The 562,200-nt window shown below is 41.4% G+C and overlaps 4 protein-coding genes, 3 non-coding genes and 2 pseudogenes across 22 annotated transcripts; 4 read left to right on the forward strand and 5 right to left on the reverse strand.

The window, feature by feature from the left end:
* Window positions 1-16,001: 16,001 nt before the first annotated feature.
* On the reverse strand, window positions 16,002-24,918 carry LOC109274972 (farnesyl pyrophosphate synthase-like; annotated as a pseudogene).
* A 4,538-nt stretch (window positions 24,919-29,456) lies between these two features.
* On the reverse strand, window positions 29,457-349,800 carry SHROOM3 (shroom family member 3). Its single transcript, XM_019466895.2, is given in 13 exon segments — window positions 29,457-30,452; window positions 35,687-35,959; window positions 46,599-46,749; window positions 50,078-50,566; window positions 51,716-52,612; window positions 58,264-58,337; window positions 65,347-65,745; window positions 65,747-68,068; window positions 68,070-68,553; window positions 75,356-75,487; window positions 93,195-93,326; window positions 238,167-238,321; window positions 349,166-349,800. Coding segments are annotated over 13 exon segments (6,045 nt in total). The 5' UTR covers window positions 349,334-349,800; the 3' UTR covers window positions 29,457-30,083.
* Window positions 161,787-161,859, reverse strand: TRNAK-CUU (transfer RNA lysine (anticodon CUU)). Its single transcript has one exon. It is a non-coding gene; the product is annotated as a tRNA-Lys (tRNA).
* Window positions 264,705-264,837, forward strand: LOC128776827 (small nucleolar RNA SNORA3/SNORA45 family). The gene has a single exon (XR_008421987.1). It is a non-coding gene; the product is annotated as a small nucleolar RNA SNORA3/SNORA45 family (small nucleolar RNA).
* Window positions 349,801-368,870: 19,070 nt separating the features above from the next.
* CCDC158 (coiled-coil domain containing 158) lies at window positions 368,871-470,826 on the forward strand. 15 transcript variants are annotated; one of them, XM_019466983.2, is made up of 26 exons: window positions 369,491-369,699; window positions 374,820-374,862; window positions 379,248-379,382; window positions 381,675-381,817; window positions 388,119-388,336; window positions 392,371-392,480; window positions 392,593-392,920; window positions 393,276-393,352; window positions 394,227-394,337; window positions 395,651-395,765; window positions 402,394-402,513; window positions 404,499-404,696; window positions 406,069-406,551; window positions 414,045-414,234; window positions 416,236-416,388; window positions 418,880-418,992; window positions 420,806-420,964; window positions 422,104-422,196; window positions 422,985-423,110; window positions 457,450-457,610; window positions 458,947-459,006; window positions 459,888-459,947; window positions 463,458-463,525; window positions 466,396-466,554; window positions 468,352-468,451; window positions 470,617-470,826. In XM_019466983.2, exons 4-26 carry the CDS (start codon window positions 381,748-381,750, stop codon window positions 470,735-470,737), a joined length of 3,393 nt encoding a protein of 1,130 aa, XP_019322528.2. In that variant the 5' UTR covers window positions 369,491-369,699; window positions 374,820-374,862; window positions 379,248-379,382; window positions 381,675-381,747; the 3' UTR covers window positions 470,738-470,826. The 15 variants fall into 15 exon arrangements, with proteins under 15 accessions (XP_019322546.2, XP_019322606.2, XP_019322610.2 ...); XM_019467046.2 differs by lacking the exon at window positions 369,491-369,699 and adding an exon at window positions 373,935-374,092; XM_019467001.2 differs by lacking the exons at window positions 369,491-369,699; window positions 379,248-379,382 and adding an exon at window positions 368,871-369,022.
* On the forward strand, window positions 417,022-417,128 carry LOC128776812 (U6 spliceosomal RNA). Its single transcript, XR_008421973.1, has one exon. It is a non-coding gene; the product is annotated as a U6 spliceosomal RNA (small nuclear RNA).
* Window positions 470,827-473,156: 2,330 nt separating the features above from the next.
* On the reverse strand, window positions 473,157-477,469 carry STBD1 (starch binding domain 1). Its single transcript, XM_019467082.2, is given in 3 exon segments — window positions 473,157-474,529; window positions 474,531-475,063; window positions 477,146-477,469. Coding segments are annotated over 3 exon segments (1,062 nt in total). The 5' UTR covers window positions 477,348-477,469; the 3' UTR covers window positions 473,157-474,202.
* Window positions 477,470-493,051: 15,582 nt separating this feature from the next.
* On the reverse strand, window positions 493,052-529,736 carry FAM47E (family with sequence similarity 47 member E). 2 transcript variants are annotated; one of them, XM_019467094.2, is made up of 8 exons: window positions 529,526-529,736; window positions 524,606-524,975; window positions 522,284-522,423; window positions 516,567-516,717; window positions 513,402-513,584; window positions 507,408-507,563; window positions 496,317-496,394; window positions 493,052-493,459 (listed from the first exon to the last, which is right to left on the reverse strand). In XM_019467094.2, exons 1-8 carry the CDS (start codon window positions 529,597-529,599, stop codon window positions 493,424-493,426), a joined length of 1,188 nt encoding a protein of 395 aa, XP_019322639.2. In that variant the 5' UTR covers window positions 529,600-529,736; the 3' UTR covers window positions 493,052-493,423. The 2 variants fall into 2 exon arrangements, with proteins under 2 accessions (XP_019322639.2, XP_053757448.1); XM_053901473.1 differs by lacking the exon at window positions 493,052-493,459 and having other exon boundaries at window positions 496,179-496,394.
* An 8,564-nt stretch (window positions 529,737-538,300) lies between these two features.
* Window positions 538,301-549,196, forward strand: LOC109274980 (uncharacterized protein C3orf14-like; annotated as a pseudogene).
* Window positions 549,197-562,200: the final 13,004 nt, after the last annotated feature.

The following is a 562,200-nucleotide window of genomic DNA, read 5'->3' on the forward strand; positions in this document are numbered from 1 at the left end:
CCTACCCTGCAAGATAGGTAGGTGAATAGAATAGATAGATTAGGGGGCACCTGGGTGACTCAGTGGGTTAAGTGTCCAACTTCAGCTCTGGTCATGATCTCGGGATTCCCGAGTTCAAGCCCCATGTCAGGTTCTGTGCTAACAGCTCAGAGCCCGGAGCCTGCTTTGGATTCTTTGTCTCCCTCTCTTTCTACCCCTCCCCCACTTGCACTCCATCTCTGTCTCAAAAATAAACATTAAAAAAAATTTTTTTAAATAGATTAAGACAGGAAAAGGAAAATGTTGGTAGAATCTAGGTAGTGAGTATATGTGTTTTTACGATAAAATTCTTTTATTTTTGTTGCATGTTTGTAAATTTTCAAGGCCTTATTTCCTATGTGGGAAAGGGGAGGAATGAGTATGAGTTTAGGGGAAAAAAAGACAAATCTTTGTTCTTAAAGAGCTTTTAGTCAGGAGAGGAGATAAAGCACATACACAAATAATTGGGTTCTAAATCTGGGGTAAGATTTTTAGATAAGTCAGGTCTTTTTCCTCTCTGTGTTCTTTTCTTCCTCCTGACCTAGGGCAAGGGTTATGGCTGACTTTTATATCTAAAAGTCCAAACTCTTAAGAAAAGGAAATGCCCTAGGACAAACAATCCCTCTTAGAATAGAGGAGTGGTGCTGATTCTTAACCCCTAGATGAGAAAGAGATTCTGGAAATGGGGCCCTTCTGCCAGCTTATGTTAGGAAGTAGTAAGTACTCAGATTAGAAATGGCTGTGTGTGGTTTAGGAGAAGATAGCCACCCTCTCCTAATTTATTGACCGAACGAGGACCATTACACTGGGGCACTAAGCATAAAGCAGGACTGTCCCAGGTAAACTGGGAACACAGGCTGCCTCAGAAAAGACTTGAATGCCCTAAGCAGAGCACAGAAGGATGGAGCCCCTGGGTCCAAAGGGGCCTGTAAATAAGAGAAATCGGTGGATGTCCCAGTGATAACCTGGGTGATAATTGGTGGTGCACTTCCCCAACCCCAAGTCTCAGCACTGCCTAAGCCCTGGGGGGCCTTGGCACATCTCTGGGTGATGCTGGGAGTGGGGAGTGGTCCTACATGCCATCAAGGTAAAATGAATATCATTAAACCTGGAAAGGGAAAAAGGGAGAAGGAACAACTAGATGGTAATATGCTATGCACCTCTCAAGAACAGGGATCGTGAGGCACCTGGGTGGCCCAGTAGGCTAAGCAGCTGACTTGATTTTGGCTCAGGTCATGACCTCATGTTTGGTGAGCTTGAGCCCCCTGTCTGGCTCCTCGCTGACAGTGTGGAGCCTGCTTGGGACTTTGCCCCTCTCTCTCTGCCCCTCTTTTGCTCTCACTCTCTCTCAAAGTAAATAAATAAACTTAAAAATAGGGATCATGTCTTTTTTGCTCAATAGCAGAAGCATTTCAAAGTAAAACTTCAAAACTGTTTGTTGAATAAATGAATGAATAAGGTACATGTATGCCCTGGGAAGGATGGTAATGCTGATAACTGAAATAGAGACAGGAAGTAAAAAGGGTTTAGGAGGGAAGATAGTTTTGGTTTTGAAAATACTGGCTTTGAGGTAACAGGGGTATAGTTCCCAGGACCTGAGTGCAAATCAGCTGGATGCTTGGGAGTGGAACTTCAAGACAGGAGGTCAGTGCTGGGTTTAGGAGCCAGATGCATGCTGGTAGTGAATGTTATGGAATGACTATATCAGTTAGGGATAGGGGGCTGGGGCATACAGGAAACAAGGCCAAAGGAGACAATAAGAAACAATCAGGCATTTGAATTTCAACAAGGCTTAATTTTAGTTAAAGGCATGCCTCTCTAAGGACGCAATTTAACTCAGTGGGAAGGTGGGATGGAAGAGAATGGGCCACCTCAGACAGCTGGTAAACATTATCAACAGAGGCGTGCTGTCGTTTCCAATATCTATTTTTTTTTTAAATTTTTTTATTATTATTTTTTTAATATATGACATTTATTGTCAAATTGGTTTCCATACAACACCCAGTGCTCATCCCAAAAGGTACCCTCCTCAATACCTGTCACCCACCCTCCCCTCCCTCCCACCCCCCATCAACCCTCAGTTCTCAGTTTTTAACAGTCTCTTATGCTTTGGCTCTCTCCCACTCTAACCTCTTTTTTTTTTTTTTTCCTTCCCCTCCCCCATGGGTTTCTGTTAAGTTTCTCAGGATCCACATAAGAGTGAAACCATATGGTATCTGTCTTTCTCTGTATGGCTTATTTCACTTAGCATCACACTCTCCAGATCCATCCACGTTGCTACAAAAGGCCATATTTCATTTTTTCTCATTGCCACGTAGTATTCCATTGTGTATATAAACCACAATTTCTTTATCCATTCATCAGTTGATAGACATTTAGGCTCTTTCCATAATTTGGCTTCCAATATCTATTTTAAATTGCTTCATTTAGTAATAAACTTTTCCCTCACTGAGTTTTTACCCTCAACAATTCACTTTGCAAAATTTCAAACATACAACAAAAATAAAAGAATTTTGCACCATGAACATATTGACCCACTACCTAGATTCTACTGATATTTTACTCTTCTTTTTGATAATTTTTATCAATCCATTCTATCCCTCTACTCACCCTTCAATCCATTTAAATTTTTGACCCATTTCAAAGATAATTGCAGAAACTCCTAAATTCTTTAGCATGCTTGTTTTAGTACCAGAATTTAGTAATTTTTTAAAAAATATTTATTTATTTTGAGAGCGAGAGACTGACAGAGAGAGTGGGTTTTTGCAAGGGAGAGTGGGGCAGAGACAGCACCACAAACCATGAGATCATGACCTGAGCTGAAATTAAGAATCAAACACTTAACTGACTGAGCCACCCAGGCGCCCCTATTTTTTCTTTTGATGTAAAATTTAAATACAGTAAAATGCACCCATCTTCATAGTATAAGCCCTGAGTTTGTCCCCAAACATTTTGTTATAAAAGTTTTCCAAATATACAAAAAAGTTGAAAGAATTTTATAGTGATCCCTTGTATACTCACCACCTAGTTTCATGATTAGCATTTTCTTTGATTTGTTTTAGCATAGTCTATTCAGTCATGTGTTTCTCTATCCATTAATCCACCTAATTTATGAGGCATTGCAGAAACTTTCCTTCTCCCCAATACTTCAGCATGCATACCATAAATCAGAGCTAAACCTGTGTTCAGTTTTCTTTCTTTTGATGTAAAATTTACATTTAGTAAAATGCACAAATCTTAAGGGTACCTTTGCTGACCCTCAACAAATGCACATACCTGTATATCTCAAAACCCTTTTAAGACATGGAACATTACTGTCACCTCAGAAAGTTCCCTCATGCTCTTTCCCACTCAATCTCTGTCCTCTCTTTCCCCAAAGACTATCACATTTTAAATTTTTTCCACCATAGGTTCAATTTGCAAATAGAACCATAAAGCATGTACTTTTTTTGTGAAAGGCTTCTGTCCCACAGCATAATATTTTTTGAGATCCATTCATGTTATTGCTTATGTCAGTAGTTCATGTCTTTTTATTACCGAGTAGTAAGCCATTATATGAAATACCAAATGGTTATTCTATTGGTGGATACCTGGGCTATTTACAGTTTGGGAGTATAATGAGTAAAACTGCTATAAACATTCTCATATTCTTTTTTGTGGACATATTGGAATTGCTGGGTGTTAAGGGTAGTCTGTGTGTAGTTTTCTAAAAAAATTGTCTGATGATTTCCCTAATGTTGTACTATTTCACACTCATGTGGATGGTGTCTTAAAGTTCTGGTTGCTCCACATACTTACCAACATTTGGAATTGTCCGTCTTTGTAATTTTAGCCATTTTTGTGGGTGTGTAGTGGTAACTCATGGTGTTTTAAATTTGGATTTCCCTGATGATTAAGGATAGTGAGCACTTTTTTATTTGGTGATTGGCCATTTGTCTATCTTATGTGAAGTATTTGCTCAGCTCTTTTGCCCATTTTAAAAATTGCTTGATTGTCTTTTTCTTCTGATTATTAATTTTAAGGATTTTAAGTAATCTTTATACTCAACATGGGGCTCGAACTCACAATCCCGAGATTGAGTTGAATGGCTCTTAGGAGAACCAGCCAAGTATCCCTCTCTTTTTCTTATTATATTGTAGTTTTTTGTATGTTCTCGGTACCAGTTCTTTGTCGGATATATGATTTGTGAATATTTTCTCCCAATCAGTGGCTTATGAATTTGTTAGCTTAATGATAGCTTGTGATGAGCAGCTTTTAATTTTGATGAAGTTAAATTTTTTGTGAGCAGTTTGCCAAAACTTTGCCTACTCCCAAGTCAAAGATATTCTCTCGTTTTCCTCTAAAAACTTTATGATTTTAGCTTTTACTTTAGGTCTATAACTCATTTAATATTAACTTTTTTTTTTGTATAGTGAAGAAGAAGGGGCCAGATTCATATTTTCTCATATGAACATCTAGTTATTACAGCTTAATTTGTTGAAAGAACTTTTTCCCCTATTTAACTGCTTTGGTGACTTTTTTTTTTTTTTTTTTTTCAAATGACCATATAAGTGCCAGCCTATTTCTGGGCTCTATTCTGTTCTGCAGATCTATTATTGATCCTTAAGCCAGAACCTCATTTTTTTGATGAATTTAGTTTTATAGTAAATCTTGAAGTCTGTAAATGATGTAAGTATTCTAAATTTGTTGTTATTTTCCAAAGTACTTCAGGTATCCTGCCTAGATTCTTTGAATTTTTGTACTAATTTTTGAATGTTTGTCAGTGAAAAAAGTCTCCTTAGACTATGATTAGAGTACAAGGAATCTATGATCCATTTGGGGGAAACTGTTATCTTTCCACTTATTTAAACTTACTGAATTTCCTTCAACAATGTTTTTAATTGTAAGTATAGAGTTCTTGCATGTCTTTGGCTAAATGTATTCCTAAATGTTTTATGTTTTTTTATATAATTATAAGTTAAGTTTCTAGTTCAATTTTCTTTTTAAAATTGAGTTAAAATTGACATGTGACATGTTAAGTTTATGGTGTATAATGTGTTGATTTGATATATTTATAGAATGCAATATGATTGCCATTGTAGCCTTAGCTAACACTTCCATCACATTACATAATTATCATTTATTACTTTGTGGTGGGAATAATTAAGATCTAGTTTCTTAGCAAGCGCATTTATAACACTATTATTGTCTGTAATTACTATATTGTGCATTAGATCTTCAGGACTTATCTACTGGTTCTAGGTCAATTTTCAATTTTTTGCTGCTAGTATATAAGAACCTAATTATTTTTGTCTATTACCATGTATCCTGAATCCCTGTTAATTTCACTTATTATTTTAACAGTTGTTTGTAGGTTACTTAGGAATTTTTTTGGTAAACAATTTTGCCATATGCAAATAGAGATAGTTTTACTTCTTCCTTTGCAAACTTTTGCCTCTTATCTTTTCTTTCTGCCTTATGGCAAAGGCTAGGACCTCCAGTAGAATCTGAAATAGAAGTCGTTACATTGGATATCCTTGCCTCGATCCTAGTTTTAGGAGGGAACATTCAATATTTCATCATTAAGTATGATGCTAATTATTAGTGTTTGGGTTAGTTGTATTTTTCTAGGAAGTGTTGATTTCATTTATATTGTTTAATTTTTTGGCATAAAGTTGTTTATAATATTCTCTTATTACCCTTTTAAAACATTTTATTTTTTTAAATTTACATCCAAATTAGTTAGCATATAGTGCAACAATGATTTCAGGAGTAGATTCCTTAGTGCCCCTTACCCATTTAGCCCACCTCTCGCCCCACAATCCCTCCAGTAACCCTCTGTTTGTTCTCCATATGTAAGAATCTCTTATGTTTTGTCCCCTTCCATGTTTTTATATTATTTTTGTTTCCCTTCTCTTATGTTCATCTGTTTTGTCTCTTAAAGTCCTCATATGAGTGAAGTTATATGCTATTTGTCTTTCTCTGACTAATTTTGCTTAGCATAATACCCTCCAGTTCCATCCACATAGATGCAAATGACAAGATTTCATTCTTTTTGATTGCCGAGTAATACTCCATTGTATTTATATTTCCAACATCTTCTTTATCCATTCATCCATTGGTGGAGATTTGGGCTCTTTCCATACTTTGGATTGTTGATAGTGCTGCTAAAAACATTGGGGTTACATATGTCCCTTCGAAACAACACACCTGTATCCCTTGGATAAATACCTAGTAGTGCAATTTCTGGGTCACAGAGTAGTTCTATTTTTAGTTTTTTGAGGAACCTCCATACTGTTTTCCAGAGTGGCTGCACCAGCTTGCGTGCCCACCAACAATGCAAAAGAGATCCTCTTTCTCTGCATTCTTGCCAACATCTGTTGTTGACTAAGTTGTTAATGTTAGCCATTCTGACCGGTGTAAGGTGATATCTCATTGTGGTTTTGATTTGTATTTCCCTGATGTTGACTGATGTTGAGCATTTTTTCATGTGTCGGTTGGCCATCTGGATGTCTTCTTTGGAGAAGTGTCTATTCATGTCTTTTGCCCATTTCTTCACTGGATTATTTGTGTTTTGGGTATTGAGGTTGATAAGTTCTCTATAGATTTTGGATACTAATCCTTTATCTGCTATGTCGTTTGCAAATATCTTCTCCCATTCTGTCGGTTGCCTTTTAGTTTTGCTGATTGTTTCCTTTGCTGTGCAGAAGCTTTTTATCTTGATGAGGTCCCAGTAGTTCACTTTTGCTTTTGTTTCCCTTGCCTCTGAAGACTTTTGAGTAAGTTGCTGCAGCCAAGATCAAAGAGGTTTTGCCTGCTTTTCCTCGAGGATTTTGATGGCTTCCTGTCTTACATTGAGGTCTTTCATCCATTTTGAGTTTATTTTTGTGTATGGTGTAAGAAAGTGGTCCAGGCTCATTTTTCTGCACGTCACTGTCCAGTTTCCCCAGCACCACTTGCCAGAGAGACTTTCTTTATTCCATTGGATATTCTTTCCTGCTTTGTCAAAGATTAGCTGGCCATATGTTTGTGGGTCCATTTCTGGGTTCTGTATTCTGTTCCATTGATTTGAGTGTCTGTTTTTGTGCCAGTACCATACTATCTTGATGATTACAACTTTGTAGTATAGCTTGAAGTCTGGGATTGTGATGCCTCCTGCTTTGGTTTTCTTTTTCAAGATCACTTTGGCTATTTGGGCTCTTTACTGGTTCCATACAAATTTTAGGATTATTTGTTCTAGCTCTGTGAAGAATGCTGGTGTTATTTTGATAGGGATTGAATTGAATATATAGACTGCTTTGGGTAGTATCTACATTTTAACAATATTTGTTCTTCCTATCCAGGAGCATGGAATATTTTTCCATTTTTTTGTGTCTTCTTCAGTTTCTTTCATAAGGTTTCTATAGTTCTCAGTGTATAGATTTTTCACCTCTTTGGTTAGATTTATTCCTAGGTATCTTATGGTTTTTGGTGCAATTATAAATGGGATCGATTCCTTGATTTCTCTTTCTATAGCTTCATTGTTGGTGAATAGGAATGCAACCAATTTCTGTACATTGATTTCATATCCTGCAACTTTGCTGAATTCATGAATCAGTTCTAGCAGTGTTTTGGTGGAATCTTTTGGGTTTTACATATAGAGTATCATGTCATCTGCAAAGAGTGAAAGTTTGACCTCCTCCTGGCCAGTTTGGATGCCTTTTATTTCTTTATGTTGTCTGATTGCAGAGGCTAAGACTTCCAATACTATGTTGAATAACAGTAGCAAGAGTGGACATCCCTATCTTGTTCCTGACCTTAGGGGGAAAGCTCTCAGTTTTTCCCCATTGAGGATGATATTAGTGTTGGGTCATTCATATATGGTTTTTATGATCTCGAGGTATGATCCTTCTATCCCCACTTTCTTGAGAGTTTTTATCAAGAAAGGATGCTGTATTTTGTCAAATGCTTTCTCTGCATCTATTGAGAGGATCATATGGTTCTTGTCCTTTCTTTTATTGATGTGATGAATCACATTAATTGTTTTGCAGATATTGAACCAGCCCTGCATCCCAGGTATAAATCCCACTTGGTTGTGGTGAATAATTTTTTTAATGTATTGTTGGATCCGGCTGGCTAATATCTTGTTGAGGATTTTTGCATCCATGTTCATCAGGGAAATTGGTCTATAGTTCTCCTTTTTAGTGGGGTCTTTGTCTGGTTTTGGAATCAAGATAATGCTGGCCTCATAGAAAGAGTTTGGGAGTTTTCCTTCCATTTCTATTTTTTTGGAACAGCTTCAAGAGAATAGGTGTTAACTCTTCCTTAAATGTTTGGTAGAATTCCCCTGGAAAGCCCTCTGGCCCTGGACTCCTATTTTTTTGGGAGATTTTTGATTACTAATTCAATTTCTTTACTGGTTATGGGTCTGTTCGAATTTTCTATTTCTTCCTGTTTCAGTTTTGGTAGTATATATGTTTCTAGGAATTTGTCCATTTCTTCCAGATTGCCCATTTTATTGGCATATAATTGGTCATAATATTCTCTTATTATTGTTTTTATTTCTGCTGTGTTGGTTGTGATCTCTCTTTCATTCTTGATTGTATTTATTTGGGTCTTTTCCTTTTTCTTTCTGATCAAACTGGGTAGTGGTTTATCAATTTTGTTAATTCCTTCAAAGAACAAGCTTCTGGTTTCATTGATCTGTTTGTTCTACTGTTTTTTTTTTTTTTTTTTTTTTTTTTTTTGGTTTTGATAGCATTAATTTCTGCTCTAATCTTTATTATTTGCAATCTTCTGCTGGTTTTGGGTTTTATTTGCTGGTCTTTTTCCAGCTCTTTAAGGCATAAGTTTAGGCTGTGTATCTGAGATCTTTCTTCCTTCTTTAAGAAGGCCTGGATTGCTATATACTTTCCTCTTAATGACCACCTTTGCTGCATCCCAGAGGTTTTGGGTTGTGGTGTTATCATTTTCATTGGCTTCTGTATACTTTTTAATTTCCTCTTTAACTTCTTGGTTAGCCCTTTCATTCTTTAGTAGTATGTTCTTTAGTCTCCAAGTATTTGTTACCTTTCCAAATTTTTTCTTGTGGTTGATGTCGAGTTTCAGTGTTGTGGTCTGAAAATATGCACGGTATGATCTCGATCTTTTTGTACTTGCTCAGGGCTGATTTGTGTCCCAGTATGTGGTCTATTCTGGAGAACGTTCTATGTACACTGGAGAAGAATGTATATTCTGCTGCTTTAGGATGAAATGTTCTGGATATATCTGTTAAGTCCATCTGGTCCAGTGTGTCATTCAAAGCCATTGTTTCCTTGTTGACTTTTTGATTAGATGATCTGTCCATTGCTGTGAGTGGGGTGTTGAAGTCTCCTACTCTTAGGGTATTACTATTGATGAGTTTCTTTATGTTTGTGATTAATTGATATATATATATTTGGGTGCATCCACATTTGGCGCATAAATGTTTACAATTGTTAGGTCTTCTTGGTGGATAGACCCCTTAATTATGATATAATGCCCTTCTGCATCTCTTGATACAGTCTTTATTTTAAAGTCTAGATTGTCTGATATAAGTATGGCTACTCCGGCTTTCTTTTGCTGACAATTAGCACAATAGATGGTTCTCCATCCCCTTATTTTCAATCTGAACATGTCTTTAGGTCTAAAGTGGGTCTCTTATAAACAGCATATAGATGGATTTTGTTTTCTTACCCATTCTGTTACCCTATGTCTTTTGATTGGAGCATTTAGTCCATTGACATTTAGAGTGAGTACTGAAAGATATGAATTTATTGCCATTAAGTTGCTTGTAGAGTTGGAGTTTCTGGTGGTGGTCTCTGGTCCTTTCTAATCTTTGTTGCTTTTGGTATGTATGTATGTATGTATGTATGTATGTATGTATCTATCTATCTATCTATCTATCTATCTATCTATCTATCTTTTGTCCCCTCAGAGAGTCCCCCTTAAAGTTTCTTGCAGGGCTGGTTTAGTGGTCACAAACTCCTTTAATTTTTGCTTGTCTGGGAAACTTTTTCTCTCTCCTTCTATTTTGAATGACACTCTTGCTGGATAAAGAATTCTTGGCTGCATATTTTTCTGATTCAGCATATTGAATATATCCTGCCACTCTTTCTGGCCTGCCAAGTTTCTGTGGATAGGTCTGCTGCAAACCTGATCTGTCTTCCCTTGTAGGTTAAGGACTTCTTTCCCTTGCTGCTTTCATGATTCTCTCCTTGCCTGAGTATTTTGTGAATTTGACTATGACATGCCTTGTTTGTGGTCAGTTTTTGTTGAATCTAATGGGAGTCCTCTGCTTCCTGGATTTTGATGTCTGTGTCTTTCCCCAGGTTAGGAAAGTTTTCCGCTATGATTTGCTCACATAACCCTTCTACCCCTATTTCTCTCTCTTCCTCTTCTGGGACCCCTATGATTCTGATGTTGTACCTTTTTAATGAGTCACTGATTTCTCTAATTCTTAAATTGTGCTCTTTTGCCTTAATCTCCCTCTTTTTTTCTGCTTCATTATTCTCCATAAATTTGTCCTCTCTATCGCTGATTGTCTGTTCTGCCTCATCCATCCTTGCTGCTGCGGCAGCCATTCGAGATTGCAGCTCAGTTATAGAATTTTTTATTTCATCCTGATTAGCTTTTACTTCTTTTATATCCCGAAAAGGGATTCTAATCTATTTTGGACTCCAGCTAGTATTCTTATTATCGTGATTCTAATTCTGGTTTAGACATCTTGCTTGTGTCTGTGTTGGTTAAGTCCCTGGCTGTCGTTTCTTCCTGCTCTTTCTTTTGGGGTGAATTCCTGCTGAATTCTGTGGTTCAGCTTGTGCAGATTGTTGTGTTAATCCTCAGATCAGTTTTCTAGGTGTGTAGGATGGTTTAGTGTTGGTCTGGCTGTATTTCATGGAGACTCTTATTACCCTTTTAATATTGATACAATTTGTAGATCCTTCCTGATATAGGATATTTGTGTTCTTGCTTTTCTTTCTGGATTAGATACCTTAGGGATTTATCAATTTTGTTGCCTTTTGCCTTTGTTAATTTCTTATCTTTTTTATTTTGTTAATTTCCACTTTTGCCCTTATTATTTCCTTATTTCTCCTTACTTTTGGCATACGTTGCTCTTTCTTTAGCTTTTTGAAGTTGAAACTTAAGTATTGATTTTAGAGTGTTCTTTCCTAATATAAGTGTCTAAAGCTATCAATTTCCTTCTATTCATTTTTGTAAGTATATCACACAATTGTTGGTATGTTTCATATCAGTTTAAAATATTTTCTGATTTTATTTATGATTTGTATGTTGATCCAGGTATGTTATAGAATAGTGGTTTAATTTCCAAATATTTGGGGTTTTTCTAAGTTTCTTGCTGGTATTTCTAATTTAATTCCACAAAGAACATAATCTGTATGTTCAATCAGTATGCTTATAATCAATATGCTTCAATCCTTTTTATTGAGACTTATTTTATGGCCATGCATATAGCCTATCTTGGTACATATTATATGTAATGACAATGATTGTATTCTTCTATTGTTGGCTGTAATGTTCTATAAATATCATTTAGGTCAAGGTGGTTTGGGATAGTGGTCAAATTATTTGTGTTCTTACTGAGATTTTTTTTTTGTCTGGTTTTTCTGTCAGATGATGAGGGAGAGATGTTACAAATCATGGATTTGTGTTCTGTCCTCAGTTTTGTCCATTTTTGCTTTGTTAATTTTTAAGTTCTTTTAATAAGTACATAGATATTTATGACTGCTATATCTTTCTGAAGAATTGACACTTCTGTCATTATTAAACGTCCCTCTTTATCTGTGGTAATACTTTTCATCTTGAAGTCTATTTAATCTGATATTAATTTAACCACTTCAGTTTTATGACTAGTGTTCGCTTCGTTTATCTTTTCTCATCTATTTACTTTCAATCTATCGGTTTCTTTATATATATAAATGTGTCTTGTAGAAAATATACACTTGGATCTTGATTTTTATAATTTAGACAGTTTCCACTTTTAAATTGGAGTGTTTAGGCCATTAAAATATAATGTAATTATTCATAAGGTTTAGTTATAGGGCGACAACACTGTTTTCTCTTTGTTTCTGTTTTCTGTTTCTCTATTCTTCCTTTCCTGCCTTATTTTGGATTTAGCATTTTTTAAAATTCCATTTTAATTTACAAATTGGCTATGTTAGAGTTTTTTGCATTTTTTAAATTTTTTATTTTTTAATTTTTTTAAAGTTTATTTATTTATTTTGATAGAGTGAGCGAGAGTGTAAGCATGAGTCGGGGAAGGGCACAGAGGGAGAATTCCAAGCAGGCTCAGTGCTGCCAGCCCAGAGCCAGATGTGAGGCTTGATCCTACCAACCATAAGATCATGACCTGCCCCCATGAACCTGTGAGATCATGACCTGAGCTGAAACCAAGAGTCAGGTGTTTAACCGACTGAGCCACCAGGTGCCCCAAGTTTTTGCATTTTTAACTTGATAGCTTAGGGATTACGATTACAGGTCTTGATTCTTTGTAGTTTTTTAAAATCCTTATTTTTTTCTGTTCTTCAAATTGGATAATGCCTATTGATCTATTCTGAAGTTCACTGATGCTTTCCTTTATCACTTCTGTTTTGCTTTTAAATCCATCCAGTGTATTTTTCATCTCAGGTATTATATGTTTACCTGATAATTTTACTTGGTTTCCTTTGTATAGTTTTTATTTATCTTGAGATTTCCTATCTCTTTGATTCACTATGCACCTTCATTAACAAACATTTTCCTTTGTCTCACTGAGCATATTTATAGTAGTTTAAAATGGTTTAAAATCTTTTGTGGTTTAAAATCTTTTTGTGCTAATTCTAGCCTGTGGGTCATCTCAGGGTTGCTCTTTGCTGATTGTCTTTTCTCTTGAGATTGGGTCACAAATTGCTTCTTTTTCCTATGTCAAGTAATTTTGGATTCTAACCTGGATGATGTGAATAGTATATCCTGGAAACTCTGTATTCCGTTATATATTTCTCCAAAGAGTTTTGATATTTTTGTTTTGATAGACCATGAAGTTGGAATTAAATCTCAAGCTCTATCTTTGGGAAAACTCAAATTTCAGTTCAATTATTATATCTTTATTTATTTATTTTTTAAATGTATTAACCTTTAAAATTTATATCCGAGTTAGCATATAGTGCAATAATGATTTCAGGAGCAGAATCCTGTGATTCATCCCCTACATATAACACCCAGTGCTCATCCCAACAAGTGTCTTCCTTAATGCCCCTTGCCCATTTAGCCCTTCCCCCCACCCACACCCCCTCCAGCAACCCTCAGCTTATTTTCTGTATTTAAGTCTCTTATGTTTTGTCCCCCTCCCTGTTTTTATATTATTTTTGCCTCCCTTCCCCTATGTTCATCTGTTTTGTATTTTAAATTACACATATGAGTGAAGTCATATGATATGTCATTCTCTGACTAATTTGACTTTGCATAATACAATCTAGTTCTATCTACATTGTTGCAAATGGCAAGATTTCATTCTTTTTGATTGCCGAGTAATACTCCATTGTATTTATATATATGACATCTTCTTCATCCATTCATCCATCGGTGGAGATTTGGGCTCTTTCCATACTTTGGCTATTGTTGATAGTGCTGCTATAAACATTGGGGTACATATGTCCCTTCGAAACTGCACACCTGTATCCCTTGGATAAATACCTAGTAGTGCAATTGCTGGGTCATAGAATAGTTCTATTTTTAGTTTTTTGAGGAATCTCCATACTGTTTTCCAGAGTGGCTGCACCAGCTTGCATTCCCACTGGCAGTGCAAAAGGGTTCCTCTTTCTCCACAACCTTGCCAACATATGTCATTGCCTGAGTTGTTAATTTTAGCCAGTCTGACTAGTGTGAAGTGGTATCTCATTGTAGTTTTAATTTGTATTTCCCTGATGATGAGTGATGTTGAGCATTTTTTCATGTGTCTGTTAGCAATCTGGATGTCTTCTTTAGAAAAGTGTCTATTCATGTCTTTTGCCCATTTCTTCACTGGATTATTTGTTTTTTGAGTGTTGAGTTTGATAAGTTCTCTATAGATTTTGGATACTAACCCTTTATCTGATATATCATTTGCAAATATCTTCTATTCCATCGGTTGCCTTTTAGTTTTGCTAATTGTTTCCTTTGCTTTCAGAAGCTTTTTATCTTGATGAGGTCCCAATAGTTCCTTTTTGCTTTTGTTTCCCTGGCCTCTGGAGACATGTTGAGTAAGAAGTTGCTGCAGCCAAGGTCAAAGAGGTTTTTGCTGGCTTTTTCCTCGAGGATTTTGATGGCTTCCTATCTTACATTGAGGTCTTTCATCCATTTTGAGTTTATTTTTGTGTATGGTGTAAGAAAGTGGTCCAGGTTCATTCTTCTGCACGTCTGCACTGCACTGCACTTCTGCACATCTGGACTGCACTGCCCAGTTTTCCCAGCACCACTTGCTGAAGAGATTGTCTTTATTCCATTGGATATTCTTTCCTGCTTTGTCAAAGATTGGTTGTCCATATGTTTGTGGGTCCATTTCTGGGTTCTCTATTCTGTTCCATTGATCTATGTGTCTGTTTTTGTGCCAGTACCATACTGTCTTGATGTTTACAGCGTTGTAATACATCTTGAAATTTGGAATTGTGATGCCTTCAGCTTTGGTTTTCTTTTTCAAGGTTGCTTTGGCTATTTTGGGGTCTTTTCTGGTTCCGTTCTAATTTTAAGATTAGTTAAAAGATTAACTAAGATTTAAGGTTTAAGATTAGTTTAAGATTAGTTAAGATTGTTCTAGCTTTGTGAAGAATGCTGGTGTCATTTTGATAGAGATTGCATTGAATATGTAGATTGCTTTGGGTAGTATCAACATTTTAACAACATTATTCCATTCCATGAGCATGGAATATTTTTCCATTTTTGTGTGTGTGTGTCTTCTTCAATTTCTTTTATAAGGTTTCTATAGTTTTCAGTGTATAGATTTTTCACCTCTTTGGTTAGGTTTATTCCAAGGTATTTATGGTTATTATATCTTCATTTTTGTTCATTTATTTTTAACGGGAGCCATGGGTGTTTTTTTTTTGTTTTTTGTTTTTTGTTTTTTGTTTTAAGGTTTATTTATTTTTGAGACAGAAAGAGACAGAGCATGAGCAGGGGAGGGTCAGAGAGAGAGGGAGACACAGAATCTGAAACAGGCTCCGGGCTCTGAGCTGTCAGCACAGAGCCCGATGCGGGGCTCGAACTCACCGACCGTGAGATCATGACCTGAGCCGAAGTCGGACGCTCAACCGACTGAGCCACCCAGGCGCCCCTGGGTGTTTTTAATACATGAAAAAAATTGACATTTCAGCTCAGTAGAAAGGGGGAAAATTATGCAATAATAGAGCCTACCAGACAATCATTTGAATGCAAATAAAAGTATACCCTTACGTCATACCAAATATTGTCAACTAGCATTGTAGCAATGATTCATGAATAATAATGTAAATTAAATTAACTCAACAGAATTTATGTTAAGCATTATAAAAAGGGAGGTATGCTGCCATTATATCAGGTTCAAAAGTTAATTTCTGAAGTCAGTGATACAGCAATTTAAGAAAGTGTACCCATATGTTTCTTGCTGATTTATAATGTTCAAACTATGTATGTCAAAATGTACAGAAAACAGATCTCTATATCAATACATCAAAATAAATGATCTACTTAAAGTCTACACCTGAATTATATAACTCCTACAAAAATTGAAATTTGTACCTTCCATTATTACTAACAGAGCACCCTAAATCAACTGTCTTAAAGATAAATTTAGTCCTTCACAAAAGAAATAGTCCAGAGGTGTCCTTTACAAAAAAAAACACAATAGTCCAGAGGCAGAATGGCTACAAGACTGGTTGGTTCAGTGGCTCAGTAACAACATTCAGGTACCAGGTTTTTTTTTGTTTTGTTTTGTTTTGTTTTTTTAAGTTTAGATAGTTTACTGAGAGCCTCCCTCTCCCACCCTCACAATCTCTAGGTCACTTTTTCCTCTTATAGATCTTGTGTGTTAGCCCCAGGAAGATGGCTAGAGGTGGAGGCATGGCCTACTGCTTGATGAGGCTCATAGGGTGGCTTTAGCTGTCTTCACACTGTGTGAACACAACTGGCAGGTTCAGCTCCTCATATAGTGCCTTCACCCGGGGTACATCCTCGGCCATAATTCTCCTGAAGGACCCGGTGCTGTTCTGGAGAGGCCCGCTGCGGACACTGAACTATCAGCCAGCTGCATTTGTTGTCCTGGATGTCAGTGCCAATCTTGCCTGTCACATTGGGTCCCCAAAGAGATCAAGATAATCATCCTGAATCTGAAAGAACTCCCCCATCTCAGGATCTTATTGGCATTGGCATGTTCTTTCTCTTCGTCCGTGCACGCCACATACATGGCAGCAGTACAGGAAGATAGAGGGAGTAGAAAGCTGTCTTGTGCTTGACAATAGATTTGTACCTCTTTGCAGTGAATCTGCCAAGATCCCCATTGCCCTGGGGGGCTGTGATGAGGTCAGGGTCTGGCTGATCTCAGTCTGATAGGAACTCTGTAGGAAAAGCTAAAGGATAGCAGAATTTCATCTAGCACTTCTGCCAGATTGTCACGGTGCTGAGGATGGAATGGACCATCCAGAGACAGGAGAGGCAATTTCCTGGCTCAAGGAGGTCTTGGAGTACGGTGCGAATGAGACCAGTGTCAGCAGAGTTTGACAGCACTGAGAACATTTCAGGAGCTGGTGGAGCCAAGGAAGCAGGATGCTGATAGTCTCTGGTGGGCTGGTGTGTGGAACTGCTCTAAGCTTTCTTCCTGGTGTCATGATGGTTATCAGAAGCCAGGCATAGGTTTGGATGCCATCAATGACGCTTTGCTTCTGGAAGTATGTATCTACCACCTGCTGAAGCCCTAGTGGCAGGAGTAGCCTTCTTACCTGAACTTAAGTTGTAATTCATTTTTGAAAGACATAACGAGACATTACATCCAGACAAGGAGGTATCCAAAAAAAGATTAAGATTCCATTTCACCCTGCATGGTTTCTTAAATCTTTGAGGAAATCTTTTCCAGAAATAATTTGTCAGATACATCTTTTGTTTATCTGTCTAGAATTGGATCCTATGATTAGTCTAAACCAATTGCTAGCAATGAGAAAAGGATTATCATTAATGACAGAAACTGATCTGTGTTTATTCCCTGTCCTGTGATGGGAAATTGACACTCAAACTGGCAGCAAACTGTAAGGAGGCAGTGACTAAGATAGTCCCTGAATGTCTGCCACAAGCACATACTGTGTTCTTAATTCATTCAGTAATAAGAAGGGGTAGAACCTAATGTTTGAAAATGCTATTATATCACATAAAAATACAGATAATTCTTAAGTTACATGGTATTTGTGCTCTACACACTTTCCCTATGTAGGCATCCAAATAGAATAATAGATGAAAAAATTAAAAGTGGGAATATTTTAAAAAACATTTTATTTATTTTTGAGATAGAGACAGAGTACGAGTCGGGGAGGGGCAGAGAGAGAGGGAGACACAGAATCTGAAGCAGGCTCCAGGCTCTGAGCTGTCAGCACAGAGCCCAACACAGGGCTCAAACTCACGAACCACGAGATCATGACCTGAGCCGAAGTAGGACACTTAACCGACTGAGCCACCCAGACACCCCTAAAAGTGGGAATATTTTGAGTACATTTTAAAGCTGTATAGACCACAGTAAGTATTACAGTTCTTTCTCTCTACTGGAGACTTCTGGCATTAACAATTTAGAATTATGCAGAGTTTTCTATCTCTTTTATATATAGATTTCTAATTATTTTGCTGACTCAAATACAGTTGAAAATATTATTTTAAAAACACTGTTTTTTCTTTTAATTTTTCTTTTCTTTTTCTTTTCTTTTTTTTTTTTTTTTTGAGTTTATTTGAGAGAGAATAGGGGAAGGGCAGAGAGAGAGGGAGAGAGAGAATCCCAAGCAGGCTCCCCACTGTCAGCAAGGACCCCAACGTGGAGCTTGAACCCACGAAACATGAGATCATGACCTGAACTGAAATCAAGAGTGAGACACCTGACAGACTGTGCCACCCAGGTGTCCCTAATTTTTATTTTATTTTAATTCCAGTGTAGTTAACATACAGTGTGATATTCATTTTGGGTGTACAATGTAGTGATTCACCAATTCCATACATTAGTAGTGTTCATGATAAGTGTGCTCTTAATCCCCTTCACCTATTTCACCCATCCCCCTTCCCACCTCTGGTAGCCATCTGTTTGTTCTCTAGAGTTAAGAGTCTTTTTTTGGTTTCTCTCTTTTTTTTACCCTTTGTTCATTTGCTTTTTAAATTTCACATATGACTGAAATCATATGGTATTTGTCTTTCTCTGTCTTGTTTCATTTAGCATTATACTGTCTAGATCCATCCATATTGTTGCAAATGACAAGATTTCATTCTTTTTACGGCCAAATAATATTCCATTGTATATACACACTACATATTTTTTATCTATACATCTATTGATGGACACCTGGGCTGCTTCCATAATTTGGCTCTTGTAAATAACGCTGCAATAAACATAGTGCTATATATATATCCTTTTGAATTAGTGTTATTGTATTCTTTGGGTAAATACCCAGTAGTGCAGTTACTGGATTGCAGGGTGGTTCTGTTTTTAATTTTTTGAGGAACCTCCATACTATCTTCCACAGTGGCTGCAGCAGTTTGCATTCCCACCAACAGTGCAGGAGTGTTTCTTTTTCTCCAAATCCTTACCAACATTTGTTGTTTCTTGAGCTTTTGATTTTAGCCATTCTGACAGGTGTGAGGTGATATCTCATTGTGATTTTGATTTGCATTTCCCTGATAATGAGTGATGTTTAGCGTCTATTCATGTGTCTGTTGGCCATCTGTATGTCTTCTTTGGAAAAATGTCTATTCATGTTTTCTGCCCTCTTTTAACTGGATTGTGTGTGTGTGTGTGTGTGTGTGTGTGTGCTTTTTTTTTCTTTTCATGTTGAGTTGTAATTTTTTGTCTCGTGATGAGGACTCTTAAGATCTATTTTCCTAGCAACTTTGGAATACATAATGCAATCTAGTCATAATGTTGCCCTGTTAACTATAGTCAACCATTTGCATTGTATCCCTAGGACCTATTTATCTTATAACTGAAAGTCTGTATTTTCTGGAAACGTTCACCCATTTCACCCACCTCATTCACCCACTCATCTATTGATGGACACTTGGGTGGTTTCCATCTCTTGGCTATTGTAAGTAATGTTGCATGAACATGGGAATGCTGATATCTTTTTGAGATAGTGATTTTGTTTACTTCACATAAATACCCAGAAGTAGAATTGCTGAATCATGTGGTAGTTCTATTTTTAACTTTTTGAGAAACCTCCATATTATTTTCCATAGTGATTGTACTAATTTACATTCCCACCAACAATGCACAAGGGTTCTCTTTCTTCCACATCCTCACCAACACTTGTTATTTTCTTGTCTTTTTGATAAATAGACATTCTAACAGGTGTGAGGTAGTACTTTATTGTCATTTTGATTTGGGTTTCCCTGATGATTCGTGATGTTGAGCACCTTTTCATGTATCTGTTGACTTTTTTTTTTAAAGATTTTATTTTTAAGTAATTTCTGCACCCAATATGGGGCTCGAACCTACAACCTGGACTTCAGGCCACAGCTTTTAAGATGTGCAAATAGGCCTCTTTCACAGAAAGACCTGTTTTTCGGTCTGCTGCCCCTGCACTGGGTCCTGGGGAAATAGGTGCAGTGAGTCTGTGTGAATCCATTAAGAACAGTTTCTTAGTTTGCTATACCCTTGTGGGGCTTGTGTATGAAAGCCCCATTGTCTTTCAGAGCTGGATGTTTTGGGGGCTCTCAGTTGGAAATCTTAAAAGTTGGGGTGACAGATATGTGTTCAAATCTTTTCACTCCTCAGGGAGAAGCTGGGAGTTGTGGGTTCCCTCCTGCTTGTGTGTTGTTATGCCTGGGGTGGAGTTTTGTGAGATTGTGTCTTATCCTCTCCTACCTGTTCTGATATGGGTCCCCCACCCCCGCCATTTCTCATTTACCTGATGTATAGGAGTAGTTCAGCTAGTTTCTGGATTTCTGCACCCCCACCCCCCAGGGAATTGTTCCATATGTAGGTATGGTTCAGTGTGTCCATGGGAGGAAGTGAGCCTGAAGCCTCTATGTCATCATCTTGAACCACACTCTGTATTTCTTTTTAAAAATCTCTTTGTTACAGCAGCTTAAACTACACCTAGCTATGATAAAAATACCTGGGAGTGTCTGTCTTCAGGATCTCTAATAACTGCATGAAGGATAAAACCCAGTTACCCATTTAGTCAATAACAGATAACTAATTTGCCTTAGTTTCTCACTTTTTTCTCCACTGTTTTTTAAAGTTGAGGTATAACCCACAGTCAATATAATACATAGGTCTTAAATGTTCATTTTGATGAATTTTGACAATTTTTATATACTCATGTAACTACCACTGAAAGGAAGCTACAACAGATTATTTCCATCATTCTAGAAGGTTCTCTTGCATTCCATTTCAATTAGCTTCCCCCCATTCCCAGGCAACCACTTTCTCATTTCTATCATTATAGATTAGTTTTGCCAGTTCTAGAAATTGATATGTGGAATCATACGGTACGAACTTTTTGTAACTTCTTTTGATTAATTAACGTAATGATTTTCATTGACGTTGTTACATGTATATCAATAGTTGTTTTTTACTTTGTATTTATTTATTTATTTATTTATTTATTTTTATTAAAACAAATTTTTTTAATATTTATTTTTGAGAGACAGAGAAACAGACGGGGCACGAGTGGGGAAGGGGCAGAGAGAGAGAGGGAGACAGAATCTGAAGCAGGCTCTAGGCTCTGAGCTGTCAGCACAGAGACTGATGAGGGGCCCAAACCCACAAACCATGAGATCATGACCTGAGCTGAAGTCAGATGCTGAACCTACTGAGCCACCCAGACGCCCCTACTTTCTATTTTTTTAAGTTTATTTATTTAAAAAATTTTTTTAAATGTTTATTTATTTTTGAGAGACAGAGACAGAACGCGAGTGGGGGAGGGGCAGAGAGTGAGGGAGACAGAATCTGAAGCAGGCTCCAGGCTCTGAGCTGTCAGCACAGAGCCTGACGCAGGGCTTGAACCCACGAACTGCGAGATCATGACCTGAGCCGAAGTCAGATGCTTAACCAACTGAGCCACCCAGGTGCCCCTTAAGTTTATTTATTTTGAAAGATAGGGAGAGGGAGAGAGAATGCATGCACATTCAAGCATGGGAGGGGCAGAGAGAGAGAGAAGACAGAGAATCCCAAGCGGGCTCCACACTGTCAGCGCAGAACCCAATGCAGGGCTCAATCCCATAAACGGTGATATCATGGCCTCAGCAGAAATCAAGTGTTAGATGCTCAGCTGACTGAGCTGCCCAGACGTCCCAATAGTTGTTTTTTACTGATGAATACTATTTCACTGTATTAATGTACTGCTAATGGTAATTTGTTAACCTGTTGATGGAGATTTGAGCTGTTTTGAGTTTTTTGACTATTGTGATTCAAGCTTCTATTAACATTCTTCTACAAATCTTTTTATGGAGATATATTCATTTCTCCAGAGTTATTATCTAAAAGTGGAATTGCTGGGGCTCCTGGGTGGCTCAGTCATTAAACATCTGACTTCAGCTCAGGTCATGATCTCATGATTAGTGAGTTCTGGTCCCACATCCAGTGAGCTGGAGCCCTGCTTCGTGTGAGCGCTGCTTCTCCCTCTCCTCCTCTTCCTCCCTCCCTCTCCTCCTCTTCCTCCCTCCCTCTCCTCCTCTTCCTCCCTCCCTCTCCTCCTCTTCCTCCCTCCCTCTCCTCCTCTTCCTCCCTCCCTCTCTCTCCTCCTCTTCCTCCCTCCCTCTCTCTCCTCCTCTTCCTCCCTCCCTCTCTCTCCTCCTCTTCCTCCCTCCCTCTCTCTCCTCCTCTTCCTCCCTCCCTCTCTCTCCTCCTCTTCCTCCCTCCCTCTCTCTCCTCCTCTTCCTCCCTCCCTCTCCTCCTTTTCCTCCCTCCCTCTCCTCCTCTTCCTCCCTCCCTCTCCTCCTCTTCCTCCCTCCCTCTCCTCCTCTTCCTCCCTCCCTCTCCTCCTCTTCCTCCCTCCCTCTCCTCCTCTTCCTCCCTCCCTCTCCTCCTCTTCCTCCCTCCCTCTCCTCCTCTTCCCCTCTCCCTCTCCTCCTCTTCCTCTCCCTCTCCTCCTCTTCCTCTCCCCCTCTCCCAGGATTCTCTCTCTCTCTGTCCCTCACTCACTTGTACCCTTTCTCTCAAAAAGAAAAAAAGGGGAGTTGCTACACTGTAGAGTAAATATATGTATAATTTTGTAAAAACCTACCAGTTTTCTAGTGTGTTACACACTCACCGGCAAAGCATAAGAACCTCCTTTGCTCCACGGACCCACCAACACTTGATTTTAGTCACCCTAGCAAGTGGGTAATGGAATCTTTTGTGGTTTGAATTTATATTTCTCTGATGATTTAAATATGTTCCTCACCTTTTCATGTGCTTCTTGACCAACAATATATCTTCCTTTGTGAAATGTCTACTTCTTTTGCCAAGCTTTAAAAACTTGGATTGTTTTTATTGCTGATTTGTATTCATGTGTCATGCATATTTGCATTTATGCATTATGGACAGAAGACTTTTTGTAAGCTACCTCCCACTGACTTCTGATCAATTTGACCTGAAGAGCTGTGGTTCTACTTTTCTTAGCAGGCAACTCCTATACCTTCAAAATTAGCTGGGCCAGTGTGCAAACTTAAGTATCCAGAGTGATGATGAGCATGCACGTTTCCCACTGTGCCCTTCAAAGATGCTACTCTCTTATCTACCTGTGGAGGCACATTTTTATTTTTTTATTTTATTTTATTATTTTATCTACCTGTGGAGGCACATTTTTATTTTTTATTTTATTATTTTATTTTATTTACTTTTTTTTTTTTTTTTTTTTTTTGAGAGAGAAAGAGCACACGAGCAGGGGAGAGGGCCAGAGGGAAAGTGAGAGAATCCCAAGCAGGCTCCACGCTCAGCACAGAGCCCAACGTGGGGCTTGATTCCGGCACCCTGGGATCATGGCCTGAGCTGAAATCAAGAGCCAGACATTCAACCGACTGAGTCACCCAGGCACCCTACAATTTGTTCTTAAACCCTGTTATATCATTTTCAAAATGTATTCAAAAACAAGTCTTCAGTAAGATTTGTAGAAAAGGTCAAGGAATCCATTTTTTTTTTTTAATTTTTTTTTTCAACGTTTTTTAATTTATTTTTGGGACAGAGAGAGACAGAGCATGAACGGGGGAGGAGCAGAGAGAGAGGGAGACACAGAATCGGAAACAGGCTCCAGGCTCCGAGCCATCAGCCCAGAGCCTGACGCGGGGCTCGAACTCACGGACCGCGAGATCGTGACCTGGCTGAAGTCGGACGCTTAACCGACTGCGCCACCCAGGCACCCCATCAAGGAATCCATTTTTAAAAGAAGGAAAAATGGAGGAATAAGAGGAGTTGCATTCTCAACGCGACAATATATGACTGCTCAGGGTTTTAAACTCAGATTAAAATGATTATCCTTGGGGGCACCTGGGTGGCTCAGTCAGTAGAGCATCTGACTCTTGGTTTCGGCTCAGGTCATGATCTCACGATTTCATGGGTTCAAGCCCTATGTTGGGCTCTGTGTTGGCAGTGCAGAGCCTGCTTGGGATTCCCTGTCTCCTCTCTCTCACCCTCCCACACTCACACTGTCCATGTCTCTCTCAAAATAAATAAACTTAAAAAAAATTATTCCTTGATTAGGGTGAAGTTTCTTTGGACTTTTACATAGTAACATCAAAACACGTTCAGTGATACATTATTAAACTGAGTTTATTATTAACTTCATTATGAAACTTCTGGAGTAAACTTTGAAAATGTGTTTCTATCCTAAGCTGAAGTTCCTTTTCTACCTGTCTGTTGGCACAGAATCCTAGTCCTGGATGGACATCAGACTGTCTTCTTGCCCTTTAATAAATCCATGTGATACCACATGGATCTGTGTTCTTTTTTTTTTTTTTTTCTTTTAAGTGTCAGAAAGGAAGATTGGTATTTTAAATTCTCATTCTAGTGCTCTGAACCCTCTTTGCTGGCTTGTTCCTTCTTACCAACTCAGCTCCTGTTATCACATAATATAGTCAAATCCTGTATTCTGTTCTAATTAGAGAAGGGACATTACTCTCTTTCATTCTTATACACATTTAGACATATTGCAAAATATTCCTTTAGGGATCTGTTTTTTAGCTTGGATTTTTTTTTTTTCTTGAAAATGAAAAAAATGCATGTTTTTAACTTTACTCACAGGTCTTTGCTTTAGTTCTTTACTCATTCCCACTTGATCCTTTGTAAGTCACCAGAAAGAAAAAGAAAGAAAGGATATAATTGGACTCCCTTTGGGAGTGGACGGGCAGGACGAGGACACGTGTAGAGGGTGAGGTGGAGCAAAGCACACCCAGAGACAGAGGCTTACCCCCCTGGACACACCAGGAGACGTAGAGGGACATGGAAGCAGAGCAAGGCAGAGATGAACAGATACAGAAGTTATGTATGTTCCTAAATAGGCCTAAGTCTAAATCTGTTGCTTTAGGCACTTTGAGGAATATGGGCGTAGGAATCTCGTTTGAGAACTTGCTTTCCTTCTGATACCTTCTCCTTCAAGAGGTCTGAAGTCACTAGTTTTTCTTTGTTGTCATGGAAGTAGTTCTTAAAGAATTAACAACTACAGAATTCTTTATGGTGCCAGAAGATGACGCTAGGGTGATAATCCAGAGGGAGAAATCTGTGTCAGTTATCACCTTACTGCGTCTTCGCTCCATGTCTACTCTTGAATGTATGTTCTGCAGTAGTGGACAGATCGCTTCCATCTCCGTTACGGTGACTGTGATGTTAGGCTTTCTCAGCCGAGGGCACTGGAGGAGCAGGAGGGAAGAAAAGGACTGTCCTGCTGATTTGGCTGGTGAATGAGTAGTGTGTGTATGGGACATCTGATGGAGTTCTGCCCCAACCATGGATTGTCTTGATGACCTTGCAGCCTTAACAGGCGATAGCCATCTCCCGGCCCTGTGGACGAGAAGCCTGTTCCCTGAAGGATTCATGCTTTGCTTCGGTGATTCTGCCAACACCTGCTCCACCATGCAGATCACCTGCGACTCAGATGGTTTCCACTGAGAGGCTGCCTCCCCCCACCCCACGCAGGTCCCCACTGCTTGTGAACATCCTTGCCATTGGCTGCTGACAGACTGTACCCAGCTTGTGCTCTGGAGGGTTGTTTCCTGCTTGCCCAGGGATTGCAGACCAGCTCTGGCCTGGGTAAACCAACACATTCTTCTGCTGAGAGTGCACTAAGTTCTCCAGTGAGGTCTGAACCCAAGCCTTGGGGAAGGGGACCCTTTCCCAGATTGTCTTTCCTTAGGTACTCTCCCTTAGCTCAGGGTATCAAATTTCCTTATATCCTATAGGCACTCATCAGAATTAAGTAATTCTTTATATTAAACTTACCCTGTTCAACCCGCTGTGTCAAGGGGTGGCAATACTGATGTTTTAGCAGGAAACAGAGTTGTTTTTCCACTGATAGAATATTAGAGAGGAATTTATAGAATGAAGGTAGGAATAAATGAGCCGGTTTCTTCATTTGGAGCTTTTTTCTTACCTAATTCTGATTTTAGGGTTTGGAAATTTGACATTTTTGTGTCATAAGCTAGACTGTCCAATCCATGCTGAGAGAAATTCTAACTCCTGTGTACCTGAGACTTGGGATGGGGCAACAGAAATCTAAGTAAGGTCCCCGCTGAAAAGGTCAGTCATGATTTCAGGTTAGTGCAGATCTCAAGGCAGAACTTCAGATTACTGACATTGTGTGACAGGTTGATTCCTTTTGAGGAAAAATAGTGCAGTTGAGCCTCAAGATGTGCTTAGCTTGTTCAAATTTAAAGCAGATCTGGGAGAAAGTGAGCAGGGAAAAACACCCATATCATAACCTGGGGATTGCACAAAAATGGGACAATATTAACTCATAATGAGTTGTTATTACATAAATTCATGTTAGTCTTTCTGTGATATTAATAAAGACTGTACAATGATTGGTATCAGTGGCCCTCAAACAGTGAAGTATATCAGGATAACCCAGGGAACTTAGAGATGCAGACTCCTAGCCCCCTTGGTGGTGTCTCAACAATGGGCATTTTTTTTTTAAGTTTATGTATTTATTTTTGAGAGAGAAAGCACAAGTAGGGGAGGGACAGAGACAGAAGGAAAGAGAATCCCAAGCAGGCTCCACACTGTCAGCCCGGAGCCTGATTTGGGGCTCAAACCCACAAACTGTGAGATCGTGAACAGAGCCAAAGCTGGATGCTTAACCAGCTGAGCCACCCAGGCACCCCAACGATGGGCATTTTTAACAAGCACTCCCTTGATTCTCATGCATGGTATTTTTGAGAAACCATGCATTAGCTGGTGTCTGACTGAGCTTCCAGAAGAAAGGTGAGGTTATTATTTAGAAATAAGAATTAAAAAAAAAATCCAAACCGTTCATGTGTTCCTTTCTGATTTTAAAACGGTCTTTATCATTTTATCCCATTCTTCATCCCAGAGTTAAGGCAACAATGAATATCTTGTCCCCAGTATACTATTTCTGTGTAGAACAGCACCTTCACATTTGTCTGATCATTTTATACTTTGCCAGAGATGGAGAAGTTACTTAAGGCTGAAAGTTCTCCCTTTTTCTTGCCAGTAATAAGGTGCATAAGACTTGTGCTCTTCTAGAGAAACAAAAAATAATTTCAACCCAACAGAATAAAGCCAGTAACATGGAAAATTAAAGGTATCTGGAACAATAAAAGAATAAAAAGCCAATGTTTTCCCAGTATCCAGAAAAAAACCCAAAACACCCAATATCTTGGTAAAAGATGCTTGAATAAAATATAAACTTAAGGTAGTGCTCGTATTAGGAACAACTGTGATCTTTTACACTCAGAAGTGATTTTAGATCAGATATTAACAGTGGAATAATAGGAAAACTGGGATGTCGCAGGCTGGGTTCTCTCTTGTATGCCTCAAAGGCCCTCACTTCAACAGATAGCTTCTGTAGGGGTTGACCCATGCTTGCTAATCTTCAAGTTTGGAAATCAGTTGTGCAAAACAGAACCTAAAATGTTCTCCTGGAGAGGAGGAAAAAGTTTTGGTTTTACAGTGTCTCTTGGAAAAACTCAGACACTTTCACTATGGAACCTCCCTGCATTCTTTGGGGTTAAGCAGCCACCACAAGAAACAAAACAGCAGGAGAAAGCCCTGAGTCAACCAGCATGTAGCAACATGCTCAGAACTTCTCAAGTGGCCCAGGAAGTTGGGAGACCTCCCAGTTGTCACAAGACCTCGTCCTTTCTTAGAACTTCACAGGTTTCTCGAGTATCAGCATTTGGATTATTGTGAGGCCACCTCACATCCACCACTTCTGACGGGACATGGCATTTCAGAAATGACCACGTCCACAGTACCGACTGAACAAACATCCTTAAGTCTTGACCAACAACATGCTTATAACTGATTTGCTCATGATCTTGGCTGAGGATATTGCTGGGAGGAAAAAGGATGGCCTCCACTGTAGAGGATTGTTTTTAATAGTGGAAGAGAATGGAAAATAGGAAAGGGATAGAGAACAGGCTTACTGTTGGGCCTAAAGGTATTTGAAAGTTAATAATGGTGAAGTTAGCGGTCTCTTCTCACCAAGCAAGGGTCAAGTTTTGCTACAGTAGGGATCACACCCACCTGAGAATTCATTTTCAGAGTTGCATGTAAAACCTCCCTCATTTCATGTAACAACAGACAGCAGTTCAGTGTAGCAGAGGAGGGAGTGATATCCTGGCAGGTCCTATGCTTTCAGGTGTTTATGTCATGACAAGCATCTGTTACTCTGAAGGCCACTTATTTTGACATGTATAGATCAGAAAAGTGACTGAAAAAAGACTGAGTGTGCAAAGTGTATCCAGTCAAATCCTTCAGAGGAATAATTTTGGAGAGTGTTAGGAACTGGGAGCCCCTAGAATCCCCTTGAGGAATTTGACTAAGAGCAGCTGAAGACATTTACTGGCTGGCTTCCACCTGGTCTAATACAGGGAGCCACTCAGTATCAGCAAGACACAGCTAATTGCCAACGAGTTGATTTGGGGCTCCTGTGTTGGCCTAACTCTGAGGAAATGTCAGACGCACTCTATTTCTCTACCTCAAAAGAACCAGGAGGTGTGGCTGCTGAACACTGTCACAGGTTCCACGGAGTCCCTGGGAAATGGGAACTCTGGATGTAAGAGAGAAGCTTTGACGACATTCCTGGGAAACAGAGGTGCTCTCTTACTGTACTGATGGAGTCAGCGTATAGCCTCCAAAAAAGGAAAGCTTTGGCTTTGGTGTTGATGGCTCACAAGAAACTTCTGGGTGGCCTGTTCGTCCAAGCTCTTCAAAAGACATCTATATTGGGGACCAAAACCATAGTTTTGAAGTTCTTAAAACCAGGAGATACATTTCATTAAGTAATTAAAATGTCTAGGATGGAAGAGGGCATTTGGTCTCTTGAACAAATTTTATTCTCCCAATTCTCTCTAGTACTTGAAGCTCAAATGAGCAGAACTGGCCACCAGCCACGGGTCAAGCACATGTGAAAACAACAAAAAAAAACTAAATCAAAGCCTAGGTTGCACCACCTGCTCAACGTACTAGGCCATCTCCGGCAGCCATTAGCACAGCCTGGCCGCTGGTCCTCGCCTCCTGCCACCTCCCGGTCTATTTGAATAGACTTATAACTTGGGCTCTAGAGTACCCTCCAAAAAGTCATAATTTTGAAGCAAAATCACAGTCTTCAGATGCCCCGTCCAAATTCCAAATGGATAGTGCAAAATCACTCTTTGGATATTAAGGAGGCAGTTTTTGATGGTGGTTGATAGGCTTAAGAATTTAGGAAAACTTTTTCAAAAGCATCATTAAAACAGCCTAAGAATAGAGCTCTTAATGTAGGCTACATTTAGCCCAAATCCCCTGCAGAAGCACTGCATGACTTCAGTGGAATTGATTTGGTTGCTGACTTTCCTCTTACACAGATTAGCTGTCGTCCTTGTTGGTAAAATTTAGCTCTGTCTCCCCGCCCCAGCAATCATGCCGTGAAGCACTAAGAAATGATGTGACAGCCATGTGGCACAAAACCTCCTTCCCGGGGAAGGTGGTGTTCCTGTTGGTTGTGGAAGTAAAGCAGCGATGACTGTCAGCAGAAACTGGGATTCCCCCGTACCCATTCTCACACAAACGAAAAAGGTACAAATCAGGCAGACAAGCCAAGGGCTTAAGAAAAAAGTCTCCATGCTCAATGTGATTATCTTTGGAATTCTTCATTTCATTAAGGTTTTCACAAAGTACAAAGCTCAAACATAACTGCCTATGTCCACCACAAAACAGAATCAAATAAGTGGTTAGCACACAAACATAATGATCTTTCTCATTTTAAAAAATATAAATAACGACAATGTTCAAGGTTTTACAGTTTTCTTCTGTGGGTGTTTCTCTTTAAGGCTTTATGTTGCAGACCCTTCATTAATGAGTTCTTATACCTGTTGTCAAGATATACCACCCACAAGCAAGGAAGGCCACTGTGAATACATTCCTGAGGGTGACACTCATCTAAGTTGCCTCAGCCTGTTAAAAACTAAATTGAACGCCCTCCCATCAGTTCTCACAGTTTCATTAATTTTCCTTCTACTAGAAAGTGATCATAGAAAGGAGTAAGTTCCCAGCAGCATTCAAGCTCTCAGATCAATCATGTAGAGTGAGAAGGAAGAAACAGGCTTTTTCCTGGATAGTTTGTTTGTTTGTTTGTTTTCCTTTCATCCAGAAAAACCCCAGTAACCCATAGAGTTTAAATGGTGGTTTGTACTGAAACATTTTTCAGATTAAATAGTGTTGAGAGAAAGGGTGATCTTTTGGTTGGGTGTTTTAGAAGAGGTTAAAGTGGGGAGGTTAATGTTGGAAAAATACCACTTAAAGTACACCCCCCAACAGGAGCCGTTTCACTCTCAAGGTTTGGGGGCAGAACCAAGGCCCCTGCCTTGGGAATGAAATCAGACGGGAGGCTCTCCAGCAGACACTTGACTTGTTCCTGGCCTAGCTTGATCTTGTCGTCCAGCTTTCGCTGCTCAATGAGGAGTGTTGACTTCATTTTCACGAAATGCTGGTAATCCTGGAGCTGCTCCTCTGACAGGTAGTTGGCCAGGATGTCCAACACTACACGCTCCCTCCGATCCAGGTTCTCCTTGAGCTCCCGGGCATCCTCGTGCTGCCCAGCCAGGACCTTCCTCTTCTCGTTGAGGGAGCTCTGCCAGGGCAAAACCAAGAGATCAGCAGAGGGCAAGGGCAAGGAAGGAAACTGCAAAAACACCTTTTACAGGACTGTGAAATCTCCAAGAGTGTATTTCAACTGTTGCTCTAGAGTAAGGAGGCTTACTTTTTGGAAAATCAGTTTATTACCCTCTGTTGCATGTATATACTTCTCTAACTTGTCAAAGTATGTGGCAGCTTTAAGAGAGATTACATTAAACTGGGGTAAAAGCTCAGCTCTAGGCTTCTAGATTTAAAACGACAATCAGTGATTCCACTCACATGAAGTATTTAGAGGTTGCATATATCTATAGGAGTAATCAAAAACATAGAGATACAAAGTAGAATGGTGGTTGCCAGGAGCTGGGGTGAAGGGGTGTATGGAGTCGTTTAATGGATATGAAGTTTCAATTTTACAAGAAGAAAAAGTTCTAGAGATCTGTTGCACAACAATGTGAACATACTCATCACTACTGAATAAAATGGTTGAGGCGGCAAGTTTTAGGTTATATGTAGTTTATCATGATAAAAAAGTAAAGGGGGCATGGTGTACCTGGGTGGCTCAGTCAGTTAAGCATCCAACTTTGGCTCAGGTCATGATCTCACGGTTTGTGGGTTCAAGCCCCACATCTGGCTCTGTGCTGACAGCTCAGAGCCTGGAGCCTGCTTCCGATTCTGTGTCTCCCTGTCTGCCCCTTCCCCCCACCTTGTTCTCTCTCTCAAAAATAAACATTAAAAAAAAATTAACTGAAAGGGGGGAAAGAAAGGCCAGTCTTCACAGTACAAGTATTTACATTGATAGCGGTTCTCAAAGTGTGGACCAGCAGTGGCACATCTCCTGGGAACTTGTTAGAAATGCCAATTTTCAGGGGCTGTTTGATCTACTGAATCCACAGCTTGGGAGCTGGGGCCCAGAAATCTGTGGTTTAATAAGCATTCCAGGCGATTGTTCCACAGCTGAAGTTTGAGAACCTCTGCTCTGATCCACAAACCATGGGAACATCAGATTTTCCATATCGAAAGAAATCTGTTACCAATTTTTACGCCTTTGAATCTACTATGAGAGAAGTTCTGTTTAACGATGATGGTAGTTTCATATTCTGAGCGTTTCTTACACAAACCCAATGGTAAGATAGCATGTGTAGGCTAATTTTCTTTATAGAAATCTTTAACATGGCTTTTTACTCATCATGTTGACATATAATGAATCTTTTTATGTTTAATCATTTAAATTTTTCAGGCCAAAGTCATTGAGAAATATTAAAATGAAAATCTAATTACAAGGTAGATCTGTAATTTTATTTCAATATAAATTGGCTATGTAGGCTTATGAAAGGCTCACAGGCCATGTGCCTTATTTTCCCTTGAACTAGCATGTCAGATCTTACAAAATAATGCCCAGGGGGGAAAGTACAAAGTTTTAGGTTTATCTTACAGATATCTCCATTTTCATGGCTTCCTTCCCCTAATAAGAAAAACACATCTAAAACAACAACAACAACAACAACAACAACAACAACAACAACAACAAAAAACCCTTAGGTAAGGGGCCTGGCTGGCTCACTCAGTGGAGTATGTAACTCTTGATCTCGGGGTTACGAGTTAGAGCTCCACATTGGGTGTAGAGATTGCTTAAAAAATCTTTAATGAAATCTTGCCATTTGCAACGACATGGATGCAGCTAGAGTGTATGATGCTAAGCGAATAGGTCAATCAGAGAAAGACACATACCATATGCTTTCACTCATGTGGAGTTTTAGGAGACAATACAGATGAACATATGGGAAGGGGGGAAAACAGAGGGAAACAAACCATAAGAGATTCTTAATGATAGAGAACAAACTGAGGGTTGATGGAGAGAGGTGGGTGGGGGATGGGCTAGATGGGTGATGATGGGCATTAAGGAGGGAACTTGTGAGGAGCACTGGGTGTTGTATGTAAGTGATGAATCACTAAATTCTTCTCCTGAAACCAATATTATACTGCATGTTAACTAACTAGAATTTAAATAAAAATTTGGAAAAAAAAAAAAAAAGCCCTTAGGGACACATGCACCCCAATGTTTATAGCAGCGTTATCTATGATAGCGAAATTATGGAAGCAGCACAAGTGTCCATCAATAGACGAATGGATAAGGAAGATGTGCTATATATACTATGGAGTATTAGCCATCAAAAGGACTGAAATCTTGCCATTTGCATTGACATGGACAAAGCTAGAGAGTATGATGCTAAGTGAAATATGTCAGAGAAAGACAAATACCATATGATTTTGTTCGTATGTGGAATTTAAGAAACAAAGCAAACGAGCACAGGGAAAAAAGAGAAAGAGGCAAACCAAAAAAGAGACTCTTAAATATAGAGAGCAAACTGGGGAGGTGGGTAGAGGGGTGGGTGGATGGGGATACAGGAGTGCACTTCCTGTGACGAGCACAGGATGACGTTTGGAGGTGTTAAATCACTATATTGTACACCTGGAACTAACATTAAACTGCATGTTAACTGGAATTTAAAAAAAAAAACAAAACACCTTAAATACCTTTAGGGACTGAATTTGAATGAAGACACCTTTCAAAATGCTGTAAAGAAAAAGTGAAAACCTCTTTCTCACCTTTAAAAAATTAGCAAGTATTTTAAACATGAGAAATAGAGAATAATACCTGTGTGCCCATCATTAGCCATGCCAATTCTTAACAGGGGCATTTATCATATTTGCTTCAGATTAAAAGCAAAAACTAGAGAATTCAGTTGAAGCCTTACATATATTCCCCTTCGCCCCACTGGTGACCATTCTACATTTTGCATTTGTTGAACCATTTCTTCTTCCTTCAAATTTCTATTATACTGGGTTTCTTAATGAAGACTGATCGTGATAAAAACGAGTATGGATGTATTATGCATGTGAGCAGGCACACATCTGTATTCGAGGGTGTGTACATTTAAACGTTGAGTGGAGTTCCATTCTGGAACAACTCCTCTTCCCCTAACGAAAACTGCTTCACTGTTTCTTCTCTCACAGACCTGTGGCATCCATCCCAGCAACCAAACAGGAAACTTAAAGTTAGCTTCCGCTCTGCCCTACCTCTCATCCAGCTTGCCTTACTATTTCAAACTCATTCTCTCACTCCCTAGTCTGTACCCCTGTGGTAGTTGCCTAAGTGAATGGCCTAACTCCTTCTTGGTAGACTCTTAGCCTAAGCCCCACCACTCTTCAGGCTAATTAGGTGATGAAATTAGTTTATGGCTCTTCCTGGCCTCCAGGCTAAAGTCCTAAGTCTGTCAAGTGTGACCCACAAGGTCTCTGTGACTATTTTCTGTGCTGGATACTGCTTGTGCCTCTAGATCCACTTTTCTCAGCCATGCCCTGGGCCTAAGGAAGCTGAATGGTGAAGGCTGCATCAACTGGTGTCCTCTCCCTCTGGGCTTGATCCATGGGTGTCATGGGCAGGAGACTGGAGGGAGGGAGCAGGAGGAAGAGCCTGGGGCATCTATCCCTGGCTCCTTCCTTGCCAGGTAGTGGGGACTACATTTGCTCACCATGGCCTCAGGGCTGTAGGACAGACACAGTTAGAATTCTGATAAGGGCTCTCTTCCTCCTCCAAGTGATGCTAACCTTGGGGGGACAGGGAAGCTTCATTATCCCTTCTTCCTCACCCCTTCCCACACCTTCACTGAACATTGTTTATCCCTTTTGAATGAGCCCTCTATTTCCTGTCAATTTCCTGACTGTACACTTTTTTAAATATTTCCTGCAATTCACGATTTTTAAAAACCAAGCAACCATGTATGGTTCTTGAATATGCCATGGTCGTTCTTGACTTTGTCCATGACATTGCTTCTAAACGGTGAAGCCCTCCACGTAGAATTAAGAAATTCTTCTATACCCTGGTCAAGTGTCACCTGTGCCAAGTCTTTCCTGGCCTCCCCCCACCACCTGAGAAGCGTTTCGTAGCTGCGTCCGTTGCTGTGCTGCAGCATTGTGGATGCACTTGCTGCTTCCATACTGGTTTTCCTCACTACACGGTGAGTTCCTTGAGGGCGGGGCCTGTGTTTTGGCTGGTGTTCATCCCCAGAATGCGCAGCACCAGACATTTGGTAGGTGCTTGTTTGCTGAGCGGAGGGAAGTAGGAAAGGATGGTACTTTTGAGGCAGGCACTTCTAGACGATTTCTAGATGCGGAAGCAAAGACTCAGCACATTTGCATGAGGAGGGGACTCACCAGAAGGAGAAAGGAGATGCAGAAAGTTTTTCGATGCCCAAGCACATTCAGAATACCAACTAGACTTTTTCTATTTCAAAAAATGACATCTTCCCTTTTAAGTTAATACATTAGGAGAAATAACTGGGAAATCCCTGATAGCCCCGAAAGAAAGAGCTATAGATAGGAGGAGCCAGAAAGCAAAGGAGTCTCTTAGTGGCTAGGGTGCTCACCACCTTCTAGCATAAATTATCTATGTACAATAGTTACAGGTATGTTTATTGTCTGATTTGTCTTGATAGGGTCCCTGAAGACAGGGATCTGTCTGTTTATTCATGAGCCTCGTGCATCCCAGCAAATAGTTGCTGTACCGATGAGTAGGTGAAGAGTCCTATGCAGCTCTGGAATTATGTTCATCATAGAGAATAAAACTTGGGGTCTGCAGCAGGACCCCTCATATCCTGGTTCCATCACTTGCTGGCTTGTTGTGAGGTTCCAGTGAGCCCAGTGCTGGGCAAAGAGGAAAGGACTTGAATGTTACCCAGTGTTGCTACCGCTGTTACTACCTGTCCTCTTTCTTCCAGTAGAGGGCGCAGTGGAGACACCTGGGTACATCGTCCCCAAGTGCCTGCAGACCCTCGCTCACAGATTCCCTGGAGCTTGAGTCCACATTCCCACGTGGGAACTCTCCTCAGCCCCAGCAGTTTTTTTTTTTCTTTTTGTCCCTCTCTCCCTTTCTAATGTCACCCTCCCACCATGCTTCTGTCTCTTCCTTTTCCTGGGAAAGAAGGTTAGGAAAGAAAACTCTGGTACCTGTGTTTTTACTTTCCTAAGTATTCCCTGAGCCTGAAGTGCCAGCATTACCTCTTGGCATGCAAAATGACTTCTTTGGTGTTTCCCGGTAATCTATACATTGGACCGCCCTCCCTGCCCCAGAGATCATAATCTTCTCCAGAGAAGGGGTCATGTTCAATTGCACCTATGTGCGTGGGTTCAGAGGGAAAAGCCGCTGAACTAAATCGCTAGTCCACCTACCCTTTCTTCATTACTGGCATCTTCACCGAGGCCGCTAAGGACGTTTTCCACACGGGCCAGGCGCCCTGAGAGGGAGAGCAGCAGGTTTACCACCTTGTCCAAGTCCCCGATGAACATCTTGTACTTGTCAAACTCATTCGGCTTGCAGAGCTCACTGATCAAAGCCTCCACCTCTTCCCCCAAGGCATTATTGAGCTTGATGTCCATCAGCAGACTCCCTTTCGCTTCCTGCAGGGTCTCAAGCTTGTGGGTGAGGCTTCCAATGAGCTCGGCCTGTAACCCCAGAGGAGACACACAGCAAACATTAGCCAGTGGAATTGTCAATGGAAAGAGGATTCATTTCTCCCAGGCACATCCTGTCTTTTCAAGGCTAAGCTGAAGGTCCCCTACTCTGTCTGGACTGCCTCTCAACATGATGCCACAATATTCTTTCCTTTCCCTGAATGTCTACAACTGCCTTTCTCTGAGCCTATTCAGTCTTCACAGGCCAACACTTGACTACACATCATCGCCTTGTAATGTTTCCCAATTGAGTCATGCTCTGTACAGCTCAGTTTTCCCAACTGGCTTGTCAACTCACTTTTATATTACTATTTTTTTTTTTTTAAGTTCAATTTTTTGAGAGAGAGAGAGTGCACATGAGCAGGTGAGGGGCAGCGAGAGAGGGAGACAGACTCCAAAGCAGGATCTCCGCTGTCAGCTCAAAGTGCGATGCGAGGCTCAAATCCACAAACTGTGAGATCATGACCTGAGCCCAAGTCGGACCTCAACTGACTGAGCCACCCAGATGCCCCATTTACTCACTTTTATAAGGCTTTTCAAGACATGCTCTCTTTTGGTCCTCATAACGATACCACATGCAGGTAGGGTATAGATTTCTTGTTTTACAAATAGAGAAGCCAAGAGTTAAAGGAACGAAGGGACTTACCCAAGGTCAGAGAGCTGAGTGGACTATTGAAGATAGTTACCATTCAACAGAGCAGTTACTATGTGCCAGACACCGTGCAATAAACTCTACATGGATTATCTCATTTAGTCTTCCCAACAATCATACATATACAGCAGGTGAAGAAACAGACTCCGGTGAGGTGATGGCCCAAGACACACATACCATTAAGCGGGGCTGCCTTGAACTCAAGTCGGCTTGATTCAGGAACTAGCCTTGTACAGTCATCATAAATATTCACCGAGACCTTTATCAGAAGTCAGCCGTGTGATCTTTCCATCGTGCTCCACTATCTCCACTTGCCTGAGTTATATAATTTGCCATTTTTATTGCAAATGTCTATGCATATGAAACAGTTACACAAGTATCCAATATATTTAACTGAAGGAATGAAGTAAAGGTCTTAGTGGTTTCCAGTTTGATTACACTTATGCTAAATGTCTACTAGTTTGCTACAAGAGAAATTAAACTTCATGATTTTTAAATTAGTCTTTTGTTTTTCTCTTAGCCTAAGGTAGCCAGATGGAAAAAGGACATAATCTTTTTTTGGTTAAAACCTATTTCTTTACCACTAAAACAGTTCCAGCTCAAAAAAAAATTTTTTTTTATGCATATATATAAAATCAAGCCATGTAGCTTCAATTGGAAACTTGGTAAGAAAGGATCACAATTTTGATGTTAGAGTAAAATCTTCATTTTTAAAGGAAGGAAAAGGGGAAAAATAGAAATAATTTTGACTAACAGAACTGAAGGGTCCTGAGGATTTTTGGTACTATTTCTTCATCACCAGAAAATACAACAATTACAATGATATGGGGAAATATTTCTCCATGTTGTGCTCATCTTGGAGCTGGACCATCAGAGGTACTCTGTCTTCCAATCTAAGGTTCAGAGCGTCCTTGAAATGTCTACGTTTTGGCCTTCACGGTGACAACTTGTCTTCTCGACTCGCCTAAGCCCAAAGGCTAAACAGTGACTAACACAATTCTCATCTGCTGCACTACCTCGTCATAGGTTATAATCTTTGGCTTTCCTCAAGCTGTGTAGTTAAGACAAAGTCAATGCAAGGATACTTTCAGTAGAGGAAAAACCCGTACAGTCTATATCACTCCCCAACTGAGGAGTCTAAACCCAGAAAAAATGCAGGTGGCAGAGAATATTGTTTAATATTCCTTATGTTCTCCTGGAAAATAGATTTTCCAGAAAACCCCCACCAATTGTGGCTGGCATTTCTGGTATTTGCCTGCTACCCAGCCTGCTAGGCAGCTCCAGAAACACGCCCAGCAGGGTGTGACGATCCTGCGTGGTGTTATCCGTTCTTACGAAGAGAACAGCAAGGAGACGGATGGAAAGCAGTAGGAAAAATAAACCCTGCCTGCTGTTACAGCTTCCAGCATTCCCACCAGACAAGGTTCAGAGAAGTCAAATGTCATTACAGCTGCTTTTCAGGTAGACAGTGAGAGACTCTGACATCTCCATGAAGTCAGGCCAGGAGGTTTTCATCTTGCTGCCTGCATTCCCTAGGCTCACCGCTCCGTCACCGGACGATACCTTCTCACAGTTACACCAAATCCAAAGGGGCAGATGACTACGCAGCATTTCTATACTCCAGCCTCAGGGAAAGGTCTCTGATTATTCAAATGTAGGATCCATTTCAGCCTCTTGTCTTGAGAAGTATAGTTTCTAGAAAAGTCTTGAAACAGAACTAGGAGATGGAAAAGAAGGTAACGGCCTTGCGTTTTTCATTCCTCTCACTAGGACTTCTTTTGAAACTAATATTGTGTCATCACTTCTGGAACTCAAAGCACTTTTGCTGACAGTTTATTTGATATCATTAAAAAACAAACCCTCATCATGGCCTCAGAAGCTGGTATTTGAAGGGACAGGAGATTCTGAATGTATGAATGAGCAGAGACCAGGAAGGATATGTCCGTCCTCACATGTTGGGCGGAGTTTCTTCTGGACTCAGCTCGGGGCTCCTACGTGGGTCAATAGTGCCGAAAGGGCAGCCCTCAGGCAGGGCAGTGGGCGGGCAGCAGGCAAAGAAGTGACACAGCGGAACAGCAATGGGAGATCAGGCTCGGCAGCCTAATTCTCTCAGTCTGTCCTCTGCACAGCTTGTTTGGGTTTTCAAAGACCCAGATGCCGGGCAGAACCACAGCCTCTCTGTGCAGGAACTGATGTGTACTGTGGGCTTCAGGGTAGAAGGAAGACTAGAAGGAGACGGAAATGTCCGGGAGTGATGCAGGGAGGATTCGGTGGGAAGAACCAGGGCACATCTCGTGGCACTCTGGTTTCTGAAAGCTATTTGCCAGGCCATAAGGTGATGTGTTAGCACGTATGGCCATGCTGTGATATAGAAGTTACTGAGCAGTCTCATCCGTCACTCCTGGCCCAAATGGTACATATTTGGATGGTATTTGGTTTTTTAAAATGCTTCTACGTTTAAGTGATGGAAATTTGGATTTAAAACTGCAGTTAAAAGGGATGTGAGTAACTGAAGGCAACAAGGGAAAGTTGGCTATACCAAACAACCATTTCTCTGCCAGGCAGACCTCTTCAAAAAAAACCAAAAAACCAAAACAAAAAACCAAACCCTACCAACTTCTAGCTGCAGAATTCACTGTGGGAGGGACAACAGGTCTTTTGAGGGGTTTTGTTTCAATAACATTCTAGTCTCTCAGGAGCTACTTAATTTGCAAAGTCATTCACATTTTTTCACTTCTCATCTGGTGCGAACTGTTACGTCACCCTGTGCGCGATGCAATTTATAGGGTTTTTTCCCTCTAAATATAGTTTAACAGACCCTCCCCCTCCCACCTCACCATTTGCTTGCAGCAACCCTGCTGGGCCCCTTCTGGCCTCCTCACTGCCTCCAGGAGTCAGGAACCTAGGCTCTGACAGAAAACTCACCCCCCATCAAACCACTTGACCTTTGGTGCCTCCATTTTCTCACTTATAGCCAGGGGATAATAATATCTGCCTAAAACTAATAATGTTTGAATATTAAGCTCTTTCTCTGTGCCGGGAACCACTTAAATATTTTACTATTCAATTACTACTCCCAATAACCTGATGAGACAGGTAGTATATTATTATCCCGGTTTTACTGCTGCACAAAGTGAGGTGGCTAGAAGTTATTTAACTTGCGAGATTCAGGTCGTCTGGCTTCAGGGATCAGGGTTTTAGTCACTACGTTAAAATAGCTCATTGGAATGTTCTGAGGCTCAACCATAATAAAGCTTGTGCGAGCATTCTGGGAAATATAAAAGTATTATACACATTCAAGTTATTGCTACTTGTGCTATCATTAAGATTCAGCAGTAGTCTGGGGAACACTCATTTTAGGGTGCACCTCTAGAGGAATACTCAACGTCTCCCCCACGTGACCATGGCACTTTGCCTTCTGCTCAGGGATCTGTGCTGACCATGTTTCCAATCACGTTGCTAATGACACGGCTGGCCTGTGCTGACGGAGGACCATCTTCATCTCAAAGAAGGGTAATTCAGGACTCCTAGCTGCATGGCTGGAATTTAGGGGCAGAGTGGAGTTCAGGCTCCTGCTAGTAAAAATGATGAAGATAAAGACACTTCAACCACAGGCTTTGTTGTTTCTTTCTTTGGTTTTAAATGGGAGGATCTAGGCAGTAGTACATGGTTATTTTCACAGCTGAACTTCATCCAGGAGAAAAGTCAGGGGTGATTTTTGTCCCAGTGACAAAAATGGGATCAAACCTCCATCCCATGTTGTGGGACCTCAACGAAAACAGGTCTTGGGGACTCAACTACCATTTCAAATATTCTCTGGCACATTCTCTGGCAAGAGTGGCTCTTTACCATTCACTTCCTCTCAGGAAGGCTTGTGATCATAACGCTGTCCTATTTACTCAGTACGGTCTCTTGGTTCTGGGTATCAGGACTCTCTGACAAGAAACAGTATTAAATTTCTTTAAATTCAGCTAAGCCCAGGGGCGCCTGGGTGGCTCAGTCAGTTAAGTGTCGAATTTGGCCCAGGTCGTGATCTCATGGCTTTTGAGCTTGAGCCCCGCATTGGGCTCTGTGCTGACAGCTTAGAGCCTGGAGCCTGCTTCAGATTCTGTGTCTCCCTCTTGCTCTGCCCTTCCCCCGCTCATGCTCTCTCTTTCCTTCAAAAATAAATAAAACATTAAAAAAAAATTTTTTTTAATTCAACTAAGCCCATCATCCTCCCTCCTAAATGACCTCTGTTTCCCTATTTCAGTTAGGACAGCCATGTAAGGCCAGAAGCTCGAGAGTCATCCTTGACCCTTTCCTCTCTACCATGCTCCACATCTAATCTGTCCCCATGTTCTGTCCACTCTGCTTCCCGCCCCCCTTTTTTTAAATTCACCTGTTTCTCACAGCCCCTCCCGTACTGCCTTTACACAGGTACCGTCACTTTCCCCGTAACACCCTCCCAACTACCGCCTCTGCCTCCACAGCTGCCAGAGAGACTTTTCTAAAATGCCTGTCAGCTCTCTCCCTGCTGGTAAACCCCAGGGTGGAGGAAGGATGAGGGAGTCCTGGCGTTAGCCAACATGGCATACACCCCCTACCGCCTCCAGCCCCACTTACCACAACTAACATCCCTGGACTCTGAAGGGGACTCTGTAAAGTGAAGTATGGCAGCGTGTCAGGACAGGGAGCCAAATCTGAAGTATGACCCGGAATGGGGGTTAGTTGCCTGCCTCCCCCTTCTATGTTCTAGCTCTGAAGTGCACGCAGAGAGTGGCAGCAAAACTCTGAGAAAAGTCCTGCCTTTCAAACAAAGGACCAAAAAAAGGGGCCTCCGCGAGCTAAAACGTGTGGGGAAAATCCTGTTTTTAACCCTCCTTGTTTTCTTCCCCTAGCCCTGGCTCCCAAGAGTAGCTCTACTCCCTGAGCTGCACTCACAGTGGGGGCACAGGCACTGAAAACCCCGAGAGAGAGAAGCGAAAACAAAAACAAAAACAACAAGTCTTCTTTATGGTCAGAGGAAGTGGTCCAAACGGTGTGAGGGGAATTCCCACTCTTGTTTCTTTCTCTTTTATTGAGGGAGGTCCCAGCCATGCAGAACAGCATAGCAGCCCAGGCTGCTATAGTCATGAGAACTGGTCTTTCTAGCCAGAGGCCCAGGAAGAGGGGTGGCTGGGAGCCAGACAGTGTTGGGGTCGGGGGGAGGGGGGATACTGCACGGAACAGCCAGAAAGAAGATCCCCTAATTCTGTGTATGAACTGACAGAAGTCCTAGGCTCACGCTCAAGTAGACCCAAAGCAACACAACAAAGACTCTGAGAACTGAACTATGATAGAAGCACTAACCAAGTCCCAGACTAACCTCCAAATGGTGCATGTTTGGGAAGGATCTGTGCAACACAGCAAAGGTTGTGAAAACCGAAATCATGTTGGAATTGGCACCTGAAGGTGGGACAGAACTTATAGTCAAGGGGCACCTGGGTGGCTCAGTCAGTTAAGCGTCTGACTCTTAATTTCGGCTCAGGTTGTGATCTCACAGTGTGTCATATCAAGTTCTGCATCTGGCTCAGTGCTGACAGTACAGAGCCTGCTTGGGATTCTCTCTCTCCCTCTCTCTCTGGCCCTCCCCTGCTCTCTTTCTTCCTCAAAATAAATAAACTTTAAACACAAAAAAACTTGTAGTCAAGCTGAATAGATTACTTGCTAAAATGAAAACAAAAAAGTCAACATTCTGTAGAAGATTTTAACAGAACCCAGAGGCTCAAAATGTAATACTCAAAATGTTCAGAATACAACACAAAATTACCCGATATTAAAAAAAACAAAAAAACAGTAAAACATGAGCAATTCCCAGGGGAAGACAATCCTGAGGAAACCCCAGTGCTGGGATTTCCAAAGCCTTTAAAATAACTTTTATAACCTTCCTCCATGGTAAAAGTAAACACTCTTGAACACAGAAGTCTTTGGCAAAGAGACACTACAAAAAGCTGAGTCAATGGAAATTTTGGAACTCAAAACTATATTTGAAATTAAGAGAATTACTGGTGGAATGAAGACAGTCCTACAGAAATTATCCAATCTGAAGAACTGACAGAAAACAGATTCTTAAAAATGAACTTCAGGGACTTGTGAGGCCAACATCAAAAGGTCTAATATTTGTGGTACTCGAGTCTCAAAAGCAGAAGAAAGATTAGTGCATAAAAAATATTTGAAGACATTATGGCTGAGAACTTCCCTGAATTTGGTGAAAGACCTAAATTTACAGAATCAAGAAGTCAGTAAATGCCAAATAGGAATCACCAAAGAAAATTAGGCTCACGCACATCATAATCAAGCTGGTGAAAATTGAAGACCAAGAAAAAAAAATTGAAAGCAGCCAGAGAAAAACAACACATTGCATACAGGAGAATCAATATTTAAATGACTGTGCAGTTTTTGTCAGAAACCATGGGAGCAAGAAGGCGGAATGACAACTTTAAAGTGCTAAAAGAAAAAGAACAGTCAACCCCCAATTCCATATCCAGTGAGAATATCCTTCAGGCACGACAGCAAAATAATGACATTCTTAGATGAAGGAAAACTAAGAGAAACCGTCACCAGTAGACCTATTTTAAAAGAAATGGAAGGAAGGAAGGAAGACTGAGGTTTTTCAGGCTGAAAGGAAGAAAGACCACAGAGAAATCTGGAACTTGAGGAATGAAGGAAGAGCAACACAAATGGGCAGCTGAGAACCATCTGGGTCGCTAATGATCTCCTGGGGAAAGCCAATTCTGCAGAACAACAGATTCTTTTTGCCTTCTGAAATATTCCACTAAGTCTCTAAGCCAAAGCCCTTTGGCCTTCAGAATAAAGAGTCATGGGACCTGTTGAAGCAGATTTTTGCCTAATAGACATAGCTGGGTTAGGCAAAGAACTTAAAGCTCTAATTATTAGACTGTCTTTAGATTTTTTGTTCAGATAGTTCAGACAATGAAAGTGTTTCAAACTTCTATTTACTTGGAACATTATAATTCATCATCTATGATGTATACATAGAAAATATATTAAAGCAGAATTGGTTTAAAAGGCTAATTTCAATTTTTAAAAATATTTATTAATTGGGACTCTGGTTTCCATTGAGTCTTAGTGAATTTCATGACTAGCGATGTATCTTAGGTTACTAGTAACTTTAAATATCAGGTAATAAGTTATTTCTTTGGGAAGGTTGGTGGGAGGCTAGTCTCTGCCTTGGAACAATCTTGATGAAGCATCATTTTTTAAAATCACCCTTAGAAAAGCTTGCTGTATATTAGGAAGGGAACTGCATTTTCAACTCTATGCTGCAAATATTAATAGATGCCTTCTACATCATTTAAAACTCACATATTTTGGGGGTACCTGGATGGCTCACTCAGTTAAACGTCCAACTCCTGATTTCAGCTCAGGTCGTGATCTCACGGTTCATGAGTTCGAGCCCCAAGTTAGGCAGTGTGCTGACGGCACAGAGTCTGCTTGAGAGTCTCTCCCTCCTCTGCCCCTCTCCATATTTTCTGTTTCTTAAAAAAAATTTTTTAAGTTTATTTATTTTGAGAGAGAGCACACAAGCTGGGGAGGGGCAAAAGAGAAGGAGAGACAGAATCTCAAGAAGGCTGCACACCATCAGCAGAGAGCCGGATGTGGGGCTCAAACTCACAAACCACGAGATCATGACCAGAGCCAAGATCAAGAGTCGGACGCTTAACTGACTGCACCACCCAGGCGCCCCTTTATATTTTCTGTTTTTAAATTGTTTTAATGTTTACTTTTGAGAGAGAGAGAGCGAGCACATGAGTGGGGAGGGCAAGAGACAGAGGGAGACACAGAATCTGAAGCAGGCTCCAGGCTCTGGGCTGTCAGCACAGAGCCTGACACAGGGCTCGAACTCACGGACCGCGAGACCATGACCTGAGCCAAAGTTGGATGAGTAACTGACTGAGCTACCCAGGCGCTCCATATTTTCTGTTTTTAAGTCAGGAATATAAACACAAATGATGCTAATGAAAATTCTATTATGCACGAATAAGCTTGCAGTTCATTAAAAACATCTCATAGGATTCTCTAGTGCCGTGCAGTAAGATCTGAACTCTTCAGCATTTCAAACAAAGCCCTATGTGACCTCCATGACCTTCTGGCCCCTGTGGAGCCTCCCAGCCTTATCTTCTGGGATCCATTGCCTTCCTGTGTGATCCTCTAAATTTGGTCATTTCTAACTGAGGCATGAGCCTTTTTGTTTGGCATTCCAAAGTATCAAACTGCTGGCGATACCTTTCTTCAGTACAGACACTCCCTGTGTTTTTCCACATCTCTGGGTCTTTACCCAGGCCAGTCCCTTTGTCTTGGATGCCTGATGTTCTTCTCTTGCCCTGACTCCTTCTGACTCATTCTGATTACTTCGGTGTAAAATGTGGCAGTATAGGTATCAGAGCAGTTTTGTGGAAATAAAGAGAATATAGCACTATGAAAAACACAGCCCACACTTAACAAGGTAAGAAGTGCTCAGCACACTGTACCTAATGTTATTTCCTGTGAGGATTAATCCTCTGTGCCTTTATCTCAATCTAAAAATACTTTTGCCATATAATCATCAGAGTGAGAGGCTGATAATAAACTGATGGGAAAGCATTTTTTTTTTTAAAAAAGCAATGAGTAATTTGTCACACTGCTACTATAGAATAGGGTATCTCTACATGCAAAAAAATGAAACAAAAAAGTGTAAAATATTCAGTGAAAGGCGCCATGGCAACTTGGTACCTGTAATGGTGTTTATACAGCTCCCTCTTTGCGATAAGTAGAGAGAGACTAGAGCAGGTAGTTTTTTTCCCTCATCGGAGGACCCATTAAATGGGGGCATTCGGGGGCATTTGAAGTAGGGATATGCCGGAAGTAGGGGAGCCATGAAGCAGGTGTTTAAATGGGAAAACCTCGGGCTGGGAGAGCTCAGTACGACAGTGCCAGCCGTGCACTTGTGCGTCCACGGAGCCAGGAGCAGTGGGAGGGAGAAGAACACCCCTGACAGAGGTGCTTCTAAAATCCCCAAATCCTCCTGCCCCCTTACTCCCTGCTCGAGGGTCTGTGTCCTGTGGTCTCGTTCCACACACAAACAAGAGAGCCTACGACACATGGAGTAAATGAAATAGAATCACCTAAGAAGGCTTCTCCTGGGATTGGTACCACTGAGAACCACTTACATTCCAGGCTCAGCAAGAGACAAGCGTTTGAACAGAGAGTCCTTTTTCAGTGTACGGGCCTGGCTTGTATGAAGAGCTGAAAACTCAGTGGCAGGTGGCCCTTCCGGGGCTGTAGGGAAGGCGGAATGGCAAGAACTTTCTCCCCGGCAGGCACAGCTGGGCTTAGATCTTCAGGGTATGTGGGAAGACAGCAGCGGCATCATGGTGTCATTTTTAAAATGTCTTACATGTAAAATTTCTGTAGGAGTATCAAATGCTAACTAAATTTCAGTGCTGTGCTTCCAAGCTATTCACTGGGGTGCTGCAGACAGAGTTGGGGGAACGTAAAGATTAACATTACCACCTCTCAGAAGTGTCTTTTGACAATCGGTCTTTTTCCTTAAAGTTTCTATATTGTCTGGTTTCCCTTTTGGACATGAAACATGAAAGGAAAATTACAGACTGCGGGCATTGGCTGGTCAGCTCGGAGAAGAGAGCTGGGGTCTCTGTGTTGGACTAAGTGAAGGTAGGGCACCTGGGTTTCAGTCTCAGCTATGAGACTTTTAGGAAGTAACTTATTCCCTGTAATGACTTTCACTTTTGTCATCTGTAAAGATGAAAATGACAGGAAAGCTATGAGGAAGTCACTCAAAGTGCCATGTGAGTCAGGAGTCCAAGGACCGTATGGGCAAGGTTGGTGATGTGACAGACCTTTCTTCCTCTCCTGCCCTAAGGAGCCAGTATCCTTGCTCGGACCTTGACTCTCTTTTTGGAGAGAGCAGAACACAGGCCTCAATTCTTCTTTTACCTTCTTTTCATTGACATCCACCTGCTCCTCTTCCTCATTCACCTCCTCTGGCATATCCTTGATCTTGTTCAGAAGCTCAGCCTTGGGAGCAGACACACTGTAGTAGGCAGGACAGTTGACCAGCATGCCCACTGCCTCCTTGTCTTCACTCCTGAGGCATAAAGAACAAAAAAGTACACAGCACATTCCAGAAGCTTCATTTTACCACATGTCTGTGCATTCAGAAAGGTGTAAAAAATGCTATTCATTCCCTTCCCAGAAATTAGGATGAACAAATACTTACCAAAGAGTGATTACTATGTATAGGGCTCTTGGAAGCCAGGCAGACCTGGGCTGGAAAACACCAAAGGGAGTGCTGGGAAGGAGACTGGACATCAGGCCTGTGGATTTGCTAGATGACTCTGGATTAAGTCATTTGACCTCCCTACGTGTTTCTCCTTTTGTGATAAATATGAGTTCCTGAGATACAGGAGTGCTGATGCATGGGGGCACTTGTACCCCAATGTTTATAGCAGCACTTTCAACAATAGCCAAATTATGGAAAGAGCCTAAATGTCTATCAGCTGATGAATGGATAAAGAAGATGTGGTTTATATATACAATGGAATACTACTTGGCAATGAGAAAGAATGAAATCTGGCCATTTGTGACAACATGGATGGAACTGGAGAGTGTTATGCTAAGTGAAATAAGTCAGTCAGAGAAAGACAGATACCGTATGTTTTCACTCATATGTGGATCCTGAGAAACTCAACAGAAGACCAGGGGGGAGGGGAAGGGGGAAAAAAGTTACAGAGAGGGAGGGAGCCAAACCATAAGAGACTCTTAAATACTGAGAACAAACTGAGGGTTGATGGGGGGTGGGGGAGGGGAAATGGGTGATAGGCATTGAGGAGGAGGGCACCTGCTGGGATGAGCACTGGGTGTTGTATGGAAGCCAATTTGACAATAAATTATATATAAAAAGTATGAGTCCCTGAGTGTGAGGGTATTTTGAAGGTGCTGCACCATCTCCAGTTGTGGGTTATTTCCTACTCTTCCACGGTTACCCGTCATCTTTCTGATGCCTACTATGATTGTTGCATGGACACTTGGCCATGTTTCCTTCTCATATAAGCATGACAGCCCAGATAAGCCTAAGAAATCTACAGCTTGCTGGTCAATGGCCACGAGATGTGAAGTCTACTCCCTAGGTACACAGCAGGGGTTTCGAGGCCGGGGAACAAACTAGGAATTGAGAAACCTGATGTCTAGTGTTCTCTGCTTGACTATCACCAAGCTGTCTTTCGAGTAGAGGTCAGAGCCTACTAACTGAATAAATGACTCTATGGAAGTAGGTGAGGTTCTCTTGGAGAGGTATTTCAATTTTGTGACTTTATTTTTAACATCTAGGCCATCATTTTACTATGGAATAAAGAGCCACAGAAGAAGTCATTTTTACTCATTTCCTGTTTGATAGGACTATTCTTCTAAGCAATATAGTTACATTTAATTCAGTTAATTGAAAAAATAGGAAAAAAGTCTTCTGATATGCCCCCCCCCCCCCCATATAGTCATAGCATTACAAATGCTTCTCAGGCTTTTGACTGACTAAACCTCACAATGGCTAGTCTCATGCACAATAGGACATTGCTTGTTTTCACCAGAAGATGGCGCATGCCAGCCTTTTGAAATTCCTCCAGGTCTCCGTGCTGCAAAAGCTACATGACTATTTCATTTCTAAATTGAGAGAACGAATGTTCTCAGTGATAATGCTAGGAAATACTTTGCTAAGGATGTATTTGTAAGTTGCCTTGGCCTTTTTACAGCAAGTGGTCAGAGAATGGAATGAATGGAAGCCCCTAACTCTGATCTATGACACCTACCCATGCGGAACTGACACACCCAGAGAAACCCATCTTTGGGTCCTTCGTGGAACCCAGTGGATTGATTGTCTTGCGCATTGTGGGTACTCAGTAAATGTGTGCTAACCATCGGACCCTGGATAAGTCACTTCACCTCAGTAAGTCTCTGTCTGCCAAATCTGAAGAAGGGGACGGACAAGGTGACAGTTCAGGCCTTGTATTAGGAGAGTCTCCAACAACCTATCAGAGCTTGTAAGGACTCCATCGCTCCTTCCTCTCTCCCCCTCCCCCAAATCAAAACATAGTATTCCTGTTGGTAATTTAGTTAGGATCAGTTGGAAATTTCTAAAGGCAAGCCCAAATTTAGACAAAAAGCTCTGTTTTTATTTAGTCTAGAAGCCACTAACTGTGGAGTACCAATCCATCAATCCACATAGTTTTCAATGAAAATTAAAAAGAAAACAAAAACCACTCTAAACCTTTCCCATAGTAGTCCTTTAAGGAAATCAAACATACAAGAAAATATGCGATCACCCGGGAGAAATCAAAAGAATGAAAAATACAGATTGCTCAGGGTCCTTTCACCCCTGTGGCTGGGGGCTGGGACACACTGCATGACTGTAAACACGTGCCATCAGGGAGCTTCAGGAGCAGAGACTCGCTGGCTGAACAACACTGTGAGACTGCATCCACGTTCAGATCTCTCTTGATTTTTAGGGTTACACAACATCCACCTAACTCTTGAAAAGGGCGAATGTCAGTGTAGTAAATCCATTTGTCTGGGCTTGCTTTTTTTTTTTTTTTCTGAGAGAGATAGGGTGCAAGTGAGCAAGGGGTAGAGAGGGGGAGGTGGGGAGACAAAGGGGTAGAGAGGGGAGGTGGGGAGAGAAAGAAGCGGGGCTCACCCAAAATGGGGCTTGAGCTCACCTAATAGGGGGCTCAAACTCACAAACCGTGAGATCACAGCCTGAGCCAAAGTCAGATGCTTAACCAACTGAACCACCCAGGCGCCCTGGGCTCTCTTCCTTCTTAGAAATCTGTGCTCACCTCCGCCTCTGCTCTGCTCACCACTTCTCCCTGCCACTCAGCACTGACCCCTGTGGTGCTGTCTGCAAAGGTGACTCTGTTGCTTATTGAGTTAGGGGCACTGTGAAGTCATTATGAGAGCAGGCACAGTCACTGGGCCAAGTTCAAATCCAGATGCCATCACTCACATGTTCTAGGGCTTTGGTTGGGCAGTCTTAATTTCTCTGCGTTTCAGTGACCTCACTTGTAAAAGGGAGGTAAGATTGGTTGCAACTTCAGGAGGTTCTTGTGAAGATTCAGTGAGATAATGTTTATATAAAAAATTACTACAAGGGCTAACACAAAGACATCAACAATATTAATGGTTTTAATGGCAATTGTCACCACTATTACTATTTTTGCTGTTGGGCAAGTGCCTAGTAACTCAAGGTCAGTCTGCCCCACTTTCTACTCCTCAGAGCCATTCTGCTAAGGCTGAGATGGCGTGCCATTCTTGGGTCAGAATCTTTGGAAGCAGGAAAATGTCACACAAGTTGTCCTAGACCTATTACCACCCCCATGGAAGGAGGTTAAATATAAGTCTTTTTGAGGGCATTAACAGGGACTTACCTCTTGCTTTCATATCCTGCACAGTTGACAGTTCTTTGCATGGCCTTTCTCTTTATGCTGTTCTCCTTCAACAAGTTTACATCTCGGGGAAACAAACCTTCCATCAGGTCCATAGTTGTCTTCATTCTGGAGTCTGGATCCAAAATGTCTGCCAGAGATTTGTCTTGGTGGACAATTTCCTTTGCCAGAGCCTCTGTTCTGATGTCTTCTGAGGTCTTCTGAGGACCAGAACTAACATTCTTTTCTAAACTCTGAGTCCCACTGACTGGGTTGTGGATGGGAGATGGCTGCCCGGGGCCTGGCTGCTTGCCAAGAGCCCCAGCAAGTTGGGGCAGAGCGCCCATGGTGGAGGTTGGGTTGGTCTCGTTGGCTTCTGAACCCTTGATAGAAGTTTGCGATCTGGAAGCTGGTATCTGACTGCCAACCAAATGGACTGTACCAGGCATGGGCCTTTCCTTGGCAACCGTCACCTTGGCAAATTTGCTGGAGCTGCTAGGGATATTAAAAAAGAGAGGGTAAGAGAGGAGTCAACAGAAGGGTAGGAAGACTGAAGGAGAAGTTTTCCACATCAGGGCTGTGGCTTCCCACATGAGGAATGGTGGGGTGGGGGCAAGGTAGTCATGCCCTGAGGTTATCATTCCCCACAAATTGCAAGGTCCTGAGGGCTTTCTCCTCACCCCAGCAGTTGGTCACATGGGAGTGTGTAACTTTTTAAGGGATCTAGTAGGAATTCAGTTTTGGTGAATGTTGCTGTGAGATTCTAGAGCTTTCTGAAAGGTCCAGGTGAACAGAAGGAGTTAATCGCAAAGGCAACGTGTTCTCTTGGTGTTTAGAGACTGCTTGTCCTGGGAAGTATTTGTTGGGAAATGCTTCTTCTCTATTCTTCTGGCTTCCAAGAGGTTTTCCCTCAACATTACTGACCTTTAGCTCTGTTCTTTATCCTCTCCAATGGACATGGAGTGACTGTGGAAAGAAAGCTGACCATATCCTGTCCATAATCCAGCTTCTTCTCTTTCTTTTGAGAGTGAGGCTACCTCTAGGCTAATCTACACCTCTCTCTCTCTCCCTCCATACACACACACACACACACACACACACACACACACCCCAGTGTGTATCTAGCATGGCCTGAGACTAGGCAGGTAAACCTGTTTGGGGTTCACCATCAGGAGGCTCACTTACACTCAAGAGAGGAGCCATATTTTCCAGTATCAGCTGTATCAGTAACAAGAGCGATACTTTGGTCTTCTATATGTCTTCCTCCTTTGTCTTATTTCTTAATTGATTCAGAACTCAAGCAGGAATGAGGGATGCTATTTATTTAAGACCCTTTGAACTTATCGTGTCCACAGAAGTGAACTATGCCTTTTGGGCTTTGGTGTCCATTTTCACTACTCTTGTCCCTCTGTTCCCGATGCTAGTATTGGGTACTAGGGTCACAACCTGCCAAGGTAAACAAATGAAACCATTCTGCCAGTCGTGTGACTTAAGCTTCTGTAGAAAATCTCCACAACAGGGCTCTCCTGTGGCCAATGAAAGGAGGATCCGGGGAGCCTGCAGGGTAAAACTCTTACTGGAGAGGGGCACCCTTTTGTTCCTCAGCTGGGGGCTTGCCCTATCCAGAGTCTGCCCACTTACCTGGTACAGGGCTCCTTGTGATCCTCACTGTCCAGTTCTGCCTCATACAGAGCGTGGGGAGGAGGTGGAGGAAAGTCATCCAAGCTATTCACTGGGGTGTCCTGGCTCAGCGGAGGCGGTGGGGGTGGGGGAAGTTCAAATGCGGGGCTGGAAGCGGCGTTGGGGTACAAGTCCTTCACAAACACCTCATCATCATCATCTTCCCGAGGTGGTGGGGAGGCCAGCAGGACCGACTCAGATATTCGGAGGGAGATCCTCCCTGGAGTGCTTGGGGCCCCAAGAGGCGAGTCTAGAGTGCTGCCTGAGCTTGGAGGAGTCTGCTGTGTTTTGTAGTGCTTCAGGTCTCCAAAATCAGGTGACGAGGATTCTTCAGGGAGGCTGTCCTCTCTGACCGTGTGGGCCCACTTCACCCGAGGTGGGGCAGGCCGCTGAGGCAACGAGACCCGCTTCCTTGTTGCCTCTTCTAGCCCATGCTCCGGGCTGTCGGGCTCGTGGCCTCTTGGACTGGCAGGCTGGACCAGGCTGTGACCATTGCTTCTGTGGGTCACTGCTGGGGTGTATGGAGGAAGAGGCTGTTGCCCTGTCTGACAGTCCCTTCCAGTCAGCTGATCGGTCGCAGCCTGGGAGCTGGAGGGAACAGGGGAAGGCAGAGCTGAGCTGAGCGGGGTCAGGGATGCAGCCCTAGTGTCTGTGAGATGCCCTTGCATTCCTGTGGGCAACAGCCTGGGGCAAGGCGTTGTTCTGCTGGCCTGCCTCTGATGGTCCAGGGGTCCAGGACATTCGCTGGGTACAGAGGAACCACCAACTGCTTTGCAGCCTGAACCACCCCAACGAAGGCTAGGATGGTGTTTGAGCAACAGCATGTCTTCGTGGCCTCTTTCTGAACAACTGACGGACCTGGAGCAGGATATACAAACATAAGGGTTACAGCTCAAAAGAAAGGGGCAAACTCTGAACCCCAACTTCATTACACAGACGGGAAAAGCATTTAGGAAGCAGGGCCTCAGAGGAGCCACACACTGTCCCTCAGGCTGCTCACACAAAGAAGCAAGTTTAAAAAGGACGCCTGGTGCACAGTTGGTTAGGTGTCCAACTTCTGCTCAGGTCATGATCTTGCGGCTCATGGGTTCGAGCCCCGCATGAGGGTCTGTGCTGACAGCTCAGAGCCTGGAGCCTGCAGTGTGCCTCAGATTCTGTGTCTCCCTCCCTTTTTCCCTCTTAGAAATAATAATAAGCATTAAAAAAAAAAAAAGAAAAGATTCCAGGGGCTCCTGGGTGGCTCAGTTGGTTAGGTGGTGGACTTCAGCTCAGGTCATGATCTCACAGTTCGTGGGTTCATGTCCTGCATCGGGCTCTGTGCTGACAGCTCAGAGCCTGGAGCCTGCTTCAGATTCTGTGTCTCCCCCTCTCTCTACCCCTCCCCTGCTCACGCTCTGTGTCTCTCTCTCAATAATAAATAAACGTTAAAAAAAAATTAAAAAAGAAAAGATTCCAGGCATACAGTCCTACAGGAAATGTCAGATGGTAGACATGGGGGTCACAAGGCATTTCCTTTTATTAGCTCTCTCTCCCTGACCTCCCCACCCCCTCTACACATCCCACATAAGGCAGCTCTTCGGGGCAGGCTTTGGGGTATAAAAGGAAACAGGTACATTTCTTCTGCCCCTTTCAGGACTACTTTGGGAAAGCAGTCCCAGTGTGATCCCCATGGGAGAGGTCTGTTTGGAAAGCACCTGTGTGGGCTGTGAACTTGACGGTTTTATTTACAGTTTTCCCTCAGTTTCCTCCTGTTTTCACTTTTTACAATGGAAGGTAAGGAGGGGGAGGGGAGTCTCCCCAAGGAGCTAATAAGCAATCATCTCTGGAGAAAGAGAGCAATAGCAATGGGCAAATGGGGTACGTGGTGAGTTCAACACCTGTCCTCTATCTAGGCTCTGAGGAAAAACCCAACAACTTCCAATACTTTTGTCATTATGCTCTAAAGGAAGAAAGGAAAACAAAACAGAAATCTGTAGCACTGCCTGCTGCCACCCAAGAGTTAATGTGGGGATAAAACAAAGCGCCGGCAAACCACCCTAATTTGAAAATTCCACATTTGGCGCTCCTTGACTCATATGCAAGTGAATCTGGAGAGCAGATGGAACTTCTCATTTTGCAGATCTGAGTCCCGAGGGAAGCTGTGGCTCAGTCCCCAGGAGAACCCCAGCCCAGGCCTGCCACAAAACCATCCAAGTGCCAGGCAAGGATAATGCAGCATATGGAAGGAGAAGACTGCAAAGAACCAAATTAGCTCTTCTCGGGATGTTATTTTTTCTGTATTATAAATGCAGATGGCTAAGGGGCCCATCTCTCTCTCAGATGCAGCCCCTCCCTTCCCCTCAGATATCCTTTTCATTCAGAGGCAGTATCTTTACCAGGAAAGTCTCAATATCTAAGATTGGCTACTTTGTACTTCTTGGTGGGTTCCCAAATGGGGGTACTGAAAACCCAGAGGCAGGAAATTCGGTGGGGTGGGGGGGGGGCTTTTCTCTCATGTCTTACTCATGTTGGTATCCTCAGTACCTGGTACAAAGTCCTGTCTTGGGGGCGCCTGGGTGGCTCAGTCACAAGCTTCTGACTCTTCAGCTCAGGTCATGATCTCGCAGTTCGTGAGTTCAAGCCTTGCATTGGGCTCTGTGCTGACATTGTGGAACCTGCTTCAGATTCTCTGTCTCCCCTCTCTCTGCTTCCCCTACTCATGCTCACGTGCTCTCTCTCTCTCAAAATAAATAAATGAACTTAAGAAAAAAAGGACTCTCTCAGTAAATGTCTGTTGAACAACTCTGCCCAACTGCAGTTTAGACTGTAGGATATAAACTCTTTTCAAACTCCATACCCTCTAATAGGACACAGAATAACTGGAATCAGTTTTAATGACTAACCTGGGTACCTTCATTTTATTATATTTGTATCTTGAGACTTTTTTAAAAGGGGAAGCATCACTAAAAAAAACCCACGAAATATAATATTTATCCTTTATTTAAAGCCCAAATAAACTTTGAGAGATATATATATATATATATTTTAATGTTTATTTATTTTTGAGAGAGCGGGGGAGGGGCAGAGAAAGATGGAGACAGAAGATATGCACTGACAGTGCAGAGCCTGATGTGGGGCTTGAACTCACAAACCGAGAGATCACAACCTGAGCAGAAGCTGGACACCTAACCGACTGAGACACCCAGGCACCTCTAATCTTTCATATATTTTTAGTTTATGTTGAATCTTCTTAGTTTATAGGAGCCATACTTCAATTGTATATTTTTGAAGGTAATGTTGGAGTTAAATGCTTAGTCTAGTTGAGAATGCTTCTCCTAGGGGATTGTTTTGTATGTTTTCAAGAACAAAAGATAGGGTGAAAGAGATGTTTGAGTCTCTTTTATACTAGAGTGTGAGAGGCAAACATCTGTTCACAGGTATCCAGGAATCCTAACATTCAAGAATGGAGTTTGAAAGCAATTAGTCTTCTTTTTTTCCTTCATAGCTTTTTTTAAAATGTGATAAACACAGAAAATTTACTATTCTATTTTTTTTAAGTTTATTTATTTTGAGAGAGCACACACGTGCGAGAGAGCCAACAAGGAAGGGACAGAGGGAGAGGGAGAGAGAGAGGATCCCAAGCAGGTTCCACACTGTCAGCACAGAGCCCGATGAGAGAGCTTGAACTCATGAACCGTGAGATCATGACCTGAGCTGAGATCAAGAGTAGACCACTAATTAACCTACTGAGCCACCGAGGTACCCCTATGACTCTATTTTTAAATGTTCAGTCTGGTAGTGTTAAGTATATCCATATTGCTGTGCAACAGATTTCCAGAACTTTCTCTTCCTGTAAATCCGAAACTCGATACCTAAGCAACAACTCTTCTCCCTTCCCCCAGCCCTGAAACCTCTACTTTGTGTTTCTATGCATTTCACTAGTTTATAGATGCCTTATGTAAATGGAATCAGAGTATTTGTCTTTTTGTGTCCAGCCTGTTTCACTTAGCATAATGTCCTCAAGATTCATCCATGTTGTAGCATGTGTCAGACTCCCTTTTTAAGACTAAATAATATCCCAGTATATGTATATACCACATTTGTATCTATTGATGGGCATTTGGGCTGCTTCACTTCTTTGCTATTGTGAATAGTGATGCTATGAACACGGGTATGAAAATATCTCTTTGAGATACTGCTTTCAACTCTTAAGGATGTATGCTCAGATATGGCAGATTTTTAATTTTTTTGAGGAACTGACATGCTGTTTCCCAAAGCAATGGAGACTATTTTGCAATCTCACCAACAATTATTTTTGGTGGAGGGAAAGACATTTATTACTGAGCTATAAATTAGAGGTGGCAGGGCCCTAGTAGTCATGTTTGCACAAGGGGACCAACGTCTCCACATCGCTTTCGATATATCTGATAGTAGGCCACCCAAATGGGTATGAGGTGGTATCTTATTATGGTTTTGATTTGTGTTTCTCTCATCATTAGTGATGTGAAGCACCTTTTCATCTGCTTGTTGGGCATTTTTTATCATCTTTGGAGAAATGTCTCGTCAAGTTCTGTTTTAAAAAATTTTTTTTAGTGTTTGTTTATTTTTGAGAGACAGAGCATGAGCAGAGGAGGAGCAGAGAGGGAGACACAGAATCCAAAGCAGACTCCAGGCTCTGAGCTGTCAGCACAGAACCCAACACGGGGCTCAAACTCATGAACTGTGGGATCATGACTTGAGCTGAAGTGGGACACTTAACCAACTGAGCCACCCAGGCACACGTGTTTTTTAAGTAGGCTTGGGGTACCTGGGTGGCTCAGTTAGCTAAGCGTCTGACTCTTTGTTTTGGCTCAAATCATGATCTTATGGTTTGTGGGATCGAGCCCCGCCTCCGGCTTGGGATTCTCTCTCCCTCTCTCTGCCCCTCCCCTGCTCGGTCTCTCTCTCTCTCTCTCTCTCTCAAAATAAATAAATAAACTTAAAAAAAAAAAAGGAGGCTTTACGCTCAGTGTAGAGCCCACCTTGGGGCTTGAACTCACGACCCTGAGATCAAGACCTCAGCTGAGATCAACAGTCAGATGCTTAACCAACTGAGCCACCCAGGCGCCCCTCAAATTTTTTTTGTAACTGAGGTATTTTTTTTTTTTTTTTTTTTGGTTGAGTTACTTTCGCCTTTGACTTCAGACAGTTCTCTTTTGGCAGTACGTTAGGTCACTTACTTTTCCCTTGTTTCTAGCTTGTAAGCAATGCACCCAAACTAACCAAAGTTCTCAGCCTCACCTTGAATATTTTCTTCACTTTAGGCACAGCTATGGGAGCAAGAGCACATAACCGTGGACGTCTGCTCTTGGCCATAAAGAAGGTAACTTAATACCCACCTCCTGATACCACATAGGCTGCTTTTAGGTGGCAGTATTAGGCTGAGCTACTGAGAAGGTGAATACAGTATAGAAAAAAGGAGAAACAAGGATTGAATTAAATGTAAGAAAAAGAGGGGCGCCTGGGTGGTGCAGTCGGTTAAGCGTCCGACTTCAGCCAGGTCACGATCTCGCGGTCCGTGAGTTCGAGCCCCGCGTCAGGCTCTGGGCTGATGGCTCGGAGCCTGGAGCCTGTTTCCGATTCTGTGTCTCCCTCTCTCTCTGCCCCTCCCCCGTTCATGCTCTGTCTCTCTCTGTCCCAAAAATAAATATAAATTTATTTATATTTGAAAAAATGAAAAAAAAATGTAAGAAAAAGAAACTGGCTTCAAAAAACATGGAAGGTAGGAGGGAAGATGTAAATGCATACTACAAATTATAGTAGATAGCCCTATGATGTTGCCTTAAAACCACACACAGGCACGTGCGTCAGGAGAAATTCCTTGGAAATTTCTACTTAAGCTCCATGTGAATAGCTCAAAAATTCAAAGTCTAAAAAAGTATCCATTATATGTTTCTACTTAGGAGAAATGATTTTGATGACAATTTTTAACTTTCCTGCTATTTTTTTTTTATCCCTAAATGCCTAAAAATTATTTGGGAGCTTTACTTTTTATTTTGTGTGCTTCCTGTAAGTTTGTCTTGCTCTGTGAAGCTGTTCATGAAATGGTCACTCCTCCTCTAGTGTTCTAGTCACCAGACCTGACCCTTTGTGCACAAGACTGGAAGACAGCCACACAAAGAGGCCCCATGTGTGACAGCCAGATATGCATGGAGCATCTCCATGAACTATTCTGAGGCTACTCTTACTTGAAGTCAACCACTGCTTCAACAGTACACATTCTAAATCTATTTTGAAGAAGTCTCATCCTTAAAGAAAGTCATCTGTAAATAAAAAACGTAGAAGGTCCCTATGGTACAGACAAATGGCAGAGGCAGCACACAGTCCTATGAAACATCTTAATGTCACGTTTCCCTTCCTTGGAGAGAAGAATAGAAACATTTTTTTAAACTTTTAAGTTTATTCATTTCTGAGAGAGAGAGAGGGAGACACAGAATCTGAACTCCGGCGGCATTCCTAAGGCAGAGGGCATCATAAATACACGTACATACCTGGACCCAGGGCCAGCCAAATAATACGGATCCTTCACAGGGCCAAAGCTGTTGTTTTCCCCCAAAACCACATCCTTGAAACACAAGAAAGGCACAGCGTTATTCCCAAAAAAACAGGCACTGAAATTTACCAAGAAGGTGGAGGTAGAAAGGAGAAGGAACCTTTACTGGATGCCTACTCCTTACGGTCAGGCACCAATGCAGGACTGTTACATACTACCCCTCCTCATGCTCAATGCCCCAGGAAGTGCTGGGAACCCTGGTGCATTGAGGAAGACACAGATCCAAAGCACTTAACTGTCCCAAGGTCACAAGTGGCAGAGCCAGGATTTGCACCTCAGTCTGTCTCGCCAGGTGCCTCTCCTAACAAGGACATTTTCTAAGCAGAAGTCTGATAGCACTTATCTCCAGGGTTCAAAATAACCGCTGGACTTGAAACAGAATGATGAAAATCAATTCAAAGGGCCAAACTTTTGAACCAGCAATAGGGAAATATGGGAGATGGCAAGAAAAGGATAGTTTATTGAATTTAGCAAAAATCTCAAATGTTCTGATGTATAATTAGAAAAATGGTAAGTATCTGGCTTGTAATCAGCTTGAAGTATATTCTCTCCAGGAAAAACATCTCACCCACCTGTACTATCAGTAACTCTGGTAACTTTTCAGGGATTTTCTTTTGGTTCTATCTATCTATCTATCTACCTACCTACCTACCTACCTACCTACCTTAGAGGGTGCGAGAGGCAGAGAGAGAAAGAATCCCAGGAGGGGAAGAGGGAGAGAAGTGGGGGGTGGAGAGAAGTGGGGCTCAAGCTCACGAACCGTTAAGATCGTGACCTCTGCCAAAGTCAGATGCTTCATTCCTGAGCCACCCAGGCACCTGTGCCTGAGCCACCCAGGCACCTGTAAGGGTATATATTGGTTTCCCAAAAGGGTGGTAGGTGAGATTTGTTTGGTTTGTGTGAGTTTTCAGTAGTATAAAATTTGGCCCATGTGACCAGGTCCCTGATGAAGACAATGATATTGCTATTGATAATACATTTAATTTTCAATTATAAATTGAAAATTTATTGAATATAATTATTTCAATTATTTATAACAGGCGACAGGCAGAAAACAGAGACATTAAATCCATATATGATCTTCCACTTAGTTTTAGCAACTCATTTCACCATTTACTCTCTCCAATGGGCTAACTGCTTTCCAATCTTTTTTTTGGCCCAGTCAGTGGTAGAGGTACTCAAAGGCAACAGGAAGGAGCCAAAGGCAGTAGTAGGTCTGAAGGGAAAACAAACACCTGAATATTAATAGCAGTGATCCCTTATTGCATTTACTGAGTGCCACTCTGCTAACTACCTTACAATCCTCAAATTGTGTGTCTGGAATTTTATCAGGCCCCTGACGGTCCTTCTGTAAGTTAACCTATAATAAGAGGGAGCAGGGAGGTAACTGCAGCTCAGAAAGGTTAAGTATTTTGCCCACAGTTAAAGTGGAGGAGGGAGGATTCAAACCATCATCTCTTCAAAGCTCCAGATTTTTCCTTGGAATCTTCCAGGTGAGTAGAGGCTGTGCTGGATGCAATGAGATTTCAATGCTTTGAGAGAAAGGAGTTCCATGTGTCTCTTATTTGCTCAAATATTGATAGAGGGAATGGGAATTCCTGCTCTCCACAAAACCTTCTGGTCCTTCTGAGGTCTTTCCCTGTTCCACCCCCTCTTGACAAGAATGTACAGCTTTGCCAATAATTAAGTGGGAACGCTTCTACCTCCCCTTTAAGCTCCTTCCCCACTAACAGTTAGGTATATTTTTCCATTTTTCTTATTTCCTTTGAATTTCAGTATGAGTTTAACTTCTGTAGTCACATGAGTTGGCCCTCAGAATGAGGCGCTTAAGTTGATATTTATGTGGGTGTGCATAAGATAAAGGAAGAAAAAAAAAGACTTCATAGGATAGCAACACCAAAATAAATAAATAAATAAATAAATAGATAGATAGATAAATAAATAAATAAATAAATAAATAAATAATAAAGGAAGTGAGACCCACTCACAGGCCATTGAGAGAACTCTCTAAACTTCCTGTTGCTGACAATACCATTTGGACAGAAGTCCAGCCTAGTACAAGCCCGAGGAGGCTCAATTTCTGTTGCATTTACTTGCTGTGATTTGGACATACATTCACTGCCAAAGAAGACTTTATTTTCTATAACCTGTTAAGAAGTATAAAGTACTTATGGCAATTTAGGAAAAAGCAATGGCTCTGGGAGAAATACAAGGTATTGAGTTATTCTAGTAGACACTTGGACAAGTGTCTATTTGTGTCTATTAGTTATCTGATTTTTGATGACGGACTTCAAAATACCCCAGTTCTTATTCTTCATTAGGAATAGCAAACTTAAAATTGCAAACCTAAAGTCTATGGAGTCCCGATCCTCACTCTTGCTTTGGGTTTTGAGTTACTTAGTATCTTCATAGCCAATAAAATATGAAGACAATAGTATTCATCTACTTTGGAATACCAGTTTCAAGTATCTGCTAAGATGAATCAAATCCACTTGAGAAATCTTAAAATTTTTTTTAAATGTAAATAACAGTAATCAGTAGATGTTAAAATGAAATAAATTCATTGACTGAAGTTTTCAGATAGATATTTAATGCTAGCCTCCTCCTTTTCCCAAACTTTTTTATTCAGGGAGGGAGCAGAATCTGGTGTCCAGCAACATGGGGTCAAAACCTTGCTCCCACCACCTGGGACAAATTTCCCATCCTTTCTGTGCTCATATCCCCCTTCTGTAATACAGAGATAACAACAGTATCTACTTTGCACAGATGTAAGGATTATTTTTATGCTTATAAAACATGTAGTACGACAACTGGTACATACATAGCAAACATTTATTATTAGCTATTTGCAACTTTCCCTTTGGTGGAAAGGTGATTCTGTTTATGCACAAGCTTTAATGGGTGCTTACTGAAGGGGTGCTAAAATGAGTTACAAGCTGCATTCTACAGAATCAAGCCTACATCCAACATGGTAGGATGCACTAAGCAGTTTTCTCAGTAGTTAAATGATGTTTGTCATACCATCACATGCTGAGCATCTTATATATCAGGAACCAGGGTCTTTGAGAAAACAGGCAGAAAGAGAGAAGCCTCTAACTCAGCATCTGGAAAAACAACTCCCAGCCAGGAATCTTATTTCTCCAAAGGCTTCTTTTTATAGCCTTTGCTGTATTTTAAATCTATGCGATGAATAGGTGTAAATTTCCATCTCCCAAGCAGAATTACTTGGATGTTCTCTGGCAGCTTTGCAGGGCACATCCACTTTAAAAAGGTTAAATTTTCTAAAGCTTCATAGAAAGCAGGAAATAGGTAAGAATTTGGTGTTCCCTTCAGCTCCATCACTAATATCCACTGTTCTGTAATAACTACTTCTGTAGTTGTTTAGGCCCAAGAGTGATCAATTTTTATTAACAGAAGAATTGATTTTTTAAGATACTTTAATTTTTTTTAATGTTTATTTTAGAGAGAGATTGAGAGACAGAGTACAAGTGGGGGAGGGGCAGAGAGAGAGAGAAGGTGACAGAATCCAAAGCAGGCTCCAGGCTCTGAGCTGTCAGCACAGAGCCCGACGCAGGGCTCGAACTCACGAATTGTGAGATCATGACCTGAGCCGAAGTCAGATGCTTAACCAACTGAGCCACCCAGGCGCCCCTTGGAAGAGTTGATGTCTATGCTGACCTTGTTTTAGAGGCAGAAACTATCCTCGATAATGGATTTTTGAAAAGGAATGGAATCCTTGTCAAAAGCTTGTAAATCCTGCTCTAGCATCTGGCTGGCGGGAACAAGCAGCATGTGTTCAGGACCATAAATAGACTCCATATTTTGGGTTTAACTGAGGCAGACAGTTTCCACAGGGTTCCTTAATTTCTCAGAGTTCTCTAAAGCTCGGATTGAGACAAATTCCTACTGAATACCTTCATTAAAGCTTAATAATAATGGTAAAGTTTCTCGAATTTATGCAAATAAAAAACCAATATAATATCCTAAAATAATAACCACAATAATTGTGTGGAGCCTAGTTTTTTTGTTTTTTTTTTTAACTAGTTCTACAAATAGGGTAGATGATGGCTGTATGAAGAAGAATCAAGGAGCAGACCTTGCCATGGACCTGGTCTCCAGGCAGGCAAGGTCTGGTGCTGGGTGGGAGAACGGGAGAAGGAAGGTCAGGAGCACAGTCCTGGCTGTTACAATCTGAGGGATGATATTCTATTTTCAGAATTTATAGGAGCAAGGCAGCACAGATAAACTCTTTGATTTTGAAATGTTTCCCCCCTCTGGCATCACAGTCACCAAATTAAATAATATCTAAATATGGTACTCTATTGCAGAGGATGTAAATAATGTTCTGTATTTGTCTTTTGAAAAAGTGTTTCAAATAATATATTTAGCTGGGATTTAGAAGAATTTCATCACTTCTCTATACCACCTATGTTTTAGCTTTATTTCCCAGTTTACCAGGCTTGAGACGTATTTGGGGAGAAAGCAAAGGAACATTCATAGCCATCCAATCAATTCCCCAAGGGAGAAGGAGGACATCTCATAAGAAATAAATAGCAGAAGATGATTTAGTTTTCACCTAAACATTTCTGTTTTCTGTAGAACATGGGAAGAAAAATTAAGATGTTTGGATTACTATGCTCCTGAAGCCCATCAAACTCGCTGAAATTTCATGTTACATACATGGGTTTTAAGTGTTTTAGTTGTAGGATAAGGAGTAGAAATTAGCTCTGTTTTTCCTTCTGAGGGGAGGAAAATGGTTAGGGAATGCTTATGGAGGATTGCCTCTATACAATTTTCTTGTGGGTTTATACTGGGGAGAAAAATGTTTCTGGATATTTTGAAACAGAAAATATCTCGATGGGTACAGAATTTTGTTTCAGAAATGGTGCAGCAAAGTACTTCTCAGGCAGTAATGTCTGAATCTTTCTTTTTTTGAGGCTGTTTCTACCAACTAATGCCTCCCCCCACACAACCCCCAATCTTTTATAAATCTCCTGCCCCATCCTTCACAGCCTGGTTCAAAGACCATCTCCTTCACCACACTGAGATATCACCTCACACCAGTCAGAATGGCTATAATGAACAAATCAGGAGACTGTAGGTGCTGGAGAGGATGTGGAGAAACGGCAACCCTCTTGCACTGTTGGTGGGAATGCAAACTGGTGCAGCCACTTTGGAAAACAGTGTGGAGGTTCCTCAAAAGATTAAAAATAGATCTACCTTATGACCCAGCAATAGCACTGCTAGGAATTTACCCAAGGGATACAGGAGTGCTGATGCATAGGGGCACTTGTACCCCAATGTTTACAGAAGCACTTTCAACAATAGTCAAATCATGGAAAGAGCCTAAATGTCCATCAACTGATGAATGGATAAAGAAATTGTGATTTATATACACAATGGAATACTACGTGGCAATGAGAAAGAATGAAATATGGCCTTTTGTAGCAACGTGGATGGAACTGGAGAGTGTTATGCTAGTGAAATAAGTCAGTCAGAGAAAGACAGATTCCATGTTTTCACTCTTATGTGGATCCTGAGAAACTTAACAGAAGACCATGGGGGAGGGGAAGGAAAAAAAAAGTTAGAGAGGGAGGGAGGCAAATCATAAGAGACTCTTAAAAACTGAGAATAAACTGAGGGCTGATGGGAGGTGGGAGGGACGGGAGGGTGGGTGATGGGCACTGAGGAGGGCACCTGTTGGGGTGAGCACTGGGTGTTGCATGGAAACCAATTTGACAATAAATTTCATATTAAAAAGATAAATAAAAAATTTTAGAAATGATCAAAAAACCCCATCTTCTTCAAGAGAAGCCCTGAGATCCCCTCAGTTAGAATTAATAACTCTCCCCTCTATAGCATATTATTTATCACTGCTCCCAAAGCATTCACTAGTCATGTTAGTTACTTATAGTTAAGTTCAAGTCCTTGTTCAGTTGTGAATCCCAGAAAGGCATGAACCTTATTTTGTTTTGTGTTTCTTTCAACCTTCTAATACAGTGCTTTTCATACAACACGTGTTCTACAGATGCTTGCTAAATGGTGGACTTCTCTGTTGGGGAAAACAGAATTTGAGAAGGGACAATGGAGGCGTTTTCCCCTGAGCTAACATAAATATGAATGCCTAATATATATATTAGTTCCTGATATCATCTTTGGTGGGAAGGGAACTATGAGGTGAGCCTTTGATCTGCAGGGCATGCACAGCGAGGAGCCACTGAGAATTAGGGAAATTAATACACTCCTGGGACTTAGTGCTCAGGTTCTATTGCGAACTGTGCTGAAATTTCCAGTGGAAAGCACTTGATAAACTTTGAGTAGTTTGAAACCTTTATGAGAACATTCTTTTATGAGAGAATTTGAAAGCGTATGATTCTCCTATCTCCCCAAGACAGTGCACAGAAAGGATCCAGATGGGAGCAGGGAGACATAGGTTTGGTGTGGGTAATATAACTACACAGGATGATTGTGAGAATCAATGAGATAAAAAATGTAAAGCATACTTAGCTGAGGGCCAGGACTTCAATAACTGTAACTATTAAAGTCAGTAATTCTACATGTTTTATAAATGCATAAGTCTAATAGAGGATGCAAAGCTAAAATCTTTAAAATTCCAAGACACAGTTTGTACTGCACAGTGGGGGGGGGGGGGGGGGGGGGGGCGGGGGCACCGTAAAAAAAAAAAATCACTAACTTTTCCTAACCATGCATCCTTGCACTGAGAGATGGTGACTTCCTAAAATGAAGTGTGTACGTGTACACACACACACACACACACACACACACTATATGTATGCATACCTCTATATAAGATGTATGGGTCTATATAAGATACCTATACAACTCTATATATCTACATATCAATCTCTAGATCTCTGTAAGGGTACCGGGCACCCAGAAAGAAATCACCCCATGAAAACAAATGCTACCCTTTTGCATGTCAAAGGAAAATTAAAGGGGAGCCTCACTAAAGCTCCAGGGCCAGAAGGGCCCCATCCTAGGACCCTCTGGTTGCACTTACCTGACGCTTGTCTGCAGTGGGAGAGGACCGTGATCTCACATGGACAGGAACCGCCAGGACGTCTGAGCGCTCCAGCAGGTCTTCAGCAGACATGGACTTCCCAGCCCTCCTGGCTGCGGCCCCCCACGAGGAGGGCTCCCCAGGGGTCCTGTCCACCCTCTGGGTGCCCTTCGGCCCATAGTTAGCTCCAGTGAGCAGCTCCCTCGGGGCTTGGTCCCCACGTCGCAGTTCCCCAAAGACATGACCACCAGCGAAGGAGCTGCTGCGATCTCTGGGGGTCCGTGGGGACTCCCCCACGTCCCCCGCCGCTGCTGCGGCAGGCAGGAGGGCGGCCTCCCTGCGGAGCTGCAGGCTCGGTTCCCGAAGCGAGCAGAGGCTGGAGGCCGAGGTGAGGCCGGGGGCCCTCGGACGCCGCGGGGCCGGGCTGCAGGTAGGTGCTCTGGGCGCGCTCCCGCGGTGGCCCGGGCTCCTGGAGGCTGCAGGCGGCGGAGGAGGGCCGCTTGCCGGTCTTGCGCTGGATGTAGTCGGCCAGGGCGCTCTGCTGGAACTGCTTCAGCTCGGGGCCCGACAGGCTGAGCGTCGAGCAGGCCTTGCCGTCGCGCTCGAAGATGCGGCGCCGGTCCGCCACCGTGCTCTCGGCGAAACGCAGCCCCTTCTTCTGCGCGCTCGAGGGCGCCGGCTCGGCCTCCTCCGAGATCCCCACCTCGTTCATCTTCTCGGGCTCCGAATAGGAGCGCTTCTTCTGTTCGGGGGTCAGGCGACGGCGCGGCCCCCTTCGGGTGGCAGGGAGCGCGGGTCGGGCAGGGTCGCCCTCGGCCGGGGTCACGCTGTGCCGCTCACGAGGCGTGTGCGGGGAGGCGGAAGCCGCCGCCTCCGGGCTCCGCAGCCCCACGTGGGCCGAGGCGGGCCTTGGACGCCAGGCTCTCGAAGCCGCGGGTGTCCCCGGCTCGAGGTCCCGGCGTCGAAAGGAGGTGGCCCCCAGGACGCGGGACTGCGCGTCCTTGATGCTGTTCCGGTAGGCACGGCTGAAAGGGGCGTCCAGCACCGGCGACTCGGGCGTGCTGGGCCTGTCATCCAGCCACACGGGCTCCTGCTCCGTCTCGCCGAAGAGCTGAAAGGTGCTCTGGCTGCGGAGCAGGTGCGTGTCCCGCCTCGGGGGCTCGCTGCCTTGGAGCTGGGGGCCACAGCCGCCATCCGCACCCCTCCTCAACTGCTGACTGTGTGGCTGCCGGGTAACCTCTTCCAGTTTTGGCTCCTCCTTTTTGAAGTGCTGCTGCTCCCCATTGCCTATGGGTTCAGTGGAGTCGGAAAAACGGATATTGCCTTTTGTCTCCTCAAAGTCCTTCCCAAAAGGATGAGAATTTGGAACGGTCCTGTTGGGCCTGTAGTTATGGCCATAATGAGAGCTGCCCACACTTAGGGGTCTCTGGCTCCCTTGTTCTCGCTGCTCTATCTTGGAAACCTTCTCCAGCACGGAGCAGTGAGGCTTCCCATACTGAAAGCCCTGCAGAGCCGAGGCGCTGCTGGAGCTGAGCCGCCTCCGGCCCAGACTGGATGTCTGCTGGTGGGGTGGAGAGGGAGGGTCCTCGTGCCTTGGGTCTGAACTTGGGAAAGAGGCCAAGGCACTGGTTCTCGCCTCGGGCCTTGGATAGGAAACTGGCCTGTCCAGGTGGCTCCTGTGATCGGGAACAGCTTTCCTGCCAGAGTCCTCCCCCTTGCTGTTGACTACACAGGTGGACCTGCCATCCTGGTAGCCCTCCTGGGCTCCTCTTCCTGGCTCCACGCCGCTCTGCCTTCTTAGATTCTCAGGAATGTTCTGGAGAGAGGAGAAGGCTGACTTGGTCCTGCCAAAGTTGTTCGGCGGGCTCTGGCCTAGGCTCTCCCTCTCCAGCCTGTGCTGCAGGTTGGCATTGTGGTCTGCGTGTAAATCACCCTCCCAGGGCTCTGAGGGCCTGGAAGATCTCTTGTCTTCACCCACTTTGAGGCTGTGGTGATTAGAATATGGTTTGTTGCTGTGGGTGCTCTTTCTCTCGTTGGGATGTGGGCTGCTGCCGTGGAGAGGGGCGAGCTGTCTCTCCAGTGAGGTATCCTCCTCATTTTCAGGTACTGAAGGGAAATGGACTCTGTAGGGGACACATTTGGCTGAAGTTTCAGGTTTCCTCTCTACCAGGGACATTGAATCAGGTTCTAGAGGCTGGTAGAAGGCGAACCCAGACCTGCTAGATCCATTTTGGTTCCCATTCTCGTCAAAGGTAGCCATTTTGTCACAAGCTCCGTGGGGAGCTGTATACCCACTCTCCTTGGCCAGTGCTGGGTAGAGCGTGCCGTTACCACTCACAGAAGGCTGGGGCACCTGGGCAAAGTGTGGCTCCAGAGAAGGTACCGGGTAGATGCCAGTTGGCAGTAGAGGTTGGCCAGGTTGGGCCTTCTGGGGGTAATTATGCTTGGGCTTCGCCGGGGGGCTGTTCTCTGGACTCTTCTCTAGCACAGTATGCAGCTGTTCCTCTATGAAGGGAGATTTCAGGGAGGCTGCGACGTTTGCCTGAGGCCGACAGAACCGCTTCTGATCAAGGCTAGACCAAGAGCTGGGCCGTTCTCGCTGCCGAAAGGCTGCATAACTGTCGCTCCGAGCTGGGGGCAGCGGTGCAGCCGCTTTAGGAGCCAGGCTGGAAGTGGCCATCTCCAAGGAACCGGGGCATTGCTGGCTCCAGGATGGGGGGGGGCGCCCCCTTGCCCCGAGGAACACTGTGCCATTTATCATAGCCCTGACCATCTGCTGATGCTCGGGCCTCCCTCCCTTGGAGAAGCAGGGCTGAAGAGTTCACCTCATACTCTGCTGAGACTCCCCTCCGGGGATCATAGACTGTCTTGACATAGCGAATGTCTGCCTGCCTCATCCCTTCTAGGAGGCCGCCCCGGGCAGAAGTGGTGTCCACGGAGCCTGAACGCTCCCGGCTAGAGATGCTGGGGGGCGGATACTCTAGGATGCTAGAGCTGGTGGAGAAGGAGCTGTACGCCGAGTCTCTCTTGTTGTGGAGGTGGCTGAGCTGGTCAATGCTGCTGGTGGACTTGGCAGGGGAGAGAAGATGGCAGGGTGGGTATCCCCCACTGGGCTCCAGGCTCTCCATGCTCCCCTGGGAGCTGCAGTGGTCAGGGCTTCGCCTCAGGTACGCGTGGTCATAGTTGGAGAGGTCACTGGTAGAGGAGCTGGAAGAAAGGGAGACACAGCAGTCAGCACCATGAGCCGCTACCATTTGGTAGGCTTACAGGCACAGGACCCAGCTTATAAATGTACTCTTGTGCAAGATGTTTCGTTTTTGGAAGGGTGGGTGAAAAGGGCCATATTTGGGCCTTGCTCGGCCTCCTTGTATGTTGTTACTAGGAGTAATTGCCCGACAGTGTAACCTATGTGGCTCTAATTAATCACCCAGGCTTGCAAGGGGAGGAACAGGGAGCAGAGAGGAAGCCATGTGACCAAATCACATTGATGTGATTTGCTCCGTGCTACAAATGACATTCTACATGTGCCAAGAAAGGATAGAGGAAGAGGAGGAGGGGTGAGAGACACTGCAATTTTGTGTCCCTTGGGGCTGTTTGTGGGAAGAGGAGGAAGAGCTCACTAAGAGACCAGGCACGTGAAACGGGTGAGGGAGACTCAGTGTGCACGTGTGTATGTTTTTAGTTAATATCTTTCCTTTTTATGGAATTGAAGGGCTACACCTTGGCAATGTTCCTGGAATCTCGACTGTACTAGAGACAATTTGTTTGTAGTGAGAAAGCTAAACACAAAGCTGAATGAGAGAAATACAGAGAAATGGGAGTCAGAGAAGGCTAACAGGAGAGGGAAGCTTACTAAGAAGCCTTAATCACGGGAGCCCATCCCTATGAATGACTTCCCAAAGCCTGAGCAAAGCCTCCTTCATACACTCAGAAAGGTAAGCCTTTCTCCTTTACAAAATCCTCTGCCAGCAAGAGGGGGAATGACTTTCAATCCTGGCATGGCATACCCCAAAAAGTTGCCTCAAAACAAACTTACTTATAATTAGCTTTAATTATAAACTCAAGATACACTTCACCCAGAATGTTGGGGGAGTGAGGGCATACAGGAAGAAGTAAGTGGGGGCACCTGGGTGGCTCAGTCACTTGGGCATCTGACTCTTGATTTCAGCTCAGGTCATGATCTTGCAGTTCGTGAGTTCAAGCCTTGTGTTGGGCTCTAGCTATCAATGTGGGATTCTCTCCCTCCCTCTCTCTCTCTGCCCTTTCCCGGCTCTTGCTCTGTCTCTCTCTCAAAATAAATAAATAAACATGAAACATAAAATAAAATAAAAATAAATAAGGAAGGAATATAGGGTCCAGAAGTCAAACAATAATCTCAAAACTGTTCAAATGTTTGTGACTTACTGCTCTCTACTGAAGGATAAATCACTCAAAGTTTTTGCTAAGCTTTTCTATTTTCTTAAAAAATTTTTTTTTTATATTTTTATTTATTTTTGAGAGAGAGAAAGACACAGAGTGCAAACTGGGGAGGAGCAGAGAGAGAGAGGGAGGCGCAGAATCCGAAGCAGGCTCCAGGCTCTCAGCTGTCAGCACAGAGCCCAACACGGGGCTCGAACCCATGAACCATGAGATCATGACCTGAGCCAAAGTTGGACGCTTAACCAACTGAGCCACCCAGGTGCCCCTAAGCTTTCCTACTTTTAAATGAGTTGCCATTTAAGTACTGTTACAATTCATGGTGTTATTACTATATTTCTAGATCTCATGTAAGTAAATACAGTGTTTTATTGGCTAAGGAAGTGCCTTATTGGCTTTGTGGCTGGCCTAAATCCAGGGTCTATGGCAAGAGACTAAAAAGGCCATATTCTGACTCAAAACTGGCACCGGAATTCAAGGAAGAGTACATTTTCAGCAACTCACTTCAAGAATGTAACTCTTCTTTTTTAGAGAAAGTCAGTTTACTGAATGGAGCATCCTACTTTAGGAGGAACAGGTAGAGATTCAAGGGAGACAGGAAGGAACAGCTCACGAGCCAGCCAGATTACAGATATCAGTCCTGGCACTCAATGGCATGGCATATGTCACTGCCAGATTTTACCCCTCCACCCTCCCTTCCCAGCTCTTTGAAATGAAGAGATTGTGTTAAAAATGTACATGACAGCTCAGCTGGGGATAATCCCACATGACCCACTTATGCTTCCCTTTATCTCCTCTAAGATAGATTCAGAGCTAACACTTCTAATGGAAATGGAAGCCGTATATCCATAATGGCTGTTTTGCTCACCAGTTCCATGCAGGTGGTAGGCACTACTCAATCCCCCTCCAAACTGCTGAGAGTTTTAGCAGTCTTTCACTGAAAGGATAATTCACATCTACTTGGGAACACACAAAAAGTCAAAGAGAATAAACTGAATAACTGAAACTCTCATTACTGAGCGGAAACAAGGGTCATCACTAACCTATCTCAAACTGTAGATGATGTCTAGAAATACAAAATCACTGGTAGAACTATCTCTAGGCAGAGCAAGGGCAGAATGGGTTACAGAGCTCAAGGAAACTTAAGCCACCACACCTCAGGTGGAATGCACCATGTGAGGACTGCAACATGCTCTTTGCTACTCGGGGAGAGCTCCACCCCTTTGGAATCCCCCTTCCCAAGCTTCGTGGGGAGTATGACCAATCGGTATGCTATGCCACGAGTGTGCTGACATCACCCTCTGCAAAGTTCTTCTGCCACTTTCTGGAAGTAGTCATTTTGATTATCTTTGCCATTCCTGCTTCCAAGATGGCACTTTAAAAAAATTTTTTTTTAATGTTTATTTTTGAGAGAGACAGAGAGATAGAATGCAAGTGGGGAAGGGACACACACACACACACACACAGAATCTGAAGCTCAGGTTCTGAGCTGTCAGCACAGAGCCTCGTGTGGGGCTGGAATCCATGAACTGTGAGATCATGACCTGAGCCAAAGTCGGATGCTAACCAACTGAGCCACCCAGGCACCCCCCAAGATGGTACTTTTAATAGTGGGGAAGAACAACTTGGAATGAGGTCTTCATTCCCTGCAATGGTTCCAGCCCACAGAGACAGCCTTACTGTCAAGATAAGTATGTCAAGCTTCTTACTGTGGTCTGGCTAGCTCTCAACCTCATTTTCTATTAGACTCCTCTCGATCACTGCGTTCCAGTGCAATGGCCTCTTTACTGTAACTCAGACCCATGAAAGGCATCCCCATGTCTCAGGGCCTTTGTACCCACTGCTCCCGCCACACACTATGCTCTTCTCCTGGCTCACTTCTTCCCTTTACTCAAGTCTCTACTTGAGGGAAGATTTCCTGGAACTATCTAAAGAGCATCTCCTCCATTCTTCCCCATTAGTCTGCTTACTTCCTTCACAGCACTTACCACTACTCAAGGTTACCTTTTATTCCTTTCATTGTATGAAAGAGACTTCAGTTGTGTCTGTAATGCTTAAGATCTGAAGCAAATATGACAAGATGTTAATTCTGTGGTAGATCCATGTGTTCTTGTAATATTACTCTTTATTGTGGGTGTTTGAAAGTATTTTCTAGGGACGCCGGGGTGGCTCAGTTGGTTAAGCATCCATCTCTTGATTTCGGCTCAGGTCATGATCTTACAGTCTCTGTTGGTCCTAGAAACTTTTTTCCAAAAAGCATCTAAATGGATTATCATTCCATGGAACAGACCTTGGTACACAAATATTACAGGGTGGGGGCTTTTTATGTCTCATTCAGCATTATACCCTCAATAACTAGAAACCATCTGAGACACAGTACTGGTTCTTTAGCATTTTGACACTGTTACTTCAGCCTCCTGTGAGGGGGCTGGATTACCTGACTTTTCAAGATCTCTTCTGAAGTACTTTAACTACTTAGGACCATCGTGTGGTTTCTGTAGAACAGCAAAAAGACAGTGACTTGGGTCTGACAGGAAGCAGCTGCAATACAGTTTCAGTGAAATTCAGATCTAAACCAGCTCGCAGGCAGTTAAAATTACTTGTCCTGTGCTTCCCTCTGCCCCAAGCTCCCTGATTCTCCCGCTTCTTAATGACAAACGGATCCATAAACTTAGGACTGAGATTGGGTTTCTAGAACTAAAGGAGGGCTACCAGAGGGATGCCACCCAACTGGTTCGGCACACCAGACCACTGTGCTCCTTGGAAACGCGCCGGAAGCACTTCTCCATCGACAGCCACCAACCTCAGGCCCTCTGAGGGGAACAGAGTTGGGGTGAAGCCCTCGGCGAAGCTGCAAGCCTGAGGTGTGGACCAGAGACACCAGACCACAGGGTGACCCGTGCCGGGGAAGAAGAGCATACCCAGGTCTGTAGCGCTGTGGGTAATGCGAGCTTGCCTTTCTTCCTTTGTAGCCCACACAGTGCTTTGTGCAGACGGTCGGGGGGATCTGTCCTGAAGTTTGTGTTAGAGGGGCACGGCGATAGATCGACCTACTGAAGCCCCTCTGGAGGTTGGACAGGAAGGAGGAAGCAGGACATGCAGAAATGCATTCTTCGGAGCTACTGCCCTTCTGAAGCCCGCTCTGCCATTCTCTGGCGGCCTCCTGGAGCTCACCACAGTTCCTGCACGCAGCTCTTCTGAGCGCTGGCTACAGTAGTCTTAACTTCGGCCCATATTTTTCAGGTCACAGTATGACCAGATTTAGGGGCTCTGGTGCAGCGTAGGCGTGAGGAGGCCCCACAGGGCTCCACTCTTTAGGAACACTCTGGTAATGCACAGTTGCATTTTATGCGCATGCTGGTTTATGCCATTAACCTTAACATTTATTATCAGGTTTCACTGTGCCTCTGGTAAGTCTTCAGCCTAATTATTATCATTGTCAAAATTACTGAATGCTTATTATGTTGCAGGAACTGCACTAAATGTTTTACATGTTCTGTTTAATCCTCACTGTGATCAAATGGGATACGTATTATTAATTTCATCTTATAGACAAGAAAAACAAGATCAAAGAGGTTAAATGATTTGCTCAAGCTCATCCAGTAGGTGGTGAAGTTGGGATTTGAACCTAGGTTTGACTTAAAAGCCCAAGTACCGTATCACCGTGCCTTCTTTCCTTCACACTGCAAGGCCCTCCACATCTAACCTTCTAATTTTTTTTAATATTTATTCATTTTTCAGAGAGAGAGAGAGAGAGAGAGAGAGAGAGAGAGAGAGAGAGACAGACAGAGCACAAGCGGGGGAGGGGCAGAGAGAGACGGAGACACAGAATCTGAAGCAGGCTCCAGGCTCTGAGCTGTCAGCGCAGAGCTGGATACAGGGCTCGAACTCACGAACCACGAGATCATAACCTGTGCTGAAGTTGGACACTTAACCGGCTGAGCCACGCAGGCGCCCCTATTCTTCTAAAGGCCCAGAGAGTGAAAACGCTGTGCCTGGGTACCAACAGCACCCTGCTGGTGGGCCCTGTTCTCTGAGCTTAGATGGCAAGAATAAATTTTTTCAAGGTTATTGGGAGGGACATGGACAAGGGAGAGGAGTGTCTGTAACAAGGAGGGTCACCAGGAAATTCTTTTCTATGACCTGAAACCTACCCAGATGTGCTAGGAGCCATGTCTGTCCATGAGAAGTCTAGGAATTGGCTCTTGATTTGACCAGACCTGAGTGTTAACGGCTCTGAGTCCTGTCCTTGCTAAATGCAGAGCCACCATCTGTCAGTTAAGTAATCCTTCTAGAAGTCACCCCCTCCTCCACCTGACTCATCAGCACTTGTATCTCATTTGTATGTAGGACCCATATTCTCTTGACCGTCCCACCTCTCTGCCGTTACCCTTATCCAAGCACTTTCAAAAAGTCCTAAGTGAGAGTCTAACTCCCTGGCATCAGAAAATGGATTCTAATTTGCATGGATTCTGAGTTTGTCATAAATGTAGGGGAGTCCTGACTGAGTACTTTAATATGTCTGGATGGTCAAGTTTGGCTTCCTTCTCCCCAGTCCCTCTCAGTTGTGTAAGATCTGATTACCACAATAAATCCCTTCTCCCGTGACACTGGTGGTGGCCTTGCCTTTTTCTGACTGAACCTTGACTGACACAATGACTAGAAAAGCAGAGAAAGTATAACTCGGTTATGCACAAGGGCTCTGACACCTGGCTTGGACTTGAGTCTGGACTCAGGTCCTGATCAATTGTTTGACTTTCGACAAATTTGTCTCTCGAAGCTTCAATTTCAGGTTCTGTAAAATGGGGTTAAGAATAACGTATCTGTTTTAGGGGCACCTGGGTGGCTCAGTCGGTTAAACGTCCGACTTCGGCTCAGGTCATGACCTCACGGCTCCTGGGTTCGAGCCCCGCATCGGGTTCTGTGCTGCCACCTCGGAGCCTGGAACCTGCTTCAGATTCTGTGTCTCCCTCTCTCTCCGCCCCTCCCCCGCTAATGCGCACGCTCGCTCGCTCTCTCGCTCGCTCTCCTTCAAAAATAAGTAAACATTAAAAAAAATAAAAGAATACTGTATGTTTTAAAGGTGGAGATGAAGGTGTGTATCACAGGAGATAATCACAGGAGTGCACACTGAGTAGCCCTTAAGTGTGTTCGTTTTTTTGGTTGGAGCTAAGTTGGATAACTAGCCTTAACACAAGGATATAAAGCAAGTAAGGAGTTCAAATACATGAATAAAATCACTCCATAAAAAGCAGACACATACTGGGTTGAGAAGGACATTAAGCACTGAGGAAAGAAGTTTGTCAGTTTTTCTAGTGAAGTGCTACAATGTGCAATTGAGAAAGGTCTGACTGAGAATGAGCAGACCCTGCAATGATCTCACATGGCCTCCCTTCCTGCCAGTCTAGCCCAGGGTATGAAGGTGACATATACATTAAGAGTTTGAAGAGGAAGAGGAAGAGGAAGGTGGTGGATAGAGAGGTTTGATCCTCAGGTTGAGTGTAAAGAAATGTTCTCAAAACAGAAGAACACCTTTTCTGGGAACAAGAGCTCTGAAAGAAGCAAAGCCCTGCATCTAGGCTGGGTCACTTACCTGGAATGGTACCTTTGGGGCCAAGGACTGCCGATCGTGCCCGGAGTGATTTGCATCATGCTGCCCTCTGGTTGGTTCTCTCCCAATTTGGTTAAATGCCAAGAGTGAGGGCGGCCTGCAGGGTCGCTGCGCCTGAGGAGACATGGGAGAGAGACCTCTCAACATCAGGAGCATTCTCAGCGGAGTCTCGTCACCGATGTGATTTACTGATTGAAAAGCAGAGACTGCTGTAGCCTTAGAGATCAAAAATAATTAAGTAAATATTGGAAAGTATAACTTACTGCTTATTTCTCTTACTAACCATTGCTCCTCTCTGCTTTATAATATTTTTACTTTCATTTTGACATGATTTCAGACTTACCTAAAAATGTTGTAACTTAGTATAAAGAATTCCCACACAAACCCTAGTGCACTATGTGAATGCAAATTGGTACTCACTATGAAAAACAGTATGGAGATTCCTTTAAAAAATTAAATAGAACTACCATATGATCCAGCAACCCCACTTCTGGGTGTATATCCAAAGAAACTGAAATCAGGATCTTACAGAGATATCTACTCTCCCAGGTTCACTGCAGCATTACTCACAAGAGCCAATATATGGAAACAATCCAAGCGTCTATCACCTGATGAATGGAGAAGATGTGATACACACACACACACACACACACACACACACACACACACACACACACACGCACGGTGGATTACTCAGCCATGAGTAGCAGATCCTGCCATTTGCAACAACTTGGATGGACCTTGAGGGCATAATGCTAAGTGAAATAAGGCAGACAAAGATAAATACCGTACAATCTTACTTCTATGTGGAATCTTTTTAAAAAAGACAAACTCAGGGGCACCTGGGTGGTTCAGTCAGATGAGCGTCCAATTTCGGCTCAGATCATGATCTCGTGGTTCGTGAGTTCGAGCCCCACATTGGGCTCTGTGCTGACAGCTGGGAGCCTGGAGCCTGCTTCTGATTCTGTGTGTCTCTCTCTGTCCCTCCCCTGCTTGCACTCTGTCTCTGTCTCTCTCTCTAAAAAATGAGTCAACATTTAAAAAATATTTAAAAAATAAAAAAATTAAAAAGACAATTCAGAATAACAGTATTGGTAGCTAGAGGCTGGGGAGATGGGAGAAAGGGGAAGATTTGGTTAAAGAGCACAAACTTTATAAGATTTACAGGTTTGGGGATCTAATGTACAGCATGGTGATTATAACTAATAATACTGTATCATACACTTGCGTGTTGGTAAGAGATTAGATCTTAAATGTTCTCAGACAAAAAAGAAATTGTAACTATGTGACAGGATGGAGGAGTGGCTAATACTATGGAGGGAATCATTCTGCAATTTATAAATGTATCAAACCAGTATATTGTACACCTTAAACTTATACAATGTTACACAATAATTATATCCCAATAAAAACTGGAAAAAAAAAAAGAATGAATTTCACCTTCACCTAGATTCCTTGTATGTTAACATTTTATGCTTTATTAATTTAAAGCACACAGAGTTGCCTTGCTGTTTGTTGGTCTCTGCTTATCCATATATGAAAATGGGAGCAGTAATTCCTTGCCACCTCCCAAAGGACTTTGTGTGGCTGTATGGTAAAAAGCTTTCTGGTGATTTTGAAGTCCTCTGTCCTATCCTGATGCTGGATAAATTACATTATTTTAATTTCTTGGTAAGAACTACATAAAAATTAGCAGCTACCTCAGGGTTAACACTGCTCTAAGCTACATGGTCTAAACGGCAAGATGTTCTCGAAAATAGTTTTTCATTTTGCAAGTCAAGGACTTCAACTTTTAAATATCCTGCCTTTATAACACAAAGAGCTGACAAAGCCAAACGGAAAAAAATGGGTGTCCTTTAGCTACGATACTGAAGAATAAATTTGGTAAGGATTACACTGCTATAGAAGGTCAGAGTCAGGAGAGAGGGCCTGTGCCGTACTTTTGGCAAAAAAAGTGAGGTGTGCTAGGGTATCTCATGCTGAAAACGTTTGAACTGTAGGAACGCAGGGGCATTTTTCTGCAGTTTAGAAACACGTGTATGAGATCCAGGAGTGCATTTTGATACACTGAAAATAAAGCTGAAAGTACACACACCTGTTTCTTTTCTATGAAACGATAGATTGGCATTTGCTAAATTAAATGAAAAAACCGTTCCCCCAATATGAGTCAAATTTCAAAAGTGTTAAGTATATCAGAATAATATTAGGCCAGGTGTCAAGACATGGGTTCTTACCCTGACTTTATTAACTTGCTGTATGACTCTGTATAAATTACTTTCCCTCTCTGAGCCTTTGTTCATGTAAAAAAATGAAGACATTAATCAAAGAGGCTGTATTAGCCTCATTTTAATCTGAAATAACTTTTAAAATCTGTAAGAGTGTAGGGAGGACTGCAAGAGAGATAATGATTTCCCAAAAGTGCACATATTTTCTTCTGAAGAAAAATAGGAAAGGATAGGGAAATGGTCTTCTGTGAAGCAAGAGATACAGACACACAAGATTTTTAGCTGTCAGTCAGTAAATGCTGATTGAACTGAGGAACATATAGTCATATGCTAACATCTGTGTTGCCACATGGGCCAAGGAAAGTGAGAAAAATGGAAATCTCTCTTGATAAAACACTGGGGATAGACAGAAGGTGGAATGTAGCAAAAGGTTATCAGCTCTGGGATCAGACAGACCTGGATTCTAATGCTGATACCTCAAATCCAAAAGCTAAAAACTGGTGGTAAATTTCTTAACCATCCTGAGCTACCTCATCTGTAAAAGGCAGATTATAACAGAACCTATTCATAGGGTTTTGTAAGATTAAAAATGAGGTCATGTACCGGCACATAGTAGAGCTCAACGAATGTTCAGTATGATTATCTTCCAGCATTCATTATTAAAGAACTGGTAAAGACTAGAGGGTAGGGAGACAACCCCATCAGGGAGATCTACAATGCAGGACAGGAAAGGGGTGAGAGAAGCCTGGAGTGAACGGTGGAGGCAAGGGGAATGGGCAGGAACTGTCGATGGCACAGAGTCACCCACATCTGAGCTCCCCAGGAAGGTAGATCTAGAAGGTAGATCTAAGAGTAGATCATTACAGCAGAGAGTTATGGTGCTCACAGCCTGGAAGACCCTGGCCACAGTGGTGAAGCAGGGAGCTGCCAGGGCAGTGGTCATGACCTCTGGTCAGGGAAGTAAACACGGGCCAACAGGGAACAGACCTTGCCCACCTGGAAGCTAGGAAAGAATAAAAGCAAGTAATAGCACAGTCTTGGGGCAAAAGAGAGAAAGTAGGGTGCAAAGTCAGGAGATCAACAGCGGAAGGCAAAATATTACAACTGTCTGGCTCTTTGCCCCCATACCTCTCTAATCCCCCTAACAGGTCCCAGGCAACCCATACCCTCTGCCCCAAAGTTGAACCTGCCCTCTTCTCAGAGGGGCCATCTGGGAGCCCCAGGTTAATGGCTCAGTGTCTCCACAGTTTGCCATTCTTGCTGCTAGCTTCCCTCTGACCTTGGACACACAGCCTCCCAGAAACTGGCTCCTCACCTAGCTCCTCAAAGCCAGGCTACCTCCCTGGAACCTCAATTCCTCAGTGACTTAGATTTCCTGCTTTGTCTTCCAGTTCCATCCAGGGATTAGAAATCCTTTCTGGTGCCCCAAGCCCCTCAGTGGCTGGCTCAAATCACACAGCCCTAAGTCCCACAGTCAGGATTGAAACCCAGTTGCCTATGACTTCAAACATTCAAGAGATGTTACTGAATAACCATAAAGGAAAAGCCAAGAACTTGCTGAAAAAATATAAAGCCTTTTTTTTGCATGAGGCACCTGGAGACATTTCATATGGGTTCAAATGATCCAAATGGGTCCAAAATACATACGGAGAAAGAATAAAGTGTCATCTTCCCACCTCATGTCTGGTTACCTAGGGAGAGGAGTTGGCAGGACCTGTGACTAGGGACTTTGAGAAGCCAATGGATATAGCTGCAGAGTGAGGTTGGCCCGGCACCTGAGGGTGGTAATCCTAGGGATGACCCTTCAGCAGCTTCATCCACCAGCGGTATCTGACCACACCTACCTAAAAACACTGGTGCCAAGAAGCCTTCCCTGCCCAAGAGAAATGGACAGGCCCTGATAAACTCAAAAGGCTCTACAGAAACATCTCGCTTCTAGTCAAGGAGATGAGGTGTGAGCTACTGTTTTCCAATAATTTCAGGAGTTCTGGAGAAGCCCTCTAGTCTGAAATCTCAAAGGAAAAAAGAGAGGAGGTGCCCTGAAGTGCAATCTACTCACCCAGACTTCGTATATCAGTTAGTACAGCACCTTCATGAAGGGTCAGACATCCCACTGAAAGTTCTGAATCAGACTGAGGTGTAGAAGGAGGCTGTGCACAGAACAGTGAAGACAAGTGGAGCTGTTTCACCTACATTAAGGGAAGAAAATTTCTCCTTGTGCTTTGGAGGCAAGAGCGAGGCTTTTCAAAAAAATGTAACCCATGAAACCTTTCTTTGGTTTCTTTCCCATTCATTCAGGAGACATCCAGGGAGACTTTCTATATCCTAGTCACTATGCTGGCAGTGGGGATACAAAGAACAACAAAGAATCAGTAGACCCACATAATTCACAGTATAGAGGAGGATGGCCAAGTAACCTGGGATGCGATGGGCTCCACGATTGAGACCCATACAAGATACTTGGTAAACACAGGGGAGGGACTCACTAACACTGTGAGAAAGCTTCACTTTAACCTAGATCATGAAAGGTCTTCCAGATGGAAGAGGGTGGGGAAAGGAAGGTTTTCCAGATGGAAGAGGGTAGGGAAAGGAAGGCCATCTAGCTAGAATAGCATGGCTAATGCATGGAGATGTACAAGAATATGGTAAGACAACAAAAAGAAGCTGGAGAGGAGACGATGAGTAAAGGGAAGAACAGTAGATAAAGGTGATGAGGTAGGAGGGGCCACATCTTAACAGGCTTCACTAGACAGTCTGGACAGTGTCCTGTGGATTTGGAAGCCACCAAAGAACCTTAGCCAGGGAGGAGCATGTTCAAATATGGGTTTCGGTAAGATCCTGACAATGACAAGGAGAATACATTTGAGAGAGACAAGACTGGAGGCTTTTCTCTTGGCCAGGGTAAAAGATAATGAGGGTCTAGCACTTAACGCAGTGGCAGTGAACTTAAAGAGATAACCGATCATGGGGCACCTGGGTGGCTCAGTTGCTTGTGCATGGAGCCCAATGGCGGGGCTTGAACTCATGAACCATGAGATCATGACCAGAGCCAAAGTCAGATGCTTAACCAACTGAGCCTCCCGGGGACCCCTATTTTAAACAAAGAGAAGTATAAGCAAGTTTATGTGAGACAGGGAGCTAAGGATACAGGACAAAGAGGACACTCCTCAAGACTCATGAGAAAGTAGGAAGGGATGGCATTCTACAGTACATGTGGGCAGTATACCTCATTTATGTATGCATAAAGGCAGTTCCACTGAAATAAGAAAGTAGGAGGTAAGATGTTGATGCTCCTAAGTATGAAAGAGGGCAGATGGGAGGCGAGTCAGAGAGATTTCACACCCAATGTCCTCTGTTTTCATTATGATGATGCCAGAAGAGGGAAACATGAGGGGGTTGATGTGGCAGGTCGGGGCTCAAGGCACATAACAGTGAGACCAGAAGAGCTAAAATTTGATGAGCATTTATAACTAAGAGTTAATAACTAAGAATTAATACTAAGATATGCCCTTAAGGAGCTTACATCCTGGTAGGGAGACCAAAAGAAGGAATTCCTACAGTAAATAATACATCACAAAGAAATAATTCCTACAGTAAAGATAAAATAAATGTCCAAGACTTGTAATGCCAAGGCAGGAAACCCAACTTGGAGAGATTTTTCTCTCTGGAGCTTGGACAGGTAACTATTGGCCCTTGGGTGGGGTGTCAGGTCTCACCACAGGTCTAAGACATTAAGAACAGAGTGATCTTGAAACAAACAAACAAAAGGTCTTAAAAAACAAAAATGCATCTGTTGGGAGAAGGCTTCAGAGAGAAGTTCTTTTTTTATAAGATTCTTCCACGTGGGCAGTGAAGTGATGAAATGAGGGAAAAGAACAATAAAAACGAGGACCAGAATGGAGCCCAGTGACTCTTACGCCTTGCTAGGGGAAGTATACATCAGCACAACCTGAAGAAAGAGCAGTCTAGCAACATCTAGAAAAAAAATTTTTTTTAATTTTTAAAAAATGTTTATTTTTGAAAGAGAGAGAGCGAGCATGAACAGGGGAGGGGCAGAGAGAGAGAGGGAGACACAGAATCTGAAGCAGGCTCCAGGTTGTCAGCACAGAGCCGGACGCGAGGCTCAAACCCACAAATCGCGAGATCATGACCTGAGCTGAAGTCGGATGCTTAACCGACTGAGCCACCCACGCACCCCTAGAAAAAAAAATTTTTTTATGTTTCTTCATTTTTGAAACACAGAGAACACAAGAGGGGTGGCGCGTAGAGAGAGGGGGGCACAGAATCTGAAGCAGGCTTCAAGCTCTGAGCTATCAGCACAGAGCCCGACGCAGGGCTCGAACTCACGAACCGCAAGATCATGACCTGAGCCGAAGTCGGAAGCTCAACCGACTGAGCCACCCAGGCACCCCAAAAAAATTTTTTTAAATAACACATCTATCAAAAGATTGAAAAACAAGCTAAATGCTCATCAGTAGCAGACCAGTTAAATCTTTGCAGTACATCCATAAAACAGAATACTTTTGTGGCCATTAAAAGAATGGAGTAGCTCTATACATAATTGATATGTAAAGATCTCCAAAATCTATGACAACTATAAGGTTGTGAGTACAGTATGATGCAGTATGCAAGAGAAAATATACGTAACCCCTAACAGGTCTTAGTGGAAAGAATATTTCTGGAGTGATGCTTGTGAAACTAGGAAAATGAGTGCCTCTGGGCAGGAAAACTTACTTTTTTCACTGTTATTTCCTTTTGTAACCTTTGAATTGTGTATCATGCACTTGTATTACCTATTTAAAAGCAGAGCATTTTAAAAATAGCTGGAGATAACAAAAAAAAAAAGTCAAACAGCTGTTTACTGACTTTTTCAATGATGCAAATAATTTAATAAACATTCCTAAAGAGCACAGCATGCTTTCATATTTTGGGATCACTTTGATCTTTAAGAAGATAAGGAAATACTTTCCTAAAGGGCATTACATCATGAGCATATCAATAAGGGTCAGAAGACAATTTAATTTTAAATTTTGAGCAGACTGAGTTTTGTGTGTGGGTGTAATTCAAACAAAGCCCTTTTGTTGCATTCCTAACCACAAACAAGGAAGCTTAACTGTGTGGGATGGGTAGGCTGATGAAACTGGAACTAGCAAGTGACATGGTGTCCTTCTTAGATGATTTTGTCCTAACACAGAGTCAGGAATGCAGAGCATATTTCTGAGAAATCTATAATAAAGAAGTTCAGGTATTTCAAGCAGTTTTCGTTGATCACCTACTGTGTGCCTTCTACTCCGATGAATTCTAGTTGGGAGTTCTGAGATGGCCACAAGGAGCTTACAATCTTGCTGGGGAGTCTTAGATGCAAGAAAAAGTGTTAAACAGAATCAGACTTAATCATTCATTCAAAAAATATCTGAGTGCCTGCTGAGTGCCAAGCACCATTCTAGACACTTGATGCCTATTTTCTCACTTACTCTTTGTCCTATCTTTACGTGCAGGGCTATTAATTAGGAAATGAGGTAAATAAGAAAAATTAAGCAACTTGTCCACAGTCACAAGGGTGGTAAGCAGAGTTGATATTTATTTAAAAAAATTTTTTTTTTAAATGTCTATTTATTTTTGAAAGAGAGAGAGAGACAGAGTACGAGCAGGGGAGGAGCAGAGAGAAGGAGACAGAATCCGAAGCAGGCTCCAGGCTCTGAGCTGTCAGCACAGAGCTCGATGAGGGGCTCGAACCCACAGACCGTGAGATCATGACCTGAGCCGAAGTCGGACGCTTAACAGACTGAGCCACCCAGGCACTCCCCGAAGAGCTGATATTTAAACTCACACATCTGGCCCCAGAGCTTGTGCTCTTACCATCTAAGCAACGAGCAGTGTAAATGAGGTGGGGTGGGCAGAGTAGGGAGACAGACAGTAAGCAGATAAACAGGATATTTTCACACAGTTCTAAGGGTTCTGAAGGAAATAAAACTCGGTAATGTGAGAGTGAGATGAGGGTCCTGCTTGTGGACAGCCTCTTTGAGAGGGGCATTTGAACAGAGACCTAAATGATGATGATAAACCATGCAAAGAGTTGGGGGGAGAGTATTTAGGATAGAAGGAACAATGAAATGCAAAGGCCTTGATGTGGGAATAAATCTGGGGTTTTCAAGAAGCACAACAGTGTGACTGAAGCCTTAGGAGCAAAAAGCAGATGGTAGGAGAAGTCATCAAATGGTACTGGGCCATGTAAGCTCTAGAGGGACTTTGGATGTAAGCATCAAACATCTCACATGCTGCCCATGATCAGGAATAGGGTCTGAAGCTGGCCAAAAGGTCTAGAAATAGAGCGGGACTTCAGATGACCTTGAAGGATCCGTATGCTTTGCATAAATCAAGAAGGTAACAACCACAACTTGGAACATAAAAAATTCCAAGAGCTAGAGTTCAGTTTTGTGTTGATGCTGTGCTTCAATGAGCTATTATGACTGACACTTTGAGTTTACTCTTCTGGGTGCGCGAACATTATAAAACCATGCCAGTTATCAACCAGACATGAGCTGAATATGTAAGAATACAAGATAGACTACCAGCACTACCAAATAAAACATCCTGTTTTCTAATCCACTTACTAACCCACCTACCTGCCCATCCATCATCTGTTTAGTACACAATATGCTTTAATAGATGACCAAGTCCAGGCAAACCATAAAAGACTCTTAAATACAGAGAACAAACTGAGGGTTGCTGGAGGGGAGGTGGGGGGGAGTGGTTGGGCTAAATGGGTGATGGGCATTAAGGAGGGAACTTGTGTTGAGCACTGGGTGTTATATGTAAGTGATGAATCACTAAATTCTACTCCTGAAACTAATACTACACTGTACGTTAACGAACTTGAATAAAACAAAACAAAAAAACAATAGATGACCAAGTCCAACTTAACAAGATTCCAGTCTTAACCCCCCACTTTTGACCCCCCAAAACAATATATTAATATATTCTGTAAATCAGGTCTGAGTTAACGTGTCATGGATGTGGGTTGAGGGTCTTCCTGATAGACTTACTGAACACCATATGCTTGGCCCAGGATAAAATATGTTTCCTAAGGTTCCTTTTGTGTGTCACTGCTATTTTCCCCTTTTTCTCCTAATCTATTTTTAAAATTATAAAGTCCTTCAAACATATATAAATGTATTCAAATTAATATAAAGATCACCCACATACTCATCACCAAGATTAATCAAATCTTCATATTTTCCCCGGTTTAGTTGAGGTACTCTTTTGAATAAGTATAGGTACTCTTTTGAATTCATATAGTTTTTTTCTTAAAAAAAGATCAAAGCCATTGAGAAGTCTTACTCTCCACATTTCCTAGCCCACTCACCCCATTTCTCTTCAGTATTTAGAAAGCCTCTTCATACCATTTTTTTCCTTTTAGCTGCCTGGTATTCCCTTGAATGCATACATCATATTTACCCACCAGACCCTTTCTGTAGATACTTTTTGATTTCTAGTCTCTTGCTATTACAAATAATGCTTCAGTGAATAACCATGCCCATACACTGATTTCTATCTATGCAGACTTATTGCAGCAAAAATTCCCAGAAGTAGAATTGTTGGCTCAAAATAGGCACTTGTGATTTTGATAGTTAAAGCTAAATTGCCCCTTTCACCTTTTAAAGAGGAAACAAATTCAATATGAACAATTAAGCGTCACTGTACAAGTAATTGGGGGGGGGGGGGAAGGATATTATATCTTTAGTATAGTGGAACAGATGATCTGTATTTGAACAACAATGCCTTTTTTAGGCATTTCCTGTTTACAGGAAAATGATAGGCCCCAAATACTGATGACAAAAATATACAGCAAGTGAAAACCATGACTGAGTCAAGCTACACTGAGCTGTACTCATAACACTGTTTTATTCCATAGATCCCCATGGAACTCTCTCTGGAATAAAAATTACCCCACATTGAGATAGGTTTTCTACATGTTCACAGGAGGCAGAAAAGCTCCTAAAATTTTTAAAGGGTTGAAAAAGCCCATTATCTTCCAAGATACAAAAGAAAAGACAAGAAAAGAGAAAAGAAAAGGAAAGAAAAAAGGTGGCAATTGTCCCGTAACACTATTGGCAAAGACATTGTTCTTGAGAAATCCTTTACCCCCCCTTTACAGCATCGCTAACCTCTAGTTTCTAGGACTACAGGACTCTTCAAGACTGTATTTCAGACTTTTGAGATTCACAGAAAAATCCAAGCAAAGTTTTCTAAGGCTTTTATAATTGCCTCACCAACATCTGTGTCTTAAACAAGTGGTTCGGTGGGTAGAAAGGTATGCATTAGGTAATATAACCCCATAGCAACACACAGTCCTTTCTGGAAAGAGAAGTTCTTTTTAAATGTCACATCCTGATAATACGCCCTGGGGACGTTTGGCTTTGAGGAGTGAATCATAAGTAAGAGTGAAGTGTGCTAACAGATAGACATAAGACTCTAACACCTAAAATTTGCATAAAAGATGAAAAACCTTTTCAAGTAAGATGCTTTACCCCACTTCTCACACCTGTCCCAATGTCCTTTCACTAGTGGTTTATCTCCTCCCCACTCTCTATTCTGACATATTTTTTTTTAAGATTTAAATTTTATTAATGTCCAAACAAAGCTATTATCCTACAGGAGAGGGACCACCAATGGGGTGGGCGTCTTTCACTTAGTCACCAACGGATGATGGCGTTGCAATGTCTTTTTCTCAATATCCCTCTCTTTCTATCCTCCTCCTCTCAACTCTGAGGAAGCAGAAAAGTCAACTCTCCTTCCCACACTTCAACATTTGCATCCAAGCCATGGCAGAAGTTGACACAGACATTCTAACATCTCTGATCTCTAACAGCATTCATCTTGTCTTTCATGGACTTTCAAAATCCAATTACAATAAATAGCACAGCATAAATAGAGAAGCATAAGTTCTAATTATTGATAATTTCTTCTTCTGAAATCTCAATTTGCAATCGGATATTTTATTTGTTGGAGGAAGAAGGAGAGATTGGCTTTTACCAATTTCTTTAGATATCAGATATTATGATTTTAGGATTTTCTTCTCTACTTCCGTGTGCCATAGAATGTGTTGCTAGAGCTCATGTAGGAGAAATCACTTCTGTGCTGGTTTGTTTTTATCTTCCACACACAGATGGAATAAACGTACCCTCATGGATCTCAGGGTAAGATAGTTGCAGAGAACTGGAAATCAAATCGTTGTGTGTCCCTGAATTACTGCTCCCCTTGACAGAGAAGTTGCTTAGAGGTCTACCATAGGACTCCCATTGGATAAGTTAGAAGCAGTTCAGCAGGGCACAGTAAAGGTGTGGCTCTTCCCCTCCACCCAGTGGTCTTTGGGGCGGGAGGGGAAAGGGTATCTACCACAGCAGCTGGAAACACGCCTCCTTAATATATAAATCCACACAAGACTGTCCTTGGAGAGTTTAAAGGAGGCCAAATACCAACCAAGATATTTCAAAATTAAGCTAATTAATTTTCATACAATCCCAAAGTATACATTGCTTTTCATTTACCAAAACAGGCGGAGGAAGGGTTTTTGTGTGTGTGAGGCAAAAGCCTTACCTTTCAGAAGGGACTTTTTTCCAAACACCACTCCATTAAACAAAAACAAATAGATGGCCCCCAAACCTCCAACACTAAAGACACTGGCTCTTTTGGGATAAGTCTGATGCATCCCATTGTTTTTCTCTTCTTTATTTCACCTGCTTGTCATTTAGAGAAAGAGGCCACAAATAAGCAATTAAAGGCAACAAGAAAACAAAGGAAAGGACAGAAAGCATTCATTTTTAGAGAAAAACCTCCAACAGTGGTCAAAAGAATCTACATTTAAAAATCATACCAGAAAGGGATCGCTCACTAAAAGAAAACTTTTAAAGATCATTGATTGAAACCTGATTGAAAAGATGACAGAGAAGCTAAAAACTTTAAGAATACTTGCTCCAGCCCCTCCATTCCTACCTACCTGCATCTTCATAATAAATTTTACACCAGGTGTTTAACCACCACCAGCCACCCCTACCACCACTCACACATAACCTGACACCGGTGGGGGAGAAAATAATACAGCTCAGAAGAATGCTTCCCTCTTACTCACTTTCAAATGAAAGAATGCCAAATAAAACTTGAAAAACCAGCCCTGTGATCCTTCTCTGTGTTGGATAAAATAAGCAGTTCATATTTTCAGTTTTACCTTTTACACGGTCTGATGATCAGAGGAATCTCCATAGTAATCAATACTCCAATCACCTTGAGATCTAGAACATGACCATGACTGCTGCACCCACCTGTTCTTTCCCATGCCATATGTTCTCTTAAGTGACAGTATTCCCTAGAAGCAAGCACTCGCATTAAGCGGACCTCTGAGCAAAAACTTTGAATCAAGATTATATAAGAAGAAAAGCGGATTCAAATGAGTGGGAATGGGGAAAAGATAATCAAGCATTTATACCTTCAGCTGTGATGGGGTTACATAATGTACAGCCGGCAATCTCAGTAACCACTTCTTTTCATGTAACTTTAAAGTTGAATGAGAAGACCCACCTTTCCTCTAACACTGAGAACACAGTCACAGGTTCCTTCTCTTCCAACAAATGTTGGCAATGAGAACAGAGAAGAACTTGGCTGCTAGGACACAGACAGCCATTCCTTGTGAGAAATGGAAACAGTCATCTAGGAATTCCCCAGGGAAATGGGGAAGCAAAGCCATGAAGTACACAACACAAAGCAATTGCTAATTTGAAGGAGATGAAAAGCCACTCCAAATACGCACGTGCATCCTAAGACATGGTGACTGTGGGGCGCCTGGGGGGCTCAGTCAGTTAAGCGTCCGACTCTAGGTTTGGGCTCAGGTCGTGATCTCACGGTTCCTGAGTTTGAGCCCCGCATCAGGCTCTCTGATGTCAGTGCAGAGCCTGCTTCGGATCCTCTGTCTCCCTCTCTCTCGGCCCCTCCCTTGTTCGCTCTCTCTCTCTCTCTCTCTCTCTCTCTCAAAAATAAGTAACATTAAAAAAAAAGAAACTTAAAAAAAGGAAATATGATGACTGCATACACAGGAGAGAATAATTAAACATTCCTATGCAGAAATACTAATAGTACTGAATTACATGAATGCGCATATAATGAGAAACTTAAGCATGCGGTTGCTTTTTTTTTTTTAATAAACAGGTATAACACAACATCAAAAAGACACCTGTGAAAGGCTTGTCAGTTGCGAACCCTGCAATGAAAGTGTGAACTCTCACTCTCACATAGTAGTGGACTTACCTTGTGGCAAACAGAAGCATCCTAGATAACAGCCCTCTGGCCAACTGCATGTCATATTCAGGGCTGGGATAAAAAGCCATCTCTCCCAACTACTGCCCTCTCTGCTCCTGTCGGGGTTGCAAAGGCTTCCCAACAGTCCACTGCACCTCCCGTCACACCGCCCGAACCACCCGGAACTCGCTAAGCGTGCAACTAGCTGGGTGGGACTCACATTCCCAGTCACCTCTGCAAAACGGCCAATTAAAATTCAATTCCTGCCAAATAAGAGGGAAGAAGAGAAGGTGACCCTTGGTAACTTTTCCTGCAAGAGCCAGCATCTTAGACAATAGCGTGCAGCTTAGAAATGCTAGAATTCCATTTTGTGGGCAGGAGGAGGAGGGAAGCAAGGAAAACCATCTGCTGATAAAATGCATCAAACTGGAATCAGGAAGTTCCCTTGAATGATCTCTGCCAAACCCTCAGCCTCCTCCACATGCAAAAATGCCACTGTCTGCAAAAGTGTGTGTTAATTGCTTTAAGCTTCCCAGTTTGGGAGGCTACTGAGGCAGGGGTCCAAATCAACATCCCCTGAGACCTGCTAGGCACAACTGTCCGGAGAACACGAAGTCAGCAGCCCCGGGACAAAACTCACTGCCAAGGGACGTACAAAGTCCCAGCTGAACTAACCGTGTTGCTCCGCTGAGAATTAGGAGTGAAACCCTGAGCTTGTGTTATCTATTTGTCTTGATTTATTTTACAGAGCACAGACCACCATGTGGTAAATGCTTAGTAAGTAAATGAGGCAGTTATTATAATGATGGTACGACTGGTGGGGGCGGGGGGAGAGGTTTGTGGAGGAAAGCACTGGCTCAGGAAATACTGAATTTCAAGCTAGAACATTTTGTCTCCTTTACCAACTCACTGAACTAGCCTGGCCGAAGGCTTGACAGGTTTTATGGAGATGTTTCTGTTAAGATAAATGAGATCACAGGATTCCTACTGACAGAGTTAGATAAGAGAGCATTCAGGGGTCTCACGGAAGGGAAGGATGGGATTGGATCTGTGAGAATATTAAGCCCTGGACCAGAAAGAGTTTCTCTCTCTAAATCTCGTTGCTTGGCTGGTCGCTGTCTACATCTGGGGGAGGATGGAGTTTCCTGCTCTTACTCTTTTGTTTTTCTTATGCGTAAATGAGAAAATCCTTCCTGGCTATTTGCTCCATGAAAAAGGAACTATCTATAACTCTGACCCAGTGCACTTGGAATTGGCTCATGAAGTAGCCCCAGCACTTTCCAATTCCAAGAGTTGCGACTTATCACAAAGTAGACTTGCTCAATGGCCACTACTAACCTACCAACTCGACACTTGGAAGACTCCTAAGAAGCTGATAAGCACATCGTTTCTGCCCTAAGTGGAAGACCAGGACATCAGCACCTCACCCCTTTCCATATTTCAAGACAGGATTTAGACCAGAGCCAGCCTGAAAGAGAAACAATGACCAAAGCTGGAATAATGTAAGCAATGAAAATAATGTAAGAGCAAAAGTGCATTGGATTACAACACAGAGAAGAAAATAAACATGAAGGAGTCCTTACTGATACAGTTAAAATAAGTAGGGAAAGAGACAGCTCTTCCTTACAGAAGAATTCCAACTAATAAGTACAGAAGGAATGAAGAAAATATGGAATCAGCTTAGAACATTATAGTAATAACTGTTGCAAGGACTATATCCACTAATGGAGAAAGTCTGAGGACAAATAGGGATATTCACATAGTCTCAAAGTTATCTCTTCCAAGATATTACAAAGAGATGAATAGCTGTACGGCAGAGAAACCTGGCAGACTTTACCTCAACCCAGTCATCAAGGTTGACATCACCAGGAGTAAAACATATGGACATAACGTAATCCCTGATAGGACATGCAACCAGGATGCATCACTTCTGTGGTATTCTTGCCAAAAATGTATAGCTTCAATCTAATCATGAGACAATATCAAACAAACCCAAAAAGAAGGCATTCTACAAAATAACTGGCCCATACTCTTTCAGTGTGTCAAGGTTGGAAAAGACAAGGAAAAACTAAGGAAATATCAGATTAGAGGAAACTAAGGAAACATGCCAAATACAATACAGAATCCTAGAACAAAAAAGGGATGTTCATAGGGGAAAAAATGATTAAAACTGAATAAAGTCTTCTGTATATAGCCTGTAGTTAACAGCATTTTATCAATAGCAATTTCTTAGTTTTGATATTTGGATTATGATGATAAAAGATGTAAACATTAGGGAGAGCTAGGTGATGGGTGTACTGAAAATCTCTGTACTATTTTTGCAACTTTTTTATGACTCTAAAATTATTTTGAAATAAAAAGTAAAACCCAAAATGGGCAGGATTTAGGATCGGAGTATAATTGGATAAGAACCACTCCCATTTCCAAGTTCAGTCCTACATCAGTAACACTTGGGATACAGAGATCTCTTCCTCTAGGAAAGAGGAAGCCAGCTATTGCAGGGGCTTACAATAAATATAGTTGTGGAGTCAAGATACACATGTGAAATTCCTAGAGTATACGGAGTTAAAGGGATATGCGTGGGAGCAACGTATCCTTTTTAAAAAGGAAGTTGCTTGCCCATCCACTCCCTTCCTGTCCCCCTTCAGACAGACAGACCACTGATGGCCAGCTTTGACCATGCTGATGAAGGCAACCCCCAAAATTTTTTTAATGTTTATTTATTATTGAGACAGAGAGACACAGAGCATGAGCAGGGAAGAGGTAGAGAGAGGGGAGACACAGAATCTGAAGTAGGCTCCAGGCTCTGAGCTGTCAGCACAGAGCCCAATGGGGCTTGAACCCACAGACCGTGAGATCATGACCTGAGCCGAAGTCGGTCACCTAACCAACTGAGCCACCCAGGTGCCCCAACCCCGGCTCATTTTAAAGACTGTCTCTTCATGGATAGGACACCATCCAGGTATACAATTAGGTTCATTTGTTTCATCCAACTGTTAAAGATTGATTTATAAAATCTTTTCATTGTTTCAAGCTCAAACTCAGGTCTGTGTGATTCCAGTGCTCAAGTACGGCTTCAGTCAATCTATGCTCTTCCTGCCTTCATCAGCCTAATGGTCCCACGCTTATTCCCAAGGGCCCCACTGGCAGCAGCATGGAAGTCACACTCTTTAATCTGTCTTCTCCCTTCTCCCATCCTCATCTGCTATCGATCTGCTTCCTAAATTCATCTCGAATCATGTCTCCTCTCTTGTCCCATCACCGCTTGTGTGGTTCAATCCTGATCATTTTCTTCCCAGACTATCGCAGTAACTTCTTAACTACAACCTCTGGCCTTGAGCACACTGGTGCTGATGCCACACCAACCTACACAGCCCAGTGGAGTCTTCCCAAGTAGAGGCTCTGGTTCTCTACATTGACAATCCAAGGAGGCTAAAGGACATAGTTCTCAGGGCTCTGCCTCTTCCGGCTGGCCCCAGAACAGCCTTTGCCAGCTGGCTCCCTTGTAGCCAGCACCTTCTGCAAATCTGACCTGTCCTCTACCACTAACCGAATTCCCACAGCTGTGGGAGCACACAGGAGCACAGAGGATGCACAGGTGAGTAGCTGCAAATGTTTTTTAGGCTAACTTTACAATCTCAGGACACTCCTCAGTTAACAGAGGACAAGAGTTTTATATGATCATCAGTTCAAAGATGAATTAATCTTGCTGTACAATTTAACACATTTGTCATTTCCAAAGTGTAAGACCTTGGTTGGTATATTGCTGTGAGTGTTTTTCATTGTAGTTTCAAAAACAGTTACGGATGTGTTTTTTAAAAAGATATCTGAATCAGGGGTGCCTGGGTGGCTTAGCTGGTAAAGCTTCTGACTTCAGCTCAGGTCATGATCTTGTGGTTCATGAGTTCGAGCCTCGCGTCGGGCTCTGTGCTGACAGCTGGGAGACTGGAGCCTGCTTCACATTCTGTGTCTCCCTCTCTCTCTGCCCCTCCCCTGCTCACACTCTCAGTCTCTCTCTCTCTCAAAAATAAACAAACATACAAAAAAAAAAAAAAAAAGAGAGAGAGAGAGATCTGACTCAAATGATTTGAGGGAGCCCCAGACTACCTCCCGGGAACTTTAGGGTTCTTCAGAACCTATTTTGAAAACCATCATTATTGTACTCTGAGCTGCTATCAGACCTCCTTGTTCAGCCCCTCCTACCTACCTACCAAGTATCTTGACCAGCCTTGCCCCCAGTCCCTTTTCTTCCAGCAGCCGAGTTCCTTTTCTGAACTGCTCCGCACAGACTCTGTGTCTCTTACCTGTGCTTCGGCCGAAGCTTAACTCCTCCTGACCATGCTGCTTTCCTGTGCTGGGGGTCCAAGGTGAGGGGCTCTGGGCTGAGGGAGTCAGAGGTACTGGTACCTGCAGGGCCTGGGTCTGCACACGCATCTCTGGCAAAACAAAAGAATGGGAAAACGGGAAAATATGATGGTGTTCATGGGAAGGGCGCACTAATGAATCAACAAGAAAAATGCATGAAAATTAACTGAGCGGTTAAAGCAGAACTGCAAACTGAGTGCAGAGTTCTCAGCCTGCACCCACTGAAGTGCTCTGCTCCAAAGAAGGCAGGCCCATGCCTGAGGGGCTTCATCCTTTCCCATCTATGTTTCTGTGCAGCACTAAAGTATACTTCCCAGTTTAAAATACCAGGTTTTCCAACCAAGGGGGAAGAGACACTACAATGAAGGTGAACTCCCCCTATAATTCAGCCTCCATCAGTAAATAAGTGAGAAACTGGACTCACTAAAGCAAATGGCCAGGCAATGTCCCTGAAACCCAGTACCCACTGCCTCCCTTCTTTTTTTTAATGTTTATTTTGAGAGAGAGTGCATTCATGCGAACAGGAGGAAGAGGAAGAGGAAGAGGAAGAGGAAGAGGAGGAAGAGGAAGAGGAAGAGGAGGAAGAGGAAGAGGAGGAAGAGGAAGAGGAAGAGGAAGAGGAAGAGGAAGAGGAAGAGGAGGAAGAGGAAGAGGAGGAAGAGGAAGAGGAGGAAGAGGAAGAGGAAGAGGAAGAGGAAGAGGAAGAGGAAGAGGAGGAGGAGGAGGAGGAGGAGGAGGGGAGAGAGAGAGAGAGAGAGAGAGAGAGAGAGACAGAGAGAGAGAGAGACACAGAGAGAGTCCCAAGCAGGCTCTGTGCCATCAGAGCAGAGCCCAAAATGGGGCTTGATCTCACAAACTGTGACCAGAGCGGAAATCAAGAGTCGGACGTTTACCCGACTGAGCCACCCAGGCACCCCAGACCACTGCCTCCCTTCTCAATTCATTATAAGGAGAGTGACCCCCAAGGGGAGCAGGCCTCCTCTGTTCAGTGAGTGGCAGCTCAGAAGAGCATGCCAACTCTTAAGCCTTAGCTGTTTCAGATTGTCTAGATTCCACCGTGCTGGAGGCAAGCCTTTTATGTGTCCATTTAAGTCCACCCTCACACCCCCCAGGTCCCTAACACCATTCTCTTTTCCTCCCCAGTCCCAGGCAGAGAAAATTTTAAGCCCTGCGTGACCAATATGTGGCACACATTCTGCCACAAGAACAGGTGTATTTCTTCCCCATAGGAGACTCTCAGCTTCTGAATTTCCAAATGCCTGACTCGAAGGCATCCTCTTGATCAGACAGTCGCCTGCCTCAGGCTCTGAAGCAGTTTTGTCATTATTCTGCTCTGCTGGGTACCAGTGATGTGTTTTCAGTGTGGGTCTTTAAGGATCATTCTGAGACTAGGAGAGCCTACCGGTGGCCCCCACACACGTCCTGTGAGCAGGAATCGGAGAAGAGGCAAATGCATGCAGCCTCTCCTCTGTGTGAGCCTTGGCTGAGAAGAGGCGGGATTATCAAACGGCTGTCAATTTCTTTTATTTCAGGACACAGAGGGAGATGACCAAGGAGTTTCCATTTCTAAGATATGCTTCCTTAGCTAAGTACCCTTACCCCTTTCTGTACATTACTTTTCTCATCAAATTTAGGATTCCTGGAGTTGAATATGGTCAATATAAGTCTAGGCTTGAAGTCTGAAGGCTCAGTTGAGGTTCTGTCACTTATGAATTGAAAGACATTGGGCAAATGCCCTCTGAACCTAGGCCCCACATCTGTAATATAAATATAAGAGGCAGGGCACAGCATGACTAGGGGGCTGGTTCCGTAGGCAGCCTCTCTGATTTGGAGTCCTGACTCTTCCTACTGACTAGCTCTGTGACTCTGACCCCTCTGTGTCCCGGCTGTCTCATCTCTGAAAGGGGCGTAAAAGAACACCGTTTTTCATAGAGCTGTTGAGAAGCTGAAGCTAATTCAGATGAAGCACTTAGGATAGAGCCTGGCACATGCTCAGTACTCAGAAAATTAGCCAATATTATCATGCCCATCTTGCAAAATTGCTGCTAAGTCTTCTAGATGATGTCTGTTACCTGTCTAGCACACTGCCTACAGGTGGTATTTGCCTAATTATTTTCACAATCATTTTACTGCAGTACCTCCATGTTAGAGCTCCTTTCAGCCAACATGTTCTACGAAACAGACACCACTAAAAAGACCGAATCTATGCTGGGAATAACCACAGAAAGAGCTTTGGCCAGAGAGTTAATATGTCAAGGCCTTTTGCAGAATTCATCCTGTGGTCCCCAATTAGAATTACTCCTACAACCCTCAGAGGCACCAACACCACCTGGCTTAAACTGGGGGCAGAAAACAGACTCAAGGGTATCTCACCATCAGATGTGTGAATGTAAAGATTACATGTATGTCACGAGCACACCCAGGACCACTCACCGGTATAATCCATTCTGACAGCAAGCTTTCCTTTCTAGTCTCCTCTAGATGCCCATGTGTCTGCTAGTGGAGAGCAAAGGCCAAGCCTGAGCTTTCATAAAACCTCTGTGGCGTTTAATACCTTCCTCATTTGGGGCTTGAACCATAATTGCTGGCTCTGTACCACAGCGAAGCCCCTTTCTCTTTCCTCGCCCACTCCCCCTTCCTGGGAGGTGCCAGGTGATGGAAGGTCCAGGAGGGCACTGTCACAGGGAAGGGATGGCAGGAAGGGCAGGCAAATGAAAAAGAGATGAAAGCACAAGGAACAGGAGATGATCTCATCCTTTCAAGGACTTTCGATACAGGATTCCTCACAACCCTAGGAAAGCAGAGACCGGCACCCCAGCATTGCTCTCCAGGCCACTGGCTGTCTGGTCACCTGCCACCTCCAGGAGACCGACTGAGGTTAGCTACTGGGTGTGAGGGTTCATGGAACTCATGTAGCTTGTTGCTGACTGCAGTCCCCCCACTCCCCCCCTTGCTAAACCACAGCACGGCCTCCCTGCTAATCTACGCCTCCCCCCACCCTGGATGGGCTGGCTCCAGAGGCCAGATGGAGGTCCTGGCAATGAGTGGGCTTTCTGGATGTATCATACAAACTAGAAAAGAGGCTAGAGAGAGTGCAGGAAGAATCGCCAGCACTTAGAACACAGCTTTTCTGCCTTAAACTCTTTCTAGAATCATCTGGATGACAAACATTTAAAACATTTATATGTTCTAATGAAAAAAAAAATCCATGATGAATCTAGACCTAAATTAGTCCTGGAATGAGTGTTGGGAAGCCTATTACTCCAAAGACCTCCCCGTTGGACTCCTCACTTCGCCTTTTAATCCCCTCGCCAGTTATCTTATCTGCACCTTGAACTTGGCCTGTCTCTGCAATGCACATTTTCCCATCCGCTTCCGGCCTCTCAGCAGAGTGGAACTGGCAAAGCCTACAATGTGCTCTGATCACGTGCCCCACTGGTGCTACTGTGATTCCACACACCTGGGACAGATTATTCCAAGTCTTTCCTATAGGAGATGTGTGCTTTCCCATATATCAGGAGTCATTCTCACAACTTCTCTATAAAGGCAAAACCTAATTGTTTGAGCCCCATCTTCCAGATGAATACGCCGAGACAGACAGGTTGTATATCTTGGCTCAAACCATACATGGAATCACACTCACGCGAGATAAAAATCACCATCAGTTACTCTTCTTCCTTTCAGTGTAAAAGCTTCAAACTTGTTTAGTTTATATCACAAATTCTGTAGGCCTTGGAAGTACACCCAGATTTGGTCAGAATGGGTGGAGATGGTGATGGTGGGGACTTTAATTAAACATGTTGCCAAATGAGCTTATTTTTTAGTTAAAAGATACTCAAAGGTAGACACCCACAGATATCCTGCAGAAGCCTTAGACTCAATGAAACAAGTTCAAGTGAAAAAATACAGAGGTAAACCATATGCCTCTCCAGCCTTAGGGAGCTACTTCCAGATCCCAAAAGGCACCACATTCTCCTGGTTTATCCATACTTGCCCTTCAGGTTTCAGTTTGGACATCATCTCCTCCGAGTGCAAGTTGGCATGAGGTGCTGCGCCCTGTGCTAGCTATAGGTGTGCATTTCAAAGTGCAATGCACACTGTCTTCTGACCACCTGTTTGCTGGTCTGTCTTCCTCCACATGCTTAGAAAGGCAAGCAGACCAGCTTGCTGCCTGGCACACTGAGTCGCTTGATAATCATTTGTTAAATGAACGAAATATTGCCAAATGTTCAACAGATCTGTAACGTGTCTTCCTTCCCATCTCCTTTTTGTTCACTTAACTGGCTGGCAAAGCTAATGAGGGTTGCGGGGGCGGGGGGAACTGTTTGTATATTGTTTCTTGCTCTTCCCCAGTCTCGAGATCAAGGTTTAGGAGGAGCTAAAAACAAAATTGTGAACCACAATCCTCCTGTCATCTTTCTTCCCCAGACAGTTAAGAAACAAGAAATCCAGGCCAACTGCCTCCATTTCTACTCCCTGTGATGATTACACTCATATTTTGTCCACCCTCTCCCCCACCACCCTCAATATTCCTAACTCATGAATATACACTGGCTACTTTACTATTTGATATTTTAGTAGAGCCATTCACTGCTTTCTGAACTGAGTGTCAGCCAACATCAGAAGTTCCAGATCATTCTGTTCCCTGTGGCTCTCCCGAACAGCATGAAAATTGGGGGGAGGCCTGGAGAAGCTGGAGTAAGAGCTGTGAGGAACTGAGCCAGACATTTTTTTTTTTTTTAATTTTTTTTTTCAACGTTTTTTATTTATTTTTGGGACAGAGAGAGACAGAGCATGAACGGGGGAGGGGCAGAGAGAGAGAGGGAGACACAGAATCGGAAACAGGCTCCAGGCTCCGAGCTGTCAGCCCAGAGCCTGACGCGGGGCTCGAACTCACGGACTGTGAGATCGTGACCTGGCTGAAGTCGGACGCTTAACCGACTGCGCCACCCAGGCGCCCCGAGCCAGACATTTTAAATGGTCTTTCCAGATCCCTTTAGATTCCTGCTTTCTACTGAGTTTAAATACTTTTATTTTGTCTTGGGGCAGAGTGGCAAAGAATCATCTCTCCTTGGCAGGGACTGTTACAACATTAGAGAAATGCAGCAGTTCCTCCCTTTTTGTGGGGTTTCATCCAACAGGAAAGAGCTTCCTCACTGGCTGCTTCCACTCCTGTCCCCCTTCAATCCAGCGTCTACCAGCAGCCAGTGACACTTTTAAAAAATGTACATGACTCAGGGCACCTGGGTGGCTTGGTCAGTTGAGCATCCGTCTCTTGATTTTAGCTCAGGTCATGGGATCGAGCTCCTCGTTGAGCTCTTTGAGGAGCCTGGGGACTGCTTGAGATCCTCTCCCTCTCTCTCTCTCCCCCCTGTTCACACTCTAAAATTTCTTTTTATGCTTCCGATTCTGTGTCTCCCTCTCTCTCTGCCCCTCCCCCGTTCATGCTCTGTCTCTCTCGGTCTCAAAAATAAACGTTAAAAAAAAAAAATTAAAAAAAAAAAAAAAAAGGGCACCTGGGTGGCTCAGTCGGTTAAGCATCCGACTTCAGCTCAGGTCACGATCTCGCGGTCCGTGAGTTTGAGCCCCGCATCGGGCTCTGGGCTGATGGCTCACAGCCTGGAGCCTGCTTCCGATTCTGTGTCTCCCTCTCTCTCTGCCCCTCCCCCGTTCATGCTCTGTCTCTCTCTGTCTCAAAAATAAATAAACGTTAAAAAAAAATTAAAAAAATAAAATTTCTTTTTAAAAATTTAAAAATAAAAAATAAATTAAAAAAATGCAAATGGCTCATGTCACTTTCTAATAAAACCCTGTGTATCTACCCCCTGCACTTCAGAGAGAATTCAAGTTCCTTAAGTTGGCTGTTGAGGCCCAAGTGACCTGGCTTCCAGTCCTCCCTTACACATCACCCTCCTACTTCGCCCTGACCTCACAGGCCAGCCTTAAGCTCCCATCCCACCAACCTCTTCACCTTCACACATGCTGTTCCCACTGCCCGGAACAGTCTTCGTCCCAATTTCTTCACTTGGCTGGCTCCTCCTTAGCCTTCTGGTCCCGGGTCGAACATCACCCCATCTACTGCCAAAGTCTCTTTCCTGGCACCTGGTCTTTTCTTTCACGGCACTACTGGCCGCATGTGATTATTCACTGGCACATGGTCTATTTCCTCTACTAAATGGCAAGCTCAGTGAGGTCTGGGCCCCTGGCCGGTCTGTCTCCAATTTTGTTTTTTTAAACCACTACACACCTAGGGCCTAGCACATTGAGTGGTTCACAGTAGGCACATAATACAGATTTGTTGAATGGATCACAGGAGACTGTAAAAGGACTAGTTGGGATGCATCCAGAATGGAGCTCTCTGCCTGTCAACTCTTAAAGGTATTAAGTTCTTTACTGCACATGTTTTGGGGAAGGTGGTTCTCTCTTCTTTCAGTTGCTTTCTCTACAAGACTGTCAGCCAATTTCTTTGAGAAAGCATAGTTTGGCCCTATTGGTCCATCTCATTAGCAGCAGGGTTTGTGGGGTGGGGAGGACCGGTGTTGAGGGACCTTGGCCGAGCCTTCCAAACAAACAGTTGGCACGGCCTGGTGCAGTTTCGCTGCCTGATGTTTTGAAGCAGCCAGAATGCTTTCTCAGATTAAGCAGACAGAAGTGCATTTATATAGGCCTGAGCCTGTCCTCAGAGCCCACTGGAGAAATTCCTGTGGATTTATGCTGGATGCCACTGTGTGCTCATTTTCACAATTTGCCTTATTAAAAGTCGTGTTCTTGGTTTCCTGTGTGTTCGTTTGCTTTGTTTTGTCCTGTTCCATGTCCATCATGCGTGAAGCTGGCCTAATTATCAGGTCTCTCTCGGTAGCAGGTTTGAGGGTCATTACTAAAGGCTTCCCACACATTTCTCCTCCATCTCCTGGAGGGGGTAAAAAGCCTGGACTCTTGGTTTCTCCAGTGTCTGGAAGAAGAGTGGAAAAATTGATGCCATTGGGAACAGATTTCTATTCTTAGCCTAATATAGCTGTTCTCCATTCTTGGATGATTGAGCCATTTATCAAAGTTTTCAGACATCCTCAGTGAACTGTCCTTTCTTTAAAAGCCCCCTGTTCCTTTTGGTTCCTATGTATTTAGACTTAGCCTTCTGGGTCAGGGTCCCTCCATTACTCTCTTTTTTAAATTTTATTTTTTGCTTTTAAAATCACTATTTACCCACCTAGGAAGCTCACTCTGTATTCTCTCAGGCCTAAACCCTATCTGGTGCTCTCCATCATAGCGATGTCACTGATTTGTACTTAAAAACCTCTTCTTTCTGGGGCACCTGCTGTGGCTCAGTTGGTTAAGTGCCTGACTTTGGCTCAGGTCATGATCTCACAGTTTGTGAGTTCGAGACCGCATCGGGCTCTCTGTCACCACAAGCCTGCTTCAGATCCTCTGTCCCCCCCTCTCTCTCTGCCCCTCCCCTGCTCGTTCTCTACCTCTCTCTCAAAATAAATAAATAAACTTGAAAAAAAAAAAGCTTAAAAAAAAACAAAAAACCTCTTCTTTCTGCTCATGCACCCTCATTTGGCAGCTTGCTCACTCCACGAAGGCCACGCATAACCCTTCAGTCAGGCGTTGTCGTGATCGGTAGGCCTCAGACCTGTGTCCGTCTGTACCTCCTGCTCTTGCTGCTGCTTTTTCTCACTTCATATCCCTTGAAACCTCCCAATGGATCCACGTGTACAATTTGTACCACCGGCATTCAACGTATTTCTGATGATGTTTGAAACCATAGTAAGCTTAACCATATCTAGATCTTAGGTAATGACTTCTATGTTGACCTTGCACAAGGACTAGAAAAGGGTGGGTAGGGGAAAAAGCCAGATGACTGGCCAGATCTTTTCACCTACCTAATAAATATTTAATCACTTCAGATTTACCTTTGACTGTAATCCCTCCACCCACTGAAGCCTATGCACAGGCAGCCCAGAGCAAGTGCGTAAGAAAACCAAGGGCACTCATGCAAGGCCCTATAGTTAAATTGATGATATCTTTACCACTGGAGGAGTACAGTCCTCCCCTCAAATACTCAGAGCCTGACCTTAAATCAACTTTGATAAGTGGCAGGCTGTGTAATATGGATTAATGTGGATTCTGGAGCCAGCTGTTCACATTATTATTTGGGCTCTATTACCTAATAGGTGTTCGACCTTTGGCAGATCACTTATAACCTCTTATGCCTCAATTTCCTCCGCTACGAAATAGGATAATAATACCACCTACACCAAAGGGTAGTTGTGAGGCTTAAACAAGTTGATATGCCTAAAGCACTTAGAACAGAGCCTGGCAATAAATGTTAACTTAGAATAGAAACTTACATTTATTGGGCACATGGTATGTATCTGATACTGGACTTTAAAAACAGCTATTCAGTGAATTTTCTTATCATGTGAAACAGTGATGATCCTCATTACAGATAAAGAAAGCAAAATGAAATAAAACAAGTAGAAACGGGAATGGCTGAAGGCCACACCCTTTCCTCCATGTCACCCCTCGTTAAATGCCCCTGAGATCACTGGCTTTGAAAACTGTTTTCCTTTTTTTTTTTGTAATTTTTTTTTTTTTTTAAATATTTACTTTTGACAGGGAGAGAGAGACACACACACACAACGAGAACAGGGGAGGGGCAGAGAGAGAGAGATAGAGAGAGAGAGAGAGAGAGAAACACAGAATCAGAAGCAGGCTCCAGGCTCTGAGCTGTCAGCACAGAGCCCGAAGCGGGGCTCAAACCCACAAACCATGAGATCATGACCTGAGCCGAAGTCGGACACTCAACCGACTGAGCCACCCAGGCGCCCCTGAATACTCTTTTCTTAAGCATTGCCACATGTTAAGCCATGCATGCCTGGCATTTCTTCCACATCACCCTTTTGCTACTTATAGGAGACAAAAAGATATGCATGAAAACAAAAGACTAGCAAATATGCCAGAATGTTACTACTGGGTGATTATAGATGATATTTTTCTTTTTCTGTATCTTGCAAATTGTTTACGGTTAACAGTATAATTACCAGAAAAAGTAAATTAGCCTTATTTTTTTCCTAACTAAAATGAGTCTAAGAGTCTGGTTTCTTCATATTTTTAAAGGGAAATCTTTGTCAGGGAATGAAAGTGGATAGATCTCTCCTGGGAGGAAATCTGGGCAGTGGAAAGACTACACTGGTGGCAGGTTTACTCTGGGAGCTCTAGCAACCACTGAAAATCCTTGTTGGAGTAGGAAGCAGAATTTCTGGGAAGCCAGTATCAGTAGAGAAATGAACGCTTCCTGAGAAAATTCAGCCTCCATCTTTCTTTCCCAACACCCCCCTCTCATGCATTCCCAAAGAACCATGCAAATCTCTACACTGAACTGTAATAATTCCTTACTTTATTCTCACCCATTATAGCTTAAAAGTACCTTCCATACATTATTCCTTTTGGCCTTCATAATAATCCTACATAATAGAATGGGTACTATTTAGCCCCACTGAACAGATCTACATTCACAGCCTCACAGAGAGACACTAACTTGCCCTAGTGCAGGACTTGTAAGATACACAACTGGCATATGAAGCCAGGGCCCCTAACTCCAACTCTCACCCTCTCTCATTTCATATTACTTTTGGATCCTACAGTCCTAAAAGTCCATTGATACAGGTGACAAACATTTAATACCAAGACTTCTTCAAAGGGAAAGCTTCTTTGGAAGAAAATAGAAATCCAAACGGGACCCTCTCCAGCCCTAGCTTAAATGTCCCTAGATCTAGAGAGATGATGAGGTCAGATTTTGAAAGACTCCTAATCCTTACCTCTGCCGCCAAAACTGCATTCCTGTTTTTACTCAGAACTTCCTAACACTGGTCACGCTGCTGAAAACATACGGCACATGTTTCATGCCAAGACTCAGAGGCCACTTCTATACCCTGCCCAATCATCCAACCCCTCCATCAACAATCACTAAGGTCCACAATGGACCACACAATGGATTAGGCCCTGGCTTGCAATGGCAGTTGAGTGGACCCCTCCTGTGAAATTATAAACTAATGGGAAGACAGGCAAGACAACTGTACAAATATACAATGACAAACCATGGTAAGTGCTAGAGAGAGAGTACATGAGACCACAAGAGTAGTCCACACTCAGCACACCTTCCTCTCCTTTCCATTCCCTCTCTTTCATTGTCTATATATATGCTTGTTTCCCCTGGTCATATGCTTCAAGGAGGGCAGGTTATCAAAGCACAGTCCCAGATGCTGTAATTACCCTATGGAGTGCTCCGAGCCAGGCCATAATCATTACCTGCACAGCCTAATGTAATCCTCACAACCAGTCTCTAAGGCAGGTACTTTTATGCTGTTACATCTCCACTTTCCAGATGAGGAAAAGGAAGCTCAGAGAAGCAGAGAAAATTGAACACGCTCTACTGGAACAAAAATTAAATCCAGATCTGGCTGATGACAAAGCCTATGCTCCTCACCCCCATGCAATAGTCTTAGTTTCTCTTTTCTTCCTTGGCCAGGTAAGGTGCTCTTCTAAGAGATGATGCCCAATGAATATTTAGTAAAACTATGCTCCGAGTGGACATTTGGCCAGCTTCCTGGTGGGCTCCCTGCAGTTGCCCACTCTGTCTCCTGTGGATGGGCACTGCTCTCTTCCCAGAGGGAAGTTTTGTTGCTGATGCCCTACTTGGACCAGACAGGTATGTTTTTGGTCTCATGAGGCAGGTGGGGAGGGATGCACAGAATATAATGCAATCAGCCCCCAGACCCTCAGCTGACACAGCAAAGAACACAGGAAACAATCTTGACATCCTACGTCATGGGAGGGTAAGGTTGGAGCCAAATACAAAATGTCCCAGTCCAAATTCCTATGGCTTCCCTCTCCCAGACCACAGTGCATGGCATAGTCCCAGCGATGACCACTAGGACAGTGTGTTAGAAAGGATCTACTTGAGGGGCACCTGGGTGGCTCAGTCGGTTAAGCGTCCAACTTCGGCTCAGGTCACAATCTCACAGTTTGTGGGTTCGAGCCCCACATTGAGCTCTGTGCTGACAGCTCGGAGACTGGAGCCTGCTTCAGATTCTGTGTCTCCCTTTCTCTCTCTGCCCCTCCCCTGCTCACACTCTGTCTCTGTTTCTCAAAAATAAATAAATGTAAAAAAAAAAAAATTAAGAAAGGATCCACTTGAGGTGAGAGGAGCAAGAGAGAGAGAATAAGCAGCAATGTGGTAGAAGTAACATAGGAAAACATTTGGTAACACTTCCTCCCTTCTTTCCACACATTAGGAAAAAGCAGTTGGGATGATTAAGCGGAACACCCAAAATGGCCATATGCGCACACACTAACATAGAGGGAGATAATACTGGACCGGCAGCCGGGAGACCTGCACTGGGTTAGGACAGGTGAGCTATAGGGTTTCTTCTACCTTTAATGGTCTATGAACCGAGGTGAGAAAAAAAAGGGCATAAGTAACAATCCTGAGTGAGAAAACACAATTTCTGAGTACCTTCATCCATTAAGTGATGAGTGCTTTCTACATGCAGGTTCCAAATTAGAATCTGTGTGGAATAAAAGACAATTTCTAATCTGATCCACGATTTGGATCAGATTGACCTGGGTTGCATCTGAGCTCGGCCAGTCCCTGGCCATGATTCTGACCCTCAGGACCTCATGTATAAAAAAGGGGACAGAGTATTATCTACCTCGTGGCAAGGCTGTGGGATCCAGGGAGACTGGCTCGTGGGAACCACTACCAGACACAGCCATGATCACGTGATCACAGTGGTCTACATGAGAGAGACGAACAGGATAAGTCATCAAGGGGTGTGACCGCATGGTTGGTATAATGACAGGCTCTTTAATTCCTCAAAACAGGAAAACTGCAAATGTCCAAAGCATTTAGGGAGGGATATAAATATTTAACTCCAGGGCGGAGGATTTTTTGCACATAATTAACAAGAAATATGGAGCATGAGGAAGGCCCCTTGGGAAGGCACAAGCACAGAGGACCTAGCAGCTGGTATGAAAGAAATAGTTCCTCAAGCACAAGGATGACAGAATTAGCCTAAGGAGCTCTTCCAGGGGCCTCCTCTCATCAGAGGAGCCCCAGGCACCGGACAGAAATGGCACTTCAGGGAATGTATGTGCATGGATATGTTAAAAACATGACTTTGGGCCCAGGGTGGTTGGTTTTTTTTTTTTTTTTTTTTTGAGTCCCTGGAGTCCTCCCACATCAGGCTCAGAGTGAGACATCCCTCCCCTCCTCCTGGCTCTGGAAGGTTCCTGGGGTTGCAACGTAGTCAGTGGCAGCCAGGGTTTCACTCTCCATCTACATGCAAACTAAGTCACTCCTGTCCTAAACCTGCCTAGAGAAGAGGGGTGGACCTTAAAACTGGAAATGGAGACCGTCATTCATTGAGAGAAAATAGGTCCCTTGCTAAATTTGGCATCAGCTGAGGAATCTTAGAAAAAATGAACTCACCCCCTTGTTTGTGAGGAAGGCCTAATCCTCACTTTGCCCAAGAGGATTATTGGGTGTTAGAAGGAAGCTTGCATGCACTTTTTTTAAGCTTGTGCCAACTGCATTTGTGTCCACAGTATCCAAGATTCATTCTGCTGTTTAGGGGAGATAATAGACATTCCAGGCTATTTTAATGCCACTGAATCACAAACCTGAATGTTTCCAACCTTTGCTATCACCCAATGCAGGACCCTGTCTCCCAAGCTTTCCCACAGCTGTTGCTTTATATTCTTGGGAAGCAAGTCTGAATGGAAGCCAAGGCACCAAGGTATAGACAATTTGTGGAAAAGTAATGGTTTGCCATTTACAATATACCTTTCCAAGGTGTTTGTCACTATGGTCCACAGGCTGAGTTTCAACTTAGCCCCATCATTTTTCCTTTCCTTTGGTTACTATGGGATTAATGTAATACAGTCTAGAAATTTTATTTCTTTTAAATCCTGTATGTCCCTACTCACTCCAACACTGTCCTATCCTCCTCAGGGGAATTCTGGACCCACGAACATGTCACACAAGAGTGGGACTGACCTGACAAAATCTGTCTTGAGTTTAGCATAGCATTCTCAAAACATCATTTAAAAATATTACAAATTGGCACCTGTGTTAGGCTTTATAATTTAGAAAGTATTTTTACATGACAAATTTAATTCTTATAACAACCCCATGAGACATGGCCCCCTTTCACAGAAGTGAAAACTGAGACACAGGTAATTTTTTTTAAATGTTTATTTATCTTGAGAGAAAGAGAGAGAGCACACACATGCACATGAGCAGGGGGAGGGGCAGAGTGAGAGGGAGACATAGAATCCCAAGCAGGTTCTGTGCTGTTGGCCACAGAGCCAGACATGAGGCTCATTCCTACAAACCATGGTATCATGACCTGAGCTGAGATCATGAGTCAGATGCTTAACTGACTGAGCCACCCAGGCACCCTGAGGCACAGGTAATTTAAATAAGGCACACCTCATTTTATTGTGCTTCACAGACATTGTGTTTTTTACAAAACGAAGGTTTGTGGCAACCCTGCATTGAGCAAGCCTATTAGCAGCACTTTTCCAACAGCATTTGCTCACTTCCTGTCTCTGTGGCACATTTTGGTAATTCTTGCCAACATTTCAAACTTTTTCAGTATTATGACATTTGTTACGGTAATCTGTGATCAGTGATTACAACTTGCTGAAAGGTCAGATGATGGTTAGGATTTTGGGCAATTTTTTTTTTAAGTAAAGGATATATACTGGTTTTTTTTAGACATGATGCTATTGCCCATTTAAAAGACTACAGCGTAGGATAAACCTAAGTTTATATGCATTGGGAAACCAAAAAGGTCATCTGACTCACTTTCTGGCAGTGGTCTGGAGCTGAACCTGCAGTATCTCTGAGGTATGCTTTTAAGTTGCTTGAGATCACAAAGAAAGTGGTAAAGCCAGGACCCAACAGATTATAAGGCTCCAACGGGTGGCCTTAACCACCTTTTATAACAGTCATGTCGCCTACAGCTCAGTTAGATTATCTGCAGGCTGATGGGTCTCTAGAAAACAGGGTAGCTTTGCCCTAGGAAGAGCATAACAATTCATCCAGTATGGTCTTCCTCGGAAGTGACGATTTCTGGTGGTTTCTAATTGGTAACTACCTTTCCTTCCCTTCACTATTAAGGCTGTTTAATTTCCACCTGTAGTTACAAGTTCTATCTTGACTCTGAGGCCAGCTGGACTCCAAAGGAGAATCTCAGGAGAGAGCTTCAAGACAAATTCTTAGCTAGTACATTCTCATCTTGAGCCTCAAGTCCCTGGGCTACACCCCAGTTTCCAGTGCCTGCCTGATCTTCCAAGCTGGATGGAAACTTGTTTTTTAAAAAAAAAAATTTTTTATTTTGAGAGAGAGTGAGCACGCAAGCAGGGGAGGGGCAGAGGTTCACAGCAGGGCTGTGAAGCGTGATGTGAGGTTCGATCCCATGACCCTGGGATCATGACCTGAGCTGAAATCAAGAGCCAGATGTTCAACTGACTGAGCCACCCAGGTGCCCTAGAAATTTGCTTTTGACACCAATTCCTTCAAGAACACAGTCTGGACTTACTATTGTTGACTAAGCCATAAACAGATGGTATTGGGAACAAAAGCCAAAGGGAGACAGGGAAGTGAGGGGTTGTTTTTATCTGACTGGGCAGAGCAGGTCCTTCCCCTCTCCACCTGGCACTAACACACAGAAGGAGATGGCATCAGGCTGGAGTTTGGCAGGTCATGGATGGGGCAGCCAGGCCAGCCCAGGGCAAGAAACACCCTGTATATCACCCCTCATCTCCCCTCCCACTGCAACCCCAACTTGCCAAGCCTGGAAAAGGTACAGCACCCATGACAAAGAGAAGGTACTGGACTGTGACCCCACGTCACGAACCCACGGATAGAAGGGTGGCCTCCGCCCAGCCAGACCTGGCTCAGTAGGGGAGGCGGCCTTTTCTCACTAGCATTCCAGCTGCTAGCGGTGAAGAGGTAACCATGGGAACCGACACAAAGGGCTTAAAGTTGAGGGGCAGAGGCTGGAAGCAATGGTGAAGAAGCAAAGAGGGACTTCAAGAGACAGCCCTGCAACTCTCCTCACGTTAGCCATGCACATCTATTGTGAGTCACACTCAAAGACAAGTGGAACTTGCACACGGCACAGCAGGCTTGATGGGTCAGGGACAGCCAGAGAGCAAAGATCCTTGCAGGTTCTTCCTCCAGATTGCTTGCTTCTCTCACCTTCAGAGAGCAGCAACCTCAGGGTTTCATCTGCCAGGAGTGTTGCAGATGGGTGGGTGGACACAACTGGTACACAACAGCCTTTAAATACAAGGCTGCAAGCAACACTTCCCAATGGGAGTCCTCCACACCCCCAGCTTCAGCCCACTGCTTCCAGGGGGACTTCCAGCATGTGCCGGGGAACCTCTCTGGAGGGTCCGTAAGTAGACCTGGCACCATTTGGGTAGTTGAGGAAAAAGTCCTGAGATTCTGGCTGTTTAGCTGCACTGCAAAGGAGAGGCTTGGATGTTGAGAACACTAACACAGAGCACCTTGTACAACAACGGGGACTTGCAGAAGCAGGAGGCTGCTCCAGTGCAAAGGCTCTTATCTACACAGGAAATCAGATCTATAATTTCTATAACTACATTTCTCCCCTAGACCTCCACACATTAAAAAAATTAAAAAAATAATAAAATAATGTTTATTTTTGAGAGAGACAGAGTGTGAGCAGGGAAGGGGCAGAGAGAGAAGGAGACACAGAATCTGAAGCAGGCTCCAGGCTCCGAGCTGTCAGCACAGAGCCCGACGTGAGGCTCGAACTCACGAACTGTGAGATCATGACCTGAGCCAAAGTTGGAAGCTTCACCGACTGAGCCACCCAGGCGCTCCACCACACATTATTTTAATTGGCCAATGTAACTCTTAAGTCTTCATTAAATCAGTAGGGTTCTCAACCTGCACTTGGCTTTCATTTTTTTAAAGTTCTAGCTCAGGTTCTTCTGCATCTATTGAGGAAATGCCAATGGAAATAGGGAATAGCAACATCCCAGGTCAGTTTACTTTTCCTCTTACTATGACAGGGCTCTGGAGACCATCTTTCACCTGGCCTTCCCTCTTGGACCAAGGTAATCTATGTCAATCCTTACAAGGGCTTCACACAGCCTAGACCAAATCCTAACAGGTGGCCTAGTTCTCCGCATGTCTTTATTCCCAAATTGATTTTTTTTAAAGCTTAGTGCATGAGCACAAGCAGGGGAGGGGCAGAGAGAGGGAGAGAGAAAGAATTCCAAGCAGGCTCCACACTGTCAGTGCAGAGCCTGATGCGGGGCTCAAACTCAAGAACAGTGAGATCATGACCTGAACCAAAATCAAGAGTCAGACTCTTAACTGAGCGACCCTGGTGCCTCTCCCAATTAGTCGGAATCATTGGGGTGGTAGGAGGGTGAAGGACAGGGTCAGAGAGTGTCACTGACACGCAGAGTTTTGAGAGTCTGGGGAAAGAATCTGAAGTGTTCATTAGCACCCCCCTGCCCCCCATCCCTTGGTCAACTAATTCCTCATCACCCGTGTTCACTTGTGTGCCATCCATAATGGTGGCACCAGTGCCACTTATTGGTGTTACTTTCTCCCTGTAGTAATTAAATCTTAAAAATAATTTTACCTAAAAGGGAAAAGCGACTGACCTCCATTACGAGACTCCTCAGTTGAGGAGCAGGATCCTGTGGAGCTTCAACCCTGGCACCATCATGCCCTCAGTAAGCTATTTAATCTCTTTGTGTTTGGGTTTCCTCACCTCTAAAGGGGGAGAACAATGCCTACCTCACAGGAGTGTGAAGAAGATAGAAGACTTTCAGGTAGTGCTCCACTCTTAGCAAGTAGTCAATCAACTTCAGAAATTAACACCCACCAAGGTGCCAGGCTATTTACTTTTACATGTACTTTGTCACTGAATTGTTAGAATTGCCTGAATCTGATACTACTGACACCTCTTTCAAGGTATTATTATCACAGTTCTGCAGATGAGGAAACTAAGGCTTAAACAATTAGGAACTTGCCCTAAACCACTAGCAGATAGCAGAGCTCAGATTCAGACGTCAGGTGCTCTGTCTCCACAGTCTTAGGACCTTTTCACTACTGCCTTTTTACACAAGAATATCTTGTTATTCTTATTTTTAGGAAGATAAAAAGAGAAAACCTTAGGAAGAAACTCTGGTGTTTAATGGGGGTGGGAATGGGGAGGGGACAGGATTTAAACTTCCTCAAGCAGGAGGCTTTATAAAACAAACAAACAAAAAACAAGGCTAGCCTAAGACGGAGCCCTTTGCTCTGAAAAAAATTCCCAGAAAAATGGATACATATTCACACTTAAGAGTCGGGGCATCTATGAACCCTTGAGTGTGAAATGTCTTATCACTCACAATTGAATTCCCAGGGCTAATATGTTCTCAGTAAATGTGTGATAAATGTTTACTGAATGAATACCAACCCAACAAAATGCCTCTGCTGGAGTTGGCAAAGCACAGAACATCTTTCCCAAACACTTTGTGGAACTGAAATAATTAAAGCTTAATAGATTAAATAAACTATTATCATATTGACCACTCCATCCAAGGTATTTTACTGAAAATTGAAGTTATATAGTCTGTCTCTTTAAAAAGAAGCACAGGGATGCCTGGGTGGCTCAGTTGGTTAAGCGTCCAACTTGGGCTCAGGTCATCGTGAGTTCGAGCCTCACGTTGGGCTCTGTGCTGACAGCTCAGAGCTTGGAGCCTGCTTCAGATTCTGTATCTCCTTCTCTCTCTGCCCCTTCCCTGCTCACACTCTGTCTCTCTCAAAAATAAACATTAGAGTAACATTTTAAAATAAAATAAAAAGCAGCACAGTATCAGTTTGATACAGAGTTCAAGCCTTTCGTTGCTCCCTCCCCCATCTTTAGAAAGAGGATGTAAAATGTAACCTTTTCACCTGGATTCCCAGAGGAAGCTATGGACCTAGTCTGGGAGTTCAGCTTCAACAAATTTCATAAAATCAGTCCTTTAACACAGAGGGGTTTGCCTAGTGGGTATTTCCTCTCCAGGGTTCACCTCTGGTGGCAAAGAAAAGCCACACTGGTACTCTGAACAAGTGAGGCCGTAGGCAAGAACTTTAAATTCCCCATAACCTCAAAAACAGAACTCATTAAAAAAAAAAAAAAAAAAAAAAAAAAAAGATACATAGAATGCTAAGTATATCAGTTAATAGGTTACAGGATCCTTGATAATCTTAAATGAGATGGCTTTTACAAAAAGTACAAATAATTTTATATACACCAATACCACATTTATATTTATCACAGCGCATGGCATTATTAGCTGACATTTACTCAGCCCTCGCTAAGCTAAATACTTTCATTATCTACCTCAATCCACACAACAACTCTATGAAGAAGCTTCATTATTGTCCAAAGCTTTCAGATTCAGAGGCATTTAATAATTTGCTCAAGGCAATATATACCTAGAGGCAGAGATGGGATATGTACTCTGGTCTATCTCTGGAATCTAGGTTTTTCTTCTCCTGTTTGAACTAATGTTTTGCATACAGTAAAATGCGTAAGTCCTTAAGTGTTCAATTTGATGGAGCTTGAAAATTGTGTAAATCTATGCAACCATCTCTCAAAACAAGACCTAGAACCTTTCCATTGCTCCAGAGAGCTTCTTCTTACCTCTTTCCAGTCACTCTCTCCACCCCTCAAGAGGCAGCCACTAACACCTGCCACCATAGATTAGTTTTGCCTGTTCTCGTTCTTCATAAATAGAATTGCTTTTGTATTCTCTTGTCTGTTGTTTTTTTTTTTAGGTTTATTCATTTTTGAGAGTACGAGGAAGAAGGGGCACAGAGAGAGGAGGGCAGAGGCTCTGAAGCAGGCTCTGCACTGACAGCAGTGGGCCCTACGCAGGGCTCAAACCCACGAACCGTGAAATCATGACCTGAGCCAAGGTCAGATGCTCAATCGACTGAGCCACCCAGATGCCCAACCTGTGACTGGCTTCTTTAACATAATGGTTCTGAGATTCATCCAGCTGGTTGTATGTATCAGGAGTTCATTCTTTTTGATTGCTGAGAAGTAGGTCATTGTATGGATGTACCACAGTGTATCCATTCTCTTGGTGGACACAGGGTTGTCTCCAGCTGTTGGCAATTATTAATAAAGTTGCTATGAACATTCTGTACGAGACTTTTGTGGACATTTGTTTTCATCTATCTTGGGTAAATAGCTAGGCATGGAAATGTTGGGTCATAGGGTTGGGATATGTTTAACTTACAATAAACCTAAGTTCTTAACCCCTATCCTCCCTCACAATGGCATTAGCTTATTAACATCTGATTTCTCCTCTTACAGGACGAGAACCCAGAGGGCAAAGAACCCATCTCCATTTCCAGGGCTGCCTCCCACATAGTAAATGTTTGCTGAACAAATGAAAGACCATTGTTACACTCCTGTTCCTTCTTTGGGCGTTACTATAGCATAAGAAAACATGCTTGGCATGCATGGAGAAATATGACAAGCTGGCGGGTGTGGAGGGGAGGCACTGCTCATTCAAGCAAAGTGAAAAAACGCCCAGCCAGGAGACTCTTGACTTCCCCATTTTCCTCCTGAGGTGACCTTTCCTAGAAAGTGAACCCCTCCCAGTGATCCTGGGGGGAGAAGCGTGGTGGCTGCTCCTGATCCAGTGACGTGACAGAAAGGGAGGAAGGTGTCACTGCAATTGAGGTCACACAGTGGTTAGAATTACAGGATACTTCTGTCAAACGGGAGAGGAGAGGAAGCAGCAACCCATGAAATCCTGACCTTCTGAAAGAAACCACAAACCAGCAGCACTGCTGGCCCAGGGGAACAGCCTCCAACAGAAGTTACAGGAATACGTTGGTCTGGACAAAAGAGCTACACAAGAACACATTTTGAGGAATAAAGTAAAACGTAATGTTGACGTAAAGATGTCATCAGATTTAACATACAAAATGGGAATCCTGAAGAGAAAGTTGGATCCAGGGTGAAGAGAGCTCCCAAGGACACCATCTTTAGTTGAGAGTTTTAGGACACATGGACCCCTCCCCCACCTTTCAGGCAGAACTTTTAATTCCTGTGAATCAACCCATTCATTTACTTCAAACCACACAACTTATGCTGTATTCAACTTCTGTAACTTCCTAGACAGCAATTAAATCATTGTTGATTTTTCTATCCATAAATAGAAAAGAATTGGCAAGTCCTAGGAGTAATTATAAATCTTCCTTATCAAAGGAGGATTTTCATTTTATGTAAATCCAAACAGGGCTTCACCTCTTACTGGACTCAGGTGCTTTGGGGGTGGGGGATCTTTATACTCTTTGGTCCCAGGTTATTGAAGGCTGAAATATAATTAGAATGCCTCGATTTGGGGTTTGGAGATGTGACCCAGTCTTCCTTTATCCAGACAGTACTGCACTGAAGGCAGATGGATGTTTATCCTATTCTTAAAACCGCCAGGGAATTAAATTCTCTACAACATCCCTTGGTAACCTTCTCCAGGGTTTTATCAAGCATACAGTGAAGAAGTTCTGATGTAGAAACCAATAAAAATATTAACTCTACCAGCCTAGCTGCAAGCACTGGTAAGGGATATGTGTTTGGGCACTTTGCCTTAATGGTAGAGATGTATTTACAAAACAGGCTATACAAACAGAAACCATTTGTCAGGAGCAGATGTGGGAAGCTGATTCAAGAGAAATTGCCACAATAAATTCTGCTCCATGAACTCTGTGAAGAAGTTATTGTTGGTTACAACCTTTTTTAAAGTACAAGGTTATTCCCTGGTCATTTCCTAGTTTTAGTTCCTAAACCAGATTTGTGAGCAATTAAAAAAATGTCTGCAAAGTTTTCAAATGACTAAGCTTTTATGAAACACAAGCCTTAACCTACAATATAAACATTGTTGTGAATAACCGTTTACTTCTTTTTCAGTTCTGTATGATCCACCTTTTCTGCAATGACCATGTAATACTTTCACAATCAGGAAAAAAAAAAAGATTTTAAAAGACAAAAATAACCATCAAAATTAGTTAAAATGGAAACCAACTTCTGGTGAAATCATTTGGGGGTGGGATTTAGCTATACGTCTAACACGCCTTTGATAACTAGTCCTTAAATATTAAATAACTAGAAACAGAAAACGCACAGAACAATCTTTAGAAGCCTCTGTGCTAATCTCTCCATGGAGATTATACGCATGTGGGTGCTCGTTCACTCCCAGCCCAAAAGCCTCCCAGCACAGAAGTTCACTACACCACTATGATTAAAAAAAAAAAAAAAAAAAAAAAAAAAAGTAATACATCGCAGAGAAAGAGACAAACATACTTCCCCCCCCCCCCCCCCATGCTCCCAGTATTGAAATTTTTTAAGCCCTCCCACACCCTTCGGCAAAGCACTTTTATCCCTCTGGCAATTCAGAGTAGAGCGTGTGTCAGGTATAATTTAATTCCTTGATTTAATTTCTGCTACAGACCGGAGAACACACCTTTTTAAAAACTGCCTTAAGATCTGGAACAAGTAGGGGGCGGGGGGTGCGCCTCAAAGCACATTTGAGACCTTTCCTACAGAAACCAATCCAGTAAAATTACGAAAGAGAAGTCTTTCTAAACCCAGTAGGGGCCCTTGTGCGGAGCGATTTATCAAAATTAAAATATTTCACAGATCATTTCTTCTGAAAAGTTTTCACGCTGTCAATAATCTGCAATTATTTTCCTCTTGGAGTGGCAGTTCCTGCCTCCATAAAAAAAAAAAAAAAAAAAAAAAGCCAAGGCCCAGGAGTGTCAGGAGACCTTTGGAGAGCGCCGCCCCCCTCCCCCCACCTGGCCAGCCCCGGGACCCATCCCCACAGAAAGGGTTTTTCCACAGTCGCCGAAGGGACTGAAATAGACACCCTTTAGAAAGCAGACGGCGGGGCACGCCCGCCCCCCTCCTTCAAAGGCAGCAGTGCGCCCCGGCCGCACCCACCGCCGGCCAGGGGGAGCGGACCCGAGCCCAGCACTCACCATCGCCGCTCGCGGGGCCGCCGCCGCCTCCCGGGCGGCGCAGGACTCCAGGCCGACGCCAAGTTCAAACCTCGCCGCCGCTCCAAGGAGGCGGCGCAGGGCATCGCCGGGGGTTTCGGCCGCGCTCAACAATGGGCGGCTCGGCCGCGCCCTGCGCCGCCGCGCCCCGGCTACTGCAGCTGCGGCGCGGCGAGCCCGGGGCGCTCGGCTCCAGGGGCCGAATCTCGGCGCGGGGGACCCGGGGGCGGGGGGTGCGGGGGCGCCCGACGACCACGCCTCCGGGCCTCTGGGGCCGCGCCGGAGGGGCCGCGCTCGCTCCGCGCTCGCCACCAGGTAATCCCACAGGAAGCCTCGCGGATTGGCCCGGGCGCTCAAGACAGGATTTGCATTTCAATGGCAGAAAAGGCTCCCCAAGGTTTGAAAACGGATTCCGGGATGGAAGAGTCAGGCTGCCCTCGCCCCTCCGCGGGCTACGTCCTCTGGTCCTCGTGGTATTAAGGGGACCGACACACATGCTCCCCGTCTCTCCTTTCTCAGCTCACCCTCAGAAAGGTGGTTTACCTCCCCCCACCCGCCCCATTTTGAAATGAAAAGGAATCCGAGAGCAAAATACCAACTTTAAGAAGCCCGCGCTCGCTTTTCAGGGGCCATACAGTTAGTAATTGATCAAATGAAGCATGAATGAAGCAAGGTAAAAAGTTCACAGCTTGGAAGGAAAAAAAAAAAAAAAGCTCACATTACAAGGAAAATAACCATCCTTTTTCTTCGTATGTCCTCTTCAGTAGAAGTCAACCGGAGAGATCCAGGTTGTTGCCGACCGGCTAATGCTGTTGAAACCTCCCTTCCCAGTCAGTCCCTTTTTGTTTCCATGAGCATCACCTCTACATGAGACACAGGTGATTATTCCAGTAGTTATGGCTGTTATCTCTCGGGACCTTGGATTCAGCTTTGCAAACTCTTGGGTTTTAGACAATATACACATTTGCATTTGTTTTGCTTTTATGATACAAGTGCCCAGTTGATAGTCTTAAGGAAGGTAGGGTGTTATGTTTAGTTTCATCTTTCTTCAAAGGCTCTTCCAGCCTCTTTCAATGGGGGTAAGAGTTTTTTCTTAGAGCACCTTTCTTAATTGCTTTCACATGTTGTCGCCAGAGATTAAGAAAACAGGTCTGAAATTGGTTTTATTTCTTCTCACTCAAGCAGAATCCCTGTTGTTAAAATTTCAGGTTCTATATTTAAGGCAGTAAATATATATATACAGACACAGAGAAGAGAATGCCTAATTAAGTAGGAACTAGAAGCCTCGGTTCCAGGAGGGTTGATACCATTTGTCTTTACTTGGCTGTATTCTTTGTTATTAGAAGCATTAGCTACCACAGCAACCACTGAATAAACCTCTTTACTGAAATCTTTATGGACAGGCTTCCTTCCCACTTCCAAAAAGGTATTATCCCCCTTAAAACTGTATTTTGTCTTCAAAATGATATTACAAACATGCACAAACACATCCACACCTATCATGCAGTCAACAGGGTACGCATATACACTGTTGCTAAGTGTTGGAAGCAGGAAGGCTAATGTGTGCCTGCCCTGTGTGTAATGTCCTGTGGAAATCTAGTTTTGGGTGAAGGTGATGTTCACAGCTTAAGCTTTAAATAAGTGATCAGCCCTTCAGTATAGACAGCACATTGCGTCTGCCACCATGTTGAGGAAATAGCAAGCATTAGCTAGAAGACTCAGCCAGGAGCTCTGCGGGAAGAACAGATAAGACCTGTGGCTTCTTTATCTTGTTTTCTCAGTGCTCAGGGTCAGGTGAAATCTCATGAGGGTGGAACAGATCCCTCTATTCTTATATGAAATATCACTTTAAATTGGTGATTAAAGCCATACTTTGGGTCCAAATCTTACCTCCCATGCAGCCTGTATTATACCAGTGAAATCCATCACTATGGTGAGAGACCCTGGGCTTCCATTGTACAGTTGTATCTGTAACTTAGAGGCATTGTCAGATATTTGTAGATGAAAGGAAAACAACCTATCTCATGGGATCAAAGCTGAGCCTGGAAATGAAGAAATCTCTGCAGCAATACAAAATTATGCTAACGTCTCTCTGCACAAGCTAGAGGTAAGTTCCCTCACCTGGCGCCTCACCTGGAGTTCCCTCTCAGTGCTCCTGCAGAATGATCCATCCCTTCCTTCACAAAGCATAACTGGTAAATGACCATGAAACAGTTACACATGTCAAGTATATGTATGGGTAAACTCTAAGACAACTATTAAAGATGGCCTCTGTAAAGTCATGCTGTCTTTTAGTTCCTATTAAGACTGTAATCAGGAATGGTACTTTCACACTAGAATCCAAAGCATTTTTTGTAACCCTAGGATTAGGGTCTCAAGTAAAGGCCTTTATGAAACCTGGCTGTCACCTGCAAAGCTACTTAGAATCTTACAGAGGTCAGAACCCAAGGAAAAGATAGGGTAGTCCTAGGTAGGTGAAAGTTCACTCATTATGTGTGCCACTACAATTTTTGTTAGTATAGCACCCATCTGCCATCTGCATAGCTTAGGGGGTCAGATCTGGGATCCTGCATCAAACCTGCATAGGTCTAAATGGAAGCCAAAAGGAAGAACAGAATAAAATTAGCAGATGAGACTGGAAGGGATTGCTTCATGCATGTAAGAGACAAAGGACATTTTCATTGTTATGGGGGGGTCACTGGTTAAGTAACAGTCACTCATGTCAGCAGCCTCAGGTCACTAAGGAGACAAGGATGGACAGCATTCTCCTGGGAAAGTCTTGATTGAAAGATTAGAATTGCCTCCTGGAAATTGGAAGCAACATAAGTGTTCATACCGAAAATGGTTAATTCTGAAGCATATAATGCAGCATTTACAAGAGGTAGACCTATATGTAGTATCCAGAGATTTCCATGTAGTTAAATGACAAAGCTATATACACAGTATATACAACATTTATCATGCTTTACAAAAGTCTAGAAAAACATATGAAAGCGAATACTAAACTATTTCTAGAGTGGGGGCGGGGTGTAAATATAAATGTACCTTTAAAAATTTTTATTTATTTATGTAAAGGTTTTTTTTTAATTTTATTTTTGAGAGAGAGAGAGAGAGTCAGAGCATGAGCGGGGGAGGGGAAGAGAGAGAAGCAGGCTCTAGGCTCTGAGCTATCAGCACATAGCCCAATGTGGGGCTCGAACTCACAAACTTCAAGTCATGACCTGAGCTGAAGTCAGATGCTTAATTGACAAGCCACCCAGTTGCCCCTAAAGCTTACTTATTTATTGTGTGAGAGAGAGGGGGGTGTTGGGGAGGAGAGGAGGAGGGGCAGAGAGAGAGGGAGAGAGAAAGAATCCTGAGCAGGTTTTCCCTGTCACCACACAGCCCCACACAGGGCTCAATCCCACGGACTGTGAGATCAAGAGTTTGATGCTTAACTGACTGAGGCACTCCTTATTTGTTTATTTTTAAGTAATCTCTACACCCATTATGGGACTTGAACTCATGACCCCGAGACCAAGAATCACATGCTCTTCTGACTGAGCCAGCCAGACACCCCTAAATTTACCTTTTGCTTTTAACATTTCTAGAGAATTGGGGCATTTTTAAAACAATAAGTATAATTTTAAAACAGTAAGTATAATTTACTCTTTGAATTGAATCTTTACAATATTGTAATAATTATGTGTTCTGAAATATTTCAGCCAAATAAGCTAATTTTGATAAACTGAATATTTTATTTCTTCCCACACGTGCTCCCCACTTTCTCAGGCTGAGGCTTTGCAAGACAGCAGGCAACCCAAGGAATAAAGTCCATCCCCCAAGCTCAGACGGAGCTGCCACATCTTGAGGGTGAAAACTCAATTTCCTAGAGCCTGGGTACTGCAAGGCTAAGAGGGAATAAGAGAGGAAAACATGGATGATGAAAAATAGAGAGGAGGGAAGATAGAGGAAGAGAAGGGATGGAGAAAGGAAGAGGGGAGGAATGAGAGATGGTAGCTGGAGGATAAAAGACAAGGGGGGAGCGCAGGAGGGAGGATAGGAAAAGGAACATCTAGCTCCTAGAAACATGAAGATGTGCTGGAACACATATGTTAAACACACAGGGAAGAACATACACCAGCCTTTGATGGAAGTTACCAGAAAGAGGTAGCATGGGAGAATGTTAACTTTATTGTTTTACTTTTATTGTGTCATAGTATTTGCCATAACATCAAATAATAACATTTTTAAAAAGTAAACTCTGCCCCCAGCGTGGGTCTCAAACTCACGACCCCAAGATCAAGAGTCATGTGTTCCACTGACTGAGCCAGCCAGATGCCCCAATAACATCAAATAAGAAAACATTTAAAAATAAGTCACATCGTAAATAAGCAATTATGAAGAAGGAGGAAAATCATCCACCAAACCTGCCTTTGATTGTAACTTGGGCATGTCACAGCCTGAAGCTTTAACCCTTCACCTAGATGCATAGTCTAATAAATAGGATATTTGTTATCGGAGGGATTTATGTAATGCGGGGTAACGAGTTTTCAGACAAAAATTTAATAGAAAGTTGTGAAATTCAAGAAGTTATCAGATTTATACACCACCAGCGTCTTGGATGACAATGTCTAGAAAGTCAATAAATGTCAACTAGGACTGCATTGACTGATAACAACTTTCACTAGTTCTGGTCGTACTGCTCATATATGCATATGATCATCATTTGTTATCGCTGTGTCACCAACGACATTACACCCTTTTCTGGACATAAGGAAATAATTTCTACGCCTTGAATAATCTGAGAGTACAATGTACAGAGAGTCCTCTTCTGGACATGATTTAGATGATACCAGCAAATTCCACTTATATTTTGACTGACAGAATATCATTCCGGAAGTTTCGGGACAGCCTAAGATAAGATTTTCCCATTGACTTCCCCCCCCCCCCCCCGCCTCTCTTTCTTTCTCTCTCTTTGACCCATTTCATTTCCGATACCACCGGCTGAGTGCCTGCAGAGTGCCAGACTTTGAGGATATCAAGTTGGATGAGGTCCTAGCCTTGACTTCAAGGTGCTCATCAGAAACTCAGACATCTAAAGAAATTATTTCAGTACCACAAGATAAGAAGAGAGTGTGGTTATCAAAAGTATGGGCTGGATTAAAGAGCTTGCTAGCTGTGTGGAAGGTTAATTGATCTTACTAAGCCTTAGTTTTTTCCTCTAAGTAAGAATAATTATACCTCCCATAGGTTTTTGTGAAGATAACATGAGATAGTTATTGAGTGTGTGTCTGGGGGGTGGGAATAACTGTTCGTTATAGTCCTGTCTTTCCTCCCAGCCAGTGCCATCCATTGACCAAAGAAAGGGTGACTGAGCAGAACTCATAGAACAAAGGCAACCAGGCACAAGTCTTAAGATTTTTGAGAACACTCAATTAGAGCCAGTTTTCCCTCCACCACAGACATTACAGCTTTCTAGGACTAACAAAGAAGGGCAAGGTGAGTTGGAGAGAAGTGAAGGGGAATTAGAAGCTAGAGCAACTCTGGGTCCTATGTGGGGCAAGATGGTATCTCCAGAAAGGCTTAGAGATTTGAGAGCAGAAAGTATGTGGGCCCTGACCCCAAGCAAGAGTCTGGAGATCTGGCTTAGTCCCAGAGTCGTTGGAAACTCGGTCAGGAGTAGGAGTCACAAAGAAATGTCTGTGGGGTGTGCTTAGGCAGGAGAGAGCTTCATGCTTCCCACCAATCCTCCCAATCAAGAGTGGTCCAAGAGAGGCAGAATGTTTCTGGTAAGGCCAAGACAGCATAGATGCTGGATGGATCTGAGGAAGCTGTAGATACCACTGTCCCAGCTTGGATGGTCAGCAGACACATCAGACACCAGCATAGGGAGATGGTGACATGGAGGCCAAAGGTGCAATTTCACTTAGCCTCCCTATGACACACACACGTACCTGCCTAAGGCCCTGACAACTCTCCAGCAGCCCCAGAAACGGGAGGAGACTCGGAATTAGCTGATACTAAGTTTTTCTCTGACGAATGAGGTCTCAAAAGAGAAATTACAGTCAGTTTCTAAAAAAGAAACGGTTACCTTCTTCCATAACTGTGTTTGTGGCTCAGGATTTGTACCCACCAGGGGTGCCTGAGGGCTCAGTCAGTTAGGCGTCTGACTCTTGATTGCGGCTCAGGTCATGATCTCATGGTTCGTAGGATCAAGCCCCACCCTGGGCTCCGTGCTGACTGAGCAGAGCCTGCTTGGGATTCTCTCTCTCCCTCTCTCTCTGCCCCCCCCCCCCACTTGTTCTCTCACTCCCTCTCTCAAAAATAAATAAACACTAAAAAAAATGTAAAAAAAAACCCAAAAACATTTGCCTGGGTGGCTCAGTCGGTTAAGTGTCCAATTTAGGCTTGTTATGATCTCACAGCTTGTGAGTTCGAGCCCCACATCAGGCTCTGTGCTGACAGCTCAGAGCCTGGAGTCTGCTTTAGATTCTCTGTCTCCCTCTGTCTCTGCCCCTTCCCTGCTTGCTGACTCTCTCTCTGTCTCAAAAATAAATAAACATTAAAAAATTTTCAAAAAAAAATTTCTACCCACCAAACATATAAAATAAGCAGCACTGTGTGGTTAATATGTGAGAGCTAAAAAAAAAAATGATAACTGTTTTTTATTTTGATTAATCTATGTACTGGCAGCAGAGGAGAGGCTATGTACAGCAGGGAAGGATACAGAGATGTTTGAGAGAGGTCCTGAAGCACGTGCATGGGCTGACTGGCATAACAGGAGGGGAGAAAAAGGTCAGGTCAGAAAGTTTGAAGGTCCCGAAGCCAACTGGGGGTCAGCAAGTAACACGGCGAGACAGGGGGCAGGTGATAAACAGTGTAGATGGAGAGGCGGATGATGGGAGTGAAGCCTTCTGGGCTATCTTCAGGACTTACACTTTATCTCGTAGGCCATGAGAAATCACTAAAAGTTTTACACCAGTGTCATGACCAGATCGGCACCTTCAAGAAGTCACACTGATGGTGAATGGAGTCACAGTGATGGAGGAAGGCTGAATGGGAGGTGCAGGCCTCACAGATTTTGACCATAAGGCCTAAGGGAGAATCCCAGTCCTGTGAGGCCAGCATTGCATCATGGTTCAGAGTACAGTCTCTGGAAGCAGAATACTTGAACTGGAATTCTGGCCTCAGGCTCTACTATGTGACCTTGGGCTGGTCATTACCTGCCCCATGAGGCAAATTCCTCATCTATAAAATGAGAGCTTAAAAACTGAACCTGATTCACAGGATTGCTGGAGGTTTCGCTGTAATAACTCCCCATGAAGCACGTAGAATGGAGCCTGACATAAAGTAAATGCTTATTGCATTTTAGCTCTTATTAATTAAGCTGCACATAAAATCATGATTAGCTTTATATGGGCAAATGATGATTATGGTGGATAATTATGGTAAAATCTTTAACTCCTGGTATTCATTTAAATGTTGGTCACCAAGCAAAACTTCAGGAAGAACATCTTCCTTGTAAATTTACTTATAAAAGGCACAGGTCAGGCTGCAATTCAGACTAGCCCGCACTAGTGATCACAGTTGTTTGTGCTGGCGTAGGTGTTTATCCTTTTCAGCTCCGAAGCTCTAACAGGGTTGATGTGAACTGCTAACAGCTGCTACCTCCTGTTGGCGGAAGCAACCTCCTAGAGCAAGGTGAAGTGCGCTTGGTATGTGAAGGGCATTTGACTCTTAGGAAAAGGCATGTGATAGAGGTGACACTGAGTACTGACGGCCCAGAATCCTGAAAGGTAAAACTCCACAAGTGACAGGTCGTTAACAGCCCGGGTTCATCGGGAGTGCAAACACTGGCATGCCCTTGTCACTGGGGAGAATGTACACGGGGAAAGGGGGGAGGCGGTGCGGGCAAGGGCAGACAAGGCTGAGCCAGTCAGCATTCTCAACCTAACCAGTGCCTGAGCAGAAGCACCAACATGATCTTCTGTCAAGGAAAGCAAGTATTTCAGTTGATGTCCAAGAAGCGTCAGAACTGAGGATTAAAATCTTTTCTGGGACATGATCCGAAATGTTCTGATGGAAGCTTTAAATATTTTCTCTTTCCAGGGGCACCTGGGTGGCTCAGTCGGTCGAGGGTGCGACTTCGGCTCAGGTCATGATCTCATGGTCCGTGAGTTCAAGCCCTGCATCGGGCTCTGTGCTGACAGCTCAGAGCCTGGAGCCCGTTTTGGATTCTGTGTCTCCCTCTCTCTGCCCCTTCCCTGCTCACAGCCTCTCTCTCTCAAAAAATGAATAAACATTTAAAAAAAAAAATTTTTTTTTAAACACAAAACTTTTCTTTCCAGAAAAATGTTCATATGTTTCTGAAGATATAGATAAAGATAAATAAGGATTTGGGGGGAAATCTGAGGAGGAAGAAGCATAACCCATTTAGAGATGGAGTTCAGTGCAATTCCTGTCATGGTTTGCACTTTGTATTTGGGCAGAAACTGCTTCTCTGAGAACCCACATGATGATTGGTGGGGAGTGAGTGCCACTGAGACTGTGCAGGAGCTAAGAAAGACTGAGCGAAGGGCAGACCTGGGGTGGAAAACACCTGCATGCCCGGAGGGCGGTAGGTGGAGAGCTTTAAAGCAAGTACCTGAATCTGATCACGGGTGATACCTAAGGAGAGAGTAGGTGTGGAAATGGAGACTGGTGTGATGTTTTAAGTTGGCATACAAACTGAACAGCTGATTTATAGAAATCTGTTTTAATGACTAAAAGTATGTTATTCCACTACGTGCTAACCTCTGATTTATTTTTGGTTAAAGAGCTGCTTCCCTGACCAAGAGAATTCATCAGCATCACCAACAATGGTTTCTTTATAACAATGGAAATCATCTACAAACTTTTTTTTATTTTTTTTAACGTTTATTTATTTTTGAGACAGAGAGACAAAGCATGAATGGGGGAGGGTCAGAGAGAGGGAGACACAGAATCTGAAACAGGCTCCAGGCTCTGAGCTGTCAGCACAGAGCCCGACGTGGGACTCGAACTCACGGACCGCGAGATCATGACCTGAGCCAAAGTCGGCCGCTTAACGGACTGAGCCACCGAGGCGCCCCTACAAACTTTTTTTAAAGCTTATTTATTCATTTTTTGAGAGAGAGAGGGGGAGAGACAGAGGATCCCAAGCAGGCTCCACACTGCCAGTGCAGAGCCTGATGTGAGTCTTGAACCCGTGAACCATGAGATCATGACCTGAGCCGAAGAGTCGGACACTTAACCGACTGAGTCATTACCCACCCCCACCCTCACCACAAATCACTTTTTAAAAGAATTGTTCAATGATTTGGCACTTTTTGTCTTTGCCTTGTATCAGAATCTTAGCCTTTCAAAAAGGATGTCTTAATTTTATTCAAAGCATCAAGACACCTGTTCCACTGGCCAGTCTTTCTTCCTAAGACTGTTATATGAAATCTTGACCACATATAAATATTTTAAACACTTAAATTTCATCAACATTGCCATATACTGCTTTAAGAACAACCCAAGGTGCTATAGAAGTGTGACTTCAAGAGACAAAAACAAGTTGCTGGGGTAAGTTGCTAGGGAAAACCAATTGGAATTTTTGAAATGTAGATGACTCACTTTGATGATTTACTGCTACTAAGGTTTAGACAATATGGTATTTGATGTCTACATGTTTTTCAAAAGGGCTTAAATCCTCTTTGGTGCTTTAGGTTTAAAAAAAAGTCACCTTATCTTCATTTGTAAGCTTATTTTTGAAAATAAAATTTTCCACTAGCTAGTTGGCAGCTTCACTGGTCTTGAAGTATTAACTTCTCTGGCTCCCAAAAGAAAAACAGAGAAATTAAATGTAGCTCCTGTTTACTTTTTTGGCAGTCTCACTTTATTGACTTAAAGAAGCCAATTCATCTCCCCTTATTCTTTAAAAACCCACAAGCAATGTGCTTTTAAAAAGGATTCTAGCCACTGAGCATCGCGCTAATAGTTCATTTTCTAAGATCTCTTTCATTCCCCTCAAGTCCCACAGTTTTATGTTGTACTTTCACATGTAGATTCAGGCGATGAAAAAAATTTTTCTTTACTCTCCAGCTGATTTGTTTTTAAGCCCAACTTTCTCCCAGTAGGTGTTCAGGAAACTGTTCTACTCCAAGCCGGATGTCAGTGTTATTTCACATACTTTAGTGCTCTTGCCTAGGAAACAGAAAATAAGATGGGAGAGAAAACTTACGTTTAAAGTTCTTGTAATCAGCACCTTTGGGAGGTGTCTGGAGTGTGCTTATACTGACCAAAGGCGAGAAGGTAACAGCGTCTTGGGCAGATCTCGGTAGACTGTTGGCTGCCATTTTTTGCTGATAGACCAGAAAGAGCTGAGCCACAGCCTATCAGTTATAGTAAGAGCACCCTTCATTTTGTGCCTAGTACTAGTCCCGCACCATGCCTCAGGCTTTATATACCTTAGTTCTAACTTTTACAATAATACCTCGAGGTTATCACCAGTCCCATTTTAAAGACTAGAAATGAAGCTCAGATTTTAAGTAACTTGCCAAAGTGCAACAGCATCTCGGGGACAGAATGAAGAATCTGACTCTAAAGCCCATGCCTTGTCCTTATAACCATCCTGGATGACCAAGATAACACTGCAGGTTAAACTGCTTTAATAATAGGACAGGTTTTGTTTTCTCCTAGGGGGTGAAGGAAAGTGAACATATCCATTCTCTACAGGCAAAGTTTTTATTGGCATTCAGAGCACCAAGAAAAAGAAAACTACTTAGAAAAAAACCCATTTGCCTTACGAGTCTAATGGAGGATAAACAAAGGGCCATTTCTCTCTAGAACGATCTTTTTTTCCCCTCGGTAAATGGAAAGTTACTTTTTTTTTTCCTTTAAAAATGGTGCCTTTTCCCAAATGAAGGTCACTTAACTTTGCCTGATTCCATCCTTATTAACTCAGCTATAAGGGAGAGTTTTGCTAACTACCTTTAATGAATCCAGTAATTACCATTTTTGCAAGCATGCTTTGGTTTCCCTCTCTGGAATTTTATTTACCTACCCCCCCACCGCCCGCCCCCTCTCTGGGTTGGGGTGAGATTCCTTCCTCAACTCCAATTTCTCTTCTAAGGAATTCTAGCCAACCTGCCAGAACCAGAAATATGTTTCTTTCACAATGAAACTTCTCTGATCCTTAACCAACAGCAATTTCTCTCTCCTCTGAATGTTCAAAAATATATAATTTAATCATCAACTATTGCCTTTATCACATTTTACCTTGAATACAGCTATTGGTGCCATTAAAACAGAAATCTCCCCTCCTAGACTAATAGTGTTTCGGGAGCATGGATTGTCTGATGCCCATGGTGTGCAGCATGTGTCGGTATTGGGTAAATTAATGTTCCTAGACCATTATACACACGGCCATCATCTCCTTTTTGAGACCAGGTTTTTCTTGTCCCCCTTTGTTTATAAGTCATATTCTTTCAAGATCTTTCCCCAACTGCTTTAACCATTTCCCACCCCAAATTTATGAACTAAATTTTTGGTGATTATATACTGCTTTGAAGCATTGTTTGTTTTATTATGTGTATGCCCTGTATTCCCAATTAGAGCTGGGGACCAATGTCTATCTGGTCTATCTGTCTATATGGATGATGGGATTATCACTGTTGTTATTAATGACTTTGATTTATTGAATGCTATCCTCACGCACTCTGCTGAGGGCTTCATTTATCTTATCATATCCCCGATAGAACACTGGGGTCCCCTGGCTTTGTTCCTCAGCTTGCATCAGCCCTCAGCTTTCTTTACTGTAATACAGTCCAGGGGGTTGATGACTGGATGGTGAGATTCTGGAGAGCAGGGACCACATCTTTTCTACTCATCTGGGAACTTACAGTGTCTAGTGCCATGCATGATAGAGAATAGATCCCCAAAAAATATTCCATTGCAGTTTTTTTTTTTCCATTTCCTTTGTCTTGGATTAGGAGTTGTTTGTTTTTTTAAAGTTTATTTATTTATTTTTAAGTAATCTCTACACCCAATGTGGGGCTTGAACTCATAACTCTGAGGTCAGGAGTCACCTGCTCTTCTTTTTTTGTTTAATTTTTTTTTAATGTTAATTTATTTTTGAGAGACAGAGAGAGAGAGTGTGAGCAGGGGAGGGACAGAGAGAGAGGGAGACACAGAATCCGAAGCAGGCTCCAGGCTCTGAGCTGTCAGCACAGAGCCCGATGCGGGGCTCCAACTCACAAACTGTGAGAATCATAACCTGAGCCGAAGTCGGACGCTTAACTGACTGAGCCACCCAGGTGCTCGAGTGACCCGCTCTTCTGACGGAGCCAGCCGGGCACCCCTCCATCAGAGTTTTGGAGCTACATAGCTCACAAAACAAACAGTGGTTTAAAACCTAGTTTTAGAAATACCAGTGTTTAATTCCATATTCCTATCAAGTGAGAACTCTTCCTCTGTCTGTACTGGAACTGCCAGATTAAGAATTTGGCTATTTTTCCTTAAATCCAGCATGAGATCCCCACTCTTCAGTAAATGAATGTGCTTTAGGCAAAAGAATGAAAACCTGTGTGCCCTGACTCTGAGCTTCCCAACATGCTCCCCTTCTGCGTCCCACCTTGCTCATCTCTGGTCTACATTTGTATTCGTCTCTGAAGGGAGCAATGGTCTCCTCTCCATGTGCTGGAATGAAAAGATCTGATCAGAACCTAAAAGCTCCCCCACAGGAAACTGTCTGAGCCTGTGATTTACATCCCTGGTTTTCTTATTAACTAACTGCCAGCCTTCAGAAAACTGGAGCCAACCCAAGTGGGGACCCTGGCAGCTGGTGTGAAATGTGACACCAGAGACCAGCAAGTCATGGCTGCTGGAGAGTGGGGGGAAATCCGGAGGTTTGCGCGGGAGGGAGAAAACGTCTTCTGGAAGTTTGATGTGTGCTCCTGGGAAGGAGTATAATTCTGTCTGATTAGAAGACAACTCACCCTTGATCACTCTGTTAGACAGACAGCCAGAGACCAGTCTGCTAAAGGTTCAAGGATAGGATTCGTTTCCTCCTTCGCCTATCTCAGAATGTGTAGGAGAAGGGAAAAGATAAGTTACCTAGAGAAATGTGGAGAAGTGATCACAGTTCATGGAAAACAGTTATCTTTTATTTTTCATAAACAATTTTTTTACTTCCTGAGATGTGAGGTCATGAGAACATTATACAGAATCAGAAGAATCCATCTTTTTAGTTCTAATTTAAAAACAACAGTGGGGGTGCCTGGGTGGCTCAGTCAGTTAAGTGTCTGACTCTTGATTTCGGCTCAGGTTATGATCCCAGGTGGGATCCAGCCCCGCATCACGCTCTGCGCTGAGCATGGAACCTGCTTAAGATTTTCTTTTTCTCTTCTTCTCCCCCTCTCACACACACTCTCTCTTTCTCTCTAAAATAAAACATAAAAAATAAATAAAAGCAACAGTAAAGGGGGAAATGAGATACTGTTCAACAAGCATCACAGTTTCAATTTAAGGAGATGGAAAGTTCTGGAGATCTGCTGCATAACAATGTGAGTGTACTTAACATTGCTGAGTGGCACACTTTAAAATGGGAAAGATGGTGGGGCACCTGGTGGCTCAGTCGGTTGAGAGCCCGACTTCAGCTCAGGTCACGATCTCAAGGTTTGTGGGTTCGAGCCCTGCATCGGGCTCTGTGCTGACAGCTTGGAGCCTGGAGCCTGCTTCCGATTCTGTGTCTCCCTCTCTCTCTGCCCCTCCCCTGCTCGTGCTCTGTCTCTCTTTCTCTCTCTCTCTCAAAAATAAACATTAAAAAAATTTTTTTTAATGGGAAAGATGGTGAATGTCATGTGTTTTTACCACGACTAGAAATTTTTATAAACTTAAAAAAAAATTAAAGGATAAATAAGAAAAAGAAGAAAGTAGCCAAATACATTCTGAAGAGGAAAATACATTACTACTCCTTTGGCTGCTATTTCTTCCCCATCCCTGCCCTTTTCTTTCTCTTACCAAGCTGCCTCACAGTTACACATCAATATTCTTTGTCTTTATGTGGACAAAGAGGAAAAAAAAGAGAAAGATGTAAGAGTTTGCAGACACAGAGAGGAAGGCTGTGGAGAAATGTCTCTTTCTGAACCACCAGCCAATTGGATGTTTTAAAAATTACGTATGTATAATGGGTTATGGCAGAAGACATGTTTTTTTAAATTTTAGATAAACTTTTTTTTCACAAGTGTTTTTTTTTAATATCAAATTTATTGTCAAATTGGTTTCCATACAACACCCAGTGTTCATGCCAACAGGTGCCCTCTTCAATGCCCATCACCCACCCTCCCCGCCCTCCCAGCCCCCATCAACCCTCAGTTTATTCTCAGTTTTTTAAGAGTCTCTTATGTTTTGGCTCCCTCCCTCTCTAACCTCTTTTGGCCGAAGACATTTTTGAAGTCTACACAACAGACTAATTGGGTTCTTGCTACTGGATTCCAGATCACAAGTCTGAGAGAGATCCCGGGGGCTAACAGGACAGTCATGCCAACAGGCAAAATAAAGAACATAAGAATCCCAACCCAATTTCCTTTCAAATTCTCTTCCTATCCCCACCCCATCCCATTTTTACTTTCTTATCCAGTTGGGACACTAGTTTATATTGACTGATTTATTTTAGGGAAGGAACTGTTTTTAAAATCTATCCTAGTTTAGAGTTTTTTCTTTTGGAGATAAGTGTTGATCAAAGCAACAAGCAACAACTGTTGTTTTAATTTATGTTTCCTTTAGTTTTGCAAATTTGGGAAGGAGGAGGGCTTTTTTTATAAGAGGTAATGAGGCAGAATCCTCTTAATGGCGAGGATATTTTCTCACCAGATTAAAACCCATGTATGCTAAAAAAAAATAATGAAATAAAAGTAGCTTTTCTTAAGGGAGTAAATAAATTTTAAAGCAAGAAACATCCCACACAGTTTGAGCTTACTGTTCCTATCAATACAAGCTGGGAAGGGAGGTAAACAGGGTATTTTCTCTCTCTCTCTCTTTCTTTTTTTTTAAGTCCCTGACTTGAAGTAACAGAATTAATTTACAGTAAGAAGAATCTGATCAAAATATTTAGGACAAATGACTGCTAACACGATCACCTTAAATGCCAACAGTAGGGACAGATTTTTTTTCTGTTTTATTTCTCTCTGAAAATATATTACCTTAGTTTACTTTAGGCAAATGAACTCCGAGCTTTGTATGAACATCACTTCATTAATATTTGTCCCATGCATGCAGTTAGAACAGAGAGTCTTGTTAATGCTTCATTTTTTTTCAAAGAGGGATAAATAATCTTGACTTTCTCAATGTATCCTTACTACATCGAGCTCCCATTTCCTATATCAGAACTCTGAGAAATACTCTTTCCCTTAAGCGTGGAGGCATAGAATCACATAAATAACAAAGTCAATACCAGTTAAACCTGTCTCTTTACAGATTTTTCTTTCTGGATGTTTATCCATCTAGCACACATGTTTTATTGAGCAGCTACTAGGCTGTGGGTGCTGTGTGATGGAATCTGTCTGGCAGGCTGGAGGACTGTAGGAAGGCATCCTAAACCAGAACTGATGAAATGGGAAAGGACTCTCAGCTGAGGTCGAGAGAGTGAATGGGAGTTAGCTGGGCAAAGAGAATGGAGGGAGGAGAGCTCAGGAAGACCCAGGAATGGGACGAAATCAGTGCGGCTGGAGAGGAGCCCAAAGGAGGAAGTGGCTAAGGGGGTGGACAGAGACCGAGGCTTGAGCCAGCCCTGGACGTGTAGCTCAGGTCCCGGTTAGGAGTTTGAAGCTTAACCAAAATGCAATGGGAAAGCATTGGAACACTTGAAGCAGAGGGACGGGGTCACATCTGTGTTTTAAAAGGATCACCTTGCCTGCAGTGCCACTGGTGGGAAAGGGACAAGGCCAGAGCCCAGTCAGGACATAGCTGCGGGAGTACTGCCTGGAGGCGATGTATTCTCTCCACCCTAGAATGTAAGCTCCAGGAGGGCAGGGCTTTTTGCTTGGTTTACTTCACTCTAACTCAGGCACCTGGTGTGTGGCACATAGTAGGTGCTCAAAGATTTGTTGAACAATTAAATGGCTGGCATAGGGTAATGTTGGAGAAGAGTAAAGGGAGGGGCACATGGAGAGAAAAATGATAAATCTACGATTCAATAGCTATGTGTGTTTCCCAAATAAAATGCTAACTTTAATAAAAGTGTACAAATCAGTGATGTTTAATAAATGCATACAGTTGTGCAGCCATCACCATAATCCAGTTTTAGGACATTTCTATACCTCAGGAAGTTCGCTTGTGCCTAACCCCTGCACCCACTCCCAACCTCTAGCAACTATTGATCTGTTTGTTTTATAGATTTGCCTTTCCTAACGATTTCAAATAAGTGCAAACATAAACTATGTTATCTTCTGTGTCTGGCTTCTTTCACTTGGCATGTTTTTGAGGCTCATGCATGTCATGGCTTGTTTCAATAGTTCATTCCTTTTTACTGTTAAATAGTTTTCAATTATAAATATGCCATATTTTGCTGACCCATTTCCCAGGTGACAGATGTTTGGACTGTCTGCACATTTTCTCTATTAGGAATAGCGCTGCTGTGAATATTTGTGCACAAGTCTTTGAGCGGACAGGGGCCTTGTTCGTTTGGATTAGATGCAGAGTTGCTGAGAAAAATGGAGGGGTCGAGGAAGACACCCAGATTTCAGGCTGGGGCAACTGCATGGGTGACACTGCAACACACTGAAACGGGGGGGAGCAGACGTGGAGCAGCTGTGATGGGAAAGTGGCCTCGGTTTGGGGCAATGGCCTCTGAGACAGGAGTGGATATCCCCCGCAGGCAGGTGGGCACATAGATTTGGAAGGTGAGTTTGCTCAAACTAATGTCTAACAAGAGACCATTTTTTGAACGGCTTGTTGCACATTTCAGATTTATTTCTCTGGCACGGGCACCAGGGTGGCTCAGTCGGTAAGCATTTGACTCTTGGTTTCAGCTCGGGTCATGCTCTCACAGTTCCTGAATTCAAGCCCCACATCGGGCTCTGCAGTGACAGTGTGGAGCCTGCTTGGGATTCTCTCTCTCTCTCTCTCTCTCTCTCTGCCCTTCCCCTGCTCTCTCTGTCTCTCTCAAAACAAATAAGTAAATAAACTTAAAATAAAATGTAAAAAGATTTATTTCTCGGTCATCATAAAAGCACTTCTCTGGAACTTAGGCTCTTCTATATATCAACCTGACCAAAGAAGAAATTCGTAAAGACACCTCGCATGCTCACTTTGGTTTGCATAATAATTATAATAACATCTACGTGCTCGGCATTTCCTTTTTGAAAGTTGTGGTAAAATGCACAGTATACAGCTTGCCACCTTAACCATGTTTACGTGAGCCGTTTAGGGGCCCGAGGTACATTCGTGCTGTTGTGCCTCCATCCCACCATCCTTCTCCAGAAGGCTCTCATCTTCCCAAGAGTCGGTTACGCGTCCGACTCCTGGTTTGAGCTCAGGTCATGATCTCACTAGCCCCGCATGCATTGGGCTCCTTGATGACAGTGGGGAGCCTGCTTGGAAACTGCACTGATTAAACACCAACCCCCATTTCCCCGTCCCCCGCATCCCCTAGCAAGCACCATTGCACTTTCTGTGTCTATGAATTTAGCCACTCTAGGTACATTGTATAAATGGAAGCATACAATATCTGTTCTTGTGACTGGCTTGCTTCACTTACATGTCCAGGCTCATCCCTGTTGTAGCATGTGGGAGATTTCCTTCCTTTTTGAGGCTGAACAATATTCTGTTACATGTATGTAACACGTTTTGCTTATCCATTCATCTGTCACTGGACACTTACATGGGTCGCTTCTATCGTTTTTTTTTTTCCTTCAAATGTTTATTCCTTTTTGAGAGAGAGAGTGAGAGACAGAGAGAATGTGTGGGGAAGGGGTAGAGAGAGAGGGAGACACAGAATCTGAAACAGGCTCCAGGCTCCGAGCGGTCAGCACAGAGCCCGACGCGGGGCTCAAACTCACAAACTGCAAGATCATGACCTGAATCGAGGTCAGATGCTTAACCAACTGAGCCACCCAGGTGCCCCTATCTTTTGAGTCATGTAAATAATATTGCTACAAAGATATCTCTTTGGGTCCCTGCTTCCTTAGTATGTCCATTCAAGGAATTAAAAGATATGAGAGTTGAAAGATCATCATACTTTAACTCAGGCAAGCTGTAATACACCATCACTTGAAATAATAGGTGATCGCATGACCAGTTCAAAATTATAATTACAAATATCCATCTGTACTGAGTGAGGCCAGAACCTTCTCCAGCTTTTTTTTTTTTCTAATTTTTTTTTAATGTTTATTTTTGAGACAGAGAGAGACAGAGCATGAACGGGGGAGGGTCAGAGAGAGAGGGAGTCACAGAATCCGAAGCAGGCTCCAGGCTCCGAGCTGTCAGCACAGAGCCTGACGCGGGCCCGAACTCATGGACCGTGAGATCATGACCTGAGCCGAAGTCAGACGTTTAACCGACTGAGCCACCCAGGCGCCCCACCTTTTCCAGCTTTAAGAGACACTGGGAATTACCGGACTTTTCCTAACCTCCAGACCCACAATGCAGCAATCTGCTCTCTTTTTTTTTTTTTTTTCTTTTTAGGATTTTGGCGATACTATTTTAGCCCAAAAGGAAATCCCTTATAAAATTCTTGCTTTTACCCATAATCCTTAGGGTCCTGAAAATGACCCACTTCTGTTTGGTTGTGTGATAAAGCGTTCGGTGGGAATTTCCGAATGCACTTAAAGTTTTCTGTGGTATGTCAGGTCAGGCAGGTCTGAGCTGATACAGTCGAATTTACCAGGACAGCACTTAACAGGGAATGAAGTTATGACATGGGATCAGGATGTCATGCCAGATGTCAGAGAGAAAGATTAGACATAGCAAACACCAGGGAGAGGTTCTGAAGGAAGGGGCAAGCACTGTCCCGGCTCAGTTAACTTGTATCTGTCTCTCAAAAACGCTACACTCTCCATACATGAATAGGGCAGGCAGTTCGTGGAAAATACTAGAACGGGGCAGTGTTTTCATTCCACCAGGCTCATGGGAGACTAATGAAAATTGCCAGGAATTAAGCTAATAAAGTCAGCAAGCTTAAATAGCCATCAACATCAGAAAACACCATTTTAGGGGTGTCTGGGTAGCTCAGTCCATTAAGCGTCCGACTCTTGGTGTCAGTTCAGGTCATGATCTCACAGATGGTGAGTTCGAGCCCCTCATTGGGCTCCTTGATGACGATGCAGAGTCTTCTTGGGATTCTCTCTCTCTCTCTCTCTCTCTCTCTGTCCCTCCCCCACTTGCTTTGTCTTTCTCGAGATAAATAAACTTTAAATTAAAAAAAAAAAAGAAAGAAAATGCCATTTTAATTGTAAGAGAAGTGGCAGAAAGCAGCCCAGTCCACAGGAGAGTCCAACACTCCAGCAAGGCCCTGGCTCTCTCGGCTGCTAGGGAAGGTAAACTGTATGGATGTAGGCCTTAATAGTACTCTCCTCCCAATGGCTCTTTCTTCTGTCAGTCTCTAAGCTCTAGGCCCAGGGTACTGAGGGAAGGCCAAAACCCTCCTAGTGCCCCACCCTCAACGGGTATGGAGGGTGGGACAAGAAATTAAACACAAGCTATCAGGGGCAGGGACACAGGAGATTTAAAAACAAAACAAAACAACAACAACAAAAAAAACACCCAGGATCCCAGCCAGGTCACCACACTGCATGAGTAAGTGCCTCATAGGCAGAGCTGTGGCTTTTCTGCAGACCCGAAGTGGTTCATTTTTACTCAAGGCCTTCAGAAGTCCTGTTACACAGGCAACAAACCTATCCCATCAATTTCTGGATATCATTGTCAGCTGAGGAAAACCCAGGTGACAAATGTAGAAGCCTTAGTCCCTTTTAGGGAGGGACACCCTTCTCTCTACATCAATGGTTCTTACTTCAGGCTGCACCTCTGAACCACCTTGGATGCCTTTATTATTTATTATTATTATTATTTTTTAATGTTTATTCATTTTTAAGAGAGACAGAGCATGAGCAGGGGAGAGGCAGAGAGAGAGAGAGGGAGACACAGAATCTGAAGCAGGCTCCAGGCTCTGAGCTGTCAGCACAGAGCCCGACGCGGGGCTCAAACTCACAAACCACAAGATCATGACCTGAAGTCAGAAGTTCAACCGCCTGAGCCACCCAGGCGTCCCTAGGATGCCTTTAAAACCAGAAGCCCAAGACCAACCCCAACCAAAGGAGTCAGAATTTTAGGCAATGATCCCAGGCACTGTTATTTTTAAAAACTCTCCAAATGATGCTCATGGGCAATCGAAATCCATAATCACAGCTGTCAGTCAGCTAGGGATTCTAGCTGCAGAAACTGAAGAATTATCCATTAACAACTGCACATATTTCATAAGGCGATACAGAGTTTCTTCCAAAGAAACACAACTTAGGAAGCTGGATAAGTTAGCTAGGGCCGCCATAACAAAATACCAAAAATGAGGTGGCTGAAACAACAGAAATTAGTCTTCTCCAAGTTCTGGAGGCTGAGTGTTCAAGATCAAGATGGCAACAAGTTTGGTCTCTCCTGAGGCCTCTCTCCTTGGCAGGCAGGTGGCTGCCTTTTCACTGTGTCCTCGTACAGTCTTTCCTCTGTGTGCACCTCTAGCGTCTCTTTGTGTGTTCAAATTTCTTCCTTTTATAAAGACATGAGTCAGACTGGATTAGGGCCCACCCTAAGGGCCTCATTTCCACTTAATCACCTCTTAAAGGACTCTGTCTCTAAATGGGGTCACATTTTGAGCTGCTGGAGTTTGGGACTCTAACAATATGAATGTGGGAGGGTACAAAATGCAGCCCATAAGAGAAGTTCTTTATTTTTATTTTTTTTAATTTTTTAAAAATGTTTTTATTTATTTTTGAGACAGAGAGACAGAGCACGAGCAGGGGAGGGGCAGAGAAAGAGGGAGACACAGAATCTGAAGCAGGCTCCAGGCTCTGAGCTGTCAGCACAGAGCCTGATGTGGGGCTTGAACTCACGGACCATGAGATCATGATCTGAGCTGAAGTCGGACGCTTAACCGACTGAGCCACCCAGGTGCCCCAACAGAAGTTCTTTAGATGAGAAGGTGCTTTTCCTAAATAAACCCTTTGGCTTCACAAGTACCAAACGTTTTATTTACTTAAACTCAATTTTCAGAATATCCCATTAAAAAAGGTATTTTTTGAAATTATACGAATGCTGAACACTCCAGATAGTAACTATGGGCCTACAGAGAAAATGCTGTTTTATGTATGTATGTATGTATGTATGTATGTATGTATGTATGTATGTATTTATGGAAGAGAGCGTGAACAGGGGAGAGGGGCAGAGAGGAGAGAGAGATTCTCAAGCAGGCTCCATACCCCACACAGAGCCTGACACAGGGCTCCATCCCATGACCCATAGATCATGACCTGAGCCAAAACCAAGAGTCAGAAGCTCAGTGACTAAGCCCCAAGAAAATGCTCTTTTAAGTGGCCAGAATTAATGTCAGGGAGTAGCTCACCTGTTTTAAATATCTGGCTCATTCTCTTCAACTGCTAGGAAATAAGAGCCCAACATAGTTGGTATGTATAACCCAGATAAGAAATTGTTTGAACAGTTAGACAAGGTGTCTCAAAACTAGCTTAGAGTGAAGTCGGTGTTATGACTCAGATTTCTGTAGAAACCAAGAAGGAAAATGGATGAAGTGAACCAGGGAAATGGGGGCACATGCAGCACCCATGCCCTGTCTACTTGCAGAAAGTGGGTGCACTATTCTCAGGAAAAGAAAAGTGGATATCCGGGCTTGTATGTGCAATTTTTTGGCTTTTATATGTTGGCAATTAATTCAAATAAGCAACACTACCATTCTGCGGGCCAAATAAAACACAACTTCAGGAGAGATTGGGCTGGTTTGCTGCTAGTGATTACCTCTGGTATAAAGCTAATCTTAACTTGCCAAGTCTTGTGACATTGCAACCACCTTCTTTAGAATCCATCTTCAAAACCAGGGGGCTGTCTAAGAGTTTCTTGAAAAGTCGGGCATACAATTCCTTTATTCCCTGTTGGAGGAAATGCAAAGTGCCCACGTCCGGTGAGATTTCAAGCACAGAATTAAGGACTCCAAAGACCATAGCATCTAAACAGGAGAAGGTCAACTCCACTGGCTCATTTCCTCCCTTAGCTAGTTTCAAGCTGACAAAAGATAACTTTTCTTGGAATGGATTTAGCAAGTTTAAAATTCGTGGTTTGGAACTAAGGAAAACACTATAATCTATGCATAATTTTCAATGTTTTCTAGGTTGCCAGAGATTTATATGGTGACCTAAATCAACAAATCTCAAAGTTCCTTTGCAGGATCAGACACCTCTCTAGAAACAAGGAGGCATTCAAGTGTGGTGGATAATTCAAGTGTATTCTAGCCCGGGGAATATAGAGCCATGGCTCTGGGCTCATCTCTAAGTAACCAACTGTACGAATCAATTTCTCTGATCTTTAGCTAGACTGTAAAGATCTTGGGACTTTTCATCCTTAGATCCTATTATTCTAGTTACCAAATTAAAATATTAGTTTTCAATTCTGTAAACACCAAGACATGACACAAATCACTTGGTTAAAGCACTTTAACCTGTGTCTCGATTGTCTAGCATTAATATTGCTAGTTACTTAACTTGATCATTTTGAATGGGGCTGTCAAACTCAACATTGGAGAAGCACTTAGATGCTTTCAAATGTAGTAAGTTTTATAAATGCACAGAATACAAATGATAAGGGATAATTATTAAAACCACAGTAGGTATGATTCTTTAGGAGAAAAATATATTTGAAATCTCTAGCTTTAAAAGCAGCTGAATAATGGAAAATGATGTTTGTTTTAAGGCTTCACCATGGCATGCTGTGGTAGGCAGAATTCTAAAGATGGCCCCAAGATTTCTGTCCCCTGGTTATTCAATCAAACATTAATTTGGGTACTGCTGTGAAGGGAGTTTGCAGATGCAACTTAAGTCCCAAGTCAACTGCCCTTAAGATACAGAGATTATTTACTAAGTCTGACCCAAACAGGTGAGCCTTTTTTTTTTAATGTTTATTTATTTTTGAGAGAGAGCGAGAGAGCGAGCGAGAGAGCTCATGCAAGTCGGGGAGGGCCAGAGAGAAGGGGATAGAGCACCTGAAGTGAGCTCTGCACTGACAGCGGCGAACTGGATGTGGGGCTCCAACTCACAAACTGTGAGGCCATGACCTGAGCCAAAGGCAGATGCTCAACCAACTGAGTCACCCAGGCGCCCCCAGGTGAGCCTTTTAAAAGTAGAGTTTTCCCCGGACAATAGCAGAATAAGAAGTCAGACACATTCAAAGCATGAAGGGGATTCAACAGGTCTTACAGTCTTGAAGATGGAGGGGGCCGCATGAAAAGAAACGCAGCCAGTCTCTATAAGCAGAGAGCTGCCCAGAGTGAGAAGTGAATTCAACCAACAATCCGAATGAGCTTGGACATGGATTCTCCCAAGAGAATCCAGATAAGAGCCCCACCCAGGTGGCATCTTCATTTCAGCCTTGTGACCAGAAGCAGGAGAGTCCACAGAGTCATATGGGATTTCTGATCTAGAGAACTGTGAGCGAATGCTGCTTTAAGATGCTATGTTTTGTGGTGATTTGTTACTATGCATTAGAAAAGGAACACAACTGCTACAACCAAATGTTGAGAAGGTTCTGGAGCAACTGTTACTGGGTTGTAAAGCAATAGAACCACTTTGGAAAATGGTATGAAAGTTTCTTATAAAGTCAAAAATACATCCACTGTATGATCCAGAGTTTCACTCCTAGGTATTTACCCAACAGAAGTGAAAACATATGTCTACAAAAAGACTTGTATGCATAGTGGCACCTGGGTGGCTCAGTTGGTTAAGTGTCCAACTCTTGATTTTGGCTCGGGTCATGAGCTCACAGTTCATGAGTTTGAGCCCCGAATCAGGCTCCACGCTGACAGTTCAGAGTCTGCTTGGAATTCTCTCTCTCTCTCTTCCCCTCCCCTGCTTTCTCTCTCTCTATATATAAATAAACTTAAAAAAAAAAAAAAAGACTTATACACTAATATCCACAGCAGCTTTATTTGTACTAGCCCCAAACTGAGCATAGCACAAATGTCCATCAACAGGAGATTGGATAAAAAATGAGCTACTAATAAAAGCAACAACATGAATGAAGTTCAAAAACATTATGTTGAGTAACAAATACCAACACAGTAGAGTACATACTGTGTTATTTCATTTATAAGAAGTTATAGAATAGGCAAAACTAATCTATGCTGAAATAAATCAGAACAGTGGATGCTTAGATGTAGGGGATGGACCCGAAGAGGCACAAGGAAACTTTTCGAGGTGGTGAAAATAGTCTATATCTTGATAGAGGAATGGATTACACCAGTGTGATACATCTGCCAAGATTCTTGGAAACATAACACTTAGGATTTATATATTTCAGTTTGTAACTTATCTCTTAATAAAAATATATTTTAAACCAAATTAAAAAATAATTTAAGCCTATATGTGACAAACTGGTTATCATTAGTGTTAATGACTCTCTCCTGGGGGTATACATTTATAAGCAGACAGAGTAAGAGTGAAACCAAAAAGACTAGTCCCCACTAGAGGCATATGGGGCCCTAAGCAGCTGGGTGAAAGATGTGGGGACAGTGAGACCTATCTAGAGGACGCAGACCTCTCCACAAATTTAACTGAATAGTCCTACAAAGGACTAGTATGGGTTTCTTTTATGCCCAATTCCAAAATGCTGAAGGCTGAATGTGAAGATGCCATGGTGTTGAAGCTACCCAAAGCAGGAAGGCTCTGGAAGGGAGTGGGGTGCACAGAGATAAGTGACAGTTCTCTGAGCCCCACCTCCCCCCCCCCCCCACCCGCTGTGTGAGGGAGATGGCTGAGGGACAGCAACTGAGGGACAACAACACTTAGCATACTGAGCACTGAAGGGCTCTGGGGACATTATCAAGCAGCTTCATTCTTGGTTTCTTTAGTATTAACATATTGGGGAATATATGTATTTTGGATGGGTTCCCTTGGTTAAAATGAACTCATCTTTTCTTATTTTGTGAAAGAGGCTTCTCAAAGCCCATAGAAATTTCACGGAGATTCCTCAGACTTATACTTTGGTTCATGTGAAAGGTTTCTTCTTCTTCTTTTTTAATGTTTATTTATTTCTGAGAGAGAGACAGAGCAAGAGTCGGGGAGGGGCAGAGAGAGAGGGAGACACAGAATCAGAAGCAGGCTCCAGACTCTGAGCTGTCAGCACAGAGCTGGACATGGGGCTCAAACCCACAAACCGTGAGATCATGACCTGAGCTGAAGTTGTATGCTTAACGGACTGAGCCACCCAGGTGCCCCAGTAAAACCTGTTTAAAAAAAACTTTTTTTAAATGTTTATTTTTGAGAGAGAGAGAGAGACAGAGCATGAGTGGGGGAAGGGCAGAGAGAGAGAGGGAGACACAGAATCCGAAGCAGGCTCTAGGCTTTGAGCTGTCAGCACAGAGCCCGACATGGGGCTCGAACTCAGGAACCCTGAGATCATGACCTGAGCTAAAGTTGGAGGCTCAACCAACTGAGCCACCGAGGCACCGCCATGTGGAAAGGTTTCTAAACACAGCCAACAACTGTCGGCTAAAATGTTCTCAGTGACACAAACACACACACGTGGTTCTAAATGAAAACGACCAATATGAGAAGTGATGTTTTACAGTGTGGGCTCTGATTTTTCCAAGAAGTCCTAATGGTTGGAGAGTGTGGAGGGAAGAATTAAAAGAACTCATAGTCATGGGGCCAACCCATTTGGCAGGTGTCTTGGCCTCTGTCTGCAGAAAGCCCCACCTGTAAATGCGAAGTAGTAGGTTCACGTGGGGCAGCTGTTGCTAGGGAGCTGAGAGGTGGCCTCAAGGATATTGAGTATTTACAATGAGAGTTAGCGTAAGACAATCTAACTAGAGGGGACATTGGAACCAAGCTTTCCTGGCCAACCAGGGAGGGAAGAATGGAATCTGAATGAGATTTTTAGATGAGTCTTTGGTGTTTTTTTTGGTTTGTTTAACCATAACAACGATTTGAAGAAACTGTACCAGTGAGTCAGTAATGGATCTGGCTACACACACCACGATTTAGTTACAAATTCCCTAATTATTTCCCCAAAAAAGAGAAAGGCTTCACTAGGAAATGATACAGAGTGTAATTGAATCCGCTGGGTTTTTGTTTTTTAATGTTTTACTTATTTTTGAGAGAGTGTGAGCAGGGGAGAGGCAGAGAGAGGGGGACAGAGGATCTGAAGCAGGCTCCAGGTTCTGTGCTGACAGCAGCGAGCCTGATGTGGGGCTTGAACTCACGAACCGTGAGATCATGACCTGAGCTGAAGTCAGATGCTTAACTGAGTGAGCCGCCCAGGTGCCCCCGTGGGTCTTGTTTCTTATGGAAGTGTTAGGTATTTGACTGTCAGTTTGCAGTCTGCTCGATTTTGATACTGAGAAGTGTTTGATATTTTGGCTTCAAGTGGAACTGAGACTATCCGCTGTTTTTCCATCCAAAGGTGCCTTCATTAGCCACTACTTGGGTCCTGTCAATCACACACACACACACACACACACACACACACACACACACGCACACGCACACAGCATGCTGCAGGACATAATACTTACCACATTATTATAATTCACTGTTCCTGGTTTGTATCCTTCACTTGAAAAATGAGGTACTTGAGGGTATGCAATGGTCTGTCTTATTTATCTTTCATGCTTAATGTTTAACAGAGTATCACATAGTAGGTGGAAATATTTTTGGTCTTGCTATTTCCTGTTAGTTCTCCATGGAGATGAAAACCAGCACTGTATATCTTTTTCTACATGCAGACACTCACTCATTGCTCAATCTCATATCTAGCCACATAAACTTTCCTTTGATTTCCTATCTTTAGGAACTTTCCCCATTCCTCCAGAAATGAAGGAGTTTCTGAGTGACCTGGTTAATTCCAACTAGGGCAGTGAACATAAGTCACTAAGGCTTATGGTTTGGAAACCTGTGATTTCGTGCTCAGCTTCCCATCCTTACAATCTGGTGGATGGTAAAAGGATGTGATTTGTGCTTTCTTAATTTCCACAGCAATAGCCATGGGGTTGTGGGAACTTATTATAAAATATACAGAAAAGCCCTTGGTAAATGCAAGACAGGTACTGTTATCAGTTTCGTGTTACTAGTGTAGAAAAGGCTCAGAGGTGGAAGTGATTTGCCCTGGCCTATGCATTCAAGAGCATATCTGAACCCCAAACCAGTATTTTCCCCATAGTCCTATGAATTTACTGAACTCCACAAAGAGAGGACCAATTCCAGGACTGCCCCACATGACCACAAGGGAATACCTGGTGGCACTGATCTGAGAACACGTGTCCTGGGGAAGGTCCTGAAACCAGCCCACTTTGCAGGGGACCAGGTGCTGACCTATCTTAACTTGCTGGCCCCAGAGAATTTGCTCTCTTTTTCTTTATCAGGAAACCCAATAGTCACAGAGCCGAGAAGCAGGTTTGCTCCATAATTGGCACAACAGGCCAATGGATGTCACTGTTGCACCACAGAAAAAGAATCCCAGTCCCAAGGGGACCTTGAATGGCAGTACATTTTCTATTTGGTACAGAGCAGAGCACACCTTGCACCATAGGAAAACTATTTGTAAGTGGGATGGTAATTAATATTTCACTGCTAATTTTGGAGCTAGTAAGGAGAAGGCACATTTGGGTTAAGGCACATCGTTCAAGTTAAGGCAAACAGCTTTGAGCAGAGTGAGTAGGTACATATGAATGTGTATGTCACTTATCAGGGGAAAAGATAACAAAATGAATCCAACTAAGCCCTCTGACTTCAGATATTATGTTTCTTCCACTTTACATGACTGTTTTCACAATTAGATCATGAGCAAAATTATTTAAAAATACATATGCTGATACTTAGAGTGAGATCTCTCACCATATCGATGGCCCAGCACAAACATTTGGAAGGACTTTCTAATCCTCAACTTAGTGCAAAAACCAAAGGAATAAATATATTTATTAGGCACGAGCTATATGTCAGGCATACTGTGATAGACTTTATACAACTCTTTCAGGTAAGTATTATTATTTCCATTTTTTCATATGGGGAAATTGGGGTTCAGTAGGAGTAAGCTGCATTTCCAGTTATACAGCTGGTAAGTGACAGCATGGCTGTGAGCCCACATCTGCCAGCCACAAAGCTTCTGCACATCCCCACGTGCTCCAGTTCAGTCCAAACCTTGTCTAATAGCCCACTGTGTCTTCATTATTGGAGATACCACAATGAGTATGGTACCATCTCTGCCCCAAAGAAACTCTTAGACAATTGTTGACAATTGTATTACAACACAGAGTGAGAAGGGCTCTTGGCAGGTGCTATTGAATCGAGAGAGTAGAGAAAGCCTGGAGGAAATCACATCTAAGTTGAGATATGAAGCATGAGTCAAGTATGGTGGGGCCAAGGGGAATATAGATCAAGGGTGTTTTACCTGGAGGGATATCCAGTGCCTCAGCACATAGTGGAGGAACATTACTGTTACCTACAATTTAAATCCAACCAAGATTTTTTTTTTTTTTAACTTGGACTGAGTGTGAGCTCTAAATAAGAAGTTATTGCCTAGCAATAGTTTCTAAAGAGAACCACAGTATAAGGCCGTGCTTGGGGTGGAATGTCAAGCCCTGCCTTGGGACTCTGGTACCACAAATGCATAAGGAATATCTCCCTGGGTTGTCTTGTCGTTGGAACCCAAGCAGGAGCAGTAGGAATAAAGAATGAGGAATGTGCTCTCCTGAGGCCCTGACCCCAGGACCAGAGAATCCCTGATTCTGCAGGGTTAAGAACAAGCCACTGCAGAGGGCCCTGGCCTGAATCTCTATATTATAATTTCTAGAAGTACAAAATCATGAATGTGTCTCCATATTCAGCTCTGGTCCCAATCCTCACGTGCACAGCTAGCAAATGTAAGCAGCGATAGGTAATCTTCTTCTATCCCAGTTCAGAAATTTCTTTCTCTGGCAGTGAAGGAAGATGATCCCTAGAGACAAATACCAGTGACATTTCCTAGCAATTCTTAACAGGCGTTACAGATGTCACAGGTCACAGGCTATAATCAGTCTTAAATTTTCTGATGATGAGAACTGTCACTGCTGTCAGACAGGCTTAACTGGCCTTTTTGGACACTTGCTTAACATATAAGTAAATTAGGCAACTAATCCTACACTTTTGTGTCTTGTTTCTCCTAGGAGCTTTGAAGACTAGATTTGAAGAAGGAAAGATGAAGGGAGAAATCCTAGAGAGAAGTAGCACTGAAATTTCTTTGTGTTTATTTTAACCACATCCATAAAATTCAACTCGTAGCCCAGTGGCCATCTTCCCCTTTTTCCCACCCAACAGCCATTCTCGGTCACATTTAATATTTGCAGATAGAAATGACAAGGGGAGTGGAGGTCCTCTTGCTGGACCTCTAGAACTTAATGGTAATGCTAAAAAAATAATGCAAATTATCAAATCATAGAACAAGTACTTGTTATACCTATGTCCCTGGCTCTGTGTCAGTGAGCATTTAAACAAATGGGCGGAACAATGGACTATGGGGTCTCATGACTTCACTGGTAGGTGCCAGGAACCTGAGAAGAAACTAAAGCTGCCACTCAGGTGGGTGATATTTGCATGTGATACTTGGCAAGATACTTCTTTATCCCCTCAACAATTTGGAATGCATGAAAATTATAAGTAAATATATTGGTATCATTTCCATGAAAATCAATCATTCCTCCATTCAGTAAATACTGAGCACCTGCCAAACATAAAAGCCACTAGTGACCAAGTCCATTTCTTTCTGAGTAAATTCATATTCATCAGTTTCATCCACGCTTGGTCAAAGCCATGTAGTAGGATAGGATAGGGTGGAAGTCAGACACTCAAATAGAGTTCGAATCATGGCTCCTCTGTTCACTAGCTGTGTGAATTTGAGCTTTCCTGGAAGCTTCAATTTTCTCATTTGCAAAACAGGGACAAGAAAAAGTTGGTATGATAACATAATGCAATGGCTACCTCACCGAGTATTTCTTATATGCTAGATACCAAGAGTGGTACCTGACAACAAGTGTGACAGGCAGCCACCCTCTATTGTTCCCTCTTTCTCATCTCGCATCCTCAAAGAGTCACCAAGTCATGCCATTTTATCTCTGAACTATTTCTCGAGTCTCTCTTCTACTTCCACTGCCTTAGTTTGGGCCTCATTATCTCTTGGCCTCCTAAGTTGTTCCCCCTGATTTCTGTGCCCCTTAAATCATTCTCTACATACTGACCAAAGCAATTGGTTTAAACAAAAACATGTCACTTAAAACCTCTCTGTGGCTCCGCAACTCCTGCAATAAAGCACAAGCTCTTAGAATGGTCAACAGGTCATCCTGTCTACCCCTCAGACTTTTAGCATTCCCTGCCCAACATGCAACACACACTAGGCTTGTTTTCCTCCCTGGGTCTTGTTTTATGTTTCATTATTGCCTTTGTGTGCCTCTGTTCACTGTTCTCACTTCATCCATTTACTTATTTTTTTAGACTCAGCTCAGACCAGGCAGCTCAGGACAGCCTTTTTTGATGCCCCGGCTCCAACTCCCAAACTAAGTGAGGTGCTTTCTACCCCCACCTCCTGTGCATGTCTAGCTCACTGCATTTAATACACTGATTGGTAATTTAATTATATATGAGTTTTTCTCTCTTATGAGACTCTTTTCTCTAAGACAAAATGTCTTATTCATCCTTGTATCCCCATTACCTGGTACAGTTCCTGGCACACAGCAAAGGCCAGTAAAAAAAGTAAATGAAGGACTTAAGCCAGCAACGTGACTCCCAGCTCATGCTCTTTGTATACACCTCATATCTCCAACATATCATGTATCTAGAACAGTCGTTCACAACCAGAGGCAATTTTGCTCCCAGAGGACATTTCACAATGTCTAGAGACATTTGAGTTGTCACAACTGGGGGTGGAGGGCGTGTGCTTCTAGCATCTAGTGGGTAGAGGTCAGGGTTGCAGCCAAGCATCCCACAGTGACCAGGACGGCCCCACCCCACCCCCCACAACAAAGGATTATTCAGGCCAAAATGTTAGTAAGAGCCAAGATTGAAAAATACTGGCCTAGGACAGGGTCTGGCCCATGGAAGACCTCAATATAGGATTCCTAACCTTGGCAGCTAGTGGCAGAAATGATAATCATGCTTGATGTAAATCATATAATTATATGGTATACTGTTTTAAGTTTATTGAGCAGTCCTTCATGATATTAGCTCATTTCACAGCATTAGACCTAAGGGAGTTCCGTTCTACTTTTATAATTATTCTTTAAATAAAGAAAGCAAAGTTAGGTCCTACTCAGAGAGATCGATGGAGTATGATACATGAGTCTCTCTCCTACTTCTCTCCCAGCACACACACACACCATGTATCTGTTCCAGGCCCACATCCCCAAACAACCAGCTTGAATACCTGGACCATAGGGATAAACCTGTATTAGCTCATCAGCTATGATGTTGTTCAAATGTGTGTGTGTGTGTGTGTGTGTGTGTGTGCGTGCACGCACGCGTATTCAAGTGCATTTCATACCCTGTGTGAACTCATAATCTGGAATGCCCTCTCCAGGAAGGCCTGGCTTCCCTGGGATCTTAAGGAAATGAAAGATTAAACAATTTTAAGTTGTCAGGTGAGTTTTTTTTTTATTTTTTTTATTAGCTGTTTGACATGGCACAGCTGAGTCAGTAGCCTGTGACACGGGACACAGGCTGACCTACTTTTCCGGGACTTTGTAGTCCCATCAATGATGCATAACCTCTAACACATGTTCATACTGGGCAATTCTTTTCATCTATGCATATCCCACCACCTAATGTTTGGAGATGAGGCCCACGGTGAAGAGGCTGCCTGAAGGTATCAAAGCTAGGACACAGGTTCTAAATTCACCACAGTAACCCCTGCCTATAATTCAGCTGCGTGACCCTCTGTCTGAACCGTGAGGCAAATTTATGATCAGTTTCTCCTGGTTATCTTTAGCTCCCCTTTCAGTTGCCCTTTTATCAGCCCAGATGTCTTCTGCTTTTGAGAAAAGCCATATTTCTTGTCTCAACAACTCCCTTTTCTCTTTATCTAGCTCAAATTATTAAACCACCAAAACTGACTGCCAACACTGAAAATGTTTGCCTCTGCTTAATACACACTGGCACAGAAGTGGCTGTGCATTTCTTTGTCGTAATTGAATGTAACACAATTCATCCTAGAATTTCCAAGCCAAGATGAGGCATCCTGGGCCCTTTAAGGTAGCTTTGAGTCCCAGTATAAGTAGGAGTGACCTGCTTTATTCTAGAAAACCTTTTTAGGGGCACCTAGGTGGCTCAGTAGGCTAAGCGTCTGACTTGGGCTCAGGTCATGATCTCACTGTCCGTGGGTTTGAGCCCCGCATCAAGCTCTGTGCTGACAGCTCGGATCCTGGAGCCTGCTTCAGATTCTGCGTCTCCCCCATCTCTGCCCCTCCCATGCTCATGCTGTGTCTCTGTCTCTCAACAATAAATAAAGAAATTTAGAAATTAAAGAAATTAAGAAAAAATTAAGAAAAAAATTTAGAAAACCTTTTTAATTCTAAAATAATGGTTTATCCACTATTAAAACCATAGCCAGGTCAAAATTCAGCAGTAGTAAGTTGGATTCTGTGAGGCTTTCTTTGCTAATGACCTGATTTGCTGGATAGATAACCAATGTCCAAAAGTGATAACTTATGATAGAGAGTTTCCCATGGACTATCGTGCCATTAAACAAATCTCAAGGAAGTTAAAGCAAATTTGTAATGAAGAGACTTCTGCTGGTTATGTCAAGGATGTGGTACCCCTTGGCTTGAGCAATTTAGTTCATTTATTATTTAAACACAAAATGAAGCACTAGCTTGCTCGTAGGTTTCTTGATGGCTTGTTAGACACTCCTTTAACTACCGTGTAAGTGGCAAAGGCATTATTCATTGGTGTGCAAGTGTGGTAGGAAGCACAATCCCAGAAAGTCCCTGACTTCTTCATTACTATTGTATGTGTTATAGACTGAATGTTTGTGTCCCTCTCTACAAAATTTATATGTTGAAGGCCTAACCTATGCCCCATCCCCACCCCCACCCCCAAGTGTGGGCTATATTCAGTAATGAGAGCCTCTAAGAAGTAATTAAGGATAAATGAGGTCATAAGGGTGGGGCCCTGAACTAAGAAAATTAGTGTCCTCATAAGAAACACCAGACAGCTCACTTCCCACCCTCTTTCTGTATGCACACTGTTGTATGTACCGGGGAAAAGCCACATGAGGACATAGAGAGAAGGTGGCCATCTGCAAACCAGGAAGAAAGCTCTCACCAGAAACCAAATCATGCTAGAACCTTGACCTTGGAATTTCCAGCCTCCAGAACTGTGAGAAAATAAATTGCTGTTTAACCCATGCAATCTGTGGTATTCTATTATGGCAGACTGAACAGACTAGCATAGATAGTTACTATCAACTGTATTCAGGAGTGAGCCTCATACCAAGGTTATAATAATTACCATCACAGCAATCATCTAACAGTTGTCACTGTGTGCATCACAGGTCATCAAAATGCTAGGTTTTGGAAATTAAGAAAACAATCCCACTTGCAATTGCATCAAAAAATAAAATACCCAGGAATGAATTTAGCCAAGGAGGGGAAAGAGCTGTGCACTGAAAACTATAAGACATTGGTGAAAGAAGTTGAAGAAGACATAAATAAATGGTAAGATATCCCATGCTCATGAATGGGAAAAATATTGTTCAAATGTCCATACTACCCAAAGCAACCTACAGATTCAGTGTAATCCCTATCAAAATTCCAGTGGCATTTTTTTCATGGAAATAGAGCGAACAATACTAAGACTTGTATGGAACCACAAAAGGCCACAAAAAGCCAAAGCAGTCTTGAGAAGAAGAACACAGCCAGAACTATCACACTTCCTGATTTCAAACTATACTTCAAAGCTGTAGTAAACAGAACAGGGTGGTGCTGACATAAAAACAGACCCACAGATCAATGCAACACAATAGAGAGCCCAGAAATAAACCCACGCATATATGGTCAATTCATTTATGAGAAAAGACCCATGAATATACAACGGAGAAAGGAGAGCCTCTTCAGCAGATGGCATTGGGAGAGCTACAGAGCTGTACACAAAACAAGGAAACTGTGCCGGCATCTTACACCATATGCAAAAATTAACTCAAAATGGATTAAAGACTGGAACATAAGACCTGAAACCATAAAGCTCCTAGAATAAAACATAGGAAGTAAGCTCTTTGATATTGGTCTTGGCGACGATTTTTTGGATTTTTATACCAAAAGCAACATAAGCAAAAATAAACAAATGGGACTGCATCAAACTAAAGTCTTCTGCACGCAAAGGAAACCATCAACAAAATAAAAAGATGGCCTATAGAAGGGGAGAAAACATTTGCAAATCATATTTCTAATAAGTGGTTAATATCTAAAATATGTAAGGCACTCATACAGTTGAAGAACAAAGATAATTTTTAAGAATTCAAGTTAAAAATGGGTAAAGGGAATGAATAGATATTTTTTTCAAAGAAGACATAACAAGGGCTAACAGGTACATGACAATGTGCTCAACATCACACATCATCAGGCAACTGCAACCCAGAACTGCAATGAGGCTTCAGTTCATGAGCGTTAGAATGATTATCAAAAAGATAAGAAATAACAAGTATTGGTGAGGATGTGGAGAAAAGGGAACCCTTGTGCACTGTTGGTAGGAATGTAAATTGGTACAGCCACTGTAGAAGACCCTATGGGGATTCCTCAAAAAGTTAAAACTACAATTACCATATGATCCAGTAATTCCACTTGTGGGTATTTATCTGAGGAAAACAAAGATACTCACTTGCTCTTCCATGTTCATTGTAGCATTATTTCCAATAGAAAGACATGGAAACAACCCAAGTGTCTATCGATAAATAAATGGATAAAGAAGTTGTGGTATATATATACAATGGAATATTATTTGGCCATGTAAAGAAAGAAATGCGGCCATTTACAATAAGATGAATGGACCTTGAGGGCATTATGTGAGGTGAAATATGTAAGACAGAGAAAAACAAATACTAAATGATCTCATTTATATGTGGAATCTAAAACGACAACAACAATAAAAAAAACCTCACAGATACAGAGAACAGATTGGTGTTTGCCAGAGGCAGGGGGTGGGGGGTGGGCACAATGGGTGACGGGTAGTCAAATGGTACAAACTTCCAGACATAAAATAAGTAAGTGCTGGGGATGAAATGTGTAATATGGTAACCAGAGTTAACAATACTGTATTGTATATTTGGAAGTTGCTAAGAGAGTAAATCTTAACAGTCTTCTATCACAGATAAGAAGGATGTATCTTCTTATCACAAGGAAAAAAATCATAACTAGGGGTGGTGCTGGATGTTAACTAAACTTACCGTGGTAATCATTTTGCAGTGCATAGACATATCAAATCATTATTTCGTACACCTAAAACTGGTATAATGTTATATACATAAACTATATTTCTATGTTTTAAAATGCTAGCTTTTTAACTCTGGAATTATTTTGTCAGATGGGGAATCAATTATAAATCAATCTTATACACACTATATTTTATTGTTATCCTTTCAATATGTACCTAATTTGAGAGACAAGCTAGTTTATCTTTCATGACATTATCTTAAATACATGTAGCACATTCCTCCCAAAAAGTTCAAAGGATTTTGCTCAAAACTTCTTACCATTTTTGACTGAAGCCCCAGGATGTAGGTGAAAGGCTGATTCCATTGCCCCATTTTTCATCAAAAATCATTTTGCTTTCTCTTGGTATTTGATGAGAAAAGCTGCTCTTTGATTTGGAGATCTTTTTTAAAATTGACTTTGTTCTTTTTTAATCCCAACTGCTCTAGGCATCATTAGCTCCTTTTAATAGAAGTTTCAATTTCCTTTTATCCCTTTGAGCATGGGTTCCAATATCCTCAAAGCAGCACCTTTTAATTGCCCTGGAAAAGGTCACCCTTTTCAGAGTGGAAACCATATCACACATTTTACAAAGTCAATGTAGGTCTTTGAGATCAGAAGGGGATGGTTGCAGGGGGTGGATTTATTCCCCAGCAAATGTTTAGGTGGCATGTGATTACATTTTCAATATAATTACTATATAATTACATATAACCACTCTTTCCAACACATTCCCTGCTATAATTAGTTGTTGTTTATTTAAAATTCATTTGTCTTTAAGATTTTGCCCTTCCTTTCCACATTGGACAGTGCTCTTTGTTTAGAGAGATATTAAAGATACTATAGTAAGCAGGAAAAAAAAGAAAGATTTTGCCCTTCTTTTCTTATTTAGCAAATGGCTGAAGAACAGTGTTAATTTTGACAATGGTTTCCTTATATGTACCGACTTTTGATGACATTTTTCTGTACAGACCCCCCAATCATACACTTTTTAGAAAATGGTACAAGAGCGTCTAATGTACTCCCACCTTCATATACCCTCACCACACATTTTCTTGTATATCCCAACACTAATTTTTCCAGAGAAGTCTAAGGTGTAATCAAATCTTACATGTACATGGACACAGTTTATAATCAAAGAAAGCTTTTTGAGGGAAACCTACTCTATTATTTTACTTTCTTCTAGTGTTACAAAAACTAATCTGGATCTGGAGTGGGGACCTAAATCCTGTGGTAGAGGAGGGAAGCAGTAAACCTTTCAAGGCAATCTGAAAGAGTTCACAGAAACTTGATTCCATCAAGGCAGCAGCAGTAAGGTGGTGGTGGGGGGCGGGGAGGGGAGCTGCTAACAAAATATCCTGGTCTTTAAGAGGCTAGCTCTCCACTTCAAAGAATCACTGGCATCCAGAAATACTCTACAATATTTTATCTCTTCAATTTTTAAGACACTTTTAAGAAGCCCCAGGAGTCATGACTTAACACTAATGAAAAGTTAAGCACCGTTTTCCCACACAATTCCTAGCGTATAGATGGACCACGGAGGAATATTATGACAAAAAGTGGCATATCAGAAAGATGCTACAATACACCAAATGAAAAATCTAGGTCCATAGGTTTCTTTTCCCTATATTATTGCTTGAAGAAGAATAAATTGGTGAATTGATTTATTTGCAAACTTTCCAGAATAAAGTTCCTTGGTTTCCCCTTGTTTTGAAGAATTGGGCAAAGTCCTATGTTTAATGCACCTGATCGAAGTAGACCATCAAGAACAAGGTAAGCAATTTGCCTCATCCGGTCCTCCCTGAAGCACTGTGTTCTGTGTTACATGTCACCCATCTGAAAGGGTCATGGACAATCTGGAGCACAATCAAGGAAGAAAAACCTTAGCACCCAGGACTCTAGATCATGACACAGGAATGATGGGTGAAGGAATTCAAGACTAACCTAAAAAGACAAGATTTGTCAGGGAAATGGTAACTGTGCTCAAAAGGTTGCAAGGTGGTGAAGTGGAAAAACCATTCAATGGCTTCTGTTTGGTCCCAGAAGGATGAAAGGACTGAAGGTAGGAGACAGCTCAAGCAGGGGAGGGGCAGAGAGAGCCGGAAAGAGAGAATCCCAAGCAGGCCCCCCAATGCACACTAAGGAGCCCGATGTGGGGCTCAAACCCAAGAACATGAGATCACGACCTGAGCCAAAACCAAGAGTCAGACGCTTAACCAATTGAGCCACCCAGGTGCCCTGAGACAGTCTGCTTCTGTACTTAGTGAGTTCACTTTCCCTGACAGTATTCAAATGGAAGCTCCTTGCCTACTTCAGGGGGCTGTTGTAAAACATATGAGACAAGAATCTGAACTGCTTAATTTTCAGTTCCCTTCTGATGCTGAAGCGCTGTGAAAATGCCTACCTTGGGAAGAAATAATTTGATCATTTTATATGTCCTAGCTAGGCTCTCCTAGCACAAAGCAAGGAGTTACTTTATTCCATTAAAGGGGGCTGTTTGTTAAACCAGTCTAGTTCACTTAGACAAAAACAAAACAAAACAAAACAAAACAAAACAAAACAAAACAAAACAAAAACAAAAGAACAAAGTCCTTGTAAGGACGCTCCACCAAGATTGTTTATCTACGCTTATCCACTTAAATTGTCTCTTTTGAAATTTGTGTGTGGGTTGTACTGGGTGGATAGATAGAGCCTTGCTGCTGCTGTCATGTCACTCGATTGGAAAGTGGGGAACTCCGCTTCACCCAAGGAACCTTTGAGACTCCCCTTCCCTGGCCTCCACCAGCAGGAGAGACACTGAACGAGGTTCGAGTCCTAGGAAGTGTCCCCTGGGACTGCTGGGAGATAGTGGGTCACATTCCACACTAACTAGTGACCCACAGGGAGGGGATGTGCTTCTTTAGACAACACCCCCTTTCCGTGCAGGTATTTGTGAAGTGTGCCTTAATGAGAAATAGCAGAGCTCACCTTTATTGACTAACTTTTCCTCTGCAGCTGACTGCAATATGATGCTATGGAACCCCCTTCCTATTACTCAGGTAAAAGACTTGTAAAAAGAGATAAAGGGAAAGGGTGGTGCTAAATAAACAGGCTTTGCAGGCACAAGAGCCTGGGTTCAGGTTCTGACTCTCTAATGTCTAACTGTGTGACCTTGCACAAGTATAAGTTACTTAATCTCTCTAGTTTCCCCATCTATAAAGTGGGGCTAGAAATAGTTGCTGGATCATAGGGATACTAGAGAAATGCCAGCTTCTGTTATTTTCCCAGAAACAGAAAACTGAGGCCCACTCGAGCTTGCTTCTCCTTGAGCCCTGTATCCCAGACACAGAAGGAACAAAGTGGCATTGAGGTAAGAATCTAGGTCATGTCAGACATATTGCTCTGTTGATTGGAAAAGAACATGAATCCAGACTGGAGGTCATGTTGAAAGTGACTGTGAATCCCTGTGTAACTTTGAAAGGCAAGAAAACTGTGTGTCCTCACATGGAAAGATGTACAAAATATATTAAATAAAAAAGCATATTACAAAACAGAGTGATTACCTCTGAGCAAAAGGATTATTATTAACATAAATGATGAGAATGAGGATAATATGATGACATTATATAAGCATATATAAAAGAAAAAGGCTGGAGGAATTTTCACACAACAATGGAGAATGATTTAAGGAGCAATTAGGATTGCTCAGGATATTCACTTTATATCTGCTATTTCTGGAATATTTTGATGTTTATTGTGAATATTATTTTTTTAATGCTTATTTATTTTTGAGAGAGAGAGGGGCAGGGCATGAGCGGGGGAGGGGCAGAGAGAGAGAGGGAGACACAGAATCCGAAGCAGGTTCCAGGCTCTGAGCTGTCAGCACAGAGCCCTACGTGGGTCTCGAACTCACATACCGTGAGATCATGACCTGAGCTGAAGTCAGATGCTTAACCAACTGAGACACCCAGATGCCCCTATTGTGAATATTATTAATTTTTAAATTAGGAAAATCTATGTTTAAAAAGAAGCATATTATCCTGTTACAGATTCTAAATTTTAATGAATACTGATCAGTATAAACCGGAGTAGGCAACTAATAATGATGATAGATAAGCTAATGTAAGAAATGCTTCTCTATTCTCCTTTCGAAATGGTGATAACACACATCACATTTTAGAACCTCCTCCATCATACATAAACCCTCCCATGAACTTGTTTAAGTATTTGTGGTGAACACTTTGAGGTATGCAGTCTTACAACCTGTTTTGAATCCTGGCTCTATGTCTCACTCACTGTATGATCTTGGGCACGTTTCTTAATCTCCATGCCTCAGTTAATTTATCTGTCAAATAGGGCTAATAATAATAATACCTCAAAGAGGTGTTGTGAGGGTGTATTGAGATACTATGTAAAAATGCTAATAGTGACTGGCATAGATTAAGCACTAAGAGTTCAGCCATCATTATTTGAATCCTTATTTACAGAAAATTGTGAATACAAATGATACACTTGTCTCAAAACAGTCTCCCCACCAAATCTGGAAAATCATTCCCACTGTCACCTTTCTAAGATCAGACTTTGATCACTTAACTCATAGATTGCTGCTGTCCCTTCTGACGTAGGCTCCTTGCCTCTAGCACCTAATGCTCCAAGCTGTCTGCCTGGCATGGCTGGGGCATTGCTGGGTTCAGCTCTTCTGAGCTCTCCTTTTATCTTTTAAAGCCTAGCTCAAATGACTTCTGTGATTCCCACTGTTGAAAATTTCAATTGCAAACAATTTCATTTGTCCCTTCACACACTGGCCTCACCCTGCCTTTTTTGTATATGACACCAACATTTCAAACAGGAACCCTCTGCTTCAGCCACACTGGCTCATTCATCGTTCCCTGGGAACCACAAGAGTACCCCCAATTCTGAGCCTTTGCCTCAGGCAATTGCCCACCTCCCACTCTCAATCCCATCATCTCAGATCCCAGAGAATAATACTATATTCAAGAAAGCTGTCAGACCCCTCCAATCCATAGTTACCTCTGTTTTGAATTCCTAGAGCATCTAACATCCTGGCCCAAGTTCTCATTGGAAATTCAGCTATAGTCACTGAGGTGGGTATCATATGTAAATTCAGGAAGCATTTATTGATCAGGCTTTGGGAAGTCAGAGGTGAAAAGACAAAGTCCCTGCCCTCATTGAGTTCATGTTCCATTGGAGGAGATGGAAAGTAAACAAATAATTGCTTGGTAATGGCTGGCCACGTGCTTTGTCAGAGGCACATACAAGGCACAGGGGTAGCCCAAAGACAGAAACAACCACAAAGGAATGAATTAACATTAAATGCACGAAGTGTGTGACTCATTTTTCCCTCTCCCACCCAAGTTTGCCTGTTCTCTGGCTGATTAAAAACATGGAGCTGGGTCTGAAATATTTTAAGATCCGTCCTACTTAAGCTCTCAAAATGACAGGCTCTGACCGGTTTTCCCTCTCTGGCACCAGCCTCTCCCTGGAGTATATTTCCACCTTCCCTTCTACTTAGTTCACCTCTATCTGCCTATTTATTTGTTTAAAATGTGAACCAACTGGTCAGGTATAGTAATCTAATTCTGCATCTGGTTTGAGGCCAATGCATTGAGGGCATTCAATAAATAATGGTGCCTGGTGTGCCTTTCCTAGATCCTGGCTGCATATGTCTGAGATGAAGCTGGGATCCAGGAGGCAAGCTCAAGAGATAGTGGATGAAGGGTGGTCGACCTCTGGAGACCTGGGGGCAAATTCGCTCTGATTGCCTCACCCAGAGAGTATACACCTGTGTTGGGTTTGCTGCAGTGAAGGCTATAACATGCAAATGCTACTCCCCTGAGTTGGCTAGGGTGTGGCCTTCCTCCTGACATGGTTTTCCCAGATTCCATCTGGGTAAAAGTATATAAAGCCTTCCTCCCTGTGGGCACACAGCCCATGTTCACTGGCCTTCATTAAGGAAATTCTCCTTCCTGCGAGTGGGTGGTTCTGGGAGGGGTGAGGCAGGAGTCTCTGTTGAACTGCATGGGCCCTCCCAAGGGAGGAAGAGCAGGGAGAAGACAGGAAGTCCTTAAAAGAAAATTTCAGGGGCACCTGGGTGGCTCAGTCGGTTAAGCGTCCGACTTCAGCTCAGGTCACGATCTCGCCGTCCGTGAGTTCGAGCCCCGCGTCGGGCTCTGGGCTGATTGCTCAGAGCCTGGAGCCTGCTTCTTCTGATTCTGTGTCTCCCTCTGTCTCTGCCCCTCCCCCATTCATGCTCTGTCTCTCTCTGTCTCAAAAAGAAATAAAACGTTAAAAGAAAATTAAAAAAAAAAATTTCATGGACAACATGTGTCCACCTATCCATCAATCCATCCATTCATCTAATCTATCTACCATGTGACAGGCAGTGAGCTTATAAAGATGAATTTCATAGGATTCAGCTCATGGGAGACACTCAATACATAAATATTTACTAAATTAATGATTTAAGTTTATGCATTAGCTTTCCTTTGACTACCATTTCCTACTGGAGGATATTCTGTATTTGCTGTATGACATATATTATCTAGCATATTTCAGCCCACAGTTAAGAGAGGCAACGTGGCCTGCATAAAAAGGATATTCCCTACATTCTTGGACTTACATCCCAGATTCCCTCATTTTTAGCCTCATTCCCTGCTGCCTTCTCCCAATCTCCATTTGTGCATCCACTGTTTGATCCAGTTTCTCCTGGCTTCTGACTGATAATTCACATACAGATCACTTTCAGGCAACACTGCAGTTTCAACTGAGCCTCCGGGTCTCTCCGCTAAGCCGCCGTCGTCTGAGACAGCAAGGGGCTGGAGAGAAGTCAAGGGAGTTGGCTCCCCGTTCTAGCTAGATCACCTGGCTTTGGGGCAATTTGGCTTGCCCAGCTGCATCTCCCATTCTGTGTCTGTAGAATGGCAGTGATGCCAACTGGCCCAGAGATAGAGCGAGGGTTGGTGAGCTCATAGCTGGAAAGGGTGATGTATCTGAGAACAAAGCAATCTTAGGAGATGAAATTCTGATTTTATGGTCCATCAATACCAAGGCTCATACTGTTTCTGGCTTTTCTGCTCTGTGATTTTGGCACATTACCTCCAAGGAAGGGGTCTGAGTAATTAGCATGACTCATCTTCTCAAGCACAGACCACCATGTATAGAATGGACTTGGCACAAATACGAACACCCGGTTGTAGCTGGCTGCTAATCAAACACTGCCAGCAGGTGAGCATGAAGAGCACCTGGCTTGGAGAAATGCTTCTGATGCGGGAGAGCATTTTTTAAAGTGTCACTCAAAGCTAGATTCAATTAAACTACAAGTTTGGAAAGAAATCATGTTACAAAATGAGAAACTGATATTTATGCTAAAAGATGCAGAAACTGCGGATTACAGCTACCAAAAAAAAAAAAAGAAAAGAAAAAAAGAAAAAAGAAAAAGAAGAAGAAAAGTAAAGAAAAAAGAAAGAAAGAAACCATAGACACACACACAAAGATACTAATAAATTACTTTCTTCCTCTGTAGGGTATACAAACATATCCTTTGAGCATGAACTGTGGAGGTTTCTCCAGAAGAAAACTCCCCTTTATAACTGCTTGTAATAATCTGGCAGCCGGCAAACAAGTTAGTGAGGCACACAAAAGAGCAACTAAAATCCAAAACAAACATTATTCTCAAAACCAGAATGGAAAATGGCAAATTAATGTATGGAGTATAAAGTATGGATAACCATAATTGCTCTTATATTGTAATGTTCAAACATAAGGATGAACAAACAGATGTTATTTCTGTTAAAAAAAAAAAAAAAAGAAAGAGAAAGGAAGAAAGGAAGGAAGAAAAAAGAAAGAAAGAAGAAAAGAAAGAAAGAAACTTGCCAGCATTAAGATTCTTTTGCAGAAAAGGCCATCTAACCTAAAATCAGCCCAAAAGTCACTGGAAGGTGCATTCACCATCCATTTTGCTCTTGTGAGCACTTTCAATTTACCTAATGGAGGAAGTAGGAGTAACAAAAGCTCTTTGACTGCCTTCGCATTTGCCACTTCTCCCCAGAAGCCCTCATGCAGGAATACTGGCTAACAGGAAACACAGGCCAATGCAGCCCTCACTTACGGATTTTGCTGCCTTCTCGAGTTTTGAGTCCTGAGCCTGGGAAGCATCAGAGCCAGGCAGCCGCCCTTGCTTAGCACCATATCCGAAACAGGCCAGCAACAAGATTGGCATGGGAGACGAGGGCAGCCCAGAGGGAAGAGGAAGAGGCTCTTACTCACCATCTACTCAGAGCTGGCACCGGTTATAAAAACAACAGAACTCCCCCATGCGGGAGCACCTCCCAGCCACCTTGCCTCATCACCAATTTGCAGTAATAGGCTCTGCTGTGCCCATGAAAAGGAAGAGAGCTGGACATGGTGGAAAGGGCCAACAGGCAGAAAACAAACAAGAGAACCCAAACACTCCTCAGAGAAAACACTCATTTCAGGGGGGGCCTTGTGATACCAGGGGCGCTTCAACGAAATGCACATCCCTCAATAGCAGGGATTTTGGAGTTCCATTTGGATTTATTAGGGGCTCGGTAAGTAGCTACTTTCTGGGGTTGTTTAGAAGGTCTCTCTGTAACCAGAACCAAGCCTGCTTAGGGTTGCCAGCCAAAGATGTTAGCAGTTCTTTGAAACCCAAGTTAAGGTAGGTTCTGAGACCTCTCAAAGATCTGGCTTCTGGCTGCTTCCAGGGGACTGCCTTACAAATGTGTGTGCGGGATGATGACTCCTCCCTCCCCAAAGCCCACTCTGGTTTCTACAGAGGCAAGAGCTTATAGATCCATGAGAGTTCTGGGTTTGTCTGTGTTATTCATGACCTAAAATGTCCCTCCCTCCTGAAGAGCTTAGGTCACTTTGAGGTTTGACAAAAGCTTTAGAGTCTTCAGAGGTGGTGAACACACCATCTCTCTGGATATGATCCCCGGAGGACTCATTCTCTAAGACCATACTGCAGGGGAAACAGACATGAAAGATTTCTGTCTTTTAAATTTGCTTTAAAAAAAGTCAGCTATATTGCCTTATTCCTGAAGGTAATTTTAAAGCTGTGCAGATGATGACTCAAAAGAAAATGAGAAGGGATGATCTTCATGGATGACTCATGCTCTTTAAGGTGTTGAACCCACTTGGCCGGGTCCCACTGCATCCTAGACAAATTTGACTAAAAATATTTTTTGACTAAAAATATTTTTGATTTGTTTAATACTAATACCTGGAGTTTAAAGGCAGTCCATGCATTGACAATAACTAACAACCTATCAACCAACCATCTAACTTTCTCTTTTTAGGGGTAAATAGAAGTATACAGTATCAGACAATTCATTTCAGAAGTTTCTATACATTCAGTGCTATTTTTGAAAAAAATTTAGAATGGACAACAGTTGAGATTCAGTTCTCCTGGTGACTCACCTAACAGGCTTGGCAAAAGATTTTTTTGACCTCCCCCAAAAGACCACCTTTTAGGCATCCAGTTTTCTATCCCTCCACCTGCTCTCCAACCCCTGTGCCAATTTTGTGCTGTTGCCAGTCCCCCTGGGCTATCCAGATGCCACTCATTGCAGACATTCAGAGTCATTAAATCCTGCCAGTCCTGACCTGGAGGCCTGGGAGGGGAAAAGCATTACAGAAGAGGCGCCAATCCCAGAACCTAGCACACTCCCTTTCAAGGCCCAACACACACAGACTTAGCGAGGTTCCAGTCCTTGGCTTTGACTCATGATCCCCAAACCTAGAGACAAGGGTGTTTCCCCAATGCAAGCAATTGAAAGAGTTTCACTTCTGACTGAGGACAGTCCCACAGCTTCCGAAGTTTGGATTCATCCTTAGAACATATAGATTTGTCATTCAGGGTAGAATTTTCTACTTTCATATTTTGTTCCTCCTGTGGCGAGATTCCCATTGCCCAGAGAAGCCAGTGACTCTGAGGTTGTCTTTGGCTTCTAAAGCCCCTACAGGTGATACAGGTGATATCACCACCTGTAAAGGCTAAACAGAGAATGGAAACATTCGATTTCACACAAGAAAAAGAGAAAAGGAGCCTGAATTATTTGGAGTAGTCTCTCTCTCTCTCTCTCTCTTTTTTTTGAGACCTTTCCTTCTCTAAACATAATGGTTCTTCTGTTGTCCTCATTATTTGCTACCAAGCTTCCATTCCTGATTATATCACCAGGGTGAGGCCCAGCCTTCAATCCTTATGTTTTCACTAGACCTAGAAAAACAATGTGAAATAGAGAGCCCCTCCCTATGGCATCCACAGTGTTTTGGTTCACCCCTCCAGGCCCATCTTTCCATGACAGAGTATGCCCATTCAGAAAAGCACTGTAAAATTTTCTTTCTTGTGAAAACTTCTAATTACTTAAATAAATGTGTATGTTGCATAGAACTATCTCTCCTTCCATCCAGGACTGAATTCAAAGACTGTAACTCTTCAGAAATTATAGGCAAATGGGATTGCCAGGCACATTAGGAAAAGTGACTTTAAATCAGGAGTAATTTCGGGGATGAAGTGAAAGCCTGCTTCTGAGTCCCTATACTTTATGTGAGAATAGTCACATAGCATGTCCATTAATTACCAACTTGTTTCCCCTTGGGTTCCTAATGATTGGAGTATCTGTCGAATGAGTAGAGATGTGTGTTTGTTTCTGCACCGTTAAGTCTGCCGAATGATTTAAAATAGCTGGATGTTCCTTCAAAAAAATTTTTTAAGATTTTATTATTAAGTAATTTCTACACCCAACATGGGGCTTGAACTCATAACCCTGAGATCAAGAATCTCATGCTCTACCAACTAAGCTAGCCAGGCACCCCATTCCTTCAAATATTTATCCCATGGCACTTAAAGTAATGAAGAACATGTTCAAATTTCTGAATTTCTATGGAAATTCAGAAAAAACAAACTTCAAATAAAATAAAGGGGGCATCAACCACTCATTCTGCCTGTTTATTAAATATACTCAGGCCAAGAAGAGTTCCCAGGAACACATATTGAAGAATTGGATTTAGCAACATAAGAACTGGGTAGTCCCAACTCTTAGTTTCAGATAGTCTAGAACCAAGAGAAGCAGTTGGAACACCAGAAGGATAATTTTCATGTAAGGTGCCAGGGCCAATGTCCACATATTCTATGCAGGACAATGATGGACATCTCTGATGCTGAAATCCAGGACTGGTGTGTTAACACTAACCAAATGCCAGAAGCCTTCCTGGGGTTCTGCTTTGCATTTTGGCCAACGCTGAAGATCCCAGAAGATCTCATGTCTTGAGTTGCTCCTATGGCAGAAGATATAATGGAGTTTCTTTGAGCACCTAGGGTTACTGTGCCCCAAGGATGCATTAGAATATGGAAGGGAAAGATATTTGAGGGATTCCCAACAGGAACTCTGATGGAAGTCTCAGAGTAAGTACCATTAGAAAGATACTGTTCCATTTCTCTAGAGGTCTTTTCAATGTGGTCTGGGCAGGATGGAAGTCACTTAGAAGAATCGTGGTAACTTGAGCTCCATATTTCTAGAATTCCAGAGCCTAAATTATAGGTCTGACTGTCCCCACATCAAACTGTAGAAATGAATGTTTTCATCAAGGGATTAGAAGTCATTTTGTGACCAGCTCATGTCAGGTTCCAAAATGAAGAGGAAAGCACTAGGTCCCGTAAGAGAAAAGATTGTACTTTTTCCCACTAGCAGGAAGATTATGATCTCAAGAGTATGGTTGATCAGGGAGTGATTCTTGAACCAGAAAAACCTGAGGCCACTATGCAATGGCCATATTGATGAGAAGACAGTCAGAGGTATGGTGGCCAAGATGATCCAGCAAGGACCCTTTCCTACCTTTAGCTGGACCGCTTTGAAGACATTTAATGTGTGGTCTTCCAGGCCTACATAATCTTCTGGGTAATCTTGAAGACAGAAATTATTAAGATTGGGTTCCAAGCCCAGTAAGGACAGGAGTTTTTGTCTCCTTGCTGTATCCTCAACATTTAGAATAGTGCCTAGCACAAACTGGGTGCTCAATCAATATTTGTGGAGTACATGTAACGATGCTATTTCTGGAATTAATGGATAGTCAAGCATGCTCTCAGGAAAGCATGTGGAATTGTCACAAAAAGAGCCTTAAAGGATACATGGCCTATTGATTTTACTTTTGTTTTAGCAGGCACACGTGTGTGTGTGTGTGTGTACACAGTTCAATACATCTCTATTAAAGCCACATAAACATTTTTTCCTGCTTAAGTAATAATTGTTATTTCAAAAAAACTTGGAAAATAACAAAGTCAGCCTTTGATGAGCAAATTAACACTCACATATGAAATATGCTTGGAGAGATTGTCTTTAATCAGTTTGGAATTGGAGGATGCTTTCTCTTTTTGCAACACTGCAAATGAAGAGCTTAGAATTTGATAAATTATAAACCTAATGAGGCTTCTAACTCCTTTAGCTAGTTATTAGCTGTCAGGAAATGATCGTTGTTACTTAATTATAAGACGAAACTAAACACTGGGAAATGTTGAAAGTGATCTGGTTGGCCAGTATTCTGAGGACTAATTCCACAAGCATGCCTTCCACATACCAATTAAAGCTGCATCACCTATGATAAAATGCTTCATGCCTTCGGCTGTGTTCTATGCTGTCATTTTCAGATTAGAACAACAAGACAATGCCAGTCTAGGGCACTTCCTGGGCACCAATGAGTGCTAGGCTTTTCTAATTTAGAGGATAAAGACTCCTCCTATGGGCTTGTTACTCCTCAGGGAATGCCCTTATTTTCATTATAACCCCACCCAAAATAAGAATCAGCCTTAGAGATAGTAAAAGTATCCAATCAATCATCTGTTTTACTAGCTGTCAGGTAGGAAAATGCCAAAACACTTTCAAAAGAAAATGTATATGCATGACAGTCTATCTCGATTTTCAGGGGCAATTCATTATCAAGGTGAAAATGAGTTTTGGAGGGAGAATGTTGAGTAATGTTACAGGACTAGCATTCTGTAAATGCAGTCTCTATTGGTATGCAGATTTTTTTTCTTTTTTAAACACCACTAAGAGGTTTCCAGAATAAAATTTTCATTTCTAGCTCAATTCATTATTACTGGTATGCAATTTTGTAGCAACACTGATTTTATCAAATGCTGTCTGCTTTTCCTTTATGGAGTCTCCTTTCCATGTGCCTTGAGATAAAGGATGTTCATTAAGCAGCAGGGGGCTGGAGCTCCCAGATTGCCTGGGTTCCAATCCCACACTGCTGTATAAGCATGGTTAGGGGTATTTGGGTGAGAGGAAAAGGAAAAAGATAAAATAAATAATTTTGTCGAAATACAAGCATTTCCCAAGTTAAGTTCAAGCTGTGTTGCAAGATTTCAATTATAAATTAACTACCTGGATTTTAGAGGAGGCCATGTGATCTTATCAGAAAGGGATTAAATAGCCCCTACCATTTGAAGTAAGTATTAAATGAACTAATCACCACTAAACAGCACACTAAGTGCTCCATAAATGCTGGCTTTTATTATTTTTGCCTTTTGTTCTATTTGGGTATTGCTGCAGAAAACAGCCCCAAGAAACTAGTGTCAAAGAATGATTAGAACTGCATGTATAAACATCAAGGGGACTCCATGAAAGCTTAATCCGCCCAACTACACACAGGAGATCAAATGTCCTATGAATGTATACTAGTTTTTTGTTGTTTTTTTTAAACTGAGTTGAATCCTCAGCAGCTTTTTTTTTTTTAAGTTTATTTATTTTTGAGACAGAGAGAGACAGAGCATGAATGGGGGAGGGGCAGAGAGAGAGGGATACACAGAATCGGAAGCAGGCTCCAGGCTCTCAGCCATCAGCCCAGAGCCCGATGCGGGCTCATAGACCTGAGCTGAAGTCGGACGCTTAACCGACCGAGCCACCCAGGCGCCCCATATTAGTTTTAATTCACCAAACACCTAAGATTAGGGACACCTGGTGACTCAGTTGGTTAAGCGTCCAACTTCAGCTCAGATCATGATCTCACGATTTGGGAGTTCGAGCCCCGCGTCGGGCTCTGTGCTGACAGCTCAGAGCATGAAGCCTGCTTCAGATTCTGTCTCCCTTTCTCTCTGCCCTCCCCCGTTCCCCCCCCACCCGCTTTGAAAAAGGAATAAACATTAAAAAAATTTTTTTAAACCCCTAATATTAGCACCTAACAATACTGGTTACAGTCCTACCTCATCACTGCATCCCTATCTGAAATGGTGAAAGAAACCACAGATATAAATAAATTGTCTGCACTTGTCTCCATGCCATCATCACCTGTTCTCTTCAACCCCTACAGTCCAACTTTCACCACGTCATTCCTTTGCACTTGCTCTTGTCAAGGTCACCACACTCTGTTTGCCAAGGTCAGTGGTTTGGGATCATCTCCTGGGATCCCTTGCAGCAGTTTTCATCACAGATGACTATTCCCTCCTAAGAAATCTTTTCCTTTCTGGAGTTGCACAACACTAAGCCCTCCCCCAACTCACCGAAGTTGCTTCTCAGTTAGTTTCCTTTGCTGGGTCAGCCTGCTCTCAAGGTTGATATGCCCAGGCTTTGGTCTTCACAGCTTTTCTCTCCTCTCTGGAAATTCTTGCAGGTGAGTGAATCAGGTCCTGTGACCTTAAATACTATTTATATGTTGATGACTCTCAACTTTCTCTGTCTAGCTCTGATCACCCCCTTGGATTCCAAACTCTCTTGTACAGCTACCTCTCCAGATAGCTGATTGGTATATTAGACATAATATGTTTGAAAGGAACTCTCACTTCTGCTATTCATGAGCACCTTCCACCCCAACCGCTGCCCTCCAGAGTCATGGCTCTCTGGTTTTCCCCATCTTACCCAATAGCTCCATCATCATCCTAACTGTATAGCCCCAAACCCACGGTCACCTTCGTTATTCTTTCCCTTATGTTTTATTCAGTCATCAGCCAGTTGACACTATCTCAGAAATCTGTCTCAAATCCTATCACATTAGCCATCTCCACTGCTACCATCCCAGAGTGACCTACTATTAACTCCTTAGATCAGTATATTAGCTTCCTAATGGGTCTCCTTGCTCCTACTCTTGCTCTCCTATACCCTATTCTTCAAAAAGGAATCTCAGTGTTATTGCAAATAAATAAATTGATAATATTGTTCCTTTGCTTAAGATCCTCTAGTGGCCTCCTGCTACACTTAGGCTACAATTTGGTTCCTCCCTATGGTCTACGAGGTCCTACCCGATGTGAGCCCAGCCTACTCTGTTCACTATGCTTCAACCATACTGACTTGCTTTCATTACCTCCAACATCCCAGGACTGTTCTCACCTCAAGGCCCTTGCTCTTAAACTTTCCCTTTGCCTGGAATGCCTCACACTTCCATGCAGCAGGTTCCTTCTTATTATTTAGATTTTTAGTCCAAAAGTCACCTGACCCACCTACTTAAGGTAGCTCACCTAAGCTCTCTCCATCTCTTGACAGTGTTGTTTCCTTCATAGCACTTATGACTATCTGGATTTATCTTGTTCACTTATTTAGTTTCTTGTTTATTGTCTATGTAACCCCGTGACAATGTAAGTTCTGTGAAAACATATACCTTACCTGTCTTGACCACTGCATTTCTCATGCCTGCCATATAGTAGTGGATACTCCATAAACATCTGTTGAATGAAAGAACTGTCTCCAAATATAATATCGGTTTGCAAACTATATATAATAACCCATTGGAACTCATTAGCTAATCCAAATAACTCACCAATAGCTAAGAAAGGACTAGAACCAGGGACAAATTGAAGTGGAGCATATGTCTGATTGCAATCTATAGTCAAATAAAAATGATGTTCAATTGTATGCCGATTTAGCTCTTTCCAGCCTTCTCCAAATCATCATCAAGAATCATCAAGGGGTGCCTGGGTGGCTCAGTCGGTTGAGCGTCTGACTTTGGCTCAGGTCATAATCTCATGGTTCGTGGGTTCGTGTCCTGCGTCGGGCTTTGAGCTGACAGCTCAGAGCCTGGAGCCTGTCTTGGATTCTGTGTCTCCCTCTCTCTCTGTCCCTCCCCCACTCACACTCTGTCTCTCTCTACCTCTCAAAAGTAAATAAATGTAAAAAAAAAAAGAATCATCAAAAGCTGATGGCAGAGTTACCCACATTCTCTTTCTTCTCTTGCCTTCTCTAGCTTCCAAGTCAAAGAGGAAAAGAATAATTTATTGTTACTGATTAGATAAAAGATATTATTCCTTATTCACCCACCTTTCTAGAATTCAAAAATCATTCCCCAGTTTATTCAAAACCTGGCCTGAACAACTCTGAAGGTGCCTTCCAGCTCTCCCTTTGAGAGTGGGTCAGCTGAAGTTCACTCTGTGGCTTTTTACACTACGGGATGCAAGTGCAGCCAAAATTACTGCATTAAGAGAGCTCTCCTGTGTAGACTTTTTTTCTGAAGGAAACAGTTGGTGGCAGAAATGATCTTTGACTTTACCTCTCTGTTATCACCTTTCTTGTTCCATTTAATAAAATTGTAAGTGCTCCAGAAGGCATAAAGAACGGTACTGAGCTAGAAGGCCATTTTACTCCCAGGTCCACCGTTACCCTCACTACAATTTTGGTGAAATCATTTAACCTCTCTGAGCCTCTCTTTTTATCTGTAAGATGAGAAACGTTTAGTACATGACCTCTAGCTCTAACTGTGCATGGTGTGGAAATATTTGTGTCCAGGAAACACCGAATGATTAAACTAATTGGTGTAGCGGGTTATGACTGATGCTATCCTGCTATCCTCAAAAAACAATAGAAGGTGGGGTCAACTTGGCCCGAGGATTGGAACACATCCTATGCCATGGGCTGCAGCTTCTAGAAATGGAGCTCCCAGGAATCAGTGACTTCCCATGGGATATTTCATGGTCTTAGGTACCGTAGAGGTGCCAAATACTCCAAATGTACATCTCCAGACCCATCTTCAATTTTGAATACCAGATGTCTCACTGGAATTCCTTTTGCCCTTGCCTGCCTGCTTCAGCCTTTCACAGCCAAAACAATTCTTTTATTTATTTTTATTTATTTTTTAATTTAAATCCAAGGTAGTTAACATATAATGCAATATTGGTTTCAGGAGTAGAATTGAGTGATTCATCACTTACATATGACACCCAGTGCTCATCCCAACAAGTGCCCTCCTTAATGCCCCTCACTCATTTAGCCTATCCCCCCACCAAAACAATTCTTTTAGAACACTAGTCAGCCATGTCTGCTCAAAACTCTGCAATGTATCCTTATTTCACTCAGAATGAAGGCTAACTAGAGTCCTTACGATGATCTGCATGTCCACAAGTGGTCTACCTTTCCCCACTCACCGGTGACTTCTTTGTCGTGATCTGCTACTGCTCTCCCCCTCTCACTCTACTCCAGCCACGGTGACCTCCTTGCTATTCTCAAACACACCTGCTATTCTCAAACACAACAGGCCTTAGGGCCTTTGCACAGAAAATTTCCTTATTTCAGTGTACCCATGGCTACCTCTTTTGCCTCCTTCAAATATCACTTTTGCATTGTGGCCTACCCTGATCAGCCTGTTTAAAATGACAACCTGTCCCCCTTGTAGAATTCCTGACCCCCATCCCATTTTTTTCCATGCGCTAATCTAATATTCATTATAATGCAGTTATGTATTATGTTGAATTTTCATGGCCTATACCCCTGCTCTGAATATAATCTCAATAAAAGCATGGATTTGGGTATATTTTGTGTCTAGTACAAATAGCCATTCCATAAGTATTTGCTGAGTTATGTGAAGAATGAGTATCACCATTAGTGAGGAGTATCCCAACATCTGTGCCCCCCCACCTGATCACCGCCAGTGCACGCAGTTCCTAGAAAAGCTTGTGCAAGGTTCACAGAGTATTGTCCAAATTCCCTCTTGATTGCTCCCATCCTATCAAGAATCTCTCATGAGATAAAACGTGCTAACTGAACCATAATGGCACATAAAGACGATTCTTGCTTTCTTTGATTTTATTTTTTAAGCTTATTTATTTATTTTGAGAGAGAGAGAGAGAGAGAGAGAGAGAGAGAGAGACCATGCACATGAGTGGGGCCAACGTGGAGGCTTGCCTGGGGGCTAGATCTCACAACCACTGTGAGATCATGAACTGAGCCAAAATCAAGAGTCTGCTGCTTAACCAACTGAGCCACCCGGACGCCCCTGCTTTCTTTGATTTTAAGACTATTTTTTCCATTGAACTGTGGATTTTAGAAATAGAGAAAAACCCAGTGATCCACAATCAACTAATATGCTGATAGTGAAAGGAATACCCAAATATCCTTCTAATATAAGATTTAGTTTCCCTTTCTCGACTACTTTCCTAACATCAACTTGAACTATATAATTTTTTTAAAATCTCACCTTCTATAATTTTTAAGGTCATTTCTACATTCTTTGGGGAAATTATACCTGTGTTTTCAATACCCTTGCATACAGACTTGATAGTCTGCTCAAATATCATTAAGCAGGATTTCTAATTCCAATAGCCCCATTTGGTAATCCAACATAGAGAAGGAGAGTGGAATCATCTAAAAGGAAATTTCCATCAAAGGGGAGGGTGTTAGTGTCAAATTATAGTAATTCACTTGGTTCTAATAGTCACCAATCTATAAGTTGGAGTCAATACCCCAACTTCTGAATCACCTTTGTCATTGAAAAGCAACAGTAAGACTTCTGCAAAGCAGAGTAATGTGTATGTGCTTAAACCCATGATAATCACAGACTTTGTGGATAATCTTAGGAAGATTGCTGGTTTTATTGGTAGTTGACTTTCAGCCAGCTTAAAACAGGCAATCTCCCCAAATCCTTGTCACCTCCATCATCATATACAGAATACAAATAATAGAGAACACTACACTGGATAGAATCCACTATCAAGTGGACATTTCACTGGAATAATTGTAAAAGACTTGAAAACTTAGGTTTCTTAAAACATTAGGACTAATTCAGCCACAAGTCCCTAAAGAAATGGCTGTTGGGTTATATCTCATTCTGAGAAATAAAACTGCAGGTCTAGAGAATCTGACTCGGTCCCCAGGTTTGAGACTGTTTCTTAAGCTTTACGTGGACCCTAGGATCTTACCCCTGCAGGCTACATTCCAGAAGCTCCTGGATTCACCTCCTCGGACTAGTCAGGAAGTTGGGAGAAAGTCCGATAAAAGTGTTAGAGAAAACACCTGTATTAGTGTCCCCAAAAGTGGTGTGATCCTAATAAATAATATAGCATGGGCGAACATAGCCTATGTATCTTGACATGTCTATAGAATTCTGGGAAACAGTCAAAGACTCATCAGCCTGGCGACTGCTAATCACTTGAGCTTTTGTGGCAGACTCCCAACAGTTTGAATTAAAATCCCAAAGTTCTCCAAACACTGTCTGTGGTCACAAATTCAAGGATAATGAGAGAATGCTCCTGCTGGTGACCCATCAGCCACTGTGTCATCATTGTGCATTCAACAATAGTATTCAACAATGATATGCACCAACATCCAATGCCTAAGAAAACAATAGTGCTTTCATCATGAAGAAAAATATACAGTAAAGAACAGGGGCTGTGGGGCACACCAACCAAATTTCAAACCCCAAATCTGCCACATACATACTAAGTGATCATGTCAAGGCATTTCACCTCTGAGCCTCAATTCTTTCATCCGTAAAGAGGAATGATAGCACCCACTTATCACGGTTGCTGGGATGATCAAAGATGATGTAGATAAAATGCCCGGCATTGACTCTGCACAGTGGTAGTTACTTTATGTAATTCTACCCACACTAACCTAAGATTATATTTCTTAATCCCACCAATTTCTTTTTTTTTTTAATGTTTATTTATTTTTGAGACAGAGCATGAATGGGGGAGGGTCAGAGAGAGAGGGAGACACACAATCGGAAGCAGGCTCCAGGCTCCGAGCTGTCAGCACAGAGCCTAATGCGGGGCTCGAACCCACGAACCTCGAGATCATGACCTGAGCCGAAGTCGGACGCCCAACCGACTGAGCCACCCAGGCGCCCCATTAATCCCAGCAATTTCTTAAGTACAAACATCATTATCAGACATTTTTATTATTCACGCAACATGGAGATGGTAAGCAATATTTGAGATAGACAGTGGGTATGTACACTTAACAATGAATAGTTTAAGGAAGAAAAATTTTAAGTCACCTTTATAGTAGAAACGCAATAGTAAGGAGCATTGGTTAGGCTCAACCTATTTTATTTAAATACCAACAGTTCATGTTCTGGCAGATAGGTTACTTCTAACGTAGCAGGCAATCCTCTCGTAATTCACTAAAGATAAAGGGCAAATTTAAAATAATCTTGATATTAAGATAATAATTACGTGATTTAGGGCAAGCCCGATGTAGTGCCCCTACATGCTTCCTCATCACAGCCCTATTGTGCTTCAGCTTGAAATCTGTATAATGCCATTCCTAGCCTGCAACCAGAAAAGAGCTGACTCCTGCAGACTTATGAAGCACTCCAGGTACATTCTGCCCCTCTGCTCCTCTCTCCAGGAGTAAGCTGAAAGGTCAAGTTACTTCTCTGCATGTAAAGCAAGCTGAGTGACATCCAGACTCAGTTGAGCCTTTGACAAAAATTCACCGAACGCCTACTATATACCAGGCACCGTGAGGAACTCTAGGGGTGCAATGGTGAACAAAATAAACACAGTCTTGCTTACAAGTCACTTAGAGTCTAAAAGGGAAGACAAATAGTTTACCATACGATGTAGTTGGTTACACGGGTAAACGAAGACAGGATATTATGAGAATACTCACCGGCTTTAGGGAGGGGAGGGTGAATATTCTAGAGAAGTAACGCATGCCAGGGCAAGGGAGAGAATAAGCATGGTACGCTCAGGCACTGGGAGTGGTTCAGTGATTGGAGTGTGAAGCAGGGAGGGAAGCAAGTCTTCCCTGGTCAGCTATGAGGCTGGAGAGAAAAGCCTTGCATACAGTGTATAATTCCTGACCTTATCATGAAGACAGTGCTGAGCAATTAGAGCCTTCAGTAATTCAAGAGAGAAGAGATAGAGGGAGGAAGGAAGGGAGAGAAAGAGAAAGGGAGAAGGGAGGAGGAGAGAGAGAAAGAGGGAATCATTGTTGAAAATGGACACATTTGTCTTACAAAAGAAGAATTCTCCTGTGTTTCATTTTGGCATAGTTGCATAACCAAGTAGCTGCTTCTTGGGGTTAGGTAAAAAAATTAAAAACAAAAAGTTGAAGGCTCCCAGCTTTTCATTGGGAAAAATAAAAACGTTTTCTAATGTTTATTTATTTTTGAGAGAGAGAGAGAGGGAGAGAGAATGTCAAGCAGGCGGGGGGGGGGGGGGGGGGGGGGAGGCGGTGGGCTGTCAGCCCAGAACCTGTCGCAGGACTTGATCTCACAAACTGTGAGATCACGACCTGAACTGAAATCAAGAGTTGGACACTTAACCGACTGAGCCACCTAGGCACCCCCATTAGAAAAATTTAAACTATATATTTCATAGTACCTACTAGAATTAATGGGGGTATGATGAAGCTGAACCTGTAACCCCAATGCCACTGTAGCCTGGAAATTATTCTGGCTTCCAGGAGAAGCAAAGATTTGGCCAATCATCTCCAGGCTAACCCAGGAACTGTACCCTAAAAGCTGTGAATAAACGAGGAGTTGGACATTAAAATATTTCTGCTCTTTTTATACAATTCAAGGGTACCTGAATTACCGAGAAAGGTTTACATATTAGCTCTGCACATAAGGACCTTTTCACTTCCAATAATAACATAGTATGTGATATCATGGCAGTGGGGTTAATAAGGGAACAATAGCTCATAAAGGTAAAAATTATAAATCATATGCTACGGTTCCTTCTAACTCAGAAAAGTATTAAAATCTGTTACAGACTGCCTCAAAAATGTTTGCAAATATGGCAAGTCTCATCCGGCTTTAATTCAGTCTTTCCAGTGCTCAAGATTATTATTAAATCTAAAAAGGATTTGAGGCTGTTCTGGAATATGCAACACACACGCTTACCCCCTAGTAGTTCAGGGGTGCTTTTAACACACGGACTCACTTCAAACATTTCAGTCTAATTTCTGTCCGGCTTCTTCAAGCCCGGCCTAACTTTTAAAACACCACAATAACCACTCAGCAGAAAACTGTGACAGAGGAGGAATGCACGGCCCCAATTTTTAACAAGAAGTGGTAATGGCCCTTGCTGGGAATTCTCATGCCCCACACCCACTCTTGGAAACCTGCAGAACAAAACAGGACTCCAGGCCTTCTGAAATTACTCAGGCTGGAGCAAATGCTGCTCATGCTCCATCTCCTGGGAAACTCAGAAACTTCCCAAGAATGAAGTTCCAGCGGCAAAGCAGGCAGCTGAGTGAACCCTGGAGCTGTAATATACTGTCTTTTGCAGACAACAGCGCTTCAGTGTCAAAGCCACAAGACCAAGAGCAGGCACAAAACCTCTATCAGCAAGCACAAAACAGTGATCACAGATAGGTGGCCCGGGACGAGAGGAGGACAGAAGGGCGACACGCCGAAATGTCTGAAAGCAGGGCATGCCCGCCGTCGTTTGTCACTCTGGCATTTTAATGAGAAATAAAGGGGAAATGTGAAGGTTTTATGATAATTTTATTGATGTACTAGAAATAGCTCTTTTAGAATGTCTATTTCACTCCGACAGAAATGAATATTCTCTAAAAATATTTGATTAGAAAAATTGAAATAATCTGAATTTAAAATGCATGCACATAAATTACAAATACTATCATGCTGGGGATTATAAACCAAACAGAGCTAAATACAAGTTTCAGACTGGAGCTTATACTCTCTCCACTAGATGCTTTAGAAAGGAAATGCAGAATCCTCAGTTATGGTCCATCTGAGAGCACAGGGAATTTATTTACTCCTCCCCGCTCCCCCGCCCCCCCCCCCCCCCCACCCCCCCCCCCCACCATGGTCTCTTATTTCAAATTCCAAGAGTGTTCTTTTTCTTTTAGTCCCACACTCAGCTCACAAACCCTTTGGTGTTTTACGCAAATATGGAACTGAAACAGGAAAGGGGCAGAAAAAGATATTGATGCATAATAATCTTCAAAGAAATAGTTTTGTTAGTTACAGGGGGAAAAAGGACTTTAAGAAATACTGAATTGACTAATAATTTTTAAAATTCTTATTACTGTTGTCACCTTTCTTAAAAGAAATATTTATGTCAATTAGATGAGGAAAATAGAAAATGTTCTTACTAACTCCTTGAAAAGTCCAGACCATCATTTGGACCAATGAAGAGTTCTGAGTGAGAGCCCAGTGCTTTCCTTGAGCCCTCTGGCAATTAGCTTTCTAGCCAGGAGTCAAGTTTTATAAACTGCTAAGTGACCAGACAGACAGACTGTCTCTGCAAGGTAATGTTTTCAATTTGACTCTTGCTTATGATAGGTCTTTGACCTTAACAGTCATTTGCGGTCCAAGTGCCACTCGAAGTTCTGAAAGGTGGGATGCTGAGTGATAAGCTTGGAACTTCAGACTTAAGGTGACTTCTTGCCTTGCTCTCTACAGTATTGGGACAGCAGGAGATGCATGTTGTAGGGATGAAGGAGGGAAGGAAGGAAAGAAGGGAGGCAGAAAGAAAGGAAGAAAGGGAGGAAGAGAGAAAGGGAAGAAGGAAAGAAGGGAGGGAGGGAGAGAGGGAGGAAGGAAGGAAGGAAGGAAAGAAGGAAGGAAGGGGGAGAGGGAGGAAGGAAGGAAGGAAGGAAGGAAGGAAGGAAGGAAGGAAGGAAGGAAGGAGCAAGAAAAAAATCAAAATACATTTCCTGAAGACAAAATATCTCAAATTTAAGAGTCATAAAAGAAGTCAAAAGCATAAAATACGTCTTTTAAGGAGCTCCTTTTCCTAAAATAAACAAATATATCACTAAAAGAGTATACAGAGGTGAGTTGTAAATCAAAATCTTCTACCTAATGCATTCCTAGAGTTTCTTCTTGAGAGCAAATGCCAGGCAGAAATGGATGTTCAGGAGCCCAGACAACTCAGAGGTCAAAAGAAAGCTGACTCAAGTCATTTTCATTAGAGAGATAAGATCACCTGGCCCTCTTCAGTAGCTTTAATAGCTAATGTCCCTCCATCTAATTCTCAAAACTATAAACTGAGAAAAAAAAAAAAACCTTTGCTTTTAGCCATCACCGCCCACAATTTAAGCAAAGACAGCCTAGGGAACAATAAAAATATTCATGGCCTTCAATAAGATTTACCATTGCATTCATTATTCTTTGCTGGCAGACTTAGTTCCCCATGGCCTCCTTGCCTCAACCAAGGGAAAAATATGCCTTTCAGATCCTACTTTTTGTTCCTTCTCAAACCAAACTCCATGGAATATAATCTCTCTTTGCTTAAAGAGGGTTCTGGAAAGCAAAAGAAGCTTTATCTGCCTGTGGGAAATAGAATTAGTTGGAATCCTAATGGAAACTTCGGGAGGAATACTATGGTGAATAGTTAAATATTTACAACATAAGAACCAGTTCATTTGAAAACAAATGTAACAAGTGCCTGGCTTCGTTCCCTGCCTCAGGAATCAAGAATGTTCCCTTGCTGAGAGCTACCATTTTATTGACATTCAACTAAGAACTGAGTCCAGGAAAAGAGGACAGGAGTGAGTTTAGAAACTACATTGTAGTAGATGAGTTCATCCCCTGTGGCTATCCACTAAGTGACAAACTCACAAAGAAGAAATCGCTGGGGGGTGGGGGGAAGCACAATTTTAATATCAAATACAGGAGTGTTCCTATGAAAACTCATCAGTCTACTCATCCAATTGCCCAAACTAAATAAGTTATAAAGAATAGAAGAAAATCCAAATTACATGAGAATTGGAAAAACAGAAAACCAAACAAGTGGAACTACATATCTATATTTTTAAAGTTTATTTATTTTGAGACACACACATACACACACACACACACACACACACACACACACACACACACACACACGCAGAGAGAGAGACTCCCAAGTAGGCTCCACGCTGTCGGTGCAGAGCCCAATGTGGGGCTTGAACTCACAAACCATGAGATCATGACCTGAGCCGAAAACAAGTCAGCCACTTCACTGACTGAGCCACACAGCTGCCCCAAGAACTGTACTTTTTATGCAACTGGGACCTGCATCTCATCTAAGGGAAAAGAAAGAATGGGGAAGAGAAAATAAAGCTTTGCCCAAACCACTGTATAAATAAATAACCTCCAAGGGTCAATGTCCCAAGTTTGCTTTGGTACACATGTGGTGGTTTGGGGATTAGGAAAGCATATAAAGTCATTCTTATTAGAAATCCTTCTTTGTGCTCTTTGTGCTTTGCCTTCATCAGTGAAAGTCAGCTCAGCTTCTCTGCAGTGATCCTTCTGGAGCATCAGTGACGTTCTCAGACAACCTGTAACCGGCAGATCACCTGAGCCTGCACTGGTGGGTGTAACTTCCTGGTGACTGTGTTGGCCAAGTGGGAGGCTCCCAGCAGTGCTAAGACTCTGCCCTTGATTGATAGAGACTTTTTTTTTTAATCTGGCAATAAGAGGCTCTTGGAGATGGAAGCAGAAAAACGAAGGAGAAAACCACAAAAATCCATCGAAGTCAGCCTCACTTTTCCAAACTTTTTCAATCACAGGGGGCTGCTTTTGTGTTTTTGCATTCCCTCGAGAGGGCTGAGGATTTTAATTTGGGTGATCCAGGACCATCCATATCACCTAACGTGCACATAAAGTGCTGCTCTCTGGCAGAACCTGAGCTCTGAGGCCAGAGGGCTAGCCCAGGGCAAACACCCCTTCATTCATTCATCTGCTTCTGGGATAGGAGTGACTGTTGAATTATTTTAAAGATGCATTAAAGAGTGGAGAATGCCTCTAGGCTACAGTGAAAGACAAGAGTCACAAAGGAAGATAGTTGTGGGGTCCCCTAACCTGGAGACCCGCACCCCCTTCCTCTCACTGGTCCTACAGTTGGACATCTCCAAAGCATCCCTGTCCTTTCAGCGCCTGCCTTCTACTCCACTGACATTTATTAAGCCTCCACAGTTAGGCTTTGGAGCTCATGGTTGTCCAAGCTTCACCTCTCGATTGTCAAATCTGGCTGGCCCTTCTCAGGGTCCACCCCTCCCCTCTTTGATGTTGGCATTGTTAACCCCCTCCCTCCCCTTAAAACTCTTCCCCTTAGTTTCCAGAACAGCGTGTTCTTATTCCTCCTTATGTCCCTTTTGCTCTACTTTTTCTTCCTGTAAGTACCAATGTACAAGGCTCTTCTCTCTTTGCTGCTTCTGCTCTCTTCCTCAGGGATCTCATTTTTTTTTTAAATGTTTTATTTTTTGAGAGAGAGAGAGAGAGAGAAAGAGAGAGAGAGCATGCTTGGGCAATGGCGGGGCAGAGAGAGAGGGAGACACAGAATCTGAAACAGGCTCCAGGCTCTGAGTTGTCAGCACAGAGCCAGATGCAGGGCTCTAACCCACAAACTGGGAGATCAGGACCTGAGCCAAAGTTAGATGCTTAACCAACTGAGCCACCCAGCACCTCAGGGGATCTCATCTTTAATGGTCACCTCTATGGAGATAATTCCCAAATCTATACCACTGTTTCAGGTGCTTTCTCCAGCTTTGTTCTTCATTTCCAACTGCCTGTTGGGCACCTTCATGAACAAAGCCAAAGACCAGTCCAAGATCAAAAGCATCATTTTTTTTCCCATCAAGAGAGACCCAGATTCACCATCCTGAATGGCCTGTTTCTATGAATACACAATCCCACAAGTCAATGGGTTTTAAACATCCTTCCCTAACAATTAGTGGTCAAACCCTATTGCTTCTTTGAGCCCGCTGATCACCGTGGCCCCTCATTTCGATATCACTGCCCTAATTCAGGTCTTCATTACCTTCTCCCTGAACTGTTCCATGTGTTTCTCTTACAGCAAAAACACCAGCTCGCCCTCTCACTGCTTTTCTGGAAGAATAGGAATCCCCCAGTCTCCACTGAGCTTCTTTCTACTTACTTCAGGGAAGTCACCACTTGCTCTCACACGCCTATGAAAATAAATGAACAAGAGATCATGGAATTATTTATTTGGTGTTTTGGAAATTCTAAAAATAAGCAAATACTGGTATGTTCACAAATTTCACGAAGATGTGAGGACAGGTGGTCAATGGTTTCATTAAACCTCCTCGAGGGCAGGCTGCTCTCTCATGAAGGGATTGGTGCATATAGCAAACTCATATCAGGTCTAAGCACCATGACACAGGGAGTCACCGAGTGATCACAGGGCTCAGCCTGAGAACTCATCAGAATATATCATCCTTCTTTCAAACACATTGTAAGTCAGAAGGTCAAATGAAGTGTCCTCAGCATTCTATTGAAAAAAAAAAAAAAAGGTAGATTGTGTTCTTCAAAAATGACCAATCTTGTTAAAGACAAAGAAAGGCTGTGCACATGTTCCAGACTAAAAGAGGCTAAAAAAGACATGATAACTACCTACAATACCTGGCTCAGGGCTGGATCCTGTACTGGGAGGGAAAAAAAAAGGCTATAAAGGACATTGTTGTGTCAGTGGATAAAACTAAAGTTTAACATGTTGCATCCATGTTCAAACCACCAGAGTTGGGAACTGAATATCCCTATTCTTAGGAAACACATGTGGAAGTATTTAGAAGAAAGAGTCACGCTATAACTTGCCTACAAGTGGTTCAAAAAGTATCATAGAGAGAAAGCACTTATGATAAAGAAAATAAGGTAAAGGGTAGGTAATACGTGAATCCAGGTAAAGGATATGGGGGTGTCCTATGTGCTGTTCCTATTCTTGCAACTTTTCTTTAATTTTTAAATTATTTTCAAATAAAAAGTTAAAAGACTGAAGCAAAAGTAAGTCCTTGTATCTGTACTAATGATGCAGGGAGGCCCTGCATATTGCAGAAAATCAAACAGTATCGGAGGAATGAATGTCCGCTCTTTAGTTTAATACCTGCTTATGTAACATTTGTGTTCATGACATTCAACTTTCCATGCTTTCTGACATCTTGTTCCTAAACTCAGCTTGGATTAGAGTAATATGAGGATAAATATGAGAGTAATATGAGTAATATGAGGATAAATTCCATACTACAAAAAATACGTGTACAAATACGTGTAGTATATGCAAAATACAATATATGTATTCAAACACGATTGTGTTTGTTAGTTTCAAATTGTCATTCCAACAGTTCATATTTTAATGCTAAAGAATTAGCTTTCTATAGGACTACGCAGACATCTTAAGTTTGGCTTTCATACACACACACACACACACACACACACACACACACATATATATATACACATATATATGTATATATATTAATGTATATATATATTAATGTTTATTTATTTTTGAGACAGAGAGAGACAGAGCATGAGTAGAGGAGGGGTAGAGAGAGAGAGAGGGAGACCCAGAATTCGAAGCAGGCTCCAGGCTCTGAGCTGTTGGCACAGAGCCCGACGTGGGGCTCGAACTCATGAGCTGTGAGACCATGACCTGAGCCAAAGCCGGACGCTTAATCGACTGAGCCACCCAGGCACCCCGGCTTTTACATTTTAATTAAGATACTCTGTGTTAATTCTTGGTCAAATAAAATAAGAGTGGCCAATTTCTAGAACTCAGAATATATCATCAGGCTGAAACTACATCTTAGAAAATTAAATTCTTCGATGATTAATAAGCAAAATACCCTTAAATGATTAAGTTACATTTCTGTAATGCAATGAAGTAATCACACATATTAGTGTAGGTCTGTAAGGCTAAAGGTCTCTAAGTCTGAAAAATACCCAGCTGCAATCAAAGGTAAATTTCCTCAGTTACCAAAAACTTCCTTCAAATCTTTTCATCAAATGTATCATCATTCCGACAAAGAGTCTTTGTAACGTTGGATAGGAAAACATTCAGTTAAAGCATATACCATTCAAACCCCAACATGGGCTGTTATTTGAAGGAAATAAATTGTTTAGGGAAGAAAAGTAGAATTTAGTCCAAACACAGCCTATCATTCTGCATAACAATACCTATCAATCTCCTACTGTGTGCAATGCTCAGTTCCAAATATTTTATTTGCCCTCAATCTTCTTACTCTTCCCACCAATGCTATGAGGCAGGGATTATCATTAACTCCATTTCACAGATGACAAAACTGAGGCACTGAAAAGCCGAGTGATTTGCTCAAGGTCTAGTCTGAGACAGAACTAGGACCTGAACACAGGCAGTCTGGCTCTGGGGTCTAGGCTCTTCATCGCCAGTTGTATTTATTTGGATAAAATGCAAACCACTCTGACTCAGCTTTCATGTGTGAAGTAAGTTGATTTTTAAACACACATTTGCTTACCTTTGACTTCCGAGCCTTCCTCCCATTTCATATTGCCTATATAACCTGCTTAACTTCACTATCAGGTGCATGTTAATTTCTGCATTAGGGAAACCCATATGGTAGACAAAGAAGCTGGATTATTGTTTTTAAAACATGACTTACGACCCAGGAAGCAGGAAGCGCAGGAGGGTTGATCCTTTCAGAATTCCAAGCCAGATTATTAGAATCATAGTATGTCTAGGGCTACTTAAGAACGGGGACTCCATCTTACCTAGGCCCCGTTGGACACCTGAATGTCTTTTAGAATACCCAACACCAGGCCACTGTTCAACCCTGACCCAAGGCCTCTTCTATTTTCAAACAGCTCTAATTCCTAGAAAATTCTTCCTAAAGTCAAATCTGACTCCTACTTCCCTTTAACTTCAGGCCATTGGTCCTAATTCTGCCATCTGAAGCCTAGTCTTGCTTTCACATTTTTGACATATTGAAGGGAAGACACAAGCCAGCTGCGTCTTCTCATATGCCCGGATCTGATGACCATGAAGCTTGAGATTTAGATCAGCCTGAGAGTCCACGAAGCGAAGGCTTTCTCTCCCTGCCTTGATGTACTGCTCACATTGTATATACGTGTTTGAAACTGAGGGACTGGATGGACTGTCCCTTGATCCTTAAACCCAATCAAAACTCCAGATGCCACCCAATTCTGAACCACCTCCGCATTCAACAGGGACAAGAATTACAGGTAGAAGCAGCACTTTCGGCACCTTTCTAGGCTAAATGTCATCCAGGCCACAGACCCCTTTTGCTTCACTCCCTCACATGACTCCATCGGTGAGTTCACTCTCGGTCCCCTCTAAAATTCTTAGCTGTAAAACAGCCGCGAAGCAGCAGGATGATGATTTACTTTCAACTTCAGCCAGGATTTGTAAACACCGTGATAAATGAGGAGAGGCACTGGAGCTGCATTCCTCCAGCAGGTCCTCTTAAATGAAAACATTCTGCATTTTAGCATCCGTTGGCATAAATCATTTGTTTCCAATCAGGGCGGAATTTCCCCAGCATTCCTGCCAGGCACCTTATCTGTCTGATCCCCCAAAGAGCACACGTTGGTAGAAATTATAGGTAACTAGTCCATCACCGTATCCCGCAAGACTAAAGAGCACTGATTTCAAATCGATTAACTGTCCTTTGGGCTGAAGGTGGTACTTGGACTGTGGACTAAGTAACGGGACTTTTTCAGGAAAGAGAAACAAAATTTTGAGTTTTTAACACCACAAGTTTAGACATGTTTTCAGATGGGCTTGACCTTTCTGTGGCTCTGTGTTCCTGCTCTTTTCTTGCCTATTTTGTGTATTCATTCCCCACGCTCACATTCTCAACTAGCTTCCTCCTTTGCACCCTGATAAGGTCAAGTGATCTCAGAGGGCAACCAGGCATTTCTCTGCGGGTGATGCAGAGCTTAACTCCATCTTTGCTGAAGAAGGGGGAGGGGGTGGCAAAGGCCAACTGCAGAAAACCATCTGGATCCACTCACAGTCCCACTCTGTAATGCCCTTCCTCAGGACACAACCCACCCATGAGCTTCCCGAATGCTGGAACAGCATCTGCAAACAGAATTTGGCTCACAGGCTTGATTGGGTTGGCCTGCACTGTGTTGGTCCACACAGTGCTTTCAGCTTGAACATTTAATCATTTGGGATCATTCACACAAAAATCCAGACTTCTGGCAACACTGGGAGTCTATGCCTTCATAATAATAATCTATTGGCGCTGAGAGTCCCCTGCCTTCTTGAGAGGGGGCGTTAGCCTTCCAGTTTGCTTCAGTCCTCACCACTCCCCATCGTGTTCTTGGATAAAGGGCAGTTTACATTTTGTACCTTGCCCATTTCATTGATTTGTGTTTCTTCCTTGGTCTTATAGCCATCTAAGTTTGCAAGCCTGGAAGATGTTCTATGAAAGACTATTAAATCAATTTTCCTATCTGTAAAATGCTGGCCTTCTAGCTCCATGATTATATATATGATTTAGTGGCTTACCGAGCAAAAGTGATACCGTGCTGTTTTGTTCCGTGTTGTGTACCGTGCTGTTCCATTTCCTCAGGAGTGAAAAAGAGGAAACAGCACAGCGAATGACAGCCATGACTGAGTGACTTCCTACTCCTCTAGCCCTCCTCTCAACTACACTTAAAAAAAAACCCTTTTTTTAATGTTTATTCATTTTTGAGAGACAGAGCATGAGCAGGGAAGGGACAGAGAGAGGGAGACACAGAATCTGAAGCGGGCTCCAGGCTCCGAGCTGTCAGCACAGAGCCCAACGTGGGGCTCAAACTCATGAGCTGCAAGATCATGACCTGAACTGAAGTCGGACACTCCACCGACTGAGCCACCCAGGCGCCCCTCAACTATACTTTTACTTGAACCTAGGTAGGACCCTCTCTTCCTTGGCAACAACAAGAGAAGCCAAACGGAAGTTGAAAATGAAGTTCAGGTTTGAAGGTTTTTCAACTCCTACACTAATCTGCCCATCTGTAGCATGTTCCCAGGACTACCTGGGAGCTTTTCATCAAAGCAAAGGAAGGAGATGTTGAAGAAAAAGATTAAGACCTTTCCCATGTAACATTGCTACCTAACTCCTTGCAGAATAACAACTCTGCTAAAATACTAACAAGTCTATGGAAAATACTTTGTGTGAGCTATGCACATACGTTCATAAAATTTGACAGCATAAAATAACACTTTGCCTTGGCAAAAAGTATGGTCAGTGGTTACTTAAAGGAGTTCAGGACTCTTGGATTCAACCTTCTTACAATTGGAGGCACACAAATAAGGAATGAGCTGACCTGTCAGGTACAGAGCTCCCTGACCCTGAAACTGTGCCAAGAGAAACTGGTGAGCCTCTGTACTACGTATCATACAGGAACTTCCTGCATTGGACACAGCGGTGGGGTGAGGGCTAGGGAAGTATGGAAGTAACAGAGGACCATCCTATAACACCCCCTCCAGCTTCACATTCTGGGAATTCTCCCTTCTCCTTGTTTTTTGTTTTTTCTGTAACTTAGAAGTCCAGTAACTTCATGTGTACCCCCCACGCAAGAAGGTAGGATGATGGATATTATATGGCTTTGGCTCTATCTTGGTTATTCAATAATGTTTAAGAAGAACCTAAATTCATAACTTTGTACTTTTCAGAGTATTTGTGACATGTGACTAAATCTTGCCTGAAATAAATGTCATTATGAAACTAAATTATTTTTCAGTATAGAAAATTTAATAATAATAGCAACTAGTACAAAATATGAGGACCACTAAAGTTCTGGCTAAAAGGAAACAAATTTAACCCTGACGAAAACCTCTTTTGAGGCTACTTAGTATCTCACAAGTAGTGCCCTGGGATTTATTAGCAATTATAGAGGAAATTACAATCTACTGGCTAATACACCATTAGGTTTTCAGTTTGTCTCCACAAAGTTTTAAGTATTCCTATATTATGAGGACCACTTCCACTCCTATTTATCTTGTTTGGCTAAATAAACTAGTTCTACACCCCAATATTATTGTCAATTAGCCAGAGCTTTAACTAGAAAATCCTTCCTTAGGTGACACAAGATATGCAAGAGATGCCCATAGACTAAAATTTTGCTACTTGTGTTTGATAAAATATTCCTGGACATTGCCATATCTGGAAGAAAAGAATACCTCCAAAACAAAATGCAAGATTTTCCCCGGGGTGCCTGGGTGGCTCACTTGGTCTAGTGTCTGACTCTTGATCTCAGCTCAGGTCATGATTTTATGGTTTGTGAGTTCGAGCCCTGCATTGGGCTCCGTACCGACAGCACTGAGCCTGCTTGGGATTCTCTGTCTTCCTCTCTCTCTGCCCCTCCCCCACCATCTCCCTCAAAAATAAGTAAATAAACATTTTTTTTAAATGCAGAATTTTCCCAGAGAGAGTTTAGAGCACAGGAATAGAAACACGTGGGGTTTACAACAATGGGGGTTGGTGGAGGAGGGCAAGGTGCGGATCAAAAAGAAACGCGTCTGAGTAAGTTTCTCTTTGGGCAAAATGCAATTAAGTTGTTCCAGTAATAGTCCAAGAAGTAACGTGTATCTTTTTCAACATGTGACTGATTCAGTCAGTATTGTACAAACACACTTGCCTGGCAGGTGATCTAGACACCGGGTGAAGATGGCTATAATCCCTTGGGCTATCCCCCAGAAACCCAGGAACCAGCAGAGGGTACGCCTCCAGGGACGTCTTCCCTCATCAGGCTGAGCTAGAGGCTGGGCAGTTCCATGTGGCTGTGGTAGAGTTCCTGGTATGCTGTGCACATTAAGTAAATATTAAAGAACTTCCTCTATCCAGCTTAATGGGAACCCAAGGGCACCATGACCTTAAGAAGCTCTTATCAATGGACAGCAAATATAAAAACAGTAAGGAGCTTGCCCTAAGGTACAGCCAGAAGGTTTCCCAGGTAAAAACTGGGAGTCTTTGTTCGTTGAGAGTGCCAAAATGCCCCTTTAGCACCCCCAACATATTTCCAGGAATAATTTAATATCATCTCATATCATTTCCTTTTTTTGCTAAAGTGACTCACAAGAGATGCTTCCCCTTCTCCCCTTCACCTCTGCCATCTCTCTTAGGAAAAAATTCAGCATTCCTGATAAGAAATAACCAAAACAAGATCGTTTGAATTCCACTGAAACCAATTCATCATGCAGTGTTGAAAGAAAGAAAGAAAGAAAGAAAGAAAGAAAGAAAGAAAGAAAGAAAGAAAGAAAGAAAGAAAAAGCCTTCCACTCTCCAAGTTAAATAATCAGGAGAGGAACAGACTTTGAGAGACAGAGAGAGGGCACGGAGTCAACTAGAATCTGATAACTGAGGCCAGAAATGAATAAAAAATCACCTTGAAATTCTGGAGATGGGCGGTGGTGGTGGTTGCACAACAACGAGAATGTACTTAATGCCACTGAATGATACACTTAAAAGCGGTTAAAACGGTCGATTTTACGTTGCATATATGTCTTAGTCTGTTTGCACTGCCATTATAAAATACCATAGACTGAGTGGCTTATAAACAAGAGAAAATTATTTTTCATAGATCTGGAGCCTGGAAGTCCAAGATCAAGGCACCAGCAGATTGTGTCTGGTGAGAGCCCCCTTCCTGGTTCATAGATTAACTGTCTGTTGGCTTCTGCCTCACACGGCAGAAGGTGTGAGAGAACTCTCTGGGGTCTCTCTTGTAAGAACACTAATCCCATTATGAGGGCTCCACCCATATGACTAATCACCCCCTAAAGACACCCATCAACACACTGGGGATTAGATTTCAACATACAAATTTGGGGTAGAGGGACACATATGACATCTATGTCAGCATACTTTACCACAATTTTTTTTAATGAGGGAAAATCACCTTATAACCAATGCTTCAAGCAGGTCCTCCCATCCCCACCCACAGTGGAAGACAAATAGATTGAGATGGTTAAACCTCTGAACGGTTTCCGTTTCTCATTTGAAAAAGGACTACTGCACTCAAGTAAAATCAACACCTCTCATCACCAATCCCCAGAATCCTAACCCCACCTTAGTTGGGTCTGCAGTGAGCTTGTCCATTAGTGAGAAGTTGCATGTGGGGAGAGGGAGAGAATCAAGATTTGGCTTGCAGGGAGATCTGGCTGCGGATCATTCCACAGAGAGGCCTGTAGCATTTTATAATGAAACCCCAGATTACAGAGGAAAACATGGACAAGTTAGGGATGGGTTCCCAGGGGGCATCTCACTGGAAGAAATACACATACAAACCAAACAAGAATCACTACAAGAGTGTATCAAGATATGTGGGACGCCTAGGTGGCTCCGTCCGTTAAACGACCGACGGTTGATTTCGTCTCAGGTCATGATTTCACAGTTTGTGAGCCCGAGGCTTGGGATTCTCTCTCTCCCTCTCTCTCTGCCCCTCCCCTGCTCTCACACACGCTCTGTCAAAATAAATAAACTTCAAAAAAAAAAGATACGTGGCTGTTTGAAAAATATATAAAAGTGAATGGTATAAAACAAAGGGGTATAGTTATTTCTGCAAAAGAGGAGGTGTAACCTCCAAATTTCACATTAATACATATAATGCTAACCACTTGGCTTTTGTGCATGTGTGTGTGTGTGTGTGTGTGTGTGTGTGTGTGTGTGTGTGTGTGTATTTTCTCATTTTCAAAGCAGAAAACTCCCCCGAACCCATTCTCTTCTTTCCAGAAAGTCAAAATTACCAAAAATTAACAGCCGTGGTCTAGCTAAACAAATAGAACCTTTCCACAAACGCAGTAACTTAATTCATACCTTGATGGCACATCACTCACTGAGAGCAGGAAAGTAAACATTCTCTGAAATGAGGGTGGTTTTCTTTGGCTAGACACACCACATGGTGGTTACTCTCTGTCCTGATTTTACAATAAAGAAAGACTGGCACTGGCTTATTTGCTTTGGTTTGACAGATGATGGTCAAGTGCAGCACTGAGATTATATCCGCATTGCCCTTTGTAAAGGAAAATAACATACCATCAGTTTTCCTTGCAGAAATGCTTCTCTTTGCTTGTCTAGGGGATTCTTCAAAGCCCTTCGCCCTTTGCCCTCCAAAAGATAAATAAAAACAAAGCAAAATGTGTACCAGGTGGCGAGAACCACCTGAAACAAGTTTGATAATCTAAACTGAAGGCTAATAAGATGTTTAAAATTCAGGAGTATCTACTGAAAAAGTAAATTAATGCTGCCTCTGCTGTTAACTTCAGTCAGAATCTCAAATGGTGTGGGTATATGATAACACTACACTGTCCGTTTAGTTGAGTGTTGGAAAGTTGTAGATGGACACAAAGCTATATTCTAACACTGTTCTTGACATCTGTTCTGATTCTAATGGGGCCATTTGAAAGGAAAAGTTTGCTACATTATTTGGCTTTTCATATATTAAACAAAAATGTAGGACTGTGTTCCTGAAGGCAATATTGGTCAGAAACAGATTCTAGAAATGTTCTGTATAGACTATGAGGTCCTGAGATGATTACTTGGCTTTACAAGGCTGAAATGTACACTCTAGAAATTAAATAGCTGTTTTTCTCCATTCAGCTATCAGGAAATTAGAAACATATACAAGCTTTCCAAAATATAAAATTGTTAGGAAGAAGAAGGTTCCTGATAATTGTATATACCAAATTCACTTAGCAGGATTTTCCAACTACAACTCACTAATTTTTAAAAATTAGAAAATCAAGTACATTTTATGTTTTTAAATGTTTATTTTGAGAGAGTACATGCATGAGTGGGAGAGGGGCAGAAAGAGAGGGAGGGAGGGAGGGAGGGAGAGAGAGAGAGAGAATTCCAAGCAGGCTCTGTGCTGATAGCATGGCTGATAGCATGGCCCCGGCATGGGGCTCGAACTCACGAAACATGACATCATGACCTAAGCCAAAATCAAGAGTCAGGTGCTCTGTTGGGATGAGCACTGGGTATGGAAACCAATTTGACAATAAATTTCATTAAAAAAAAAAAAAAGAGTCAGGTGCTTAACCAACTGAGCCACCTATGTGCCCCTCAAGTACACTTTAAACTATACTGAACATCATTTATAACTTACTGATAAATGTATAATAATATTATTATTAAAGCAGCCACCATTCATTAAATGCTTGCTCTATATTGGAGTTTTTCAATCTTGAACAAGCATCAGAACTACTCAGAGTGCTTACTGAAACTCCTACTACCAAGTTCCACCCTTGAATTTTTAAAAAATTATGGTAAAATACATGTAAGATTTTTTACCTTTAACCATTTTTAACTCTACAGTTCAGTAATGTCAGTGCATTTATACTGTTGTGCAACTACTATTCTTCCCTGTGCTGTACTTTTTATCTCACACCTATCTGCTTTCTGTCTCTATAAATTACACTGCTCTAGGTACATCATGTAAGTAGAAGCACAGAATTTATCTTTTTGTGACTAGCTTATTTCATGTAGAATAATGTCCTCCAGGTTCATCCACATTGTAACATGTGTCAGAAATTCCTCCCTTTTTAAGACTGAATAATATTCCCCTGTTTGGCTAGACCACATTTTGTTTATGCATTTATTATGGATGGATACTTAAGTTGCTTTTGACTTAAGCAATAGTCTTTTGAATATGATGAATAATACTGCTATGAACCTGGGTGTACAAATACCTCTTAGAGACCCTGTTTTAAATTATTTGGAGTCTATACCCAGAAGTGAAATTGGTAATCTTATGTTTCGTTTTTTAAAATGTTTATTTCTTTATTTTGAGGCGGTGGGGGGGGAGAAAGAATCCCAAGCAGGCTCTGCACTGCCAGCACAGAGCCCAATGCAGGGCTTGATCCCATGAACCGTAAGACCACGACACCATGACCCAAGCCAAAACTGAGTTGGATGCTCAACTGACTGAGCCACCCAGGCACCCCAATCCTATATTTAATTTTTTGAGGAACCACCACATTGTTTTCCATAGTACTTCCACCAACGATGCACCAGGGTTCCAATTTCTCCACATCCTCTCCAAGTCTATTTTTTTTAATGTTTTTATTTTATTTTGGAGAGGGAGAGAGAAACAGTATGAGTGGGGGAGGAGGAGAGAAAGAGGGAGGCATAGAATCCGAAGCAGGCTCCAGGCTCCGAACTGTCAGCACAGAGCCCGATGCGGGGCTTGAACTCCTGAACCATGAGATCATAACCTTAGCCGAAGTCAGACATTTAACCAACTGAGCCACCCAGGTGCCCGTGTTTTTGTTTGTTTGTTTGTTTGTTTGTTTGTTTGTGATAGTAACCATCTAGTGATGGGTATGAGGCAGTATCTTATTGTGGTTTTGATTTGCATTTCCCTAATTACTAGTGATGTTGAGCATCTTCTCATATACTTATTGGACATCTGTATATCATCTTAGGAGAAATGTCTATTCAAGTTCTTGCCCTTTTTTATAATCAGGTTGTTTGTTTTGCTGTTGAGTTTCATATATTCCAGATATTAACCCCTTATCAGATATATAATTTGCAAGTACTTTCTCCCATCCCTGAGTTTTTTATCTGGAGCCTGAGATTTTGCATTTCTAACAAGTTCCTAACTTACACTGATGGCCCAGAGGCCCACTTTGAGAAACTGCTCTCCGCAGCAGTATTGTGAAGCGTGTTACATATATTATCTCAGCCAAGCCTCACATTATCATTTCTGTTTTACAGAAGTGGAAACGAATGCTCAAAGAGGTAAAGCTTGCTCCAGGTTTTCCACTAAGAAGTAGTAAAGCTGGGACTTTCACCTAGTGCTGAGCTGGCCCCACACTACACCATCTTTGCCACAATTAGTCAAAAAAGGTCCACAGAGAATATGGTCTAATGACCAAGTCAATGGACTTGAGAGAACAGTTGATGCTTTGCAAGTTCTGTCTCTCTTCCTTTAAATCAGGCCTAAAGTTTCTGGACTCCTTTCATTGGATGCTCTGTTCTGGCTTCGTTAATGTGAATTGAGAAAGCAAAGGGATCTGCTTTAAGTCAATGCGGAAAATGATGGTGGTGGGAGGTGTGGATGGGACATGCTGCCTAAGAACCATAGACCAGACTGACCTGATGAATGAACTCGCTCAAGGGCTAAATGTTTAGCTTTGGTCGACTAGGCAAATCTTGTGCTTCCCCCCAAAGCTGTCTGTGTTTAGACATTTCTCTGATAGCAGTAACCAGTCAGGACCGGAGCTAGTCTATAAGGGCCTTTCTTTGCATCATGGTGAAAAGTGTCACGGGCACTTCTCAGGACCTATGCAGCCAGGCCCGCCGTGCTTGGCCAGGTCAGCGAGGGTGGGTGGATTTTGGCACCTGTGCGCTCTTTAACTGGGCACGATCCAGTGAGCAGCTAGAGGAAGGTGTGATAAGGTGGAGAGTCAGTGCCACTGTTGCTATTCTTTAACAACCCTGATAAAAATTAGTGTAACTACTGGTTAAAGGGTATATATGGCCATAAACATACATATACATATACACATACGTATCTGTATTATATAGAGATATATATGGCCTCCTGATTAGTCATTTCCATGGATAGCCAAAAGCTGGTGTTCACTTAATATCCATGATGGTTTTATGTACTGGGAGTAAACACAATTCATAGTTTAGTGAATTCATCAATTTCGGTGCGTACCAGCACATCAAATTAGTGACCTATTCTGATGTAAAGCTGGCCCTTTAAGGCCCGCCTATTCCTTAACAGGCATGAGATAAAAATCCATAGAAATCAAGCCCAAACAGTATTCTTGCAGAACCTGGTTCTTTGTGTTGGATTCCACAGCTGCAAGCCAAAGTGTGGTGGTTCACGGCACTTATACATAGAAAATGTGGAGGTCTCTGGATGAAGACATGGGCTTTATTCGTCTTCAGATGTTGACATTCCCCAGAGCCACCACAACAAAAACAGAATTAAGACGTAAAAGGAATTCAGAACCTTCCTTTGCTATCCCAAGCCTGGGAATCTTTTCAAATTTAAATGAATATCTGTCAAACTAATTAAGAGAAGATGCAACGCTCTCCTTCTGTGCTCATTAGAGAACTTTACTGGTCATAAATTCCTCAGAGAGTGGGAGTGAATAGATCTCTACACTCTTGCTTAAGATTCCTGGCTTTGTTTATTTCCAGTTTGGCCTGTTCATCTTCTAGATCCAGAAAGACCACAAAACATGGCTTGGATCACATTTTAATTTTATAAAACAGAAAAATCAGAAATGATGAGACCCAAAAACTATGATGAGATGTTGCAATGGATTTTTTTTGTCAACAAAACTGGGGGAAATGACAAGTAATTATTTATAACGGAGTGGCATCATTTTCCCCTAAGATGTTTTATTAGTAGACTGCAAATCTCAAATGTTTTACAGACACACAGACACACACACACACACACACACACACACACACACACACACACACTTGAGTTTTCCCATTATTTTTGCATATTTTGAAATTAATGTTTAGTAAACTGATTGGGTAGAACATATGCAAATTGTGTCCATCTGGGTACAATGTGACATACCAAGACCACTACCCATATGCCCCTATAGCATTTATTGGACTCCTGCCAGCTACCCAGTACAATACTTTGTATGTAATTTAATGCATATGTATGAAATTAGTAACCGGGTAACTCTGTAGGTAGAGCTTTTTCCCCCCATTTTCCTGGTAAACAGATTCAGAGTGATTACCTTGCATTATGTGAGTATGCAGCAAAGTCAGGAGCAAGCAGGGTATTTCAAAATACTTGTTTGTTTAAAACATAGTGCATTGTGCCTTTAACAAATTTTTAGAAATTTGAAATGATAAAGAATACTTCTGCACCTAAAATTGCATTATTAGAAAGAAATTTAACTATAGCTATTAGAATTGCTACCAATGTCTTTAAAGATACATCCAGAAAACAAGGATTTTTCCATCTGTTTAAAGCCTACATCTTTTCCTTGTTTTTTTTTTTTTTTTCTTTGCCCTGGGATTTATGCCACTGAAAATACATTTTTCCCTTTTTCATCAATTCCACTAGATTTTCCCTATAGGTGTCACTTAGCTGAAGTGCACAGTGATCTCAACCACTTGGGCAGTTCCTTTTGACCATTTCTTTATTACTTCTTCCTTTTGCTATTTATATCTTAAATAGGATAATTATAATTTTTTTTTACCCATGTTAGAGGGACGGGTCACACTTACTTGCTCTCTGACAGCATATTAGTAGTTTAAAGGGATATGGAATAGCTAAAGGGATACAGAATATGGGGCTACAGTGCCAGTCAAATTCAAATCTAATTTATTTTTTCCAACTTTCCTTAGGATCTCTGTAATAGGAATTATTCTCTCCCACTGATGTGTAATAAAATGGTTCTTCAAAATCTCTCTTCTGGGCTGACGATCACTGACACACTGTTGTTCTCTGGGTAAATTTCCACTCTTGTTTTTCAGTAAAGTTGCCATCAAAGCCATCATTTCCCCTGCTGTGTCCACATTGTTAAAGTCAGGGTGAAATAGAACCAGTCTATCTTCCTCTAGCAAGTTCTTCACATGTACCCCCATACTGAAACTCATCAACATAGGGCTTTTACAGCCAACGTTGTAAACGAGGATATTTAAATCTTCTACAATGTTGTAGAAGAGGGTATTTAAATCAAAACCAGTTTAATGTTTACTATTAAGGCTTCGTTCAGCACTGAATTAAATGTGCACCTATTTGCCCCTTGAGGAATTCAGTCCAAAAGTCACATTAGATTGATTTTCACATGTTAGAGATGAAATTACCTTAGACATCAACTAGTTCACATTTTTGGTTTTGTAGACGAGTAAATCCCTAACTTTATGGACACAAATAATTAGTCATTTATTCAAACTTCTATCTAGAATGAATAGAATATAATTCCCAGATCTCTTTCTCTGAGTACAATATCACTTTTGTCTCACAAAACTTACAACTGCAGTGTTTCTGCACCTCCTTCTTCTCCCCTGTCCATACTGCTTTAGGTGGCTATGATTTCAAAAGTTACTGACACTAACCTCGATCTTTGAAAAACAGTGATTTCTAAAATTTCCAAGGCATTCCTCACACGGATGATTCTCACTTTAACATTTTAACAAGAAAATTCAGACTCTGAAGAGATCATTCTGATCAACCGCTTTGTTTACTGAAATAACACACAGTCAGTTTAGGTGCTGACAAGATGGTAAGTAGGAGGCATATACTTAAATGATAAAGCTCAAAAGCAATCATGTGTCTTCACTTAGGAAATAAAATTGAAAAACCAAAGCTGTAAAATCATCTCCACCTATTTGTGCTCAGCATTTTAATTCTATCCTGCTTTAGGGACAATAAAAATATGTCAGCAATTTGACACTTATGTCAAATTTGATATAGTATATATTTGATATCCATATCCCTTAGAGCAGTTATCCACACTCCCTAGTACTACACAGGCGAGAAGGGTTGAAAGCATCCTCTTCTAAGGCAATCAGAAGCTCAAATTCTAATATATGGCCCCTGTTGCCTGAAGACTGGAATGTATTTGAGCCTTAGGATTTTATTCCAGTATTTCATATGGTGTTACTGTACAGAAAGTCACAGGATTCAGTTATAAATTAATACATCACAGTCCTTTAAAGATTTCAAAGTATGCATTTTTCAAAGATAACTGTCTCAAGGAACTCAAGATGATCAACGTCAGGTGCACATACACCATGTTGGATTTGGGCAAGCTGCAGTGGGCTCATCTATAGTCTCCTGCTTAGTACAAACACAGAATAATAAAATATGATGCGATGTGATAATGATGACAGCAAAAATAACACAGATTGAGCACTTTGTGTTAGTTACTTGCATTAGCTCATTTAATCCTTATAATCATCCTCTGAAGAAAATACTATTATCCTTATTTTGAAGATGAAAAAAAAAAAAAAAGACTTCAAAGTTCAGTGGTCTCAGAGAGTCAGTGCCAGAGCCAGGATCTGAATGCAAGCCATCCGGCTTCAGACTCTCCCCTTTCACTCTTACATCATGTTTGTGCAGTGAGTTTTATTTATTTATTTATTTATTCATTCATTCATTCATTCATTCAATTATATCAATTTATTTTTGAGAGAGAGAGTGCCATCGGGGAAGGGGCAGAGAGAGAGAGAGAGAGAGAGAGAGTGAGGGAATCCCAAGCAGGGTCAGCACAGAGCCCAACCCTTTGCAGGGCTCCATCTCACGAGCTGTGAGCTCATGACCCGAGTGAGAGTCAGACACTTACATGACTCAGCCACCCAGGCGTCTCTGTGCAGTGAGTTCTACTGAAGTATCTGAAGATGTACTAACATTCATCATAATGAAAAGTAATTTGATTTCCTACAGACTAAGAGAGATTTGACTTTAAAACTATTTCCTATAAATAAATTTATGTATTGTAGTCAGTTTTACTCTTGCCTCCTATTTCCCAATACACGTCCATTAGTAAGCCCCAGACCTGGGTAATCTTTCAGAGATAAAGCAAAAGCTTTCCACAGAGAGTAAATCAAAAAACTGACATGGCTATCGCAGTCACTTGTCATGAATTTATATATTTTTAAAGTGTTCAATAAGGCACAATAAGGCATACCAAAATGTGGGTTAATCTTACAATTAAACTTGTAAGATATAAATACATAATACCTGGGAGAGAAGTCCTTTGTCCAACTTTTCCCTTTTGAGATAACATGGTTATCTGTAGGGCTTTGTAATTTTCTTTTAGTTGTTATTAGAACCGTATGAGTTTTTTGCATCATGAGCAGTACTTACAACAGGAATTGGGTTGGAAAGTACTCAATAAATAGTTTGTGAAAGAACAACAATCAAAGAGGACAGAGAAGAAAAAACAAAAGGAAGTTTCTGTGCCCACCCCTGGATGGCTTCACACATGGCAAGCATTTGAAAAGCCACCTTTCCTTTCCTTAAAGGAGAGCACTGAAATGTGAAGGCATTTCCTCACCTCTCTCCTCTACTCCACCCTTTATGACCACAAAACAGCTGTGTGTCCACAGAGTGATAAACCAACCAGTTTGAAAAGTGAATGTTTTAGTCAGCCCGGTTGTTGTTTTCTCCCACCCACAATCGCCCCTGCCACTGGCCCGATGGCTTGGGGACTGAATTGCCTGACGATGTGAGAGTTATGTACAAAGAGGACAGCCCAGTCTGAGCCTAAAAGAAGGTATAGCAGTTTTTTCCCCTATATGAACTGAGGAAAATAATTTAAATTCTCAGAAAGCAATGAGAAGGCTTATCTCTTGCTGAAAGAGACAGTCCAAACAGCCATCAGTTAACTCAGGGTTTCTCAGCCAGTTGGTCCAGACAAGCCTTCGTTATGTGGACCATCCTGTGCAGTGTGAGCTGTTCAGTAGCATCCCTGACCACTGTCCGCTGGAGGCCGGTAGCACCGGCTGTGGCGACCAAAAGTGTCTTCAGATTTTGTTAAATGTCCCCTGGGGGATAAGATCACCTCAGTTGAGGACTACTGGTTTAAATTTTTAACTGTCACTGAATTTTCTTCTTTCTCTTTTATAGCAAACAATTATGGATGGCTAATTTTTTAAAGAAATGTTCATTTGTTTACTTTAAGAGAGACAAGAAGAGAGAGAGAGAGAGAGAGAGAGAGAGAGAGAGAGAAGAGCAGGGGAGGGGCAGAGAGAGAAGGAGGGTGAGAATCTCAAGGGGGCTTTGTGCTGTCAGCACTAAGACCGACACAGGGCTCGATCTAACCAACCGTGAGATCATGACCCGAACCGAAATCAAGAGTTGGACATACAACCGGCTGAGCCACCCAGGTGCCCTGGATGGCTAATTTGAAACATTTTGAAATCTTTTTCATTTCTTACTCAAAGGCATAACAGATTTCAGAGTAGTATGGAAAACAGACTTTCCACTTTTCTCTGTTTGATTTTCAGACTCAGTTTGATCCTCGTGTTGCTTCACAAGGATTCGGGGGCAACCAAGAACAATAATACTTCATGCTTAAACACGGAGTTCTTATCCTAGGCCCTTTAACAATATTAACTCCTGAATTCTCATTATTTCTCTTTTTGCAGGAGAGATAGAAGGACACTAGTTGTTTGTTTTCAATTCCAGAGCGGCATAAAAACATTTTCAATCTGTAAAAGCATAAATGAAGGCACTTACGAAAACATCACACCTGTGGGCAATGAAAACTGGTGGTACCAACGGGGACATTCCAGAGCAATGACCAAAGTTACAGTCGCCAATGTCTTATCGAGACTATTTCTTGATAAGAAAGTTAAGCACATTTTCCTTGGGTGCAACCGGCCGCTGAAGCCTCATGCTGGGAGTTAACGATAAATATTCTTTGTTGAATTATTAAATGTAATACCAAGTGTAGCTTCAGTAGCCTGAAGCTGGTCATGTGAAAGCCAAAAGTACCAGAGTTCTCTGCATTCTTTCTAGTGGTTTCTATAGTATAATGGTGTGCTCCTTTAGCTTGAATATAATTAGCCCGATATCCCAAGGCACGTCGGGAAGGAGCAATCAGTGTATGTCACCTGCCCTCTGACTCACATGGCATCATGGCACCTCTTGCTCCTGGGGCCAATTCATGAAGAAGGCAACATGGCGTGTAGTCTCTACCTAACAGATGCAGGCCCAAGAACTAATTAAAGTCTGCAAAATCAAATTGTATCTTTTCTTAATGTATGAAATCGGCATTAAAAAAAGAAAAACAGCAGGGCACCTGGGTGGCTCAGTCGGTTAAGTGTCTGACTACAGCTCAGGTCACAATCTCGTGTGGTCCGTGAGTTCAAGCCCCACGTCAGGTTCTTTGCCGACAGCTCAGAGCCTGGAGCCTGCTTCAGATTCTGTGTCTCCCTCTCTCTGCCCCTCTGCCACTCACACTCTGTCTCCCTCTGTCTCTCAAAAATGAATAAATATTTTAAAAAAATAAACAAAACAAGAACAACAGCAACAACGGCCACCTCTACCACCACCACATAGCCAGACCCTATGCCAAGCCCTCCACTTTCATTGTCCCTTAACCTTCATAACAGCACTGTGAGGTAGGTCATATTCCCTCCCCCCCCCCCCATGCTGTAGATGAGGTTCACAGAGATGTGTCCTGCCCCAATCAATAGAAGGTGATGAACTTGGAATTCAAACCCAGAAACCATTCATCTCCAAAGCCTGAGGTACTCTACCATCATGGGAAGCACGGGGGGACAGAAAGAATGCCGCTGGAATGTCTGCCATCAGAAACAAAAGAAACAAAACCCTGCTTTCTCCAGAAGAATGGGAAAAGGTTTGGGGCTCTCTAGGCTTCTATCATTTTACTCTTGAAAGCAAGAATAAGGGTGACGAACTAGCTATCTACAGCTGGGCATTACTCTGTGTCTGTCTTGAAAGGACTGATGGTCTACGGCAGGAGGTTTTGTTGTACTTGGACGGGGTAGTGACAATTTCTTTTAATATCAATTGCTCATTCTCTGAAGGGGCACAGCTCAAGATCAGGGTGTTTTTCCTCTGTCTCAACTACTCAAGCTACTATTGAAGCCTTCCTTTTAATCTTTAACCACAATGCTTATATAAGGAACTTTTTATTGTTATTCAATCGGTAACACCTTACCAAACTCTATGTCAAAGTTCTTGGGTTTATCAGTCTTTGCGGGGAAGCTATAACCTCCCATTGAGGTGCTGAAGCTAAAAACCAGGGAATCATCCTAACCGCCTCTCTCTCCCTCACCCAAAGAGCCAACCTGTCATCAAGTCTTCCTGTTCTACCTTCTGGATATCGAATCCACCCACTCTTCTTGCCCCACCATAGCCTACGTGAATGCTCACCTGGACCAGTCCTCTCTCACTAGTTTTTTTTTTTTTTTTTCCCTCCAGAATTGCCATCTTCCAAAATGCAGCCAGAATGGTCTTTCTCAAACACAGATCTGATTTTTGTCGCTGGTCTGCCTTTTAAATCCTTCATTAGCTCCCCATTACCTTCAGGATCCTGTTCAAACTCAAGGGCATCCTCACATATGCTCCCCAAAGAATACCAAATACATTCAGACAGGGCTACCCCCAGCCCACGTGGCACCTTGCGCAAATCAGACAAAACAACTTCTTTTCCAGGTGGTTGCCGCTGCTCCAGGGGGCAGGGCCTGGGCTGGATTACAGCCCTGCTCCCACCCCATCTCTGCCTCTCTTTCAGTAGGTCACAAGCAGACAGTCGGACCCACAGCCCTGCCTTGAGGATCTGCTCAAGTACCTCTTTGTTTACTTTGTCTAGAAGCCTTTCCTTACCCACTAAATCCATCTACCTAACTCCTATTCTCCCCTCTGGAAAACAAGACCCTCATCTTCCTACAAGAAGCTTTCACCTATTCTACACCACCAGAAAAATTCTAGGCTACCATGGCATGCCTGTTATGGATTTTCTTGTCTATTCCTCCCCACCCCGAGATGCTGCATTCTGTGAAAGCGAGGACGCTGTCTTTCAGACCTGCATGCCTGTAAAGCCTAGCACAGTGCCTAGGTTGGTGCAGACCAACGGTTCTGAATGTCAAATGTGCAGACCAGCGGTTCTGAACATCAAATGAACGATGCCTCCTCCTCCCAGCTACTTAGTCTTGTCACCGTGTAAGACCCCCAGCCACTTGAAGATTAGGCCATGATGTCTGCTTCCTCAAATTACATAATCCCTACTCAAAGAACAAGACGGCAGATCTCATTTAGTAATTATTTCATTAGCCTATGATTAAGAAGAACAAACATCTTGAATTTCAACTTTTTGTCCACTTCTGACAGTTCGCTAATACACCTGTCATTGACTATTTAGTCCTTCACTGGATCCTGCTTCTTTCTTTAGTTTTCCCTTCCCTCTCCCAGACTTGTTCTACTTAACATCCAGCCAGATAGGGGGGGTGCATGGGAATCTGTGGTACTCTCTACTTTCACAAATGTTTGGACATTTTCGTAATAAAAAAATAAATATTAAAAAATAAAGAGTTAGGGCAGCTGGGTGGCTCAGTCGGTTAAGTGTCCGACTTCGGCTCAGGTAGTGATCTCACAGCTCTTGAGTTTGAGCCCTGCATCGGGCTCTGTGCTGACAGCTCAGATCCTGGAGCCTGCTTCGGATTCTGTGTCTCCCTCTCTCTCTGCCCCTCCCCCACTCATTCTCTCCCTCTCTCTTTCTCTCTCTCAAAAATAAACATTAAAAAAAAAGAAAAACTACTTACCCATACTCATTGAACCACAGGCTTAACTCTTACATTTCTGCCTTTCTTGGGATTTTCCTTATCAGTCCTCCTTGGTTCTCCCAATTGCCATCAGGGGCAGGTCACACTGATTTCATTTATGACTTCACTCAGCAACCCTAGTCTCCTCCCCCTCAAATCTCTTACTATTTCGCTCCTGATTCGAACCCAGAATTCTCTCTCTTCTCCTATTTAAATTAGGCCAAAGGGAGTGGAGCCACCAGACTTTAACTCCCTGTCAAAGGCACTTATATATCTGAAATCTAACCATTTTGCTTATGAAAAATATACTTTTCAATTGGATACAGAGCCATTTTAGGAAGGACCGGGCAGGGCTATCATGTGTTTTTGCCTGAGACAAATGATATTGTCTCCTTGCTCGCAACTATTCTAGGAGAACATGGCCCTGCCCAAGCCTTCACTGAAAGGATGAGGCTGGACCAGCTCGCCCCTGGCTACCAGTTTGTTGCCCATGGTGCTTGGAACTGGAGCCCAGAGGCTGAGTTAACCAGGTGAAGAAAGCTCAAGATCTGTGAGGGAATCTGGAGTAGAATCCAGCGACAGCTCTGTGGTGAGCCAGGGCCACACATAAGCCCATATGAAGAACAGAAACCCACAAGTCTGAGAACATGCATCAGACAGCATTTTGTTGCTATTATTGAAAGTGATACAAGTGACATTGGACCCACAAAGAAATTGAAGCACAAATGGGAACTTCTTGGGAAGGGCAAGAATGGAGGTGGCCTCAGGGATTAAAAACTATTGTCAGCTTTTCCCTTCCCCTATCAGGTACCACCGCTGTGTGTGTGTGTGTGTGTGTGTCCCCATCATATATATATATATATATATATATATATATATATATATATATATAACTTTTTCTATAGAAATAGGATTCTTAAGTGTGTGTGTATGTGTGTGTGTGCGTGCGCGCGCACGCCCTTCTTCCTCACAGACATAATTCTGTTTCAAATGCAATATCAGATGACCATGTATTCAGGAAGGTGGATCCTTCCATAGCCCCAAGAGATAAATCATTCTTGATCTACACCAATCATGGCATTCTGACTTCATTGCCAGTTATTAGTCTATTCATGGGCATAGGACACAACCCTAGCTAATGAGATCTGACTCAAAGAAAAGTTTGCAGGAGGGATTTTGGAAAAGCATTCTTCATTCTTGATAAAATAACACAAAACTGAGACTCCTTCCTGCCCTTGGACAAAATTGTGAGTATATGATGCCTGGAGCTGCAGCAGCCATCTTGTAATCATGAGGGGGCAAATCTGGGGATGAAAATCATCATGCTAAAGATGGTAGAATGTAAAGAGATGAGCCTGGAGCCTTGACGACATCACTATGCCATTCGATTAACTGTGGAACCACGTTTTCCAGGAAGCTAGTCTGCAAGAAGAATAATGGAACTGATGTTTAAAGTCAACTAAAATGAGGGACTATGCAATCCAGTGAGAAAGTGAATAGCTGCCTACTTGCTAAATCATAACAAACGCTAATGGTTAGTGTTCTCTTACCACGTGTCAGGCAGTGTTCCAAGTGCCTTAGACATATGGTCTCATTTAATCTATACAACAATGCAACAAATAGATACTTTCATTATTTCCTACTTTTCAGGTGACTTGATAAGGTCCAGAAATATCCAAGGTCCAGACTTATCCAAGGTCACAAACTCAGCAATGCCAAGGTGGGAACTCACACTAGGCTTCTGACTCCTTCTGACTGAATCATTTGGTTAAACCTGAAGAGTTCCTGGCTTCCTACAATTGGATTTCCATAAGCTTCTTTCATATCTGTGCAAAGAACCCCTTTTTTAAAAAAATTTTTTAATGTTTTATTCTTGAGAGAGAGAGACAGAGCAAAAGCAGGGGAGGGGCAGAGAGAGAGGGAGACAGAATCCAAAGCAGGCTCCAGGCTCTGAGCTGTCAGCACAGAGCCCAACGCAGGGCTCAGACTCACTGCAAGGTCATGACCTGAGATGAGTTGGACGCCCAACCGACTGAGCCACCCAGGCACCCCCAAAGAATCTTTTTTTAATCCGAGCTGGTATGAGTGGGTTTATGTTCACTATACCCAAATATTCCCTGGCATTGGCACTGGCACTGGCATTGGCCAGACTCAGGCTTTCTTTCTCCACCCCATAATAAGTCTGTGAGTCTCAATATCCATATGTTAGATGCACTGAGTCCAAATCCCGTATTAAAACTCTGAGTCAGGGGAATTCGTGGTTCCCTGGTTTGTTCCCTCCCCAATTCTCACGTGGCAGGTGTGTCTGAGGGCACAACTTTTTGGGGGAGCGCACTTTTATGGGCACTATTTCCAGTGGGATGTGACTACTAAAATGTCAATGGACACCTGACAAGGGATGCAACTGTTGATGCTGGTTCAAATAACTGCCCTATTAAACCCTCACGTCTAATTGTATCTGTTTTGTAACCTCAAAATTTTTGTGTTAAGTGACAGCCCACAATCACATATGTCTCTGTAGCTCCGTGTGATCAGGAAGGCATTTCTATGGCCTTCCTACTGTTTATTCATGTCACACCCTCACTCCCTCACTCATTCAACAAATATTTGAGTATCTGCCATGCCCCAGGTACTATGCTAGGCACTGGGTATCAACAGGTTACATTCTCTGCCCTCACAGAGGGCAATAAAGTGTAATGATATGCCAGATCACTTGTTTCTCTAATCCACAGGACAGCCACGACAAATGAAAAAGGCACACAGGACCAGACAGAACATTTTGTGGGCATATCCAATGTAGGAGTTAAGAGTGCAGACCCTGCCGGCAGACTGCCTGGGTTCAATCACAGCTCTGTCACTGCGTGACCTTGGATAGATTAGTTACTGAACTGGTTATATCAATTATATAACGGTTAAATGGGGATTAAAAGTGTAGCTTTGTTCATAGGGTAGTTATGACAGCATTTTAATAAATCATGTAGAACAGAACAAGTATAATACAAGTGTCCGTTCAATAGAAAAAATGAGCTGTAGCCTGTCCCACCCACTGATCATAACTTAGCAACTTTGCAGCAAGTAGTAGTGCTATGACAATATGCTAACCTCAGAATCTGCAAATGGAACATAGCATGGTCAGCCCCGGGGAGGACCGGGACTCCAGACGCCAGGACCAGGGCACCGCTGCAGGAGTCTGACTAGCCTGGCCACCCTTACCAAAGTAAAATAGAGCTTCTACAACCAGTTGTTTCTTGCTCTCAGAATCCCCACACTAAGATGTTGGTGAAAGAGAATTTGGGGTGCCTGGGTGCTCAGTCAGTTAAGCATCCAACTCGATTTTGGCTCAGGTCATAATCTCATGGTTGGTGGGATCAAGCCCCACAGCAGGCTCTGTGTTGACAGCACAGAGCCTGCTTGGGATTCTCTCTCTCCCTCTCTCTCTGCCCCTCCCCCACTCATGCTCTGTCCCTCTCTCTCTCTGTCCCTCAAAAATGAATGTTAAAAAAAATTTTTTTAAAGAGAGAATGTAAGGTGACTTTCCTGCAGAGTTCAGTTTTCAATAAGCAGATCTTAGAAGAAAGGAGAACCACAAATTTGGAAGAAATTTTTGAAGTCAAGCTGGAGTCCAAATGTTGGACAACCCCTCTGACCGTTGGTTACCCATCCTCTCCTGGAACATTTCCATTGATGAGAATGTACATTTTTAGAGAGCCTTTCTCTTTATTTCTCATCAAGTTGCCATCAAGTTTTTTCTTTAATTGTTTCCAAACCATTTATTTTGGTTTTGGAGCAAGGATAACCCCAATTCTAAATGGTGGTCTTCAAATGCCTGGAGAAAAGGTTTCCCTCTTTTCTAATTTCTGAGCTAGTCATCACTTGACGTGAGTTATGACCCATATCCTTCAAGTTCAAAGGAGGAAACCAATAGAATCTAGACACTCAAAGGTGTGTCCGGGAAGGTTATTTTGAGAGAGGGTTCTTGAACTGCCTTTGAAATCCAATCTTGCTTCTGGGCTCTGGAGAGAAGGAAAAGACCCTGATTCCTCATTTTTATTATATCTGCAATACATTACTTCTCTCCTCAAATCCTGTGGCCTAGAGAAGGGTATTGACATCAAAACTCAAACATGAGTACAATAGCATATGAATTCAGTGGAATTCAATAGGATTTTGTAGCTGAAACTTAAGCCAAATGTCTCAAAATACACCTGTCCTTGGAGAGTATGGACTTTGTACTTTCATAATAGAAACAATGGTTTGGCTGAAACAAGGCCAAGTTTTATTTTTTATTTATTTATTTTTTTAAGGCCAATTTTTAAAAAGTACACTTTTCCCTCTATATGTGTGAAGATATAGAATTGGGACCTTTTTAGGTGATAGAATTGAATACTTAGGGAGCCAAGCTTGAGAGTTTAATTCTCTTAAGAACAATCGGTTTTGATCTGAACAAAGCTGTCTTCTGTGTGCTCACATCATCCTGTATTTAAATCCCAGGTAGCAGTAATAATAAACAAATGGACAATTGCTAACCATTATGGAAAATTTTCTATGTCATTGGCACTGTGCTAAAGGCTTTACACAAATGATTTCATTGAAACCTGTCAACAGAACAGCTCAGTGAAGTAAGTCATAGGGTTCATTCAGAGGAAAAGCCAAATGCCTTCTGGTGGCCCAGAAGGCCTTGACCTCTGTCCCTCCTTACACTGGCTTCTCCTCTTCCTCACAGAAGTCCTTTATACTTTTCTCCCAGGGCCTTTGCACCTGCTGTTCTCTCTGTTTCCAGTGCTCTTCCCCAGCTCACCATAAGCCTCGTTCTCTCCCCTCCTTCAAGCCTTCTTTCAAATGTCACCTTGGTGGGGTCTTCTCCAACATCCCTCTAAGAAACGGCAATATCCCTCTCTGCCATGATATGCCTATCATATATCACACTTCCCTGCTTTATGTGTTTCCATGAAAGTTATCATTTTATAATCTCCAACACGAGTCACATATTTGGGGTTTGTTACCTGTCTCCCTTGACCAGAACGTGTGCAAAAATTTTTGTCTACATTTGTTCATGACCCTAAACCCAGCATCTAGAAGTAAAGCTGGCACATGGTAGGTACTCCATAAATATTTACTGGTTAAATTTTTTACATGGGGCAATAGGCACAGAGAGGGTAAGTGGTCCGGCTTCTTATAGAAAGAAAGACTTCTTAGGAACCCACAGTCCAGATGTCCATATCCATTTCCTTTGACCATCAGGGGCAGTACATCAGATCTGAATAATCCTTCATGAGTCGAAACACACACCATCAGTCAAGAATATAAAGAAGTGTTTTACGTATGTTCTATATTCAAGAATGGCGTATATGTACGCCTGTTGGAATATCTTGCGACTCCCCTGGGACATTTTACTTGGTAAGACTGGAAGGAAATTTTAAAACGTCAAACTGAAAATGGAAGAGGATATAAAGTTCTCATGAAAATATTTTCACAGGGTTGTACAACGGCAAGAGTGACGGCCTGTAATACTCCTTCATAAATGCCATTCACATTCAAGGATTGTTTCCCCGAGTGCCTTTTATGTGATTACATTTAACCTTCCACACAATGCAGAAATCCAATTGGCAGATGAGGAACATGCTCTAAGAGGTTGCTTACCTTCCTAACATAGCCCCATAAGTGCCAGAACTTGGGATAGAATTCTCTTGTCTCTATCTGGTGTACCTGCCCCTGTATAAACAGCTGCTGGTTAGGCTTCAGGTGTTCATCATTTTCCAGACTCTCCTATCCGGAGGAACAAACTTGGTTTTTGTAGATGGCTAATTTAATGCCTCATCAATTGAAAAATAACAAACGACAGACACTACTTCCCCTCTGTCTTTTTTAAAGGGCTACTGTTAACACAGATTCAAGAGACTCATATTGGAACACACATATGGTCACAGGAAAACTAGCACCTTTGTCTGAAGTTCATTTCACTAACTAAACAGCCAGGCTTATAAAGCTCACGTTATTACAGAGGGAAAAATGCAGCTGCCGACAGGGTCATTAAATGCAACAAACACCAGGAAAATCTCAAAACACCGACCACTTTTTTCTGAACCATATTTTTGCCAATTTTTTCTCCACGGCTTTGGAAACTTGTTTCCATCTCTACCCTTTTTCCAAAAAGAATTCTACCGTAGGCAAAAAATAAAAAAAAATAAAAAATTAAGACCTCAAAACCAAGTACAAATTGCTCATTTAAAGAGCAGGAATTAAGGACGTGGGGGCTTTTCTTCCTTAAAAGCTCATCATCCTGTAGAAAGAATCCGAATCCTGTCCTGATTCTTCGTGAGCAATGGAGCAGTTTTGGGTTTTGTGTTAGTTAATTTTAATTAAAAAAAAGGGGGGGCACCATTCTTGAGAAGCTGTTGCTACGAGACTTCCTGAGCCTCAACAGATGGCCACAGAGCGGTTCTCAGCCCTGAGCTCTGGGCTGTGAAGCCCTTCACTCAGGCATACCATTAACATTCCTGAAATACCTTTGGAGGCGATGCGGGCCAGCGCCCTCAGACTGGCTCACCCGCAGCTCCTGGGCTGGCCTCCCTTGTCAAGGGGCCCAGGCTGAAATCTGTTGTAAACGAATGATCAGGCCTCTCTAGGAAAAGGCCAGAGCAGAGAGGTTGCTGTCCTTCTCTGTTAAGCTTTGGACAAACATTAACAACAAATCCCTGGGGTCGTGAGTTGTTTGGGTGAGCACGTGGGCACACATACATGTGCACTAATACATGTACACATGTGTGCACATGCACATGCACGCACACTACCCCCCATGTCCCATTCACTTCCTTGTTTGTAAGCCCCTGACCCCCTCTCCCAGCCACAGAGTGATCCAGTTAAGACAGCAGCATAGTTTTGGACTGAAGCATTTTTAGTGCCCAGACAGAACTGCCGAGAGGTTTAGGGCTTTCTGATTTCTCTTTTGACAGAAAGACAGAAAAGGAAGGTGCAGCGCATAGGATTTGAGTTTCTACATCCTCGCTAGTTTCTTGGTGTTATTGGACAAGTCATTCCCTTTCATCACCTTTCTCTCTCTTCCCAACTGCCATGATGATACTGACCTACATGCATCAGATGGAGGGATTAATGAGGCGTGTTTAATAAACAACCTAGAAACCACTGCATAAATATCAGGTCAGTAAGACCAGCCTCCACTGCTGCCAGGGAAAAGATAAGGCAGGGACTTGGGAGACCGGACCTCGGGGTCCGAGTGCCAAGACCACCCCCCTGAAGGGGCTGGTCTGGAATGCTGACCACAGTTATTGGAGGAAAAGGTCTCCTGGTAGCTTTATTGGTCACTGAGGAGCTTTGGTACTTGGAAAAAAACAAGGATTCTAAACAGCCATAGCTTTTCAGGGTGGGGCTCATTTAAATTCTATCCCCAGAGCTGTCGCTTTAAAACCGGGTCTGGACTGTACAAGAAAAGTCCTACTTAAAGTATCTGACGCCAGTGCTCACTGGATCACTTGACAGAACATCAGAGCAGTCCCGAGTTTCAGTTCACAGAAGTTTTTTAAAAGCTTTTTGCCCAATGATATCAGATGATAAGCTACAAATACCACACGGTCTCCATCATTTGACATTTATTTTTTAGTCCTGTCTGCCCAACTAAGAGGCCTGACACTGCTTAAGCTCCTGCCTTCCAAAACCATCCATTTGTCCTGAGGAATGGTCTCCCCTTTGTCTCCCAAATGTGAACATTAGGATTGCTGGAAAGGTGTTTTTTGTTTTTTGGGGTTTTTTTAATGTGCCTTTTAGAGGTTTGGCCTAACAAGGAAGGCCATTTTTTTTCCTATTAACCAGCTACCTATAGAGGAGTAGACATGAAAGGCTGCTTCTTTTTCCATGTGTCTGGAGCTAAGGACCCAGCTTGTTTGTCTGTCGCTGTGGCCACAGCACATTGAGCAAAGGGAACTTTCACCCAGCTGTTCTGGCTTCTGAGCTCACAGGCCTGCCCAGCTTAGCAAAGTCAGGGGCAAAAGGCTGAGATCAGGGCCATTCAGAGGGAGGGAGGGAGGGAGAGAACAAGAGGGGGAGGGAGAGAGGTGGCTGACGTAGGAAGCTTTCATTTGCATAACTGAATGTTTCAAGCAGAGCCAATGGGACACACAATGTGTGTCTGGGAGGGGGAGGCTGAGTGTGCTCTATTATGTCCCATTGTGTGTTGTCCACAACACCAGAAGGGACCTTCACCATGCTGCACTGGAGGGAGTCAGGCAGGCATTCCACAGTTGTAGAAGGGATACTTTTAAAAATTGTCACCGGAGAAAAAATGAATTTAAGGTATTAATTCCCTGTCCCAATCTAACTCTCTAACGCTATTGTTCTTGGGATGAAATGTGTGCGTGTGTGTCTTAACAACTATGTTAAATTACATTTTTGGGGGTCCCCGAATACTGTGCAGATATGTACAATGGCTTTCTATGTGAATGTGAAATGTGGGGTTTCCATGACTTCATTTTTAACCAGAAATAAAGAAGTTTTTCGACTAACTCTGTCTGCCTGTCTGTACCTTTTTAAATCACTGGGGTTTTTATGAATAGTGTTTTGTGGGGATTTTTTTAAAGATCATGATTAGAGCTAAGATAATATTTGTCCTCCTCCATACAAAAATGACTTGTCCTTGCCCCAGGAAATCATCTTTGGTTTATACACACTCTAGGTTATAATTCCTAAGGGAAGGTAGATTTTTGAAATTTAAATCGATGCTGAATACACAATATTTATTTAGCTTTCCAACATCCATTTCTCCTTTAACTCCCTCGACATTTATAAATTTACTTGGCATCTACCTCTACCTACCAACCAATCTAATTTTTCAATTATCATCAATCACCTGTGCTATTTGCACACACATAATATTTAAAATGGGGTGACCACACCCCACCCCATGGGTAATGTTATTCTTGATGCTTTCATTCACCAAAGCAGTCATTTTTAGTACTTATATTCAGTATTACTACTGTGCTGAATGTATTAGAGGAAAGTGTTTTTAGAAAAACAAGGTAGCTAACAGATGAGAAAGATGGAAATTTCCAACTGGCTACAAACATGGTAAGAAAAAGACATATTTCAGGATAATTGACATAGCTTGCGAGGGAATGGTTTCTGAATGCTTGTCTGCTTTTCCACCACCTCTATCTGTACTCTCCATTATTGTTTACTACTTGAACAAATCATTCTGAGTTGGTGAATTAAGAAAGCTTTGTTTCATGGACGGTGTTTATATCTTTGGAGTTAATACAGTGGGAAAAGTAGTCTCAGAACCTCTTTGGATTTATAAATGGACCTTCACCCACTTGTAGAAATTTCTTATTAAAAATATCAAAATCAAAGGGAAAATCACTTCCTCCCTATCACAACAAAACAGGCCAGGGGGTAAACACTAGTCCCAAGCCACTAGTCTTTTTGCCAACCTTGAATTAGTAAACCCGAGCATTATTACATGTATGCTGATAGCTGCCCAAGAGGGGAGACAGGATGGTCCCTGAAGTATCTGTCAATCAACTTACAAGGCAAATGAAATCAGAACAGACCTTAATATACGTAAGCATGTCACTGTTGCTCGAATTTAGGTGCTTGAATTTAGAAACTGCCTTTTTCTCAAACATCAGGATGGGCGAAGAGAGCCAAGCAATACAATCAAACCCCTCACGGAAGTGAAATTCACTAATTCTACCTTGTTGAACAAACCTTAGAAAGAAAAACTGCTTTTGTTATCGCAAAAGGAAAAGTTAAAGACAGGCTTAAAAATAAGTGGTAATTAGAATCAGATTATAAATTCTGGGGTTGCATAATTGAAAGGAGCCAAGATACTCAAACTGACTTTATCTTATTGTATGAGCTGGCATGTGTATTTGCTGGCCTTAATTAAAAGTTACTTTATTCTATCATCACTTGGGCTTCTCATCAAATAGGAAGGAGTGCACAGTGAGATGTCAACTGCCTGCAAGGGTCACAACAACTTGTCGAGTACCCCCTCTCCCCATTTAGATCTTTATTTATGCCTTCGGATCACTTTGCCAACGCATCTGACAGCCGAATAACATAGTGATTTCACCATAGAGGTCTAAACTAAACAATGACCCTGTCTCTTTCATTTATCTTCCCAATACTGGCATTTCTGTCAAGATCAATGTAGAAATAATGTCGAGAAATATCTGGTTTAAAATGGACTTACCTTAAGGACGTCTAGGCCGGCAGGTCCGTTGTCCTCAGTTATCTGTTGAACACCTCTGTCCAGCATGACACTGGGCCATGCTGGCCTGCCAAGGGGGCTCAGTGGCTTGGGGGAAGGTGACCTAGAGGCACGATTCTGGCACGGAAAGAAGCCACGGGCACCAGCCCCAGGAAGGCCAGAGCTAAGACACAGGTGTTTGACACCGCCGAGGCACCTCTGCTCAGAACCTGCAATCAAACGGCTGCCCTGATTAGGCAAGTACAAAAGGCAGTTCAGATTACTACCCTCCTCCCAACCAATCGCCAGCCAGCCTGCCTGACAGCAGCAGGCCCCCTGTCGTAAGGGGAAGTACACGCGGCCAGAACCTGAGAACCGGTTTCTACCGCGGCGGCCAGGTCCCGCGTGCACTCCTGCCCTGCCCTGCACGCTGGAGAAGCTGTTTGTCAGACTGTTGTAAGGAGAGCTTATGGTAACTGGCAAGCCATCTCCTGCCCTTCCCCAAAGAGTGTCTCTCCAGGTCCTTTGACCCATAAACACCACGCACCCTGAGTACAAAGTGAAGGTAAGGAAGAATGAATGGCTTTGGTAGCTTTAACCACTGAGTGCCCCTGTCTGCTCCCTCCCTCCCCTTGCGATTCTCCACTAGGGTTTCTCTGCAGCTGCATAAGTTCAATTTTTAATTAGTTATGCTTTGTGCAAGCAACAGTTTCTCATAGAAACTAGGAGAAGGCAAGGGAGAATCAAATAAGAAGAAAAATCTTTCCACAGCTCTTGTGTCCAGCAATAAAATTCAATATTGTAAAAATCACCTCCGACAGAAAAATGTACAAACACAGTGCTTATAAAGCAAAACAATGACATTACAGCACTGCGTTTTAAAATTCAGCACAAGTGAAGTGCCGTGGAGTTCACCTTTGTGGATGGAGTCCTAACAGGTTTCCTAAACTACAACCAGCTAAAGGAATTTTGCTTAAATCTATCATCTGAGCCTCTGAGGTCACAATCCTTTGCAGCTGTATGGAGAAGTAGTGCTTGATTCAAGTTTTGGTATTTGCCCCAGACTGTACGGGTCAGCTTAACAGTAACCATAGACACAAAGAGACAGAAAAGGAATAGCGCACACAGAAAAAGCCAGTCTTCAAGTGTGTCTGAGTGCGCGGGTATGTAAATGCATTTTCATCAGTTTACAGCTGCTGTGGTGGGAAAAAACAAATTATAGGATCCACAGCTAATCTGTGAACCTTGCTAAAAACTTGTAAGAAGACTTTTAATTTTTTAGGTGTGGAAAAAAAGAAGAGGGAAAGGGAGCATGCCCCCAGAGATCTGCTCGCGCGTGCACATGCGCGTGCACACACACACACACATTCAAACAACAGAAGTCTGAAATCACAGAAAGCATTACAGTCTAAATACAGTAGTAATCTCCATTCTGGACACCAAGAAAGTCTAAAGAATCCCTGAAGGTGTTGCTACATTTCAAAGGTGAGACTAATTTTATTTAAAGACAGTTCCTGTATTAACAAGAAGGGCTGTCTCTCCAGACTGTTCCACTTGAATTCCAGAGCTATTTATGTATCTATACTGTGAATTCTAAGGAAATAGGATCGAGGCAAGTGCAAGATGGGAACAGTGGTCAGGATGGGGCAGAAAATCATCTTGCAGAAGACAGACATCCCACTGGATCACGTACCACATGCGTTCTTCCCAAAGTCGCCAGCTATCCTTTTAAGAAGACAAAATCCTTACCCCGGTTTTGTTTTCCTCCCCTACTCTATAACCTCCCCAAACACCACAACTGAATTGCACCTCCTTCCGTCCTAGGCTACCCCCACCAAGCCAGAGGTCAAGAGCAGCCGGGCCACAAAATTCATTTTGAATGTGTCAAATTTAATGACCTCCTGCCGCTGACCAGGAGCTTGCCTCCACAGCACAGAATGACAACTGGCTACTCTTGACATCTGTCTATCACAATCACCCATCTAATATGGGAATGCCCTTCCCTCAAATGGCAGAACACTCAACAATGGTTTAAATGAGCCAGATGTCTCCTCCCTCTTCATTTCACCAGGGTTTTCCTTCTAATCCTGCTCTGCCCAACCCCAGCTCACTTCAAACCCACTCTCCTCTAACTTCGCTGTGGCAACATCCTCAACAGATTAGTGGCTCCGGGGAACTGTGGACATTGTGCAAGGTCTTCATGGCTGCTTTGTTACATTAGAAGAGAAGATTTCTCCATGTGGTTCTTTACAGAAGCTAAAACAAGCAGGCAAGTAAAAGAAACAATTATTACTGAAGCACTGAATCACCTGCCTTTTCACAAATTATGAGATGAATAAGGGAATTGCTGTTCTATTTACAAAGAATGGAAACCTATGTAGTACTAGACTGAACCACGTTAAACTGTTGATATTTGACCACTTTTGGTCTACTGCAATAGCAATTTCATGTGAGCCAACCTGTAGTTGAACTACAGCTAAGTACTACACAACTAGTCGATAGTTACTATGTTGCATTCTCTAATCATCACCACAATTCCATAAATACTATAATTATTGTTACAGCTTCACAGATGAAGAAACGGGGGGCTTGGGGAGGTTGAGGAATATGTTGAAAATGCCCAGCTCGCAAGCAGCCGAGCTGGGATTCACACTGTGGCAATGTGACTTTTCAGAGCCCATGCTCTGAACCACCAACCTCCGCAAAGGAGAATCTGAATTCTGATTTTGGTATTCACTTAGCTTCGTGACCCTGGACCAGTTACTAAACTTCTCCAAGCCTCCGTGTCCTCTCCTTGGAAATAGGACTGATAATAGAATCCATCTGATGTGAGGACCAAACACAATAATTAATGTAAGTGAAGCACTTAGCACTGTGTCTGGCCCTCGGGAAGAGCTCAAATGTTACCTAATAGCAGTGGTATGGGCGGGATGATCACTCTCCCACCTGCCCCAGGACCAGAAGGGAGACAGCACACGGTGTGTCCCCATTACCCTTTGCCATGGTCCGGTGGCCACTCATGGGCAGAAAGACAGTGGAGTCTGGGGTCCTCCGGTCTGGAAGTGACACCCGCCATAGTCAGCACACATTACTTCGGCGTGTAGGAAGTTCTTCACACAAAAGCGTATACCAGCTCCCCCTCATTTAGAAGAGAGAGCACCCACGCCAGGCCGTCCCCTCACAGACGCCCCTGGTAAAGTCTGCTCTCAGCCCCGTCTTCTATTTCCTGCTTACTCTACTTCAGATTTCTGTTGAGAATCTGAAACCCTTTCACAAACACCTTAGACTTCTCATTCATTTCCTACCTCGCTTCTTTGGCAATCAGCGGTACAGGGTTATGCAATCCGTGTTTGAAGACACATTGATGGTCTAATCTAGAAGCAGTGCTATGGAACCCAGAAGCGGAGGCTGGGCTCTCCCTTCTGGTTCTGCCACTGACCTGCTAAGTGACCTTGAACAAGCCACTTATCGTCTCTGGGCTCTAGTCCTCACTCTAATCCTAAGGACATCACTAAGTGTCCTTCCAGTACTAATGTCTGCGGTAAAGAGAGAATAAAAGAGTACTAGATGAGATTTTAAAGGAATATGGGATTTTTATTTTTCCTTTTCTCTAAAAGCTAGTATATCTACTCAGGGACATCCTATTTTCTTCTGTTTACCTTTTTAAAAACAAGCCCACAGGCAGGAGAGTTTTATGTTACTCTTGATAACTCAAGATAGAGCCTTGATCTTAGAATGCCAGATTTCCACTGGTATTTTTCCTTAATGATTTGCACATGTCCCTGTGGGGTGCTATTTGCGGTTAGAAATGGGGATCTGTGGAGAAAAAGCCTCACAACATAAAGTAGAAAATGTGGTTTCCTTACTTATTTTCAATTTCTTTTTGGCTATGAATCATAGTTACACTGTTCTCCAGAAGTGTAAGTTAGACTCATCCATGTGTAAGGTATTTGATTGCCTGGCACTTAGCTGCCAGGCCTTATATTTTTATGATATGCTCCAGAGCTCAAAGTACTTTTTACAGAGTATGCTTTCATTTCTATATTATTTTATTTTTAATCTTTTAATTTGAGCACAGCTGACACACAATGTTACCTTAGTTTCAGGTGTACAACCTAGTGATTCAACTTCTCTCTATGTTGTGCTACACAGAGTATGTTTTTAAAAATTAAAAGCTTGTCCTCAATACTCCCGGGAGGAATTGAAAGAATTTTATGAATGGAGGTGATAGAAACAATCTCTTGGCCTCTGGCCCGCTTTCTTTTCACAGAGCACTCACCACCTTCTAACATACTGTATAACTTATATACATATCGTATGTATTGTTCATTTCCTCTGCTCACAAGAATGTCAGCTTTGCAAGGGGAGAGACATTTGCTTTAATTGTGGCTGACTCCCAAGCATCTAGAGCAATGACTGACATATAGTGTATATTCAATAAATAAATTAAACTTTATAAAGTCACATAAATAATTCAAGTAGAACCCTGCACATCTCACTTTTAGAAGTCACACTCTTTCAGGGTGCCTGGATGGCTCAGTTGGTTAAGCGTCCGACTTTGGCTCAGGTCACGATCTCACAGGTTGTGGGTTTGAGCCCCACAGTGGGCTCTGTGTGACAGCTCAGAACCTGGAGCCTGCTTCAGATTCTGTTTCTCCCTCTCTCACTGCCCCTCCCCTGCTCGTGCTCTGTCTCTCTCTCTCTCTCTCTCAAAAATAAATAAACATTGAAAAACACTTCTTAAAAAAAAAAGGAACTCACACTGTTTCATTAGAAGGAAGAGTAGGTCACACTGGCAAGGATAATTATGATGACCAAGGTGATGATGATGCATGAGGCGAAAAAAGTAAACTTTTGTGGAGTTCAGAATTAGTTAAGCTCAACTCTGCAAGTTCCCACATAGAAGTTGCAGGCTAAAAGAAAACTGGGCAGGGAGCCTAAAAAGAAACTTAATAAGCTCAGTTTCTCTTTTCTAGCCCATTTTTGTTTAATTTCATGGGAAATTATCTTTGCTGGAGAACTCCATGTGTGTCTAAAGGCGTCAGCTCCTTGAGGACACTTTAAGGAAAGCGGACACGCCCCCAGCTGAGCCACGCTCACTTTGTACTTAAACATTTTTTATCCCAGTCTGACCGCACACCAACATCAAGGTTGATGAGATCATGCCTGTAGGCCTCTGAGAGTCATAAAAGATGTCAGTTAAGTCCAAAGTATTAATACACAATATCTTCCCGGTATAGTAATTGTAGGACAGACATAAACCAGAAATCAGAAGGCATGACATTTTTTCACTGCTGGTCTTAATCATGTGAGTCACACTTTTCAATTTAAATTCTGAATCTCTTGTGCTCCCTTTGACCTTAGGGTCTCACACGCCACAGGAACATATCAGTCCTGTTCATTTTTCTCTCTTCCCATTCTCTGGTTCTTTGGGGAAACCTAGGTATTTACTCACAAGAATGTTAGTGGCCAGAAGGTAGCAAGGCACGGCCTTAAGCTCAGTCACACCTTCAAAGTCCCAACACCCCAGATAGGGAACCCCAAGTGAACATTTAGTGCTAAGAATAACAGGTAGAGGAATTACATTTGGGTTCACATTTTACCGTAGGGATGAAAAGAATTCAGAAGAAACAGCATTGTAGAACACAAATGACAGCATTATTGATGAGTCGTTTCAAGTTCTAGGAAAATTACACAGCTAACGTAAAAAATGAATGAGGTGTAAAGGTAACAGCAAATATCAGTTACATTTACATACTTACATATGTACTTAGTTTATCAGCAGGGTGCTTACTATGTATCAGGAAGGATACTAAGTACTTTACATATTTTGTTTTAACTTCCAACAACCCTACTTGGAAAGTACTATTATTATAATACCTACATTAGAGCTAAAGCGTCTCAGGCACAGAGAGTAAAAATTTGCTCAAGGCGGGGCACCTGGGTGGCTCAGCTGGTTGAGCCTCTGACCTCCGCTCAGATCATGATCTCCGGGTTTGTGAGCTTGAGCCCCGCATCGGGCTCTGTGCTGACAGCTCAGAGCCTGGGGCCTGCTTCGGATTCTGTGCCTCCCTCTCTTTCTGCCCCTCCCCTGCTTATGCTCTGTCGCTCTCTGTCTCAAAAATAAATTAAAATTAAAAAAAAAAATTTTTTTTTACTTGTCCAAGATCACAGAAGTAGCAAGTGGTGGTAACAGGATTTGAACCCAGGCAACCTGACTTGAGAATATATGCACTTACACACTACTGTATATGTTAGACTCGTTATGACTTAGAAACGCGATGTGTACAATGTTTAGGAATTTGGGACGTTTTTCCAGCCAGCAGATTTCTCCTTAGGGAGAATATGCCATACCACCCCCAGCCAGATATCAGCAGAGAAGATCAGTTCAATGGCGCCAGCCAGCAGTAACGAGAGAGGCTGTCAAGCAATTAGCCTGACGATAATTTGGTATAATAAAACCGGCTTCAAATCATAATTTAAACAGACAGTGTGGAGAACATTTTCCCTTTCTCTTTCCCTATCCTCCATCTTGTGCCATAGTACAAAGAGGCAGTTTGGATCACAGTGAGGCTAGTGAACCCACATGCCTTGAAACGAAATGTGACAGGAGACACACAGGAGCAGGCAGTCAGCACCTTATGTAGGGGTTTTCACTCACTTGGCAAACATTTCATGAGGGCTCACCAGAGTGGGCACTGGAGAGGTCAGAAAGAGCAAGACGCCATAATTCCCTGCCTTGGTTTAGTATTAGAAAGTGTCAACCATCCCTCTCCTGGAAAAGACTCAGTCTGGACAAGGGGCTGGAGATGGAAAAAGATAGCTAGCCAACCTGGGTTTGGGTACCAGGCTGGCAAACTCAAATGCCTACTGGGCCAGGCAGAGTAAATGGGCAAAATGGCGGGTGTAAGATCATAGGAAGCTGTGGGGCCCCACCTCACCCGAAATGGGTACACAGAGTTCCAAGCCACTACTTCCAGATCAGATGTTTTGCCAGAAGACAGAAAGCCAGATTCTTACGTAAAACATTCAGATTTTGAACACAGATGAAACAAATGTTTGCAGGCCAAATATTTCCACAACATGTAGTTTTCAAATTCTGCCAAAGAACTTAATTAAATTCACTGAGTAGCATTTTTAAAATAAATTTGCTTTCATAGTAGATTTGGAATATGTAGACCTTCTGACCCTTATGGACCCCTCATTCAAATCATTTTTAAAATTTGTATTAAGATGTGTAGCATAGACATAGCATAGGTTGTGTAACATGCACTAATCTTATGTAAATGGTAAAAATGATAGTGAATATTTCCAGCTTCTGCATAAGGTTCCTTCTAGAATTTTCCAGCCCTCCACTTTTGACTTCCATCATTAATTTGTTTTGCCTGTTATTGCCTTGTTCAAATCTTAATCACAAGAAATTGATAACAGATTTAGTTGCTTCAGGTCTGAACAAAATAAAATTGGATTTAAACAAATGAAGGTACAACCAAAAAGAATCATGGTAAACCCAAATCAAGGAGTCCACTAACTTAGCCAAGGGCTTCTTAAAGTTCCACACATCTAGGGGCGCCTGGATGGCTCAGTCAGCTAAGCATCCGACTTCGGCTCAGGTCATGATCTCACGGTCTGTGAGTTCGAGCCCTGCATCAGGCTCTGTGCTGACAGCTCGGAGCCTGGATCCTGCTTCAGATTCTGTGTCTCCCTCTCTCTCTGCCCCTCCCCTGTTCATGCTGTCTCTCTCTGTCTCAAAAATAAATAAACATTAAAAAAAATTAGAAAAAAAATTTAGAAAAAAAAAAAGTTTCACACATCTATTCTTTCCAATACCTAGCATTTTCTATGTGAATACCATATGCCAAGTATGTACTTGTCACTCTGTACAGAGTATCTCATTTAAGAATTACAAAAATCCTCTGAGATACAATTGAGAAAAAATCTATACCTACTGTACAGCTAAAGAAAACCAGACTTGCAGTAGGTTCTGAGCTAGATCCATGGCCAGTACAAAGGCAGGGCTGTTACAAAGCCCAGGTATTTATCCACCGGACTACACAGCCTCCCTTAAAATTAGTAAATGGTGTGTTTTCTTAACTCTTCCCTGAGAGTGTGATACACTCCAATTCTTAACCAGGAGCATAATGAACCTTATTCAGTTTCGAATCTGACTAGGAATTCATGCTTCACATTATAAAGATTGGTAATGGTTGTAGAGGTATTGAAAGCCAATGTTTATCATGTAGGTCCCACATGCTTTACTGACCGAGTGAGCCAGGAACCCCACAGATACTTTTATTTTTAAAACAACTGAATGAACACAGTAAGTAAATATGTATGTGTATATATAATGTGTGTGTATTACACATTGTGTGTGTGTGTGTGTGTGAGCTACGTTTTATTAGCATATGTCCTACCTAGCTTTATTTACCTAATTTCCTGGGACTCATGAGAACAGTGTCTTGTACAAATGTAGTCCTGAGACAGGAGGCAGATTTGGATGTTTAAAGATTTTTCTCTTGGGAAATTTGTGCAGCATGGAAATGGGATTAGAACTTCCTATAAGAGGGGCTTCCTGGTGATGACTGGACTGCAAAGGAATTGCAGAGAACTTGTTTTGAAGCTGTGTTCTGCGTAGCAGACTCATTGTTTTCACTTAGGAGCGGTTCTCATTAGTTTTTTAACAATATTGAGAAAACGTGAACTGTTTATAGCAAAGAATATTATTTTACTGGGTGTGCAACTCACGTATATATTTTTGGGAGGTGGGCGGGCATCGAAAGCCCCGTCATCTGCCAATACCAACTGTTCATGGCTGCCTGTAGAGAAGGCAGGCTTATTCACCTGAAACCAAGTGATTGGAAGAGTAGAACAGTAAGAGGACTTACGAGGCCTTCTATTCAAACCAGTGGACAGAGCTACCAGGCCCTTCCCAGTGGCTCATCCTTTCGGCAAATGGGAAGAAGTTGAAGGCTTGCCAATACTTTTTAGCTACACGGATATAGGCCACTAGGGATTCATTTACGCCCAACGCATTTTAGCCTCAGATATGCAAAAATTTCAAGTATATGTTACTTTTTATCTCAATAGCCACACTGAGAGCAACAATCCTGTTTGACTCGCTTCTTCCTACATTTTAGGTAGCTCAGAAACTCAAGTAAGATCTGGTAAAACACCCAGATTTCCCCAGAGTATCTGTTCCAAAATTTACATCTGAACTCTCAGATCCAGGATTATGTTCCATGGGCAACCTGCTGAGTTAGCCTCGCGACCTTTCCTCAAATCAATACCTGTTAAGCCATTTTTAACCCACGACTTTAATTTTTGCTTTAGTCATGGTATTATTTTTTTTAATTTTATTTTTAAGTAAAATATTTTAATTGTGGTGAAATTCACATAACATAAAATTTACCATCTTAACTGTCTTTAAGGGTGCGGTTCAGTGGTACAAAGCACAGCCCACCATCCTGTTGAGGATTCCTTTCATCTTATAGAACTGAAGCTCTGTAACCATAAAACAATAACTCCCCAGGCCCCTCTCCCCCACCCTCCAGGCCCTGGCAACCAGCATTCTACTTTCCATATCTATGAATGTGGACTACTGTTCCCGTAAGTGGAGCAGACAGTATTTGTCTTTTTGTGCCTGCTCGTTTCATTTAGCAATAATGTCCTCAAGGGTCGTCCACGCTGCAGCATGGAATTTCATCGTCTTTAAGACTGCAAACTCCTTGTTTTTAACTGTAAAATGTTTCCAGTTTCTCTAGCAAGTTAATAAATCAACTAGATGGAGGAGGAGTACTTGTGTGTTTAATAAGACTTTAGGCTTGGATACCAGAAACGAAGGGGGTGATCAAATTTGTTGAAATGCTGAAAGCTGTGGTTCTTCACGGTGCATCAGAATCACCTGGGAAGCTTGGTAAACCACTGGCTTCTAAGCCCAAACCCTAGAATATCGGGTATAGTATAGTAGTATCTAGAGTGGGGCCAAAGACCTCGAATTTCACAAGAGTTCCTGGTCAGTGAACCATGCTTTTGAGAACTGCTGTAACCTATTGGGGGGCGGGGGGGAGATAAACCTGAAGGATTCCAACACCAAATATTTGCCACAGTGCAAGAAGGCTACGCCTCCCACCTAAGATAGGAGGCACAGAGCAGAGTAAGAATAGTGAGAAAGTCCAGTCCTTGCAATCCCAGGGTATTGTGGGAATGAAGGGTAGAACGTGGCAAGTCAGAACAAAGCTGTGGGGACCACATCTGCTTTCGCCTCTCTGGCCTCAGGGAGAAGATGGCAAGCACAGGAGGTGAGTGAGGGGGATATTTAGGAAGCTGGGGACTCTTGGCTCCATCACTCCCTTTGAGGCTCTAGGGAAAGGTCACCGTGAGGAGTGCCTGGCCCACCTCAATCTAGGCAGACGTGAGATGCCAGCCAGTAGACTTGGAATGAGCGGCTATGAAGGTGTGAGATGATCCTGGCGCAGACCCCTGGGCTGGGCGTTGCTGAGATGGGGGAACTTGGCAGACGCTGTGCCTGAAGCGAATGAGAACACAGCAGACTGAGTCTGCCAGTGGGAGTTGCTAGCAATCCCCAGGGGCAGGGCTCACGCCAGCTCTGAACACAGTGACCGGGAAGACCATGGACACAGCCAAGACACCAGGGGACAGCGTGCTCAAAGACCTGCACTCGTTACTGCCCCAAGCCCTCAGACACCATTTTGGCAAAGCAGCCAGGCAGTTGAAACAAAAGATGACATCTGAGAAAGAGGGCAATGTATGTTAAGAGACTGAGCATTACCTCAAGGGACTATTCCAGCCATTAGACCAGCCTAGCTTCTAATTTGGCTGTGATGAAACTTTATATTGTTTTGTTTCCTTGCTAACCAGCAGGTATGAGTTTGTGAGGAAGACCAGATTAAGTTCTGACAGAGTAAAGAATCACACTTTTAAAAAAATTTTTTAAATATTTATTCACTTTTGAGAGAGAGAGAGAGAGAATCAGCAGGGAAGGGGCAGAGAGAGAGGGGGAGACACAGAATCTGAAAGCAGGCTCCGGGCTCTGAGCTGTCAGCACAGAGCCTGAGGCGGGGCTTGAACCCACCAGCCGTAAGATCATGACCTGAGCTGAAGTAGGAGACTTAACCAACTGAGCCACCCAGGTGCCCCAAGAACCGTGTTTGTGTTTTTTTTTTTTATTCCTGTATGTCTAAGTTATCATTTGACTAGGGTTGTTAGGTAAAATCAGGGACATACTTTTACTAAAAAATTGTTATCTGAAATTCAAATATAACTGGGCATCCTGCATTTTGATTCGCTAAGTGTGTCAGCCCTGCATGTGACCTACTACGATGTGCATGCATGTGGTTTTGAGAACATCTCCTTCCCCCACTGCTTACTTCAGTCCACAAATCTCAATCGTTACACGGTCTCATTATTGCACCACTTGAGGGCAACTGCCAAAGAGTTAAATCCCAATTTGTGAATCCTGGGTTTCAAGCTTGTGTTATTATTTCAGAAACAGTGGAGTAGCAGAGAACTAGCTGAGCATAAAACTCCCCCTGTAGACAATCTACAAAGGGGCAAATTCAACCTGAGACATACCAATGGCTTTCTTTTCACTGTGAAAAGAAACATTCATTTAGATGAATGTCCATCCAAACACGGACATTCACATTTGAATTGTTATAATACACCTGTAAATGATTTCCAAAATTGTGAAATGAGCAAGCATTTCAGCTATTCCGTGAGGATATATGATGTATCCTCTAACCCTCAGCTCCAGGGCACAGTTTCTGGCCACTCCTCAGAGCTGTGTCAGCCACACAGGCTGACATGGCCAAGGTCAGCCTTTTGAGGTTGAGGTCACCTTGGGCCCATGACTTGAAGGCTTCTAATGAGAAGACCCACCTATCTATCCATGGCTCCAGCCAATGTGTCACGGAGATAACATCATATTGATTACCTGCAAAATCACTTTTAAAAATATGAATAATAGTTTTATTACTGCTATTTGGTATTAGGGTAAGATTATATTGTTCTCAAAAGACTTCAGCTGTTCTTAGCCATGTATTTAGGGCTTGGCTCACCTCCAGGAAGGTTCTGAGAAAGGGAGAAAGGGAAAGGTAAGTTCGAATGAGGAACCAGGAAAGAGGTGTGGAGGAACGATTCCTAGGTGAGGAAAAATTTGAGCCAGACGGGGTGGACGTGCAGAGAGCAGTGGGTCCTGAAACAAGGAGATTCATTAGGGTGCTGGCAAGAACAGGGCATAAAGACAGATTTCATCTTCTCTAGAAGCTGGATCAGACCTCAGTTGAGTCACTCTGCAATGGATGGAGTTTGCTAGGGCTACGTGTCAGTACTCATAAAGCTAGCACTTAAACCCAGCATTATTTTTCCACCATCTACTATGTGGGAAAGAAGTGATACATGCTCCATGCTCTCTTACAAAATGATGAATGTGCCAACATTTCCATATTAAACAAGTGTCATAACCATTTAAAAATTACAGAACAAGTTGTGATTGGAATCAAGCGGTGGGGTGTGTTGTTTTGGGGGAAAATTAAAATGTTGGGCTGTACTGATTTTTTTTTTTAGTTTATTTATTTAGTTTGCGAGAGAGAGAGAGGCAGAGAGAGAGGGAGAGAGAATCCCAAGCGGGCTCCACACTGTCAGCACAGACTCCAACACAGGGCTCCATCTCATGAACCGTGAGATCATGACCTGAGCCTAATGAAATCAAGTGTCAGACATTTAAGCAACTGAGCCACCCAGACGCCCCTGTATTGATTTCTTAATAACCATAAACCACCCCCCATCACTTCTCCCTTCTTGCTGTGCTGTTTCTCCCATTTCCGTCTTGCCTGGCATGTGAACTTGATCCCATCAAATGAGTTAGACAAGATGGGAAGGTTAATTTATTTAAGGGAATGCGAATCAACACTGCAGGGCAAACAAAAGGCACCAGTGTGCAACTGTCCTTAAAGCAAAACAAATAAAAGCACCAGCAGAATCAAACTGTGGTCACCCAGAGGCCAAAGAATCCACGTTGTTTCAGGGGTTTGAGCAATTACCGAAAACCAGCTCCTCTGAACACCTACTGGCTTAAACGCTGGGGCTCTTGTGTCAGATGGACTGGAGTTCAAATCTACACTTAACCGATGTGCCCCCTTGGCCAGGCTGCACGATGGAAAGTCTGGTTCCTGGCCTATTAAAGTAGCGTAATAATAACACCCATTTCATGGGTTGTTGTAAGAATTAAATGGGAGGATGAAATGCTTGGAACAGTCAGAGCCAACAAGTGAGAGCTTTCTAGAATTTTTTATCTAAAGGCAGCAGGCAAACTCGTAAAGCAGAATTGATTCCTATATCTGATCTGAATTAATCCACATCTTCAGAACCTACTATGAATCTTACAAATGTGACTGCCCAGTTGGTCCAGTTCAACCACCTCATGTAAATTCAGCGTCAAGTGCCCCCACTCTTTTATCCTCTTTCCTGAATTTTGGGATGTTAATCCCAAGAAAATTTAATTCTAATACCACCCACGTCGTCTGCATTTAGGGAACAAGACAGGGGTGTCCATGAATTATTACACAAAAAGAAAAGACCTCTCACTATTGGAGGGCTGTTCCAAAAGGGTTAAGGGTAAGTCAGCCTTTTCAGAACATTTTACAGAAAGGTCTCAAACTTAAATTTGCAACAATATGATGCCTTGTAAACTGACATGTTTGTAAAGAGGAAAAAGGCAAGACAGATTAAATAAAACAAAACAAAATACTGTGGGTCTTAAATTCCTGAACATGAGTTTATTTTTCTGTTCATTAGTATCTCGTAAAATGACCTGGAGTTTTTGACCTCTGCCCCTGACTTTGAGACAGTGATGGAAAGGGGATGACGAATCAAGAAGCAAAGGTTGAAAGGGCCCTTAATCCAAACACTGCTGGTCTCAGTAGGGATGCTGTTCAATGTTCGTGGGGCTGCAGCCCTGGGACGCACTTACCATGAATTCCCACAGACGAATGTCGGTCCTCACGCCTCACTAAGTCAGTACTGTTTTTATGAAGGTGTCAGATGTGAAACTATGTAAACAGAGTGACACGGAGGCCATTCCTGCCTAGTGACCTGTACCAGAAAGGTCTATTTTTAGAAACTGCCGCAAGCTGCTCTGCCCTTGGAAAGAAGGCAAGCCCCACATTCTTGCTATTTTGGAACATTTCTGTGCATTTGGGTTGTGTTCTGAAATGTTTGTCAAAGAGTAAAGAGAAGAACCATCCTCGATCTCTCAAGCTGAAAATCTGAATTTTGGATTTTACTTATATATCATGGCCAAGAAGGGGCATGAAGCTAGTCTTTTATTCCAAGGAATAACCAGGGGATCCCATCCTTTTGGGTCTTCTGTGGGCTAAAGGGACAAGGGAAGATCATAGGAATGGCCGGCGCAGCAGAGGAAAGCTACCGGCAAAGTTACTTGCAAGTTTGTTAAAAAGCAGGCCTCCCCCGAACCCCTAATCCTGAGAGTCTGATTTAAGGAAGAGTATAGACATTTGCATGTTAAACAGGCAAACAGGTGATTTTGAGGCCCTTAAAGTTCACACTTTGAGGGGTGCCTGGGTAGCTCCATCGGTTAGGCATCCAACTTCAGCTCAGATCACGATCTCGGGGTTTGTGAGTTGGAGGCCCACATCGGGCTCTCTGCTTTCAGCCCAGGGCCAGCTTCGGATGCTCTAGCCCCGGCTCTCTCTGCCCCTCCCCCACTCATGCTGTCTCCCCAAAACAAATAAACATTAAAGTTCACACATTGAGGAAAACCTGCTACAGGAAGAAGATAGGAAAGCATGAAAGATGCTGAAGAGTGAGAAGCGAAAATCATCGAATAAAACATGAACACACCAAGCGATCAGTTCTTTTCTATCAGAAAGGAAAAGCCATACAACTGAGGCAGAGCAGAGCCCTGGCATCGGAGTCATTACGGATGTATGCCCTGACATAGCTGACTTGGTGGTAGAAAACTTGGCTTCTCCTCCTCGGCCTGTGTTTCTAGCCTGGTGACCTAAGGCTGAGTCCTTCCATTTCTGGGGCCGTCAACTTACAGAAAGTAGGCAGTAGTTTCTCCAGAATGATTCTTCTTGGGGGTCAGAAGAGGGCCTCTGCTCGTCCACTCCTATACCAAAGTTCTTCTACGTCTACAGTCACAAGCAGGTCACCTCTTCCCCTTGATTTATTTTCCTGACACATTGATTTCTGTCCAGTTTTGTTTGACTTTCACTGGCAGGAAACACAAGCCCCCATCCATCCTGTGTCCTGCTCTCTCACCTACATCTTCTGGACTCTGGGGCAGAAAAATTGGGCTAAAAGCAGGGAGGAAATCACTTCTCTTTGAAAAAGATGGGGGGGAGGGTGCCTGGGCGGTTCAGTCGGTTAAGCATCCAACTCTTGGTCTCAACTCAGGTCATGATCTCATGGTTTGTGAGATCGAACCCTGAATCAGACTGTGCTGACAGTGTGGAGCCTCCTTGGAGTTCTCTCTCTTCCTCTCTCTCTCTCTCTCTCCCTCTCTCTCTCCCCCTCTCTCAGAATAAATAAACTTTTTTAAAAAAGAAAGAAAAGGATGGGAATGCCTCCCTCTAACATGTAGTAAGTAAGCAGCAGGTGCAGCATCTATTGGGTGACTATTCAGTGATTGGATAGGATTGCACCAAACCCAGGGCCACCTACTGTTTTCCTTGGCATATGCTGTCTTTATTATTATAGCCTTAATACAAAGTAGGGACAATTGTCTTCACTTCCCAGAGGAAAAACAAGGGAAGTAAGAGGGGAAAGTCAGTTGGCCCAGAACACAGAGTTAGGAGTGGGTTGCACACCGAGGTCGGTCAGATTCAAAGCCAGAACTCTAACCACTGCACAGCACTGCCGCTGGAGTAGGGGGCTTGGGGAAGGAATCTAAATCTCCACGTGACAAGGTGGCTGCAAGGCCCGCATTCCAGTGAGGCCGGCAGAGCTGGGGGACAGAGAAAAGCCACCAGAAGCATTCTGAAAGCTGAGTTCCCGGGACCTAACTCACAGGCAAGAGCCCCAGAAGGCTACCTTACTAACAGGAGGCACAGGGGAGTGAATTAGGTCCATCTCGTTTCACGGAGGGGAGACATATCCTTTCAAATACAATCCTTCTTGGGTGGAGGATACAGGTGAAAAGTGTGGTCAGTTCAGTGACCGCAGTGGTCAGTTCTTAACCATGAGGGAACAGAGAGAGCAGTGAGGGTGAGCCCAACCTATCCAGTGAACTTTTAATGTAAGAAAAAGGACTACCCTGTCTAACGACATAATTCATAGCAGCCAACATTTATTTATATGGCAACTTACTCTACCAGCAAGGGAGATATTGCCATTACGTCCCTTCTGCAGGCAGCGAAACTAAGGTAGAGGTTAAGGTCCTCAACCAGCAAATGGTAAGTCTGGGATTCAAAGTCACACAAACTGGCTGAGAGCCTGTACTTATAACCACCATGCCACCCAGCTGCTGTTGGGTAGAGTTTTGTTTTCATTTCAGAGATATCCAGTGAACACATATCATGTGCCAGGAACCATTCCAGGCACTGAAGACACCACACTGAACAAAATCGCTACTAGTATGGAGTTTATATTCTAAAGAAAGGAAGCAGAATGAGTAACTTTGCGAGCGTATGTCTCATAGGTAAAAAAATAAAAAAATATGGGGTGTTAGGGATACAGCAGGAAAGGGGCTGCAATTTTTTTAATTATTTTAAATTATTAAAAAAATTTTTTTTTTATTTTAGAGAGGGTGCAGAGGGGGAGAGAAAGAGAATCCCAAGGCTCCACATTCAGCACAGAGCCCGATGTGGGGCTTGATCCCGTGACCCTGGGATCATGACCTGAGCTGAAATCAAGAGGTAGACACTCAACCAAGTGAGGCACCCAGGTGCCTGGGGCTGCAATTTTTAATTGGCTGTACAGGGAAGGCTGACATTTGAGCAAATACCTAAAGGAAGTGAGGGGGCAAGTCAAAGGGGTATAATAAAAACTTTTTTAACTTATTTTTTTAAATAAATAATTTTTAAAATTATTTTTAAAAAAACCTAAGTGTTGTACCTGGTGGTTCCGTCGAAGAGCAGGCAACTCTTGATCTTGGGGTCATGAGTTCGAGCCCCACGTTGGATTTAGAGATTACTTAACTAAATAAAAACTTTAAAAAAATAATAAAAAACTTAACTAACATGCAGCCACTAGTGAAAAAACAATGATTCTCTTTTACCACTTGCTCCTTTAAGTTATACAGGTGAAGGACAAAAGCTTACGAAAATGTCTCATTCCCGTGACTACACCATGAAATACTGTTTTAGATGTCCAGGGCTCATGGGCCCTGCTTATTCACAAGTGACAGATAAAAATGGCTGATTCCTAACAGACCCCCTTAAAGAAACATTCCAAAGAATCCTTTTAAAAATACTCCTTAGAGGTGCCTAGGTGGCTCAAATAGTTGACTGTCGGACTTCAGCTCAGGTCATGACCTCACAGTTCACAGGTTCAAGCCCCGCATCAGGCTCTCTGCTGTCAGCATAGAGCCTGCTTTGGATCCTCTGTCCCCCTCTCTCTCTGCCCCTCCCCTGCTTGTGCTATCTCTCTCAAAATAAATAAACTTAAAAAAAATTTTTTTTAATTTTAAAAATGTTCCTTAGATCCACAGTCCTCATGGAAACAATGTAGCAACCTTCCTACATAGACAATAAACACACTAACCAAGCAACCTTCCCCCAAAGGATGGATAATTTTACACCTCCTACCCACTAAGCAAACAACATAAGACAGGAAGTCGGACAGCAGAAAAAAGGGGAGTGGAAATTTTGCATTTTTCAAATGCACTGACAAACTGTTACAGTTGACCCTTAAACATCCCTGGGTTTAGGGGCATTCGCCACTGCACAGTCAAAAATCTGTGCATAACTTTTGACTCCCCAAAAGCTTACCTACTCCTAGCCCACTGTTGACTGGAAGCCTAACTGAGAACAGTCTGTTGACATATTTTGCCCGTTACAGGGATTATAAACTGTATTGCTAAAATAAAGTCAGCTAGAGAAAAGGAAAGGGAATCATAAGGAAGAGAAAATACATGTACAGTGCTGTACTACACTTATTTAAAAAACAAAAAACAAAAAACCCTTGCATAAGTGGACCGGAGCAGTTCAAACCCGTGTTGTTCAAGGGTTGACTCTGCTACAACAGCAGTCCTGCAGCTAGTAAGCAGAGAGTGAACCTCTAAACCGTGAGGCAGTTGAACAAACGTTTTAGTAACAGAGGCAAAGGTGCAAAGAGGCTGACCTTAGAGCGGTTATTTTACTAAGGACTAAAAAGTCTCTTCAAGACTGCCACATGCGAGGACTCCGGAGGCAACAGAACCATGAGGAGGTGGTAACAAATACCTATTTGAGGTCACCACCTGAAATAGCAATGGTCAAAGGGGCACCTGGGTGGCTCCGTCCGTGGAGCGTCTGACTTTGGCTCAGGTCATGATCTCCGGGTTCGTGGGTTCAAGCCCTGCCTTAGGCTTGCTGCTGTCAGCCTGTCAGTGCAGAGCCCACTTTGGATCCCGAGGGGTCATCTCAACTCAGCCAGACCCAGGGGTTTCTCTGCCTTTTGAAGGCTAAGAGTCTGCATAGGGCTCTTAGTGCTTCAAAACCTGTATTTTAAGCCTCTTCCCGGGACTTTAGTAGGGCACCTGTGATCTTAGAGCCATGATAATTAAATAAGACATAAAAATATATCATCTGGAAGGAAAGTGGACAGTAAAACAGTGGAATTACCCAGAACAGGACAAAACTGCCAGGACCTTCCAAGCTTGGATTTCCCTTTGAGGACACATGTAGTGTATTTAACAATGGGTGGCATTTGACAATTCTTTCTGGAAACCATTTCTCTACCCATCACTCCCAAGAAGTGTGGGATTTGTGCTAAGGCTATACAAAGTGTGGTTTAAAAAAAAAAAAAAACAAAAAAACAGGGACTGACAAAATAAGTGAATATCCCATGAAGACAGATAGATGCTCAGATGCTCGTTCAACTCTACTACCTCTTGACATTGTCTTCATGGAGCATGTCCCATTAGATCGAGTAAGTTCAATGGCACTGAGCAAGCCATCTTTCTTTCGTGGTTTGTCTCCTGGGGGCACCATCCAGAAACGACATGTAGACTGAATATGGCAACTGTGGCATAATGGGTATGGTTTTACCCGTTCAGAACAGCCGGATGGCCCCCACACCTGCTGGCAAAAATGAGCTCCCGACTCAATGGCATGTGGTAACAGCTCAGGCCACAGACGTTCACGGGCGGGGGCTGGGGCGGATGGCAGAACAAGTGCTGCCCAGGGACAACCCCTCCCCTGCCCCCACGCCCACTTATCAGTAGCAACATCCCTTAATGAGCTTTTAAAGAAAATTCCACCTCCATATAGCAGCAATGAGAAACAGGTCTCACAGAAATGCAAGAACAGGAGCCACTGGTGGGGTGGCCCTTCCCCGGCAGACCTCTCTAGACCTTAGACAGTCCTGAAATCTCTGAAGCAGGGGTCTTTGTGTTTGCTCTTCAGTTCCCTGTGTGAACAAGGCTCTGGTCCACTCTTGCCTCCCCTGGTCTGCTTCCTGATTCTCCTCCTGCTACTATCCTAATGTCCCCTTCCACTCTGTGGGTCTTTCTTCTACCTCTCAGTTCCTGCCTCCTTGTTGTTTCCCTTTATCACTTTGACTTACAGCTTAAACTGGTGGTTCTCAAACTTTGCACAACGGAATCACCCAGGCAGCTTTAAAAATGCTCGATGCGGGGCGCCTGGGTGGCTCAGTCGGTTAAGCCTCCGACTTCAGCTCAGGTCACGATCTCACGGTCCGTGAGTTCGAGCCCCGCGTCGGGCTCTGGGCTGACGGCTCAGAGCCTGGAGCCTGCTTCCGATTCTGTGTCTCCCTCTCTCTCTGCCCCTCCCCCATTCATGCTCTGTCTCTCTCTGTCTCAAAAATAAATAAACGTTAAAAAAAAAAAATGCTCGATGCTAGGTTACACCCTATACCAATTCAATTAGAACTCTAGGGGTGGGACCCGGGCATTGGTTTGTTTTTTATTAACTTCCTATATAAATCCCAACATGTAGCCAAGTTTGACAAGGAGCAGCTTTAAGCCATTTTGGATCAGGGGTGCAGATTTACAAACATTTGGTTCATATTCTAAATGGGAATCACCCAGACCTATCTGTTCTAGCTGATAAACCCACATTTGGAACCGGGGGAAAGGATGCCACCATAACTTCTGAGTGATCTCAGAACTCAGACTTCATATCCTTCATAAAGGCTCAGATGGATATTTGAGTGCCATTCTTTAATAGTTGGGTATGGAGTGATGACTCCCGCTTGGAATGCATTTGTTCAAAGTCAAGCCATGTTATCCCAGGAATGAAACCGGGTCTTTCATCATCAAACCTCCTTCGTTGGGAAGTGGTACGGCATTCCTTTGCATGCGGCTAACGTTCAGCGCATAGCCAGTGAGCATATGTAATCCACTGAATAAAAATAGTGGTTATCATTATGGGCTACAGGAAAAAAAAAATGTCCCTTTTCTCATTACAGTAAGGGAGTCTTATTGTGCACTCTTAGGAAACCTAATAATGTGTTACATGAATTTTCCATGGGAAGGAACAACTGGTTAGGAAATCAAATACTATACTTCTAGACAGTGACATTCAAACCTAGGACTCCAGGGGAGCCAAAAACTGCTCTGAGTATGGTCCCAGCAGGATTGAAATACCTCCTCAAAGCATACTGAGCAAATTCCCATGATGCCAGGCCTCTTGGAAAAGTTTCTGGGGGTCGAAGGCCACTGCAGCTGCCTCCTTCCCCTCCTCTCCACCACTTGCTCAAGTGGAAAAAATGTTTCAAGGGTAAGTTACCACAGTTCTCAGTTATACTGGTTTCCCCTCTGGGGAAGTCTAACCCTGGGTCCCGAGATGGGATGCGGACTATACTGCAGCTTGGGGGTTTGTATTCACATCCAGCTATGTGCCAGCCCTTTGCTCAAATTAAGAACTGAAAAGGGTGAAAGAGCCAGAAGGACAAGTGAAGTAATGGTGAGGGTCATTGGGCGTGGGATGGGCGTGGGGCGGCGACAATAGGGGCATCACAAGTGCTGGGGGGGAGGTGGGGGTGGGAGGTATCATATGGAAGACATGGAAAGCTTCCAAGACAGACGGCACAAGAGTACAAGAGTGATACCGCCTGCCATCCTGGCCGCCACTATAGCTGCATGGTCTCCTGAGAGGGCGTGGGTGTAACACACCCCCTTCTTACACTTCCACAGAGGACTCAGCCGCAGAGCACAGCATGGAGCCCTTTTTCACGTCTTGAGAGGCAAATCTTGGGACTTGCACACACATCTTTCTCATCTGGCTTCTGTGTCCAGGTAAGGTGGAGGAAGGCACCTGTGTTGTGCACAGAGGCAAGCACCTGGAGCTCCAAGAACAGTTTTGCAACGGTCTCTAAAAAGATCATTGTTCCTTTTCTAATTGTCCTCAACTCCTCCTGCCTGCCCACTTGCGAGTTATCTTTTGACATCCTAATTTTCCCAAAGGCCACATGCTGTGCCGCCTAGAGAACATTACATTTTCAAATTGTTCAGCCTGTGCCACGTGTGCTTATATAACCTAAGCATTTAATTCGGTGGAACAAAGATGCACGGGCAGATGAAAGTCACTTCCTAGAAAGCCCAGTCTGCAGCCTGAGGGTCCTTTCCTGTAGTTCAGCCTCCCGCCAGTGAGCCACAACTGCCGACTTGTTTTAGAATCAGAACTCTTTTTACATAAGTTCTTCAGGAAAGATGGTCTTTAAAAAAAAAAAAAATCCCATTCTGAACTTGCGCCTCGTTGACACTGTCCTTTAAAATTAAATTTCCTTCTAGCAAAACAGTTATAATCAGAATCTTTAAAATTCATAGATTCTCATTTGCACGAATAAATCAAATCAGTGCATTAAATAGAAAAATCGGGGCGCCTGGATGGCTCAGTTGGTTGAGTGTCTGACTTCAACTCAGGTCATGATCTCCGGTTTGTGAATTCGAGCCCCATGTCAGGGTCACTGCTGTCAGCATGGAGCCCACTTCAGATCCTCTGTCTCCCTCTCTTTCTCTGCCTCCTCCCCCGCGTTTGCCCTCTCCCCCGCCACCTCAAAAATAATTAAACATTAAAAAAAATAGATCAAAACAGAATGCAGTCAGGTAAATTTTCATGAGCTGGAACTGTATAATATATACTGTACAAAATCATGGAATAATGATTGGACATTTTATTATAGTGAAGCATTTTCAAATATACTGTCTTATTTTACCCTTCTAGCAACTGAGTAGGGAAGACATTATTATTGTTCTCCATTTTAAGAAGCAACTTAATCTCAGAGAGATTGATTTGTGCCCATGATACCATGGGAGATTGGAATCCAAGTGATAGGGACTCCCCTTTGGCATGCACCTGAGAGTATGCTGGCATACTCTGGTTGAGAGATTGTCAATTTATAAGGACAAAACAGAGGCTTTTTACGTTCTAGAAAAGTTCAACCCATCCTTCAAACTTTGTTGCTTTGAAAATAGGGACTTCTGTACTTTTTAAAGCTCTTAATAAATTCTTTCCTTAAACTACCTTTAAAGCGTTAAAAAGAGACATCAGATGGTTAATCAGAGTAAGTTGCTTTAAGAATATAGACGCTTTTTAAGGGAACAGACTCAGGCAGGTAGTAGGGAGGGGAGGGGAGATAGCAAAATAGTGTGAAGGAAGAAGGGAATGGAGAGTGATCATATCCCAAGAAATTATTTTCTTTTGTAAATAATAACCATGAGTTGAAAAAGGAACTTGTTTGCAAAATCCTTTTCTTTTTTTTTTAATTAATAGTTAATAGAGCTCATTTTTTTTGTATCCTTTAAGACTCTTGGAGCATCCGGATGGCTCAGTTGGTTGAGTGCCCAACACTTGATTTTGGCTCAGGTCACAGTCCCAGATCCTAGGGTCATGGGATTGAGCCCCACATTGGGCTCCACACTGAGCATGGAGCCTGCTTAAGATTCTCTCTCTCTCTCTTCTTTCACTTTCCCTCTGCCCCTCTCCCCCCTCTTGCGTGCATTCTCTCTCTGAAATAAATAATAATAATGATAATAATAAAACAAAAAGGCCTTAAAATGCATTCTGTTCATTACCAGATACTTCTTTTGAGATCACTGACTTGCAAATCCTAAATGAGCTATATCTCACAACTCAATCTAGACACGAAAAAGAATTCTGTGTCACAGAAATCTGACACAGAGGTAGCAAGTGTGTGAGCCACCCATCCCATTCCATTCCAATAATGTCATCTCACCCGTTTATAAAAAGAACTATTCTGCTAACCCTCAGATATGTGGGATGGGTTTGGGGGACGGGGGGAGTGTGGGCCTGAGGGCTGTGGTGAACTTAATTCCATCCCCATTTTTGTTAGAGGGAGGAAGCAACTCTATTTTTTTTAAATGTTTATTTGTGTGAGAGAGAGAGAGACAGAGTGTGAGCAGGGGAGGGGCAGAGAGAGAGGGAGACACAGAATCTGAAGCAGGCTCCAGGCTCCAAGCTGTCAGCAGAGAGCTTGATGCGGGGCTCGAACTCACAAACGGTGAAATCATGACCTGAGCCAAAGTCAGAGGCTCAATCGACTAAGCCACCCAGGTGCCCCGAGGGAGGAAGCAACTCTAAAGCAACAAATGGTTTTACTTCCAGAGGCTGATGAAGAACCTGGGTGCACAAAGTAGTGATGTGAGGCCCCATGACCTGTGTTCTCAGAGACCAAGCTTCTCACTTAGGCTGCTAGCATTTGGCCTCGGGCAAGTCACTACACATCTTTGGATGCAGTTGTGTCATTTCTTCCTCTAGGCAGAGCCATGGACCAAAAGTAACAAAACCTAGATTCTCACTTTGGCCCCACTACACCAGGCAGTTCACAAATTCTATTTTTTCTTTTTAATTTTTTTTAACGTTTATTTATTTTTGAGACAGAGAGAGACAGAGCATGAACAGGGGAGGGGCAGAGAGAGAGGGAGACACAGAATCTGAAACAGGCTCCAGGCTCTGAGCTGTCAGCACAGAGCCCGACGCGGGGCTCGAACTCACGGACCGCGAGATCATGACCCGAGCCGAAGTCAGCCGCTCAACCGACTGAGCCACCCAGGCGCCCCAAACATATTCTAGGCAGATGCTTATGTTTTTCTGCTAATTCAACCCCCCTTTCTCCTTTGTCCCTCTTTTTCAGTAAAATGTGATCGACTCCTGCTTCTCACATATACACATATAGTCGGTCAAAACAACAACAACAAAAACAACAACAAAACATTCCCTTCCAACACCATCAATTCATAGAATCATGAATGGGGAGAGAAAATGCTTATTCAAATTTCCAGAAATTCTGGGCAGGTTTGGGAGTAAGATTTCATTCTGAAAAAGGGCTCACTTTTCCCCACCCTTCCCTTACTGTTTTGAATCAGGAATACTGCCTCCTATGCGCAGAAGGAAATGGTCCTCTTATTAAGTGGGACCTCCAATCACATGCTATGTTCTAGAGATTAGAGTAGACTTCTCACAAGAGGTAATTTACTTAACAAATATGCATTATATTTCCAGGAGAGCTCATGCTTTAATCACCATGCTATGTACTGCATATACATATCTCTCATTTAAACCTCACAACCTTCAGATACATTAAATGACTTGCCCAGGGTCACAGAGCTAGTACCTAATGCCATCAGACTTCATATCCAGGCAGCCTCAAACCTTCATCATCATCTCATGCATCCTCTCAGAAAGAATGAGTCTGACTTTCATGTGGCTACCCTCAGGAATGTTAAACCTGAAGATCTTTTCCTTTGTTTCCACTTTAACAGTTAACTTGGCTCTAAGACTTGTATTTTACGTATATCTGTCAAATAAAGTCTCTATTGATTTGAAAGAGGGTTTGGAGTATTGACTCTTATTTGTGTACATGTCTGCTTTCCTAATTTAAATGCTCTGCATTCCACAAAGGTTTTCCTTCTTCAGTTTTCCTTCAGCTAAGATGTTTGTTTTCCTTTTGGAAGGTCTTTTCTTGGGCCCCCTTCTTACTTTATCATTTTTTTCCCATTTATCCATCACTAGCTGTAGACCTTCCCTCTTTATATACCCAGCACCCAATACATTCTCTGCCCCTGTAGCAAGCACACTGCCCCTTCACTCCCTGTTCCTGGAGGACTGACTCTGCCTTCTTCATGGGTCAGCAGATCTTGTAAGGTCTTTGACTCACAACTCACTCGAGACTGCATTTCTCTTGTCACTGTAGCCTTTAAAGAAGGTGTTTCTACGTTTGATTGTTTCTGCTCACTGGGTAAGACACCCTCAAAACGTATATAAACACCACTTCTCTGCTCAACATTCTTGGCATTTTTATGATGGATGTGAGCTGTTGCCCTCAAGTACCCAAACCTAACTTGAATGGAAAAAGAGGCAGGTACAGTTAGAGCTGCTGATATGTAAATTTTCACTACACAAATGATTTCTCTATAAAACAGAGCCTCCAGTTATGTTTCCAGGAAGCCACCTCAAACTTTTTTAAATGTACAGAGATCACTCAGGAAAAGAAGGAAATTTAATAAATGATATACGCAAGTCACTCTATCATGAATGAATAGAAGGAAATGAAATCTCAGGACATGACAGGTGACTAGGTAGAAAGGCAAGACTTCTCAAGAAAATGACAGCTCTACTCAAGTCAGATTGATCCAGAGCAAAGGGGTTTGCATTTACCCAGTTCTCTGAAAGGTCACGGAGGAATGTCCATCCATGTCTACCAAAGCATGTTTATAATCTCCATCTCTAAGTATGTGTGAGAAGTAAAGACAGCCTCCTTTTCCTTAAACTCTGAGAGTTCAACTATAAAAATCGACACATAATAGATGAGATAAGACATATTCAAAAGACATCTGAGAGACGAAATGTTTCCCACACCAGAAGCAGGGAATGCAAGGACTCTCCAGTAACCTTATCGATCACATTAGCATATCTAAAGAAAGAATGTGTCAATCAGAAAGGGGATTTGGTGTGGAGGCACAGGGAAGAAATGAGACTGGAGAGCAGGGCTTAGGCAGCATGACTCCCTGCCGTCCAGAGGGGAAAGGGTCCCCACTCACCAGCGCGAGCATCTGGGCCACCTGGCAGATGAGTCCCTAGTGGAAGCTGGGCCATCTGGCCATCAGAGCAGATGTCAGCACTTGCTGGGGTCCCAGAGCCTGTACCTTCACCCTGACAGAGATCACCGTGCAACCATCTCACCTCACCATGGTCAGACTTCTTAGTTTTCCTGTCAAATAAAGTACTGGCTCTTGGACCACTTGGGATACTTGTTTCACTTAGAGTCATCTTTTGCAAAATGAGTTAATACATTAACATTGTGGTATGCATCCTTCGATTTCTCGTGAGTTTGGATAACATAAATTAACATTCCTAAATTTCACGAACTCCTGGGCACTGTCATGACCAGTTCTGTACCTGTAAGGCTGGTGACCAACCCCTTAATGATAGTAAATTCACCAAGGGAATAAAGGAGGTTGGGGGGGGGGAGGGGGAAGGGAGGAGTGGTAAGGAGGGCTTCTTGATAACCAGGCAATCAGCATATTTGGCAATATGGCAATTCTCTTCCATTTTGCCACATGCCCCTCTAACCCAATCCAGAATAATAATGATCAAATGTTGCATACCTACTATGTACTCATTACTCTATTCATTAAGTCCACATAATGTGCTTTTGTGGCAAGAATTTCTATTTCTATTTTATAAATGAAAAAATTGAGGCTTAGAGAGGCCCAAGGTCATGCAGCTTGCAAATGACAAGGCCAGATTTCAGCCCTGAGACTGGTTCCTGTTCTGCTAGAATACATAATTCAAATCTCATGGCATCATCCACTGGAAGGCAGAACAGGAGGCCAGCATGACTACTTTTCATAGCAAAAAACAGAGCAGCCTTCTCCAGAAGTTAATCTATCCCTAGAGTCCCATCAAAACAAATCAAGCCTATGGATTCCGCTATTGGTCCTAAACAGATAGAATGCCAGGGTTCTAAAGTTGGGCTTTGGGTTTCAATGCCAAAGCGAGTTCAAAACCTTCAACACTCTTCTGAACACATGGAACAGGCCTCATGGTTCTGAGTCTTCCTATGTATCCGTTTGAGAAATCAGCCATCATGTTTGGGATGACTGCTTTTGCTTTACTCAAATCATGACCTGTAAGGAATTAGCCTATGCCTACACTTAGCCAATAATAATGTAAAGAGCAGCAGCATCTGTTGCAACCATGTTATTACCATGAGTATGGAGAGTATTTAATTTCACCTTTCCAATCACCCTATAAAGTAGATTTTTTAATCTCCACTTAAAGATGTGGAAACTGAATCTTCAATGAGGTTAACTAAGTTGCCCAAGGTCACACAGCTAGATGACAGCCCTGGGAATTTGAACCTGGGCCTGATCTAACTCTGTGCTTTGAGCCACTCTACATCCCTGGCCACCAGAGAAGCAATGGCTACTTAGATGGTCCTGAAGAAAAACCAAACACAGCCCAGACTGAAGACTAACATAGTGAGACCACACCCAGGGCTGTGTTTTTGTGGTTGGGAGTTGCTGCTCTATTCCCCTATGCAAGGGCTCACTCAGTAAAGTTTGGAAAATGAATGAATGTAGGAGTGAATGGTCCCATAAGAGGGTCTCTTATGAGTGATGAAAAGATTAGGTAACTTTTCACATCCTGAAAACAGTGTAGCATGATGAATGACTCCTAGAGTTCCAGCCAACTTGAACATTCTCAAATATCATAACATATAGTTGCCATATGAGGCAGCCAAAACCTGATTAGTGAAGAAATATCCAAATAAGCAAAACGTGCAGGCATAGGGCTTAATAGGACAAGGTAATGACTCGCAAGTGGTGCGGTGAAGCAGAACCAGGGGCATTTGGAGTCTCTTCTGGTTCTTCCACTTATCAGCTCTGCTGCCTTCAGTAATTTAGGTAACCTCTTGCCTGTAAGTGGGGCTAGTGATGGCTATCTCACCAGATTCTTATGAGGTTAAATGAGCTAACGTACGTAAAACACCGTAGTAGCCCTTGGTTTGTAACAGTGCTAAAAAAATTCTTTAACCCCTATCCCTTTTTATAAATACTTCCCTCCACCAAGATGCTGGCTTCCCAGGAGTGGGAAACATCTCATTTTAAGGCATTATAACCAATCACAACCCATACCTTTTCCAAGAAAAGAGCCACCACAATTGCAAACAGGAAAACAAGACAACACAAACAAAAGAAGGAATTTGCTTGTTTTGATGACTGCCGTGGTATAGGTGAGGCTAGTGGAATGGCACCTAAAGCTCCAAGCTTACTGCTTCCTCTAGTTCCACAATGAGACAAGGCTTCATAGCGCTCTGACCACCTCGGGGATTAGAGTCACCTTTCATTACACCTAGAAATTTAGGAAGTACTGTGAGGCAGAACTCTACCAAGCCAATACCTGCTGGGAAAGCCAGTGTTTGAAAAGAAAGTGGTATCTGAAATGTCTTTACTCAACTTCCTCCTCACATGCCACAAGATGGGCATGGAAAAAACCAGGGCGGGTGCAGGGGCGGTAAACGGGGTGGAGGCAGGGAGGCATAAGGATCCACACAGGGAGGTTTAAAAAACAAGGTAGTGAACCCAGCTCTTCCAGGGAGGTGGGTCAGGGTGGGGGCACCGGCTCAGCCTACCTGCGTACCAGCAGCCTGAGGGTCTTGTAGGATCCTTTCACCAGGGAAACGGCCTCCCTCCTGGAGCTGCTCAACACAACCTCGTTGATGTGCACCACCTCATCCCCAGCCCGCAGCTTGGAGCTCACCGAGTCAGCTTTGCCCCCTTCTTCGATCTGCTCAGAGAGAAGAGAGAACCATATGTAAGCTGCCCCAGGCCCTGCTGGACTTCTGCAGAGCAGACAGACCGGTTATGACCACGCCCCACTGGTAGCCAACCCGAGGGTATGGGGGGGAGAAGGTAGGGATTGCCTCCTGTTTTCCACACACTCTAGCACCCAGCACCCTGCCTGCCCAGAGAGGGTGCTCGGAAACATTAGCCAAAGGGGTGAAACTAGTTTCCATCCAAAAGCAGCCATCCCATTCCGCTCTTGATCCCCACCCCTTTCCAGCTTCAACTCCCGAAGTCCACTCAAAACAACTGTTTTGTTCCTTTACAAGTTGAGTTCTTCTTATCTCGTTTTTTAATCTAAAATTATAATTCAGTGGATAAGTAAGCTGTGGTACACCCAGACAATGGAGTGTTACTTAGCACTAAAAAGAAATGAGCTATCAAGCCATGGAAAAACATGGAGGAAACTTAAATGCATATTACTAAGCAAAAGAAGCCAAACTGAAAGGCTACATACTGCATAATTCCAACTACATGACCTTCCAGAAGGGAAAAACTATGGGAACAGTAGAAAGATCAGTGGTTGCCTGGATTAGGGGGAAGGGAGGGATGAGTAAGTTTAAGGCAATGAAACTACTCTGTGTGAGAGTAGACAGGTTGATAACATGACATTATACCATAGATGTGTAACACCAAGATTGAACCCTAGTGCAAGCTCTAGACTTTGGGGGATAACGATGAGTCATTATAGTTTCACCGACTAACGAATGTACCACCCTGGCAGGGGATGTTGATAATGGGGGATGCTATCCAAGGGAGGGGGAACAGGAGGTATATGAGAACTTTACTCCACTCAATTTTGCTGTGAACCAAAAACTGCTGTAATAAATGAAATCTATAAAAATGTTATAATTCATTCAACAAAGGGATTCAACACTGGCTTTATGCAAGAAATTGTTCTAGGTGCTAAGGGTGTAACAGTGGACAAAACAGAAACCCTTGCTCTTCTGGTGGTTAGGGTAGAAGTGGGGAGGCAAACCCTAAACATAAAAAACAAGTAACTGATGTAGTACATTAGAAGTTGATGATGTCTTTTGGAAACTAACAGAGCAAAATAATTGCTCGGTCCAGTCATCAGATGCCAATGGATGCTTGTGGAATGTCCATAATGATGAAAGAGATTTAAAAAAGGAAAAAATAAAAGAAAACAAAAAACACATAAACAAAACCTGACCCATATTTTATCTCTTTTCAATAATTACTCACTAGAATTGCCCACATTTTCATAAACCTTCAATCGGTCTTAATATATATAAAATGGACCAAATTCCTATACTGAATTTGTAAGTATGGCCCTTGCTGGCCTTTGTTTTTAATTATTAACATATGCTAAAACCGATGCTTTAACTAACTTAAAATGATATTCATGAGTTTACTCTTAAATCACATGTTCATTAATTTATTAGAAAGGATGAAAATAAGAAAGCACATAAGAGGAAAAGGGACAGTGAGTCATCCCCCTGCTCCCTCCATGTTACTCTCTAAAGGTAACCACTGTTTACAGTTTAGTTTATAAATTTCATTTCTTTTTCTTTTTTCTACAAAAATAATATCACACTACCCATACCTCCTCCATCATCTTTTGGCACTTAACAGAGAGGCATTAAAGTGAGGTGGTTAAGAGTTTGAAGAGTCAAACAGAGACCTTGAGTAAGGGGAAGTCACTTACTCTAAGCTTCAGATTGATCATCTGCGAAATGAGAGACAATAATAATACCCACCCCAGAAAGCTGCAGTGAGGACTAATGAGATAAGCCACATGAATGGGTTAACACAGACCCTGGCCTATGGTAAGATTTAAAAGTGGTAGCTATTGTTTTCATAATTCATATAGCATGAAGATATTTCCATTCATAAAATATTCTACTGTAACATCATGGCGTGAATGTAACCCAGTGTATGTCGCCATCCCCTCTTGATCATTTCCTCCTGCCTTTCTCCCTTTCTCATCCTACTAAACTTCCCTGTCAACCTTCTGTAAATGTGCTTTTTTCCAAGCACATTGGGCATGCTCTAAACACAAGGTTACACCAGCGGTTCGGTGTAGCAGTTCAGTTTTGCTTCTTGGAAATCCGACTTAGATCGCTCTCCACACCTGTAGCACCCTTGAGCCACCTATGAAAACTGCATTATGCCATTGTTATTAAGAGCTGGTGCGCTGGAACCAGAGAGCGTGGTTCTATCCCTGGCTGTGCGACTTTGAGCAGCTTATTTAACTTTATTGTACCCCAGTTTCCTCCTTCGTACGAAAATCATGCTCTTCGCAGAGACTGTCATGAGGAGTAAGTGAGTTCCTCATTTACTGATAAAGCAAGTAAAGTGCTTGAGCCCGGCACACAGCATGTATTCACTGAAGGTTACCTCTAATTTCTACCCATCCTTTGAGGTCATGTTCAAATCCTGTCTCCTCAAAGCTTTTCCAGATCTCTCATCCATACCACCCAATTCCCTTACCCTTGCAATCTGTCCTTTAAGAAGTAACTCCGTTTTCCTCCATTTTTAGAGAATCAGATGAGTAAAGTAATACACAAACTGTGAAGTGGCATCTAAATAGTTTATTATGTTTACACCACTTTTGCATGCTGCTTGTGGTTTTCACGCCCTGTCTTCCTGATTGCAGAGCGCTGTCTACCTGTGCCTGTTCCCTGCCCACAGCCCCAGCTCACCCCCCACTGGAGCTGTGAACTCTTTGAAGGTGGGAACCGTGGTTCCATCTTCACTTGTGCCTCCTTTACCTCCCCAGAGCCTGGCACGTAGGACCCCTCCAGAAATATCGATTCATCCAACAAGTACCTACTGAGAATCTACTGAGTGCCAGGTATGGAGCTAAAGGCTGTGGGTACAATGATGAGCACCACAGACACAGTCCTGCTCAAGTTATGGTTTGTGGAGCCAAATCCTCCCTGTATGATTTGCCAGCATTTTCAATAAAATGAGAATGAAACAAGGCCGAGGAAATGATTGATTTCTTACAAGAAAGGATGTCAAGGAAGCCCATTTGTATATTTTACATTATATCCATCTTGTGACTGATTTATGTGAAAGCAAACAGGAGGGATAAGGTCATAAAGAGTTTCCCTGTCATTCACTGCTCTCACCAACTATATTTATGACCCTCCGTATTTACAGAGAACTTCTCATAATCTCTTCACTTGGCGCAGAACTTTGAGGTTTAAAATGCTCACTTTTTAAAAGTCAATCAATATAATTATTTATAAGATTGAGAAAAAAGTGGAGATTGGGATGACTTTTTGAAATGATATTTATTTATCAAACCTAAGTTGGGCACTTTGATTCTCTTATACTTTGTCAAATTTCTCCATACTCTTTCTTTGTGATTCATGCTATCTTGGGGCTTTAATTATTACCAGGGATGACTTCAATATCATAATGACATAATACTAATTATTTTTTTTTAATTTTTTTTTTTTTAATTTTTTTTTTTTTCAACGTTTTTTATTTATTTTTGGGACAGAGAGAGACAGAGCATGAACGGGGGAGGGTCAGAGAGAGAGGGAGACACAGAATCGGAAACAGGCTCCAGGCTCCGAGCCATCAGCCCAGAGCCTGACGCGGGGCTCGAACTCACGGACCGCGAGATCGTGACCTGGCTGAAGTCGGACGCTTAACCGACTGCGCCACCCAGGCACCCCAATACTAATTATTATTAATGTAATGACAATGATATTAATCTTTTACATAAGTCCCTATCCTGTGTTTTCAGTTTCTCTTTTCCTCTTCCCCCTTTTCCCCCCAACTACCCCTCCCTCATTACAAAACTTCTCTTCAACCCAGACAGAATCTCTGTCCTCTAAATGGTTTCTACCTGTCTTAAAACAACTCACAATCCCAACCTTTGCTGGGGGGATTTCTGATTATGACCTTTTTCTAGGTTTTAAACTCCTTGAGATCAGAAACTTAGTGAACATATTCATTCACAAATATTTTGTGAGCAGCTCTCTTGTGTCAGACACTGTTCTAGGACTGGAGAAACATCGATGAAGGAAACAGTAGTCTCTCCTTTGCTGAGTTTACATTCTAGTATATTTTTAATTTATTGCATACCTTTGTATGAAACAACACACACATGCACTGAGGTAGGTCAGAGAACCTGCAGGGAGGAAAACAAGGCTGGATTCTTTGTGTTCTTAGGGTGCTGAAATTTACCCATGTAAAGAACTCTCTCTGGGAGGTCAGGCGATTTCTGGGGAATCAGGGGAGCCCTGGGAGGTTTGCTCTGTGCTAGGATACATCCAGGGGCTCTACTCCAAAAGGTAGAGATCCAGTAGGACCACGTGAGGCCTTGAATTGAGCCAGTGGGCACAAAGTGTAGCCCCCTGGTCTAATTTGTTTCAGCTGACCAGATTAAGGGCCGCTCTCCTGTTGTGAACACTCAGGACGCCCATATTCCCCTCTCCTCCTTTGCTGCTACGGGCCCTTTCGCTGACTTTCTTTTTGGTACCATCACTGTCTGTGGATATTCTGTTTGTTGACCACTCAGGTAATTGAGTGGTTGCCAAGAAAGGTGAAACTATTGACTAAAACCAGGCTGTGAATTACCTTAATCTATATTGTTGTCTCCATTTACTATCAGGAACGATAAATTGAGATACTGAGGTACTTTGGCTGATGCACCGGCAATCATATAATTGATTTCAATGTTCTGAGGCTAACTAAATGCATAAATCTTAAGTTGATGTCAATTATTCACACAGTTTATCTAAAATAACTATTATGACTTTAGAAAAACATTTACAAAAGGTTTAACAATAATTTTCCTGAACTATTCATCAAAGAGGATTATACTTCTTCTAACTCCAAGCCCTGCTGATACTGTCTGTCAACAAGACCAAGTGAAAAATGAAGCTTATTATTTTAAACCTTTGGACCAATACTTGAGCAGCTAAAAAGGTCACTGGCATTGTTTGTCCAATTTCACCTGCCGAGAACTTACTTATTCCAAGAATGTGATTGTCAACAGGTTAAATGACTTCAGATAATACACCATGTACAGCTGGTGGGAAATCCCTAGGCTAACAAAGTAGGGAGAAGGTGAGCATACCCCTGGAAAATTAGCATACCGTTTTCTTTCTCAAATCCTAAATGGGTCCACATCGACAGGATTAAGTTGATTTTTCTTTGACGACCATGTGAGGGATTGGCTTTTGAATTATTTATAATCTTTCACGTTGCTGTAAATTTAGCACCTGAAATAGTGCCTGCACATAATGATGATTGATAAACACTTGTTAAACAAATGTGAAGGGGCTGGCTTTAAAGAAAAAAATACAGGACTGCACGATACGTAATATGATAGAAATATATTCAAAATACAGGTATGGGCAGAAATGCAGGAGTTCAGCGTGCCAGGGTCAGTAGCTGGATCTCCTTCTCTCTCCCTTAACCCCTCTAGCCCAGGCTAAATGAAGAAAAGGGACACTGTCAATTTGCTGGTGTTAATTTTTTTAAATGTTTGTTTATTTTTGAGAGAGAGAGAAAGAGAGAGAGAGGGAATGCGAGACAGAGAGAGAGTGCGAGCAGGGCAGGGGCAGAGAGAGAGGGAGACAAAGAATCCGAAGCAGGCTCCAGGCTCTGAGCTGTCAGCACGGAGTCTGATGCAGGGCTCGAACTCACGAAACAGTGAGATCATGACCTGAGCCGAAGTCGAACGCTTAACCGACTGAGCCACCCAGGTGCCCAGGACACCGCCATTATGGATTGGTCCTGTGTTCTTCTCCTGGGTTTGTGCCCTCCAAACTCAAATGCCCCATCTCTCCGCTTCCCCAGCCCTATTTTCCATCTTATGTCATTGGTTTCAGCTTTACCATAATTATAAGCATGCCTTTGGCAGTGACCTAGTGACCCTGTTACAATTTCGATTAGATCAGGTCACACCTCTCTTTCTTGCATGACTCTACTCATCACACTCAGAGTAGAAATCAAAGTCCTCCCTATCGGTGCACCAAGGACCCTGTTGGATTTGGCCCCCTTACCTTTCTACTTCCTACCGCCCTCCTCCTTGCTTGCTCAACACCAGCACCCACCTCCTCACCTCCTGGCGGCATGTGGAGTTTGCCAGGCACACGCCCATCTCAGCCCTTGTACCTGCTGTGCCCCCCAGGTAATCATTTGCTTTTCTTCCTCACCTACTCTAAGCCTTTACACAAATTCAACTTCTGGGGGAGACTCTTCCTGACCACTCCTCTAAAATTTCAGCCTCCCCTAATATTGCTTATTTCCCTTCCTGTCCTTATTTTTTTCTTTAGCTTTTAAGTCATGATCTAACTCACTATAGGTTTCAGTTATGTTTCTTGTTTATTGTCCATCTCCTCACTTAGAATGTCAGCTTCCTAAGGGCAGGGATTTGGGTCTGTCTTGTCCACTGCTGTATTCCCAGTGCACATAATAGCATGAGGCACATAGACGTGCTAATATTTGTTGAGTGCCTTCTGTGTTCCAGTAACTATCGCATCATCTTAAAAGTCACAAAGACTTAGTAAAATATTTATCTCCCTTTTATAATTTTTTTTTCCTTTTGAGAGTGAGAGTTGTGTATGAGCAGGGGAGGGGCAGAGGGAGAGGGAGAGAGAGAGACTCTTAGGCAGGCTCCACACCCAGCCCAGCGCAGAGCTCAAGAAGTGATGTGGGACTCAATCTCACAACCGCGAGATCATGACCTGAGCTGAAATCAAGAGCCAGACGCTTAACTGACGGAGCCACCCAGGCACCCCAAAATCTCCTTTTTCTATGAATGCCAAAACTAGGGCTCACAGGAGCCAGATGATTTGTTCAAGTTTACAAAGTCAAAAAAACAACAGAGCTGGGACTGGAATTCAAGATTTTGACTTCAGGGCCCTCAGTCTCCAGCCTGCTGCCTCTGAGGATCCCCAGATCTTTGTCCCTAAACACTTCTTTACTTGTCTGCTAAACACTTCAAGTGCCTGAGAAATCTGACATCCTGTACTTCTGTGTTCTGACCCTTCTCTTTCGGAGATGCTAAGAACTCTGAAACTATTATGGGAACTCTGCAGTCAACAGAGTGCAGCTTACCCATGAGAAAAAGTTGATGTGCACCACTGCTGGGGCAGGAAGATGGCCTTGCCACATAAAACTGAACATGTAAGGAGGCCCATGTATGTGCATTTCTGTCTGGAGTTGTAACTAAAATTGAGCCCGTCCTGTACAAGTCTACCACAACTGAATGAAGTTCACCTGCATTTTAATGTCTAAATTCTTGAATGATTTTTTTTTCCTTCCCTGACCGCTTTCATTCCAGGATGACAAGGTAGAAGTAAGGGAGGAAAGGATAATTGAATAATTCACAGTCAACGCAAGGTGACGTACAATTTGTTTGCTGTTTTGTGCAGTTGCTGTTTTGAAGAGAAATATGTTCTCTGTAAGTACAAAAACTGTACTAAAGCAATAAGCAAAAAAAAGAAAGAAAAAGATAAGTAGATTAAAAAATATATTGGGACACCTGGGGGGCTCAGTTGGTTAAGCGTCCAACTCTTGATTTCAGCAGGTCATGATCTTATGGTTTGGTTGGTGAGTTTGAGCCCCATATCAGGCTCTGTGCTGACAGCACGGAGCCTGCTTGGGATTCTCTCTCTCTGCCTCCCTCCTGCTCCCTTGTATGTGTGTGCGTGTGTGCATACTCCTCTCTCAAAATAAATAAATAAACTTAAATATATACATATAAAGAATCTCTAAAGCAAAGCTTTTGAGTGTTGCTTTTTATTTACCAGGGATTATCATTACTCACAGCTTGGTTTTAAACTATATGTAAAGTGGGAATAATGAAATAAAGTCAAATCAATCAAAGTTCCTCCCTGGAACTTTATCTGGCTCTCAGGTCCTATGAAATTAGTAAGCGTTCTTTGGAACCCAGGACTAGATTTCAACTGCTGAACTTTAAACAGAGAAACCTTCCCATGATTGTACCAAGTGGCATGAGGGTACAGATGTGAGTCCCCTCCATTCTCTCCACCTGCTTCTCATCTAATCCCAAATAATTAGGTATATACTAATTTCGTTTCCAAAAAGGAAATTCCTTTTTGGATTACAGAATTGTGTATGTATTAGTAGAAGAAAGAACCCTAGGTTAGGACTCAGGAATCCTGTGTTCTGATCCTGATTCTGGCCCTTTTTATCTCTAGGGCCCCAGATGAGTCTATTATTTACAAAATATGTGTAACATTGTTTGCTGTGCATTTACGATAAGACAGTGCCTTAGAAATGGAAGTATGTGTTTCTCATACTTAAAATGACCTGTTTTCAAGAGGGAAAATCTCATAGTTTTACTTGAAATTGGAATTCACATATAACACTTACTATTAAAATTATACAATCACTTTCTTTTGTTACCTTCTAAATAGGAAGTATGTTATTTCCCATGCAAGATTCATTCAGCCCTGAGCTGGAGGCAGGGCAATGTGGTGTATAAAGACTAAGCGTTCTACAGCCAGAACAACATGGGTAGGAGTCTCACTCCCAGGACTGGGTGATCTCTGGCAAAATACATGCCATCTCAGAGCATCCGTTTCTTCAGCCTAAGTATGAGAACAAGAAGACTCACCACAGAGAGTTAGTATGAAGATTCCATGAACTAACACATGGAAGTCTCCATACACATAGCAAGGCCTCCATACAAGTGAATTGCAGGGGTTTGTAGTTTAATTAATAAGTTTAATTCTTTTCTGACTGTTCCTACCACAAGAATCATGTGTTAGCAACTGCAGAGACCAAGGGGAAGACACTGAGAGGAAGAGAGAGGTTATTTTCTTAAAGTCAAAGAATAAGAGGTAGTTAACTTGAATTATATATGAAACAGAAGACAGTCTTTCCTTTGGAGGGAAGTTTCCAGGGCAGGAAGTTACCCAGTGACACCCTATGGACCATCCAAATGAGCTGCAGCCCCAGAAAGCCAAGACATGCCCATAATTCTTGATTTACTGCCCACTGAGTGGAAGAAACCAATCTCAAAGTAGGATAAAAGTCAGGCTTCAGCAAAGGCACCTCAGCCACTCAACTTTCTTCATTGCCTGCAGAAAGTTTCCCAGACTTCATTTCCCCCAACACAGATGATTCCATAAGTTTGGTGGTAATTAAGAAGTTAAGTTATAGGGGTGCCTGGGTGGTGACTCGGTTGGCTAAGCATCCAACTTCAGCTCAGGTCATGATCTCACAGTTTGTGGGTTTGAGCCCTGCATCAGGCTTTGTACTGACAGCTCAGAGCCTGGAGCCTGGTTCAGATTCTGTGTCTCCCTCTCTCTCTGCCCCTCCCCCACTGGCGTTCTGTCTCTCTCTCTCAAAAATAAATAAACATTAAAAATAAATGAATAAAAATAAAAAAGTTGTCAGTGTTTATTTCCGCGTGTTGATAGATGCTCTGCCTCATCTTACAAAAGATTTGAGAAAACTCCTTGTAAATACAAAAGAATAAAGAAAATAGCTGAAGGAATCTAAGCAAAAAGGAAAAAATAAAATAAAATCAAAGCCGAGATTAAGATGAACCTTGAGAAATACATCACATACATGAGGATTCTCATTATCTGGGTATTCATTATTCAGGTCTCCACAGTTACAGGGTTTCAGAGGGAGACAAAGTCTTCATAATTTATAAATATTCACTAGTGAAGAGACACTAAGGCCTCACTCAAGTAGTTAAGCACTAGCCCCTGTCTCCTGCTACTATATCAATGTCTTTTGGCAGTCTGATTGCATGTGAGGTTGCAAATCATCAATACAACAAGCAAATAAAATGCAAATCAATTGCATAGTTAAGCGGAATATCTTTCAAAAGAGGCAGGATGTAAAATAAAATGCAAATATAGTTAACTTGACTATCTTCCTAATGAGGCAGAGTATAAAGGTTAAAACATTGCACGATCTTAAAATTTTGTGAGAAAATTAGGACCAAAAAAGTCAACATAATTAATTCTTCATTCTGAGGATTAGCACATGGTTGCAGTTGTAACTTAATTTTTTTAAAAAGGTTGAATAAACTTATTTCCATAGTTTGTTTTATTTTAAAACTACATATAATCTGAAAAAAAATTAAAAAATTTTTTTTCAATGTTTATTTTTGAGAGACAACATGAACGAGGGAGGGGCAGAGAGAGAGAGGGAGGCACAGAATCCGAAGCAGGCTCCAGGCTCTGAGCTGTCAGCACAGAGCCTGATGTGGGGCTTGAATTCATGAACTGTGTGAGATCATGACCTGAGCTGAAGTCGGACACTGCTTAACCGACTGAGCCATGCAGGCTCCCCCTATATATAATCTAATACAATTGTTTATAGGTAATAAAAGCCACCTGGAGTATAGGATAGTGTCATTTTTGGCTCTTGGCCTCTTCGTAGCAAAAACAAAATGGAAACATAGTTAGAAAAGTCATAGGTTATTAATATAAAAACAGGAAATCATTGTGGAGCATTGGGGATGACAGTACTGAAATCTCCTACTGGAGAAGACTTAAGACACTTAGTGGCTAGTAAGAGGTCTAAGAAAGTAGAGACCTGTCTTTCTAAACTACTTTGTGTTTGGCTTAACAGAGTCATAGGCTAAATGGCTAATGAAAACAGTGATGGCCATTAATGCTGTTCAACAAGTGTTCCTGGGTCTCTACCTTGGCTGCAGTTGAAGTTGCTTCTCTTTCTCTGAGCGCTAGGCTGGGACTCTTGTAGTTGAGTGGAGCCATGTAACTATTTCTGATCAATGTGTTTTGAGCAGAAGAAACATGTGTCACCTCCAGGCAGAAGCCCTCTAACATTTCCTTTCCCTTTGGCATAATGACTGGCAATGTTTGAGACAGTGACTGCTCTGCCAGCAAGGGTCCTGAGTAACTGAAATGAGCTGCCACCCTGAAGACACACCATGAGTTTATAGAATGAGTAAGAAATAAACCTCTGGTTTAAGCCACCAAGATTTGGGAGCTGTTTGTTACTGCAGCATAATCTAGTCTCTACTGACTGATACAAAGATCATCTTGCCAGTGATAGAAAATATAAAATGAAACAAAGTTGTGTGGAGACAAGTTGCATATGATGCTCAGATCCCTAAATAAAGATCCCACCTAGCAACAATGACATTCTGGATAATTTGGGCAAGATAGGTCCAGGAACAAGCCTGGATCTCTGATGTGTACTCTAGCTTATTTTTCTCCCTTTATTTTGTGGTACATCTTGCCCAGATGTATGCAGACCTGAGAGTCCCTACTTTTCGTATATATAGTGAATAATTTTAATGTATATTAAGCTTTAGAAATGGGAATATTTTTATTGAAGTGAGATAAACTGAAAGATTATCATTAACAACTGGGGGAAAAATTACTAATCATAAAAGGAATATAGAAGCAGGGAAAAAAGAAAGACGGCCTGTTTGGGGAGAAACTACAGCTAATAAAATAAGAATGGCTGCAAAGAATGGACACTAGAAAAAGTGGGGAACCCTGAAAGCAAGAGAGTGGGGGAACGACACACATGAAGAAGAGTGTACAATAATTCCAAGAGACCAGGACCCGAGCAGAGAGGTGCTGAGGCTTGAATCCAGGAGCAGATCTCAGGTCGGGGATGAAAAAAGTAAAGTGAGAGTTCACTCATTTTGGAATTGAGCAGTGAACCCGGGACTAGAACCCTAGGCAGGAGGGTTTCCCACACGGTAAGGGCACTGAGGGCAATGAGTTTTGGCCAGGCCCAGGGGAGCCAGTATCCTGTGGATTAAGGCTAGGAAACAGAGCCAAGCCTGGAAAAGATAGAGTTCTAGGCTTTTAAAGAGTTTTATTATTTATACTTCCTTAGTTTCATCCAAGAGGTTCTGGGTCAGTATTCAGTGAGGTTTCTTCACATACCTCAGTCAAGTCCTTTTTGCACTATATGTAGCTGCCTGTTAGGGAACCAGAGAGGGTGGACTGAGGCATTGCAGCAACTTCTTGGCTGCTCTTCCTGACAGTTGTCTAGTCCCTGCCCTGCCACTGGATCCACTGTTGTTCCTCTACAGGCCACCAAAGAGGTCTAACTGTTGCAAGTCTGACTGTAGCACTTCTAGGTGTAAAACCCTACAGTAGCTCCACATTTTTCATAGGATGATCCAAATTCCTGAGCACACCATCAAAGCTCTTCCTGGTTTCTGTCTGCCTCTCCTGCCTCATTTTTCCTACTCTCTCACCTTTGGCTGTAGCAAACCTGTGTATGGCTTTTGGGTAACCCATATTCTAGATGCCTCCAGTACTTTCACCTGCAGCTGTCTCCTCTCCAACCCTCAGCTCCCCCATATCCCTCAAAGTCAACTTTCAAGACATAGTTCAGTGATCACCTTCTCCAGGGAGCCATCCCTGAACCCCTGAAACCAGTCACATGCCTTTCCTATGCTTTTCCATATACAACATCTCAGCACTACTCTACTGAAAGGTAATTGTCTGTTTACTTGACTGTGTCCCCCACTAGACTGTTACACCCGAAAGACCAGACACAACTTCCTTGCTTTGGTATCTTTTGCACCTAATGCAGTGCCTACTCCTAGCAGATATTCAGTCTGTGTTTGAAGAGTAAGTGTAAATGATGTAACACCGAGGTTGCGAGGTTGCAAGGGTTCAGTGTTTGAATGAGATGAGAACTTACTCACCCCGCCCCTAGCCCATCCCAGCATTCCCTTATTTGATGAGGACAGATAATTTGCCATTCCTGAGGTGTTCATGGTCTGGTTGGTGTTTCTCCAGTGTTTTCAAACCCAGGGCTTTCTGGTGGAGCTGCTAAGTAGAGTGGCTTATTCTCTTCTACCAAGGCCTGTGCTACTCTCTATTCCTATGGCTCCCCATAGCTCTGCACTATAAGGGTGGTGTTGAGGGCCCCACCTCCAGAGCCAGACTTCAGACCTCAGATTTATCACTGTTTTAGTTTCCTATTACTGCTTAGTGGCTTAAAGCAACACAAATTATTATCTTGCAGTTCTGGAGGTCAGAAGCTCAAAATGGGTCTCACTGGGATAACACCTGGTCTTATCAAAGCTATGTTCTTTCTGGAGACTCTAAGGGAGAATCCATTTTCTTGCCTTTTCCGGTTTCTAGACGCTGCTCGAATTCCTTGGCTCATGACCCCTCTCCTCCATGTTCAAATCTAGCAATGGCCAATTGAGACTTTCTCACAGTGCATCACTCTGACACTGACCCTCTGGCCTCCCCCTTTCATTTATGAGAACCCTGGTGATTACATTGGGCCCACCCAGATAATTTGGGAGAATCCCTTCAACTCAAGGTCCGTTGCTTAGTAACCTTAATTCCATCTGTGACCTTAATTCACCTGTTTCATGTGATACATTCACAGGTTCCAAGAATTAGGGTGTGGACATTTGGCAGGGGGGTTGGTGGTGGTGGAGGGGGGCGTGGTATTCTACTTACCATAACTTACTAGCTGTGTGACCTTAGGCAATTTATTCCTTTCCTCTAAAACTCTGTTTACTTCTCTGAAAAATAGGGAAGGTGATAATAATAGTCCCTACTCCTGAGAATTATGGAGAGAATGAAAGTAAATTATGATAATAAATGGAAAGCTTATCACAATACCTGACACAGAGTAAGGATCAACAAATGGTAGCCTTTAATATCATCATCATCATTTGCAGGGGGAAGTAGGTAAAGAGGTTCTATACACTCAATCCTCCGTCCTTGTTACATGCAACAGAATGAGCACCATCATAGAGACTTCCTACCTTTCCCCCCATTCTTCCTTTGCCCAACCCTTATTTCAAGACACAGAAGGAGGAGCAAGTCCAGCAAACACGACCAACAGACAGGAGACCACTGCAGTCCAAGCTGAGTTCTCTGAGCTTCTGGTATTTGAACTCTGTCAGTCAGCTACTGGGCTCTCATGTCATAGAAAGAGGCTCATGAGATAGTCCTAGCTCAAAACAAGTTTTCCAGAGTCACCTGAATGTGCGGAGGAGCCCCGGGAACCCCTAGGCTGTGATAAGGGCAAAATTCTCCAGTTCCTGGAGCTTGGGTCTGTGTGCCTGTGTGTGCCCACATGCGTGAATCCACGTCTGTGAACCTTTGCCTCCTTAGAACAGGTATCACTTCCCTCTCACTGAATTCCCAAGCCCCCACAGTCATTATGTGACCCATCCCAGTGAACTCCACCAAACTTCAAAGAGAAGTTCTCTTTAGAGAACAGGAGGCCAGGGCTAGATGAACCCCAGGTAGGCCTGAATTCCCCCCTCTGCTCCATTTAGATTAAAGATTTGGGCATTTCTTTACATTTAAAGGCATTTATTTATATTTTACTCCATTCCTCAAATAATTTTAGCCATCGTAGTTAGCATGGTTATGTCATGTTCCTAAGAAAGACCCTTTGTCTCAGTTTCCATTCAAGTCATAATGTTTTCATTTATTAGACTGATTCTGCTGTATTTATCCATGGAAAGATAGTATATTATGTATAATATACATATATGTATAGGACATCTATTAAAATGCACATATATGGAGAATGTATATATAAACCATTTTATAAATAAGAGAAGGAGGACTTTTATTAACCACATCAATGGAGAGCTCAGATCTTTGGAAAATAAATAAAATCTATAAATTACATATGATCTCATGTATTTTATAAGTATGCAGAATAAGCCCACTTCTTCTTACCAAATAGAAATAGGAATCACAGGACAATAGTTAAATGCACATATACGCACACAATGAAAATATATATAACCTGAATCTCATTTTAGATAACCATTTCCAACTTGTCCTTCGTCAAATTCACACCAAAGTTTCTGACATGCTAAAATGATCAGGCTTTAGTTTTATCTTCTCTTTTTTTCTCTACTCCCAGTTTGGGAGAAATCCTAGTGATCAAAAACTAAAATCGGTGGCAGCAGGAAGAAAAATGACAAATCTCTAAGTGTTTTGAATGTTTGGTCATCCACTCCTAAAAAAGCCACCTTAGCTATCAGACCTCTAGCACTTAGTAATGACACTTTAGTCCTGTGGTTCTGACACGAGTTTCATGAGTGCCCAATGGTACAGTTTCAGACCATATACTGTTCTGCTTCCCAAGGAAAGGTCCGCCTGAACCAGAGAATCATTATGAGGTTCATTTAGCTTGATGAACTATTTGTTTCCCAAAGTTTTCCAAAGTTTCCCCTAGGTTTTTAGATTTATAATATTGAGAAAAGTTGGGCTTTCAACAAGCAGAACTGTTAACATGACAAGGGTGACTATTCGTACTGCTATTATCTTAGAGGGACTGACTTTGTCTCTACAAAAGAATTCTCAGGGGTGGCTGAGCTAGAAGGAAGTCAGGTAATAAAACTCATACAGGCTCCCCTCTTGTATAAGATAACAATAGTATTCTATTAGTCACCATTGTGAATTACCAACATTTTCAAACCATATGACATTCCGGAGGCCAGAAAGATACCTGAGCAGTAACTGGCAAAAGGATTTCTTCACCCAGGAGTTCTAAACAATGATTTGTTTGCTTACCTTCTATCAGAGCCATATAGTGTTTAAGCTTTGGAACCAGACTGTCCAGGTTCAAATCCTACCTCCATGCTTAGAAACTATGTGACCTTCAACAAGTTCACGTATTTGACTTCTCTGTGCCTGTTTCCCTTTCCATGAGATAAGGTTAATAATACCCCTCATAGGATTATTGTGAGGATTAAGTTAATGCACATAAAGTGTTTAGAAAAAATGCCAGTTAGTAAATAGCCAGTAAATGTTAGTTACTCTCAGTACCTTATATTGTCTTCCATCAATTAGGAACACTAATACCTCCTTTTTATACCTCACAGGTTATTTTAAAGGTTGAAATTAGAAAAATTACATGAAATACTTTAAGAAGCCTAGAAAAAGGCTCTGATTAGAAGCCAGATATTGGAACTGCTGGAAGCGGGAAATCAAACAGTAGGAGCGTCATCAGCATCAAGGCAAAGGATAGAAAGAAAGGGAGAGAACAGGACATTTGTGCCCATGCCTACTGTCTACTAGGAGCGTGACAGGCATGAAGCCATTTCATTCTCACCTATGCTTACGAGGTAGATTTTTGTCAACAACAAAACTTAGACTCAGTGAGCTTACAGTTATAAATAGCAGAGCCACAATCCAAACCCAGATCCATCCAAAGCCAAAGCCCATCATTCATTCTCCCACCCAACTCTAAAACAGGCAGCAGCCAGCCCCTTCAAAAAAATAAGGCCATTCACTGTGTTAGTGACAGCCAGTATGATGCCTGTGATCAAGGAATGGTGACATACTGCTCAGCACAGCCTTCTACTCTGCTGGTGGCCAACAGGTTCAACGGAAGCCCAATGAAAGAAGACTATCCTATAGCAGCAGGGGTAGGGACACTGCAGCCATCCTGAGTCATCTCTACTCTGCTTGGCTACAGCCAAATGAGTACGGAAGGTGCCAGAAAATGAATAAATAGGAGTTGCATGAATGAATAATTGAAGAAAGGAAAAGGTACAGTAAGTGCTTAATACTTCAGGCTATTTTAAGTCCTTCACAAATACCCAAATTCCAGAATATTCCCTCTAACCCCACCCCAGCTTTGAACTGCCTGCTATCAGATTTCCACTAGCTTTGATACTTCTTTGTTGTAGTCACTTGCAAACCCTCAGGTCTTCCTCCTCATTCCCCGAAGATCTTCCCCCACACCAGCTGACTGTCAGACTCCTCCCTGACATTACTCCTGCCACCATACTTGATGCCCATTATCTTGTGGGTGCTCCTCCAGCACTCTGGCAGCACCCCGGAGTCTTCCTGACTCTAGATCATCCCAGTTTCTCACTTCCATGGACAGACCCTAGCTCCTGTCATTACCAACATGCAAACCCTCCATAATGCCAGTTTCAAGCACCCCATTCTCTGACCACCTCCTCCTTTTCTTTTTTTTTTTTTTTGTATCAGCTTTATTGTGATGAGTTACATATACCATAAAATTCACCCTTTTAAAGTATACAATTTAATGGTTTTGGTGTATTCACAGAGTTGTACAACCATTACCACAAGGAACTTTAGAATATTTTAATCCGACACCCTCCAAAAAACCACCATAACTTTTAGCCTTCACCGCCCCTCTCAGTTCTCCCATTGCTCCAGTGCTAGGCAGCCACCAATTTACTTTCTGTCTCTATATATTTGTCTACTCTGAATATTTCACATTATATAGGACGTGGCCTTTTCCAACTGGTTTCTTTCACTTCGCATGTTTCGGAGATTCATCCAAATCGTAACATGTATAAGAATTTCCTTCCTTTTTTATTGCCAAATAATATTGTATCATATGGATATATTTTTTTTTAATCCATTCATCAGTTGATGGACATTTGGGTTGTTTCCACTTTTTGGTTACCATGAATAATGCTGCAATAAACACTGTGTACGTCTTTTTATGTGAGGTATGCTTTCATTCCTCTGGGGTCTGTACCTAGGAATGGAATCACTGGATCATGTGGTAATTCTATGTTTAACATTTCTAGGAATGGCCAGATTGTTTTGCAGTCACTGCACCATTTTGTACTCCTACCCACGATGAATGAGGACTCCGATTTCTCAACATCCTCCTCAGCACTTGTTATTATCTCTTTTATTATAGTCATCCTGGTAAGTATGGATACAATGATATCTCACTGTGGTTTTGATTTGCATTTCCCCCTCCTCTCTTTTCGGCTCATTTGTTTTAATATTCTGACTCCATTTTTTGATTCCATAAAGACCTGCCTATGGTCCTCTGGCTCTTTCACTGCTTCTCACCCATTTCATGTGCTCACTTCCTTCCTTACCTCTCTTAATGCCCATCAGCTATCATTATCATTAGTTATTTGCATAAACCCTCAGCTCTTTTGCCCTTCTCTCCCTTCCTTATAGTCAACTGGCAAAACCCCAGTCTTGGTTATATTGAGATCTCCGTCTTCTCTACACTTTTATCTGCATAGATGAAAGTGGCTGCTCTCAGTTTAAATCCATGACCTTCAACCTCAAGTCAGCTCTTAATGCTACTTGGCAATTCTAAATGCATTCAGTTGGCAATCCCAAATCCATTCATTCTTCCACTCCCCTGGTCAATCATGGCTTTGTTGTTCTCCCGAGACCTTCAACCCCTCATCACCACCCTCACATTGACTTTGTCTTCCAGTTTCACCAAGAAAATACATGCAGTCAGAAGATGACTCCTCAAAATCATACCACCACATGAATCATTCTACCTACATATATTTTGTCATCCTTTCTGTTACTAGGGATGGACCAGCTATAGCAATGCTTTGGTTTGTGCACAAGATCCCATCCTTTGTCATCTGTTTAAATATACTATTCCAGCAATTGTCCCCTCTCAGGCATTATCACATTTTTCCATTCTATTGGATTATTTTCATCGCTGGAAAACATTCTATTATTTCTTCATCTTAAATTAAATTAAATTCTCCCAATCCTACCTCCTTACCCAGCTATAACTCCTTTTCTCCATATATGGCCTATATCTAATCTGAACTCCAGGGTAACATATTCAATTGCTTACTGGTGGATGTTTACTTGGCATCTCAAATTTTATAAGGCTAAAATTAAACTCCTGGTATTCTTCCTGAATCTTCATGGTGCTCTTTTATGGCAAATAGCATCACTATCTTCCAATTTTTTGGATCAAAAACCTTGAAGAATTTGCTCTCACGTTACACATTGAATCCCTCAGCAAAGCCTACACTGCTACCTTCAAAATATGTTCACAATCTGACTACTTCTCATCCCCTAACTGATCTCTGACCTGCCATCATCTCCTACCTGGATATTTAGTGGGATCCAAACTGGTGTTCCTGCTTCTGCCCATATGTTCTTCCTACTCACTCCACATCCCTATCCCATAATGTATTCTTTCTCTCTTTTTAATTTTTTTCCAGATTTATTGAGATATTATTGACATATAACATATATAAGTTTAAGGGGCACAACATGATGGTTTCATACATGCCCCATAATGTATTTTCAGCACTGTAGCCAGAGTGATCTTTCTAAAACTAAGTCAAACAAGGGCACCTGGGTGGCTCAGTTGGTTAAGCATCGGACTCTTGATCTCAGGCCAGATCATGATCTCACTGAGACTGAGCCCCACATCAGGCTCTGCACTGTGTAGAGCCTGCTTAGGATTCTCTCTCTCTCTTTCTCTCTCTCTCTCTCTCTCTCTGCCCATCCCTTGCTCACACGTGCATATGTGTGTGCACATGCTCTGTGTGTGCACGTGCTCTCTCTCTCTCTCTCTCAAAATAAATAAATAAACTTAAAAAAGAAGAAACAAGTCAAACATGTCACTCCTCAGCTTTAAACCATCTAATGGCTTCCCAACCCACTCAGGGCAAAAACTCAAGTCCTCTTAATGGCTTTCTTGGTCCTACACAATCACACAATCTGCCCCCTCTGTATCTCCTTGACCTTTTCTTCTGTCACTCTCCCTTGGGGTTATTCTACTTCAGCCACCCTGGCTTCCCTAAGATTTCCTGACTGCCCAAGTACACATCTACTGCATGGTCTTTGCACTTGATGGTTTTGTTTTTGTTGTTTGGAGCACTTTCTCCCAGGTAGCCACCTGACTCATTCCCTCTCTTTCTTCAGGTCTCCTACATTATTCATAAGTTTAGCAAAGACTGTTCTAAATTAGAAAATTGCTGGCATGGGATTAGAAGGAGTTTGGAATAAAAGAGAGAAGAGAAAAGAAAAAGCATGTTTAAACTTTGAGGTTCTCCAAAGGCCAGGGTCTAGTTGCTTTACTATTTGGTTGAATCCTCACATCCTATGAGATGAGGGTGATTATATAACCATTTCACAGATGAGATAACAAAGGCAGAGAGGGATTAAGTCATAATCTCTCATAAATGTCTAGCAAATGGTGGAGCTAAGTGTCCAATCAAAAATCTAACCTCAAAACCAGTCTACTACATCACAGATTTCTAGCTTCCTATTTGGTTGAGAGCAAGCTGGGATGCCTGTTACAAAATTCAAATATTTGCAAAAGTAAAGAAATCAATATGGCTTATTTTTGTAAATTCTTCACCTTGACTGTACCCTCAAGTGAAACTTATGTGTTCAACTGAGGGTTAGATTCCAGGGATTCCTGGCAATCTTTCAACTAATCATCTGGGATCATTTTTTCAAGATGAAATTTCCAACAAGTAGTCCACTACACATGGATGCTTGTCAGCAGATTTACTCCTTCCAGTTGCTACTAAGGAGGCGTCAACTGCAGGGCCTGCCAGGGAAGGAACTGAAAGGAAAGTAATTTGTTAATGGTTTTACTCAACAGGGTCACTTCCCAAAATTCCATGCTGGGTGGCCCAAATGTTTAGAAATCCATGCTCCATAGACCTTCTTTTGAGATGAGTTGTAACACTGGTCCTCATGCAGATGCCTGAGAAAGCATGAGGGTGTCTGACTCCCCCTGTTATTATGCTGCTGTGACCCACCCCCACATCCATTATCTTTCAATTATCAGCTCAGCATTTCTTCCACCCCCTCTGGCCTATTCTTTTCTTCTGACCTCTGACTTACGTATTTGCTTTTCCCCGTCTGGAATCCTTGCCCAAACTGACTTCAATCACTCAAAACTCTGTGCTGTAAGGAGGGAGATGGATGTAGGGGAGCAGTAATAACCAAGTGACTCCAATGGAATTGTTTGCGGCATGCCTTCCAACCAACCTCTCTTCACTTATTTTATGGTGGTGGGTTATTCATTAAGTGACCATGAACCGTCAGCAAGAGGCTGGTTTCTATTCTAGATTAGTTTTCTATAAACATTAAATCAGCTCAATAAAATAGCTAATGTAAAATTTCTTACCAAATCTTGTTTCAACTTCCTACAGTGGAAGTTTAGGAATGAAATGATGGTCAGAATATTATGGAACAGTCCCCTACGTCTTATTAATTGCCATCAGTATAACTGCAACTTCCAGCTAGAAATGTTTCCCAGGTGCTAATTAAAGTTCATCAACCTAACAATCTGAAGAGGTCAAAGAGTATTGTACCCATTTTACAAAGGGGGAATGTGATGTAACTTGCTACAGAGCCCAATCTTAAATATGAGCAAGGAATTGGAATTCACACTGAGTGTAACTCCAGAGCCCATTAGGTAACACACCTTCTGATGGCTGTCAGTATCCAATGGAAATATTAAATTTTGTTTTTCTTGTACTGGTTTATTTAAAAAAAACAATATATTGAGTACCTACTGTGTGTTGGGTTTGGAAGATATATTAACATTTGGTTTTTATTCCCTTATAAGCTAGTTAAAAAGGAAAGGGATATAAAAAGGAAAGATGGCTAGCAATGCAAGGTAGCATTTCCAAGTGTCAAACGTGAATTAGAAAAAGGAAATGCTGTGTGAGCTCTAGTTCAGAACAGAGAATAACCACTGACGTCAGGCAGGACAAGGATGGTCTTTTAGATGGAATGGGTATTGACCTGGACCTGGTTGGCTCTTAGGCCATTTGCTGTAAGGGCTCTTGAATGATATAAAACTTGAGTTGGAGAGTTAATCTTTTCTATGGTCCCCAAGGAAGAAATTGAAAAAAGGACAATGGAACCTGCCCTGTTAAGGCCAGTTTCTCCTTTTAGAAAAAAATGCTAATGGGTCATGGTCAGTGAATACTTTAAAGTCAGGCGCAGACTTTAAAACAACCATCTTAAGGTTTAGACATTATTTGTGGTTTATCCAAAATTCAAATTTAATGTCCAATATTTGAATTTGCTACATCTGGCAACCCTACTCACTGCCACAACCCATTGAGAACTCCCTTCCTTGAATATCTTTTATTGGCTTTGAAAAGAAGAACCTTTAGAAAGGGGAAGAAAACAGGTCAACTTTGCAGACCTAGGAGCTTGATTTGGTCACTGCTGGCAGAGGTGAGTTCAGAGCGGGAGAAACCTCACATGAATCAAACTCATAAGAGACTGACACATGGATCAAAACCACCCAGCCTTGTGGTTCTAAACTACCATGTTTTCAGCCAGTGCCTGGAATGGCCTTCTTCCATCGTTTGCTTGGTAAACTCATTTACTCATTTATTTATTTAGTCAATTCATCCATTGAGTTAGCTAGTATCGGTTGAAGATTATATTAGAAGCTGAACATCTAGACTTCCTTCGCTGTTGCAGCAACAATAATCACAATAACAGCTAATACTTTGGGGGGCTTGCCATGAGCTAGGCACTGTATTAAATGCTTTATATCCGTTAAGCCATTTCATGTTTACAGAACACTATGATGTATGACTATTATTATTTACATTTGACCAAAAAGGACATTGAGGCATAACAAGGCTAAAACAAAACAAAATAAAACAAAACAAAAAACCCCACTTGTTTTCAGTCATGCATCTAATACTTGTGGGAGGCAGGATTTGAATCTAGCAGTTTTCAGAGCCTGTATAGTGTCTAAACACTATATTAAGCTACCTCCTTTTAAAAACCCTTTCCTCCTGATTCTCCCCTTCCCCAAGTTAGTTATTTCTGTCCCCAGGCACATGTACCACTGTGAACTTAGTAAACTTCATTAGTAAATTTGTTTCAACTGCATCATAGTAAATTTGAATTTGTTTCAAATTCAAATTAGTAAATTTGTTCTCTGCTTACATGTCTGTCTCCTCAATCAGACAGTAAGCTTCTCCAGGGCAAAGACAACACCTTATTTATTTTGTATCTTCAGTGCCTAGTACAGTTTATGTCCTAAAATAAGTGGTCAATACGTACAGTTGTACTAATTTCTTGCTAGCTGTGGTAGGCTAGAGTGGTCCGAGTATTAGTCAGGGTTGATCAAGGAAAACAGAAATTAATCTAAGTATTTTAAACACAGGGAATGTAACAGAGGGAATTGGTTATATAGATAGTGGATGAGCTCCCAAGCCACGGTGGGAAGCCACCTGCACCCCTGCCTCCATCTCCAAGAGGCCGGAAATCTGCCTGATGGAGCCATGGCAGGCAGGATCTAGTGCATTAGAAAAGATAAAACCATCATCACGCTGTCTGAGCTCAAGAGACAGGAGATATAGCCTGGCTCTGCCTCCCTCCCCTCATCCCTCCAATCATTCATCTCTCATTGGCCAAACCCTGCTAGAAACCTGTTGACTATGGAGATTGAGAAGTGTGGCCTGCAGGGTTAGCACTCTTGGGGGAGGAGCCAGACTGACTTCAAGGGCAAAAAGACCCAGAACAAGAGGCAGAGCACCCATCAGAAAATGCACCTCTTTTGTGACCATGCTGAGAAACTGCAGGGTATTGAAGCTGACCACCCCTGCGGTGCTAGGTGACAGTGTCAGGTGCTTGTCCTTTGGTGTCCCATCATCATCTGGGCTCCATGAGGATACCACTTTTCTGCTAACTTACTATGTGTCAGCTAAGTCTAAGTTCACTTGGATTGGGCTACATCTTTCTTTAGGTTTCAGGTGACAATGACAATAAACGCTTGCTGAGCTTCTGCTTTGCATCAGACATTGTGCCAGGTCCCGGGCCATAGATCCCAAAAAGTGAGAGAGCCTGTACATCAAGGAATTCTTGGTCAAGGGAAAACAGACAACTAAACAGCTGATAGATCTGCCATATGGTAAGATATGACTATGGTAAGCACATACGTGCAGTTGGGGACTCCAATGAGAGTCACACCCACCTCCAAAGGGTTGGAAATGTAGGGGTATGATTGTTTTATGAGAGTTTAATCTACAAAATCAATGCAAGTGGTTCAGAGTGGAGACAAGCAAGGACAAATGAAAGATATGTAATAGCCCCTAAAGCTCCACGCAGCTCTGAAATCCCAGGAGAACTCTGTGCTCTACACACACATCGGAACACCACCTTAGAGCATACCTATTATATACCACGCATTGAGCCAGGTCGTTCCATGCATAATTTCTTTTACAGGGGCTCTGAGTCTCTGAATTTCAATCCCTGAATGCTTGAACTTCATAAATAAAAATTTTACAAATGGAGAACGATGCAAGACTTTCTTGGTCCTGCTCACGGTCATAGAACCAAATAGTTGCAGAGCAGACATTAGAAACCCAGGCTCCAGATTCCCATTTCTGCTCTAAGACACAAACTACCCCAGACACAGGAGTGTGTTCTACCATTGCAAAAATAAAACTTGGCTAAAGTAAGACTCCCTTGATTTCCATTTAGTTGGTAGCTTCCCAGGCTGAGTGCCAACTCCTTTTTTTAAAAAATTAAGTGCATGTAATATTTGGATAATATTTTTCACATTCAAACAGTTGATTGGGTCAATAAAAGAAGGTGGTGGTTTTATATGTTTATCATTATGTTTTCAATTGTTTTTTTTAAGTAGGCTTCATGCCCAGCCTGCAGCCCAACGTGGCGCTTGAATCCTGAGTTCAAGACCCTGAGCTCAAGATGTAGGCTGAGATCAAGAGTTGGACATTTAACCAACTGAGCCACCCAGGCGCCCCTTATCATTTTGTTTTTTAAATACAAAACCTTTGCAGGGTATGTTGCATTTAAACGTTCTGCACCAGTGGCGAGGTCATTCTTGGCTTTTCCACAGCAGTGTTCTCTAAGATGAGATAGAGACTCCTCACCTCTGTCTTCTGCCCCCAGTCATCTACCAGTGGGGCTGGGGGAGCAGCTGGCTCCCTGAAGACAAATGGGAACAGCCTGGAAACAGGCTTTAGAGCGAGAAGTACAACAGTTTCTGACTCCACTGGGTTTCTCTGGGAAATCACAAAACCTCCCATAGGTTTTTACGTATTTATTCCAGTTTAAGCATGCTACTGCCTTTTATAGTCTTGCCACTTTTCTGACCCTAATATATACATAGCTACGGTGAGCACAGAACAGTGAAGTGAACTATTATGAGGCATTCGTAAGTAAAATGAAACAAAACAATAGCTCATCAAGACACATTTAAAAAAAATCCCGGCCCTGATTCTTCCTGTGTATTGGAAATGAACCACAGGTGGCTCTAAAGTTTGAGGAAATTATTTTATTCCCACTGGAACAAGACACTGAAGTGTTTGTGCTTTCTAGCTACTTATTGTAAAAGAAGGAAACTTGAGGAGCAAGTGGACAGAGAGAGTTGGGGTTTATTCCAATGACCACCATCACTGACATTCCTGGAAAGGAATTATTTGTTTGATGGCTTTGCTCATGGCTTTCAGGATTCTCCTTGTGCAATGAAGTGGGGCGTAATTATCTGTTAGACATTTTCCAAATGCTAGCTGAACTGGATGGCTGGCCATGCACTCTACACACAGGACCTGCTGTCATTTGGTAATCACTAGGTGCTGTACTGAACACTTTTCCGGGGGGGGGGATCTGTATTTAATCTTTAAACAAACTCCATGAGGAAGATACAGTTATGATTAACGGATGCAGAAGTTCAGATTATGGTGATATTTCTAATCCTTTTCCCATCACAACACCTCCATCTCTTGAGGGAAGGCTCAAGTTTGGACAGGGTTAATGTATCTTGCCGAGGTTAAGAAAGTGACCCAGCTGAGATTTAAACCCAAGGCTGTGACTACAAAAATTGTGCTCTTAAATGTGATTCTAGGAACAAAATCAATAAGAAATAAAGCTTTGGTATGCTATACCATTCAATTCGTGAGAAAGTTCTATCGTATTGCTAACACTGAGAAGATAGTACCAAATCACATGAGTGCAGTCAACATTAAGACCTAGAGCAAAGCTACTAAGCAGTATGATTTATGCCATAACAAAGATATTCAAAAGAATAAAAATTATGTAAACCTTCCCCCTCCCCCCAAGCTAGATAGAGAGGTAATTAAAAGTATATATATTTGTTGGGCTAGAAGAAAAACAAGAGAGTAAGTCACTGGTCAGTGTGATTAACAGAAAGTCCAAACCTGGGGTTAGGGGTGATAGAAACCCTCAGAAGAGTTTGAGGATCTCAGAGCAGGAGACTTGTGCCTTCACTCCCCATTAATAATCCTGCAAGGAAAGATTCTCACAGAGAGCCTACACCAACACAAGGGGCTATAGTAGAGTAGGACAAGTTAAGCCAGAGAGACCATCTGAGATAAATCTGCCACCACCAAGCCCATATTTCCTGGAGTGTCAGAGCAACACTCTGAGCAGCCGATGCTTTCCCATGGCTTCCCTCACACCCTTCCCGAGTGAGACTGGGCAAAAGTGGCTGAAGGAAAGCCAGTGGCTTGGGAATGCCCTTATCACTGTGTGTAACTGGAAGCCAAAGAACAGGGGTATACTATGGTCATCAGCAGTGAATGGCAGTGAGGATAGACACCAACAGCCAAAGCCAGTTCAGGAGAGACCTCCTCACAAGGAGAACCTCGCAGTGGCCCACTCCTTAAATGTCCAGATCCTATATAGAGTCCCATCCTGACATAGTTCTTATCCTGATGTGCTGGAGTTTTCAGAGAGAGAGAGTCTGCTGGTCTTGAATCACTGGTGAGGGTAGGCAGCACCCCCAGTGGTGCCCACATCAGAAACATGCACTCACTAGTTCCTAGATGGAGTAGCTTGGCAGGCATTTTTTCTCATACCCATCAGGGAATTGGCAGGTGCCGTGGTGTGTTATAAACCCTTTTCTCTTTCTTCTAGGACTACTTTGAAGTTCTGGGGAAGGAAAACCTCTCAAAGCAGACTGTTATTGTACAGGTAAAATTCTTTAGCAGAGAACTGAAGAGAAGATTAAGGGTGTGGCTTTTTTTTTGGCGGCGGGGGGGGGGGGGGGGGGGGGGCGGGGACAGAGGGTTGTGTCCCGGTGGTTTGAAGTCATGGAGGAAGGGCCATTGAATACTAACCAGTGCTTTTCAAAAGAGGAAAAAAAAAAAAAAAGAACTGGATTTTAAATTACAAGTAATTGAATTTACTTTGAATTAGAAAGAGTTAGTTTTCTATTATCAAGAAGAAATTGGGGCTTATGAGTTAATTTAATTCAATTTTAGGGAAATAAAATTACTTCTTAGCTCACTTGACACTTCTAAGAACAAAAATTTACTCCCTTGACACATTTTAGTGTAAATTCACTGTTACTATTAAATTTTTTTTTTTTACCACTTCAGTTTTATCTCAAGTTTCGGAATGAGAGGCTTGAGGTCCTCCTAAAGGAGTTCTAAGGGCAGGAATTAAAAAGAGCTTTTTAGGACATGTAGCGGGGAGCACTGGGGTTGACACCCAGTATTCACTGCCCCCTTCCTTCACTCTGAAGCAGACTAGGTGACTGTGCCTCCTGTCCCATCAGGGTGAGCCACTGTGTGGCTGCTGGACTGGTTCAGGAAAGCCGAGCATCAGCCAGTCAGCACATGACATGTGTTGGCCAGGGTGTTAGTTGAGGATGATCAGCCAGCACCAAGGGCAGGCCTCCTCTCACTCGAGATGAACCCTGAAACATGGAGCCAGCCTTAGTTTGAAACTGACACCAGAAGAAGGTAAAGAAAAGATGTCTGGCAAAGTACTACACCAAATCAACCCTGAAACCACTGCTTCTGAACTTTCCAGTACTGAGTCAGTTACTCTCTTACTGTTTAACCCAGTTTGAGTTGAGCTTTGTGTTACAGGCAACCAAAAAGCCCTGAAATGTTGCAATTGGAAGAAGGGACTTTCTTAGCTTCTAAATCTCAATGTATGAGTAAGAAACCTCATACTTTAATGCCTTTTTTTTTTCTATAAGAGTATTCAATGCGAAAAGCCAACAAAGAAGTAAAAACACCTTCTACCAAGTGAAAAACCCAGGGCATCCTTTGTTTCCTGTATTTCACATTTATTTTCTGTCCAACCTGTGGCATCATTCTCCTGGTGACCTCCGCACAATGGGTCTAGCTTTCTTTCCCTTCCTCTCTCTTCTTTCCTGAGGAGGATGAGGAGAAGAAGAGAGAAAAGGCAGGCAGATAGGCAGGCAGTTGGACATCAGCAACAGCTCCCTGCTTCTGATTGGGTGGGAGGAACATTCCTTCTTAGCTCTTATATAAAACCAAGAATGTGTGCTCCCATTGTTCAGGGATATTGGGTGACTCCAAGAGAACAATCCATTCCACAAATTCCACTAACAACTCATGACCAGGTGATGCAAGCAGGGGACACAATACATGTTGATTGTTTGATCTGTCGTGGCTCTTGAGGCTGGCAGCTACAGGATTATATTTCACTCACTGTTTCTCTCTCACAAACCACTCCTAGTCTCTCATGGTTACCTCCCAGGCCAGAGTTTAGAACAAGCCACTGGAAAGGAACTTATCAGAGTGCAAACATTGACTTTACAATGTGGCAGTTAAAAATAACCTGCCAGAGACTCCAAGTGCGTCAGGGAGGCGATTGTCCTGCATGGTATACGTGTACCCAAGACTTCCTCCGGGAGGCCTTCTCTCCCACATTCTTTTCTTTCCTTCCTGTGGCTACAAACTGATGATATTTGAAGGGAGCCACTGTCTTTAGGATGTTAGATATTTAAATTTCTTCCCTTTCCCATCTACTCTTTGCCTTTTGGGATAACAGACAAATCCCAAAGTGCCTGGTGCATAGAATAGCCATGCATAGGAGCCTACTACCATTAACTCAATCATTCATTCATTCATTCATTCATCCATCCATCTGGCATCCAGATCATGTGGATCCAGGAAGAGAGGTACAATTCCCAAGGCTTGGTTTCAGCTCACAAAGCCAACAACGAGGTCAGGAGGAAATCCGAGGCTAAAGTCCAGATTGCTCTGGGGGCAGCACATGGGTAAAGCTCAGGGCATGGCCAGGGAATAGCAGAGTATAAAGCAAAATATTTTCAAATGTGATATAGGTGGGTAAATGCCCCCTGCTAAATAATAATAATTGGATCCCTACACCCATGCTGAAGCAAGGATGGGTTTAGAGTCAACACCCTGGTAGTTAGAGCTAAATTAGAGTGGGTTCTGTGCTTGGAAGAGTGAGATGAAAGAACCTTGAAAAACTCTACTGAAAAAAAACTCTCAAAACCTCTACATTAAACAATCCAATTGGAAAATGGGCAAAAGACATGAAAAGACATTTAAACCAAGAGAATATATGATGAACATGAAAAGGTGTTCAACAGGACTAACCATTACAGAAATGAAAATTAAGATCACATTGAGATATCATTAAATACCTGTTAGAGTAACTAAAATAGAAATATAGTAATAATGCCAAATGCTGGCAAAGATATGGAGAAATTTGATCTCTCATACACTGATGGTGAGAATGTAAAATGTCACAGCCACTCTGGAAAGTAGTTTGGTAGCTTCTTTAAAAACTAAACATACACTTACCATATGACCCAGCAACTATACTCCTAGGCATTTATCCCAGAGAAATGAAAACTTATGTTCTGCATAAGTACACAACTGATGACAGTAGCTTTATTTGTAATAGCCCATGACTGTAAACAACAAAAACATCCCTCAGTAGGTGAGTGGTTAAACAACCTGTGGTATATCCATACCATGGAATACTACTCAGCAATAAAAAGGAATAGCATTTATATTATATAACATTACCAAAGTGACAAAATTAGAAATGGAAAACATATTAGTGGTTGCCAGTGATTAGGGACTATGTAGGAGTAACATGAAGGGGCTCTTTGTGGTGATAGAATGGTCCTGTATCTTAATTATACTAGTGACTACATGAATTTATATATGTGATAAATGGCATTTTCAGACAATATATGTGATATTCTTAAAGAGCCTAGGCCAGTTTTATAGATTGTCCCCAAATTTAGATTTGTCTGATTGTTTCTTCTTGATTAGATTCAGGTTAAATTTCATATATATATCATGAATTTATATATGTGATAAAACTATACACATGCATTGTACCAATAACAAATTCCTGGACTTGTTACTGTACCATAATTAGGTAAGATATAATAAACCATTTAGGGAAATTGGGTAAAAGATTCACCAGAACACTTTTGTACTATTTTTTGCAACTTCCTATAAATCTATAATTATTTTTTTAGTGTTTATTTATTTTGAGAGAGAGAGAGCAGGGGAGAGGCAGAGAGTGAGGGAGAGAAAATCCCAAGCAGGCTCCAAACTGTTAGCACAGAGTCTGACATGGTGCTTGAGCTCATGAACCGTGAGATCATGACCTGAGCCAAAATCAAGAGCCAGATGCTTAATCTGCTGAGCCACCCAGGCTCCCCTCTATAATTATTATTTTAAAAAAATTTTTTTCACCCTACAAAGAATTTCTGGACATAAGCCAGATGCTGTGAATTCTGTGGTTTGGGCTATCCAGTATCCATTGACCAACAGTCTCCTGTTTACTATGCCCATGTTTCCTCAGTGGAACCCCCTCTTGGTCACTTTCCACCCAGACAGTTCCAGTGAAAACATATGACCTGGGCCTGAGTGGTGAATACATCATGTTCTCCTAAGCCAGTCTAGACTTGACTTTGCTGGAGCTGGGATAGAAATGATTGCTCTTTTGCACTGGACTCAAATCTGGAAGGATGGAGGTCTAGGAACCACATAGGGGGCTGTGAATGGTGCTGTTGCCAGGGAAACATAAGTGAGAAATAGAGGAAGAAATTCCTTTTAGAGGAAATCATGTAAGCCTTGTGTCCAATCATGCCTACCTTTGGACTGTTCTGCTTGTGAGCCAACACATCTCCTAAATTCCGGACCAGGTGGCCCTCTGCTAGTTACCATAACACCTAGATATTTAACAGTTAATGTAATCCCGGGAGAGAAAACGGTCTACTCTTTCAAAAACCAAAAACACACACAGCTCTCAGGGTTGCCCACAAACCCATCTCCCTGTACCGGTGGTATTGATGGAAACCTGTTCTCTGGGAATCCTGGCCACAAAGCCACTGAAGCAAGACTTGTAGGAGCTGATGCTGAACCCTAACATCTCCCTTGTGGGCACCTAAGGGGTGGGGTGGGAAGAAGTCATGTTTCGTTAAACAAGGAGGAATACTGATCTCCTGAGGGGATAATATTTGGGTCCCTGTCTCTGCCTCCAACTCTACATGTCATTCTGATTTTTCATTTTCACATTTTATTTTGCTTACCATTTTGCTTCCAAATTCCCTCATGGGTCACTCTGTTTTTGCCTCCTTTCTCTGGTCCGCCCCAGTCACAATATCCACAGTTCTGACCCAGCCTGGTCTCTGTCCACCTCTCTCTTCTCCCTCATGAGGCCCCACAGAGGTCTGAGGCCCACGCCTTCCCTCTCCTCTAGCCCCTGCCTCACCATCTCGGTGAAAACGGGGTTCTTCCCAGCTGTGCTCTGGGTCCCAGCTCCTCAGGTCTTGTGTGGTCAATGATCTCTGCTCTCTGTTATCTTCAGCCTGAACTCTCTGCTGGCTCCTTCTCCTCAGCCTGTACACATGCCCCAGTTTCTCTCCTCATGTGAAAACAAACACTGATCCTAACCCTTTGCTTCCTGATAACTATTGCCTATCTCTCTGCCCTTCTCAGCCAAGTTTCTGGAAAGAACATTCTACCTTGATCGGCTCTATCCTTCCTTCCCTTTTATTAAATGCCCAGTCCTTGACCATCTGGCCTCTGCCTTATTGAAACTGCTGTCTGAGACTTCCCAACTGCAAAATGGAAAGGACTGGTGTGAGTCTCAGTGCCTTCGGTCCCTGTGTGCTGTCTGATGTGGCCACCCACTCCCTCCTCACAAACACACTCTCATGGACTTCACTGAGGCCACGCTCCTGGCTTTCCTCCCACCTCTCTCCCTGTCCTCCTCTCCTTGGTCTCCTTTGCCAGGCCTTCTTTGTTTGCCCTGCATCTCAGAGTGTCTGGCCTTCTATTTGTCATTACATTCTTATTGTCTCCCCACTATAACTAGGAAATCTCCTCAGAATCCATGACTTCACCTAACACCAATATGTGTACAAATTGCCTAGTCCATTTCCTGGGATTCAGGTCACCTCCCTGGAGGCTCTCTACCTGGGCCTTCAAGTTCCACATGTCCAAAGTGAGCATAGCCTAGATCTCCCTCCACCACTCTCTGTCTGCAGCCCTTCCTCTCTTCCTCCTGCACCCCCTGCAGGGAGGGACAGCACCAACCACCCAGGCACCCACGCCTCCCCTTCCTCTCTCTATGTGGTCAGCAACAAAGCCCTCTGGGTTCTAGCTCCCCCCCCCCCCCCCCCCCAGCTCTCATACATCCTCCCTTCCTGTGATGTCCCTCGTTTCTTATCTGTTTGTCCCACCTGGCTTGGCTCCAGGCTTCTCCACATACCTAGCCCCCAAACAAAAATGTGCTCAAGTTATACCTTGCTTAGAGCCCTGCCTTGGCTCCTCCTGGTTTTCCTGGTGAAAGGCTTCTCTCGATGCAGCACCCTCCCTGACATTCTTCCTGCCTCTCTGCAGGCTCCACTCCCACCATCTTCCAGCATGCACCCTTTGCTCCAACCATTCCGGGCTGCTGGCAGCTCCCCAAGTGTGCCCTCACCCCTGCGGCTGACCCCCACGCTGTTCTTCAAAACCGTTGGTTTGGCTTGGGTGTCACTTCTCATGGAAACCCTTCCTGATGTGCCCAAGCCAAATTAGCTTCATTGTCTCTGTTTTTGTCACACATGCACTGAGATCATGATGACGCATGTCCCTCAACTGTGTCCTCCATAACTTTCAGATGGCCTATGGGCAAGGGCAGCTGCTGCTGCCGCTGCTGCTGCTTCTTCTTCTTCTTCTTCTTCTTCTTCTTCTTCTTCTTCTTCTTCTTCTTCTGTATAGCCTATTTTTTCCCCAAATTTTATTTTATTTTGAAACACTTCAGACATTCAGAAAGTTTGAAAGAATGGTGCAATAAACACATATCTTTCACCCAAATTCACTGTGTGTTTACATTTCGTCACATTGTGCACTCTTCCATCCTCTCCCCTCCCTCTGTACCATCTTTATGTGCTGTGCTGGGTTGAATAGGGTCCTCCCAGGTTTCTATCTACCCTGGTACCTCTGAATACAACCTTATATGGAAATAGGGTCCTTGCAGATATAATCAAGACATGATGTGGTCATACTGGATTAGGATGGGCCCTCATCCAGTGATTGGTGCCCTTATAAGAAGAGGGAAATTTGGACAAACACACAGAGAGAATATCACGTTAAGATAGAAGCAAAGATGGAAGTGATACCTGGAAGAGGCAAGGAAGGATCCTCACCTACAGGCTTCAGAGGGAGCATGGCCCCTGATTTCAGGCATCTGACCTCTCAGACAATGAGAAAATGAATTTCTGTTGCTTTAAGCTCCCCAGTTTGTGGTAATTTCTTATGGCAGCCCCCAAAAACTAATAAAATTACTTTATTTACAGAGAAACACAATAATACGCAGTTGACCCTTGAACAATGTGGGGGTTAGGGGCACTGACCCGATGCAGTTGAAAATCCACTTACAACTTTTGACTCCCCGAAACTTTACTAATAGCCCACTTTTGACTGAAAACCTTACCAGTGACATAAATAATTTATTAACACATATTCTTTATGTTATATGTTATATGCTTATTATAATAAAGTAAGGTAGAGAAAAGAAGATGCTATTAAGTTCATAAGAAAGAGAAAATACATTTACAGTGCTGCATTTATCAAAAAAATTATGCAAATAGACCTGCACAATTCAAACCTATGTTGTTCAAGGGTCAACTGTAGATATTAATATACCTATTAATATAAAATATAAAGTCAACGGGGTGCCTGGGTGACTCGGTTAAGTGTCCAACTTCAGCTCAGGTCGTGACTTCATGGTTTGTGGGTTCGAGCCCCATGTCAGGCTCTGTGCTGACAGCTCAGAGCCTGGAGCCTGCTTCAGACTCTCTCTCTCTCAAAAATAAAAATAAACATGAAATAAATAAATAAAAATAAAATAAAATATAAAGTCAGTGTGTAACATAAATATAAAATAGGTATTAATATATCTATTAATATAGATATAAAACCTTTTTTTACTGAATCATTTGAAAGTTTTAAAGATCATAACATTTCTCTCTCAATACTTTAGTATATATCTCCCAAGAGTAAAGACGTTCTTTCATAATTACGATTATCACCATACTCCAAAAATGTAGCCTCAATACAATAATATACTATAGATTACATGCAACACATAATATATAAGTAATATATATTTGAACTTCCCAACGGTCATAACAATTACTTAGTAGCTTTAAAAAAAAGTTCAGGATTCAATCAAAATTTAGTTATTTATTTATCATGTTTCTATAATTTCCTTATACTGCAACAGTTCCTTGTCTTTTTTTCTTTTTTCTTTTCTTAACATTGATATTCTTAAAGAGCCTAGGCCAGTTTTATAGATTGTCCCCAAATTTAGATTTGTCTAATTGTTTCTTCATGATTAGATTCAGGTTAAACAACTATGGCAAAGAACGACAAGGGTGACATTGTGTCTTAGTACATCACATCAGGAAGCATACTATGACATTCATTGTTTTGTTTTTTCTTAATTTTTTCATTTGAGTATAGCTGACCCATAATGTTTATTTCAGGCATACAACACAGTGATTTGACAGGTTATAGGTCATGTGGTGCTCACCACCAATGTAGCTCCAGCTATCTGTATGATACTTGATTTGATTACCAATACTTATTATTGATAATGGTAAGCTTGATCACATGGTTAAGGTAAAGGACTGTGTCTTATTGTATTCCCAGTATTTATCAATAGGCCTGTGAGTCAGTAACTGTCCACCGAATGAATGAGTAAAAGAATAAATCAGTAAGTGAAGTAGAGTAGTATGTACTGAAAGTAAAAAAATTTGAAAATTTAACAACATGTGCAACTTCACGTTAATCATCTACATCACCTCCTGTTAATCCTGGACGTCACTGGGCCACAGTGACTATGCCATCCCCACTTGTACCATGTCAATGTTCTGCACTAAAATGTGAAATTTTTGTGCAAGCAGAGTGGTATTGGCTTATAGAGAATTCAGCAGGGAGCTGGGAGCTTTGGAACATAGCTGTCAGGATGGCTGGATATAACACTCAAAAATAAAACAAACTACATCTTACTGACTTGACTGTCATTATTTTCTTCCAGGATATTTTATTTAGGTCCCAGAAATTTAGGCCAGTTTTCAGAGTTCACTAATATGTTTGTAACAGCAAATTATAAAATGTTAATTTCGAAAATTATCTGTTTATCTTTCAACACACATACAGCCTCCTGATCACTTAAAACCTCAGGGCTTATTGCCTGTAAATCAGTTTCTGTCCACCATGTTTAATCATTGGTCAATATTTTTACAAAGATACTCAACTTTAATCAAAATGCATGTTAGAGATAAGATCATGAATGATTCAAAAAAAAATAAAAGCCTTTTATTATAGAACCAAATACTAATGGAACCATATGATTTAGCTAACTCTTTTGATTTTAACAGCAGCAACCTCAGCAAGTTATCTCATATCCAAAGATGGAAATAATGAACTTTGATTGCTATAACAGGAGTTGTTGATTCTCTTACACAGTGCGAATTCTCTTTTATAATACATGGTCCCTAGTTTTGGTTGCCCAAATATTGGGGAAAAGCTGTGGTAATTATTCTAAGTGGCTTAGTCTGGACTAACTTCCCACATTGTGTGAGGCACCGGCATAACCACACTGGTTAAAAAAAAAAAAGTTGATGAGCTCCCCTTTGCTTCAGTGTTTATGAGGTACAGCATGCAACTAACGGAAATGTGGGTGGCACTAACAGAAATTTAGTAAGTATAAAAATGCAGTCCATAGACCGTGCTTGTAGCACTGTATCCACTTCTGGACGTCATTCTAACAGAGATGGGGCAATCTGGATCACACGCAGGAGTGTCATCAAGCAATGGTATTAAAAGGGAAGTCTTGGGAGCCAAACCACCTGGGTTCAAAGTTAGGCTCTGTTATTACTAGCTGTATAGCTTTGGGCACATGACCAAACCTCTCTCTGTCTCAGTTTCCTCATCTATAAAATGGGGGTAGTGCTTACCTCATAAAGTTGTTAAGGGGTTTACATGAATTAATATATATGAGTTGCTCAGAATGACACCTGGCACATAATATGTAACCAATAAATGTTGACGATTATTACTAGCGTTGTCATCAACATCACCATTATCATCAGGAACACCTGGTGAAAATAAAGCAGGGAAAATTAAAAAAAAAAAGACTTGGAGGGATATGTCTCGTCTTCTCAAAGGCTTGAAATGCTGCCAACAGGAAGAGGGATTAGATGATTTCCATGTGACCCGGGAGCACATCTAACATCAAAGGGTATCAATTACAGGAATTCAGAACGGAGCTCACTATATGGGGAATATCGTTTTAATGGTCAGAGTTACCTGAAGATTAGAGGCTTGCCCTAAATGAGGGGTGTCCTAGGTTACTGAGGTATTCAATCCCACCCTGGATGATCCTGTGGGATTTAGGAATTAGCTGGAAGACTGAATTAGATGATCCAAAAGAACCTAGCCTTGTGGGTCTATGGTCAAGTACACCCATTAAAGCATCAAGCAGAAGGTTGAAGAATGATTAAGATATAAGAAGCTCTATACATATCAGAGCCCCTATATTGCAACACTACCACAACTCACACCTCCCAAATCTACTCATGAGTCATCCTGATTTCTACCTGACACCCACATAAACAGGAAAGATGTAGTAAAGACATATCACCTCAATAATACACTCAGAATCACATACAGAAACATAAGAAGCACCTTAATTTCTAAAATCAGTCAGTGTATATAGTAAGAATCACATAGTCAAATTGGCCTGAAAAATCAAGAAACGCACCACCTTAGCAACTGCCTCTTTGTAAGCTGAGCACAGTTAGTTGTCCCCTGCCCACCCACCCCCCCCCCCGCCCCCACAAAGTGTTGGAAATGATCTCTGCTTTTCTGGTTCAGCACTAAATAAAGGGGTTGGCTTGAATTTAAGTGCTAAGTTCTATGAAAAACATATATGTTTAGACAGTACAGTCAGGGGGAAGAGAGATTGTTCCATGACAAAATGAGAATAAATGAGACCAAGGAGATTCACGCCACACACACACACACACACACACACACCCCTTCTCATTTCAGGACACACTCAGTGAGTAGAACATCAAGCCAAGTTGATTCTCCTATTTTGTCTATTTCTTTTCTTTTTCCTGTTTATCCAAGTGCAGAGTTGAAGTCACTCAAGTTAAATGCACCCTTCTGAACATTTAGAAGCAAACTGGGGATTCTTGTCAACAATCACTCTTTCAGTCCGTGGTTTCTATGACTTCTCCCTGGCCCCTGGAGATGTGCTTGATTGTTTATCCTTCGCCCTCCTCTCTTCTGGGAAAGGCACCCCATTCTTTGTGGGAACTGCCCCTTCCTGGCTGCAGTCTGTGATTCTGTGATTCCAGGGTACCAACCGGAGTGCCTCAGTGGCCACATGGCAGGCGTGTGACCTAAGCAGGGCCAATCAGGAGCCTTCCCTGGGATTTCTGCACTTGCAGGGAGTAGATCTCAGCCTACTGGGCTGAAGAAGACAACAAGCAGAGAGAGGCGATGTTGAGGGATGGAGAAAGGGTTCCTGGCTCCACTCAATGTCCCAGTTCCACTTGTCTCTAGGGTCTGGCATGCCCCTGTCCTTCCTGTGGTGATCCAATAAATAGCTTCTTTTTGCTTAATTGGGTGTACGTCATTTCCAATAAAAAGAAACTTCAATACAGCCCTTAAGGGTTTGATTCCCTAACCTGTACCAATCTTAATATTCTGCAGGTAAATAAGAGAGTACACAGAAATAAGCTTGGATGCCTGGCACCAAACTTGTTATGGTACATGTTTGGAAATATGTTCATTTTCCAGCAGCCTCCATAGAGCACTACCAAACCTGAAGAGCCATTTAAATCCTTTCAAATCATTCAGATTATGTAACACACACACATACAAAGAAAAGAAAAGGAAGAGAAGAGAAGAGAGGAAAAGGAGGGGGCGTGGAGGAGAAGACAGAAAATGAAAGAAAACTGTATGCCTTAATGAGAATTCACTCTACTTTTGCCTGTCTTTCAAAGTTACCAGATAGGGGTGCCTGGATGGCTCAGTTGGTTAAGCATCCAACTCTTGGTTTCAGCTCAGGTCATGGTCTCACAGTTTATGAGATTGAGCCCCCCATTAGGCTCTGTACTGACAGTGCAGAGCCTGCTTGGGGTTCTCTCTCATCCTCTCTCTCTGCCCCTCCCCTGCTTGTGCTCGCTCTCTCTCTCTCTCTCTCTCAAAATAAATAAATAAACTTAAAAAAAAAAAGAATTCAAAGTTACCAGATAAAGGCTCCCATTTAACCACAACAAACATTTACTGAGCACCTGGTATGTGCTAGAGGGGGATATAGGTCAGAGACTATACAACTATACAGATGAATACATGTAGTCCCTGCCCTCAGGGGGCTCAGCACCTAAAGGATTCTTGAGGTTTGAGACTTCTCAAAGTACCTCTAACAGAGTCATTGATTCTTTTCCCCCTGTGTATCAGAAGTTGAGATAATTTGATACTTGATATGATTAGTAAAAGTGTAGCTCTCATTCTTCATTAGGAACACACATAGACACACATACATACAGTATCAAAATAACCATCTTGCAATTTCTAAGAATTATTTGAGTAGAAATTTTCCTACAACAAATACATCTCTTGTTTTGAAGTATGACCTTCTGGATTAAAAAAAAAAAAAACTGAATCAAGGAAGTTTACCACAAATAATTCATAGCATTTGCTTTGGAAGAAAAAAGGTTTTGTGTCCCATTCCTAACATTTGCCATTGTTCTGTTGTAGCCACAATGCTGCAGTGAGGCAGCTAGTAGATTGTTCAACCCACATCCTTTTACAGGTGCGCACCTAGGAGGCCTTGGCTCCAGGAGCAGTCTGAGGTCACAGGGTGACAAGTTCTGGCCCAGGGTGCTACTTTGCAAATACCTGGCCGTTTCTTCTCTCTGCTAGCATACTTAGGTCCTCACTGGCCTGGGAATTAACAGAAGAGATCCCATGACGTTTAAGAAATTTCCAAATTTCCAAAAAGAAAAAGAAAAAACCCTAAGATTTCTCTAGTAAGTTGGCAACTCAACTAAGGGAAATTCTTTAAATTTCATTTGCATGGACAAGAATCCCAAATCTTATCTCTCTATCTAGCACAGCATCTGAAAAAAAATGACAAGTTAGTCAGAGAGGAATTCTGAGAGGCCACACAATCTGAGTTTAGATCGGCAGAGCTGAGACCAGTCTGCTGGGCATGCAGGGTTAGGAATATTTTGTACTTGGGATGCATGCATCTTTACTGCTGGGAATGGGGAAGGGAAGGGAGTGGACCTCTGGACATTCTGTCTTTAACAGTCCAGGTAATTTGCCTACACCCATTCAGTGCCCACTGCTAATAAACGAGGTGACTCACCAGTTCCTAGACAATGAAGGTGTGATCCAGGATGGGCAAATACATGGACTCTTCCCCATCTGCACCCATGGCAGGCATAGCTCACCTATCAAAGCTCAGACTCCTTTTACAACAGAGCAGACCAGGCAATTGTGATTTAGCAGAAACCTTACTGTTACCCTTCAAATGGTCTTTTGAGCACTAAGTATCTAGTCCCTTTGTAAGATTGGGGATAAGAAAGTCACCAAGTCATATCGCCAGGGAATGTATTTGAAGACAGTCTTAATGATAATGAGATGAACAGAAGTTTCACAAAGTAGGAAAGGACTTTCTCAAGTGAGAACATAAATACCACATCAATGAGTTCTAGGTATGATGAAAGTTTGGCTGGAAACAAAACTCCCTGCATTGGCTCACTCAGAGGAGGTTCCCAGGCCTCCCTATAATACTTTTGTTCACAAATTTCCCCTGTATTTGTGGACTGGAGCTGGAATTGGAGGTAGCAGCATAATTCATGAAAGGGACCCAGGACCAGAAGCTTAGAGAACCAAGACTAGAGGCCGAAGTCTTCATTGATTGGACTTTTCCCAGGGACTGGCACTGGGACTTTGTATTTCTGTAAGGTATTTAATGCATTATTTCTATTAGCTGATGGTTTGGGTTTCTTTTCTGTTTTTTTTTCTAATCATATTCATTTTCTCATAAATCATGACAACACAGTAAAGTGCTGTTACTGGAGTGTCAGCTGACTCAGGCCATTCAGTGCAGGGACTACTCTGGGTTCCTAGGGAGGGGCTCAAGTAAGGTAAAGTCTGATGGTCTTGCAAGGGAACCCCATCCTTCACACCATGAGCATCTCTGCTTAGAGCTTCATCTGCTCTCAACGCAGAAAACTAATGGGGCAGAGACATAGCATAATTTGAACTTTAGAAAAATTTTCATAATATGCAGGGTGGATTTTAGGGGGGACAAGATTAGAGACTGGGAAACAACAATACTGCAATGGATCAGGCTAGAGGTGAAGAAATATGGAGAAAAAAGAATAAGTTTGAGTAGTAGGAGGAGGTCAAATTAGCAGCCTCGGTAACTGATTGACCACAGAAGGTGGAGGAGAGGGAAGACTCTGTGGTGGACCAGAGGAGGAGAAGGACCAGAACCCCCATCTCCTCTTAGTCTACTGTTTGTTTCCATAATTTTCCACTAACCTGACTTTCCCGACCTCTCTCATTGTATTTGTGTCATTATGAAGTATCATTTCTGATTATTAGAAGTGACTCACATGTAATCATAGCGATGCCAGGCCCTATGTCAATAAGCTGAGCTTTCTACCCATCTGGTGTTTGAGAATAGGTCAAGACCAATTCATGTGCAAGATTGACTTCATAAAGTTGTACCAATTGGGTAAGAGTGATAAGTCATCGATCCTAGGTCAGAAGAAAGACTTCTCAATGTGGGACTTCTCAACATGACCATAAATAATGGAATTATATTTGGCGACGGAGAACCTTTATTCAGACAAGCCTCAGCTTGAATTTGAATGGTTTTTAAATGTAATATCCAACTCTAGTTAATGACTGATTCTGCAAACCAAGACAACTTTCACATCCTCAGTTCATTAATTCCACTGAAATAAAAACAAAGCCACTGAACCATTTAAGGGCAGATGTCAATTAGAAGACTGGAAACAATGGTCAATTTGTTAATTAGAAGTGCAAAAGGCAATAATAAATAGGCAGTAACAATTTGAAGACCACAGTTCAAATGACCCCCAAAGAACAATGAGAGAAATTTTCTATTATGTCAAAAATCATGGAATCAGTCTCCCTTTCTCCTCTTTTAGTCTCAGTTTCTTTCTTGTGCTAAATATTTTTGTTTGTTTTTTAAATGTTTTCTCTTCCACTTTTCCCCATTGCTTTTTTCTCCTTCCCCATACTTCATTTTTTATTATAATTGGGTTATATTTCAAATAGTACTTCTCTTTTTTTTAAGCTTACTTACTTATTTTGAGAGACAAAGAGCATGAGCTGGGGAAGGACAGAGAGAGAGGAAGAGAGAGAATCCCAAGCAGGCACTGTGCTATCAGTGCAGAGCCCAACTCGGGACTTGATCTCACTAAGCATGAGATCATGGCCTGAGCTGATACCAAGTCAGACACTTAACCAACTGAGCCACCCAGGCGCCCCTCAAATAGTATATTTTTCACATAAAGTTTCATGCTTCATAGTTTATCATGATATAATTTACATACCATAAAATTAAATTCGCGTGTCATAAAATTCACCTTTGTTAATCACACAATTCAGTGGTTTTTAGTATATTCACGTTGTCATGCAACCATCACCACCATCTAATTTCAGAACATTTCCATCACCCCAAAAAGGGGCTTCATATGCATTAGCAGTTACTTCTCATTCTCCCCCACACCCAGCCCTGGCAACCACTAATCTTCTTTCAATCTGTATGGATTTACCTATTCTGTACATTTCATATAAATGGAGTCATACAACATGTGGCCTTTGTGTCAATTTCACTTAGCACAATGTTTTCAAGGTTCCTCTATGTTGCAGCATATATCGGTGCTTTGTTCCTTTTTTATGGCTGAATAATATCCCACAGAATGGATATATTCCATTCAGTTTATCGATTATCAGTTAATGGATATCTAGGTTTCCCTCATTTGGGGGATATTATGAATAATGCTATTGTGAACATTCATATGAACATTTGTGTGGATGTACGTTTTTACCTCTCTTGGGTATATATCTAAGAGTGGAGTTCCTGCTTCTATGGTAACTCTGCATTTAACTTTTTCGAGGAACTTCTAAACTGTTTTCCAAAGTGCCTACAAAATGTTACTATACTTCATACTTTTCACTTAAATACTTAGGCTTTTAGAAACTGAAAAAAAAATCCATTAAGTTGCCTCTTGCTTTCTATTAGCCTTTGATTTAGTTTTTATAGGTCATTCGTCCTCAATAAACTCATGGGTTCTACCCCAGTCCAGAAACTGTAGCAGCAGAATATTATAATGATGAGCTAATGAATATGCAGTGGTATATCACTTTTTAAGGATCAAAAATGTCTGACCTAGATAAGAAAAAGCAAAGTCCCAAGTCCTCTAAATTTCTCCCTTATCTTCAGCATTTTCTCAATGCCTCCCAAGTGAGGACAGAGATTTGTCACTGTGAGTGTTTACTAATGACAATGAAGTCATTTTCTTTTAAAGGCTTTACTTCAGCAATTGCCCAGTTCTCCTTTCACCCTTGAAATAACTAGCTGTAAATGTGACCAAGGAGACGGAAGTATTGTTTTTTCCCAAACTTTAGAGTTGGAATCAGCAAACAGCTCTCCCTTCTCCCATAGTCAGCTTGAAAAGCATTTTCTTTTTCTTTTGTTTTTAAAAAATTGTTTAATATGTATTTATTTTTGAGAGAGAGAAAGAGACAGAGCACGAGTGGGAGAGGGGCAGAGAGAGAGAAGGAATCTGAAGCAGGCTCCAGGCTGTCAGCACAGATCCCGATGGGGGGCTCCAACTCATCGACCACGAAATCATGACCTGAGCCTAAGTCGGACACTTAACCAACTGAGCCACCAAGGTGCCCCCTTGAACAGCTTTTTCTTGTGTTTACCTGGAGTTCTCTCTCTTTCAGAGACTACAACATATGCGCAAACATCTGTTAGGGAGTCGTGAAAGATCCAACAGTACAACAGCTCCGTGGAGTGTCCTCTGAAGGCAATGGAAATCCAGGACCAGTCTCTGACACAGAATCAACCACCTGCTCCAGCTCCGACTGGAAACTTAACACCAGGCTGGCCTGAGTGGCACTGTGCAAAGCGGTGAGGCATTTTATAGGACTCGTTCATGCAGAGTGGGGGTGCTCCACAGTTGGGTACTTTTATGAAATTGCCAAGGAAATCAGTTACAATCCAAGACTCAGCTGTGATTCTTTTTTCCCTGTATTTTAGCAAAATACTAACCATTTTCCACCTTAGCTCCTCCATAAAGCTCTCTTCAGTTAGTCATCATTCAGGTCTATGATAGGTCTTTACTGGATTTTTTGCTAATTCTCCCTCCCTAGGAACGCCCTCATCAACCTGTAAGATAAATGTGTGATTCAAGTTTGTTGCATTCTTCCTGTCACCCCAAGCTCCCTAGAGCCATGTTAAGTCCTCTTTACCCACCCCAACCCCACTCATTTTGGAGGTAATTTGGGTAGTGGTTCCCAAAAAGGCCACCAAATTCAAAGATTAAGCATTTTCCCTCTTTGTGCCTTGATCCCCATATACCCTGCAAAGGCTATAGCATCTAAAGCAGGCACATAAAGGTGGAAAGCAAAGTAATTTCGAGGAAATGGTCAGCATTCCAAATCTGCCAGCTTCCTGCTGCTGTTCTCCTTGATTATTCTGTTCTTACCACTCAGCAGGGAAAAAAAAAAAGAAAGAAGGAAGAGAATTTTCTCTGCAAATCAAGACTCGGTTCATAAACTGACAGTAACATGGCCCTGCTTTCCTTTCTCTGGACATGTCCTCCCTACAGAGATCTAGAGCATCCCAAAAATCTGTTCAAGATGACAGCCAATCATTCTTTACCATCATGGGAGCAAATCTCAGGAATGAGCTGAATGCTATTGGGGGGAGGGGTGGGGGGGGGGGGTTATAAACACAGTTTCAAGTTGCTCAAGTCATATGGCATGCATTTAAACCATTAAACACCTTCTTCCCAATATTATGTATCAGTTTCCTTCTAGTCTTTAACCAAACCTTTAACCTGACCCTTGGCCCTGTCTTTTTAGCCATTCCATTCTACTTCCATCTGCACTTTTAGGCTGACTTCTGTCTTGAAGTACTCAGTCCTTGGAGAAAGGTCATGTATTTTGGACCTCATGCCCACTCCCTTAGACCTCAGGTTGAAATTCCTTTCCTAAAGGTCACCTGGCCTGCACCCAAACCGGGACCCTGGCCTCTGCCCCTAGGAATCCTTAGAAGCACCTTCTCTAGCTCCTCGATTTTGCAACATGTTTGCCCATCTCACTTCATGGTCAGTCTCCTGCCTCTTCCCCACCCCCTCCCAGCCCACCTGGCCGGGGATCACAGGCAACCAAGGATCACAATGTCCCAAACAGCTCTGCCTCTCCTACCACAGACTGGAACCGGGACACATATAAATGCAACCACAACACAAGGGTGTTTTATTTGAAATTTATTTCCCTGGGTAAGCACTACCAGCCCACTATGTTTTGGAAGAAAAAAAAAGTTTTTTTTCTTCCTCATAGATTTGGAAGAAAGAAATTATTGTTTTTACCTCACAAAGCACACGGCTGCCACCCTGCCATGTAGCCCCCAGCTTATCACAGGTGAAAACTTGGCAGGTATGTTTCTGAAAAGCAGTAGCCATGATGAAAAGGGCCTTGGGGAAGGGTTGTGAGTGTGTGTGTGTGTGTGTGTGTGTGTGTGTGTGTGTGGCAGGTGCTGAGTAATGGCTCCAAACCTTCTGTGTATATGTATTGGAAGAACAGGAAAATTCTGACGATAGTGATATAAGCATCATTCTAGGGACTTTAAACTTTAGCCCCATAGAAACCCCTAAGAGTGGGTTCTCATTTTAAGTCATTTGCATTCTTATTACACCCAGTAGGTTGGGGAACATTAGTTTATCCTACGGCAAATGGCAGCCAAGAGTCTTGTCTTCCGCTGCCACCTTGTGTCTAAGTGAAGAAAGTCCAATTTCATAGAGTTGGTCTGGCAATGGTAAACCTGTATTTCAGAGCTGGAAGACATCTAAGAAATTCCCTAGCTCAGCTCCCGTAAATTTACAGATAAGAAAACCAAGACCCAGACTGAAACGAAGAGCGGCACACCGCTTCTCGGGACAATTACACTGGTAGCATGTACACGTGGGTCAAGTCCTCAACAACTCAGACCCTCAATGTACATGGCAGCAAGAACCAGTGTGTCCAAATCTATTATATGTCTCATCCAGTAAAAGCATTTCCAAGGGATTGCGGTCATCTGTAACACAGCCAAGGAAGCAAAAGTGAGAGCCAACATTTATAGAGCACCTGTCTCGGATCAGATACTGTGGTAACTGCTGTTGTCTGTTATCTCAGTTCTTTCAGTCATCCTCTGAAGCGACAACTATTATTATCCTCATCTTACACTTAAGGAAACTCAAGTTAAGTAACTTACCAAAAATCACACAGCTCCCTCTGGCAGAGCGGGTATTCAAACTTGGGTCTGTACAATACAGAGTCTGTGCTTTTAACTCTTTATCATTATGCATCACATTGACTTCACCCCTATCCAGTTTCACTTTATAAGATCCCCTAAGCACCCATTCACCTAGTACCTTTCTTCATCCACATCCTGTGATCTCCCTTCCTTCTGCTCTCATTTACCACGGTCCTCAGACCCGCAGCTACACCATGACTCACAAACTTGTTAGAAATGCAAATTCTCAGTTTGCATCCCAGCCAGACCTACTGAATCAGGATCTCTAGCGGTTGGACCTCCCAATCCAACTTTAACAAGCTCTCGGGGGATCCCGATGTCTATCAAGTTTGCGATTCACTGCTATGAACATATAGGTAGTCCAACCATTGTTTGAAATTAAAGCGTGAATGAACACAGCAATTTCGGGATGGGTCTGAAAACAGAAAACAGAAAACAGAGAGAATGTATTTAGTTTAGGGAGAGGCGAAACTCCAATCTTATTTAGCTAGAGGGAAAAGACTCCTGGAATTTTTAGTTTCTTCCAAATACCACCTGACCCCTTCCCTGTAGGCCTTGAGAGAGAAAGGTTTTCCACTTAGCAAGAGAAGCAAAAAACGAAGAGCTTCATGGATGGGCACAGATGCAAGAGGAGACAAATTTCCATCCTCAGGCTGGTATCCGGTACCACTATCCTAATGCTCTTGCTCTCATCTGGGGCAGGGGAGGGGCGGGGGGCACTGGCTAAATGTTTTACTCATAAGCTCCCAGGCCTTTTGGACAGTGTTCTAAAATTCTCAAGCCACTTTTTTAACAATACATTTTTCTGGTGATAAAGTAATACATGCTAATAACCCTAAAACTTTAGAAAACTATGGAAACTATAAGGACAGTTAAAAGAACCCATTCTCTAATTCTTCAGAGATAACATTAAGAGTTTGTTGTATCTCCTGCCAGTCTTGTTCCATGCAGAGATAAATATTTTTCATGGCACATATAGATTGATTTCAACATTTTCACACTATAAAATAATACTGATGAAGACTCTCTATAAATCTTGATGTGAATATTAGATTTATAGGAAGAGAATTATAGTGTTAAAAGTTACAACCTTTATCTTTTGTTATTGGCAAACTGATTTTCAAGAGCCTGTAGCATTTTATAGTTCCACCAACAGTACCTGCAAGTACCCACTTAAACCCTTCCTCAGTCAACCCTGAAAATGTTCAGATTTTCCCAACTGTGCTGAGAGTGATCTGCATTTTTGGCATTATTCAAGGATTTGGAAGGTGAGAACAGCATGTATTTTATCCTCCTCCTCCATCTGAGAATGCCAGACCTAGATAACCTAAATGATAAGATAAGAACAAGTTCACTTTGGGATACATTAATCTCTACATAGAAAAAGTTATTAGATGGGGCATCTGGGTGGCTTAGTGGGTTAAGCGTCCCACTTTGGCTCAGATCATGATCTCATGGTTCGTGAGTTCGAACCCCACGTTGGACTCTCTGCTGACAGCTTAGAGCCTGGAGCCTGCTTCAGATTCTGTGTCTCCCTCTCTTTCTGCCCCTCCCCTCCCCCTCTGAAATATAAACATTAAAAATTTTTTTTAACAAGTTATTACATAAATGTCCAAAACTTCCTAATGGAGTATTTACAGAGTATAAGAAGTACCTGCTAATTATCCTTACAACCCACATACGTAAAAAGAACTTTTTAAATGCTTTAAATCAGGATTCAAAAATTCAAATGTTTTCAGGAGTTACGTAGGTAAATAAATTACAGCAAACAAACCAGGGAAATAAAATAGGCAGCATTTTGCAGCAAATGTAGACTGTGCACCAGAAGAAAAGCATTCAAATTTATGTTTGTTTGTTTTTTTATAATTTTTGTAAATGTTTTATTTATTTTTGAGACAGAGAGAGACAGAGCATAAGCAAGGGAGGGGCAGAGAGAGAGGCAGACACAAAATCCGAAGCAGGCTCCAGGCTCTGAGCTGTCAGCACAGAGCCCGATGCGGGGCTCGAACTCACGAATCGCGAGATCATGACCTGAGCCGAAGTCAGATGCTTAACTGACTGAGCCACCCAGGTGCCCCTCAAATTTATGTTTAAAAAATGATCTGTGTATACTTGCAATGAGAAATCTGAACATGAAGTTTAAACATAATCCCATTTATGACATCAAAAAGAAGAAAATACTTAGGAATAAATTTGACAAAAGAAGTAAAAAACATATTCTTAACATGTACAAAACATTATCAAAATAAATTCAAGAAGACATAAATAAGTAGCAGAACATCCATGGTCATGGATCAGAAGACTTAATATTGTTAAGATGGCAATATTCCCCAAACTGATTCAATGCAATTTCTATCAAAATCTCATTTGACTTCTTTGTAGAAATTGACAAGCTGATTCTAAAATTCATATGTATACTCCAGGAATCTAGAATACCTAATAATAATCTTGAAAAAGAAGAACAAAGTTGGAGAACTAACACTTTCTGATTTAAAACTTAGCATAAAGTCATTAATACAGTATGGTACAGAGGACAGACATAAATAGAATGGGATAGAACTGAGAGTCCAGAAATAAACCCTCATATTTATAGTCAATTGGTTTTTGACAAGAGCATCAAGATAATTAAGTGGGGGAGGAACAACCACTTTAACAAAAGGTACTGAGACACCTGGATATCCAAGGGCAAAGGAAGAAGATAGACTCTTACCTGATACTATATTCAAAAATTAACTCAATACATCAAAGACCTAAATGTAAGAGCTAAAACTATGCAACTTTTAGAAGAAAACATAGGCATAAATTTTCACGACTCTGAATTAGACAATGGTGTCTTGGATATGATAGCAAAAGCATAAGTAACAAAAGAAAAAAATTTTAAATTGGACATTATCAAAATTTAAAATTTTTGTGTTTCAAATGACACCATCAAGAAAGTGCAAAGACAGAGGGTGCCTGGGTAGCTCAGACGGAGCACAAGTTGGGGAGAGGCAGAGAGAGAGGGAGACACAGAATCTGAAGCAGGCTCCAGGCTCTGAGCTGTCAGCACAGAGCCCTACATGGGGCTCAAACTCACAAACCATGAGATCATGACCTGAGCCAAAGTTGGACACTTAACCGATTGAGCCACCCCGGTGCCCCTAAATTGTATTTTTTTAACTATAAATTTATCTCTTTGTCTCATTTAAGACTCAACTCCCGTGTTGTTCAACATTAACAATATGAATCTAGGTTTCTTTTGTTAGTATTCACTCTTTTGTGCCTTTGTCCGTCCTTTTGGTTATGGTGGAGAGGGCCAACTATAAAAATATATAATTAAATTATCTTTACAAATTATATCTTATATCTTTACAAATTATATCTGTATAAATTATCCCATTTATAAATGGAGAAGACTTGGGGATATAGGGAGAGAACTATAAGAGCTAAATTTTCATCTTACCTAATAGAAAGTCAACAGACAGTACCAGCATCTGACAAAAATCAAGAAAAATTCATATAGGCACATTATTAAAAATATGGTCACAAATATTTTTAAAAATGGTTAAGAGTTGAGTTGTTGCCTCAGAGAATCAGGAATAAGGTAGGATGGCATGGTGGGAGAGGAGGGTGCTAGCACCTTTAGCCAAGTTGTTTTAGGATACAGCATTCTATTTACCTTTCCCTGCCTTCTGGATTTATTGTTAAGAATATTGATAATATTCACAGATATGATTTATTGAGAATGTACTATGTGCTAGTATAAGTATTATAAGTATACAAAGTGGAAGTAAAGTCAACTTCTGGGAAAAACCTGTAATATTGGGTCCCAAAACAAAACATACAAAACAAAGTGGATACCTTAAAAGATTCCCCCCCCCCCCAAAAAAAAGCATTTGATAAGATTCAACGCATATTCATGTTTCAAACAAAATCTTAGGAAAGTAGGAATGGAAGGACATTTCCTTAAACCTCCTTTAATCTTTTCGAGAACCTTCGTAAAGTGAATGCTGTTATTATTGCCATTTATCAGATAAGGAATCTAAAGTTCACCAGGCTTGTAAGCAGCAACCCTCTGTCTGGCTGCATGACTTGAGATCTTGCTACCATCAGATTCACCTTAGATTAATGGGACACAAGTACACAAAGTAGTCCTCAGGATGAAAAAAACAAAACTCAAAGCAGTACTCTGTATATTGTCTCATATCCACAAGAGGGCACTGGGGCTCATTTAAACCCAAGTCTAATGTTCAAAGAATGAAGTAATTGTATAGTATCAAACTGTAATAGTAAATTTGGAAACCCGCAAGTATATATTCTTCAAGGTCCATCTGCAACTTGGGCCACAATTGACAGCTTTTCACTTTTCAATGACAACCCTCCATAGCTAGTTAGAGTCTTCATATGCTTCTCTCTATCTACCCCAACCATCAAGGGACACTCAGGCCATATTAAGAATAGACTGCAAAACCAGCTGATCAGTACCTCCTTCGTGTAGTGGTGATGTATGGATGCTATTTCAATGATTTTAAATTAAGAGTACTGAGGGAGAATATTCTTCTAGGGAGGATGTTTCAGACTTTGGGAATGGGGGAATATTGTGTGTGTGATTTGGAAAAAAAAAAAGCATGATCAACTCTTTATTTGAGAAATTGGTTATTATTTCTATAATACAAATATTAAACAAAGGTGTGAGGGATTTTTATGTTTACCAAAAAGGCAGAAGTTTTAAAAACTGAGAAATCTTGTTCATTTAAACCCATTTGGGGCTGTACAAAATATTTTCTATTATAAAACATCAAGGTCTCTAAACGTTCATCTCTTCCTTCCATGTTTACAGCCACTTCCTTGGTTCAAGTCCATATTTATCCACTATCTATTTCTGGGGTTTTATAAATGGGGGCATAGTCTAGCCCAGGGAGAGGGCTGTAGTACTGGGTTCTAGAGGTGTGTCAAAACAGAAGTGGACAGGGGCACCTAGGTTGGCTCAGTTGGTTAAGTATCTGACTTCAGCTCAAGTCATGATCTTGCAGTTCATGAGTTCAAGCCCTGCATTGGGCTCTGTACTGACAGCTTGGAGCCTGGAGCCTTCTTCAGATTCTGTGTCTCCTCTTTCTGCTCCTCCCCTGCTCTCACTCTGTCTCTCTCTCCCTCGAAATAAGTAAACATTAAAAAAAACCCACAGAAGTGGACATTTTGAGAGATGCAGAAAAAACATTTTATGAAAGTTTGCACCCATGCTTGGTTTTAAACAAAATCTTAGGAAATTAGGAATAGAAGGGTACATCTTTAAATTAGTAAAAGATATCTACAAAAATCCTTCTACAAATATACTTTATTTAACTTACAAGGTAAAAGGTCAACATACAAAAAATGAATTAAATGCTACACATTAGCAACAAAAAAAAACCCAGAAAACAAAAATTTTTAAATAGTACCATTTACCAAAGCAAATCAAACACCTGGGAATAAATCTAATAAAATATGTATAAGACTTCTCTGCTGGCTATTACAAAATATTATTGGGCAAAATTAAAGAAGACCTAAATAAGTAAAAAGATAAACGATGTTCATGGATTGAAAGACTCAATACTGTTAAGATGTTAATTTCTGTTAAGATGTTAATTTCTCTAGAATAAATGTATAGATTCATCACAGGATTAATCAACATTCAAGCATTTCTTTGTGGAAATTGACAAGCTGATTCTAAAATACTTCTGAAAACACAAAGGACCAAGAATAGCTGAGGCAACCTTAAAGAAGGACAAAGGTGGATGACTTCCACTTCCAGACGTCAAGACTTGTTATAAAACTATAATAATCAAGGTTGTGCAATATTGGCACAAGGTTAGAAAAGCTGACCAATGGAGTAGAATGCAGAGAGGAAAAATAGAAGCTCAGATATACGGTTACCTGATTTATGAAAAGGTGACATTGCAGTAAACCAAGAGAGAGGGTTTTGGGTTCACTGAATAACCATATAAGAAAAAGTATCAGGATTCTAATCTCACACCACACACAAAAATCGATTTCAGATGAGTTACAGATCCAAATGTGAAAGATAAAACCATACAGCTTTTAGAAGAAAGCATAGGAAAACATCTATGTTAGGGTAGCAAACATATCTTTAAAAACTATAAAAAGCAGTAAGCATAAGAATACAAATTTTTAAATTAGAGTATATTAAAATTAAGAACATCAGTTCATCAAAATATATTATTACAAGAATGAAAAAGTTAAGTCTCAGATTAAAGGAGGACATTTGCAATATTTGTCTTTGACAAAGTATTTGTACCCATAATATATAATTAACTTTCACAAATCAATAAGAAAAAGACACTATATCAAAATAAAAAGCTTGTGTACAACAAAGGAAACAATCAATAAAATTAAAAGACAACCTACTAAATGGAAGAAGGTATTTGCAAATGACATATCTGATAAAGTGTCAGTCTCCAAAATATATAAAGAACTTACACAACTCAATACCAAAAAACCACAAATAATCCAATGAAAAAAATGGGTAGAAGACATGAACAGACATTTCTCCAAAGAAGACACACAGTTGGCCAACAGACATGTGAAAGATGCTCAACATCACTCATTAACAGGGAAATGCAAATCAAAACCACAAAGAGATATCATTTCACACCTGTCAGAATGGCTGAAAACAAAAACACAAAAAGCAAGTGTTGGTGAGAATGTGGAAAAAAAGGAACCCTCGTGCACTGTTGGTGGGAATGCAAATTTGTGAAGCCACTGTGGAAAAGAGTATGGAGATTCCTCAAAAAGTTAAAAATACAATTCCCATATGATCCAGTAATTGTACTACTGGGTATTTATCCAAAGAATATGAAAACACAAGTTCAAAAGGTTATGCACCCCTATGTTTATTGCAGCATTATTTACAATAGCCAAATTATGGAGGCAGCCCAAGTGTCCATTGTTTGAGGAATGGATAAAGAAGATGTTGTGTACACACACACACACACACACACACACACACACACACACACACACAGAGAGAGGAATATTACTTAGCCATAAAAAAGAATGAAATCTTGCCATTTGCAACAACACAGATGGATCTAGAAGGTATAATGCTAAGCAAAATAAGTCAGTCAGAGAAAGGCAAATACCATATGATTTCACTCACATGTGGAATTTAAGAAACAAAACAAGTGAACAAAGGGGAAAAAAAGAGAGAGAGAGAAACCAAACCAAGAAATAGACTCTTAACTATAAAGAACAAACTGAGGGAGGCGGGTGAGGGGATGGGTAAAATAGGTGATGGGGATTAAGAGTACACTTATGATGAACACTGAGTGATGTAGAGAATTGTTGAATCCCTTGAAACTACAGTACACTTGAAACTAATATAACACTGTATGTTCATTATACTGGAATTAAAATTTAAAAAATAAGAAAAGACAGGAAACCCAACTTAAAATGGCAAAAGACTTGGACACTTCACCAAAGATAGTCAAATGGCCAATAAACACATGAAAAGGTGTCCAACTTCCTTCGCTGTCAGAGAAATGCAAATTAAAACCACAATGAGACACCACTTTATACTCACTAGAATGGCTAAAGTAAAAAAGACCAAGCATTGGCAAGGGTGTGAAGCAACTAGAATTCTCATACTCTACTAGCAGGAGTATAGATTGTTATAACCGTTCTTCACAAAGATGTGGATGGAGTTTAACAACAACAACCAGGGATGGTGAAGAACCCTGGGGCCAGAAATATCTTCCTCAGGGCAAGGATAAGGAGAGGGAATGGTTCTGAAACACAATGAGGCCTATAGCTCTAGGAGAGGCTGGCCAACAGGAGCCATGGCTTTCAATAGAGGAATGCAGCCCCAGTAAACCTAAGGCCCACTTTCCAATTTCCCATTCACTATTGCAACTAGAAACCAGAGGGCAAGAGATCAGGCTGCTAGAGTCCATACAGCTCAGCTTCTTGGGGCCCAGAGCATGGTGAAGGGAAAAGTGTGGATCTGGAGGCACAAAAAGAAAGTCAAACTTGTTTTAGGGACACCTGGGTGGCTCAGTCAGTTAAGCCTCCCACTCTTGGTTTCGCCTTAGGTCAAGATCTCGCGGTTTTGTGAGTTTGAGCCCCACATCGGGCTCTGTGCAGGCAGCACAGAGCCTGCTTGGGATTTTCTTTCTCTCTCTCTCTCTCTCTCTTTCTCTCATCTTCTCTCTCTGCTCATTCCCCACTCGCACTGTCTCTGTCTCTCTCAAAATAAATAAACTTAAAAAAACTTGTTTTAGGGGTGCCTGCGTGGCTCAGTCAGTTAAGTGGCCGACTTTGGCTCAGGTCATGATCTCACAGTTCGGCTCTGTGCTGACAGCTCAGAGCCTGGAGCCTGCTCCAGATTCTGTGTCTCCCTCTCTCTCTGCCCCTCCCCGGCTCATTCTCTGTCTCTCTCTCAAAAATAAATAAACATTCAAAATTTTTAAGAAAAAACTTCTTTTAAAATAACAAAAAACTTTTGCCAGAAATGTCAAAACTGGAGCATGGACTCTGGAGTCAGAGTCCATTGGACCTGGGCCCAAGTTTGGCTCTGATACAAACCAGCCAAGAGGTCTTTAGGCTATGCACTTAACCTCTCTCTGCATCAGTTCTTCATCTGTAAAATGGGGATAATAATAATAATCTACCTCATAGAATTGTATGATAAGCAAAAGAAGGAATATAGGAGAAGAATTTAGCACACAACAAGTGTTTCATAAGTGATGGGTACTATCTTTAAATTTAAGTGTTCCCCCTTTACATATTCTATTCTCATTTAAAGAGTTTATTAAATCTAAATATATCCTATATTTGTGCCTATGAGTAAGAAGCTCCTTTCAATAGAAGTGTTCCCCAATCTCTTTTCTAGAACCTTCCAAAAAGGCTCTCAAATTTGACTTTCTCCATCAAGACTTCCCTGAGCACTCATCCAGAAGAAGACTTTTCTGTGCATTTAGAGGCCAATGTCCATTCCTCTCTAGTGGCACTTACCACAGTCCTTACTGAAATACAGCCCAATATACACATCTATTCTCACTTCCTTAAGAGCAGGAGCCATATCTAAATCTTAATTATTTTGTAGTTAACTGTAGTGCCTCACAAAATACTTGATATATAAATGTTTGTTATCGTGAATTATATTGGAATTTTTGTGTATTGAATATTACTTGAAGCAGGTTTACCATCGGTTGACATTTCTAAATTCTATAGTTATACTGAGTATTTGTTGAGAGAATTTCTGTTCTGTTCCATCACTGGCAGCAAAAAGGAGCTAATCATAATGCTATTTACTGACCATCTTCTCTGTGCCAGGGCTTTACATATTATGTCACGTAATGTTCACAACCAGCCCTTGAGGTAGGGACAGATGAGGGAAATAAGGATCAGAGAATAATATGATTTGCCCAAGGCCACAGCATCTAATAAAACCTCCACAAAGGTCTCTACCCAGACCTCCACAAAGCCTATATTATTTCCACGATGTCATTATGACTTCACACACTTAGTGTAGACTGATGGCAGGTATGAGCAGGAACTTCTGGCCTTTACTTGTTTACTTCATTTGTACAATGAGGGAGAACCAGATGCACTCTGTTCTAAAATGTATGATTTTAAAGAAGTAGCTTTGTGTGTTCATATCATGTGCCTGTGTTGATTACTGCTGGGGACATTTCTTTCTTCATAAAATTGGTTAGAAAATACAGGTGTTCTCAGTTTCCATCACAAATGGGAGAGGCAGGTTTGGTGAAACTGCCTTCTATGGGACTCAAATTTCCCCTTCTTCAGTTTCTGGGTTAGAGTGAAGTCAACAAAAGTGTGATTTGTGTTTGCATAAAACCAGAACACAAAAGAAAAGATTTGGGCATTATTGAGTATTCCCATACTGAAAGGGCAAAGTTCACTTTCCGTAGCAAATCTCTTTATTCAGCAAATATGCCGTTTATCCACTGGTGATATCCCAAATCTCTCTAGCTTTCCCACTATCTTTGGGAGATAGGCAGAAACCCAGCCACCATTTCATTAAAATAGAATATATTTGATGATTAAGGGAGTGGAGTCAAGGTAGCATTAATTAACCATGAAATTTGTGAACTCCATGTTTGTGATTCATAAAGAAAGAAAAAGTAAACTGGTCCTCCTGATACATTGCCTAAAAGAGGAAGATCCCTCCTTCATCCTCTCTCTCCCTACAATCTATCCATCTGTCCATCCATCCCTCCACCCATCTCTATATCCATCCATCTATCTTCCTTGAGCTATCTACCCATGTGAACCTCAGACCACCTCAGGAAAAGTAGGCATACAGCATTAACATTGCACTTAGGACAAAGTGGTTACCCCTACCTGTGGGAACTCTTTGGGAACCAAAAGTACAAGCTCTCCATCTGTCAACATGAAATAAAAAGCTGCCCAAAGAAGAATCCTATCTCTGATCACATAAAATTAGATTTTTCTACCTCACAACCAGAAAAAACAAACCTGCATGACTAAAGTCAATAGAATAAACTAGAATTCACACAATGGGAAAGGACTGAAGACTTCAGATCACCTCACCTCACTCAAAACCCTCCAATGGTTCCCCATCCCACTCAGAGGAAGAGCCAAGTCCTCACCTTGGTCAAGGGTCCCAACATGATATGGCTGCCCCCTACCATCCCCCTTGCTTCCTCTGCCCTAGCTCCTGAGGGCCTCTTTCCTGATCTTCTGACATGTGTGCCATGCCTCTATAGGACCCTGGGACTAGCAGTACCCTCTGCCTTGTATATTCTTTCCTTTCATATCCCCATGGTCTACTGTCTTACCTCCTTGTTATTCTATTACTATTTCATTGATTTTCACTCTATTCTCTATTACTACCTTTCCTACTTCTTTGAGATAATAAATTATTGTTTAAGCCATTAAATGTGGGAAATAGTTGTTACTTAGCAATAGATTACTGAAACACAAAGGAAAACAGTTTCTCTCCATATGAGCTACTTTAAGAGGTTCTGAGAGAACAGTTTTAGTAAGTCCAGACATACCGCTGAGGTTAAGAATTGTTAATGTGTCCAGGGGGCCTGGGTGGCTCAGTTAGTTAAGCATCTGACTTCAGCTCAGGTCATGATCTCACAGTTTGAGGGCTCGAGCCCCATGTCGAGCCCCATGCTGAGTTCCTACAGCTCGGAGACTGGAGCCTGCTTCAGATTCTGTGTCTCCCTCTGTCTCTCTCCCTGCCCCACTCGCGCTCTATCTCTCTCTCTTAAAAATAAATAAACATTAAAAAAAATGTTTTTTAAATTGTTAAGGTGTTTGGCTGATATGCTGTAAAATCAGAACTTATACCATGTTAAAATGAATAAAAATGTGTTTTGCTCAGAGAGTTGAAATGACTTGTCCAAGATCACACAGCCAAGTAGGAATAGATTTAGAGATACAGCTGGTGTTTTCCTAACTCTCAGTTCACTGTACACTTATTTACTTGTTCTACAAATATTTACTGAGCACATTCTTTATTTAAGACACTATGTCATGGGCTAGGGATACAGAGATGGTCCTTGTCCTTGGAGAGAGTACATTTCATCAGATGAGATAGACCTTAAGCAATGAATTACTTAATTTTGTTTGTTTAATTACAACTGGTATTAAGAGTCACGGGGGGAATAGGGTGCTTTAAGAGTATTTGATGGAGGGAGGGGATCCTGAAATAATCTGGAGAGAACAAAACAGTTAAAAAGGATGAGTAAGAATTAACTAAATGTGGAACTAGAGTGTATTATACTAAGTGAAATCAGTCAGAGAAAGACAAATATATGATTTCATTCATATGTGGAATTTAAGAAACACAGCAGATGAACATAGGGGAAGGAAAGGAAAAATAAGATGAAAACAGGGAGGGAGGAAAACCACAAGAGACTCTTAAATACAGAGAACAAACTGAAGGTTGATAGAGGGGAGGTGGGTGGGGGGATGGGCTAAATGGTTGATGGGCATTAAGGAGGGCACTTGTTGTGATAAGCACTGGGTGTGGTATGTAAGTGATGAATCGCTGGGTTCTACCCCTGAAAACAATACTACCCTGATGTTAACTAATTTGAATTTAAATAAATAAAGTAAAAAAAAAATAAAGTAAAAAAATGAAAAGAATTAACTGGATGAAGAAGGGAATGGGGAACATTCTAGGCAGAAGTAAAAGCATGTATCTTTTCCACAACATCAGTGGCTTCTTCTACAATATGGTGTTCCTTATTCTTCAATGCCTGGGTCAGCAAGATAATTAGGAGACAACATAAGACATATATATATAATTATATATGGAGATATATATGGAGAGAGAGAGAGATCAAATAAAAGTGAAGCTCTCCTGAGAGATTTAACAAGAAAGTAACTAGTCCAGGAGAACATGTAATGACATGAAAACTGAAAGATGGGAATATTCAAGCTGTTAACAAGTGGTTTGGGTTATATACATCCAAGAAAAAGGGTCTCAACAGAAAATCCTGTACCTCCAATAATTTGTCTTTGCCCACTGCTTTCATTAGAAACACCTACTGCACAATGGGTCAGATACAGAGAGTGATGGCATCTTTTGGGGCTGGGGGTAGGTTAGAGCTACATGTTCAATGTGATTTCTCAGGTCACAACCACTTTTCATGGCTGACAATGTCTGTGAAGATGGACCATCCAACTCCCTAAAACTTCAGTGCTTTGACTTCCTCATCCCAGAAACTTCCCCTCCACTTGATTCAGACACCTGTGTTCATGACATATCCTAGACCTGTCAACAGGCAGAAATGCTCTCACCCTCAAATCTTAAATGCTTACACTCCAAACTCTGAACAAATCTTCCCAGTCTCCCAACCTTGCCACAGGTTCTCTGTGTTGTGCTCGCCACACATTTTCTCCTACCTTAACAACATGTTTGGTCTGTTGCCACCTGCGTTTTGTTTCAAACTGTTTGTTCCTTCCTACCTTCAAGTCCTTGCCCATCATGCCTGGTGCCTTGTCTTCCTATGGCATTCATCTGTCAGGACTAAAACCTTGTGCCATCTACTTCTGTTTTATATCCAGGCTGCCGAGCCCTGAAGGAAATGATACCAATACACATTGGTGCAAAATTATGGTCTCTCAACTAAGCTGACAATCAACACTTCTCCTATTCCCATGAACCACACACTCCCCACATCAGATGTTCACACTGATCTTGTCCACTATCTCTCTTCCATCAGAAAAAAAGATAAATAAAAGCTCACAACACCAGAAGTACATCAACTTTCTGCTCCTACCATCAGATGAAGTTGCCTAGAAACAGAGCCCGAAACAGGGGTTCATGTGTGAGTGATTTACTGAAAGGTGTTCTTGGGAGAAACCTGTATAGAAGGGACAGGGGCAGCTGACGTCTAGCCTCTCAGCCTGATCCCACAGGATCTCTGAAGCGTGAAAAACAGCACAAGCACAGAGTTGTCCACTTGGAGGCAAGAGGGACAGATTTTTGTACTCTCTCAATCAGTCATTGGCTATCAGCCATCCCCAGAGGATGGTATGTAACCTGTAGGTGTTTTCTGCTTTCAGCAGAGGACAAGTTTCTATGAAAGAGTGCAGCTAGGAACCCTAGCAGCCCATAGAACAACAGCTCAGGTTTAGCAACACCAGTCAACCAAGGGGACCTGGGCATAGCACCAACAGCAGCTCTCACAGCAAACCCACAACCTTATTTACATGAACAATCTCTCTCTCTCTCCCTCTCCCTCTCCCTCTCCCTCTCCCTCTCTTGTTGCTGAATTCCTCAGTATCTCCCACCCCACAACAAGCTCCTAACCCAGCGTGAATGATCACTGCAGCACTCATTATACTGTAGTTTAACCATCAGCTTACTTTCTTTCTAAACTCCCACGCAGTGGGAGCCATTCATTCTTGTCAGGATCCCTGGTGCCTAGCACATAGGAGAAACTTGTTCTGAATGAATATTTTTGACTCATTATGGTTCTAGAAACAGGAATTTCAGGTTGGTTAGGCAAGAATTTCTCAAAAAGAGAAGACCCTTTCACCCTTTGAATCAGTTTGCAGAAATGACAAGCTTAAGCAGCCCCTTTAGAACTGGCTTTGATGGATGACCTCCACTGGCCAAATTCCACATCTTGCACGTCCGAGTGTCAAAGGCTACAACATGAGGACCACAGACAGCGCCACACAGAAGGCACCACAGAGCCCTCCTGCTACTCATCTCCAGATAAATGACCAAAAACTCAGGGTGTGTGGCTGCACTCGAGTTGCCAGGATTGGGGAGCATCCCTTATCATTGGGCACCTACCTTAACCATTCCTCATGCCGTGTGTGTGTCACTATCCGCACTTTCTTTTCCCCGTTCATCCTCTTGCTGCTTTCAGCATAAGGGTCTTGTGCCCTGAAGTGTTCACCATCTGGGAGATGCCTCCCCCATTTCTCCAGCTCCACTGTCCTCTCACTTTGTGGGAAAGTACAGTTGCCTAATCCAAAGGTGTTGGGTGATCTTGTTTGACAAACAGGAACAAACCGGCAGTACACAATGTTGATTCTGCCTCTTACGGGCCACAGGCAGCCAGCTACAGGGTGAAAACCCAAGTGCCGTGTGGTCCCTCCATTTCTTGTAAAGACTCAGGCTTTTCACTTCCTTAAAGACATGCCATGTGGGTAGAGAGTGTACAGCTGAACGTGACAACTGAATGATGAGCATAAATCAAATCTGGAAAGGCCTGGAAATTTGGAAAAGAGCTTGAGAGATTTGGCAATCATTTTTTCTATTGAGAAAGAGCTAGTCCACAGCAGGGAGGGGGAAATCAATCTGGGGCACACACCATGAGAAATCAATTTAATGAGGGAGGGGGCAGTGAGCATGGAGAATGAGAAAATAAACAAGGGCCAACACACTCATTTCAAAACTCAGAACAAGCACCATAAATGGATATTAGGACTACAGCCTATGATAAAAAGTTAATTATTTTCATTTTTGTTAAAGCCATTTTGGGTAATAAAAAGGAAAGGGGTAGAAGAGAAGTTCAAGGGTAAGTGGAACTTACCTTTGTACCTCAGTCTTCATACCCCTCACCCCTGGCTGAACCCTCTCAGCCCCCTGATGGGACATGAGATCTATCAAACCTACAGAATCCTCCAGTAGCTTTCCCTCTACCCTTTCTTGAGCAACTTAGGCAAATGCCATTACATCAGTTATTTCCCCCAGAATTAGCATTGCTAGATTTAGCAAATACAAATATAGAACTCCCAGTTAAATTTGAATTTCAGGGGCGTATGGGTGGCTCAGTCAGTTGAGCGTTTGACTTCGGCTCAGGTCATGATCTCACAGTTCGTGAGATCAAGCCCCGCATTGGGCTCTATGCTGACAGCTCAGAGCCTGGTGCCTGCTTTGTATTCTATCTCTCTCTCTCTCTCTGCCCCTCTCCCACTTGCACTCTGTCTCTGTCTCTCAAAAATGAATAAAGGTTGAAAAAAAATTTTTAATTGAATTTCAAATAGATAATGAATAATTTTTAGCATAAATATGCCCCATGCAGTTCTTGGGATATATTTATACTAAAATAATAATAATAAGAAGAAGAAGAAGAAGAAGAAGAAGAAGAAGAAGAAGAAGAAGAAGAAGATTCTTATTTACCTGAAATTGAAACTTAATTAGGTATCTTGGATTTTATCCAGCATCTCCATCCAGAATCCCACCATCAGAACTAAATCTCATTGAAATTATAACACTAGTAAGATTTGTATTTGTTTCTAGCATGTTCTCTGAGAGGAGTGTAGGGAAGACCTACCTACACCTTGCAACAGCCTCCACATAGAACATGGGAATCTGTGCCTAAACTCTAAGGTCAAGTGGATAAGATTGTACACATGATATAGTCAAATATTTTCACTGACAAATATAGAAATGTGAAAAAAATAGGTGGCTTTCCCTGGTGCCACTTATTAATACGAAGTGAGGATGGGAGACTATATAGGATGTTTCTTTTTTTTCTTCCTCTCTTACCAGAATTTTCTTATTATAAACTTTATAAATAGCACACAAAGTTTTAGGAGCCACATGGTGAAACGGGTACGGAATTCTAAAATAATTTTGTAAATAAAAAAAAATCAAGTGAGTAAAAGGAAGCATATAATGAAGAAAGTGTTGAATTTTGTGACATCAAACGTGGTAATGTACCTTTTGAATCTCACTTCTAAATTCCACAATCAATTACTTTTCAATCAATCCGTCATTCAGACCTTCAGAATGCACACTTGCCCCAGTTCAACAGCTCTGCAAAGCAGGCCAATTCTTGCGAGCACATCCATCACTGGGCTAAACGTGCCTCCCAGCCAGAAGACGCTAGCAAATTCAAGGAAGGTAGGAGGAAGCAACTGAAAAGAGCAGCCGTTTTGGAAGAAGAAAATTCTTCCTTTGCCTCGTGTGTATCTAAGAGCTGTGGAAATGCTTCAGATTTACTAATGAGCCCTGTTGCCATTTCAGAAGCATATTGCAACACTAGAACCTGACAGGGACTTTCACCTCATAGCAAACTGGGTTGACGATCAGGGCCAGGATGTTTGACCTTTAGAGACTTTTGTTAAAAAGCCTTCATTTTCTAGAAATGGTATCTGAAGTGCATTCTCCTTTTTAGGACTCGCTTTCTTTGTAGGCTTCAGTAGACAATTCTGATGATCACTCCCCACATGGTGTTTTTCCAAAATTAATGTCTATATCAGTTTGGATGTTCTGGCTACAAATAGCAGAATATCCACCTAAAAATGGCTTGGACAATGGAGGGTTTCTTTTTGTCACATGACACGTCAAGAGATAGATGGTCCCAGTGTTGCTCAGGAGCTCCCTAATGTCAGGGCTCTGAGTTAATGCCCAGTCTTGGCCCATGCCTCAAGACTACAAGATGGCTGCAGCTGCTCCCTGGGTGATACAAGTGCATTTGAAATGCAAAGCAGAAAGATATTTTTCTTACTGGACTTTTTATCATTAGAGAGAATTTTTTTCCTGAAAATCCCCAACAGGTATCCACTTGTGTCTCATGACCAGAGCTAGGTCATAGGCAAGGGAATCTAGGAAAGCAAGAATCCAGAATTTCTAGCTTTTGCGTTAGTGAGATGAAGTTCTCCAAAAGCAAGGAGAGAGAGAGCTGCCAGTCTGCTCATGGACTGGTACACATTGCACATTAGTGCCCTGCCATCATCACAGGCCCAAACCATCACCACAGGCTTTTGCCCTTCCAACTGTCTTTATCTCTTGATTTCCCTATGTCCATTCATGATGCCAGCAATCTTTCTGTCACTATTCTGGAGACCTCAGATTACTCTTAGACTCCTTCCCTTCCCTCATTCCTATAGCCAACCAGTCTCCATGTCTCAGAATCATTTATCCCTTCTCAAGGGGTCTTTTCTCCCTCCTCTCCTTTTGGTTCTAATCTATCATATTGATTTGGACCCTTATCACTTCACAGCCAGACTAAAGTGCAAAAGCCACCAAGCCATTCTGCCCTCATCCCAGATGCCACTTTTTCATGTTTCCCATCCAGAACATTTTCAAGGATTCCACCATTAACCACAGAAGATATTTAAAACCCTTTAGCCTAGTCCTTAAGATCAGCCACAATGGGCAGCGGTGACTAAGAAAGCAGACCTTGTGGTTAAATGACTTGTATGATATTTGGCTACTCACTTAACTCTCCAAGACTCAGTTTACCCATTCATAAAATGGAGGTGAGAATACAGAGCACACATGGAAAGTGTCAATAAATGGTAATTATGATTTCTGCTGTTCTTGTTATTAAGTAGCAGGCACTCTACTATGAATTAGGATGTATGGGTGGCTAATAGACACATTGAGCCTGTCCTCAATGGGCCGATTTCAATTGCTGAAATAAAATCCAACTATTCCACTGGCTGAATGCACCTCCAACCCACCACCGAATATCCATTTTATAAACTGATTCTTTGTCTTTATCTACTTGATCAAGGTGAGTCCCAAGGGTAGAATCATTTTTGGCTATGCTTATTCTCCAAGAAAGCTTCCTTCAAGATCCTGAAACCTCATTTTGTCTTCAAGAAGACCTTCATTTGCTCTGAGGTCATAAACCCTGGTTCATGTCTTGACTCACTCTTTCAAAGAATACTCTATTTCCAGAAGCTCTTAACAGTATTTCTTTATCTTCATTTGACATCTTTGTAACTGCAAAAAGTAGAAATTAAGGTGTGGATCTTCTTTGTCTCTGTAAATTTTAAGTACTAGAGATTAAAGGCCACACCAGGGATTAAAGAGACACACAAATTACATTCTTCTCACTTGGCTATGGTCTTGGGAGTTTGCTTTTTCAGCTTCAAATTTTTACTTCTCTTAATTTGACTCTTTTGCCACTTTCTGCAAATCAGCCATTAATAAAAGACAATATTGTATACTAGAGCACTCATCCTCTGTTAAGAAAAAAAAATAATAATGGGCATACCTTAAAGATAAGCGAGATCTGTACCCGGCTAATCCTTTCTAGCCACAAAAGAATTTCATGTAGTTAATGCTTCTGTTGCCCTCTGAAATTATCCCAGCAGTAAAACGCCAGGACAATGCCTCAGTTCACCAGTTCATTTTGGCAAAGTGCTGACAGGGAACTGAGCCCTGTACTCCTTCTCTCCTCCAGAATCCTGGCCAGAGGCAGGCATGAGAGTTTCTCCATGATTCCAGTCTGTGCAGCAACACTTAATGGTTAGGGGTACCAGCTCTGGAAATAGACCACCTATGGGTTCAAATCATGGCTGTGTGACCTTCAGCAAGATCCTTAACTTCTCTGTGCCTGATCTTTCTCCTCTAAACTGAGGATAAAAATTGACTGGCCTCATAGGATTGCTGTGAGAATCATGTGAGTGAATACATGTAACATGCTTAGGGTACTGCCTGACATGTGATTAAGAGCTATGTAAGAGTGAGCTCTTGTCATTACTAATACCCTTTCCCTTGGCTTGGCCACCTGTCAACAGTCTTGACGGCTTACTGGAATACTTCCTAAACATTCCCCCAAAGCGCTCTATTCAAAACCTCAGGCCAGCCTATGAATCAACCAATTTCATTCCATGGAAAAGAGTCCAAGAAGAATAAATGGGGAATGCTGGATACGGTGGGGCTAATGCTTTATTGGCTTCTTAAGAAATGTGGCCAGGCTAATGCTTTATCAGGTTCTTAAGAAATCTGGACAATAGAAATGCAAACTGCTTTGCTTAAAGGGGAGTCCATATTTTATTCCTCTCCAATGAAACAATGTTCTCCTTAAAAGTCAAACAGCATCCCTCTCATTGCCGACTGGTTGTAGGCTCCTACTCAAATATACATGCCACAAGAAAACTGGTAATGTCTGCACAGTTCGAATAGCTTTGGCTCATTAACAAATCAGACTCTTGACAAGTCCATTAATCCTAGGATCTCAACTCCAAGGTCATGTTCACTTTACAAAATCATAACCAGAGCACCTATGTATAAAGTTACTCTTATGATACAAATATGGTCTATTTTTAAAAATCTTTCTAGTGGTCCTTATTCTCACTTAGCAGCGTTCTTTTAAAAAAAAAATCAATGCTATAATTTATACACTAAAATGATTTGTCTCCCATACTGTAAGTTTTTTGTTGTTTTGTTTTGTTTTAACTGTCTTCAATAATACCTCTAATAAGTAGCACAATACTGGAAACTTCCTAAGAAGAGGTTGAAAAGCAGTTTGCAACTTCTCCATAGTTTGAGGATAAACACAATTTACAGGGCACATAAAAAACATGATGACACACATAGTAAAAGTTCTTTTCGCCAAAAGACTATATAAATACTTTGACTGAATTGTCTGTGTCTCAGGTTTCCTAGCTCAGTAAATGACACTAATGAAAAGCAAAAGGACCAAAAGAAAGAAGGATGGCAAGCAACTAAGAAAGCAAAGACCCTGGAATAATCTGAAATCGACTGCATCCATCCTTTGAGAGTTGAGTAATGGAAACAGGGAACCTCTGTTTCCACTCTACAGTTCCACTTCTTAGTGAATACTGTCTGTGTTCCAAGTCCAGTAGCAAAATAATAAATCAGAGTGAATTCAATGCAAGTATGACCCTGTTCGAAGAGACTGCACATTTAGTACAATTCAGTTTTCTGTGGTTCACCTACTAGTTCACAACATGGGTTGGGGTGGAAGGTGGGTCCAGGACCATGAACTACCAGCCAAGCCAGATACATACCATTGATAAGATTACTTTTAATATGATAGTTAGTAAAGGAGATATTTGTAAATTGAAAGTTACTTTTCTTGGGGGGTGGGAGAATGGGTAAATAGGTGATGGGGATTAAGGAGAGCCCTTGTCTCGAGGAGCACTGGGTGATGAACAGAATTGTTGAATTGCTATATTGTACACCTGAAACTAATATAACACTATATGTTAACTAACTGGAATTAAAATAAAAACTTTTTTAAAATTACTTTCTTCCCAGCAATCCTACTCCTGGGTACATATCCAAGGGAATTGAAAATATATGTCCACACAAACACTGTGTATGTGAATGTTCATAACAGCATTTTTCATAATAGCCAAAGGTAGAAATAACTCAGATATCCACTAACTGATAAATGGAAAACTAAAATGTGGTACAGCCACATAATGAAATATAATTTGGCAATAAAAAGAAGTGAAAACATTATGCTAATAGGCCAGTCACAAAAGGCCACACAATGTATGATTCCATTTTATGAAATGTCCAAAGTACGTAAATCTATAGGGACAGAAAGTAGATGAGTGCCTATCAGCAGCTGGGTAAGCAGAGAACAGAGAATGACTGTTAATGGGTATGGGTTTTTTGAGGGGGAGGAGGAATAATAAAATGATTAAAAACTGATTGTGGTGATAGTTGAATTACTCCATAAATATACTAAAACCCATTAAATTGTACAGTTTAAATGGGTGAATTTTGTGATAAGTGAATTATATTTCAATAAAATGTTTTTTTAAGTTTCTTTTCTCCTATTCTTCACCAAATAAATATTTATTAAGTAGTTAGTCAGTACAAGTTACAGGGTTACTAGTAACGTACAGAAGATACACAGTAGACCTTTGTCTTTTCACAAGGGATATTTCTGGAAACATTTCCAAATCATCAAATAAATGATTACCAGTAGGGCTGAGACATTGCACAACTATAGAATGTGTCATTCATTTTGGAATCTACGTGCATGATATTCCTAGGAGTCATACAGAGCAAACTCTAATGGTCATACAGGGTGGTCCTGGCTACCTTTAAGAGACTAGCATGTGGCTTTCTTTCCTAGAACCCCCTCCCCATCACCACCAGGGAACCAGTTCTTTTTCTTTTTCCTTTTTTTTTTTTTTTTGACTTCACAAGAATTACTGAATATGTGCTGATGGATTGGGATATGGATAGTTTCTCACCCAAGCTATATGGTTTATTGCCAGCACACAACAAGGATCTACAAGGAAAAGTTCCATGATCAACTCTACTGCTTTGACCCCACCTCATTCAAATGTTTAGGAAGGAGGTTCCAATCCATCATGAAGTTACAAATTGTCAATCTTACCAGTAGCCAAATAATCTTTCTCTGCCTATTTGAAACATCCTTTCCAAAATATACTAATTGCCACCCTCTGTCTACTCTGGCCTTTTTGAACTACTAAATATACAACTTTCTGAGCTTTTGACGTAAATATAGTCAGCAATGCAAATACTTATGCTTTATCAATCAAACTTGGTTTGTGTTCACTTCCATTCCAACCAGCAGTGATGCAAGGTGTTGATCTCTCAGCAATTGGCAATTCACACATACCCTCTTCTGTATGTCAGACAGAGTGGAAAGCAGCAAGTCACATCTATAACATTCCTTTTGTGTTTGCTTAAGTGGTAGGAAAGCAGAAAAAAACATGAATGACCCAACTGAGACCATAGTAATATCTATGCAAATGAATCATATGACCATGTGGGACTAATTCCCCAAAACCATTTATTCTATTTGGTTTTAAAAAAATCATTTAATTATTATGATACATTTCAGACATATAAGGTTTAAAAATAATAAACATCCCTCTGTCTATTACCACCGTCCATAAGCAATAAATACAATTAAAGCCCTGATCACATTGTTCTCTTTTATGTTTATTCCGTTTATTATGACTTGGGAAAAGACAAAAAGGTGACGCATAAATCCTTTTCAGGAATCGCAGAACAAAACATGGATCACAGCCAAGCCAATGTTCGTAAAGATGCTGCCTTGTATAATCTGATATAAAGGATTTATCTGACCAAAGCTAATTCCACTCCCCCAAACCCATTCTGCCAGGATGTCTCAAATAATCGTTACTAAAGCATCAAAGCCTTACCCAGGTATAGCCAGCAGATGGGTTCATGAAACTGTCATAAATGGCTACATCTCTATAAATATTTATTTCTGGAATAAAATTTCCCAAACAACTAAACATATAACTCTTCCCTCATAAATGTTCTATCAGTTTTTGTATTTATATTAGGGAAAAAATACTCAATTAGGAGTTTACTTTAGAAACCTTCTTACCCACTCTAGCCAAAGAGAGGTTTAAATTCTCCTTTTCACCCAGAAATTAAAAAAAAAAAAAAAAAAGCCCAGGGCCCAGGCTATTTTCAGACAGCTGGTAGCAGTGAGAGGCAGGAAGGTGGGGACATACAATAGGGGTACAAGACATGGCTGCCCCCCAATTTGACATCTCAACTCCTGAATCCAGAGAACACAGGACATTGAAACAATATGGACAGATGACTAGGATAGGTTTCCTATATGATCTGAGAAGGGAATGAGTTTTTTGATTATCTAATATTTACTGTGAATCTGTGCATCGCATTGGATTGCGTCTCCTAAGAGAAACTAGACGGAACAAACACAGGAAGGTAAAATTCTGGTTAGCAGAGTAGAGAAGGGCCGAGGGCTTCAGTGTGCTCTCCATTTGACAAGCCTGGCTGGGCAGCGTGAGTACTTGGGTCTGAGAGAGGAAAGTGCGGGAGGAGGAGGGGAGAGTGACAAAGGACTGGCTCGCCCTGGCCATTTTCTCAGATGTCAGGCCCACCACCCAGGCTCTGATACTTAGATTGTAATCACAGCCCTCCTACTTTCTGCTCACAGATGTTGAGTCTCTGAGTCACTGCATCTCAACCACATTTTCGCAATCTGAGTAAAATCCCTGGTATTAGAAAGAAAGGAAAATTGAAAGCCTGTTTCCTGCTGAACCATAACCAACCCTCTCAAGACCTATTTTTTAGTTTGCTTTTTATTTTGTGTCTTCTTTCTATATTCCCTGCTCATAATGAGCTTCATCCCTCCTTTGATATAAAGGAAAATGTTAACTAAAAGTTATGCACAGAAAAAGAACCATCCTGCACACTTCATGTGTTGTTTATCAAGCATTTATGTCTCACTGTTTTCTGAAAACAAGTATAGATTACTTTATAAGAGAAAAATTGTATGTACATATACTCACAAATATATCAATCAGGTAAATCTTACAAACATATATGTGATAAAGTAGAAAGAAAAAAATCATAACAATGATTTAAAAATTTAAAAATTATTACAGTCACTGTAACTAAACATTAAGAATGGTTTTTGAGCCTCCAGACAATTCAGGCAAAACCAGAAAAAGGACAAGTTACATGTCATCTTGCTGCAAGGGCAATGGTCTGAGTCTCCCTCAGGAGGGGGTTGGGGCGTCTATCCTTTTCTCTTTCTACACATCAAGTTAAATCAAATATTACTTAGTTTCAGAAATGTTGCCTCTAGTGTCTCAGTCTTATTTCAGTCATATGAACTAGATAAGATACATTGCATGAACATTATCTTGTGTCTTTAATCCTTATTTCTTCAAATTCATAGGAGCTCCAGACTCACAGAGATTGTAGCCAAACCTATCCTAGCTCGCCAGCTCTCATGCACATCATAGAAACCCATAGCACATTCCCAGAGGCATTATCTTAATGCAATAGGTTATACATGGGGGATTAAGAGATGAAAGGAGAGGCTACATATCCTAATTCTTAATCTTTTGCTATTTCTGCTTAAGGGAAACAAAGACATTTCAGTAGACCAAAGGAAAAGAAATTTATACATGACAAGTATCTAAGACAGGACAAAATGTTATACGGTCAAATCTTTTGAGAGTAAGTACAGTTGATAAGCAAATAGGCCCATGGACTTATTTGCAGCTCTTCTTTAACTACGAAACAGAAAAAAATAGGACCCAGCTAAAAAACCCAATGTCTAGAGATGAATTGGATTTTGTTGCCACTAAGCTGGTTTACAAGAAAAGCAGTAATCTGATGCTTGGAGGCCACGGGCTCCTTAATAATGGATGGATCAGCATTTAGAAAACTATAGAAAACAGATCCTTCAGTGTTTAGTGGAGGTCATCTAATTGAAGCAAGTGGCTTTGGGAGTCTAGGAAAAGAGTAGAGAGATCATCTCCCCTTGTGTATGAAACACACATGACTCTCTAACCTAATTAGGTAACTGACTCTTTCAAAACAAAGTTTCCAAATTACTCTAAAAAATGGCTGCCTCCAGGGGCGTCTGGATGGCTCAGTTGGTTAAGTGTCCGACGTCGGCTCAGATCATGATCTTGCCGTTTATGAGTTCCAGTCCCGCGTCGGGCTTTGTGCTGACAGATCAGAGCCTGGAGCCTGCTTTGGATTCTGTATCTCGCTCTCTCTGTGCCCCTTCCCTGCTTGTGCTCTGTCTTTCCCTGTCTCTCAAAAGTAAATAAACATTAATTTTTTTTTTTTAAATGGCTACCTCCAGATTGAGATCTTAGAGTCCCCAATGAAGTCTTATTTTCCCCCTATGCCAGTCCTCAGCACACGGCCTGACTTGTAGAAATATTCTGCTGGCACAGCTGGTCTAAGATTGTTTTGTATGCTCCTGCATTTCACCAGGTTTAAATAGAATAAAATACATTGTAATACAGGTAAGATTGTTTCATGTGATTTCTGTAACAAGGAGATTTTTTTTTTTAAACAGTATTGTTTTGTGATTAAACCATATGGATCTCAAGGAATATTGTAGGAAATACTACAAGAATTCACTACTGAATGCTTTTTCATTCACTGTATTTTTTTCTCCACCTTAGAGTATTAGATTAAAGAAGGCTGAGGTGAACAGTGAATTTGCAGTGAACATATTTTGGTGAACCTGTCCTTCTGAAACAACTGCATTGAGAAAGTTAAATACTATGTATGAATTCCAGTGATTTGCTTTGGATTCCTTAACGTTCTATTTCGGTTTGTAGTTCTTAACCCAAAAAGCCAATATTTGTTTTATAAGCTTTTGAAATGTCCAATAAACATATATTCAAAAAGCAATATGGAAAACAGATTTTATATATCTTCTGCCTTCAATATTTTGTTTTAAAGTAGGTATACTTATTAGAGCTTCCAAATACTAATTTGATATTTCTAAAAATTCTGTAAATAGTAACTCTTCCATTAAAGTAGAAATTGACTATGGTAAAATACAGAGTAAAAAAGTCCTTTATCTCTGACCCAGGAATTTTGTGTCTTCTACGAGTAACTATGAATCTGTGGCAGGTTCTTTGTTAGCTTGTTAATAGGGTAAATTCTCCTACTCTTCACAGTCCCTGACAACTCTCATTGAATTATTGTAATAGAAGTGTCTTGTTGAGACATGGACTGATAACACTCATGTTTCTCTTCTCCTATTTTCCAAATCAGGGATGTGCATTAGTGAACATAACAAAAATCTCACTTTTATCTTCTATCACTTTCCTATGAAAAAAAAGTCATACCTATATATATGTCCATAATGCTTTACGTTCTTTTTTTTAAATTTACTTAATTTTGAAAGAGATAGAGACAGCATGAGTGGGGAAGGGGCAGAGAGAGGGGGAGAGAGAGAATCCTAAGCAGGCCCTGAGCTGTCCATGCAGAGCTGGATACGGGGCTTGAACTCACGAAACCATGAAATCATGATCTGAGCTGAAGTTGGACGGTTAACTGACTGAGCCACCCAGGCACCCCCATAATGCTTTACATTCTTATGAAGGTTTATATAATTCAATTTGCCAGGCTGATATAATTAACTCCTTTGGGGGAAAATTTCCAAAATCACATACATTCCTTAACATAGAACCAACCTGCCAAGTACAAAATCACCTGTACTCTCTGGAACAAGGCCAAGGAAAGATGCAGAGATGATGATAAAAATGATGCTGGACTAAATTTCCTGAACCATTCTCTAATCACATGACTTACTTTCTCAATAACATTTAATGGTTCTCCATAGCCAGCTGTCCAGCCATCTTTTTATAATTTGATACCCATTTATATGTTTTGTTTACCAATTTATATTTTCAATTTTATTTCCTATTACTTTCTTCATACACTGTACAATTTAATCAAATATAACCATTCAAAGTACGAAATTGTCCCATACTTTAAATTTTATTTTGAGATATAATTCACCTACCATGATATTCACCTTATTAGACTATACAAGCCCGTGGTTTTAGTATATTCACAGAGTTTTTCAACCATTACCATTATCTAATTCCATAACATTTTTATCACCCCAAAAAGAAATTCTGTTCATTAGTAGTCACTCTCTAACCCACCCCCGCCCCTATTCTCTGCTCCCCACAGCCACTGGCAACTTTGTTGTTTCTATGGATTTGACTGTTCTGGGCAATGCATACAACTGGAATCATACAACATGGGGTCTTTTGTGACTGGCTTCTTTCACTTAGCATAATGTTTTCAAGATTTATCAGTGATGCAGCAGGAGTCAGTATCTCATTCTTTTATATGATTGAATAATATTCCATTGTATGGATACCATATTTTGTTTACCCATCAGTTGATGAACATTTAGGGGTATTTCCCCCCCCCACTTTCTGACTATGCTGAACAGTCCTGCTATAAACATTCATGTATTTCATGTACAAGATTTTGTTTGGACATGTTTGCATTTTCTTGGGCATACACCTAGGAGTGGAATTTCTGGGTTGTGCAGTAACTTTATGTTTAACTTTTTGAGGAACTATGCAATCGTTTTCCAAAGTGGCTATACCATTTTACATTCCCACTAGCAATGCATGAAAGTTTCAACTTCTCCATATCCTTGTCAACCCTTGCTATTGTCTTCTTCATCACAGCCATCCTAGTGGATGGGAGGTAGCACCTCTTGTGATTTATAATTTTGAGATGCATCTCTCTGATGACAGAGGATGTTGAGCATCTTTTCATGTGTTTGTTGGCCATTTGCACATCTTTTTTTGAGAAATGTCTATTGAAGTCTTGTGTTCATTTTTAATGGCATTGTCTCTTTTTGTTGTTGAGTTTTAATAGGTGTTTTTCTTCTTTTATTATTTTAGCTTTATTGAGGTATTATTGATGAATATAATGGTTCTTTATATATTCTACATAATATATCCTATCAAATGTGTGATTTGCAAATATCTATCCCATTTTGTGGGCTGTCTTCTGAAACAAGTTTTTAATTTTGATAAAGCCAATTTATCTAATTTTTTTCCTTTGGTTGCTTGTGTTTTGCATGCCCTAGTTGAGAAACTATTCCCTAATTCAAAGTCAGAAATATCCCATAACTTTTAAAATTGAGATATAGTTCACATACCATTCTTAAAGAATTTTTTATTATGACTGTAACAAGTACACCAAAAAGTACACACAACATAATTGCATAACTTATTATTATAGAACTACCATCCAGGTCAAGAAACAGAATGTTGCCAGATCCCAAGCAGGCTTCCTCCAGTATTCCATCACTCCTTCCCAATTATAATACCTTCTCACCTCCATGACAAGACTGTGGTTTTTGAAAGCAAGTCCCAAATTAGATCCATTTTTTTTTACTTGAACAGTGTTTATTACATTAGAATGAATTAACAAAGAACGGAAATTAATTTTGCCATTTAATAGTATCTCTTATAATTTTTGACTGGTGAAGAATTTTAAATTACTACACAAGGCTGTGTTTCTCAATCTGTTTTTGGCTTTTTTTTGTTTTCCCCCAATCTATCTTAGGTACATGACACATTTTGATCAGTTAATGATTTACTGTAGAAAAGGAAAGAAAATAATCGTATTAATAATAAAATACCTAATAGTTATTGCATGCTTACTGTATGCATGAAACTCTGCCAAGCATTATGTCAGTCATCACAATGCCCTTAATGAGATGTCTATTTTTATCACTTCCTGTATCTGCTCCCCACCCCTATCCTTTAATTTTTACCAACAGAAGTACTAAGGCTTGACAAGGCTAAGTAACACGTCCCAGATCACATAACCAACAAACAGCAGTGACAGGATGCAAAACTGGGCAATCTGACTCCAGAGACTACATGACACAATCCTCAACTCTTCCCAGATCATTCTGACGCCCAAAGTACCTGAGAGCTGTCCTTAAATCTGGTTAGGAAAAAAAGATGCTCACTAAATCCCTGGTATCTTTCCCAGATGTTCTTTCAAATGTACAGAGCCTTGGAACAGTATGTGTTCAATAAACAGTGTTTATTACAACACATTTTCTTATTGTTGGATGTTGGACCCATTCCTGATGCATTCATGTGTCACTCTCTGAACAGAAAACTGTATCTGTGAGTATTAGGACTGAATAAGGCCTCTCTTTGGGTAACATTCCAACTGTCCCTGTTTTTTAGATTTGCAGTATAAAGGAAAGTATGTGGTCATAAAGAAAGAAGGAAGTGGTACTTACAAAAGTTAACTATCTTCAGGTAACCTTAGAGCTGTGTGATTCTTTAAAAAGATACCCATATCAGATTAAGGGTCACTCAGAGGTGCTTTCTTTGGTCAAGACCTTAATGGTTCTCTTTTGATATGAGGATAAGTGACATTTCATAAGAAAAATGTAGCTGGATATTATAAAGTAGTGCATGTGTGCACACGCACGCGCGCGCACACACACACACACACACACACACACACTTGTTATCTCTTCCCTTTAAAAAGACAGACATAGCACAAGATGGGAACTTGATTGATATCCTTGGCAAATTTTTGAGCCAGGTTTTAATGAGAATATAACCAAGACTTAACTGAAGAACTCTCCACCATCCTCACTACTTTCTTTTTATGGCCCTACTGACAGGCTGTCACCTGATCATAGGGTATTTGTCTCATTTACAGCACACAGAAGTGAATGTATTAGATGAATTAAATTCTGCTTGAAATGTGGCATGCTAAATTGCCCGTGGCTGGCTTGGTGGCAGTACTCTAACAAAATAATGAATTCAGTGTAAGCCTAGAGAACACGTCCTTGGCAAAAGGCTTCTTGGCATTTTTAGCCTCATTCATTAAGTGGGGATACATTATCCAAGAGCTTCATTAGCAGTTGAAGGTGGGAAGAATCTATTAGGACACGCAATTATCCCTTTATAGCCAGGTCAGTCCTGTTCCAATGACCGTTCTACACAATGTGGCAATCCAATCTCTCTTCTCAGCTTCGTGAAAAACTCTCAGTCAACAAAGATGATTTTTTATTACACCTTACCTTTATACATCACTTTTTCTTTTTATCTTTATGTTTTTCTTAATACTTATTCTGCCATCTAGAAGTGTTCCTTTATCTGTGGTTAATTTTATTGTAGCTTCAACAGTAGCTCACTTTCCAAGTACTGTATGAAAAGGAGGGTTCCACAGAGTAGAGTGAATAACATTTTCTATCTCTTAGGAACTGGCTTTCAAGTATCTAGTGCTTTGTGGTTTCAAAGCATTTTCACACACAAAAACTCATTTGATCCTCACAGAAACCCTATGGGGTAGATAGAGAGACACGGTATAGTTAGTGGCTCTTAGTCTAGGGTCAAATGACTGAGTCTTTAGGTTACTTCAACTGCAAAATGGGGTTTATAATAGGACTTCATAGGTGTGCTGTAAAGAAGAAATGAATTAACACCTATAGAGCATTAAGCTTGGGCACACATTAAATACTACTTGAGAGTTAGCTATACTTTTTGTTTTAAAAATGTCGCTAAGTCTTCTCTGTCAATGATAAGTAAAGTTTTAAGTGAGAATTTTTCAAGAATTTTACCAGACCAGATAGGACTCAGCTGACCCATTCTTAACATTTTTCACCTTAAATCTCAATCTTCCTTTCTATAAAGCTCCATATCTTCACCTGTCCCTTGTCTCGTCATAGTTTCAAGTGTGCAGCATAGTTATTCGACATGTTTATACGTTATGCTATGCTCTCCACAAGTGTGACTACCATCTTTCACCATACAACATTATTACAATACTATTGACTATATTCCCTATGCTGTACCTTTTATTCCCATGACTTATTCATTTCATAACTGGAAGCCTGTATCTCCCACTCCCCTTCACCCATTTTGCCCATTCCCCGACTCTTCCTCCCCTCTGGCAACCATCTGTTTGTGTTCCGTACTTACAGGTCTTTTTCAGTTTTTTGTTTGTGTGTTTGTTTTGTTCCTTAGATTCCACACCTAAGTGAAATCATACAGTATTTCTCTTTCTCTGATTTATTTTACTTCACATAATACCCTTTAGGTCCATCCATGTTGTCTCAAATGGCATGATCTCATTCTTTTTTATGGCTGAGTAATATTCCACCATATATATATATATATACCACATCTTCTTTATCCATTCATCAATCAATGGACACTTGGGGTTGCTTCCATAAATTGGCTATTGTAGATAATGCTTCTAAAAACACTGGGGTGGGGGTGCCTGGGTGGCTCAGTGGGTTAAGCCTCTGACTTCAGCCCAGGTCATGATCTCACAGTTTGTGGGTTCGAGCCCCGCATCGGGCTTTAGGCTGACAGCTCAGAGCCTGGAGCCTGATTCGGATTCTGTGTCTCCCTCTCTCTGCCCCTTCCCCACTCACACTCTCGCTCGCACGCTCGCTCTCTTTCTCACTAATAAATAAACATTCAAAAAAAATTTTTTAAATAAAAAAATAAAAAAATAAAAACACTGGGGTGCATATATCTTTTTTAATTAATATTTTTGTTTTCTTTGAGTAAATATCCAGTCAGTACTGGAATTCCTGGGTCACATGACATCTCTATTTTTATTTTTTTTTGAGGGACTTCCACGTTTTCCTCAGTGGCTGAACCAGTTTATCTTCTCACCAACAGTGTACAAGTGTTCCATGTCCTTGCCAACACTTGTTATTTTTTGTCTTTTTGATTCTAGCCATTCGGACAGGTGTAAAGTGAGATTATGGATTTTTTTTAAGTTTTATTTATCTTGAAAGGAATGGGGAGGAGGGGCATAGAGAGAGGGAGGGAGAGAGAGAATCCCAAGCAGGCTATGCACTGTCAGCACAGAGCCCGACCTGGGGCTCGAACTCACAAACTGTGAGATCATGACCTGAGCCAAAGTCAGACACTTAACTGACTGAGTCACCCAGATGCCCCAAAATTATGGGTTTGATTTGCATTTCCCTGATGATGAATGATACTAAACTTCTTTTCACGTGCCTGGTTGGCATCTCTATATGTCTTCTTTGGAAAAATGTCCATTCAGGTCCTCTATTTTCTCAGTTGGATTATTAGGATTTTGTTTGTTTGTTGCTGTTGAGTTGTATTACTTCTTTATTATTTTGAATATTAATCCCTTATTGGATATATCGTTTGCAAATATATTCTCCCACTCATCGGTTGACGTTTTGTTTTGTTGATGGGTTATTTCACTGTACAAAATCTTTTTATTTGGTGTAGTTCCAATAGTTTATTTTTGCTTTTGTTTTCCTTGCCTTATGAGATATATCTAGAAAAAAATATTGCTATGGCTGATGCCAAAGAAATTATTGTCTATACTCTTTTCTTGGCATTTTGTGATTTCAGGTCTCACATTTAGGTCTTTAATTCACCTGGAGTTTATTTTTGTGTGCCGTGTAAGAAAGTGGTCCTGTTTTATTCTTTTGCATGTTGCTGTCTAATTTCCCCAACACACTTATTGAAGAGGAAATCTTTTTCCCCCTTGTATATTTTTCGTCCTTTGTCATAGATTAATTGACCATCTAAATTTCTGGGCTCTCCATTTTGTTCCATTGATATACATGTCTATTTTTGTGCCAGCACCCTACTGTTTTGAGTACTACAGCTTTGTAGTATATTTTGAAGTCTGAGATTATAATATACCTCTAGATTTGTTCTGCTTTCTCAAGATTGCTTTGCAATCAGGGTTTTTTTGTGTGTGGTTCCATACAAATTTTAGTATTATTTGTTCTAGTTCTGTGAAAAATGCTATTGGTATTTTGATAGAGATTGCATTGAATGTGTAGGTTGCTTTGGGTGGTGTGGTCATCTTGATGACATTTGTTCTTCCAATCCATGAGCATGGAATATCATTCCATTTGTTTGCATTGTCTTCAATGTCTTTCATCAATGTTGTATAGTTTTCAGAGTACAGGTCTTTTATCTCCTTAATTAAGTTTATTCCTAGATATTTTATTCTTTTTGGTACAATTATAAATGGAATTGTTTCATAAATTCTTTTTCTGCTATGTTGTTATTAGTGTATAGAAATGCTACCAATTTCTGTGTATCGATTTTTTTATCTTAATACTTCCTGAATTCATTTATTATTTATAATAGTTTTTTGGTGGAGTCTTCAGGGTTTTTGACAGATAGTATCATGTCATCTACAAATAGTGACCATTCAACTGCTTTCTTACCAATATGGATGCCTTTTTGTTGTCTAATTGCTCTGACTAGGACTTCTAGTACTGTGTTAAATAAAAGTGACAGTGGATATTTTTGTCTCGTGCCTGATCTTAGAGGAAAAGCTCTCCATTTTTCACCATTGAGTATGATGTTAACTGCAGGTTTTTCATACATGGCCCTTATCATATTGAGGTATATTCCCTCTAAATCCACTTTGTTGAGAGTTTTTATCATGAACAAATGTTGAATTCTATCAAATTATTTTTATCTATTGATAAAGATAATAAAAATCACATGATTTTTATTCTTCATTTTGTTGATATATCACATTAGTTGATCCTTGCATCCCCAGAATAAATTCAACCCGATTATGGTGAATGATTTGTTTAAATGTGTTGTTGGATTTGGTATGCTAATATTGTGTTGAGGATTTTTGCATCTATGTTCATCAGGGATATTGGCCTAGAGTTTTCTTTTTTTGTAGTTTCTTTGTCTGGTTTCGGTATCAGAGTAACGTTGGCCTCAAAGAATGCATTAGGAAGCTTTCCTTTCTCTTCTATTTTTTTGAAATAATTTGAAGAAAATAGGTATTAACTCCTTGTTAAATGTTTGTTAGAATTTGGCTGTGAATCCATCTGGTCCTGGACTTTTGTTTGTTGGGAGTTTTTTGATTGAAGGTTCAATTTTGTACTAGTAATTGGTCTGTTCAGATTTTCTATTTCTTCCTGATTCAGCTTTGGAAAATTGTATGTTTCTAGGAATTTTTCCATTTCTCCTAGCTTGTCCAATTTGTTGGCATATACATTTTCAAAGTGGTCTCTTATAAATAATCCTTTGTATTTCTGTGGTGTTGGTTATTACTTCTCTTTCATTTCTGGTTTTATTTGTTTTCTCTTTTTTTTTTCTTTGATGAGTCTAGTTAAAGGTTTATTAATTTTATCTTTTCATAGAACCAGCTCTTGGTTTCATTGGTCTTTTCTACTGTTTCTTCTTCTTCTTTTTTTTTTTTTTTTAGTCTTCATTTCATTTATTTCTGCTATGATCTTTATTACTTCCTTCCATCTATTCACCTTGGGCTTTGTTTGCTCTTCTTTTTCTAGTTCCTTTAGGTGTAAGTTATATTGTTTATTTGAGATTTTTCTTATTTCTTGAGGTAGACCTGTGTCACCATAAATTTCCCTCTTAGAATTGTTTTTGGTGTGTCTCCAAAATTTTGGACTATTGTGTTTTCATTTTTATTTATCTCCACTTAATTTCTTCTTTGATTTTTTTGTTGATTCATTGGTTGTCTAGTAGCATGTCATTTAGCCTCCACGTGTTTGTGTTTTTTTTCAGTGTTTTTCTTGATTGATTTCTAGTTTCATACTGATGTGGTTGTAAAATATGCGGACTATGATTCCAATCTTCTAAATTTATTGAGACTTGTTTTATGGCCTAACATGTAACTCATCCTGGGGAATGTTCCATGTGCACTTGAAAAGAATGTATATTGTTGTCTTTGGATGGGATGTTCTATATATATCTGTTATGTACATTTGGTCTAATGTGTCATTTAAAGATACTATTTTCTTATTGATTTTCTACCTGGATGATCTATCCATTGATATAAGTAGGTGTAAGCTTGGTGCTGACAGCAGTGAGCCCATTGTGGGGCTTGAACTCCAGAACCATGAGATCATGACCTGAGCTGAAGTCGGACCCTCAGCCAACGGAGCCCCCAGGTACCCCTCCATTTTCAAAATTAAGTGTTGGAAAGTAGGGTGCACTGCTTGGAAGTCAACCTTATGACCAAGTCATTTCCCTAAGTTCTGGTTCTAGCTTCTGCAAGCCAGGGCAAATGAAGACTCAGCATGCAAAGGTCATCAGAATTATTCAAACTATGACTAAGTTTATGAAAGTTGTGACTATATATCTTTATCTTGATCTTCCTATGCTTTCCCTTTTTCCTTGAAGATCACCAGTTGAAGTTTGTGTCTTCATTGGTAAGGTCTCTGAGACCCTAATTAGGATTATCAATGTATGTACAGGGTGATCACCTTTGCTTGCTCTAGACTGGACCTTACTATTTAGCTGCCTCAGCCATTAGTTTCTCTTACCAGTATTTGCTTTCTCCTTTATAGTTCCATGACCATTCTCCTTCATTCATATTTTTAAAGTCAGACAGGCATGGGTTTGAATCCCAGAGGGACTGCAAAGAGGCCATATGATTTTAGGTTAATTTAACTTCTCTAAGCCTCAGTTTACTCATCAATAAAATGGAGATAACATGCTTTCTTTTCTGCGTTCTGGGGAGGACCAAGGTTATATGTATAAAAATCATCCAGCACAAGGGTCGGCACAAAGTACAAATGCAATAAATAATTTCCTTCTATTACACTCTTCACAGAGAAGCAAAATACTATGTTAGCAGTAGTTTACTTTCTCTTAATCCCATATTATCATTGTATCTTCAGCCCAAACCCAGGCATAATCCTTCCTTACTTCTTATTATTGCTAAATGTAAAATTTAACAAATAAACCAAACAAAGAGATCTCTTATTGCCCTTAGAACTTGGTTTTTGTTGTTGTTGCTGTTAGTTTTGTTTAGTTTGATTATTTTTTGCAAGGCTTCTGCTGATTCTAGACTTGGAATTATTGTTATTATTATAAAATGAATGTTTTAGATTCTTCCCTGAATAAATGAATCATTATCACTGTCTGAAAGGCTAAATAAAGCATCCGGGAAACAGCAGGCCCCTCCTGCTGCATTTGGTAAGAAAGATATTACAGAGAGGCCATGCCTCAGTGCCTGATGCTTCCCGACAGGGCTCTCAGTAACAGAGGGAGTCTGCCTACAGGGCACAAGACACGGATTCACACAACTGTCTCTGTAACCAAAACCTCTATCCCACTATGAACACTAAATTGTACCAGGTCTGGAAAATTCACAGGGCAAGTTGGAAGTGAACATAAAAGAGGAAGAACATGAAGGACCAGATGCCGTGGGAGTAGGGAAAAACAATTTTGCTTTCAGTCTATCTGATTAGGCTGTGCGAATGCCTTCTACAGAACTGTCCATCACCACCTCGCTTAGGTCAGACAAGAGTCTGACCCGAATGCCTAGGCAACAAAGGGCAAACAATGCCAAATTCAATTTTAGCTGATCCTTGGAAGAAGGAAAAACCATTCTGCAAGGAGCCCGTTGAGAGCACCACACGAACCCCACATTTTTCATTTTTGACACGTTGGAGTTTATATTAGCACTTTCTCTTTTTTAAATTTTTTTAATGTTTATTTATTTTTGAGAGAGAGAGACACACACGCACACAGTGTGAGAAGGGGAGGGGCAGAGAGAGGGAGACACAGAATCCAAAGCAGGCTCCAGGCTCTTAGCTGTCAGCACAGAACCCAGCGCGGGGCTCGAACTCACGAACTGCAAGATCATGACCTGAGTCAGAGTCGGACGCTCAACCGACTGAGCCACCCAGGTGTCCCTGTTAGCACTTTCTGGTATAAAGTAGAAACCAAAATAGAGTGAGATAAGGAGCGCAGAGACAGACAAACATGCAAACGCTGCTCACGATCTGTTTCGGCTCCCACTCCCAGAAACTTAGTGTCTTTCCTGTCTCCACTTTAAAATCTTATTTTCAAAAGTGACACTTTCTCACTTGAGGCCTAGGCATTTTTCCAAGGGAAAGCAACCCAGTTCTATTCAGGCCTTTCACGTATGGCACACTTCATTAACTTTTCCAAACACTTTCAGGTACCAGAAATAGGTAAGAGTGTTCCCCAAAGCCTGGCAATCCTGTTTGTCAACAATCTAATATTCAACGGACTTCGGCTTTTTTGCACTGGAGGTGATTTTTGTGTCAGCTCAGGTTCTTGGAGAAACAAAAGCCCAAGAGGAACTCGATCTGCCAGACACGTTCTTGGGGGAACACCCCTGGAAGATAAGGGGGAAGGGTGGTAAGAGGAAGGGAGGGCCTTCTGACCACAGGCAGTCTGACATCTGTGAAGGAAGAGCCGGAAGGAAGGAGGACCGAGGAGGGGGAGCTTCGGCCTGGGTGCAATCCTGGGAAAGTCCTGGCCAGGTTGGACCTCGGGCTAAGACTACCTATCACAGCAGGCATCGGTCAGGAATGCCCCAACCTTCATCCTTCATCTGCTCAGCCATCCACTGTAGCAGCCTGGCGAGCATGGCCTTGATGTGAACACTGCAGCAGACAAAAGGTGGCAATGGTGGGAGGCTGACAACTATCTTCCTTACCGCAGCGTCTCTTGAAGGAAGATCTAGACAGTGAACCTCCTTGGCAGCTACGACTTCTTAGACTAGTGGCAGCTTTCAATCATTTTTGGAATAAGGTCGGTATACACACACACTACACACACACATATACTAGCTTTTTGATAAATAAGTGATGTGGATCAACTCTGCTAATGGGATTCAGGTGAAGTCTTCACCTTTGGAAAATTAAGGAGTCTATAGCTCTCTGAAAGTTTCTTGATATTGGTTCTAAATGCATGTGAATTCCTGGAAACGCAAAACACCACTGAAGATCAGTAGTCAAAGAGAGGACTTATGGCGCTCTGATGATAAATGAAGTCTGGGCTCAGGTTTACTTTACGGGATCCACACTATGGTTATTTCCTTAGCTCTTGAATGCATAATCGATGTAGACATGCTTGGAAACAGGTCTAATCTCCACACCGGAATGTGCCAAATAGAGCTAATGCTGTAGGATGGCCAAGTGGAAGCTCTTGGAACTATCTCCACCCCACTCTATGCAATAAACCACATCTCTGGGAGAACTGCCAAGATTAATGTCACCACCAAAGACTTAAAAGATGCAGGTGTGGTGATTCCTAACATTCCCATTTAGCTTGCCTGTTTAGTCTGTGCACAAGATGTATTCATCTTGGATAATGATCATGGATTACCATAAACTTAATCAAGCAACGCCAATTGTAGCTGCTATTTTAGATGTGGTTACTTGAGCAAATGAACATAAGTATCTGGCATCTGGTATACAGCAACTGATCTAATTTTTTGCTCATCAAACAAGCCTCAAGCATCATCACAGGCTTTTGCTTTCAATTAACAGGCATAACAGTATCCCTTCAGTCTCTTACCCCAGGGCTATGTCAACTCTCCTGGTCTCTGTCATAGTCTAGTCCCCAAAGGTTTTGATCCTCTTGACATCCCACAGAACATCACGTGTCCACTTCGTTGATGATATTCCATGTTCGTTCCTTCTCATGAGCAAGTATCTTAAAGCCTATTCCTTATGTTAAATTTCCTCTGCTGAAATAACTAGTTTAAGTTCTATTCTCCTATCTGACACAAATTCTACTTTCTAAACTCTTTATGGGCCAAACCCAACATTATTGTCAAATGTCAATTATTTTTCCATGAAAGGCTGAGTTTCCCCATAAAAGTCAGCTATCTTCTTTTTTTTAATTTTCTTTTTAACGTTTATTCTTGAGAGAGAGAGAGAGAGAGAGAGAGAGACAGAGTGCAAGTGGGGGAGGGGCAAAGAGGGAGGGAGACACAGAATCTGAAGCAGGCTCCAAGCTCTGAGCTGTCTGCATAGAGCCCGATGTGGGGCTCGAACTCACAAACTGTAAGATCATGACCTGAGCTGAAGTCAGATGCCCAACTGACTGAGCCACCCAGGTGCCCTTCAGCTATCCTTCTTATGATTAAAATAAGTACCATGTGAGATATTCAAACAAACGTTTCTATTGGACTCACAATTGCCTTTGACTCCTTCATATGATACTGGAATAAATTCTGGTTCTTTAGTTAATTTTTCATTATCTCTGGGGCAAAAAGCATTAAAAGAATTTTTTTAACATTCATTTATTTTTGAGAGACAGAGAGAGAGAGAGAGAGAGAGAGAGAGAGAGAGAGAGAGAGAATGCAAGCAGGAGAGGGGCAGAGAGAGAGGGAGACACAGAATCTGAAGCAGGCTCCAGGCTCTGAGCTGTCAGCACAGAGTCCAACACAGGGCTCAAACTCGTGGACTGTGTGAGATCACACCTGAGCTTAAGTCAGACACTTAACTGACTGAGCCACTCAGGCACCCCTGGGGCACAAAGCATTTGTTGCCAGTTATGGGCTGAATTACATCCCCCCTCCCATGACAATTCATATGCTGAAGCCTTAACCCCAGTGCCTCAGAATATGATTGCATTTGAAAATAGGGTATTTAAAGATGCAGTTAAGTTAAAATGCAGCTATTAGAGTCAAATGCCTGAACCTAGTATGACTAGTGTCTTATAAGAAGAAGGAATTTGGACACACAAGGAAATACCAGGGCTGTGCACACACAGAGGGAAGACCAAGTGGGGGACACAGTGAGAAGGTATCACCTGCAAACCAAGGAGAAAGACCTCAGAAGAAACCAAACCTGCTTAACACTTTGATCTTGGACTTCTAGCTTCAAGAACTGTGAAAAAAATTTCTGTTGTTTAAACGTCCGTGTGTGTGTGTGTGTGTGTGTGTGTGTGTGTGTGTGTGTGATTTTGTTATGGCAGCTCTAGCAAGCTAACACATAGCCTATGGTGCAAAGATGTAGTATGGCTTTTAAAATTTTTTTTTTTAACGTTTATTTATTTTTGAGACAGAGAGAGACAGAGCATGAACGGGGGAGGGGCAGAGAGAGGGAGACACAGAATCGGAAGCAGGCTCCAGGCTCTGAGCCATCAGCCCAGAGCCCGACGCGGGGCTTGAACTCACAGACCGTGAGATCATGACCTGAGCCGAAGTCAGATGCTCAACTGACTGAGCCACCCAGGCTCCCCGTAGTATGGCTTTTAAAACCTTCCATTGTAAGAAACATAAAGGTCATAAAGACAAGAGTGAAAGCATCCGCGTCTTGGTGTCTGTGTTGGTGTCTTGGTGTGTTTGTGTGTCTGTGTCTCTCTCTGGATCCCTACCTTCCTCCCCGCCTTTCTCTCTCTCTCTCTCTCTCTCTCTCTCTCTCTCTCTCTCTCGACCACTCTGTCCTGTTTTGTTTGGGCAAGGAGGGAAGCTTTAGTTGACCCTCTCTTTCTCCTTCCTTCCCCCAAACTTAATTAACCAGATAACACTAGTGACACTTACTGTGTATTAGCCACTGTTCCAGGGGCTTTACTTCTTTTAACTCATTAAAACCTCACATGATCTTATGAAGCAATTATCACCTTTTATCCCAGTTTTTAAAAATGGGAAACACAGAGATGACACTCTGTGACAGTGCTCGAATCTGAGCCCCCAAATTCTGGCTCTGGAGTTCCTGCTCTTAGTCACTACGCGACACCAGATTTTATACGAGAGGGAAGGACGCCTGTGGATGTGTCCATTCACCAATATGCTATTTTTACTGAATTGAAGGTAAATGGGGACATTTGTTTTATCTTATACGTAAGTGAAGGTCATTTTTAAACTTACATAGCCCTCAACACTTTTCCTTGGGTAATATGAAAAAGTTATCTCCTTTGGTAATGGCTAAAGTCCATACCCACATAATCCAGAAGAATCATATACACACAACTCCTAAATTCAAATATAAAAATTCTAATGGATAATGGATATTGCAACAAACGTGAGTTGGCCCTGTTTGATCCTCCCAAGAACGTTGTGAATTAGAAGGAGCAGGTATATGTTGGTTACCTTACAGATCAGGAGCTAGAGGCTAGGAGAGATTGACAAGGAGAGGGATGTAAGGCCATAAGTTACCTTCGGTAGCAACGACGGGTCCCCCAGCTCTTTCGCACAACTCTTGCCACTTCTCAAAGCAGTCAAGTAAATTGCAATACTAATGCAATACACTTGCTCAACTGTCCTGACATTACTTCAGCCAAAGCCCCGAGAAGACACAATGAGGTTAGAATGAGGATATTAGTTTTCTGAGCCTTCGCGTAGACTGCATCATGACTCAGCATCAGTGAAAGGAAAATTGCCTCCATGGCACTATATCTGGCCGTGTGGGATTTCCTCCATTGATTTTTTTTTTCTCCATATACGGCTCCAACTTGATCCTGTTTAGTGAATGAGGCCTGACGGCAAATCGAAGACTGAATAAAAAGCTCCCCGCTGAAGCGCTGTCACAGCCGCTCAACCTAGGCTCCAGGGAACTTTGGCAAGCGGAAGAATCCTTTGTCTTCAGACTATGACAAGAGTGGAAAAAAATCTCAACTATTCGGCTGTGTAGCATCACTCAAGCATGCCTTAATGGGGAAGGTCTAATGAGGAATGTGGTCTTTGAAAAATCTCGCTTTAAAAACTCCCAAAGCATTCTCACTGTACAATTCCACACAATTATAATTAATAGGATTCAAACTACAAACCAGAGATTATGTTACTATTTTACCCAGTTTGATGGCCACGGATGCTTCTTTTCTTTACTGGTTATGTTCAAAGAGATCTTGGCCTGTTATTATAATCAAATGTGTAGGAGAAAACATCCCCATTCTTCGTGGATTCTATGGAGGTAGCAGGAATAAGAGAATAAAAGAAAAGCCAATTTTAAACTACCAAATGAACCGCAGCTGCCCTCGGCCCTTTCCAATCCTCCTGCTTCCTCTCCTGCTGTTGACCTATTAATGGATTCCTGCTCTTGAGTTTAACTCAACTTTTGGAGGGGAACTGGACCTAAAACCAGTTTGAACAGTTTGTGAAGATAACCGGAATTCCTTTCCAAAAACAGACACAGGTTTCTAGCAGATAAAATTTTCATTTACAATTATTCCTCTCTCATCGTTCCTAAAGAAATTCAAGCACATTCACCCCGACAGTGGACTTCATGCATAGGTATAATATTTCCAATTTAAAAAAAAGGAAAAGAGGGCTGAAATACTTCAAAAGTGTCTGTGTGATAGTATGTGAATTATATCTCAATAAAATTGTTATTTTTTAAGTGTGTGTGTAGTTGAGAAGGGGAAAGAATAGACAAAGATGATTAAATATAGTTTTTTTTTATTTTAACTAGCTATCACTAGAGAGGGAAGTAACGGGAACTTATTGCTGAATGAGTACAGAGTTTCAGTTTGGAAAGATGAAAAGGTTCTGGAGATGGATAGTAGTGATGGTTACACAAAACAGTATGAAGATACTGAATATTGCTGAATTATACACTTAAAAATGGTTAAAATGGTAAATATTATGTGTGTATATTTTACCACAATTAAAAAAGTCATCACTGTTTTTTAATTAACAACCATGACTACAACAAGACTACCTCATTTGTTCTAGAAACATTAAAGAAATGAAAAAAGAGGAAAATATAACTCACTCAAAATCCTGCTCTCCAGACACATTCATTTTTAATACTTTCATATCTATATTCTCCCAAATTTTGTCACAAACATGTAAGTCAATAAAACAGGAGTTGTACTAGCAATAGTATTTATCAATTTGCTTTTCACTAAAAAATATATAAATACAAATATATATATACATTTCCATTTCCATACCTATAGATAGATAGATACACATATAAATGTGTGTTTATATGTTATACGCTACACTGACATCATCATTTTTACTGGCCCCATAGTTTTGGACATTCAAATTTTTTTCCAACTTTTTGCTGTTTTAGATAACATATCAGTGAACATCCTTGCACATACATCTTGTGTGATTTTTTTTTTAGGATAAACCCAGACTTCTAAAATTGTTAAATATGCATATTTTTAGAGCTAATATGTGGTGCTCTCCAGAAAGGACTCAACCAATTTGTATTCCCATGGAAAATGTATGAAATTACTTCTACCAAGTGCATGTTATCACCCTTCCTGATCTTTGTCAGTCTTATAGGTTAAAAAAAAAGGTTTAAAATTTTTAAAAAGTTAAATTCTATCTCATTTCAGTTTTTCTTTTTTTAATTATGGGGAGAATAAATGCTTTTCCTAGATATTCCTTGACTCTGTTATTCTCTTCTTGTGAATTACATGTTCATGGTCTTTGTCAATTTAGCTTTTATGTGTGGCTTTTTCTTCTTGTTTATATATAAGAGCTCTCTTATATTAAGGACCTTACTCCTATTTATCATATCATTTTATTTAGTGGAGCTTTTACTACATATTTTCTTTTCTTTTCTTTTTTTTTTTTTTTTTACATAACCAAACCTATCACCCTTTTATTTCCCATAGAATTTTTGCTTTTGTTTATCATATTTTCCTTCCTCCAAATGACATAAATATTTCTCTACAATTTTAGTACTTTTATAGATTTAAAAAATTTTTTTTTAATGTTATTTATTTTTGAGAGAGACAGAGACAGAATGCTAGTGGGTAAGGGGCAGAGAGAGAGGGAGACACAGAATCTGAAGCAGGCTCCAGGCTCCAAGCTGTCAGCACAGAGCCTGACGTGGGGCTCGAACTCACGAGCTGTGAGATCATGACCTGGGCTGAAGTCGGATGCTCAACTGACTGAGCCACCCAGGTGCCCCATTTGTATAAATTATTTTAAGGTGTGACATAACAGAGGTCATATATGAAAAACTCGTGGCTAACATACATAATCAGTGGTGAAAGACTGAAAACCTTAACTCTAAGAATAGAAATAAGAGAAAGATGCTCACTTTCACCACTTCTGTTCAACATAATATTAGAAATTCTAGCCAGAGCAATTAAGCAAGAAAAGGAAATAAAAGGTCCAAACTGGAAAGGAAGAAGTAAAATTACCTCTATTCGCAGATGACTTAATCTTCTATATAGAACCACCCTCCACCACACTATACCACAAAATCTGTTAGAACTAATAAATGGATTCATCAGAGCTGCAGGATACAAAGTCAACATACAACAATTATTGTTTCTGTGCATTAACAATGAAGATTCTGAAAAAGGAAAATAAGAAAACAATTCCACTTACAAAAACATCAAAAGGAAACAGTACTTAGGAATAAAGTTAACCAAGGAGGCAAAAGACTGATAAAGTGAAAACTACAAAACATTGCTGAAAGATTAAAGAAGATACAAATAAATGGAAGGACACTTCATGTTCATGGAGTGGAAGACTTAAAACTGTTAAAATGTCAATACTATCCAAAGCTATCTACAAATTCAGTACAATCCCTATCAAAATTCCGATGACATTTGTGGCAGAGATAGAAAACCCTAAAATCCATATGGAATCTTAAAGGATCCAAAATAGCCTAAAAAAGTTTTTTTTAATTTTTTTTAATGTTTATTTATTTTTGAGAGAGAGAGAGACCAAGCATGAGTGTGGAAGGAACAGAGAAAAAGGGAGACATAGAATTCAAAGCAGGCTCCAGGCTCTGAGCTGTCAGCACAGAGTCTGACACAGGGCTCAAACTCATGAACTGCAGGATCATGACCTGACCCGAAGTTGGATGCTCAACCGACTGAGCCACCTAGGCACCCTGCCAAAAAAGCCTTTAAAAAGAAGGACAAAACTGTAGATCTCATACTTCTTGATTCCAAAACGTATGGGGTTGAACTAGCATACAGACAAACACAGACCAATGGAATAGAATATGAAACTCAGTAATAAGCTCTCACATATATGGACAAGTGATTTTCCACAAGAGTGCCAATATTGAATTCAATATTGAAAAGGCAGTCTTTTTAATATATAGTGTCAGGAAAACTAGATATCTACATGCAAAAGAATGAGGTTTGACCCTTACTTTATACTATATACAGAAGTTAACTCAAAATGGATAAAAGACCTAGAGGTAAAAGCTAAAACTATGAAACTCTTAAAAGAAGATATTATGAAAAAGCTTCATGACATTTAATTTCAGTAATGATTTCTTAGATGTGATACCAGAAGCACAGGCAACAACAAAAAAAGAAAATAGTGGGCTTCATCATAATTAAAAACTTTTTTTTTAATGTTTATTTATTATTGAGAGACAGAGAGAGAGACAGAGCATGAGCATGGGAGGGGCAGAGACAGGAGGAGACACAGAATCCAAAGCAGCCTCCAGGCTCTGAATTGTCAGCACAGAGCTGGACGTGGGGCTCGAACTCACAAACTGTGAGATCATGACCTGAGCCTAAGTCGGACGCCCAACCGACTGAGCCATCCAGGCGCCCCACGTAATTAAACTTTTGTGCGTCACAGGACACTATCAACAGAGTAAAAAGGCAACCCATAGAATGAGAGAAAAAAATTCAAAACATATCTGATAAGGCATTAATATACAGAATATATATCTAAAAACTACAACACAACAGCAACAACAAATAATCTGAATAAAAATTGGGCAAAGACTTAAATAGACGTTGCTCTAAAGATGATATACAGATGGCCAATAAACACATGAAAAGATACTCAACATCACTAATCATTAAGGAAAAGCAATCAAAACCACAATGAGATCCCACTTCACACTAGGTAGGAGGGCTATTATTTCAAAAGAAAGAGGAGGAGGAGGAGGAGGAGGAGGAGGAGGAGGAGGAGGAGGAGGAGGAGAACAAGTCTTGGCAAGGATGTGGAGAAATTGGAACTCTTTGAACATTACTGCTGGGAATGTAAAATGGTGCAGCTGCTGTGGAAAAGAGTTTCTTAAAAACTAAACAATTCCACTTCTAGGTATATATTTTTAAAAAATGAAAGAAGGTATAGTGAACTAAATATTTGTGTCCTCCCCATGAAACACATAAGAATGGCTGTATTTGGACTAAGGAAGTAATTAAGACTCAATTAGATCATGGGTGGGGTGACCTTGTCTGATAGATGTAGTGTTCTTATAAGAGGAGGCATAAGAGAGCTCCCCTCAAACCCTACCCTACCCCATCTCTGCCTGTAAGCCAAGAAGAGAGCTTTCACCAGAAACCAAGTTGGCCAAAAACTTGACCTTGAACTTCTAGCCTCCAAGAACTGTGACGAAATAGGAGTTCCTGGGTGGCTCAGGTTAAGCATCTGACTTTGTCTCAGGTCATGAGCTTATGGTTCACGAGTTTGAGCCCACATCAGGCTCTGTGCTCACAGTTCAGAGCCTGGAGTCTGCTTCAGATTCTGTGTCTCCCTCTCTCTCTGCCCCTATCCCGCTCATACTCTGTCTCTCTCTCAAAAATAAATAAAAAATTAGAGAAAAAAAAAAAGAACTGTGAGAAAATAAAGTTATGTTGTTTAAGGTACCCAGTAGTTTGTTATGGCAATACGAATAGACTAAGAAGGTATTTGAATAACATTTATATACCTACGTTTATAGCAACATTATTCACAATAGCCAAATGGTAGAAACAATTCATATGTCTATCAATGAATTAGTGGAAAGACAAAATACAATGAAATACATTCAGCCTTTAAAAATAAGGAAGTCTGACTCATGCTACATCATGGATGGATCCTGAAAACATTATGCTAAGTGAAATAAGCCAGTCACAGAAAGACAACTATTGATTCCACTTACATAAAGTACCTAGAATAGTCAAATTTATAGAGACAGAAAGTAGATTTGGGAGGAGAGGGGCCAGGGATTTGGAAGAGAGGATAGGGGGAGTTGCTTAATGGGTACAGAGTTTCAGTTTGGGAAGATGAAGAATTCTGGAGATGGAGGGTGATGATGGTTATACAATAATGTGACACTAAAATATACTCATAAAAATGGTTAAAATGGTAAATTTAATGTTATGTATATTTTACCATAATCAAAACATTTTGAAAAGTGTGTTTGCCGGAAGAATTCAAACAATAGAGAAATACTAGACAGTGGACCCATTTTTAAATTTTTTGTTTTGTTCCATAATGCTGCTGGCCAATTTGTTCCTGCCTTACACGTTAAGGTATCAGAAAGTGTAATTTATATGAAGTAAAAGGTACAGATCTTCAGGGTACAATTCACTGAGTTTTAACAAGCATACATCTAGAAAGCCCACACCGCTATTAAGACATAAGACATTTCCAGGGTGCCTGGGGGGCTCAGTTGATTAAGTATCCGACTTGATTTTGGCTTGGGTCATGATCTCTTAGTTGGTGAAATGGAGCCTCACGTTGGGCTCTACAATGACAGTGTGGAGATTCTCTCTCTCCCTCTCTCTCTGCCCCTCACCTGCTCATCCTCTCTCTCTCTCTCTCTCAAAATAAATAAATAAACATTAAAAGTATATATACAAAACATTTCCTTCACCCAGAGAGATGCCTTGTGCCTCAGTCAGTTCCCAAACCCATCTACCACAGAGGCAACCTCTGTTCTGATTTCTTTCACCAGTGATTAGATTTTCTAGTTCTAAAAATTCACACGAATGGAATAATTCAGTATGTACCCTATTGTGTCCTGCCTTCTATCACTCAGCACAATATTTTGGCAGTTCATCCATTTTGTTGCATATAGTTTATTCCTTTTTATGGTTGAGCAGTATTCCATTGTGTGAACATACCACAATTCCTTCAACCGTTTCTCATTGTCAGACATTTAGATTGTTTCTAGTTTGGAGCTATTATCAATACAACTGCTACAAACATTCCCATACAAGTCTTTTTGTGACAATGTATTTCCATGTCCCTTGGAGAACCATACTTGTAAATGACCATAGCTTTATAATAAATATTAATATTTGCTAGAGAAACTCTTCACTCTTTCTTTTCTTTCTTTCTTTCTTTCTTTCTTTCTTTCTTTCTTTCTTTCTTTCTTTCTTTCTTTCTTTCTCTCTTTCTTTCTTTTGAGAGACAGAGAGAGAGAGAGAGCATAATCAGTAGAGGGACAGAGAGAGACAATCAAGCAGGCTCCATGCTCAACATAGAGCCCAACATGGGGCTTGATCTCACAACCCTGAGATTGTGACCTGAGCCAAAATCAAGAGTTGGACCCTTAACTAAATGAGACACCCAGGCACCTCTTCCCTCATTCTTTTTGTATTTTCTCCAAAAAAAAAATGGCTATTTTTTACGTTACTCTGCCAAAACATGCCTTTGGAAATTTTTGGATTTTGATAGATTAATTTGAGAAGAACTAGGTCTTGATAATAGTTAATTTTCCCATCCTAAAATATGTCGTATTTTTCCATTTGGTCATGTCTTTTTTCATGTCCCTCAATAAAGCTTTTAGTTTTGTCAAAACGTACTGAATATTTATAGCTAAGTTAATTCCTAGGTAGTTTTTATCTCTGATCACTATTAAAATTGGTCCCCCTCCCCCATTATTTTTTCTTATTATTATTGCTTTTCCATAGGGGAGATCCTGGCTTTTTAAGAATTATCTTATATCCAATTGCCTTACTGAATTATTTTTCTAGTTATTCTACTATAAACATTTTTTTTTTAAGAATTCTTCAAAGATTTAGAATTTCTGGTCGTGAAACTGCTGCTACATTGCAAAGCAAACATTCACAGGCTTAGTACTGTGAACTATTTTAAATATTTACTTTGCAGAGGATTTTTTTCCCAGAAGAAAATGGCAAAAAATTGTGGTTTTCTAAAGCCTCACGAGATTGCTCTCCAGTCTTTCTTTCATTATCACACTTCCTCCTAATCAGTGATTTTCTCTGCCAACAGCCTCCACCACCATTTCTTTTCTTCTGCGTCAGTCACAAACTTTGGAGAAATCAAAAACAAACCATCAACAGGGAAATGTGATTTATAACATTCAAGAACACGCTTCTGAATTAAGTCTAGTGCATGTAAGAGCTAGAAACTCTAGCAGGAAAAGATAGATGATTATTGATCAGTTCACTGCAAAACAGATACCTATCATCCCTTTCCATGAAGAGGAAGCCACGACACTTTAGCAATTGTACATGGAAACATTCACTGTAAATCCCTTGGAGCTGATAAAGTTTTGAGCAGCAGGTGCTAGAATGGAGGATGGCAGGGGACTCTGTAGACTTTTGAGAGACTCTTCCTTCCCCCACCACCACCTCTTCTCCCACACGTCAAGTGTCTCCATTAGAAGTCAGAGAGGACAGCCAAGTCAGACAGCACGGGTCCGAGGAGCAACGCGGCATCATCAATGACCAAGAAGCCCCTGCTCTTAGGTGACGCATGCCCCCCCCACAGCTTTGCAAAGTGTAAGATGGCCCTTGTGAGATGCTTCTTTGTCTTCTTTATAATCTAACTAGGTTAGCAGCTTATTCACCTTTATGAACCCTAATGTGGTAAGATTTCACTATACATCCATAGTCTCAGTGAATAAGAATTTCTCAAGCTTGAGTTGCCAGCACCCCTCACTCCTCTTCTGCAACACAACAAGTTTTTGTTACAACGTTAAAGGCCTTTGTGACCTCAAACTCCACGAACGAAATTCTATCCTTAGTAATTTAGCAAAAATTTTCATATTTTACATTATTTTACTTTCCCAGGGCACTGCACTTTAATTCCTCCAAAGACACACAGTACACAAAACACGGGCAGACTTGAACATAGAGATTTAAAATCCCAATATCTGGCGTGCCTGGGTGGCTCAGTCGGTTAAGCGTCCAACTTCAGCTCAGGTCCTGATCTCAGGGTTTGTGAGTTCGAGCCCCACGTCAGACTCTGTGCTGACAGCTCAGAGCCCGGAGCCTGTTTAGGATTCTGTGTCTTCCCCTCTCTCTGTCCCTCCCCTGCCCATGCTCTGTCTCTCTCTGTCTCTCCTTCAAAAATAAATACACATTAAAAAAAATTTTTTTTAAATCCTGATATCTGACAATGAGAAAGGCATTCTTCAATTCTTCCTTCAGAGAAAATCCTAGAATGCACTGCCTCGGTCTTCTGAATGTGGCCTATTCTTTGTCATTCCCTAAATTGACTCATGAACAACTTTTTAGATTGTCCTGTTCCTTTAAGTAATTAGGACTCTGCTATACACTTTTTAGGCCTTCATTTTGGTCATCTTCCTCTACTACTTTAAATTTCAGTTAATTCAGTCAATACTGAAGACTTGACATGGTGAGTGATAATCTACTTTATGATTCTTACTTTCTATCTTTCTCTTTTATGTTCCTTCTCATTTTTATTACCAGGAGAAAAATGGCTTTTTCCTTACAATTCAGTGATTTTTTAATAAAGAGTTATGCAATCATCACTGTCATCTACTCTCAGAATATTTCCATGACTTCAGAAAGAAACTTTGTACCCATTTATAGTCACTCTGTATTCCCATCTCTAGCCTCACACAACCATTCGTTTACTCTCTATATATTTGCCTTCTTTGAATATCTCATATAAATGAAATTGCATAATATGGGTATTTTTTTAGTGTATCTGGCTTCTTTAACTGAGCATAATATTTTTTAAAAATTTTTTAATGTGTATTTACTTTTGAGAGAGAGAGAGACAGACAGAGCATGAGCAGGGGAGGGGCAAATCTGAAGCAGGCTCCAGGTTCCCAGGTATCAGCACAGAGCCCGATGCGGGGCCCGAACCCACAAACCGTGAGATTGTGACCCGAGCCAAAGTTGGACCCTTAACCGACTGAGCCACCCAGGTGCCCCCTGAGCAAAACAGTTTTGAGGTTAATCAATGTTGTAACATCTATCAGTATTCAGTTCCTTTTTCTCACAAAGAGTATTCCATTATATAGCTATATCATATTTTGTTTGTCCAGTTGATGGATATTTGGATTTTTTCCACTTTGTGACTATTGTAAACAATGCGGCCGTGAACATTTGAGAATGTTTTTACAGACGTGTTTTCCTTTCTCCCGAGCATCTACTTGGAGGTCTAATTGTGGGTGAGAGATAACTCTTGCGTTTAACATTTCCAAAAACTGCCGTATGTTTTTCCAAAGTGCCTGCACCACTATACATTCTCAGCAACGGATCGAAAGGTGTATTTTTAACCTCCGTGAAATGACAGCGTGAATAGGACAAGCCAAGGAATTTTGACCAAGAAGGACTTTTCCCCTGCTTGAGAGATGGGAAGATGGGAGGTCATTTTCCTCTGCACCACTTTTTGAATCTCTTTGCTATCTCGCGGGCTCCCTGCAGTCAGGGCACTCACCAGTGTGTTCTGCGATCAACACCATGAAGTTAAAATGAACGCTGACTTGCCAAGACCTCCCTCGTGGTGATGAAAGGCCCCTCCCTGTGCCCACATCCACACAAACACAATTTTTAAAAATGCTTGTGAATTCCTGCGCGTACAGAGAGGCAAATACCTTCCTCACTCGCTCTTTTTTCACTGGAATATAACTCTATTGCTCTATTATTTAGAGTTCAGTCTGCTGTAACGATGCCTGAACTGAAAAAAGGAACAATGCCTTTTGCACCGTGATATTCAAATATTCATTTAGGAAGGAGGGGACTGCAAGCATAGCTGGCTTCTCTTGAACTGCCAATTTCATGTAGCTGACAACGTGAATTGTCCTGCATAAAATCTGTTCATTATTCCATCCATTCAGGATCGCCCTGGGGTTTAAGGCAGACTAATGGCTGTCACATGAAGCTACTGCTCGTCAGTCTTCAGTGAACTCAAGCAAAAAACAAGGGAACTGGCAAAGGACAACATAGTGAGTCAAAGAATATTCATATTGAGGGGAAACAGCTTCAAAAGAAGCTTCTTGTATTGAATCTGGCAGTGATACAAGTTACTTGAAAACACTACATTTTAGTGCTGGAAAGTTATTGTGTTATTTTGAGGTTGGGACGGATTCAAAATTACGTTCTATTTTATTGCTTGCTTAGGTACCAAACTTCATACCACTGCCATGTTATAACGTCAAATATGCTGGACTAAAAACTGGTATGGCGCCCACTTTCTTTTTGTGCTATGTTTATAGTAGGAATTGAGGAAGCATAGAAGCAACATAGGTAAAATTCTAGAGAAGAAACTATGTTCAGAGAGCCCCCCAAAGAATCAGATATTTTCTCTGTCTACTCTGCTCAGGGGAGCACATTTTCCTTAACCACTAACCTGTAAAGCCCATAAAATAGAGCAATCTGCAGAACAAAAAAGACACTGGATTGTCCTCTCAGGAGGGAGGAGAAATTTTCATGGTGCTTGATTGATATAGAAAAAAAGAAGTGGTGACAAAAACAGTGTGACTCATCAACCTATTCAGTGGGGAAAGAAAAAGTCAGTCCTGTGAAGGGGCAGAAGATGAGGGAGATAGTTACAAAATATTCTATCCAAGAATGGATTTCTCTTCGTCTTAGCACCCAAGAAAACACAGCTCTCAGATACCATGGGAGTCCTCTGACTTGAAGTCCACGGCTCCAGAGACTTTGGAAACAAATCTACATTAGGCTTTAGGATCTGGCTTTTCCTTAGGAAGCATTCCCTAAAGGGTGGTCATCTTGGTTTGCTTTTCCCCAGAAGCAGACTCTGACACAAGAGTTCAAATGCAAGTGCTAGTTTATCTGGAAAGTGAAGAAAACTGAGAGGGAAGTGGATGGGGGAGGCAGGAAAAGGAAGGTAGTCTATACAGATGCATTATGAAGCCACCTACAATCGTGAATCAGTGGAGCTCAATTCTGCCAGGGAAACTCTAGGAGCTGGTGGAAAACACTCACCTCAGAGTTATCCATCCCATGGATGAGAGAGCTGGGCTGTTGGTCAACTCAACTCACTCAGTCCCGGGCTGAGGGCTGCTCCCAGAGTCCTTAAGCAGGTGGCAAAGGGGAGGCAAAATAAAGTCCTTAAGCCAAGAAATTGCGGGTGCTGACAGATGGAAGTCAAGCCAACATACACAGAAGTGAAAGGTGAGGGAACATGGTGTGGCAGTGACTGGATCAGCTTCAAGCGGTAGAAAATGAAACCGAGAACACAGGCCCTTTGGGTGCAGGGACCTTGTTTGCTGTTGTTTCCCCAATGCTGTCATATTTTTAGGCATTCAGTAAACACTGTGTGCACCAAATATGTTAGTGAACGCATGAAATAGCTTTAAATTCTGGCTCCATCATTTATGAAGAATCTCTTTTTTCATATGTAAAATCAAATATCATTCTACAAAATAATAAATAACCTAACATAGGATCTGAGCCACAGCAGAAACTGAGTAAATATAAATATTGTTACTACGTATCCGTTTCCTTCTACCTTGCAGTCCTGCCCGCTTTATTTTGCCTTCTTTTATGAAGAGAAAAGGTGACTGCAATACCTCCGAGGGCCTAGGTTCAGAATTTGCCCTACACCTGGGCACACTGGAAGGGTCCACACCACAGTATCTTCATAAAGGTCAAATTCGTCAGCTTATATGTGTATGGAAAGCTGTGATAGCAATTCTCTCAAGACACTGCCAGCAACTTTATTTAGTTGTAAATGTTGCGTCAAGAGCACCAATGGGCAACCATGAAAGCCATCCTGAAGAACAAGACTAATTCTTTTATTTTCCTGCCGCTTATACTTAGGTCAATGGCTGCCTTGTTTTCGATCTTCTGCTCAAAGGTGAAAATTTGAAAAACAACCACCTGCCCCCCCCCAAAATCAAGGAATACGAGGAAAACGTCACGTATTTTCTGCAAACTCATTCCTCAAAATTTACTCACTCTCCTATTTCTTTAACATCTTATCTCAACACCCAATATGTGTATTTATTTCTGGAACCCAGCCAGATCCTGCATCTGAATTCCAGCAGCTCACTTCCCAGTTTCCCTGAGGACAAGACCTAAAAAATGTGAGCTTCTCAGCTATTCAAGATGATAAAACACACAAGACAATAAAAGCTTAAATTATGCCTATACAACTTCCTCCATTAAAAGTTACAACTTTTCAAAACAAAGGAGTAAGACGATGAGTTCTAGAAGTTTAATATTTCTTCCTACTTTCCAGCAAATGTGTGGTTTAGGATATAATTTGATACTCAAAGTGTGAGACACTTTAGTCCAACCAACCTGAAGAATGCTTGTTCCATTTAAATTGCCTGTGCTTTAATTTCAATTTCATGTCATAGTTCTCTTTCATTTTCAGATCTTTAGAACTCTAGGATCTGTCTAAACTGTTTCCAGGAGCCAAGAATGGGTTAGGGAGGAGGCAGGTTGAGCTAGGACCCTACTAGGCAGCAATGGCTTTGAGCAATTGTGTGTGGAGGTCCCAGGATTATGCCAAGTAAACATACTGTTAGGAGAGCCAGAAAGTCTGCCTTTCAGGAAGGGTGGGTACTAATGGGACTAATGGGAGCCGGCAGGTTAGCCATGGAGACAGTCAGCTAAGTAGTAGACTCAGCCGGAAGAGCAGTGGAGATTATGGAGTGATGTACAAATACACAGTAGTTTATTTATGTTATAAGGTAAGCCAGAGCTAGAAAGGGACAAACAAAATAAAGGTTGGTACAATGGACACTCCTCCGTGAAACACTGTTGTGGTGCTGATCTCTTCACCATGTTGGAATGCACGAACTTGAAGTACCCCGGAAAATCAGTCTCTATCAGTATGAACCTCAAGCCTGATCCCCTGTACTAACTGCCCCTGTTAGCTTTAGACTGCTTAATATTTATTTAGTCAGTTAGTGTTTCTCCTTGGGTAACTGGCCTGATTTGAGAGTTAAGGTTTTATTTCTCGTGGCCTATCCAGGTGATGGAATGTATCCAATCCAAGAGATAAGCCCTCGGGTTTAGGCTGGTGGGGAGTAGGAGTTTAAGTCAACTGAGAAGACAGGACATGATAGAGAAACAAAGGTACTGTTGATGACTATATGTTAAGATGAAACTCAACAAAATCCCAGTTGAAAAACAACAATCAGAGGGGTGCCTGGGTGGCTCAGTAGGTTAAGCGTCCGACTTCAACTCAGTTGTCTCACAGTTCATGGGTTCGAGCCCCATGTCGGGCTCCGTGCTGACAGCTCAGAGCCTGGAGCCTGCTTCAGATTCTGTGTCTCCCTGTCTCTCTGCCCCTCCCCCACTAGCATTCTGTCTCTCTGTCTGTCTCTCTCTCTCTCTCTCTCAAAAATAAATGAACATGTAAAAAAAATTTTAAGACAAACAGCAATCAGAGAGGAGAACTGAGACCAAGACTAGAACCTTGCAGAAGTGAAAGGCAGGAAGCAGGGTCTGGGAAGATGTGGGAGCCCAATTTAATTCCTGAGGTTGATATGTCAGGTATGTTCCTCATGTCATAGTACAAGCTATCTTCAAGATGCCTGGCTTTTTCCCACAGTTCATACATCCCACTCTTTCTACCAGTTTATCATGACTTGGGATGAATAGATGGAAGCATTCTTTGGAACGCCAAAATGACAATGGAGCTTTTACTTTCAAAGGTATTTTTCAGGCTTACAGTTTAAACAGTCTTAGATTAGCACCTAGTTTTATGATCTTAATTAAGCCAGCCTCCAGTTTATCTATAAAATGGAAATAGTAACAGGACCTCTACCTCACAGTTTTGTGAAACTTATGTGAGATAGCATGCCTGTTATAGAGCAGGAAGGACCTCAGCAAAGTTAGTCATTACTATGGCAAAAGCAACCCCAGTAGACCTTGTTGCCTTGAAGTGATAAATAACCCAAGAGGTGAACAGTTACGAGACAGAGAAAGATAACCTTCTCTCAACTAATCAAAAGAAGAATATTTACCATTTATTTGTATATCACTCCATAAATTATAGTAAATTTTGATAGTTGTCTTTTGGAAGGCCCTACCCTGTTGTAGACCCAAGAAGTGCCTTAGAAATTCATAGGAGGGAGAAAAGAGAAGGTGACTTTAAGAACCAGCACTAAAAATCTCCCAGAGTTTAAATACACACCATTAGTCTGGCTCACCGTAAGTACAGAAAGACTCGTGATGTGATGTATCCTCACATCTGTACTGAAACCCAGTCCAGCATCCTTCCCACAACCTATAGGATCTGTTATGATCTGACCCCTGACTTTCCCTTTTCATATCATACCTCTCTCTTGCTTACTTCTATAGACTGATTATGTGCCCCCCACCCTGTATGGGGTTAGGGGGGGCACATAATTTTAAATATTGGTTGTTTTACGATCATGTTATAATTGTTGTAAAAGTGTCTTAGAATGTCTCGAGCATTCGTGGGGTGCCTGGGTGGCTCAGTCGGTTAAGCGTCCGACTTCGGCTCAGCTCATGATCTCACAGTCTGTGGGTTCAAGCCCCGCATCGGGCTCTGTGCTGACAGCTCAGAGCCTGGAGCCTGCTTCTGATCCTGTGTCTCCCTCTCTCTCTGCCTCTCCCCTGCTCTCACTTGGTCTCACTCTGTCTCTCAAAAATAAATAAATGTAAAAAAAAAAGATTAGAATATCTTGAGCATTGCATTCGTCTAATTTCCCCAGTGAGACTGCAGGTCCTCTGGCGGCCTGCCTGTATGTGGCTGAGAGCACTCTGAGAGGAACATTGACAGGTATCAGGCTCCAGGCAACATTCAATTCATATGTTGAAACCTATTCCCCCAAGGTGATAATATTTGGAGTTTGCAAACTTTGGAGGTGATTAAGTCATGAGGGTGGAGCCTTCATGAGTGAGAGTCTTGCCCTTATAAGAGACTTCAGAAAGCTCCCTCACCCTTCTGCCATCTAAGGACACAGTGAGAAGACAGGCATCCATGGACCCTCGCAAGATACCAAATCTTTAGGCACCTTGATCTTGGACTTTTCAGTCTCCCAAACTGCGAGAAATAAATTACTGTTGTTTTTAAAGCCCTCTGACTATGGTACTCTGTTACAGCAGTCTGAACAGAGTAAGACACTTACTACAATCCAGTAACACTGACTTTATTTTTGTTTTGAACATTCCAAGACTCTCCTGCCTAGCCGCACTTATAAAGCTCTTTGCAAGTCTGATTTCATGTTTCCCATCTATCAGGTCTTAGCTCAGATGTGATCTTATCAGAAAACTCTTCTCTGGTCACCTATTTAAAGTGAGCCCTGCTTCTCATACCTCTACCCCACAAACACTACCATTCTGGGACCCATCATATTGTTTGTGTTTTAATGACACTTACCAACCCTGGAATTATCATGGACAAACATATCTATTGCCACTCTCTTTCTACTGGAATATAAGCTCCATGAGAGCCGAGAATTATCTGTTCAGTATTTCAGTGGGAGATAGCAAGTGCTGCTGTGATACAGAAATCAGTCAGATGTCATCGTTGTTATGTGGGTTGCTAACTTCTGTTTGATACCTACTATTCTCCCACCAGTCCATATCATCGTATCGTAACTAAACTCTGGATTGTGTTTTGTCTTTTCCAAACACTGTGTTGTTGTTGTTTTTAACCTAATCCATTGGGTACTTATAACAACTCCATTAGTTAGGATATTTCACTTTTAAAGATGAGGAAACTGAGGTCCAAGAAAGCTAAGTTACTCCCATGGTCACATAGCCAATGGAGACTATGGTAGAAATGAAACAGACATTTTTACTCCAAGCCCTACATAGTCTGTAATGTGTCTTGTGCTACACTGGACAGCGTTGCCTGAAATGGGGGGCGAAAAAGATAACTAAATCATAACCCCAAATCAATACAAACATACCAAAGAGCATTTAAAAATAAAGACTTTAGATAAATCTCATAAATCTCTAAGATAAAATGCAGTTCAAAATGAAGAAGGATATAATGAATAGATGTGTGGATGGCTGAGGAATGAAAAAATGCAGTTGACGTAAGAGCAAATTCAGGCTCAGATGCCCAGGACAGAACGTTCTGCACATCAGTCTGCCAAGTTAGACAAGCCTCCTCTGAAGGCAGGAAAGAATTGTCCCTTCCATTCAGTGGATCGAGATACACAAGTTATCTTTTGTGGGGAAAGTCATTAGAAGATTGGGGGGAAACAGTACTTTGGGCAGAGAAACTTGGCCTCGCTTCATTTCATTGAGAAGGGGCTGGGATGTCAGAGCATGAGAGATGGATGGACCAGGGAGAACACCAACTCTGCAGTTCTTTGGATCAAGATGTTCACTGCTTGGAAGTACATCAAAGGGAGAGATGTGGAAAAATCGGTCTATGGGTTAGTTAAGACCCAGACTATTCTTTGGGGTTTTGTTTTTTTCAAAGATGAATAGAAAGTCTCTCATTATGTGTCTCCAGTCACATTGTGGGTTCATTAAAATGAGACAAATATTTCTTAAGTTGTGTTCCCTGAATAGAAAGCAATGCCTTGAGAACCTATTAGCTTTTAAAGAAAGCAGAATTCTTGCTAATATCCATTTGGCATACCACCTCAGCATGCTACTTGAATAAAGGTTATTTCCAGCAACATTGATGGGATCACAAGCATAGTTTGTGACAAAAAAGGACATAACACTTTAAGCAATTCCTAAATTAGGTAATTTCTAAAAAATTCAATAAAACCATGAATTTCTTTTTTCCAATCTAATTCAACTCAACTAACATTTGCCAGACATTAAGTGTAGGCATCATTAAATGAAGACTCAAGCTCAGCCTATTTTCAAGAGGTTTTTCTAGGACCTTGTATGCACATCTTTCTAACAAAGATTTTTAAAGAAGATCCTCTTTAATATTCATTTATCTTCCTCTTCATCCATTAATATATTTTCATTTTCATCATTGATATGCATAATTTGAGCACTGTGGATAACAGAAAGAAAAGAAAGAAGGAAGAGAAGAGGAAGGGAGGAAGAGAAGGAGGGGGAAACATCTTTAGCTTCTAGAAGTTAATAGTCTAACAGGAGCTAGGATTCATTGGAAAGTACAAATGGCACAACCAGAAACCACGTATTCCCTCACTAGCGAGCTTTACACACACACACACACACACACACACACACACACACACACACACACAGGTTTTTTTTTTGCTAAGGCAGTAACCATCTTGGCAAATAAATGAATTTTGCTGAGTCTCAGTTTTCTATGTAATGAGGAAGTTGGATTAAATGATTGCTTAGATTCTTTATAGCTCTAAGATCCTATCAATCATTTCACATTCATTAAACATTTGTTGTATGTGAAATGGGAAATATTTTGCTAGGAAAAACAGGATACACAGCATGAGTAAACCTCATTTGGCTTTAAAGAGATTATAATATATTGGCAAGAAGCCAAATGCAAACAACTACCTGTATCTGAAGATAATGTGAATAGAGGTGTTGGAAAGATGAGAGGAAGGAGGAATTCATACAAATGCAGGACAGGGGTGGATTTGAGGGAACAAACAAATTGTTTAAGGACAGCAGAGAGAAGAGGCTGCCCTAGCAGAAAGGCAAAGGATCTTAAAGGCAAAAGCAAGAACAGTAAGGAAAGAAACTCAGAAAGAACTGGCTGTGTTAAAAGGTTGATAGCAAGCTGACCTAGCTCGGTACTTGGAAGGAAATCAAAGAGATGACTTTGGGGTGAACTAAGTCAACCAGCCCAAGGACTTGGGGGACTGCCTAGACATCTACTTCAAATTGAACTCAGGGGCCATGGCTGAAAAACTAGTAAAACTGTTTTAGTGGGAAGAGATGGGCCAAGAGATAGTATGGTTGATGCTGGTGTGTTGAAACTGAGGGGCACTAAGGAAGCCAGAAGGTTGGAAAATACTGAATCTAGATAGATTGATAGAGAAAATCCAGAAATGAGGAAATCTCAACATGATCATCCAATTTAATTATGTTTCAAATGAGTAATTTCCTAACCATGGACTATTGGTATTTCCAAGTTTCCTCGCAGTGCAGTAAAGCAGTTCATTTCACTTTAAAATGGCAGGTTGATTGGGATGCTTTGGATAATTCTCTCCAGAGGAGGAATAGTAAAGAGGGCTTAGGGATTAGATCAAATCTCTAAGGCTAGAAGAACCCAGTGAGAGACTCCATTAAAAAATCTGAGTAGTGTTAGCCAACAGGAAGCTTGGGGAACCAGGTTCAAGGATGTCTCTGACTTCACATAAAAAACATGCCCACCTATAGAGAAAGAATGGGAAGTTGGGAATACGATAGTGTCCATGAGCTGAGCCTTGGTAGACAAGGCCTAGAGGAAGGCTGTGTTTTAGATTGAGAGCAAGAAGATGATGGTGTTATAAGCAGAAGGGGTTTCAGAGAAGGTGAGGGTGTAGAAGATGGAACCACAGGATTTTTTTAAGTTTATTTATTTATTTTGAGGTGGGGGGGAGCATGAGTGGGGTAGGGGCACAGAAGAGGGAGAAAGAGAATCCCAAGCAGGCTTCGTGCTGCCTGTGCAGAGCCCAACACGGGGCTCAATCCCATGAACTGGGAGATCATGACATGAGCCAAAACCAAGAGTCAGATGCTTAACCGACTGAGCCACCCAAGCATCCTGGAACCACAGGATTTATACACAAAGAGAGTCCAGCTAAAGCAAATTCATTGCCCAGGCGAGCAGGAATCAGGAATATATGTTCTGAATGTTGATAACATAAGAAACATAAGAGGCCTGGAACAACATCGTATTCAGAAGGCCATGTTTGAAGAGCACTAAAAGGTGCCTCTCTAGGTGAAGACACCACAAAGATACTTGCCAAGAACTCTTAAGCAGCCCCTCCTTCTATAGGTGTAGAACTGCTTTAAAAGCGTTGCTTAAGCAGCAGTCACCTATTTTATGGTACTTACAGGCTAAGGTTTTTTTGGGGGAAAAAAACTGTTTTCCTCTAACAAATTTTATTTTTAAATGTTTGTTTGTTTGTTTGTTTGTTTGTTTGTTTGTTTGTTTTGAGAGGGGGGGACACAAGTGAACCAGGGGCAGAGAGAGAAAGAGAATTCCCGGAGGGGGAGAGGGGGAGAGGGGGAGAGGGGGAGAAGGGAGAGAGAAGTGGGACTCACCTGAAGCGGGGGCTCGAGCTCACCCGATGTGGGACTTGAACTCACGAACCGTGAGATCATGACCTGAGCGGAAGTCAGATGCTTCACGACTTAGCCACCCCGGTGCCCACCTCTAATAAATTTTAAACCATACATAACAAAAGATGAATCCCATATTTTACCCAAATAATGGCTCCAGAATCTAGACAGAGCCAAATACTTGGTAGGCAATGGTGACTAAATGGCCCAGCGTTCAGTGCATTAGACTCTGGGGAACCAGAACGCCTGGATTCAAATTCCAATTCTATGACTGACTAGCTGTGAGAGCTGCAGAAAGTGACTCAAATACCATGTCTCGGTTTGTCGTGTATAAATTTGCATAATCTATTACCTTCCTCATGGTGCTGTCGAAATTAAATGAGTTCACATGTGTGGATGTCTTGGCATAGAGCCTGGCATGTAGTAAGCACTCAGTAAGTGTCATCAGTTGTTGTTGTTGCTGTTTATTGTTGTTACACTTGTTATTTGATTTCTGAGCCCTCGAGCAGGTGCACCCCACCGCAGGTGGGACTGCTCTTTTCAGCCACAATGCAGAGTGAGTCATAATAAAATCATGCTGCCAACTTCCTGATCTATTGAATTACTTGAGCTTCCACATACAATCACTACTAAAAGAAAGTTGCCCTTTCTTTTTGAAGTTCACAGATTACAGAGGCTCTTTCCTCAACCCCGCCTTTCCTTTTCAAGGACAGTAAATCTCAAAGAAAAAGATTTGAAAATGATTTCTTTTATCGCCACCCTTTTGTAGTTCCTTTTCCCCATTCATTCGCCTGTCTCATTTGTACCTAAAGAAAAATAATTCTTCATTCATTATATTGTTATCCATACCTGGCAGCTTATAATTGCTTTTGTATAAGTGTACGTGCCTTTTGCATGTATGATTCAAGGTGTACGATCCTTTCCCCTTCCCCTATCATGGGGGTCACCTGACCTTGAGGGAATAGTGGACATCTGGATGCCAATGTATGAGCTGGTGTGCGTTTTTTTTTTTTTTTTTTTACCATTCTAGAAAGAAGATATGGGATATGCACGATCAGCCACTAAATTTCACTTTAGTCTCAACTCTGGTACAGTCTTAACTTATATGGACTTTCATCAATGCTCAAATGCTCACATGACAGGCAAAATAAAACTCTCTTCCTGCAAAGACATCCACGTTCCAATCCCTGGAAACTGTGAATACATTAGATTATATGGCTAAGGGGAATGAAGTTTGCAGATGGAATGAAGGTTGTTACTCAGCTGACCTTAGGGAGATTATCTTAGTGGGCTCAATGTACACTCAAGGGCCTTTCAAATTAGAAGAGGGGCACCTGGATGGCTCAGTTGGCTGAGTATTCGATTCTTGATATCAGCTCAAGTCTTGATCTCAGGGTGGCGAGTTCAAGTCCCACACTGGGCTCCATGTTGTACACAGAACCTACTTATAGAAAACAATAAAACAAAACATAAAATAACATAGGAAAAGGGAGGCAGAAGTTAGAGATCAGAGTAACGCAATGTGGGAGGGACTTAGCCTGCTATTACGGGCTTTGCAAATGGAGGAAGGGGACTGGGCACCAGGGAATGTGGGCGGCCTCTAGAAGCTAGAAAGGGCAAGGAAATAGATTCTCTCCTAGAGCCCTGGTCCCACAGCCTAATTAACACCCAGTGCTAGACCTGTGCTAGAGACCTGTGCTAACTTCTGACCTATAGAACTATAAGATGGCATCTCTGTGTTGGTTTAAGCCGCTAAGATTGTGGTAGTTTTTACAGCAGCAATGGGAAACCGATACATGCTCCATCTTGGAGATCTGGCAGGCATCCTCATTTCATGGAACTCTACCTCCCCGCCTCCCCCTGCCTACTGCTCTGTTTCATCTTTGCTTATAATGCCGTAGCAGTTACCGAGCACACTCTCTGTGCCAGGTACTCTGGCAGATCCTGGAAATGCAAGATGAATAAGACATAGCCCACATCCTTTCATTTACTCAACAAATATTTGTGTACCCGGGCTACCCACATTAGATGTGGCAGGAATGAAAACAGTCCCTGCCCTAAAGAAGCTCTCACACTTCTGAGAAGACAATCAACATAACTAAAAAAATTGTGATTTCATATACTAAGTGCATGTTCTAAGAGTATAGAAGAGAGACCACCACCTAACTCAGCTTGATGAAATCAAGAACACTTCAGAGAGAGGAAGAAATGGAGCTTGAATGAATCAGTTCGCCAAAGAGACAAGAGCTTCGAAGAAATGTGACCCTTGAAATGTGGCTAGTGCAGATGAGGAACAGAATTTTAAATTTTATTTCATTTTACTTTTAATTGAAACGGAAGTAGCTGTATGTGGCTGTGGCTACCATACTGGACAGAGCATTTTGCACCAGATTATACCCTTGAAAGGAAAGAGATTACCCTCTCCGTCTCCTTTTGCCACTTCTTTTTTATTTAAAAAAATTTTTTTTAAGTTTACTTATTTTTGAGAGAGAGAAAGATACAGAGCACAAGTGGGAGAGGGGCAGAGAGAAAGGGAGACACGGAATCTGAAGCAGCTTCCAGGCTCTGAGTTGTTAGCACAGGGCCCAATGCAGGGCTCAAACCCATGAACCATGAGATCATGACCTGATCTGAAGTCGGACACTTAACCGACTGAGCCACCCAGGCGCCTTTTTTCCACTTCTTAATGACTGGAAAGCAGATGTTGTGGCAAGTCACCTGGGACCCTGCAGATAGGACATCACCTCAAGGATGGAAGTAAGTGAAGTAGGAGGAACGTGGGTCTGTGACATCATGCAACCATCTTTCAGTTTGGCTTATGCTCAGATTGTTAGGTGAGAGCGACAGAAACTCCTATGTCATTTAAGCTATTGTTATTTTGGATCTTTGCACAGCAGCCAAATCTGTATCCTAGTACAAATGCCCCTAGAATAATAAAAAGCAATAGCCATGGTCTTTGCTGAGTTTTTGAGCTCCTTTGTGTACCCCGCACTATGCTAATTGCTCTAGATGCATGGTCTCTGGGAGCCTGGCTGGCTCAGTTGGTAGAGAACACGACTCTTGATCTCAGGGTTGTGGGTTTGAGACCCACATTGGGTGTAGAGATTACTTGAAAATAAAATCATAAATGAATAAATAGTCTCATCTAATCTTCATACATTCCAATAAGGGAGATAATAGTACACCCTGAAGATTAAATGGAGCCTCAGAGGAGTGGCTCATTAGTGGTAGCATTAGGTTGTCCCACAGCAAACTGTATTCCAGTGTATGGATACATAATATCTCATCACATAAGGCAAGGGAAATTGGGTATACAACCAGAATTCTAAGTGCAGCGTATGTATATTTCTGGCAGACATTCTCAGCTGTCTACCTAGCACTCATTTCCTCCTTCCTCTTGAAAAGAGAACCCCAACTTATTTAGATAGTGGACAGAGATTCCTTGACATCAGGAAAGGGAGGTTCTTATTAAAGAACCCAGGAAAGAAATCCTGACTGGTCTAAACCAGTCATGATAATCTCAGGCCCCTCGGCCAGTAATTGGTCTGAGCACAGGTCCTTGGCACAGTTCTGGTCAATGAGATGTAAGTTACTGGAGGGTGTCCCTTTGCAAACAACAAGCCAAAACCCTGCCCAGAATAAAGATGCAACACTGGAGGTGTGGCATCCATCATGTAACCATGAGGACAAAAGCCAAGATGATGGCGGAGTTGGAGAGATAACTGAAGTCCATGTAGACACGATTGAGCTGTGGCTCCTAGCAAGGACAGCCTACTTTCAGACTTCTTGCAATATGGGAAAAACACACAATTTACTACTTAGGCCACTGTAAATCAGGTGTCAGTTACTTAGAGCTGGATGCCCCCTAACTGATACACATATGCATACATATCTTTTGTTTTCTTAGAAAAGATAAAGAAAAGTCACAAACCTTGAGATGGTATCCTGCACAGTGTTGACTGCTGGAAACCTGGATCCCATTGGCTCATTCACAGTAAGAATCATTTCTGTCTCTCTCAAAACACATGCTTTTGGGTATATGAAAACTAACCTTAAATGGATAGCAAAGTTCAGGCGAAATGCCTATTGATCCCTTTCCGACCCTCAACCTAAAAACTTTTCCCCTCAATTGTAAATGTTTCTAAGTAATGCATAATGTGTGAAAAGCGTTTAGGTTCTATTGTTTTAGACTGTTAATATTCTGAAATATTAAAAGAAACTTCTGTTCTCTCTCGATCTATGTAGCTGATGAGAAAAGCAGACATACTACGCCTAACACATAAAAAGGATTAATTCAGTGGGAATACCTAATCATACCAAAGATAAATAAAGAAGTGAGGCATGTCATAGATGACTAAGGTTTAAAAACTGGTTTAAATAAATATATAGATAAATAAAAGAAGCAGAAATGGTGTTTTGTGTTTGATCTATACTGAAAGTTGATTTAATTCTCCTGAGTGTGCAAAAAGGAATAAATAATATGTATGTAATCAGTTATTCCAGAATTATAAACAAATTCTAAAGTATTCTGGAATGCTAGATATGTTCATGTGACGGAGAAAGAGCAGATATTTTTCTAGCCATAGGCTAAATAAAGCACACATTCATAAGCATATATCATGCCACCACCTTCTCCACGTTGTTAATCTTTAATCTGATTTATAACTGAAAAGATCATGTGGTAGCTGCTTTTACACTATTTCATTCACAAAAAGAGATTATCCATTGAGCAAGCACATTTTTCCCCCGGGATTTCGCAGACTAAATGAGCTAGACACATTTTTTTCTTTCAAACGCCAAGCCAATAAGATATATTTCCAGATATACTCTGAAAGGTAGGAAACAGCAAATTAAGCAACATTCAGGCAATCCTCCACATGGTGGTGGCATTTCTGACAGACCTGACAGAAGTTTTAAGGTTGAAAAAGTCATATGAATAAAGACAATATTGTAATACTGTAATAGTGTAATATTACATTGTAATATTCTTTTTGTAAAAAGAAACATACCTTAGAGATGATTAATGGTTCTCCGTGCTCCAGGCCACCTTTCAAAGTAAAGCCCCAGGGAGCTCCTCCCTGCAGGAACGCTTCCAGATAAATGTACCTGCCCTTGGGGGTCCTGTTGGGGTTCAGTACGGCAGTAGTCTTATCCAGGTTCTCTGTGGCCTTCATCATGCCCAACACATGATCCCTGGAGTTAAATTTTAAATGCCTGAAGCAGATTCAGAGTAGTGCTTCTATTCACAACACCTCATCCCATCCTTCATGATACTCGCCGGCCAAAATAAAGAGGTTTTGAGAAACAAATTCTTTCAGATGTAAAATGTTCTTCTGAACTTAAGTCCAAGATGCTGAACCAGGAGGACTTTTCACTCCAACATTTCTGAATGTAAATTCTCCTCCTGGGATCCCGGGATCTCACTGAAGCCCCCCAGTGCTCTATATCTCCCCACTCTGTTCAAAAAAAAAAAAAAAAAAAAAAACTTCTTTCTGTATTACTCCCAAGACGGCTTTTATTTCGCATGCACACACCCCAAAACTTTTTCTGTACGTTTTCCAGAGAAAATTCAAAATCAAATTCTCCAGAGAGAATTGCAAAAACTCAAACAAATACCTAATTTTTGATTGATTATCAACCCTTTCTTCCTCTCCGAGTGAAATTTACCATTACAATAGCCTCCCCTCTCCCCCTAGAAGTAGCTTTAAAAGAAAGAAAGCACTTACTATGCTTCTGCTGGCTTGAGAATTTTCTAACTTGTCCCCAAGAGACAGAGCTGTGCTAAAACTTTTTGCTTATGTTTTTCAGCTATAAGATCATGGTTTGCTTCTTGCAAAAAAAAAAAAAAAAATAGTTTTTGCAGGATGGACAGAAAAATGAAAAAAGCATGGCAAGTTAATCCCCAGTGGAAAAAAATATCCAGGAGGCGGCTGAGTTCTTTCTTTGGTATTTTCAGTGATGATCAGCCACTGCTGCTGCCACAGCAGCCACTTGCCTCCTCTGCGTGAAAGAGCAAGGAAGTGAGAGGAAAATGGATTAAGGCAAATAGAGCCACTGCAACCTTTCTGCACAGTGAGCCCTGCCATGCAGAATTCGGTTCAGCACAAAAACTTGACCAATCCAAACAGTCGCACAGCTGATAAAACGTAGAAAGTTAAAAATACCATACAGATGGCTAATTACCAAGGAGTAATTACATAGAATAGCTCCCACCTTGTACCAATTAAAGCGGAATCCCTGGGGGTGAGACACAGGCATTGGCATTTTTTAAAACTCTGGGCAATTCCGCTGTGCAGCCAAGTTTGAGAAGCAGTGCCTGAAGCAGTTTCAGTAAACATTTAAGCGTCAAGGTGGTGGCACGAGGGCTTTGTTTTTTTCGTTAGCAGAAAATACCAAGTGTAATACATGACCAGCTTCTCAGCTTGAAATTTGACTCTCCAATCAAATTTCTGCTTGCTTGACTCAAAACAAATAGGAAGCAGGCTTTCTTCTACATTTTAATTGTTATCTACTCCAAGACTATTGTCCATTCTTTAAATGAAAAGAAATATTCTTAATGCCTGGCAAGCAGTAGGTACTCACAGCTGAATGCTGTTCTAACTTCAGGGTGTCAATAGAGTTTTGTAATAATGTTACATACAATTTAACATGACTTCTTTTGATTAAAAATTTGAACAGTGCAAGGTAACTATATATTTTACAAAGAGGTTCAGCCATTAAATTATTAGAACAACTTAGAATTGTTTCCAAGGGATATGTTTGCTAAAACTTTTTCTATTTAAAAGTATGTGATAATATGAGTTTTGTTGGTAATTGAGGTTAAAAATTACTGTGGGTTTGGATGCCAATTTAATTTGAGTGTACTTATAATTAATGAAAATATAATAGAGAAGCAGACATAGTATGCAAATAAGTCCAGGTGATATTCAATGTACAACATACAAGTATTATTTGATTTTCAGCAGTAACTTCATCTGAAGGGCTCCATGACCAAAAAAATGGTAAAATCTCATTTTTCTGTAATGATAATATTTTAGTGGAAATACAAAGCATACCAAGTGAAAGTATATGTAAATATTGTCTGATTCTTAATAGTAATTTATATAATTTTTATTGCTCTCTCCTTTTGCAGCTTAATCTATAAATTAAGAATAAAAGGAGAAACATTGGCTTTTCACTTGATTATTCAAAGTGTGTGTGTGTCGTTAAAAAATTCCTAAGTAAATGAATAATTTTTTTTCTGAAAATTATTTTCTGTGGCATTTATGATCTTACTACTAATTCACTTTGTAAAAAGTGGGATTTTATAGAATCAACATTTAATATTAAAAGTAATAAAGCTGAAAACAAAAGGCAAAAGAAAAAGGAAAAAGGTAAGCAATGAAGATATACCACTTGGTGCTTATAGACTGATGAAAGCTCTATTTTATATTCTTGTCAAAAATATTTAGGAACTAAATATTTAATGAAAATTGATATATACTCTGAAAAAAAATGTCAAAATTCATTTGGCAGATATGTAGAATAGCAACAGATAGATCAAAGTTAGACAACTTTTTTCCCCATCTTCCACCGCTCAGAGTCAAAGAATGTATCCTTGTTTCTAGAGGTAAGCACATAGAGGCCAGTAAAAGGTTAACCGATGTGGCCAGAGTCATCTTTGAAGCAGCATAAACAGGCATAAAATTAAAATCTTCAGACACTTAGGAATGGAATCTCAGTGTAAGGTAGGTCTTTTGCATAATTTATGGAAAAAAAACAACTTTCTGTGAGGCCAGCATTGCTAATTCATAGGAAGAACTTTTGTTAGGGCACATAATTGGGACCCAAACTCTAATTAGAGAATGAAATTGGACCCCAGCTCCTCCCAAGGGAAAGAGAAACAGCCCTATTGTCTCAAGATGCTGACAGTAGAAGGAACAGGATTCTGAGAACAGCGTAGTTTTCTTTCTAAATCTTTGGCTTCAGATTCAGGCGTTCTGATGAAGGATTTGCTTTTTGTCTGTCTGGTATCTCTCTGGGGAGCCACTCCTCCACCTATCCTGTGGTGCTGGTGGGCTGACCCTGCTCTTGGGCTCCAGGGGTGGACATATGATCCAGGCATCAACTGCCCTTTGGCTCAAATGATTGGCATATGGATGGGCATGTGACTCAAGCTGGGCCAATGTAATAACTAGAAATTGTATCAGAGCTATCGCTAAGGAGCATTCTCTCCTATGGGATTGCTAAACTGATAGGTTTAGCAAACCTAGAGTTGCTGGAGGCCATCCTTGCAGTCACAAGCCTCAGAAGAAAGACAACCCCTAGGAAATCAGTTCAAGATAACGTAAATCGGTGTTCTGGGTCCAACCAGACCTCATTTAAACCAGCAGCAACTCTCTCACTTCTTGGTTTCAGGACGATTTTATCTTAAATATCAATAATCTTAAAAATTATTGAGGACTCCAAATAAATTGTTTATGTGTGTTATATCCATCAGTGTTTCCTGTATTAGAAAATTAAAACAGAAAAGAACATTTAAAATATTTATTAATCATTTTAAAATAGAAAAGCCATTATATGTTAAAATGACTAACACATTTTGCTGAAAATAACTGTATTTTCTCAAACAAAAAACAAATCACTGAGAAGCATGACATTGTTTTACATAGTTGCAAATCTCCTTCATGGCCAGTTCAGTAGAAGATTGCGGGATTCAACTATCTTTCTGCATTCTATCTGATGGATGTCACAGGTCATGTAGTCACTGGAAAATTCCACTACACACTTGTGAAAGAACAAGCAGACAAAGGCAAACAATGTCTTAGTTTTTATGAAAACGATTTTGACCTTACGAAACCCAAAGGGTCTCAGGGACTCCTTGAGGTCCCCACATCACACTTTGAGAATTGCTGCCTTAACCAGATACAGCCATACCTGAAGCCATCACACTCCTACTAGTTGTATGAGACCATAAATATCCGTTTATTTTTTCCTTTAAACAGCTAGAGCTGGTGTTCTGCAACTTGCAATTGAAAGAGTTCTAAGCAATACACAATGAAATCCTTCATGGTTCTTCCTGCTTTGGGAGACAGTTTAAGGAAGCTGAGTGCAGTCTCAGAGATGTAGCTTTGCATCTTATTTTCTGTCTTTCTACTGCTTCCCTTCTTCTTAGAATTACTCCTTTTTTAAAAAATCGAATTGGCTTTATTCCACCATTCATGAATAGGACAGCAACCCCTCTAGGGAGTAGAAAGGAGCTCCCAGAACTACTATTTTTTAACCAGATTCTTTCTTCATGACAAATAGATTCAACACAGCTCACAACTTCACTTTCTGCCTCCACATGAAAAATCCCCACTGTTGGTAACCGAGTTCATATTGCTCTGTTACTGCAAAGATGGCCCCAGGGCAGAAAATATTTTAATCATATTGACTCTCCCGTTTGCCCGACATTCCTGTACCAAACACTTACAAATGTCATTTGCCTACTCACGGTTTTGACTTGGAAATCATGCATCACTCTATTTGTTAACATCATTTAAAGAAAAATTGACTTATTCTTCTCAAAATTTTAATTGTTCATAGTAATGTTTAATGCTTTTATCTTTATCTTTGCTGGGATTTTAAGTATGATTTTTTAACTGAGTGGATTTTTTAATGCCTCTCAATTTAATCTTCCAAAGATTAAAAATGCCCCTAGATTATCTCCAAAAATAAAGTAGGAGCGACATCTAGTGGCTCTTCTGGCTCACTAAGTAATCATTAAAGTAACCGTAAGATATTAAATTATTAAATCAGTGGTTTGGTTATTTACTCTTTCTTAGAAAGGACATCTCAGAATCATCCCAAATAGACAAAAATTAACCTTACTTTAAAGTTTTCAGAGTCTTTAGGCAATCTTTCAGAGGCAAAAAGAATCATCCCTTCATGTGTCTCCTTAGGACTGGGGACCACTTTCCCAGCAGACCTCCCCTCACCTCTAAATGCCAAGAAGCCTCCCCTGAAAACAGTCACTTGGAAGAGAAAAGAAAGCCCAAAGATCAGGTTAAAATAGGAGAAGGAAAAAATAATATAAAAACAGGGAGGGAGGCAAACCATAAGAGACTCTTAAATACAGAGAACAAACTGAGGGTTGTTGGAGGGGTTTGGAGTGGGGGGATGGGCTAAATGGGTGAAGGACATTAAGGAGAGCACGTGTTGGGATGAACGCTGGGTGTTATATGTAAGGGATGAATCACTGGGTTCTATTCCTGAGATCAAAAAACAAACTAACTGACGGGTAAGAAATTCAAACTTCTTATAGCATAAAAATAATAAAATAAAATAAAATAAAATAAAATAAAATAAAATAAAATAAAATAAAATAATCAGAATCCCTCAGCTAGAACTTCCCTTGAAGTGGTGTCAAACATTGTGTTGAATGCTCCAACACGACAGATGCTCTGAGAAAAGAGGAAGGGGAAATGGATGTTGGGTATGCAACTTACAGCATCTGCTTCACCAACTATCCTAACAGTTGTCCCAAAACTATCAAAAGACAATCAATTTAAATCTTTTGAGAATGATCAAAACGTCCTGTGTCTCAACTGAGGCAATTATTCCACAGGTGTATATATCTGTCAAAACGTCAATTGATACACTTTAAATGGGTACAATTTATTAAATGGAAACTATATCTCAATAAAGTTACTTTTTTTAAAAACTCCGGGACTCAGTCAACAGATGGCTGGGCAAACAAAAGGTGGCTTACACATACAACGGAATATTATCCAGCCTTAAAGTGGGGGGCAATTCTGACACACGTTACAAGTGGATGGACCTTGAGGACACTGTTAAGTGAAATAAGCCAGTCACAGGACTGTCACAGGACAAATACTGTAAAACTCCACTTGTCTTAGATACGTAGAGGAGGTCAAATTCTACAAAAAGTAGCAGGGTGGTTGCCAGGGTCTGGGAAAAGGGGAATGGGGAGTTGGCGTTGAATGGGTACAAAGTTCAGTTTGGGGGAATGAAAGAGTTCTGGAGAGGGACAGTGGTGATGTTTGTAAAACGATGTGAATATACTTAATGCCACTGAACTGAACACTTAAACATGGCTGAAGTGGTAAATTTTATGTTATGTATATTTTATCACAATAACTAATGTTTTTTGTAAAAAAAAAAATACTTGTAAAAGGTAAAAAAAATGTCAAATATGATACTATAATTAATCAGTTCAGTATTCATCACTTAACCATCCTGAGCAAGGTTGTACATGGATGCCACAAAATTGCCAGATGCATAAAAAGCCAGATAATAATACCTGATAGGATATAGTAAATATAGACACCTGACAGAGTTATAACTGTTACAGGAATTCTTAAGGTAGGTTATTATTTAAAAGCTGGTAGAGAGGTGCCTGGGTGGCTCAGTTGGTTGAGCCTCTGACTTCAGCTGAGGTCGTGATCTTGTGGTTGTAGGTTCGAGTCCTCCGTCAGGCTCTGTGCTGACAGCTCAGAGCCTGGAGCCTGCTTCCAATTCTGTGTCTCCCTCTCTCTCTCTCTCTCTCTCTGCCCCTCTCCTGCTCACGTTCTATCTCAAGAATAAATAAACATTAGAAATTTTTTAAATAAATAAATAAAAGCTGGTAGAAATATATCCATACCCTTATTTTATTTCTTAGGTAAAAAGTGAAAGACCTAGGGGCGCCTGTGTGGCTCAGTCGGTTAAGCGTCCGACTTCGGCTCAGGTCATGATCTCACGGTCCGTGAATTCGAGCCCCGCGTCGGGCTCTCTGCTGACAGCCCAGAGCCTGGAGCCTGTTTCCGATTCTGTGGGTGTCCCTCTCTCTCTGACCCTCCCCCGTTCATGCTCTGTCTCTCTCTGTCTCAAAAATAAATAAACATTAAAAAAAAAAAAAGTAAAATACCTAAGAAAAATATAGTCAGCAGAAACGCTGGATGGTTACAATAAAGGATACAGTTTTTCTTTTCCTTTGGAAGAAACAGAGACAGCTTCAAAGACGCTGGTAATGATGGTGATTGGCCTCAACAGCAGAAACACAGGCTAGAAGAGAAAAGATGATCTGCCTTTATTTTACTTCCTATTTGACATCTATCTCCCACTTCTACCCCTTTTTTCAACCTTCTGTAAAATAAATTGTCTTAGAAACGAACAAATGAACTCAAAAACTTGTATTTTTTAAACACTCATTTTAATATTAAAAGAGAGAATAACCACAGCTGGACCTTCTGGGTAAATGGAAAGATTTTACATGTATTGGAGAGCTTGATACTAAGTGTATACATTTCCCAAAAGTCATCAATCTGTACATTAAAAATGTACATGAAGTATCATCATACATGAAGTATACCTCAATAAGGTTGATTTTAAAAACCTCAATCAACTCTAAGAAGTAGAAACTTCCCTGCATTTAGGATGGTATATGAAAGTCTTCTTTTACAGCTAGTTTCAAAAGAAACCCCAAATTAGAAATCGCTCATCTTCTTAGTCCACCCTGCCAGGAAATGTTCCTAGAAATCCAATCACATCTGTTCCTGGGAAGCAGGTGGGTGTTCCCTGCTCTATTTAAATTTCCACCCATCCCACATTCCTTCTTCTTTCCTGCTTCCACAGCACTCAACCCCTTCTAATATGTTAACTAGGTCAGCACGATTATTTCTGGTCTCTCTCAACTAGAATGTTAAGTTCTGTGAAGGCAGGGTTTGGTCTGTTTTGTTCACCGATGTTCCTGGTATATAGTTGGTGTTTAATAAATATTTGCTGAATGAACTCAAGCTTTCTTATTAAATATATTTATTTTCTTATGTCCTTGGTGGAGAGAAGAATGTCAGAACATTAACTATATACACTTTAATATTTTTTTAATGTTTATTTATTTTTGAGAGAGAGAGAGAAAGACAGACAGAGTGAGCAGAGGAGGAGCAGACAGAGAGGGAGACACAGAATCTAAAGCAGACTTCAGGCTCTGAGCTGTCAGCACAGAGCCCAATGCGGGGCTCAAACTCACAAACCATGAGATCGTGACCTGAGCCGAAGTCAGATGCTTAATTGACTGAGCCACCCAGGTGCCCCTATACCTTTCATATTTTGTACTCTATCAACTTGCCAAAATTATTGGAGATGATTTGCCATTTATTTCCTTTCCACTATACATTGAGTTACTTCTATGTGCCCATGTTGTACCAGGCACTGGGGAAATAAGGCCGTCAGATAAGACTTAACATAGAAACTTTTACATCCTAATCAGAGAGGGAAAATATCTACACTAAAAATCCAGGCTACTCTGTAACTCTGATCTAGCATTGCATTTAGTTTTGAAGATCTTTGGCAAATTCTTAAAGTTCAAAGTCATAAAGGAAACACAATGCTTAAAAATTTTTTTATAATCTATGCTATATTTTTGACTATCACCTATTTACAAAACTGATAGTGTTTTGTGAAACAAGATCATTTTTTAAACTAAGCAAATCACGAATTAAATTTTAAGTGACTCTACATATATATCATGATTATGATGTATCAAGTGCTTTCGGGTACAATTTTAATAAATGCTTTTATACTAAGATAAAATTCTTTGATTTTATAGAATCATAGTTCTTTTTAAAAAAAAAAATTAGTTACCCATAGCCAGTAAGGAAATCAAATTAGTAATCAAAAATCTCCCAAAAAACAAGAATCCAGGGCCAGATAGCTTTCCAGGAGAATTCTACCAAACATTTAAGGAAGAGTTAACACCTATTCTCTTGAAGCTATTCCAAAAACTAGAAATGGAAGGAAAACTTCCAAACTTATTCTATGAAGCCAGCATTACCTTGATTCCAAAACCAGATAGATACCCCACTAAAAAGGAGAACTATAGACCAATTTCCCTGATGAACATGGATGCAAAAATCCTCAACAAGATATTAGCCAACCGGCTCCAACAATACATTAAAAAAATTATTCACCACGACCAAGTGGGATTTATACCTGGGATGCAGGGCTGGTTCAATATCCACAAAATAATTAACGTGATTCATCACATCAATAAAAGAAAGGACGAGAACCATATGACCCTCTCAATAGATGCAGAGAAAGCATTTGACAAAATACAGCATCCTTTCTTGATAAAAACCCTCACGAAACTAGGGATACAAGGAGCATAACTTGAGATCATAAAAGCCATATATGAACTACCGAACACTAATATCATCCTCAATGGGGAAAAACTGAGAGCTTTCCCCCTAAGGTCAGGAACAAGACAGGAAAGTCCACTCTCGCCACTGTTATTCAACATACTATTGGAAGTCTTAGCCTCTGCCATCAGACAACACAAAGAAATAAAAGGCATCCAAATCAGCCAGGAGGAGGTCAAACTTTCACTCTTTGCAGATGACATGATACTCTATATGGAAAACCCTAAATATTCCACCAAAAACCTAGAACTGATTCATGAATTCAGCAAAGTTGCAGGATATAAAGTCAATGCACAGAAATCGGTTGCATTCCTATACACCAACAATGAAGCAACAGAAAGAGAAATCAAAGAATCGGTCCCATTTGCAGTTGCACCAAAAACCATAAAATACCTAGGAATAAATCTAACCAAAGAGGTGAAAAATCTATACACTGAAAACTATAGAAAGCTTATGAAAGAAATTGAAGAGGACTCAAAAAAATGGAAAAAGATTCCATGCTTCTGGATAGGAAAAACAAATATTGTTAAAATGTCGATACTACCCAGAGCAATCTACATATTCAATGCAATCCCTATCAAAATAACACCAGCATTCTCCACAGATCTAGAACAAATAATCCTAAAATTTGTATGGAACCAGAAAAGACCCCAAATAGCCAAAACAATCTTGAAAAAGAAAACCAAAGCAGGAGGCATCACAATCCCGGACTTCAAGCTATACTACAAAGCTGTAATCATCAAGACAGTATGGTACTGGCACAAGAACAGACACTCAGATCAATGGAACAGAATAAAGAACCCAGAAATGGACCCACAAATGTATGGCCAACTAATCTTTGACAAAGCAGGAAAGAAGATCCAGTGGAATAAAGACAGTTTCTTCAGCAAGTGGTGCTGGGAAAACTGGACAGTGACATGCAGAAGAATGAACCTGGACCACTTTCTTACACCAGACACAAAAATAAACTCAAAATGGATGAAAGACCTCAATGTAAGACAGGAAGCCATCAAAATTCTCGAGGAGAAAGCAGGCAAAAACCTCTTTGATCTTGCCCGCAGCAACTTCTTACTCAACACGTCTCCAGAGGCAAGGGAAACAAAAGCAAAAATGAACTACTGGGACCTCATCAAAATAAAAAGCTTCTGCACAGCAAAGGAAACAATCAACAAAACTAAAAGGCAACTGACAGAATGGGAGAAGATATTTGCAAATGACATAGCAGATAAAGGGTTAGTATCCAAAATCTATAAAGAAGTTATCAAACTCAACACTCAAAAAGCAAATCATCCAGTGAAGAAATGGGCAAAAGACATGAATAGACACTTCTCCAAAGAAGACACCCAGATGGCCAACCGACACATGAGAAGATGCTCAACATCACTCATCATGAGGGAAATATAAATCAAAACCACAATGAGATACCACCTTACACCTGTCAGAATGGCTAACATTAACAACTTAGTCAACAACAGATGTTGGTGAGGATGCAGAGAAAGAGGATCTCTTTTGCATTGTTGGTGGGAATTCGAGCTGGTGCAGCCACTCTGGAAAAGAGTGTGGAGGTTCCTCAAAAAACTAAAAATAGAACCACCTACGACCCAGCAATTGCACTACTAGGTATTTACCCACGAGATACAGGTGTGCTGTTTCGAAGGGACACATGCACCCCCATGTTTATAGCAGCACTATCAACAATAGCCAAAGTATGGAAAGAGCCCAAATGCCCATCAATGGTTGAATGGATAAAGAAGATGTGGTATATATATGTATATATACAATGGAGTATTACTCGGCAATCAAAAAGAATGAAATCTTGCCATTTGCAACTATATGAATGGAACTGGAGGGTATTATGCTAAGTGAAATTAGTCAGTCAGAGAAAGACAAGTATCATATGATTTCACTCGTATGAGGACTTTTAGAGACAAAACAGACGAACATAAAGGAAGGGAAAGAAAAATAATATAAAAACAGGGAGGGGGACAAAACATAAGAGACTCTTAAATATGGAGAACAAAAACAAACAGAGGGTTACTGGAGGGGTTGGGGGAGGGGGAATGTGCTAAATGGGTAAGGGGCATTAAGGAATCTACTCCTGAAATCATTGTTGCACTATATGCTAATTTGGATGTAAATTTAAAAAATAATAAAATTAATTAAAAAATAAAAATATATAAAAAAATTTTTAGTTAGAAAAATCTCTTGCAATAATTTCTTCATCTATCATTTGGCAGATGAAATACTAATGCTCTAAACTGTTAAATGGCTTGCCCAAGGTTATATAGTTAGTATCAAAGCTCAGACCAGATCTGAGCTCCTTATTCCTGAATCATTCTTGAATAACCCACCCTTCTTAACTGCACCTCATAAAGGCCAGCAGCCATTTGGATTGACAATAATAAGAAGGATACTGGCTCCTTGAAGGCAAAAACTGAAGCTTCTATATATCTCTCACTCCCATCCCAGTGCCCAGCACAGGGTCTGGTCCAGAGTAGGAAATCAATGAAGGGAGACAAATAACTCTGGGTCCATGTATAGACTCTTACTAAAGAGCTCTTGGAGACTTAGGCCCTATATGACTGGAACTAAACCTTCTCCTTATGGCCCACTCTACTCAGGCCTCACTGGTTGATTCTCAAATACACCGAGCATGTGCCTGGGACACTCCCTATAGTATACATATGGCTCCTCCCTGTGGTCCTATAGGTCTCTGCTCTATGTCACTTTATCAATGAGGCCTTCTCCGTGCACAGTATGAAATAGCACTTGATAAAATAAAATTTTCGGGGGATTCTAGGGAAGATGGCGGCGTAGGAGGACGCTGGGCTCACCGCGTCCTGCTGGTCACTTAGATTCCACTCACACCTGCCTAAATAACCCAGAAAACCACCAGAAGACTAGCAGAACGGAGTCTCCGGAGCCAAGCGCAGACGAGAGGCCCACGGAAGAGGGTAGGAAGGGCAGAGAGGCGGTGCGCACTCCATGGACTGGTGGGAGGGAGCCGTGGTGGAGGGGCAGCCCGCCAGCAAAGCAGAGGCCCTGAGTCTGGCTTGCAAAGGTGGGGGGGAGGGAGGGGGGGGGCGGAGGGAGTGTGTTCCGACAGCAAGCGGGACTTAACATCTGGAAGGTTATAAGTTAACAGCTCTGCTTGGAGAGCGGGAGGGCTGGAGGACAAAGGGAGGGAGGGTTGCTGAGCCCCCGGACGACAGAGCTCAGTTTGGCGGGGAACAAAGGCGCTAGCCAGCGCCATCTCCCTCACCCATCCCCCAGCCAAAATCCCAAAGGGAAACAGTTCCTGCCAGGGAATTTGCTTGCACCTCCCAAACACCCAACGCTGTGCTTCTGTGGATCCATGCCTCCGGCAGCAGGTCTGACTCCCTCCCACTGCCACAGGGGCCCTCCCGAAGTGGATCGCCGAAGGAGAAGTAAGCTGAGCCTGCCCCTCCCGCCCCCATGCACCTTGCCTATCCACCCCAGCTAATACACCAGATCCCCAGCACCACAAGCCTGGCAGTGTGCAAGTAGCCCAGACGGGCCACACCACCCCACGGTGAATCCTGCCCCTAGGAGAGGGGAAGAGAAGGTACACACCAGTCTGACTGTGGCCCCAGCAGTGGGCTGGGGGCAGACCTCAGGTCTGATTGCGGCCCCGCCCACCAACTCCAGTTATTCAAGACAGCACAGGGGAAGTGCCCTGCAGGTCCACACCACTCCAGGGACTATCCAAAATGACCAAACGGAAGAATTCCCCTCAAAAGAATCTCCAGGAAATAACAACAGCTAACGAACTGATCGAAAACAATTTAAACAATATAACAGAAAGTGAATTTAGAATAATAGTCATAAAATTAATTGCTGGGCTTGAAAACAGTATAGAGGACAGCAGAGAATCTGTTGCTACAGAGATCAAGGGACTAAGGAATAGTCAGGAGGAGCTAAAAAATTCTATAAATGAGCTGCAAAATAAAATGGAAACGACCACGGCTCAGACTGAAGAGGCAGAGGAGAGAATAGGTGAACTAGAAGATAAAATTATGGAGAAAGAGGAAGCTGAGAAAAAGAGAGATTAAAAAATCCAGGAGTATGAGGGGAAAATTAGAGAACTAAGTGATGCACTAAAGAGAAATAATCTACACATAATTGGTATTCCAGAGGAGGAAGAGAGAGGGAAAGGTGCTGAAGGGGTACTTGAAGAAATAATATCTGAGAACTTCCCTGAACTGGGGAAGGAAAAAGGCATTGAAATCCAAGAGGCACAGAGAACTCCCTTCAGATGTAACTTGAATGGATCTGCACGACATATCATAATGAAACTGGCAAAATACAAGGATAAAGAGAAAATTCTGAAAGCAGCAAGGGATAAACGTGCCCTCACATATAAAGGGAGACCTATAAGACTCGTGACTGATCTCTCTACTGAAACTTGGCAGGCCAGAAAGGAATGGCAGGAGATCGTCAATGTGATGAACAGAAAAAATATGCAGCAGAGAATCCTTTATCCAGAAAGTCTGTCATTTAGAATAGAAGATAAAGGTCTTCCCAAACAAACAAAAACCGAAGGAATTCGTCACCACTAAACCAGCCCTACAAGAGATCCTAAGGGGGATCCTGTGAGACAAAGTACCAGAGACATTGCTACAAGCATAAAACATACAGACATCACAATGACTCTAAACCCGTATCTTTCTATAATAACACTGAATGTAAATGGATTAAATGCACCAACCAAAAGACATAGAGTATCAGAATGGATAAAAAAACAAGACCCATCTATTTGCTGTCTACATGAGATTCATTTTAGACCTGAGGACACCTTCAGATTGAGAGTGAGGGGATGGAGAACTATTTATCATGCTACTGGAAGTCAAAAGAAAGCTGGAGTAGCCATACTTATATCAGACAAACTAGACTTTAAATTAAAGGCTGTAACAAGAGATGAAGAAGGGCATTCTATAATAATTACAGGGTCTATCCATCAGGAAGAGCTAACAATTATAAATGTCTATGCGCCGAATACCGGAGCCCCCAAATATATAAAACAATTACTCATAAATATAAGCAACCTTATTGATAAGAATGTGGTAATTGCAGGGGACTTTAACACTCCACTTACAGAAATGGATAGATCATCTAGACACACGGTCAATAAAGAAACAAGGGCCCTGAATGATACATTGGATCAGATGGACTTGACAGATATATTTAGGACTCTGCATCCCAAAGCAACAGAATATACTTTCTTCTCGAGTGCACATGGAACATTCTCCAAGATAGATCACATACTGGGTCACAAAACAGCCCTTCATAAGTTTACAAGAATTGAAATCATACCATGCATACTTTCAGACCACAATGCTATGAAGCTTGAAATCAACCACAGGAAAAAGTCTGGAAAACCTCCAAAAGCATGGAGGTTAAAGAACACTCTAGTAAAGAATGAGTGGGTCAACCAGGCAATTAGAGACGAAATTAAAAATATATGGAAACAAACAAAAATGAAAATACAACAATCCAAACGCTTTGGGATGCAGCGAAGGCAGTCCTGAGAGGAAAATACATTGCAATCCAGGCCTATCTCAAGAAACAAGAAAAATCCCAAATACAAAATCTAACAGTACACCTAAAGGAAAGAGAAGCAGAACAGCAAAGACAGCCTAAACCCAGCAGAAGAGGAGAAATAATAAAGATCAGACCAGAAATAAACAATATAGAATCTAAAAAAACTGTAGAGCAGATCAACGAAACCAAGAGTTGGTTTCTTGAAAAAATAAACAACATTGATAAACCTCTAGCCAGGCTTCTCAAAAAGAAAAGGGAGATGACCCAAATAGATAAAATCATGAATGAAAATGGAATGATTACAACCAATCCCTCAGACATACAAGCAATTATCAGGGAATACTATGAAAAATTATATGCCAACAAACTGGACAACCTGGAAGAAATGGACAAATTCCTAAACACCCACACGCTTCCAAAACTCAATCAGGAGGAAATAGAAAGTTTGAACAGACCCATAACCAGTGAAGAAATTGAATCAGTTATCAAAAATCTCCCAACAAATAAGAGTCCAGGACCAGATGGCTTCCCAGGGGAGTTCTACCAGACGTTTAAAGCAGAGATAATACCTATCCTTCTCAAGCTATTCCGAAAAATAGAAAGGGAAGGAAAACTTCCAGACTCGTTCTATGAAGCCAGTATTACTTTGATTCCTAAACCAGACAGAGACCCAGTAAAAAAAGAGAACTACAGGCCAATATCCCTGATAAATATGGATGCAAAAATTCTCAATAAGATACTAGCAAATCGAATTCAACAGCATGTAAAAAAGAATTATTCACCATGATCAAGTGGGATTCATTCCTGGGATGCAGGGCTGGTTCAAAATTCGCAAATCAATCAACGTGATACATCACATTAATAAAAGAAAAGATAAGAACCATATGATCCTGTCAAGTGATGCAGAAAAGGCATTTGACAAAATTCAGCACCCTTTCTTAATAAAAACCCTTGAGAAAGTCGGGATAGAAGGAACATACTTAAACATCATAAAAGCCATTTATGAAAAGCCCACAGCTAATATCATCCTCACTGGGGAAAAACTGAGAGCTTTTTCCCTGAGATCAGGAACATGACAGGGATGTCCACTCTCACCGCTGTTGTTTAACATAGTGTTGGAAGTTCTAGCATCAGCAATCAGACAACAAAAGGAAATCAAAGGCATCAAAATTGGCAAAGATGAAGTCAAGCTTTCACTTTTTGCAGATGACATGATATTATACATGGAAAATCTGATAGACTCCACCAAAAGTCTGCTAGAACTGATACATGAATTCAGCAAAGTTGCAGGATACAAAATCAATGTACAGAAATCAGTTGCATTCTTATACACTAAGAATGAAGCAACAGAAAGACAAATAAAGAAACTGAACCCATTCACAATTGCACCAAGAAGCATAAAATACCTAGGAATAAATCTAACCAAAGATGTAAAAGATCTGTATGCTGAAAACTATAGAAAGCTTATGAAGGTAATTGAAGAAGATATAAAGAAATGTAAAGACATTCCCTGCTCATGGATTGGAAGAATAAATATTGTCAAAATGTCAATACTACCCAAAGCTATCTACACATTCAATGCAATCCCAATCAAAATTGCACCAGCATTCTTCTCGAAACTAAAACAAGCAATCCTAAAATTCGTATGGAACCACAAAAGGCCCCGAATAACCAAAGTAATTTTGAAGAAGACCAAAGCAGGAGGCATCACAATCCCAGACTTTAGCCTCTACTACAAAGGTGTCATCATCAAGACAGCATGGTATTTGCACAAAAACAGACACATAGACCAATGGAATAGAATAGAAACCCCAGAACTAGACCCACAAACATATGGCCAACTCATCTTTGACAAAGCAGGAAAGAACATCCAATGGAAAAAAGACAGTCTCTTTAACAAATGGTGCTGGGAGAACTGGACAGCAACATGCAGAAGATTGAAACTAGACCACTTTCTCACACCGTTCACAAAAATAAACTCAAAATGGATAAAGGACCTGAATGTGAGACAGGAAACCATCAAAACCCTAGAGGAGAAAGCAGGAAAAGACCTCTCTGACCTCAGCCATAGCAATCTCTTACTTGACACATCCCCAAAGGCAAGGGAATTAAAAGCAAAAATGAACTACTGGGACCTTATGAAGTTAAAAAGCTTCTGCACAGCAAAGGAAACAACCAACAAAACTAAAAGGCAACCAATGAATGGGAAAAGATATTTGCAAATGACATATCAGACAAAGGGCTAGTATCCAAAATCTATAAAGAGCTTACCAAACTCCACACCCGAAAAACAAATAACCCAGTGAAGAAATGGCCAGAAAACATGAATAGACACTTCTCTAAAGAAGACATCCGGATGGCCAACAGGCACATGAAAAGATGCTCAACATTGTTCCTCATCAGGGAAATACAAATCAAAACCACACTCAGATATTACCTCACGCCAGTCAGAGTGGCCAAAATGAACAAATCAGGAGACTATAGATGCTGGAGAGGATGTGGAGAAACGGGAACCCTCTTGCACTGTTGGTGGGAATGCAAATTGGTGCAGCCACTCTGGAAAACAGTGTGGAGGTTCCTCAAAAAATTAAAAATAGATCTACCCTATGACCCAGCAATAGCACTGCTAGGAATTTACCCAAGGGATACAGGAGTGCTGATGCATAGGGGCACTTGTACCCCAATGTTTATAGCAGCACTCTCAGCAATAGCCAAATTATGGAAAGAGCCTAAATGTCCATCAACTGATGAATGGATAAAGAAAGTATGCTCCATATACACAATGGAATACTACTTGGCAATGAGAAAGAATGAAATGGCCTTTGTAGCAACGTGGATGGAACTGGAGAGTGTTATGATAAGTGAAATAAGTCATACAGAGAAAGACAGATACCATATGTTTTCACTCTTATGTGCATCCTGAGAAACTTAACAGAAGACCATGGGGGAGGGGAAGGAAAAAAAAAACAAAAGAGGTTAGAGAGGGAGGGAGCCAAAACATAAGAGACTCTTAAAAACTGAGAACAAACTGAGAGTTGATGGGGGGTGGGAGGGAGGGGAGGGTGGGTGATGGGTATTGAGGAGGGCACCTTTTGGGATGAGCACTGGGTGTTGTATGGAAACCAATCTGACAATAAATTTCATATATTGAAAAAAATAAAAATTAAAAAAAAGAAAAAAAAATAATAAAATAAAATAAAATAAAATTTTCAACTTTTCATGTTTGTGGGCCCTGCCCCTAGGCTCCCAGAGAAGCTATACTATAACATTTATCAACTTGAAAATAAGCAAGACCTCAAAGGATGGGCTCTATTTCTGCCCCAAGCACACATTGTACATCTGCTTCATTAAAAACGTAACCAAAAAGGAGCACTGCAAACATGAAGATAGGAAAAAGAAAAAAGCCTTCTTGATTCCCACAAGATTAAAGTCATACAGCCTTGCACATATGAAAAACACAAGATAAAGCCTGTAACTTTCTGGAATGTCCTTCATCATGATGATTTGCAACTCTTTATGTGGAAAAACAAAACAAAAAAGGAAAACAAAACAAAACAACCACACACGCATAACCTGGGAAAGAAAGTGTTCTTTCCCCAGGGAACTATGTGTATCCCAGGCAGCTGTCTTAACTTGGGCTCAAATAAAACTCTTTTCCTTTCTCTTTATAATTTTTAAAAAGGCTTGTTTTAAAAAGGCTTTGTGTTGACTCACCCCACACTCCCTAATCTCCTCACCCTGTCTCCATAACACTTATCTTAGTCAGACATATTTGAACTTGTCACTTTGTGCCTTATTCTTCTTCCTCCACAAAAATGTAAACTCCCAGAGGATGGGGACTTTATTTGGTTCATGGCTATATTTTCAGCACCTTCATGTGGCCTGTGATAGATGCTTCATGAATATATGTGAAATGGCTGAATGAATGTTAAAGGAAATCTAGACCCCCTTCATCTTTAAATTCTCTATTTTAAAAGCTAAGAAACCCTTTTTGATTCAGTATAAAAAAATATTGAGGAGTAAAACTGCAAGATACTTCAAAATGCAGAGAATTGTATGAGAAAATGTAGCACACATAATTGCATGCATATATACAGGTTAAAGTAGGTTGTTTTTTAAGTTTATGTATTTTTCTTAGCAATCTCTACACCCAACATGAGGCTCAAACTCACAACCCTGAGATCAAGTCTTATGCTCCTTGGACTGAGCCAGCCAAGCGCCCCTAGTTTTATATGGTTTTAATGAACATGTTATGTTCATTAAAAACTTCAAAAAGAAAAGAAAAAAGGAATTTTCCTAGTTCTTAGGGTCCAGCATACAAATATAAACATTAGACACCAATGGAAATCCCTTAATAGTAACTAAAATATTTTCTTGCTGTAATAACACTCATACTTTGAATAAAAGATTAAAACAAAATAGGGGCGCCTGGGTGGCTCAGTTGGTTGTACATTCCACTCTCGATTTCTGCTTAGGTCATGATCCCAGGGCATGGGATAGATAAGCTTGTTCTCTCTCTCTCTCTCTCTCTCTCTCTCTCTTCCTTTGCCCCTCTCCAGAGCCCTACTCACACTCTCTCTCCAAAATGAGGGGGGAGGGGGGAGATTAAAACAAAATAATTAAAAATTGCTTTCTGTGTAGCTACAAAACTTAAACTGTTGTCCTTTCTACTTAATACTTTCACTCCCCATTAAAACACTTCATTCTGTAGGCAATCTTAAATCTTGGCCGGTCAATAAATGAAATAATTTAAATTACAGATATGATCAACAGCAATCTTTAGTGGCGTTTGGCACTATTTAATTAAAATCCATAATTACATTAAATAATGTATGATTTGTTAATATTTCCAATCAATTTAGACATAAAAGGCTTTTTGCTGTAGGTGTGTGTAATGTGACTGCTAACAGTATTAACGTCACTGGTTGTATCGGTCACACGTAGCCCTTTCTGAATTCCTTCCATTTGAGCACTAATTCGGGCAGCACTGAAACGTTTGCGTGTGTGATCATCTCATCCGATAAATTCTCTATCAGAGAGCAACTGAAACACAGGGAAGGAAACAACTCTCCCTGAGAACACACGTGAACATTGCAAGTCCCTCCAGCCAGAGGATCAGCATAAGCAAAGGCAGAGCTGCGAAATGTGAATTCTGTTAACTTGAAGTAGTCAAATGGGACATTAAGGGTGGGACTGGAGAAAGTGTCAGAAACTGAAGCAGGATGGAGGTGAAGCAGGGTGAAGGCTTGACAGGCCAAACCAGGATTGGGATTAAGTAGAGGTAGGATTTGTGTGGGTTGGTTAAGACTTTGGGAAGGCTATTTGAGGGACAACTGCGAGAACGGTCTGGGGTGTTGGGGTGCATGTACTGGGGAGAGCAAGAGTAGGACGGGGAGACCAGTTAAAGGGCTGCAGAAAAGGGGAGAAGCTTTGAGTCACAGAGAGTCCAAGTGGAGGCCCGAATCCAGGGTTTGGTGCAAACAGCCCCTTACTCAGAGCTGAGGGGAGGAGGGCGGAAATGGCGCTCGGTTGCCCCGGCGACGGCGTCTGGGGGCGGAGTCGGGAGTGGGAGGCGCCCCCACGCCACGCCGAAGGGCCCAACGGTCGCCGGCGCGGCTCGCGTGGAACTGGCGGAGGCCAGATCCCGAGCGCCGCGAGGGGCGGGGCGCGGAGGCGGGGCGGCAGAGCACCCGCGCCGCCGCCGACGAGGAGGAGTCGCCCCCGCCGCCACCGTAGCCGCCCGGCCGACGCAGGTGCGGCCGCCGCGCCCGCCGGCGCCCCGCGGGGATGCGGCCAATGTCTTAAGATGGTGTTGGTTGCAGGTACACGGGCGGGGCGCGGCCCGGGGGAGAGGGCGAGGGGGTGGGTCCTGCGTCCAGAGGACCCGGAGCAGCGCATCTTCATTACTGGAACCTTCCAGACCTTTGTTTTGCACGTGGCAGATGCCCAATAAATTGGTTTTTTAACGGAAAGGACTTCTGCTCTTCGGGGATCGCAAGACCTCCGGGTCCAGGGGCTGTAACTCTGGCACCAGAGAGTCCTGTGCAAAATATTCCACTCTGGGGGGAATAACCGCGGATCTTGTCCCAACACTACCGCAAAGTCCTGTCCCTATCCCGTTTCCCGTGGACCAGGGGTTGAGTCGGGGGACACATGGAAATAAAGAGGAGTGTCTAGCCTTGGACAGTCACCAACCTGTCATTCAAAATGAGGTTGTAATAAATGTGTAAGGGCCTTTTCAGCTGGAGCCCTCCCTGTAAGTGACATTAGGAATCTGGCCTTACCCGGTCATTGGCATCAGTCAGAAACAGTGAGTTCTCAAATGAGTCCATCCGTGTCCACAGAACTGTGTTCGAGGTCTGCACTTAGGCTGTTCCAGGATTTGTCCCTGCATCTTGGTGTACCTTAAGGTCAGGAGAAAGTAGAAATGAGGTCTGTTGCTGTTTGTCAGGGTGTTATTGACTTGACAACCGCTTCTCTCTTGCTTTCTCTTGTCAGCTGCTGATTCAGGAAAGGTCTAGCACCTACCACACAGCCCAGAGACTAGCTAGGCAGGACTGTTTTTCTGTGGGTAAAGAATTGGGGTGGGGGTGGGAGAGTGGTGGGTGAGATCTGGGCCTCCCAGCTCCATACCACACTTACTGTTTTTCATTTTACACAGTTATCTGTGTTGTGGGTAAATGGTCTTTATGCATAGAGGTATTGTACTCTCCAAATAGAGGGCAGAAATGGACAATTTATTTGGTATGTGCAAAGCCCTTACTATCGTGTGTTACAAAGAAGAGTCGGTGTTATCCAGTGTGTTAGGATCACTCACTTTGGGGCCTCTGTCAACCACATATTCGCACACTAGGTGACCCCAAATTATATGGTGTAGCAGGTTGAGTAAGAGCCACCTGAAACATCAGGCCCTAATCCTTGGAACCTGTAAATGTTCTAAGGGGAAAAAAAGGGTCTTTACATGTATGATGAAGTCAAAGATCTTGAAATGGGAAAATTATTCTGGATTAGCTGGGTGAGCTTTAAATGCAAACACAAGTGTCCTCATAAGAGAGGGGCAGAAGGAGATTTGATACAGACAGAAGAGGAGAGTGCAATATGACCACAGAGGCAGAGAGCGGAGTGATGAGGCCCCAAGTCAGTAAGTAATGCCAGCAGCCAACAGAAGCTCAAGGAATAGAAGGGGCAAGGAATAGATTATTTCCCAGAGCCTCGGGTGAGAGGGCGGCCCTGCAAACAACCTTGATTTCAGCACTGTGAGACTGATTTTGGACTTCTGGCCTCCAGAACCATGAGAGAATAAATAGCTATTGTTTTAAGCCACCAGGATTGTGGTAATTTGTTACAGCAACTACAGGAAACTAATACATATGTTCATTGTTATAAATCACATAGAATCAATCCTGTATTAATATTTTAAAGCCCTCCAGCTGGGGCAGTGCCAGATGGAGTAGTGGAGACCACGAAGTATTTTCTTGAACCCGGTAAATCCCAAGGAAAATACTTGACTAAGGAATTTGATCAGAAGTGAAAATAACTTAGGTACATTGGAAAGAACTAGCCTAACACTTAGAGCAATTTTTGGACTTTCATTTGTATTCCTATTAATACATCACTGTATTTGCTCTAGTTAAGGGAATAAAGGCGACTTAAGCTTGGTTTTCAGCTAATACTTTACTGGCTATTCATCGTATGTATATCAAGTAAGAGTTGCACATGGCTCAGTCGGTTGAGCATCTGACTCTTGATTTCGGCTCAGGTCGTGTTCTCACACTTGTGGGACTGAGCCCCACGTCAGGCTCCGCTCTGAGTGTGGAGCCTGTTTAGGATTCTGTCTCTCCCTCTGCCTCTCTCCTGGGCTTGTGTGCTCTCTTTTTCTAAAGCAACAACAACAATGATAATAGTTGCAGACACCTGGAGATTGAAGTCCAAGCCTGGGGAAAGTAGTCAATGCAGAAGTGCTTCCATGTGTGGGGATGTTAGAATCGGGATAAAAGCAACCTGTAGTCATCTTGAAATTAACATACTTTGGAGTTCACAGGGTGTAGGAAAAAAACAGTGTTCAGTGTTTAATCGATTGACTTCTGGGACCCAGGCAGCTAATTTGCACCCCCAGTCTTACTCCACAAAACATAAGGACAATGTCCATACAAAGGGTAGCTGGTCTGCTTTCTTTCTGAACTGCTTTTCTGAGGTATGATTTATATACCATAACATTCACTCATTGTAAGTGTCAAATCCAATGCTTTTTAGTGAATTTACAGAATGGTGCAGTTATCACAGTTCAGTTTTAGAAAATGTCCATCACCCAAAAAAGATCCTTCATACCCACTTGCAGTCAGTCCCCATTCCCAGCCTCAGCCAGGTTTAGAGTTAGGTTTTAGTCCTTCTGTTGGGCTATTCAAATGGCCTCCTAACTGGCCTGGGCTTCCACTCAGTATATTTTTCACCTGACTTCTGGAGGATCCTATGCCTCTGATAAAAATTCTCCAGTGGCTTTCCATTGCAATTAGAAAAAACCCCAAAGTCCTTTTCAAGGCCCTGTGAGCTCTACCCCTGCGAACCTCACCAACACCTTCTCAGATAATTTCGGAAAGGAACTGGGAATAAGCTCTCCTTTGGGCATGATACACAGTCGGCTGTCCATAAGCAGGCCTCTCACCCTCCCTTGTCCACACCGCAGCCTCACTGCCTCTGTTGGTGAACACTGAGCCCCTTCCATCTCAAGGCCTTTGCATGTGGTATTTCCTCTCAGGAACTTACCCAGTTCTCTTTGGGAGTGATCCTTTTTGACACTCAGCTCAAATGGAACCTCCTCAGAAAGGCCTTCCCTGACTCACCCTAACGAAAGTAGCCTCCATTCCATCTCTCTGTATACTGCCACCTGTGGTATTTGCTTCATTGCACTTAACCGCTCTCCATAATTCTATTTTTGATGTGTTTCTTTGGTGTCTCTTTCCCCATTAAAGTTTAAGATCTGTGGGGTGGCAGTTTGATTCGTCTTGATCTTCGTTTTATCTCTAGGATTTATAGAAGCACTGTTCATAGCAGCAGTACGTTTTAAGCCATCAAAATGCCAGCAATGGTAACTAATGCTTGTTGAATGCTTACTACGTCAGGCCGTGTGCTGAGTGCTTTGCATGCATGAATGATTTAACTGAAGCTTATTACTTCTGATGTGGGAAGAGTAAGGAGAGCATGTCCTCCAAATATAGTCCCTCATATCAAATTATTTTTTTTCAGAGGCACTGGGCAGTTTTCTTTCTCTTATTATTGAACATTGATTTGTAGGGACTGCATCAACCAGCAATATAGTATTGAACCTCTTCTTCCACAACTCTTAAAACTGCACTGGAGGCTTTTGCTAAGAAGGAGAGGAAGAACTAAAAGAAGAGTGTAAATAAAAGCAGAATGCTAAAAGAGCAGGATACACTCAGGACATGGCAGGTAGACCTCAGCTGAGGCACAGTGTATGTCAGGGGAGGTTGGTTATGCCAGATCCCAAAGGGCTTTAGTGCTAGTCTTAGCTTGGACTTTAGTCTTTGAGCAAGTCACAGCAAAAGGGTTTTAAAGGAAATTCTTAAAGATTGTAAGAAACTGACACTAGAAAGATCACTTTGAAGTATTCTGTAGTAGGTCTGGCAAGAGCTGATTAAAGCATGAAAGACACAGTAGGCATAAAATTAACTAAATTTCATATTCAAGCAGTCCTTCTTTATGACTTAATTACCACGCATAAGTAAGTCATCTTTGCTGACTTAAAAGGTATTACAGAGATAACACCCTAGGAAGCAGATTTGGTGGGAATAATGAAGACATAGATGTGGCATAAAATGAATTTAAGGTGACTGTAAACATATATGCAGAGGTGCTAAGGAAAAGATATTCGTTAAAATTTACCTAGAGCCCCAACTTTTAAAACAAAGTTGCACGAAACCTCCTGGCAGCAGCGGAATTGTCCCGATCATTGTCCCGATCTGGCTCTGCTGTTGACTGAAATCGCCTGTGAGAAGTCATCATATTTTTGGTCATCTGTCTGCTGAATGTTTTCCATAGGAAATCATAGAATGTCCAAGTTGGAGAAGATTTTAGAGATCTTCTAGTCCAACTCTCTGCCCAAGAGAGGACACCCGGTGGCAGTTGTCATCCCAACAAATGCTCATCCCCTCTCAGCTTGAACACCTCACAAGGAAGTTCTCCACATATACATTCAAGGTGCTCCAGCTTTAGAAAGCTCATCTCCACCCTGTAGAACCTACCTCCCTTTACTTCTGTTCATTAGTCCTAATTCTGCACATGGAGTACTGTCACTTATTTTTCCAGTGTGGCAACTGCTCACTAAGATTTCACTGAGCTATGCCAAAAATCCTAGTTGGTTGTCATTTCAACTCCGCTGCTTAAAATGTATAGACCTATTTCCGATTGACCAGGTAGAAACTCTACCTAGCAAATCTGCTCTCCAAGCTCAAGAGCTGTGCCTGGTTCAGAGCATCAACAGCCACTGGAAAGTAATTTAAATGGTCAGAAGACGTGGTCTATTTAAGTCACTTTGGACTATATCCTAGAAAGGTCTAGTCTGGAAAGGCCTGGGCAAGGGATTTACTTGCTGTGTTATCTTGCTAATGCCGATGAGAGCAAAATTAGCATCGGACCAACAGGGGGCTTATACTTGCATATGTTTTGTTGTACAGTCCTAGCCTAGATAAGTGCCACAAACTATTAATTCAAACATGCTTTTATATACAAGACAAGCCCAAAGGAAAAGGAATTTAAAGTTTTTTGTGGTGGTGGTGGTTGTTATATGTGTGTGTGTTAGTTGTTGTCAGGATCTTAGCTGATGAAAATGAACTGGTGAGTTGAACTTTTCAAAAATAATGAATTTAGATAATGAAGTATGGTTATATATTAATATACAGATTTTAAAATATTTTCCTCTTTTCAGGTGTTAATAGGATAAGTGAAAATAAGAATATCCAGATATTAAGGTATCTCTTGTTTTACTTTCATTTATATTTAAGAATTGTGAACATATATGACCGATATGCTAATTTATTGTATCTGTGTCTGTATCTAACTTATTTTAGAGCCTGAGGCCTTGAGCTTGATGAATGCCTAGGCTGGAATATCTAAGATAATAAAGCTGCAAAGGCTTCTCTTTGTGGTTTTCAAACTCTGCTCAGTGGAGCCATTGCATTCCATAAAGATGTCTCTGGGGCAGAGAGGAGGGTGTATAGTTGGGGCTCTGAAGATTTACAGAAAGCCTTCCTCTGCTTAAGAATAGTTTGCATTACTTCTCATTTAGTCATGGTGGAAATTGAGGCTCAAGGATATGAAAAGATTTGCCCATGCCCTCACAGGTAACCAGTGACAGTATTAAGTTCCTGATTCTAAATCCTATGCTTCTTTCATATTGCCTTTTTACAAGACGGTATTATGTACTAGCGAAGGATATCTTAAATAGCTTCATTCTGTATTAGATTATAATAGTCCCTGGGTTTACTCAATGCAATATAAATACACTTTACTTTCTGTTAGTGGACCTGTATGAAACTTATATCTTCTTTCTAGATGAATAGAAAGATACACATTTATTATCAGAAAGTGAGTATACACTGCCTAAATTGCAAAGACCGTGTTTTTGTTCATGTTTTACTATCCTGTTGTGCAGTGATACTATATACATATGGTATATAGCAAACAGATCGAGGCAAGTACTATATGGTTAACACTGCACATGAGTTTTCTTTTGAGATATATACTCTCTATCTTCTTCTTATAGTCTTAAAGAGGCTAAATACTGTTCTCACAGTCACAAAGCCAGTAGATCACAGAGATAGGATTTGAAACCTAGTAGGGAACAACATCTAGAGAGAAAGAACGTGATTGAGAAAACAGACATTAAGAGCAATGTGAAGTCAATAAGCAGTTAACAGGAAATCAGGCAGTGAAGTTGTGGTCAACAGTAACTGTTCTTGTTGCATTTCAGAGATGGCACCAGCCTAGGTGTGTTGTATTTGGATCAGTTGTGGGGTGCCTTAGAATTTCCCAAGGAAAACATACCTGCACACACTCATTCTTCGAGAGTATGGACCAGCTTTATAAAATCCCCAGTCTCAGGCTTCTGTGGAAAGTAGGATGGTTCGGCCTCCCAGGGGCTTGAGTCATTGGTTGATAAATCTAGGAGTCTTTCAAAAGTCTTCTTTTTGTGGTCTGTGGTGTCTCAGGCCTTTTCTGCAGCATTCCAATCAAATAACCAGAGTGGAATCTTTACCTAGCTATTACTTGTCAGAAATTTAAGGCTCCTTTCAGTGTGAACCTGTTCATAATTTTAAATCCGCCAGAATTGTTTGTAACATGTAAGGTCGTGTTATGATCCCCAAATCAACAAAATGTAGCATTTTAACAACTTTCTGTCTTATTGTGGCAAAAAAAACCCCTTTATTTTCCCAGAAATCCTTAATAATTTAATAAGCTTTATGCCTGAAAATAGGAATAATGTTTCAATTCTTAGTGTTGTGAAAATAGAGAAACACTGAATGATTTCACCGAACTGAGGATATGGTCAATCTAAAATTGTGAAAATGTGAATTACAAATACCTTTTTTTTTTTTTTTTTTACAAATACTTTTTTGAAGACAGATTTCTTTAACTAGCGGCATTGGCGAATGGGTGTACTAAATATCTTTACAAATAAATGTTTGTTTAAAAATCCTTGTTTAATAAACCTATGCTGTCTTCTTTAAACTATTAATTTTCTTTTTTTTTTCTTTTTACATTTATTCATTTTTGAGAGAGAGAGAGAGAGAGAGAGCGCGCGCGCGCGCGCACAAGCGGGGGAGGGGCAGAGAGAGAGGGAGACACAGAATCTGAAGCAGGCTCCAGGCTCCAAGCTATCAGCACAGAGCCTGACTCGGGGCTCAAACTCACAAACCGTGAGATCATGACCTGAGCTGAAGTTGGACGCTCAACTGCCTGAGCCACCCAGGCACCCCAATTTTCTTTTCTTTTTTAAGCTGTTTATTCTCTTAAGAAAATATTCTCTTAAGTCCCTCGGAAGGACTGACACTCTTCGAAGGCCTGCTGCCCATCAGGGGAGACTGAATTAATGAGTTTATGACATTCATCACCCTACCCAGAATCAGGGAACTTGGTTTTTATATCAGAATAGTTTCTAAAGTCAAACCTTCTCCTTTCTTATGTGTTCTCCAACTTTTAGTTTCAGTTCTGCTTACCTTACTCGTAGGTTCTGTTTCCTGCTTGATACCAAAACCTTTGGTGTCTAGAAGAGTGGAGCGGTGTGTGACTTCCCGACACTGGGCTATAATTCTCTCTGTCCTACTCATTCCTTTCTGTCTTTGATCAGTCTGTAATTTATAATCATAACATTACTGAGTAATTTGAATTTCCTTAGTGTCTTTCATCATCCTGAAGAATCCCCAAGTGCATCATTTTAGTATATAAGTTATACAGCAATCATTCCTTCCCCACGTACCAATCTCTCCTATTCAGAACATTCGAATTGCCTAGCAATCTGGACTAAGATTCCATTTGTTATCATTCTTTATGGAATGTCTCCCTCCCTACTGCCTATTTGCTAAACATGGTAGTATGAAACACACGGTAGAATTTATCTGACCGTAGTGTTGACAGATGGCACCTCAGTAATCAAAAGGGAGAAACTGTGAGTGAAATAAAAAGGAATTCTGTTCCATAAAAATTCTTTAGTTCACAGTTTTAAAAAATGCTTAATACTGTACTTGCAATCATGAATTATTGTAAAAATGATAAGCACTATGTTATATGTGACCTTCCTCTTTCCATCACTCTGATAGTCCTTGCCTATATTTTGTTTCTGTTTGTTTTTTTTAAAGAGAATCAGGATTCTGATTCATTAATTTGATTTATTGTTTTTCTGTTTTCTGCCTCATTAATTTGTTTGTATCTTTATTATTTCCTACCCTGTGCTTTCTTTTGTCTTACTTTTCTTCTTTTTGTATTAGAAATTTAGTTCACTTAGTGTCATTCTCTCTTTTTTGTTGAGACCAGGTCCTCAAAGTCAGGAATTTTCCTTTTTTTCACTGCTTTACTGTATCTCCAGTTCTCCTGGTAGTGTGTTCATTGTCATTATTTTTCGGAAATTCTTTCATTTTCCTTTATATTTTCTTTATCACAGAACAGTTATTTAATAGGAGGTCTTCTCGTTTCCAGGAGGAAAGGCCTCTTTGCTTTGGGGTTTTACTTTTCATTTTTAGTTTTATGAACCTGTGAGCAGAGGGTGTTGTTTGTAACGTTTCTACTTTGTGGAACCTGCTGATCTGTTACTTGTGCCCTAGAATGTGCTTGGTTTTTGTCAATGTTCCTTCCATGTGCACTTGAGAGGAAGGTATATTCTCTGTTGTCAGTGTCGTGTTGGATATATATCGAAAAAGTCTACCTTAGTAATAACCTCATCTAAATCTTTTCTATCCTTATTTTTTTATCAGTGTGACCTGTCTCATACTGAGTGGCCTACTAACATCACATCATCACTGTGCTTCTGGTTCTTATTGTACCTCCTATAAAGCATGTTTTATCTAAGAGCGTGCTGCGTTATGTGGTACATAGAGTCAGAAGTATTCTATCTTTATTGTGGATCGTGACTTCTAATGCTAAGTGCCCTTGTCATTATTTAATGCTCTAGCTTGCAGACTACTGGTATCAGGATATTGACTGATGCTTTCTTATTGTTTTTATTCACTGGCGAATCTTTGTCCATCACTTTATTAGCAGTCTTTTTGAATCAGTGTATTTAAGTGTCCTCTTGTATAGAGCATAGAGTTGAAATTTTGAAGAACTAATTTGACAGTCCTTTCCTTTGAATAGGCAAGTTAAGTCCCATCACGTTTATTGGCATGACTTTTATGTTTGGCCTACGTTCTGTGACATTATTCTTACATTATCTTCGGGTGTTATAATTACTGTACGTATGATACTTACTCTGTTCATTCGATGTTTTTTTTCTTTTTCTTAAAAAAATTTTTTGTCCCTTAAGGTTTGTATTTTTATTCTGGTGGTTACCTTTGCATTAATACTTTTAATAGTACACCTATAGAGCCCTTTTCTTCTTACTTTTTCCTTCCTGTCAGTCTTAAATGACAACTAGTGGTCTTCTACTTCCCCCTTTTCTATCTCATATCTTCCCATTTTGAGTTACATTTGTCCTCCTTTTTCACACATGTAATATTTATGTATTATCCTCAGTGCCATTACTCCACCTATGTTTTGGTCTCAACCTTACGAGCTGAATAGTTCATGTTCCCCATCACATGTCTTGCACAGTATCCCCAGTCATGTTTTTTTTTTTAATGTTCATCTTTCCCTTTTTTTCCAGATTTTATTCTGAAAAATGTAAAGCTTACAGAAAACCCAAAAGATTTTCACCAGTTGTTAACACGTTGCCACATTTGCCAGCTGTCTTTCGGTTGGATGAAGCCTCACCTCCTCTAGCAGATTCCTCAGAATCTGTGTGTATGTTGCATGTATACAGTGCTCTGGCACATTCAAAACTGTTTTCCTGTGGCTTTGACTCTTTGGAAAATCTTGGCTGGATATAGCATCCTCGGTTTGTACTTTCATTCCTTGCATTTCTTTAAAATCCTGCTGTACTACTGCCTTGCTTTGTATCTTATTTTTGAATAACCTGGTGCCATTGTAGGCCTATTGCCTTTGTAAATTATTTCTTCTCTTTTTTTTGCCTGAAGGCCCTGAGGACTTTTTCATCTTTAAAGTCTTAATACAGTTTTTGGGTTTTTTAAAAATATAGTTTCATTAGGATACGTTTTAAAGTTGATCATTCTTGGTCGATATTCCCTAGTGTGAAAATGTATAGACTCAGAGAGCTTTCTTTGTTTCTAGGAAACTTTCTTGGATTATAGTTTTAAATAATAGATCTGTTTCATTGTTTTGATTTTTTTTTTCTTCAGGGACACCAATTATCTTCAACCTCCTTTGCCAGTCTTCCATTCACTTCCTCTCTCATCCTTTTTACTTGTTTATCTCAGTTTTCATCTTCTGTTTTCCTGATTTTCTTCATTGCCTTTGTTAAGCTTGCATTGCAGTCTATCCTCCCTTGTGCAGTCTGTAATTTGAGCTTCATTCATGATATAATATAGTGCTTTTCTCAGTTTTCTTTCCTGACTTCAGCCAACCCTCATTTCATTCCTCCTTGTTTGTTTGCTTGCTTGTTTTATGTGTTTCTTGTCCATTTCTGTTCCTAGGTTTTACATTTCTGATTCAGAAATGTAAATCTAATTGTGATCTGATTTTTCTTTTTCTTTCTTTTTAACTTTTTTTTTTTTTTTTGAGAGAGAGAGAGCAGGGGAGGGGCAGAAAGAGAGGAGGAGAGAGAATCCCAAACAGGCTTCACACTGAGCACAGAGCCTGGTGCAGGGCACAAACTCACGAACCGCGAGATCATGACCTGAGCTGAAGTCAAGAGTTGGCCACTTAACTGACTAAGCCACCCAGGCATCCCTGTGATCCGATTTTTCATTTCCTCCAATGACTGAGAATATTTAGTGCAGTTTGAAGGTGTGTTGTGTGTTAGTTTTCTTCGACTAACTCCGACTGTTTGTCGGAGTGGGGGCACTTCTCATCAGCAGAAAAGATCTTATTCATATTTTCTGACATTTTATAATAGTTTTGTATGGGTGTGGTCTGCTTTTATCTGTCCCTATTCATTTTATGGGCAGGATTCTTAGTTTGAGAGTGCCCTCTTCCAGGCAGTTTCTGTTAAGCATGGTGGTGGTGGAGTGGGAGGGGTAGACGAAGGGTAGGCATATCTTGTTTTTGTTTGTTTCTGCTGGTGCCTGAATTTTCCCTCCTTTCCCTCTGTGGCCGTATCTGCTGGGGAGATCACCTCTTCTTCCCCAGAAACACTGCTTCTCTGAGGCTGCTACTTCTGGTCCCTGCACACTTTCAAGCCATTACTGAGTAGCCGGGGCTGTGGACTACCTAGTTGCAACCGTGCCTACCATCTTGGCTTTTCCTGTTCACTTCTGGGTTGTGGGGGAGGTCTGTGCTTCCTCCAGCCCTCTGCTCCTTTTCCATTTTTCAGCCTCTCCTCTCCCGTTCTCCACACCTACAGGCCCTCAGCGCTGGCAGATGGACTGTGGGAGCAAGTTTGGAAAAAAATCTCCCCCTGTTAACTTGAAGGTTGCAGTATTCTCTGTATTCTAGAGATGCTGAAGGCATAGAGCCCATGTGCTTTTCTTTATTTGTTCTCCTTGTTGATTTTATGGTTGTTTTCGCAGGATGAGGGTGAGATTTGGAATCAGGCCACCACCATTGTTCTCCAAACCCCGAAGTCCTCTTGGCCTAATCTAAAATTATGAGCATTGTTTGATATTAAAGAAGTTTTTCACCTTTTATTAATGATTTCCAATTTGCTGATTTGTGATTTTTTTTTAATTTGTGACTTTTTACTAAAGGGATGTTTCTAACATTATTTGACAATGTAAGAGAGAGACTTAAGAAAAAACTCTGCCCTGAATCAGAGTGCTGATCATCATAATAATTAAAATATTCATGTTTGATTTTCAGCTTATCTTTAATAAGCTACTTAGCCATTAAAAGGAACAATTTTTACAACAAGATTCTATTCACTTACTAATTTTATGTAATAAAATATTTCTGTATAAATGCTTTTCTGGTGAAGAGTTATTCCAAACTAAACTAAACAGACTTTGTTAGTTCCCCTTCTATGAATTTTGTTCTCATAATACCTTATTAATAAAGATCAAATGCCTGTTTTTTATAGATAAGAACTAAAAAAACCAAACAGGGAAGCACTCATATTTCAAGATCTCAACGAAAAGGTAGCAATAGTTAATATGGAACAAAAAGCTGGTGAACCAAATAATGAAGATCTTTTATCAAGTAGTGGCGTCACATCCAATGGAGGTAAGTATTCTTTATCAGACAAAATGGGGAAAGAATTGGAATTAAGCAGTCCTCATAGTATTCATTCAGGCTGCAGGGTTGTAACAAACAAACATACTGTATTGTTGAAAATTCTACTTTTTAGGGAAGAAATTGTTTAGTCTTTTAAAAATAGCATATCTGTTTTTTAACATCTGTGTACCTTACATTTTTAGTTTAAAAATCGTTTCCATGTTTCCCTAACGCCTTTTCTTCCCCTGTCTGCTCTAAGCCAGATATCTGTATCATTTTGACTCTTTTTCCCTCCCTACCTCCATCCACTCGGGTATGCTCTTTCTAGTCCCAGCAGTGGCTCACGAGTCCATTTTTCCCTCTCCGTTGCCATTACTGCTGTTCTAGTTCAGGGCCCCCTCACCTCTGCCTGAACTGATTTCAGTGAAAGGATGGCCTTCAGGAAAACAAAGAGGTGGCATGAATATGTGGAACGTTGCAGGGAATTGGTAACTCTAGTGTTTGAAAGAGCTGAGAAGCCTCACTGGGGAAGAGGCAACCCAGAGATGAGCAGCTGCAGGAAGCCACTACCAGCCTTGGTCTAAAAGGACAATGAGAAGAGGAACTGTTGCAAGGGCCAGAATGAGGGCTGCCTGGAGGGAGCAGCAGCTACTACTCCCTGCAGGAAGCCACTGAGGCTGGTGAGAGGGAGTGGTACTCAGCTTCTCCCCAACTCCTGCCCCAGATCTTTCACCAGCACCACCCATTGTGACCTCCCTAGACTTCAGGGGGGAAGGGAGCCTGGGAAGAGTAGTTCTCTGCACCACACGGCAGAATAGGGGAAGGACAGAGAATGGGTTTTCTGGCTGTCAGGCCAATGGCCTGTAGCATCCTTGACCGCTTTCCCTGCCTGTCTCTCATCCAGAAGAATGCACCCAGAGTTTATTCTCAATTACAGATCTGTTGTCTTACTGGTCTGCTTCAAAACCTTTATTTCAGCACACTTAATTTGCAAAAGTCTCTGCTTTTTAGGACGCTCATGCCATCCTAAGATGTCACTGTCACCTCCACACCGCTGTTCCCATCTCCCCTGCCCACTTCCATGCACTCACCTCCACACTTATACTCTGCCTTGTACTCCCCAGGGACACCGGCACTTAGGTCTGGGGTCATCTCCTCTGCCTTGGGCCCATCATCATCCCATAGTATTGTTGTCCTCATGTGTGACCCATCTGAGATCTCAGACTTCCAGTTTCTTGACCTTTTTAGTTCTTCTCATCTTGACCTTTAGCCACCCGCTTGTCTTACTTGCATCTGATTACCAAGAGCTGTTAGACTTCTGAAACCCAACCCCCTGTCTTCCAGCCCTCTCGGTCCCTTATTCCTAGAGCATCTATTTTTCTGCCTCATGAAAATAGTGGTTCTCAACCATGGCTCCATGCCAGACTCATTTTTTGAGATTTTAAACATTTACATGGCTTAGATCTACACCCGCAGATTCTGATTCAGTAGGTCTGGAATGGCGCTTAGATGCCACAGATTTTTTTTTTTTTTAAGCTCCCCTGGTGATGCTAATTCCCAGCAAGTATTGCAAATAACTACTCTAGATTCTGCCATTTTCTCCTAAATTACCAACCTCTTCCTATCCTCACTTTTTTTTTTGGTACTATTCATTATTTCACCCCATCACTTGCCTGTATCTTCAACTTCCTTTTTCTCTTATTCTTCTGTTGCACTCTTACAGGAAACTCCCCATCTTTATCAGGCTGACTGCCTTTTCCGTTTTTGTACTGGGCTGCTGGGATATTCTGCGAGAGAAAACACAAATTGTGGATTTTCCACCAGTTTGCCACCTCACAGTCACAGTCATCCCTCTCTCAACTCTGTCCTTGATGCTGCTAGTGGAGACTTTCTCACTATCTCAGGCAGTTCTCTCTCCAATTTCCCACACTACTTATTTCAGAATTGTACCATTCTTGGGTCCCTCACCCCACCACCTTCTTGTTCACTCTCAGCATCACTTCCTAATTTCCAGAGACATTAGGAGCCCTTAGGCTGGTACTCTCTTACTTTCTCATATCCTGCCCCATAACCCACTGTTTTTCATAATCCATGCCTGCCTTGTCTCAAAGCTCCATGGAGGAGGCAGCTTTTTAATGTGCTACCCGGGATCTAATTCCTGTGCCTGTCACCACGTCAGCTGCCTCAGAGATTTGGCTCCAAAAACTGCCCCCACTCACTCTGCTAGCTTCAGTCCCTTTTCGCCATTTGCACTCACCCATCCACGTAAACATGCTACCTCTCTCCCAACCTAAAACGCTACAGATGCAACAAACCAGAACAACAAAAAATAAAACCTTTTCCTTGATCTGTCCTCCTTTATTTCTTCTTGCCTTCTTAGCCATGGCTTCTGAATGAAGATTTGTATTCAGTGTCTTCACATCTTCACCATCCATTCATTCTGCAAACTACTGCCTTATGACTTGTGAACCCAATAATCCAATGAAACCACTCTGGCCAACGTGACTAAATTTTCCCTTTTTTGCTAAGTTCAGTGACTTCTTCCCCCACCCCAACATTTTGTTTTGAAATGTTTTAAGTTGTTGAAAAATTGAAAAATAGTGAATTGACATTGAATACTTTATATATTCTTAGACTGGATGCAGCAGTTGTCAACATTTTATTGTATTTGCTTTATGTCTATACCTACAATTTGTATTTCATTTACCTGAAGTTGAAGACATCATGATTCTTGCCTCAAAATCTGACATGCATCTCCTTAGAATAAGGATGATTTCCTACATTGCCACATTATCATTTCTGAGAAATTTACTATCAGTGCAGTGTCATCTGATATGCATTCATATTAAAATTCACCCAGGGGCACTTGGGTGGCTCAGTCAATTAAATGTCAGACTTTGGCTCAGGTCATGATCTCAGGGTTCGTGAGTTTGAGCCCCGTGTCAGGCTCTGTGCTGACAGCTTGGAGCCTGGAGCCTGCTTCAGATTCTGTGTCTCCCTCTCTCTCTCTGCCCATCCCCTGCTCACGCTCTGTCTCTCTATCTCAAAAATAATTAAACGTGAAAAAAAAATTAAAAATCAAAATTCACCCAGTTGTCCCTATGAAAAGCTTTCATTTTTTTTTTTTTTTTTTAATGTAATCAGAGATCATGGATTGTATTTGGTGGTGGTTCTCTTCATTCTTGCTCCTTTGTTGTTTCTGCTGGCATTGGCTTTAAAAGCCTAGTTGTATTGTAGAATATCCAACATTCTAGATCGTTCTGATTGTTTCTCATGTTTAGATTCAGATTAAACTCACTTGGCAAGAGTTTGTGAATATCCTGGTACTAAATAGCTTTGTATCCAATGGTTTTAGGATCAATTGAAGATCCTTGCCTGAGTCAATTATTACATTGTTGATTTTCTAATTTTACCATAGTTACTAGCTGACATCCTTCAGGGAAGAAAAGCTTTCCTTTAATTATTAACACTACAGATCCACAGAGTGTTCTTTAGTTCAAAGTGCTAGAATGCATCGGTGCCACTGTTGTTTCTGATGCTCAGTTGTATCACATTTAGCCAGTCCTTTTAAGCTAGGTCCTGTGTCTTTTTATTTTTTTAAATTTTTTAAATAAACAATTATATGTTATTCCAATTCAGAGTCTCTAAGTAAAATAATGCAGAATTACACATCCCTATGTCTTTTTAAAACATGATCCCCTTCATTGCTTTCTGGCCCATCAGAATGTTCCAGACTCTCAAATGTACTTGGCCTGTTCCCCACGAACGAGCCATTTCTCTAAGGAGCCCTGGGTCCTTTTAGTAGGGAGGAGTATATAGAATCCAAAATCTGGTGTGCATATTGCTACTGAAGTATCACTTTGTCTGGGAGTATTCAGTGGATGAAGTTTCAAAATAGATTTTTTTAATCATAAGTTCACATGGCTACAAACGCAAAATCAAATCCAGTACCACGGAGTTCCTCATCTTCCCTCATTCCAAATCTGCAACTCCCCTGCATGAAAACTCCAGTGTCCAAAACCTTCAGTATACTCAGTCATTTTCTCTCTTCCACAGTACATACCAAATAGTTCCAGAATTACAACAGCGCTGCTGCCACTCACAACTTACCTGCCAAGTGAAGCTCGCTAAGGCCACACGGTCAGAGCGCTAACAGAGTCCTAAAGTTATTTGAAGGAACTACTTTCTGTGTGAAGTTATGTTATCAACTTACCGTACACTTAGGTTTATTTGTTTCTATTAATATTCACTTTTGGCTTATTTTTTGAATATGGATGATGTGTATGGCTCAAAAGTAAAAACTGTATGAAAATGTATATTCAGTCAAGTCTAGCTGCCATCCCTATTCCTTCCACTCCATTTCCACCTATCTCTATATCCCTATAACCATTTTCTTGAGTTTGTTTTACTCTTCTAGTGGTCCTTTTGCAAAAGTAAGCAATTGCTACCTGCCCCCCACACACACACAGATATGTGCATGTGCTTAACACATACACTCTTATTTTTCCTTTCTTACAAAGAGGAGGGTAATTAACCTCTACCTATTCAAGGAAGGAGTATCAAAGAATTTATGGACATATTTTCAAAGCACCACAGTTTGCCCTATGGTCACAAATTATTTACATTTCTCTCACATGCATAGTTCATTCACTCTCTCCCAAGAAGGCCCCTAACAGTCTCATCCCATTATAGCATCCACTCAGAGGCCAGAATCTCTTTTTATTTTTATTTTTTAATCTGGGGCGGTGGGGGTGGGTGGGTGGGGAGGGCCAGAAGGAGAAGGAGAGAGAATCTTAAGCAGGCTCCACTCTCAGTGCAGAGCCCAATACAGGACTCCTTCTCACAAACATGAGACCATGACCTGAGCAGAAATCAAGAGCGGGACCTTAACCCACTGAGCCACCTAGGCACCCTGAGACCAGAATCCCTTCACTGAAGTTAGATTCAGGTATGGAGAAAGCTCCTCAGTTGTAAGTCCTTAAGTACAACTCCTTAGTTCTTCTTCGTCTGAAGACCTGTGACAGCCAACATACAGTGGCAGGCAGGCATAGGATAACCTCTCTCAACACAACCATCCCAAATGGGGTAAACAGGCACACAGTCCGTCTCAATTCTGAAATCTAGCTGAGTACAGGTTGACCATCCCCTCATGAGGACTCAGGCCTGTGAATACTTCTCCGTAGGTCTTGACACCATCCTCTGTACTCTTGGGTCTGACTTTGAGACCTCCTTCCTTTTACGTGAAAGGTAGTATATGTGTTCAGCTGGGGGGTTTCTCGGCCTGCTTACGGGGAGGCCTCTTTTCATCTCACACTCTCTCTGTCACTCAGTCAAAACCAGTGGTGTTTCTGGAATATAATTCTCTAATATCTTTGTGGGTCTTCTGTGAACCTTCCCAGATTTTACTTCCTTCATCTTCTCTTTAAATATTGGTATTTTCTCCTGGATCCTCTTCTGTTTTCACTCTGTACACTGCCCCTGGATGATCCCATTGACTCCAAGGATTCACTAGAATTCAGATGCCGATGACTCCCAAATCCTTATCTCTAAAGCACATCATACTCCTCAACTGCACAAATCAAACAGCGTTACTTGATGTTGAAGCTCAAACCCCAAGAGAGATCTTTGACACCTCTCTGTCTTTTACTTACCGCATGTATTTCTCAAATACACACCCTGGTGTCTGTCACCATAGTCTCCACTTCAGGGTAGACCCTTGCCATTTCTTGCCGGCATTGTTGAAGGCCTTCTCGGACTTGATTCTCTACCTTCAGCTTATCTCCATGCAGTGCATTCTCCACGCTGAAGCCAGAGAGCCTTTTCAAACTACGGACGTAGTTAACTGTTCTCTCACTTTCAAATCCATTAATAACTTCCCAAAGCTTTTGAGATGAAATTCAAACTCCTTGTCGTGACCAGGAGGCCCTTCATGATCTGGACTATGTTTTAGTTCTCATATCTGGCTGCTACTTTCCTGTCACCCGGAATACGCAGTGCTGTCTCAAGCCTCCTCACCAGTAACTGTGGTGTTCCCACTGCCACAATGCCTTTCCTCTTCTCCTTAATATACCGCAAGGCTCGTTCAAGCTCAGGTATCACTTGATTGCTATCAAGTAAAACTCCCTCCTCCTCCCTGATCTCTTCCTTTTTACCTTGTGTCCTCTCAGAGCTGTTACCAATCTTTTACTTGTCTATTTTCTGCCATGAGACTTTGAGCCCCTTGAGTGTTCACTAAGGAGATCACCTGGGATGATGTTTGCCATAAAATTGTTTTATTACTAAGTTGATTGATGAATTCTTTAATATCTAGGTTCTTCAAGTCCATTTTTTATGTCGTCTATTCGTGGTACAATAATTGAAAACACATCTTCAGCTGGGACATTGACACAGATTCCTTTTTTCCCCAAATATGAAGTGGAGCTTGATTCTCCTAGAAAAGTTATCCCTTACCCTGGAAAGGAACACATTGAACGTGTTTTGGAAGAATATTCACATCAAGTCAAAGATCTGCAGAGAAGACTAAATGAAGTGAGTTACATTCTTTTCTTCTAGAACTTCGTGCCATTCGGGGATGACAGTGAGGCACATTGCCTTGGAACAGAACCTAAACTTCCTAGAAGAAACACTTAGCAATAGATTTATTAGTTAAAGTTATTAATTTGACCTATGCTTTCTATTTCAGTGTTAAAAATTGGGCACATAAAGTTTCCATACATATTCCTTGGTTTCATGGCTAATTTTAATGAAACTTGAATAGCTCAAAATGTTATAATTAATGGCATTTATCTGTAATTATAATAATTGGTTCAGGCCTGCTGTCCTCCTATCATGATACCTGGTTTTTCTTTACAAAGCAGTTGTACGGATAGACCTTTACATGTAGGTATATACATAACAGCTAAATAGTATATAGAAGTTATTTGCTAAAAATTGTAAGTCGACCTTATGTGGAATGAGGTCAGCTTTAGCCAGATTTACAACTGTATACTGGTTTCCGGTAGTCTATAGTCTAAAAGTCAAACTTACCATTGTATCCTAAGCCTTTTGATGATATAATCCCTCTCTTGTGCATTTGAGCCTCATCTCCTACCTGTTCCCCAAATGTACCCTCCGTTCCAGCAGTATGAAGCTACTTGCTCTTCCTTGGATGTAGCATGCTATTCTAGAGCTTCATACTTTGGTCCAGCCCGTTACCTCTTCTTTACCCTGTCCGCCTGGCAAATTCTTATTATCCACCAAGAACTCAGTGCAAGCATTTCCTTCTTTGAATCCTTCCCCCTAGACAGCATTAGGTATATTCCCTGTCCAGCTGTTGCCCTATGTGCACATGTCTGTTGTAGTATTTAGTACACGTTACTGTGTTCATTAACACGTTGTTCCATCTCATCAGACTACATAAGCACATTTAAGGGAAAAGCTACAACTGTATTAAGTGCTGAAAATTATATACTATTGTATTACGTACAGGGGTACAAAGATGATTAAGGTAGGACTCAAGGGGTTCATAGACTTGAAGAGGAGCTGGTATATAAACAAATAGTGATGATACTTATGATAAATACACTGATAAAAAGAGCGGGTGGGTGGGTGGGTTGGTTGGTTAGATGGATGGAAGAAGCACAGAGATACCAATGAAGTAAACAGTGTCTTAATTTATTTTCCATATCCGTCCTCTGGCAGAGTATCTTGACACTTGATTGGCTCCCAGTAAATGTGTGTTAAATCACTAAATGAACAACAGGGCTATTTGGATACTTGTAATATTTAGCGTGAACCTCCTGTGTAACAGATGTGCTGGGTATATAAAGATGGAAAAGACATCATCCTTTCTATGTACACATTTATAGTCTGTGGCTGAGATATTTAAATAGAAAATGATAGCAACAGTGAGATCTGTGCTATAGTAGGGTAAGCAACCATGCTTTCCATTCCTTTTCTTACTTTTCAGCAACATTTGACACAGGTGATTATCCTCTTCCTCTTGAAGCACTCTTTTCTGCTGGGTCTGAGAAGAAACACACTCTCCTGATTTTCCTTGAGCTTACTCATTTTGTTTCTTGTTCCAGCGAAAATACCATCCAAAATAGTCATAGTGATTCCCATGGCATCTATTGCCATTTATATGCCAATGATTGTTCAACTTACATTTCTAGTACAGACCTCTTATCTTAGCTCTGGCACCAGTTCGTGTATCCACGTACCTACTTGACATTTCTACATGAGATGTTTCTGAGGCTCTATGAACTCAACGTTTCTAGCTGTATACGTGATCTCGCCCCCAAACCTACTCTTGTCCCAGTGTTCCTTCTAACTATATGCGGGGCCACCCTTGCATAGTAGCACGAGGCAAAAACCTCACTTATTCTTGATACCTCTTCCCTGGCATCACTTTATCACCATGTCCGTCCGGCATATCTCATATACATTTCTCAAACCTGTTTCCATTTGCACTGTTGCCATCCAAAGTTCAGACTATACTGTAGTTATTCACCTGGACTATAAGAGGAAAAGCTAAAGGACCTTAACCCTATATTGACTATATAAACATTGCCGACTGCAGAATCCACTAGGATCCTATTACATTTCCTTTCCTGTGTAGTGTTTTTTCTGGTGGTTCTTTAACAAAAAAATTTTTTTAACGTTTATTTATTCTTGAGAGACAGAGAGACACAGAGCGTGTGCAGGGGAGGGGTAGAGAGAGGGGGAGACACAGGATCTGAAGTAGGCCCCAGGCTCTGAGCTGTCAGCACAGAGCCCGACACGGGGCTCGAACTCACAAGCTGCAAGATTATGACCTGAGCCGAAGTCAGTCGCCCAAACAACTGAGCCACCCAGGCACCCCTCTGGTGGTTCTTAATTGCCTGTCTTTTTCTTTGTGCCGTTTTCCTTTATCATATCGTCATTTTTTTTTTTTTTTCTTAAAGAACCATCATGTAGGTTTTCTCTCAAATTCCCCTTTGACCCAGGGCTCTTCAGGAGTCTTCTGACCTGTTTTCCAGTCTATGTGAGTTTCTCCTCAGGTCTGCATATAACGAACTGTTTTCTTCTTATCACTGCTTTCCTGAATGGATCCATGATTTCCAGGGCTCACCTTTTTCTGGCTTCCTTTTTCTTGATCTACTTCTTCATTTAGTCAAAGCACATCTTCAGAAATTTGAGAAAGGGTATATGGGACATACATTTTATGGATTTTTGCATTCTGAGGATGACTTTAGTTTCGTAAGTTAGCAGTCATTTTCTCTCAATCCTTTGAAAATATTGTGTCCTTGAATTTTGTATTGCTACTGAGAAGTAGATGTCGGATACTTGCTCCTTTGTAGATGATATGTTTTTGGTTAATTGAGGTTTGTCTTTGGAGGCTTTAGGCTCTTCTGTCTCTGAAATTCTACCATAATGTGCACAGCTGTGGGTTTTAGTTTTTTCATTCACTGTGCTGGGGATTCAGTGGATCATTTTGGTCTGCAGATATGTACTTTTCAGCTTTGAAGAATTCAGTTGTTTTTTTCTTTGATAGTTTCTTTCCCTCTGTTTTCTCAGTTCTCTCTTTTGCAGCTCCTTCTAGTCAATTAGTGTCTCCTAGGTTGACCCTCTAAGTCTCTTACCTTTTCTTTCAAAAGTTTTACCTACTTTTCCTACTTTGGGGGGACATTTCTTGACTTCCAGCATTCCTATTGCAGCTTTTTTAGCGTGTAAGTATATTTTTAATTTCCAAGAACTCTTTCTTCTGCCCTGATCACTTCTTTGGCATAGTATTTTGTTCTTTATAGCTGTAATGTCCCTCAAATTTCTCTGCAAATGTAAGTTTTAAAAAGTGTTCTTCCATTGCTTCATAACTTTGATTCTTTGGGTCCTTTTGTGTGTGTGTGTGTGTGTGTGTGTGTGTTTCTTTGTTTAATCTTGGTCTCTGTTTTTTTATTTTATAATCTTTCTTCAGGAGTTCAGTGGTATTTGTTTGTTGGTTTGTTTGCTTTTGTTCATACTCAAAGATGAGCAGTAAAAAAGCTGATGGCAAGCTCTCTATCACTGGCGGAAATCAATGACTTGGCTTTGGGATGATTAGCTGTCATCAGTTATTATGCTGGAAGATGCCTCAGTGCCTGATTTTAGAGATCTGAATGAATTTCTTTGTAGTAGAACACTTTGCATTTTGGGTACTGGTTGTCTGCTGTCAAGTTTTTAAGTGGGTTGGGGGTGGGGATTGACTTTCTTTTTAATTTTTTAGATCAACTTTTCTGTTTACAGAATTTTAACCAATTTCTTGTTTTCAAGAACAAAATTTCGTTCTATCTCTATCTTGAGCTGGAGGTCTGATTTGTTTTAGAAATAGTGTTTTGGTTAAGTAAAGAAGTGATTCTGAAAGGGGCCAAGTTTTGAGTCTAGTTAAGATAGTTCAGTAACCTAGGTGAGGTATGATTAATTAGACCCTGAACTATGGTGAAAGGAGAAGGAAGTACGCATAAAAGTAAATTAATAATACATGGATTTTTTAGAGATTATTAGCTGTAAGGAAATATGTTCCTCTGGTGAAGACTGATTTGTGTGGCTTTTTTTTTTTTTTTCAGAGCAATGAATTGCATGAGAAACAAAAGTTTTACTTAAGGCAATCCGTCATTGATTTGCAAACAAAACTTCAAGAGATGCAAATGGAGAGAGATGCCATGGCTGACATCAGGTTGGGATTCGCTACCTAAAATTATTTTAAAGTTTGACTCTTTGTAGCATAAAACTACTTGTGTGAACATGAGTTTTGTCAATATTGTTTCTTCTCTTTCACCTACTTCTAGACGAAGGGAGAGTCAGTCCCAGGAAGATTTAAGAAATCAGCTTCAAAATACAGTTCATGAACTTGAAGCTGCCAAATGCCTTAAGGAGGACATGCTGAGAGATAGCAACACACAGATAGAGCAGCTGAGAAAGATGATGCTGAGTCACGAGGGAGTGCTTCAAGATATCAGATCAGTCCTAGTTGACTTTGAAGAAGCCTCAGGCAAGAAGATATATGAACACGACAGCGTGTCTACTCTCCACTTCCGCAACATGGGCTCAGCTATTAGCAAAATCCTAAGAGAATTAGACACAGAGATATCTTATCTTAAAGGGAGGATATTTCCAGTAAGTGGTGAGAACACTATTCAATTTTATATTAAAATCCATTAAGAGAATAGTATTAGGTGTATAATTTTCTGAGTTCTTAAAAGTAAGGCAAGTTCTCATTTTTGTTCTCTAAAATAAGTTATTTACAATGATCTCTCAATAAATTAAGGGAACTAGCTCGATTTGCCTGTGTGGCTTCGTGAGAGTATAACCAAAGTAAACGCTCTAATGAAATACAGTGATAGAATGTATTCAGTTTCAGTATTACTTTTATTTGCTTCTTTCCAAAGAGTTCCTTTAGTTGGAAGCTCTCCAACTTTTCCAAAATGTAGATTTACCAGTCCCTAAATCATTGTCTCTTCTTTATAACTAGGTAGAGGAGCAGCTTGAAGCACTGAAGTCTGAATCACAGAACAAAATAGAACTGCTTCTTCAACAACATCAAGATAGGTGGGTTTCTGACAGAAGTATAGATAGTCATAGTGAAGAAACCATAGGTTTACAGTCCCTCATCAGAAATTCCAAAATCTAAAATGTTCTGAAACAAAGCAGTTTTCTTCATAGGTTTGTGGTAAATTCATGTGAAAAGAAAAATTATTCTGATACTTATTAAGAGGGTTAAGGAAGACTTTATTCAAAGCTATTGTAGTAGGAGTTTTGCATTAGGGGAGAGAGTTGAGCCTTAGCTCTCTCACCTCAACCAAGAAAGCAGAGATTTACAGCCAAGGAGCAGGTGAAAGGGGCAGTGGATGGAAAATCACTAAGAGGACACATCAAGGACAGGGGGATTTTTACTAAGCCTGAGCAGGCCAAGGGCAGGAGTGAAGGGTGCCAAAGTCAAGACCTAGAAGAGGCCTCAGAGGAGCCTGACTTAGGTTTGGTCAAAGAGAGAGCCTTTGTCATTCATTTGTTGGCAAAACCTGACCTGAGCCTAATGCATAGCTTTATGATGTAAAGCCTTTATGATTTAGTGTGAATATTTAAAAACCTGTTTTTGTATTTCTAATATTTTGGCATAAAGGACACTTCCCTAGGTGTGTCATATAATATTTAGTACTTGGAATTTATTACCATTGTAAAATTTTTTAAAAATCTGACTTCCAAAACCTAAAATGAGTAGCATATTCAAAGTCAAAACAAAATACTGAATTTGAGAGTGTTGAAAATCATTAGTTTTTTTTTTTCAATATATGAAATTTATTGTCAAATTGGTTTCCATACAACACCCAGTGCTCATCCCAAAGAAAATCATTAGTTTTTAGAATAAGTAATAGTCAAACAAAATGTTTTGTATCAAATAACAAACACCACATTCTTCTTATAGGATTGAGCAGTTAATAAGTGAACATGAAATTGAAATAACAGGACTTACCGAGAAAGCTAGCAGTGCTCGAAGCCAAGCCAATAGCATCCAGAGTCAACTGGAAATCATTCAGTATGTGTGTCCTGGTGGTTTGAAATTGGTAGCCATTTATCTTCATTTTAGAGATACTATTTCATTTATGTTGTGTCCTAAAATCTTTTAAACTTTGCTTACAGATTCCATAAGAAAGTAAAACTTTTCTAACATTTAAATGAATTGAGAAGGTTACTTAAATGATAATGTCGTATGACCATCTAAGCAGTGTTATTTGTGGGGCGCCTGGGTGGCTCAATTGTTGAGCATCCAATTTCGGCTCAGGTCATGATCTCGCGGTTCGTGGGTTCGAGCCCCGCGTCGGGCTCTGTGCTGACAGCTCAGAGCCTGGAGCCTGCTTTGGATTCTGTGTCTGTCTGTCTGTCTCTCTCCCCCTCCACACTCACACTTTGTCTTTCTCTCTCTCTCTGTCAAAAATAAATATTAAAAAAAATTGTCTAAAAAAAAGGAATATTGCAAGTATTTAGGACTCTTGGAATTGGATGTCTTAAATATTGTTCATATCTCAACTGATAAGACCAATCAAACACACTCACACTATGTGTGTATATATACTTACGTATATATTTATATGTATACATATAAATAACTTTATAATTTGAGGTTATGTATTAGAAGTTTTTCTAGGGACTTTTTTTTTTTTTTCAACGTTTTTTATTTATTTTTGGGACAGAGAGAGACAGAGCATGAACGGGGGAGGGGCAGAGAGAGAGGGAGACACAGAATCGGAAACAGGCTCCAGGCTCCGAGCCATCAGCCAGAGCCTGACGCGGGGCTCGAACTCACGGACCGCGAGATCGTGACCTGGCTGAAGTCGGACGCTTAACCGACTGCACCACCCAGGCGCCCCTCTAGGGACATTTTTAATCACATATAAAAATAGAGAGAAAATAGTATGCATGAACTCGTATATACACCATCTAGCTTCAACACTTAACAACATTGTTGAGCTGAAGCTTTTAGGAAGCAATTTTGGAAAATAAAAGACTTTGGGGGAGCCTGGGTGGCTCAGTTGGTTGAGCATCCAACTTCAGCTCGGTCATGATCTTACAGTTCGCCCTGCATCGGGCTCTGTGCTGACAGCTCAGAGCCTGGAGCCTTCTTCAGATTCTGTGTCTCCGTCTCTGTCCCTGCCCCGCTTGTACTCTCTGTTTCTCAAAAATGGATGAGTGAACATTAAAAACAAAAACAAAGAAACAAAAACAGACTTTTGGCCTAGCAATGCCATATAAAGGAACTAGTGGAAGTATCTAAATGCTAGAGTATTCTTAGATATCACACTTAGTCTCAGTTTGCTGTTTGCTTTTATTCTCCTTTTAAACCCTTCTTAGAGAACAAGCAAGAAACCAAAATTCAATGTATATGCGTCAACTCAGTGATCTGGAATCTACTGTTTCTCAGCTACGTTCTGAATTAAGGGAAGCCAAAAGGCTGTATGAAGACAAGGTGAGATCAGATTTTGCTGCTCTGTTACCACAGACTATTATACACAGATTTAATTACACATTTTTAAATAGTTTATTTGAAAATGAGGAATCAAAGTAATATCAAATTAAAAGCAGTTTTTAAGATGGAGTAGGAGGATGCCAAATATCTATATGTTAAATTGTAAACAAGTTTAATTTAACTTGTTTGCTCAAATTAATTCATTTCTGGAAAAAGAAAGTTTTGCACACTTACAAGTAAGTTTCTAGAAACGTAAGTTAAAAATAAGACCACTTAAATTATTTTTACAAGGCTTAGTTTTAACAAGTATTCTGGTACCAAGTGGTCCCCCCCTACTACTTTAGGGGCCTACCTCCTAGTTTTACTTCAACTCCTAGTTATTAATCATCGTGTGGCTAGCAAACCAAATTAATAAGATTAGTCTAAATAAAAAATAATTAGGAAGATAAATCATCTTTCATCACACAATTCCTTTTAAAAGCAGATATTAATGAATATTTGATTTTCTGGGGGTTTTTTGTTCTCTCACTTTCCATAGCTAAAGACAAGGTATTCACTATCATTACCAACCATTTATCCAGAGCTTATGCTTGTGTTACTCTCAGGCATTTGTAAAGCAGTGTCAGAGACCCTAAAAAATAAGCAAAGAGCTACCATCCAGAGGAGCTCATGTTCTTTATTCCATGTGAGAAAGGCGACCAACTATACATGCCTGTTTGCCGGCAACAGTCCAGTCTGCACCTGCTATCCCAGTGTCCTGTTTTGTGAATACCACCTTTCATCTCCAAATTGTCCCAGTTTCACCAAAAAGTCATCCTACCTCGTAAGAGAGCCTCCAGTTCTAACCGTTGCTTTTAGCTGATTTCTCACACCTTAGGTGATGGGGAAGAAATAGAATATAAGGAAGCTGCCAGATTTCCCCTAAAATATAGCCCAATTCTACGGGGTAACAGTACCAGAAAAACACTTCACATGGGAAGAAGCAGTTGAATATCGCAGCACTAATTCTTTTTTTTTTTAAATATATGAAATTTATTGTTAAATTGGTTTCCATACAATACCCAGTGCTCATCCCAAAAGATGCCCTCTTCAATACCCATCGCCCACCCTCCCCACCCTCCCACCCCCCATCAGCCCTCAGTTTGTTCTCAGTTTTTAAGGGTCTCTTATGCTTTGGCTCTCTCCCACTCTAACCTCTCTCTCTCTTTTTTTTTTCCCTTCCCCTCCCCCATGGGTTCCTGTTAAGTTTCTCAGGATCCACATAAGAGTGAAAACATATGGTATCTGTCTTTCTCTGTATGGCTTATTTCACTTAGCATCACACTCTCCAGTTCCATCCACATTGCTACAAAGGGCCACATTTCATTCTTTCTCATTGCCACGTAGTACTCCATTGTGTATATAAATCACAATTTCTTTATCCATTCATCAGTTGATGGACATTTAGGCTCTTTCCACAATTTGGCTATTGTTGAGAGTGCTGCTATAAACATTGGGGTACAAGTGCCCCTATGCATCAGCACTCCTGTATCCCTTGGGTAAATTCCTAGCAGGGCTACTGCTGGGTCATAGGGTAGATCTATTTTTAATTTTTTGAGGAACCTCCACACTGTTTTCCAGAGCGGCGCAGCACTAATTCTTCCAGACATTTGCCCTCCTATGGGCAGCCCCTCATTTAATTACCGCTGTCACCCCTGTGCTGGCCACAGGAGGGGGCTGTTCCTCCTTGGTTCTCGAGTGGAGTGCAAGCACAGAATGTAATACCGTGACCTTCATTCCCTGTGGCACAGTCAAAATAAGAATGGAAAATTTAGACATGACTTCGCTAAATTCTAAAACAATACAGAGTAACATGATACTATATAATCTTAGTTATGAGATTTAGATGCTCTTATAGCCTTGGCTTTTAAACAATTGTTGATCACTACCCACAGTAAGAAATAGCTTACCTTATGATCTATCTACTACACACATGCTAACTGAAGCAACTTTCACTGAACAGTATTTACCCCGGTTACATGTGATGCTGGCTCTTCTCTGTTCTCTTCAGATGCTGATATTTTTACTCACTAAGTTGATACCATGATTCACTGGCCCCCTTGCAGTTTGAATAACACTGCCTTACTAGACTGCATGCTTAACTCTTAGCCAAAATCCTTGTGTCAAGGTCATTTCAACCACTGCCACTTAAGAGTAGCCTTCAGGAATCTTGGACTGCTTAGAGGCTAAACCAACAAACAGAAGCCTAGAGAGAAATGTTTGTTTTTTTCTGCTTCTCTGAGCCCTGCTTTTTGTGTTCTAGTTTCTTTTCTCAAAGTGAGCTTTTCCCCTGAAGATTGATAGCAGGAATGTCCACCCCTTTCTGGGCAAACCAAGCCTGCATGAAAGGTCTTGATGTCGCCTTGCAGGATGGGCCTGCTTTCAGCACAGCATGGGGCAGAAAGAGGCTCTAGTACTTGGTCTGGTGGAGGCAGGCACATTGGCAGAAGTGAGCCCGGAAAGTCCCAGCAGTGAGAGACTAGATGGGAGAGCTGTTGTGTTATAGCCCAATCCACTGACTGATACTCAGCACTACTCAACCCATTTTGAACAGATTGAATATTCATTGTTTATTGACAAACTCTTTGAAAAGCTGTGAAGTACTAAGCAAAACTCAACTTACTTGTGTCTCCTTACATAATTTGAAAGTGCTATATGTAGCTTTCCATTGTAACGGAAAAATGTTGCTTGGAAAAATTACCCCTCCATAAGCTATCACCCATTGTTTGCTAATTCACGTACAGTCTGTATACAGCACCATACTTATCAACTCTAAATTTCAGCATGGTGAGAAATTTAGTTACATATAAAGAATACAAAATAGTTTATGAATTTTTATAAATATTTATCTCTTTGGCATTGTAGAAGCATGAGCATCCTGATGAATGACTGTAGACTTTTTCATATGAATGCTTTGAGGCCATATAGATATACAATGATACATATAGTAGAAGGTTAGAATAGTTATCTTATTTTGCCCTAATGTAAACAGTGGAGTGCTAATAATGTTGTTAGCCTTAAGCAGTCAACATTGAATAGAAAGAAGGGTGTATGTATTAGCTTAGCTACTTTTAATCCAGATCACTGAGATTCATAACATGTTGAACCTGTGGAGTTGGTACCTAGATGGTGGTTAACTGGGCTCTCTTAATAGTAACTCCCTTTAGTCAGGGAACACTGACAGAGGATTATCTGTCATCTTACTATAGAGTTGAATATACTTTGGCCTGAAATGTCATCAGTACATGGTGCAACTGAGCAGGAGAGATCAAGCTAATTAACAGAAGGATTTCATTTTGGGGGCCTTGAAAAATTCTATTGTTATGAAATGTTTTTGTTGTAATGAATTGAATACAAAATCTAAAAACCACAAATTCTTCTGTTTAATTTTTTTCATTGTCATGTACCTTGACTCTACATTGCTAAAGCCTTTGAGAACTTCAAAATCTATTTTCTACTGCTCGTGTGAACATTTTAGTATACACTATCCAAATAACAATAAGGTAAAAAAGCCAAAGAGAATAATACGTAAAAACTATGATTAAAAGTGAGATTTGTGTGAAAAGAAACATGAGTGTGCTGATACCACGCATCAACATATTTTATGAGAGACAGTATTAGTGTTTTCTCCTGAGGTCAGATTCCTTCAGAAAAAAAAAATCTTTATTATTTAAAAAAAAATGATGATGTGATAGGTCTGAACCAAACTTTTCTAACTAAAAAGCATAAATTGAGAGAAGACTCGCTAGGGCCGTGTGTCTCTTCAGAATAACAGAAGTATTTTCATATTGATGAAAATAGAAACTGTATTTCAAAGAAAATTGTAGATGTAGTTTTTATAGCTTGCATAAGTGTTCTACTGTAATGCTTTTTTTCTATTCTTCTCTTTCCATTTTAGGAGAGCCTCCAGAATCCCCCTTTACGAATTTGGACCAGTAGAAGCTGTCACTATTGGCTCTGTAGATTTGGCTTTACTCTTAACTTTCGCTTTTTGACAACAAAAATATCTCATGATCTTGACTCTAAGTTTATTTTTTCCTACTCTGAAAGCATTTGGGGCTGAATTTCGTACTCAAAAAGTAAAGATTTAGTAGCACTGGCTGGAGCTCTGTACCGTGCAGGAAGATTCTGTGCAAACATCTTTGCATAGTTCTGCCCATGCACCTCCGTGCTGACCTGCAGCGTCCCTCATTATCCAACATCTGTGCCGTCTTTGAGCACAGAACACAAAAGATACAATTTGGTGTGATTGGTAACATCTCTAAAATCACTGTAAAGATTAGAGTGAGATCCAAGTATTTGTCCAGTGATCTAAAACAAAAAGTAGATTCATAGATGGTGAAAGGGAAAACCAGTGCTGCTATGGAAAAAGAAAAGAAAAAGAAAAAACCTTTGATATATCTCAGATGTCAGTAAATATTTATTCTGGACATTTCAAAAGGCTTTGAGGTGTTTTGTACAGCTGTTTGTATCAGCTCAGCTGCTACGTCAGTGGTTTTCCCTTTCACTCTCCATTTATCTTTGTGATTGATTAACTAACATAAATATTTTTATTCTAAAAAGTGAAAGGTAAAAGCAGAGCTATAGCAGCTGAGTCAGTACTGACAAGTACAAAACCAGTGTTCCTGCAGGGGTCTGGAGGAACTTCTGATGCTCAGTAGACTTAGACGAAAGAGAAGACTTGCCTCTTTTCTTTTTCTTTGTTCCTTTCTTCCTTTTCTATTTAAAAATGTGGCCTCATAGATTTTCACCATCTAGTTTGATGTTATCAAGTGGTCATCCAGAACTTTTTTTTTTTTAATGACAACAGACAAAATAGCAAGTCTTAATTTAAGCTTTTAAAGCACATCTACAAATACTTTGCTCAAAGAGAAAATAGTTTTATGCCAAACTCAGACTAGAAAATGTTTGTTTTAGTCATATGAGCAACTCTTCAAGTTGAAACTGTTCAAGTTGAAACTGTTCTTATTAAATGTATAGCTCAAAATATGGTTTCTTTGACCATACTTTGTTTCCAAAGACAGGTGGAAATTATAGAATTTCAGCTCTATTAATACTGTTCTTCTCGTGCAAAAAAAAAAAAAAGCGTTTGAAAGATCTTCTAGATTACTTTTTTCAAATTATAGATGACAAAAATTGAGACTCAGAGAGGTTATGTGACAGCACCTCTACCAGAACCTAAGGTGTTTGGCTCTTAGCCTGATCATGTTGCCTCTCTGATTATATTTGTCCACCCACATAAAAGTTTGCGGGCTTTTCCGTAAGTATTCCTAATGCCATTACTAAGTGTGTGCTGACTTAGTCTTTCCCAATAATAATAGAACTCAAGGGATCATATCAACCGACACTGTTCATCCATTTTCCTTAGGAAGCTACTCATGCCACAGAGGTGGAGTTGTTGTATGGCTTTTTTCCATATATGCCTCCAAAGGAGTGCCAGAGTGCAAGAATTTCCTTTATAGGATTAGTAGAACCTATTAACACATTTCTGCTGTAGCCTAATGTTTTATGTATATTTCATTCTTGTGAAATACTTGTTTATATCTAACATACAGTCAAATGTAAAGCCAGTTTTAAAATATATCCGAGGCAAATATTAAAATGTATATTTCAATCCTTGCGGGCTCTGATTCTACTCTGTAGGCAAATGTGAAACTGTTTGATGAGCCTATATAATCTACTTTTTTAAAGGTATATGATTCTGTATATACAGAAAGGTATATAAATTCTGTGTATTCATACTTAGCATTTATCAAAGAGGTAGTTGCATATATGTGTGTTCATATAAGCACTAAGTATGTGTTGAATTAATAAATGAAGATCTTAAATGAACCTGGTCCAGGTAAAAATAGAGACTCATCAAGAAAAAATTACTCTTGCTCATATATTCTCGAAGAAATTTTAATCACAGTTCATTATCCAAACCAATAAGTTTTATTCTTGACATAATAAATCTGGAAGCCTATTGAATAGATGCCTTAGAAGTAAGAAGGAATATGTAGCATTTATGCAGATACCAGGGATTTCTTTTTACTGGTTGTGGAAGTAGTATTTTAGTGATAACACTAAGTAGCAACATGGTCCCATTATTTTAATATCTCAATACCTAAATTATGAATTTGTGTGGCTCAGCTAAAATCCAAACCTGGAGTCTCCATTGTCTGAGATCTTAACCTCAGCCTACCTTGCATATTCGATGCCTTTTATTATTGAAACTCTGATACTCTAAAACAAAATAACTCTTCTGCCTATAATGCATGCCATTTGTGTGGGCTGTATACAATGTTATTTATGCCACACCAAATTTCCTTAAGTACCAAATGACAGAACACATACTCAAAGGAGACAAACCTTGAATGGTGTGAAAAAGAGAGATTACAAACAGTGCCCATATCTAACAGCATCAAATATTTCATTTTGGCTAATTTCCCTCTTATAATTCTACATAGATCTTAAGTTTAGAAAACTTTGCAAAACATATCATAGTAAGCTTTTATTTTTGCCCCCAAAATAATACCGTTTTCCAAAGACTGTATTTATTTTATATTCCCCACTAACATAGTCAGATTGATTTCTGCTTTCCTTCTAGATAGAAGAGCTCGAAAAGCAGTTAGTCCTTGCCAACTCTGAGCTAACTGAGGCACGGACAGAACGTGATCAGTTCAGTCAGGAATCAGGAAATTTGGACGATCAGCTTCAAAAGCTGTTGGTAAGACTATGCTCTAAATATGAATGAGATTAATTCTAGGAAGTTTCTCACCAAAATGTTTCATAAAACTGGTTTTATTTATAAAATTACAAATTTTACAAAACATTTGCGCATACATACACAACAGAATATCTTGACATTATTCAAGTTTTGAATATAAATGTTCTAAACTTTACCTATTTTGTTTTCCTTAAGCAGAACTGTTAAAGCTTATAAATTAGGTGAAGCTAGTCTTCAGTTGACCCATCTTTCAATTAGATAAATGTGTTCTACTAAACCGAGGTAGTATGGAGTGTTTGTTTTCAAGCCAAATAACATTCAAAACACAGACATGTGTGTACAGAACATTTGAATGGAAGTTGAGGTTAAAAAAAATTATTTTAAAGAAAGGAAATAGGATCCCAATAGTAGTGAAGCAACCTGTGCCCTCTGTCAGAGGTACTGTAGGGTAAGAAATTTAGGAAAGGAGATGTTTGGTATTCCTATATGTGATATTGGCAGTACAGTAGAATACACTTCTCACTCCCAGACCCCTCTGTAGGGTATAGTGCCCTCTGCTGGTGGAGCCATCCTTCATAGGCTGACACGGGGTTTGAGGAGCAAAACGTTAAAGGTAGAGCCGGCAGCTGTGTGTGACCAGCTCCAAACCTTGGGATAGTCCTTCACATCTTTCCCTCCTATTGCATGTGTCCCCAAGTCCTCAGATCTAATTTGAAAATCTTTCAGATTGTTTGAAAGACCTTGAAAACCCTCCCCTCCTTTTCATTCTTACCACCACTACCCCTTGGTTCAAGCCCCTCATTTAACCTGGAGCAGGGCAACGTCTCCTTACTAGGGTTCCTACCTCCAGTTTTCCCCCTCTTCAGTCTGGCCTGTAAAGTGCTGCCATACTCATCTTCTAAAATATCACTCTGATTATGTCATTATGACTCCAAAATTATTTTCCCCATAAAAGTCAGACTCTATCTATACCTTTCAAAACTGTTCATAATCTGGCCACAGCTTACCTTTCTGATCCTTTCTCTCTACATGCCCCCAGTACTCCAATCAAATCACACATCCACCTTTCCAGTCCCTTCTTCCTGATCTCTGCATTTCCAAGCTGGTCATAAGGTCCGACTCAAATGCCTTCTTGAAGAATTTTGATCTCCTCAGTGATTTCTTTCTGTTTTTGCTTAGCTGGGTCTCTCTTTTTAAATTATTTATTTTAGAGAGAGAGTGTGAGCGGGGGGGGGGGGGGGGGAGGAACAGAGAGAGGGGGTCAGAGGATCAGAGAGAGAGGGGCTCTGACAGCACAGAGCCCAAAATGGGGCTTGAACTCATGAACCAGGAGATCATGACCTGAGCTGAAGTCGGATGCTTAACTGAGCCACCAGGTGCCCTGCTTAGCTGTGTCTCTTTAATGACAAACCACTTCCAGTTTTTTGTGTCTGTGTCTTACTTTTTCCTTTGTCTTTGTTTCTCCCATTATATTGAGTGTTCGCTGTCAGTAAACACTATGTATTTTTTTTTAGCTGTGGAAGAGGAACAGAATTCTGTTCATAGCCAACTGCTACTCCCCTCTCAGTACCAAACACTGTTCTGCCATTTCTGAAGCAGTTAACCAAAGACTGTTGCTATTCTTTCAAGCTTTTGAACATTTCTTTATTACAGGAGCACACTTGGTGTGAGGCATAATGCCTTTGCTAGAAAACCCAAACCTTAAAAACAGGACGACTTTAAAAATCTACTGTGTTCTCCTTTTAGTTTTATACTATTTGGGGACTAGTCCATTGAGATTTACTTGTGATGCTAGAAATTACAAGTAAGCAAACTGCTACCATGTTCTTCTAGGAAATAGTTGTTCTTAAGCCATTAAAAAAAATAAGATTCCACAACCAGAGGCTTCTCAAATCATATAAAAATTCCAAAGATGATATAAGGAAAATAAGAGTTTTTCTTGAATTATTTAATACAAATCGGGGGACACACCTCACTTCTTGTAGGCTGATCTGCATAAAAGAGAGAAGGAGCTGAGTCTGGAGAAGGAGCAGAATAAGCGGCTGTGGGACCGGGACACGGGCAACAGCATCACCATTGACCACCTGCGGCGGGAGCTGGATGATAGGAACATGGAGTTGCAGCGCCTGGAAGCCCTCCTCAAGGCCATGAAGAGCGAGTGTCAGGGCCAGATGGAGCGGCAGGTCAGGCACAGCCCGGGATGGCTTCCCCAGGCTCTTCTCAGGGAAAAATGTGTGTTGGTAGAGCCTTAAAAAAAAAAAAAGCATGGGCCTAGGAACAGCTCTGAAATAGAGCTATGGATTCTTTGAGCAAGTCATAAAAACCTGTTGCTTATTTCTATATTTTTGACCACTGATTAAATTAAAGTGTTAAGCTTTATCTCCTTTTTGTTCATTGTTGACTAATGAAATTCCCATCCAGTTGCCTTTTTTTTTTTTTTAATTTTTTTTTAATGTTTATTTATTTTTGAGACAGAGAGAGACAGAGCATGAATGGGGGAGGGGCAGAGAGAGAGGGAGACACAGAATTGGAAGCGGGCTCCAGGCTCTGAGCCATCAGCCCAGAGCCTGACGCGGGGCTCAAACTCACGGACCGTGAGATCGTGACCTGAGCTGAAGTCGGACGCTCACCAACTGAGCCACCCAGGCGCCCCCAGTTGCCTTTTTATTTTCACGTACACATTGGCAACCTAGTAGTTGCTTATTTCAGAAAAGCATCAAACCATAGGGACATCTAAGGAGCAGCAGGGTTGAAGGTTTCCATCATGTTTTCTGGTTTTGGTTTTCCCCCAAACTGATTGGTGCGCGAGATGTATCAAGACTGATAGATGCACAAGATGGTTGCACTGCATTTCAGTGCAGCAGTAACAAAACGTTGACTGCTTTATTAACAGCACCATACCTTTGGTACCAAAGGGACATGGTTCCAGGGCCACTTATTGCCACAGAGACATAAAAAGCATCCCACAAAAGACTAAGTTCCCCCAAATGTGAAAGCAAACCAAAGAGACCAGTCTTGGCTTAAAATCCAGGCAAAGCCATTTTCCTACTCTTTGGCCCAAGCTGGGCAAGAAGAAAGGTGACAGGAGACACTGGGAGTTAGATTCTTAACTCTTTTCCAAACAAGACCTGAGAAGGTAAGTGCATGTTGCATACAAGCCGTTACTCACTTTTCCCTCAGGGGTGGAATTAAGGGGCACATTGGAGGGAAATCGTGAGGAAGGGCAGTTATCATCCTACCATGCTTCCCCCTATCGCCAGTGTTATCCTAAGTTAAATTGTTACAGAAAACATCCTCAGAGGAAACTTCCCAAGCTCCCACACTAGAAAGCCATTCTGGAGGAGCACTGTTACCTAATGAAGTTCTCTCCACCTTGGTCTCATTAACTGTATTTGGTCTGTGGCCTGTACAGAGTTCTGGCAGCAAAACGATTTGAGTTAGTCTAAGTAGATATTATCTGAGTCATGATTTCATGTTTGTGAGCTACCTTGTTACATCTCTTGAGGGTGCCTCTACCTATCTGCCCAAATCCATGAAATTTTCTTTAACAATCAGATGGCGGCAATTCAGGGAAAGAACGAAAGTCTAGAAAAAGTGTCCTCCCTGACTGCTCAGCTTGAATCCACCAAAGAGATGCTCCGAAAAGTGGTCGAAGAGTTGACCGCCAAGAAAATGACCCTGGAGAGCTCAGAGAGGACCGTTTCGGACCTGACAGCTTCCCTCCAGGAAAAAGAGAGAGCCATCGAGGCTACCAATTCGGAGATCACAAAGCTGCGCTCCCGGGTGGACTTGAAATTGCAGGAGCTGCAGCACCTGAAGACGGAGGGAGATCACCTCAGAAACGTGCAGACGGAGTGTGAGGCCCTCAGGCTCCAGATGGCAGAGAAGGACAAGGTGATCGAGATTTTGCGACAGCAGATCGAAAACATGACACAGCTGGTTGGCCAGCATGGACGAACAGCTGGTGCCATGCAAGTGGAAAAGGCTCAGCTCGAAAAGGAGATCAATGATAGGAGACTGGAGCTACAGGAATTCAAGGTCTGTAGAGATTTTTTTGTGGCTTAGCTTCTGAAATAGCTTTCCCCTCATTAAGGAAGTTTGACCAAGTCACTGAGGAGGGGCTCTGTGAAGAGGGCCTGTGAACCCTCTGAGCTTGTTTGAAACTAATTGTGTCTGAGTGCATCTGTGTGTTTTTGTGAGAAAGGATCCATACTTTTATTAGATTCCAGAAGGAGTGGGTGGCCCCAAACTGGTTCAGGACTACTGATACGAAAGAGAAAAAAACCCAGAAAATCCAGGTTCCTCATGAAGCCATTTCTGATCCCACAGTTTGAAGTATTTTCTCCCTCTTCAGACAGACCCATCTTTGAATCCCATCTCTCACCACTCAATGACTATAAAACACTGCATTGTTCACTAAATCTTGGCCTCCATATCTGTAAAAAAAAAAGAACAGCTAACATATTTTGTAATATGAGTTTCAGTTGTGCAATATAGTGATTCAGCACTTCCATACATCACCCGATGCTCATCACACCAAGTGCCCTCCTTAATCCCCATCACCCGTTTAACCATCCCCCTCATCCACCTCCCCTCTGGTAACCATCAGTTTGTCCCCATACTTAAGAGTCTGTTCTTGCTTTGTCTTTCTCTCTCTCTCTTTTTCCCCCCTTTCTTTTGTCAGATTCCACATATGAGGGAAGTCAATATCTGTCTTTCTCTGACTGATTTATTTTGCTTAGTGTGTAATACTTTCTAGCTTCATCCATGTCATTGCAAAATGGCAAGATTTCATTCTTTTTATGTCTGAGTAATATTCCATTGTATGTATATTTCACATTTCTTTATCCATTCACCAATCGATAGACACTTGGGCTGTTTCCATAACTTGGCTATTGTAGATCATGCTTCTGTAAACTTCGGGGCACATGTATCCCTTTGAATTAGTATTTTTGTATTCTAATTTTTTGTTGTTGTTTATTTTGAGATAGAGCATGCGAGTGGGGAAGGGGCAGAGAGAGAGAGAATCCCAAGCAGGCTCTGCGCTGTCAACTCAGAGCTCAATGTGGGGCTCAAACTCACAAACCTTGAGATCATGACTTAGGTTGAAACCAAGAGTTGGACGCTTAACTGAGCCACCCAGGTGCCGCTAGTATTTTTGTTTTCTTTGGGTAAATACACAGTAGGGCAATTGCTCTATGTAGGGTGGTTCTATTTTTTTTTAACTTTTTGAGAAACTTCTGTCCTGTTTTCCACAGTGGCTGCACCAGTTTGCATTCCCAACAGTGCTTGGTGGCAGAAGTTGTGCATGTGCATTTTTAACCCACTTTAAAAGACTGGGATTTCTTCAACAGGTGTTGGCAAGGATGTGGAGAAAAAGGAACCCTCGTGCACTGTTGGTGGGAATGCAAACTGGTGCAGCCACTGTGGAAAACAGTATAGAAATTCTTCAAAAAGTTAAAAGTAGAACTACCCTATGATCCAGAAATCTTACTAATGAGTATTTACCCAAAGAATACAAAAACACTCATTCAAAGGGATACATCCATCCCTGTATTTATGGCAGCATCATAAATATATAAATAATACATATTGATGAATGGATAAAGAAAATGTGATATATACATACAATGGAATATTACTCAGCCATAAAAGGAACGAAATCTTGCCATTTGCAATGACACGGATGGAGCTAGAGAATATTATGCTAAACAAAATAAGTCAGAGAAAGACAAGTATTATATGCTTTCACCTATATGTAGAATTTAAGAAACAAAATGAGAAAGGGGGAAAAAAAGAGACATACAAAGCAAGAACAGACTCTTATGTAAGTAGAACAAACTGATGGTTACCAGAGGGGAGGTCAGTGGGTGATGGGTTAAATAGGTGGTGGGATTAAGGAGAGCACTTGTCATGATGAGCACTAGGTGTCATAGGCAAGTGTTGAATCACTATATTGTACACCTGAAACTAATACAATACTGTATGTTAACTAACTGAAATTAAAATTAAAAAAAAAGAAAGGGGTACCCAAGTGGCTCAGTTGGTTGAGCATCTGACTTCGACTCAGGTCATGATCACATGGTTTGTGAGTTTGAGCCCAAATTGGGCTCTCTGCTGTCAGAGCAGATCCTGCTTTGAATCCTCTGTCCCCCACTCTGCCCCTCCTCCACACACGTGCACTCTCTCTCGCAAAAATAAACATTAAAAAAAAGAAAGACAAAGAAAAGAACAAACAAAAGACCCCCAATAACTTTACTTGGTTACTAGAGGTTTAAATGAGAAAATATGTATCAAGGACTTAGCCTAATTCCAGGTCTACAGAAGATGTTTAGTAAATGTTCCCTTCCCCCATCCCATTCTCCTTCAGAACCTTATCGCTCTTTATCTCTATCTGTCATAACCTGGTCACATTCTCTGTTGCACTGAGTGGGTTTAAACAGCAGTGTCCCCTCATCCCCATAAGACAGCAGACTCTTCAAAGTAGGATACACATCTTTTTCATTTTTGTACCCCCTGCCCTGTATTTTTATGCATTACACCCAGCAGGTACTCAAATATATGATTGGATGAATTATTGTAAAATTTGATATCCCAAGCTTTACATCACCTGTATCTCTGACTTGGTAAGTAAAAGGAGACAAATCACATAAACCTTAGATGACTCAGTTTCCTCATTCTAAAAGTAGGGCCAATGATAGTTACTTAATCTTATGGAAATATACAGGCTCATTGCATAAAGAACTAGTCCTTAAGTTTTCTTGATTATAAAATTGTTTTGATTTCCTGGTGTTTAAGTTTTTACTTGATTATATCATGAGGATATTTTATGATGGTCAAATTCACCATGAAAGAGATTTATAAAGGCTTCTCAATGGCCAGTGTTTACAATGAAAACTTTAGATAGGTTTACAGACCTACTAGAGGAGAAAAGAAGATTGTTGTACCTTTTGTTAAGGAAAAAAGAGACTTGTACCCTATCATTGTTGAGTCTTATACCCTAAAAATTAAATTTAATCTTCACAAAAACCTAATGAGGTGGGCATGTTGTTATCGCATCTTAAAGATGTAGAAGCTGAGACAGAGAGACTCAATAACTTACCTGAGAGGAACACTACCTTGGGATTTGACCCTAGGCAGTCTATGAGTAAATATTATATAGGGCAGTGCTTCTCAGTCAGAACCAGAGTCACCTGGAGGGCTTGTTAAAACACAGACTGCTGAGCCCCACCCCAGGGTTTCTGATACAGTAGGTTTAGGATGAGGCCGGAGACTCGGTGTTTTTAGATACATTTCCAGAGAACACACATCACCTTCTAATATCAGAGTGGCCCCAGAGCAGCGTGGATCTCTGTGACCGCAGTGGCTCATGAAGACTTCATAGAGAAGCGGGGACTTGAAATAGGCAAAGAGGGGGAATGAGGTATTTCTAGGAAGGGGAAGTTCAGTGTGTGCTTCAGCCTAGAGATGGTGTGAGAGCCATTAAGGGTTTTGGATAGAGAGGAGGAGGTGACAGGACAAAGGCCATGTTGGGGTAGATTAACGGGGCAAAGTTTGGACAGAGAATTCAAAGATAGATCGGAGAGGGTGGAAACTAGTTTTCAGTTCCCAAACGTGGAGCAGGAGCAGCTTCAGGGAAATTCCTCCAGTGAGAAGAGCTTCACACAGGCACAGAGGATGTAGGTAGAAACCTGAGCTTTACTGCCACAACCATTTCCCTCCACAGCCCAAGCAGCAGAAGGGAGGGGAATCCGAGCCCCAGAACATATGGTTTCTCTCACCTCTTCAGGCTGGGTCCTGCACACACTGACAGCACAGAACCAGGATGAGCTGCGGGCCCTCAAAGCCGGATCCTTTCTGAAAAGGCTAAGAAAGGACTGAAAGTCCATCAGCTGATTCCATGAGGTGGAACAGGGTAGCATATGCCCAATACATGTGATGCCTCAGGCTGTCCCAGGGATTGTGCAGTGAGAGAGGCCTGTGCTCTCCACCAGTCCTTTCTGAAGCAGCTGGAAGCCTGTTACCTGTTTACATTGCAAACACAGCATTGGCCTCTACGTTGAAACTGCTACTGTACAAACTGCATTAGCTAATATTATATTTCTGGACGACAGGTCTTACTTTGGGGGAACAATCTGGTGACCAAAAAGTAAGTTTGGTTTTTTTTTGAACGGTGTTAACTTGGAAGGATCTAAGCCTGCTCTGTCCACTAGAAATTACATGAGCCACATATAGAATTTTTAAATTTTTTAGTAGACACTTGAAAAGAAACAGATGAAAGGACTTTTATTTAACCAATATATGTCAAATATGGTGATATTTTTATATTGCGATCAATGTGACAAATTATTGAGGTATTTTACATTGTCTTTTAATATGAAGTCCTTGAAATCCAGTGCGTTTTCCACTTGTAGCACATCTCCCCTTAGATTAGCTACATTTCAGGTGCTCAATGGTCACATGTGGGTATTGCAGACCTAGGTCCTGGTAAGGGGGTTTCATCCTAGGAAGGCTTACCAATACAGAGACCAGTTAAGAGGCAGTCCTAGGAATCCACATGAGAGGCGAGGATAATCCGCATTGCCTAGGGAAGGATTTGGAGAACAGTTGAGTATAAGGGGTTAGGAGAAAGGGACAGATGTAGCAGACTTTGAGATTTCAAACTTCAGTGCCTGACTCAGAGTAGGCGGTGCCCCTACAGAAGGATGGGGAAGAAGTCCAGAGAAAAAGCCTTCTGTAAGAAATAGGAGTGGTTTGGTCAGAGTTTGCAGAGGCATACCAAGCTGGGAACTTCTGACAGCTGGAAATGCAAAATCAGACTTTCCATATCGCTGTTACCTGTTTCACCCAAGGACCAGATCCAGCCACCACCTCACTCACTTGCTCTTGCAACTGCCTACTCATTGGTCTCCCTGCTTCCCCTACTACCTCCACCCCCCACTACTGTTTATGCTTCACACAGGAACCAGAATCCTGTTTTAAAGCGTTACATCACTCCCATGCTCAAAACTGTCCAACAGCTTCTTATCTCACTCAGAATGAACTCTCACATCCTTACACTGCCTCTAGGGTCAGTCTTACCCACGGCTCCCTCCCTGACTTCATCTCCAACTCCTTTTTTCCCCCATGCTCAGTCCACTCCAGTGTAGAGCAAGAGAAATCCTTCTCCTTCTGTCTTTCTGAATTTTCGGTTGAACCCCTGAAACCAAGGCAGATCAACAAGAAAAGAACAAACGGAAGTTTATTAATACATATATCTCATATATACAAGGGAGAAGCCCAGGGAAATAAGTAACTCAGAGGTGGCTTGGAATTCAGTCTTAGGGGCACTTGGGTGGCTCAGTCAGTGAAGCATCCAACTCTTGATCTCAGCGTTTTTTTTTTTTTTAATGTTTATTTTTGAGAGAGAGAGAGAGCACACAAGTGAGGGAGGGGCAGAGAGAGAGAGAGGGAGACACAGAGTCTGAAGTAGGCTCTGAGCCCCAGGCTCCAGGCTGTCAGTTCAGGTTCCGACATAGGGCTCAAACCCACGAACCATGCGACCATGACCTGAGCTGAAGTTGGACCAACTGAGGCACCCAGGCACCCTTCAGCTCGGGTCTTGAGCTCATAGTCTTGAGACTATGTTAGGCTCTGCATTGGGTGTGAAGCCTACTTAAAACAAAAACAAAAACAAACAAACAAAAAGATTTCAGGCTTAAATACTTAAATATCATCTTTAGCTAAAACAAAGAAAGAGGTGAGAGAGGCAAGTTTTGGGAAGGTGATCAGGAGAACTATGGAGAACAGGGATGAGGTTTGTTTTGCAGATTTAAACTGTGCCTTCCCCATTGATAAGATTCTCTTATAATTTAGAGTCATCCTTTCTTTTGTGGTTCACAGAGGGAGACACCCTTACAAATGGAGACTTCCTTTGTAAATAGAAATATCCCTTAAAGGGCAATTTCTCTGTTTTCAGACCTTCTCCCATGTCTGCTGTTTCTCAAAATAATCAGCTTGAAATAATCTTTATGACAAAGAAACATGTTTGGGGTGGCAGATTCCAGTCTCCCCCCACCAGCCATTCTGATGGCTGTGCTGTTTCCTGAACACATTCCCCGAGCCTAGAGCTGTCCCCAAGCCTGTAACATGGGTTGCTCCTTCACCTCCCTCTTTGAGGTTTCTGCTCATCAGAGAGGGTCAGGGTCCCCAAGACTACCCCCAGGTTCAAACATTGGCTAGGAGGACTCCCGGGACTCAGCATAGAGTTGTGCCCATGGGTACAGTTTATTACAGTGAAAGAATAGAAGGTAAAATCAGCAAAGGGAAAAGGTACATGGGAGGAAAGTAGGCCCAGGCTTCCAAAACTCCTCTCTGGCAGAGTCCGTGCAGGATGTACTTGACTCCTCCAGCAATGAGCTGTGACAGCACACACGTCAAATACTGCTAAGGAAGCTCATTGCAGACTCAGTCCCCAGGGTTTTTATACTGGGGACTGGTCACACAGACACCCGTTGCCTGGCAAGTATTCCAGTCCTTCAGAAGGAAAGCAGGTATTCAGCATAAATAATTTTGTCTGCAGAAATGGTTTAGGCACAGTGAGCTACTCTTACAGTTTGAGTGGGGGACACTCTCCTAAATCCAAGTCCCCAGATACCAGCCAGGGGCCAGCCTTGTTGCAGGCTTTAATAAGAATAGCAGTTGGGCGCTTTTCTACCTGCCAACTTATCTCTTACGTGCAGAGCTCCTCCCCTGCATTCATTCTCTACCCCCTCACCTTCTTTTATTCTTTTTTTAAGTCACTTATTATTACACTATTAAATATTTGTTATCCTCTGCCTCCTCTGACTGGAATGTAAGCCCCGTGGGGACAAGGACATTGTTTGTTTTACTTCCTGTGTTTCAAGACTGGGACAGGGCAAGGCTAGTGAGGCTCCTAGGACACAGAACTCAGGGAGGCAAGTGAGGCCTCACCCCAGAACCTGCCCTGCTGCTCTGTCCCCAACATGTAAAATAGTTCCTGCCACAAAGTAGGTGCTCAGTACGTTTGTTTTTTGTTTTTTTTTTAATGGGAGAAAAAAAAAAAGGAACATCTGAGTGGCTCAAACACCTGACTCGATCTCGGCTTAGGTAACGATCTCACACAGTTCAGTTCATGAGATTGAGCCCCAAGCGGGACTCTGTGCTGACAGAGAGGAGCCTGCTTGGGATTCTCTCTCTACCTCTGTCTCTGCCCCCACCCCAAGTGCACGCGTGCACACTCTCTCTCGCTGTCTCAAAATAAATAAACTTAAAAAAAATAGGGATAAGAATAATGAAGGAGCTACAGCAAATGATACTGGAGATTGACACCTAAGGTTAAAAGGAAGGTAAAATATTCCTTTTGTTTTCCCATTTACTGTTGAGGTTTTATAATAAAATAGAAATTTAATATTGTAGGAAAGAGGGAAAAGATACGAAACATAGATAAGATACTAATACAATGTCAATTATAAGTACATCTACATAATTTTTTTTCTTACTCTGTCCTTTGTATTTGTCCCTATGTTTAGATTTTAAAAGATAAAAAAGATGCAAAGATACGGGAACTTGAGGCCCGAGTGAGTGACCTGGAGCTGGAAAAGGTGAAGCTGGTGAATGCAGGCTCTGAGCGGCTCCGTGCAGTGAAGGACATCAGGCAGGAGAGGGACCAGTTATTAAATGAGGTGAAGACCAGCAGGAACGAGTTGCACAGTCTTTCAGGTACGTTCCTTCGGTTCGAGGTCTACTGACCGCTCAGAGCGCTGCCCTTGAGGTCCAGCATGGACGCCAAGACTGCTGCAGGAGGGTGGCCGCGCCTCCCACGTCACCAACATGGTTAATTATGCTGCCCAGAAGTCTTGACGCCTCTCCTAGCAGAGCTCCTGTATCTTGCACTCATTAACTGTTAACATTAGTCACCTCTCAGAGTCCAGGAAATTCTTCACTGCGTTTTCAAGAAAAGGGGGAAGGAAGTGGAAACTTTGAGTCCTTTGAGTCAAATAGCTTGATCAGAAGTTTCATAATGAAGCAACATATGTAACAGACTTGGCATAGATTTCTGGAAAGGAGAAATCTAAGATCTTAAATTTAAAACCAAAACACTCCTAGTTCACAATTAGTGTGATACAGGTATCATTTACTTCACACACACACACACACACACACACACACACACACACACACATGCAGAGTCCATGATTCCTGAGCATGTACTAGGCCAGATACTGAGATAGGCCTTAGAAACACAACAGGGGGGACCCCAGCTAGTTGGGAGCCAGACCTCTATAGAACGGGTTAGTACAGCAGATGAGGATCAGTGTGCTGGGTACAGAAGGGAAGAGTATAGAAAGTCTCCTATAGGACTCAAACCTCCTCTGCTGAGTCTGAAGGAAGCACTGCGATTTGGCAGGTAAAAAAGAAGTAGAAGGGCAACCCAGGTGGAGAGAACATTATGGGCTAAAGCATGAGGCATGAAATAACAATATGACCTCAGAAGTAGTTGAGTATTTGAGGCACGAAGGCTAAGATATGAGGCAGAGTAGATAGGCAGAGCCAGACAGTGTGGAACCAGCAGAAGACATTAAGCAGGAGATTATTGCCATCTAACTTATATTTTGGAAGGACAGTGTCAGCAGGTAGAGAAAGGCCAGGGGCCAGCCAGCCCAAGAGGATCTTGCAATGGCCCCAGGAGCTATGAGAACTTGAACCAAGGCAGTGGCAGTGAGAATGAGAGGAAGGATTAGAGTATTTTGGCAGTTGAACAGCAGTACTTAGTGATTAGAGGGGTTATGTGTGGCCTTCAGGTTGTAGGTCTGTGTTACTGGGAGAACGATGGTACCAACAGTTGAGAGAGGGAAGCTGTTAGAGGGGCAGGCTTAAGGGCCAGAGGATGATACATAGCCAGCATGAGCTGGTTGGTGTGGGTGGTGCTAGGACATCCACGTAGAAATGTGTGGGGAGACAGATTTCAGCAAAGAGGTCTTGGCTCTGCCTGTTCCCTCTGTATATAAATCTAGCATATATAAATATATAAAAAGGTGTGTTTGTGTGTGTGTTCTTGTGTATAAATGATGAATGTGTGCCAGGTCTTTTAATAGTTACTAGAGATAAAAAGTCAGAGGGGTGCCTGGATGGCTCAGTCAGTTAAACATCCAACTCTTGATTTTGGCTCAGGCCGTGGTCTCACAGTTCTGAGACGGAGCTCGGCATCTGCACCAACAGTGTGGAGCCTGCTTGAGATTCTCTCTCTCCCTCTCTCTCTCTCTGCCCCTCCCCTGCTCGTGCTCCGATTTGCATACCCACATGCTCGCTTGCTCTCTCTCTCTCTCTCTCTCTCTCTCTCTCTCTCTCTCTGCATCTCTCAAAATAAACATTGAAAGAAAAAAGCTAGAACACAAAGCAACCTCAGGTTACTGATCACATCATGGAGATTCACCTGCCTACAAATGGTGGTGAGATCCTTTGTGGTGGGTACAACCATCCAAGAAAGTTTAAGATGCAATTGATGTGAGCCAATTACACTGGCTGGAAAAAGCCATGAATAGTAAGCGGGTAGAGAAGGAGGGAAATGTGTATGTACATCTAATTTCTATAACAAATGGTGATGGAGCTAGATGAAGTCTCTTCTGGCTCTAAAATTCTGTGATCATCAATCACAAATAAAACATACTTCATCCAGTGGGGTAGAAAAAAGTAACCTTCTGTAATTATCACACTGTACAGAGGACTATGAAGTCTTAAAAAGGAATTTTCGAAACAAAACTGAAGAGATGGAAGCTACTACAAATAAACTGAAAATGCAATTAAAATCTGCACAGTCTGAACTCGAACAAACAAGAAATACGTTAAAGTCGATGGAAGGATCCGATGGTCATGGTATGCTCTATTAGATTTTATTCTTCTGTTTTTAATTCCATTGGTCTAGATTTATTATAACACAAACCTGGATGCATTGCCTGGCACCTTTCCCGGGTCCCGGTGCACAGTGACAGGCACCAACGATGGGTGTTAGCAGTCGTTCTACTCGGGGGTTTTGGGGGAAAATGCTGTGTGCTTAATTTAAGCCCTGAAGTATCTGAATCTTTCTTTTCCTGTGGCTGTTTTAGTAATCTCTAATAGATCTCAATGTCTATAAATGCCAATTACTTTTAAGGAAGTGTTGATAAAAATACACGTCACCAATAATTTTCATTCAACCCCTTATTTTTCACATGTTCATTACCAACATAAACTATAAATTTGTGGTTAATTGTCAGTTCCTGATTCCTTTTCTGCGATATAAACGGGATGAACCCTGGGAATTGAACGGCTGGCATGAGTGGTCCCTTTCACCCCTTGGACCTGTTCCCTTTGTCCCTTGCTGCCTGTATTAATTCTGAGAGAGAAGGTTATCTCCTGTTTTATATCATTATTATTAGTGTTGGTATGGCTATATTAGCTGACTGTAAGAATAAGTAAGTCCTATATTTTTTATCTCTCAACATTTTTTAGTGTCAAAGATTTATTTTTGTGCCTGCTTCAGCAGCACATACATTAAAACTAGAATGATACAGAGAAGATGATCATAATCCCTGTCCAGAGACCGAATGCATGTTCTCGAAGTGTTCTGTATTTTGTGTAGTCCTTAAAGGTTCATCTCTTTCTTGCTTGGTGTTAACCAGCAAGCAAATGGTGGGGTTTGGAGAAGTCGCTCAGGAGGCCCATTTGGGGGTCCGTTCCCTTCCCCCACCACCAGAGAGAGCCCTCTCTTCAGTGCCCTGCTGGCATCTCCACAACAGCCCCAGTCATATTACAATGATTCAATTCACTCAGTAATCCTGTTTTTGCATTCAAATGTTAATTTTTATTGATTAAATTATCTTAAAAGAGATTTAAGAAAACAAGCTTGAAGGCCAACCTTGATCCACTTAATCAGACCAGAGTTCTTCAGAGTGCTTGAATTAGGTGAGTGGTGAGCAAATGATGTCAGACTGCTGCTCTGTTAATAGATCTATGTGCCATGCCTGATGAGCCCTGTTTCAACAGTTTCGCTATAGCAACTACTCCTTAGCAAGAAGTGAGACCTTTTATCCTCTCTGATGGTTTTTTTAAAGAATGGTACATTTTTTGGGTACCTGGGTGGCTCAGTCGTTTATGTGACCGACTCTTGATTTCAGCTCAGGTGATGATCTCCCTGTTTGTGGGTTCGAGCCCCAGGTCAGGCTCTGTGCTGACAGCCTGGAGCCTGCTTCAGATTCTCTCTTCCTCTCCCTTTCCCTCTCCCTCTCCCTCTCAGTCTCCCTCTCTCACTCTTTTTCTCCCTCCCCTTCTCCCCCTGCCTCAAAAATACGTAAATATTTTTAAAAATTAAAAAAAAAAGAAGAATGATACATTTTCTCTTTGCCTTTTAACCTCTAAGCTGTATCTGGACCTGACTCAACTCAAAGCCAGTGGCATTTTCAAATCTCTTTCCTGTAGGAAACAACACTGGGTCTCTGGTTTTGAATTTCCAAGCAAGGATGAGCTTCATATGTCTTTTCAATGGTCTCCCATATCTGAAGTATTCAGTGCCTACTACCTGCCCTGAACATTCTCACCCCATCACCAGTTTTACTAAAATAATTCCGTATGTGCTAATGCTGCCAATTTTACTATTGAAATAGTAGTGAGTTCCAAGCACATGCAATAGCCATGAGAATGAAAATTGAATGGTTTGTGGTATCATTGGAATCTTTAAAAAGATCACTTAATAATAGAAGTCTTACACAATCACTTATGATATTTTTATAGGATATCATATGAAAAAAATAAATAATAGATGTCTTTTGTGGGGTTTTTTTGTTTGTTTTTTTTAAGTAGACTCTACACCCAACGTGGAGTCCAGTGCAGGGCTTGAGCTCACGACCGTGAGATCAAGACCTGAGCTGAGATCAGAAGTCAGATGCTTAACCTACTGAGCCACCCAGGCACCCCATTTGTGGTATTTTAAATATGAATTTCTAGAAAATTCTACATTGTTCAGTATACAACTATTGTTATATATATATGTTCGATATGTGTAAGTATGAATTTGATCAGTATTATATAACCATTGGAGACACAGCAAATTATCATGGTCAGTGAAATTAATACCAGTAGCAAGGAAATCACAAAATAATCATTCTCAATTCAAAATCTCTCTGTAATTGCTGAAAATTGTTATATCCCAATATTGTGAAGTCTGAAGGTTTGTTTTGTTTTGTTTTTTCCCGTGATCAGTCTCTTGAAACTGTCCAAGTGCCTTGGAGAATCTTGTCACCTTCTCATAGTGTTTAACCATCAATTTATAGTAGCCTCCCCAAATTTAGACACTAAAAACTAAGGCCGTTTATTTTCTTTTTCCCCCCAGCTATGAAAGTGGCAATGGGGATGCAAAAGCAAATCACGGCTAAAAGAGGTCAGATAGATGCCCTTCAAAGCAAGATACAGTTTTTGGAAGAGGCAATGACAACTGCAAATAAGGTGAGTCCCTGTGCTCAGAATGAGGGAAGCCAGTGTGTTCACTCTTTAATATACTGCAGGCAGGATAAGACATAGCAGAGTTACCAAGTAAAATGGAGAAAAGAGTTTATTTCTGACTGAGAGAGTGAGGGGAAAGTTCCTGAAGGAACATTTGAGTAGGATCTTTTTTTTTTTAATTGTTTTTAATGTTTATGTATTTTTGAGAGATGAGACAGAACGCAAGCAAGGGAAGGGCAGAGAGAGAGGGAGACAGAATCAGAAGCAGGCTCCAGGCTCTGAGCTGTCAGCACAGAGTCCAACACAGGGCTCAAACTCGTGGACTGTGTGAGATCACACCTGAGCTGAAGTCAGACACTTAACTGACTGAGCCACTCAGGTGCCTCTGAGTAGGACCTTGAAGGAGCTAGTATTTTAAATGCAGAAAATGGACAAAAGGACATTCCTGGTAGAGACAGGGAACGACTATTAACAAAGCATGGGCAGTTCTGCTATAATGTGACACGTGTGTCTACAAAATTGTGCAGAAAAGGCCACGGGGGTTATGAGAACAATGGGATTAGGAGTACCTCACTAACAAATTTCATCAATAACACACGAAAAGTAGGGACCTAATGAAAAGTGGTGGTGCAGTTTTACATGTGTTAAATGGCTAAGAAATACATAAATACTACAATAAATATGGTCCTTTATCTTGAAAAAGACCTGAAGTCTGCTTGTAGAAGTGTGCATCAAAGGGCTGCAGCTTGTGAGTTACTATGAGGGGGTAGAAGGGAGGTTTTTTGTGACACCAGATGTGCACGGATGTGACTCAGAACACAAGATAAACTGAGGTAGTAGCAGATTGGTGTTTGAGGAGCATGCATGTGTGCTTTTTGTGTATTCCCACACAGCTCTGTTTAGCCGGGTGCAGTTTTGTGTTGACTTAGTATTTCTTATAAGTGCAACTGTGCATAGTAAGTGTGAAACTTATGTTGTGCTCAAATGTTCCCTGATAGTTCAATCACTTTGGAACAAATCAACATTTGTAAAAGCAGGGTTTGTGAGCACTGGCTGTAGTGGGGGTGAAGAGGTATGTAGCGTATGTAGAAAGTGAGCGTGGGTCAGGCATTTGCTCTTCCCAGACCCAAAATGAACCTTTTTATCTTTTTTATTATTTTTTTTTAATTAAAAATATTTTTAATGCATGTTTGGATTCAGTAAGTCCAGGAGTGGAGGAGCAAGGGATTCTGCATTTCTTTGTTTTTTTAAATTATTTATTTATTTTTTAATTTACATCCAAGTTAGTTAACATGTAATGCAACAATGATTTCAGGAGCAGATTCCTTAATGCCCCTTACCCATTTAGCCCATCCCCCCTCCCACCACCCCTCCAGCAACCCTCTGTTTGTTCACTATATTTAAATTTTTCTTATATTTTGTCCCCTTCCCTGCCAAAATGAGCTTTTTAAAAATGAGCTACCCTTGGGGCACCTGAGTGACTCAGTCAGTTAAGAGTCTGACTTCGGTTCAAGTCATGATCTCGCAGTTCACGAGTTCGAACCCCGCATCAGTCTCTGTGCTGACAGCTCAGAGCCTGGAGCCTACTTTGGATTCTGTGTCTCCCTCTCTCTCTGCCACTCCTCTGCTCTCTTATAAAAATAAGAGAGTACATGGTGACATGATTCTAATAGCTCCCAGCTCCAACTCAGAACAATTAAGTGACATATGAATTGAACTATAGTTCAGATCTTTATATTAGTTTTATATTTCCCTCACATCTGAGCATCTACATCAACATATTATTTCTGATAATTTTTTTCCTCTATAATTATAGGAAAAGCATTTTTTAAAAGAAGAGAAGAATAAATTAAGCCAGGAATTGAGTACTGTTGCAACAGAAAAAAACAAGATGGCTGGAGAACTGGAAGTCCTGAGATCGCAGGAGCGCCGTTTGAAAGAAAAAGTTGCTAATATGGAAGTTGCTCTTGATAAGGTAGTTACTAAGTGTGTAAAGTAATCATCAACTAAATAGCTATTAACTGAGGAGACATGTTCTGAATAAAAGCTCCATGCTGATAGGAACCAAATCTCTACTAGATCCCAGTCACCTAGCACAAGGAAAAACCATAGCCTATAGAGTAGAGAAGGCTCTTCTAAGCTTTAAAGCACAGTTATACTGTGTACTTTTTACAAAATTCTTTTTGAGGCTAACTCAGTCACAGGAGCAGTAAGATACAAGATGCAAGATACACCTGGGGTCCTCACTGGACTGAATAAATAAATATGTCTTCAATCTAACTTACTGCCACAAAATGACTTGAACACTAGGTAGAATACAGTCTGTTAATATCAGTAAAATGCTAACATAATGCTAATGTCTGGCATTCATTGGAGTCCAGAAAATGCTGGTAGAAAACACAACTCAGGGGACACCTAGGTGGCTCAGTTGGTTAAGCATCAGCTCGGGGCATGATCTCATGGTTTGTGAGTTCAAGTCTTGCAATGGGTGAGCTCAAGCCCCATTCGGGTGAGCACGAGCCCCACTTCAGGTAAAAAAAAAAAAAAAAAACATTAGCCCTGCTTCTCTCTCTCTCTCTCTCTCTCTCTCTCTCTCTCTCTGTCTCAAAAAAAAAAAAAAAAAAAAAACCACCAAGAATGAGAAGGGTTAGTGACATTGTGTTTGTTATTGCAATGTATCATAAAGGCATAAATCTTACTTGTGAGAACTCTGGAAGGCAAAAATATACCCAAACTAGTCCTGATTATTAAGAAATCCAGAGCCTTTATGGTTAGGTAAAATGACCTGTGAACCCACCTATTCCAGCTTTGATCTTAAAACATGGTATGTTGATTTAATGAATTCCAGTTGTGGTCATTTTTTTACATTACTAAAGCGATTTGCTTATTCCATCCTTAGTTCATTCTTACTAAATGCTACATAGATACCAGGGATACAGAGGATAAAGGCATGGCCTCCAGTTCTAAGTTTAATGAACAAAACTGATAAGTAGATAAATGCAAGTTAGTGTGGGGGGGTTCCCTTGAAGAGATGGCAACTCTGTATTTATAGGTTAACAAAACAAAATTGTGTAGAGAATGGAAGACAAACCACATGTGGTTGTTTGATTGTAGGCATCTTTGCAGTTTGCAGAATGTCAAGATATCATACAGCGTCAGGAACAAGAATCTGTGCGCCTAAAACTTCAACACACTTTGGATGTAAAAGTAAGGCCTTTTTTCCATCAGAAATAGCTCAAGTGAAATTAATGCCATTCTTTGGTATACTTTTATATTTACTTCATGTACCTTGGACACAGTCAAGTGTACTTCAACATTATCTGATACTAGCAGTTCTAAAATCTGCATAAACATCATTACATCTATACCTGTCCTCTTCCTATAGTAACAAATTGAAACACTGTACTCTCTGCTAAGTTTATAAGAGAGGCAAACACCTTCTTCAGGTATGCCATGGGGATACCTGAAGGAAGAATTTTCCACACAGAAGGGGGTCAAGCAAGTGCAGAGGTCCAAAGTGTGAGTGTGCTCAGCCTGTTTGGAGAATAGCAAAAATGATTTAATCTGCATCACCAAAACATGTGTCCTTTAAAAACAGTGCATTTTCCACTGAAATTTATGTCTGCTTTCCAAGTTGCAGACATACGTTAAAGTGTCCATAATGGATACTTTTGTGGGCTGGAGCACGCGATAGTTGTAGAGGACCTTTCTCAGTAGTATGCCCCAACTAGCGTAGAGTCTTTGGCAAAAGTTAGAAACCAGCTAAGTAGCGTACCATCCGAGGTGTTTTCACATCTCAAATGCCTCTTTCAAAATCAGCAGTGTGAAGGCATCTTCTTAGCATATGCTTAGTCCTCAAAGAGTGACTCAGAATCATCTTGCTTTATAGATGTTCAACATGTAAAATTGAAATTATGTTTGTGAAATACGTTTTGATTTCACAATTGTAGGTGTAGGTGGACAATTATTTTGCTCACATCTATATTGTTTTCTAGGAACTTCAGGGCCCTGGATACACCTCAAATACTTCTGTGAAGCCACGCCTTCTACAGCCATCCTCAGCCAACCGTTCCCATTCTAATGTACCGTCATCCCAGTCCACAGCCAGCTTCCTGTCTCATGTAAGCACCTAGTCTCATAATCCATGATGCAATTGACCTAATATGTAAGTAATTTTAAATGGAGAAAATTTCATTTAAAAATATATCTATAGTTATGACATTTTCAATTACTGGATTTTAGATTTATACATACCAGATGAATGAAAACATTTACTTCACTATTTGGTGTTTCCCCTGGGGAAAACATGAATTATTCAGTAGGATTAATGTTAACAATAATTGAGTCTTTTTAAGTTTTCATTTTAATTCCAGTTAGTTAACTAATATACAGGGTTATATTAGTTTCAGGTGTACACTATAGTGATTCAACAATTCCATACATCACTCAGTGCTCATCATGACAAGTGCACTCCTTACGCCCCCTCACCTATAAAACCCATCCCTCACCCCCTTCCCTCTGGTAATCATCAGTTTGTTCTCCATTGTTAACAGTCTGTTTCCTGATTTGCTTCTTTCTTTCTTTTTTTTTCCTTTCATTTGTTTATCTTGTTTCTTAAATGCCACATATGAGTGAAATCATATGATATCTGTCTTTCTCTGATGGGCTTATTTCACTTAGCATTATACTTTTTAGCTCTATCTATATCATTGCAAATGGCAAGATTTCATTCTTTTTTATGGATGAAGTAATATTCCATTGTATAATATACCACATCTTTTTTTTTTTATCAGTTCATCATTTGATGGACATTTGGGCTGCTTCTGTATCTTGGCTATTGTAAATAATGCTGTTCTAAACATAGGGGTTTCTGTCTCCCCTTGTATTAGTGTTTTTGTATTCTTTGGGTAAATACTGAGTAGTACGATTACTGGATTATACAGTAGTTCTGTTTTTAACTTTTTGAGGAACCTCCGTACTGTTTTCCAGAGTGGCTGCACCAGTTTGCATTCCCACCAAACAGACTGGTCATCTGTATGTCTTTGGAGAAATGTCTGTTAATGTCTTCTGCCCATTTTTTCATTAGATTATTCATTTGGGAGGTGTTGAGTTTGATAAATTCTTTATAGATTTTGAATACTAACCCTCTATCAGATATGTCATTTGCAAATATCTTCTCCCATTCTGCAGGTTGCCTTTTAGTTTTGTTGATTGTTTCCTTCACTGTACAGAAGTTTTTATTTCAATGAAGTCTCAATAGTTTATTTTTGCTTTTGTTTTCTTTGCCTCACGAGACATATCTAGAAAAAAGTTGCTTCAGCCGATGACAAAGCAGTTATTGCCTATGTTCTCTTCGAGGATTTTTATGGTTTCAGGACTTACGGTTTTAGGTCTTTAATTCATTTTGAGTTTATTTTTGTGTATGGTGTAAGAAAGTAAAAAAAAACTTTGTATGTTGCTTTCCAGTTTTCTCAATATCATTGTTTGAACGGACTGTCTTTTTCCAATTGTATATTCTTTCCTACTTTGTCAAAGATTTAATTGACCATATGGTTGAGGGTTTATTTCTGGGTTTTCTGTTCTCTTCCATTGCTCTCTGTGCTATTTTTTGTGCCAGTTTCCTACTGTTTTGATTGCAACAGCTTTGTAATATAACTTAAACTCCAGAATTATGATGCTTCCAGCTTTGCTTTGCTTTTTCGAGATTGCTTTGGCTATTCAGGGTCTTTTGTGGTTCCATACGAAGTTTAGAATTGTTCTAGTTCTGTGAAAAATGCTATTGGTATTTTGATAGGAATTGCATTAAATGTGTATATTGCTTTGAGTAGTACAGAAATTTTAACAATATTTGTTCCTCCAATCAATGAGCATGGGATGTTTTCCCTTTTCTTTGTGTTGTTGTAAATTTCTGTCATCAGGTTGGTTTGTTTTGTTTTGTTTTTTTATAGTTTTCAGAGTACAGATCTATCACCTCTTTGGTTAGGTTTATTCCTAGGCATCTTATTATTTTTGAGATTGTTTTCTTAATTTCTCTTTCTGCTGCTTCATTATTGGTGTTTATAAATGCTGTATTGGTTTTGTATCCTGTGAGTTTACTGAAAGTTCTCACAGTCTTTTGGTGGAGTCTTTGGGGTTTTCTATATATAGTATCATGTCATCTGCAAATAGTGAAAGTTGTACTTAGGAGTGCCCGGGTGGCTCAGTCAACTGAGCATCTGACTCTTGATTTTGGCTCAGGTCATAATCTCATGATATGTGAGTTTGAACCACACGTTGGGCTCTGTGCTGGCAGCGTGCAGCCTTCTTGGGATTTTCTCTCTCCCTCTCTCTCTCTGCCCCTCCTCTGCTTATGTGTTCTCTCTCGCTCTCTCGCTCTCTCTCTAAAAAATAAATAATATAAACTTTAAAAAAAAAAGGAAATTTTACTTCTTTCTTACCAGTTTGGATGCCTTTTATTTCTTTTTGTTGTCTAATTGCTGCAGCTAGGATTTCCAGTACAGTATTGAATAAAAGTGGTAAGAGTGGACATTCCTGTCTTGTTCCTGACCTTAGATGAAAAGCTCTCAGTTTTTCCCATTGAGGATGATGGTAGCTGGGGGTCTTTCATATATGACCTTTATTATGGTGAGGTATGTTCCCTCTAAACCTACTTTTTGAAGGTTTTTATCTTGGATGGATGTTGTATTTTGTCAAATGCTTTTTCTACATTTTTCAAAATGATCATATGGAGAATATGTTTTCTCTTATTGATATGATATATCACATTTATTGATTTGTGAATGTCAAACCATGCTTGCAACCCAAGAATAAATCCCACTTGATTTTGGTGAATAATTTTTTTTTAATGTTTTATTGGACTTGGTTTGGTAGTTGAGGATTTTTGCATCTATGTTTACCAGGAATATTAGCTTGTAGTTCTCTATTTTAGTGATGTCTTTATCTGGTTTTGGTATGAGAGAATTAATGGCCTCATAGAATGAGTTGGGGTTTTCCTTCCTTTTCTATTTTTTGGAATAGTTTGAGAATAGGTATTAACTCTTCCTTAAATGTTTGGTAAAATTCTCCTGTGAAGCCATCTGATCCTGGATGTTTGTTTGTTTGTCAGGAGTTTTTTGATTACTGATTCAGCTTCTTTGTTGTTAGTTTGTTCAAATTTTCTATTTCTTCCTGTTATAGTTTTGGTAGATTATATGCTTCTAGGAATTTATCTATTTCTTTAGGTTGTCAAACTTGTTGGCATATAGTTTTCATAATATTCTCTTATAATTGTATTTCTGTGGCGTTGACTGTTATTTCTCCCCTCTCATTTGTGATTTTATTTGAGGCCTTTCTCCTTTTTTCTTGATAAGTATGGCTAAAGATTTTTGGCGTTTTTTTTTTTTTTTTAAGTTTATTTATTTATTTGGCAGAGAGAGGGAGAATCCCAAGCAGGCTCCACACTGTCAGCACACAGCCCAGTGCTGGGCTTGATCCCACAAATCCTGAGATCACTTGAGCCAAAACCAAGAGTCGATCACTTAATTGAGCCACCCAGGTGCCCCTAAGTCTGGCTTGATCTGTTCTATTTTTTTTTTTTTAAATTTCTGTATCATTTATTTCTGTTCTAATCTTTATTATTTCCTTCCTTCCTTCTGCTGGCTTTAGGCTTTTTTTGTTCTTTTTCTAGCTCCTTGAGGTGTGTGGTTAGGTTGTTTATTTGAAATTTTTCTTGCTTCTTGAGGTAGACTTATATTGCTATAAACTTTGCCAGTTTAATTACAGTGTGTCTTGGTGTGGATCTGCTTTTGTTAATTTTGATGGGAGTTCCCTGTGCCTCCTGGATCTGGATATCTGTTTCCTTCCCCAGATTAGGTAAGTTTTCAGCTATTATTTCTTCAAATAAATTTTCTGCCCCCTTTCCTCTTTCTTCTTCTTGTAGGACTTCTATACTATCAATATTACTATGTATGATGGAGTCACTAGGACTTAGGGACTTAGGAGTTCCCTAAGTCTGTTCTTGTTCTGCATAATTCTTTTCTCTCTGTCTTCTAGGTCACTTATTCTTTTCTCTGCTTCTTCCATCCTACTGTTCATTCCATCAAGTATGTTTCTCATTTTGTTTATTACACCCTTTATCTCTAGTACACTATTCCTTATGTCTGCATTAAGGGTCTCACTCATGTCTTCCATTCTTTTCTCAAGTACAGTGAGTATTCTTATGATCATTGCTTTAAATACTGATAGAGTATATCAGTATATCAGTATAAGGTATGTTACTTATATCTGTTTCACTTAGATCTCTGGATATCACCTTGTCTTGTTCTTCCATTTGGAATAAATTTCTCTGTCTTCTCATTTTTGTCTAAGTCTCTGTGCCAGTTCTTGTGTGTTAGGAAAGTCAACTATATCTCTTGTTCTTGAGGGTAATGGCCTTAATAAGAGGTTCTCTAGTGCCCTGTCATGTGGTGTCCCCATTTCCCCAGGGCCTGGTGCTCGTGGGAGTGTCTCTAATGTGTGCTGTGTGTGCCCCAATGTTTAGTCCTGGCCACTTTATCCTTTGGGCCAGTTGTCTGCCCAGGCTCTCTTTGCCTGTTGTGGGCAGTGTTTGGTCCCTGGCCTGAATGTAGCATGTTTTAGCTAGGTGTGCTCTGGTCTGTTTGTGGAATGAGACCTGTCACCACCAGTGCTGGAACCAAGTCTTGGCAAATATCTCAAGTTGGAAGATGCGTGAGCAGGGATTTGGGTTGTTCTTCTAGGGGAGGGGGCCCACCACACTGGGACTGAGACAAGCGTGACAGGCAGGGGGGTGACACCAGAGTGTGGACGGGGGAGGCTTGATGTAAGCAAGTGAGATAGCAAGTGTCAGTGCTGCACTGGTTCCCACTGGTAGCCCTGTATGCTGAGGGATGGGGAAGGAAAATGGTGCCAGCCAGTTCCTTTGTTCCTGGAGGGGGTCTCTCTGTGAATGCTGTCTTTTCCTACTGTGTGCCCCTGGTGCTCTTCAGATCACTGTTTCCATGCTGGGTGTCCATGGGTTGTTTGCCTGCCGTCTCTCCAAGAGCAGTTCAGTGCCCTCTGGGCTCTATCTCAGCCAAGCCCACTGACCTTCAAACCTAATCATCAGGCTTTAAGCCCTGATGATTGCCAGAAGTCACAAAATTCAGCCCTTCTTGCTTTCCAAGCCAATTGCTATGGGGATTCATTTTCCCTGTGTGCTCCCCTTTGTGTTAGTCTGTCTCTTGCCCTTCTCCAAGAGAATGGCTCCCTCCCCACTGCAGCAGCCACAATCCATTTCTCTCCTAAACCACATCTCCACATTTCCTACCTTCTTCAGTGTGGTTTCTTCTCTACCTTTATCGTAGAGTTTGTTCTGCCTGTCTTCAAGTCAATTTCCAGGTTATTTAGGATGATTTGATAGTTACCTAGTTGTATTCATGGGATGAGGCAAGCATAGGGTCCTCCTGCTTTGCTGCCGTCTTCCAACCCACCAATAATAATTGTCAAAATAAATTATTTAGTAGTCTTATGTTCAGTGCTTTCCATCACAAGCATTTCCACATTACAAAGCAAGTGCTGAGATAGCTAAAATAAGCACCGCTTCAAATGCCAAAGGCAAATTAATGGTATATTGATATCCCACCAAGATGAAAATGATATGCTTATATAGTTTCTTCAGGAACTATATGTAAATGTACTTATAATCATAAAATTTTAGTAACTGTAAGATATTTTTATTCCCTTCATTTAAAATGTTCAAGACTTTAGGGGCTCCTGGGTGGCTCAGTTGGTTGGGTGTCTGACTTCATTCAGTTCAGGGCATGATCTCACAGTGAGAGTTTGAGCCTCGCGTCGGGCTCTGTGCTGACAGCTCAGAACCTGGAGCCTGCTTCAGATTCTGTGTCTCCCTCTCTCTCTGCCCCTCCCCTGCTCGTGCTCTGTCTCTGTCTCTCAAAAAATAAATAAAAACATTTTTTTTAATTAAAGAAAAATAAAATGTTCAAGACCTTAGAAAAGTTTTGGTTTTAACCTTTTTTTTTTCTTTAAAGCTAAGGAAAAAACTTGTACGGTGTAAAATTCAGACTTTGTTCTGAAAATACACATTTATGGAACCACTAATCCCCTGTAACCAGTATTCAGCTCCAACTCTAGAGAAGTGAAACTTATTCCATAAATCGCACATGAAAATCAATTTCATTAGTTAACAGTCCTGTCTAATGAATAGCAACAGGGTGACCAGTGACCGGCCAGTTATTCCACCTGTGCACTTAAATGAAAGGCATGCACTGCAAAATGGCTAAAAGTGGAAAAGGACCCCTCTCAGACACTTCAGATGCGTGCACTGAATAAACATGCTTCTCTCTGGAGACTGGGACTTGGAGGTGGTCAGAGGAAGAGCAAGGGACTACTATTTTTTAAGTGTTATAAAATTACCTTTAAAGTTTATTTATACATTTTGAGAGAGAGAGAGGGAGGGAAAGTCAGGGAGGTGCAGAGAGAGAGAGGAAGAGAATCCCAAGCAGGCTCCATGCTGTCAGCACAGAGCACGATAAAGGGCTTGAACTCACGAATCTTAAGATCACGACCTGCGCTGAAACCAAGAGTCAGGCACTTAACTGACTGAGCCACCCAGGCACCCCTAAAATAAGCTTTAAAATTATGTACATGTTAACATTGATACAAAGTAAATCCCCCTCCCAAAATAACCCCACAAACCAAACAACAAATAAACAACAACAAAGAACATTTGACCAGGAGTCATTGGTGGGTCTCCCTACTTGTGTGACCTTGAAAAGCCAAATATATTGTGCCTTGCTCTTTTCATGTCTAAAGATGAGTGTGGACTAGATGACCTCTAGGGTCATCTAGAAACATCAGCTCTGAAATTGCATGACTTTTCATTACCCAAAAGCCAGCCTGAGAGATTTTGTCTAGTTGTGCAATAAACAGACTACTTGATTATAAAGAATCTCATCCATCACTGAAAAAGTACCAGTCACATCTATTAAGTCAAAATTTTAAGTAACAATTCTAACAGCAAAAAATGAACTGTATTTCCTAAATAGACTGTCAAACATGCCGTATACAATTTCTCCTCTTAAAAATGTTTATTATTTCTCCTCTTAAACATGTTTGTTATAGGGGCACCTGGGTGGCTCAGTCAGTTAAGCCTCTGACTTCGGCTCAGGTCATGATCTCGCGGTCCGTGAGTTTGAGCCCCGCGTCGGGCTCTGGGCTGATGGCTCAGAGCCTGGAGCCTGCTTCGGATTCTGTGTCTCCCTCTCTCTCTGCCCCTCCCCCATTCATGCTCTGTCTCTCTCTGTCCCAAAAATAAATAAACGTTAAAAAAAATTTTTTTTTTTAATGTTTGTTATAGAGGCACCTAGGTGGCTCAGTCAGTTGAACACTCAACTCTCAATTTTTATCTCAGGTCATGCATGGGTCCCAGGGTTGCGTGATTGAGCCCTGCACCCAGCTCCATGCTGGGCATGGAGCCTGCTTATATTTATTTATTCATTTATTCATCCATTCATTCATTCTCTCTCTCTCCCCCCCCCCCCCACCAAAAAGAAAAATGTTTGTTATATAATTTTACACAATAGAAGTAACATTCTTTGTTTTATTCACTGATGCATCCCAAAGTACCTAGAACAGTGTCTAGCATATAGTAGATACTCAATAAATATTTGTCTAATGAGTGAATGAATTGAATTCATTGTAGCACATTGTATTCAGGTTTCCATTGTTTCTACTGATAAGTCAGTTTTAAGTCTTCTTGTTGCTCTTTTGGAGGTAATTTTGTCTCTGACCACTTTTAAGATTTTCTCTTTGTATTGGTTTATAGCAACTTGACTGTGATGTGCTAGGTGTGTTCTTCTTTGTGTTTGTCTTTCTTGAGGTTCACTGATCTTAGTAGACGTATGGATTGATATGTTTCATTGATTTAGGAAGTTTTTACTCCTTACCTTCTCAATTAGTTTTTCTACCCCATTCTCTTGTTTCCTTCTGGTACTTGTACTATTAAAAACATTTTTTTTTAATGGTATATGATAACTCCATTATCTGAATCCCCTCTGGGCCTGTGACCATTGTTTCTCTTGGTTTTCAGTCATGTTGTTGTCCAGTCCTGCTTTTTTTCCAATAGTTTAATTTTTTTAGAATAATTTTAGATTCACAACAAAATTGAGAGAAAGGTATAGAGATTTCCCCATATATGCACAGCCTCCTGTATTATCAACATCACTCACTGGAGTGGTACATTTGCTACCAAGGATCTACAGTGACAAGTTATCATTACTCAAAGTACATAGTTTACATTGGGGTTCACTCTGGTGTTGTATATTCTATAAGTTTGGACAGATGTACAATGACATAATACCCATTATTATTACACAGAGTATTCTTACTGCCTTCAAAACCTTCTGTGCTCCTTCTTATTCATCCCTCCCATTCGCTTCCGCCCTGGCAACCAGTGAACTTTTTATTGTCTCCATAGTTTTGCCTTTTCCAGAAGGTCATATAAATGGAATCATACAGTATGAAGCTTTTTAAGATTGGCTTCTTGGGGTACCTGGGTGGCTCAGTCAGTTGAGCGTCTGGCTTCAGCTCAGGTCATGATCTCACAGTCCATGAGTTCAAGCTGCATGTCAGACTCTGTGCTGACAGTTCAGAGCCTGGAGCCTGCTTCAGATTCTGTGTCTCCCTCTCTGTATGCCCCTCCCCTGCTCATCCTCTGTCTCTGTCTCTGTCTCTGTCTCTCTCTCTCAAAAATAAATAAACATCAAAAAAATTTTTTTAAAAGATAGGCTTCTTTCATTTAGTAAAATGCGTTGAAGTTTCCTCCATGTCTTTTCATGGCTTGGTAGCTTATTTCTTCTTAATGCTGGGTAATATTCCACTGTCTAGATGTACCACAGTTTGTTTATTCATTCGCCTACTGAATGGCATTTTCATTACTTCCAAATTTTTGTAGTTGTGAACAAAGCTTCTATAAACATTCATGTGCAAGCTTTTGTGTGGACCTAACTTTTCAGCTCCTTTGAGTAAGTATCCAGGAGTATGATTACTAGATCATATGATAGTAATATGTTTAGTTTTGTAAGAAACTGCCAAACTGTATTCCACGGTGGTTGTACCATTTTGCACTCCCACCAGCAATGAATGAGAGTTCCTGTTGTTCCATATCCTTGGCAGTATTTGCTGTTGTCTATGTTTTGGATTTTGGACATTCTAATAAGAGTATAATAGTATCTCATTTTATTTATTTATTTTTTAACTTTTTTAATGTTTATTTATTTTTGAGAGAGACAGACACAGAGCACAAACAGGGGAGGGGCAGAGAGAGAGGGAGACACAGAATCTGAAGCAAGTTCCAGGCTCCAAGGTGTCAACACAGAGCCCGACAGAGGGCTTAAACTCATGAACTGTGAGATCATGACCTGAGCCAAAGTCGGATGCTCAACCAACTGAGCCACCCAGGCACCCCTAATAGTATCTCATTTTAATTTGGGTTTACCTGATGCCATATGTCCTGGAACATCTTTTTATATGCTTATTTGACATCTATGTATCTTCTTTGGTTGAGGTGTCTGTTAAGGTCTTTAGCCCATTTTTTGTTTGCTTCCTTTCTAAATAAAGTTCTGGACATTGTGAAAAATTAGATCATTTTGGTTTCTAGATGACATTTTTTTTCCTTCATAGAGGATTTACTTCAGCTTCTGGCTGGTAGCTAAAGTAAGGGCACTAACAATCCCATATCACCTTAATTCATTCAAGGATTGAGATGATTCAGATTAAGGCTCTTATCCTGAAGCCTGATGTTTACCAGTTTATCTTCTAACCTCTTTGATAGAGTTCTAGTTTTTTATCCCTCTAGCTTCTTGATTCTGCCAAAAGCTCATCTCATCTTCCCAACCTCTCAACTGGTTCTTTTAGAATTGGCAAATGCTTCTAGAGAAAATGGCATTTTGTTCCAGACTTTGGCCCCATAATTCTTAACTGTGTTGGTAGCTCTCTAATGTTGTCAGGTAGACTTAAAAATTTTGTGTGTATACTTTTCTAGTGAATTTCTAAACAGAAGGGTTGTTCTACCATTACTGGAAAAAGAACTCCTCTACTGTTAGTCTTTGCTCATATAATTTTAGATATTATTTATAAACTTATGCTGTAGAATATAAAAAATTATCTCTTTAAACCACACATACATGCGCACATATACATCTTCCTTTTCCCTGCATAATCCTCCCTATATAATCATATCATATCATATGTTTTGGTTAAGTCACATCGAGTGTTTAGATTATTATGACAATGTAAATATTGTTCTCTAGCTGAACTGTGCAGTGAACTGTGATTATATTTCCTTTATGCCCTTAGATTTAATAATTGTCTTGTTTTACTTTGGTTAGTTTTCTAAATATCTATAACCAATTATCCCTCAAACGTTCTCTGAAAAACAACTGTAAAATTCCTTTTAGTATGAGCAAAGTAGTAAGATTATTTTATTAGTTTCTTTACTTGTTCATATATTCATGTGTTAGGCATCATGCCTTTAGAGCCCTCCAACATTCCTGTTCTGATCGGGAGTGGTTGCCTTCTAGGCTTGCCACGCAGTTGGCTTCTTGGATATTCCTTCCCTCAAAACCCAGGGAATTCCCGTCACCTTTTTTTCTGTTTTTTAATTTTAATTCCTTTTCTTGGTTTCTTTCTTTCTTTTGGTGGAGCCTATGATGCAGTGGCTAACTATGGAAGGGTGTATTTTAAAATTTTGCATTTCTGAAAATACTGGGTTTTTTTCACTTACATATGATTGATACTTAAAATTTTATTGCTGTTGTCCATTTTGGCTCCAGGGCCTTTGTTTGTGACTAGTTTTTGTTCGTTTTCTTAGTTTGTAGGGTCTTTTCTTTATCCTGCATACTGATTTCAAGACGTTCCCTGCTGAGGGTCTTTTTCTTTTCATTGTGCTGCGTACTTAGCAGACTCTTGAGTTCTTTTATTCTCAGAACTTTTCTAGTATCATTTATTTCATCATTCTCCCCCTCATTTTCTCAGTTCTCTCTTTTTAGAATTCCTGTTAGTCACCTATTAGACCGCTTGGACCACTCCAGTCATCTTTAATTCTGACTTCCATGCTCACCTCATCTTTTATTCCCACCTTTCAGGAAATTTCCTCAACTCGAATTGTTTTTCTGATATCATTTTTTTTTTTTTTTAATTTCCAGGAGCCGTTTTCTCTTCACATAGTTTTATGTTCTTTTGTGATATAATCTTTTTCCCATTTTTTTTAAGTTTATTGATTTATTTTGAGAGACAGAGAGAGCGAGTGCGGGAGGGGCAGAAAGAAAGGGACAGAGAGTCACAGGCAGGCTCTGCACTCTAGCACAGGGCTCGAACCCACAAACTGTGAGCTCATGACTTGAGCTGAAACCAAGAGTTAGACACTCAGCCAACTGAACCACCCAGGCGCCCCTCTCATTTCTGTTTAAAGATATTCATTTCGGTTTTTCAGTAACTGCTCCTGTCATCTGAATTATTGATGTTTTTTCAAATTCATTTTTTTTTTGGTTTGTTTTGATGTCTGTCATTAATGTTAAAGACTTTCCTTCAATGTTTAGTGGTCATTGGCTCTTCATTCATATTTAAGATTGAGGCCCTAAAAAGCTGATTAAAAGCTCTTTGTAAGGTTGACAGGATTTGTCAACTGGTAGGTAGTTAGGTATTGCTTTTTTATTGAGGGACCCAAAAATTATCTGTACATCTTTTCTCTTGGTCCTGTTAGTTCTCCAAAAGAGGGATTCTCTTACTACTGCCTTGTTAGGTGCCAATCACCTGCCAAAATTCTGAAAGGTGAGTGGGGTGGGGAATCTGCAGTACCTATCTATCTATACAATCTCACTTCATGCTCATATTTTCAACTTGCAGCCTTACTCCTGCTATGCCACGTATCTATCCTTTTGGAGCCAAACGTCCTCTGGCTCTACCTCATGCAGAAATCAAGCCTCTAAATTCCTTTAGGGCAAAAGAATGAGTAATTACCTGATTGTGGGGGGAGAGCATCTGGGATTCTAACAGCTTCTCCCGTAGACTTTTAGCCAATCCTCCCATTTTGCTGCCCTTTCTCTTCCCTGGCCTTTAGAAATACATGAGTCTCCAGTTCCTGAGCCTTTCTGGAATACTCCCATGCAGAGCAGCTTGCTTCTTGTTGGCTACTTCTGTGCGGCTACTTTAAGTTTTAGCTTTCTTTGTTCTGTGTAACCAGTTACAAATTATACATTTGCTTTCCATCTCCTAAAATTTCATTATTATTACTCATATCTAATGTTATCTGTTTTTTCCTTTTTATTTTATTAATTTTTTTAGTGTCATTTCAGTTGGGCTGTAATTAAAGTAGACCTAAATGTATCATGTTTAGAAGTGGAATATGACTGCATTGTTCTATATCGCCTCTTCATTTATCTTGTTTCATTTTAGTTTTCCTGTTCAGTTATTCTAATGATAGCTGATATTTATTGAACACCAGGCACTATTCAAAGTACTTTCCTAGATTATCTGACTTAGTCCTCACAACTGCCACATAAGGTGAGTGCTGTTATTATACATACTTTACAGATGAAGAAACCAAGGCTGGGAAAAGCTAAATGACTTACACAGGGTTCACATACCAAAAACACAGTTTTGCCAACACTTAACCAAGACAGCTGGAGTCTAGACCAATGTTCTTAGCCATTATTCTGTACTGCTTCTCTACACTACACTGCTGAATGCTGTTTATTTAAAAAAAACCACACATACACATTTAAATAATTAATGACATAATTAGATTCCCTGTATGAACTAATACTGTATTTCATAAATGTATACACACACACACACACACACACACACACACACATATACATACATACAAATACACATACTTGTAATGGGTATCTTGACGTGGAAAAATTTTAATGTTTCAGATAAAGGCTATTTTGCATTTAAAAAGAAAATATTTTCAGGACAGTATAGTTTTTTTTTATTGATGTGTCAGAATCTATGCACATGCACTGTATGTAATATATACTAGCTGTGCTTGATCTCTGCCACCAAAGTACCCACGATGTGGGCAATATTTTTAGTAACGCTTTATGTTTGTCTTGTTTCCTACTCATCCACTCTCGAAATACAGTATAAATAATGCTTTTATATTCTATGTAGGATATTTATATCCCACTTTTATTATAGTCTTCTAATAGAAATAATTGTAAGAGATAGACTTGGTCAGACATTCTCAAAATAGAATAGTCTAATTCAAACTCAATGAGATCAAGTTCTTATATTTAGCACTTCCATTTATCTTCTATCTTTGGAGAACGGAGATAGGAGCAGTTGAGAAGCACATAGTCTCCTTAGACATTACTTATCTTACATCATAACTCATACATTTGTCTGTAATGGACTCAAGGCCATTAGAGAGAACCATATTTGAAGAAGATGGGGGTGCATTAGAGATATAATTTAGGAGTCATTTTGGCAACAAATCTAATATAAGATGATTTCAGAGTCAAAATGTACTAGGAAACTAATCTAATCACAAGATAAACCTTAAGTTGAACTGAAAAGTATAAATTTATATTCTTCCTTTGAAACCAAAAGCTTGTGGAAGTTTTAACCTAAAAACGTATATCCTCTAGAAGTAGTCTTAATGTGTATCCTAAGGGTCAAAAGATTGGGTGGGGGAGAGCACAGTTCTTTAATGGGCTCTCGTAACTTCAGGAGGATCTATGTTTAGTTATTTCTTTACCAGCGAGACGAGTCAGATGAAAAGAATGTTTTAGAACTTTTCACTTCCCAGCTACTTTCTAATTGTACAAAGTATTTTGTTCACATTACATATCAAAATATTTCCATATGAATTAAAAGTAATGTATTAAAAATTAATGTATCGCAAGATGTACAAACATTAAAAGATTGGCAATTTTGACTAAATAAAACTAATATTGTCTATGACTAATAAAAATCACAAAGCCACCATAAACAAAATTAAAGGGAAATCAGGAACTAAAAAATATTTTAAGTAGATAAAAGACCAGTAGCTATCATTTAGAGAGTTTTTACATACCCGGAGGAAGATAGCATATACTCTAAAAAGAAAAGTGTACTGAATAGACAAATTTTGTGGGTAGAAAATTCATAAATAAGAAATGCATATATCCAATAAACATGACAAAAATGTTCAAATTCATACATAAATAACAACTACATATTACAGCAAAAACAGGGATGCCAGGGTGGCTCAGTTGGTTAAGCATCTGCCTTCGGCTCAGGTCATGATCTCATGAACCCCATGTTGGGCTCTGTGCTGACAGCTTGGAGCCCTGAGCCTGCTTCGGGTTCTGTGTCTCCTCTCTGTCTGCCCCTCCCCTGTGCCCACTCACATGCTCTCACTCGCTCTCTCTCTCTCTCTCTCAAAAATAAACAATAAAAAATTTAATCTTAAAGCAAAAACAAACTACCAGTTTTGTATATAAAATGATAAAGTGGTAGTAGGAAGGGTATAGCATAACAGCCATTCTTATATCATATCCTACTGGTAAGTGTATAAACTGACATGACTTTTTGTTGTTGTTTTTGCCTCTGAAGCCTACAATTTCTTTTTTTTTTTAATAGACCTGGTATTTCTAAAGTAGTTATAGATTTACAGAAAAATTGAGCAGAAGCTATGGAAGGCTTCCCTAGACTCCCTTTTCCCCCACCCTACAGTTAACATCTTTCATGACTGTGGTACATTTATCACAAAGGATGAGCCAATATTGATACATTATTAACTGAAGTCTGTAGTTTACATTGGAGTTTACCCCTTGTGTTGTACATTCTATGGGTTTTGAAAATGTATAATCACATGTATCTACCATTGCAATATCATAAAAGAATAGGTTCACCACCCTAAAAGTGCCCTGCTTTTCACCTATTTATTACTCCCTTCCTTCCTTCCTCTGAACCCTTGGCAACCAGTGGTCTTTTGACTCTGTCCATAGTTTTCCTCTTCCAGTGTGTCCTATAATTAGAATCATTTAACATGTTTTTTCAGATTGGCCTCTTTCACTTAGCCCTATGCTTACAAGATTCTTTCATTTATTGTCATGAATTAATAGCTAATTTCTTTTTATCACTGAATAACATCCCATAATATGGATAGAACCACACTTTGTTCATCCATTCACCTATTAAAGAACATCTTGTTTGCTTCCAAGTTTTGGCAGTTATGCATAAAGCTCCTGTATGCATCCATATGTAGGTTTTGTGTGGACATCAGTTTTTAATTCTGCTGGGTGAACACTAAAGAGAGTGATTGCTGGATTGCACAGTAAGAATATCTTTAGGTTTTTAAGAACCTGCCAAACTGTCTTCCAAAATGTTTGTACCATTTTGCAGTCTCATCAGCAATGAATGAGAGTACCTGTTGCTCCATATCTTCATCAGCATTTGATATTATCGGTGTTTGGATTTGGGCCATTCTAATAGAAGTGTAGTAGTATCTCATTGCTGCTTTAGTTTGCAATTCCTTCCTTAATGACATATAATGGTGAACATATTTTCAAATGCCTTTTTGCCATCAGTAAGAATGTCTTCTATAGGAAGATGGCTGTTCTAGACTGTTGCCCAGTTTTTAAGTGGGTTGCTTTTTCCTTATTGTTGAGTTTTAAGAGTTTGGGGAGGGGGCACATTTTGGATACTAATTCTTTATCATATATGTGTTTTGAGAAGATTTTTTTTCCAGGTCTACATCTGGATTCATTTTTTTTTTTTACATGTGGATGTCCAGTTCCAGCACCCCATTTGTTGAAAATACTGCCCTATCTCCATTGAGTTGCCTTTGCTGTTTTGTTAAAGATCAGTTGACTGTATTTGTGTGGGACTGTTTCTGGCTCTTAATTCTGTTCCATTAATTTATTTGTTTACTATTTCACCAGTACCACTCTGTATTACTATGTTAAGTCTTGAAATGGGGTATTGTCAATTCTTCAACTTTGTTCTCTGTCAATATTGTGTTTGCTATTCTGGGTTTTTTGCTTTTCCATATAGACTTTAGAATCAACTTGTCAGTAGCCACAAAATTTAAAAATTACTGAGATTTTGATTGGGATTGCATTGAATTCATAAATTAGGTTGGGAAGAACTGACATCTTAACAATATTTATCCATGAATATGGATATTTCTTTATCCATGAATATGGAATATTTCTCTACTTATTTATATTTTTTTATTATGTCAGAATTTTGTAGTGTTACTCACATAGATCTTGTATGTATTTTGTTAGATTTATGCCTAAGTATTTTGTATTTTTGATATTAATGTAAATGATACTGTGTTTCTAATTTTTTAATTCCAGTTCATTTCTGGTATGTATATTAATCTTGTATCCTGACATCTTTCAATAATCTCTTATTTGTTCTAGGAGTTTTGTTATTGTTGATTCTTTGAAATTTTCTACATAAAGAATCATGTCATTTGTGAAAAAAAAAAGAGTTTTAATTCCTCCTTTGCAAATCTGTACACCTCTTGTTTTCTTTCTTTTAACTTTTTGTTTTATTAGCTATGACTTCTGGGATGATTTTGAGTATAAGTGGTGAGAGGGGACAGTCTTTCCTTGTTTTTTGTGGTTTTGTTTGTTTTTTTTAACTTTTTTTTTTTTTTTCTTAATTTTGGAGAAAAAGAGTGAGCGGTGGGCAAAGGGAAAGAGAGAGAATCCCAAGCAGGTTCCATGCTCAGCTCAGAGCCTGACATGGGGCTCGATCCCATGATCCTGGGATCATGACCTGCGCCGAAATCAAGAGTAAGATGCCTTACTGACTAAGCCACCCAACTGTTGCTGTTTGTTAGTTTTTAAGTCATGCCCAGCACATACCCCAGTACAAAGCTTGCATTCATGACCATGAAATCAACACCTGAGCTAAGATCAAGAGTCAGAGGCTTAACCAACTGAGCCACCCAGACACCCCTTGCCTTGTTTTTGACCTTAGCAGGATAGCATCTAGTTTCTTACTGTTAAGTATGATGTTAGCTATAGGTTCTTTGTAGATGTTCTTTACCAAATTGAGGAAGTTCCTCCTGTATTCCTAGTTTGCTGAGAATTTTTTATGATAACTTGGTGTTGGATTTTGTCAAATCCTTTTCTTCATCTATTAATATGATCATGTGATTTTTTTCTTCTTTAGCCTGTGTTGTAAGCTGCTTTAAGTTTCTGTATGGACGTAAGTTTTTAATATAATCTTATAACTAATTGATTTTTGACTGTTAAACTACCTTTGATTACCTGGGATAAATCCCCCTTGATTGTGTTATGTAGCTTTTTCATAAATTATTGGATTATATCTGCTAATATTAAGTATATTTATATCTTATGTTCATGAGAGATAGAGGCCTTTAGTTTTCTTTTCTTGGAATGTTTTTGATTTTGGTCTTAGGGTACTGATATCCTCATAGAATGAACAAGGAAGTACTCCTGTACCTCTGTTTTCTAGAAGAGATTGTAGAAAATTGGTATAATTTCTTCCTTAAATGTTTGGTAGAGTTCACTATTTAGGCCTGGTTCTTTCTGTTTTGAAAGGTTATTAATTATTGATTTAATTTCTTTAATACATTTACATCTACTCATATTGTCTGTTTCTTTTTATGAAATTGGTCCATTTCATCTCTGTTATCAAATTAGTGGGCATAGAATTGTTCATAATATTTTTTTTTTTTCTCTTTTGAGGCGGAGTCAGAAGTTTTTGTTTAACTTCTTTAGAACTCATATCTAACACAATAGGGATAGTTGTATTCTCTGTCTGCCTGTTTAAAATTTAATCTAAGAACAAGCTCCTTCACAGATTTACTTGGAGACCAATCAGATCTGAAAACATATGACCTAAGGGATATATTCTTAAATCTAACCTAAGAGAGATTTGCTTACACCATTTTGGGAAGGAAACAATTTTTTCTTATGAACATTCTATCTAGGAAGAGTTCAGCAAAGAGTGAGTGGCTTAACATATTTCGATTTTTATAGTCTGCTTTAAAACTTTTATGTTAAAAATAAAAGATAAAAGCCTGACATCACTTCCAAGCTTCCCTCTACACACTCAGGCACTTAGTCATTTTATATGTCTGGCAGGATGGTGTTTGTTTCTGGTCAGTCTCTGCCTTTTCCAACCTCCTTGGCACTGAGAGGGTGGTAGTGAGGATTAATTAGTCTATGAAATGACTAATGAAATGACTATGCAAATCCATGCTGCACCCTTCCAGAATGAAAAAAGACTGAAGAGATAGGACTACTACATTATAACATTAGCTTCTATAAAGGAATATTAGTCTTTATCTTAATAATGTCCATGGGATCTGGCAGTGATGTCCCCTCTTTCATTTCTGATATTAGTCATTTGTATGTTCTCTTTTTTTTCTTAGTCAGCCTGGCTAGAGGCTTATTGATTTTCTTGATCTTTTCAAAGATTCTGTTTTTGGGTTGTTGGTTTTCTCTGCTGATTTCCTATTTTTAATTCCATTGATTTCTGCTCTAATTTTTATTATTTATTTTATTTGCTTACTTTGGATTTAAAAAAAATTTTTTAATGTTTATTCATTTTTTGAGAGAGAGGAAGAGACAGAGTATGAGTGGGGAAGGGGCAGAGAGAAAGGGAGACACAGAATCCAAAGCAGGCTCCAGGCTCTGAGCTATCAGCACAGAGCCCAGGGCAGGGCTTGAACCCGCAACCATGAGATCATGACCTGAGCCGAAGTCAGACACTTAACCAACTGAGCCACCTAGGTGCCCCACTTTGGATTTTTTATTTTTTTAATATTTATTTACTTTTGAGAAAAAGAGCTCAAGTCAGGGAGGGGCGGAGAGAGAGGGAGACACAGAATCCAAAGCAGGCTCCAGGCTCTGAGCTGTCAGCAACAGAGCCTGACACGGGGCTTGAACCTACAAACCACGAGACCATGACCTAAGCCTAGGTTGGACACTTAACTGACTGAGCCACCCAGGTGCCCAGCTTACTTTGGATTTAATTTGCTCTTCTTTTTCTATTTTCCCAATTAACAACTTTGGATTATTGGTTTCAGATCCTTCTTTTTTTTCTAATATGTGCATTCAGTGCTATAAATCTCCCTCTGAGCCCTGCTTTTGATAAGTTGTATTCTCATTTTCACTGTGTCAAAAATGTTTTTAAATTTCTGTTGAGATTTCTTCTTTGGTCCATGTGTTATTTAGAAATGGACTGTTTAGGGGCGCCTGGGTGGCTTAGTCGGTTAAGTGTCCTACTTCGGCTCAGGTCATGATCTCACTGTCCGTGAGTTCAAGCCCCGCATCGGGCTCTGTGCTGACCGCTCAGAGCCTGGAGCCTGTTTCAGATTCTGTGTCTCCCTCTCTCTCTGCCCCTCCCCTGTTCATGCTCTTTCTCTCTCTGTCTCAAAAATAAATAAATGTTAAAAAAAATTAAAAAAAAAAAAAAGAAATGGACTGTTTAATCTCCAATTGTTTGGGAATTTTTCAGCTTTTATTGATTTCAAATTCAATTCTATTGTATTCCTAGAGTAGACATTGTATGATTTTTATTCTTTAAAAGTTATTAATATGTACTTATGGCCCAAAATGTGGTCTATCTTGATGGTTGTTCCATGTAAACTTAAGAATATATATTCTGCTGTTTTGGGGTGTATTAGTCTATAGATGTCAATTATTCCAATTGATTGATGATGCTGTAAGTTTCAGCTATGTCCTTACTGATTTTCTTCCTGCTGAATTTGTCCATTGTTGATAGTTATTGAAGTGTCTTCAACTCTAATAGTGGATTTATCTATTTCTCCTTGCAGTTTAACAGTTTTTGCCTCACATATTTTAATGCCCTGCTGCTAAGTGTATACACTTTAAGAATTGTTATATCTTCTTGGAGAATTGACCCCCTTAACATTATGTAATGCCCCTCTTTTCCTTGTTCTGAAGTTTGCTCTGTCTGAAATTAGTGTAGCTACTACAACATTTTTCTTTTTTTTTTTTTTTTTTCTGAGTAGGCTTCATGCCCAGCACAGAGCCCAGCATGGGCTTGAACTCATGACCCTGAGATCAAAACGTGAGCTGAGATCAAGAGATGCTTAACCAACTGAGTTGAGGCATCCCTCCAACTTTCTTTTGATTAGTATTAGCATGATGTATCTTTCTCCATCTCCTTACTTTTAATCTATATGTGTCTTTATATTTAAAGTAGGTTTCTTACAGACAGCATATAGTCGGTCTTATTTTTTGATGTATGCTGACAATCTCTTTTAATTGGTATATTTGGACCATTGATATTTAAATTGATTATTCATATAGCTAGATTAATATTATCATGTTTTTTATTATTTTCTTGTCATTGCCTTTGTTTTTATTCCTGTTTTTGGTTTTTACTCTTTTTCTGCCTTTTGTGGCTTTAACTGAGTATTTAAAAATATAATTTCATTTTCTCTCCCTTCTTAGCATACTAAATTATATTTCTTTTTTTCCTTTTTTTAGTGGTTGTCCTGGATTCTGTAGTATACATTTGCAACTAATCCAAGTCTACTTTGAAATGACCCTATCCCATGTCATGGACCTTATAATAACAAAATCGTCCTAATTCCTCCCCCTTGTCCCGCTTATCATTGTGGTCATTTGTTTTACTTATGCTTAAGCATATGTACATACACATATATTTTGTATATATTATTATTTATATTATGTATACATAATTGGATGCATTGTTCCTGTTATTTGAATATATTGCTTTAGAGCAGTCAAGAGAAGGTTTTTTATTTTACCTTCCCTTATTCCTTCTCTAATGTTTTTTTCCTTTCTTTATGTAAATCTTGAGTTTCTGACCTATATAATTTTCCTTCCCTCTGAAGAACTTTTTTTTTTAATATTTTTATTTATTTTATTTATTTATTTTTTTTAAGAAAGAGAGACAGAGTGCAAGCTAGGGAGGGGTAGAAACAGGGAGACACAGAATCTGAAGCAGGCTTCAGGCTCTGAGCGGTCAGCACAGAGCCTGATGTGGGGCTCGAACTCACGAACCATGAGATCATGACCTGAGCTGAAGCCAGAAGCTGAACCCACTGAGCCACTCAGGTGCCCCTGAAGAACTTTTCTTAACATTTCTTGCAAGGCAGGTCTACTAACAACAAATTCCCTCAGTTTTTGTTTATCTGAGAAAGTCTTTATTTCTCCTTCATTTCTGAAGGATAATTTTGCAGGGTACATAGTTCTAGATTGGTGGCAGGGGTAGGATGGTGGGATCTCTCAATATTTTAAATATTTCACTTAAGTCTCTTCTTGCTTGCATGGTTTCTGAAGAAAAGTCTGATGCGGTTTTCACCCTTGCTATTCTGTGTTTTTTCCCCCCTCTGGTTTCTTTAAAAATTTTCTGTCTTTGAGTTTCTGCAGTTTTCATATAACATGCTATGGGTAGATTTTTTTTTTTTTTTTTGGTGTCTGTATTGCTTATGTTTCTGAGGTTCCTGGATCTGTGGCTTGATGTCTGTCACTAATCTTGGGAAATTCTCAGCCATTATTACTTCAAATATTGATTCTATTTCTCTCTCTCTTTTCCTTCTGGTATCCCCATTATGCTACATTCTGTAACACCTCTGACAGTGGTCCCACAGCAATTGGACATTCTAGTCCATCTTTTTCATTTCTTTTCTTTTTGCATCTCAGTTTTAGAAGTTTTCATTAACATATCTTCAAGCTCACTGATTATTTCTTGGTCATGCCCAGTCTGTTGATGTACCTTTCAAAGACCTCTTTCATTTCTTTATAATTTTTTCTAGGATATCCTTTTGATTCCATCTTAGAATTTCAGTTTTTCTGCTTACATTATCTGTTTTTGTATGTTGTCCTCTCCTTCCATTAGAACCCTTAGAGTATTAATCATAATTAAATTCCTACTCTAATAGTTCTCAAATCTCTGCCATATCTGAGTCTGATTCTGATGCTGGCTCTGTATCTTCAACTGTGTGTTTTTGGGTTTGTTTGTTTTTTTGTCTTTTTTAGTATCAGTTTAATTTTTTGTTGAAAGCTGGACATGATGTACTGGGTAAAAAGAACTGAGATAAGTAGACCTTTAGTGTGAGGCTTTTGTGTTTATTTGGCTAGGAGTTAGGACTGTGTTTGCTGCTTAGGTAGCTAGCTATAGGTGTCAGAGGCTAAAATTTCCTCTGATGTCTTTGTTTTTTTCCTCTTCTTTGGGTTTCCCTAGAGACTTCTTAAATAAGGTCTTTGACATGCATTTCTTTCTGTTTTAATCCCATTATTATACAGAAGCGTTATTGATGTCATGGGTTGTAGTAAGGTGTGAGGAGAGGGGAAGCATGCTATAGTCATGATTAGGTCTCAGTCCGTTAGTGAGCCTGTGCCACTGGGATGAGGCCCTTCCAAGTTCTCAGTTTTGTTACCTCTGCCACCACCACCGTTAAGTGAGACAGGAAGAGGTTGAGATGGGTATTTCCCTTCCCCCACATTGGTCGGGTTCTGGTATAATCCAAGGTATTTAGGGTCTCTGGTTTAATAGTGTCCCTTGAGGGCTGGATTTGCTACAAAGAATGGAATGCTCTGAGCAGATTTCAAAATATGTACTTTCCCCCCATTCCTGACAGAAACACAAGGGGATTTTTCTCCAGTCGTCACCCTGAGAACCCAGTGCTGGGCTCCTGGATGTAAAACTCCCAGAAGTATGTGGCCCCAACTTGGAGTTTTTAACTCTTAAGTTTGTCCACACTGAGCCTCTAGCAATTCATCAATTAAAATTTTTCTACCCATTACTGGCTTAAATGAAGTGTTTCTGCTTCAGTCGGTCGTGATTCTGTATATTTGCCTCCACTTTGGAGGGTAGCACTTTGCCCTGTGACCTCACTTCTCAGACAGACCTAAGAAGAGTTGTTGATTATTAGTCTGTTCAGCTCTTTTCTTATTGTGAGGACAGAGGTGATGACTTACCAGCTCCTCACGTACTGCCCTGGACTGTTACGACTTCTCTAGAAGATGCTATCTCAAGTCCAAAAAATGCCCTTTGACTCAATAATATCATTTCTAGAACTTGGTTTTGAGAAAATAATCAGAGTTAGGTACCAAGGTAAATACAGGAAGATGGTCACCGAACATTATTTCTAATAGCAAAACCTGGAAATAGGGCCTGACAATTGGGCATTGATTTAAAAATTATGAAACATCAGTGTAGCCATTAACAGTTATGTCTTTTTAAAGATTTTTTAAAATTTATTTATTTATTTTCAGAGAGAGAGAGAGAGAGAGAGAGAGAGAGAGAGAGTCCCAAGCAGAGCCTGGTACGGAATTCAAACTCACGAACCGTGAGATCATGACCTGAGCAAAAGTCAGACACATAACTGACTAAGTCACCCAGGCGCCCCATCAATTATGTTTTAAACTAATATTTAGAGGGAAAATGTTCATGGTATGTCAAATGACTAAAAATTTGATGAAAAAGTAGTATATACATATACAGATGGCCTATCTCTCAGTTTTGCCTGAGGCCCCAAAGCCAGGAATAAGACAGAGACATCCCAAAGCAAGGTACTAGACCCCCTGTGCGGCACAAGGGAGAAGATTGCAGAACCAGTTTTACTACTCTTGACTCATCAGTTCAAGGTTTTAAAAGAGAGGTTGCAAGTTGAAGAGGCCCACAGAGAACTATTTAGAAGAGACTTGCTGCACCCTCCCCTGCCTCAAGTGGAGATAAAGAAGCTTCAGGGAATACTCTTCCAGTGCTAGACAAGTGTCCCTGGGGTTTGGTTTATGAGTCCCCTCAAGAGAAATTCATAATCAAGAGCCTCTTGTCGCTTGCAAAGTAGAGAAGAGGACTGCCTTGGTGGCATATAGCACTTCCCCAGTGGGGGGCAAATGTAAGGCATGTACTTCTCATGGACTGAATATAGGCCCTAGAGAAAGGGTCATTTTTAAAGACCCCAGCATGATCTTCATAGGGGTATAAACTGCTGGGAGACCGGCGCCGGGCACGGCTCATAAACCAGCTCACCTGCTAGTGAAGACCTCAGACATCACCACAGGGACCATTCAAGTGGGGCTCACCTTCCTCCTCTGCTTTCCTCCCCTTCTTTCTGTCCCCTACCATGGAGGGCCCAAATGGGCAGCTAACAAGTGAGGAAAGAGGCAAAAAAGGACAAAGACTTAACACTCCTCTTCACTGAAGTCTCCCAAGCCAGAAACCATCCTCTCCACTCATTCTGTAACTTTAGATATTGCAAAAACACAGGAGGGAAACACATAAAAATGTTGAAATGTTAACAGCGTTTATCTTCTGGCACGTGGGATTTTTAATCATGTTTGTTTTTTTTTTATTTTTAAGTGAAAATGTAATACCTTTATAATCAGAACAAAGCATGTATATATTCAGAAAATATAAGTGGGTTTTTTAAATAAAAACCCTTCAAGAATTAATTTGTTGTTTATAAAATATTATCTATCAGGCAATTAACTTCTCAGAAATATGTTTTTGCATGGTATAACTTCATTTGAGGCCTTGTCCTCCATAATAATTCTCTTCTAATTTGTCAAGTTGCTAATAAAAATTGTATTATTTTTCACCAAAATGGATTCTGTTTTGATTAAAAGGTAATTATTGACTTAATACTAACAATAGGCCATTTGCCTTAAATACATTATTTCTAATCCTAACAGTAATCCAGCAGGATAGATTGTATTGTCTCCATTTTTAAAAATTTATTTATTTAAAACCAAGTCGTTTAACATATAGTGTAATAATAGTTTCAGAAGTAGAACCCAGTGATTCATCACTTCCATATAGTACCCAATACTTATCCCAGCAAGTGCCCTCCTTAATGCCCATCACCCATCTAGCCCATCTCCCACCCAACTCCCCTCCAGCAACCCTCAGTTTATTCTCTATATTTAAGAGGCTCTATGGTTTGCTTCCCTCTCTGTTTTTATCTTATTTTTCCTTCCCTTTCCCTGTGTTCATCTGTTGTTTCTTAAATTCCACTTATGAGTGAAATCATGTGATATTTTTCTTTCTCTGCCTGACTTATTTCACTTAGCATAATATCTAGTTATCTGTGTTCTGCAAATGGCAAGATTTCATTCTTTTTGATTGCCAAGTAATATTCCATTGTGTGTGTGTGTGTGTGTGTGTGTATACATATATACATACGTGTATATACATATATATATAAGCTTATGAAAGAAATGGAATACATACACGTATGTATATATGTGTGTGTATGTGTGTGTGTGTGTGTGTGTGTGTGTGTGTGTGTGTATGTATATGTATATGTATACCTCATCTTCTTTATCCACTCATCTGTCAATGAACACTTGGGCTTTTTCCATACTTTGGCTATTGGTGATAGTGCTGCTATAAACATTGGGGTGCATGTGTCCCTTCAAATCAGCATTTTTATATCCTTTGGATAAATATAGTAGTGCAATTGCTGGGTGTAAGGGTAGTTCTGTTTTTAACTTTTTGAGGAATCTCCATACTATTTCTAGAGTGGGTGTACCAGTTTGCACTCCCACCGTTAGTGTAAAAGGGTTCCCCTTTCTCTGCATCCTCACCAACATCTCTTGTTTCCTGAGTTGTTCATTTTAGCCATTCTGACAGGTGTGAGGTGGTATCTCATTGTTGTTTTGATTTGTATTTCTCTGAGGATGAATGATGTTGAGCATCTTTTCATGTGTCTGTTAGCCATCTGGATGCCTTTTATGGAAAAGTATTATGTCTTCTGCCTACTTCTTCACTAGATAATTTGTTTTTTGGGTGTTGAGTTTGATAAATTCATTATAGATTTTGAATACTCACCCTTTGTCCAATATATCCTTTGCAAATATCTTCTCCCATTCCATCGGTTCTTTTAGTTTTGTTGAATGTTTCCTTTGCTCTGTAGAAACTTTTTATCTTGATGAGGTCCCAATAGTTCATTTTTGCCTTTGTTTCCATTGCCTCTGGAGACATGTCAAGTAAGAATTTGCTACAGCCAAGGTCACAGAGGTTGCTGCCTGTGTTCTCTAGGATTTTGATGGTTTCCTGTCTCACATTTAGGTTTTTCATTCATTTGGACTTTATTTTTGTGCATGGTGTAAGAAAGTGGTCCAGTTTCATTCTTCTGCATGTTGGTGTCCAGTTCTCCCAGCACCATTTGCTAGAGAGAATATCTTTTTTCCATTGGATACTCTTTCCTATTTTGTTGAAGATTAGTTGGCCATACATTTGTGGGTCCATTTCTGGGTTCTCTATTCTGTTCCATTGATCTATGCATCTATTTTTGTTGCCAGTACCATACTGTCTTGATGATTACAGCTTTGTAATACGGCTTTAAGTCCAGAATTGTGACGCCTCCAGCTTTGGTTTTTCTTTTCCAACATTACTTTGGCTATTCAGGGTCTTTTCTGGTTCCATACAAATTTTAGAATTGTTTGTTCTAGCTCTGTGAAGAATACTGGTGTTATTTTGATATGGATTGAATTAAATGTGTAGATTGCTTTGGGTGGTGTTGACATTTTAACAATATTTGGTCTTCTAATCCATGAGCATGGAATGTTTTTCCATTTTTTGTGTCTTCCATTTCTTTCATAAGCTTTCTATAGTTTTCAGTATACGTATCTTTTACCTGATTGGTTAGGTTTATTCCTAGGTATCTTATTGTTTTTGGTGCAGTTGTGAATGGGATTGATTCCGTGATTTCTCTCTGTGCTGCTTCATTATTGGTGTATAGAAATGCAACTGATTTCTATATGTTGGTTTTATATCCTGTGACTTTGCCGAATTAATGGATCAGTTCTAGCAGTTTTTTGGTGGAGTCTTTTGGGGTTTTCAATGCAGCGTATCATGTCATCTGCAAAGAGTAAAAGTTTGACTTCTTCCTTGCCAATTTGTGTTGCCTTTTATTTCTTTTTGTCTGATTGCTGAGACTAGGACTTCCAGTGCCAAGTTGAACAACATGGTGAGAATGGACATCCCGGTCATGTTCCTGATCTTAAGGGGGAAAGCTCTCAGTTTTCACCCAATGAGGATGATATTAGCTGTGAGCCTTTCATATATGGCCTTTATGATGTTGAGGTATGTTCCAAACCCTTTGGGATGCAGCAAAGGCAGTCCTAAGAGGAAAGTACACTGCAATTCAGGCCTATCTCAAGAAGCAAGAAAAGTACCAAATATACAAGCTAACCCTACACCTAAAGGAGCTAGAAAAAGTGCAGCAAATAAAGCCTAAAGCCAGCAGAAGAAGGGAAATAGTAAAGATTAGGGCAGAAATAAATAGAAACAAGCAAAAAACCCAGTAGAGCAGATAAATGAAACTAAATCAATGAAACTACACTAAATCAATGAAATTAAATAAACTAAATTTATTTGAAAGAATAAAAAAAATTGATAAACCCCTAACCAGACTTACCAAAAAGAAAAGAGAGAGGACCCAAATAGACAAAAATCACAAATGAAAGAGGAGAGACCACAAACAACACAAACAATACAATCATAAGAGAAATACAAACAATCATAAGAGAATACTATGAAAAATTAAATGCCAACAAACTGGGCAATCTGGAAGAAATGGACAAATTCCTAGAAACATATAAACTACCAAAACTGAAACAGGAAGAAATAGAAAATTTTCACAGACCCATAGCCAGTAAAGAAATTGAATCAGTTGTTCAAAATCTCCCAACAAACAAGAATCCTGGGCCAAATGGTTTCCCAGGGGAATTCTACCAGCCATCTAAAGAAGATCAATACCTGTTGTTCTCAAACTGATTCTATGAGGCCAGCATTACCTTTATTCCAAAACCAAAGACTCCACTAAAAAGGAGAATTATAGGCTAATATCCCTGATGAACCTGCATGCAAAAATTCTCAACAAGATACTAGCAAATCAAATTCAACATAATATAAAAAGAATTATTCACCATGATCAAATGGGATTCATTCCTGGGCTGTAGGGCTGGCTCAGTATCCGCAAATCAATCATGATACATCACATTAATAAAAGAAAGATAAGAACCATATGATCCTCTCAATAGATGCAGAAAAGGCATTTGACAAAATACAGCATCCTTTCTTGTTAAGCCCTCAGAAAAGTAGAGATAGACGGATCATACCTCAACATCATAATGTCCCTGTTTTTAAATTGAGGAAATGGGCACTCAGAGTGGTCAAGTTTCCTGAGGTCCCACAACTAGTACACGGAGGAGCCAGTATTAGCACTCAAGTCTGTTTGATTCTAATCTCATGCTCGTCATGCTGTTTAAGAATTCCCAGATAACTTATATGTTCTTTCTCTGTCCTCTTTTATGTTTGTGTTAAAGAAAAGTTTCGGTTCACACACTGAACTTGCACAGAATTGGTACATAGGAATGGCGTAGTCATAATCCTTGATCTATGACACACTGTCATTGTTGAACCCTATATAGCTTTATTTGGTTGTTTAAAATAATACTTAATACAACTGAACACATTGCCCAGCCCAACAACTAGAGCTTTACCAGTAACTTACCTCTGTGGTCCTCCCTATTCCACCCCCCCAAGAAGTAACCACTCTCCTGTAATTTTGATACAGTAGTAATCTATAAACAAATCTTCAACAAAAAGTGAACTAATACACACACGATTTTTAATAATACTATACATATACTATACAATACTATACATATTGGCTTGCAATTTGCTTTTTTTTACACTTAATATTTCTTGGAGGTTTTCTCCACAAGATTCCCTAATGGAACCAAATTCTCTAAAGTTTATGGATGCATGAGGACAGTGTCTATAGGTAAATTATATTGTCTGCTTTGGTTCCACAACCATTAGGGGACCTTTGCCACAGCCTTGAGATTCCTTGGTTTGAGCTAAATGTATGTGATATCTGGAGGTAGTTCCTATGCCTCAGCATGTAGCAAAATCTTTTACATATTGCAGGACATATGTGCACACACTGCCCCCCACCACACACACACACACACACACACACACACACACACACACACCTACCTCAACAAATAACATTTGTTAAATAGTTAACATTTGTTATAATTGTGTCAAGTTCACTTCTCCTTTAGTTAAAGAAAATAATGTTGTTTGCATAGAAAAGTAATTATACTTTTTGAAAAATAGACCCAATACTTTATTTGAACACATACTTATAACAAAGAAATACTGTTTTTAAGTGGTAGTTATAAAATTTACTGAGATGTAACTTTCAGGCTGTGCACTTTTGCCCCTGTTTATTGGCTGTTCATTGTATAAGTGTTTAATTTTCTGCTATTTAATTCAGGCCTCTAGAATCCCATTTTATCCCATTCCTAATATTTCCTTTCATGGCTCACTTATATTTTACTGGGAAGACTAAAGAGAGAAAGAATTATTTTCTTCCAGGTGTATAGGAGGTTCAATTCTAGAGCCACCATATTACTGTTTTGTGAATGTCAGCATAGACAGTATGGTGTAAAACCACAAAGGTAAATGCTTTCCTCCCTATGTGGGCTCCAGAAGAGAAGGTAAGCTATTGAACATGTTTCCCCCTTACAAGAAACTGTTTAAAAAACTACTTTGGGGGAACCTAGGTAGTTTAGTCAGTTGAGCAATCAACTCTTGATTTCAGCTCAGGTCATGATCCCAAGGTTGTAGGATCGAGCCCACATCAGGCTCCATGCTGAGCATGGAGCTTGCTTGAGATTCTCTCTCTCTCTCTCTCTCTCTCTCTCTCTCTCTCTCTCTCTCTCATCCACTGCCCCTTTCCCTCACTCATGCTCTCTCTCTCTCTAAAAAAAATTAAATTAAAAAAATTAAATTAAAAATAATTTAATTAAGAAAATAATAAAACTATTTGAAAACAAAGAGGAGGTAAGTTTCTGACAGTAACCATGTTAACTTTTCCCCTGAAATTTGAAAGAAAAATAAAGGAAAAAGAATGATAATATCTCTACTTCTATCAAGGGGAGCATAGTAGCTGGAATGCACAACTAACTCTGGTAACTTTTATTAGTGGCTGGTACTAACTATATGTTGTAGTACCTTTCTGGTGATTCTAGATCAGTAATATGGAGCATATAAAATATGTTTTCATATTAAGGGGAGAGTGAGGTGGAAACCAGCCTTTCTTGGATACTTACCATGCACACATTAGTACTTCTTATTGCTTATGCCATCCTTGTAAAGTAACAGGCATTTTCCTCCTTTTTACAGGTGAGGAAACAGAGATGAGAAGAAGCATTCCACTAGTTAATGACATTATCTGTTTATGCATTTGCCTCCCATATTAATCTGTACAGTCTCCACAGACAGGGGCCAGACACATTTGTCATTTTACTTTAGCTTTTTAATGGAGTGTCTGGCCCATAGTAGGTGTCCTGCGAAGTTTCTTGAATGTAGAAGGTAACTTGCCCTAGATCACATAGTGGAAGAATGGTAGAAGCAAAAGCCTGTGCTCTTTTCCACTGTATCACACTGTCTATTCCCTGTCACCTCAAGAATGGCTTAGGAAATGGTACTGGCATTTGTGTTAATATGTCTTGAGTAGTTTTAAAGATTCCCAGGGTGCATTTAACTTATAAATCAATCTTTGTTTAATGCCTCTGAGTTTGGGGTAATTTCCCTCATGTGATTTGCGAACTACTTTCAGTAATAACCAGACTGTAATTATGTTGAGGCCAGCTGCTCAACTATATTATTTACTCTGTGCCCATATTCTGTAATTTTGTGATCCTAAATTTGGATACCTCATAGCATGCTGATCACATTTCCTAACAAATATACCCAGTGAGAACCAGGCAGTGTGCCACCGTGGAAAGACCATGGGCTTTGAAGTCAGACAGATGACAGTCTTTATTCCAGTTTTGCCATTTACCCCTCATGTAATTTTGACCAAATTATTTAACCTCTCTGTGCCTGAGTTGTCTCATTTCTAAAATGGAAGTGATTATTTCTACCTTATTGGGTGGTTTGAAAATTGAAGTTCAAATGAGATAATATATAGAGTGCCTGGTGTTTGGCAAGCACTAGATAAATGGTGCTTCTACTTATTTATCCTGACAGTTTGAAATGATGATCTAAGTCTAGGAAGAGAAAGTTTCATTAGAATAAATGTCGTCTAGGGGTGCCTGGGTGGCTCAGTCAATTGGGGGTCTGAATTCAGCTCAGGTCATGATCTCGCAGTTCATGGGTTTGAGCCCCACATCGGGCTGTGCACTGATAGCTCAGAGCCTGGAGTCTGCTTGGGATTCTGTGTCTCCCTCTCTCTTTCTGCCCCTACCCCACTCGCACTCTGTCTCTCTCTGTCTCAAAAATAAACAAACATTAAAAAAAAATTTTTAAAGAATAAATGTAGTCTAGAACTTGGTAAGAAATACACAGAAATACAAAGTATAGCATATGGAAGATGGGGCTTATCAATAGCGTGTGGAAAAGACCTAGGGAACCTCAGTTGACTCCCTGCTCAGTCTGAGTCCACAGTATTACGTGGCAGTCAAACAAGGTTTTAATGGTAGCATCCAGATCCCAGAGGGGGACAGCTCTTCTCCACACTGCTCTGGACACTCCCTGAATTCTAGATTTCATTTTTGGGGCATGGTTGTTTAAGAGACTCACCGATCAAGCAGAGTCTGTCCAAAGAGATAGAACCAGAGTGGTGAGAAATTGTGAGCCCATGCCTTATGAAAAGAGTAGACGGCTTGAGGAGATTTAGCCTGCAGTGTGTATTAGAAAGTGGAGGTAGGGGAGTGGAGGCTGGAGTGACAAAATAAGTGTCCATTTCTTGAGGGTTACGTTTGACTTGTTCTGTATGGCCTGAGGGGTAAAATGATGACCAGTATAGAAGTATGGAGGAGATTCAGTTTAATAAGCCTTTCTCTCAAAGGATTAAAGGTATATAAAAATTAAACTGCCTTCCTTGGTGTTTGGTGATCATGCAAAGGCCAGATAAGTGTACTGCTAGGGGAGATTGGACTGTACTGTTTGGAAATTGGACGAAGCCCAAATGATCTTTAAGACCTCTCCAACCTTGATAGTTTTGTGATTTCATACACAAGCCAAGTATAGCTTATTTGTAATGGAGTACATAAAGAGTGATGATCAAAACAAGTCCTTGCTTCTGTAAAGCAGCTTACATCTTAATTAGAGGAGCAACACACATTTCAAAAGCTCTTAAAAGTATTAGGATGAAGTCATAATAAGAAAATGTCATAGGACTGATTATGATCAATTGCTAAGTGAATGTTGGAATTGAATTTTTTTCAAACTTTTCTGTCTTATAAAGCACCAGTCACTCTCAAAGAAACAAGTGCCCTGATCTCAGGGTGAAAAAAAAGCCATATTTATATGTTTGTAGGTTATTATACTATCACTTATAATAAATGTCAAGGCCTGAACATTTTTAATAATTACTAAACTTCTTAAATAAACTTCCTAATGGGCAGATGATATGAATGAAAGTCCAGGTGCTACACTGAGATTTTAAGGTAAGAACTAAGGTGACTGAAGATTGAAATAGGATAAGGTTTTCCTTATAAAGTTTTTGAAGTTTTATTCCATAACAGACATTATGTCCAACAGGGCTAGGACAAGACAAAGCCAGTATTTGGTAAAATTGGATCATCTGCTTAGAGACAAAAGCTTTTATTCATATTATGAGAAACTGGTTTAGCACCTATGTAATCAGGGATATATATGGGAAATCTCTGTACCTTCCACTCAATTTTGCTGCGAACCTAAAACTGCTCTAAAAATTAAGGCTATTAAAAATTGGTCCACATTTGTATATATTTTAAATTACTGGAGACAAATTTAATCATTAAATTGAGTCTGATTTATGAAACTCTGAACTCATGATAATTTCCAGGTAAGGTCACCATCAGTAAACTGGAAAGACCATACTTACCACCATTCAGTTAGTCAGAACTCTTGACATCTTCAGCTAAATGTTATATGTGGTTTGCCAGCGGGGTTAGGACGGGGAGGGGATGGGAGGGTTATATCAGTAACATTAACACTCATTTGGCGTGGACTCTAGACAAGCAAAGCTGGTGTTCATTCAGCAACCAATGTGTATGGCAGGTTTAACTCTACATTGAGATAGATACCTCCAGCTTTACAACTTGATGATGGGGGTGCTGGATGGCTCAGTCGGTTAAGCGTCCAACTCTTTCTTGGTTTCAGCTCAGGTCATGATCTCACGGTTCATGGGATCGAGACCATGGGATCAAGCCCCATGGGGGGAGCTTGAGATTCTCCCCTCTCTCTCTCTCTGCCCCTCCCCAGCTTGTGTTGTGTCTGTCTCTCTCAAAATAAATAAATAAACTTAAAAAAATAGCTTGATGATTGATGATTTTCTAGCCATGAATGTCCTCCTACTAAGACCACCTGCTCACCAGTGCAACTTCTGACTATCATTTGGTTTCCCCTTTTGAGGTGCCTTTTGGGAACATCTGTAAGTTTTATTGTAATATAAATATTCATCAGCAAATACTTGTATATCTGAAAATCTTTTATTTAAAAAAAATTTTTTTAATGTTTATTTCTTTGAGAGAGAGAGAGAGAAAGAGAGAGAAAGAGGGCAGGAGAGGGAGACACAGAATCCAAAGCAGGCTCCAGGCTCTGAGCTGTCAGCAACAGAGCTGGATGTGGGGCTCGAACTCACAGACCACGAGATCTTGACCTGAGCCGAAGTCAGACGCTTAATGGACTGAGCCCCCCAGGCACCAATCTGAAAATCCTTTTAAAACTTATTCTCAAATACTGACTAACACAGTTTGAAAATATTGAATGTCTCTTTCCTCATCAGTAAAATGGGGGAGTAAATTAATTCATCTCTAAAGAGTTCCTTACTTTTATTTTTTTTAACATTTATTTACTTTTTAGAGAAAGAGAGGCAGAGTGTGAGCAGGGGAGGGACAGAGAGAAAGAGGGAGACACAGAATCTGAAGCAAGCTCCAGACTCTGAGCTATCAGCACAGAGCCCAAAGCAGGGCTCAAACTCAGGAACTGTGAGACCATGACCTGAGCTGACATCTGACACTCAACTGACTGAGCCATCCAGGCACGCCTAGAATTCCTTACTTTTAAAATTCTGTAGTTTTATAAAATTAGTTCAACCATAAACAAAGTATTGGAATTATTTTGCCTGGATATAGTTGTAAATATTTAATGACTTCATGCTACATTATTAAAATTTTTTAAAAATGATTTAAAGATAGATGTGTATAGTGTGATTCTATGTGTGTATATTTTAATTTAAATATATATATAAATAAGTGTATACACATTTATAAATTAGATATAGCACTGTGTTGATTATTGATTGGTTACTACTGATTATCCCTGAGTAGTAAGATCACAGGTGATTTTTGTTTTTTCTTCTTTTCCTCCAAAATTTCTATTTACCAGCTGAATTAATTTTATAATAGGAAATAACATACAACTCTAAAAATAAAAACCAGGGTGTTTGTTTTGTAAATTGTGTTAATGCAGCACTCTTTGAAACCTAACACGTTGAAGGAAGATCCAACGAGGGACCTGAAACAGCTTCTCCAAGAGTTGAGAAGTGTGATAAACGAGGAGCCAGCTGTGCCTCTGGGCAAGCCCGAAGAAGAAGGGAGAACACTGTCCCGGGGAGCGTCCTATGTGGCTGTGTAAGACTGGGTGTGCTGCAGAGTGAGCGAGCTGCTGTCACCAGCGGTTTGCCATTAGTTGTCTACATGATACTCTGTGGGAGGTTGATGTTTAAACAACTTTGAAGAATATCTGACGTTACCAGGGGAAACAGTATGAAAGTGGAGAAGCTAAGCAAAAGTAAAACAACTTGATATCAAGAGTAAATAATGCAGTTATTCTGCTCATAAGCTGTCAAAGCAAGGTGTTACCCAAAGTTACAGTCATATAATAATGTATAGTTCCCAACAGATTTCACATCTAAAATCGCTTTTTAAATCTTTCTTTAATTTTTATATTGAGGGAGAGAGAGCACGCATTTAAAAATACATGGAATCTGGAAATTGTTCTTTGTATAATTAACTGAGACTTATATTTATCTATACAGAGATGATAGAGGAAGAGATTGCATTACTGAATCTCTCTCACTAGAGAGAGAGTGGGGAAGGGGCAGAGAGAGGAGACAGAGAATCCCAAGCAGGCTCTACACTGTCCATACAGAGCCCGACGCGGGGCCCAAACCCATGAACCGAACCCACGAACCATGAGAACATGACCTGAGTCAAAATCAAGAGTCAGATGCTTAACCTACTGAGCCACCCGAGTACCCCTCACACCCATAATCTTATTTGATTATCACAACCGTTTGAGCTAAGACAGAGCAGGATTTATTTATCCCATTTTACAGATGAGATAAACATAAGTTTCAAAATTTTGACTTGCCTGCAGCCGCACAATTTCGATGGTGGAGCTAAACTAGAACCTTGAAAACTACATGACTCTCAAGGTATAATCTAATAGGAAAGTCCTTGGTTCTCATTTGACAGATGAGTAAATTTAGGCATAGACTGAGTTGCCTTCTCCTATAAAGCAAAGAAGCAAAGCCAAAAGTGAAAGTTAGACCCCCTGGCTCCCCACACCAGTCAGTCCACAAAGATTACCATGATCTCCCTGATGAGATGATTTCATCACTTTAGCCATTAGTTATGGGCTTGAACTATTTTGGACTATATTGAACATGAATATATTTGGTACCTGCCTTTAAAGAATGTATGTTAATTTGCTATAATCTTACAAATAACCTTGTCACCAAAGCCTAAACTCAGCCTAAAGCTTTTGGGAGTCCATGGAACAAAAAATATTTCTGAGTTGAACTCCAGGGACAGCCTTCTGCAAAATTTGCTTGGAGGCCTACGATCTACTTTTACACTTTAAAGAAGAGTTAAATACATAGGAGCAGTTGATTATTCTAAAAATAGATGGAATCAGGAAATTGTTCTTTGTATAATTCACTGAAAGTTATATTTATCTGTACAGAGATGATAGAGTAAGAGATTGCATTACTGAATCAAGCCTGAGATCAGAGATATGCCAGAGGTAAGAAGAATCTGAGATTCTGAATCTAATTAATTGTCTAAGAATTTTTTATGTTTCCAGGTAATTTGGGAAGTCTGGACAATTTACATGGGAATTTAGGGGCATTTGGGGTTCATTGAAGGAAAGCTGTTTACATTGTTTAACTGAAACTAAAGTGGATTTCAGTGTAATGTACTTTCTCAAAATCAATACGATTTTTTTTTTGCTTATTTTAAATTTTGCTACTGTTTACCCATATTAAGATATTTATAGGTATGCCATACCAAAAATGGAAGATTTTTCTACATTTACACTCATTTACAATGGCTTACATAACTTTTGAGAGGAAGGTAGTCCAGAAGGAAATGCTAACAATCTCAGTACAGGATTATAAGAACCTCATGGAAAACAATCCTATTTTCCTCAGTAATTGAATAGCTGAATTTTTAAATGAAATCCTAAAAAGAGCGTAAAGAAATTAAATCCATAACCCCTTAACAGAGACAACTTCTGAGAACTGACTTTAACCAAAAAGGAAAAAAGGCTAATGTTAATTTGTTAATTCAGGTAAAACACAGAGGCCATTGCCCGCAGGTTTTCATGAGCTCCTCACTGCCTGCTGATTAGGTACCTGGTTCCTTAGTCTGAAGTTGAAGGAGGTCCCTAACTTGTCACCAGCCCGTGTACTCTAACCGAAACAGACTACTGGGTCCAAGAGGAGTTCACTCCTTTTCATCTCCAAGCTTTTCTTCACACTGTTTCTCCACCTGGAAGAGTCATTAGCCCTAGTCTCACCTTTGAATCAGCGTTGGTGTAAAAGCAATGTTCAAACAATGTTGTTTTATCATTAAGTAAAAATAACACCGTGTAGTCTTTCATTTCTCCCATCCTTCTGCCAACAGAAGCAACAACTCATTAAGGGACTCCACCGAAGGTAGCAAATCCAGTGAAACTCTTAGCAGGTAAGAAATGATCTTAGCAATGCCTGAATGTCCTAATGTCCTCATTACTACTGTTTATTCATTAATTCAGCAGATTGTTAACTGTCTGTGAAGTGTCATACTCCACACTGGGTCCTTAAAATGTAACAGTGGGCAAGGCAGACAAACGTGGGCTTACAATGATAAGATCTGTTTATTGACTGACTGCATGGAAAAAAAAAACTTACTTTTATCTTTTCTATTTTCACCACCTAAAAAAAAATAAGAGGAATCAGAGCCTTTTTTATATCCTCAGAATAAGAAAAAGAATTCTGTTCAAATTCAGTTAGGCAGAGGCTTATTCATTGCTGTATCTTCAGCGTCAGCCATATTGCCTGACCCACAGTAGCCTTTCAGTAAAGTTTTGTGTAATGAGTGAATTAAGGCAGTATTAAAAATATTTTCTTACTGTCCCTACTGCTTGATCAACAATGAACTTTTTAAATATATCTTTATCAAAACAAATTTTGATTTTCTTCTCACCTATGTATGTGACACTACGTAGCACCTATTAACAATATTTTTATTTTTACATTTTTTATTTTTTATTTTAAATATTTTTATTTTTACATTTTCTGGATGCCATACATATTTCATTTAGTCTGTATAGCCTAATATTTTTTTAATGTTTATTTATTTTTGAGAGAGAGCATGGGCAGGGGAGGAGCAGAGAGAGAGGAAGACACAGAATCCGAAGCACAGTGTATCTAACCTGATCTTATATCCATATGTGGGTTAGAAATGAAGACTCACATTGTTTAAGCAGCTTGCCAGGGCCATACAGCTTGTAAACAGTGGAGCCAGATTTGAACTCAGGTCTAGCTGGCTCCTGAGCTCAGGTGTGTGACCACCTCCGTGTTCGGCCTCTGTGTACCTGCACTGAGCTCCTGGGAAAGGGCCCTGTCTGTGCTAGGCACAGGGCACAGAAGGGCTGCTCCCCTGAGATGCGTCAAGCTCTGCTATAGTTTTTCCATGACCAGAAAAGTCTGTTTCCTTCAGCAATGATGTGTTCGTGAAGAGACAGATTGGAGAGGAAAAGATGGGACCTAGCCCCTACTTGTGTTCGAATATTTAATAGAAGAAGAAGAGGTTTTCAGATATTTAATAGAAGTTCTGAAAAGCATGAAACATACTAGAAAATTAAAAATGCATTTGAATGCTCTATCCTGTACTTCAGCACACTGGCCATTTTGGAAACTCACAAAGAATACCACAGTTGCTGTTTTACTACAACATTTCACTGTAACTGCAACACCTTTGCTTGACTCGGCATCTTACAGCAATGTTTCTTCATTTAGAAACTTCTGCAACCTTTTAAGCTAAATCAGTATGGTCCATATACCCAAAACAGAATAAACAATTAAAGAAACGAACAACTCTGCTGTGTGGATTTGTGCTCGAATTATTCTAAGAGCCACATTTCTCAGAAGTTTGTGGACAATTGACTTTTCTTATTTTGTTATATTATTATAACTTAATGAGCAACATTATGCCCTAAGGAAGGTTCCCAATAGAGGCTTCAAAACATCCAGCTCCTTTTTACACATCTCCATGTGGATGTTTCAGGAGATGAAACATAATGACCTGAAGATCACAGTGACCAAAATAAAACAAAGGCAGTCATTCCACAAAACCATTCCCCTCCAGATCATCTTGTTTCTGTAAATGGCCCCCTGCTTTCCAGGGCACCTCTGCTTAACCCTAACGTTCTCTTTGGTTCTTCTTTCTTCTTTGTCGCGTTTCTCTAGTCACCAAATCTTATTAATTTTGCCTCTAAAACAGTTCTCAAATCCATTTTCTTCTTTGTACATCCTCTGGAACGGCCTGTGTTAATCTCCTATGTCTGCTGTAACAAAATTAGTTGCTTAAAATGACACAAATTGATCTCTCTTACATTTCCAAGGAGGCCCGAAGTCCCAAATCAGTTCCACCAGGTGGAGTCAGGATGTTGGCAGGTCCACACTCCCTCCAGAAGCCCTTGGGGTTAATCCATTTCCTTACTTTTTTCCAGCTTCTAGAGCTTTGTTCCTTGCACTCTGGCTTGTGGCTTCTCCCTTCATCTTCAGATAGCAGCAGAGCATAGCATCTTCAAACCTCTCCGCTGAGATTGACACATCGTCTTCTCTCTTTCACGTGAAATCCCCCCTGCCTCCTTTTTACAGACCTTTGGGATGGCAGTTAGCCCCCCTCCTAAGAAACCCAGAATAATCTCTCCATCTCAGGATCTTTGATTTCATCACATCACATCACATAAGGCAACACTCATAGCAGATATTTTTGGCAGCCGTTATACAGCCTGCCACACTGCTCTAGGCCTTTTTACCTTTCTTATAGACTATTGCAGTGGTCTTGACAGCGTTGAGTGTGGGTATTTTTAAACTCCAGTCTCATAAACATTCCAGTCACTTCTATATATTAATTTCAAATTGATCTGCCTGAAGCACACCTCAGAGTATGACCTTCCCCAAGCCCCCAGAACCTTCAAAGGCTCCCCCACTGCCTCCTGCAGCAAAAACACTCTTTGCCCTGATAATTAAGACTATCCATGGCTTCCCTTTCTAGGGCTTTTCTCCTAATAGAGCTATCCTCAAACTTTTTGGTCTCAGGACCCCTTTTAGTCACAAATATTGACGATTCCTAAGAACTTTTGTTTATTGCTATTCTAAGTATTGGAAAATAAGTTTTCATATTAGCATTTTAAAAATAGAAAACATTTTGATATACCTTTAGAAACAACAGTGTGTATCACATGTTCACCTAATAGCATTTTATTTTGAAAAATAACTTTTTCAAACAAATTGTTGAGAAGGCATTCTTTTACAATTTAACATGTGACTTCACAGAAGATAGCTGATTCTCATATCTGCAGCGGCATTTAATCTGTTGTGATATCAGATCTTGTGGATCCTCTGGGAAACTCCACTGCTCATTTGCGAGAGACTGAGAGTTCAAAGCAGATGCTGATGTTAGTGTCATAATTAAGACAGTGTGGGCATCACACACCCCCTGCAAGGGAACCACTGCCATAGTATCCTCGTGCCGTCACCCAAACCACAGAGAACAGTGTGGTTTATTTCAACCTGTTGATTTAAGTAAGTCTAATAGTTTTGTAAAGTGATACGACTATTGCTAAGAGAGGTTCCTTTTTTTTGTCTTTTTTTTTTTTAATTTTAAAACAAGTTATAAAGATTGTGCCTCTTAGAATCTATGAGAGAAATACTTCGGGTTTATAGCTATTATAAAAATGAATTTTCTAACCAATATTATTATATTTTCATTCTGCAAAATGTTCATGGGCCCTGAACGATTAACAATAATGCAACTCGGGATCTCCCTGATATTTTTTGATTTCTGCAATTTAGGGTCATAACTGCCATCTTTAGCTTGTATTTTAGTCTGTCACTTTTGTGTGCATTAGCTTGCGTCTGTCCATAAATCTTAGTACTGTATTTGTGAATTGGAATGTCTGCATGACCATTCTTATGCTTCCAGAGAGCCGGTCACATTACATACAGGAGACCTAGAAGATCCATCTAGTTGTTTTACATTCCCATCTACAGGTGAGTGAAAAGTACACAAGACAGGCCTGCTTCAAACTCTGCAGTGGCTTCTCATTTCCATGCGAGTGGAAGCCAGGTATGACAGCAGCCTGTAAGTCCGCATTAACTCTCTAGGCTTATTTCCTCCTACTCCCCCCCTCATTCACTCTGTGTCATCTACCCTTGAATTGCTCCTTGAACATCCCAGGCAGCTTCTGTACTAAGGCCTTTACACCACTGTTCCTTACACATTGCTAACCCTTCACCTACTTTAAAGGCTCTGCTCAAATGTCACTTACCCAATGAAACTACTCTCATGACCTTCTGCCAAAATTGTAACTCTCCCATACTCCCAATCACCCTTTTTTGTTTTTTTTTAAATTACACTTAGTATCTTTTAATATGTAACTTACTAATTTATGTTGTTCATAAAGGTGACTCTGTCACCTCCTGTTAGACAAAAGCCACACAAGGGCAAGTATCGTTTGGTTTCCTGATATATCCCAGGCACATAGCAGGTGCTCAATAAATCCTTATTGAACGGATGAAAAGAAAAAGAGAAGAACTGAGACAGATGGTTCTTTTTATAATTTCCAAAGACATAATGCTATCTGTTAAACAAGGGAGTCAAGGAAGAGATTGAAAGATAACAGAATCTGTTGAAAAGCAAAATGGCATAACAGACTAGAAATGGAAGAGAAAATAAAAACATTACAGGGGGAAGAAAGCCTTAGGAAAAACATAAATGGGATAGGCATGACTGAAATCACAGGGACTTGATGGACCTTCTGTGGGGAAATTACACAAAAAGAATTTTTAAAACTAAGACAAAAATAATTACAGAGAATATGTTATGGGGAGCCTCGGTGGCTCAGTTGGTTGAGCATCCAACTTTGGCTCGGGTCATGATCTCAGAGCTCATGGGTTCAAGCCCCACATTGGGCTCTGTGCTGACAGCTCAGAGCCTGGGGCCTGCTTCAGATTCTGTCTTCATCTGTCTCAGCCCCTCCCCTGCTTGCACACTGTCTCTCTCTCTTTCTTTCTCTCTCTCTCTCAAACATAAATAAACATTTAGAAAATTTTTAAAAAAGATTTGGAAGGTGTAATTGGTCTTCCTATAGAAGAGACTAAAATGAATAGGAAAGAATGAAGCTGTGAAAATGATGGTTATTCAACAAAGGCTTAGCTGTAAATCTGGACAGTAATATAATATTACAGAAATAATGTAAATAAGGAAAGTTGAGGTATGAGGTGAAAGAGATAGGAGAAGGATAAATCTCCATATTTTCTTGTTTTTTATGGAAGATTGTCAGTATATATCTAAAAAAACAAAACAGTTTTAATAAAATAAATGCAAATTCTTAATTTTTGAATAATCTTCAACTTGTGAGAAATCTTTTAAGAACTGTATTTTGAAGAAAAGGACCATTTATTTGAAGTTACTGCTTTGAGGTTTACTTCACTTACATGTTTTACTGTTGTTTTAATAATTACCCAAGAGAATACAACATGTATTCTTGCCTTGTTAGATTAATATAAATGAGAGCTTTACTTTTTTCTTGCATTGTGAGTACTTTAGAACATGTTAATTCCACTCACTTTTATTATTAAGCTCATCAATATAACACTTGTTATATAAATATATATATATATAAATATATATATAACATTATATATATGTGTTATATATAAATATAACACATGTATATTTTAATTATAAAGGTAAACATCACAATGGATAATTTGCATTGTTTTATACATAAAACAATATATATTTTATATTGTTATAAATTTTATATATATATATACATATACATAAATATAACATATATATATATTTATATATATATATATAAATATAACACATGTATATTTTAATTATAAAGGTAAACATCACAATGGATAATTTGCATTGTTTTATACAGTTAATATCCATTTAGATATACCCATGTGATTATACTTTACTTTCTCTCTGGTGTCATTTTACTCCCAATGCCTTTAATTTTTCCTTTAAGGTAAGTCTGCTGGTGATACATTCTCTCAGTTTCTGTTTTTCTGCAGTTGTCTTTATTTCATCATCATTTTTGAAGAATATTTTTGTTGAGTTTAGAATTTTAGGACATTTTTCTTTCACTTTGAAAATATTCCATGGTTTTCTGGTTTCCATTGTTTCTATGAGAAGTCAGCTCTGAATTTAATTGTTACTCATTTAAATGTAATCTTTTTGCCCTTTTGGCAACTTTAGGATTGTTTTTGTCTTTGATTTGTTTTTTGAGGTTTTTGGGGTTTTTTCTTTTTCTTTTTTAGCAGTTGTTATTGGTATGTTCAGGTATGGTTTTCTTTATGTAAGAAGTACCTGTTTAGGGTTTGGAATAATGCTGCTTAAATCTGTGGTTGTCTGTGCCTCCACTATCCAGATCTTGTGGGCCTATACCTATTACCTGTATATATGATTTTTTCTCTTGGTTTTCTGCCATATCATTTTGTCTCCTTCTATGCCTGTTTGTTTTTATTCTATGAAAGACATCTGTGAAAAATTGTTCAAATGGTTGGAGGCAAAGAATGAGGTTACCTTCCTCCAGATAGCATTCATGCTTGCTTCTGGTAGACAACTAAGAACACCGCAATCCCAGATCAATTTAATCCAATCGGGAATTCAGATAATTTGAAGCTAGATCTCAAGATCCCCAAGGGCAGGTCTTGTTCCTGTTCATCCTTATTTCTAAGACAGCCCTTTGCAGTTCTAACCCAAAGCCTTGGGTATTTATGGGAACATCCCCTTACCCCCATCATTGGGAATATTTTCTCATGAAAGTTTGACTTTTTGAGAAGTGCAGTATACTATTTTTAACTAATTCTGTCCTTTTGCTTCTGTTCTTGCAAAATTTTAGCAAGTCCATCTGTGAAAAATTCAGCTTCTCGTTCATTCCATTCTTCTCCTAAGAAGTCTCCAGTTCACTCACTCCTAACTAGTTCGGTTGAAGATTCAGTAGGCTCCACATCACCGTATAGATCCACGAAACCTGTTCTTTCACCTGATTCTGTTAAAGGTAAGAATGATCTGATGTCATTGATGAGCTTAATTGGTTTCCTCCTCTGGTGAATTGAAAGTTCTTTTCCATAATCAGAATTAATAAGATCTTATATGGTGTTCTTATATGCAAACTCTAACTGATGCTGTGTAACTTAAGTGAGTCTTATTTAAATAAAACAGCTATCGCATGCATGCACACACTCTCTTCTTAATAAATATCCATAGATATTATATGTGAATATTTTCTCTATTACTCTGACATAAATAATGAACTTCCCCCGCCCCCTGCATTTTATTATAAGATTTTGGTCTTTTTTTTTTAAATGTTGTGACTTTTCTTTCTTATTTACATTCTCTCAAATCATGACTCTCTTCAGTCTCTGCCTTTGTAAGTGCAAGTATTTATCATACAAATTTGTCAGATGTCCTCATTTCTTAAATGTTAAGTTCATTTGTTATTTGCTAAAACAGATAAGGAAAATGGTTTTATTTAGATTAAGCGCATGATAAATAAGTGGACATTATGTGTGTGTGTGTGTGTGTGTGTGTGTGTGTGTGTGTGTGTATACTGACTTGAACTTGAAATGTTTTTACCATATATTGACAGCAATGCAAACAACCCCATGCTCTCTGGCATCAGTCCCTTTGATAAGGGATAAACTAGGCAAATTGTTGCATCACTGTTAAGTCAGCTCTCAGCCTTTAGAAATTCTATGCCTCATACATTTCTAGATCTCCCCCAAATCTGAAAACCACAACATAATCACAGATTTTAGTACATTTTACCATCTTTTTTCTGTATTTTGTCCTCCATCCTCTCTTACATTTCTGAGTTATTCCTTGGTGTCTTTAAAAATACTAAATACTAAATAAAAATACTTTTAAAAAAGGGCAAATTCTTGAGCAATTAGAGCTGTGACTATTGTAGAAGTAGAACAGTACTTCTGGTCACCTCATTATTAATTTGTGATTACATAATAGCATGGAATTTCCTTTTTTTTTCTATTGTCAGATCCTAATCAAACATCATGTATTTTATATTATCCATGTGAAAAATATCTCTCTGAGGAAGTGGTTTTCATCCTCTTGACCTAAAGTAATTCTTAGATGATTGCCTCTAATACTAATATCTGTACTGAAAAGAGTGGTTTTTTTGATAGGAAAATGAGCCACCAAAAAATATTTTCAAGATTATACAGCAAGTCAGGGACTAAGATCAAAGTTAGAATTTCAGGGTTGCCAATCAACTATCTTTTAGAGATCAGCAAAACGTAGCATACTTAGTAGAGGTTAGCTTACGGGCTTCCAACCCCTCTTCACTTGCTCCTCCCACATGTATTCCAGGCTCACTGTGGCCATGTCAGGATCCAGACTCCCTCTCCCACCATGTAAAACTGTCCTCATTCAGGTGACAGCCACTAAAATGGGCACTTGGTCTCACACACATTCAAAACTGTTGCCAGTGTCGGTATTAAGTCTTGCTCTTCCAAATCCTAAATTAACGTATCTACACAGGTTTGGTATGAAAAGCTGTCATTTAGAATGAATGTGTCATTAAATTTAAAGTATTCTTCTCGCTCATCCCATTTAATGCTATGTAGTTAAATAATAATAAGCCAGATTGTTTTGAAACAAATTCAAACAAGCTAGTGTTGGAATATTTAGATAAAACACTTTTTAATTTGTATAGTGTTTTAAAGTTTCCATTATTTTAAAAGAAAGGTTGTTTAACTTGTAATTGGAAGATTTCTAAGAAGAAATACTGAATAGACTTTTAATATCACATCTAAGCAATTTTCTAATAGCTTCACAGTCTCAGCCAATAGAAACAACAGGAAAAACATGTCGGAAGCTTCAGAACAGACTGGAAAGCTTGCAAACTCTGGTAGAAGATTTACAGATGAAGAACCAAGGTACAGTGTACATTTCGGAGAGATCTTCCTTGCTCGAAAGAGTACTCACCTTCCCTTCAGGTGAAGCCTGTTGTCTATAGACCCGCAGAAGAGGATATTGAATAAGCAATTCAGAAACATCAAGTCAAAACATTAAGGTCTTAACCATGACTAACCCCCAGATTAATTGTGTGACCTCGGGCATGTCACTTTAGCCCTGCTCTACTCCGTCATCTAATAGGGATGATAATACTGCTGACCAACCCTCCGTAGGACACGTTTTGAGCAGTTTTTCACACGACACTTTCCCACACATTATCTTTCTTATCCCTGTTAGGTCTGCACATAAGCATTTGTATGACGGTAGCCAGGATAAGATTGTAGTTGATAGCTGGAAGACAAAATAACCATATTTCACCTTACACAGAATTTAAATTAGCATAGGCTAGAAGAGACTATGCCACCCAGTGAATCACTAACTAAAAAGATAAACTACTTTCAAATGCACTAAAGCTGTTTGAATGAGAAACTGTCATACTCTGCAGATGGTAGGTAAATTTGGGGGCATAAGTTCTAAGTGGTTGTTCCTGTGGATGTGGGAAGCCCATCATGTTTTATGCTTTTCTGGTATAAATTCATGAATCCAGGAGTCTGTCAGAGAGAAATAATTTTGGAGTATACTTGTTAATTCTTACCCATCTTTCTATCTCTAGAGAATATAAGCTGCTAGATGAAGGATAGTAGATATTTTTCTAAGAACAATTCCTTATAAAGAAAATTTAACCTTATCAATAATAATAGTTGCTATTAATATTTCTTGAACACTTACCAGCTGTGTGGCAGGCCCCGTATTCAGTGTTTGATTATTTATGTTTTCTTCATGTGAGCCTCACAATACTGGGAGGTGGGCACTGATATCAGGTCATTTGAAAATGAGGAAACTGATGATCAGATTACAATCAGTAAATAGTTAAGTCACACAACGAGTAGTATATCTGGGACTTGATCTCTGCAATTGCTGCTTCCAAAGTCCACGTTTTTCAACATGCTGAGGCTATGCCAAATTGTTATTAAGGCAAGTTCCAGATCCTTTCTGTTAATCCCAGATCCTTGTGTATATAAACATTAAGAAAACATTTGATTTTAAGTTTGTCGTGATATTTTTAAAGGATGCATTATCTTATTGGCCCCATTTTTATTCACACTTTGACTTATATTTCTGAATATATATCTGAGTAATGCTACCATGTAATAATCCAAATGGGAGACATGTTGTATTTGTTTAAAAAATAAAAAGACCTTTTTATTTGATGCATTGCCTGGATGGAGTGTCTCTTGGAAGTTATGAAACAAATATTTTGGGAGCATTTATCAAAACTTAAAGTGTATATATGCTTTGACCCAGAAATTCTACCTCTAGCAATTTATTCAAGAAAAAATTGTACAAGCACACAAAAGTCTGTTTATAAAAGTATTTCCTATACTTTTATAAACAGACTTTTGTGTGCCACCAATGCCACCATAAATCGCTATTACAATACCATTGACTATATTTCCTGTGCTGTACCTTTCATCCCCATGACTCATTCATTCCATAATTGAAAACCTGAGAAATCAACTTTTAAGAATTTTATTTACTAACATGTTGGTACATCCATATAATGGAATACTATACAGTCATAACAAAACATGAGCTGAACTGGAAAAATGTTGATATTTTTTAAGTGAATAAAGCAAGCTACAGAACAATCTATACTACATATTTCCACTTGTGCAAAGAAGGAAAGTGTGTGCACGTGCGTGCATGTACACGAAGATATTTACCAAACTGCTTTCGGTGACGACTTCTGAGGGGAGTTCAGCAGGTTGAGGGAGCAGAGACGAATACCTTCACCTTCATCTCTCTTTGCACCCTTCTGAGGTGTTCAAATTATTTACAATTAGTATGTATTATTTCTATAGTAAGTATGCTCACTTAAAACAACCGAAAGAGTAAAGATTTACCCTTAGCTCTGTCCATAACGTCAGTCTTTTCAAAAATATGCTACTTTGCAATTTTTAAGAACTTCCCGATCTCAGAATGTGTCTCTTCTATAGTAGCAAGCTGACCTTTTAAGAAGCACATTATAAAATTTAAAGGCAGAGTAGATGTTGCTAATCTAATTTTGTTTTATCATCACTTTCAGCAATGTCTTCAATGATCAGAAATCAAGAAAAGAGGATACAGAAAGTGAAAGACCAGGAAAAAATGTTACTAAAATGATACATTGCTTGCCTGTTCTTTACAGAGGGATGATGCCCAAATAATTGTGGTGTTGCTTATAATTAGTGCCCTGTGTACTTTTTTTCTTTTTATGTGAAAATTTAATAAAAGATACCCTCCCCTGTAAACTCTATTTTGAAATAAACTATTCTTCAATGCTCTCACAGTAAAACTTCAAACAGTTCTAACTAGATGTGAAAGTCTGCATCCCTTATAAGGTATTAATTTGTGCTAAGACCCATGTGCTGGAACAATTGTGTGGTTTTTATTATCTTCACTGGTGCTGAAGCAATAGTTATTCTTTCCAGCTTCAAAAAAACTTGACACACAAGTAAAATATGTGGTATAATGCCCAGAAGGACAAACTCCAAGGTACTGACAGGGATCCATTTGTGACCCTGAACTCACTGTTCCGTCAGTTATCAATGAATGTCATCAGATAACACAACATCGGGGCCCCTAATCAAAACTTTTAGAAAAGTTTTTTCTAAAAAAAACGTTTACATATTAATAACTGTAAAGAAAGAAACAAGAATGTGTTCTTCAGCCGGTGGGTAACTTCTAGGTTGAATGGATTCAGCCTGCTTTACTTAGATTTTATTAGATTAGGAGGGTTTTGCATGTGGATTGTTTTCTAACAACAATAACCAGCTAGGTGTCCTAGGAGTCCATTCAGTTCTAACACTAACTACCTGGAGTTAGTATCAGATTCTCCAGGTCTAAGGGTTCAGTCCCACAAGACCTCCCCCCACTTCAGATGCAGTTGCAATTTCTGGGCTACCTGTACTCTGGCTATAAATTGGAGTTTCCCACATCCCCCTCCCCAGGTTCACTAACTTGCTAGAACAGATCACAACTCAGAAAAGTACTTTACTTACTATTACCAGTTTATTTTAAAGAACACAACTCAGGAACAGCCAAATGTAAGAGAGGCACAGGGCAAAGTATAGGGTTCTGGTACACGAGGCTTTCATGCACTCTCAAGGCATGTCACCCTCCCAGGACCTAGACGTGTTTACCAACCTGGACGCTTCTGAAATCTTATTCAAGAGTTTTTATAGAGCTTAATCCACAGTCCCCTTCTCCTCTTTGGAGATCAGGGAAGGGGGCTGGAAGTTCCAATCCTCTAATCACTGGTCTTCCTGCCAGAGACGACAGGGACAGCAGAAGGGTAGCTGTCTAAAGATGTCACCAAGAAATGACTGCCCTGCTAGAGGCTATTCCCCAGCCCCAGCGCCATCACATCTACTGACCAGTCCTCACTAAAGGCTTGTGGACAAAGCAATACGCAGCACTTTCTGGCCAAAAATTTTAGTAAGCATTTGTGTTTCTCCTCACTTTATTTCCCCTTCCATGAGCTGGATACAGTGGACAGCGGGGTCCTAGGGGATGGCAGAGCCGCAGGACAGAAGCAGCCTGGGCAGCAATCTGCAGGGAGAGCTGCCCTTCTGCCAGAAATACCCACTGCTGATTATTTAGTGAGCAAGAAACAGGCTTCTGGTGCAGCCTCTTAACATGCATGGTGTCTGTGACAGCAGCGGCATTAGTCCCAACCGGTGCAGATAATAGTGACTAAATCCTCCTGTTTCTCCTCTAAATGACAGTGTTAACATGCTAAGCATGTCCAATTTTACAATATTCTTTTAAAATATGAACTTTAAGGGGCACCTAGGTGGCTAAGTCAAGTGTCCGACTTCGGCTCAGGTCATGATCTCACGGCTCATGGGTTGGAGCCCAGCTCAGAGCCTGGAACCTGCTTCGGATTCTTTGTCTCCCTCTCTCTCTGCCCCTCCCCCACCTACGCTCTTTCTCTCGAAAATAAACATTAAAAAAATTTTTTAGTATGAACTTTAATATATGTATCTACCTCAATTGGTTTTACTGAAAGATTTTTATTTCATCAGGTAATGATAAAATTGCTAGTGAAAGAACTCTAAAGAAATTTTTATTGTAAACTGTTTTACTTTAAATTTTACCTAATAGAAATGCTGGGGCATTTTGTGCAGTAATAGTAAATGCCCTCTGAAGACCTTAGTGGTAGAGTGTGAAATTCATTATAAAGTATATAAAACGCATATGTGGATTTTACATATACATGCTAGGAGCCAAAAACTATCATAGTTCTTATAAGCACTTTCTATTTTCTTTTGGGTTTATGCTCTTTTCAGCAAACACCACCTGTAACCAGGATTAAACACTGTTTTGCCAAACGATGTTATACTTACTACAAGTTGTTTTAACATATAAAAACTCATTTTCGAGTACAAGCATGCATAATATCCCTCCAAATAATGGTGAAGTTTTAAAAAAGTTCTAAAATGTTTTCCCCAAAGAGAGGAGAAAACGGACCTCTCTTGGGTCTTGATTTTTTCTATGCATCTGTTATTAGTGGAGGAAAATATTGGCATTTTATATCTAAGCTATTATGGTACTAAGATTTAGACAAATAATTCAGACATTTAATGAAGGTATTAAAACTCAGGTTTTATTTGTTCAGTATAATAAAGTTTAAATGTCTTACTTCTTCTCAGAACAAGGATGTACCTGTGTGTCACTGTCCTATTACAGTTTTGTTACCCAGGATAGCTATTGGTATGAAAGGGAAGGGCAGGGGAAATGGTTGCTATGGGACAGTCCTTCTGTCAGTCCAGACCCCCTGTGAGACAGGAGGGGAGGGGATGGGGCAGTCCTGCAAAGGCCCTGGAGGTAAATAATGGCTGTGTCTGTCTTCTCTGCAGTCAGGCTATACCTGGACCTCCCAGCCCTCTAAGAGGCATCACTCAGGCCACCTAGCTCAGCCCACACCTTCATCCAGTTCGCACTTCCTCTCTTCGTGGTCTCCTCCCAATGACAGACCCGGACTAGGCCCCTTGTTTCTACACCGGTCTGCAATCATTAAGACAAAGACTTACTTGCTACTTTCAAACCGGGGCTAGCACATAAAATCAAGCAAAAAAACAAAAACAAAACAAACAAAAAAACACTGGGGAGTCTTAACGTATAACCTCCTATCCTTGCTAACCACCTCTTGTGACCGTATTTTTTTTTCACAGTTCCATATGGCATTAACTATTTTTAAATATAGAGTGTGCACGTAGTAAGGAGTTTCTCCAGTTGTACCAGTAGGAAGGCAGCTCTTTATGAATGAGACGTGTTTCACTCTCTTGGTTTAAGGGTCACCCAAAGGCTCAAGCTTGAACCCTGTGCAGCTGGTTGGTTTCTGCGTGCTCTGGCCAGTCCACACCCGAAGCTTAGCCAAGTCACTCCCCGAGAGGACTAAGCTCTGAAATAACGATGGATCAGCAAAGACCCACCCATCGATGCCACAGGGGAAAAAAAAGTCCATGCTCACCGAAAGCATATACCTACATATGTATTTCTGCACATTAGACAAAAGCCACTAGCAAATTTGAAACAACTCTGATGGCTATATTTGGAGTTATACTTCCTTTATTTAAAATTATTCAGTGTGCTCCACAAATAGCCTCTCTAGTACTTTGAAAACTGAATCACTGAATCCCCCACCGCTTTTGAACCACTTTATCCTCACGGCCAGTCTCCAGGAACCTATTGCTGCATTCTTCCCAGCGGGTAATTTTCCCGTTGTCTACCACTACAAACTTCCATTCCACCACTGTATCTGCTGGCAGGGACACAGAGTGAGACCAGAACCCGTCCTTGCTATACTGGAGTGGGATGTAAGTGTTCCACCTCCCAAGACTCTCATGGTCTCCAGTTACTGCAATGAATTGCCCACCAGTGCTTGTGACATAATGGACCTGGAACCTGATACTAACTTGCTGAGACTCTGAAGACATTGCTACCCCCCTTTTTACGTTTCACATCCATTTCCTGACCTCTTGGTTCCATAAGAGTGCTTCTGCCACAGTCCATTCCCTGGTTTGGGCTTAACACTGGAGCCTCAAGACTGCCACCCAAACCAACATCTCCCCAAGAGGAGTGCCTGGACACCATTTCCCAGTCCTCATTGTCAGCCCGGTCCTGACTGCTCAACTCGGCAAGGCTCACTTCTTTCCCTCTGTCAACGACCAGGTTGCTAGAATACAACTTTTCGGCAAAACACGGAGCTGCTTTAGCGAGTGTCTCTTGTCCTTTCTGGAATCCCCATTCTGCCATAGGAGACTGAAGCCTTTCATTTCTTGAAACTGCAGAGTAACCCCTAGAGTCACCAGTCTCAGATGTAGCTAGAGATTCTGTGTCTGGAAACTGTCCAGAAGGAACATGCTCTCTTGAACTGTCACAATCACCGTCTTTTCCAGAAGGACTCTGCCGTCTCCATGTTGCTTCCTGCAGGTTACCGTGGCCTTTGGTCTCTGAAACCAAACATCCATTGCTTTCTTGAAGATGCTCTAAAAAGCAAAAGGAAAAATGTAATAGTGTTAGGCAGTTCATGTGAGAAAAAAGGCTAAGAAAATAGGTTTATTGAAGACTTTACCACTAATCTACCTGCAGTTCACGAAATCCATCTCTATTAAAAGCAAGTGCTTAATTACCTAGTTAAGACACTAACTGAACCAACAGCACGCTTTAAGAACATACATGTATATGCAACAATAAAAGGCACATCTGGGAGTGTCCGTGTGCTCACACAAGAATGTAAATGAAGTGGCCAGTTGTAGAGGCAGCAGTTTAACCCTGTCATGGTCCTTGATCTCTGCAGTCCAGGCTTTACTGGCATACAGCCAAGTTTGGTTTCTATCAGCAGAAAATGCTGTCTAGCCTGTGGGGCAAAGATCCACACAGCTACCCTACAGACCCTACGAGTACACCTGTACTCCCAGGAACTGTCAGCAGCCCAGGGATCAGCTCTCACAGATGTGGGCAGATCCACAGCAGCTGTTGCTATGGTTGGGGGGCTGGGGAGTGGGGGGGGGGAGATACAAAGGATAGCAGTGCATCATTGAACAAGGATTGGGGGTGAGGGTAGGGGGAGAGGGCTGGTTTCTCCTTGCCAACCCCATATGCATCAGAAGTAAACCTTGGGGGGCCTGGATGGCTCGGTTAAGCTTCCTAGTCTTGGTTTCGGCTTAGGTCATGATCTCACAGTTTCATAAGTTTGAGCCCCACCTCGCGGGCTCTGTGATGGCACCCTCCCTCTCTGCCCCTTCCCCGCTTGTGTGGTCTCTGTCTCTCTCAAATAAATAAAGTAAACCTTTTTAACAAAACAGAGGCTTTTTACATCCCCTCCCATTGTACGCTTTTAAAAAACACGTTCTTACAGTACACAATCCAAGCTCCCTAAAGGCTCAGTTTCCTTCTTGGCCACCTCACTGACAGTCGGGATAGTTCCCTACAAGATGGAAGTGCCCCAAGTCATACAATCAGCATAGATGGGAGGGTTTCTTTCTTTTGGGGGTGGGGGTTGACCTTGTTTAATTTTATCTCCTTTTAGTGGTGGAGTTGTGAGACGTAAAAACATTGCCCTGAATTCTCAATCTTTCAACCTAAAACATGAGACTGGCTTCATGAAGACGGAGGAGCTCTCTGCTCATCTCAAACCAATCGCAGGAAAGGCACAGAGGCAGTCTTTCAAATGGCTACACATGAACACCGACTCCACTAAAAATAAAGTTCCCAGATGTCATTTTCACCGCTCGGCTGGAGTCCAGGCATGGGCAGCTGGCCAAGGGAGGGCACTGGGAGCTAAGGTTTTCTGCCAGTCCTCTTTGTGTAGCACAGTCTCTAACATGTACACATGTAAACCTGGATGTCAGTTCTACTCATTGGAGTTGGGTGCCCTATTAGGTAGGTCCCTTCCCGGGGCATTAGACAACCCTATGCTTTTGGGTCCCACGGCTCTGAAATGGGCAGCCAGCATACAGCCCTAGGGCTTCAGCTGAGGCCTTCCTGGCCAGAGTCCAACCTGAACTTTGCCTTCCTGACAGAAGCATCCAGATAGCGGGAGGTGCTCAGCGCCTGGGAGTTAGTTCCCAGACCCAGCTCCTCCATGGGGTGAGGTAGGGGAGGACGTGAGGTTATGGGATTGGGACTGAGAAAGTGTCCCTGCTCGGTCTGAGATCGATGAGGGTTGTAGGATCTCCCTGAACCTAGGCATGCCCTTTGTAAGGCCCGGAAGGGGCGCCGCCGCCGCCGCGGCCGCCCGCACTGCGCCAAGCGCAGCCACGCAAAGGAGCCCATCCCCCTCGGGGTCTTCGGGGACGGGCGCCCAGGGTAGAGACTCTGCCCGCGCTGCCCTCGGACGATGGGTCGGGGAACCTTCGGAGCCTCCGAGGAGGGCGATAAACCTGCCCGGCGCGTGCGCACTAGCCTGGGAAAATAATGAGAGGCTTGGGGAGGGTCCTGCCCGGGGTAGGGGAGGTTAGTCGGGGGAAAGGGCCAAGAGAAAAACTCCAGGTGGGTTTTTTTCCTCCCTCGGTGAACTTCAAAGCCCCCATGGCAGATATGCCCTCGAGACGTGGGAGGAAGAATACCTGCTTTGGTGACCAGCTCCCGCCTGGAAGGTACAGGGCTCGGTCCCCCGCCGCCACCCTGATCGCTTCCCGGAGCCGCAGCCTCCCCCTGAGGGGCGTTCCGCTCCGCGTCGCTCTCATTCCCCGAGTCCCGCAGCAACCAAACGAAAATCGCTCCGGCCAGGCCCCCTCCGACCAGCAGGGCCGACCAGACGGCGCCCATGGCTGAGAGGCCGCAGCTGCGGGAGACGACGGCGACCGGGAACCGGGACTCGGGTCACGCAGGCAGAGCCACACCTACCCCGCCCGGCCCAGCCTTCTTCGGTCCCGGCGGCCGGCGCTCCTGCGCGGAGCCCAGCCCACGGCGACTAATACTCAACTTTCCCAGCCCCGCCCCGCTTCCCGCCCCGGGGCTGCAGCCCCAGGCTCCGGCCGGGCGGAGACTCGGGCGCCCTCCTTTTCCAGCATATTCATTCCCGACCCCGCCCCGCGGCTGGCGGCCGAGCGCCCGGGTGCCCCGATCCACGTGTGGCCCGCGCGCGGCAAGAGCCCAAGTGCGCACAGCTGCCGCGCGCCAGCCGGGCTCTGCCCCACCGCCGTTCCTCCCCGCTCCCGCTGCCCGCAGGGTCGGGTCCCGCTTCGGCCTGCGCCCGGCGCCTCGGCGCCTCCTCCCCGTAGCCTCTCAGCGGCGGCGTGGCCAGCCAGAGACCCGGGCTTCCAGGAACTTAGACGCGGGAGAGGCCGACGTGCGTCGGTGACGCGCGGGGTTGGGGCTCTGGCTGGTGGGGAAGCCGGCCGGATCGGGTGGAGTGGGTTGGAAGCACAGCGGGCGGCGGGCGGGGAAACCCTGTGGAAGCTCCATTCGGCCGCCACTTAGCTGCGCCTAGCCTCCTCAAGCCTCCGCCACCCGCCGGTACAATGAAAGGATTGGACTGAGACCCGTCCATCTATCAATGCCAGTCTTCTCAACCACATCCAGTCGTTGTCTCTTCCTCGACCTCTTTTTAGGGTGTGTGGTGGTTGCAAAATGCGTGCCCTCTTGTCTGGACTGGATGTTGCCCAGGGACAAGCTCCTACAGCAGCGTTTATCAATAAAAATAGCAACCCTCTTTGTTAAGCGCTGTGTGCCAGGTAATGTATATGTTTAATTTGATCCTCACAAACCCACATCCATGTGAGATCAGAATTACACAGATTGCCTCCTCAATTCACTCCTGTTGATCTGATGGCTTTGCACACCAGCTTCAAGCTGATAATTCCCACGCTCGTATCTGCAGCGGGAGCCTTTCTCATGAGCCTCATTTCTACACCCAACTGCTAAAGCCACAGCTGGCAAATATCCGCCTGGGAATAATTAGTAAAATGGCTCTCTCTGGTAAAACAAACCCTTCAAATGTGTCCCATGTTGAGGCACACAGCAACTCCCTGAAGGAGTTACTAGAGGGCTGGTGCCTCCTTAGGGTCACGACTCCTACAATCCTAAAGGAAGGGGGGTGGGGGGAGGATGGAGACCGGGCCTCTCGTCCCGGATGCTAACAGACATTTCAAACCCAACTCACTCAAGTCTGACCCCCTGTCTTCCTCCCCAAATCCGCTTGCCCCGCCTACCTCATGGGGTGAGGGGCGGAGTGGAGAGTGGCAACCACATCCTTTCCCATTGCTGGAACACCAACAACTTTGAGTCCTCGGCTTTCCTTCTTCCCCTCTCTCAGAAGGCAGGAAGTAGCAAACCGCCACTCTTTCTTCAAAATGCTATGTTAAGAGAGAGTTCTGCTTCTCTGCAGACACCCTGGTCTGCCACCATCATCTCACCTTGGATTATTGCAGTCACCTCCCTCTGCTCTCCCTGCTTCCACCCTGAAGGCTCTACAGGCTACTTTCAAAGCATAGGTCGGAATGATTCTTTAAAGCATCCTCTGAGCCCAGGACCCTCCACTTGCTCTCTATCTCATGACAAAGAGTCCTTGTTGGTTTGCAACCATCTCAGGAGCTTCTCAGGTGTGATCTGAAAATGGCCCCAGTGCATGGAGCACAGGGAGAAACTAAAGACCAAGGCAAACCACTCCAGATTGGTAGGTCACGATTTTAATAAGCAAGGGGACTTAGGGAGCTTGTTTTGGGCCCTGAAAGATGAGTGGGGTAGTTTTCAGACATCCGTCCAGATATCTATCCTTTCTCCCTCACCCTCTACAGGTTGTTGCACAAGGGCAATCTGCCCTATGAGCCCTTCCCTGATAATCCTAATTTTAATTACAACCCCCTTCACCCCATACCATTCTTCGGTTTATTTTTCTCCCTAGCATTTAGGGCATCACTTCTAATACAATGTAAAACTGATAGATTCGTTCTACTTGATTTGCTTTCTTATCTTCAGAATGTAAACTACACGAGAGAAGGGTTTATTGTCCTATGTTCTCGCTGAATTCCTGGCACCTAGAAAATGCCCAGAATAGGCCCTCAAGAAGTACAGGTTTTGGGGGGGGGGGGGGGGGGTGGCGCCTGGGTGGCTCAGTCGCTTGAGCATCTGACTCTTGATTTCTGCTCAGGTCATGATACTGGGATCATGGGATCAAGCCCCACATGGGACTCTGAGCTGTACATGGAGCCTGCTTGAAATTCTCTCTCTCTCCCTTATGCCCTCCCCAGCTTGTGCTCTTGTGCTCTCTCCCTCTCACCCATGCTTTCTCTCACACACACACAAAAATAAATACATAAATACATACATAAATAAAACATTTTTTTAAAAAAACTACAGGCTGAGTGAATGAATCAAAAGCTCAATGTATTCTCAGTCTAGAGCTTAATGTCATCTTCTTTATACAAGTTCGATCTGCGTTTTTTAGCACAATGTAGACGCTACTTTTTTGTCAAATAGGTTTCATGTCTTAGGCTAATTAGGAAGTCAATGGTGAACTTTTTAAAGACTTCTAAAGTTTAAAACTACCCATACATCTCAATTCAGGCAGCTTTAAGATTAAAAAAAAAAATCGAGTTGAAAATACTGAAAAGTGGTCTCAGAGCTAAATTTTTAAGAAAATAATGTCACTATATAAAATAACATTCTCATGGACTCTGTCTTGCTAACTGGTTCTTAAATCTTAAGATTATTATAGAGCTGATTTTTTAATAGTCAGAATTTTGTAGAAAATTTTAGAATTATTCTACTTTTGTCAAAGTAAAACTTGATATCATAGGATGTCCTTGAATTTTACTAACTCTAAAACCAATCGAGTGAATGATTTTTATAAACAGAATGAAAATTCTTGAAGATTTTCTTTTTATTTCCTCACTGAGAACTTCAGTTCCCACTTCATTGGTCTAAGTTTCTTTATAAAATGTGCTTGCAAATGAAATCCCAGATCTGTAAAATCATAGAAAGCAAGCCCCCTTATTCATTTCCAGTAATTAGACGGTTTATTGTTGTCATCAACTGCTACTTATGAAAAATATAACCAATTAGTGACGTAATTCTTTCCACCCATCAGAATTATTTTTACATTGGTATCAGACTTCTCATGCAGCATTTTAAAAGAACGTTATTTATTTGGCCTTCCTTTTGGCTTTTCGAAACTTAAATGTTGACTGATTTTTGTGTTGCTGCTTTAAAAAAAAAGCACTACTCCACTCACTACCATACTTCTTAAAAGTCTATGGCTACATATTCTTTTTTTTTTTTTTTTTAATTTTTTTTTCAACGTTTTTTTATTTATTTGTGGGACAGAGAGAGACAGAGCATGAACGGGGGAGGGACAGAGAGAGAGGGAGACACAGAATCGGAAACAGGCTCCAGGCTCTGAGCCATCAGCCCAGAGCCTGACGCGGGGCTCGAACTCACGGACCGTGAGATCATGACCTGGCTGAAGTCGGACGCTTAACCGACTGCGCCACCCAGGCGCCCCGTATGGCTACATATTCTAAAATCATGCATACTGCACTGACTGTACATGTTTATCACACACAATTGAAGAGTGTTGCCTCTATATAGAAGTCCTTTGAGCCTAGGAAGACAGAAACAAAAAAGGAAGGCAAATTCGATAGAAACAGGGGTGGAAGATGATGCGTTCCGCTGGGATGTGTTGAGTTTGAGGCAATAGAGGGAAACTGGAACTGGGGGCATGTAGTTTAATAAGAGATACTGGAAATTCCTCACAGAGAGGTGGCAGTAAAATCCATGGTAGAGATTAATGTTACAAAGGGAAATCAAGAATGCACTTCAGCCTTTGGCAAAATTCCAAGAAGACTGGAAATCTGCCTCCCTGTTGCTACTTCTGTTGCAATTACGTCTTTATGATATATTTTCAGGGCCATAATGTAGTGCCAATTTTCCAATTGATCACTATTCTATTAAACTGAATATAAACAGATAGCTATAGATATGGATGATATTTTTTAAATAACTTAAAAATGTCCGATATATAAGGAAGTCAGTGATAGAGTTTTAAAGACCATTCATATTTATATTTATTTATATTTATATATGTTAATATTTATGTGTATTAAGACATATGTGTATACTTACATGTAATTTTTTTTTTTTTCTTTAACTTCATGCGAGAAAAGAGTCCTCCCTCCTTGTGTGGAAGGATGAAGACAAAACAATTAAAATCAGCTTTGTTTTCAGGGCCAGGGGATTAAAGAGGGTGGGAAGGAAGAATTAGGGAAGAGAGAGAACAGGGAGACTTGTTTCTTGTTTCCAAAGTCGGTGCAAGAAGGTGTTGGGAAGGGGGGTAAAGGGGTGTCACTCAGCTGAATTTAAAAGGAGACAGGACTAATAAGAAATGGTTGGATTTGACATATACAAGGTCATTGGTAACTCTTCAGTATTTGTGACAGTAAGCATTCAAGTTTGGAAGGCTGAGGAATAAATGTGAAGGCCGTGAAGTCCAACACTGAGTTAGCCTCCTCTTGAGAAATTTGGGGGCAAAAGGTACGAGAGAAATAGAAGTGTCTCTTAAGAACAGAACAAGGTCCAAAGGAAGTTCTTTCAGACCAAGAGAGACTTACCTGGGCATGTTTGTATGCAGGAAATAACCAGTGAAGACTGAAAATTAATAAAAGGAAGCCTCCTTTTAAATGGAGTCGGGAGACCAGGAGGGGAAGTTCTGGGGGTCTACCACCTGTGGTCAATTGCAGACCCAACAGGAACAGAAGTACTTTGCAAGGTGATACTGCGTTAGCTAGTTAGCTACTACTGCACTAGCCCAACAGGAGGAAGAAATGTTTCTTTGCCCAGCAACAGCCCAGCCGATGAGAGACTGCCACAACTCAGCCAATGAGAAGCCACTATACTTTGACCTCCCAGTTTACGCCAATGGACTTTTTGTTATTAATAGCCCTCCCAACTTCCCCCTTCCTCTAGAAAAGGGTGTTTCTCTCCTTTGTTCTTCTTCACGCTAGTGTCTGGTTTTGCTGGTTGCTTGTTTCCCGTTGCAATTCTCTACTATTCCTGAATAAACCCATTTTACTGGTAAAGTAACTGGCAGTGTCAGTTTAAGGTTACTATGACAGCGACTGAAGATGTGAGGAGAGGAAATACTTAATGGGAATCCCAAAAAGGAGGAGGAAGCAGTGGTAACGGGGCTACCAGTGGAAGGGCTGGCCTCCGACGAAAGAGGACACGGGCATTGAAAAAGAAAAGAATGAACATAAGAAACGTTTTAAGATAAAAGGAGGCAAGGAATGAGGTTATCAGCTGAGAGAAAGGAGGTACAGCTGAGATTTGAAGGAACAGCCACAGGCAGAAGAGATTACCTATTGGGAGACTTGCCCGTCCTGGATCATGTTGATTCTTCAGTTCCGGGCCTCTGTTCTCCCTTCCCCCATATTCCCAGGGCCCTCACCCACACTCAGACCCCACCTAAGTGTCCAGAAGACTACAAACCACTTGCTGGTTCTGTCTGCACTTCCCTCCCGTCTGGCTGTGACCCACTCTGCAACCACTCCTGACTTAATCCTCCTAAAGTACAGCTCCCAGCAGGCCATCTCCTCTACCAGAATAAATTCAACCCCACTTTAGCCTTCCAAGGTCTCAATGACACAATCGCAAGGACCACCCCGGGCCATTCTCTTACCACTGATCTGCACTCCAGCCAAACTGGGAATCTCCCAGCTGGAACCTTCACTCATTGGTCTAGAGATTTCCTAAAAGCCACTTCCTTCCATGAAACTTTTCCCCAGTCCACAATCCCATTCCCCGGCCCCCAGCCCTCAAATTGATAGGTAGTCAGACTTCAAAGAAAAGAGTTACAGATTGTAACTCTCTTAGAGCAAAATGGGAGATTTTCTATTATGGTACAATTAATTTTGTAGTTTTTCTCATCCTCACATTAGATCATAGATTCCTTGAGGGCCAGAGTTTGTTTGTTCTTTGTATTTCGTGGAATGCAAAGTCTATTATCTAATAGGCCTTTTTATCCTCTTTTTTCATTGAATACCCGATGTATACTGGCACTAGGCTAAGTGCTTTATAAGGATTATCTCATATAATGCCCAGAGAGAAGTAAGTTTCCCAGGGTCACACAGCTGATGACTGACTTAGCTGTGATTTGAACCCACCATTCTGACCTCCCAGGACTCATGCTCTGAAATTCTAGCTATGCTGAATCCTGAGGGGTCTTAAGCCATGTCCGAATTTCGAAGCATAAATTTTAGACGTGAGTGTGCAAATTTGGATGTGTGACACATTTATGGTGAATTTCAGTCTCGTTCTTAATTTGTAGTTGCCCGCTCTGCAAGCCCTCCTTAGGAAAATGTCCTCACCACCACCAGCACCTGTCCACCGCTGTCAAGCCCCTGGCTCTTGCTGCTCCACATAACATTAGCCACAAGTGAAACCTTTCTGCAAAGCAGTCACACTGGAGCTGCCCGGTTTCAGATTTCACAGAGACATTTTCTAACTGCAAATGTTTGCAAACCTCTGACTCATCTTAGTTCCAGAATAGATTCAACCCTGAGATCTCTGATGCTAACTGATGAAGCCTTTAGAGAAAAGGGAAATCTGTGTTGGGCGAATCCAGCTCACTGTATAGAAAGAAACAAAGTTAGATTACTGCTTTGTACCCCATAAAATGGTGGACTCCAGATGGAATAAAGCACTAACTGTAAATGGTAAAACTACTACAAAACTACAAACATTACTAAAAGCTAATAGAACAAAATCTAGGAGACTGTCACTGTGATATTGCATAATATAGGAGGCCAAAATACGTCTTGACTTTATCAAAAGAAGCCTGTCTAATCATCAAAGGATGCCATAGACAAAGTTAATAGACAGATTCAGATGGGGAGATTTTTGTGTTTATTTATTTATTTTTGAGAGAGACAGAGAGACCACGAGTGGAGGAGGGACAGAGAGGGAGAGAGAGAGAATCCCAACAGCCTGTCAGCGAGACCGAAGCAGGGCTCAAACTCACAAAACTGAGATCATGACCTGAGCTAAAACCAAGAGTCGGAAGCTTAACCAACTGAGCCACCCACGTGCCCTGATTTTTGTGTTGTTAAAACAGTAGATATATGTGGGATTAATATGTAGATATACAATGAACTTTGACAAATTCACACACACACACACACACACACACACACACACACACAACATGAGACCCAATGTAAACTGAATAGGGAATACTTTTCCCTGGGGCCTAGCATGGTGCCTGGAGCATAAAAGGCGCTCATAGTAATTTTTGGTCAAATAAATAAATAGCTAACAAAAAGATACAGAAATACTTAAATTCACTGGTAATCAGATAAATGCAAATTAAGACAATGATATTACACCACTTTACATCCAAATATTAGAAGATGTGATGTTGCTGGTGAGAGAGTAAACAGGTAGAAATGATCTGGAGAACAATCTGGAAGAATTTTGTGAAATTAAGTATGCATATACCTCATGACCCAGTAATCCCACCCTTGAACATGTCTGGCCCAGGGAAAATTTTGCACAAGACCATAAGGGGACACACAGTGTTATTTGGGGTGACCAAGTTCAAAGCCACCTAGATGCCCATCATGGGGAAATAGCTAAAGATGTTGGATGCCTATGAAATCCTATGCAGTAGTTAGACCAATGAACTAGATCTACACATTACAACATAACTAAATCATAAATACATGAAGGTGACAAAAGGTAAGAAATGAAGGTTTCTCGTACATTCACATTTATGTAAATTGAAAATATATACACACTCAACACTACCGTTTCAAAAATGCATGCATATTTCAGGTCAGTTATGTAAACAGACTAAAGAGAGTGACTTTGGTGGACAAATGATAGGAATGGGCATTGGAATAAAGGGGAATGAGTAAATGACCAGAGGAAGGCCTTTCCCAGACATGTGAGGATAATACCTCTGAGGTAGGGCTTCTCAAACTCGCATCTGCTAAATGCAGATTCCTGTTCAGTAGATCTGCGGTTCTGCTTTTCTTCTAAGCTGCAGTTGATACTGGCCCTGCTGGTCTCGGGACCTCACTTTAGGTAGCAAGGAGACCAAGGGATAAGGTTAACAGCTCTGGAAGGTTTAAAAAGAAAGGGAAGGAGGAAGGGGATCAGGAAGGGAGACACAAATCACTTAAGGGTGGTGTCAGGGACATCCAGAGCAGGGGCAGGGGGTCTAGAACACACAAAGAGAAAGAGGTAGTAGCCACGATCTCTGATTCTTGCAATCTGTCATGCCAGCCTATACCACACACCCAACTCTTCACCAAGTGGAAACAGTTCATATATTTGTAGTGAGGAGAAAGAGAGAGCAAGAGCGAGAGCGAGAGAGACTCCCATTCCCACCAGGTGCAAACTGTTACTGAAGAGAATGTAGGTCAAAATTCTTTGGAAAGATCTTTCCAAACCTTTCTATTCAGAGCCATGCCCTCAGCACCACCGTCAGCAGGGCTGCTGTCACCCCTCATTGATTGCGGTCATATTGTGCATCACTGACCCTACTATCTTCTTTGGTTACTCCTTAATGGTGTGTTTCCCTCATTAGAGTATAAGCTCATGAGGGTAGGGAATTTATAGGTTTTCTTCTCGTGTTCTATAGAGTGCCTCAAGCTCTACAAGGTAGAGGCTCTAACTAAGTTTTAAATGACTGATGAATGAATGAATGAATGAGGAATGAATATCAGTGTTGATGAAGCACTAGAATGTAATACCAAATTATTGGAGGCAAATGTTCAGAACGAAATTTTTTAAAATTTTTTAAATGTTTGTTTTTGAGAGACAGAGAGCAGGGGAGGGGCAGAGAGAGAGAGGGAGACACAGAATCCAAAGCAGGCTCCAGGCTCTGAGCTGTCAGCACAGAGCCCAATGCAGGCACCACACCTATGACTTGACTTGAGCTGAAATCAGACACCCAACCAACTGAACCACCCAGGCACCCCAGAACAAAAATTTTTTAAGAACTGACCATGATCAGGGCACCTGGGTGGCTCAGTCGGTTGAGTGTTGGATTCTTGATTTGGGCTTAGGTCATGATCTCACGGCAGTGAGATCCACATCAGACTCTGCGCTGGGTATGGAGACTGCCTAAGATTCTCTCTCTCTCTCTCTCTCTCTCTCCCCCTCCCTCCCTTTGCCCTTCTCCCCCACTTGCGCTCTCTCTAAAATAAAAAATAAAGAATTGACCATTATCTGCTTGGGAGAGAGTGAGGTAGGTTAGAAAAGGACAGACCTAAGCAGAACTATGGTGAGGGAAAAGTTTGGGGTGACTGTTATCCCCTGTTTCTTCTACCTCTTTTCAGTATTACTTTTAACTACTTCCTGATCCCACCCACCTACCTGACCAAGGCACTGTCAGTATTGTTGTCTGTTAACATGTGTCATCTAGGAAGTTGTGTCACCAGTTCTCTCTCTTTCCTCTCTCTCTCTTTCTCTCTCTCTTTGAAGGTCTCCTATGAATCTTACTGGGTCCATACCACAAACCCACAGATCTCTTCAAGATAATCCCTTCTCTACCTTGAGATTAAGCTGAAAAACATCCTTCAGTTTCTTGGAAGTTCTATTGTTTGAGTGAAAGAATTTGTGAGGCAACTTTAAAAATTTTTAGTAGGTCTTTTGTCTGACTGAAAGGTACTCGGGGGCACCTGGGTGGCTCAGTCAGTTGAGCGTCCAACTATTGGTTTCAGCCCAGGTCATGATCCCAGGGTTGTGGGATCAAGCCCTGTGTCAGGCTCCACACTGTGCATGGAGCCTCCTTAAGATTCTTTCTCTTCCTCTGCCCCTCTCCCCAGCTCATGCTAGCCCTCTCTCTCTTTCTCTAAAATAAAAAATAATATGGGCACCCGGGTGGCTCAGTCGATTAAGCATCCATCTCTTAGATTCAGCTCAGGTCACGATCTCACGGTTTCATTAGTTTGAGCCACACGTCAGGCTCTGTGCTACCAGCTCAGAGCTTGCTTGGGATTCTCTCTCTTTCCCTCTCTCTCTGCCCCTCCCCCACTTGCACTGTCTCTGTCTCTCTCAAATAATAAATAAACTTTTAAAAATATAAAATAAAATAAAAACTAATATTTTTTTTTAAATGAGAGGTACAAAGCATCATCTTTGATCTTTCTGAGGTCTTAACAGTTTTAACAATTACATCCTTGGATTCATCTTTATACCGTGTTTTCATGGAAATGTCCTTTTATGTGTCCTTTTGGATTTGATCTTTGCTACAAATCATTTCTAAATTTAAACATCATTTGTCATCTGAGAGGCTAGGAATTTTTCAAAGCCATAAAGTCCTGGTTCCCTTTTGTTTAGCTGTCCTTATTCCAGCTTATCTACCTCCTCTTGCATTTTACTGTAAGCAGCAAGAAGCAGTATCTTCAGTACCTTCAACACTCTGTAGAACAATCGCTTTAGTTATATCACCCAGTTCATTAGGTACCGTCTCTATTTTCCATGTTACTTTGGGTGACAGTGTGGCTAAAATTCCTGCTATTGTATAACAAGGAGACCATTTCTCACCATTTCCAAAGTGTTTAACCTCATTTTCCTGCAAGCCTTCACTCACAGCCTCCTCAAAGTCCATGAGGCTTCTGCTACCAATTTCTTCAAAGTTCTTTAATCCTTCATTAACACTGTCCTCAAACTTCTTCCTGCTTTAACCTACTTCCCAGTCCTGCTCCCTTCCAGCATCCTACTTCCAGGCATTAAAATTCTATATTGGTCTGGGGTGTCTGGGTGGCACAGTCAGTTAAGCATCTGACTTTGGCTCAGGCCATGATCTCACGGTTTGTGAGATCGAGCCCCGTGTCTTGCTCTGTGCTGACAGCTCAAAGCCTGGAGCCTGCTTCGGATTCTGTGTCTCCCTCTCTTTCTACCCCTCCCCAACTCATGCTCTGTCTCTTTCTCTCAAAGATAAATAAACATTAAGCAAATTAATTAAAAAATTTTAATCTATATTGTTCATCTATTGCCACATAACGAATAATCCCTAAATGTAACGGCTTAACACAAGAATCATCAGAGTAGTGTTTATGGGTCAGGAATTCAGAAGCACCTTAGTTGGGTGGTTGAGGCTCAGAATCTGTTATGTGGCTGCAGTCAGGATGTCAGTCAGGCTTCCAGTATCATCTGAAGTCTTCATGGGGCTGGAGGATCCACTTCCAAGATGGCTTATTCACATGGCTGTTTGCAGAAGGCTTCCATTCCTTTCCATGGGGGCCTTTCTATAGGTAGGATGGGTGTCCTCACAACATAACAGCTAGTCTCTCCCAGAGCAAAGGATCCAAGTGAAAATAAGGAGGAAGCCACAATGTCTTATGATTTAGTCTTAGAAATCACCCATCATCACTTCTCCCACATTGTCCTGCTAAAAACCAAGTGTAGATACAGCCCACACTCAGGGAAAAGGAGTTACACACCACATGTTGAAGGGAGAAGCATTAAATAATTTGTGGACATTTTAAAATCAAACACAGATCCCCCACTCAAATCAGGAACTCCTTAAAGGACTTTCTAAAGGAATTTCATGTCTTGCAGCTATTAAACTGAGAGAGAAAGAGGGGGAGAAATGGACCTTTTGAATGAGCTGAATTAAAATACCATTTGAATTCACAGCTTTGCCAGATCTCTTTTGTGAAGATAGAACATTGCTTGGGAAAAAGTGAGACCCTGAATGCTGAAATGTGAACACACAGGAAGATTCAGATGGCTTCTAGTTCCCCAAACCCCCGAGCCTATGGAAATACACCACTCAGATCTCCTGCTGTACAGAGTATAACTGACTGACACGGGGCTACTGCTGACCCTTGCACTGAGGCCATGCTCTCTGGGGCTGCTCCCAAACCAATGACAGAGCACACGGAAGTACCAAGGCTGGGCCATTCTGGCAAGATGTGAGAATCTGCCTTTTGGCAGCTTTGACTTGAAGACTCCCCATTGGCCTGGCCAAACCGTTATTTGAATTATGTTGCAGTTCAAGATTCTTCCTTCCCCAATCCTCCTTCCTTCCCTCTCTCCTTCCACAGGCATCACACATGCACTGTCATCTAAAGGCTCTCCCCATGTCCTCCTGCTTCCTCTCCCAGGAAATCTCTTTAACTTCGAATCCTATTTTGCCATCTGCTCCTTGGCAGACGCAAGCTAACACAGCCTTCCTTGTCAGATTCTCCCTACTCCCCTGTGTGTGAGGCTTTTCCCTCCTCGCACGAAGCCTCTGTAATGACCTTTGTGGAAATAGCTGATTCTCTTCATTCTCCACCCCTAACATCTTTCATACCCCTGAATTCTCCCATCAGTAATGTGCTAGAGACTCTTTGTACCATATCACAAAAGTCAATTAATAAATTCTCAGGAATTTAGTGAGCTGGTTGGGTAAACGTAGTCATTATTAAAACTTAAATATACTTACAGTTATATAAATTGCATTCACAGGGTGCCTGGGTGGCTCAGTTAGTTAAGCCTCCGACTCTTGATTCAGGCTCAGGTCATGGTCTCATGGTTCATGAGTTCGAGCTTCACATCAGGCTCTGTGCTGATGGTGCAGAGCCCGCTTGCACTATCTCTCTCTCTCTCTCTCTCTCTCAAAATAAATAAATAAATAAACTAAAAAAAACTTTTAAAGTAATAAATTACATTAACCACAAAGGTAATAAAAACTCAAAGACGTATCACTTTCTAGTTGTTAACAAACTTTCGTTAGTATCTATGCTCTTGAAGTTATTTACATCTACTATATCTGGGTGTTGGAAATAAAATATAATGGCGTACTAGCCTTCTCTTTGGATATTGAAGGCCAGATTTAGATGTGCTGTTTCAGCTCCTTTCTTCAGTAATCTGAGAGGTTGCCAGCTTTGAGTGCAGCCTGCAGCAAGAGAAGACTTGTAGCTGGTCCAGGAAGCTCTGGCCTCTGATCCAATGAATCCAATGTGCTTGAAACACCTGTGGCAGATAAGGCTGCAGAATGGAGCTTTGTCACGTCCAGAAAGGCGAAGCGGAGCACAGGCCCCCAGGATTTTGCAGCCTGGTCCTGAACTCTGTGGCATATAACTGTTCTCCTTTTGAGAGACTGATCTTGGTTTGTCGCTTGGCACTGATAAATATGGGGGCCTGATCATGAGCCATTAGGTAACCAAGCGACTGGTGCCCGTTATAAACTCGGGGTCATCTGATCCACCAATCCATAAAGTCAGCTAGTATTTAGCGTGTGCACACACTGTGCCAGGCTCTCTTATGGGCACTTTACGCATAGCATTTCCTTTGATCTTCACCAAATTCTGGGAGGCAGTTCTGTTATTACTGCTATTATCCCTATGTTAGCTGAGAAAACTGACACGGAGAGAGGATGAGCAGTTTGCCCTCTAGTCATCGAGCTCATAAGTAGCAGAGCTTGGCGTGAATCCAGGCCCTCTGGCTCCAAAGTCCACATGTTTAATTACCAAATTATATTGCTTCTCACGATCACGTGGAAGTTTTCTGTATGGGATTGGGCTTGAGCAGAAATTGAAGACACAACAAATTGCATGGAGTGCCCAGTCCTCTCATACGGCCACTCTTCCTCAGCCTACACATCTGACTAGGGATGTTCTCTGAGATCAGGTCTCTGAACAGACAACCTGCACAATATGATCACAGCAGCCACAAGTGGACGCCACAACACTAAAGCCCAGCTCAAGGCTGGCCCTGAAGAACAACTGGGGAGAATTTTCCAGTAGGGCGAGTTCTTAGGATTTCATCCTGTTGACCACATTGTCTGAAAGGAGAAATGGTCTGAGGTGTACATGTCACCTATACTAGTCAGTAGCTGAGGATTTAGCTCAGCAGCCAGACTCGGAAGGATCACAGATGCAAGGCTGATGGTGACAAAGATGCTTGGGAGAAGAGGTAATCAGGGGATCTCTCAGAATGGATCCTCTGGAGTATGAGGATATTTGGTTCTTCGTGAATACCCACCAAAGGTCTCCACTGTAGAGGAAGTGCTCAATAATCAGGTGAAAAGGCTTACCTAGCCTTGGATGTCAGCCCACTTCTTTCCCCAGGCACTCCAACGTTGCCTGGTGATCTCATGAACAATGTGGGCATAGAGGCAGAAATGCAGACTATACGTGGGTTTCAGCAACTTGGACTTTCCCCTCACCAAGGCTGATCTAGCTTCTGCTCCTGTTGAATATTTAGTTGTCCGGCAATTAAAACTAAACCTGAGTGCCTGATATAAATTAGGCATGAATGTAACAAAGCCAGGAGCAGTGTGGCCAGAAAAAGAAGTAGATTCTCTCCAGACCACCACTGCCAACACCACTTCTTACTCAGCACCTGACTGTCAGATCCCAGCACTGATTGCCCAAATCCTGCCCCAGCCTGTCTCATCGAACCAGATTCCTCCTCCACTGGGCGTGCGGGAGGAGCAGCTGTCCTTCTGTTGCTCTTGTGGGCTACCATACATGTGGGCATGTGTGATGAGTTGAAAACATCCAGGAAGTCTGAGAAAAGTGGCCTAACTGGAATAGCTACGTTTTCTGATTTGGATTTGTTTTCCTGTGTAACCAACCTCTGCCCACACCAACACTGATAGATGTACTGAATGTTTATTCACTGCCATGGAATTCTACCCAACACTGGTTCTCACTAAGTAACTAAATTTACAGGAGTGGGCTGAAACTGTGGGGTTCATGCTTCTATCATGTACTCCGTCACCCTAAACTCTGGCTTCACAGAGGGCATGGCAAAGACTCATTTTATGGCACAATTGCTATGTAGTCAGTACAACATACAGATGATTGAGATGAAATCAGGACAGTCCCTAAGGATGAAAGGTCATCACCCAAAAACTTTATATTTGAAGACAGATTCAGTAACTCAGAAAACTTTGGGACTCAATATGCTTTTAATAAATTCCCTTTTTGATTAAATTTTACACAGTGGGTTTCATAGAGAAAGATCTAGAAGGATATGTTCCAATGAGTTAAGAGTGGTTATTGTTGACTCTACAGGAATTAGTCACATTTTCAATATTACTTTTGTTAGTTTACTTTTTCTGATTTTCCTAACAGGAGCATTAACATTTTAAACAAAAAATAATTTTTGGAAAATTAACTTAAAAATCTATATCATTCTGAGAGGCGCCTGGGTGGTTCAATCGGTTAAGCATCCAACTCTAGACTTTTGCTCAAGTCATAATTTCACAGTTTGTGAGATCAAGCCCCATGCTGGGCTCTGCACTGGCAGTGAAGAGCCTGCTTGGGATTCTCTCCCTCTCCCACTTCCCCTCCTTCATGCATGTGCGCGCGCTCTCTCTCTCTCTCTCAAAATAAATAAATAAACATTTTTAAATTAAAAAATAGAAATATATATCATCTTGAGCCACCATTAAACTTTATGACTTATGACATTTATTATCAAGACTAACATGTCTTAGTCTTTAGTTCAAAATTAAAGAAAATAATATTCTAAAGAAAGAATAAAGGAGGTGTTCACTCAAAACCAAGGAAAATAATACTATTGGAAAATGCAATAGAGTAATTCTGCTTTTATTATGGTTTTATACGTTTTTTACAAATAGCTGATATAACTATGTTATATTGACAATGCCACAAAAATATGAGAAGACTATATGTGAATATTGATCTCACAGTTGATATGATACATAAGATACTGATTAACAGAAGCAGAGAGCCATTGTGAAATGTTTGTATTAGGTATGAAATTATGAACGTTGCCAAGTCAAAGTTGTACAACCACGGAACACTCATAAATTGTATTTAAGGTTTAAAAATGAGGTAGAGAAATAGCCAAGTATGTAGTAAATAAAATTGGTCTAATCATCCTCCCAAGATTCTTCTATGCTTGAGTTATTTTATAGAAGTCTTATTACACTCACATTAACATTCCTTCCTGATGTACATCTTCTCAAGGAACTTTAAAAAAAAAAAACACAAAAGATGAGTAAACCTTCATTAGATTGGAAAACAAAAATTGTACAGTCCTGCCCACAGCCACTACCATACACAAATTCACAATCTCACACTCGGACCTATATCCTTCTGGTACTCAAAATCTCATGTTGGTAATTGGCCACGAGAGATGTGGGACTTTGGAAGGTAGTTTCACAGCATCAGAAATACCTAGATCTAATTCCCATTTGTTCTCTGCCCGAGTCCAGCCCAGCTCAGCTCAAGCTCAACAAAGCCTTGTGCTGCTCATCCCTTCTATTAAAAACCCGGGACCCATCTGTGTAGCAGACAGAATGAAGCCAAGAGTAATGAATAGAGTGGACAATCCAGCAGCAGATGCTGGAATGTGTGTAAAGCACCTATGTTCATGTAACATATGAATGTGTATGTACAATGTACATAGACCTTATGGGAGTAAAAAGGGAATATTTATGTATATATGACATACATATGTGAAATATATGTATGACATATTTATGAAATAGATACAGTAAAATATATTCCCTCCTCTCTTTTAGTTGAAATTATATTGATAAAATAGATGATATGGGATGTAAGAATAAAGGAAGAAGATATATTCCAGGGTTTTGAATGACAGGGGTTCTCAGAGGACTCAGCTGTGGTCAGGGGCATCATCTATCTTTAGTTAATGCAGCTAAAAGAGTATAGTCAACTTTGCCCAAAGTTGAACTAAATATGCATCAACAAAATGAATAGAACCAAAAGGGGACAGATCAAAATGAAAAAAAAACTTCTGAGTTCTGCCACTAAAAATATTATGACAGAACTGAGTTATTATAACAGCAAACAAGGATTACATATATATATACATATATATACATATTTACATATATATATACATATATATACATATATAAGGATTATATATATATATATATATATAAACAAGGATTATATATAATCTTTGGCAAGAGGAATATATATGTGTGTGTGTATACACACACATCACATTTATATATATATCACATAATTATCATATATATATCACATAATTATACTTGTGCTTAAGTGCATTTATATATGTTATAAAATCTATAATATGTGCAATCATGTTATCATATAAAATATTATCAACATATTGTATATTTCACACATGTAAGTATGCAAATGTACATTTATGTGACCCTCACATACAGATTAGGCAGTTATAAGTACATAAATGTATATAAGTATGGTAAATATATCTCACAGGCCTCTTATTGATGCTCAAAGCTAAAGGAGATATTTCATCCAGTTTTTTTTTTAACTTTTATTTATTTTTGAGAGACAGAGAGAGATAGAGCATGAGTGAGAGGGGCAGAGAGAGAGGGAAACACAGAATCTGAAGCAGGCTCCAGGCTCTGAGCTGTCAGCACAGAGCCCAACATGGGGCTCGAACCCACAGACTGTGAGATCAGGACTTGAGCCAAAGTCAGATGCTTAACCGACTGAGCCACCCAGGCACCCCTCATCCCAGTTCTGTAATGGAGTCTTTTCACCCTTCTCTCCTCACACTCTAGACTTCCCCTCACATTTAACTTTGAAACCAGTCTGCATCTGAGTTTTGTCAATATATTTATTTGCCAGTAAGTATAAGCTATTGTTAGTTGTATCATTCATGGGAAAAAAGAAATCCAGTGTCCCATCTCCCAACCTTCTGACCATCTTGGCTGCATGGCTTCCTAAAGACTCATGGGATGTGCACACAGAGGGCCCTGAATAAACACATGACTTAACAGCTATGACTTTGGCAGCATGACTAGCTGTTTTCTTGCTGTGGTGACAGGGCTGGTCTGGACACAGAACTCTGGGCTCTGAGGCCCTTCTGCTAAAAATGGTCCACTCTGCCAACCTCCCACCCCACCCATGTTGCAACTGGCCTTCCAAAGGTGGCCGCTCCAAGTGGGAGGCAGCTGGGGCTAGCTTTACAAGTTAAGAGAGGAGAAACTAGATGAGGGGTGAGAGAAAGTGGGAAAAATACAAAGATATTGGTGGGCCCCTGGGAAGTGAACATTTGTCCTAGTCTGTTTCCACACAAGGCTGACCCACACAGGCTAATTCCTATTGTGAATCTCAGCTCCATTTTGTCCTGACCCGAGCCATAGCTCTCTGTCCTTAGATGTGGAAGTAAAAGACACTCAAAGACTTCCTAGTGACTTCAGAGTGTTTGAGTAACAGAGTTTGCAAGATACATGCCCTGCACATAGACCCCTTCCACTTTGCCCCTGTTAAGGCCAAACTCCAGACAGGTGAGTCGGCAGGAAGACAGAACCTCTGACAGCAGAAACCAAATAGGTAGAATAAAAAAAGCAAAAGCCAAATCCTATCTCTGGGCCTTTGTCTAGGGAAAAGCACGCCCTTCCTTCCAGGAACCTGAGTCCTGGTATGAGAAGTACTAATGACCCTTGAACATTGCTACAGGGGTTGGGGGCACCAACCCCCCACTCAGCTGAAACTTCGTGTATAAGCTTTGACTCCCCAAAGACTTTACCAATAGCTTACTGTTGACCAGAAGCCTTACTGATAACATAAACAGTTGATTAACATAGATTTTGTGTATTATATTTATTATAGACTGTCTTCTTACATTAAAGTAAGCTAAAGAAAAAATGTTATTAAGAAACTCATAAGGAAGAGAAAATATGTTTACAGTAACATACTACATTTATCAAAAAAAAAAAATTCATGTGTAAGTAGACCACAGTTTAAGCCTATGTCGTTCAAGACTCAACCATATTTTGCTTTGGAGAGGGTGCTGACTCTGCCCTATCAACAACCGGGAGCCCCTCAGCAAGCCTTTCTGAAATGACCCTTTACTCACACTCGGCATCCTGTAGCCCCTGCTTAGAATGAAATCCTTAAAGGCAATTGTTCCATGAAGGTCTGCAAGTAACTCCCCCTAAAAGAGGAATCACATGTAAAAAAAAAAAAAAAAAAAAAAAAAGTCAGCTGTCAGAAGCTTGATTTCATTCTTGTCCTAATTAAAAGCATTTAAGCTCTTTATGAAGTACCTTATTTTAAATCACTTCCTCCTCATCTGGGAGTGTATGTGTGGATAATGTTCTCAAATCAGTGAATATAAAGGCTTTCAAAAGATGTCCAACTTTCTCTCCTTTCTCTACCGTTGTATTAAAGATAAGCAATACAGTTTAGCAATTAGACAATTATTAAGTCAAGATGTCTGGAATCTAACCTTTTTGAGATTAATAAGTATGATACTGTGATTTTTATTTTTATCTTTTTTTAATGTTCATTTATTTATTTTGAGAGAGAGAGCACGTGGATAAGCAGCAGAGGGGCAGAGAGAGAGAGAGAGAGAGAGAGAGAGAGAGAGAGAGAGAATCCCAAGCAGTCTCTGTGCTGTTAGCACAGAGACTGATGTGGGGCTCCATCCCACGAACCATGAGATTGTGACCTGAGCTGAAATCAAGAGTTAGACGCTTAACCAACTGAGCCACTCAGGCACAATACTGTGATTTTCTTTTCTTTTTTTTATTATGATTTTTTAAATTTTTTTTTTAAATTTACATCCACATTAGTTAGCATATAGTGCAATAATGATTTCAGAAGTAGATTCCAGTGATCCATCCCTTATGTATAATACCCAATGCTCATCCCAACAAGTGTCTTCTCTAATGCCCTTTACCCATTTGCCCATCCCCCCACCCACAACCCCTCCAGCAACCCTCAGTTTGTTCTCTGTATTTAAGAGTGTCTTATGTTTTGCGTCTCTCCTTGATTTTGTATTATTTTTACTTCCTTTCCCTTTACCTGTTTTGTATCTTAAATTCCTCATATGAGTGAAGTCATATATTTGTATTTCTCTGACTGACTTCGCTTAGCATAATACCCTCAAGTTCTATCCACGTAGTTGCAAATGGCAAGATTTCATTCTTTTTGATAGCTGAGTACTACTCCATTGGACAATATTGTGATTTTTAATAAGAAATATATCTGGTCTTCTTCCCATTCCCGGCACAGAGCTCCTAAAACCATGGCAATTTCCAACTAATAAGAGCCACAAAGATGAAAGGAGAATTTTGTGTTCTTCACAACTAGCCCCTTTTAGTCACAACAGAGTTTATTTTGATGAAGTGATTTTTGGAAAGTCCCTCAATGGCCACAGGATGGGGTCAGGTTGCCAGAGGAAACAACCACGTATTGGAACTTTTGACTCCACCCTGAAATCTCTGGCTGAATTAATCACTGGTGACCAATGATTGAAACAACCATTCCTACTTATGAAAGCCTCCATAAAAACCCAAAAGGATAGGGTTCAGAGAACTTCCAGCCTGGTGAGCATGTGGAGATTTCAGGAGGGTGGTGTGCCTGGCTAGGGCACAGAAGCTCTGCACCCTTTTTCATATACCTCGCTCTGTGCATCTGGCTATTCTTGAGTTATATCCTTTTATAATAAAGCCATAATCTGGTAAGTTGTTTTCCTAAGTTTTCGAGCAGATGATAGAACCTGAGGAGGAGGTGTGGGGGAATCCCAGCTGAATGGTCAGAAGCACAGGTGATAATCTCAATTTGTGATTGTGAGGGCAGTGTTGCGAGACTGAGCCCTTAACCTGTGGGGTCTGATGCAAACTCCAGGTAGAGTGTCGGAAATGAGTTAAGTTGGAGGACACCAGCTGATGTCTGGTGAATCAGAGAATTGCTTGGGGGTGAGGGGGGAAACTGGATACATTTGGTGACCAGAACTGAGAGTAGTAGAGGAAGAAACAGGAGTGTTTTTCCCACAGGACAAATAGCCACAATTTTTAGATGTTAAAAAAGAACAACAGCCCCAACAAGGAGTCACTTCTGTTAAGCCCCACCCAGATTTAACACCTAACCTAACTGCCATTTCAGCCTCTCCCAGGAGTGGGATTTTAAGCCAGTCAGTCTGGAATTTTCTGATGAGCACTAGTGAGGTACTCTGCATAAGGACCCCAGCCCCTCCCTCTAAGGAAGGTGACCTTACCTAAAACAATCCTTTCTTTTCTTTTGCTAATAACTTCCTTATCCTGCCCTATTTCTGCCTATAGAAGCCTTCCATTTTGTGCAAGTCCTTGGAGCACACTTCTGTCTGTTAGATGGGATGCTGCCCAATTCATGGATCACTGAATAAAGGCAATTAGATCTTCAAATTAACTTGGTTGAATTTTTGTTCTCTGACGGTTTGGTGGCAGCAGGGGGACCAAAGGAGACTTCCAGTGGCTTTGGGGAACAACAAGAAACAGACATGGTGCCTGAGAACACTTCATTCTCTTGCTGCTTCTGAGGGCCATTGGTCACTTGGTTTCAGTTCTGAGCTCCGCTCCCTGCATCAAGCTGGTGATCTAACTCGCTTTCCACATTTCCCTTCCACTGGAAAGCCCCGCCCTTGGTTCTATCACCAGATCCATGTTGGGAACTGCTTGGTGGCAGCTATAGTTCCCCATTTGTTTGGGATCAGTCCACAGTCCCTATACTTTCAGGTCTGCTGGTTCAATCCTTTTTCTAATCTCCAGATTCCACACAGGGAACTCTAGTGGTTATGGGTCAGAGTTGGACTGGGTCCAACTTCAAAACCAGACTGGGTCTGATTTGGGATTGGACTGGGTCCAATTTCAGCTGCTCTGGGCCTGACTTGGGCTGGATGGGTCCAGGGGGAGGCCTCAGGTATTAAGTATTAAATAAGGGCTAGTTGCTAATAATAATCTCAGAAGCTGAGCGGAAAAGATTGGTGGGGTGGGGTTGAGCATTTAAAGGTTGTTACAGTGCTTGCCACTTTAAGAGGACTTCTGTGATAGGCAATCTGAGTATCAATTTAGCTCCAAGAAACCCAAAGACCTGCTAGCTAAAAGAAATGGGATCCTTTGGATCCTCTGGATATAGAGATCCACCTCCCCACATGCTTGTCTATTTTAATGTCTGAGAACTATGGTCCCAGAGACTGCAGATATCTAGCAAAATGGCAAAATTTTACTAAAAATAACCTAGAGTAACAATGGCCATTATGGGGAACATTCCAATTAGACAAGATCACTTATTTTGAAAATGCTCTTGAGAGGGGTGCCTGGGTGGGTCAGTTGGTTAAGCATCCAACTCTTGATTTCGGCTCAGGTCATGATCTCATGACCCTGAGATCAAGCCCTGCTGCATCAGGCTCTGTACTTACAGTATGGGGCCTGCTTGGGATTTTCTTTCTCCCTCTCCCTCTGCCCCTCCCCCATTCATGCTCTCCCTCCCTCCCTCTCTCTCTCTCAAAATAAATAAACATTTTTTAAAAAGGGAAAAAAGCACCTGAGGGCAAGAGGGTCTAAGTTGAACACACAGAATGGGATGCTTACTTTAGTTGGTATGCAGACGTCTCCACAAGGTTTGAAGATTCCAAAATAGCCTCATTAAAAGACTTGGTTACAAAAAGCCAGTGAAAAATTAAAGACACTAGAGGTACAGAAAACAAAAGACCACAGGACTGATGTAACTCCTACTGCTCCCCCATCCTTTTTCACCTGACAACTCATGTTTTACTAATCCTCTGTCTGAACATCCTTTCCACTCTTAAGAGACTATTGGACAGTTACCAGTTACCTTTTAAAATAAAACTACCTGGGGGGGGGGGGGCCTGAGTGGCTCAGTCAGTTAAGGGACCAACTCTTGATCTCGGCTCAGGTCATGATTTCACAGGTGGAGCCCCACATCAGGCTCCACAATGACAGCTCAGAGCCTGCTTGGGATTCTCTCTCTCCCTCTCTCTCTGCCCCTCTCCTGCACATTCTCTCCGGCTGTCTGGCTCTCTATATCTCTCTAAGTAAATAATACACTTTAAAAAATAAATAAAATTAAAATAAAATAAAACTACCAAGGTTGCAAACGAATTTCTCAGTTATCTTTTATCTCTTGGTCAACGACTGAACATTTAATGGCTGTAATTAAATAAATTCCTAAATCTAGGGAGGAAGCCTGAAAGTTTTTTGAAGAATCTGAGTCCTTATCAGTGCCTATGACACCAAGATGCCAGGTCTTTATCAGCATGTAAACATGTGAAGCCCAAAAATGGATGCAGTCAGCAAGACAGCAAAACCCCATGGATGATATTCAAGCTCTTTGGTCTTCAACATCTCAGGGATTAGAAAAAGCTCACAAAATAGCAGCTGAGCTGTTACACATTCCTAGGTATAACTAAGCCTCTCCCTAAATCACCTCAATAACCATTAAAGCCTGAGGCGTCAAACCCATAGAAGACCTAATTGCTCAGGGTTAATCATTCCCTGTACCAGTTCCTGCAACAGCTGCCCAGTCTTGCAAGTCTAGAAACCTAATGGACTGGGATATTGATTTTTTTCCAGGATTTGAGACCTATTAATAAGACATTTATTCCCCATCTCCCAGTCATTCCAAACCTGAACACCCCTTCATCACAAGTTCTACCAGACTCAAAATGGTCCACTATCGTGGACCTCTGTTTAGCCTTTTTCAACATCCTTGGAGACCCCAGTAACCAGTATCTATTTGCCTTACTTGGAACTATCAACACTATACCTGGACAATCATGCCTCAAGAGTTCACTGAGGCTCTCTCTCACCTCTCTAGAGCACTTCACCCAGGGTTAAGCACACTCCAGTTCCAAGGGAAATCAACCCTTTTACAATATATAGAAGACCTCTTGCTATGCTCAGCTACTAAAGAGGAATCCATAAAAGATTCCATTTATTTGCTACAGCAGTTAGCTGAAAAGAGACACAAAGTCTCTAAGAAAAAATTATAATTATCTCTAGACATTGTTCATTACCTGGGTCATTATCTAAGCCCTGGAGGAATTCAGCTGTCTCCCAAAAGAATTAAGTTGATCCAGGAATTTCTGTCAACTAGGTGACAGGTTTGTGGATTACTAGGCTTGGCTCGCTACTGCAGCCTATGGACTCCTAAATTTTCTCTATTAGCTATCCAACTCTAGGAACTGACTAAAATTTCAGTCCCTGAACACTTTCCTTGGGAAGACAAACAGGAACAGACTTTTAGGAGACTAAAGCAAGAGCCTTAAGAACTGCCTGCCCTGGGGCCACCTAACTATACAAAACCTTTCACCTTATTTGTGCAGGAAAGGGATAATCAAGCCCTGGGAATGCTCACACAAGAGCTTGGTAATAAACGTAGACCTATTGCCTCGTACAGTACACAACCTGATTGAATTGCTCATGCCTATGTAGCCATCTTAAGGCTACAGTCACAGTTGCAAAGCAAGTATAACCCTCATCAGATCTGACCCTAGGAAATGATGTTTCCTTGCAAACTTCACCCACTGTCCAAAGTCTACTTAACTCAGAATTGACAACATTTCTTGCAAGTAGACTAACTTCCTATGAGATCCTTCTGCTTTCACCAATCTGTGTCTTAAACTTTGCAACACCTTTAGGGCGCCTGGGTGACTCAGTTGGTTAAGCATCCAACTCTTAATTTTGGCTCAGATAGTGATCTCACAGTTCATGGGATCAAGCTCCACGTCAGGCTCTGTGCTATCAACACAGAGCTTGGGATTATCCCTTTTTCTCTTCCCCTTCCCCACTTGCACTTTCTCTCTCAAAATAAATAAATAAACTTAAAAAAAAAACTATTAAACTTTGCAACACCCTTAATCCTGCTATGTTACTACCTCTATCTGAAGGAGGCAAATCCATGACTACAGGGTACTAATGTCCCATTTTGTGATACCATGTCCTTATGGATGAGATACTCCTTTACTCCTGATCTAACCTTTGTGATGGGTCATACTGTAGAAATGAAAAAAATGGATTTCTAGGCTGGCTGTGCTGTTACTACCGAACATGACCTACTCGAAAGAGGAAATATTTCATAAGCTACATCCATGCAACAAGCAGAGCTCCACGCCCTTTCCAGAGCATGCCAATTATCAGAAGGACAAACTTAAAATACTGATAGCCAGTATGCCTTGGGGGTCGTCCATGATTCAGGCATATTACAGAAAAAAAGGGGCTTTCTTATGTCCTCTGGGACTCAGTCAAAAATGGACAAGTAAATGATCTTCTTACTGCTATCCTCTCACCTCCTGAAATTGCTGTCATCAAAATTGAGGCTCATACTGAAAGACTGAACCTGAGTGTCAGGCAAATGCCCCAGCTGACTTTCATGCAAAGGCAACAGCAAAAAAATCTATAAATATTGTGGCACATATGGATGAAATCCATTCTGCTTCTGCAAAAAAAAAAAAAAAAAAAACGACCCCTCATTGCCAGATTTTGCCATCCTAATGTCCTTGTAACATGGCAATAGTCTGCTCCGGAGTCAGAAATTAAGATGGGTAAGCAAGGGCTGTAAATTAAATGAACAATTGGGGCCACAGGAAAACCAAGACAGCTGCTTGGCTCTTCCTGGATCCCTGACAAACCCCACTTTTTGGTTTTTGCATTACTAAACCCACCACTGGGCATTTAAGATGAACTCAAATTATGAATTGACATTGGGGGAGAGACTTCTATAAAATTGCAAAAAGAGTCTGCAGCAATCTGACCTGCCAAGTCCATAATCCTAGAAAAACTATTTTTGTCTTCAAAGACCTCAGACCTCCTCCCTCTGGACCCTTTGAACAGCTGCAGCTGGACTTCATTAAACTGCCACTTCATGTGGGTTTCAGTATGTTTTTGTCACTGCACTTGTGTGTTGTAGATTCCTTGAAGCCTTCCCCTGCTGCAAGCGTGATGCCCTCACAGTACAAAGACACTGTCAGAGAATTTGTTTCCCATTGGGGGATAGCTTCCACAATCTCCAGTGATCAAGTACCCATTGCCAAGTACCCATTTGACTTGACATATCATGTGAGGCTTAATGAAAACCTTGCTGACTTTTTGGAATTATCATTGTCTTTATCACCCTGACTCATCAGGCAAGGTTGGGAGAACTAATGGGATCCCCAAACTTAAAATTTCTAAACTGGCTGAAATCACTGGGCTCCCCTGGCTGACGGTATTGCCTTTGGTCTTCCTGACTGTTTGCAGCACCCCCTTTGGGAAACATAAACTCACTCCTCAGGATCTGGTCACCAGCAGACCAATGTCTTATACAACCTTCGGCTGATCCCTTGTTGTCTCATGCTAGTATGACCAGCTACTGTCTTTACTGTCTGATGCTTAAGCCTATCATCAACAGATTAAAGAAGACTTCCCTGATCCCAATTCAAGGGATCCTGTTGGTCAGTCTAGAGCCTGGTGATTGGGTACTCTAGAAGCATCATCAGAGGAAGACAACCCTTGAGCCCCATTAGAAGGGATCTTACCAAGTACTCCAGACCACTGACACTACTACAAAACTAGAGGGCATTGAGCCCTGGACACACATCTCACAGCTAAAGGAACCTCCACTTGAAATCTGGTCCTGTACAGATGCTGGAGACCTTCGAATCACATTGATGAGAAAGAGAAGTATCTGGCACCAAAGTAGACTGCTTCTACCCAAAACACTGGGTAGTCAACATTTCATAATTTGACTAAACATGAAACCCCTTCTTCTTCTATTTCTTTTCATTACTCTAACATTGGCCAGGAAAGATAATTCTATCATCTGTCTCTCCCAGTCCATTGTTAAGGGAGGCAAACTTTCAGATTTGTCAAACTGGATTTGTCATCATGCAAGAGACAAGAGACCCACTGGTCCTCCCTGTGACTAATTTCTCTTATATTCCCAATGTCACCACAAACTACAGTCGACCCCTGCTCAGAAGTAGACACATTTATCTATGTGAATCTTCATACATTTGCACCCCCACATTCCCATGATTATCAAGATCAGATCTGCCCCCACTCACCAAGAGATCTCAGCAGCAGCATCCATCTTTGTAAGGCACTTAGGATGACTTTTTATTTCAGGCTAGGTGATTCTCTTCCCATATGCACTAAAAACCTGACTGACCTCTGGTTTAGGAACAAATACAAATCAGACTATGACCAGAGACTTCTCCTTAACTCTTGGGGACATTGCAGATTCCATTGCTAAGACACGAGCTGCCCAGGAAAGATCCTAGACTCTCTGGCCAAAGTCGTTCTTGATAACAGGATTAGCTTTTAGCTGAGCCAGGAGGTGTCTGTGCTGTGGCCAACACCACATGCTGTACCTGGATTAACACTTCTTGGGAAGCTGAAACTCAGTTACATAACATCACCGAGCAAGCCACTTGGCTTCAAAGGGTGACTCTTACTGCTGGGTCGTTCTCCGTTCTCCGATTAGTTGGGTCTCAGGAACCATGGCTCCAAAGAGCACTCCAAACAGTGGGAATTAGCCTGCTTAGAATTTTCATAACAATCCCCCTGGTGTGTTCCAGTCTCTCAAAAACTCCAAATGCATGTTTATAGCTGCTAATCACCAAGCAAATGATCTCCTTAAGGCTGGAACATCCAAAAAGGGACAAAGAGAATGACTAACTAAAAAATTGTGAGCCTGAAGTCATGACCTGTAAATGCCACAGAGATTCATGAAAAAAACAGGATCCACAAAAGCTTTGAGAACTACAGAGCACTAGCTGAGATTGGCACTAATACCTTATATTTTGATCACACCTCTCAGTTCAGCTGACAGTTTCATGAAAAGGAAGGGCATTGTTAAAAAGAAACAAATGGAGGGGTGTCTTGGTGGCTCAAACGTCCCACTCTTGATCTTGGCTCAGGTCACGATCTCACCATTTGTGAGACTGAGCCCTGCTTTGGGCTCTGCACTGACAGAGTGTGGGATTCTCTCTCTCCCTCTCTCCCTGCCCCTCCCCTCCCTGCTCACTTGTGCTCTCTCTCTCTCTCTCTCCCTCTCAAAATAAATAAATAAACTTAAAAAGAAAAAGAAGCAAACGGAGTCACTTACGTTAAGTGCCACCAAGATTTAATACCTAATCTAATTGCAGTTTCAGCTCCCCCAGGAGTGGAATTTTAAACCCATTAGTCTGGAATTTCCAGATCAGCACTAGTGATGTACTCTGCATAGGACCCCGTGCTTCCACCTTAGAAAGGAGACCTTGCCGGAGCAATCTTTTCTTTTGCTGATAATTTCCTTGACCCAGCCCATTTCTGCCTATAAAAGCCTTCCATTTTATACAGCTCTTTGGAGCACCCTTCTATTTGTTAGGTGGGATGCTGCCCAATTCACAAGTCATTGACTAGAGCCAATCACACCTGTAAATTCACTTGATTGACTTAAACTTCAAAGGGCATGATAATCAGAAAAGATTGGATGCAGTCCCAACATCTTTGGGGCATTCACATATCTTTTTGGTTTTACCTTTCATTTATTTGAATTTGAAAATTGGATGGATAAGTTTATGTCATTGTAATTCAGTTCTTTAAAACCATTTCACCTTCCAAAGGAACTCTGTCAAGAACATACCAAAGTCATGTGTTCCCAGCAAGATAGCCAAGTCCTCATAGTGACTGTCCCCTCCCAACATCCTGTCACTCCTGTGTCTTGTGAATTGGGATGCTATAGTCAAGTGGCACCAACTAAAGTTAACAGGGAAATTCAATCTTCAGGAAGTACAAAAGTGTGATTTATAAACATCATTAGAGAACTATCCCGTTGTTTTGACTCCTCCCTATGTCTAAGCTGCCTGGTAAACAATCTTTTACTGTAATATATAACTGAGTTTCCAAAATTTAAACATTACTTCTTTTTCATAAACTGACTGTCACCGTTGTGGCAAACATCTTTACTCGTGTTCACCATCAAAATAGAATAATTTTGCAAAATTCCTTACGCCTTTAAGAATTAGTCTTTAAGAACATATTTCTAAAAAGAGAACTTATAGACACCTTAAAACAAAAGTTTTGCATCTATTTTTGTTTTGCAATATTTGATTCATTGAGAATTATTCATTTATTCATTATTCATGTTTTGTTATTGTTTAAAGTGCAACTGAAATAGTTTTGTGTTATGTATTAAATTCACATGAACTTAGATACTTTGCTCAAAGACCATATGCCAAGAAATTCTACTGAACATTATTTACATTACTTTTTGGCTTCTGTAAGCATCTTGTGCTCATAAATTTGTGTCATGCCTTACATCTGAAAAATAAGAATTTCATATACACTACTAGAAAAGATAAAAGTGACCATCCTTCCTGCCTCAGCTTTCCAATCTAAAGGAAGCAATCGGTGAGTGATTACTGAATGAATGAGTCAGCACATCTGTATGGCATTTTGTTTTGAAGTGTTTTCACATCATTATCTGGGGAAAGTTTTGGACCTGTCGTAAAAGAGAAGGGGTCACAAATATTCTTATCAGAGTTCTATTCAGGTGTCATGTCACTATTTCCAAATTTCCAGGACTACAATGAGTATCTTCTGTCTGTGAGGCATGTACACAAGGCTGGGCAGGCACAGAGTTTATTTGCAGTAAAATTAGAGCACATACTTGTTATGTGTGTCTGTTGCTTTGCAGTATCAATTGGTGCTTATTAACCTTTACCCCTTTTCTCCTAGACAGGTGCTGCAACTCTGGGAATTGCATAAAGAAGCTTCCTCAATGCAGTTTTGAACTCTTTAACAGGCACCCACTGCTGACATAAAAACCAGTTTCACATGTATTTACTCAAAGAGAACCCATGACGTTATATCCACTCTGAGTACTGGGGTGGTCCTACCAGGTCACACCACCCTCTGAACAGCCAATTTATCCATAGAATCCATTGTTCCAAGAATGCTAGGTATATGATGAATGGTTGCCCCATCTTTTGAGACATTGTGTCTACCATAAAGCCAGGAGATTTCAAGTCTTACTTACTACACATATAATGTGTATATGTGTAACCTCATAGAATGGCTTGGCTTTCTCATTGCCGAGTTCAATACGCAAGCAGTAAGACCTTCTGGAACCTCTGTTCCACCCAGAACTCTAACTTCACCATGAGATGGCAATCGGATGATCAAATCTCAGCACATACACGTACCCGTTCCTGCAGCTCCTTTTTAAAATTCTCATCTTGAGCTTTACATGAGACCATAGGGTCAACCAAAGGTTCATCTGCTCTTTGCTTTTTCCACAACTTGGTGTTCAGGTACCAGGCTCCATACTTCATCTTCACATACTTTGGTTTATAAGAATTCTACAGAAAATAACATAATTCCCAACTTCATTAGGTTTTTTTATGTTTGTCACTTCAATAAGTCTAAGATTTAGCTTATGAAAGCAGAAGGATTTTTTTAAGTTTATTTAGTTTGAGAGAGAAAGAGCGGGGGTGGGGGGTGGAGGCAAAAAGAGGGAGAGAGAGAATCCCAAGCAGGTTCCTTGCTGTCAGCACAAAGCCTGACATGGGGCTCAATCTCATAAATCATGAGATCATGACCTGAGAAGAAATCAAGAATCAGACGCTTAATGGACTGAGCCACTCAGGTGCCCTGAAAGCAGTAGCATTTATATTTAGCTTATGATTGATCCTTGCTTTATTTTTTTTACAGAAACTTTATGAAGTTTCTGTATGCTTTGACTTACAAAGGTATCATGAAAGTTTCATAATTGAGAAAATAATGTAATGGTTAAGCATGGCCTTTGCATTTAGACAAACCCGGGTTTAAATCCAGCCTCCCCTACTTAGTAGCTATGAGTCTGTGGGCAAATTAGTTAATTCTCCATCTGCAGAATGGAGACAATAGTATCCATCCATAGGGTTGTAGGAAACATTAAAGGAGAAAGTTATGTAAAGCAGCTAGAAATCATATAAAAATCACATATTTCACTGAAGGGGTAATGACCTTAAACAATACTTAGTCAACCAAAATAATGAGTTATAGACTTACTATGCGCCCAGCACCATGCTTAACCTTATAAATGCTATACTACTTTTCATCAAAATGCTATCCAACAACAGCAACAACAATAACAAAATTGCTAACACCAATCTCTTGCCTCTGATTGGAAGAGAGAAAGAGAAGGGAGAATAGATGTCATTCCTTTCTTTCTCCCTTTCCTCAGTAGTGCAGGAAGGATGTAAAGAGATCTGTTGGATCATAGCCTGACAGTGTAGATGTAATACCCACAATGTCTCATAACAAAAAGGGGTTTAACTCTTGAGCAAGGCAAATATGAAACCACCAAGATTCTGCTCCTCTCTATTCTCACATTTAAACCTGAGGCACAGGGGCGCCTGGGTGGCTCAGTCGGTTAAGCATCCAACTTCAGCTCAGGTCATGATCTCGCGGTCTGTGAGTTCAAGCCCCGCGTCAGGCTCTGTGCTGACAGCTCAGAGCCTGGAGCCTGCTTCGGATTCTGTGTCTCCCTCTCTGCCCCTCCTCTGCTCATACTCTGCCTCTCTCTCTCTCTCTCTCTCTCTCAAAAATAAATAAACATTTTTTAAAAATGTAAAAAACCTGAGGCACAATGTGTGGGTCATTCTAGTGTCAGGTCAGATCGTCTTTCTGAAGCAGAGAGGACGGGACAGTGCAGAGGGAGGGGAAATCCCTTCTCAGAGCTGGATTCAGCACTTTGATCCCTCCGTTTCAAGCATACTGTTGAAAAATTGCAACCACCTCACAACACTCCTTGTCTCCCTTCCCTGTGTCATTTCTCTTCACAGTACAGATCATCATTTCATATGCTATATATTCTTCTCATTGCTTGTCTCACCTCTCATCTTTCAAAATGTAAGCCTCAGAGATTCTTCGCAGATACAACCCCCTGGGCATCTAGAGCAATACTTATGACATAATAGGTGCTCAACAAATATTTGTGTTTTTTTTAATTTTTTTAACGTTTATTTATTTTTTGAGAGACAGAGACAGAGCATGAGCTGGGGAGGAGACAGAGATGGGGGGAGGGGGGAGCGGGGAGTCACAGATTCTGAAGCAGGCTCCAGGCTCCGAGCTGTCAGCACAGAGCCTGACCTGGGGCTTGAATTCATGATCCACGAGATCATGACCTTAGCTAAAGTCAGACGCCTGACTGAGCCACCCAGGCACCCCATTATTTGTTGAATGAAAATTGGGTTGCTCAAGTTTGGCATCATTGACACTTTGAGCTGGATAGTCCTTTGTTGGGGGGTTGGGGAGGGGGCTGTCCTGTGCATTGTAGGAACTTCAGCAGCCTCTCTGACCTCTCCTCACTAGATGCCAGTAGCACTGCCTCCCCCAAATTGTGACAACGAAAAATATCATCTGCAGACATGGCCAAATAACCCCAGGTGGGAAGGGGGGCAAAATCACCCTCAACTGAGAATCACTGAATAAACGGAAGGCAGGAAGGAGAGAGAAGAAAAACATTAAAAGGAGGGGATGAAATCTATAGTACAGATATGAGTTCTGAAATATGTTATGCTGTTGGGTGACTGGTAATCATTCAAGACTCAGCACAAACGTGATTTCTTCTGGGAGGCTTTAACTGAATCCCGCCCTCAGCCCGTGCTTGGTGGAATTGATTACTTCTTCCCATGTCTTCTATGAACCATGACCACATGCCATGACAGTTCATCATTTGCCTGTTGACCCAACTAAGCTGTAAGCTCCTTAAGTGCAGGAAACAGGCCTTCATGTCAGCTTCGTTTGTCCCCAGCACTTCTCGGCACACGGCAGTGGATACTCAGAAATGTTTGTTGAAGGACTATACAGACAGATGGGTGGATTAACATCCAGGGGAAAGGGAGATGCGGAATAGAGGCACAGACTGCTGTGAGAGATCAGAAGTAAGAATAAAGTAATGTCAACCTGAAAAATCTCCAGAGAAAATCTGGCATATGACCTGTGTCTAAAGGAAGATATAAGAAAGTGGACGTGAAAGAGGGGCACTTCAGACAGAGAATACTGTGAGCAAAAGTAAGGTAGTGGGAAAGCTCAGAGTTTTAAAGACCAAAGAGGAGTGTAACAGGCCTGAGAGTATGTGGGGTAAAAAACAAAAACAAAAACAAAAACAAAAACATGGGAATTTCCACTTCTGGGAGAGGGACCAGATTTACCCCTCTACGTGCAACTACTGGAAAACAGGAATAAATATAAATATGAATATAAATGTAAAAGCTTATAAGACACTAGACATCAAAGAGCAAGGGCAGGGATCCCTGACAGACAAGAAACAAACAAGGTAAGTCCCACAATTGTCCCAGCTCACTGTGTTGAGCGACTTTCCAGGCCACTGCACAGACAGACGCTCAGAGTTGAGAAGACAGAATTGAGTCCAGACCAAGGCAGTTACATTTTGCAGCAGAGGAACAGAATGTGAGAACTGCATAGAGAGAGAACTCCAGAGGTTTGTAGAGGGTCTCCCTCAGCACATGTAGGGGAGGAAACGACCTGAGCACAGGGACAGAACCAACCAAAAGGATTAGAAGAAACAGTGCCCGGCATGTACATAGAGCCAGGGACCGTTCCCTGGCCTGTTCCCTTCTGAGAAACCTAAAGATTCACAGGACGCTGGGTAGAAGAGACTGAAGGGTCTTCCCGCAATTGTAGAGAATTAGCTACGGACTGAACATCACTTCAACCCTTCCTAACAAAATTTAAAAGCCAAGACCCAAAAGGATCAAACTTTTCCAAATAACTTTAACCACATCCCAGAGCAAAACTCAAGTTTATAATAAAAATACCCTGCCCAAATAAGGTAAAATCCACAATGTCTGGCATCTACTAAAAAATCACCAGGCATACAGAGAGGCAAGAAAACATGATCCACAACGAAGAAATAAATCAATTCATGGCAACTCACATAGAACGATGCAGATGTTAGAAGTGGCAGACAAGATCAAAAACAGTTATTATAACTGCATTCCTCATGTGTAAGATTAAGGAGAGACATGGAAATGGTTTTTTAAACACTCAAGTCAAATTTCTTGAAATGAAAATTATAATGTATGAGATGAAAAACACACTAGACAGGATCAGTGGCTGATTAGACATTGCAGAAAGAACAGATTAGAACATTTAAAGACAGCAGTAGCAACAGAGAAAAAGAAGAATCAAAACTGAACAGAAAAAGAAAAGCTTCACAGAGCAGCTGAGTTGGGAGACCACTCCATGCAGCCTAATTACACGTAATTGGAGTCTTTGGAGGGGGCAGGGGAGGGGCTGAGACAAAAAAATGTTTGAAGGAATAATGGTCAAGATGTCTCCAAATTTGATGAAAACTATAAACCCATGGATCAAAGAGGTCAACAAACCCCAAGCACAAGAAATATATACCAAGGTGTATATAATAATCACATCACCCACCACCAGTGGCAGAGAACATCTTTAAAGTCGCCACAGAACACACATCCAGAAAGACAAAGACAAGGAGGGCATCAGGTTTCTCACCAGAAACAATACAACCAAGACAGCAGAACACCATCTTTAAGGTACCAAAAAAAAAATAAAAATAAAAAACTGTGAACCGAGCATTCTATACCCACAAAAACATCTTTCAGAAGGAAGGCAGAATAAGGATATTTTCAGACATACAAAAGCTGAAGGATTCAATCACCAGCAGATCGACACTGGAAGCAGTGTTAAAGGAGGCCCTCCAGGCGGAAGGAAAGTGATACCATATAGAAACGTATTTGAACTTTTACATAGTGACCCTCTGTCTGCCAGTCAAAAGTTCAATTTTGGCAATAACCACCACGGTTTATAGAGCCGTGGTTGTGCAACTATTGTACATACAGGGAATTGAGCAATTTGATTCAGCACAGATTCAGGACAAGCTGTGGTTCAGACCTCAGGTGTGATGGACATGATTTGCCTGTCCGCATCACTTTGCATTTTACCTTTTAGAAAGATGAGGTTGGGGTGGGGGGGGGGGGTGCCTGGGTGGCGCAGTTGGTTAAGTGTCCAGCTCTTGGTTCTGGCTCAGGTCATGATCTCATGGTTCATGAGTTCAAGCTCCTCATCTGACTCCACACTGTCAGTGCTTAGGACTGCTTAGGATTCTCTCTCTCTCTCTCTCTCTCTCTCTCTCTCTGCCCCTCTCCTGTTTGTGCTCATGCTCTCTCTCTCTCTCTCCCTTTCTCTCTCTCTCTCTCAAAAAAAAAAAAAATAGAAATATGAGGGGGAAATGGGAAATTTAAAGTGCTGATATTAGTGCTGGAATGCATAGTTTTCATAAACTTTATACAACAGAACCAAGGATGGAAAACATCACCTTTGTAAAAACAGATCAGCTGACTGTATTCAAATATAAAGGACAAAGTTAATATGTTTATACGTTAGAAATATAGCTTCAAAGATTACATGTAAAAGACAGCGGGAAATTGGAGATAATATATTCTTTTTCACTTTCAGAGAAAGGAGCTTCTCCACTCTCACCACCACCCCCACCACCACTTAGGTACTTAAATCTATTGTTGCACTGATACAATTTGATACGTGTGTATATGTATTTGCAGCTGTACATTGTGTAGAAAACTAGAAAAGAACTTGAGTCCATACTTCTTCCCTTAGGAACACAGAATGTTTTTTCTCCTCTGTTTCCTTCTATCTTCTCGGGCAAGAGGTATTGAAGAACTGAGCCATTTGTTAAAAATTAGGCAAACATATGGTCAAGAGTAATGGTTTGTGGTCATTAAGACTCTCCCCAAAATTCAAGAATTCTTTACACAGAATAAACAACTTTCATGATCATTAATGGCAGCATTCAACTCTTGGATTAATAAACATTCATATATATTCCCATCAACTGTTAGGATTTCAACATATAAAACACAACAAGAGAGAGGATGTCAACCTATAAACACATAGAAATAACAATGATTATTCAGTTATAACAATAATGCTGAATGGCATGCCTTGTTTGTATAAATGGCTTTATTATATATATTAAATATTCATTGATTTAACAAATATTTATTAAACACCAAAAAAAAAAAATTCAAGAATCCTACTCAAAAAAGCCAATGCCCTGCTGAAGTACCAGAAATCAAGAACATTTAAGGTTTTAATTCAACTGCGTTTTCTTGATTTTTAGACTTCTCCTCATTGGCAATTACCTGCAGTTTCCGGTGTTTCTGCTCATAGTCTAGTTTCTGGAAAAATCGTGGCTCCCGCAGTTTCTTTAGCTCCAGAGGAACCTGGTGGAGTCTCATTGTGTGGAGCACATCATGGCTTGGTTTGCTCCAGTAGTCAATGTCAAACTGTTTCAGGATGAACTCTTCATCAATGTTTGAACTTCCCTGGAAGAATATCACATTGCATGAATCAAGGACAAATGGTGAAATTCTTCTTTAATCTAAGGGAGGCATTTGACTATGGCTAGAGAAGAGGTAGCTTGGAAGAGAGGTAGAAAATGCTCAGTCAGCATTTACCAGAGACAAGAACTTCTGGGACTCCGGAGGGCTTTGTCAGTGCATTAAGAGACAACTTAGGGGGCGCCTGGATGGCTTGGTCGGTTAAGCGTCCGACTTCAGCTCAGGTCATGATCTCACGGTCCGTGAGTTCGAGCCCCGCGTCGGGCTCTGTGCTGACAGCTCAGAGCCTGCAGCCTGTTTCGGATTCTGTGTCTCCCTCTCTCTCTGCCCCTCCCCTGTTCATGCTCTGTCTCTCTCTGTCTCAAAAATAAATAAATGTTAAAAAAAATTTTTTTTAAATAAATAAAAAAAGAAAAGAGACAACTTAGCACCAGCCAGCATGAGTCCCTGAGCTGAGAAAAATTCAGTCGGTTTAATCATAAGCAGACTTCTGAGTGCATAAAGATGTGATACACACACACACACACACACACACACACACACTGAAATAGTACTCAGCCATAAAAAAGAATGAGATCTTGCCATTGGTGACAACATCAATGGATCCAGAAGGTATTGTGCCAAATGAATTGAGACAAACAGAGAAAGACATATGATTTCACCTATGTGTGGAATCTAAAAAGCAACACAAATGAACAAACAAACGAGAAAACAGAAAGTGACCCATAAATAGAGAACAAATCGGTGGTTGTCAGAGGGAGGGTGTGGGGGAATAGGCGAAATGGGTGAAGGGGACTGGGAAGTACAGCTTTCTAGTTATGGAAGGAATAAGTCATGGGGATAAAAGCTACAATATAGGAATATAATCAATAGTATTGTAGTAGCATTTTATGGTGACAGATGGTAACTACACTTGTGATGAACATAGCCAAATGTATAGAACTGGCAAATCACTATGTTGTACACCTGAAACTGAAATCAGATAAATGGATTCAGATAGAGGAGAGCAGCCAAGAGACAGAGAGAAGGCCTAACAACGTTTTAGCACCTAGATCCAGCTATACCTGAAACTCCCTGGATGGTTCCCTTTCTACCTTAATCCAGTCTGAACTATATTTCAGTCACCTGCCAATGAAATAGTCCTAAATAATACACTGACTAAAACTGATTAATGTTGTAAAAAAGGGAAGGAAGATTGCAAATCCTAGAAGGTCTTAAATCCAGTCAAAACCTAAGGAATCTATATCTACAGGGACTCAGGAACACAACCAAATAAGTAGGTTCTTAGAAGGAGGGAAAGAAAAGACTTTAATAACTAAGTCAAAAATCCATTTATGTCAGAAATACCTTTTGTGAAGGTTGTAGTTAAGCATAACTGCCCAAGTACTTAAATATAACAGAAAAACGAGTTGAAGAAGGAGTGAAGGACAGAAAGAAAGAAAGACATTGAAATAGAAAATAAAGATATGAAACAACAGAGTAGGGGAAATGAATAGTTATTAACCAAAGTATACAAACTTTCAGTTATAAGATGAGTAGTTCTGGGAATCTAAGTTACAGCATGGTGACTATAATTAACAATATTGTATTTAGGCTTGAAAGTTACCAAGAGAGTAGATCTTAAATGTTCTCACTGCACTCAAAAAAAGGTAATTATATGAGGAGATGGATGTATTAACTAACCCTATTGTGGCAATCATTTTGCAACGTGTGTGTGTGTGTGTGTGTGTGTGTGTGTGTGTAAAATTATCACATTGTACACCTTAAACTTACATAATGTTATATGTCAGTTATATCTCAATAAAGATGGCAAAGAAAGAGAGCCACTAAAAAGAAAGAAAGAAACAACAGCAATGTGACATATAAACAATAAACATTTGAATAGGCTGCAAGTTTGCAAACTTTCCAGAAACATCACCTACAGGACACATTTCTATTACAAATGGTGACAGAGTCATAAAGATTCCTTTATGACTTTGATTATTTATCATATGTGAACACTGTTTTTTAGTAATAGTAACTCCGAGCTTGACTTTAATGTTTATTTTTGAGAGACAGACAGCAAGCGACAGAGGGGCAGAGAGAGACGGAACACAGAATCTGAAGCAGGTTCCAGGCTCTGAGCTGTCAGCACAGAGCCCGATGTGGTGCTTGAACTCACAAACTGTGAGATCACGACCTGAACCGAAGTCAGACACTTAACTAACTGAGCCACCCAGACGTCCCGTGAGCTTGACTTTAAAAAGTAGGCTGGGGGCGCCTGGGTGGCGCAGTCGGTTGAGCGTCCGACTTCAGCCAGATCACGATCTTGCGGTCCGTGAGTTCGAGCCCCGCGTCAGGCTCTGGGCTGATGGCTCAGAGCCTGGAGCCTGTTTCCGCTTCTGTGTCTCCCTCTCTCTCTGCCCCTCCCCCGTTCATGCTCTGTCTCTCTCTGTCCCAAAAATAAATAAAAAACGTTGGAAAAAAAAATTTTTTAAAGTAGGCTGTAAGTGGGTGCCTGGGTGTCTCAGGCTGTTAAGCACCAGACTCATGATTTTGGCTCAGGTCATGATCTCATGGGTTGGTGAGTTCAAGCCCTGCATCGGGCTCCAGACTGACAGTGTAGAGCCTGCTTGGGATTCTCTCTCCTTCTCTTTCTGCCCCTCCCAGACTCAAGCTCGCTCTCTCTCTCTCTCTCTCTCTCAAAATAAATAAACTTAAAAAATAACAGTAGGTTGATGGGCGCCTGGGTGGCTCAGTCGGTTGAGCATCCGACTTCGGCTCAAGTCATGATCTCACAGTACGTGAGTCGAGCCCTGTGTCAGGCTCTGCGCTGACAGCTCGGAGCCTGGAGCCTGTTTCCGCTTCTGTGTCTCCCTCTCTCTCTGACCCTCCCCCGTTCATGCTCTGTCTCTCTCCATCTCAAAAATAAACATTAAAAAATTAAAAAAAAATAAAAGTAGGTTGTAAATCCTACTACTAACTTACAAAAGAAGTAGCCCAGTTGCAGAAGTCACTAACTCCTTTGCGTACATTTTCATGAAGAAGAGGACCATCTTGGTGTAGCAAATCTGTTTCACTTGGCTTCTTTTCTTTAAAAAGCCATTGACCTGGATGCGACCCAGGAGTCTTCTTGGGACTAAGGACAGTGAGATCACCAAAGAATCGCAACATGAGACACCATGAATCCAAATAGATTTCAAACACTATCTTGAGGGAAGAAGATGATAATGCAAGCATTTCAAACAGTCTCTCACAAGCTCACTAGGTCTACGTTAATTTTCCAAAAACCACATCCTCATTATCAGTATCATAAAGGCAAGTATATCATGATTAGTTATAATAATTAAAATGTATGCAGCATTTTACCATTATAAGTTGATTTTTTGAAACTATGAGTGCCATTTATTAAGACATGTGCCAGGTAAAAGTCCAAATTACTGTGCAAGGAGACAGCCAAAGCCAGGAGATATCCTTGACTTCTCTCTCTCTTGTCCCTAAAATCCAGCCCATTAATAAATCTCGTAGGTTTTAACTCTGTCTCTTTCTCTGGACTGTTGCAGTGCTCCTCACTGGTGTCTCTGATCTTCTCTTGGGGCCCGAACCTCCAACCGCTAATTCATCTCTGCACTGCAGTTAAAATAGTCATTTCAAAATATAAATCTGGCCGTATCAAATGCTGCTACCCTTCACCCTCAATTAAACCTCTCGATAGCTTCTTTTTTTAAATTGAGTTATAATTCCCATACCATAATACTTACCATTTCAAAATATACAATTCAGTGGCTTTCATATATTTACAAAGTTATGCCACCGATACCATGATCTCATTCTGGAACATCTTCATCACCCCAGAAAGAAGCTTGTAAGCATTGACAGTCATTCTTCATTTCCCCCATTCTCTCTGCTCCTGAAAACCAGAAATCTACATTCCACCTCTAAGGGTTTGCCTATTCTGGACAATTTATCTGAATAGAACCTTATACTATATGGTATTTTGTGTCTGGTTTCTTTCACTTAGCATAACATTTCAAGGTGTGTACATGCTATGACATGTATCAGGACTTTATCCCTTTTTATGGCTAAGATTCCATTGTTAGACCACATTTTGTTTATTTATCATCAGTTGATGGGCACCCGAGTTGCTGCCCCTTTGGGCTATTGGGCATGGTGCTGCTCTGAACATTCAGGTACAAGTTTTTGTGTTCAGTAGCTTCTTGTGACTCTTCCAATGAAGACCTAAGTCTTAACTCAGTTTCCAAGGCTCTTCATGGCCTGGTCCTTGCCTGTATCTCCAGATTCTTCTGGAATTGTGCCATCCTCCCTCACTCTCTGAGCTCCAGCCGTAGTGGCCTTCTCTCAGTTGCATGAATTCATCATGCTGCCTTCAGCCACGGACCCTTTGTACACGTTGTACCATCTGACTGCAACGCCTTCTGCATTTCCTCATCCCCCCCCTTATGTTTCAACACACATGTCCCTTCCTCAGGAAAGCATTCACATAGGCTTTCCCCAGAACCCACATTTCATTCCTGGCAACATGTACCTTCTTTTCACAGCACCTAAATATTAATTCATCCATCCACTCATTCAACAAGTATTTACTAAACACCAACTATGTACTAGGCACTGTCCTAGGCATTAGAATTTAGCTGTAAATAAAGCTTAGGCCCTGTCCTCACACAATTTGCAATTGATTAGGGAGAGACAGATAGGAAAGAGGTAAACATATGCCAGGTGATGGAGAGTGAGGACGGGGGCTTTTAATTTGTACAGAGAAATCCTTGCTACCAAAGTGATAGTTGAACAGAGACCCAAAAGTAGAAATTAATCAAGCCATGCAGATATCAAACTATGCAGACACCAGGCAGAAAAGAAAAGCGGGTGCAAAGGCTCCAAGGAATGAGCGTGTTAAGTGTGGATGAGGAACAGCAAAGAGGCCAGTGTGGTTGGAGGGGCAGGATTAAAGGACAGAGTAGCAGACAGTGAGGCCTGAGAGGTCACAGGGGGCCTGATCATAGGGATCTTAGAGGCAACTGTAGGACTCTGGGTTTTAATCTGAACGAGTAAGCAACTGGAGAATTTTTGTTAATCAGGCAAACAAAAACATAGCATTTGTTGTCATCACATATATCCTGCAGTAAATTTTTTTAAATTGAAGTACAGTTGATACACAATGTCTTATTAGTTTCAAGTACACAACACGGTGATTTGACATGTCTGTATGTTATGCTGTGCTCACCTCAGCTGTCACCGTGCAATGCTATTACAATACCATTGACTCCATTCCCTATGCTGTACCTTAACTGGAGAAGTTTGAGCACAGGAATGATGCTGAAAGAATCATTTTACCTATTGTGTGAAAAATAGACTGGGGCAGGGAGTGGGGGTAACTCCGGAAGCCGTGAGACTAGCTAGAAACTATTTCAATCATCCAGGCAAGAGCTGATGGTATCTTGGAATACAGTGACAGTAGTACTATAGCTGAGAGTCCAGATATATTTCAAAAGGAAAGCCATGAGGGTTTGTTGGCAGGTCGCAACTATTGTTTCAAAAGTAACTGGAAGAAGGGCATTGCCATTTACTGATCAGGAGAAGATGGAAGGGTGAGTAGTTCTGGGGAAGAAATCAAGAGTTCGGTTTTGACTCATTGAGTTTGAGATGCCAATTACACACCCAAGGACAAATGTTGAACATCCATATAAAGAGGGATTGGATGAGGTCACTTAGGTGTGAGTAAACATACAGAAAAGATGTCAGAGACTGATGCATTTAATATTAAAAGGAAGATGAGAAGGGACCAGCAAAACAAGGTTGGGGAGAGGGTCACTGAAGTAGGAGGAGAAACAAGAAAGGGTGTATTCAAGAGGCTAAGTGAAAAAAACTCTTTCAAGAAAGAGGACATCATCAATTTTGTCAACTGCTACTGACACATCAAGCATGATGATCACAGAGAAGTGATGAGGTGACACAGAGGTCAATGGTGACCTTGACCAAGGGCAGACCCGTTGCAGTGCTGATGAGTTAAAGAAAGAAGAGGAAGTAAGTATGAGCACCTTTTTCAAAGAGTTTGCTGTAAGGGAAAGGAGAGTCTGTGCTCAATGAGAGTTGTTTTGAAATGGAAGATATTAACTCATGCTATGGTAGGCTGATAACGGCCCTGAAAGAGATCAGGTACTAATCGTTGTACTTTACTTGGAGAAACCATCTATATAGATACAACTAATTTAAGGAGCTTGAGATGGTAAGATTATCCTGGATTACCTGGGTGGGCCCTAAATGCCATCACTAGTGTCCTTGTAAGAGGAAGGCAGAGGGAGGTTTGACACACACACACAGAGGAGAAGGGGATGTGAAGACAGAGCAGAGAGAGACTTGAAGATGTTGACCTTGAAGACTGGAGTGATGTGGCCACGGCCATGGAATACCAATAGCCAACAGAAGCTTGAAGAAGCAAGAAATGGATTCTCCCCTAGAGCCTCTGGAAGGAACATGGCCTGCTGATACTTTGATTTCAGCACAGTAATACTGATTTTGGATTTCTGGCCCCCCAAACTGTGAGATAATAAATTTCTGTTGCTTTAAACCACTAAATTTGTGTCACTTTGAGGTTTTTTTTGGGGGGAGGGGGATATTTTTAGAGAGAAAGAGCACAAGTGGGAGAGGGGCAGAGGGAGAGAGAGAGAGAGAGAGAGAGAGAGAGAGAGAGAGAGAGAGAGAATCTTAAGCAGGCTCCATGCTCAGAGAGGATCCCACGACCCTGGGATCATGACCTGAGCTGAAATCAAGAGTTGGACACGTAACCGACTGAGCCACCCAGGCACCCTCAATTCGTGTTACTTTGTACAGCAGCCACTGTACAAGAATATGCTAACAGAATATGCTAAGAGTATGCTGACAGAAAAACTTGCCATTACATACTTATACATTCATTTTATGATGATAATTTATTAAGATATTAGTTTTGTTCATTTCCTCTGTACTTTTACCTTCTCTCTTTTCAAGTAGATTACCCATTTGTTTTTCATTTCTTGCCCTGGAGATTTCTTCAGGGTTGACCAGGGAAACTGCCTGCAGTTAAAGGCACAGCCCGCACTGTGCAGAACCCCAAGCTCGTTGCAGCAGTCATGCTAGATGTGACAGGTGACGCAGGAAGACACGGGTGGGTGGACAGAGTGTACCACAAATGGCAAGAATAGACAGAAGAATGAGTCCCAAAGACCAGAAAGAAGTTAAAGATCCATTCTGCGATTATTGGGGACCTATCCCACTTTCTTATAGTGTAAGTAACGACCATGATTGAAAGTTTGCTACTCAGTGGGATGAGATGATATAAATAGAAAAAGGGAAGTGGTTTTTTGTAAACACATGGCTTTGTGAACTAAGATTCATACCTTCTGTCTGTACTCGTGCTCCCTTCCACAGCACACTGCAATCACCGTGAGGACAGGGTCCTAGCCTGATCACCACTAGGTCCTCAGAACCTAGCATCGTCCCTGGGTGCTCAGTAGTCCTGTGGTTTGTTGTTGTTGTTGTTATTTTGCATAAAGAAAACCAGCTAATAATTCACTGAAGATCCATTAACTCAAAGATACTCCTAGGGCCATACCAACCCACACTGTTAAAGTCTCCAAGGGGAGCCCTACTTAGAACACTCCTCTCTCTTCCTCAGCCAGGTTCTGAGCAAAATAATAATGGAAGCTAAAATATGACCTTTACTACTGACAGTGGCCATGTTGGAGCACATGGATCTAGGTTCAAAAGGACTTGTGAGTGAAATCCAGTAACAGGTGGACTGTCCCATGGGGACCCCAGCAGGGACTGGCTGGGGTGGGGCTCCCTTCAGGAAAGGGAGCTGCGTTTCCCATGGGCCATCTCGCTTCCTAGTGGAAGAAAGACAGAGTGTGCCCAGTCTCCCCAGTTTTACCAGGGGGTACACTCAGCAGCCAGAATGGTGGGGCTCCTGTCACCTTGTATGTCACTTTAGCAAACATGTATAATTTAATAAAAGCTCTTCGTGGCCATGGGCCTGGGTTCTCTGTGAGTGGTCTAGGGTCTGTGGGTAGGCTGCTCTCCAGTTCTCCCACACTCCCGAGGGCCCACCAGTGATATCATTTAAAGTCACAAGGCGAATTGGTATCCCAAATCTATTTTTGTCAAGCATATTTACCATGGCATTAACATTTTAGGTTAAATATTACATGACCTGGGAATAGAAGAGTGTGATACAAAGGAAGGTTGCTGTGAAAATTAAACAAGTGAATGTACAGGTATGTTTGAGGGTCAAATAGAATGTGTTGAAAGTACTTAAGCATCATCTTTTTTAAGAAGTTTTTAGTTTTTTTAGTTTTTTTTTTCCTGCCCTACAAACTACTAGTCCCAATCGTATTGAACAAAAGGGCTTTTGCCATAGATGATTCAAAGAGCCACTGTGAGCCAATGAATCCGGTTTTCTGCAGTTTTCCCCTTCCCGAACAGCTCTCCTACAGTCATATACACACACCCATGTTGTATTGCTGGATAATTCACATCCATTTATGAAGTAAACACTAAGAAGAGGACCCAAGGCTCCTCTCCTTTCTCCTTGGGAACTTAGTTATTTTGCTTCTCACAATTATTCCAAAGATGAGGGGCTTTGAGAAGGTCAGTCCTCGAAGGTTTCATCAGGTGACAGGAAAGAGCGAGGGGGTAAGGACAATACTTACAGTCCCGGGTGGATTTCAGTAGAATGTTTTTTTAAAAGTTTTGTCGGTTCCTTTGTTCTTTTCCTGATGCCCTGACAATAAGCCCAGGTGTCCTCCAGTTTCCTGACGGGATCCAGCACTTCCAGCACCTTTAATAAGAGCTACAAACAGAAAACAGCCTTGAAGAGAAGAAAAATGTGCTGAAAAATAAGGCTCCTTGATTCTAAAATGGACCAGACCAACAGCATGCCCCTCTGCTTTGCTTTTCCAGCCGGTTATGCCCTTCATCAGTTTCTGTGCAGGAACCGTGCCGGGCGCTGGGGTAAGCATCCACCGCCTAGACATTAGGCAGTGCCTCTAGAGGGCTTCTGTAGTTTTTGATGGCCGGGCGTCGATTCTTCCTCCTATACATAACAGTATCTAGATTTTTCTTTGGACCCCAGCCTCACTCCACAGGCAGGTCAGGTCAAGCAAGACCACAGTGACTGGTTTAGGAACAGGCACATAATCCAAAGTTTACTCACGGGAACTGCGCTATAGGATTTTGCTGGAAGCACGCATATAAAAAGAGGTGTTCTTGGTAGCATTTCAATCTAGAGCTGCTCGTGGCCATCATAATACCGCAGGAAGAGATCCTGCCTCAGAAAGAAGCCAACACACCCAGTTGGGGAGGTCAGACATGGAAATAGGGGCCACAATCCTACACACCGTCTGCAAGGATGTGGAAATTATCTGTTTGTCACAGGCTCCAAAGCTCTGGCCTGCAGGAGACAGTGGAGAAAAGCCCCAAGTGGAAAACAATTGATGAGAAATTCTAGTTGTCCTTTCTGTAAACTTCCCTGACATTTGTTTATACATTCGCTCATTCATTATGCACAAATATTGACTGAACACCAGGTATTGGTGGAATAAAGTCCCTGCCCTTGCAGAGATTTTATTCCAGTGAGGAGCCCAGTGGTGACAAGTGCTGTGATGAAAAACAGATCACAGTAAGGGATAGAGAATGAGAGTATAGGAAGTGTTATTTCATGAAACACGTGAGCAAAGATCTGAGGGAAGCGAAGGAGTGAGCCAGACAGATATGTGGGGGCAGGTGTCCCGGGCACGGAAGAGAGATCTGAACCAGCATGCTGGCTATGTTCACAGAACAGCCAGGAGGCCAGAGTGGCTGGAGCAGGGTGAGAGCAGAGGAGTAGGTGGTGAGGTTGGAGGAGGAACAGAGCAGGGGTGGGGCAGACAGCAGGCCGTGCAGGGCCTTTTGGACCATAGCAAGGACTTTAAGAAAGGGCCATCAGAGGGCTTAGCAGAGAAGTTTTCCTTCTTTTCTTTCTTTCTTTTTTTTTCTTTCTTTCTTTCTTTCTTTCTTTCTTTCTTTCTTTCTTTCTTCCTTTTCTTTCTTTCTTTCTTTCTTTCTTTCTTTCTTTCTTTCATTATATTTTGAGAGAGAGAAAGAGAACCTCATGCAGGTTCTACACCCAGCGTGGAGGCCCGGCTTAATTGCTGGACCCTGGGATCATGACCTAAGCCAAAATCGAGTCCAACGCTCAACTGACTGAGCCACCCAGACTCAGTTTACTTTTCTGAACAACTGCCATGCTGACTGACTTAGGGAACAGACTCCACGGGTGGGGGTGGGGTAGCAGGCACTGCTAGTTCCCTGCCCGATATCCATTCTGCCTTTTTTCTGAAATCTAACAGAACCGTGTTCTAGGTTTTGTTCAACACTGCAATGCGCCAACCAAGAAACTCAATTTTCTAGACTCCCCAGAAGCTAGAAGTGGTCAGATGAATGAGATGTTTACTAGGAAAGTTATTATTTGTCTAGTTAACCTTTGCCCCATTCCCCCTTCTTGTTTGAAAGGCAGACTTGATGCCTGGAGGTGTGGAAGCCATCCTGAGATCCAGGAACAAGAGACATACGTTAAGGATTGTGGAGCTTGGAATCAAAAGCAGCCCAGGACACTGGTGACATAATGGAGCTGCCCCCTCAACCCCAGGCTAGAGTCACAGAAGCAAGACTGGACAATTCCCCCCTTGGTTTCTCCCTCCAAAATATCCCAAGCAAAAGTAGGCTGGTAGAACGTTAAGGGAAAAGAAGTCAAATGTTTCTGGTTGGCTTCACAGGAAGCATAAGTTGGCCTCACAGGAACCAAAGGGAGTGGTGAGTATGTTGCTGGGAGCAGAGAAAGGAGGGCTCCCAGGAAAACCCAGGAAAACTCTCACCCCCGGGGGTGTTCATCGTCCTCTTCCCTACATAAACATGTCACCCCCTCGAGAGAACTCCCAGGCAACTAAGGAGAATTATTTTCAAGGTCCTCCCACACCCCTAGGTCAGGAGGTCACCTCAACAGGCATGTCTTCCCCCAGATTCGGGTAGAGAGCCAAGGGGTGCGGGGTCAGCTGGGCTTGAACATCCGCCAGGAAGGCCTTCTGTGCCTGCTGGGCTGGCGAGAGCTTGGAAAACGAGGCTGCTTCCTTGGGCCGCCTGTGCTGCCTCTTCTTTGGGGCAGGTCGAGGAGCTGTGGGATGAATCTGGGGGAGAAAGGCCTCCTGAGGACCCTGAGTGATCAGACCCTCACAAGGTGGGCAGCCTTTCCTGAAGTCATCCAGTCCCTTCTTCACAAATATCCATCGCAGGCTGTTCAGGGAGGTGGGGCACGTTGGCCTGTGCTTGTGCTTTCTGTAACACTTGGAAGGTAGATTCTCTTTGTACCTAGATGAAAACACACCACAGGGATAGGGGTGGGAACAGAGGTTGGACACAGGTTGGAAGAAGGCTGACCTCCACCTTTCTTTTATTTCTTTTTTCTTTTTTTTAAAAATGTTTATTCATTTTTGAGAGAGAGCGTGTGAGCAGGGGAGAGACAGAGAGAGAAGGACACAGGAAGATCTGAAGCAGGCTCTACGCTGACAGCAGCGAGCCCCATGCAGGGCTCATCAAACTCATGAACTGTGAGATCATGACCTGAGCCAAAGTCAGGCACAACCAACCGAGCCACCCAGGTGCCCCCGGCCTCCACCTTTCTTGAGGAGGTGAGATAGGGGAGGAAGGGTTCTGTGGAGAGGGTCCAACGAAGCAGACTCCTGCCTCAGGGCACATTATCACTGGTCTGTGCAAGGCTCCTCCCCTGTTTCCTTGAGTCCGTGTTATCCCACATCCCATTCTCATTGCTCTCTCTGCACAGGCAAACCATTCTCACAGATTTAAGACAAACCCTTTTGGGGAACGTGGGTGGCTCAGTTGGTTAAACCTCTGACTTTGGCTCAGGTCATGATCTCATGGTTCGTGGTTGGAGCCCCGCATTGGGCTCTATGCTGACAGCTCGGAGCCTGAAGCCTGTTTCGGATTCTGTATCTCCCTTTCTCTCTGCCCCTCCCCTGCTTGCACTCTGACTCTGTCTCTCAAAATTAAACATTTAAACATATTTTTTAAATAAATAAATAATAAAACAAACCCTTTTGCTTGTATGTTCCTTATGATATCTGTGTTGTCTTTTTACACGCATGTATTCTTAATTTACATAAATGGTACTATTCTGTTTCTTACTCGTTTGCCAGGCACCATATTATAAAGGCCCGTCCATGTAAATCTAATTCTTTATTACCAACCTGCTGCCACCATGGTTCATCTATCCACTCTCCTTGTGAAGGACACTTACAAGCTGCAGCTACTCTGGCGACTTTTTCTTGTCCTTTAAAGGACCACAGTGCCACAGTGGCAAGAACCTGGACCCCAGTGACAACTAACTAGCCGAATGACCTTGGCACATCATTGAACCTCTGTGGGCCTCAGTTAACCTCCTAAACTCAGAGGGTCAAAGGTTGCAAATTGGCAATCCATGGGCTGCATGGGGGGCCTACAAACCTGTCATTTGGTCCCTTTTCTGTTTGAATAAGAATTATAATGGTTAACACACATCAAGGACTTTTCTATAACAGGCATGTTCTAGTGCTTTACATGTATTAACTTATTTAAATCTCATAACAATCCAATGAAGTGGGTACCATGTACTATTTCCATATATTAAGGAAATTGCGGCACAAAGAAGTTTAAAAACAAAACAAACACTTGTGAAAGATCCCACAGGTAATAAGTCCTAGAGGTGGGATTTTAATCCAGGTAGTGTGACTCCAGAGCAAGGTGTTTAGCCACATCGCTAGAGCTTCTGACATATAAAAAAAGTTCACATGAATAATCTAGAATAAAAATCAGGCTCTTCTGGGGACACTGGGTCCACTTTTCCATGGAGCTGCAATTGGCACAGGGGTACCTTCTATAGATGAGTCCTACACCCTCTTATTCACAGTCTCTCCCTACTGCTTTATTACACCCAGTCTGTTTCAGTCAATCTCCTTACCCACCAGGTCCCTGTTTGCACTGAGCTGTTAGGACATAAAGATGAGATGGAAGAGGTTGACAGAAGAAAAATGAGACCAGTTCCTGGACAATCTAACACTCCCAGACATTGCCTAAGTCAGGACTTACAGACAGGTCACTCATTATCTTAATACCCTGCCCTAGTCAGATACTTCTATATTATTGCTGTCTTTCTCTGAAGCCTCTTCCACCTCCAGACCCCTTTCATCTGTAATGGCTCATTACACCTAATCTACTCCTTTTACACTCATCCTTACAGGCCCAAAGCATTTTTAAGAGCATTCAGCTCGGGGAACCAGATGGCTCACTCCGTTACACATCTGCCTCTTGATTTCCGGCTCAGGTCATGATCTTGCGGTTGTGGGATCAAGCCCAGGTCATGCTCTGCACTGAGTGTGCAGCCTCCTTGAGATTCTCTCTCTCCATTGTCTCCCTCTGCTCCTCCCAGGCTTATGCTAGCCTCTATCTCTCAAAAAAAAGGAGGTTCCAGCTTGAGCCCTCTTCTTTTCTTGTGAGTCCTAGAAACTTCTTGCTTGCTGCGTGTGCGTGCGTTTGGGCTTAAACCAGTTCTACTGTGCAGATCTAGAATGAAAGGCTACGAAAAGTTGCTCTTGGAAACGAATAAATCATTCTCAAATAGCTAAGTGGTGGGGGTGTTGAAATTACATCGAACCTTGCAATTTGCTGACCCATTCGGCATGACCTACTAGCAAGTAACTTTCTTAATATTAGATATCTTTACAGAGTTTATGTTCCATACATTTACAACTAACTCAAACACCCAAGCACTTCACACAATCAAATCTGATGCCTGGTATTTTTGCTAAAGAACAGTTCTACAACTCCAAACGGGGATAGTATGGCAGCCAGCTCAAACCTCATAGCATGTCGGATCTGGCAGAACCTGAAGGAAATCCAGGCTACCTCCTCCCTTCTAAATGAAGAAACTGAGTTCTGAGAGGCTAACAGGAAACCAGTGCAGCACGAGAGCTTCCTACCACTCTGTTTTGCCTCTTGTAGCTAAGAAACGTGGCTCTGCATTTTGTTAAGTTTATGAAAAAAAACTTGACCCAGAAAGTAAAACTGAAAACATTTTTTTTCCCTAAACATTGACTATTTTCAGAGTTACTAGCATATGCTCCATAGATATCTCCATTTTTAAGAACTGCAAAAGAGATGGGGTGCCTGGGTGGCTCAGTTGGTTAAGCATCGGACTTTCGGCTCAGGTCATGATCTTGAGGTCTGTGAGTTCAAGCCCCGCGTTGGGCTCTGTGCTGACACGTCAGAGCCTGGATCCTGCTTCGGATTCTGTGTGTGTCTCTCTCTCTGCCCTCCCCCAGTCCCCCCCACACACACCCTGCTTGCTCTCTTTCTCTCTCAAAAATAAAATATTAAAAAAAATTGCAAAAGAGTATTGGGCATTTATCCTAAAGAAATGACAACTTATGTTTGTACAAAAACCTGAACACAAATGTTGACAGCAACAGCCAAAAGCTAGAAGCACCTGAATCTCCTTCAATAGGTGAAACAAATAAACAGTCATACAACCATACGAGCAATAAAAATGAACAACCCGCTGATACACAGTGTCCTGTTAGCAGCCTTATGCTGACGGAAAAAAAGCCCATCTCAAAAGGTGTTACACTGTATTACTCTACTTGTCTAACATCCTCAAAAGAACAGAGTTACAGAAATGAAGAACAATTGTGGTTGCTAAAGGTTGGGGGTGGGAAAAGGAGTGCTGATAAAGGGGTTGCAAGAAGTAGTTCCCTCGTGGTGAGGAAATACTTTTGTATCTTGGTGAATACATATGACAAAATTTTATAGAAGTACACACAGAACTGCAAGCAAAAGCTGATGAAATCCAAGTAAGGCCTATAGCCTAATATATTGTGCCAATGCCCGTTTCCTGCTTTGGTAATGAAATACAGTTGCGTAAGATGGCACCCCTGGAAGCAGCTGGGGGAGGGGTGCGTGGGACCTCTGTGCTATTTTTGCAACTTCTTGTGCGTCTATAATTATTTCAGTACAAAAACTTTGAAAATGTGGGAAAAAAGATTCCCAAAGGGTTGATAATTGCTAAAATGCATACGGTACACACTCTATGTCAGTAACTGCTTTACATGTGACATAGCAGTTAATCCTCACGACGATCATATAAAGGTGATTCATTTTGTTGTTCCCATTTTACAGTTAAGCAAACTGAGCCCAGAAGCAGCAAGTAACTTGTCTAAGGTCGCTAGGCAAACAAGAAGAGAATTGACCTTCGACTCCAGCCTTTCTGATTCTAGACTCTGGAATCAACTACCATACCGGGCTGCCTCCGAGAGAGCCGAATTCCATTCTCATAAATAGCTCAAGGAATCCGCAAAGTCAAAAAGTCTTGGGTTCCTGCCCTGTGGCTGTGACACCATCCATTCAAAATGGCAGCAGACCGCCCCAGTATGTGAGGCACTCCCCCCCCCCCACCCCGCCCCCAAGCACAGGCTCAGTCACAAGGTGGGTGGCCAAAGGCTCCAGATCCAATTGGCTAACCCGCAGAAGGGTGGGTGGTAAGCTAAACCAGTCTCCGCAGAGGACTCTGTGGCCATCAGTTTCCCATCCGGAATGGCCATGTCAATCTACATCCCCTGGGAGGTTGGGAGCAAAACAGAAAAAAAGTGTGCTTTGCGACAGGAGCATCAAGCGTTTATTATCTCACATGATAATCATTTAGGTGCCGAGGACCTTGTGGAGAAAAGACGAGCAGCATGCCCAGCAGAGCCCTCCTTGGCCATTTGCCGCCCCGCCCCGCCACCGCCGCCCCTACCCCCAGCAAGCACCGGGTGCAGGCGCCCCCTCGCGGCACCAGTGGGGTGCGCCTCGCCTGGGCGGGGCGCGCTTACCGGGGCCCGCAGTCCCTGCCCACTGGCACGCGGGTTGGCGCCCCGGGCCCACACAGCCGCTTGTGGTCGTCCATGATGTCCCTGGCTCCGCGACGACAGCCGGGCCTTCGTGGTGTGTATTCCCAGCCACTCGGGTCGCTAGGAGACCGCCTGGCTGTGCGCTGGCCAGATTAGCGCCGGATGGCCCAGGCGCCCCCTGGCGCACCCCGGTTTCCCCCGGGAGCGCGCTGCCCAGCCCCCACGTCGCACCCGATTCTCCAATGCCTGGGGCGGTGGACCGTGGTGGGGGGGGGGGGGGGAGGCAAGAGAAAAGGATCAGGTCTTTGGTTTAAAAGTGTTTTAATCTGTTGGGAAGGCATCTTCTTCCCACTGAAATTTACCGTAGGCTGGGCCATGCCCATTTTTCAAAAAGGGTTTGTTGAAGGAAAGGAAGAAGGCAGCTGGAGACATAGTGATGAAATTTGAAGTGGGGTCCCTGAGCAAAGGGCTAGGAAAGAATTCTTGAGACTTTTTTGGTGCAGAAAGGTGATTTTATTATAGCATGGGCACAGGACCCGTGGGCAGAAAGAACTGCACTGGGATTGTGGGGAGTGACTGATTATATACTTTTTAAGTTTGTGGAGGGAGGGAGATAGAGATAAATTAAGTTTCTAAGGAATTTTGGAAGCAGGGCTTTCAGGGCCTTGAAGGGCTAGCTGCTGTTAAGATAAGGTTAGTCTTTAGTAAAACGTAAACACTAGGCACTAAGGCTGCCAGGAGTTCCTTGAGGAAGGTCACACCCTGCCTGTTTCAGGTGGCTATCAGTGGGCTGCAAGCTGTAAAGAGATTTAATTTAAGCTACATTTCTCTTGCCTTTGTTTCCCTCATCAATAGCAAGAGAAAAAGAGTGGAAAGGGAAGGAAGGCGATAGACTGCTGACAGTGGGAAAGCCTTTTAGCATGCAATGTTTTCTTGGAGGTTTTGCAAATCCCTGAGCTTCACTGCCTTCATAAACTGAGGACTGAATACTCCTGTCTAGTCACCAGCTGGTTACCAGAATCCCTTCCAGCTCTTGTGTTATTTGATTCTTCTGCCTGGATCCACTTGCGATGGTGAAGTTACCATCCTGTTGTGCCTGGCAGGCAGTTGCCCATGTAAGTGTGGATAGCATGAGGCTGTGTGTTTCGCTTTGTTAAGTTCTCTTACTACTTGTGAGTAGTAAATATTAAACATTGCTTCCGAGGAAATAGCAGCAAAACATGCTCCTGTCCCCAAATGTTAAATTGTATTTAACATGTTTCTGTTACCGTGGGATAATTTTCGTAGTCATTTAAAGATGCGTCTTCTCATCTTCCAACTCTCTGGGAATATATTAGCTTCACCTTTGGAAATCTGTTCAGTATCTGGGTAGTAATCAAAGTTGCTCTGCTTGATGCTAGTGTCACCGGACAGAATCAGGTCCGAACTCGTGTATGGCTGCCTGAAGCTGGAAAGTCCACATTCAGAGACAAGTGGTGGTAGGAAGGAAAGGTTGCTTTATTCATGAAGCCAGCAGTGTGGGGAGTGTGGGCAGATGGGGGGCTAAAGTCTCAAAGACCATCTTCCCCATCCAGGTGAATCTGGAGGGGTTTCTTGTTTTGTTTTGTTTTGTTTTGTTTTGTTTTGTTTTGTTTTTAAAGGGGAAGGCCTGGGGAAAAGGGAGGGGGATTACGTGCCGGAGAAGCAGGTGCCCACTCGGTTAGTTGTATGCCCTCGTGACCCTGAACAGACTTGCTGGCATCGTGGCAGCTGTTTTCGAATATCAGGTCCCTATCTTCCGGGAAAGCTTCGTCCTTCACTTCTCAAGGCCATTGGTCTGCCAATCTCAACGTAAGTTAGTTCCGCTACAGATCAAGAGACTTCAATCAGCAAGCAAGAAGTGCATGAGCTTGAGGCAGGTTAACCCTTAACCCTGGCTGGAGTGCTGTTCCACTAGTTCCAGCACCTTCATTTGCTATTGCCGTCCAGCTCCCTTTTCTGTGCCGTGTGAGCCCTGGAGTCTCACCACCTGAGATGAATCCTGATTCAACTAGCTAATCATTGCGCACCCCTGGGCACAATTACTTAGACTTCTTTTTAACTCCATTGATTTTCTAGTCTGAAATGGAGGAAATAACAGTATCTCCTTATAAGGGTTACTGTTGGATCAATGAGACGATGAATGTAAAGCACTTAGCAGTGCTGGCAATTAAGAATCCCTCAGTAAGTGCTGAGCGGTAGTATTATCTCAGCTGTGAACTGGGGGTAGTAATGTTTGCCCTGCCTGCTTCACAGAGTTGCTATAAGAGTCAGTTAACGGAGAAAGCTACACATGCAATCGTTATAAAGAGTCTGATTGAGTGTTTTCATTATCTTTGATAATATCTTTCATGTTCATTTGTTTGATTGCACACTCAAGCTTCTATTACTTTGAGGAGGTAGTATTTTTTCACAAGACTGAGGGTGAGGGATTATGTCTGTCATGCTCCTAATACTGTGCCTGGCATATAGGAGATACTTACTCAACAAATATTGTCTGGTATGGACATCGTAGGCCCTAGGGATGCAATGGGGAATAAAACAGACTTGGTCCTTGTCAGCTTGATTCTTAGGTGCTAGTGTTTGTTGCATGAACTAATCAGAAACCACCTATTCCGTGGCTTTTGCATCCTCACAAGTTGGTTTTTGTTCCATGTAGGAACTTTCACTCCATATCTAGTAGTAGACAAATAGCATCCTTTTTATTTCGTCACATTCTATACCTTAATTATACTCATTACTCACGGAATCGCTCATTCATTCTCTCTGTGTCTCTCTTTTGCAACACAAAAGTAAAATGTGTTCCATATAGTAATCTAATGAGCAGATGTTATTTAAGAGAGAGGATAATGAGATTCTAGGTGTTTTTCCTCTCGTTGTTGCCAGTAGAACCATTTTATTTCCAAATAGGATTACTCAAATACCCATAACAGGGTTGCCAAACACTATTACTGCATCCTTCCCCCCAGCAAGGACTAATTACTGTCTCTGTAGCATTCTATTACATACGCAGCAATACTTGGTTCATAGTACTTCCCAGAAAAAAACAAGAAAAAAAAAAGCACTGGAACAACAAAAGCAACAGAACATTAAGCTGAGAAATCGTAAAGTGGTCCTGGAAATTATAAAGCAGAAACCTTTGGCATCTGTACAAAATATTACCAGTCATTCCTTCAGGACTTCATGGAGTCTAGACAACTGTACCCTCAGCCCAGTTCTCACAGCATTTCTACGGATAAATTCACAGTGTCCATGAGCTCACCAACAAAAATAAAATCCACGAGGAGACAAGGCACAATGACTAAGAAACAGCAGAAAAAACAAAGAACAGAATCTTATCTACAGAAACTTTATGTACTGGGATGTTCAGATACAGAATCTATGTAAATAAGATTAGTGATGTACAAATATGTTTAGGTACCTAAAATAAGCATGTTTAGTGTGTTTTGGAAATAATAGAGGGAGTTAGAAATATGAGCAAAGTACAAGAAACTATTTTTGAAAGAAATTTGAAAAAGAACCAGATAGAACTTACAGAAATGTAAAATATAATCCTTTCAGTTAAAAACTCTATGGACTGGTTAAACTGATTAGTCCAGCTAAAGAGAGATAACTCTGAATAAATGAGAGATAGCTCTAAATAAATGCTAAGAGTACAGCACAAAGAGGTAAAGAAATAGAAAACATGGAAGAGAAGAAAGTTGAATACATGGAGGAAAGTGTGAGAAGGTCTACCATGCTTCTCATCAGATTTCCATAAGAAGATGGTAAAGAGACAATATTTTAACAGATAATGACTGAGAATGTTCCAGAATTTTTTAAAGACACACATCTTCAATTTCAGGAAGAACTGTGGACCCCAAATAAGATAAATAAGAGGTATACCTGGCTGGCTCAGTTGGTGGATGATGTGAGTCTTAATCTCAGGGTTGTGAGTTCGAGCCCCACTTTAGGTGTAGAGATTACTTAAAAATAAAATATTAAAAAAATATATTTTCAGACAAAAACTGTCAGAATTTATCAACAGACCATAACTAAAGAAAATTCTAAAGGTTGCCTTTAAGATAAAATGACTCCCAAAATGAATATTAGAAGTGAGATGGGGGAGGTGCCTGGATGGCTCAGTCGGTTAAGCGTCTGACTTCAGCTCAGGTCATGATCTTGCAGTTCGCGAGTTCGAGCCACGAATCAGGCTCTGTGCTGACAGCTCAGAGCCTGGAGCCTGCTTTGAATTCTGTGTCTCCCTGTCTGTCTGCCCCTCCCCTGCTTGCTCGCTCTCTCTCTCAAAATAAAAATAAACATTAAAAAAATTTTTTTTTTTTAATTTTTTTTTTTTATGTTTTATTTTATTTTTGAGACAGAGAGAGACAGAGCATGAGTGGGGGAGGGTTAGAGAGAGAGGGAGACACAGAATCCGAAGCAGGCTCCAGGCTCTGAGCGGTCAGCACAGAGCCCGACGCGGGGCTCGAACTCACAGACGGTGAGATCGTGACCTGGGCCGAAGTCGGAAGCGCAACCGACTGAGCCACCCAGGCGCCCCAAACATTAAAAAATTTTTAAAAAGAAGTGAGAATGTTAAGCAGAGGAAATTATAAATATGTAGGTATTCTTTTAAAAGGGGGGTTGTATAAAATAATAATAAAGTCCAGTTGGCAGAGATAAACAAAAAGGAATTATCTGAAATACTAAATTATTTTATTTAATAGAGAAGAAGGTAAATATATTGATTAAAGTAATATAAAGAAAGATGTACCAGGAAGGTATTAACCAAAAGAAACAATGCAACTATATTACTATCAGACAGAATAGACTGACAAAAAGACAAAAATATCATTAGAGATATGCGAACATTTTTAAAGGTATAATTATGCAAAATGATAAAAGGTTCAATTCACACACATACATACATACTAGATAGAGATATACAATTCTGAACTTATATGCACTAACGACATTGGTTAAAATATAAAAGGAAAAATTGATAGGCCTACAAAGAGAAGTTGATTAAAATTCTATCCTAATGAAAAGATTTTAATACAGCTCTCATTAACAAATCAAACAGACAAGAAAAGCAGTGAAGACAAAGAATTTAAAGCCTGATCTAATGTATATATGTAAAACTTTGCATCCAACATCACAGAAAACACATTCTTCTCAAAATATGTAGAACATTATATTTGCAAATTCATAAAGCAAGTTTTAACATATCTGAGTTGATGTAATTTAACCCACATCCCTGATCAGAATGCAGTTAAGTTAAATATCAATAATAAAATCAGGGGCACTTGGGTGGCTCAGTCAGTTGAGCATCCGACTCCTGATTTCAGCTCAGGTCATGATCCCAGAGTCCTGGGATTAAGCCCCACTTGGGACTTGGGATTCTCTCTCCCTCTCCTTTTGCTCCTTTCCCCTGCTCATGGGTGCGCTCTCCCTCTTTCTAAAATAAAAAAATTTTTAAATAATAAATTGATGTCACTTAAAAAATAATAACAAATATAAAATCATACTTGAAACCATTTATTTGGAAATAACATACAAATTCATAGGTTAAGAAAGAAAATATAAATTAAAATAAATGTAAAAACATAAAAAAATTGTGGGATGCTGCTAAAATGATACTTTGGATGAAATCACCTTAAATTACTAAACTAAAAAAGAAGGTTAAGACCTAAATAAATGGAAATATGTATTATGTTCACGGATCTGAAGACTTCATATTAAGATGACAGTACAACCCAAAGCAAGATACTGATTCAGTACAATCCCCATCAAAATCCCAATAGTGTTTTTTGCAGTAATAGGAAAACCCATCCTAAAATGCCAATGGAATTTTGGGTTAAGGGACCCAAACAACCTTGGGTTAAGAGACAAAACAACCTTGAAAAAGAAGAACAAAGTTGGAGAACTCGCTTTCTTCAAAACTTTCTACTACAAAACTAGAATACTCAAAACAGTCTTTATAGACCAATGGAATAAAATCGAGAGCCCAAACTAAGCCTGCACAGCTATGGTTAATCGATTTTGGACAAGTGTGCCAAGACCATTCAGAGAGAGAAGTATAGTCTCTTCAATAAATGGTGCTGGGAAAACTAGGAAGACACATGCAAAAGAATGAAGTCAAATTCTTACCTTATACAGTATACAAAAATTAACCCCAAAATGGACTAACGACTTGAATTTAAGAGCTAAAACTGTAAATCTCTCAGCAGAAAACACAGGGGTAGATCTGTATAACCTTGGATATAGCAATGGTTTCTTACATAGGACACCAAAAGCAGAGGCAACAAAGAAAAAATAGATAAATCAGACTTCATAAAAATTACAAACCATTGTGCATCAAAGGGCACTATCTATCAAGACAGTGAAAAGACAACCCACAAGATGGGAAAAATATTTGCAAGTCATATATCTGATAAGAGTATGATATTCAGCATATGTGTTTTAAAAAAAGACCTAGTACCACTGAACAACAAAAAGACAACCCAATTAGAAAATAGGCAGAGGGCTGTGGACAACAGTTTTGTGGTCCTCAAAAAGCTAAATGTAAACTTACTGTATGGGCCAGCAACTCCACTCCTACATATATACTCAAAAGAACTGAAAACATGGACCCAGATATTTGTATGCCAATATTCATAACAGCATTATTCATTATAACCAAAAGGTGAAAACAAACCAAGTGTCCATCAACAGACAAATGGATAAACAAAATGTGATATATACATGTAACGGAATGCTATTCAGCCATAAAAGGAGTGAAATGCTATACGTGCTACACCATAGATGAACCTTGAAAATATTATGGTAAGTAAAATAAGCCAAATACAAAAGGACAGATTTTGTATGACTCCACCTTTAGGAAATATCTAGAACAGGCAAATTCATGGAGACACAATGTAGGTTGGAGATCACTAGGGACTTGGGGGAAAGAGGAACAGTTATTCCCTAATGGGTGCCCTTCTGCTTGAGAGAATGAAAATTTTGGAACTAGATAGTGGTAATGGTGGTAGAACATTGTGAATGTAATCAACTCCCCTGAATTTTACACTTAAAAATGGTTACAGTGGCAAATTTTATATGTTTTCTGCTACAGCTTTTAAAAGTTAAAAAACGCAACAACAAAAAAAGAAAGGTTGATACTTGTGATGAGCACGAGGTGTTGTAAGGAGGTGTTGAATCACTATATTGTACACCTAAAACTAATATCACACTGTATGTTAACTGGAATTTAAATAAAAAGTTTAAGAAAAAGAAAATTAATGAGCTAAAAATCCAACAACAAATTGGAAAATGGCCACTTATATAAACCCCCCTCCCCAAAGAAGGATATTTTTCATGTTGAGCAAAAGAAGCCAGACTCCCAAGCATATATACTCTGTGCTTTCACTTGGGCAAAGCTTTGACACGGGCAAAACTAATTTCTAGTGATAGATGTCAGAATGTGGTTACATGGGGATAATTGATGGAAAGAAGGCCTAAGAAAGCCAGCTGGGAGGCAGGAAATGTTCTATACCTTCATCTGGGGGTGGACACATGGATCACATAAGTAAAACTTCCATGAGCTGTGTACTTCAGGATGTGCACTTTGCTGTGTGCATTATGCAATAGTCTCCCCCTAATCCAGTTTCATTTTCTGCAGTTTCAGTTACCCATGGTCAGCCACAGTCTGGAAGCAGAGTTTCCTCCTTCTGACAAATCCAGAAGGTCGGTAGTAGACTAATTCTACATCCCAATGCCTATGTCATTCATCTCACTTCCTCTCATCACATAGGCACTTTATCATCTCACATTACCCCAAGGGTGAGGACAGTACAATAAGATATTCTGAAAGAGAGAGATCACATTCACATTACTTTTCTTACAGTATATTATTATAATTGTTCTATTTTATTATTATATTGTTAGTCTCTTGCTGTGGCTAATTTATAAATTAAACTTTATCATACGTGTGTACATATAGGAAAAAAACATAGCATGTGTAGGTTTTGGTACTATTCATGGTTTCAGGCATCCACTGAGGGTCTTGGAACATATCCCCAATAGATAAGAGGGTAACTGCTATCCACTAAGAGAAAAGCAAGAAACATGGAGCATTTTCCATCAGGAAAATAATCCTGGAGAATTCTCTCCCCCATCATCATATATAGAAATGAGGGTCCAGGGAGTCATAGGATGTCCAAAGGTCTGCAGACTTTCCTCTATACTTCTTTTGTGACACTCCTCCAGGGGAGGGATATTTAAAATATTCAACAACCAGTAAGGCAATAACCAAATCAGGAAAACAGCCAGCCAGATTGCAACAACAGGGTTCTGGGGCCCCCTGGCCCTGCCAGGCATACCCCTTTAGTTACTGATCTTGGTGGGAGGGATGGTTTCAAGGAAGTGGTTAGGGCAGTCAGAGTACCATGGCCACTCACGATTGTTCAAAGCAGAGGCTATTTACCAAAAAACCCAGTGTTTCGACAATAATTGTGGTCTTAAACTGTGCTTGCTGGCTGAATATCATCTCTCTCCCTCACCCACAGGATCTCCCAACAGACATCCCTCCACAATGTCACAGGTGGCTTTTTGAAAACTGCCGTCCGTGTTGTCTGCAAGCCAGAATAATAACAATAAGGGGTAAGGCGTGACGCCAGTAATCAACAAGAACATCACTTGGTCAGTAGCATGAGGACAATGCCAGGTAAGGGCTTACAAATAATACTGCTGAGGTGGCTGCCCTCAGGAGGTTATGTCCCAATGGATGGACGGGTCCCTGAGATCCAGCAGGCTGATAGATATGAGGACCACATGTACACTAGACACATTCAAAGGAAGATGGAAGAGATCTCAGCTGTTACTTTTGGAGAATGGTGGGCCATAGGCTAGATAGGTATGAGGACCAATGTACGCTAGACACATTCAAAGGAAGATGGAAGAGATCTCAGCTGTTACTTTTGGAGAATGGTGGGCCATAGGCTAGATAGATATGAGGACCAATGTACGCTAGACACATTCAAAGGAAGATGGAAGAGATCTCAGCTGTTACTTTTGGAGAATGGTGGGCCATAGGCTATGAAGGAGTAGATGAGATGTGGAGATAGGCTGCGGGTAAGAGTGGAGACAGTGCATTAACTATGGACAGCAATCTAAAAGGACTTAGCCAAATCAAGTAAACTGTGTATTTATCACCGTGTGCCCCGTGATTTGTTCCCACCTATCCCTATTCTGTCCTGACACCTACAGGCTACAGTTGGGGGTGGGTTCAACTAGCAGAAAGCACTGATCGGGGCTAGGGTGAGAGGCAGGGAGGGAAAAGTCAGGGTAATTTCCCTCTCCTCTGTCTCCTAGGGAGTATCTGTGTTTTTTCCTTCACTTTCAGCTCCCATCAGGCAGCCCTGGTACAAGTCCTACTTCCATCAGACTCGGGTTCCTGTTATGAGTAATTCCTGTGTTTTGGATGTGGGAGGGGCTTTCCTGCTACTAATCTCTTATCCTCATATCCTCTGCTTGGGTCTCAGTTCTTCCATCACCTCTGTAATCTGTTCTTGCATTAAGATCTCTCAGTTTTAACATGCTTAGTGTGGCTACTGCTTTCCTGGTTGAGCCTTAACAGACACATATGTTACTTATGACCTAGCATTTCCCTGGCAGGGTATAGAAATCCAGAGGAATTCTCACCCATAAGGGGAGATATGTATGAGGATATTTGTCGCAGCATTATTAGTGGCATTGGTGAATTGAGAGTGATGTCTGTGTCCATTTGTGTGATGCAGATCCATAAAATGGATGAAGAGCTAGGCATCAATTAGAAGCAACAGTCTAGATATATACTCAGGAACATGGTTAGACTTTTTAAAATATCATGCTGGGTTAAGAAAGAGAGTGAAGTTTGTTTTTTTTTACTACAGTATGATTTATATACATTAAAATGCATGCATACAAAACAAAAATAGTTTACAAGCACTCCTACAGAGAGAAGGGTATACTTCAACACTTAGGAATGGTTGCTTCTGGAGAAGGCAGAGGAATAGAAGTGGAGAATGGAGAAGAAAAGGAACGTATGAATGAATGAATGAATGAATACATACATACAAACGGGCCTTGCACACCCAATTGATAATGGAATGTCCTGGATTAAAGAGTAAGTAAGATTAACCAATGTGCTATACCTGAAGTTGAAAAAAAAAAAAAAGTGTTGCCAGAAAAATAGTTACTAGGTGGCACTGAGACATAATTTCTTTCTTTTTTTTTTTTAAATATATGAAATTTATTGTCAAATTGGTTTCCATACAACACCCAGTGTTCATCCCAAAAGGTGCCCTCCTCAATACCCATCACCCACCCTCCCCTCCCTCCCACCCCCCATCAACCCTCAGTTTGTTCTCAGTCTTTAACAGTCTCTTATGCTTTGGCTCTCTCCTACTCTAACCTCTTTTTTTTTTTTTTTTTCCCTTCCCCTCCCCCATGGGTTTCTGTTAAGTTTCTCAGGATCCACATAAGAGTGAAAACATATGGTATCTGTCTTTCTCTGTATGGCTTATTTCACTTAGCATCACAACTCTCCAGTTCCATCCACGTTGCTACAAAGGGCCATATTTCATTCTTCCTCATTGCCACATAGTATTCCATTGTGTATATAAACCACAATTTCTTTATCCATTCATCAGTTGATGGACATTTAGGCTCTTTCCATAATTTGGCTATTGTTGAGAGTGCTGCTATAAACATTGGGGTACAAGTGCCCCTATGCATCAGTACTCCTGTATCCCTTGGGTAAATTCCTAGCAGTGCTATTGCTGGGTCATAGGGTAGGTCTATTTTTAATTTTCTGAGGAACCTCCACACTGCTTTCCAGAGCGGCTGCACCAATTTGCATTCCCACCAACAGTGCAAGAGGGTTCCCGTTTCTCCACATCCTCTCCAGCATCTATAGTCTCCTGATTTGTTCATTTTGGCCACTCTGACTGGCGTGAGGTGATATCTGAGTGTGGTTTTGATTTGTATTTCCCTGATAAGGAACGACATTGAACATCTTTTCATGTGCCTGTTGGCCATCCGGATGTCTTCTTTAGAGAAGTGTCTATTCATGTTTTCTGCCCATTTCTTCACTGGGTTATTTGTTTTTCGGGTGTGGAGTTTGGTAAGCTCTTTATAGATTTTGGATACTAGCCCTTTGTCCGATATGTCATTTGCAAATATCTTTTCCCATTCCGTTGGTTGCCTTTTAGTTTTGTTGGTTGTTTCCTTTGCTGTGCAGAAGCTTTTTATCTTCAGAAGGTCCCAGTAATTCACTTTTGCTTTTAATTCCCTTGCCTTTGGGGATGTGTCGAGTAAGAGATTGCTACGGCTGTGAGACATAATTTCAAAGGACACACTGTAGATTGTGAAATGTTGAAACAATAACTGCTCCAAAGCCAGGTTAGTTTGTGGTAATAAGAGCAAGAACATGGGAAAGATGGTGAAGGAAGGAGCCAGAGCTAGTGACAAGCACTGCATAAAGCAGGGGTGTTGTTGAAATTCCATGGCAATTTTACGTGAGCCCAACTTGAAGAGGATTCTAGGTCTCCTGATTTTCTTGTCAGTTGCATTTAGACATATTAATGTCCCCAAAAATTCCTGGTCCGTGGCTTTTAAGGGTCAACTACAGCCTCAAAGGCTGGGCTGCTTTTTCAAGTGGGGCTCAGATTATGATCAATACGTGCCCTAAAAAAAAACTAGAAACAAGAAGCACTGGAGTGTGTTGGGGGGACTTGAATTCTCATCAGTGTAATTAAATTAAAATATGACAATAATAAAAAAGAAATATTTAACTTTGACATTGGGTTTTACTTTCCCTTGCTTGTATTTTTAGAGTTGGTATGACTTCCTTGGTTCAAAAGCATTCAAGTTCTGGAAGATTCTTTTGTAAAAGATTGTAGGAATACTTGAAAAATGACCCTATGTAGAGCCCCTGATATAATCAATATCAGTTAAAAACCATATTGTGTCTGTTGTTCAATAAGCTTCAAGTGAGCATTGCTCTTCTCTTTACAAATGGAGACGTTAAAGTATGTTTTGTTCATTAATTCTGGTGCTGGTCCAAACATAATTAACTCCCTCTCAGCAATTAACATATCTGATGGTGTTTACTTGGGCTTTTTCATATGTATACATAATGATGCTAAACAAATATTTGGGAAGTTGAACTGACTCCCCTCCCCTCCCCCCACCAAGTTTGTGAAGCCAAAGAAGCAATTCAAATAAAACAATAATGCATTACTGACTCACTGAACTTATTAAGCTCATGTCTTAATGACATGAGGAGATTAAGACAATCACTCAAACTCATGCCACCAATTAGTGGGGGAATCCCATCATGACTCAGAGCTCTTCACTGAGTCACTTGGCAAAAAGTTGACAAAGAAACCAAGCTAAAGAGTCAATATAATATAGTGGCTAAGCTGGGTGACCAACCTGGGTTTGAATCATAGCCCCACCATGTAATAACACTGGGCAAGTCTCTACACCTCAGCAGTTTCTTCTTCAGGAAAACAGACCTTATAATATTCCACGTTATAAAGTTGTTATATGGGAGCAGTACAGAAATAATCTAAAACTGTGCTTTCCAATAGAAATATAATGCAAGCCACAAATGTGAGCCATATATGTAATTTAAAATTTTGCAATACTCATATTTAAAAATTAAAAAGAAACAGATACAATTAATTTTAATAATATATCTTATTTAACCCAATGAATCAAAATGTTACTTTATTAACACACAATCAACATAAAGATATTAGTGAGATATGTTATGTTCTTTTTTTCATACTAAGTCTTTCAAATTTAAGCACTTCTCAGTTTGGACTAGTCACAGTTCAATGCTTCTCAGCCACGTGGGGCTGGTGGCTACCATACCGGACAAGATAAAAATTCAGTATTTAGCCAAGTGCCTAGCACAAAGGAAGTACGCAAGGAATATTGGCTCAAAAACATTGCCTGGGTTTATCCGTAGGTGGATTGCATTTGATACTCAGTTATAAGGATAGAAAATATATGTTATTAACACAAGTTTGAAATCTCATACTTTCATAAGTATGTGCCTTCATTTCAGTTATTCTTGTTCTGTTTACTCCAGAAAATAAGATGTTGCCCTTTTTTTCCTTTTGACGTGAGCAGAGTGTTGTCAGTCCTGGAGCTATTCAGATGAGGGACTTTCCTGAGAACCAAGATAAGAATGTAGCCTCCATAAAGAATTTCACAGAATTTTTGTCCTAGTGAACAAATTAAATTTGGCTGAGTAGATACTAAATGTGCTCTGATTACCACTAGGGTACACCTGCGACCAAAATTATCATTTTATTTTATAGTGTTTTATATTGTAATGTTATTTCTTTGAACCTGACATGAGTAAGTACTCTTTTTCTCCTTCCAATCACATCCCTCCTAGACTTCCTTGGGAATCTGGCCCTCAACAGGTGCAATAAATTCATTTGAATTGTCTCTACTCCATGCTGACCTCATAGTTGCCTTTACCTGCTGAATTCTTGGTGATCAGAGCTGAGCTAGGAACCCAGCCTTCTGCATGTGGCTGTCCTAAAGATAAGTGTGGGATGAGGGGTCAAATTCGGCAGGATCCCTCAGCCAGTGCACAGAGCAGTGTATGACTGTCTTGGAAAGACCATGCTCATATATGTAGAATGGTAGGAACAGATTCCCTGAGCTAGATCAAACTCTGACAAAAGAGGGCAGGTAAAGGAGATTCTGTCCCTAGTCCCTGAAGGAGAGCCAGGCCAGGAAACACTAGCCTAACCCAACGTGACTTGGAGACATCCAGCCTCAACCCTGATGCAGAAGAATCTTTAGAGCCTTGGGAAGCACAGACCTAATAATGCCATAACCTTTCTTAAAACCTTCTACAGCACGCCATTAGACACAGAATACATTCAGACTCCCCAGGCCGGCATTCAGACCCCACATATCTGACCTGCTCGCATATTTCCCTTATTTCTCACTCCTTCTCCTCCAGTGATATTTCTGCTTTCTGCTCTTCCATCTCATACTCTTTCTTTCTTAATGTTGTTCATGTTGTACACTTTGGCTAAAAATTTCTTAGTAGCGGGTCTCCACTACTGTCTCTGAAATTCTGACTTCAATCCCACACCTTCTAGAGATGGAATTTTTCCTTCCCCCTTCACCTCCAAGAGAGCTCTCTTCATAATATTTCTTCTATTAAGCATCAAGCATTTAACATTTTCAGTGGACATTACAGATGCTTCTTCAGTGATTATCCTACCCCTTCCCCACTCATTTTGGGAGAATGACTGAACTCAACTCTAATGAGGGACCCTGACTAGTATAAACCACTATAATCTCATTCCACATGTGACTGGCTCAGGTCTGGACAAGAACGCAGCTCCTGTCAATCAGTGCATGGCATTCCTTGGGGATATGACTCAGTTGGCCCAGTGTTCAATGCAAGTTCAATAGCTGGGGGGAAAGAAGACTTTTCTCATGCTCTCAGTGGCATTTATTATTACAATTTACAATTAATTTTTTAAATTTTTTAATGTTTTTATTTATTTTTGAGAGACAGAACATGAGCGGGGTGAGGGGGGCACTGCAGAGAGAGAGGGAGACACAGAGTCTGAAGCAGGCTCCAGGCTCTGAGCTGTCAGCACAGAGCCTGATGCAGGGCTCGAACCCACAAACCATGAGATCATGAACTGAGGTGAAGTCAGACGCTTAACTGACTGAGCCACCCAGGTGCCCCACAATTAATTTTTTATTCACTGAAAGTAGTTGAGGTGGTTGACTTCACCATTAAATCTGAGCTATTGGAGAGAAAGAAATCATTTACCATCCTACCTAGCTCCTTAGAGTGGTACCTTTCAAGGAGCTCTACAAATTGTGGTTGAATTCACATTGAGTCTGTATGGACTTGGAGGACACACAGCAAACTCATCCATGGGCCCAAACTCCTGGGTATGTACTTAGAATGGTTGGATTTTTTCCAGGAAGCACAGAGAACTCCCATTAGATTCAACAAAAACTGACCATAAACAAGGCATATCATAGTCAAATTCACAAAATGCTCAGACAAGGAAAGAATCATGAAAGCAGCAAGGGAAAAAAAGTCCTTAACCTACAAGGGAAGACAGATCAGGTTTGCAGCAGACCTATCCACAGAAACTTGGCAGGCCAGAAAGGAGTGGCAGGATATATTCAATGTGCTGAATTGGAAAAATACGCAGCCAAGAATTCTTTATCCAGCCAGGCTGTCATTCAAAATAGAAGAGATAAAAAGTTTTCCAGACAAACAAAAATTAAAGGAGTTCATGAGCACTAAACCAGCCCTGCAAGAAATTTTAAGGGGGACTCTCTGAGGGGAGAAAAGACAAATAAAAAAAAAAAAGACCAGAAGCAAGAAAGACTAGAAAGGACCAGAGAATACCACCAGAAACTCCAACTCTATAGGCAACATAATGGCAATAAATTCATATCTTTCAGTACTCACTCTAAATGTCAATGGACTCAATGCTCCAATCAAAAGACATAGGGTAACAGAATGGATAAGAAAACAAGATCCATCTATATGCTGTTTACAAAAGACCCACTTTAGGCCAAAAGAGACCCTCAGATTGAAAGTAAGGGGATGGAGAACCATCTATCATGCTAATGGTCAACAAAAGAAAGCCAGAGTAGCCATACTTATATCAGACAATCTAGACTTTAAAATAAAGACTGTAACAAGAGATGAAGAAGGGCATTATATCATAATTAAGGGGTCTATCCACCAAGAAGACCTAACAATTGTGAACATTTATGCTCCAAATGTGGAGCACACAAATATTAAATCAATTAATCACAAACATAAAGAAATTCATTGATAATAATGCCATAATATTAGAGGACTTCAACACCCCACTTACAGTAATAGACAGATCATCTAAACAGAATATCAACAAGGAAACAATGGCTTTGAATGACACACTGGTCCAGATGGACTTAACAGATATATTCAGAACATTTCATCCTAAAGCAGCGGGATACACATTCTTCTCCAGTGCACATAGAATGTTCTCCAGAATAGATCACATACTAGGACACAAATCAGCCCTCAACAAGTACAAAAAGATCAAGATCATACTGTGAATATTTTCAGACCACAATGCTATGAAACTTGAAATCAACCACAAGAAAAAAATTGGAAAGATAACAAATAGTTGGAGACTAAAGACCATCCTACTAAAGAATGAACGGGCTAACCAAGAAGTTAAAGAGGAATTAAAAAGTATATGGAAGCCAATGAAAATGATAACCACAGCCCAAAACCTCTGGGATACAGCAAAGGCAGTCATAAGAGGGAAGTAATTAGCAATCCAGGACTTCCTAAAGAAGGAAGAAAGGTCTCAGATACACAACCTAACTTTACACCTTAAAGAGCTGGACAAAGAACAGCAAATAAAACCCAAAACCAGCAGAAGACAGGAAATAATAAAGATTAGGGCAGAAATCAATGCTATTGAAACAAAAAACAAAACAAGCAAACAAACAAAACAGTAGAACAGATCAATGAAACCAGAAGCTGGTTCTTTGAAAGAATTAACAAAATTGAAAACCCCTAGCCAGTTTGATCGAAAAAGAAAAAAGAAAGGACCCAAATAAATAAAATCAAGAATGAAAGAGGAGAGATCACAACCAACACAGCAGAAATACAAACAATAATAAGAGAATATTACACACAATTATATGCCAATAAAATGGCAATCTGGAATAAATGCACATATTCCTAGAAACATATAAACTACCAAAACTGAAACAGGAAGAAATAGAAAATTTGAACAGACCTATAACCAGTAAAGACATCAAATTAGTAATCAAAAATCTCCCAAAACACAAGAGGCCACGGCCAGATGGCTTTCCAGGGAAATTCTATCAAACATTTAAAGAAGAGTTAACACCTGTTCTCTTGAAGCTGTTCCAAAAAATAGAAATGGAAGGAAAACTTCCAAAGTGATTCTACGAGGCCAGCATTACCTTGATTCCAAAACTAGATAAAGACCCCACTAAAAAGGATAGGGAACTAGAGGGTATTATGCTAAGCCAAATTAGTCAGAGAAAGACAAATATCATATGGCTTCACTCATATGAGGACTTTAAGATACAAAACAGATGAACATAAGGGAAGGGAAACAAAAATAATATAAAAACAGGGAGGGGGACAAAACATAAGAGTCTCTTAAATATGGAGAACAAACAGAGGGTTGTTAGAGGGGTTGTGGGAGGGGAGATGGGCTAAATACGTAAGAGGCATTAAGGAATCTACTCCTGAAATCATTGTTGCAGAATATGCTAAATAACTTGGATGTAAATTAAAAAATAAATAAATTTTTAAAAAAAGAAGGGTTGAGTTTTATTTTCTGTGATACTGACAATACATGAAACAGGACTGGGACAGTCAGATATCAAAAAGACTAAAATTTCAAAAACTAATAATAATATAAAAGACTAAGATTAACTGAGTCATACATACCTTTGCTGTTATTCATACCAAGTCAAGCCAACTTTTACTTTAAATGTGGACCCTATCGGGCCATGGAAGTTTATAACCTTGTTTTCACATCATCTTTGTTCATCTCATGGCTTGAAATAAATATATGAAAAAGTTCCAGACTTGGGCAAGGCCATAAGACATCTCAATTACTACAGAAACGAAAGAACCTAGGTAATTGTGCTTATTCCTTTAATGTCTGTTTGACTTCATTATTTTCCCTTTAAAACTCCCGTGATGAGGGGCGCCTGGGTGGCGCAGTCGGTTAAGCGTCCGACTTCAGCCAGGTCACGATCTCACGGTCCGTGAGTTCGAGCCCCGCGTCAGGCTCTGGGCTGATGGCTCGGAGCCTGGAGCCTGTTTCCGATTCTGTGTGTCCCTCTCTCTCTGCCCCTCCCCCATTCATGCTCTGTCTCTCTCTGTCCCAAAAATAAATAAAAAACGTTGAAAAAAAAAAATTAAAAAAAAAAAAAACTCCCGTGATGACTCTAAAGTGACTTAAACCTGAAAAGCCAGTCTGACAGGTTTCTATTGGTTTGGGACAGTTAATTAAACTGTTCTTTAATCTCTCCAAACTGCTTCATATATGTACAAAATTCAAACCCACTTGGTTTTGGTGTCTGAGCTTATAGAAGAGTGTTAACAGCACATGTGTTGGTATCAGGCTGCCTAGATTTGAATTCTGGCTGTACTATTTAGTAGCTCTCCAACCTCAGGGAAGTGATCTAGCCTCTCTGTGCCTCAGTCTCCTCATCTGTAAAAATGAGAATAGCATTTACCTCACTGGGTTTTGTGAAGGTTAAGTTGTCACATGAAAAGTGCTTAGAACAGTGCATAACATGTAGTTAAGCTCCCGGTCATTATTAGGGCTATAATTCAGAGCATTTCTGAACTGGAGGCTCTAAATAGAAGTGCTCAATGAATTTTAGTGATCTGTGCTTCTGGAGACTCCCAGGCCAGCTTTGTAAACCGCAGGAGATGGTGACGAGCTGGTAACATGAAAATGAAAACCATTTTCTTTTCTCTCAATTAGTTGACAATCTCTCCTGTACCCTTAACTGAGAATCCATATCTGTCATGCCCAGTTACTAGCTTCATGATCTCGGGCAAGTTATTTAGTCTCTCGGAGATTTCCCCACTTTTTTTTTTTTCAAACGTAAAATGGGGCTATAATTCCTACCTCACAGGGTTAGTGTGAAGGAAGGAAGATATGGAGAGTGCGTACCACTGTCCCTGGTGGATGACACAGGCTTCCCTCCTCCTAATGTCCACCTGAAGTTCATCAAGAATAAAGAGCTTGAAACTGTATTTTTAAAACTATTTCCCTGACAGGAGTGGGCACCTTTACAGAAGAGGTCTGAGTGCAGCTGCGACAGTCAGTCAGTCAGCCTTTGGCTTTTGCACCCAACCAGATGACTTGCCTTCAGGCTCAGAGCCTTCAAAGCTCTACACTTGATCTTTATCTGTGTTGGTCCAGGCTCTTCATTCAGAAAGCTTATAAGGCAGCTTTGACTAAAGGTGACTTCCTTGTTTGTTCAAGAAGTTCGCCATAAAGAAATAGTATCACAAAGGTGAATGTTACTTCAAAATATGGAGAATAAATCTGTAGAAGAAAACAAGGAAAAGACATCTCAGATGCAAGCAGCTGAGACTGCGTTTATTTATTTATTTATTTATTTATTTTTATTTATTTATCTTAGGAGAGAGAGCGCACAGAGAAGGGGCAGAGAGAGTGAGGGAGAGACAGAATCCCAAGCAAGCTCAGCACTGTCACCACAAAGCCCTACTCGGGGCTCAAACTCACAAACCCGTGAGATCATGACCTGAGCTGAAATCAAGAGCCCGTCACTCAACGGACTGAGCCACCCAGGCACCCCTGAGAATGCTTTTGAAAGGAACCTTAGTCTCTTAAAGGACGTCGAAGCAGCAGAAAAGCCCCTACAGACCCAGATTCACCCAATTCCACCACCAGAGGTGGTTTGTCTTGAGACTCTTTACTAGGCATCAGTAGAAGACTATATTCCCAAATGGAACAGTTTCTTTCAGGAAGAGCACCACATCCCATCAGTGTTGGAAATGAAAATAAAGCAGAAAATGCCATCCAAAATGAGGCACGGTGATCACTTCTTCACATACTCATTCAAAAAAAAAAAAAAAAAAACCTGTTTAGTACAGCTGAATGTTAAAGAATATGCAGGACATTTCAGGAACTATAGGAATCGAATATGTTCATATTGTCCCATTATCCCCTCAATGACAGTGAAGTTATGAGTGACTGCCGACAAGCCTCAAGTTACCGCTTTGACACCTACTACTACCTCAAGGTCGTGAATTTGCTTTCTGCCAAACCCATGAAAGTGTTAAAAGTTTATATTGACAAGTGAACTGTTTATTAAATGAGTTGCTAAAACTTAAATAAATAAAAAGGAAGTAAAAATAAAAACTATTCCCTTAAAATGAAACTTATCTTAAGTTAGCTTTACTATTTAAATCAGCCACAAGACAATTTTAAAGACTAACATTCCCCAAAATAAAATAAGCCCGGGGCATCATTTAAAAACTATTCATTTGAACAAATTCCATGATCCATTGTACATAAATGGAAACTACTTACACATACACACACATAAATATTTTAACTACTGTTTAAGTGAACTTATAATTGGGCATTTTAAAAGAAAGATTCTGAGTTATTTCATTTTGTACATGGTAAGCATTTCTGTGTGTCAGCTTTTTAAGGAGGCATAAAAACAACTTGTCTTATCTGAGGGAGGCTTCTTGCCTTTTGTAAAGATTGATAGGAGAGCACTGGCAAGGTTTGTCCCTCCTCGTAAACCTAGTTTCTGTTCTCTACAGAATACTTCAGAACGGTAATGATATTTATGGAACGCATATAGTGGCAGACACTTTATGTGCTTCATCTCGTTTAATCCTTGAAATATCTCTATGAGGTAAGTACTATCTATTTTTCCCATTTTATAGATGAAGAAATAAGACACACAGGGGTTAAATAATTTGCCTAAGATCATACAGCTACTAAATAAGGGAAGCAGGATTCAAACACCAATGGGCTTCAGAGTCCACTGACAATATTGAACTTTATCTAAGCCCTATGCTCCCAGAAAACATCTGTGGTATCTCCTGACCTTCCTGCATAGCCTCAAAGGACCCCCTGTCCAGCAGAGATAAGACCCTCCCTCAGGACTCCTGTTTACCTTCCTTGACAAAACCCCAGATCCTTTTTTTTTTTCCCCTCATTCTCCCTTCATGAGTGAGCATTTTCCCCATTGCAATAGCCAGAATAAATTCATCTTTTTAATTGTCTGGTGCATTTTCACACCACAAATTTATCCACCTACAGTCAAGGTTGCCAATACCTGAGAAAATAAAATCCATTTCAGAGGTTCCTAAACTATTGTCAGGTAATTTCTCTCTTTCTCTCTCTCTCTCTCTCTCTCTCTCTCTCTCTCTCCCGTTTATTTTTTGAGAGAGAGGCATGGAAGGGGCAGAGAGAAGAGAGAATCTCAAGCAGACTTAATTGACTGAGCCACCCAGGCGCCCCAGGTAATGACTGTTTTGGTGGAGTGGCCCCCATACATTTTATCCATCCTTTCATAAGCATTTCAGAAATTTTTACCACAGGGAGAGAAGGTAGATCTCTGACAAGATATGAGGTACGGTCAGTTCACAGAAAACTAAGACTATTAAAGCAATAGTTGTTGCTAAAATAGAGAGCTCGAACAGATTTGAGGTTTTGAAAATAGAACTTCTTTCCCCCGATCAATCAGTCTCTCCCCACCCTCCCCCTCGCCACTCTTTCTCTCGCCTCTCAAAATGTCATCAAATGTGAACCTTCTCAATAGAAAGCTTTCACAAAATCCCCCATCAGCATTTATGAGCCTCTGCTTTGTACCACAGCACACATACTTCCTCGGGTATAGAAATAAGTAAAGTCCATGGCTTGATCTCATAGAGCCCACACAGAATTCGAGCTCAAATCTAGTACTTTATCTTGGAACTTACCGAAAGCACATTGGATGAAGGCAGCTGAATAGAAAGTGCTCTATAATATGTTGTAATATGTTATATTATATATGAAACGGATATGTCTTTTTCAAAGCTAATAAGTCTTTTGCCATCTTTACAACCCAGGAATGTCTTTCTTAAGGGCCTGGGAGCCATCTCTTTGATAAGTAATCATCGAGAAAGATAGCATTCCTCTCTCCCAGTTTCTGTGGGATGGTAGGAGCAGATGCTCGGCTCCAGGCTGTAAAACTACTGCCTGTCCTAAAGATACAAGAAGTCTTATTTTTCCTTTGGATGAGGGCAACTGCTAACACAGATGACCACTCAATTACCAAGTGAATTTAGGGTGTACTGTGTATGACAAATGGTGCTGTCAAGTCCTCTGACTTGAGGACTAGTTGTTGTTCATCTCGAGGACATGTGTGGAATACATTATATCCGCCTGGGGATACAAAAGGGTGAGATTTTTTCCCCTCTTTAGTTGACTGTCTGTGATGCACGTCGCATTCTGGCTTAATGATTAGTCAGTAATAAAACTGTTTTCTTTCTCTACCCTTTTGTGGAGAGAGCTTGGCTGGCAGAAGATTTCACTTTTAATTACATCCCCCCAACATCATCAGAACCTGGAAAGACAGGGCATGACTGAGTTATACACCCCTGGGGGTGGGGCCAGTCATCCAAGGATCAAGCCTGAATGTTTCAGGACATGCCCATCATCAGGGGTCCAGAGAGACCCTGGGCATGTGGAGGAGGCCAGGAACACTGTTCTTTAAGTGCAAACGTGTGGGGCTGGGGGTGGGGTGGTGAGGGCAAATACCAGTTTGAAGATCCATTGAAGGGAGACTACAAAAAAGCACAGTCATGACCCAACCTTGAAGGACTATGGTCTAGCCCGCTGTGCTTCTCATACTTTAATATGCTCATGGATGATAGGTGGTTCGTTCAAATGCAAATTCTGGTTCATTTGGTCCAGAGCAGGGCCTGAGCTTCTCTATGTCTAACCATCTTCCAGATGGTTCTGGGGCTGCCTGTTCTGGGACCCTACTTTGAGTAGCAAGAGGTTAGAGGAAGAGAGTGAATGGTATGGCAGGGAGGAAAATGAAGCAGGACACAGGTCTGAACTGGGGAATGGGGAAGCCAGCTGAAAGGCCACAGGAGGAAACCACTTGATGAGTTTGAAGATAAGTATATACCCACAGTCACCATTACCTATGTTATAGCATTACGTGCCATAAACATATCCATATTCTCCAGAAGTTTCCTCCCACCCTCTTTATTATTATTTATGTGTGTGTGTGTGTGTGCCTGAAATAAGAATACTTAACATAAGATCTACCCTTGTAGCAAAATTTTAAATACACATTACAGTATTGTTACCTATAAACACTATGCTACAGGTAGATCTCTGGTACTCATTGATCTTGCATAAGTGCACCTTATAGCCTTTGACTAATACCTCCCTGTTTTCCCCTGCCCACAGCTCCCGGTAACCACTATTCTACTCTTTGCTTGTGAGTCTGACAGTTTTAGACTCCACATATAAGTGGTATCATGTAGTTATTTGTCCTTCTGTGACTAGCACATTTCACTTAGCATAATACCCTCTATGTCCATCCATGTTGTGTCAAATGTCAGGATTTTATTTTTCTTTTTTAAGGCTGAGTAATATAATATTCATTGTGTGAGTATGCCACATTTTCTTTATCCATCCAGACATTGATGGATATTTAGATTGCTTCCATGTCTTGGCTATTGTGAATAATGCTGCAGTGAACACAGGGGTGCGTGTATCTCTTTGAGACCCTAATTTCCATTCCTTTTAATACATACTTAGAAATGGGAATCCTGGAATCATGCAATAAGTTCTAATTTTTATTTTTTTATTAAAAATTTTTTAATGTTTGTTTATTTTTGAGACAGAGAGAGTGTGAGCAGGGGAGGGATAGAGGGAGAGGGAGACACAGAATCTGAAGCAGTCTCCGCGCTCCAGGGTGTCAGCACAGAGCCCGACGTGGATCTCGAACTCATGAAACGCGTGATCATGACCTGAGCCGAAGTTGGACACTTAACCGACGGAGCCATCCAGGTGGCCCTATTTTTTATGTTTTGAGGAACCTCCATACTGTTTTCCACAGTGGTTGCACCAATTTACATTCCCACCAATAGTGCACAAGTGTTCTCTTTTTTCCACATCCTCACCAACACTTGTTATTTTTCTGTTTTTTATTTTTTGTTTTTGTTTTTTTGATAATGGCCAAGGACCTTCATTCTTAAATGTGCAGTTTCGTTTTTAGGTTTCACACACAGATATTAGTATGCCAGATAGTTCCCTCAGGGTTGTCACCTATTGTTAAAGAGTTTGGAACTAATTCCACAATATCACCCAGCATAGGTTAAAGAATAGGTTTTATTAGTGAAAAAGAGAACTCACAACACTAGGGTTAAGGCTGGTGGACAGTGTAAAGCTTCTGTTCTAGAGGAGAAAGCTACTCCCCACCACCCCTTCTTTCTCTACCCCCAATCCTCTCACCACCAGAATAAATCTCCCTTTTTGTAGGACAAGTGTGAGAAAGTGGCCTAGTTTGTAAAGGAGTAAACATATGGCACAGTGCCAGGCCTTCTGGATTTAAGGTTTTGTCTCTCTCGATCTCTCTTTAAAAAAAAATTTTTTTTTAATGTTTATTTTTGAGAGAGAGAGACAGAGTGCGAGTAGAGGAGGAGCGGAGAGAGAGGGAGACACAGAATCTGAAGCAGGCTCCAGGCTCTGAGCTATCAGCACAGAGCCTGATGTAGGGCTCAAACCCATGAACCACAAATCATGACCTGAGCTGAAGTCAGATGCTTAACCAACTGAGCCACCCAGGTGCCCCTTTCTCATTTTTTTAAGATTGTATATTTAAGTAATCTTTGCACCTGATGTGGGGTTCAAACTCACACCCCCGGGATCAAGAGTCGCATGTTGTACTGACTGAGCCAGCCAGGCTCCCCAGAGTTTTGCCTCTTTGTTGGAGTTGATTAGGAATGCCAGCTGCCCTGTACCTGGCGATCCTGAAGACCTGTGGGATAGTCTCCCATGAGGAGGTAAGGAAAGCTGAGAGGAAGTTGCCGTCTCATGGGTGCTGTCTCTGCTGAGACAATGAGGGAGCTTCTGGGGTCCCTGCTGACCCCAGGTGAACACACATTCTTGGATTGTCCTGCTTCTTATACAACAGAGAATGTACTTATAACTGGTTATCCCTTTTATCTTCTCCCTGGGGAAGAAAGGAGCTAGCACTTTCTAGAATTGTTTTACCATCACTGAATTTTCAAAAGATCTTATTCAAAGAGTGATTATCACTCAAATAAAATGGCATATGAGAAAGAAAAAAACAACCCTTGGGGGTATTTGATATCTATACATCTCTTCCGTATTCTCCCCCATCGTCTCATGAAAGTCCAATGTGAGATGTGTTTTTTCACGGAAGTGAAATTCACATAACATAAAGCTAACTATTTTAAAGCGCACAATTCAGTGACATCAGTATCTAGTTCCAAAATTTCATTGTTGTACAACAGTGTGATATCTAGTTCCAAAACTTCATCATCCCAAAAGAAAACCCTGTGCCCACCAAGCAGTCCCTCCTTATTTCCTCCTCCCCCTGTCCCTGACAACTGCCAATCTTTTTTCTGTCTCTGTGAATTTACTTATTCTGGATATCTCACATAAATGGAATCATATGCTATGTGACCTTTTGTGTGTCTCTTCTTTCACCTAGCGTACTGTGTTCAAGATTCTTCCATGTTGTCGCATATATCAGTACTTTGTCCCTTCCTGTGGCTGAATCATATTCCCCTGTGTCTATATAACACATTTGTTTATCTGTTCATTGGCCAAGACATTTAGGTTATTTTCCCGTTTAGCTATTGTGAATAGTATTGCTATCAACATTTATGTACAAATATTTATTTGAGTACCTATTTTCCAATCCTTCTGGATGTAAATTTGAGTGGAATTTCTGGAATATATGGTAAGGCTATGTTTAACTTTTTTTAAAAAAGCATGATTGGTATCCTTTCTCCTCCGGCTTAATGAGAAATGCAGGAAAACAGTGCTACTCAAGATAGCTTGCAGTATAGAGGAAGCAATCACGAGTCATGAATATTCTAAAACATTTTTCATTGAGGCTCCAAAGACAGTGTTTGCTATTTATCAGGGAACTGGAAATATTTCTAAACCAATAGTTGTAAAGTTAACTGAATAGCAATCTTTTTTGATGTGGGATTCACACAGGAGGCTTCTGGGTAATAATTTCAAAGAGGTCCAGGGAATGCGGCTCTAGGCTAGAGGTGAGGGACAGGTCTTATTTTTACCCTTTCCAGAATTTAGTATCTTAACCCCCACTCCCATCCCTTTCCACAGTCCCAAACACTTCCTTTCTACCACTCAGGGCAGCCCTTGGCAGGACCCTCTTCATCCCCCATTGCCCACCCCCTGCATCCCCCCATCCTCCCACCTTACCCCTGGCCCAGATAGATACTGAGTAAACTTGACTTTTTCATTTAAAACAACTTCTACCCATGCAGTAAATCATAAAATAATAACTGTAAACTCTTGGGTTGTTTATTTAGCCCTGATTTCATAATGTGCAGCAACAGATAGCCCTGATATTTTATAATATGCCACACTGAGTTGAGCAACTGTCTAAACACAACTCAAACCTCATTTGCTTCTAGAAAGTACCATCAAACTACCTCAAATGACAAGAGATAATACTTTTCACATCAGGGCATACACTGGAAATTATATTTTAGCTACCTTGAGGCTGAGGGGAACCTGCAGCTCATTCCTGGCTTGCCATCCTAGTCCAACATCAAGTTCAGGCAGGCAGAAATATGCACTCTCAAACAGACAATGCCAACCTCACTGCCCCTCCTGGTTGCCCATGTCACTGAGAATGATGGTATTGTCACAGCTTTTTTTTTTTTTTTAATTTTTTTAATGCTTATTTATTTTTGAGAGGGAGAGACAGAGTGTAAGCAGAGGAGGGGCAGAGAGAGAGGGAGACACAGAATCTGAAACAGGCTCCAGACTGAGCTGTCAGCACAGAGTCCGATGCGGGGCTCAAACACAAAACACAAGTTCATGGCCTGAGCAGAAGTCGGATGCTTAACTGACTGAACCACCCAGGCACCTCTTTCTTCCTTCCTTCCTTCCTTCCTTCCTTTCTTTCTTTCTTTCTTTCTTTCTTTCTTTCTTTCTTTCTTTCTCTCCTTTCTTTTTCTTTCTTTCTCCTTCCTTCCTTCCTTCCTTCCTTCCTTCCTTCCTTCCTTCCTTTTTTAAATGCTTATTTGTTTATTTTGAGAGAGAATCCAAAGAGGCAGGGCTCAATCTCATGTACCGTGAGGTCACGACCTGAGCTGAAATCAAGAGTCAGACGCTTCACTGACTGAGCCACTCAGGTGCCCCACCCCCTTTTTTAAAACCAATTTTCACTGCCTTCCTTTTGCTCTCAGAAAACCTGAGGCTGGAAATCCCAACAAGGAGTTAAGTGGCCAAGAGCCCAGCTTACCTGTGTGAGGGACTTGGGTTTCAGTACTAGCTTTTCTTCTTACTGGCCATGTGATTTTGAACTAATTTGTCAACCTCTCTGTGCTTCAGTTTCCTCATTTTTATTTTTTAATTTTATTAAAAAAATTTTTTTTAAAGTTTATTTATTTTGAGAGGCAGAGACAGCACCAGTAGAGGAGGGGCAGAGAGAGAGGGAGAGAGAGAGAATCCCAAGCAGGCTCTACACCTTCAGCAAAGGGCCTGATGTGGGGCTCAAACCCACAAAGCCACGAGATCGTGACTGAGCCGAAACCACAGAGTCAGATGCTTAACTGACTGAGCCACCCAGGCACTCCAGTTTCCTCATTTTTAAAATTGAGATCCAGTATCTACAGGGCTCTGTTAAATGAAATAAGGCAGGCCCAGCATCTACTACATTGCCTGCACACATACAAGCAGTGCATAATACCATGGACATAATAACCATTTTCTGCCCACTATTTCTTTCCTCCTCCGTGCTCCTCTGCCCCCACCCCATGCTCCCCACCACACACACACACACACACACACACCCCACACACACACACCCAGCCACACACAGACACACACATTCTGTCAGAAGAGACTATGGCCTGTGGCTTGGGCCGGGCGGGGGGAAGAGAACAAAGCAAATAGGCTGTGCCTTCCCAGTTGTTACATTTCAAAAACTCTGCATCCTTAGAGGAACAAGAAAAGAAACATAATTTGAAGAGGAGGATTCTTACTTCTGCATGACCCTCAGCAGGATAAAACCCACACAAACTAGAAAAGACTCCTTTAACTTAGGGTGCAAAGATGGTGACAGGGAAGCCACAGGGCTTCCTGGCTGAAGAGGCAGCAGACAGGGCCATGGACAGCTTCACAGACCCCTTCTGCTCTGGCACTCTTGGAGTGGGATATATAAATGATAAGAAAGCTCTAGTCCAGGGGACTGTAACTTATCTCATAAGGAAATTCTGTAAATGTTAGAAGTTTGGGGTGACTGGTGAGATCAGAAGGATGGAAAGAGAAATTTTTTCCTATGAATCCTGCATTGCTCAGGTTAAGGGCACTCCACAAATGTTTAGAAATAACAAATATCGGGGCACCTGGGTGGCTCAGTCAGTTAAGTGTCCCACTCTTGATTTTGGCTCAGGTCATGATCTCATGGTTCATGGGTTCAAGCCCCGCGTTGGACTCTGCACTGACAGCATAGAGCCTGCTTGGGATTCTCTCTCTCCCTCTGTCTCTCTCTACCCCTCTCCCATTTGTACTCTCTCTCTCTCAAAAATAAACTTAAAAAAAAAAAGGAAATAACAAATGTCAAGTCATGAGGGTGTGATGGTACATTTTATAGATCACCTTCAAATAATAGTAAGAAAGCCAGGAACTTTAGAAACCTCTTGGAGCCAAGCCCATCACAAAGTAAGGAACACCCAGGGCACTTCCATTCTGTTTTAGGCTCCTGGAATTCTAAAATAATTAATAAATAACAAAAAGGGCGTTTCGGTTATCTATCACAGCCTCACAAACTACACAGCCATTCATTTGCTGTGTGGAGTCTGCAGGGATGGCTCGTCGTCTCTGTTCCACATGGCATGTGCCTGTATTCATCTGGGGGCTTAGATGGGCTGGGACATCCCTGATGGCCTCTCACTCTCCAGAGTCTCGCTCTGGGTGGCCTCTCATCACCCAGTGGTCTAGTCTGAGCTTCCACCATGGGAGTTGGATTGCAAGGTGAAGGAAGGAGCTGCCAGGCCCCTGAGGGCCTAGACCGGGAATTGGCACACTGTCCATTCCATTCCATTCTCCTGGGTGAGGCAGGTCACAAGACCAGCCTGGACTTAAGGGGTGAAGAAGAAACGCCACCTTTGATTCCAGGAGCAGTAGGAGCCTACAGAGAAAGGAAGAGTTGTTGACTGTCAGGTTTGGAGATTGTGTACCACACCTGTTAAAACCGTGGTGCACTTTAAATGTTGACATTGAACACGTTAACACTTTTCACGCAAAAGTCCGCAATGATGATACGATTAACCTCTTTTGCATATATCCATATTCTAAATTTAATGTGGGGCCCGAAGAGCCCTTCTTGCTTCTCCTGTCTCAGAGTCTGTTGTCCTGGAAACTTTCTTAAGAGTTTGTGAAGTTTTTTCTCTTCCCGAGTCGTGAATGACTATGAAATAGTCATTCACAAGGGCACTCGTTCTTCTCAAGTTCCTGTTTTTCTGATTTTAGGAATAGAGAGGTCACTGGGAACATTCCTGATTGTCTCCCTTCCAGGGCGCCAGCCTCCTCATCTAACCAGTGGCAGCAGGAATCTCTTCCCACACCACCTGACCCTCTAGAGAGTGATTATTAGGGGCTATTAGTCTGTGTATCTGCCTTGGAGTCACCACTCCCTATATGTAGAGGTGAGTCTCACCTGTGGAGTGAAATGATTCTATAGCACGAGGGGATTTTTATTAATGCCAATTAGCAGTGGAGGTGACACATCCTATAGATCAGAAATAAGGAGGATGTTCCAAGGGGCTTTGGGAAGCTTGTATGAGAATTTGGGGGCTTTGGGCATAGTCCCTATCTGTAGCTGCCATGGGGTGGAGAAAAAGACAGACCTGAACAGAAAGACAGCCAGTCCAGGCGCTACAAAGCTGTGTCAGCTCTTTACGATATGACAGAAATTGCTGTGGGATCACAGACTGCTATTTGGGGAACATGCGTTTTTTGGTTTTTTTTTTTAAAGCTGTTTATATTTTCTGTAATTAGGTCCTTTTTGTTCTCTGTTAGTGTTTAGTACATTTTTTAAATGCTAGTCTGGTCAGCTGTACTAAGAGGAACCAAGAAAGAGGTTTTTGTCCAGTTTGGACCAGAGTTTTAAAGGGGAAGCAGCTTACGAACCGCCTGACATAGTTGAAACAATGGAGTCATGTTGCCTGAGTGAGAGAGCCTCAGACTGAGGGTAGCAGAGTTGAAAACCCTTGTTCAGAGACTCTCGCCACACCAAGATGTATTTATCAAATCTGGGCCCATCTCTCCATCCGCGTAGTCTGTTACTCCTCTAGTGGCCCAGACAAGAGGCAAAAAGGAACCTCAATGAACAATGAGAAGGAAGAGTGCACTGGGATTGGTGGCCCAGGGCTGCGGTGGGTGTTAGAGTTTGCTCTCAAGAATAGAGCTAGCAAAAAAAAAAAAAAAAAAAAAAGAATAGAGCTAGCAAACAGAAAATCCAGTATTAGTGGGATACAGGGGAGGAAGGGTTCAATTTGAGCTTGAAGTGCTGGCAGCCAAATAGGAAGGAAGTTTACCAGATCTTTTTTCTAGTTAATGAGGGAGAGGACACCCACCATCTGCCGAGGACCCCAACCATTGCCTAGGAAGGGGACAAGCAAGGGTGAGTGGGCTAGCATGGTCCCCGAAGCAAACTAGGGCACAGGGAGAGCTACGGTAGATAGCTGGGATCTGGAGCAGAGGGGGGACATGACTGAGCATTCCCACGGCAGGTCTGGGGGTAGGCAAATGCTGCTGATTGTGGGCACCTGAAGACTGGGGACCACCCAGGCACCAAGGCTTGAAAGAGTTTCTCATTCCAGACCCCACCCCACCCCCAGGCCTGGTTCTCGGGGGCTGCTGCTCAAAGACCTTTGGTAGCTGCAGCTGGGTAGAGCTGGGATTGGGCACCATTGTCACTGTCAATGCCCCAGGTTTAGGTCTGTTCCAGTTATCTAAACCTGAGTAACACATGAGGCTAAACCTTAGTGGATTAAAACACCAACAATCCTTTATTTTGCATTTCAGGCAGGGCAAGGCAGGGACCACTGTGCTCCATATGTCTAGGGCCCATGACTCAAATGGCTGGGTACCACAGGGGGCTGACTGGGCATCTCTCTTCCTGCAGGCTCAGGCCATCTCCCTGCGGTCTCTCCTGTGTTCTCTCCAGCATGGAGTTCTCAGGATAGCTAGACCTGATGGTGGCTCAGGGCTCCAAAATTTCCAGATGCCCAGGCAGAAAGAAATTACAAGGCCTTTTTCATCTGGTTTCAGAAGTTCCAGGATATGTGATTTCTACCATATTCCATTGGTTTAACAAATCACTAAATTCGGCCCAAATTCAAAGGTAAAAGGTGAAGACCCCACCTCATAGCTGGAATGTCAAAGAATTTGCCATCATTTTTAATCATCTCACCAAGTCCTTAACAAAGTCTCCCCAGTGAACTCCCTGTCTGCAGATTCTCATTGATGGCAGCTGGGAGGCAGCAATGCACAGGGTAGGAAAGGCAGGAGCTTTGGAGACTACCAGGTGCGCATTCTTGTCTAGACAGGCTCCACCATTGAGCAACCGGTTGAGCTTGTTAGGTTACTTACCTTTCAGAGCCATGGTGTCCTTGTGTGTCAGATGGGAATAATAATACAATAGTGACCAAGAAAATGTACTTGTCAGATCTTCCAGTGCAGAACATAAGTGACCCACGGATCTGTCCCAGAGGCTGAGATCTGACATCCGTCCTCTGATATTCATCCCCAGCATGGTGCAGAGGCCATTTTCCTGGGGCTGCTCCTATCCCATGACTAAGTGCAAGAGGTCTATTCCTGGGAGATGCTGGACTCCTGGGACAGGCCAGTTTAGCTTGAGGACCCCCTACAGCCTTGCGGAAGTCTGTTAGAGCTGCACTGTAGTATAAGAAGCTTCCTTCCACTCAACCTTCCTTCCTTGCCTCTCTACATAGGTCACACCTGTATCCTGGGTCCAGCTGTCTGGCTATGTTCCCTTCTCAGTCTCTTGCAGAGTGGCAATGAGTGGCAATGTGTAGCCCTGCTTTGGCGGGGGGGGGGGGGGGGCGGGGAGGGTGTTGGGGAATGGGACAAACAGCCACCTGGTCACATGGTTGCTGTGAGTTTAAATAATGGGTGTCTGTAAGCACCTAACCAAAGGCTGGCATATAGGTGACATTCATTCAACTAATATTGAGTCCCTGCTGTGTGCAGGCTTTGGCCTGTGTGCCTGGGACATAATGGTGAGCAAAACAAATAGGAACAGTGTCACGGCCACTTGCTTGAGGCTTCTTACTGTAGCGTCTCACAGCTGAGGGATAAAGTCCCAACTCTTCTAGGGGACACAAAGAGCCTTTCAGAGTCTGACCCTAAGGGACCTCAACACCTCCCACCCTGCACTCTGCACACCTGAACCTAGACTCAAAAGGAATTTTTCTTTCCTCCTTCAATCTTGCTCTTTCACGCCCAATGTCTTAGCACACTTTTTTCCTCTCCTTGAAATACCTCTCACACCCTTGCACACACCCCTTCCACATTCCCCAAGATCCATTTCAATTGTGGGGTCCTAGGTGCCCCCCCTCTCCCGGGGGGCAGAACACGCTTGCGGGCACAGATCTCAGCACGCACCTCGGAAGAGCACTTGTAACATTGTGCATGAACTGCTGTAACAGTGTCCTGCTAACTGGTGAGCCTGTCTAGAGCAGGGGCAATGTGGTATCCACCCCGCATCCCCAGTGCTTGGTACTTGGTAGGTCCGCAGTTCACTCGTGCGAAGCGTCTGTGTGA

This window comes from Panthera pardus, unplaced genomic scaffold (assembly GCF_024362965.1).
Source record: "Panthera pardus isolate Hobbes unplaced genomic scaffold, ASM2436296v1 HiC_scaffold_13, whole genome shotgun sequence".
Lineage (NCBI taxonomy): Eukaryota > Metazoa > Chordata > Mammalia > Carnivora > Felidae > Panthera > Panthera pardus.

What these genes read in the sequence shown, in the direction of transcription:
- FAM47E (XM_053901473.1), bottom strand. Translation starts at nt 529,599, where the DNA reads ATGGACGACCACAAGCGGCTGTGTGGGCCCGGGGCGCCAACCCGCGTG. An exon ending in ACTGAAATCCACCCGGGACT is followed by an intron (nt 516,718 to 522,283) that starts GTAAGTATTGTC and finishes CACTGTCCTTAG; the next exon opens with TCCCAAGAAGACTCCTGGGT. An exon ending in GCAACTGGGCTACTTCTTTT is followed by an intron (nt 513,585 to 516,566) that starts GTAAGTTAGTAG and finishes ATATTCTTCCAG; the next exon opens with GGAAGTTCAAACATTGATGA.
- CCDC158 (XM_019467001.2), top strand. Translation starts at nt 381,748, where the DNA reads ATGGAACAAAAAGCTGGTGAACCAAATAATGAAGATCTTTTATCAAGT. An exon ending in AGTCAACTGGAAATCATTCA is followed by an intron (nt 394,338 to 395,650) that starts GTATGTGTGTCC and finishes AACCCTTCTTAG; the next exon opens with AGAACAAGCAAGAAACCAAA. An exon ending in AGGGCCAGATGGAGCGGCAG is followed by an intron (nt 404,697 to 406,068) that starts GTCAGGCACAGC and finishes TTTAACAATCAG; the next exon opens with ATGGCGGCAATTCAGGGAAA.